The sequence below is a fragment of the Aythya fuligula genome, chromosome 4, assembly GCF_009819795.1.
Source record: "Aythya fuligula isolate bAytFul2 chromosome 4, bAytFul2.pri, whole genome shotgun sequence".
Lineage (NCBI taxonomy): Eukaryota > Metazoa > Chordata > Aves > Anseriformes > Anatidae > Aythya > Aythya fuligula.
Genome location: NC_045562.1, coordinates 19,744,671 through 20,232,138, shown reverse-complemented (window position 1 = coordinate 20,232,138; position 487,468 = coordinate 19,744,671). Strand labels below are relative to the sequence as shown.

Below are 487,468 nucleotides of genomic sequence, written 5' to 3'. Positions count from 1 at the left end.
CTTGAGGAAACTGAGGCATGAGGGGAAACGCACAGCCAACGAGATAACCAGCCACTCCTTCCTCCTCACCTGCAGTCTCCAGGGGAGAGTTAGCAGGGAACAGAAGGGGACCAGCTCACCCAATATGGTGACATGACTTGCAAATGGAGATGGCAGAATGTCAGAACCACCTGAGGGCTGAACAGCAGCCTGTATTAAGGGTAGAATGAGAGGTGCTTAAGATAGAGAAAAAGCCAGAAAGGGAAAAGAAACAGAGAGGAAAGATTTGGATAGGAGTGGAAAGGTGGCATGGATTTCAGAGAGGGAGCAGAGGCAGTCTTCAGGGGAGATCTCAAAGAGGCATAGGATCCTTGAGAGAAAGGTTGTGAGAGACATCATGATACGAGCTAACATCCCATAAAGGAGACAGAAGAGGGGAGCAGGTAAAGGTGAAGCATCTACCATCTGCTAGAAGACAGTTCGCAGGCAGGCAAATGAGAAAGAGTGGAAAAAGAGCACTTACACATTGGAAAGAGCATAGGCATATAAAAGGAGGGAATAATAAAGTGAGGCAATAATAAGAAGCAGAAAAGAGAACAAAGGAAAGGGAAAGATAAACTTCAGATCAATGCGATGAGCCAGAGGGGAAAAAAAAAAAAAACAACAAACAAACCAACACAACAACTAATCAACCAAGCAAACAAAAATACAAAATAAAGAAAAGATACCAGGATGTGATACTGAGTCTGTTTCTTTATGGTTTCCTGTCCTGTGGTACTTCACTGACAGAGCATCTCAGATCCCTACTCTTACTCTTCACCCAACAGGTCACTAATACAGTTACTTAACCAAAGAGCAGCAAGACTGCAAGATCTGATATTCACAAGGATGTGCACAGCTTTTTGCAGCATGTAGTAAATTGGCCATCAGACTGTGTGGTATACTTAAAGCCCATCCCTCAGGGTTAAATCTCCATCTCCTGACAATTACAGCCTAGATGAGCACAGGCTGTCTGGCTGCACTTCTCACACTGATGGAAAGCCTTGTGCAGCTTAGGGATGGACCTGGATGTGGCATGTGTGAGCTAACTGAGAGAGCTGCTGTTCAGACTGAGAGCAAAGCATACCAGCTTCATTCTCAAATGTCTCAGCTTTCAGGCTCTAATAGGAACTCTTCCTGGACTGTAACACAGTGTTGCTCTGACCCATTTCATTCACCCAGTCTTTCTGCCTACCTCTCTGTTCTCCACATCAGCAAGCATTTTCCTCTTTTTCTCCCTCTAGCTCTGTTTCCTTTGAGTATGAGAGCCTCCTTGCTGTCTGGCTTTCTGCCAGACTTTTTCTGCCCTATCAAAATTTTGCAGCATTTAAATCATATCTGAAAAGAAGTATTTCATTCTTTCTTCCTTTTTCAACTTAACACTTTGATTACGCTATTTATTTTTCCAAGCCTGTTGGCAGGCAATGAGGGGAAAAAAGGAGCCTAAAGCTAGAAAACCAAGAAAGAAAATGAAGCTGTATTGTAGCTGTCTGACCTACGGGCCCAGCCAAAAGTGCAGAAGGAAAAAGCAACCCACTGGTATGGCAATGTCGTGTTAAGGGGTGTAGCTGATTAACCGTTACGGGCCCGGTCGGATTCAGGGTATTGAACCAGTCGGACATTCACCAAAAACACATTAACCATCTGGGGGTCCGTTCAGACATTCACCAAAAACGCATTAACCGTCTGGGGGTCTGGTTGGATTCAGAACACTGAACTATCACAGATAACCACCCTCACCCTCGTTGCACTTAATGAGAGTTATCACAATGCAATCAAGTATGGTTTATTACAGCAACAGATAATCAGGTTCTTTTGGATTGCCGGTGATAGGGACTGTCTGCAAAAGCAAGCTAGTATGCATGAAATACACAGGTGTTATAGGTGTTACAGATGTTACAGGTGTTATAGGTGTTGTAGGTGTTACAGATGTTACAGGTGTTATAGATGTTATAGATGTTATAGATGTTACAGGTGTTACAGGTGTCACAGGTGCGCAGCCTAGAAATAAACACGTTAAAAGGATTAAAGACTCTATAGAGATTTATAAGCAAGTATTCAGATCTCACCCAAAGGCGTCCCAATGGGGGGGGAAGAGAGGCTCAGCCCGTCGACTGACCCCAGGAGTCAGGAGGTCCTAAGGATGTTGTATTTCCTCGGGATGGTATCTCCCCTGACGGTGGTATCTTCCCTAACATCCCCTCTCTCTTGGGCCAATTTATATTATTTTATATCTTTTAGGTGGAGCTTGAGTGGCTCTAGTCAAGCATATCTTAGTTATGATTGGTGTAAAGTTTTCCCGTCTCCGTTTAAAGTAATAGGCTCCGAGAAATTCAGGGCGTATGCTCAGTGAGGGGTGGTCGCACCTTGGAGGCGGGTAGCTTTTGGGATGGAGGTGTGTTTTGGTATTATAATGATATTATAATGAGCAAAAAGTACACTAGGGTACAGCATTTGTCAAAACATGACAGGTCTTTGGCTCAGGGTGGCAAAAAGTGCAGCTTTGTGCACAAGAACAATCGAGGCCCCACCTGATTACAGAGCCTAGCCGTGGTGTCTCCACTCCACTCTACGCTCCGTGCTGTTCCTTAGAGCTAGCACACCAAGTTTCCCCAGCACGATAGCATCTAAGGTTGGGAGCCTAGGAAACACTCAGGTAATGCAGTTATGCCCTACCCTGAAAGCCTCTTCAATGCTGTACCTTTTCCTTAAAAATGTGAATGTTAGTTTTATTTTCCTAGTTACTTCAGGCATTAATACCACAGGCAGCAGGGGGTTGTGCCTGACAGCGGGGCAGGAAAGAGAAATCTAGGTGTGATGATTGGCAGTCTGAAGACCAGTACACTCACCTCCTACATTTAATTTGGATTTGGGGAGACAATGGAGAAAAGAGGGTTATTTTTAGAGGGTAAGAGATTCAAGAACACATGAGGTTTTGGAAGGATGGGAGTGTTTTAACTTGTAGCTAACCTCTCGCTTAGCTTCTTCTCAGGTAGGACATTGAAGGCTGACATTCATCCTTCATCATTCCTGCCTGTTGTCACAGTTTCTGAAATCTAGCATAGGCTGTAGCTACCAATGGAACTTGCCAAATGATACAGCAAACTACCAGGGCTTAGCTAACATGCCTATGCTCTGGAGTACAGATTAGAATTCCCTTGTATGTTTGAACCATGCCTAAATCACTGGGGTCTATGGGTGATGCTATAACTTCTCAATCAGCATCAGCAAAACAACATCATACAACCTTTAAAAAGCTCATCTGCGAGGCAAAAAAATCCTATTCTGCAGAGCTATCTGGCTCCTGCTTTTCACCAGAGTGACTTGATGTCAGAGTGACTAATGAAGCAACCAGCTGGGTATAGCTCACATGGTATTTTAGCACTCTGATTTCCTCTTTTTATAGTATGTGAATAATAATAATAACAACACCAACAAAAAAGCTAAGGCAAATTACTTCAGATTTTCAAAAGAATTTCTTATTTAGCTGCTTGATTTGAAAAAATAACAGCTAGAAGGGGTTTAACCACAGTTTTTACTGTCATCAGCGTCAATGCTGAGCACTTCTCAAACCCTATCCTACATAATTGGTGTACGTAATTTATCACTGCACATACTATACGAGCAATGAACAAATCTTCCTTCAAATACTGAATCAGTTCCAGCTGTGCCACTCACAAGGCAACAGTAGCAAGAAAGCACCACTGTAAGAGGCAAGGAATCCAAAGTGTCATTTTTAAATGTAAATCAAGAAACCTGAACCACAGGCTATACCCCTATTAATATACTGTGCAGGGAAAGAAGTCAGAGGTAGGAACATTGCAACCAGTGCCTTGATTCTGCCATAATATCTTCCTTCCATCTTGTGCATGCAAGCAGCAAGCTATCACTGCAGTCAACAACTTGCAGATTGGGCAGTAGGAGCCAAGAATCACAGAATGGCCGAGGTTGGAAGGGACCTCTGGAGATCATCCAGTCCAACCCCCCTGCCAAGAAGCAGGTCACCTAGAGCATGTTGCAGAGGATCACATCCGGGGGGGGTTGAATATCTTCAGAGAAGGAGACTCCACAGCCTTTCTGGGCAACCTGTTCCTGTGCTCTGTCACCCTCATAGTAAGCTAGCTACTGATATATTTGCTTTCCAGGGTATCTTCCTCCTCTTGGAGTCTATGAGCAGTAAACACTGTTATAGCATAGCTAATAAAGTCTACAGTGTGCACGATTAGTATCAGATGCACATGTATTGCAGCATTAGGGTAACAGTGGCATGGTTTATGGATATCTTGGATTAGGTCAACCAGTGCAGTTGGAGAAAACAAAACCAACTTTGAGCACAAGTTAATTCTTTTCTAATGTTCCAATATATAAATTGCACATATATATTTGTCGTGGTTTAACCCGGCTGGCAGCTAAACACCACGCAGCCGTTCGCTCACCCTCCCCCCTCCCTCTCTGGGACGGGGGAGAGAAATGGAAAGTGAAGCCCGTGAGTTGAGATAAAGACAGTTTAATAAGACAAGAAAATAATAATAATAATAATAATAATAATACAATGATGATAATAGTACTACTAATAATAATATGTACAAACAAGTGATGCACAATGCAATTGCTCACCACCCGCTGACCGATGCCCAGCTTAACCCCGAGCAGTCCGGCCCCCTCCCCCCGGCTAGCCACCCCTATATATTGTTTAGCATGACGTCAGATGGTATGGAATACCCCTTTGGCTAGTTCGGGTCACCTGTCCTGGGTCTGTCCCCTCCCAGCTCTTACTGCACCCCCAGCCTGCCTGTTGGCAGGACAGAGCAAAAGTCTGAGGTGTCCTTGGCTTGGTATAAGCACTGCTCTGCAACAATTAAAACATCGGGGTGTTATCAGCACTCTTCTCATTCTAAGCCAAAACACAGCATTCCACCAGCTACTAGGAAGAAAATTAATTCTGTTCTAACTGAAACCAGGACAATATTAATGTATAAACTATTACCTTTCCTTATAAATTTTGTCTCACTTATTCACTTATATATGTATAGCAGATTCTTAATTACTTGTGTCTTTATTAATCCACTTACCATTCCTGTTGGTATAAAATGCCATTATAACAAAGGAAGATATATTTTACCATTCTTCACCAAACCTCCGTACAGTCCATCCACGATTAAGGACAAAGGCTTCCACATAATCCTTATTGATTATATTCCTTCAGACTCATAAACTATCTTTTGCTTACACTCAGTGCAAATTTTCTTCTCTCGTTAATATCTGTGAGATGGGATAGTTCAGTTGCTGAGTCTCCTGGGGCTCACTCTGTATCTTTATGGCTTGTACCAGACCTACCTGACTGGATAACGAGGGAGGGATGAAGGAAATGGATGGCTGTATGAAAGGGGAAGCCATCACCTGCCAATGCACAGCCATTCTTCAGCCAAACTTGGATCTTTTAGAATGTTCTTTTCCAAGCAAAGTGACACCTTATTCGAAGATAAATAATACATCTAAATTTTAGAAAACTGAATGCCCAACTAAAATGTTATTTCAGTAAATGAAATGTCTTCATTGCAATATTAATGATCTTAGATTTTCCTAAATGCTTCTTTTAACTTCCTGTTTCACAGAAGTTATTTAAAGATGAACAGGTATGACCTGGTGCTTAGGGACATGGTTTAGTGGGTGACATCGGCAGTAGGGCAATGCTTGAACCAGATGATCTTGGAGGTCTTTTCCAACCGCAGTGATTCTGTGATTCTATGAAAAGAATGAAGCAGCAAGCTTTTTCCTGCCCTAAGAGAAAACAAGCAAGAAAGTTCCAAAATGAGCAAGCAGCTGGTGGGAGTTTGGCTGCTGGCTGGGGCCAACCCATGATATACAGGAGAGAATCTGGGACAAAACTTGAAAGCAACATCTGGTTTTATAGGTGAAAAGACATTGTGGGGGGTGGGTGATGAAAGTGAAACCAGTCCCCCGTTCTCACCATGAAGGAAATACAGACCTATTACCTAAGTTATGCTGTGGGGCCTATGCACTCTCTCCCACTCAACTTGAGCAACAATATTGCCAATAAGCATATATAATTACTTGCTTGGATCATTTTCAAATACGGAATTGTGCCATGGAAGGTATAATGATTTCTGTATAAATAGTAATTATTTCTAAGCAACAAGTGTAGACATGATAATCATCTTTGAAATTGCTATATTTAGGGCATGCTGAAGGATGACTTGGAAAAGAGACTGATGAGTTCAAAAACTGTCTGCAGAGAAAGCACTTCATCACTGCACAGTCATGTTTTATTCTCTCTAGTTGTCTCCTCACACCAATCTTATTCTGGGTTTCTAATCTAACAGTTCTTTTACCTGCAACAAGACAGACCACTCCTCCTTATAATATTCATCCTCTTTTTCATATATATCATCTACCTTTCAGCCTGACAATGTTGGTATGTTGGGATCTTCTGGTAAAGAAGCTTCAATGTTGCTGGTGGCCACAAGTCTAATCTAATTCTATTTTTGGTAGCATCTGATTGTACAGGAGTTATACAAGACTTGATCCATACAAAACTCAACTTGTGAAGTCAACCATTCAGATCTGTGGAGGTTGTGGAAAGTGGAGATCTCTTTGTAAGAGATCTGGCAAGAGGTGGCAACAGATGGCAGCTCAACTTCTCAGGTCCCATCATTTTTTTGTGGGAAGATATGAGGCTGCGCATGTCTGTAGGTCCCTGGCTGACCTGTGGAAAAAGAGCCTTCATAATCCCATGAGCTTTTTTTTGCACTTTCCGTGGCAAATGTATGCTACCCATCCAGGGTTTCCACCCAGTGCACTCCTATTTATAACAAGTGTCTTTAACCTGCCGATTAGTGTAGATTCCTTCCTTCACTGTTTAATGTACCTGGGCCAAGTGTTTTAACTGACTTTTGAAACTCAACAGCAAAGCCCTGTATGTTGTTTTTGGTCCTGTGGTTCTCTGGTAGATGTCACACAGTGCGTGCTCCCAACTCACCCAGCATTGCAAAGCGCCTGAAGTTGGCAGAGCTAGGTTAGTAAAAATTAGGCTTCCCACATGTCTCTACAAATCATGGTGTTCTGTTTAGCCCCCTGGCCAAAAGAAGACGCAGACACGAGCCTGCATGCTAACTACCAGAGAAAATTCCTGAGGTCTTCCTGGCAGTTTGAAGAGTATTACATAGCATAGCTTCTTACTATTGAAATACGGGTTCAGTGATAGGTCTCCTAAAGGGGTATGTGTATCTGTGCGTATTCTTACAGATATACTTCAAGAAGAGTGACAGACAGTAAGTACATCCTGTGCTAAATGCAGCTCATTTGGGCGGAAAATATGTTGCTTTAACTGTAAGCAAACCCAAGAAAACAGCTATTAGAAACTGAAATAAATGTGGTCTCCAGGTACATCTTAACCTACAAATTGATGCATAAAGGTAAGACACTCCTGCAAAGATGCATCTTTTAGGGACATCAGCTTCTCTTCATTTCAGAATGTACTTTGACATGGGACCTGAAGTAATGTGTGTGTGAGAAAGACAAGAAGCATAGAGGAGAGTTACTGCGGCAGAATGCACAGTGAGAGGAAGAAGGAGGTGCAGTATTGTTCCTCTCTGTATCTTTTATTTCTGAAGCTTTTGGCTTCTCAAAGGTTGGTCAGGTTTGCTAGATCATCTTTATGTCCCCTATTTACATCCTTACCACAGAAGAACTGGGCATATTCCTGGAGCTGACACCACAGAAATTCAAGCACAACTAAATCCAAGATAGCTGCAACCCAATCAGAGGACTATAAAAGAAAGAACTGGGGAGGAGGCCTTGGCAGTAAAAGTATGCGAGAAACAGGAGCCCACCCAAAGACATTCAAAGGTCATTTGTGACACTCTTGGAGATTGCCTATGGGATACCATTCCAGAAGGGCATATTCACCTCATGAGTCCTGTGTCATATCTGACAGCCCTATGTTTAAACACGTGGACAACTGAATTTAACCCCAAAGCTTCCTGAAGCAAGAAGACAAGGATAGAGGAGGAGATTGAAAGTAGAAAAGCAATTAATGGGACAGGAAGATAGAAGCAGTTGTATTACCTTTGCAATGTTTAATTGGATTGTTACCTGAAGTGCAGGAACCCTTCAAGTGTGTATGCAAACTAGATATACCCTTGCCTGCTAAGCAACGTTCACAGTTCCTTCAAGCAACCTAAAATGTATGTGTCCATGCAAGTGTTGGAATTTATTTCCCCATAACTTATGGGTGGAATGGATTTCTCCGGTCCCAGATTCTACAAGAGACTTGCACTCACCTCAGCAACGTCACTGGCTTCTACTCTGCTATTGGCATGCCAGTCTGGGGAAAAGAGTCCTCATTTCCAGAAAGTAATAAACTACCTCTATCTAGCCCAATGTTCCTTTATTTTAATTAAACTCTAATGCGTATCTGGGCCTTGGAGGCTGAGTAGAGCTTCTATTAACCAATATTACCATTTCAAAAGTATTTCAGATTACATATAGGGTCTGTAAATGCTTTAAGTTATTAGAGCAGTATTAAGTAAATTTAATATTTTTTTATTATTTTTTTTAATAATTAGCTTTTATTTAGAAGTCTTTTATATTTCCCAGCCTACAGAAAGCCATGGAGGTATGCTACATACCCTTGAAGTCTTCTAAAACATGCAAAACATTTAAAAAGAAACTAAGTTATAAACAATATATACCCATAACATCAGCTAATTTTAAATGTAGTCAGCATACTGCATGCAAGAAATATGTCATAAAGGAGCATATTTAAGAAATGAGAATCAGTTTGGAAATGTAATGTGAGCTTCTTAGATTAAAAATAATTCTACTCCTAAATGAGGAATAAAATGCATATGCTGCATACCAGGAATCAAACCTGGCCATGAACCGGGGGTATGTGACATTTCCATCTTCATCAAGGGGGATTCTGTCAAGTAGCAGCTCAAACTCTTCATCAGTAATCTCCACACCAAACCTGAAACAAACAGCAGTTAGCAGCACTGGCTGGCGGAGTTCACATTTGGGTCAACAGTACCCACAATACCCCGAGCATATGGCTGCCATTAACTCTTTGTTACTGCTTCGGTCCTCCACATCAAGAGCACCACGTGAATATCAGAGGTTAATCAGGGTTTTGATCGCCTCAGCATTCTCAAAGAAAGAAATTCTACCCTAGAGTCCTGGCATTGGTGAGGCACAGAAATAGAAATACTAGCATATTGAACTGTGTGCAATTGTCCTCTATAAAAAGTTATTCATTACACTAAAACACTGGTATTGCTTAAACTAGTTAACTCTGAAAGGCTTTTCATTTGGACTGTTTAGCATGAAAGAAAATGTAGAGAAAAACTGTCTTTTCGGGGAAACAGCTTCTTAGTGCTTTTGGAAAGCATTTCATAAAGGCTTTAAAGACATTTTGCATACAAATATTTAAAAGTGGCGGTGTTTATTCATCAGCAAGAAAGTGTTTTCACCTCTCCAGAACAATCAAAACATAATCCTTGAGATACTGGCATAAACAGGAATGACTTAAGCAATAATAAAGAACAAGGCATTCATTCATCATTTTGCAAAGCTGATAAAACTCAGCTCACTTTTGGTGGGATATATTTTCTTCTCAGCAAGGCGGTGAAAGGGTTCACAAAAGGTAGTATTTATTTGTTGCTTTGGTTTCATCATCATGCATTCCCATTTCATGTAACTCAAGAAAAAGTTCTGTTAGAGTGCCATGCGTCTGTAACTGCATAGCAGCTCCCTCGAGATTTCTGACTCCCAGGTTTGGAGCTTGGCAAATGACTCATTTACCCTGCTTTATGTCTTAGGAAGTGTGCTGAGGAGGGCAGATACAGCTGCTTTTTCGTTTGCCCTCAGCTGACATTACTTATTTTACTGCCTTTCATCTTTGCTTATCTACATTCACTTCTCATTTAGACACGTGCATTTACAGAAGCTTAACGCATAAACAAAGTAAACATGCAGCATTTTTTCCCCACGAAGAATAGAAAACCTAACTTGGCTGGGGAGTTCCAGTAAGAACAAATTCTCAGGAATCTGTAACTGTTAAACAACAGTGGGGGTTAAACAACATTGCACAGATCATTTGAAGATTACCTATTTGCATATGTGATCAATGGACAAAATCTGTTCACTTACATGATCAATGAAATTAAATCTCATTTTTTTTTGTTTCTATTTCCAAATCCTTGTCTCCATCGTTAGCATCAGGGGACGCCATTCCAGAAAGGAATAAAGGCTGTATGTAAGGCACAAGCAGCTTGGTACTCTGCTGAGAACCAAAGCTGGGTAAACTGGCCAACTTGTAGATCTGCAACTAAAACAGATAGATTTATTACTGTTTATTATTATATCATATCTTTGTGCATAGTCACACATAGATTCTACGTAAAATAACACATGAGATCTGAGGAAGAAAAAGAACACCACTTAATACAACATGTATGTGTTTTCATAGCAAATACATGTATCTGGGGGAAAGAAAATGTTTGTTGTTTATTTTTATATTCTATATGACTATCTTCAGATAGGCAGGATAGCAGCAAAACAACTATCTGATCAAAAAGCAAAATTAAGCTCTTTGAACATTGTAACATTGTTCTGCCGTTAAAGAATTGCAGTGATCTAAAGAATAATAAAATAATCTAAGAAATTGATCTTATCCATTTGGTCCTCTCATAGAGTAAAACTACTGAAGGGAGGCCCCACTTCTAGTCATATCATTTGCTGTTTTTGTAAATCTCAGAGGCAGATAGAAATTCACACACAGATCACTCCAGTACCTTTAGCTGCAAATAAATAACCTTCTAGTCACTGATTAGGAAGACTTCTCTCTGGGCTCTGGCTTATATTATTTTTCTGTCTCCATAGCAAAAGATGGGTGCTCTGATTGTTCCATGTATGTGTTTGTATGGAAAAAAATATATATATGTTTTTGTTTGTTTGTTTGACCAAGAAGATGTAAAAGAAGGAATGACCAAGAAATGTAAAAGGAGGGAGAAAAATCTTCACTACTTCTGGTAACCAAATGAAAACAAAAATCGATAGGAAAATATGTAAGGATTTTCTTGGTACTGAACCCAACCTTATCACACCTTGTTACTGAGGATATTTCCCAACTCTATAGGTTCAGTATAGCTCTGAATAACTGCTTACTTCATTTAACATGGAGAGGCTGACAACTTGTTGTTGGCTGGCAGCCTGAGGCAGATAGGCAGTTCACTAACACGGAATGAACCATGCCACTGTGGCATTGGGCATTTCATGTCATTGCTTTCATAGGAATGTCTCAACCTGCTCTCCATATCAAGACACGTGTAGAGGCTGCTGGAAAAAAAAAAAAGAAAAAAAAAAAAAAGGTTTGGCTAAGTTCATTGCTCAAGAAAGCTATTCAACAGTCTACTGCCAAGAGGGACTTCATACACATGGAAGCACTGCATAAACATCAGCCATATACCCGACCGTCTACAAGTGTATTTTATGAGAAAAATACCAGTACCATTTAATGAGCTAAATAATGTCATTTCAATCAGGAGGGTGGGTCAGAATCACGCTTTCTTGAATGCTTCACTTTTCGTCTCTGGTAGTACTAAACGCCCTTCAGACTGTTTTGACAGTAGTGTTGTTGATTGCACACAACTCCTTCCTGAACCTGGCTGGGGAAAAGCAGCTGTCTGGAAAGAACCCAATGATCTCTGGGTGCCACAGTCCCTCCTAGGAGATGTCAAAGTCATTGCAATGTTGAAGCATCCCAAGCTCCCAAGGCATATCCAGGGAGCTGGGAGCTGATCCTGAAGGTCTGCTCTAAAGTATGCCTGTGTACATTTATTTTGTGGGGTGGTGAATCCTGTTGGAACAGAGGGAATCAATGCAGGGTTCTGAAGGGTGCCTCATCTCCACCTTAAGTCGTATCTGCAAAGTCAGAAAATACAGAGTGATCTAAGGGAGTAAAATGGGGGAAGGGAGGAACAACGCTGCACCAACTTTGCATACTGACATTTCTTCCATTATTAAAATTCCAAAGACCTATTTTACATTACTGATCTCAGGATTTCTGGAAACATGCTGTGACTACATTACATCCTTCGTGCTCACTGATGTGGAAACAGAAAAAGCATTGAATGAAGAGTGTGTATGGCCTATACCATTTGTTATCCCAAACGCTGATATTATACTTTTCATTCTGAACTTCCCCCTCAAGCTTTACAAACATATCCAAGATATACAAAGGCAGTAAACAGGAGGATCAAGTGCTCCAGCACGCAAATGCAGCCACCTGAAACTAAGCAATGATTTAATCAAACAGCAACAGCACACAACAGATGAATCACTGAGTTCTCCAGGGCACATTTTCAAAGGCAGGTGCAATGGGCAGGACTTGAGAAAAAGATATCTATTAACTGGAGGGCTAAGCCTATTTAGACAGAAGCTGATGCAAAACGCAAGGGACTGGTTAACAGTGAGGTTGAGAGAAAATGCTTTGGCAAGAAGCCCAGAACCCTGGCAAAGGGAGCACCTGCAAAAAGCCACATGTGGTTTGTTGTACCAGTACCTACATTTGCACATGCAGATTGGGAAATTGTTATTTCCATTTTATCATATGTTTAACATCTCCAAGATCCTCAGATAAAAGCATCTCCCATCTTAAATCAAAGGGACAGAGAGGAAGACTAGGCACATTGGGAAATCCAGCAACTTCTTCAGAGAGTTATTGAAGAGTCTTTTAATCACCTATAAAGACACCACTCCTGGCTGCCAAGGTAACAGCAAGTTTTTAAGAAGTCGTTAGCAGAAGAGAGAAAAGATGCAAACAGCACAATCTCTGCACAAAGGCAATTGGGAAGAAGCACAGAGAGCAAGCAGAGAGGAAGGGCATGCTGCAGAAGCAGAAATGGCAAGACAAATAAGATAGTAGACCAGGTCAGAGGGATAAGCAAGCCTAAAACTGTGCTGGGCACTTGAAGCAAGAGATGTATATACTGATCTGATTGTACAGAGAAGTAAGTGGGAGGAATTTTCAAACAGGGCACAATATAGCCAGAAGGATAAACTAAGGGGATTATTCCAGCAGTGTGACCTCAGATCTGTCCAGGGAACAAGGCCAGGCAGAGGTATATGCAATTGCTGAGAAATAGCAGGCAGCTGTGAGGTACACGGCTGCACAGCTCCTATGTGCAAAAATTTGTGTGAAAAATGTGGAGCTAATTCTGGAAATTGGTTTCCAGAATTAGTGCTCTGGCATGCAGAGCACTAATTCTCTACATGCTGCATTTGCTTATAAAACATGGTTCCTCCTCAGCAAATTTTGTGCATTTTACAAGCAATCACCAGGTATCTTACCTGTGATAGCAACATTACTGAATCAAAGAGCAAAGGAATCAGAAGGATTCTCTTTAGCATTTTTAAAGTAAGCAACAACAACAAAATCTGGGTGAGTACTTAAATAAATATGAAAAGGGAATTTAACAACAAACTTCAAGAAGAGTCTAAAATAGTTTTATTGGCATAAATCACAGTTTCCAGTCCTCTCCAGAAAACCTACCCTTTTTCCACCACTCATGGCACAAACACTACAGGTGCCTGTGTGACCACATCTGCAGTGTCGGTGCCTACTTGGCCCTTCAATCCCTTTGTCACTCCCAAGGGATTCAGCAGACGTACATCACCAGTCTACACCTGGCAGGCAGTTTTTTTGAAGAAGCAACCTAACAGGTAAAAACTAAGTTTAGAATGCTGAACAAGTAAAGTGTCAATGAGAAAGATGCACAGGCAGCAAGACAGGGCTTAACCCAATACCTGGACAACCCTACCAAGCTCTCCTGGCTCTTTCTGTCCCCTGCCATTCAGACCCTGCTGGTAGGCAACAAACTGCCATGGACACTGGCTCACACTAGAGGCTATTGAGAGCCTGGCCTCCACCCAATGGCTGGAAGGCAGCTAATCACCTTCTAAAATTTGGCCCCAAAGTCTCTTGTAAATTTTACTATTTAAACATAATCAAAGCAAGAAAAATTCACTCTGTAACAGCAGCACAAAAAGGAAAGGTAGTACCACGTGTGCCTGGCTCCTTTTTGTTTCCCTATAGAAAAGAGGTCTAACATTCAGCTAAGTACCCATCAGAATCTGGGGAGGGGGCTTGCACACACCACAGTGTTTTGGGGTAAATTGAAGACTACCAGATCTGTGTCATATATACTGAGTCTTTACTGTGTCAAAAATGTGTGTTATCAAAGAGCTAACAACACGTGTTTTTTGTCCACTACTTTTTGGAACTGTGTATCCTTCCTTTCTGTATCTTAGATGATGTTGATCCAGCCCTTAGATATGGAAATCAGAATGTTCAGTATGTCCAGATGGTTACATGACCTTTTGTTATCCCCTAGTACCTATGTCCTTCACAAACTCATGGGTTTTACAGTCATTGACTTCTGCCTGCTGCAGACAGAACAGATTGTCCAGTCACACAACACTAGGAAATGAAACCAGATCTCATAAACTCTCATGCCATGAGTCTTTAACTACCCCTTTAGCCCAATATCTTTCTGCCCTTGCTAAAGCGATCTCTCAGATCTCAAGTCTGTGCATCAGGCAAAGCTATTTCAATGCTAGCATATGTTTCCTGTAGTACTCTAACAGTCCCACTCAGAGGATGTCTAAACAAAGCAGTGGTTAAAATGCTGCAGGCTGTCACCACCTGTCTGTATTCCACAGCAGCAGTCTCCCTTGCTGCTGAACAGGTAGTGGAAAGGCCAGGAACTGGGAGCAAATGAAAATGGAAAAAAATAAAATATGTGTGACTATTAGATGTCCTTTCATGTTAAAACAGATATCTGCAATAACATTGTAAGGATCTGCTGCTGCAAGCATTTCTCAGCTCCTGGGCTTCCATAGCACCTGCCCCAATAAGTCAGTCAGTTGACCAAATGCCAATAGATGACTCACCCTGGAAATTGTACAGTTTTTATGGGAAACACAAGGCCTCAGCTCCATCTCCTCACTACTGCTCTGACAGCAGCCAGCCATCACCTCTATAAGACCTGTGAAGGAGGATAATGCAAAGCCCAGCCCTTTTCCTCAGGACTGTCAACATTACCTGCAATGGAGGGTGTGAACTGCTTTGACTGATCCTAGGAACACTGCCACACCTATAAACCATGGGCGAAAAATCCAGGCTGGGCAAGAAGCTACCAGAGACAATAAAAGATTATTCCTTGCTGAAAAGGACATATTTCAGAAGCAGTTTCCCAATGCAAGAACTGCAGTGTTTGGTACCTGGAGGGTATGGGAGCTACTGTTTCCCAACCCTGAACAACAGCTGGAGATGTTATGACACATTTCTGAAGTTAGAACCAAACACAGCAAAAGGAAGCCATTCTGATGGTACGTGTAGAAAAAGAGAACCTTTATTACAAAATAAATAAATAAATAAATAAAAGTAATGATGTAGAAAGAATAGCTTTCCATTCGCACAGGATGTTTTCCCTTGGGAAAATGATAAAAAAAATAATAATAAAAATAATAATAAAAAATGCCATAACTAACTTGGAAATAGTTTTGCTAGCACAAACCAGAAGTTTTACATTACATGGTCCAAAGCTGCAGCTCCTCAATTCATTTTCATTGGGCAGTTTTACCAAGCTCTCTCAGCAAGAAGCAGTGAACCAGCTGCAGTTTTGCCAGCCCTGCCCAGGGCTGCTTGCTCTCCTCACAGCTGGGATCTGTACGCTGCAGCTGCTCCCTCATGCCCACAAGGATGCTAAAAATACAGGACCTTCTGCTGAAGCACAAGATACCTCATGTCTGATACCCTGGAAAAATACATGTTAAAGCCCAGTTCAAATCTGACCACTCTACTCTAAAATCTGCCTTTACATGCAGGCGAGTAAGGCAGATAAGAGAACTAAGTATAAACCAAGAAGCATATGAGGCACGGAACGTGCAATGCAGGCAGCTATATCCTAGCATAACAGACTAGGCAAGCAGATGCCCTCTCCAGCTGAAAACAAACTTAAATCATTCCCAAACTTAGTGTTGGCAATGCTGGGCACAATTTTCTTGTATTTCATTATTAAAGTCTGATCTGTGTCATGATCCAACTGAATTAAGCAGTGTTATTTGCTACAAAGCTTAGCCAGTGGTAAATACTGCAAGTAAGTTGCTTCTCAAAATGTGATAACAAAATGCATAATGTGTCCCATCACACCCCATTCCAAAAAGTCTTTTATATAAGGTAATTTATTGAACAATGCCCCTCTTAGAAGCTCACAAAGTATTTGTTCCATCAAACTTACACCACTTCCAATAATTTCAACCACATTCCTTTTACAGACAAACAAATTTTGAAAAAAATTAATGGATTTTTACTCTTTTTTTTTTTTTTTTTTTTTTTTGTGCGTGTGTAATTAAGTATAAAAACTATTCCAGAAAAAATAAAAAAAATAAAATAAAAAAGAGCAAATAAGTTCAATCTTAACTCCTTATCATACACGCTGGAGGAAAGGGAAGCCATCCAGAGGGACCTGGAAAGGCTTGAGAGGTGGGCTTGTGCAAACCTCATTGGGTTCAACAAGGCCAAGTGCAAAGTCCTGCATTTGGGTCAGGGGAATCCCAAGCACAAACACAGGCTGGGTAGAGAACGGATTGAGAGCAGCCCTGAGGAGAGGGCCCTGGGGGTGTTGGCTGCCAGCTCAAGGAACAAGAGCCAGCAATGTGTGCTTGCAGCCCAGAAAGCCAACCGCATCCTGGGCTGCATCAAAAGAAGTGTGAGCTGCAGGGCAAGGGAGGGGATTTTCTCCCTCAGCTCTGCTCTCATGAGGCACCACCTGGAGCCCTGCATTCTGCTCTGGGCGCCCGACATAAGGTCATAGATCTGCTGGAGTGGGTCCAACGGAGGGGTACAAGGGTGCTCAGAGGGCTGGAGCACCTCTCCTGTGAGGACAGGCTGATGAGGGAGATGTTTTTGTTCAGCCTGGAGAAGAGAAGGCTCTGGGGACACCTTATAGTGGCCTTCCAGTATCTAAAGGGAGCCATCAGGAAAGCTGGAGAGGGACTCTTGGTCAGGGGGTGTAGCAATAGGACAAAGGGGAATGGCTTTAAATTGAAAGAGGGGAGATTTAAATTAGATATAAGGAAGAAATTCTGTACTAGAGAGTGGTGAGGCACTGGCACAGGCTGCCCAGAGAAGCTGTGGATGCCCCTGGAGGTTTTCAAGGCCAGGCTGGATGGGGCTTTGGGCAGCCTGGTGTGGTGGGAGGTGTCCCTGTCCATGGCAGGGGGTGGGACTGGGTGGGCTTTAAGTTCCCTTCCAACCCAAACCATTCTATGATTCTATGATTTTTAAATGATGCGTCCAGTTTGGTACATCTTTTACCTTAGACTCTCATTAGCTCACAGGCTCAGTGATACAGACCTGATCTTAGTGCAGTCATTTCCACTTGCCAATGTGTAATGTTCCATGTGAGAATAGAGGGGCATTACACCCATTTTGTCCAGATGGACCTATGTATTTTGGATCAGTAAACAGACATAACTTTGTCATCGCAGTACGCAGAAGACTATAACAACTGTAGCTGAACCAAGCATCCTGCTTCTCAGCATCATTACAAAAATTTCATTCAGTTGAAATTAGTAGGGTTACAATAAGACAAAACTGATGTGAAAGGGTGATAATCAGATGCTTAAACTCTTTTAGATGCTACCTGGATCTGCCACCTGCAGCAAACTGCCAGTCCAAACTATTTTATGCCAGATTCCAAGGACATCACTTGAGCCAGTATCCTCTGCAATTAACTTCAAGGACAGCCTGACTACTTCAGAACTTGGCACAGCAAGTGTGGCACGTGTACAAGAGGCAGAGATTTCATTAACAAATTCACCAACACTGACTTGCAGTTTAATTGCAGTTAAAGCACAGCTTGTCTTTATTATCTTATTATGGCAAGCTCTGTGGAATTCAATTAAGGTATATATTGTACTGGTGAAAATTTAAAACTGCACGCCACTGCTGTCAAAGGGTCATAACATAATTACAGTTCTATCCACTACTCCACCCTCTATTCACTCCAGCCAAACTTTCGATAATCTTAATGACAGATTTGCCAGACTGAGAGTAAATTAGTGCTGAATACAGCTTGTTTGATGTTCCTTTATCTAAAGTGCGCCCTGCCATCTAGTGGCAACGATATTCCAAAAATACCATTTCATTTTTTCGGAAGGCAAACCTCCAATGGGAACCTTTCCACTTCCTCATTTACACGCATCAGAAATAATTACAAAGAAGCTGCAAAATATTGTACACTACAAATCACATTCTCAAGACCTATATAGATAGGGAGTAAGGAAAAATGCAAAGTGAAAAACTAATCTCCCCAATCCATATTACATTGAAATACAGGATCAGCTTTTACATGCAGTTCTGTAGCATACATTAAATATGAAGTCCTTTTTCTAGTTAAGTGTCAATGAGAGATTCATGAATCATATCTTCAGAGAACCAAACCACTGCATACTTTTCTTCCATATACAGTTTTCTCAACTTAGTTGCTCTAAAGCTAAAGTAGGAGTTACAGACCACATGCTGATAGCAGTCATTCAGAAGGAAGTGAGTGGAGGTGGAAGAGATTAATGAGGGGTATATAAGAATGCTGAAGTACAAGCACAGTACAACTATGTCACACCCAGCTATGTCACAAACTGACACCTCTATTCCAGAAAGGTCACTTCTGTCATTTTCCTTGGCCCCAGCCAGACATTCTCATGCTCATGCCTACGTAACAGCTTCAACTCCCTGTTGAGGACGTGCTGAAAACTCGTGTTTTGCAGCGCTGCATGACTGCTAGTGCTGACTTGAGAGGAGGTGGGGAACATGTGACTGGAAGGAGAAGGAACTGAGAGCTGCCATTGAGACACCAAGATCTTTATGCCAACTATGAAACTGTACCCTCAGTTTCAGATCCACTACACATTAATGTCAAGCAGCTTTGTTGTACTGGGTCTGATTGAAACTGAGACAACCGTCTTCAGAGCAGCCCATATGCTACTGTGTTTTGGATCTGTGACTGAAACACTGATAAGACACCAACTTTTTGGTTATTGCTGAACAGTGCTTGTACAGCATCAAGGCTTTTTATTTTTCTTTACTCTATCATCTCCCCCCCTCCAGCAAATAGACTTGGAGGGGCAAGAATTTAGGAGGGAAGAAAGGCACAGCCAGGACAGCTGACCCAAACTGGCCAAAGGGATATTCCATACCATAAAATGTCACGCTCAGCAATAAAACCTGGGGGTGGGGTGCAGTGTTTCCCTAGGTAGTCACTGGAGCTGTTGCTTGGAGACTGGCTGAGCATCAGTCTGCTTGTGGGAGGTGGTGAGTGATTGCCTTTGCACCACTTTGTATTTTTTCTCTGTCCTTCACTTATAAAACTGTCTTTATCTCAACCCACAAATTTTCTTGCTTTTTCTCTTTGTATTATCTCCTGCCTCACCTAGGGGGGCGTGAGTGGCTGTGTGGGTGCTCAGCTGCTGGCTGGGATCAACCCTCAACTCCACCTGTCCAATTAGATTTTTATAGCAGATATTCACCAGAAGTTCAGAGCTGACAGTTCAGTCTTTTGCTCTGTTGATAATGAAACAAGGTGCTGAAATTGCACCTACAAGACAAGGTGAAGCTGTAGCTCAGAGTGTTGTTACCGTGTTGCTTTGTTTTACGCTGCTGTTCCTGACTGGGCAGTTAAGAGAATAGTTTTGCTGTGCCCACTGGGACTCAAACACATAGACTTAGCTTTCCACCAAATCTTTTCATTTCCGGAAAGGAGCATTGTGTTCAGTGTTGGTGGCTTCAAAGATGGTAGAAACTTCTTTTCTCCCTCAGAATATTTCTCTAGATCACAAAGATGAGATAAGAATTAGTGAGCACTCACCTGTCTTTAAACTGAATGAGCTGACGGCTGAGAAAGCAATCCAGAACCCAGAGGTGTTTTTGGGTGGTAACGCATCGAGTCATCTGCTTCTGCACGGAGATCATGTATCTTACAGCCATTTATACAAATACTTTGATCTGCTGTTATAAGAGAATGGGTCCCTTTAAGAATGCCCAAAAGAAAAGTGAGGTAGAAAGAAGCAGGGATCATAGAATCATAGAATCATTTAGGCTGGAGAAGACCTTTAAGATCATCAAGTCCAACCATCCCCCTAACACTACATAAATTATAGCTATTGGTGAGAACCAAGATGTTGCTTATTTAGTAGCAGAGTTGAACTGCTCTACTGCTCTTTGTCACTGCTCTGACTGAAATGGGAATAAATCCAAGCAGTTGTGCAATATTCCCCATAAAGATACAGGACACTTGGTCGCCTATACAATTTGAAGCTACAGATACCACATAAGTACCATCTCACCTAACTGTTCTGGGTGGAGGCTAAGAATCTCTAACATGACTGACCAGGATACACAAGAACAGGCACTCTAAGAATAATGAAAAACTTGTCAGGTTTGCAGTCTTCAGAACAATAAGTATGTTGGAGATACTGGGGATGGGGAGGTGGCAGAGCATTATCCAGCTGCAGTTTGTAAAGGAAAAATGAACTAGAAAATTCATTATTTCCCTGCCCCTTAAATCATCTTGTTACTTCACATAGTTTCCCTTATACAGAAACACAACATGTATGCCTTGAATGAATTCAGCTGCAGGCACTGTGAAAAAGGGTGCTTGAGGAAACATTGCTAGGAAGCTAAAATTCTATGTCCCCACTGGTAGATAGTTCTGAATAAAGAAAATCATTCTCACCTGCACGCTGTTGCTGCCTGAAGCTCTTGCTGACTAATCACCTCTCTTCAACTTGTCATTTTTTCTGAGAAAAATTAAAAGACAAAATAACACTAAAAAGTCACAATTTCATACACCTTGAAAGCAAATGAGCCCTAGGTTAGTAAAAGGATTGACCTATTTTAACCAGAGATACCATCACTTGGAGAAAGTGTCTAACTCCATTTCAAATATGTTGCCTACCCTACATGGTAAGTGGAAAATTATCTCCCTTCTCCCTCCCATTACACAGCTCCAGCCCACAGAATACTCCGCACTGAGCAAGAATGGCAGAAGACTTAATGGTGCTTACAAAAATACCACTTTAAATAAACAACATATCAGAGATCTCATACAACCCAGTACTGCAGTGAATCACTTAGGATGCTTCACTGACATGTTTCAAACTAAACATTTACTTCTGAACCAGTCCCCTGTGACTAGAACTCCTCCAGAATAAAGACTATTGCACTGAGAAAGCCCCCAGTCTCCAGATCAGAAGATCAGCAATAAATATATCATGTGATATCCACACAAATGTTTTCTAGCCGTGCTAAACCCCAACTGTAGGGCAGTGGCAGCATTCTGCAAACAGAGCAGGCAGCTTTCTGGGGCCCAATGGCTGGTGTTTCTTGTGACTTGGGCAGAATTCGGCAGAATACCCACCCATCTGCGTAGCCAGATGCCAAGGTTTCTAAGTTGTCAAGGATTCTCTTCCACAAGAAATATTTCCACCTGGCTCTTTAAGCCAGTTATCTGTCAGCTTCATGTTGCAGGAGGAATGTAAAGGTAATAGATAGGGACTGAGGATTTCTCTATCGACCACTCTGCCTGTGGTTTGTCTGTTCCTGTAAAGGATTGAAGATAGATGAGGGTCTGTAGAGCAACTCATAGTAAGAAAACAAAAACAAACAAAACAAAACAAAACAAAACAAAAAAAGGGGGAAAGGGGAAAGGGAAAAACAAAGGGAAGACCTGGCCTATGTGGCAATCATGACCATTGTTCTAGTCAACCTGGTCCTCCTGCCATCCTGGCTGAGGTGCAAATATAGTTTGTGCAGATCAGCATCCCAGCCAGCCAACAGTATAGTCTCTTTCCTCTCTCTTCTGCTTTGGGAACCTGGGAAATGAAGGTAATGAAATGAAAAGGAAAGTTAAATGGGAACTTTTACTGGTTCAGTATCTTTTCCCAGACTGGCCCAGACTTCTGGCCTGATTATTGTCTGTAACACAATAACAAAACGCCTCATCTGGAAAAGACATTTGAAGCTGCAGTTCTGAATGTTAAAAAGATTCACCAGAAGGCAGGGGGAGCCAGTGAAGAACCTCACAGCTACACTGTTAAAGACACTTCCTAAAGTGAAATCACACTTCAAGAAATCATTAATTAGCTCACACATACATGTATTTTGATAGAAAATTTGACTTATTTTAACATTCATGACCTGGTTGCATAAACAGGTTACCACAAACATCTGTACTCTATACAGCAAGTTCTTAAATTGCAGACAGGATTAATGATTAGAGTTACTTTTTTTTTTTTTTTTTTTTTTTTTTTTAAAGTAGGGTCACAGGGTTATTGATCTGTTCTGCCTTTATTTACAGTTATTACTACCAGGGGCTGAATGCAGAATACAACAATTTTATATTTTTTACAATTTTTAGGTACTGATCAGAAATTGAGAATTTTCTTTGAAAGGGAGCCACCAGTTGTGCTCCTTAAGCCATACTGAGAATCGAGCTTCTTTAGCTAAATCAGAAACCCCCAGAGTATGGACAGTGTGACTGAGGCAAACACTAAGATGAGAATCAAGGTTTAATATTATAACATATTTTGGGAAGTGAAGCAGTGATCTCCCTGAATCACATACCACAAGCCCATTTGTTTCAACAGGGTCCTGAAATCAGCCTAGATGCAGCTGTTATGTGCCAGAGCCTCAAGCACAGCTCTTAAAAGCTGCCAGGGATATCTGCAGTTGTGCAAGGGTTCAGGGCTACCCATGCTCCAAGTCTGGCAAGGTTGCATGGCATTAGGACTAGGAAATGCCCCTTGATGGCATTTCCCTCCAGTTCTGATGGAAATATCACATTACTTCCGTTTTGCTTCCACAACGATTCACAGATTAGCTATGGGAAAAAAGTCCCAGGCACCTCTGTGCACCCATTACTCAAACAAGAGTCATCCTGGAAGACTGTAGCTTTCTACACAACTTTATCTCAAGTGCTAGTAAGTAAGGGATTCAACAATTCTATGTAATAATAAGAAAAATATCAGTTACAAAAGTCTGATTTACTGATAGAAATTTCTTCCTCTGCATCTGTTGTGCACACTAAAATACAAACATCATGCCAGACAGTATGATTTCTGGGGCACAAGTTGCTTTGCAAAGCTGTGAAAACTCTGCCTGCTAAAAAAAGAATAAAATTATTAGCTGTATTCTGTTGCTACAAATTTAAGTGCTAGCGAAGAGATGTGGGTGAGTTCCAACTGGCTGAAGCACTCTGTGAAATGAGAAGATGAAATAATTCACGTATTCACATGCTGAGGCTTTCCTAATCACATTTTTGTGAATATTTTGTGGAATTTTAACGTCGCCTTTTTCAATTTTTCTGGAATTCCAACAGCAGAGGGCAGTACTATCACCTGGTTCGGGTTAAAAGACCCTTCCATAGGGCTGGCTTTGCTGTTTATCAGGAAGGTTATTCCAGGATACTCCTCTGACACTGGGCACAGGCCCAGCACTTAGAGGCCCTGTCTACTTAGTAGGTATCTCTGGCTTCCAGAGTCACCCCAGCTATGGAAGGCCATGGATCCTGGGTGCTGTCCCAGCCCGACCTATTCAAGGGAAAAATAATCCCACTTCAGAAGGCCAATGCTAAAATAAACCCACGCTTGCTGGAGAGCGGAGAGGCGGCAGGGAAGAGAAGCCTATGTAAATTCCTGCTTGTCACCCTCTGATGTAGGAGACCTCCTTCCACCCCCTTTACTACTGGTCAGAGCTGAGAACAACCTCCCCTGCTGAGCAGTGCCCAGTAGGAGAAAGTGCACAGCTTTAGGTTAGTTTTCCCCTAAGCTGTGTCAGTGAGATCCCTGCTACTCCCTGGAAATGAGGGTGTTTTAGACGTGGAGGAGAAAGGGAGGAAGTGAAGAGTGTTCTCCTTAAGACCCTTTTACAGCAATATATTCATTGATACTTCCTTATAATACAACTGTACCCGATAGATACATTAATTTCAAGCAATATGCCAACATTTATGAATGTATATTAATAGAGTACCCTCCTTTCTTTCTTATGACTTATAAAAAAAAGTACTAAAAGGTCTCTTTTCCCTTTGAATTTGGGACAGGTATTGCTTCTCCTGTGCTCCTACACTAGATGTATCCCTAAAAACAGTGCTGCCCTAAGAGTGACTGAAATACAGATTATGTTTTTGTCACACTGAGGTAAGATAGCACATAATCTAATTATTTCCTGACTTCTGCTTCCATCCCCATCATTTCTTCCCTCTCATATCTGGTACACCGGCTCAGCTGGGCAAATTCAAAGCCGAAGGAATTTCTGGAACTGCATCTTTTCCAGAGTGAGTTCTGAAGCAGTAAGATACCCCATAAACACCATTTGCTGTTTTAAATCAGTCTTGGGTATCTTCTTCAAAGGTATCTTTTGCCTAGTTTAAACAGTTTGTGAAGAAAACTGCCTGATATAGCCAAGGATTCCAGCCGGTGAAAAAAAAAAAAAAGTTCTCTATCAGTAGTCGTATGTTTCCAATCACTTCAACAGACAGTGCTCTAGGTAAATTCTAATTTATTTCCAGTCTTCTACTGAAATGACTTCTTGGAAGCTAACTATGCCTATAGACACTTCAAATGTTCTAGTTTTGATCAGTTAAATCAGAACACCGTATTTTCTGGAACAACATCCATACTCCTTTCTTTCTAACACAACCTGAAATTAGGTTGCAGACATACACATCTATTCTTAACAACTACTATCTCTTGCTTCAATGTGGGGGTATTCCATTCACAGGGACAGCACAAGTGTGGGAGCAAATACGGTAAACTGTTACATGATCAGGCTTATCTGATAAGGCTAAACTCTCTATTAACCAAGTCCCTTAACATAATTTTTACTAGCATAATCAAAGTACCTCCTCAAATGAAATAGCCTGTATCAGAAAAAGAACTCCTTTGTCAGTACAAATTGCATCTCCATACTATAGACAGAGAGATGCATGTGTAGCTCTGTAAATCAGGGGTGTGCTTTTTCCATATCCTTGCACATAGCTACATTTTTAACAACGTGTGGTGCAGAGCTGACCTTAATTTGTCGTATTCTTGCAAAGTACAGAGAGATTAATACTACATTTTATTATAAAAACGTGTCTGGCATATATAATTAATGCTATTTGTGTTATAATAATAATGTATTTGTGAACGATTATCCAGTACATAGAGTGAGAAGAAGTCACTGAGCAATATTATTTGTTCATTCATTGCTTAATTGAAAATAAACTCAAATTCCTATTAAAATTGCTGTGGTAATAGCTGTTGTAAATATGTGTAACAGTAACATCTACACTTAATGCTTGTAATTGGTCTTGTAATACAAAAATATGATTATCTTATTTTGCTATTGTAATGCAGGTTATCTGACAGCACAAAGCTGTGATTCAGTTAAAAATATATTGCTGTCAGAAACTGTTTCAGTGTGCCTTACCAATATCTGAAAATAAAATTAGTGTCAGCAAGAAAATTGTTAACTATGTACTTTATTATTTAACTCTGAACAACAATGAGGTAGTGTGTGTAACACTGCACAGTTTTAGTAATACTTGTGTAGGATGTTAGCAGGTAACTGAATTGTGCAAATTTATGCCAGCTAACCTCTTCTGTTTGACTGAGAGCATCGCAAACCTTTACACAGCAAACCAGACAGAAGGCAGAGTTTATAAAGCAAAAGTAAATAAATTGGAAACTACAGTTCAAAGTTACCCTTGTTACAGTGGTTATTTAAATACAAAACCAGATTTCAGGATGTGCATTACCCCATCTACCTACTTACACACATTTGAGCAGACTCCTACTTCATCCACTTCAGCTCTAAGCTGCATTACAGACTGTGACAGCAAGCTGATCCTGCTGCTGACAAAACTCCCTCTGCTTCAGGCTCAATTCCAACTTCAGCAGGTTATCCTGAGCCTTTACAATGAAATGAAATGAAATGAAATGAAATAAAATAAAATAAAATAAAATAAAATAAAATAAAATAAAATAAAATAAAATAAAATAAAATAAAATAAAATAAAATAAAGATGGTGGGGAAAAAAAAAAAAAAAAAAAAAAAGACAAAACAACACACAAACAGCATTTACAGGAGAGATCTGGCAACATGAGGAAACCTGCATTCATGCCTCACTCTGCCCCTTGCTGACAGAGTGACCTTGAGCAAGTCACTTTGGCTTTCCTAGCCTTTTTTTCCCAAACGTAGTCTGAGGATAGGAAGTAATTATTCATATGAAAATATATATTTACCAAACAAAAAGAGTTAATAAACAGTAAATCAACAAGTATGAAGTCTAACAGATTATTAACTTGCTTATATCCATATGACATAGAAACTGTCCACAATGCCTCTCATTAATGAGTTTACCATAATCCAGAATGTGTTCTGTTTTCTTTGTAACATGAATGCATTACAGATCAAACAAGGAATAGATTTTCTAAAGCATTGTAAATGTTCATGACAGCATCCATTAATTATTGACTGTAATGCATACCTTTAGCATGAAATACAATTTTTGTTTTCCAGGTATGTGGAGACCTCTAAGGAAGAATTACCTACATTCTAAATCTAAGCAATATGGTTATGCTCCTTGTCTAAAACATATCACATATTTTATTATACAGTCATACAGTGAAATTCATTTCAGAGTAAAGACTGACTTCTATCTCCCTTTTCTTCCTTCAGCTGCTCCTTCTTGTTTCTTAAATAACCTTCCTGAGGCCCAGACCTGAACCTTCCCTCTTACTCTGCCGTTTTACCCTTAGTGACATTTGCTGCATGTCCATCTCTCCATCCCCACTCTCTCCAGCCCTTAGCATTGCTCCACCCTCCTTGCCTTCTTGCTCTGTCCTGCCCATTGCACCTCCCTTCTTTCTCTTTCCTTGCTGCTGCTGGAAGATACACTTTAAGTATTTCTTATAGGCCCATTACATTTCATTGTCCACACATCCTGGATACCACCCCAGCTCTTCCTCTGCAGCTCCAGTCTCCTAGAAGGACTTCCATTTCCCAATCCATCCCTCACTCTCACGCTTGGGGTGCTCCCAGTCCAACTTCCTCACCATCCTCATCGCTCCTTTGTCTTTTGAGCAATATCTCCGCTCGTCTCTCGTCCGAAGAACTGTCAGCTTGCCACTCTGAGACTCTTTATAAGCTTTCCTCTGCAATTTCAGCTGACTCTCTTGCCTTCCTCACAACTTTTCACACATCCTCATGAAGCTTCAGGTTCCATGCTGATGTCCTTGCTGACACCATATAGCAGACATCCCCATTTTTCCTTGCCCTGGCCTGATCATTTACTCTGCACCCATCACTCGGTGTCCCGCTCCCTTGATGTGGTTAGTAGCAACCGTTGCTGTTTCAAATCTCTGTTGTCCCATCCTTCCCTGACCTCATTCCTTGCCTGCTATGTCTTTTCTCATGTCCTCTCATTTGTTTTTTTCTATGATTTTCATTTCATCAGCTTGATATGATGTCATATAATCTCAGTCCTCTTCCTTCTGCCCCATCTTTCTTCTCCAGCACAGATTTGACTGTGGATTCTCTCTGCTTTTTGCTCTTCATTCCTGTCTCTTGAAGTATGAATTCAGGTTATCACACATATACCTCAGTCTGCCTTCTGCTTCGTTTTCCTGGCCAACCTGTGATCAGGTTTGCTCCCTCCAAGAACGTTTAATTGCCTCCCCTTCCAGTTGTGCCATCCTCCTCTCTTTTTCTTCTACTTTTTCAGTGTAACTGGAAACCTGGCTGCTTTTCACCACTTTTAATGCTCTGTTGTTTTTCCTCAGCTCTCATTCCCATTTGGCCTCTTTGGGCTGTCTTAATCTCTTGTAAATTTTCTATTTTAAGACAACTTGCTGCATCTGCTGCTTTCACTGTCTCTGAGGACATCTGATATCATTTCATGCCTCTTCCCTGTACATTTTTAATTTTAATCTCCTTCAGGAGCATGAACTGAGCTATTATTCCTACTGTGATAACTCAGATTAAACTTTTCTGTTTCAATGCAATCTTCTCTAACCTCTGCCTAAAAACCTGAGGAGTCTATGAAGCACCTCGTCAGTGTGAATAAAAACAAGAGATTTCAATCTTTTCCCATCCTCCATCCTTCCTGCTGCCTTCATTTATTATCACCATGGATCACCCTCTAAGCCTATCATTGAGTATCCGTCTCTGACCAGGATATCTTCCTAGAGCTTCATGTATCAGACCGGACCAGTCAGACCACAAAATTAGTCTTCATTATGCATTTCCAAACCGTCACTCTTGTGCTATTTCCCATGCTTTTCCTCTTAATTAGGGTGAACTGACCACAAACATAAACCACTCTTTTACATGGAGAGTTTATGGGAACACCACAAATCCTTCCTGAAAACAAAACAAAACAAAACAAAACAAAACAGAGCCATCTTCTTGGCACCTTGCAATACACTGTCCACACACCGCTGTCTACGCTGGGGGTCAGCGTGGTTTTACAGCTTCCTTGTGCTCCCTCTTGTGTCTGCTGTCAGACCGCGGCTGCTGACTTCTGAGAAAACACTTCTAAATTTTGCATCTCTAGCCTCAGAGCTAAGGTTCCTAGAGTTTCAGCTAAAGAAGGACACACAATATTTGGTGAAAGTTGATCTCCTGTAGTGTTTCAAGCTGGCTGTTCACACATCAAAGCACAATGCAGTCACTAATCTCTTTTGAAAATGTATATCTAGGGATCTAGGTTATTATTTTTAGCCCAAAAGGGAAAAAAGTATCAGAGCACTAAACACCAAATAATTCCATGAAAAAATAAGCTCTTTTTTTTTTTTTTTTTTTTTTTTTTTTTTTTTTTTTGGCATTTGACATTTCCAGATACTAGAAATCCTTATCCTTGCTTGGTGGTGCTGCTGTTGTTAGTGAAAAGTCCTTTACAGAGCCCATTTGATTTCCTACCAGAGGTAGTATTAAAAAGATTGATTGTCATACATGGGGAAGATCCAAAATAAGAATTTTGGAACAAAAAAACGAAAGCAAGCACATGCCCTGGTCTAGCCCTGCTTTTAACACCGATAACACAGTTTAAGAGCTGAGTGTTCCTTGAAACTAGGCATCGGGGTTCTGGGAAGGGAGATCACAAGCAGAAAAAGTGACAATTCGCTTTCATTGCATTGCTGTGCAGCTGTGGGTAAAGAGTATCACTGCCACAGAAATATATATCAAACTGGAGAGCTTCTGTGGAACGGGGTGATGATGTATAACAATAACATCAAAAGCTAACCGGAATTATGGTAATGTTGAGGAGAAGCAGGTAAAACACCTTCCCTCCCATGCAGATCCTCCCTCCCTGTCCTCCCCAGTACCACGCTGCTGTCACCCACTGTCACCCTGCTGTCAGCAGGGCACTGGCACACACCGAGGAGACCTCAGCAAGTAGGGACAGCCAGGCAGCAGCTGTGAGCACTGCCATCCCGTGGGGCTGCATGAGACCAGCAGCAGGAGCCCTGAGGTGTTAAATTTACTGTCCTGTGAAAAGAGGAGACACTAGATTTGGTGAGTGAAGTACGAGGAAGAAAAAGGGAAGGTCAAAAGCAGCAGGTAGCTACGTATGTTTAACAATAAACTCCTCAACTCACAGCCTAATTTTAGGCTTTCTGCTTGTACCCGCTTTTAGTCCTTGCTTGAGAAAAAGGTCTCTTGAGGCGACCTCTTTCCATTTCTTAGAAGCAGGGAAAAGACTCCATCTGCTCTTGATAGCTAAGGTGCAAAGGGTACTTTGGGATGTTACAGCTGTTGTCGGTTTCCCAGAGCTGAGGTTCATGAGAAAAGACCTCTACCTCAATAGACCCAAGAGCAGCAGAGGGCAAGAGAGCCTGCGGATCAAATTTACAGCCTTATTGACTCGTGCTAACATACACGTCAGCGAGAAGAGATTTGCTGTCCTGAAGGGAATGTCTCTTCGTGGAATGGCCAATCTTTTAGCACCTACGTTAAGGTGAATCCTATTTCCATTATTGATACTATATTACCAGATTAAAGCTGACCTTATTGCCCTCAGCATTCCTCAGCAAAACATTGTCCTACAAGACATTTGAATGCCTTTTTAGGGTAAACTCATCGGTACAATTTGCATGTAAGTGTTTTGTGTATGTAAGGCTCTTATGTGAGTGTTTCATGTAATGAAGTCACCCAACAGGGAACTACAAGCTCTTAGGGGTGCCAGCTAGAAAGAACACAGGAGAAGCACGGAAAGCAAGGAGGAAGGCGTGTGATCTTCATTTGGGACTGGTGCACTTCACTGTGTGCTGGGTGCTGAGTGAAGGCAGGGTTTCACTGCAGCCTTCACTGATCTTTCCCAACTGGCACGAGCCAAGCAACTCGAGCATTGCCGGGCACGTGCCTCTCGGGGTCCCTTCCCTCCGTGCGCTGGAGGTGACCGGCTGCAGCTCCTGCGGAGGCTCTGACCTTGCCAGGCTGACAGGAGGGCACGATGCAGGAGGACACACTGTGCCCTCGGTGGGGAAGCCGGGCCATGGGGCACGCGGGGATACTGCGAGACCTCCATGCCGGCAGGGTTTGAGGTCATGCTGAAGGGTGTCGGACACAGAGGAGTTGTCCCCGTCCTCACTTTGGGGAGGACACTCCTGGTGTGTCTGAGCACCCACACAGCACCCTGCCGCCCCCTGAGGGGACCATGCAGCCCCTCAGTGTGAGGACACGACACGGTGGCGGTGCGAGCCCCCGCACGAAGCCATCGTCCCCAAACCCTCCTGCTTCTTCACATCGCCCTCATCCCCCCGGCTTCTGCCAAACGCTGAACTGCCGTGTCCCTGCCAGGCCCCCCGTCCCCCGCGGAGCCTCCCGGAGCTATTAATACGGCGGGCACATGCTCTGGCGCCGCGTCCCGGGCGGCCACCAGATAACTTTAATTTGCCCTTTAAACGTCCCGAGCCCGCCGGCCCTCACCGCCCCCAAGAGGGAGGGGGGGGGAGAAGATGGCGGCACTGCCTCGCGCCCCCCGCCGGGGGCGGGCCGCCGGGGGGTCGCGGCCAATGGGCGCGCCCCGGGGGGCCGCCTCCTCCTATCGCGAGAGGCCGCAGGCTATAAGGGGGGCGACGCGGGGCCGGGGGCCATTTGGCCGGGCGGGCGGGGAGGTGGGCGCCTCGCGGGGGGTGACGGAGCCGCTGCCGAGATGGGTGACCAAGCGCTCAGCTTCCTCAAGGACTTTCTGGCCGGGGGGATCGCTGCCGCCATCTCCAAGACGGCCGTCGCCCCCATCGAGCGGGTGAAGCTGCTGCTGCAGGTGAGCGGGCTCGGGGGGCGCCGGCTGCCCTTGGGGGTGCTGGAGGAAAGGGGGGGGGGGTCGCGGCGGGGCGGGCATGCGGGTGGTGCCGGCACAGCACAGCACAGCACGGCTCGGCACGGCTCGGCTCGGCTCGTCCCGGCTCGTCCCGGCTCTCCCCGGCTCGTCCCGGCGTGCCTAAATAAGGGCAGGTGCTGGGCCGGCTCCGGTTACGCTCCCGGGGCAGCGGGAGCGGGGCCAGGCGGCGGAGGCGCTGCCCTTGGGCCGGCCGTGGCGCGGGGTGACCGGCGCTGTGTCCTTCTCTCTGCCCTCCCTCCCCTCCTCCTCCTCCTCCTCCTCCTCCTCCTCTTCCTCCACCCAGGTCCAGCACGCCAGCAAACAGATCACGGCAGAGAAGCAGTACAAGGGCATCATCGACTGCATCGTCCGCATCCCCAAGGAGCAAGGCATCATCTCCTTCTGGAGGGGCAACCTGGCCAACGTCATCCGCTACTTCCCCACCCAGGCCCTCAACTTCGCCTTCAAGGACAAGTACAAGCAGATCTTCCTGGGGGGAGTGGACAGGCACAAGCAGTTCTGGCGCTACTTCGCCGGGAACCTGGCGTCCGGGGGCGCCGCGGGTGCCACCTCCCTCTGCTTCGTCTACCCGCTGGATTTCGCCCGGACCCGGCTGGCGGCTGATGTGGGCAAAGGAGCGAGCGAGAGGGAGTTCACGGGGCTGGGCGACTGCATTGTCAAGATCTTCAAGTCCGACGGCTTGAAGGGCCTGTACCAAGGATTCAGTGTGTCTGTGCAGGGCATCATCATCTACAGAGCAGCCTATTTCGGGGTTTATGACACGGCCAAGGGTAAGAAGTGGATGGAGCGGTGAACACGAGGGAAGATCCGACAGATAAAGGCCCACGAGGGCACGCTGCCCTGTGAGGACAAGCAGGGCTTGGCTTAGTACCAGTTCAGGGTGCTATTGCTGGAATAAGCACAGGTGTTTCTGAAATGCATTCCGGCTTTCCTCAGTTTGCTGCTCTGAGCAGAAGCCATGGGTTTGCAGTGTGTTTCCAGACACCTTATAGTTTCTCTTCTTATTTCTGTTTTCTTAAGGCTTGTACAGATGGCTTGTTGCTCCCTGTACTTCATGACATGAGGAGAGGTTCTCCAAGAGAGGTCAGGAGCACGAAGTAGGCTCTATATCACAAAATCCAACAATCCTATAAACTCATTTCAGTCATTGCACCTGTTCATGGTCAAATATGGACAGAGGGAAAAGTTGTAGGCATGTTCCTGTTGTTTAGGTTGAGCAGCTCCTGGGGTTGGTGGGTGCTGGTTCCTTCCAGTCATCTTTCCCACCACCCTTTCCCTCTGTACTGACTCTCGTCATTTGTTCTTGATGACAGGTATGTTGCCTGACCCAAAGAACGTGCATATCGTAGTGAGCTGGATGATTGCCCAGACTGTCACGGCAGTAGCAGGGCTGGTTTCATACCCTTTTGATACCGTGCGACGTAGGATGATGATGCAGTCTGGCCGAAAGGGAGGTAAGAATAAGTTTACTCTTGTGGTGTTCTAGCATTGGAAAGTGTCCCTTCGTTGGGAGGTCTGGGTTATTTTGTTATGGAAAACCAATGGCCCTTTTATAGAAATCCTAATTAAGAAAAGGAAGGGCATTGTGCGTTATTTCTGTGGTATTCATTTAAGAGGTTGAGAGTTGATTTGATTTTCCTATGGCAAATTAAAATGATGATTCCTAAACTAAGCACTTAATTTCAAATTCTTGGTTATGCTTTACTTATTGCTTTATTTTTAAAATACAGGGAATTTGAAATTGACTCTGCCTTCTGACATTTGTTTGTTTCCACAGCTGATATTATGTACAAGGGCACAATTGATTGTTGGAAGAAGATAGCTAAAGATGAAGGTTCGAAAGCGTTCTTCAAAGGTGCCTGGTCGAATGTGTTGAGAGGCATGGGCGGAGCTTTTGTATTAGTACTTTATGATGAAATCAAGAAGTATGTCTAAAACATAACATCATAATTAGTTCAATTGTTCTCAATCAACTTTTTTAAAACTTGTTGTGATGTAATGGACAACAAAATATTTCCTAGGGAAACTGAGAATGAAAGTTATGAATAGGATATCTGTTTGAGATGAGGAGGCGTTTATTTAAAATTTGTCCACTACAGCACAGTGCATTTTGTATGAAAATTTCTCTAGCATTTGTATTGGAACCTGTATATATATTTAATACCCCTCCAAATTCTGGGTAATGCATTTTGTCTATGCACAAGACCTAGGTGGTCTACACCTAGATTAAAATCTAATAATGTGAACTCTTAATGAGATCTTCAGAAATACCTAGTTTACTTAGCAATGTCTCTAGCTACCCAACAGCACTACGACATGGATTAAAATGACTTCTTCTAAAGATGTATTTTTGATCTGATATATATATTTAATATAAAGCATTTCTGGAAATACAAGCTATATTAAAACACTAGGCTGTGAGTTTATAACTGCAGCTTCTTCACTGACAAGTTATGGTGGTCAAGACCATAATGATGTTTTTAAAATATACTTTGTAGAAGGTGGAAATACTGTGTCAAAACTGCCCTATATCTTCACAAAGCAAAAAGTTGTTTGCTCTGATGTTCAATTGAACTAAAACTGAAATCATGAAATAAATTAATATATTCATGAACTTTTCCTGTTGTTTTCAGTACACTGAACACACTGCAACCATGATCTTTAAGGTGATGTGCTGATTAGCACACTACTAATGACTGCTTGGTACTGGCCAACTTTCTTGGAAGTTTTCCAGTGGAGCTTTAAATAGAAAGAATAGTTATTGGTACTTCTAATAGCAAACCCAAGCAAGTTGAGCTTGAGGATGCTGCAGCCAGTTGTCATGTAGACTGAACTACCAGCTGGCCTTAGCTGCTTTCATACTTTAAGACAGGGCAATGTAGATGAATTGTTCTTGGCTCACAGTGAAGTCTTTTTTTTTTTTTTTTTTACTTGAAAAAGTGTTCTATAATGGAGGGCTTCCAAATTCAGTAATAGTGTAGTTGGGAATATAGTTAACGACTTATTAATTACCAGGGAGATCGGAACATGCCCATACAGAGTTTTTAAACTTCAGATGCTGGATTGTTGTGAACCCAATGCAGAACAGGCTCTCTAATTGGGCAAAGGAAGGCAAGTGAGTTGTTGCTAGTTCAGTGATTCAGTTAACATGTTTATATGTAGTCTATGTATCCACCTGAGAAAAGCAGGAAGACTTAACACTTGCATAGTCTTCAGTTAAATAGTTTATTTCAGCTACACTTTTTATTTCATATGCAGAAGTGAGGTATCCTGAGGTGTTTTTTTGACAAGGTTCTGGAGCATCTCTCATAGTATCCTAGGGGAGGGAAAAAAAGGTGGAAACAATGTTGGAATCACACTAGAGGTAGTGGAAGGTAAAAGGCTATGCAGTTACTAGTAGAATTGGTGACTGAGCAGTACTTTTCTAGTGAAAGGGTTATCACAGCATGAAGCAGGAGGTTCCTCCAGGTACCATAACTGCTGTAAGCTGCCTTTCCTTCACATCTTATCTCCCAGCATTGCTTGCGTGTGTCAAAGCTGGAGCAATACACTATGCAAAAGCAACATGATGCAAAGAATGTTATCCCTTACTATGGTGGTTGTAGCTTCAGACCAGCACCTCCCCTCCACCTGAAAGCAGGAATGAGATACTAAATATTATATGGAGGTAACATCTATGCACCTGAAGAATATAAGCAATGTGTCCAACAATTATAGATTAGTTTTGATTTTTGAATTACCTGAATAGGTAGCAATCACTTTTGACTGCTCAGACGAAGGAAGTGTACATGTTAGATGAGGTCTGATGTATTTCAACTTCTTTGTTTAAATCACAGTTCTTGACAAAGGGAGACAGCTTCTACCTTGAACTTTTAGGCTTATTCTGTTCCTTTTTTTTCCTTTCTTCTCTTCCTATGAGGAGCAGTGCTTCTTTAGATCTGGTTTAGTCCTTTCTTCTCCCTTCCCTAACGGTCAATATCTAAACACGTTGTTAGATCCGTGGTGTGTTTTCTTCCTAGTAGCAAATGACCAGGTTGCAACCTATTGAACCACATGACTGTGAATAAAATCCAGGTGCTTACTGCAGTAGTCTCAGAAACCTTTACCTGCTTGCTTCTGCCCTTTTTCTTCATTTTCTCCTTCCTCCACACATTCCTACTGGTTCTTTATGAGAAATCCTTCAAACACACTGTAACCATTCATTTCTCATTTACCTCACTGACAAGGTTGCTTATGGCCTTTGGATGTTTTAGAGAAGATCCTAGTTGGCTACAACAATACCAAAGACAATGTCAAACTGTAATATAAAAAAGGTACCAAATTTGGGGGGCAATTTTATGTGTGAATGAATAATGAAAGAAGAGTAAGCAAAAAGAAATTTCAGATGGGTCTAAACAAAATAATTAAAAAATATTCTGGAATTCCAGGGTAGAAACATTCTGGAATATTTCAGAAAAAAATAAAATGACATAAAGGGAAAGTGAAAGCTATTGAAAAGTGAGGAACACTGAGACAGGAAAATTGCACTGGGGAAGAGACGGTAGGTAAAATAATACATTATGAAAACACAGGCAAGAAGCTCCTTATCTCTGCTTACATGCTTATACATATATACAGCCTGTGGCAAATTCCAGGCATTACTTTCCACTAGGATATTTGGTGTATAAGTTCAAAACTGTCAATTAAATAGCCATTCCCCCAAAAGCAGCACTGATATATGTGCATAACACTTGCTCAAAGTGTAAACTAAATCCAGCTCTGTACAGCTGGCAAATTGATGATTTTGCAGTCTTTTTGACAATGTCAAAAATTCAATCAAATGAGCTTGGGCCACAGACACTACCCCTGCCTTGATCCATGTGCACCTCACAGACAGGTACACCGTAAAGTCAATGTCAAAATCACTATTCCCTTGTATTTCACACTTGAACAGAGGGAAGCCTGTCCTGGATAGCCTGCTAATATATTCTAGTAACACCGGAAGACAAAGCCCATCTAGTATATATGGTACTCCTCGGTCCAGAAAGCATGCTACCTGGGGATGGAACTGAGACACACATCTTTTGGATGAGAACAAGGTAGGACCTTCAGGCTGGCTCTGAAGGATACACATCTCTAAAGAGCACTGAGAGCAGGACTGCAGAGAGTGAAGGGAAGAATTTATGACCACAGATAAACTCTTCCCTATGTTTTTGAAGGTGAAGACCTCTACTCTCTGCCCTATACTTGTTAGGGAAGGAGCAGCCCTCGGTTCTTAAAAACAAACAAAAAGAAGAGCTTAAGACATACCACGGGGCATAGAAGGAAAAAAAAACAAAAAAAAAAACACACATACAACTTGCAAAGTAATTCAAAAACCAGAAAATCACGTGCTGGGATGCCAGTTACTTTTACTATGATAATCCCAGAGAGCTCCATTAACCAACCTAGGGTACAAGGGAAAGAAACATCAAAGCACACTTTCCTGCTCATGCCCCAGGTGGCAAATCTCAGCCCTGTGTTCCCTTTCTGACCCTTTAAACAAGAAAACTCTCAATAACACATTCTAATTTTAAGAGACACTGTGGGGAGAACTGAGACTTCTTTTGTCTCAAGCTCTTACCACATAACACAGTGGAGAGAACAACAATTTTCCATATATCAGAGCTTTCAACAATAATAATGAAGAACAGCATTTTGGGTGAATAACACAAGTGATTCTGGAACCAGAAGTGACACAGCTGCAAGGATCACTGCTGGCAAATGCTGCCTCATTTTGGCCAGGTGGAAAGTTACCAGAAGATATTAGAGAAGCTTACCTGACCAAGGCATTAGAACCAGGTATCCAGAAGACAAACCAGAGCCGCATCACAAACATCAGCAATCCTTGTTGGTATGAAACATGAAGCTGACCTCAAACAGTCTCAGTCCTGGAAGACAGCTCTGGACTTCTTCACCAGGTGGAAGTGACATGCTACATCCCCAGTGTTTTGCTCAAGACTTTGAGCAGGCAGACACCACAGACTGAGCATCAGATGCAGCATACCAGATCCATAAATTAATCCATTTCCCAACATAAGAACGATAAGAAAATAAAGTATTTCCCTTTTTACCCCTCACCATCTGGCTTGCTGATATACCACAGTGGAAATATCAGTCATCACCTACATATGATGCAGCTGCTAGAAGGGCTGATAAGTGACCTCACTGCCTTGAGGCTGCCTTGATCTCTACCACACTGATGTGCAGACTAGGCTCCAGAGAAAAGCAGCAGCTCTCATCTGCCAGATGACTGAATGAGCTGCCCAGATTGTGCAGGCAGAATGCTATTTTTATCTACTAACCAGTGAGAACAAGGAGAAACAATCAGATGAAAGTGTTATCAGTGATCTGTTAGAAGAAGTCTCAAGGCTTTTTACAGGGGTTTATCCTGAAACTTGTTAGTTGACAATCAGGAAAACTCAGTCCAGTGCTAAGTCTGCATATGCCATAGAAGATGACATAAAAAGGTAGCTAGCCATTTGATTTGGGACAGTGAGACGAATGCTCATCTGAGTGAGGGGATAACAGCAGAGATGCCTCAGGTTCTTCAGCAAAGCCTGCAAAGTCTACTAGAAGACAGGCTGTGGCACAGAGGAAAGCCTGTAAACTCTGTATGAGGAATGGCCTTGTGTGATTCTACCAGTTTAGCTCAAATCTCTTGGATTCACTTGAATTAAAATAGAATTCTGAAGGGTTCACCAGTCTGCTTGGTAAAACACCCTTCCTATTTCAGCTATCCAAGCACAAACACATCATCGCTCCCCGTCCTTATAGTCATTGATCTCAGCTAGGACCTTCATTAAAACTTCCATTGCTGCAGAAGGGCTACAAAGCAGGACCCAATTCCTGGAAGAAAGGCAGCCCACAATGAAGCATGGATGCTTCCAGAACAGAAACATGAGAGGCATCACAGTCCATTTCTCACTGCAGTGAAATCAATGCTCCAGTGTTGTCACTCAAACTGGCAATCTTGTCACTTTAGCAAGGAAATTGGTTCCCATCTGAAACTATGTCAGCTCAGTGTGGTGACTTGCTTTAAGTAGGAAGAGCTTGCAGTTTTTGGTTGAAGAGATCTTCTGGAGGGGAAAGAGGCAGAAGAGAACATAAAAGTGACAGCCTACAGGAAAAAAACAAACACAGAAATACGTCTACCTGAAGTAGAATTTGTTATCATAAAAATCTTGATGAAGTTATCTAATTTAATGAAGACTGTCAATATGGCTTATTTAAAGAAAAAAAAGAACAAAACAAAACAACAACAACAACAAAAAAACACTGCACCAGTCACTACCAAGTAAAACATATCTAAGTGATTCTTTGCATTTTCCCTGACTACAGGTAGTATGAAGCATTTCTCCAATGACATCCTTTGCAATTTAGTATCACATGTCAAATTCTTTAGGAAGTCACTGCATTGACAAACACTTCATGTTAAATATTTTATTTCTTATAGTTTACAAAAATGACATACAAAATTGACAGTATTTCATACCAAAGTTAAATAAAATAAGAAGCAGCGATTAGAAGTAATCTGTTTTGTGAATTCTTTTACAGAAGAGAATTATTATATGAACATTCAGAAGTATTTAAACTGTTATTCACATTCAAGGACAAAAATCTTTAAATAGTGAATAATTTTAATTAGCACAAGAGTACAAATAAATACAGCAGCACTATGCAAAAAAATGCCTTACAGTCCCTGTCAATGAATAATAATTGTAATAAAATCTGTTTGCCACAATGCTGCTTAAAATTAAAGCTTCATATATTGTCAAACAGCTAAATTTGATCTGCAGATCACCAGGTGCAGAAGCTCTGCCAAACTGTCATACAGGACCAAGCGAAAAGCCTATTACAATGCAGAATACCTGAAAGCTGAAGCCCTCATGCAAGCATGAGCAAAGAATGATACATTTTCTTTTTTCTTTGTAAGGCCAAGACCTGGCATTATTGAATACAGCTTTTTTCCTTATACATAACACAAAGAGATTTCCTGCATCTCTCCTGGGAAGAAGCTGGGTAAGCAAGCAGGGTTCCAATAATACCCATGGACACTGGCATCATAATTTATGCTCTTTATAAGACTACAGTCCTACAAAATAAGCTCACTAAGTTTGCCTTCATGTATAGAAACAAAGCCTATTATGTACTATTTGCCAACAGCATTAAACTTTGTTCCCCTTATAAATGGATGTTTGATAAGGAAGCCTGACACTACTACAAATATTTGATATGAACATAACATTAAAAATAGGTTAAGAAGCATGAGATTTTATTTCTGTTTTCAACACTTTTTTTTTTTTCAAATAGCGATTAATAGTTGCTTTCAAAAGCAGATGTTGAAGCTTCCTGCAGCTCAAGCTTTTATCTCCCCACTGAGATGGGTCTGCAAAAGAAGGGCCATGAAATACTTCTTTTGCTTACTGTTCTCTAGCTTGAGAAGTATCTAAAACTTACTCTTAGATTCAATCTGAAACTGTTTTTCACTTCAAACATCAGTCTCTGTTACCCAGTGTTGTTCAAATACCATCATATGCTTCTTTCCTACGCAAAGGTCCCAATACAACTTCTAAAATTCTCTGGAAGAGACACGTTTTGGAGTACAAAACAAACGCTCATCACCTGGGGTGATCTGCAACCATGGCAAAATAACACCTTCTGCAGCCTCGGTATTCTAATTAACCATGCAGGAATATACAATCCACTTTTCATCCTGCAATGCTGCTGTAAAATGAAGATTCTTTCAGTCGTATGAACATGACCTAAAAGTTCAGAAGACTTACCTGAAACCAGGATGAAAAGCGACAATTTAGGAATTAAGTCCTATCGTGCAGCAATTTTGTCCTTCCACGTCATGGATACAAATTCCACTTATAATCGGACAATAAAATAATAATTAATGATTTCTATTCTGTTTAAATACCTCTTCCTCTTTCATAAATACTTCCTCTCACAGGAAACACTGACTGAAATGAAAGTGTTTGCATAAAAACAATTTTATATGCAATTATACCATATACAATGCATTTTTAATCACTAAACAATGCATAGAATATTTTTGCACATAGAATTTACAAAAGCACTAAAAATAGAAATCCGAGGAACATCTCAGAATGTGAGGCGTAGCACACTTATAACCAAGCAGCACGAACATTAGTGGGCTTAGGTCTCTGTAATGCCCCACCAGATGGATCAGAAGTGTTTTTTTCAGTCTTCTGGCTCATTGTACTTGGTAAAGTGGATGCTCTTGAAGTGCCTCCTGTTAACCCACAAGGGGAAAAAAAACAGTAAGAATGCTTACACTGGGTATATCAGAAAACTTCATCGTATATTACTGTAAATATCATTACCACAGTTTCCAGAAAAAACAAAACAATTTCTAAATTCAATCCAAAACCAACATTATGAGTTGTTTGCAAATAGTCAGAACAAAAAAATCAAGCACATGCCATAGTGCAGTGGTTCTTTAACCTGACATAGGGATGGATCCATGAGGATACATGACCTACTTCCAAATGCATGCAATTTCTAAGAGAAACAAAGCTATTATCAGTAGATTTACATTTTCTAAATAACAATATGAACCTTTTTTTTTTTTTGCTTTGTCCTTTCAATAAAAAGCACTAGCAACCTGAAATTTATTTATTATTGTTACTATTTTTTACAACAGTGATTTTTTCACCTTTTTGGCAAAGATTATTAGCAAAATGATTTATTAGAAATTTAGAATGCTAAGTTAACAACTCAGTCACCATATTTTTGGTATAATTAACAATAACAATTTAATCATCTCTGTATCAGAAAAACTTTTTTTGCTTTTCTTAATAATAAATGCCTTGTAATTCTGAATTACGAATGAGAGAAACACCTGTAAAGAAATGCTAGAATCTGCAACTTCAGAGTACTTACTGGAAGGGCTAAGCTGGCTGAAAGGAGACTTTCCTCTTTTTACAGATGGTGAAGAACTTAGATAGCTCATCTGGCGCTGATAGTCCATCAATTGTTCAGAACGTCTCATACCAGCTGTTGGTTTCACTGCTTCCAATCTCTTCAGAAAAGCCTTAATATCAAAGAACAGCATCATCAAGAAAAAGAACAAACAAGAAGCTACAAAAACATTCAGAGACTGCTATTTCTATTTTAACTGAAAAAAATAAACCCAACAGTTTTTAGCATTTCCCAACACAATTAACTCCACTGGTGACACACTATTCTGCTCACATTCAATACTTTTCTCATTGCAATAAAAGACAGAGTTGAGTACATCTTTGGTACCCCATAGTACACTGCACATCATGATAACTTGAAATGACATCTGTTTGGTGAAGGTGGCAGACGACAAGATGAGCTCTTCTATTCCTACTGTGTTTAACTCTAGAAGAAGAGATGGGTAAGTTTGGGGGAGGATGAGAGGTTTGTTTTATTTTGATTTTTTGCTTTGCAAACATATTTAGAACAGTTCCCCAGAGAGAACTACTGACCTCAGTTCTGTGAAAGTAATTGTAAGAAGAAAAGCACAATTACATATTTCTTTTGGATTTTATGTACATCTTTTATCCATAATGTACTTTTACAAGGTTATAGTTGAAATTGTCACAGACGTCATTTCCGCTTGTTGAGATTAACCATGGCACTCATGCAGCAAACATCATATCAAAACAGTTACTTACATAGTATTTATAAGATACAGTTTCTCATACCTCCTAACTACTTACTCTTGAAACAGGATGCATTCATTTAAGATTTTTCCATAATTTTTCTAAAGAAAACAACTTTGTGATGGCAAAAAATCAGAAGAACTTTGCTACATACAGCCTCCAATCAACCACCTGACATCTGTAATACATCTAGCCTTCAGTGCTTGTTTTTCACAGATCTATACACTCCCTCCGCTAGCTTAATTTGAAGTGATAGCCTACACACATTTGGCAGGGACACAACCATCATCAGGGTTACAACATGCATCTTATTAATGAGAGACAATGCAAACTGCAATTACACAAATCTCCAAAGTACTAAAAATACCTCTACTAATTAAGAACGTATTATTTAGATGCATACTTAAGTGGTAGACATCAAGAACCTGCCTAACCATTAAACTGCACTTTGCATGAAATGATTTTTTCCCCCTCTTCATCTGCCCACAGGTCCTGTTCAGGTTTCTTTTCTGATGATAGGTTCTTTTTTTGTCTGCTTTTGTTTGTTTGCTTTAGAAGAACAAAAAGAGACACAGAAAATCATTTGGTAAATGGAATAGCATTCACAAGATGTCAGTTGTCTTTGTCTAACTGTAATAGGAATCTGCAAGCTCTTGGTAGTTTATGCATGGGGACTGGAAACCTGCAGTGTGCGCAAGAGAAAGGACAAGCCATTTTGGCTCGGACGTAATATGTCACAAGTGCTTGCATCGAGTGCCAGCCAGTTCACAGTCAAGTGGAAATACCTAAGTAAGCAAAAGTCAAAGGAAGAACTTCAGCTAGAAATAGCTCTTCACTGAAGCCAGTTACAGAAGACAAAATGGTAGACTTGTTACATCCCACATTTTGCACACAAGTTATCACCATCTAACATACCAACATGTATATAGACTTGCAAAGATTACTTGTTTATTTTGTATTAAAAATTGAAGCTCTCAAAGTGTTCAGCTCATTCACAAATGGGTAAACTGAATTGTAGAAGCAACATCCTTTTTCCTGTGAAGGTCAAGCATGTTTCAAGTCCGTACTGCAACTGTAACAGCCTCACAGAATTTGCATACCTCGATATTGCAGTAATTTCAAGCTCAATTCTCAACACATATTTGCTTATGCCTGTTTAACCCCAGTTTAAATACAATTTCCTGCTTTTACTTTTATGCCTGTATTTCGACAAGCATTCAGTCCTGATTACTAAAGCAAGAAGCAGACCACTCTCAGCACTAATACAACATTACCTTCTGAACAGGTTGGAACTGGACTTCACACAATCCTTAGATATGAGAAGAGCAGATATAGATTACGTGGTGCTTCAGTGGTTCCCTCCCTGTTCTAAGAAAAAGTTTTGTAGAGAACTAGAGAACAGCTCCTGTGGTACCCCTACCCTCTGCTGAGTACTGTACCGAGGGCATGTTAATTTAAACACTATTTGTGGTTATAATTTTTGTAGCTTGGAGAAGGGCCTGCTGCATAGAGCAATGAACTCATCGACACACTGACATGGCAGCCCTGACCTACAAGATCCATAAACCAGAACTAATCCAATCCCTGTATTTTTTTTTACTAGCAAGCCTTGTGGTCTTTAACCAAGGAATTGCTTTGTACGAGTACCTTGAACAAATAAGATTCATTTTCAATTACCCATTTAAATCTGCTAATTCCTTCATTATGTTCTCGTTAAAACAGCATTTTGAGAAATGGATTGCAGAACACTGCCACTTGCCTCGTTCTGAAGCGCTAAATCTCTGTAGCCTTAATCCTGCACCACGAAAGTAATAGAAATTTTGTCACTGACCTTAATAAGCAAAGAATCAAATCACATGACATAATCCAGGTGTTTCAAAACAAAGACATGTTCCTGATCAGATTTAAGAAGAAAACTGATTAACAGGCACATACATTGCAGGGATGCCATTAGCTGATCTTAACGACATTGCAGCTGCTCAGAGCTCCTAATTCAAGCTCAACAAGATTAGGCTAGCATTCAGCAAGTCAATGATTTTCACTACTATACTCCCCATTCCCATGCAAAATGATATATCATTAATTTCTAGCTTGGCCAAAAGCCTCCCAAAGCTTCTATTTCCCTCCATCATCTTCTCTTACTATGATACTGAGTTTACAATAAAAGTAGAATAATGATTTAAAAAAGGTGCAATCCCATAAAGCATTCCTGCATGATTATCTTCCAGGAACAGGATAATTCTTTGTAAATCGAGGCATCTGGAGACAGACTAGTATCCGTAAAGACACTAAAATACATATTGTCAGTGACAGAAGGAAATGTCACATTGCCAACAATTGGGGAACAAAGGAACCTGACACTATGCTAAAAGATAGCTGCTATATGGTAGGCTAAGATAAATGCTCTTAGTTCAGCTCTGGGCAGCAGAACACTAGATCTAATTCCAATGCTGTCAGGAAAAGAAAAAAGAAAAAAGAAACTCAGCATATACTTTTCTACAGATATCTTGAAGAGATAAAATACTGAAAACACAGCACTCCCAAACTGAGTCCAGAGAAAAGGTTAAATATGCCACTTTTTCTTGTTTTACTTTGCTTTTTAAATGCGTGAAGGCTTCGGTTTCACCTCCTTTGAATTCTGACCAGCTGACCAGTGTGCCTTGACAGCTGTTCAAATTTATTTATATTATGCCTCCTCTAATGTCACTCATACTAGTGACCACACTGTCCCTTTGCAGAGTCCAGGTGGGGGAGGGTGAAGGAGATAACAGTGCATTCAGGGACAGCTTTTTGTTCTTAGCACAAGGATTTGCAATTTTCTTCAACTCTTCAGTTGCATTAATTAGCTCACTTCACAAACTCTAGACATCATCATCCATCGAGTACTTTTAAGAGAGAAACCTCTTAAAGTTCTTCAATCGAGAGAAAAGTCTTTAACTGAACAACTGGCACACTTGCCTGCAGTTGGCATCCACACAAAGATAGCCTTGAGTACAAAAAAGGAAAAACCACAAAATTGAGTAGCATGCTAAATAACCAAAAACCTTCCTTCAACCTGGCAATTAGTCAGTCTTTATTATAATTATCACAGCAGTGGTCAGGAATCAGCAGACCGTAACAGTTTTGCTCACAAAAAGCCTACAGCTTTAGTGCTAGGATTGCAGAATTGCACTACACATTCACCGTCTTTTCCACTAAACTTCAGGTGTAAGCTTCAAAGGTCACTTGTCCCCTAGGAACTTGGGCTGAATGCAGTAGCTTAGCTCACTTTGGTCATCTAACACATCTACATCCTAGTCGGATGATTAATAAAGCAAACAAAATCAAAAAAAGCCAACCCTTAGACCTTAATTACTTCTAAGTGTAGATGAATTGATGGAGAAATGGTGCAGTGGCTGCATATCTGTATTTAAAGGCCTCCAAACACCCACCTTTATATAGCAGTACAGATTTTGCATCACACAATAAACAATTAAAGTTCAAATTATGCATAGTTCCCAGCCCGTGAAGCTCTGCAGAAATCACGATTAACTGGCAGAAATCGTGATTAACGTGTGTCTAATATGGACACGTGTGTCGTGTGTAGTAGGTTCCTCCCCAGCGGAGAGGAGACGGGGCTGGGAGTACCTTCAGGCACGGCAGTAGGATGTTTTCTCAGTCAGCAGCGTCCTCTACTGGCAAGAGCCGCACTCTGGTCTTGCCAGCTCAAATAAGCGACCAAAACGGGCACAAGCAGCAAGTACAAAACCGTGATATTCATTTTAACAGATGTCTTTTGCTAACTGTGTTTTCCCATAAATAGCTAAATCGTTGACTTAGAATTCCTGTTTTTCAGAGCAACGCGTCTTTTTCTCCTTTGTAGCTCTTCCCAGCAGTCTGCGGGAGCAACTTACGTTCCCTGTATCTCCTTGACCCCTCTCACAAAGCTGGAGAGTAAAGTGCTTTGATTTCTCTGTGACTTTCTAATATTTGAATTGCTTTCCCTGCATCAGCCTCGATGCCAAATGCCTGCACCAGAGATCAAGCTGCCTTTCTGCTAACAGTAAATGAAGGCATCGCTCCACATGCATACTAGTGGAACAAGGGAGTTTTGCCTAGACAAGGTATTAATGTCAGGAAAAGAAGTTATAAAAGTTATTATCCAACAAAGGGGATAAAATAAACAGTATGTTACAACTGCGCTGCTCCAGGTACACATGTAATTTAATCTTTTTGTGTGTGTGTGTTTAAACAGAATTGCTCAAATGTGAAAGCAGTGTCAAGTGAAATGTTAAGATGCACTAGTGAATCATTCTTCAAAGAAAAAAATGCATCATCCTGAGGTTGGTGGAACGAATAGACCAAGTGTTTTTACTGCTTAAAAATAGCGTGACATTTTAACCTAAATTCTAAGGAATTATTTTGAAGTTAAACATTTGCACTCATGTCCCTGCAGTAAATGATTCACAACAAAAGCATAAATGATTAAGTAACCAAAGGATATTATTTTTTGGACTACAAGCAACCACCACTGATCTTGCTAGTTTGGTAGGTTATAGATGTGAAATGACTAGCAGTATTTACCTGTGCTGAATTTTTGATCCAGAACTTGTAAAAGCAAGACATTCTTGGATAAAATGTTGCAATATTTCAAAACAAAATAAGTGTGTGGCTTTGAGTAAAGAGAAGTGTATTATAAAATATTATGTACTTTAATATCAAAGCAACCATCAAATCAATATTGCATATTACTTCCAGGTGGTATGTGGCTGATGCAGCACTTCTCTACAACCTAAGAATCCACTCTGATGATCAGGGTGCATATGGAAGAGCAAGTCTTGCTTCCAGCACTTTCAACAAAAAACAACCATCTACAACGTATGAGGAAAGCCCTTCTACCACCTCAAAACCACTGAAGCTGAAAAACATATGATATTTCTCGTTGTGGGGAGGGGAGTATATATCTATAATACACATTTGTGCCAAATTCCTTCAGTGTGTGAAGTTCTTTTGGTCACTTGTAATCTATGGTTTCCCACTTTGAAAGTTTGAACTACTGAGATGTCTATGATGGAAAAACTAAAATGTAATGGATTTTTCTGAAGAGGACAATTAGGCTTCCTCCATGTTGAAATCTTTACCTATTCATATAAAAGGAAATTGCAACCTAGTAAAAGAGCAAGGACCACTTGCTCTTTTATAGTGCTTCCACTATAAATTTTCTTTAACTTTTTTTAGTGAAAATGAAAAGTTTTTTTTTTAAAATTGTTTTCTTTAGCTACATTTCATCTCCTTTTAGAAGACATTAATTAACAACTAGATGATATGAAAATGTCATTACCTGTAATACAATGCAATCACTTAAAATCTTATTAAAACTAGCATTATTTGTCAGCTCTGCTAATATCCTTATAAATTAGTTTGAATTTCTGGTTTTCAGTAAAATAAGTTATTGTGATTGCCACGTACATTCAAATAATGTGAAAAGCAGAGAGCTAAAAATATTAAAAATGGATAGCTATAAAGTTATTAGAAACCAAAATTGACATTCACATGGTATCCTCCCTGTTCCAAATATAATGGGTTTGATGCTATCATATTGATTGCTTTATTTTTTGCAAGCCTCTTCTTGACTAGTAATCATAACGCATGGAGTAGGATGAATAGAATTAGACTGCTATCCAAAATTATGAGTGCGTAAACAAAAATTCCCCTTAAATTGAATTACATTCAAGTAGAGCAAGCTCAAATAAAGAAAAACCTATTTTTCATCTGGAAAAAGAGCATCTGAACAATTACGCAAACAGCATGGTAATGAGAATACACTGCAGACTGACTGCAGCAAAGCTAGGAGTGCTGCCTGATCAGTTTTGTAAGTATTTAGCAATGATATATCTGACAATAAACAGTCCTCGATTTATCAATCCAAAGCAGTTCTTAGAACTCACCAGGTTTTCTCTTTCAATCCTTTGCTGCTCCTTTTGCCTGTTGAGGGCGCTGTGGTACAATTTAGGAGGTGGCAGAGCCGACTTTTTCAGGGTGGTACTTCTGCTCCTTGGTTTTGCAGACTGTCTGGACAGTTCTTTTAACAGCCTTTGGTTTTCCCGATCGATTTGTCTAACTTCTTCATTTGTGAAAGAATAGTTTTTCCTTGTTCCTCTAGGTGGCTGATCAAAGGTTATTTTTTGTTTTTCCTTCTTCTCCAACTGTAGAAAAGCTTTAAAATGGCAAAAAGTAGAATAGGTTTAAGAAGCAAAAACTTGTGTTCTATTATTAGGATTTATTTACAGGCCTGAAAAGCCCTGGTACATTTTCCCTCCTTCCATTTGAATTCCACATTTATGCATTTCAGGATTTTTCAGGGATGCTCTGTTGTCCTCAATACATTAATTTTACACAAGTTTCACCACAAAAAAAATCAAGTCTAATTTTGCCTTTAAAATTCAACTACTTTCTTTTGACTAGCAACCCCCTTCTCCCCATGTAGAGCAAGTAATTCAGAGGAATTGAATGGATACAAAGAGCAACTGAACTTGCTGCAAGAACACCAGAAGTATACACACATTCTGTATTTGTGATAAATATATTTGTTATTTAGGAATAAGAATGTAAATCAGCTTAAATGGGCATTGTCCTTTTTTCTATATGGTCAGTGCTCCTGATACCCTTTCACTGTGATCACCCCAACCTCTACCATCACCAGTATGCTTGCACCATTTCTGCATTGACACAATACACTCAAGCTTCCATCCTCAAATATTTATTGTAGTTACTATGGCACCAGCAATCAGAATAGGCAATTATATATACACACAGATATATATGCTAATGGTGCTACTGTTACACAGCACCACACTAACATTGCACATAATCATCCTGACAGTAGAATCAGCTGTGGTACCAACACAAACATAAGTTTTCCAGTCAATAGGAAACACAGCTTCAGAAAGCCAGGACTAGAAATAACTCACAGATCCAAGAATTATACTATAAATGAATATTTAGATGTTTGCACATGGAAAGCAATTTACGCTTTGTTCCAAAGATATTTTAAATATCTGTCTCAGATGAGGAGCAGAACAGAAACGGTAGTTAAGATAGAAAACTGACATTGGGGAAGCAAGACTCAGAGGCACAAAATGCATTTCCTGAAGTGATTTTGTTGATCCTTTGCTCCTGAAGTGATGCTACATCATGCTGGTGCGGGAATTGCAAAGAGAAAGATGAAAATTAAGTTTAATGGATGGAGAGAAATAAATGTAGCAGAAGAAGAAATAATTAGGATATGGCAATTTAAAAACAGGCATTAACCTAGTACATGGGGTTTCAAGACAAAAAGCAAAGAATGCATACCTAGAAATACGCAGCCAAACAGACTTGCGCATTCACAAGATGAGGTAACAACTGGCAAGATTCATTCTCAGCCAGAGGTAGTTATATTTAATCATGGTTTCACCAGAGCTCAGCTATTGACCTATTCCTAAACCTTCCTCAAACCACACCCCACACTACTCCAGTGCCTCCAGATTTCCCTCACTCTTACCCCTAAAAGCCCAGCACATGCAAAGCAGAAGCTCTGAGCAAAGCAGAAAGAAGAAATCAGACACATGACAATATTTCCTCAGGAAACACTTCCATGTCAGCAATTTTGGGGTGAGGGACTTGGAGGCAGCCATTAATAGCTTAAAGCCTCAGAAAATGATGAGCATGTTCTTACTTTGGAAGAAAACTGAAAAAAATGTTATTGCAGTATCTCAACTGATTTCATTGCAGACCTGATGCAGCAAATATTTGTTATTATTTATTGCATTTTATTTAAAAGAGTTAGAAGCAGTGTCTAGAAATCAAAATCCAAGTAGGTTTGTTTTAGAATCCCTCTGGACATTAGTAACTTTGCCCCGTCAGTATGCTAGCTGGTATGCAGAAACTACCCGCAGGGCACCGTAACTGTAAGGCCGTTTACATAAGCAAATACCTTCTTATTAGTCAAGAGAAGGTGCAAGTCACCTCAAATCCGAGACACAATGCAAAATACCACAGATCAAGCGTGCCACCCAACAGATTAAGGAAAAATAAGTGTCTTGATAAAAGTCTTTAAAATTTAGTAAGTTATTCAAAGGAAAATTAGTTCAGCTATCAAATCCGTTTGGGGAGACAAACCTGGGGTAAGACTCATATCCAGATAAACCTACAAGAGACAAGAAGAAATACACAGAAAATACTAGCACCACACAATTCACAGAGTAACATCAAGCAGTGGTACACTTCTCAGTGTAAAAAAAAATAAATATCCTTATGGGAACACGCAAAACTAGCACTGCAGTACACAGTTGGTAGAAAGTGACTTGTACAACCACCTGAAGAAGGCATTTATTACATATCACATGTAGCCAAGTTACATAATTGATAATTTTATTACAAAGCTATAAAAGACACGTCATCTTTTGCCTTACATCCATTGCATTTCATAGATTGAACAGTTGTTCAACTGTTGTCCTGACCCCGTTTTTTACCCCAATGTTATTGTTAATGCAGTCTCTTACACAAGACATTTAAGTTTCTAAATAGTTCTCTGTGCAAATTCCAAATTCTGTGAAAGGTGTGAACTAGTCAAACTCCATTTAAAGTAATGGCATTTTGAATTGGGACACTTAGAAATACTGGTTTCATGTGTTCACCAGCAAATGATTGCTTAAATTCTCCATAAGGCAACTAGCTATACTTTGGTGGAGAGTGTACACTCCTAATAAACAGGTATGAATTACACACATTATTAACTTCACTGCTGCCAACAGCTTTCTGACTAGACCTGAGGTTAAACGCTTGCTAACAATGACAGAATTAAATAAACCACAAATTGAAAAAAAAAACAAAAAACACAACACATTAAAGTATTAAGACCACAAGAACTCTGCTGCAAAGTTACTTAGCGAAGCCTGAGCAGAGGACTGCCCAAACCCAATCTCTGTAATACAACAACTTAGCAAGAGTTTAGATGACTCACAAATTTTGCACCGAATTTCAGACCGGATACAGTAAGTGCAGCAGCAAGTTTTCCTCAAGAGGCTAGGGAGAAAGGATTAATCTGAAAGTCTCTAGTTCCTCACTACTTGTTTCAGTTCCTCAACAGATCTTTTTATAGCTAACCTTCTGCATGGCCTAAGGAAGAACTGCCTTTGAAATTTCACAGGCAGCTCTCTGCAGCAAAGGTGCTGCAATTCACCAGGTCATTGGATCAGTCAACACACTAAGAGTTGTTGTTCTGTTGTTCTTTGAGCTGCAGAATTAACAAACCAGAATTGTGTTTTACTTAGTTAAGCTCTGTTAACAAAGAATTTAAGCCTCAAATACCACTTCAAAACAACCGCTAATTGATGGAAGCTCATCTGTATCCTTTCCTAAATCACAGCAACTGCAACACTGTTCTCCTCAGGAACCCTGTGACAGTAGAGTTTAAGTTTATTAAAAAAATAACAATAGTAAAAAAGAAGATTAGCAACAGAATGCTTACTGCATAACTTCCTGAAAGACAATCACAAATATATAGCAAGTGCTTCTGCCTAACAAAACAAGGAGAATGCAAAGGACATTCATAAAATCCCTGATTCTTAAACTATGGTCAAATCAGCCACAGGAGCAATCGAATAAAGCAGCAAGCTAAAGTTTCTGCAAGTTTTCCTGAAGCAGTGGTGACGTTATTTCTGTGGTCAGAGTCACAAACTATCACTTTTGGCAGAAGTGTTCAACTGTGCCTGCAGTGAGGTTTCTGACCCTGTAACTCATGATCATTACCAGCAGCAATAGTTTCCTCTCAAGCCACCTGGCTGAAAACCTGACCAACCCGCACTATTATAAGACACTACTTACACTGTCAAACGTTCCTATTCCCTGCTCACCTACTGTGACACAAAATTATATGATTTATATCAGGAATTGATGTCCAATATGCATTGAATGTGCTTCAATTTTCATGGCAATGAAAGCCATGCTTTCACAGGAACAGAAGCAGAAGCCTATGTGAAGCCAACAAAAGCCTACAAAAACAGGGAGAATTCACCATCAACAAACAACAACACGAGTCAAGATCCCACGTAAGAGGTAAATGCATTTATTTTAAATGCTATTAAGTATTTCAGGTACAGTTAGTGTTAACCCAAGCATCTGAGCTTCAAAAGTTATTCGAGCAATGTAGAATCATTGAACAGCTTGGGTTGGAAGGGGCCTCAAAAGATCACCAGGTGCAACCTTTTTGTTGATTTATTCAACAACATATCTATGCTGCTGTTTAATCACAACACAGAAGTGTTTGAATGGTTTACCTGACTGTTTCTGCAGTGGCCAGTGATAACGTGAGGCAAAACTAAAGCTTTGGGTTATGATTTAAGGTTCTGAAGCATTTGCAATTTGTCCTTCTCCTCAAGTCTCAAAACAATTAAATATGATTTATCTGTATCTTCATACTCTACCAATGAGTAATAAGTAATTTATCTAAATCCCTACTGACCACTTAATTGTTATCTGGACCGTAAACCAGTAACTTGGGAGAGAGGAGTAAACAAGTAGTAGCATTTGCGTAAAGACTTGCACAGCGCACAGTGCTACTTCTCATCTGCTGAAAAGCCGTAAAAGAAATTTCTCTGGTATTCATGGGATTTCTATGAAAGCTGGTTTCCATGGAGAGACACCTGACTTTCTTTGAAGCAATAAACAAGCTGTTTATTGCTTTCAATTTGTGAGCATTGAAACGACCTTGCAGATTAAAAAAGACCAAACCTTACACGAAATACAAATGATAATTAGCAAGTCAAATGCATTAGGACAGGTTGATACAGCTCTCCTAATGGCATTAAGGCTAAAATTAAAATCGTGCATCTTTCACTCTCTTGCAATCCCAGCAGGAAAATGCATTAAATTGCTTCAGTGCTTACACTTTTGAGTTTGCCTGGTGTTTTGTTTTATACTGCTCCACTACCGTATCTGTGACAAATCTGAAAGATATGAAAGGATTAAATCACAGTTCCTCAGAAACGTCTAATAGGTTCAGTCGGAATCTATTCCCCTGTAGTACTTCTGTGCAAATATTTCCTTGTCTATCCATTATTTCATGCTGCATATTTTAAAAAAAAAAAAAAAAAAAAAAAGATTTTGGAGAATTCCTGGTTTGATGTTTTCTGAAAAAAAAGAAAATATGATTTTTCAAGTAAAAACATTCTTATTTACAAATGTATGCTTAAATAGGGCTGCTATTTATTCTTGATGTCATAAGAAAAAGAACAAATATACAGGTACAGACAAATTCCACAAATTATAGCCAAGAAGTTAAAGCAATTGCTACATGTTCAGTTGAAGCTGCTATTTAATTTTCTACAATAGCTTTATTCGGAAACACGGGGCTTTTACTTTCACAGTAATGATATTTACATCACAGTGCTTTTCAGCGAGTGATCTATAATTTTTTTCACAATAGAAAATCTAAGGCACAGAAGAGGCAAAATGATTCATCAGAGAGCATACAGGTCAGTGAGAGCTTCAAGGATAGAATTCAGTCTTCAGTCTGTGGCCCAATGTCCTACTTACCCTGTCACACCACCTCCTCAGGTTAATAATAGCTAATACCATGGATTTACAAACTAATTCTTACAGACACTTCTGTAAAATAAGCAGGCATCAACCCCATTTTACAAAGAAGAAAACACAAAGTACTAAATCTTCAGTACTCTAAATACCTTCTGCAATCCCATTACTACTGTATTCATACCCAGTGTAAATTCAGATAAAGATACATACAGCATTTTTGCCCAACCACTCTGAATTCTAAACTCCAGAAACTAAAAGACTTGTCTAAAGCCTGAGAGTAAGTCTGCGGCATAATGAAATGAAAATGGAGGATTGCTTAATTCACAATCCATGCCTAACACATCTCTTCGTCTGCGTAACAGCCTTTTGATACTTAAAGGGGTCTTATAAAAAGGATGGAGAAGGACTCTTCACTGGGGCAGACGATGATGAAACAAGGGGGAATGGTCTTAAACTAAAAAAGATTTATACTAGACATGAGGAAAAAATTTTTCACTCTGAGGGTGGTAAGGCACTGGCACAGGCTGCCCAGAGAAGCTGTGGATGCCCCATCCCTGGAGGCGCTCAAGGCCAGGCTGGATGGGGCTTTGGGCAGCCTGGGCTGGTGGGAGGTGTCCCTGCCCATGGCAAGGGACCTGGAACTGGTCCCTTCCAACCCAAACCCAAACCATTTAACGACTCTATGAAAATCTGAATTCCTTAAAATAAGGCAGGATACTGGTTCAAGACATAGAATCAAGCAAAAGAGCACCAGAAAAATCTCAAGATTTCTATTCCCATCTTTCTAACAAGCAGCTTTAAGTAAATACTTCCAAAAACAAATTTTGGATACTATTTCTTCACATTGGCATATTTCATTCCCTCCTTGTGTTCAGACTGCACACAAGTACAAAAAAGAGGATGACAAATAACATTTCTTATTATGGGTGTTGAATAATGCCAAGTCAGTTCTTACTCTAATTTTCTAAAATATCTAACGTTTATTATAAACGTGGAAACAGTATTTACTCAAAAGAATGGTGCATATATAAAAAAAAGTCTATGTAAAACCAGGAAACAACCAAAGAACTACATTCCTACTTCAAAAATCAGAATCACACCTACATGTTTTCCACACAGATGGGGAGAAGAGTGAGAAGTCTGTAAAAGACAAACCTTATCAACGCTGAATAACTGAAATAGTGCGTGGCCACATTGATAAGATATTTTAATTCCAGCACAGTGTGGCCCCGCAGCTCCAATGCTACAGTCATTCAATCAACAAGCAATTAAACCCTTCAGGGATTCAGAGCTACCAAAGCAGTATCATGGATACACCTAACAATCTTTATGCACAATGCAGAGATAATTAATAAGCAATCAAACTCCAGTCACCTGAACAATATGGCCCAGTTAGGCCTAGGTTACACCAGGACTCAGGCTGCTTTGAAGACTCCCACCTCTGCAGTCACAGGGTTCAGTATGCGTGGGGCAGGGAGGGGGCTGTGGAGGGGCTCTCCCTCCCACCTCACCTCCAAGCTGCTCTGAGCTGAGTGGCACAAAGCTGCAGGACTGATTTGGGAACAAACCACAGCAATCGATGCAATACGCTCCAGGTTTGTCTGTCTGCTCTGCACAGCCTCTGTTTTCACCATGCATGCAGTTTCTACCAAGACTCCTCCTGCTGCAGACTGCGGGCTCCATACAACAGAAATGGCATGGGGAAAGTTGCTGTGCACACCATATCTTGGCATGGCAGCTTACAGATACCTGGGCTCTACGACTTCTTATCTCTTTCCTCATGTTGCATCTGCTCTCAAGAATACTCTGTTCCCATGCTCTGCCTTCATCAGCCTGCTGCAAAGCCACAGCAATGCAGCCACACAACCAGGAGGCTCCAAAAACTGCACGTTTCATCTCGCTGCTTCCTTTCCTGTGGAACAGAGCTTGATTCCAGCACAATAAACGTAGGGACTACGTTCATTGCTTTATTTGTCTCTGGCAATGTGCAGAACCTGCTCCTCTCCAGCTATCAAGCATAATCTTCAGTTCACTCTCAGCTACAGTTACCAAGTAAGTTTCTGCCATTTTGACTAAAACTAGTTCAGTTATTTTCCATGGGGTGAATCGAGGCCTCGCTGCAAGCTGCAGTACTACTGCTCACCTCAGTAACAGCACACACACAAAGACAACTTTTAAATGTAGCGACCAAGTATTGTCACTCACCGTTATCAGTTTCTCATTCACACTTCTTGTCACTAAAAGTATTTCTAAAATATCAGTGGTAGAGCCGCAGGTAGAGCTTTTTCCCACGTAAAAGCATTCAAATAGCAATATACGGCATGGAGAACATGTGATTTCAAACAAATTATATTATCTGTGAGATCTCAAATTATTCACAATAGCATAAGTTAAAATTTAACATCTATCAAGATAGAAACTTAGCTTTAGGTGACAGAAGGGCATGGGTTTTTTTTTTTAGTCTAAATGTGGATTTTTTTCAAACACTTATTACAAACTATTCCATTTTTATGAGCACAAATATGTATCAAGGGTGTATAAGAAAAGCTATAGTAGCTCATTTCTAATTCAGCTGCAAATTTTCATCTAAATACTTAATGAATGATATTTGAAGATACACGAACCACCTCTCTGCTTAATAACCAGACTGCTGCTCTAGATCAGAACTCATTGTATGAACATCATTAGCCTTGAATAGATTTCTACCCTTTCTTTGTTCTTATGTTTATTTTCTAATACAAGAGATTCAGGTCTTCCCATGTGTTCACACCACCAATGTACAGATTTGTATAAAAATTAATTGCTGCATCACTGCATATCTCCTAGAAACATCACAGTAACAGATGACACTGAAATCCTGCAAATTTCTGGGGACCTTGAGAAATCAGACACACAACTGCCATAAATCCTTAGACCCAGCTACACTTGACAAACAATTTTAAACTGTTCCATCAGTATCGATTACTGAAAAAAAAAAAATAATTATATTTTAAAGCCAAATCTGAGCCATCCTGATGATCATTTAAACACTGATTCATGCGCTCAGAACTGTGCTTCAAGTGAGAACAGTCTAAGTCATGTTCATCAGAACTGGATAGGCACAGACATTTCATGCAGGTTGTCAGGAGGAAGGAGTGGGGGAAAGTGATTCACACACACAAAAAAAGGACAGAAAAACCTGGAAGCACTAATTCAGAGCTCCTATTTTCCCAGATGAGTTACTTTCCACCATTAATAATCCTGCCCCATTTAAACTTCAAAATACCCAAAGTAATTAAGCTATGTTGTGCTTGCCAACTTGGAGAGGCACTTGGGAGTAATATGCATGTTAATCAGGAACATTAACTGCCAGACTGTATGAATTCTGCTTCTCATTACTCAATCTTTATTATTGTTATTTAGAACCGGTTTTCAGTCTGGGGAAAAAACCTCCCTCCTTCAAACAAGTTCATCTCTGAGAATATTTATTCTGAGCTATAAGACCCATTTGTTTTAGGGATGTGATGAATCCTTCCATAGTCGCCAGTCATTAAATAGCTTCTTGCTATCAAGAAACAAATAAAGATGCAGGACATCATCATTTCAATTGCCTAGCAACACCTCTTCTAACATCACATTTTGACAAGTGGTTGAAGCCTTTTCTAGCAGGAAGGAGTTGCTCCAGCACAAGGACTACCAGAGTCAAGAATCAGCTCTACCTTTCTTGATGGCCAGCTTTGTTCTTACAATCTGAATTTCCATGTAAGTGAAATCCTTATCTCTATTCATAGGAAAGTCAGATGATGCATGCAACATATTTTGAAACCTTCCTCACTACAGGCTCAGTCTAGCAAGGTATAAGGTAAAGAAAAATGACAAGCAGCTTTCATCATGCCAGATCTACCATAATATAGCAACTAGGGTTGAAATGCACCAGACTATAAAATTCTTACCTCATTTGATATCAGCAGATTTCTTGAGCTGAGTCTTTTACTCTACAGAGCTTACTACTGAGAACTTTGGGCAATGAAAATAAAAGCAAAACCATCGTGTAGATCTTAGAATACACATATGAAGTTACGCAACGCTTTTTCAACCCATACAACAAAGGTTTGGAATGAATGTAGCAAAAGAGATACAAAGCTCTCTCTCAGAGTCTATTTTTAATGTGAAGTAACTCTTTTAGCAAGAAGTAACCACTCAAATTTTTAGTAAAGATCTTATTTCTTTCAAGTATCTTTACCCAACTTTATCATTTTTCAAAAGGCTGTCAGTTTATAAGAAAATTCAAATAATTCTGTTTTGCTATCAAAAAGATACTAGAAGTTTAAATACTTGATTAAACGTGAATTCTCTTTATTATATAATGTGGTTTTGGACTACCTTTCAACTTTGAAGGTTGAGAATCCAGCATTTTATCAGGAAGGTGTTTTAATTTAGATAATAAGTTGTGGCATTGTCTAGTAAGCCATGATTTGTTAAAATGCACATACAGTTCTAGTATTCAATTTGTTAATAAATCAAATCTTACCTGGGAATTCACTGTACATCTTACTTCTATGTATACACATACCCACATGGGCTCTTACATATGCTTCTTCTTTCCACTGTACAAGCAATACTGTTTTCATACATGAGAATTCAAAGAGTTCAACATAGCTTAACTTTAAACATTTTTACAATACATCTGGCAAAACCCAACCCTTCCCTTCTATTAGAACTCAGTTCTGTATTACTCCCAACAACATACAAATGTCATACTTTATTTAAAAGAAAAAAAGTAAGAGTCACCTTTCAAAAGCTGATTCAGGTCCATGGCATCATGCAAGACTTTTCGACTATATCTGCGGTCAAACTCTGAATCTGAATGGGGAAAAAAAATAAATCATGTAAGATTGGACTTCCCAGCCTCAGAGTTTTTAGAAATTATATTGTACTTAAATTCTTCAAAATTACCATATAGTTCTTGGCTCACGTTTTCTTGTCTTTTTATTTTTAATTTCTTGTCGTTTGAAGCTGCAAGTTCAAAAGACTGGATAGGACTGATGTCTGGAGTTGACAGAGGTGTTACATCGGTCACCGTGTCTTCAGACTCTTCCAGGTAATCGCCAAGCTTTGGTTTTCCTTCTGTTACTTTTATTGATGACTTGAATTTTTGTTTTGGAGACAGAAGAGCCACACTACAAGCATTCCTCTTTGAGGAAGAATGTGATGAATCCGATAAACAGCTATCAGAATCTGTATCAGAGCAATCCGTATCTGAGCTCGAAGATGAAGATGAGGAGGAAGAGGAGGAAGAAGAGGAGGAGGAGGAACTGATATTAGTGTATTTTTTACTAGCCTTTTTTGCGTTGTTTGACTGCTTAGCAGACTTTGGTCTAACCTTCTGTTTTTTGCCATCGTCACTACTGTCTTCTTCATCTGTATAATAGTCTTCTTCACCTTCTTTAACTATTTTGGGGATTCCAGCCAGAACACTTTCTGGCGTTCCCTTACTTGCTGCAGATCCTGTTCCAGATGTACCTGCGTTCTCTGAAGCTGGAGAAAGTGAGGAAGATGAAGCATCCACTGGGTGGTCTGTGTTGCTTTCTAGGGACTGATCCCTCTGCAAATCTTCCTGCTTCTCTTTGCTTTCCTCCTCACAACAGTTTGCATCCTTTGTATTAGCAATCAAATCAGGGTCTGAAAGAATCACTTCCTTTGTACTTTCTTTCTCTATACATTCACCATTTTCTTCACTCTTCTTTTTCTCTTCCTCAAAATCACTGTCAAAGAAAGCATGATCCACTTCACCATCTGATACATCTTCAAAGCGATCCATACTGAAACACCAAGTGTCTCCTGCAACCACCAGAAAAGGTTTCCAAAGGTTAGCATAAGAAAAGATACAAGCACACTTTCAGTATAATAGTTTTGTTCTTTATTCTCTTAGCTCTTGTCATTTATAATTCTGCATTTAATTATGTTACATAGCTAGGGACAGCTCCATAGTTTAGTTTTATAACGAAATTTGGTTCTGCTTTATTGTACATGGCTTATGTACTTCTACTAGGCCAGTAAGCATTACTTCACACGAACAAAATCGTGATTTCAAGACTTTCATCCCCAAGGAATTTGTCAAACACTTTTGATGGTACAGTGCCTTAACTACAGCAAGCATGTAGTTGAAGCGTCTGGGTTTTGTCCCTTTAAGCTAGAACCTCTCTGTATCATTGCTTTGGGTTTTGTTTTAGAAACCCTGGGTCTGTGCAGTGGTCCTCACCTTGCCTGAGGCAGTGGTCCAAACTGTGGACTTTCCGAATGAAAAGGAGGTGCAATTTCAATTTACATCAAAGATCCATGGCTCCCGAGGTTAAACTGTAATAGATGCAGGGTGTGTCAGCCTTAATCTTTTAGTTTGGATCAGGAGCCTGCTTTTCTTGGCAGTCCGTCCTCTACAATGCGCTGTGTAGCACAATAAGCAAACCTGATTCGTTTCAGATGAAACTAACCTCTAACATGTGCTCCAGGCACTAACCTAGCACACCCACACCAGTAGTTACCAGTCACTCCACAGGACCGGATAACAGCTCATCCTAAAAAAAATTCATGCATCAGGTCCTCAGTGCTGGTATGCTCTACAGATCTGCTCCTGTCATGTCATACTTCTTATGGAAACACACGGCGTTAGATCCTATGAAAATTGTGTATGTCGTAGGGGGGATATGACAGTTTCCACTCCTTATTAGGATATATACAGAACTAAAAAGAAAAAAATACAATGAAAACAGAAATAGTAACACAGACCGCTGTTCCCAGCTAGCTAGAAGCACTTTTCTCCTACTGTCACAGGTTATATATATATTTGATGTATTTATTGATTGCATTTTAAATTCTTCAGACTCAAGGAAACCAAGAACAAAGACAGTAGAAGCAACTAGGCAAGGCAGGAGAACAAGAATATTTCAAGAGGTGCTCTCCCTTAAACCCATACAATTTGTTGCCATGGCAAACAAGGGTGAAAAAGGAATTCCTAAGCTTGCTTTGAAAGTGCAAGACTATTCCCAAGAAAGCCTCTACTTAAAATTATTTCAAAACACAAGATTTTTCAAAGGTCACCGTCATTCAGTTATCTTGCCACTTCTCAAATACTGCTCTGCTTCAGGGATTTGAAATACGCACCCTAAGTACAAAAAGGCCAGTACAAAAGTAGAAGGTACGGAATCTCCTGTGGTTTTAAAATCCATGAAGACAAAGAACTGAAGAGATTTAATAAGGTTAGATGTTGTATAAACCTGAAAACGCTAGGGAAAAAAACAAGCAAATGTCAGTTTTGGTGGCTTAAGAGAAACTCTTTAAGTACCTACAGCCTTGCAGAACATCAGAACAAAGGAATAAAACGCTTGGGAACCCTTAACTTGAAATGCTACAAGGAATTTGGAAACTTTTCCAATGCACGTCACTCACTGGGATCCCTGGCTTCAGGCAAGTTTGCACAGCCTGCAATGCCCAACTGCCATACCAATTCCTGCAAGGTTTCCTGGAGCAGCTTCCTAAAAGGATGATGCATTTGAATATATGAAAATGTACGTCACAGAAGAAGAATCAGAAGACAGTAACGTGACATTGCTTAGTTATGGCTGATAGGTAAGAGTGGGCACGTGGCATATTTCACTTGTCTCAAGCACATGGATGTGACCCACTGTTAGCACTGCTGTACGTACAGAAGCGTAAGGGGATAAGGCAACACCAGGTTTGCGGGTGGATGCAGACTCACTAGTACAGGTTGAAATATCAAACTCCGTTGTGTAACCCACTGTCAGGAAGTGTAAGTAAACTAGGATTATATTACAGGTGATGAGATACTCAGTGGTTGCACCGAGACTTCTCAGATGTTTCTTTGCAGAACACAACCTCTTGAGTGAAGAAGGGATTTAACTCCAGGTAGTGGCAAGAGGACAGAGAATAGATGACAAAATGTGACAGGAAGCAGCAAGGGGCCCATAAACTCCTGCCCACCTCCAGCACCAGCCAAGGAGCACATCTTCCCACTTCACGTGACTTACAAATCGCTGAACCATGAGTTCTCCACGAAGCCTGAGCCAGAACTGATTAATGGAGAAGGACTGCCATTACCAGAAGAAACGCAGTTATCAGCCTTGCTGTGCCTGAGGAGCAGCAGTCAGTTCAGCACCAAGCGCTCCTTCCACGTTCTGGCACAGCCCCGCAACTACTTCAGCCTTCTTCTTAATGGGAAACAGATGCGCTACATCGGTCCCTTTCTCTCACTGACACTCCTGATCATTCACAAGCTAAACTTTAATTAATTTTGTAGTTTCTGTTAAAAACAAATGGGAGGAAACAGATGAAGAGATGGTATTTTTTTGTTCCTATTCCCCTCACGCAGCCAGAAGGTCTTTAAGGGAGCTGGAATCTGCCAAGCAGCAGCAATACAGAATAAGCAATTTTGCTGATGAACCACGTCTAATTTAATAAACAAACTGTGCACACACAGCCCTTTCTATACAGGGCAGAATGTCATTTTATGTCTGTGAGAAGTACAGAGTTCTGCTAAGGGAACACTCATTAAAATACAGAACCAACAAGTGAAATCCTGAAAGCCCAGTAAACTGGAAACAGGACCAAACACTTCTCATTAACTGCTAATTCTAATAACCATTGCAATTATTTTCAGAAGATGTATGCTCTCTGTGGCTTCCTGTCATGAAACCTTCTATCAGAAGCAATAAGAAGACACCTTCTGGATGAAGGTTATCAACTTTCCTTCGTAAATATTATTGGTACTCGATCTGGACAGAACTAACAAAGCCAGAGAGCTACTCCCACCCTGCACAGTCGCTGCTTCCCCTTTCAGCTGGAAGTTTCCAGCTTTCCAGAGCAGAGACCCACCCTCCCAATCTCAGACAGCAGAACCAAGTGTTTGAGAGCTAAGGGGCTGGAAGGTTAAAGTGTCTTAATTAAAGTTTTATACTGCCAGTGGCAGATGTTGGTTAGGATGTTCCCAAATCCTCTGGCTCTAGTTGCTGCCCCGCTGGCAGGGATCCTAATCCCTCATTAATGCTGACTGCCGAATTCTATGGTGTACCTGGAGAGGGTGAAAACGCTAACCACGTCATCTAACTTCCACGTGCAGAATGATAATCAGTGAACAAGTTACCATGTAAAAGCAAGCTAATTCAAAGCTGGCCCTTCCCCTCTTTCTCCTGCCCCTCCCTCCTTTGTTTTTGGCTGACACAAACAAGAAGTGAGCAAATTTGAAAGCGTCTAGGAAGGTGCAACAAAATTTCTAAGAAGATTGGAAAAGTACAACTTATGAGGGCTTGTTTTGCTTATAAGAGAGAAAACAGAGAAAGTATGAATCTTAAAATATGTAAAACAGACTGAACTAAAACTTAGTTTGTTCTCAGATAAAATCACCATGTGTTCGAGATCAAGCAGTGCAGCTGCCCCCAGCCACATGCCTCGCTGTGCACACCCAGCCCTACTTACCTCCTCTTGAATGCGAGGTTTCGTTTTTGCTACCAAGAGCAACACAGCATGCAAAGGAGGAAGAATCTCTCACAGGAAACTATTTCCCATGAGGGAATTCCCCACTGAAAATTTTGCCATTGCTGCCCCTTTTCCTTCCCCCCCCCTCCTTGCCCTGGTTTTCTCCACTGCATACTCAAAGGGAAAAGCATTTTCTCTGCAGGCTGTAAAATACAGTCTATTAACTCTCAAACCTGTGTCAGGTCAGCCCTCACAAGAGCATTCTGTCTGTCTACAAACAGAGGCAGACCCACTGGAGATGCTCCACAGTACTCTGAATCCTTTAAAAGGATCCCAGCAGAAAGTCCTGGGTGTCCTGCCGATCCCAAGCAAGGATTCAGTTCAGCAAGTGGGCACTAGGAGCTCCTGGACCAGAGTCAATTGCCATCATCTGTTTGAGTAAACGAGAGCACATGACCACCACAGAGCCCTGGATGACCACAGGGCAAAGGCCTTGAAGTTAATGTACAAGAAGGAGAAGAAAAAAAATAGTTCTACTTGATCAAAAAAACAAAACAAAACAAACAAAAAAAAAAAGAAAAAACAACATTCCCCTACTATGAAAAGCCAAAATATACTGAGGGATGTGGACCTGTAGCTTCAGGACTTCACTCTCACACACGCTCCCTGCTGCTACATGTCCTTCATTCTGTAATTCTGTTCTCCAGCAAAGGTTGCTTGGTTATGTTCCCACCAAACAAAAGGAGTGCAGATGACTGAGGAGGCCACAGTTCCTGCTGGGAAGATCTCTCCTGAGCTCTCCTAGAGGCCAAAGAGGACTCAGGATTGCGAAGGAAAGACACCAGCTCCAGCCACAAGGACATGCTTGCTGAAGAAACAAGCAAAGAGATTTTTTTTTTCCTTAGTGCATCCTAGCAAATGTTGTGGGAAGTGGTTAGTTTAGTTTTGCTCCTTAATAAACCTCATTCTCGTGAGAGGAAAGCCTGGGTTGGAGGCTACTGAGCTTAAACGATGACTGCGATGATGCCTGTGCAACAAGGCCATTGCTACTGCTTACTGTTGAGAAACCCAGGAAAATCGTCAGCAAACCCTCCAAACCCAGAGGGAACAGAAGCAGCTTAGAATAAAAATAAACAACAAGGAATCATATGCTGTCTGATAAAAACACCAGCAGCTTCTGGCCCTGCTTGTGAACATGGAGAAGTGATGCCACCCACACCCGTGGGCTGACTGCCACACACTGCTCCCCCTACCTGCAAGGGTCCACTGCTTGCAAGGTAATAAAAAAACAACTCCTCCTTTAGTGCAAAACTTGAGCAAATCCACCTCAAAAAGGCTGGGGTTACACGAGATATCACCCTGGTGCACCAGCCTAGGGATTCTGTCTTTCTTCCTTTAGGTGCAAGTACACCACTCAAACACAAGAAAAAAAATCACCAATATTTGTGCAATAACTGCCCCATTATCCCCACCTTGTAACAAACCACCTGTGCCTGCTCTGTGCTCCTGGCTCATTCACTGCAAACAGTAGAGATGTGTGCCAAAAATGCTGAGAATATACAGGCGTTCACCTGCCACAGTCGGGAAGCGAGGGCTCAAAAATAAAGCCCAAATAGAGGTCAAGACATTTTCATCCACGTGCTGACCATCCACATCATACACATGCTGTCCTTCCACACGGATCAATTAAATGCAAGTTTTGTGCCCACAATGCACCAAACACCTGTTAAAAACACCTGTGACAGCTGTTATCACCACTGGGGAAATACACACACACTTAAAGAGATGCGGACCACATTCTCCACAGCTGCTGAAGATGAGATGTAATTCACGTATTCTCAGTGAGGATGTTTCTATCCAAGAGGAAGAGGCACTGACTGGTACAGGTGAGCAGAGGGAAGTACATTAGTACAGTCTCTAAATCAATAGACAAAGAACAGCTTAAACAACTACCGCTCAGTCCCAGTACATGCACTTTGCCTCAGAGTCTGTGCAGGGCAAATGAGGTAGAGGCCTCTCGAGATCCTCTTGCATTATATTTTTATGACTTCTTCATTTCTTCAGATGAGAAGCCTTACTATGGAAAAACAGGTAAAATACTGGAATGTAGGGCTGTCTTTTAAATGCATCATGATCTGGGTGGGCTTCCTGGGATTCTCTTTAGTATGTTATTAAAATAAAATGCTTCAAGATTGCCAAATGCCCACCACCAAATCACCACCACTGCAAAATACCCACCACCACCATCAGTTCAGACTGCTAGATGGGAAATACCTCTGTCAAGAAAGATAGGGCTTGTTTTAGACCTTTACTATCACCAGTCTTGGCTGAGCATGAGACCAGGAAAGCAAAGAACAAAAATGCTTTAAAGAGCAGCTCTGGTGGAAGCACTGAGGGTACACCTGTTATCATAACGGCCTGCCATTTCCCATAAATCTGAGGAGATATTACTGCAGCTTTTGAAAGCCTCCTTGAAGAAGTACTTCTATGTACTGCTGGGTCAAGTCTCTAGATTTATGTCCCCAAATTCCTTGTTGTCTCCTTTTCTGCGCTCTCCATTTCACACCATTCCAAGCAATATCTAGGCTGAGAAAACACAAAGGAACAACACAAGCACAACAAAACAACTAAGAAAAATCACTGAAAGAGCTCAAAGCATTCCAAAAAAATGAGTCCTACGATTTGAAGACTATTTTATGAATCCATTCTTCAACTAACATCCGGTGATTAATTTTCTAGTAACTATGACTTCATTATAGTCTTCAAACAGTTTCTCTGAAGAATTTCACTTTCTGTGCAACTTTTTTCTCCCTCCACTGTTGACTCCAGTGATCAGTCGCTACCAAGAAGCTTCGTATACTGGAGAAAGAGATTAACTTTTTCCACAGAAGCAATAATGCACAAAACACATTTGATGCTCTATATTGAGCACCTTGTAACAGAAAAACGCAGAGCTCCAACAGAAACTTAGCACTCCTATTTCTGTTATAACCATTCCAACCTGCAGCTTTCTTGCCTGCTACGTTTCCATGAACATTGCAAACTTTTAACCACAAGGTTTATAAATATATAAATGTCCAACTGCAAACACTAAATACTTCTTGTACGTTTTGTAGTATGAAGGGACAAATAAGAGCATTTGCATACTACAACAAAAACCAGCTTCTAAAAAATTGGATTCAAGAGAACAACACTGGAAACACTTCAGCAAGGCATTAAAGATAGTTTCAGTTGTAGTTTAGTATGTCTTAAGGCATAACATATTTTAAAGTGCTGACTTTCTTAATATGTTGTGGAAACCTGAGAACAAACGGGGCTTCACAAGCACGACACAGGTTGCTGTTTGTATCACCTCGCTGAGAGACTTGGGAAGGGATTCAGTTATTCTGCTCAACTGCAGGGGCCACACAAATGACAGGCAGGGAAGGCCCAGGATTTACAGTTACTTCTTCTGTGGCTTCCACACAAATCCGTACAGGTGCCTGGTTATTTGGTGGCTGGTTATTCTTCCAAACTACTTGGTTCCCATCCTGGGACCCAGCAGTGAAGAACACAGCCCTGGGCTACAATACCATCGCCCTGAGGAAATGACAAAGACGCAACTCGCGATGATTTTTACCACACTCTGAGACGAGCTGTTTACAGGAATCGCTTCGGCTGACTTCGTGCCTACCCCGGCGGCTCCAGGCCAGCAGGAGCCCCCCCATACAGCACGCACCCGAGGGACACCCACATACGCGTCGCTCAGGCGGCGACCCAAGTAGCGAGACAGCGAACTCCCTCATAAAATAACACACAAATAAGCAGCAGCAGTACAGAAACGCGCTCCCCACCTTGCTCGAGATGGCATTTGAGGGCAAAACTGGCCAGAGGCGGGGGAAGGGAAACGCCACACACCCGCTCTCCGGGCTCCTTCCTCGGCCCCCGGCAGGGACCGCGGCGGGCCGGCAGCCCCGGGCGAGCAACCGCCGCCTTCTCCCCCCCCCCCCCCCGGCTTCGTTGTGGTAACGGCGCGGGGGCCGGGGCGGTACTCACACGGCCGGGCCGAGAGAGAGCAGGGCAATGGGGGAACGGCGCCGCTCCGCCGCCGTCTCGCTGAGAGCCTCCTGCGCCGCCCGGGCCGGCCCCCTCGCGTCGCCGGGCGGGGAGAGGCGGTGCTTGAGGGGGAGGGAAGGGAGCCGAGGGCCGGGAGGGGGCTCTCGGGTTCCTCCCCTCCTTCCTCAGCCCTCCGGGGATGGGGGAGGCGGTTGGGGTGCTCGATGAGGGGATGGTGCCAGCGCTGAGGGGATGGCGCCAACGCTGAGGGGATGGTGCCAACGCTGAGGGGATGGCGCCAACGCTGAGGTGGTGGTGGCTCAGGTTGAGGTGGTGGTGCTCCTGGTTGAGGTGATGAGGTCTCACATGAAGGTGATGGAGACAAATTTGAGGAGCAGATGGAAGTACCCGTTTCTACCAGCAAACGTCCCTCCCTCAAGATTCACCCTCATCTCCACATCCTTGAATTTCACGGTAATTACTGAAGATAAACGGATGAAGCCTTCAGGCAGAGCTTCATTGCTTCTGGCGCTGATGAGCTGGGTGGCAACTACCACTAATGGTCTGCCACTGTAAGTGGTAGTGTCCTGTGTGAGGGTGGGAAAGATTCCAGCTCTTTTGAGGGGGCAGCTGAAATAGCAGACCTTGGTGTGCCTTTAACAGCAGCAATGTGACTTTTTAAGAAAGTAGGAAAGAACCGTGAAAAGAAAGATTCAAAACTAAAACAAACAAACAAAAATGGTCCTGTTATTCATTATGAAAGAGATTTAATGACATGATCATGTTTTTTTTTTGTTTTTTTTTTTTTTTTTTTATTAGCATATTGAATTTTGAGTTGAATCAGGCTGTGCAGCCAAGACAACTGTTGTGTATACGGCCCTATTTAATTTGGCACATGAATATAGACACACACAGAGTATGTGTATGTATGTGCGCATATATACAAACACACATTTTAAAATACATACAGTGAACATGGCAGAGTACTACAAGTACAGAAAGAAAATCTGATAACGTAACTGAATTCCCCTGTGTTAACCAGATTGTATTACTACTGCTACAGTGTTTAATGGAGGTTCTTCAACTCACTTCAATTAACTTTTCATATTTCATGATGTATTTCATTCTCATTTTTCAGGAACCTTGCACTGTTGAAATGTTGAATAATCACAACTGCAGTTGAAGTCAGTGGGAGCTGTATTTGGAAAACACCAAGTACTACAAAACACTGAGCATTCCAAAAATTCTCTCTGTTATCTCACATTACACATTAAGTAGGTACTTTTGCCTTTGTTTTTCCTGTGCATCAGGTTCCTATTTGCAAACAGGCAAAATACACCAATTGTAAAAACGTATAATGAGAATAAATCAGTTAATATTTGTAAAGTACTTGGCCTAACTTACAAATTCTGCAGAAATTCAGTCAACAAAATAAAAAGTGCTCTTCATATGAGAGCAATTCAACTAATTTTCAGTAAGCGAGGAACGGAGCTTATAAGAAAGATAGTATGTGATAGCAGTAAATTGCCAACCTCTACAGCAACATGCTCTGAGGAACCTGTTTTGGCAGGGGGTTGGACCCGATGATCTTTTGAGGTCCCTTCCAACCCCTACAGTTCTGTGATTCTGTGTGATTCTGTGATTTGAACCAGAAAGTCCCACAAAAGACTAAGCAAATGAAAGAAAGCCTTTGCTATAGCATTAAGCTTGTCTAAACATTTTGAAGGTGCAAATTTATAAAAGTTAAAAGTTTGCAGTACTGTGAAGTTAAAAGTTGCAAGACTGTCACTCTAAGGAGAGATACAAAATTGACTGTATCTCAGTTTTGGGGCTTGGTATAGGATATGTTATAAACAAGTTAATTATACTCTTTGCTCAAAGGAGAAAAGTGAAGATGCTGACTCTTCACCTAAATTAGACATAATTTCTGTTTTAAAATGAGATAAACTCTTCTCTTTGTAGGAAATATATTTGCTGTAATGCTTGAAAAAGGTAGAGTTTGAATAGCTTATCTCACAAACTAATTCCATGAAGGATTGAAATAGTTATAGAAAGATAATAACATAATCCCCAGTCCAAAAAAAACACTTCTGAAGTCCTTTTTATATTCTACAGAAACATATTTTATAAAGTACAAAACGGGGAATTCAAATAACACTGAATTGAACTTGAAAATTGCCACTGACTTGCATGGAGCTAGGACATCATCTAAAATATTAGGAACTGTATGTCAGGTTGGAAAGTCATAGAATCTTATTAAAAACTAAAAGAAAAACAATCAAAGCTCCCTCTAGCTCTATGGATATACACTTGAACTGATTTAGATATATCTAATTCAGGGTATGATGTGTAAATCCTGACTAAAATTGGTAGGATTACTCATTCAGACAAGAACTGTTTTTGTGCGTAAGCACTGCAGGACTAAACCTTCATTGTAGTTAGGTTTATTTTTTATCTTCCTCTCCACTTCTGAGAATTAATACTCTAATGAGAAAATAATCTCTGTTTACACAGAACTAACAGTATTACAAGCTCTGCTTCAGGTTAATTTAAAAATTTAATTCCCTTAAGTAGTTTTGACAGAGGCCCAGGCAGTTTCCTGAATGCATTTGCTGTAGAAGGCCTCTCCACACTCTGTCTTGTTTCTTGTGTGGCTCTTGAGATCCCAGAATAGATGTTGAATGCAGTCCAGAGCCTCATATTTTCTGAACTCTGAGGAATTAAGTGTGTGCTGGGAGTTGGATCTCTGCTTTTTGTTTTCTACCTGATGAGAGTAAAATAACATTACAGGAAACCTTCTGGCATGTTGGGCCTTCTCCAAAAGCTCTTGGCCTCTGCAAGAATCTCGCTGTTGGCCATAATGACCAGAGATATTGAAAGAACCTTGTACGTCAAGCCCTTTGGTGCAGCATCGGGATGCTTTGGCACTGTCATTGCAGTAGTGTTTTCACTTTCTGCATATGCTGATTTTCACCTTTAATCACATTAGACACATTACTCAAGTAATCACTTTTGGACACCCTGGATGGTTTGAGCTAGTGCTTAAATGAGCTTTGTGCAATTTAATATCCACTAAATAGAATAAACCATACAATAAAACTATATCTAAGCTACCATAAAAGATCAGCTTAAGGAGCAGAGTCTCTTTTGGTCAGTGACTGAAATGGGGGCTGAAATCGCCACAAAACTACTTCACTATTTTGAGAGGAAATAGATTTCAGTGCAAAACTTTAAAAGGAAAAGACACGTATGTATGGAGACAATCTGATACACAAGTCAGGCTGTTCTGTGGGTTAGGTTAGAACTAGCTTAAAAAATACTGTGCGTTGTCCTTGCTTCCATTACAGTTCTGCGCCACCAACTGAGCCCTAAACGATCTCTGGAGAGCAATGTTAGGGCTGTAGCTGAATATGCCAGCTCCTGGCCTTGACTTGTGCAATATCTCAGAAGCGCTGGAAAATTCAGAGCTTAGTTTTAAAGTGGTTGCTTGCGCTCTTGAGATTACAGAGAGATCCAAGCATTCACGAGATTAGGGCTTTGGCGTTCACCCTTTTTTTTTTTTTTTCATAGGAATTGTAGCATTAATCTTACAGCAGCGAATGCTGAATGGGAATAACTCGGGGTGTCTCCAACCTCAGCAGGGTAACCGTGTGGAACATGGCAAAGCTTTTGCCCCCCTCAGGACTTGTTAGGACCAGGTGCCGCGCTACGGATCACCGGCGGCAGGGCAGCGGTGGGCATCCCTTGGGGCCGGTTAGTGAGGTCGCTGTCGTCCCCTTTCCCCGCTCCACCACCTCTTTACCCCCAAAACCCCGCTGTTTAGGCTGAGGGGCCGAGCGCAGGCTGGCTGCGGAGGGGCTGCGGGTGCCGCCCGTCTCCTCCCGGCCTGCGCGGGGCCTCCCGGCCGGCCCCGGCCCCAGCCGCGGCCCCGCCTCCGCCTCCTCCCCGCGCCGGGGCTGCCTCCAGGAAGCGGCCGAGCCGCCCCGCGCCGAGCCCAGCCGAGCCGAGCCGCGCCGCGCCGCCGCCGGGCATGAGCTCCGGCTCCCCCGGCGGCCGCAGCGGTGCCAGTGGCGGCGGGCGGCGGAGACCGAAGGGGAGGCGGCGGCGGAGGAGGCGGAGGAGGAGGAGGAGAGGGGCCCCGGCAGCGGCCGCCTCGGCGGGGGGCTGCGGCGGCTAGCGGGAGATGCGCTGCGAGCCCGCGGCGCCCCGAGCAGCATGTTCCCCGCCGCCGACAGCGCTAGCGGCACGGCCGGCCAGCCCGAGGCAACGGGGGGCGCCGCCAGCGCCGCCGCCGCCGCTCCCCCTCCGTGCTCGCACGGCAGCCGCAGCGGCGACGACGAGGAGGAGGAGGAGGAGGCGGCCGAAGACGAAGAGGACGGGGAGCGCGGCGCGCCCCGCGTGGTGCTGGCGGCGGGGCTGGCGCTGCTGGCCGCCTCCGTCGCCTACCTGGGCCGGCAGGAGGAGGCGGGGGGCCGCGGGCCGCTCTGCCTGGCTCTGCCGCTGCTCCGCCTCGCCCTCTACGCGGGCTGCGCCGCCGCCGCCGCCGCGCTGGGCGCCCTGCTCGGCCTGCTCGGCCGCCGCCGCCGCCGCCTGCCCCCGGCCGCCCGCCCCGCTGCTCCCCGGCCGCGGCTGCCGGCGGTAAGTGGCGCCCCGGGACCCCCCCCCCCGCCTCGGGGCTGTGCGAGGGGACGCCCCGCAGCCTGTCAGGGTGCGGGTGGCACAAGGGTTGGGGAGTCCTGGTAGAGGAGCGAGCCGAAGTAACTTGGTTGCCATCCGCTCCGGTCGCTCCAGAGCTGTTCCTAAGCCAGGCTTGGAAAGCTGCTGCTGCTGGGAACGGGGATCTCCAGCTCTGCACACCGGTGGCAGGGATGTGGTGTTGGACACCGTGGATCGGTGCCCCTGTCTGCTCCCCGGTGAGCTCAGACCTCGGTGGGGTGTTAGCAGGTGAGGTGCTCGGCAGCAGAGAGCAGCACCCAAGCTCTGTGTCGCTTTGACAGCATCACACGGGGTATCTGAGAGCGCTTTGGGAGGACAAACAGGCATGGTTTGTGCCACCTCGCCGTACAGCCTAGCTGCGTCTCGTTACACCTGGTCCGTGCCTTGTTCTTGTCAGCAGCAGGTAAATAACTTGTGCTGTCGCTTGTCTTCGTCTGCAGCCGAAGTTGCAGAAAGCACGGGGTGCTGACAGGGCAGAGGACCTGTCAGGCATCATTCACCAATGTAGTGGGCTGTCTTGCCAATCAGCTCAGCTAACGAGCTGCAGCCCTGCTTTATTTTTCCCTCCTTTAACCCGTGGAGGGAAGGGGACTGTGCTTGTGAGTACGTTTTTCCAGGCCCGTGTTTAAGGGAAGCTGGCAGAACACTGTTGTCTGTAGACAGGTTGGTTTGGCTGGGGGTTGGTGGCTTCAGCAAGTAATACAACATGCAGAGGGGTGTCTACAATCCAGTTGTGGCAGTGGGCACATGTTATACTGGTTTTGGCCTCAGGGTAGGAGATTAGGAGGCAAATGAACGGGAGAAGAAGAAAAATTAGAAGATGTTATGCAGAAAGTCAGCAAATGATAGGCAGAAGGTACCTGTCCTGTATGTAGTGTTAAGCAAGCACAGCAAAGGATGGTTCTGCTGGTTTTTGTTGTAGCGATGCGTATGAAGTTCCTAAGGAGTCCTGGTTAGTAAGGGATGGTTTGGTTTTGCATTTTACCGTTCAGCTGCCTTATAAGGGAAAAATGCATCGCTAATAAATCTCTTCAGATCTGTAGATTTGCATACTTAAGCAGTAGTGCTATAGTTCCAGTGACACTTATGTGCTGGCATCCTTTTCTGAACATCTGTGTGTGTATTAAGTCACTTCTAAGAGAACAAATGCTATATGTACTGCAAAGAACCTTTCCATAAACTCAATAACTGAAATCTCCCCACTGCTGCAATGAGGAGCAACCTGGCAGATTTGTGAAAACAAACAGTGAAAAATCAGTTTAATTTGGGAAGCCCAGCATTGAAGGAAAAAAAATAAAAAATAAAAAATAATTGAATTTATAGCTCTTCTCTTTGTGAAAAACACAGTGGCTGAGCCCACTGAACAGGAGGGAAAGTAGAAATGTCCAGAGACAAATGCAGTCATTTCGATGAGTGTGCCCTCTGTGAATGTTGTTTTTGTGGTCTGTTTCTGCCTGTTTCTCATTGTTTTCCTCTGCCTGTGCCCATCCATTGGATTCGCCTGTATAGGTAGTGCACGCCTGCTCTTGTTTTGCATGGTCTAGTATGCGGTGTTTGGATCTGTTGGAGCTCTGTGGGGTGTGTTGGTTATTTCAGAAAAGAATTGCAATCTTGTGTTTGAAAGTCCCTGCCAAAGCAGCAGTACCAACTCCAGGCCTCCTTCTGGGATTGTTTATTTACTCTCCCTCTGATCCAGTTAAAAACTTTTCTTTCTTCCTTCCTTGCACTGTTATCAAAATTTAATCTGGTTGTATGAAAGGAAGGGATTGTCTAAAAAGGAGTGAGGTATTTTACCCTTTCTTTTCAAAAGCTATAGTTCCAGGCGTCTTGCTTGGGTTTCTCATGGCTTCAGTTTACAGTTTTGTTTTTATATATATTTATATGTACGTATTTTTTTTTTTTTTTTTTTTTGACACAAAATGGCTTAAAGTCTCCTAAGCTCCTTGAAGTACTTCTTCTGAACATCATTTTGTGTATGTTCAGCAATTTTCCTGATTGGTGCTTCAGCAACATGTAGGTCGAGAAAATAACAATGTCTGGATAAGCAGCATATAGAAATGTAGGCCATCCACTAAGGTTTTTATTTGCAAGTATCTGTTGTACATTTAATTAAAAAAAAAAAAGTAGGTTAATCTTTTTATTATACATCCCATTCTTCTTCTGCCTTCTTATTACCATTCAGTTGTTACTTTCCCATTGTCATGGGGCCTTATGATGCTGTATTGTCTCTTCTGGGAGCTGGTAGCAGGAAGACAGTGAAGCTAGAATTCCTTCAACCTTATCACATCTTTCGTCCTTCAAGAGTAGGAAAGAACCCTACGTTGGTGTAACACTTTTTGTGTGTGTGTTTTACAGATACAATCTTCTTTTGCATTTGTTATATGTATGTGAGCTCGAGGCAGATATGCTCATTTATCATTCTTTGAACGATTTTCATACTGGGGTTAACATATGAGGGGAAAAAAAGCATACGGCAATAAATATTTACTCTAGTGGGAGTCAGGCTCAGCTCTTGGAAAGTGAGTGGGAGTACTCAATCAACTTCAAAGGGACTCGGATCGAGCTCTTCACGCTGTGCTGAAAAATCAGAGTTTTTTTTTTTTGTTAAGTTCTCTATTCTACAGGTACTTACAGTGCGAGTTTAGCGCTGTTGAATTTCATGAATCTGTTCATGCCAGTGAATAATGCAGGTGAGGAAAGGCAACACTGCAAGTCTGGACTTAGCAATGTGAAGTGTATTCCTTTTTTCATCGTGTTTGAATTTGCTTCTAGTGAAACCCATCCTTCCAAATACGAAGCTTTGCCTTGTCCTAAATATTGTTTTTCCCCTTTGAGACTTGAAAGATTAAGACTTCTGTTAAAATTGGGTATCTCAGTAAGGGCATTTGAAACCTGCTGAGAACTGCAAAGAAAGGGATGCATTTATATCCTCACAATGAAGTGCGTTTTCAACGTAGTCTATCTCTGTGTGAGAGCTCTGATCTCAAGGTATAGCTGGGCAGTGCTCTAGGTTCCCCAAAAAGCTTGTTTTTCCCCTGTATTCTTTTAATATTTTTACATGAAAGAGAATGGAAGAGAGATGTACAGTCAAATTATAATTTTAGTTATTCATTCACATACCTACAGGAGTTAATAATATTGGCAAGTAGTTCCTATTCATACTTAAACAATAACAATCAAATGACACTGTGAAATTGTACATTACGTTATTGGATATTTTTCGGCACTGTTCAGGAGCCATTCTAGGACCAGATGATTTGTGGCAGAGGAGGACAGTGAGATGCAAGACAGCAAAAAGGCATGGCAAACCAATAGCACTTCAGTTAAAATGTGTAAGTCCCAAAGGAGATTTTCACCTCTCAAGTGCAAGCAGATGTGCTAACACCAAAGATTGCTCTGGAGGGGATTTGTTACATGCCACCTTTTTTAATTCAAGCTCATTCCCTGCACTGCTGTCAGTTTGTGTAGTTCTAGAGGGGAGATGGCTTTGACTTCCCTGAAGAGTCACGTTAACTGTGGCAGTGGGAAGGAGAACACGTTTTCCCACATTTCCAGTGTAAGTTGTGATTTCACCAAAAAAACTGGCAGGACAGAGTTTTCTTTGCAGCATTTTGACTCTGATTCAAAGCAAAGTCTCTAAGTAACGTGGTTGGTTTATCAACTGCATTTAAGTAATGCAAACAACAAGGAGTTCTTTATTAGATTCAGGTGCTGCATTATAAATGCAGATTAAATGAATGATACTCTCTATAGAGAATGAGCCACCTGGTTTGCCTCACAGCAATAACAGAAAATAAACAAATGCTGCTGGCTTTTGTTTTGTTTTCAGCAAAAAGCTCAGTGACTCTAATGTCCTGCTTTTAGTTCCTGTGAGTGCTGATGGTTCCGAGTGTTTCTCTAAAATTCAGCTCCTAACGTATTTGATTACTCTTCTTTGATGCTGTTTAGTAGCTCTGCATTTTTTGAAATGTTTTGCTCTTGAGTTTTGGCCACTTAGGGGGATTTCTGTAACAATGTTTTATGTTTCTAAAGGCTTGTTCCATCACTGAATGTGGATTTTTCTTGAATCTGGCATTAAAATGAAGATGCAGGTAAACCATTCCTCTTTAGGTCGGGTAATCACTGAAACCTCTGTGTTCTGGAAGATAGGACTGTTTTCATTTATACAGATAGGACTGTTTTCATTTATACCACAGAAGAATGAATAGTGAGATGATGGGACATGGTCTGTTTATGGTCTGCTCTTTTCTAGGAACATAAGGGAGGCAGAGTGTTGCATCATGACTGGAGTAGTATTCACTACCGTAAGGAAACATCTGTCAGGCTCACTTGAAGCTGAACTGATGGAGAATTAAGTAAAGTATTATCTGAAGCTGTAATTCTCTATCATAGAAGTCCAGTCTGATGTTGATGTATGTTATACAAAGAGAAGAAGGTTAATGGGGTAGTGGGCGATGGAGCAAGCAGTGATGAGTAATTGGAGAGTTCTTGTCTGCTGCAGTAGATGTAGTCCTTGCCTCGTAGAGCACAGATTAAACATGTGCAGCATGTTGTGTGGTCTGTCCTGAGTGCTGTTTTAGTTTTGTTGTAATTGATTTAATGTAATAGAAATAATTGCTAATTTTTCTCTGCTTCTGGCTTTAATTCCACAGCAGAGTAAGGAAGTGTGTGGCTTGCCTGTGCCGTGTGTCTGTCTGTCGTGGTTTAAGGATTGCGTTTCATGCCTGACTGTTGGAGGTTGATATAGTGCAAGGTGTTTCTGTCTTCCCTCTGAATAACCATTTATGTAGGGTACTTGTTGAAATACCTTCTTAATTATTATTTTTCCTTTTGAAGGCAGTGTTAAATTACTTAAATTGTTTTAAACCTATAAATGACATTATTTTTGCTTCTCTAGGAGGCGAAGCCCAAAAACTTGTCTTAAGTTCAATGCCAGTCTTGTTTTTCTTTTTTTTCTTTTTTTTTTTTTTTTTTTTTTTTTAAATTTTCCTGGGCCTTTCAAACTTTTGTCTGCATCTTAAATCATTCTCAAAAGTATCAAACAATGAGCATTATTCAGAAGTCTCCAGGAAATACACACATCCTATTTTTTTTTTTTTTTCTCTCCAGGCCATAAACAAAGGCAAGTTCAGGGAAAACTTAAACTGCACCAGGAAGCAGCCGTCCCTACTTGTTAGCAACTTCATTCTTTGTGTGTTCTTTCCAAATGTGTTCCCCCCAGCTTGTAAGTCATTTTGTCAAATCTGAAGTAAATTTCAGGCTGGTTTCTCTCATTCCTCTTTGTCAGTAACCTCAGTAACCAAAACTGGGCTCTACTCCTACAAGTCAGAAGCAGTGGGAACATACTGGGTTTTAAGGAACAGCTAAGCTAGAGTTTTGGACTAAGTTAAATCCATTTATGAACATGTTTGGTTCAGTAAGGGTTATGCCAACTGCTTCATGAAATGTAGCACTGTTTTCTTGTAGATGAGTGGCATGAAGAAAAATGTGAAAGCATCCAAGTCGAGGCTTTCTAGCTGAACCTGTTCTCTGCAAGATGAGACATCTGCATGCGTTCTCCCATCTGACTTGAGACGGGTGGGAAGAAAACCTTCCAGTGAAATCTGCTGGATTTTTCATTCTCTCAGTTGATAAAGCTGAGTTTGGAATGTGAATTTTCTGAAAGCCTTCTGTTATCATAGGTGCTGTAAACCCGTGTTAGCAAGCTGTCACTGTGGTTTTTAAGGTGGCTGTTGCCATATGTTGTCCAACTCAGGTGTGACTGTTTATTTAGCTGATTCATCTTTATTCTCACAGACACAGAATTTTTGAAAAACAGTGCTAAGCTATTAAGTTTTAATAGATTTTGCTAAATGCAAGTTGCTAAGACTGAAAGAAAAAACAGGTTTGATCGGCTGTTTTAGAGAAGGCAATTCAAGATCTGGTCCGTTCTCAGGTGTGAAATTAAGTTCACAGATCTGACGGATCATCCTGAATCACAGAATAATTCAGGTTGGAAGGAACCTCAGGAAGTCACCTAATCCAATCTCCTCGAAGTAGGTCCAACTAGGAGAGGTTGCTCAGTGCCTTGTCCTTTTCAGTCTTGAATATCTCCAGGGATGGGAGGTTCCACGGCCTTCCAGGCCTTCTGTTCTGGTATTTACCAGCCTTGTGATTGAAGTAATTTTACCTTATATTTGATTGGAATTTCCCATGTCACAGCCTCTGTCCTTTGCCCCTTGTCCTATACAGCTGTAAAAAAAGTGTGGCTCCTTCTCTTTAACCTCATCTAGTCGTTGGTGACAGCAGTAGGTCTCCCTTTAACTTGTTCTTCTTAAGCCTGAACAAACCCAACCAGCCTCACTTCAGTGCGTTTAAATGCTTGAGTTTATTGACACATTTGATTCTTACCTGTCTTGGAAAATTTACTTTTAAACAAAGTCGAAGATAGGTTTCTTTCTTGCTCGGTAATTTTCTCTGACTGTTCATGCGAGTGTTCTCAGTATCTGTAATGGTATGGGAAATTTCTCAGAAAAGCCAATATACCATGCATCTTTTTTTTTATTCAGTAGTTACATTTGCGTAACTGCAAAATCACCACTGCTAATGGTCATTTGCTTCTTACCTTTAAATTTCTTTTTAATAATTTGTCTTGAACTTTCTCGTTTTAAACAATGCTGTTAGCAGCTTCTCCTTTAAAATAAATAGTGCCTTTTAGAAATCAGATGTATCAGCTGTAAAGAGCACTGCCGATTAAATACTCTAGCAAATTGAAACTTGGGTTTGTATCTTAGTGAAGTTCTTCCTGCTAAATACTGAGGCAATGGTTGCCTTTTGTTCTCAATCTGAGTGTTCAAGACTGAAATGTTAAAAAATCAAGTGATGTAGGAAGCCTGCATTGGGGAATTGTGTATGTTGCTCCATGCTGTTGCGTTGTGGAATGAGCTAGTTACAATTGTGGATCCACTCTTAAAACATTTGAAAACCTTTGTTGTGTTTTCTTTCTCTGCTGTAGAGAAGTCCTGAATTGAGAGGTTGGTGAGGAGACAAAAGTAGAGCTCAGCATTTATAATTTTCTTATCTCAGCTGGTGTTCTGAAACTAGTTTTGAAGTGAGTAATCTGGCTAGTGCCTCACAAGTGTACTTACTGATGCTGCAGACTGGAAAAAACACTGCAAGCTGTGCACAAAGGGGGAGCGTTGATGTCTAAGTTGGGGGTTTGGGGGTGCTGACCTCTGTGCAGTTAGGGCTCAGGTTAGCAGAAAGGTTAATCCTGCAGCGTACCCAAGCTAGTGTAAGTATTAGAGAAGATTGAGTATGCTCAGCATTTAGCTTCAGTCTGGGTTGTGGCCTCATGCTTAGGAGCTAGATTTACGGAAAGACCTGAACACCTTTGCTTAGCAGAGCTCTCTGAATCCCTTTTTCTTTTTCCTTTTTCTTTCCTTTGCCCCCCAGAATGTATTAGGGATGTTTAAAGTATCTGCGAGTCTCTCCCTTCTCTTTTAAATTTGTGTGGTTATGAATCATCTTACATCCTGCTGCAAATAAAGGAGAGAAATCTTGAAGCGCTTGTATGACTAGCAGTAAATCAGCTTGGTGTGGAGGAAGAATGATAAAATAAGTCAGATGTGATGTGTTGGAGCCTTACAAACACTGCTCCTGGTTGTTCTTTCCAGACATCAAAATATCTGTGGGGACCATTTAGGTGGGTACAGCTTCAGCTCTTACTACCAGCATCGTGTTCAGGTAAAAGGGGGCCGTGGAGATCTGGTGGTTCATTAATTGGATAGTCCTCTCCATGTTAAACAGTTATTTGCATTGAAACAGTAGTTAAGGAGGCGTGAGAAGGGCTGCGTGTGGAGGCATGCTGAAGTCTTGCTGCTCTTGCCATTGGTACTCTTGTCAAGAGGGGAGAAAAATGGCTATGAGATGGCAGCAGTGACTGGAAGAAGCCTAGAGGGTGTTTTTTGGCTCACCCAGATGCTGGAAGAAATTAACTGTGGGTGGAAGGAGGACTCTGGCAGCCTGGAAAGTGTCTGTGGGAATGGTGTGTGTTAGGTGCGAGAGTCTCTGAACAGCTTCATTTTGTTGTTGTGCTGAGACCCCTTCACCTGTGGCTCTTTAGATGTGTTTTATACCAGACTGTGTGCATCCAGCTGCTGTAGAAGAACATTACACCAAAATACACTGAGTAGTAAACTGCAAACCAGCTGAAATAATGGCACCATGCCTTTAAAAACAAGTAAGGGTGTTTTTACTTAACCCCTCCATGAAGTTTTTACTGCTTTCCTATTCTCTGCTTGGTGGATGTTGGAGTCATTGGTCACTTTGGAAGTGCCATCTCCTCGCAGTGGAGCTGTGCTCTTCTTTTTTCTGTGTAAGAAATGAATTGGTATAGCCGGACAGCTGCCTCTTAACGCTCCTTCCCAAATTGTCTGCCACCACTAATTTTAGTTAGTTACATCTCTGAGTCTGACTTCCCATCAAGAGGAGTGAAATAAGCTGAGTGGCAGCAGGGACAGATTTCTATTTCTGATGTTAATTATACCCCTTTCTATACAGGGACAGCATGGATCACAGAATTCTGTCTACACCCTGAAAAATGTTTCCTCGTCCACCCACCTGTTTAGACACTAATGCTTCAAAATAGACAAATGTTTGTATTGTACATCAGCTTAAAATGCAGTGGCCAGACATGTTTTTGAAGGAAGAAGCCCAAAAGAATGCAATTTAAAATTACTGTAAGAGACCTAATGGCTTCAATTTTATTTTAAAAGTGGTTTCTGGGGCTAAATGAAAGCCCATCATGGCAGTAGGCTGTAAACATTTTTATCTGCTATTGACGTCTCTCTCTGACATCTTCCAAAGGTGTGAAAGTACCGAGTGTAGGATTTTCAGCTGTTCTATTAAATTCATGTCCTGTGCTCACTTGCATTGAGTTTCAAATGGATGCAGTTCCCTTCCACAAACAAAGCAACCTGAAGATAATCCGGCAAGTCGTAGAACGTGCAATACCCAACAGTGGGCATCCGTGTATGCTTAGTGTACAATGTATGGTGTATGTATAGAAAACTGACACTCGAGTGTTTTAATCATTTGGAGTGCCAATATCTATATTAAAAATACAAATAACACACTCTTACCACCTTGCATTCCAGTTCTATTTTTGTCATTCTTGATTTATTCCTTCTTCTTATGAATGTTCTCTTTGAATTTCAGAGTAATTGGCCTGGGAGCTGCCACGATTCTGTTCCGTCAAGGAGAGTAGTCATTTCTCACAACATGGATAAAGCACTGAAAGAAGGTGAGTCTTACATTGCACAAAGGAGCATAAGATCCTGTGTATCTCTTGTGTTCTTACCAAACTATGGCTGCAGAATATGCCAGGATTTTAGAATGTGACCCTGGATTCTTATTCGTTGATTAAAGCATAAATAAATAAAATCAAGGCTTGGTCTTGCCAAGAGATCTAATGCAGTAAGTAACACTATGTCAATTAAACTGCAAAAACATCTTGTTATTTTAGCTTCGGGTTTTCACAGAAATATGTGGGAATTATGTGAAAATTGAGTCCTTTGTACACAAAACAAGAAAACAACGTTTCAAAGATTCGACCAGGTGTCTCTGAACTGATAAAATTTAGACACTTGTAATCGGTCTTCCCATTTAGTCAAATTCTTGTCATGAAAACTGAATCTGAAATGATCATCTGTACTTTTGGCTGCTATGGTATATGAAATCTGTGGCTCACCAGTGCAATCATTGGCTTTAGCTTGTGAAATGTGAATTATGGATTGTATGAATTCAAAGTAGTTTGTTTATAATTTTTTTTAAGAAGGAACTGCAACTTCCACATGTGTTTCTCAACATGTTTATCAGCACAGAATCAGAGGTAGAGGGGCTATTTAGAGAGAGACCAGAGGCACTGTGGGTTGCTGGGGGGGAAGGCATTTTGTTACACTTTCCTCCTGCTGCTTGCATAGAAGAGAAACAGCTTCTGCATTTTTGACAACATGGCAGCTGCTGTCATCTGAGGTTATTTATTCATTAGGTTGTTCAATTGGGTTCATAAGTCCATCCTTACTCCGTAAAGCTGCAAGTAAATTAACAATATACTTGTGATTCAGTTTTCAGTGTTGAGGCGCTGCTGTTGTGACAACTCACTTAACTGCTATTTCTTTTCAGAACATCTCTTACCTTCCTCTCATGCTCTGAATTTTGGAGAGCAAACTTGTCAGATTGGTTGTACTTCTTCCAGGCCTCGTTAAATGACTAATAAAACCAGCTTGTTCTGTTATGCAGTTTAACAAGGATGAGACTTTTCAGTCTACCACAAGTAGATTAAAGCAAGCTCTTTTTCCCCCCAAAGTGTTCAAGTCAGCTTAAGTTTGAGATGCTAAATGAATTCAAAAAGGAAACATTCTACTTTTTTATTAGACTAAAACAGTCAGTCTCTCTGAAAATGGACAGTATACATTCCTTGCCCTGTGACAGTTCTGAAATACATAATTATTTTAATACTATTAACACCCTTATTTTACAAGTTTGTAGTTTTTTTAAAAAAAACAAAAAACCATGGCTAGTGATAGAAAAATAAAAAAATAAAAAAACATATCCTGCGTGTATTTCTGTTTCATTAGTGCCATATGCTAATGCCAATCACTCTTACAGTGAAGAGTATTAAAGTATTTGTGAACCCTAGGAATTTTTGCCAACTTCGTGCTCTCCAGGTCTAATGTTCAATTCAATAAAACGTTTTAAAAAGTCTGATCCATCGAGTAGACTTTTCAGTTCTGTATTTTCAATCTTGGAACAGTTCAGATTCCTACTGCCACATGAGGTTTTCAGATGTTGTCAGAGTGAAAGGGGTTTTGCAATGTATTTTTAAATCGGATTTTAGTTTTATTTGCATTACCTCAGAGATGCAAGGATAACGTTTTCAGAGGAGCCAGTATCACTTAATTTCAGACTTGCTGTTGCCATTTCCGAAGAGACAGCCTTTTGATTAATTCTGACTTCTTCAGCTATTTTAAACAGTCAGTTTGCTATTACTTGTTAACTGTCTTGCATCCCTCCAGAGTTACCTGTTGACTTCTGCTCTCCTGTCACATTTTTGCTGATGTTACAGCCAATCTGCATGCACTTTTCTCTCTGGTTAGAGTCACACCACATTATTGCACAGTTCTCCAAGGTTCTGTGATGCCTCTCTCTTGACAAGCTGTCTTGTGCTATATTGCATTTTTTGTTCTCATGGGCTGTTAAGTTAGTTGGAAGGAGAGACATCGTTGGTTATCCTTAGTTTTAATTGAAGGAGTTGTTATTGTTTCCATTTCAGTCACTGGTGTTATTTTAATAAACTTTATGTAGTGCTTGGATACTTTTCTGTTGATACTAACCAGCAGACAATAGTTGCCTTCATCTTGAATTGCTTCTCCTGCTGAAGCCAGCATAACAGTGTCTGGAATTGTCATTCAACGATGTCAGTCACTTACTCCACCAAAAAGGAACTTTTTGTTTACATCTGTTTACAGCTCGGTTCTCAACTTCTCTCTTATTTCCTATAGACAAGCAAGTAGTGTTAAAGGACAGTGCTTCAGAGTGCTTCTTTGCTCTTAATTGTAGCATCCTTGTGAAAGCTGCAGATAAAAGGTGAGGGAAAGCTGTCTACTATCCCTGTTACCGTGTGATGTTTCATTAAATCTAAGCACGCAAAATTGGAACAAGTGTAATGCTATACAGAGATTTTCTTTCTGCTGCATTCAACAAGGAAAACAAACATTCAGTTTTAAAATGGTGGGTCCTTTTTTTCAGAATGCTGTTGAGGCTGAGGGCCATAGCCATCAGCAAGTTTCTGTGCCATGAGTGTAGTCGGTCTTCCAGGAACTAAATTTTATCTTCCATTTTAATTGTTTGATATTCTGTGGTCTTGTAATGTTCTTCACAGCCAATATTCATCTTCATTATCTTAATAGTATCTGGAAAATTGGTCTTCATATTATTTACCTGCTTTTCTGGATCATTTATGAGTAAGTAAAACGGTATGGATCATAGAACAAATTCCAGCAGAACTCCACTTCTGAAATTCTTCTACTATGAAAACTACTTATTTATTTATTCCCTTTGTTTCATGTCCCTGAAAATATTTCTGTGCCAGGGAACCGTTTCTTACTCTATATCTGCTTAGCTTCCTTAACCCCTGTGTTGAGGCTGCCTTGTTAAAAATATTTTGGAAATTTCATAAATTTATATCCATGGATCAGAACTCGCCCATCTGTGTTCTTGTTGACCCTTTAGAAGAATATCAGAGTAAGGTTTCTGTTTATAAAAGGGAAAACATTCCAGTTTAAGACCCACACATTGACATTTAAGGAAAAAAAAAATGCAATACCTTCTGTGGTGCTAGTTGAAAAGCTGTGTTTTTTTCCACAGCTCTCAAAAATCAGTTGTTTGGGTCCAAAATCTGAGCAAGGCCTAATTTGAATTCATGTTCTCTCTGCTACTGGGATTCAAACACTTGGATCTAAGAACTCTCTTGGCAGAGAGTACACGGGCAAAATAATTTGAACAGAAATTAGTCTGATACTTTTTTTTAACATGTCTCCTGGATATTTATAACACGTTTTTTCTCTATTCTTTGTATATTTGGAAATTTCCTTTTTTTTTTCTACACATTTGTAGTAAGTATTAAGCAAATGTCAAGACAAAGTTGATAAAAATAACACCAACAATATGAAATGGGAAACTGTACAGTCATGGTCTTTTTTGCATAGGAGCAATAATAACATCTAGGCTATAAAAAAAAAACAACAAACAACATGTGAGTTTTATCGAGGCTGAATAATATCATAAAATGTGAGTGAACTCCCAGAAACACCAATATTTTTCCAAGCACAGACTGGACCAACAGAACTCAGATGTTAATGTTGTTATTGCCAGTGACTGGGGCAGGTTCACACAGTTTTTCACCAGCCTCTAGCGGCCAGGTCTAAATAAAGGCTTAGTGAGCATGGGAAACTTCAATGAATCAAGATAATGTTAAGTATGAAACTTCATCATCTTGATTTGTGTTGTATAGCTAAAACGTAATAAAGTCTAAAATACATCAGGTGAATAATGGCCTTTATGCCTTTGGATTTAAAAATCACTATCTTGGAAATGATGGAGTTACACATATTCAGATTATTTATTAGTGATTTTTCAGCAGAGTGGCTGTAATATTTTAGCTTGTCCTTTGAGGGTGAAGATGGAGCTTTTTTTTTTTTTTTTGGAGCTTTTTTTTTTTTTGACTGAACTGGATTTGGGCAGTGGATAAAAGTAGTGGCTGTAACAAGTTGTATAGAAAAGCTCTTTGCCAGGTAGTTATGAGTGCATATTGTCTGTCATCTTCTGCTAAACTTTTATTTAATGTATTTTTCTTCAGGTCTAGTTTCTGATAACCACATCGTGTGTCTTAAATCTGGCATGGTAGCAGCTGATGCAAGATCCGAGCAGAATTCGCCTTAATGTTGTCCTGCCATTTTACTCCCAGTGCTACTTGCCCTTGTAAGCAAGCGCTCAGGCAGGTGTTGCAGCTGTAGTGTACCTTCCTTTCTGGTGCTAACACAGTCACAGAAGAGTTTTGAAATTGACCATGATGTGATGTAACAATTCTATCCAGTGCTTTCAGGAAAGGATATTTACTGTTTCTTTGCAACTCAGAAGTCTCTGTTTTTGCATAGGAACAACGTTTCAGGTCTGCCTTTTGAGAAAACAGGTAGGTGTGTAGTCCTTATTATTCAAATTCCCACGTCTATCTGGGTGTGGCTTTTTTTTTTTTTTTTTTTTCCTCTCCCATAAAGCTGGGTAGTGAATCTCAGCCGTGTAAGAGCTGCCTGGTGTGAGCTCTGCATATTGCAGATTTGAAGCTAATCTGGCTCCCTGCTTCCTGTGGTGCCACTGGATGCTAAATGTATGCAGAAGAAGGGTTAGCAATTCACACCTCTGTGGGGTTAGAGGTGGAAGGAAGAGTCTGGAGGGGTGTCCTCACTAACCCTTCCACAAAGCTTCTGGCTGCATGTCCCAGCACTCCTGGCAGCCTTAAAAGCGTCATGGAGGAGGCCCATGTTCACACTGATGTAGGATTGTTTTTTAATCAATTATAACAACTGGGGACTCAGATCTAATAACTAATTTAGAAAACTCTGTAGAAATTTCTACAGTTTTGCACAAGACTCATTGCTGTCACTGCATCTGAAGAAATTTGTAGCAGCTGAGTTAGCTGGGGTAAGAGGCTGCCCTAAAGTGTGTTCTTCTCTTCTTGTCAGTCCTTTCTTGTCTTCTGACCAGTTGTTTTCAAGGCTTCAGTGCGTGATGTAGGAACAGTGACAACAGGCTGATGGGCAGGTTTTTCCTCTGAAGAAAGCAAGCTGTGCTCTTGGATTTGTTTTCTGTGTTTCTGCAGAGAGCTGAAAGAGACACCAGCTGCATCGCTAGGCAGGCGTCTGAGGCAGCCACAGCACATCATGGCCAGGCTGACACATGTGGATGAGGCAGGGTCTTATTCCAGGACAGGGTGCAGTTGGTGTCAGTGGCTGGTTGTTTTCATACTTTGCCTTGTTGGTATTTGGTTCTAAAATCAAGAAACAAAATCCTAAAGGTTGTCTCAGTGCTTGTTTGGACATATATTCTAGGTTTTAAAGTACCTCCAGGTTTTATAGAAAGCAAGACACTTCAATGGTAGTGATTCAGGAAGGGCAACAAAGCTCACAGATAGCAAGCAAACCATAGAAAAGGTGTAGAGGAAGAGAGTTATCAAAGGTAGGGTGCAGAAAATTGGTTTTAGAATGGGGAAATCCATTTAAAGTGTTCAAATTGTGGAACTGACAGAAACCCAAGTGAAGTATTTCATACTTGCATGGCTTATTCTTTGGTAATAATTGGTGATGTTTTGTTTTTAGCTTTATACCAGTACTAGATTTCATGGATCTTTAATGGTATGGCTCTTTAGGTGCATGAACATCACCTTGCTTTGCCTGAGCAGGAGTCTTCCCATTGTGATAGCTCTTGTTACGCTCCCTGTTGAAATACCTGAAGCAAATTTGCAAGAGTTGGGCTCTCGTAATTCCTTACTAATTAGCAGTGTTGCATATTTTGATCTGCTTTCCCAAAGCAGAGAGACTTAAAGTTGTATGTAATGGTGATTATGGAGAGAATGAGCAACGGAGCTCATTTTGGAGAGGAGCTGCCTGAAAGTACAGTTATAAACTAAGGCTCAGATGGAATAGGTGTGTGTTCTGAAAGAGAATATTGCCTGAGGGATAGAGATACAAGTTTTCTCTTGTTTTGTAGAGGTCTGCCCAATACAGGTAAGGAGCCACCACTCCTCTATACCATGACTTGTTGCCTTAGGCAAGGGGCACTGAAGAGGTGTGCTGCTTTAGAGTAAAGTGACTGCAAGGGTGTCTGCAAGAGAATCTGAAAAACGAAGTCACTGTCAGCCAGGGGCGGTAATCACAAGTACCGAAAGGCAGTGACTTTTGATTACCTTGAAGAAACACAGGTCTTTTTCAGGATAGGTGAGAAGAGAATCTGTGCTGTGACAGCTTTCCATCGCTCTTCAGATGCTGCAACAGAGGCAAAGCTGTCAGAAAAAAGTGGTTGCAGAAGGACAGGGGGACAGCTGTGGGAAAAATAGATGCTTAAAATGTGTGTTATCTCAAGTGTCCCATGACAAGGAATAATCCTCAGTTTTCAAAATACTGTTCCTAATTGCTCTTAGGTGTGTTGAGTGGTTATTCCTCAGTTTATCAGAAGCTTATCAGTTCAGCAAAAGACCACTGCCTTTTATAACTATTATTATCACTTCGTGGTATTTGTTGGTGGCAGGTTTCAATGAAATATAACTTCTGTTCTAGAAAAGTAAAGAAGTTGGGTCTGTTTTAAGGTTTGAAATTACCATCTTGCAATATGACTGTATTTTTTTCTCACATCTATGAAAAAGAAAACTTCAGAACTTCTATTTACTTATTTATGCATTTATTTAGTGAAATGTTTTTCTCTGAATAATTCATTCGAAAGCCTTGAAGTGACTTAGTAAATGACTTAACATATTCTGTCTCAGTGAAGTGAGTCAGTTTCTTAAACAACCTGCAGAATTGATTGATAAGGGTTTCTAGTCAAATGCTTCAGAAAATTTAATCTTTTCTTTAGAAATGTTTTTGATGAAGTGATGTAGGATGAAGCCTCCTAGTATTTCAGGGAGGCAGAAGTATTCAGTATAAGTTGCTATGCTATTACTATGTTACTAATTCATTGTCATAGTGCCAGGGAGCTTTTTATAGTTTACTAGGCTGCCAAAAAAATAATTTCCATCAAAGTGAAAGCTAAAAAATAGTGGAATCACATGGTTATTTTAAACCATAGGCTTACAGTGACAAACTAGGTGTACTTCTGACATTTAAAACAAACAAACAAACAACAACAACAAAAAAACACAACAACAACTCTGAAATCAGAATGCCTGGTCAAGAACCACCTGCTCAGATTATCAGACATGCAGCTTTTTTTATTCTTTATTTTTTTCTTCCTCCCTTCCTGTTCAGTTACCCCTCTGTTAATTCCAAGCTGATTTGCATCCCATTCACCGCCCCCTCCTCCCCAGCTTCATTCCCACCTTGCTGGCAATGCTAAATGTGGCTTGTGCGTGCTTCCTGAAGGCTTCCTGCTCCTTCCCAGCACTCCAGGAACATCTGCTAGTAATGCATCAGTAAAACTGGAGACACGCAAGTGTTGTCAAAAAGAAAAACTAGTAGAAGAAGGTGTTGTCATGGAACGCGCCATTACAGCGATCCTGTTGCTTGTAGCTACAGTTTGGAATATCACCTTTGAAATTCATGTTGTCTTTCTAATCTACTTCTCTTCCATCTCTAGCTCTACCAATCCTACAATGTACTTTCTGTAGCGTTAGGTATGTCTATTGAGATACAAAATCCTACCACCTCCTCGCTTAACAGCGATTTTAGAGTGGAGGCTGAGTTTGTGGCTGAAGAAGGTTGGTTTCGATCTGCAGCAACCTAGATGCAGCCAGATTATGTGATAGTTCCTATAACCAAATCCGCTACTGAGGCATGAAGACTAGTTTGGGGTTAGTGTGTTGCTTGTAACCTGGCTGACCGAGCAAATCCACTTACAGGCTTTGCTTTGCAAAGTGACCTCCAGTAACCTGGGAGGTGCTGATTTCTGCAGCTTTGCCAGCCTGGCACTGGGGAGAAATTAAAGCCTAAAGGGGAAGATATGAAACCTAAGACCCATTTTATTACTGAGGAGATGGGTGGAGGGCACGATTTCTATCCTGGTGTGCCTTCCCCTTTCGCAGTCCTTGCTATTGATTGTTTTGTTTCTCCTTTCAGTGTTTGACTACAGCTACAGAGATTACATCCTGTCCTGGTATGGGCCACTCAGCAGAGATGAAGGGCAGCTGTACCAGCTGCTATCTGAAGACTTCTGGGAGATTGCCAAGCAGCTGCGACAGAGGCTGAGTCACATTGATGTAGTTAAAGTCGTCTGCAATGATGTAGTGAAAGCTTTACTCACACACTTCCGTGACCTTAAAGGAGCCAATGCCAGGTAAAACCAGAGCTGGGTTTCATTGGAATTTTCTGCTCATCTCTTTGCTTTTAGGTGTGTGATATCAAAGCAATGAAGAATGTAATGTTTTTGTAGGCAACTGATAAAACAGTTCATGTTTATTAACAGTTTTAGAGAGCTAGCAGGCTTCAAGGCACCTATAAGACCTGTGGAAGGGAATGTTTGTCCTTCTTTTTTAATGGTTGAGATTCACTGCTATTTCCATTTCATCTTTGAATTCTTTGCTCGCAGTAGGAGGCGGGCTGTCTGAGCAGCTCCTGCAAGTAGTGCAAACCTGCAAGGGAAAGGAGAGGCACTGTCAGAGCAGTCAACAAATGAGAATGTAGTTATTTGCACCTTTCCCAAAATAGCACGAGGGTTAATTCCATTCAGTTTTCCGTTTCTGCTAGCCCCAGGAGGGAAAGCTTCATGATTTCTGTAAGCGGTCTGTCCTGCAGTAACTAGATTTTTTTTCCTAGTGAAAAATTGTTGGCTGGATTTTCTTTCTCTTTTTAGGTTACCTTGTTAATTCCGTGAATTTCCTCTTTGCCCATTTAAAAAGGTCAGCTGTCTCCTAAATACTGTCACACCCAAATTGTAATTGCATGTGGGAGCTCTCACACCTACGCAGTTCACTGATCCAAATGAGTGGCTCATGGAATTGTGCATGGAATTTGAGTTTATATCTGCACTTACCTGCAGTTATCCCAACAGAAATGTGCTCTGGTTGTTTGGTTTTATACTGTGCATTTTATACTATGACATTGTTTTGCATACAGTTAGATTCACATATTTTTAACACTCCGGAGAAAAAAGATCAACTGGTTTTGGTCAGCAACCAGTCTCTGCGGTGCCATTTACACGTCCTTCTGTTCTGGAGCAGAAGACAAGGTCAATGTATTTGTGGTAGCTGCCAGCTTTGTGTAGTCTAATCTGCAGGAAATAAAGCAATGGAAACTAAAGAATGGTTGCCTTCAAGAAAAGAAGTTAGTATGTAGGCACATTACAGTAACATTGTGTTATCACATTATTGTCCCAATAACAATGCATTACCTGAATTCCAGATACTATTTTGTTTTAGATCTAGTATATGGTAGAAATCTTGTGGTCCAGTAAAGCTCTTGATGGTGCTCTCTGATTTTAAGCATGGTGCTTGCACTTGACCTTTGTCATGGTAAAATACTTGCTTTGGGGAAAGGTATGATTAGAAAATATAAAGGATGAGGACGGTTGGTTTGTTTGTTGGTTTGAAGTGTGAATGCTCACCTGTTTGGAGCTGGGGACACAGAATGCACAATTGCAGAATTACTAGATACTGTTAATGCTTATTCTTGATGAGATTCTTTGTCTGCTGAGAATAATGACTACCTCCACTAGATCTAGCTGGATTGTTATTTCCACTACACAGAGCTAAAATAAAGAAAATCTCCTGGGTATTTTCCAATTAACTTTTTCTCTTTGGAAGGGTAAATGCACCTTAGTCATTGCTGGATAAGTCAGACTGCATTAACATGGTAATGAGAATTAAATAGTATGATAATGGGTCAAAAAAATGCCCCACAGCCATAACTTCAGATTTTGTCTAGGTTGAAATTGGACTCATTGTTTTTCTCGTTGTGCAAGGTTGAGAATTCACAAGGAGGAAAATCTGGTTTTAAGGTGCCTAACAGCAGACCAGCAGTCCTACCAGCTGCACGATGCAAAGTCTGAAATCCTAGCACATCCTCGTGCTGCTCATCCAAGCTTGTTCAAAAAGCTCAAGAAGCTTTATAGGAGTTGTCCAGCTGAAATGCTGCCCCATGGCCTGTGGTGAAGTCAGTGGAAATGTGGCCATGTGCTTGCACCCGGTACAGATTGAATTGGTACTTCCAGGTGATCTGAGCATGTGCTTCATAAACCTGAAAGCGTGCCTGGGACTCTGATACAGTTTTCTTTTTTGCCTTCAAGAGAATGTGGTACTCAGAATAACTTGAGTTTGGTACTAAATTAATCGTTTGCTGTGCTAGAACCTGCTGGCAGCCTAAATCATGGGCTGAGAACTACCAAGTGTGTCGCTTTTGGCTTGGAAACTGCAAGCTAGAGTCTCTTGGAAAACCTGTGGTTATATTATTATGACAGCTCAAACAGAAAATTCTCCTTTCTGAGGTAGGGAGCGTGAGAGATGTCATTAGCCTCGCTTATCTTCTCATTTCTGTCAACGTTTTAAAAACAGCAGCAGATGTAAATTGGAATTCCTGTTTCCCTCTCAGTGTCTGTAATAATGAATCTGGTTAGTTTGGGATGATGAATATAGTGGCACAGAGACCGTAATTAGAGCCGGCTATCTGTCCTGTTGTAGTGCCTGACAGAACACTGTCTTTTTTCCTCTGCCAGGTTTATAATGCAGCATGGCAGCAAAGGGCATTTTGCCTGTTCTCGGGTGGCTTGCAGAGTTTTAAATACCTGTTCCAGCCCTGGAGAGGGTGCTGCCTAAAGCACTTTGTTTTCCACCTATATGACAACAGACGACCACAAAGTAAGGGAAAGAAACACTGTCCCCAGGAGGACAGAGGTGTCGGTTTCTTCGTTGTGAAGCTTGCCTGTTTTGTCACTTGGTTCACTTCAGCCGTAGAAATCCCTTCTCTGCTTTTTCTGACTGACTGAGGCCTGTGATATCTGGCAGATCAGGATGTCTGCTGGGATGAAATAGGCTGCAACCCTTCAGAATAAGAGGCTACTGTCCTCACCTTGCTCCTGCTTTCCCTCTGGCTTATCTCAGCCATTGCAAGGCTCCATTTGATAACAAATAGCCCAAAGTAAATGGCAAGCAGAGGCTAACAGATAAGGAAAAACGTGTGCTTGAATGAGGGGAGGAGAGCATGAGGAGAAGAGGCTGCTCCATGCTGGCTGGTGGGAGGCAGGGGATCAGGAGGGAGAAGCCTGGCAGCGTTAGGTCTGTTTCCCTTTTCTTTTATTCTGTCCCTTCGCTTTGTTTAAAGGAAACTCTTTCCTGCTAGACACAAAGTGAAATAAGGGCAGAGATGCTCCTCTGGCTGTGGGCAAGACTGCCTGGGATGACACAGAACCATGAAAACAGAAGACAAGATAGCTTCAGCTTTTTCATCCTGTGTGCATCATTGAGGGTTATCATGAGGTCCAGTTGGAGCTGCAAAGGATCCCATCAATATTCAGTTACAAAATTTGTGGCAATTCAACATTTTCTAGATAGGAAACCATTTGATTCCTGACATAAGCTCAGTGTAGAAATGAAAATTGATAACTTTCCCATGTCCATTGTTAAGTAGTTTCTGACTTGAGATAGGAAAGGAAAAAATCAGCCTGGGTTTGCTGGGAGAAATGATAGTTCTTTGCTGTGCTGAATCAGGAGTGAGGTTATAACAGGATTAGCCTAGTCCATCCTGCAGGATATGGTCCTGTCGTTGCAGAGAGGGTTGTATTTGGTGATTCTTGCTTTATAGCAGCTTTTGGCCTTCTGTTCCTTAATGTCTTGTGCAAGTTTATTTCCTTGGCTACTTCATGTAAAGCATAAATTGAATATATGTGAGTATTTAGTGCTGGACTGTGAGCTGTGTAGGGTGGCGTATAATGCTGCAGGTTTCTGCACTGGTAGGTGGTGCAGCGTTGTCTGTGGTGCCAGTATCCTTTCTGTGGGGCTAGAATTACCTGATCCTGGCAACATATTCTTGCTCTGGTAACTTGAAATGTTTGTGGAGAGCAAGAGGCAGCAGGTCCTATTGGTGAGCCACTCATTCAGTAGCTTAGGGACCTAGCAAAGAAAACAACCAACAAATAGTGTCTGTGAATCTGTCCACGTGGAAGGAAGGGGAAGTTCCCTCACACCTGTTGTGGGCTAAGAATTACCCCCCTCAGATACTGCCACAGGGCTCTTAACGTTTGCTAAATAACACCCTGGGCTGGTGGTCTCTAAACTGCAGCGTAGCCAAATGAGATCTGCCTGCACTAGATTTGTAGGCAAATGAAATGCAGGAGCTGTTAACGCTGGCCTGTTGTTGAACCCGCTGACAAGCAGTGCTTTTTGAGCAGAGCTCAGTGGGAGGCGGTCACAGTGACACTGATTTTCCTACGTCACTTGGCTGGGCGTGTTGTTTGTTCGTCTTTAACCTACGGCTGGGGCACCTTGATCCCAAAGGCAGAGGATTTCTGCAGATCTGGGTGTGTAGTGTGGCAGGCTGCTCCTGGCAAGCTGGCTGTGCCGTGCCACCTGAGGGGTGCTCAGCAGTGTGTTTGTGCTCGTGCCTGGAGTCACAGCCGAAGTCGTGACTTGGCAAAGGGGATTCCTTGGGAGCTGCAGCCTACTTCTGCTGCACGTTCAGAACCATATTGGAGGGCTCTGAGCTCTTGGGAAGGGTGAGAGGGAAAATTGCTGTTTGAGTGGTCAGTATTGACAAGTAATTTTGAGGTTTTAAGTTCACGTTGTGCCCATCTTGCCAATATTCCTGTCATCTGCTCTGTCTCTTCTCCTCACCCTGTTGGTAATGTAACTTTATTGGGCCATGTAAACACCTTGGCATGTATAGGATATAAATTGTTGTATCCTTGTGCTTGTTGCATTGACTACATACAGTATGAGTTGGTATTTAGTAAGAGGGAAAAATGGTGCTGCCACAACAAAAATCAAGAGCAGGTGGGTGCAAAGGCAATTCAAGCACTGGAGGTATAACTTGGTTAATTCTGTACATGCATCTAAATTGTCATGGTGCATCCAAGCTACTAAACACCTCCCCCAGTCCTAGTTTCTCTTTTATAATTCCATTTTCCACCCACAAAGTAGGAATACCAAGAACTGCTTATCACAGCCTCCGAAAATGAGTGTCGAGAGGATGAGTATGAACGCATAGAGGCTGGTTGCAATGAGGGCAGCAATTTTTTGAGGTGCTGAGAACAAAACAGTCAGAAAAAGCCGGGCCCTGGGCACACTGTTCAGGTTATCTCCTGGGTAGCTCCAGGTCTAAAGCTCGCCATTGCCTTCAAGCTCCAGTGTGGGAAGTTCGGATTTCCTGTTTACAGCTGAGTATCACCAAGGCACCACAACAAGCATGATGACCTCCTGCTGCTGGTACGGTCAGACCACAGTTAGCAAGGCTTCTGTGTGATCTCTGGGCCCGTCACCAACATTACATGTCAAGTGCTCTCCTGTGGAGGAAGGTAGCTGTGACACATACAAGTGCTATGATTATGGAGTCAGTAAATGCTAGAAGAAGGGTTTTATACAACTTACTGATCCCAATAAAAATGGCTGTGGAAATTAGCAGTTTTGGCTTTGACGGATTTTTGCTGTGCTTTTTGGGTTTGGTGTGGTTTGGTTTTGGAGGATTTTTTTTTTTTTTTAGCTGGTATTTTTTTCAGGTGTGTTAATGGTGCTGGCTTGTGAAGGTTTGAATTGATTCCTTTTATTTCTGAGGAAGTTCAAGCAGATCAAGCAACTGGAATTGTGCTGTGGTGTCAAGGTTAGAGATCTGAGGGTGACAGAGGTGGAGAGGTGCAGGCTACGTGTACTTCTGGTAGTTCTCTGAATCCTTTTATGAACGTGAGTGGTGAGTGTTGATGTACTGATGAGAGTCAGAGCCAGTTGCACGTACACTTCAGCTCACAATTGCACTGATTGAGACTTAAATGTAACAGCAAGGCTCTCTCTTGAAAGCCCAATTAAAGCAATAGCAAGGCCAAAGGGAACATTTTGTGATTTTCTTAATATATATATATATATATATTTTTTTTTATGAGAAAGGACCCTTACATAATTTCCTGTAGATTTGTCGCTAATGTTTTAGGGACTTTTTGTCCTGGATGCTATTTATTTATTTGCTTGATTGCTTGCTTCCTGTTTCCAAAGCAGACAGATTTATCTTGCTTGTCATTAAGTTCTTGGTCATGCCCGTCTTTGAATCCAGTGGACTTCTTGAGGAGTTTCTTGTCCGTGGAGCAGTAGTACTGCCAACTTCAAATCTACTGAGTCCATGAGTTGCATGGGCATTGTAAATGCCATGCTGCCATCGGGGTTGGTTTTTAATTTTTTAATCTCTTTGACAAATCATTTTTAAGCTCTTCCATGCAGTCATATTGTGACTATGTAAAAATAAAGATGCTGCTTTGCATCATGAGCTTGTGACCCAACCACAAATCCCAGAGGTCTCTGAATGCTCCAACTGTGATCTGTTTTTATTGTTCAGTTACCAGATGGTTCTGACTAAAAACATGGGTATCTAGAGTAGACCCTAGAATTTTTTTCTAGGGAGAGAAATTTCCATGAGATCCCTGTGTTGATAAAATTGCAAGCATGGAAAGGAAATTAGGACAGATTTCTGTAACGTTGGTCATGTCGTAACTGCTCGTCTTCAGGAGTACCTGCTTTTCTGCTTCCTTTTTTGAAGTGCTGGATAAACTTAGAGGTTTGCAATAGCACGGGGCAAGGTCTTGGTGCTGAGGGCATTCAGACGGGAACACATTTGATAACTGCATGAAGCAATTGCAGAGCAGGGGAGAGTTGCTCCCTGTGTCAGTTTGGGACCAAAGGAGTGCTCTGCATGGAACAGACCCCATACAAAGGAGTTCATTTTGGCAGGGCCTGCCTATGGCCCAGTATTCACAAGTAGTTTCTTGATCTTCCACTGGTTTGGGGGCTGCCGAAGGAAATACATTTGCTTTCTGAAACTGTGAAATAGCCTTGGATAGTGTTTAAAAAAAAAAATAAAAATTAGGAGCATGCTTGAAAAGTTGGTAAAAATGAAAATCACTGGCAAGAAATTTATGAGGTTAACGTTGGCTTTGTAGCTCACAGGGGAGTGAAGAGGGGTGATCTGTAGGCATGCTGTGCAAAGGTGATCTGTAGGGGTGATCTGTAGGCATGCTGTGCAAAGCCTGAGTTCTGTCTGGTTTAAAATCACTGAAGTCCCCTGTATCTCAGTGCTCCGAAATAAATCCCCATGACTCCAGTCTCAATCGTTCAGGAGGACACGAGTGCAGTTGCCATGTGGCTTTCTTTTTCTATTGCCTAAAGCAGATGAAATAGGCCTGGTTTACAAACCTGGTATCACGCTGCTTCTGAAACTGTTTGCTCCAGTGCCTCATTTGTATTAGTTCACTGCCCGCAGTTGTGCTCGGAATTTGTGGATAATTGGCTGGGCTTTCAAAGCTCTCTCCGTAAATAGCTGTGCTCGTTTTTGGTTGCGGGTTTTCTGCGATTGCCAAGAATCTCCTTGTTTGGTAAGTCCAAGCACGCAGCCCTAATAATGCATGTTCAAAACTGGACAGGATGAGAAATAATACCTATATTTCTGCTTGAGTTATTTAATAGCGCTTGACAACTTCATTGGCGCTGGAGAGATGTAGGGCACTGCTTTGTGTTAGCTTCTGCTGTTCCTGTCGGTTACTGCAGAAACAAACACTACCTTCCTGTGCTTTTGGTAATGATAGAGCTGAAGATGCAGATTTTATGCCAAGCATTAAGAGCGTGTGGTCAGGGTGTCCTAGCTGCTGCTCTAGGACAGACGGCAGCAGTGCCACTACTATTTGCTTCCATGGTTGCTCACCGCCCTGGTACCTTGTAGGTAGGTGTGAGGGGGGGAGCCCAAGTGCTGAGGGATGCTGCTTGCTGGGCAGACACTGTTTTCCCTACAAGCACAGCTTGTTTTCCCTCCAAGCTGAACAAAGTATATATGGAAGCAAATAGAAGTATAATACTTTTTGTATAAATAAAAAGGATCATCTAAGCCTGACTGTCTGTTTTACCACTGGTGTTTTAGTTTATTTTGTAGCTGTTTTGTCATCCCCCCCAAACTTTCCCTCACGCTTTGTCTTCCAGTCCCCTTCATTTCTTTTGCCCCAACAGCAACATAAAGATTTATTGCTGCAACTGTTTGCCATGGATAATGCCAGGCTTGTTTAGAATTGAGTTCCGTGAAGACTGTTCCTCTATTCTTTTATCAAAAATCACAGCATGGTATGGGTTGGAAGGGACATCCCACCCCCCTGCCATGGGCAGGGACATCTCCCACCACACCAGGCTGCCCAAAGCCCCATCCAGCCTGGCGTTGAGCACCTACGGGGATGAGGCACCCACAGCTTCTCTGGGCAACCTGTGCCAGGGCCTCACTGCCCTCTGAGTGAAGAATTTCCTCCTGAAATCTAATCTAACTCTCCCTTCTTTCAGTTTAAAGCCATTCCCCCTTGTCTTGTCACTACAGCCCCTGACCAAGAGTCCCTCCCCATCGTTCCTGTATCCCTCTTTAGGCCACCATAAGGTGTCCCTGGAGCTTTCTCTTCTCCAGGCTGAACTCCCTCAGGTGAGGTGCTCCAGCCCCCAATCATCCTCGTGTCCCTCCTCTGGACCCACTCCAACAGGTCCGTGTCCTTGTGTTGGGTGCCCAGTCCCTCTGGCTGGCATCCTTTAAAAATCTGATGGGATTCTGTTCATCCCCTTTTGCTTTTTAGATGATATTTTAATTACAGTTTGGCTAGGAAAACAACTGAAAGAGCCCCTCTTCCAGAGATTTAAGTCCTGTTAGGTGACGGAGATAACTGCGGGAAAAAAAAGGGAACTATTACAGCTGCAGTGTGTGCAACTCCCCTTCCCCCCATATTCCCTTAGGCAGGAATGCATTAAACAAATTAGAAGGACAAGAACCAAATATTTGCTGTTCTGCTTGTTTATTCTGTTCAATTTTCTGTTTTTGTTCTGTTGGCTGTACCAGAAGAGTGCTGGCGTAGGTCCAGCTCAGACAAGCTGTATGTATTGCTTGTGGACTGGGAATAAATGTGTACAACAGGGAGGCAGAGTCTGAGGAAGCCCTTCTCCCGCATGCCTGACAGCACAGGTGCAGTCGGTGCCCCAGGGTGCCTGCAGCCCCAACCAGACCGTCATTCCTCAGGAGATCTGTGCTGTGTGTGGATGGGTTTAGAGAGATGCTGAAGTAAATCTTGATCTAATAACTGGGCACGGTGTCCCACAAATCAGGTAAAGCTGTCCAGAAAGGAAAGTCTGTGTGTGTTTCTAGGCCAAAAAAAAAAAAAAAGCAGTCACCATTTTCTTTCAGTTCTGACTCCATCATTGCTGTTACTAGCCAGGAATGGGTTGCTGAAAGTCAGTCTGCTGCCAGCCAGCTGATGCTCTGTGTACGAAACCTGTACAAAACCTGTTCTCTGGCATTCAGCTTGAGCTTCTGGCGGAGTTTCGAAGTGGCCGTCTCTGGGTGGACTGGCCAGTCCAGAAGGTGAAGCCTCCTCTTCCCAGTAAGAGGTGGCTGTACGTAAATGGCCCAGACTTTCTGTCTGCCTGTCTGCCTGAGACGTCTGATTTTGGATAATGAATGTCTTTAGGGAGAGCATGTGAGGTGGGGTGTTTGATGTGGTGGAGAGAAGGCTGGAGGATGTATCTGGAGGATGTGAGAGGAATGGAAATGCACTGAGGAAGATAGCCAGGTATTCAGCTGCTGGAGGGAAAAGATCCTACCAGAACAAGACAAACAGCTTCTGGAGCTAAATCAGCCCTACCACCTGTGCTGGGTAATGATGAAAACTACACATCATCTTCATACGCTGCTCCTCAGAAGAGCAAACAAAGTATGTACATCCAAACTGCTCCCAGGGCCTTGTTTTTGAAATTTGTCTTTCTTGTAGCAATTGAAGCTCTCTCCATTATCCACCTTTGAAAATAAAACATTTGATTTGGGATTCAATAAAAGGCTTCAGTGAAATCAAAACCAAATGTCATTTTAGCATTTGTGTTCTCCTGAAAATGAGTTTAAAAACTGATGTTGGTCATCTTGAAACAAATGGCTTGCATTATTGGAGCAGAATTACAACTGTTATAATAATACTGATATTCTGCCAACATACTTGCTCTCTCCTTTGCCAACTACCAAAAAACCACTGTGCAGTGCTGCCTCTCTCCACTGGCCATGTAGTGGTGTCTAACTGGAAATTTCTCCTTTGAGTCTATGCAATTTTTGGTCATTTTTCCACACACAGGGGCAATCAGCTCTGAGGAGCTCTGTGGGTAACAGTCAGGACAGCCACCTGTGGCAGTGGGAAGGAAGCAGACATCACAGATGATGGGAAGAGGTGCTGGGGTGAGACACGAAAGGCCTGAGCCTAATAATACCTCAGGGCCTTCTGCTGAAGACCAGTCCTGGCTGGCTTTGGGAACTGCCCTGGCCCCTCTCAGGTAACAGCGTGTCTGTCACCCTGTACCCCCTGGCATGGTCACCTTGCTGCTAAACCACAAGGCTGGGGTTGCACTATGTCAGGCATGTGGCCGTGAAGGAACTGCTAGGGCACCAGCTCTGCATTTAGAGCCCTTCTTGATTAAAAGAAAGGTACCGAGTGACCTCCAGTAAGGAGTTCCCGTGGCACATCCAGGCCGCCATGCTCTGAGAAGTCCAGAAAACCACTGGCAGCTGGGAGGAGATGGACTGGTCAGTACTGGCTCAAAATCAGGGAAGGTTTGCTCCCTGTTTCTTCCAGAGCTGCCATCAGAAGGGCTGTCTGTGGGGAGCCTGCCAGCAGCACGCTGTGCTCTCATGCTTCGTGCTGCAGCCGTGGCCTGGCCGCCCCCGGCTGTTAGCCCTGGAAGGCTTCGTGCCGTCTTCCCAAAACGCACCTACTGTGATGTGCTGCTGTGTGTGTGTTTATTTGCCCCTCCAGTGGCAGAAAGAGGAGTGTATCAGTATGATACGTTACAATACTGTAGCACACTATACTGACTCCAGGCCTGATGTACTTTCCATACGTTAGGAACCTGCTTCTCTCACCACGTACAACGTGAAAGCAACAAGGAATTTTGGTTTTCCTCCATCCATTTAGTATCCAGTATCCAGCTGGCTTGTTGGTGAGCGAGTGCATGCTCATGGATGCCTTCCCCAGCAGGCTCAGGGTTCTGGCTGAGAGTTATCTCCAGCCCCTTCTTCAAGCTGAGAAGGTCAGGATCTGCCTCCACTGAAGGCTGGCAAGATGGACCCTGACTCTGAGGCACTCAAGACAATGGAGGAAAACTGATTCTGGTCCCAGGCTTGTTCCCTGCTTATTATTATTATTATTAAATCCACGGTGGTTATTAGTATAAAAGCTGCATATTCCAGCCTCAAGCTGCTGATCAAAGGACTCAACTTAAGACAAGCTCTCCCATCCTTTCTCTGAACGGCTCTGTAATCTCTGCATGCCTCAGGTGCTCGGGTTCAAACAAATGGGAAATCTATGATTTGGTGGAGAGGTGACTGCTAAAATTGGGAGGTACAGGTTTAGTCCCATCTCAGTGAGCAGTGCCTAAAATCCCTGTAAGGGCCTATTACCCCTCTCAGGTGGGCGTGCTGCCCGCAAGGGTATTGCCCCAAAAGTGGGGCTGCACACACCCTGATCCCCTGCAGCTTCCTGCTTTCCATTTACACACTGTATACGCTCCACTGACACCGTTAATGATGTGCTCAGTTCCCATTTGCAGACCTACTGAGGTGACTTGTTTGGCTGTGTCTTTGCTCTTTGGGAGTCACTTCTTCCTTTGTTTGCCAACCTGATAGCACAGTCTCTCTGTGGTGTTTTTTTGTTTTGCTTTTTTTAGTTAATCCTCTTACTTAGTTTCTCACTTACACTGTGGATGGATGTTAATACCAAGTCTGTTACTATCAAGGCATCTTGCACAGAGCAATTTGATGCAGTCTGCAGGTAGCAGGTTGAAAATTGATGTTTTAGGAAATCCAAGTCAAACATGTAAAATAAATCAAATAAAAAGTATTTACTTTTTGCCAGTAACAAAGGAAAGATCGTACCTTCGTTATCTAGCAGCCAGACCTGTTTCTCAAACTGGAAGTGATCCCAAATACTCTGTTCGAGTCTATAATTAGTTTGCTGTACAAGAAAGTATTACTTTTTGAGTTCGTCCTGTCAATTTTTTTTGAGAAACTAAACAAGATTTCATTGTAAGATCAATGAGGGAACAAATTATTTTTATTTTTTAATTCAGAGAAACTCTTATTTCTCTCCAACTGTTGGGCTTTTTCTATTTGATACAGTTTTAAAATACTGTATTTCTATTTTGGTGGGTGAAAACACTGACAGGACAAATTAATTTGGAAATGTGTCTGAATATATTTTTTTTTAAAGCAGAATTTGAAAAAATGCACATGGATTAAAGTGTTTCTTTACTGATTTTTTTTTTTAACCTGATGATGGATTTTGCATGTTTTGGATGTTTTCAGAAATAGTGGCTAGTCATAACACAAGTACTATGTAAGCTCTCTCTCTCTCTCTCTCTCCCTCTCTCTCTTTTCTATTTTTTATTTTCCCTTTCTTAGGCAGGAAGATCCACCGAGACCTTTCTTGCTGCATCCGTGCTTGAGGAGCTCTGATGAAGAAGTAAGATTCCTGCAAAAATGTTCTCAAATTCTGGTGTATTGTCTCCTGCCCTCAAAGGATATCCAGTCTGTCAGCTTGCGCATAGTCCTTGCAGAAATCCTTGCAACAAAAGGTAGAGCAAAGATCAGAGATGATTAACCATTTGCACCTGTACAGTATTAGTAATTACAGACATCTTTCTGTATGTCTTGATACTATGTTTATAAATCCTGAAACTTAATTTACTGTGTTGACCAGTAAGACACTTTGTTTTTAAAAGTAAGCATATACTTACCTGATTGTACTGACTTGATGCCAGGCTGTTTAGCATCTTTCAGGATAAAACCCAACTTTATGCATTCCTTTCTTTTATTTTTGTCACAGGGGAACCCTTCTGCTATCTTTAGTGGCACAGTTTTTATTGATTATATGAATAATTCTGACCTGTTCTGCTTTATTCAGACACACAGAATCCATAGATTTAAGGATTTGATTATAATTGTATCATGATACCAGATTTTTTTTTAGTCATTGATTTATCCAGTATTTTTTTATTGAGGATTTTCTGTTTTGCTTTCTTATCAGATACCCTTTAATCAGATTATAAATACACAAACAATTTTTTATGTAATTGAAGTCAAATTCAGAAGTTATGAAGTCTCAAGTATATTATGCAGTTCAGTTCACTTTTAATTTTCATTTGTAAAGGCTGTAACGTCATAATATCTGAGACACGGAGCAGAAAGAATAAAAAGATTTGAAATTTCCCAAATAGAGCTCAGCTTTGTCAATGTACTTCAATTTGTGCAATAGTACAGTTTTATCAAGAAGAAAGGTATGCGCAGTCTCAAACGTACTATGTAGTCCAGAAGACTGGTTTGAGATTTTTTTAAAAATATTTTTTTGTATTCATTCTTGCCTTTTATCTGCGATATTCTCTCAAAGGACATCAGTTATTCTTCAACATAAGGATTTTGTTTTAAAATATTTTTCCTCTCCAGTACTTAAACCAGTGGTGGAACTGCTGAGTGATCCAGATTATATCAACCAAACGCTACTCAGCCAGCTGGAGTACAGAGAACAGATGAATGAACATCAGAAGAAAGACTACACATATGCTCCTTCTTATGAGGAGTTCATCAAGCTCATTAACAGCAGCTCCGATGTTGAGTTCCTGAAACAACTGAGGTATTTGATGCTGTAGCTTATTTAAAACTAAACATGCTTCTTCTGCCAGCCCATTACTGGGAATTAACTGTGTTTTTTATTTTTAAATTCAAATTTAGTTTTCTTTTTCTTTTGGTGAAGTGGAGACAGTAAAGATGATAAGCCACAGCATTAATTAAATCTGTAATATAGTTGACTTCTCAGTTTGGTGGTAGAACATTTTTTTTTTGAATTCCACTTAGCTGATGGTAGGTGGTATACTGGAGGTCACTGTATTGTTGAAAGGCATACCAGGCATTTTTTTACAGCTTGCCTCAGTGGAGTTAGATAAAATAGTATGTTGCATTTCCACTGCTGTGTGATATCTCCTTCATGAAGTATATCTGGGGACTGTAGAGGTCTGTTGTCTGAACCGTAGTGACACTGGTCATTCAGAGCAGTTTGCTGTGATTCTGTGATGTGGAAAGAAAAGTTTGAGCTCCAGCACACTTTACCACTGACTTAGAGGTTTTCCTGGACTGTGGCAGGGAGGTGTTTCCCAATTGCACCCTTTTTAAACATGTCAGTGAAGTTTGAAGAATTGCTTAAAGACCCAAAGAAAACCTACTCCTACTTAGCACAAATGTGTTTCATTTTACTGTTTCCTAGAACAAACAGTACCTGCTCACTTTCCTGCTAGCTTTCCCTCCCCCTCACAAAAGTCAACAGCTAATTTTCTTCCAACTTCCATCGTGACGTAGGATGCCCACGTGTTTCTTTAGCCCGCTTGCCCAAGTACAAGATGATGTTTATGCTTGCCTTATCTTTATGGGTGAGCTGCTTCTCCTGTGATTTCTGATGCAAGAGGATAAAGAACAAGTGAGTGGAAACAGGCAGCAGGGATGCTATTCTGGCAGAATTTCTGTGTTGACTTGGTTCTGTTGAGCACATCAAAGCTTCAGAGGACTGCTGAACACATTTTCAGAGTGTTGGTCCTAATCTGTTGCCACTAACCAGAACTGATATTTTTCTTCTTCCCTGACTCCCTTCAATTGCTGCCACAATGCTTCGTAAATGGCTGCAGCAGCATCTGAGAGACACAAGCACATCAATTCCATTTGGTGAGCTGAGGGCCATCTGTTGTGACCCAGACCTTTTATTAGACTCAGCTTGGTCAGGCCAAGTGATGGTGTACCAGGATGGACTATGTGGGCTGCATAAATAACTTCTTTCTCTTCTTTCCCTTGATTCTGAAACCACTTGCATTTCTGATACAGGAAAATGCACTTAGGTGATAGTGAAATGATTTTGTTGCTTGGCTACTTATTGCTTATCTGCTGTAAAATTTGCTCTTTACTCTGGGCCAGTGTGCCTTTACTGAGAGCAGAAATTAGTCTCTATTAGACTCTGTCTAAAACCTAATTGACATCATATTTATTAGCATAATCACACTAATGGATCTGCTTGTTTCAAAAGAAACCCAGCTCTTCTGTTGTTGTTGTTCAGGCACATTAATGTTCAATGTGCTCTCTTTTTAGCTGATAGGTCACCTTAAACTGTGCTCCCTAATATGAGGTAGCATATTTGCTTTATGAAAATAGCGTGGTTTTGGCTGCACTTAAGTTTTTGCTTTCTAGTCTGTGGAGTCCAACTGCTATTGTCTTAAGATGTGTTCTTCTACAACCAGTGTAATGTTGATCATTGGATTAATGTTGATTACGTGGAATATTTAAAAAAAGAAAAAAAAGAAATCTGTTCGTTTCAAAGGGAAAAACAGTTTTTGATTTTGGGGCTGTGCTCTTCCTCTGCTGTGTAGAGCCAGTCCCTATAAAATCAGTTAAGGGGAGTGTTCCTCTGCAGGGAGGAGGAGCTCCTGTTCTGTTTGCCCTCCAGCACTATGGGAGCACTTGGAGATGGGTCAACTGCAGGCATCTCTAAGTTAGGTTGTGTACTTCACAAAGCTTTTGTGATGTAACAGTGAAAGTTTGCAGATTGATGTCAAGGAAGCCAAACAGTGGTCTCTATATTGATGAACAAAATAAATTGTATTTTATATGAACAAATTAATATTTTGGCTTGTAATTCACAACAATGAAGCACAGGAAAAATCTATAAAGAAGGAATTAAAGAGAATCACTTAATAACTGAATATTGAAAGGGACCCACAAAGATCTCCAAGTCCAACTCCTGACTCTACACAGGGCAACTTAAGAATTAAATCATGCATTTCAGAGCAACTAAATAAGGTATACTGCATTTAGCATAGAGGAACATGGTTAGATTCTGCTGGAGTAATGGGAATGGGAAGGATGCTTCCAGTTCTCTTCCTTCAATAAATAAATTACTGGCACATTGTACTTAGTATCTAACTGAGAAACCTGTCTATTCTGGGTAATGGTATTCTATTGATCAAAAATTCTCTTTCCTGGTTTTACTTGAAAATCATTTTTCAGCACCTGTTCTAAGCTGGTACATGGCATTTATGAATGTTCAGCCTCTTTCTATTACTCCTAATGTTGCCACATAACATCTTGATAAAGAACAGATTTAAGTAGGAACAATTTTCTGTGTAGGCTTAGCCTTGAGGAAATTTATCCCAAGGCTCTACAGTTGCTGGGAAACTCAATATTTCTTTCAAACATCCCTGCCATGCTTTATCTTTAAAGATGGATTTAATTACTGCCTATTTAGTAAAATAAACATAAAATGTGTTGTTGAATCAAACAGTCTGTGAGCTCAAGCTCCTGGGTGCCCTCTAATATGTGCAGGTGACGTTACAGCACAGGAGTCCCAGCAGGCATCTTTTCAGGCTGATTTCATTAGCAGAGTTTTGCTAATCTCTTGTGATCAGAACCAGGTATTTGTTATTGGTATAGGGAAGAATTCTCAGAAACCTACTAGAATCACGATGAACCTATGAGTGAAGGGTTTTGTGGCCAGGAGATCAGAAAGGAGTGGGAGGCTGTGTGTGGTGGACGTCCTTGTAAACAGGTGTGCCAGCTTTCTGCCTTGCAAATGGCTTGCCCTAAACGGCTATCAACAGTACCAGGATTTTCTGAATCTTATTTTCTCTCCTTGGTTGGAAGCATTGCCTTGAAGAAATACTGCGTTGATTTTCTGCATTGCTTGCATGGATTTTATTTTTGGAACTTATTTAAGTGATACAATAACTATTTATCATTAATTTGGAGACCATTTTGAATTCACAGCTCTTTAATGTCTTTACTGGGCCTCTAAATTTTGGTAGTTTAAGCCCTTATCAGAATTTTTCTCTATCTGTGGTAACATCCCTTCTATTCTTATAAGGAACATTTGGAGAGCTGATGCCTGTTTTCATAAGAAGTCATTTGCTGAGTTTTTTGAGGAGCTGTTTTGTAATTTTTTTCATTCATACCTTTGCTTTTTGAAAATTTGTCTTTGGTTTTTGTATTTTCCAAATGAGTACAAGGGAATGCTGTATGGTTATCTACGAACTTCATTCAAATCCTCCCCTTCTAATGTTTAACTTAATTGTTGTCATGAAGTGAGGCAGAGTTTAATCCTTTTTTTTAATCAAGTTTCCACAAAACGTGTTGTCCCTATTTCTTTCAAGAGAGTTGTATGATGAAATTTCACCTTAATTTCCCCTCCGATTTAAGTTAGCATGGATAAATTGGAAGGCTGCTACAAATGAGGAAGAAAAGCTGAATTCTGCACAAGGGGTATGAAACAAATTCACTTGGCTATCAGAAGAAGACTGGAGATGAGACTTGATGAGTTAACATCACAGAGTAAATAGCAATAAGGAAATAACTAGTAGATAGTTTTCATTCTGCTTTAAATTTCAGCATTATATATTTTATCAGTTATTTATTAGTATAGCAGCCAAAGGTCGCTATATGATTCATGGCAAGAGACCATTATCTCTGGTGTAGCACATCATCTTTTACTCAAGATATGAGGGAAAGAAATGAACAAGACAAAGAACAGAGGGAGGAGATCAGAGTGGGAAGTTAGCAGTAATGTGCACGTGGGCCTGTGACTGGTCGAGTTTGTCATATACTGCTCACTTTTTGAAAGTAAAATTAACCCATGACATTTAAAAACTCCAAAGCTGTTTACTCACCCAGCATCGTGGGGTGAGTGGCAGCTAGATATTCAGAGCAAACCTGCAGGGAGAGAGGGTGGTGGTCTGGCGACCCAAAGTCACATTTGTGCCGTGTGTTCATTGCATGCGTTAGGTGGGACCTTAACAGACAGCTCGTTGGTCTTGAACTGAATCCCCATCCTAGTTTCCTACAGGACATTTAGATTTCCTTCTTGTGTTCAGGAGCATGCCTTCACGTTGTGTTCGCTGAATGGTATTAGCTGTACTGTGGCAGCAGTTAAGAGAAGGGGGCACTATTATTATTAGCTAGAAGTTTTCCATTCAAGACAAGCTTTTTCCCTGCTCTACTCTGTGTGCACTGCTTCTCGACTGCATATGTACTGCGAAATGGCTCAGTTTCCAGATGAGGTGTTTTGTATTTTATGGATTCTTAAGTATGCTGTACTTTGAAGAACACATTGTAAAAATAAATAAATTAATAAAATATTAACAGGATGTTTTTTTTTTTTTTTCTTCTCTCTTCCTCCTGTGCCCTTATCCCCTACTGTTTTTAAAACTAGGTATCAGATTGTAGTGGAAATAGTTCAGGCAACCACAATCAGCAATTTTCCCCAAGTGAAGAAGCAGAAAGGTAAGAATCCATTTTGGTACTGGTCACATCTGTTGTTTTCATTTTGGAAATCTATTTGAACTCCAGAAATACATATGCAATCAGTTTGTGGGGGATTTTGGGACAGATTTGAAGAATGCTATGCTTTTAGTATTTCAGTTCTGTTTCATTTGTCTGATTCTTCTCCACACTCCTGTGGTGTAAGTATTTTTCCCCCACCCCTCCCACCACTACCTTCAGCTAAGCTGATGGATTGAATCGAAAGGTCATATGTGATGCTTTTATTTTCAGAACATTCTGCATCTTGGATTTCTGGCACTGCAGATTCTTATGCTAAGAATCTTTCTTTTTAATACAATTCATTTTCTGAAGTCTGTCTATTCTCCTTTCAAAACACAGAATAAGGAATGATGCAGCATAATTGTCAGTCAGACTTTATTTTGACTCTTCCTTGTATTATGTTTTTGTGTTGTAACACAGAGTGCTCTTAAATCCTTCTGCACTATTTTGGCAACTGCTGCCTTTTGAAATACACAAGCACTTGCATTTTACATTTGTACTTACGTTTAGTTTATATACTCATTTTTGTGATATATTTCTCACAATGTATCGGAACTGTGGTATGTTTTCAACAGATTATATTGATGGCAAAAGTATCAAACCAAATTTTTGCTTGGACAGATAATTTAAGGTATACAAAACCATTATAAAAAGCAATGGTCAATATAAGTTGATTTGCTTGTAAACACATCTAAAAGGTCTTGCTTTTAGTTCTTTATGTCACACTTTTGGAAGTGATTCAGGTGTAATAAAAAATGCTGAAACAGAGAAAATAAGCACCCCTTATTGGTGGGGGGCACACTAATTTTCAGTCTGAAGAGTTTGGTACTTTATTTTGGTGCTTAAATTTCTGAAAGTACAGGGTTTGTCAATGCTGATACATGTTTCTTGTACATCCTAAAATAGAACTAGATATATGTTCCTTTAGGATATATTGCCTTGCCAAACTGAGGTAAAAGTAAACAGTTTTTGCTCAAGCGTACATTACAGAAAGAGAAATACTGATGTTTTTTAGAAGAAAGTTAATTTAATGGAAAGTTGGCTTCATAAAATAATAAAATGAAATGGAAGTTAACTGAGTAGAGTTAACAAAAGCAATCAATCTTGCTAAGCCTATATTTCCATTTGTGCTATCATTAGTCTTTGTTGTGACAAGAATTGATTTAGGGAATATTTTTATGCAGTTTAGGTTCCTACAATTAATTACTGATGCTCTTCTCTGTCTCACTGGAGTTTATCCACTCAACTATCCACTGTTCTAAACTGTGAACAGAAGAGGTTTTTCTGAAGCTACAAGTGCCTGACTCTCCAGGATGGATATGAAAAGGCTAGTGCTATTCATTCTGCCAGAGTAGACCTAGTTTCTTTTATTCTGTGGTGAAGATGGTTCTGCATTTTTATGGCCTCTTGAATTTTCTTTTGGATTTTTTCTTTTTTAAATACAGGTAAAATTTCAGTAGCTGATGCACTGAAGTGTTGTGTTTGGGCATTGACTTTCATTATAGTTTAGTCCTGTGGCAAACTTGTATGTGATTTAAGAGCTCAGCTGATGACAGATGACTGCTGCTGGCTGTTTTAGCTAGCGGGGCTATAGAGGTTAGTCATTTTATTTATTAAACACCTAATAATTATTCAACACTGGATATTAGACTGTGAGATATTAGGAAAAATTTCTCTACTGTGGGGGTGGTTAAACACTGGAACAAGCTTCCTAGTGAGGTGGTTGATGCTCCATGCCTTGTCACTGTTCAGAAGGCATGTGGATGATGCCCTTAATAATATTCTTTAACTTTTGGTTAGCCCTGAAGTGGTCAGGCAGTTGGACTCAATGGTCTTTGAAGGTCCCTTCCAAAAGAACCTTTCTATAAATAGTGTGCCTGAAGAAAGTGGTGATCTGTTTTGTTTGATATATGTTGAACATTATGTTCAGCACTGCCCTACAATACAGTCCTATTATAATTCACACGCATTTAAGGCAGATTTCTCATCTTTCAGTTTCTCCACTAGGGCTTTCATCTACCAAAATTTTTAGTCTCAGTTTCTGTATAGTAAACTGTAAGAGGAACCATCAATCTGTAGCAGGCTAAAATCTAATCCTGAAGGGTTTTTGTGTCTTGTTTTTTCTTGAAGGAGGTAGGAACATTTTTCCTGATGTGATAATGAATCTGAATTTTAGGAAGAAAAGTTTAAGGAAAAAAAAAGCTGTGCTGCCTTCCTTGAAAATAAAAATACACATACAGAGAGCTAACACACCTCTGTGCGGATTACAAAAGATGTTTGAACGCTTCTAGAATACACCACCACAAAAATAATGTCACCATTTTGTATTTGCCTTTCTTAATGCCACATCATACCACTATCCTGCAACAGCTAGGTTTCATGGTGAATAACTAAACAGAAGCTTTATGCAAAATGAAAGTGTTTGCACAGTCCCATTTTCCTTTTTAAAAATCTGTTCCCTCGATACCTGCTGAATATGTGTAAATTGTGTAAGTGTGGGTGGTCAGTGTATGAGCATCTCCCCTTTCCTACTAGTAAATCAGCCTTTCGTGTCATGGACATCTCTTGGCTTTCATTCCATCCTGGTGATAGATAGTCTTACAATCTATTCCCATTTGCTGATGGCAAAATTGTGTTGTGAGAGTGTAGCCTGGGTGTTGACCTCCACTCCACAACAGGCTCTGCCCAGCCTGCTATCCTGTGTCAGAGTGCAAGAGTAGAGCAAGTATAGCATAATATGTACAAAAACATTGCCTTGACTGCCATCAGTTTGAGGCATGGGACTTTCCTGGGGCAGTGCTTTTCATAGGAAAAGGTACAGCAACAACCATGTGAAGCAGGTAGTGTAGCATGAGCAGCCAGTACTCTGCAGCAGTGAGTGCTTAGCTACTATCCAAATAAAGCTGATGCTGTGCAAGTGCATGACTAGCAAGTGTGCCTGAGCAGTAGTGTGTACCCATGATGTTGAGTGAGGAGACATAGTTAAGTCTCTTGAAACCAACCAAAAAAATTTTAGTTTATAAAAAAGATCAGCTGTATATTATTTAAGGGTGAGTAGCCTGAGGGCTGGGTTACAGACTGGTAAAGCTGTTAAAGCCCTCTAATATGAGCAAAAAGTCCTTTAAATACTTCTGAACATCATTGTCTTCTAGTGAAAAATGGCATGTTATAGGGTCTTTTTTCTTTTCAGATTTCTATCTCTTGAATCTTCTGGCATGTGAGCCTAGAAGAGCAAAGGAAAACGTACAAAAGCATCTGATTCATTTTAAGCAGTAAGTTTTGCATTTGACTCCCTGAGAGAGTCAAATGTCTTAAAAGGTTGAGACAAAATAATGTGAGGGGTTATGACTATGATGCCTGTTGTGGATGGATGATATAACTTCTGTGTCCATGAGAATTGCTTTTGGTCATTGCTAAAGCCGAATGATAAGAAACCACGTGTAGCATTAATGTTTGCAGAGGTGTTGACAGTTTATTTTTGGAGTTGTGCAGGCCACTGTAAATAGAAGCTGTTATCTTGCATGCTGGCACTGCACTACCTCCCTCATTTACACTTGCCCAAAACTGCTGAATCTTTTAGCATACAGGCATCTGCTTTATTTCTTCTAACTGACTTTCTACATACCTTCTTCTAAAACTGTCAGGGTCATTCCAGCAGTGACTGGAGGAGGAGGCTTGCTTTTCACTCATCCTTGTTTCTTCCTAGTGATATTTTTGGACTGTGCTCTTTTGTACAATCCGACTGTGCTCTGGTTGGAAGAAAAATAGCTTCTGAAAAACAAAAACTCAACCCTCTCTTCACCTTGTCTTTTGATAAGGATTGATCTCTTGGAAGTACCAAATCAAATTTGAGCTAAATTTTAGGATTTTTTTTTTTTTTTTTAAAAAAAAGCTGCATCTTTAATGTTACGAAATACTACAAATGCTTATCTGAAAATTCTTTTACCGTATTCTAGTAAAGCTGGTTTTTTTTAAGAGGATCAATCTGTAGGCAATTGTGGCATGCGCAGGAGAGGGCTTGAGCTTCTGAAATGTAGACCAGCTCTTAATTTTTCAGAAGAAAAAGTTTCAATAACAATCATGAATTAACTACAAAAATAAGTTGCTGCAGTAGTTTGATGTTTGTTGTAATGTAATTACACTAGTTCTAATGTTCAGCAGACGGATCTTTGTTTCTTCTCTCACTGATGCTGTATTACAGGATCCTACAGGGACCCCTTTTCACTAGATGCTTTTTAAAACAGTAGCAATAACAACACAAAAACAGAAACCAGACAAAACCTCTTAAAGTCATGTACTTGTCTTAGGCCAAAACCGAGCAAACATCACACCAGACTGTTGCCAACACTGAGTGGAGTTATTTGACTTACCCTCTACTTTTCTTTGCCCTCCACTTTTTATGTGACAGCATGAGCAGCAACCATCCTTGGATGACGGGATAGAACTGTTTTTTAGGCACCGCACTGTAATTGACCACAGGACATTCCTGTTGAGAAAATTGTTCCTTTTCAAGCAGGGGTTGTGAGACAGATTGAATAAGCGGCCATTCCTGTAGGAAGAAGTCTGCTGTGTTATAGTAGATTTCTCCTGCTGAGCATTCCCACTATACATCTAGATATTTGCTTCTGTAAGTGGAGCTGAAGACCTGTACAGAAACAGAGCTGTCTGGGGGTAGACTTTTTGTGAACTGTAGCTCTGAAAGATCAGCTGTAGAAAGAGACTTTTCTTTTAGAAACAGATTCCAAACTAACTTTGTTGAGTGGGTTGTGATGTGTGGGTTTTGTCAAGGTGATGATTTAGAATGAAGTAAAATGGATACTTCCACATTCCAGTTCATTACAGGTGCCATCCAACTTAATTATGACAAACCTAGATGACTTCCCACCACCCCCATCCTCCACACAAGAATAAACATGCATACACAATTATTTTTGCATAGCGTGTTGGCAGTGTTGAAAGAGCTGCAGTTGTGCTTGCATGTACATGTGGAGCAAATCCTCTACTCAGCACTGGTGAGGCTGCACCTAGAGTACCTTTGTCCAGTTCTGGGCCCCCACGTACAGGAGAGACCTAAACTTACTGGAAGGAGTCTGAACCTTGGACCGTTTGTATTTTTAATATTTTCCAGTGTCAGCTGAATTATACAGGGAGGAAGAATGTGAACCTTGCTTCTTGTTCTTTGCAGGTTGTGCTTCTGAAAGGAAGGCCGTCAGTGAAATACTGAAAAATGGCCTATCCAAAAGCTGTAAAGTGTGGTTAAAAAAAATATGTGTTCAAAGGATGCATTTCCTATCTTTACACAGTGATGGAACAGTGTCTGTCTTAGTAGTATGTAGCTGTTCCTCTTTCCTTTGTTGGTGTTTACTGAAGGGTATGCAAGTAAATGCAAGCCTCTTCTGTAACATTCCGGTTTTATTTGGCTTATGCAATGGTACGTGAATGTAGAGAACAGCTTATATACTGATTCTCAGAAATGGCAAAAAGGGTCTTATTTGTACTTCAGTACTTTGGTGATGGGGTCAGGAAAGAATACATTAAAAATAAAGTTGGCTTTATAGCTTAAAATGCATTTTGGTAGGGCTTAATATGAAAAAAACAAAAACAAAACAAAACACAACAGTTTAGATATGAAAATCGGAGAATTTTCAAAAACCTTGAAATACCAAAAGATGAGCAATGATGTTCCTGGCCTTCCCCAGCTTACACGAAACTGTGCCTTCTGATTTCTGCTAGCTTATTTTCCTGCTGTGGAACAGGGAAGTCATGTTCAGTGTTTATTGTGCATCCAGCCCGTCTCTCTTGTTCTGCAGCATGTTAGCACAGTATTGGCAGGAATGCTACTCATGAGCCTCCTGGTTTTTATTTGCGAAGGGACTTCACTGCCAGGCTCTTGTGGTGACCAGGCAGTCCCCTTTGTTCCTGGCGCAGGAACAGGCTGGCAGAGCGATCTTCATCTCTCTGCCCCACGTGTTTCTGACGTGGAGTGGCTCTTTATGGGTGTAAAGATGTTTTTCAAGGATCTTTGCGAAGAAAGTAATTAATCACAGGAAGCAGTTGGGGCGTAGGGCCTGTTAATCTTTCCTGGACACCTTCTGCAATCACAGGATGATAAGACTTAAAGTGAAGTAGACACGATGACTTCTGCATGTTTTATTATTTATTTATTTGTTTATTTACAACTCCGAACCTTTGGAAAGTGTGGGTTTTCAAGCCCCAGCAATCAGTCAGCTCTGCGGAGTAATAGCTATGGCTGCAGAGGAATAAGGGAGCAAGATGTATTAGCCCAGCTCAGACAGAGGAGATGAGTGTGTGGGTGTATGTACCGTATCGGCATCATAGCTGCAAGGAGAGGTGAGACAGATCTGGGCAAAGTGTTTTGGTGTCAGATCTACACTTGTCTGTATGAATGTATTTTGAACCCAAAGTATTTAACCTATTCTGAGAAGTGTGAACTTACGGAAACCACCTTGGAGTCAGGTACAGGAGGGGAAGTGTTTGATCTTCATCTTCTACTCTAAACTGCTGTTCACGTATTTGTATTAATCTTCAATATTTTACATTGAGGGGGAGAGCTGTTTTGTACTTACAGTCTTTCCCTGCCTTTTGTTTCCCTGCCTTTCCTTTTCTCTCAGTAATACTGGTACCTCTGGTCAGGGAACTGAAACACTAAATTAAATGCTCTATTGACTTCCCTGTGGAGATAACATGCCAGGAAAACAGATGGCTTATTTTTTTTCACGGTAAACTCATTTTATCTTTTGCTTCAGTGAATATTATCTCTGTAGTTCACTATTACATGGCAGCTCAGATGCAAATGATACTTATCCAATAAAACACTAACAGTCCTTGAATCAGGAAGCTTCCATACCAACATACACGAATACATGCAGCGAATAAAGTAAGATTAAAAATACATTAAAAGGTTTTGGGAGGATATCTGTGTTCATATTACATTCAGGAAGCTCCATATACCTTGAGTTGTCCTTCAGTATATGAGTGAAAAAATTTGAGTCACATGCAGTATTTATATATGGCTTCAAGGGGAAAATAAAAGGTTGCAAAGAATCTTGAAAGATACCTCAGTGTATTAGAAATGTATTGCAAATACCTGTTTGAAGTCATACCAAAGAGATTTCCTTTTGCTATGTATGCATTCACAAACCTAGCTGCACAGTTGTTCTTTTCCAGCAAGTGTCCTGGAAATGGAATGCTGTTTTCATCCCCATTGTTTTACTGGTGCTTGGTGTTTTAAAACGTAGAATAGATCTCTATCATTTATCTCTGAGCAGTCAATTAATCCTGCACTGAGTACAAGCCAGGTACTTTGCTACAGAGCTCTAGTTGCAGTCTGCAAAAGTGGGATTTTTTTCATTGAACAAAAGTATAATAAAATTAGTGTAGAAACATGAATCAATTTCACCCTGCAGATACAAAACAGGCATGATTTCAACATACTAGGATTTTATCTGCTTTATCTACTCCTTTATTTTTTTTTAAGGCCCTATTGAATAACTAACGAAGCTGGAATGTAGAGTATACAATCATCATACCTTTTATTACCAAGTCTTATTCAGCTGTCTGTCTTTCTCATGTACTTTACTACTTCACATTATTGTTCAGTCTTGCTGTGGCGTGGTACGATTTTTCTTAGCCATCTCACTATTTTGATTGGGCTTCAGTAGATGTTACCTGAGGGAGAGTTTGGTTGTTGTACTGTTCGCATCAAGCTCAAGAAATTCAGATTTACAAATCAGGTGCATGGGAATATGAAATGCTGGGCTGGAGCAAACTGAGTCCAGTCTCTAATGACTCTAAGTAGTCAATGTTATGTTCATTCAGTGAGGTACGTAAACTATCAGCTCCACTATGGCTGCAGGTAACATCCTAATGCAGTTACAACCTGTAGTAACTTTTAGATCTGTGTCTTGTAACAAGCTATGGCAAGACAGCTGGAGGGGAATCAGCATTCAATGGACATTTGAATATGGATTTTTTCCTGAACTGTTTTATATAAGCGCTTGAGGTATCACAGGAGAATATTTCAAAATCATCATCGTTTCAAACACAGACTTTACAACATCTGTACTCACGTGCACAGTTGATTCCTGAATGACAAATGCAGTGATCAGGCAGGTCGCAGAGGCGTTGGTAAGAAGATGTTTTTGTTACAAAAGATGGTCTTTGGTTTGCTGTATTCTCAGATTCAAAAGGAAAAGAAACTGCAGCAATGAAAGCTGACCTGCTGAGAGCTCGCAACATGAAGAGGTATATTAATCAGCTGACAGTGGCAAAGAAGCAATGTGAGAAGAGAATAAGGCTCCTGGGAGGGCCTGCTTATGATCAACAGGAAGATGGCGTTTCTGATGAAGGTGGTGCCCCTCAGAGTCAGAAGGTATGAACTGAATAACATTTATGTTGTCTGAAGGTCATTGTAAACATGTTAGTTTGTATTAACCCCACTGTCATTAACCTCCTTTCCCCCTGGAGCCAAGTGTAAATTAATTGCTGCATATTTTATTTATCTTGGGAAATAAACACTGTAGTGCCTGGGAAGACTACTGATGGTTCAGGGTGGAATATTGCTAAATGTGGAACTTCACAAAGGATTGGGTGGCTTATAAGCGTGTGTAATTTTGCAGGCATATTGCACACAGGGAGTTGATAAGGTCAGGGTAGCAACTTTCTTTCTAAAAAGATTGCCAACATATGTGCAATGTTTCTTTGCCTCCTTGTATTTACTGTAGGAAATACCTGTAGGTTTTGTAATACTGAGTTACTCAAAAGCAAACACTTACTTCTGGAAGGCAACTGGCAAAATTAAGGGCAGTCACTGCAGAACAGCTCTGTTAGAGCTGTTGACTGAATGCTGATTCTCCACATCACTCTACTCTGGGATTGAAAAAAACATAACTGCTGTTGTATTAGTCAGCAGCTACAAAAATAAAATCATGGCTAATTGTCCGTGCTAAACTTTGTTTAGTTGCTTCCTTGTGTAATTTACTCTGTCCCCTTTGGGCAAAGCACAGCAATTTGTGTATTCCAATTAGAAGATTTTATCTTTTTTGTATAGGTAGAAAAAAAAAGTTATTTCTTTATGTAGGGATCTTTCAGTTTTGTTACATCCTTATAATAATTGTAACTTAGTGGCACACATCTCTGTACTTTTTCTTGTGTTTCTCAATATTTATGTTCTTTTTGTTGTGTGACCTGAAAGAGAGCTGTTTCCCTGCTCCCTCCCCCTTTCATTTGTCCTTAAAGCATGACCTCAGATGGCATGCCATACATTGTGCCAAGGCAGCCTGGATCTGTTTCCTCAAGTTGAATGTAGCCAGTAGTGCCAATGAGAAAAGGACAAAGAGAAGCATGTGGCAGAACTGCATGGGCTGCTTATGCTACCGTGTAGACACCTTTCAGTGCCTGCTGAGATGTTACGTACCTTCCAGGGTAGATATATGGTGACAAACGATTGTTCAGGGTTGGGTAATAAAGCTGCATTGAGTAGGGGCGTTCACTGGTGGAAATTATGGGATCTGGATCTAGTGCTGCTCTAAGGTTTGGATGTGTTTCTATAAAGAAACCCTAGAACCTCCCAAAGTAGTAAATAGGGAATTTGCTTCTTTATTCTTTTATTCCCAACTCTGTGGGATGAGGAAAGAGGCTCAAGGTGGCTGGTTGAGAGACAGAGGCCACAATGGTCTTCTCTGAGCACAGAGGAAAGCCCAGGGCTTGGCTGTGGAAGGGAGGCTTTCTCCACTGTCATTTCTTCCAATCCACTGCCTGTTTTCCAGCAGCTGCTGTCTGAGCTCTTCAAGGCTGCCAGTGATACTTTTGATGCTGACCCCTTCTACGTGGGCAGTATTGATCAAATACTTGGGCTTTTCACAGCAAAAAGGGTTTAGGAGATAAGCTAATGTGGATATGCTGCTGCTGGAGGACAATCACTGCTCTTTGGAGTCTGGGTGTGCCAGCTTGCTGTTAGGCCAGTGCTTAACCTGCAGAGTAGCCAGCTTGTGCAGCAGAAACTGCAAGTTTGCCTTTTTTTAACGTATATGAAATAGGTCAGAAACAGGCATTTACTGATAGTGGGTTTGGATTATTATTTTATCGAAGTGTTGTACAGAAGTTTGAATGCATTAGTAACTTTGGGGAATTTTTGGTACTAATTGAGCAAAGGACAAATGGACTAGTGGCCTAACCGTGTGTTTTGGTTGCATTTCTGCATCCTATGGAAAGCTTCCCCTTGTGGTTGCAGGGCAGTAATAGCATTGCTGGTAAGTCTTTAATGTGTGTTCTCATTGTGGTCTTAAATTTGGAGATGGATTATTTGGAGCTGTCAGCGTTCTCCAGTTACAGATTAAAGAAACAAAAAAGATGTGATTTGAAATATTTTTTTAATTCCTTTTACAGCAAAAGGTAATTGAAAAACAGTGTTGGTTTTCTCTTCGATAAGTATGTAAAAGTCTTGGGATTGCATAGATTTTGCGTGTTTCAATTAGCTCGTTATCCTTAATGTGTAAATTATAACCAAATGTTAACAAAATAAACAAACAAACAAACAAAAACCACAAACAAACCCAGCTACCATCTGAATCTGATTTCCATCATTAGCTCTGATACTGATTTATACTCTGCCCTGGGTGTCAGATTTGCTTCCAGAAAAAAATGCAGTTTTAATTAGTGTAAAATATAAATCATCTCTTCTAATCTGCTCCTGGTCAGTGCAGTTTTAGTTCTTTTTCTTGGAAATAGTACCTGCACAGTACTGCAGTAAGTTAATTGAGTTCTTCTTGTCTGTGTTCATTTAGCAAATGATTTGTTTGGTCTGTTGTGTTCTGTACAACATCCAAATCACAGCATCTGTGATGCTCAATGTGTGGAGCTGCAGTATCTCCTTAGTGTAGCCATTCTGTGAACCATCAGTGGTAAAAGGAGCTCTGAGCGATCTGATCCTTGACTAGCTGTGAAATAGCGAGGAAAATTCCACCCAGAAACCATCTGAAAGCTTTCTGAGGCAGAGGCAGTCTGTGTTCCTAACTCTGCCGTCAAGGACTAGGCTGAAACTCCTGCAGAAGAGCCTGCTGCCACCACAGTCCTTGGACAAATGCCGACTTAACTGGTGATTGATCAGATTTTCACTGCGATGTGAAGCAGAATTCCCCTGATCCGACTCTGTGGAGCAGTTATCAGCTGCTAGAGTTACTCATTATATGCAAATGTGGTTGTAGTGAATGGGAACGCGGTCTGTTGCACAGGAATATGGTACGCTGCATCTGTGCCATAACTGGTGCATAAATGAGCCCTTCCAAATTAAATAGTTGGTTTATGTTCATCTCCAGAGAGGTGTAGTGACTGTCCACCCAGTGAAAGACTTGAGGGAGCTGCCAAGACCAAGTCTCTGTACTTTAGAGGTCCAGGAACAAAATTGTTCTGTTTGCTTTGTTGGGGATGCTGGTCAAAACACCTGCTGGAAAATACATTTCTAACCCCTTCCAAGTACTTGGCAAAGCCTTTCACCAGCTGTGGCATGTTAGTTGCTTTGCTGCTGGAGCAGGGAATGGATGTGGCTGCTGTAAAGCTGCTGTTTTTCCACCAACGCAGAAACTGCTCTTGAGTTAAAAGGTCTCAAAGGGTTGCTGCTGAGGCTGGTAATTCTAAGATTGTATCTGCTAACTGGCTATTAGATTTGAGGGTGCACACATGCCCTAATGCACATGCGTGTGCCAACATAGCTTAATGCTTCGTACTCTAATCCAGGATGATACTGAGTCATAAATCAGTCACTGAGGATAGCAAAGTAGCACGGGATCTTGGTCTTTAAATCAGAGAAGGAAGACTATCCCGTAGAATCCTTCCTGGATTGTATGCATCTTAGGATGTCTTACAGCTTCAAACCTGAACAAGTCTTTTGTCTTTGCTGTCACTGACCTCTTAATAAGGTTTATAGTCCAACATTTGTAATCTATTTGGTAATTGCAGAGTAATTTAGCTTTAAAACAAGCAAAAGCCTAAGAAGAATTTGTGAGGTTTCATTTCTGCGGGAAAAAGATGTATAAATACTCTTCTCTGCATTTTTTACATTTTGTTAAAATAGTTTGCAAGGTAACTATGCAGAAGATTGAGTTAGAGCACTGTTAGGTGCCAGCACTTTCAGTACCATGGGGTGCCTGTGCAGTGAGCCCTGGGGTAGGGAAGGGATGGCTGCATTTACCTTGCTCCCTGCCCAGCACTTACTCACAGATGCTTTTAAGAAGCGTTGTTTGCTAACTGTCCTCCTTGCTGGCAGCCTCTGTGGGGATACCAAGGTCCTACCAAGGCAGGCAAAGAGACCACGGTGACCTCTCACTCAAAAAGCGATGGCGTGTGCCATCACTTTAAGCCTCCTTTAAGGTAATTGTAGAGTGAAGTATAGAGTACAATGATGTACAGCAAAAACAGCTAAACCACAGACTAGTCTGAATTGCCATCTCTACGTTCCTCTTTTTCACAGACTGACATTCTCTGTTATTACAGTAAGCCTGGTTTCAGCAAATCTGTCTCTGTGTTGTTCAGGGAGGATGTTCAAGGAGTGAACTCTGAAGGACAGATGTTTGTTTTATTCATGTACCTGAAGAGCTCTTAAGCTCAGAGCAAGCCAAGTCCAGATGGTATTGGTATGGTGAAGGATGCAGAGGAGGAATGGCACGTGACTACCACTGAAGAACTTTGAAGATGAAAATGAGCTTTTCAACTGAGACCAACAGAATTTATTTAAACGCTGCTCAAAATTTGGAGGAGCTGTTTCAGCCAAAAATAGCTGGCTACAGTTTTTAAAGAGCCTTCTTTTGCTTGGCTTATTAAAAAAAATGACTTGTATCAGTACTTGGGCACGTGAATGTGCAGCTTGACTTCAGCAAACAATTTTTCTTAAATTTGAATCAGTGGTTTGGGTCTCAGATGTTAAGCTTAGGAAAATGCATGGCTTTTCCAGAGAGTTATGTTGATACATGGCCTGAATTGCATTACTAGCTATTGGAAGACCCACGTTAGAGAAATTATTTATATCTTAATCTCTCTTGGAATTTATCTTGTTCAGGACCAAAATGTCTTAGCTGTGAAATGTAAAGTCACAAGAAGCTAAGATTCATTAGCCCCAGTGTTCAGGGACCTGCTTTTCTTTACAAAGAAAGAGATGGTTGGTGGTTATGAGACGTGAAAAATATTCATTTTGTTCAATATGGGAAGATCTGTTCACTTTGCTGGCGAGATGCGTTGTTTTCAGGAGTTTTCATCAAAGAAAGAAAAGGCCTGGACTCACAAGAAAAGTATAGGAGAAGAAAGTAAAGTAAGTTCACCCTCAGTAAGTTTGCAGATGACACCAAGTTAGGTGCGTGTGTCGATCTGCTCGAGGGTAGGAAAGCTCTGCAGGAGGATCTGGATAGGCTGCACCGATGGGCTGAGGTCAACTGCATGAAGTTCAACAAGGCCAAGTGCTGGGTCCTGCACCTGGGGTGCAATAACCCCAAGCAGAGCTACAGGCTGGGAGATGAGTGGTTGGAGAGCTGCCAGGCAGAGAAGGACCTGGGAGTGATGGTGGATAGTCGGCTGAATATGAGCCAGCAGTGTGCTCAGGTGGCCAAGAAGGCCAACAGCATCCTGGCTTGTATCAGGAACAGTGTGACCAGCAGGGCGAGGGAGGCGATCGTCCCCCTGTACTCAGCTCTGGTGAGGCCGCACCTCGAGTACTGTGTTCAGTTTTGGGCCCCTCACTACAAGAAGGACATCGAGGTGCTTGAGCGGGTCCAGAGAAGGGCGACGAAGCTGGTGAGGGGCCTGGAGAACAAGTCCTACGAGGAGCGGCTGAGGGAGCTGGGCTTGTTCAGCCTGGAGAAGAGGAGGCTCAGGGGCGACCTTATCGCTCTCTATAGGTACCTCAAGGGAGGCTGTAGCGAGGTGGGGGTTGGTCTGTTCTCCCACTGCCTGGTGACAGGACGAGGGGGAATGGGCTTAAGTTGAGCCAGGGGAGTTTTAGGTTAGATGTTAGGAAGAACTTCTTTACTGAAAGGGTTGTGAGGCATTGGAACAGGCTGCCCAGGGAAGTGGTGGAGTCACCATCCCTGGAGGTCTTTAAAAGACGTTTAGATGTAGAGCTTAGGGATATGGTTTAGTGGGGACTGTTAGCGTTAGGTCAGAGGTTGGACTCAATGATCTTGAGGTCTCTTTCAACCTAGAAATTCTGTGATTCTGTGAAAGGGATAATGGTTTCTTAATCTAAAGTTTTATTGGCTACAGCATTTGTTTGGGCATGGGAAATCTGGGTTTCATTTCCTTTTCTGCTCATCTTAAACCCTCTTTGTTTTCATCTTAGGAAGAGGAGTCCAATGCAGCGTATCAGAGCCTGTACTTTTTCCTGTCTGTATCTCTGATAGATGCTTCTCAATTTCTGTCATCACTCTGTTGAATGGAGCTGGCCACCTAACACCCTAGCTGCCAGGGTAACAAAATGTAATTGAGATACACCTCGAAGCTGTATGGCCTGTGGTGTGGAAACTGCTGGTGCTGCTGTTTGTTTGAATCAAGCAAAAAATAGATTGGCCCTCTTTCAGCTTGGCTCCTCTGCCTCATGGGAATGTTGGATGTTGCAGTTTTGGCAATTTAATTTCATGAATGACTTTAAATGTCACCTCAGACCTTTGCAATGTAGTCATACCTTTTGGAAAGAAAATGTTGAACCATATCTGGTAGCAGGGTAGATGTGTTTATCTTGTAAATTCTTCATACTCACTTTTTTTTTTCTTTAATATTGTTTTTAAGAAACAACACTTCTCTAAGTGTAGAAGGTCTGTGCAGTTGAATTTAGTCCATGTGTTTCTGGGATGCATAGTGCTCTGTGGGTACATCAGTTGAGGAGATTTTCCCTGTAAGAAATGGGAAGCTTGAGAGGTAAAGGCAAGGAGTTAGACCTTGCTTTATGTTTGGAGGCAGGGGGATTAAAATAATTCCTGACTGTAGTAGGCAAAGCAATTGCAAGGACTCCTTCATTGTCCTCTGAATGTATGTGTTATGTCAAGGAGCAATGCTGTGCCTTAACACAAGTTCTTTGCAGAAGTTGAGAAAAGACATTATCATCTCATTTATTAGACTGGATCAGATGCTGAGTCTCAGTGCACCAGGATGCTGTGCTGAAATAAAAAGCATAACTTCCAAGTTGACACTTTTTTTTTTTTTTAACCCTGGAAGCAAAATACTCTAAATCTACATTGTGGTTGATCTAAAGTGTTACCTTATGCAATGTGAACATTCAGGTAGATAAAAAATATTCTCCTGACAACATAGGAAAAAAATAATAATTAGACATAGGGGATGGACATTTGAGAAGTCTTTTTTATTTTAGAATAAAATGTAAAATAATTGCTGGTATAAAGTACAGATGGCATGTACATCGGGGATGGTAAGTACTGGTAAGAGTAATATGAAGGAATTACTCAGAGTAGTTTGAATCTGTTGGAAACATGAATTATTTATTTTATAAATATTAACTTGTATGAATTCTAATGAAAGATTGAACAAAGCCTTTGGGCTCGGAAAAAAGAACATAGTTTTATCTGAAAAAGGTTCGTGTTGCAGGGGATGTGTGATGCAGAAGCTGACCAGTTGAATGTGATGCCAAGAAATGAGATGAGCTGCTTGGGTTGTGCTGTGTTTGTTACATATTTTACGTTGTATATTTTAATGTGACTTCAAAATAATGTTGATGAACACAAATGTTTTAGGAATACAGTGAGAAACTGGGGTCTGTGGTAAATATATCTGCATGTTTGAAATGAGTGTTCAAAATTTAAAAGAACATCTTGGAAGAAATGTTTTTGAGAAGACATTAATTTGAGATTTAGTGTCTGTGAGTAATTGAAGTATTGTTCATATAATGATGTGAGGAAAAGGCATTTTGGGATTATTCTGGGCCTTCTGAAGACAGACTTGCCTAAGAATGTCACTTTGAAACCGAATTGTTGCATGTACAAACCTCCCATTGGGTTGATAGGTGTTGCTTTTAGGCATGAAAACTGGGGAGTTGACTTCACGTTTGGGAAGAAAGCTCATTGTTCTTCCTTAAAATTAAGGGGTGGTGGCTTACATTGGCCTTTCTCCAAATCCACAGAATTGGTATTTTGACTTGTAAGCAGCAAAGAAAGAATGTAAATCTTTCAGAGCAGATGAGCAAACCACTTCAGTTGTCTTTTTCTGGTTTGTTTTCTGTGTGTATACAGCTAAAACCTGTGGGCAGGTAGGGGGAAGACTTCAAGTTCTTGGGAAGTTCACCTCAGAAACTTAGTTTTGTTGCCTGAGTAGTGTGCATCAATGATGAAGAGCTGCTGTTGAGTGCCAGTCGGTTATTTTCCTAAGTTTTACACTTGTTTTTCTTTTCTTCAGATTCTTCAGTTTGAAGAAATTTTGGCCAATCCTTCATACCGAGAGCACTTTCGAGTCTATATGGAAAGGATGGACAAGATGGCTTTGATTGGTCTTTGGGAGTCTGTGGAGTGCCTGAAGAGTGCTAACAAGGTGGGAAAATTTGCAAGTCCACGTGTCCTGGACATTAGCTTCTTGTTTGTAAAATGGCAGTACCATGGGGTGGGTACTGAGCAATTTAGGTAGCTTTGATTTGTTAGTTTTTTTTAAGCTTCTTAATGTTTGGAGATAATATGGCAATTAAAAATTCTCCCAGCCCAATTTTGATACAAATAGCTAAGTTACTCCAGTAATGCCACTCTGCTGTTAAAGGGAAGAAAAAAATACTACCTTGTAATTTGTGCTCAAATAAAGAAGGAATGAGAACCCTGAAACAGGGATAGGAAATATCATTGCAAGAATTATCCAGGAGCAATGGTGCAGAGCAAGTATGTAGAGGACTTGCTATTTGTTAGCACTGGGAAGGTTTTTTTTTTTTTGAAAACTTCCAGGATTCACACTAAAGTGAAATGTGAATTTCACTATTAAGTATGTTTTTTTTTTTTTTTTTTTTAATTCACTGTCATTTCATTACACTCCTATTTAAAAACATTCTAGTCAGCTGGAAAACACAAATAACATCCTGTAACCAAAGCAGCAAATTGTAGAGCATGAGTAGTGAACCGTTAATAGGATCTGTGGAAATGACTAACAACCAACTCAGAAAGTGTTCATAAAATGGCTTTGTTAGGCACCGTGAAGAGAGTTGTATAAATTAGTTTTGATTTGCAAACTGCTTGTGATTAGAAAAGATGCTATAAAGCATTTTATGACCTTTCAGCTATGAATCCTCTGCTCATTTTCAGATGAATATTTATAGTGTCTTTATTCAAGATTTCCCATTGCTTTAGAAAGTCTCCAACATACCTTAATTACATTGCACTGTGGAACTTAAGGATTGTCCTCTGCTGCAGAAGCAGCTTTGATTTTAAAAATAAATAAATAAAAGGCGAGCAAGCATATTCTGCTATACTAAGGGAGTGGCTAAAACTTCTTTAATTTGGGTCAGTTTAGAGATGCTAATGTAGAGAGATGATCATAGGCTGTGCTGCATTACTTCCTCTCTTTCCTGCTTGTTAATGAGAAGTTCAACCTTGTGTGCTGTTCTGTGCTCAGTGGAAATACCTGGCCTCCTGTTCTGGTAAATGTCTCTCTGGTGTACTTTCCTCTCTTCCTTTTTTTTTTTTTTTCCTTCCCTCTCCAGAACTAATTGGTCACGTCTAAATTGGGAGAGTTGACTCTATCCAGCGGAAGACAGGAGAGCTGATGCAGCTGAACTCTACTGTCTGAACTTAAAACAGTGACCAGACTCTCACTTCAGCACTTTTTTTTTTATTTTTATTTTTTTAAATACATGCATATGGGACATAATTCTAAAATCAATGGGTGTGGAAGCTTTGATAATTTTAGACCACAGCTGTTTCTGCGCTTAACAAATATCAGTGTTGTGAAATTGACTGCTTTGCATAGGTGCACAGGCAGAGCGCTTGATCTCAGTGAGAGGTTCACAGATGTGTGCTCATACATGAAATTAACTTGGTCATCCTTCAAATTATGCACCTGCATCCTGAGCCATCCCAGTATTTTTTAACTTTATTTATTACTCTCTTCTCCCTCCTCTCTCTCCTTGCTTTGTAGGCTGAAATACCTCAACTGGTGAGTGAAATTTATCAGAACTTTTTTGTGGAAAGCAGAGAAATACCTGTGGAAAAATCACTTTATAAAGAAATACAGCAAAGTCTAGTGGGCAATAAAGGCATTGAAGTATTCTACAGAATTCAGGCAGATGTTTATGAAACTCTAAAGGACAGATACTACCCCTCATTCATTGTCAGTGATTTATATGAGAGATTGATCAAGAAGGAAGAAGAAAGAAGTTCTTTGCAACTGACTCCTGAGGACAAAGATGAGGCGGTGAGTCACATGGACAGTTTCTTTCACTGCTTCTTACAATCTGAAGATGACCCTGCATAAAGTGTGTAGAAGCACCTTCTGTCCTTGAGCTTTGGGATTCTTTTATTTTTTTCTAATGTATTTATAAATAACATCACTTTTGTAGTTTTGTCAGGTAAACCTGGTATGTTCCCAGTCCATTTGAAACAAAATGGTACAAAATGGCTGACTACTTAAACTTCAAATTAGTTAAAAATATAATTTCATGTTTCTAAGCCTTTTGTCTTCCTTATGTTTCATTTTGCTTCTAAGTATCAGAGAAAGCAACATACCTCATACAAACTCAATTACATTTCAATTGAAGGAAATCTCACTGGTTAGGTAGATTTGTCTTGGACACTCTCTGTTCCTGTCCCCTCTGCGTGTGCTAGGTACTAAATAGGTAATAAAAGTTGCAAAAAAAGGAGAAAAAGTAATGCAATAGATAGAATCTTTGTGCTTTTTATTAATTTATGAAATAAATTAATAGGCTATCTTGGAAGATTAAACTGATTAAAATGCCACTGGACCTGGAAATACTAAAAAAGAGCATTCAAAATGTCATAAGCAATAATCCAGTGGTCACTCCCTTGGGGCAAGTATTTTCAGAGGGTTCTCTAAATCAGTCAGGTTGGGGGAACTTGTTACTTTTATCCTAGAACACTTTGACAAGGGCATCTCTCAGACTAGCGAACATCTTTCATTCAGGCTGCCACTTCAGATCAGCGTTAATGTCTTCATTTTACACATGGACTTGCTCGGAACACGGTGAAGTATGAGTTTGTCTAAATCTGAATCTCAATGAAAAAAATGGGAGCAGAATCCAGAGGATTTCTGTCAACCTAAGCATTTACAAACTATTATTTCAAAACCGGAGGCTTTTCATACTTACTCTTTAAATACGACGTCTGTTTCTTTAGATGAGCTGCTATAGTCTCTGTAGTTCTCATGTCAGCAAATCTTCAAAGATGAGCTGTTGTAAATAAATCACTTCCCATACAGATTTTCAGAGTTTCCTCAGTTTTTCATTGTTCATTTCTCCCTCTGTTCCTTTCCTTGATAAACATGTCTTAAATCTTTTTCTTTTCTTATTGCTGACCCAGCAATGTTTTGGGGGTGGTAGGTACTTCAAAAATTTCCCTTCCTTTTGTTTCCAGTCACTGGGACTGCAGAAAAACACTGTTGCTCTTTTTGCCCAGAACGTTCTAACTACTGAGCTCTGTACTTTTATTCTTTTCTTGTATTTTGTTCAGCCTAACAGTAATAACCATTCTCCAAGAAAAACTGACACGATGCTTTAGGACTTCCTGACAGTCTTCTGTCAGATAATGTTTACTACAGCTGCTGAAAAATTAGATTTTTGACATCAGCATCATCTGTGCTTCCTCTTGGTGTTAGGTTAAATGTGTGTCAGTTTTGAAGGCTGCATTTGTGGTGAAACCTTGAAGACTAAAATGCTGCCATTCTGGCCTGTATGGTTAAGGTTTTTCTGCATTCTTTTACTCACAAATTAAGCATGAAGCTGCATATACTGTTAGAGCATCTCTCTCTACTAAGAGTAATCCTATCCTAATGGCTCTGCATCAGGCTTCGGGGTCTTGGAGGTGAAAATAAATTATATCAAAGCCTTCCTTCTGAAGCTTCCAGTGGGCTTTTAAATGTGGCTCAAAATGCACTGCTAGCTAGTAGCCTCTTTTTTTTTAACCAATGTATAGGAAACCATAGCTGAGAAATGTCGTGTGTCGGGAGGGAGCTGCATATGGTTAGTAGATACTGGTTGTTTTCATGTTGTTTTGGGTTTTGATAGTCTAAGTCCACTCTTCCTGGGTCGTTATGGCCATTGTGTGTTAAATTTCTATAAATCTCATTGTTATAGCAGTATAGGTAAAAAACAATTCAGTGCCCTCCTGAAGGAGCCCTGATTAAAAGTGGGAGAATGAAATCAGAAGGTAGGGATCCAGGCAAGGGCAGGCTCTGCTGGTTCGGCTGCAGGTGGAACGAGCTCGCTGCTCTTCCTTCTAATCTGTCATTGCTTTTTTGTGGTGTGGACAAAACCCCTTTAAAAGGTCACATCTAGACACACAAATACAGAGACAAGTAGTACTTTGCAACCACCAGGCTCGTTCCCTTCACTGGTGCTGTGTGCATCAGATGGCTAAAATAATAAATCCCAAGCCTGCATTCTGGAGCCCTGATGGAAACAGGAGCTGTTACTGCTGGGGCAGGCAGGTGAAATGATCTCAGCTTTGAGCATGGTGATCCTTTATTTGATACATTTGATAATTTTAATAGCAGTAACTTGCTGTCCTGTAGTCCTAGCATTTCATGGTAAACCTAGAGATTCAGCAGTGTTTTTGCTGAAACATTAATGACATAAATCATGCAGCTTGCCCCCAGGAGCAGAGCCTTACTGGTTTGTAATTAAATGCGGCCCTTCAGTTATTAGCAAAACTTGGTGTGACCAGGCTGTTAACTCTCCAGTGTCAAAACCAGCATCTCAGATTCTTTTTGACCCCAGTGCTTCCCAGCACTGGGGTCAAAAAGTGCGTTTATGTTATGCTTGTGTTCAGTGGAGTTATGAGTGACGTCCAGTGTTGCTAATACTTATTATTTGCATTATTGCAGTGCCAGGAGACAACAACAAGCTTTTGTGATCTGAGTGAAGCTGTACAAATGCTTGGAAAGCAGTCTCTGACCTAAGGAGTTTACAGTCCATGCAGAATGGACAGGAGAAGGGACAGGGCATGCAGCTAATACTTGCTCAGCCACACAGCAGGCGAACTCTGAGCTGGAAGAGGGCACGGGTTCCTTAGCACTGAACTCCTGATTTCTGCTTTATGTTACCCTCAGACTGAGGAGATACTCGGAGAATTTGCAGAATGACATTTCCTTCTGTTAGCTTTACGTTATCTAAAGGTAAAACTTACTTAGTGGAAATATCATTAAATCACGTAGAACTCTGTCCCTTGTTCATGGGATTAGATTCATCCCACTGATAATTTAAGATAGATTTGGTCGCAAGCAAACCTCAAAGATCATGGAAGATGGCATTGCTGACAGTGGTTACATCACAGTGCTCTTTGATGGATCTCGAGGTCTTTGTTCCTCTTTGAGGAACTGCAGTAAGTCAGGGGAGGTTAACACAAATGTCAAAAGGTGTTAAAGAGGAAGGCACAGAACTTCACACCTTTCTTCCTTTTTTTTTTTTGGACATGTCTGCAGTACACAAGATAGAAAAAGCTGTTGGTTGGTTTGAGTGAATATGAGAAAATGATTTATGAGCTTGGAGTAAAGCATATGTGCTTTTGACACATTTTTTTATTAGCATTTCTAAAAACAGCAGTAAAATCTGTTTATGAAGAGAAAGGATGTGGTTTAGATTGTTCTGCAGCCTGATAAATCTATTTTGTGAAGGTTTGTAGGAGGCAGGACTGTTTGTTAGAACTCTGGTTTTATTTTTTCCCCCGTCTTGTTATCTTTCGGCTCAGAGCTAAGTGTTTGCTTTTCTATCTGGCTCTGAATATTGATTATAATTACTGAGCTGTTGTTGCTTTTAAGATAAACTTTGATTCCAACTCTCATTTATATTAAAGCCTTAGCTTGAAGGTCGTTTTACACAGTTGGAAAGAATTATATGGAACTGCAGTATAAATGATGAGGCTTTTATTTTTGTTTTTTTGTTTTTAACAAATCATATTTCATATAGGATCTGAGGGCTGGAATATCTATTAGAATTTATTATAGTGATGTGCCATTACGCCTGCGTGTTTATCTATATCAAGAATAAATGTTCTTACACATGCATATGGAGCAAACAATAAATTTCTCCTTTTTCACATTAATGATGCAGTCGCTCCCATTCTCTATTCTTAGAGCCACGGTTGTGAAGAAACTACAGAAGAATGCAGCACAAGAATTAATGAACAGGCCAGTTATGCTGCAAATAAGCTTCGTCAGCTAAATGACAAGCTCGAATATAAGAAACAAGCTCTAAATTCCATATGTAATTCACCAAAACCCGACAAAAAGGTAAGTACTTCTGGTGTCTTCAGTCTTTTTTTTTTTTTAATATTATGTGTTTATTTATGTAATATGCAGTCATCTCAGGCTCTTTCTGGACAGGTCTGATGCCTGTTTCAATCAGCCTGTTACCAAAAGTGAAATCAAAGCTTGGAGTTAACTAATTTTTTTCCTTTTTTTTTTTTTTTTAAGTTACTGTAAATAAAACTACAAATATGATTTATATCATGTACCTCTCTCCCATAGCCTTGCTTCTCTGTCAGTAGCAAACAGAATTTCTTCCTTACATCTCTACCCACCTCTATCTGCATAATTCTTCATGGCAGCTGATTCCGTGTCCCTGCCGCATCTGCAGCACTGCAGTTTAGGGATGTGCTGGTTCTGCTCCCTCTGCTGGCTTTGAAGTAGCACAACACAGTATCACAATCTCCAAATGTGTGATTGGCTCCCTTAAATAAAGGGGAAAAAATAAGACGTGTTATAGTGACTGATTTCCTTTTAAGGAGCCAGAAGAAAGCTGCAGGGCATACTTTCTTTGGACTAAAAATTCTGAGGGATGTGAAACTCTGGTTCTTTGGGCTTGGAACATAAAATAAATAAATAGTTTTTTTTTTCTCCCTTTACAGAATGCAGCAGTTAAACAATTTAAGAACCCATTCAGGCAGAAGCAAGGGATTTACATTTGGCTTAGGCCAACTTGTTACCCCAAACGATATTACAGGACCATTGTTCAGATGTTTTTAAAGTGGTGTGAGAACTGGGCCAAGCTTTGCAGGTGTTGTGAGCTTGTGGTCATGGACAGTAGCGTGCAAGACCACCCTGGCCAGCTTCACTCCCTCTGTCCCTTAAATGTTTCCCTCTGCCAGAGGTTTCTGCAGTCAACTGGAAATGTGTCCTTAGCTCTTCTGGAGTATCCCGTTCACAGCTGCTCTGCTCTCTGTGTGGCCTCAGCTGTATTTTTCTTCCCAAGTGGCAAGGGCACAGATGTGTCCCTTTTTTTTATGCCTGTTTTACTACGGTAGCATTTACCTGTAGAGCTTTCAAATGAGTTGTTGAGTCAACAGTGTGAGAATATCTTGTCACAGGGACTTTATTTTTCAATTCTGGACATGGCAGGTAAAAATTTGTTTCTTGGTCATATGAAGGTTAAAATAGAATTTAAAAAAATCACAGTTGTAAGCCATATGAAGGGGAATGTCATGCCCATTTTGTATTACTTAAAAAAAATAATAAATAAATCTTAAGCTGTTATTGGTTGTTCATTTTCTCTTTTTGAAATGCCTTTGCTGTGAGGCCCATGCAAAACATGCAAGTCTGTAAGGGGCTTGTAGCACCACATTCAGCTCAGATGCCAGCCAGTCAGGGAAGAAAACTGCTTGTTTGAGTTGCATGTGGGATTCTGTTAGATTTAAAAGAAAATGCTCTGTAGGGAGGAGTCTTACTTTCATCTCCTTCTGTGGAATATAAAGAGCAAGGAAGATGACATGGAAGATGACAGGGAGTCTCGGGCAGCATCTCTTCTGTACAGGGGCTGCTGCCATACAAGATAACCTGATTTTTGGAGACGTGTGACTGAGGTGCTACTTCCTCTGTGTATGTGTGCGTGTATATCTCATGCCTGAAGCACAGGGCGTGTCCCCCTCTAGTCCATGAGTGCAGGCTCATCTCATCCACTGTAAATGTGCATGGGCTGTTTTCTTTTCTAGAGTTCAGTTTTATCCCCAGTAGCAAGGCAAAGGTTAACATTCCCACTCAGAGTGCTTCCCATTGCTTGCAAAACCTTGTTTACAAAATCAACTCTCTGACACAATTACTGAAATGAAACAGGACTGCTTCGAACTAAAATCCCTCCAACTTCCACATAATTCCTGATAGAGCTTGAGACAATTTTTTTTTTTTAAACTTGGCCAGATCTTTTCTATTTCTGATGTTGAAGAGAAGCTGGTATAGCCAGCTAGACTTCAAGTTAAAATTTGTAACACAGGCAAAAAGAATGACTAAACTGTAAAGAGTTACTAAGAATTACTAAGGCAACAAGAATTACTAAATAAGTGCTAAACAAAAGCGGATGTTACTGTGTATGCATGAGTTAGGTCATGCCATTAATTTCTGTATCATTACAGTTTTAAAATATTTTCTTCGATATAAGACATACTGTATAATTAAATCCTTATTTATTTTTTTACATTTGCATTACATGCTCCCTTTCTGTTCTTGAGAAATAACTATATTCTTTCAGTACCCTTGGGGAGAAGGGATTGTACTTCTTTTAAAGTAGTATTTTCCTGCTTTATTTTTTACTTCTAAAATATTTTTGTCTTTGAAAATATATGTATCGTTGAAACAGAATAATAAAATTGAGCCAGTAGTGCTATAAAATTTTAGTATTTGTTTTATAACGATAGCAGCTGTTGACCTTACAAGTTCTGTGTTTTTCAATTGTTCCTGGATGACGCTTATAGGAGATCTTTCAAGGTGACCACAAAGCAATCTGTATTCTGAGAGTTTACTGTATCCTGAAGGTTAGCTTACATGCTGGAAGGTTGTCATATAGCTGCTCTGTAGACAGTCTTTCATCTTACAGGAGACAAATTCTGAGGAAGTTACTATAGCTCTGTAAAATCTTCTGCCAGGATGTACCACTTGTGCTACAAGTTTTACAGCTAAGTCTCATAAAATTGGAGCGTGGTATATTGTATTTTTTTTTTTAAATTGTCAGCTTCTGCTGCTGCATCTCTAATGTCACATTTTATATGTATATTTCTACCTTTTCTTGTACTGTCTCCTGCTAGTAGGCATGGTTACTTATTTTTTGCTGATGTTTTAAGATGCATTATTTCTCCTTTATGAGATTATGCCTGTGAGCCATCTTGATTAGAACATCTCTTATTCAATGTGTGGTTTCCACAAGAATAAATTCTCCTCTACCCAAACCGAAAAAGAATTAAGAGGTAGCTTCTTGGGTGGTTGTTACCATAGCTAACTTACTGGCAATGAAATCTATTCTGAGGTTCTTTTATCGCATCATATATATCTGAAATGGGAAAAATGGTAAGGAGGATGTCTCTGGTAGTTGCTGTTGCAATAATTGCAATTTCAAGTGTATATAAAATGTGTAATATGTAGTTGTATCTGAAGTATCTCTTTGATCCTGATAGTGTGATAGAATCGTGTCTTTCTAACTTGTTTTTCATTTTAGTATTGGGGTTGACCTTTGAGATTAATCTATTTCCCATGTCTATAGAAGATATCATAGATTTTCTCAGTTATGATTTTCTTTTCCATGTGAATTTTTCTCTCTTCTGTCTGTTGTACAGTTTATTCTTTCTGAATAGTGTTCTCAAAGATACAACTAGACATGTTACACAAGCTTTTTCTTACCAATGGTAATTGATGAATTTTCCTCTGCAGATTGTTTCTAAGCTGAAGGATGAAATCACCCTGATGGAGAGAGAGCACAATGACCTTCAGCTGCACATTGCAAGAACAGACTGGTGGTGTGAGAATCTTGGCATGTGGAAAGCCTTCATAATCTCAGGCGAGGTATGTTGTTTGTTTGTTTGTTTTGTTTTGTTTTGTCTTCTGGGTCAGTTCAAACTTGCTAAAGAGAAGAATAAAAACCTGTATATATTTTCTAATACCTTTGTGTATACTTTGTATTCAGCTGGGGTGTGGGGGTGGGAAATAACCTCTTCTGAGCTCCTTTCTTTCCCAAGTGAGTACTATGATGCATATACAAATGATTCCAGTCCTCAGACTCTGCTGTAATGAAGTTGTAGAAATACCTGTATATACACGAGCATGTTTTGGCATTGGGTAATTTGCTATCTTAAGGGCATTATTTTTCATCAGAACTGCCTCATGTTATATTACCCTGCTGTCATGCTTGAGCACGTTGTCTCTTTGGTCTGCCTCAAAACTCAGTGACTGTAAATGAAGAAATTCAACAGGTTGAAAAGGCAATGTGCTATTTTAAGAAATAAACTCTCATTGTGTAACCTTCTGGGTTTGTTTTAATGCTGTTTAGAACAGTGAAGCTCTTAATTTAAGTGATCTATGCAACTTTTAAAGCTGTGTTTTAGAAAACAGCAGCATCACGTGCAGCGAAACTGTGGAACAGCAGCTTTCTGGTAAGGGTCCCCATCCAGAACTGCCCAGTATCTCCTGTATTGCTAAATGAATATGTGGTTCTGCTAAATGTGGGGGAAACTGGGAGAAAATTACAATGAGTTAGTGCCTTAACTGTATTTTACAAGAAGTACTAGATTAGATAATTAAATGTAGGCTTGTATTAATTGTGCTGTTTGCAGCTCTGTGCTTCAAAGGGTAGGCTGGAGAAGTTATTAATGTTGTGCTTTTCCATGTTAATTAATTGCTTGGGAATGTTCTGGCCACAGTCGATGATTTCAGGAACATGAGTAGGTGACATTGTCCTCCTATCTGCAAAATACACCCTTGCTAATCCCAGTGTTTTGGTCTGTGATTTGAGACAGAAATTTGGTGGCCCTGTGTTCGTTGCAGAGAGGCTTAGTAAAAGTACATGTTGCTGGAGAATTGGAGCTGAAAAGTATAATAGCCTGTCATCAACCTTTTAAAGTGATTTACTAATGTAGCTAATGGATAATGCACAAAAATCTAGTATTACTTATGGCTTGGAAAAATGTGTGTGTCCCCCCTTAGCCTGTGTTCTCTCTCAGGTGAACCTTTAAAGCTTTGAGTCATAAAAATGCACTATCTGAAAAAAATAAAAATGATATGAATTGTGTAACCCGTAAGAGTTGTGTGGTAACTGACATTTCTGATTAAAAAAAAACATACTTGGAGGTTCGGTGTTTTGGCTGTTTGATAGAGGTTGAAAAAAAGACTATAGGAACATGCAGAACGAAGGGGACCTGTGATAAGGTCCCCATGAAGGTCCTCTTCGTTCTGCATGTCCCCTGGAATTAGACTGTCTAATTCTGAGTCACATCTCCTGCACCAGCAGGTCTAAAACTCACAACTATGTAAACCAATGTGCTTTACTTCCCTTTAGTGGTTTTGGACTTTCATATTGTTTCATATTTTAGCAGATGTTCTGTCTCCCCTGTCTGAAGAAGACTGTTTCAGAGGATAACTTCTATATTTGGTTTTAAATCTGCTGAGTTCTTAAAGACTGGAGTTAGTAGATTTGAACAAGGTGAAAAAATAGCTTGTCTTACTCATGTATTTAAGTACACCAGAATTTAGGGTGTGTATGCTGAGTGGGAGTTGGGAAAGCTGGCTTCCTGTGAATTGAGGAAAACAACAGCGGTGTGCTGGATACATCTTCTTTGAGCCTGCTTAAAAGGGGCTGCAGGCATCAGTCTGGCAGCCTTTATTTTACTGCTGCACAGTCTGGGGGGGGGGGGCAGTTTTGGAGAGCCGCTCAGACTGAGCACATTAGCACTGAGTCATGGGCTTGTTGACTGGTGGAAGGAGAGCCCTGAGTTGTGCTCATGGTTAATTCCTCCTGGTGGATGGCTGGGCCAGCCTTAGTGCTTCTTACAGGAGATTCACCAGCTTTCTTTGGCAGCAGCTTGTTTCTCTGCTGGTTTTACACCTTTTGCTAATGTGAAGTTTAAATTTTCCGTGCTGCAGCTAATAGCTATAGCTTCTCCTGGAAAGATTTAATATTTGTTCTTTATTTTTGCAATATTTCTTTGAAAGCTCATTGCTGTGAGCACGCTCCTCATGGCCCTGGTGAGAGGAGCTGACCTCCTTGTGGAGGAGGCTGTGTGTTAACATCCTTGTTCCTGTCTGTCTCTGTCCACCTCAGGACCTCGTGTCTTTGGGGACGAGGCATCTATGGCGCTCTGGTAGATGGTAAATCCTGAAATAATGAATGTTTACGTTGTCTCGAGGCTCTGGAGTTGCTGTGACTGTGAAAAATAAGTAATAAAATAAAACCCAATAACCTGAGGCTGCATTGGGTACTTGAGTGCTGATTCTGTCCATAGATACCAGTGAGTAACTGGAGAGTTTTGCACAGAAGCTGAGGAAAGGGACTGAGGTGCTGTACGTGCAGGATGGGCTCTGGGGGTCAGTGAGAGCTCGGAGGCAGCCCCAGCTGCAGCAGCGCCGCTGGGCTTGCTGCGGGGGCGAGCTCAGCACGAGCACTGGGAACAAACAGAAGGAACAGGGGGCAGGGAAAGTGCACGGGAAGGGAGAGCTGAAGCACTGGGAAGCAATCAGAAACCTTGAAAGCTGAGATAATACCTACAGCTGCTGGGAGAAGACGTTGCAGTGATCTGATTGCTGATGGACAGCATTGCAGAGCTGTGTGTAGGGCTTTGCTTAAAATAATGGCTAGCAGAGGACTGATTCAGGACTAATGTAGCCTTCTGGCTAAAGTTTAGTCCACTAAGGGTACTGCTCGATGAAACAAGCATGGTATGGTGATGAGGGAATTTGCAAGCCAGTCCTCTGGCAGCACAAATGTTCCACTCTTTCCCTCCAGAGTAATATACCCTATCTGTATTCTTTTTTTTCTCCCCCCCAAGGTTTTAGAAGAGAATGGAGAACAAGTGCCCTGTTACTCTGTCATGGTGAGTTTACAAGAAGTTGGTGGAGCTGAAACTAAGAACTGGACCGTTCCCAGGAAGCTCAGTGAGTTTCAGAACCTGCACCGGAAGCTCAGTGAGGTATGGGTCTCAGCGGAGGGACAAGATGCAAATTGCTGAAATCTGTTGGTATGGTGTATAGGGGGGGAAGAAAGAACACTGAATACCACATTAAAAATATTACATTTTTTTAGTACAGTCTTTTGGCTTTTACCCTTTTCAAGTTCATTTTCTATTCACATATTCCTGGCCTCTGCCAAATGTTCATAAAACTTATTTACATTTTTTTCTTAAATAATGAATGTTTTACTGAACTGACCCAATGTCCAAATAATACATGTACTGCACTGTCATGCAAGAGCCTGCTTTAAAAAACAGACTTTGTCTCTGTCTTCCAGGGAGGTATTAAAAATGACAGCTTTTTGGGACAGAGAATATTTACTCTTTAATCTGCTGTAACATTTCTGTCTGATAAAAGGTAGATAATGGTGTCGTGAGTATGGGAAAAGGTTCAGCTGTAAGCCCATAGTGGGTAAGGGAAGGTGTTTTTCAGCATACTGAGCAGGGTATGGATGGCAGATGAGAATGCAAAGTCTGATTTCCATTTTGAACCAGAACCAGTTTTGTTTTTCTGCACATGTGCATTAAGTGAGCTTCCTTTTTTTCCTACAGTGCTTTCCATCATTAAAGAAAGTTCAGTTGCCTTCCCTCAGCAAGCTGCCCTTCAAGTCCATAGACCAGAAATTCATGGAGAAGTCCAAGAACCAGCTTAATAACTTTCTGCAGGTAAGAAGACAGACTGTGGAGTAATGAGGGTACCAGAAGTTAAGACATAGCTGTAGGTTCACCTCTTTTATGGCAAAAGGATTTGATGACCACAGTTATATTCCTCACACCTCACTTCTACAGCCACTGTTTGGAGAATCCTAGCGCTCTGTTGTGCTCTTATTTACCCTCTCTTCTGTGAATGATCGATCCCTCTCTTACTTTTCCTGCAAGTCAGTGTTTGAGTAGCTACTCTGCCCTTTCTCTCCCTGGTGGGTCTTGGTGGTCAGTTTTTTGTTGTTGTCGAATGTTTGTTTGTTTGTTTCTGTTTTTTAAACCCATCCTCACCTCTATTCTTTCTAATTAAGGCTTCAGGTGGTTCATTTGAGGGACAGCATCTCCCACTCCGTTCTCAGCTACAGCCTGCAGTGGCTCTGTGGAGGTCTTTGTGAAAGGTCAATGACAGCAGAGCATTTTCCTGCTTAGTCCCACGCGGTCTGGGTTCACTGCATGGTCAGTCAGCTTGAGAGGCTTTGAGCAGAGAAGTGGTTTTGTGCCTCCAGCAGGGTGAAAGGAGAAGTGGCTTGGCTTTCTGCTTGGCTTTGGTGTCTGTGAATCAGGCAAATACTGCTGAGACATGCTTTAATTTAATTGAATGCATTGGATGATTACTGTTTTTAGGTCACCTAGAGCCTCAGGTGGACAGCTTCATTATTTAGTTTAGAATCAAAAGATATTCTTAGGCCTGAGTGTGATTTTGCTTATTGGGAGCAATTTGTCTTTAGACTCGGGTAACACCTACAAATTGCACTTAGACTGTTTGCTTTTGATTTTAGGGTAACCTGTATTCTGTATGGCTGCTTTTTTAAATGGACTACTTGAATTCACAATGCACACGTAATTCATGTGTTCAATGGGGACATGGAGCCTGCAGGATAAAAAAGGATGCAATTAAGAAAAAAGTAGTTGGGCGATACCAATATGAAAAGTGTTGTTTTAGACTTCAGTTACCTTTCTATTTGCCAGGGACTACAGTATAACCAAACATTGCTGTAAAGAAGCCAGGAATGCTTCCTTTCAGGGTAATGTAATTGGCCACCTGGATTCTTTCTCAGTGAGAATGGGGCTAAACTGGAATTGAGCACCTGTGGTTTTCAGTATGAACTCTGGTTGTTCCTATACTGGTAGGATTTCCAACTTTGTAAAAAGAATTGTGTTAAAATAAAGCTAAGTAATTGTGAATCTAATGGCTTTTTCTTAAGTGCACTTGTGATCCTTTAGCAAATGCATAAAATGCAGCTGACAAGCTTTATGTCTTTCTCTCTTGTGTCTTCCTTCATGCTTTTGATGGTGCTGTTATATTCCTTGCTCCCTGATGGCTGTACAGTGGTTGCCCATGTTATCAGTAGAAATGCTGCGCAGGAACACTGTGAGCTGCTCCTCACTTGACCAGTTCTCCTTCTTCCCATTTCTTGCATGCAGGAGCCTGGTGGCTACCAGAAAGGGAACTGTTCTTATTTTCTGAGCCATGCGTTGTCACCAGAAACATTCTTAAAGAGTGGCTTCTCCTGTCCTGTGGGCAAATAGAGGTTGGCAGTAACCCCACTGAAATTACTGGTCTAGCGTGAGAGCTTGAGGCAGTCCGTGCGTGCAGTTCGTGTGTTCTTTGCAGGGACACGTAACCTTAAAAGAACTTTTGTGAGACGGCTGAGGAATGGAATTGGTGGCATAAGACATGGAGGGTGGAATTTCTCAAACCTTCTGTCCCTGTGTGCAGACAGATGGGTGCTCCTAGGGTGTGCCAGATGTCTGAACAGGAGAGTTGAATCGTGCCTCAGGAGTCAATGTTATCTCTCTATTGACTAAAAAGAGAGCACGGAGCAGATGGCTCAGATGTAAGGGTTGATGCTGTAAATGCCAAAGTTGTCTAACGTGCATGAAGTTGAGATGAGTTTGGCTGATAGTAACCAGTCCTTGAGTGCTAAGTTAATTTGATCTTTGACTAGCTAAGAAAGAGTAAATAATGAATCCTGTAGTTGTCACTTCAAAGTACAATACTTCACAACAAGTGTCTTACAAATTGAAACTTCGTGTTTTTAAAAAGGAAGTTGTAAGATTAAAAACCTGACGGACTCCTTAAATACAGTTATCACACTGAAGTATCTGTGAGGCATGATTTTTTTTTTTTCTCTCTACTTCTGAGCTACATCTTAATTGATTTTATTGGCTGGCCTGACACATTTTGTTCCTTAACAAGAAATATTTAACTGATGTGGTGTTTCTGTCATTGTATTTCCTTCATAGAAATTGCTGTCTGATGAAAGACTCTGTCAAAGTGAAGCACTTTATGCCTTCTTGAGCCCCTCTCCAGAACACCTCAAAGTTATCGATGTGCAAGGAAAGAAGTCATCTTTTTCGCTCTCATCATTTCTTGAACGCCTTCCTGGTGATCTGTTTTCTCATCAGGAGGTAAGTAGTAGAAAAGTAATCTTCCCAGATGTAATTACTTAGCCAAAGTAAGCAAGGAGAGGCATTATTATAATACATCTGAATGGCAGGTAATATTGGAAGGCATTTTGAAAGGTCATTTTCAATTTACTGTAAGTGAACAAAGAGTCAGAAGTGAGAGCTGTTTATGACTTCAGAAGGTATTTTTTAATGAAATGTTTCCTGCCCTTTGATAAATATATATAGGCAAGTGTGTAACCTATCACAAATTAATGAAATGCAGTCCATGTGGGATTGCTTATTTGTTATAACAGAATTTCCCACTTCTTATGCTCTGGACGTGCATATTGTAGAGAGTTTTAGACAGGTAAAAATGATCATCTCTTAGGAAGCTTCTCTTGGCAGGGAACAGCTGTGTGCCTTTAATAATTTCTGGATAACTTTTTTTGAATTTCTGAAGAAAAGCTGCTTTTAACAAAGAATGTCTGCAAATGGGGCAGGCTTACATATACAGGTGGTAGCCCATGGAGTTGGTGCATTTGATACGAAGTCATAGAAACAAACAAACAAAAGCCCCTTGTCTTTCAAGATTCAGGAAAGAATAGATTAGTGACTGAAATAGCTCATTGACTAAAAATCCATGTCGCTCTGTCATGTGTGGTTTGTGCTGCAGACACACAACCTTCAGGGAGCTGTTTCCATTACCAGCTATTTGTTATATGAAATAATTCTTTTGTTAAATGCTGTAGTTGTCTGTAGTGGCTGGGCTTTCTTGAGGATAAAGGGAGTTTGGGAAACTTGTGCAGGTCTAGCCTGTTAATAGACACAAAGTTGGCCTTGCATCTCTTGGGAATAAGAAAATCCTTCCTATATATTCTTATTTTTTTCAAAATTTTGCTATATTTCCACCTAGATAGTGAATGTATGTGTGCTATTTTGGAGTACTAAACATAGAGTGCGAGACACTCATTCTAGTTATTAACAGAAGTACTTCAGTTCTAAAGAGGGAAGAGTGCGTTCACTAAAATAACTGTTAGGTAGAAGTAGCATCAAGCAAAGAAGCACGAAGCTATTAGTGTTTCTCTGTTGCATGGAAAAACATCCACAAGCAAGAAGCCAGACCACAAGTGTATTGCATTACTTGAGTGCGTAGGAGGAGATAGGAAATATGGGAGACTTGTAATGAGGGAGGGAGGGAGCAAGGAGAAAGAAACGAAGAAGCAGAAATGAAACTGAAAAATGAAGGAAATGGAATAAAAAAGGCCCTGAGAATGTGGAAGCAGGAGTCAGAACATACCTTCTTAATTGGTTTTAATTTAATAGCGTTTCTTCTTACTTTAGGATTAGCAGCTTAATATTGCTAGCCTGTATTATGCCAGTACTACGCAAATGCAGATGAAGTCCATCCCATTTCACATCCATCCATCTTCCCTCTCCTCTTCCCTCCTTCCCAAACATAAACGTGAGAGAACAGAATACAGATAGAGGAGTACAGGGAACTGTTAGACCCTCTGAGTCTGTGCAGTACAAAGGCTTGTCCTAGTTTACACATAGTGATAAAATTAAATGGAGGCAGGGGAATTGTGAGCAAGTCTGGGGCGAGCTCCAATTTTTCTCAGACATGCTGGTCTTTCAGTTGGGGGTTTTTAGATCAGCTCAGTCTTGCTCAGTGATCACAATTTGTATTATTTACTACAGCATTTAAAGTAGGGTTAGAAATCATTTGGTCTGAAATCATTAACGCAGTTACTTGTTAAATTACAGAGTTGTTATGGTTGGGTTTTCTCTGTAACAAAGAATTCCTGTTTTATTCCATATTGGGCTCTATTGAAGAGCATGCTCTCTTACTGCTTTCTTTGTCTCTTACATCTTGTCTGACTTTCTGCAAATGTGTTAGAGCAACAGTATTACCTCTTGAGTGCTGTTTTCAGCATTATATATTGCAGCAATTTTAAATCTCATATAAACAATGCCTTGGATGGGGTTAACTTCAGAACATGTTTCTTAACTCTCGAGACCAAAAGCAAATTAGAAGAAAAATACAGCCGAAGCTATCTGGAAGAGGGTTTTCAGGTTTATGAAGCGTTAACGAATAGAAAATTCACTGTGGTGTAAGAATTCACACTTCTCATTGCATTTTCTAAATGAGAGGGGATTTACTGAAGGGCAGTAAAATAGAGCAGGAACCTCAGAGAGGTCATCGGATTCATCCTTCTGCTCCAAATAGGCTCAACTGTACCAGCACAATTCTTGGCACGTCTGTTATGTTTTTAAACCTCCGGTGACTGATGTTCTGTAGCTGAGCAAGGCAGTGTGTCTCAGTTCTCAGCTCTCTTCATGGTTATAAAATTGTTCTTTCTAATTAACCTAAATCTCCCTTAGTCTGCTAGCTCTTGTCCTGTCTGCAGCAAACACAGAACTGTCTATTCCCTTTCTTTACATTAAGCCTTTTTGTTTGGGTTAGGATCACCTCATTTATCAGGAGCCACTACTTTCCTTTGGTCTTCTGTTCTTTTGTTTCTTAGATTGAGCAGCCTGTTTCTACTAGTTACTGGTATGTGTTATGCAGTTCTTAAGGCTTTGCTCTGCACTTATCCAATAATACGTGTTTTTCTTGGAAATGTTTCAAAATTAGTCACCAGCTGTTGTTCCCACTAGGTTTTCCTATTCCCATGTATTAAACTCTTATATATATATATATATATATATATATATATATATACACATACAGATCTATCTGTATGGACAGTATTCCTGCTTACAGATCATGGTGGCATGCCTGCCTTTTTCACAGGCCCTCGGGTTTGTTTTTCTTTTCTGTACTATTATCAATTCCAATTATTTCATTTCCTGCATTATTGCTGCTTTGCATCTGTACTTACCAAATTGCACCCGGTGAGCTCACCTGCAAATTCAGTAAGCTTATTTTCTGTTCTGTTGCCCAAAGGGTTAATGAAAATATGGAATGATGTCTGTTACGGAAAATTAAATAAAATATAATTTCTTGAATATCTAAAATAATGAAGGGCCAAGAAGTCTGTTGGCCAGAGGAAGATGGTGAGCAGGACTGGAGTTTGTTCTAGTCTCTGTCCCTGGAGAAAACTGTTCATTGTCAGTAAATCTGTGTGCTCGTGTGGCAGGACGGGCAGTGATTTGTGGCTTCCTCACGTGGTGTTTCTTGTCAGTACGATGTGGTTTTTTGTTCGCTGCCCTAAATCACAGCTTAGCCCACAGAATGCTTTAAAAGCTGGATACTCACCAAGCTATTGAAGTAAGTAAAAGTGGAGTCTATGGTGAAGTTTATGGTACACTTCAGTGTGGTAGGGTTTTTTTATTTCATTTTTTCTGGTTTTGAGAAGAGAAATAGCATAGAATAGAGAATGACAAACGCGACGTGGGCAGTGAAGGGTTGAAATATACAACACCAGAGAGTTATTTTATCCATACAGTACAATGCACTACCATGCCTGGAGAAAATTCTGGGACTGGAAGTGTACCCAGAGTTAATGCTGGGCTTTAGTTGGGATTTGAAGGATGTGAGGAAGAAGAAAGACAAACTGATGTACACCTGAGACACTGTAGGCTAGTCTCTGTATAGCAGGGTTCAGATGACAGGCAAAGGGTGATTGAAAGACTTTCAATGTAAGGCAAATAAATTAAAAATAATGCAGGAGGAATAAATCCATGAAGGAGGTTTTTCTGGACTAGAAGAGGAGAGGGAAAAATAAGTAATGTTAGATGATGACATATCAAGGAAGAAAGAAGGGCAAAGGAAGGAGGACAAATAAAAAGCAGAGCTGAAGAAAGAACATTTGCCTGCATGACATTGCGACCATTCCTGAACCAAAGCCTGGGAAATTGCTGATCCAGCCGAGTTTATGAAATGTCTCCCTCTTGCTGGAGATGCACTTTCCTGGGGGCTGCGTCTGTGCAGCCAGACATGCACCTCAGGAGGACTTGTTGCTGAAAGCTGACCCTTCCCTGTGTGAACTAGTAGGAGCACCACCTGCACGCCCAGCTCCAAAATTTATTCAGTTGTCATCTGGTGCAAGTCGCTCTTGGCAATATCATCAGTTTACACATGGAGTGATAGATAATCTCCTGGGACAGGGCACAGCTCCCAGGCTGTCAGAGTCCAGAGACAGGTATCTTTGTGTTCCTCAAGCTCAGGTCCCAGGAGGGCTGGCTGTGCTTCTTCCCGGTGGCATGGCAGTACCTAAATCCGTGCTGGAAGAAGGGTTCATCCCATGCTGTGGTTCATCACATGTTGTCTCTCCATTCGTAGGAAGAAACGGAAGAGGACAGTGACCTGTCAGACTATGGAGAAGAGGTGGATGGAAAAAAGGACTCTCTTGCTGAGCCATGTTTCATGCTGATCGGGGAGATCTTTGAGCTGCGAGGAAGTAAGCTGCAAACCTGCTTGTTTGTTAGTGGAATCTGTTGGCCAAGAAATCTGGCTCACTTTGTAGTTCATGGTTTTTCTGCTATTTCAGAAGTGTAATCTATATAACAATTTAATTTGGAAAGGAGTTGTGTTGCAGTAGTTCCTAACTTTGGAGCTTTTATACTAAAGTTTAATTTCAATACGACATGGAACTGAAAATGCAGCTGGTAAGGAAGAGAATATGCATTCAATAATATTAAGTTTTTTATTTAAGAAAATTATTTTGGAAAAAAAAGTACAAGGAAGTACAAAAGCATGTTTTCCATAAATTGGTTGCGTATTAGAATGCATGAATTACAAGGAAGGAAAGATGGCTTTGTCACAGAACATGTCACTAACAAAGCAACAGTTTTAATGTCTGTTTCAATGTATTATGGATGCATTTTAATTCTACAGTTTGTATAATGGAAAAGGTGCTGTAACTGTGGCACCTTTTGGCACCAGATTTTTTTCCTTCTTTATGTAACTGAGTGATGGTAATACAAGGAAAAACAAACAAAGAAACAAACAAAACAAACCAACCAACATATTTTTCATTCTACTGAATATGTAGGCATACTTGATGCTGTATAAAATTATGTACAGGCTAACTATTACAAAATGCAGCCCCTTCCAAAAGTGACAGATGTATATTCTAAATTTAGGCTTTTCTTCGGATGCTGGTGAACAGCATGAAAGAAGGATTAACCACTAATTATAAGGAAGCACTCACATTTGTTTCTTTTATTGGTAATGGAAAGCTAATTGCTTGTACTATTTGAGTGAAAATGTTTTCAGAATTTCAATGCTGCCGCTGTGTATGCAACATTGTAACAGTAGGTACAAAAAGGGTGTGAATTTTCAGGGGTTTTCTTGAATAAAAAGGGTTTGGGTAGTTACATTGTTCAATAAACTTAAACTATTCTTTAACAGTACAGCTTACAGAGTAAACTGCAAATGCATAATGCAGATATGTTTATGTAATCTGCAAAAAAAAAACACAAAGCAAAACAAAAAAAATAAAAACCCTGTTGCAAATAATCCAGGAAAAACAGTCATGAAAAAGAAAGATCCATGTGCAATTATTTAAATCTTAGAAAGGATGATAACAGGTACATGAACTGTAGATATATATATTTTTTTGATGTAATTGTAGGTTCCATAACGTTACTAACTTCACAATCTTCATTTTCTGTCGTTTTTTCATTGTTCTAGTGTTTAAGTGGGTCAGAAAAACGTTAATTGCACTAGTACAAGTCACGTTTGGAAGAACTATCAACAAGTAAGTTGCTGTTACTTTAACCAAACCTGCAACATCATTCTGTGACTATAGGCTGAGCAGAATTGTTTAAAATAATAATAATCTGGACGCTCTGTATATGATAATCTGCATGTTTTCCACAGCTCAATTTATGAATAAGTTGATTAGAGAAGACATAGACATGCAGATTATCATTTTGCTTATTTAGCAATATTTTTTCCCCTGCAGAGGGCTTTGCTTTTGCAGAGACCTGCCTCTGAATAGCTTTTATTAGTTCATGCTTTATTTTACAGTCCCATGAAGTTTTTGTCAGAACTGAAACTAGGTTTCTGTATTAGTTAATTTATTTCCAGTCGAATGCAGATTTCTCTAAAGTGACTGAAATAATGTTTACATGATGAGAACCATTGATATGTAATGTGGAGCTTAACTCATCACTGTTAGGCATGTTTTCATAAATGTATTTTTATGTACTGCATGAAGATGTATCTGCCAAGTGAGGTCCGGATGAGGCTATGAAGTAAGTGTGTGTCTGTACAGACCTTTTACGTGGGAAACTCTCTCATTGGTCAGAAAAATTTTGGATATTACTTTCTTTGTCAGTTACAAAGGCCTACGGTAAAACTTGATTCAGTAGAGCTGGTGATTCATACAAACACACTTCCCACGATCCTTTGATCAGTACTGACATTTTGATGCGTCATGATGATGATTTGCTTATGAAAGTGTGTGAATCTGTGATTTCCATACTATGGAAGTCACAAACAGGCGAAGGACCACTGAGAATCTGATGAAATGCACTGTTTTGCTTTGGTGTAGCATTGGGACTGTTACTCAGGTAGGTGTCACAGCCCAGAAGATAACAGCAGAACAGGCTGTTCCTTTATCCAGTCAGTGGCTAATTTTTACATGCCAGCATTGCTTATAAAACCTTTTATGTATGCTATACAGTGGTAAATTGGAGAAGTGATGTAAAATCGTGCACTTGACTCTCAGTGGTGGTCTCTGACAGTACACATTTGCTGAGTTTTAAATTGATCAGTTCATTTGTTCACAAATTGCAAGTAACTATCATGAAAGACAACTGCGATAGGACAGAGTCCGCGTGCACTGTGTAGCTTTTACCTGTTGGTTAAATTCTTACCTTTTAGTAAGGCTTTCAGCTGTCATTGGCACAGCTAAACAGTACTGCCTGGAGCCCGCTCTGTACCTCAGGCTCCTTACACCAAGGACTGCACTTGGCTTCATTCAGCCACTGGAGGAGGCTGCTCCCTCCATTTATAATCCCACTTCTAATGTGCTTATGAACGTACAGCACTTCTATCAAAACTTTGTGTGTTTTATCCCGCCGGGAACTTCTGTGCACACGTCTAGTTTGGAGTTCATCAGTTAGGTTTTTGTTTTTCCCTAGTAGAGCCTTTGCACTACCCATCCTTGAAATGCTTGTGCATCCTTGTATGCTCATATATATTTGCAGACTACTTTAAAATGTAGCCTTCTTTGCATCTCAGTCGGTTATCTGGAGAGATCTAGATCCTAGAGCACCTGGAGCTAACTACAACTTGCCATGATGCTGGTGAAAGCAACTTCAGTAAATTGGGATAATGAAGATAAGCATTGCTTCCACTGCTTCTAGTAGGAAAAAAATAAATCATAAATCTGGATAAAATGTGAGACCAGTTCTGATGTGCTTCCTTCCACACTTTTTTGTAGGCAAATCCGAGACACTGTACACTGGATATTCAGTGAACCAATGCTTGTTTATTATATTGGTGTGTTTCGAGATGCATTTTGGCCGAATGGAAAGCTAGCACCACCACAAAGAGCCAAGAGCGATGAACAAAAGCAAGAAACAAAACAGAGAGCACAGCAAAAACTACTTGAAAACATTCCAGGTGAGAACACTTTCCTTCCACTTCATCACAGATTTAATGCCAGTAAGGAAACTGGTTAACCACATACTGTTCTGCTACATTTTGGATTTTTCCTGTAGCGTTGTAAATTACGGTTATTTGCACAAACATAATTTTGGCCTTACCCTTTACCTCTCCTGCCTCTGTCTTGTAAAAGGTGTGGGCTTGGGTAACACTGGTGGATTTAAGATCGTGTGTTACTGTCCTCTGTATGCAATACTCAAGGAACCCAAGTTAAGGCTCTCTGCTGCCTCTCCATCAGCAAGCAGTAGGTGGTTCTGCTGCCTGGAACTACTTGACCTACAGGGAGAGCAGCACCACCACAATTACCTCTTGCTCTAATGTTTTAAAGTGGAAGAGGGAGATCTACCCACGTTGTCACTGTTGTGCTGCTGCACATTTCTGAGGAGAGGTTTCAGGGCACCAAACATTAGAGGGACATGTGGCCTGGGCAGAAGCACCCCAGATTGAGTGGGGTTTCCAGTACTTGCCTGTGCCTGCCCTTTCCCCCACACAAAGTGAGGCAGCTTCCTCCTCAGCGTGCACATTTCTAGGGCACCATCCCTTGCCATTCACAGCACAGGGAGTCATTTGGATCATTCTGCTTCTTCAGAGAGCGTGTAAACCAAAAGGCACCTAACTGTGAAGAAAGGGTATTCTATTCCATTTAGCCCTTGGAAATGCACTTAAACATTGCTTGAATGCTTTTTATCTCCTCTCCACCTGAATAACATGGATTTTAATGAGCTATTTTATAGCTTCACCGAGGTAGCTCATATCCCCTTGCATTAGGGTGTTTGTTTAATCAACTTCAACAGTGAAAATTGCAGCAAGCATGCATGCAAAATATTGGTCATCTGGTGTGTAAACGATCCTCCATCTGCTCTGTTATGATATATGCCCACTTGCCTAGAATAGCCTTCCTTAGTTGTTTTTTGTTTGTTTTTATTAGAGATGTTTCAGGACATAGTTGAATGCTCCTGAAATTCATGATAAAGCACCAAATCACTATTTATTCCTTACTGTAATTTAATCAAAAACATAAGTAATTGTCTTGAAGTTCTCTTATCTGCCTGCTTGCAAGAAATATTCCTGTGAAGATTGAGAGACAAAGTGCTAAATCTGTTTTAACTGTTATTGTTTGTGGCTGAAGGTGTATTTAAGGGAATGGATTAACAGCATATGAGATTAGACTTGACTGTGTGAGGTGAACTGCCTAGAAGGCACACTACATAATCATGTTGAAACACTTCAAATGTTGTCACTGAGATGCATGAGCTGTTATTTAACTTGGGAATCTTGAGACTTCAAGGGTATCTTTTCAATCGGTGACCTAAGTTGGTGAATGGGGTTATGCATCTTCTAATCATCTTACGTGAGGTGCAGCATTTTTGTTTCCTATCTGTATGTATTTGTGGGCAGTAATGTTGGTTGGATGCAGTGCCTGGCACGAGCAAAACTAAGCTGAAGTAACATTGGTTGCAGATACTCTGCAGAGTCTTGTTGGACAACAAAACGCCCGTCACGGTGTAGTGAAAGTGTTCAATGCGCTGCAAGAAAGAAAGGCTAACAAGCATCTATTATACGTGAGTAACCAGAAAAATAGCCTGTTAAGTTTCTGATACTATTAATTGCTGAGCTCTGCCTACTCAGTATTAATGCCTGCAGTGTGTGTTCTTGAAGATATTTCTATCAGACTATTGTTTGGTGTGAAAGTAGCTTTGTTGTTGCTAAAGTAAGTCATAAAAAATATACTCGTTTCATCATTCGAGTAGTCTTGATTAACGAAAAGCTGTTTACAATACAGTATTACTTTTGGCTACAATAGATTGTCCACCACATCCAACTTTGCCTGACTTCATATCATAATGCATGCCAACTTCTTTGTATAGCTGAGAAAAATAAGACACTTGCTACATACCTTGGAGAATCCTAGGGAAGGAGAGCTCCTAGACTTGTCTACAGATATGATGGTTCTCTCAAAGTCCCACTCCTGTGCTGCTGGCTGGGGCTGGTCTGGATACGTGACTGGATCCAGGCACAAAGGCTCACTCCCAGTCGGTCTCTGTGACTCGTTTCCCTCAGCAGCCAGCCGGTTCCGTAGCACAGCCCCAGCACAGGAGCAGATGCAGCCCTGGCCTCCTGGTGCTGGCTCATGTGGTTTTGACAGAGCAGCAGCAGTTTATGCAGGGTGTGAAATCCCCATCTGAAAACTGCTGCCTGTGTCATTTGCTTTCTTTCAGCCTTAAGACATTTCCCCTTTCCTGTAGGGTGCGTGCTAATTTTAGGATGAATGAGAAGTAGCTGCATGAAAGATAAGCAGGATGACCCTACAAGCTTCTTTTATCTGTGAAGTTCTGAATATGTCAGGAAGGTTGAAAGAAATGATAATTTGGCATCTATTCATCTTAGGTCTTCTCTTTTTTTCAGGTTTTGATGGAACTGCTGCTAACAGAACTGTGTCCTGAGCTACGAGCTCATTTAGAGCAGCTTAATGCCACTTAGGTTTGGATCTGCACAAGTGGACCACTAGAGAAATGTCTATGTCCAATAATAGACATGAAACTTATTTTCCTCTTTTCCATAGAGGGCTGAGGACTATGATTATTTTTAGGGTTTTTCTTTTCCTCTTGATTTTTTTTGTGAAGTAAACAGACTTGAAAAGATCTGATGCTGTAGTAGGGTAGACAAAACAATGCTGTATAGTAGCCAATTTTTATTTAAATTGTTCTATTTGACTACTCTTCTGTTTCAAATATAGATTGGAAAATAAATGTTCATATAAGCTCAAAGAAACCAGAAAATATTTTAAACATTTATGAAAAGAAGTTTTGCTTATAGTGGTAAACTAATGAATGTTGTACAGTTCTAATCTCCTCGCTGAGGATTTGAGCATTCCTTTTTTCTTGTGTATTGAAAAAGCCTTGTTGTGCAATATTACATGTAAAGCTATTGTGAAAATTTTATCAATTTTGTTTTTACCAAAGATTTCCTGTAGTTTGAAGCATTTGTAAGCAATAAATAACAAAACTGGATTTCAGTACTTGATAATTAGGCTGTGCTAACAACTAATGAATGAGTTTGACAGCAGGTTTCATAAGGAATATTTATGTTACTTTGAAGTCTGTGTCCAAAGTATGTATTGTAAACTGGTATGTCCTACCAGAATGCCTGTGTTAAATGTGAGTTCAGAGATTAGTGCTTATGAACTGCTTCTATGAATAAGTAGACATTTAATTAAACTATTTGAATAGCTTCCCTGATATTACTCAGGGCTGTTTTATTCAAATACCCCAATTTCAAACAATCTTCAAATCTTTCTCTTATTTTATACAAAGGAGGGAAAAAGTAATGTCTTCAGTGTTTTTTTAATTTATGTAAAGATATGTAAATACGGTCTTAATGCACATCTAAATAATTAAACAACATCAAAAACCCATAGGTGACACTCATTACTTTCTTTCAAATTCAGCGCAGTTGTGCTTTTCAATAAACTACTTGCAGTTAGGACTGGCTGTAGCTCAAGGAACACAAAATCTATATGCTGTAGTGAAATCAGTGTTTTTAGTAATACCTAGCCTTCTCTTTTAACAGAGCAGTACAGATTTCAAGTGACAGCACAGTCCTGCGAAGAAGGATAGAGGAAGACAGTCCTAGTACAGAGGACATAGAGAGCTGCAGGAAGGAAGAAGAAAAAAAAGCATCAGTAAGAAAACGTGTCTCTGAGTAGAATTGGCTGGTATTAGAACTTGGCATGGTTTGAACAGTAATTTTTTTTGTCATACAGACTGGTTTCTAACTTCGAACCTCTGAATTCTAGGGGTAAAATGTGTTAAATGCATTTTTGCTTGTTTGTTTGAATGAGGACCTTGCACGGATTGGCTGCAGTGATGGCTCCTGGCAGGGAGATGAACAGAGACAACCCCTAAACCCCCCAGTAATGCGACACAGAACTGCTTGGTCAGAGCTGCAGCCCTGGCCCCTTGCACCAAGCAGGCAGGAGCTGTGTTTGTGCCGCTGTGGATGCTGACATGCTGAGGACAGAGCTGGGGGTGACAGCATCCAACCAACCCCTGGTGCTATAAAACCAGTCCCTGGGGAGCGCCACTAACAGGACTGGCTTGGCAGTTAGCACAGGCATGTCGCACAGGGCTGTTCAGGCAGGGCAAGGAGGAGTGCGAGGAGGATCCTCTCCTCCCTTTCCCATCTCTCTTTCTCTTCCCCTCCTCTCCTTGGGGAACTCTGCCTCGTTGCACCTAGAATTCACCATGTTGGGCACCCGTTGTAGCAGCCGGGCTGAGGTGGCAACCCAAACGGAGGAGATATGGCCTCTCTGGGTTCATGTGGGCACTCAGGTGGATCCCCTGAGGGGTGAAGTGGCAGTCCAGACTGGAGACTGCAGGGAGCTCTGGAATCTGGAGGCTCACCTCTGTCCCTGGGAAGGTGTTGGAGCAGCTTGTTCTGGATTACATCTCCAAGCAATTGGAAGAGAAGAAGGTTATGAGGAGTAGTCAGCATGGATTCTCCAAGGGGAAGTTGTGCTCGACCAACCTCATTGCCTTCTATGATGGCATCACCAGCTGGGTAGATGAGGGGAGAGCAGTGGATGTCATCTACGTTGACTTTAGCAAGGCTTTTGATACTGTCTCCCATGACATCCTGCTAGCAAAGCTGAGAAAGTGTGGGATAGATGAGTGGACGGCAAGGTGGGTTGAGAACTGGCTGACTGGCCGAGTTCAGAGGGTGGTGATCGGCGGAGCAGAGTCTGGCTGGAGGCCTGTGACTAGCGGTGTTCCCCAGGGGTCAGTGCTGGGTCTGATCTTCATTGATGACCATTGATCTTCATCAACGACCTTGATGAGGGAATAGTGTCTGCCCTCAGCAAGTACGCTGATGACACAAAGCTGGGAGGAGTGGCTGACACGCCAGAAGGCTGTGCTGCCATTCAGCAAGACCTGGACCGGCTGGAGAGATGGGCAGGAAGAAACCAAATGAGATTTAATAAGAGCAAGTTCCTGGGAAGGAACAACCACATGTGTCAGTACAGGCTGGGGGACGACCTGCTGGAGAGGAGTTCTGAGGAGAAGGACCTGGGGGTCCTGATGGACGACGGGTTGACCATGAGCCAGCAGTGTGCCCTCATGGCCAAGAGGGCTAATGGGATCCTGGCATGCATTAAAAGGAGCAGGGCCAAACGGTCAAGGGAGGTGATCCTCCCCCTCTACTCTGCCCTGGTCAGGCCTCACCTGGAGTACTGTGTCTAGTTCTGGACTCCCTGGTAAAAAAAAAGACAGGCATCTCCTGGAAAGAGTCTAGCAGAGGGCCACAAAGATGATGCGGGGCCTGGAGCTTCTTCCCTACAAAGAAAGGCTGAGAGACCTGGGTCTGTTCAGCCTGGAGAAAAGACTGAGAGGGGATCTCAACAATGTGTATAAATACCTGAGGTGTGGGAGACAGAGGGATTTGGCCACCAACCTCTTTTAGGTAGTTTGTGGGGACAGGACAAGGTGCAATGGCCACAAGGTGGAGCACAGGAAGTTCCACACCAACATGCTAAAGACCTTCTTCACGGTGAGGGTGATGGAGCATTGGAACAGGCTGCCCAGGGAGGTTGTGGAGTCTCCTCTGGAGATACTCAAAGCCCGTCTGGATGCCTACCTGGGCAGCCTGCTCTAAGGAACCTGCTTTGGCAGGAGGGTTGGACCCGATGATTTTTTGAGGTCCCTTCCAACCCCTACAATCCTGTGATACTGATAAGATGCTTCAGCAGATGTAGATGAGTTAGGAAAGCATGTGAACAAAAGAATATGCCCCTAACCAATGTGAGATTTAAAAATGGCATTTAGTATGAAATCACAATCTTTGAATGGGACATACGTGAAATCTAGATGAGTTTGGGTTCAAGCTCTTCAGAATATTAAAATTTAATGTTTAAATGCTAAAAATGGAGAAAAGTAAACAATCATTATTTGGTTCAGTTTGATTTGTGTGCTGTATAGCCGTACAACATTAAGAAAACAGGATATCTATCCCAGTAAAATGTCCTTAATCTATTTTAAGTCCTCAATACCCTTTTAAAAAGGTCTGCCTTTGCCACACCTCAGTTATGGGTGTGAGCTTTTTGCTTTTTTAAAATAAAAAAAAAATCTGTAAACTGCTTTAAACTTATAGAAAGTTGAAAATCAAACCATAAGTGATGAGCAGGCTGTAATTGCTGAATATTAAAGATGGTTTATTGTAGGAAGTACATATCAGCCATAACTAAAGGAAACACTAAATTCTCCCAAGATTAGCTTTCAGTTCAAGATCAGAAGCAACATCAGGATCCAGAAGGCATGCCTTTGAAAACAAAGAATAGGGAGTTCTGGTTTATAGGTAAAATAAAATTATACATTGCCAAATACAACACTGGTAAGGTCTTTTAAGTTTTGTAGACATCAGAGATAATCTACTTCTTAAGATACTAAAGATAATATATTCAGCATGAAGTCCCCGTTTCTAGTAACAGAAAAATTCAGTTCTTTAAAATTAGCATAATCTACTACAGTGTTAGGTTTGGTTTCAAAAATATATATTTTTTGTAATATTTGTTGCTGTGGCATGTGCTGGCACCACAGCCAAAAACTGTAAGCAGAAATCTACTTACAGATTGAGTTGTTTTCGTTCACTTCCATTATTTATGCCAGTACCCTCTTGCACACCCATAATCTCTTCCTTGAATCTTTCAAAACTGCAGCTGGTCAGTTATTTAAAAAAGCAACCAATTTTCATTTTAAATTAGTACAATTGTAAAATTAACAACATTATTCTCTGGGCACGAAAGAAACTGAACACACCCACTACTTGTCTTCTACTTGTTCTAACATTACCCCTTCAGATACTTTCCTTCTTTACTTGGTCTGTCCCTCCTCTAGAGTTGTAGCTGTAGTGATGCATGGCACCAGTCAACAGCAATAATTTCCCTTTCTACGAAGAAGTTACTGACATATCTATGTCAGTCTCAAATGTATTGCTACCGAATGATGAGTGAAAGTTGTGAATTTTGGTCAGTTCTGTTGGTAACACTAGCCTAGACAGAAAATGGGATTATACTCACATGAAGCCATGCAGGAATGGAATCCTGACATATTTCCTCCATGCTTTAAGTTTTACCTAGGACTACTGGCTACAGTGCTCATGCCACCCCACCTGATATTCTGTTCCTGATTTCCTCATCCTATCCTCTGCAACACTTTTTACAACAGAGAAACAACGTATTTAAAGTGCATGAATTCCTCCACAGGATCACCTGTTCTGCTAAGTATCTTCTGCTGTGGGCTTTCCTGAGTAAAGAGCCACAAAACTTGTCAGCTGATAGCTTACCATTTGCATAATTCTCCATTTAGTTGGACTGCACCACGCAGGGCCTTGAAGTATTTTAATTAAGGAAACAAATGATCTCTGCACAGAGATCATAGAGAATCTTAGCAAGACTGCATCCATGCTCCTACACTCCCTTCAGAGGGCATAATCATATTTCCCTGCCTGTACTTTTAGGCATCTCTAATGTAATTTAGTGTTTTGTTTGCTTGTTAGTTTCTTAAAGGCCATGATTAATCTTTTTCTTCAGGCAATAAATCTTACTTCAACTTCAGCACTTTAAAAAATGTGACCTATTTTTCTTCTACATACCAGTAATAGTAGATCCTCAGCTATCAGTAAAAATGTAAATGTGAAAATAAGCATGAAAAACAGTTAGACTGATTTAAATATCATTGATGAAGGTACTAATTGTTAGAGATTCTGAAGTAGAGAGGAAAAAATATATTTTTTTCAGTTTGAATGACAGCAAATCAATCAGAGATAAAATTATTAAAATAATTTAAGTAATGTATTTTGCAAGCTCTTCATTGTGGTGACTGACAGTGAATTTTTTAAATTTGGTAGAATGAATTGTTTTACTTAAGCAAGTGTTCAGGCAATGCCCTTCAAGACTATTTTTAGTAGTTTTCAATTTAAATTTATCGCTCTTCGTTTTCTTGCACGGATTGTTAACGTTATTTATGTTGGAGCCTTTAATATAACCAAACAGCAAGTTTAAAGGCTCAAATCCAAGGCATCACTCGATCTCAGGAGCTATAAATTAGTCCGTGAGACTTTGCCAGCTTACCATAGAATAATATTTTTTAGCAGCAGCTTGGTCTTGCTGTACACCTCGGCCAAGATGGAGGCATCTAGCCAAGTAGAAAGCAGCCATGGCGACCCCTTTGGCTATGTAGGTTGGAAGACAATCAGTCATCTTTGCTAGCGTATCTATGTCGTCATTTTCTGTAGTCCTGTGGTAGAATTTACAGCATTAGGTTAGATAACGCATTTAAGTCAACTGTATTCCTATAGGACTTGATAATAACTCTTTTCCATTTATGTGTAACTATCCAAGATGAGCTGAAATTTACTTGTAATCAGCTGGCCAAACCGCATTCTCCTTTTCACTGGTTTGAAGTTGGGATTACTTGAATATCGTGATACTAAATACAAGAAAGGTAAATTTTACAGTCACTTTCACTGAATCTATACTAGTTATAAAAGGCAGTATTTCACACTAATTGTACCTATTAAAATATAACAATATCCCAGATTCTTGATAGGATATTGGCAGACCGTGGTAATCAGAGGATTTTGGACATACGTTGAGAGCCTGATGTTATAAGACCTACTTATAAAAACGACTGATGACTGCTTCAGCTCAATTACTCTCTTTTCTGCATGCATCTGTCTGCTTGCTGTCACCTTGTTTTCAGCATGTTGTTTTTACTAAAAATGTTTATAGCAACCAGAAGGACCGTGTGAACATTGTCTTAATGATGAGGTTATAATTACAATTGTTACTACACTTTTAAGTACAGCATTTCAAAGTGGAAATTGATTTTTTTCCAACTGGTATCTTAAAATGGAATCCCCTAAACTCATGTTCTTTCCAGGTAACAAAGGTAAATATATGTTTCTTTGTACATCGTTTTATAGTTTTGTCATGGCAAATAGTCACAGACTCACAAGAAAAGAAAAGAAAAGAAAAGAAAAGAAAAGAAAAGAAAAGAAAAGAAAAGAAAAGAAAAGAAAAGAAAAGAAAAGAGTAAGTCATAGCTATGTCCTATAAAACAGTGTTTATGAAAGATTGTTCTGACTCTCTGCAAGTCAGTGCCTGCTAAATCACTTGAACAAGTTGGCTGCAATATGCTCCCACCTAATTCAATCCCATTAACAAATGCAGTAACAAAAAAGAACCACTTAACAAGAACATTTAAATATAATGACAGTAACCTACTACCTCTTTTATCTTTCCTGATGCAGTGTTTTTACCTTCCTTTCCAAGAGATATAAAACAGGACACTGAGGCAAATAATAATATCAATCAAGTCAGACAAGACTTCTAGTTTAGCACACCTGTCTTTAAGAACATGGTATAACAACGGTAAGTGAAACCATATGGGATTTTTTTTTTTTTTTTTTTTTCAGTGAAGAATATTGGTAGCTAATCAAAACTTCAAACGTTGGGCAGTGGTACACCATACATAATCATGTAATGTTGTGTTATGCACAAACATTATATACAAATGTACAGACAAACTGTAATAGGTGTGAACGTATAAGGACAAAGGACTTTTAACAGGAAAGGTACTGATGATTGATACAACTGGTTGAGCTGCTGTGAGAGTTTGCCTCAAGGCCAAATGCAATTCCAATTACTTGGACTGTTTCAAATATTTTGGTAGAATTTTTTGCTTAAAAATGGTCATTTATAACTGCAGTGTGGGATTTTATTGCTGTTCTCTGTGAGCACAGTCACAGCCAATGAAGTGCCCTGTTTATTTGTCTGAATAACCTGCCCTGCTGCATCGCCTGGAGGGGACATGTTCTAAGCAAGACTAGCTAGACTAAACTGAACAGTTTACTCACAGTGCAAGAGAAAGAAAAGCAGCATGTTCTGAGAGAAAACAACCCTTTTTAGCAATGAGCATAGCAAATAGCATTTATTGCTGACCTGCTGAATTACCAGAGCTGCTGCTATCCCTTGGCATGTACAGGGGCAGCTTCTCTCAGATTGTAACACATCTGATTGCCGGACAGCAGCGCCTTCATAAACATACCACAGAAAGCATGAAAGCTGTTGCATGCTGCTTGTGTAAGTAGTTCTTAGCCTCTTTGTATGGTATTTCTAGCAAAAGAATAATCTGACTACTTGACCAAACCTCTGACACGCTGACCAGCTGTGGAAGTTTGTCACAGAAATGTGCTGTTGATCAGCCACTGAATGGCACCACCATTGCTTTTCTCCTCCCATGCCTAGTTCAACGTAGAGAAGCCTGATGCAGACTGGCTGTTTTAATACTGCAGCCTGGCACAGAAGTTGCTATTTCTGCCATACACAAACCTCTCCAGAGTTATGTAGGTAGAGCAGCAAGTCCCCAAGTGGCTGCCTGTAAAAACGCCAGTCAGCGCTTACTTAACTGTGGCTCAGTCCAGCACCTCTGCGCAAGCAGATAATTACCAGAAACCACTTGCACGCAGGTGATGACTAGTTTGTGGTCCAGGCTCAAAAATGCGTACGTAATAGGCATCCCCGTAAGCAGCAACTGATGGAAAGCTAAAGGGTGGTGGCTTGGCACTGCTTGCAGCAGCTACTTCTAGGTCTGCACACTGCTCAGATAGCTTGCTGTGGGATCCCAATTAGTATCAAGGCCTGCATTTCCCATAAATGAGACAGGAACTAGACCAAAATGTTGAGCCACAGAGCAGGGAAATCATGGGGGAGAAGATGGTGGGTAGGAAACACTAAGATAGAGGCTGTGGAGAGCAGAAGAATATTTATAGGGGTTTAAAATGGAATAGGGAAGGCAGCTGAGTTTGTGGACGAGGAGACAGAAAGGCAGGGTTGAGTGTGGGCTCCTACTTGGGATTCTATTTCAAGTCTGTTTTGCTTCACAGGATCAGAAAGAAAAGTTCGTCTGCACCAAATAACTGAGAACTTTATAGTCTTAATTTTGTCTGTGGTTTGCAATTCCCTCTTAAAAAATGAGGTCTTGCAATTCATTAACTCGACTGTCTCCTGATCTGGAGAGCCAAAACCATAAACTTAATAATCACTTTAATCTAAGTTCCATCATCTTACATGAATACAATAATAACAAATTAACTTCACCTCATAGCTATTGTAGCAGCTGTTGAGTAGAACTTTCTATTGTAATAATATTCCACAAGATGGCCTTGAGCATAGATGTTTCCACGTTCTGCTGCTCCTTTCAGGCACTCCAAAGCAGCCTTAGTGTTCTGATGTATACCTTGTCCATAGAGATACATAACACCAAGCACACCCTGTGATTCCAGACTTCCATTGCCGCATGCTTCTGAATGCCAGAAAAAGGACTAAACAAGAAGCAGAGAGTTGTTTTCTGTGTATTTCCGTGGATGTTTTGCATTAACTAAATGACTTTTTAATGTGATGATATATTCACTTTAATTAGTTATCTTGCATACTGTTTGCTTAAAACCTTTTACATCAACCAGTCTGTAAGAAGTGCTTATAAGAAAACAGATTCTCTGTAAGGCTTTTAAACCTGCTTAATTTACTGTGAGAGCTGTCAATCAGTGACACCTGCTTGATTTTTTTATTTTTATTTTTTGAAGTGCACTGAGGCTGACAAAACTGTAATGCACTCTATCCTACTCCCTGATACTCCCACTAAATAAATAAATAAATCTCAGCTAGCAGTGTCAAACTAGTCAAAAGTGAGAGATTCAGACCATCTGTTCACATGGGCTTAAATGAACAATAATGTCTAGCAGTGCTTAAAATACAGTTTTCAGAATTAAATATATCACCATAATCTTTCTGTGAAATCCTAAGTTAACTGGAACTCATGAAATTCAGAAGGGTATAAGCGGGCTTTACCTTCCTCAGATCTTTTAGAGCTGACATGGAGTAAAGCATTCCTAAAGTACTCTGGGCCTTCACGCTTGCTTTTGGATTCCCATGGTCTGCAGCAATAAGCCATAACCTAAGAAAATGGGGACAAAGTTCGTTCAGTAACACAGCATCCCAGCATCTGAAACTCATCAGGAAAATTGTCTGCCATTACCTTTCAGCCTCTTCAGTTGAATGTTTAACACCACAACCTTCATAATAAGCTCTGCCAAGATTGTATGCAGCAGCAAACTTCAAGTGTCTTGCTTTTGAGGAATCAGAGTTGAGTATTTTCTTCATGTATTCCACTCCCTTTTCCTACAAAGGAGGTATTTCAATCATTACATACAGACTGGGAAAAGGATGAAGTAACGAACCTGAGAATCTGCCAACATTTGCAAGACAGGTAGTTTTTCAGTTCTAAAACCTCTCTCTATAATACGTGGGGATAGTGTGGATACCAGTTAGACTGGTATTTCATTTGCCTAAACACTTCTTATGTGTTTGTAATTTTTTAAAAAGTTTGATATTTTTGTTTAAGCAGACCTGTGTCTGATAACTGTTTCAACAAATTCTGTTTTGTAATGGCTATTATTCTATAAAATAGATGGCATAGATCTTTACTCAGTTTTCAGTACACCTGTAAAGATTACACTTTGACATCTTGGAACCTAATCTCATCTACTGCCGTTCTTCTTGCATTACTTTCAGAACACCAGAAATTTTCCTCCTCTTTTTAGAAGAAGTTGCTATTCACTTACAATTCAAAGAAACATGTTACTATTGATTTATGATATTATTAGCTAATTTTCCTTCTGTTCCTGCATGAAATCTAGCATACCACATTTTCAAGCATAATTTTGTTTAGCATCTATGTTCACAGGTTAGAAAGTATTTTTAAAAATACTTCTGTGTAACAGATGTTTTACACTTTGAAATGCAGTTATTTGATTTTCATTTTTATAGATTCTATTATCATTTATCTGCACGGCTTATTAAAAAGTAACAAACTAATAGCAATTTTTAAACAAGCTAAATAGCTTCCATGAAGTATAATCAAATCCTTATAAGCGAAACTGTAAAACACAAGTTCTCATAAGTGTTTGTCAGATAAACCTATTTTGTTATAGCTGGTTTTGAAAATTCTTCAGCCAAGAACCCTCCTTTTACAATGCTCTGTAAGCATCTGCACCTCATGAAACTATTTCTAAATCAGTGACCCATTTATTTTAAATTAAATGATCAAGTTTACAAAGAAGCTCTTAGTAATTATAGATTGATATTAGAAGAAGAGTAAGAAGTACAGCTAAGCTACTCACGGGGTCTTCATTAGTGCCTAGTCCATCGTAATGCATTACGCCAAGCTGATACATTGCTTGAAAATCCGTATCCTTGATTTTTTCAAATTGTATTAACGCTTCTTGGTACAACCCCTGGGAAAGATAGAATGAATAATGAAGTACACAGAATAAAGAGTACATACCTCAACTTAACTCTCCAGTAGATACCCTCTTATAGTTTTTCAAACTGGAGCATTTCCCTCATAGAAAAAAAAAAAAATGCAACCACACAAGTGGCAGAAAACAGAAGTAGAGTAAGTCAATAACTGCAAAAACATTGGATAGGGTGGAAGCAATGAGGACTTCCAAATAAGGCTTCATCATTTTAATATATAAATAAAGAAAGAAATGAAAGTAGTGCACAAATATAATCCCTGAAACCAAAAGGTGTCCTGACAAGCCTCTTTCACTCCCCCCTGAAGCCATCTTTTTAATTGAAGTAGATAAGAGCCTAATTGAGATGCACTGTCCTGCTGGACAGACCTTAATTTAGGTGGCCTTGAGGGCCTAAGAGCCACCATAACGTCTCAGCTAAGGGTTGGGTTCCCAAAGACTAAACCAGGATGTTTGAGGAGTTTATGGGTTCAGCTGTCTGCCTCCCTTTTCTTATGAGGGCACTACCTGCAACCACAGAGATACCAGAAGGGCAGGAGAAACAGGTCTTAGGAATAAACCTGCGCCAGATTCAAGAGATTTAAAGGCCTGCAAACTACAGCGAGTCTTCATCTCATTCTTCTGTAACGACCTCATGTATTCTGCCCCCACAATACATTTAAAATATCCTACGTTTAACTATTTTTTTTGAGTAAACTTGATAAAGAAATAAGGCTTCTGCAAATGCTTCCATCTGCTGTTCCTAGCCTTTTTCTTCTGCATATAAAGCTTTTAAATGCATTGGTTAACTTCAATTAAATATGAAAAGCAGATGAACCTCTCAAAAGATCATTCGTATCCTGTAATATGAAAATCCATGCATATACGTGAGGATCTAAATTTATGCCAGTCTCAAGAGGAAAGTAATTAAAGTGCTCTGCAGATTTTTTTTTTTTAGCTAGTTGGTGTGTGCTTTGCCTTAAGATCCCTCCTCACAGCATGTGCCCTGCCACGTGCAGGGATGCTGTTAGAGCAGACCCTGGGGAAGGCACACGTAGCACAGTAGGGAACAAGGAGTTAGGAGCACAGAAGTCCTTGATCTATGGGAAGGCAATTGCAGTGTTATGCCGATACGCATTTTTAGGTAATACGGACATCTATCCCTAAATATGGAAATCAAAGCCTGCTCAAAGAATAAATTTATGGTGCACAGCAATATCTACCTTGGATATCTAGGCCAGCACATCAAGACACAGACAGGCCTGCTGCTCCACAGGACCAGTTTTGCTCATGTTGAGATCAGCCAGTGCAGTAACAAAACCGTTACAGAAAGCTGAAGCCCTGAACAAGTTAATTCTGCTCCCGCTGCTAACCATGAGGCTGATGTACACTGTGCCACATATGGCACTACTAGCAGTACTGAACCATGCACATCCCATTTGAAAATATGAGTTGGAACATGTACAATATCCTTTTCCATCCTTCTGATCTGAGCTATTCCAAGGATTCGGGTCCTTAGACACACCTACTCTTAGAGTCATATTTGCATTTTTTTAAATCTGGCTTCACAAGAAGTAGAAGTTTTTCTTCATCTGCCAGCTAATCTGATGCTCTTCCCTGAGCATTTACTTCCAAATACCCAGGCCAATTTTAGCCTACGTGGGCAGGGACAGAAATCCTGCAGATAATGTTTCAGCAAGTTTGATGAAAACTGGTGGCTAGGTAGGGAAGGAAGATTGAGAGCTGTGTCCTAGGTCAGGAACCATTGACACCATAACAAAAGGCACTGTACTTGGCCAGTCAGCTGGCCAAAAAACAACTCAGTTTGGAAGCTGTAGCACAGACTGCCACTTACTTATCTGGGGTGCTTGGGAAAAGTGGAGGAAAAATACATTTAGTAAGAACACCTGCTGATTTTAATGGGAAAAACAGGAATAAACATCTCTTGTAGCTTTTTTTAAAAGGTATTTCTTTTCCCACTGAAATTGTATTGAAAGTTGTCAGCTTTATAATGTCTATTTAAAAAGGAAATCACAACCTCTTCATAGTACAGCTGTCCTTTTAGAAAACATGCCAGACGATCTCCATCTTTTATTCTTTTCTCCAACAGTTCCTCTGCTTTTGCAAATAAAGCAGCATGGCTGTAGTCCTCTGCTTAAAAATAAACATATATATATATTTTTCCAAAACAGAACAGATGGAACAGCATCAAAAAGCACACTAAAGCTCTGGAGCTAGTGGTGTCCCCTTTTCACTATGCTTTTAAATGACTAAGCTGAAACAAGGATTGGAGCATCTGTTTTATGAGGAAAGACTAAGCAAGCTGGGCCTGTTTAGCCTAGAGAAGAGGAGATTGAGAGGTGTTTATCTACCTCTATAAATACCTGAGGGGACAATGCAAAGTGGATGGGGCCAAACTCTTCTCAGTGGTGGCCAGTGACAGGACAGGGGGTAATGGGAATAAATTGAACCACAGGAGGTTTCATTGCCGTATGAGGAAGAACTTTACAGTTTGGGTGACAGAGTACTGGAACAGGCTGCCCAGGGAGGTTGTGGGGTCTCCTTCTCTGGAGATATTCAAAACCGGCCTGGACACCATCCTGTGTAACATGCTCTAGGTGACCCTGCTTGAGCAGGGGGGTTGGACTAGGCAATCTCTGGACGTCCCTTTCAACCTGAACCATTCTGTGATTCTGTGACATAGTGCTGCTTCGTAAAACGAAAAATAAAGATCAGTAAAGACACGGTGACTTCACTGAAAGCTAAGTTTGACATGGAAGAACAGAAGCGTTTCACACAGGATGTGTTTCCATCCTACATGGGTTACAAGACCACCATTTCTCTTAACTTACCTGGCCCCTCAAGGGCGGGCAGAGCGCTGCAAGCCTGGGGCAGAGGCTCCCCACGCAGCTTCATGGTGGCTGCCCGCCTCCCTCCCACCTGCCCCATGGTAGTGAGAAGCGGGCCCGGCCCCGCCATGGTGACCATTGTCTGCGGGGCCTGGGCCTGGGCTGGCGACTGGCACTAGCAGCAGGAGTGCCATGAGGGGAGGTGGCCCAGGGCTGTGGCCATGCTACCTGCCTCGAGCTGGCTGGGGCTCCGAGCCCAAAAAGCCGTTGGGAGGAGCGGGAGGAAGGGAAAGGACATTTCTGGCTGTTGGCCAGTTCCGAGCAGTGTGCGGAGTAACATGCCCGGCTAGCGCAGGCTGGGGCTTGGGCATTGCCCAGATCGTTCCTACTAGCTGCTGGTCCTGTTGTGAGCTGAACACAGCTAAAATACCTCATGGGAAGCAATTGCAGGCAAAATAACAGAAACACAAAGGATTGTTTCCACCACTGTTGATAGCTTCTGGCTGTCTCCCTTATAAAAAGATATACAATACCAGAAGGCCACAAGGGCACTTTTAAAAGTCTTTAGCTACATCCCCCCACCCCTTTTTTTTCTTTCTTTCCTTTTTTTTTTTTTTTCTTAGCAATTGTCGCTCTTCCATTTTTGGCAATGTAATCTGCTTCTATAGCAACAGAGGCAGAGGACGCGGTCAAAATAGAAAAGGAATGCTTGCAGAGTTACGCGGTTAAGCCTGCGGGCTGCACATCGTGTTTTCAGACAGACCCAATGACTCTAAGCGCCAAAAAAAGTCCTAAAACTCATCCTGATTCATTTTACTTATATGGCATAGTCTAAGAAGTGTGCAGGAAAAGAAACTTTTTTTGACAGCACAGACAAATTACTGAATTTAGGAAGCACTTTCTGTGGAAGCCAAGGTACCCTTCAGAAAAGGCAGCTCTGAGTGCCTTGCTGCTTTTCTTTCTGCAGGAGCGTGCAGGTGTGGGTGTGAGGTCCCACAGCTCAGCTTGGTGTATCCCACTGCTCACACGCATTTATTAGGACCAGTTTTTCCAATTTCACCAGCTCAATACCTATGCAAAGCGAGTGGCTTGAGACATAGCCAGCACAGGGGCAGGAGAGTTCTGCGGGCACAAATGAGATGGGCGCAATGCGACACAGGGCTTGGGAACTAATTAACAGCGAGTCTTAAGAGAGCTGCAGCTGGTGGGATGGAGGTGGTTAGGCTGGAAAGATGGGATTGCTCAGGTGGGGAATCACAAACCTGTGCACTACTGAGGTAATTAGTGCTGGGGAGGGAAGGCCCTCAAAGGGGAACATGCTGGGGTGATCCAAGGCTGCCTGGGCTTATGTGACTGCTGGAGGTTTGTGCTTGCAGTTGCTTAAAACTTGCTTAAAACAACTGTGGATTTCTGGCATGTGTGTGGAGGGAGGTATTCTGTCCCTAACAATTCTCAATTAGGAGTGTAGGGGTTTTATTTGTTTATTAACTAGTTTGCTTGTCTAGCTGTTCAGGGAAAAAAAAAAATAGTATGAAAGGAGAGGTGAAAACTGTTACATAGTGAAATGCTTCAATTGTGCTGACATATTGCATATTTACCTGGAATTCTGCACCTTTAAAAAAAAATACTATATGTGCGTTCATGTTCCACTACTTAAATAATTTATATTTATTTTCACAAAGGAGAAGCAACGGGCACAAACTGAAGCACAGGAAGCTCTGGCTGACTATGAGGGGGCACTTCTGTACCGTGAGGTGACAGAGTGCTGGGACAGGCTGACGGAGAGGTTGCACAGTCTCCTTCCCTGGAGATACCCAAACCCCGCCCGGATGCCATCCTGCGCAAGGTGCTGCAGGTGACCCTGCTCAGCAGGGGTTGGACTGGGTGACCTTCCGAGGCCCCTTCCAACCTCGGCCATTCGCACACAGCCCAGGGCCGACATATGCCGAGTCCCCTCCCTCAGCAGCCTCCGTGCGGGACGTGTGGCGGCGCCGCGGCGCCATGGCCGCCCGCCGCTGGCCGTGCGGGCGCGGCGCGGGGAGGCGGCTGTGCTGTGGGCCGGCCGCCCGCTGCCTCCCCTCCCATGGGCGCCCCGTGGCGGCCGTGCGGGGCCGGCTGCCGGCGCTGGGCGGGGGCTGTGGCCGCCAGGGTCCCCTCCCCGAGCTCCGGGAGCCGGCCGCGATGCGGGAGGTGAGGCTGGGGCTGGAGCAGCCAGCAAAGCCGTGCGGGCTCGCTGTTCGCTCTCGGAGGATGAGTGCGGTGGGAGGCGAGGGGGACTGGCGGTGGTGCTGCAGCTTCCCCCGTGCTCCCTTTCAGCCCGGCGGCGGTTTCAGCGCCCTGTTGGAGGCGGGGACCGGCGTGAACGCACCCGCGGATGCCTTCGGCCAGTCCCCGGCTCACCTGGCCGCGGGGGGCGGCGAGGCTTGCTTCCTGCTGTGGCAGCTGCAGACAGGCGCCGACCTGAACCAGCAGGTAAAAACGCACGGGTGTCGTTTCTCCCACTTCTAACCTCCCGTCAGGAAGCTCGCCTTTTATATTTATTTATTTTGCTTAACCTGGGAGAGGTTTTGTATATAGACAGCTGCACTGCATGAGGTGTCTGGGGTTGCTGATTTTACAGCAGCTTTATTCTATTGTGAACCAGCAACCCTATCTATACCGCCGTAGCTATTTCGTACTGCTGCATATGGTGCTTTCACACTGTGCAGCTGTCAAAAATTTCTTTTAATAGAAATGAGTATTCTTTCTGCCTTTCAAATTTTGCCCCCGCTTCCTCTGAATGTGCGGATTTTTCCTCTAGCTGCAGCTTTTAATTGGTCCATACCTCTGAGTTTGTAGCAGCAAGCTGTCAGTCAGTCCCTGAACAGTGCTGAAAGGTGCAGTTGATCAGCACCTTAATCAGCACCAAAACGTATTCTGTGTAAATAATCTTTATAAAGCTAAGGTTAAACCCTGAGTATAGCATGGGACAGCAGTCCTACTGCTCTGTTGGATTATCAGAATACATTAAACAAATGTTTACTGGCAATTACTGGGTATACTTCACTAGCCATATTCCTTTAATCTCTCTTCAATTCACAACCAACCGGTATACAGAACACCACTCAAAACAGTCATGTTGGAGAACAAAGTAGCTTCATCCTATTCCTTTTCTTTCAAACAACCTATATATATATATATATATATATATATATATAACAACTGTTTTATACGTTTAGGATTGCCTTGGAGAAGCCCCAATTCATAAAGCAGCAAAAGCTGGGAGTTTGGAATGTCTTGCTCTCCTGGTTGCTGGTGATGCCAAAATTGAGTAAGTTAAGCTACATCTAATCATTTCTGTATCAGCTCTCAAAAGATGCATGTTTTGTACACTTTCTTGTTGAGGGTGCTGCTAAAAGCTGCTGTCAGCTAAAGCTGACAGCATGGCTGTAGACATACAAGCAGTATCAAAAGCAGCAATACACATGAACACATTACATAGACCATATGCTGTTCAGTTCCGTGTTGAAGTAACTGCTAAGAGAATGTTCTTGCTCATAGGTTCTTGTTGATTTTCCATTCTAGTGTTGCACTCATCTTACTCACACCTTTCTGATGCACTAAGCCAGTCATAGTTTGGTGACAGATATGTTTTTAAATAATTACTCCTTTTTGCATTTAGTGGCAGCACCCACTATCACTAGAGCCCTATCCTTGGCAAACCTTCTTGGTGTTGATTCTTTGTACTTCTGATTAAACTTATCACTTAATGAATCTTGATTGTTGTTTGCTCATAATTCATATGAATTGTGACTATTAATTTTGTGTTTCAGCTTGTGCAACAACAGTGGGCAAACAGCAGCAGACCTTGCACTGGCTTGTGGCTTTCTGGAATGTGCCAAGTTCCTGAAAACAATTCAGCACACTCAAACTATGAAACTGAGAGGACAGTCTAGCTCCTCACTAAATGGCAACCACAGCATGCTGAGTGAGGATCTAGCAGCACAGGAACAAGAATGGGAAGCAAGCAGATCAACAAGCAGAAAGAGGAGAAGGTCAGATGGTGTGTAATACCAGTGGCTTACCATTTGTTGTATTTCTAATCTTTTTCTTTTTTGTACTTTTAGCAGTTAAGTAAATAAGTTTGGTGATAGATGCAGGTAAGCTGGATATAGATGCCTGCCAATAAGTCCTGCTTTGCATATGTAATTAAGGTTATGGTCTTGTAAAAAATGGATATTGTGTTTAGAATGGCACTGAAAAGTTTACCTATAATTTTTTTCTTTCTTGATGTTAAAGTATTCTGAACAATGTACGAATGGAGTAGCTGACAAAGATAGCAGTTTTACCCATACCACAACTGTGTCTTTTGATGACATTAGATACAGGCTTATTTACATGTATGTGTTCATGTGACAGATCTGTCTCTTAGCTGACAAAAGAAAGGGTTTGTCACCTCATTGTCAAATTTAGGGGAACCCAAAGTCTGAGAAAACATGACTGGACTATCAATTGAGTAACTTGTTGCATGCTGTTACATTGTCTCCTTCTGAGAAGGAGCAAAGCTCATTTATTTTTACTTCTTACAGAAGACTGTTTTTTCCCAGAATAGTTGTATTCATACAGCTATAAATAAATAAGCATATAATAACTTAGTCTCTCCCTTTTTTCTGTGTAAATGAGAACAAAGTCCATAAAATTCAGTACACATGCTTTTTTTTTTTTTTTCCCTCACCCTTATCTAAAATACTGTTACCAGCAGTAACAGCAGGAAATGATGGCTTTGAACAGATTCATACAGCAAAATCCAGCTGGCTATACAGAACCTGAAGTACGTTTTTTTTTGGCAAGAAAAAAATTCATAAAAGAAAAGGATCAGACATTTAATCTGTAAAGCTTTTTAGCATAAAATTGCTATACAAACAAAGTTATCTTAGCCAAAAGGAAAGAGTTTAAGTTACTTGATAAACATTTGTAGGAAATACAGTTCACAGCAGGTAATTCCCTTATTTTTCAGAGGTCTCATTAAAAAAATAATCTTGATTTAAATTATGTAAGTAATATTTCTATTTCAGCTGGGTTTTGATTACCTGAAAGCATTAGTCTAACTAACAAGACAAGTTATATCTAGATATCTGCTAGTATTCTGGCTTAGCATGTTCCAGCCCAAGAGTGGAATTTAAATAGTTTTTGGTCGTTGAGGTAGGCACAGGTTGTAGTAGGCATCCTTGTTCCAGAAGTCTGGGCCCTTCCATCCACACCAACCCTGGCCAAGAAAAAGCAAGATACAATTTAAATTACTTAATGTGAATTCTGTTTTCCTTATCAATTACAACTGTATTTATCTTACTCATTTTAATCTAAACAGTATGAGTTATTTTCAAGTACCTACGAGCAGTGACAATTTTCAGACAGTTCTGTGCACGCCTTGAAAACACATTAATGGAAAACACTTAACAAGAGTTTCTCCAATTCCCCTCACCCAGCTTTCCAGCTTGGTTTCTAAGTAGTAGCATCTTCTTTCCATACCCCACTGTCTTCTGCTGCTACGGTGTCACTCAGTTTCCACTTCTTTTGTCTTGAAGAATGCCTTCTTTAGAAATAGTTCAAATTTCAGGGCCAAACTGAGCTCTTAATTTAAAAAGGTGGGGGTGGGCTGTTTGTCATGATTTAGCAGCAAATCAGTCTAATAAAGCTCTTAAGCCCTACAAGACTAGGATGTAATTATATATCAGGTGTTTCCAATAAAAAAAAAGCTGCCAACTTACAGCCTGCCTCAATTCCTGTTCTCCCCTGCCACTTTTGATGAATAAAAGGATTTCTGCCTTTCTTTTTGTCCTCCTGGACAAAAGTATTCTTGAACACCTTATTCAAGATAATACCTTATCCAAGTTATAGCTGTTCAAGCTACAACTGTTAAAGACTGTTTCGGAAACCAGCAATGACTAACATGCAGGCAAGTTAACTGGGATCAACGCTTCCTCCATAAGGAATGGAGAAGCTGCAAAATGGCCAGTCCCTAGTTTGCTATACATCATTGGTTTAATGCCAAAATGTATCTATATGTGTGTGTATATACACGTGCGTTAATCTCACCTTTTCCAAAATAACATGCAGATCTTCTCCTCCAGTGTAATGTGGGTCTAGAATCAAGTATTTTATTTGCCCTGTAATCTCATTCCAAGCTACTCCTAATATCGTGTGAGCCAAAACACCTCCACCTAAAATAGAAGGGAAACAAACTGTTAGAAAAAAAAATCACTGAGATTGGCTATATATGCAAATTGCTAAAATTTAAATATACTTTTCAGCTTTAATATAAGTACTCTTCATTTTCTGAACCACTGCTTGCTTGGAAATACTTTCATTAATTTTAAGTTCTTATGAATGGCATTTCCAATGATATCAATATTTTAGATTATTTAAACATGCATACTGGTCTTAGGAAGAATTTAGATAAGGAATGATGCTTATCTCTTCAAAGCCAGAAAACCCCTCTTCTTCTGTGGTGGGAAGTTTTGGGGAACTGTATGAACCTCTCTCACCTAGAAAGCACAAGTCAGCTCTTGAGTTCTGATTTTAAAAGCAGCTTTTGAGAATACCATTCAGATTGATCTTTGTTACTAGATTTCAGCTTGAGGCTGGGTGAAATGCCAAATGCAAAAGATACCAGCCAGACTGAATTCATGGTTTCCTATGCTGCCTTGGAAAGAGTATCATTTTTAATTCATCTGGAGTTTTGATAAACTCCTGTACAGTAAACTGAAACAGGACTAACTGAAATGAAATGCAGCAGAGGAAGGCTACAAACATTCACTGGCAGTCTCTGATACTCAAGCACTTACCAATCATAATCGGAGTTCCTTCAGTCTTGAAATGGTTAGCAAGCTCCCTTCCCTGCACAGCTAGTTCAGAACCCTGGCTAGGGAAGAAATACAACAAGAGATTTGTCATCCTCACTATGCTTGGTTTTCCAATTATCCATTATACTCATTACTGCATAAGTAACTGACTAGAAAGTGGCTTAGAATTCTTCTGCTAAAACAACCGAACTCCTTGGGATAGTCTGAATAAAATTCTTTATGCAACTTTATGTAGGACTCATACCCAGCTTGCTTTTAAAAAATCAAATCAGAAATACCATTAGGCACCTGGTCAAAGCAACATTGAGCTTGGCTTGATTTATTTTCCCTGCTTTTCTGTTCAGCTTTGCCACAGATAAGAGTAGTCTACACGGAAGAGAAAGGCGTACGCACACAACACATGCACGTACTCCAGGATTCAGAGCTCACTTTCTTCTGAAGGAGCCTCACGGTCCCCTCAGAAGATGGATAGTACTTCCAAAAGTGGTGGCAGAAGCTAGGCAAGAAAACACATACAGATATGTTTAATATAAAGAAGCAAAGACAGGATACCATGGTTAATGTTTCAGACAAGTTGTGCGCCTGCTTTTCCAATTCCTGGAGAGATGGATTAAATGCAGAGTGCAAAACAGGAAAGCTGGGAAATGGTATGGTACATTTGCAGTAAAGGATTCAGTACTGAGGGTGCAGCTGTGAAGTCCTATTTCCATAAAGACTTAGAGGTGCTAGCTGAATATAAGCCCAAGACAAAAAATGCTCTCCACTGCTAGTGACCAGCTCAAAAAGGCTGCCTGACATCTCTTCTCAGCATGGGAGCAAGGCTGCCGTTTCATAATCCTGAAGAACACTGGTGCTCCCTTGTAGCAGCACTGTGAGCAATTCTACCCAGTTCACAACTGAATGTGTGCTGTATCCTTATGCACAGGAATAAAAACTGTCTCACTAACAGTCACAGCTGCTATAAATAATAGGTGGATCATCTGCAAATATAAGCTGTGGAACAAGGAGATTAAAATTGGCTGTATAAAGCCTGACAAAATACTGAAGAAATCAATTATTTTCCTACCATTAAGAATAACCATCACCATGGTTACGTGCCCTTTTACAATACTCCCAGTAGACTTTAGTCTAAATAAACATAACTTATGAGCAGTATTTTGACTAGCATTTTCATACGGGCTAGATTAGCATTCATTCTCTATTTCGTTATTGTATTTATCACAAAATGTTCAGGGATTTATTATTATGCTTACTGCTGTCCAAGTGACAGAAGTCCAGTAATTTTATTTCTGATAAATACTGAACATTATTCTTTTTCTCCCACATATATTTATAGGGTTCTTTATTGCATATAAAAGTGTCAGATTGTCAGAACGGAAACAAATACCTTGTTTTATGTCGCACAAATACAGGACAGAGAGCACTATTTCTAGGCTGCTCAGCAGTTTGCCTCAATCCTGAGCTAAAAGGTTAGCTCTGTGGATGAGGCAATAACTTACCGTCACCGTGTATGCCATTCATTATTACTGCCAGGCTGTGGGCCTGTTCCAAAAATTGTGTGATGGATAGGCAATAGGCTGACCCCCCCTCTTTCTTTTTTTCTTTCTTTCTTTTTTTTTTTTTTTAAATTTCACAACAGTTTGCACATAATTAAGCAAGTTATAGAAAATGCAAACTCGACCCCAAGATCACAAGAAATTCAGCAATACCCTAACTTTTAAGCGCCTCCCATTCACCTCAGAACAACCAAAGGCAGGAATACAGGGTTAATGAACAGTGAGCTCTTAAAATATAAATTATCTGTTATTATCCCTATTATCCCACATTTTATAAGGGTAATTTGTATCGTAAGGCATTCAGTATCTTTAATAATTACTGAACTACTAGAAAGATATTGATTCTTACCTGACAAAGAGTATTTTTGATGTTATTCCATAAAGTTGATTCAGAACAAGCTGTACCTCAATAGAGCCAATCCATTGCCGTGACCCAACAAATGCTGCAGGTTTGTCTCCGGCATCAACCAGTGCCTTTGCCATGTGAACATGAAGAAAAAAAGCAAACCTCAACAACACGTAGTAGACAGTTCCACCACTTTTTGTGAATAAAGTTGGTTTATGAAGACAGGAATGTGTTTTATATCTGGCCAGTCAAAAGCAAAGAAATGGTTATTGAATTCATTCATTGTGGTTCTGTTTTGGAGATGCTACTTAGACACTGATACAAGACAGTCCCAGTAAGCACATTATATGACCCCAGATCCAGAGGCAGACTTCAAGCTGAGCACCAAGCTACCTAACGCTGAAATGTACCATCTGTGCTGCAGAAACCACCTCACAGACTGGACTCGTACTCAAGACACCTCAGAAAAGGATGCATAAAATAGTGCCCCAAGGAAGAGGCCACCAAAATACACCAAGGGTTGGGGTTTATTTTAAACTATTTCAAATTCAGAGGTTTACATGTTACAAGCAGCTCTTGAGGTGCCTTTTCTGCTCAGGATAGACAGCCCACTAAGTCTCCCAAAGGCTGCTGTCCAGCACGCTACAGGAGTCTATGGAATTGAGATCGTTTTATGTTTAGGGGCAGACTGAGGAATCATCAGGAAATGCAATTTTTATTTTAATGCTCACATCCCTGTCAGATAGGATGCAAGTCATTTTTCAGAGTGAGCCATACTTGGTTAGAAATGTTGAGTAAATAAATATGATACAAAACGCCATTTTTAGAAGACTGAAGATAACTGCAATATTTCCTGCTAGGCATACAGTATTAGCTACCCAAACATACTCTTTTTCTTCAGTACCATTAATAGAAATGACCATATTCAGGTACACATTCAAATTCACAGAAGAAAATGAAGTGAAAGGAGGTTCAAAAAACAAAAAGCCTGCTACTATCAAAGGTAAAATTGCAAAAAAGAAAGCAGTACATCAATGCGTAATGTCTGGGGACTCAAATAGCTGTCACTGAAGACAAAAGACTGTTAGAATGTTAGTACAAGGAAATACTAGAAAACTATTCTGATGAATCTTATTTGTGCACATAAACATTTGGAGACGGGTCTCCTATTATAAAACTTGATAAACAGTAATTGATGAGCACTATAGTTCCATTTAAGAGAGAAAAATATCACACAAATTTTAAGTCTAAAATGTATCAGTCACATAAAAGTTATCTATAAATGTTTCTAAACAATTACATGCGTATAAAAGAATTACTCTGCCCACGTGTTATGTACCTGTTGAATTTCCTTGTGTGTTGGTATAGGTGCATTTATGTAACCTTGGTGCCTGAACCACGAGCAGACAGTCTGCAGAGACCGATAAGCACAGCCCCAACCACTGTCATCAATGCGATCCTGCATATAGTGGTGATAGCTGTATGTGCCATGTACTAAATAAACCTGCACAGAACAAGAAAATACAAATTAACCTGGTTGCACTTACATCAATTTTCAGAGAAGTCCTACTTACGTTACTTGTACTGTTACATATCTTTCAGTTAGGGGGTTACAAGTCTTTGGAAGAATTGATTGTGTTATTCACACATGACCACTCCTGTTTTGTCTCCTCAATATCTCCATTCACAGTTTTATTTTCTTGTACTGGTTCTAAGAAACTTTTAAAATACATGACAAAAACATGAGGTATCCTTTAAAATGTTGTACAGTATGTTACCAGAAAACGCACTTGAGGTGTGAGCAGGCACAGGACAACTACAGCTACAGCAATACCATTTTGTGCAGAGAAGCCATTTTGCTTAAAAGACCAGATCCGTTCCTGTGCCCTTTCTTTCTCAACCGATACTGATGATTATTAATTGATAAATTATTAATTATACTGATTATTAAATTAATTCTGTTAACAACAAATCTCAAGCAAAATAAAAAGTAATTTCTTTAAAGTGATTCAATTTAAACGTACCATACCAGACTCTGTCCCAGGTGAATTAAGATGTAAATGGGGGTTTCTGAGATAGCCATCTTTGTATGGTTCATCTGGAAAATGGTAAGCATTTGCTCTCTTTAAGTATGGTCTGTCATATGGTAGGTTGAACAACGTGTGTAATTCCTGCATGCAAGTTAGAAGAAAATAAAGAGCACAATTCAAATTTTGGATTAAAAGAAACACCACACTGTAGGTAATAATAGAAACAACCATTCTTAACAAATAGTTTAGCTAATGTAGCTAGGCACATTGTAATATATTATTATTCAGCATGTGTGTTTATTGCTAAACCTCACCTCTCTAAGGAAGCTCATGGGAGCCTACCTGCCATCTGATGAGCCTGCTATTTCACATAGTCCTGTTACAGAACGCCTGTCTCTGGAGCCCCATTCAAGATATCATGAGTGAACATGCCTTGTGAAAGTATGATAAAATTATCTTATTTCAGAGGGGTTAAGAGTAAGAGGAATGATGAGATCATCTAGGATGTCTACATCACAGGTAATAGATTTTACACAGATGATCCAACACTGAACCAACTATATTAGCTACAGAAACACTCAGCAATCAGTAGATAAAAGTGAACAGAAGAGAGAGAGCAGGAAAGATATAAGTGGAACTGGTGCCTGCAAACACAAGGAACAGATTATGTTTTATACACCCAGTAATGCTTCATCCAGAAGAGAATGAAAAATCCCCGCAGCTTCTACACATCTAAACAGGTAAAAGATTGTTTCCCCGCTCTCAGTATGTAAAACTGCATGACCTGAATGTTTTCTGCCAGATTGAGAGCTTTCAATGTGAAAGGACTGCAACATCAGAACATTTTCACACTTCATCCATATTCCTTTTTCTAGATGTGTCAACCCAAAGGCAAAAGCAAAATCTAAGGCTGGTCAACTGTAAGCAACAACAAAAGCACCCCAAAGCAAAACACAAAACAAAAAAACCCAACCCCATATCATTTCAGGCAACTTGTTAAAGCTTGGAAGCAATAATGTACTAAAAGAAATCTGATATTCTACAATTGAAGAGGAGAATTCAAAGAATCAAGCACCAGAAGTGTTATTTAGATAGGATTTGTTTTAGATCAGGCCCATGTAGTTCTAAAATTTCTGTTGCTCACTTACAGAAAATGCAATCTGATATATTTTATAAAATAGCTTCCAATCAATCAATCTTATACATTCAGTTTACTGCTTCAGCTACAATAATAATAATAAATAAATAAAACACAACTGGTTCTGCTAGTATTTGTTGTATGCTGGCTAAATGGAAAATGTTACCTTTCTGTAACTTTCCAGCTGATCATCTGAAATACCTGTAGGATACGAGATTGTTACAAGGTGAGTTTTTCCTGGTAACATGAAATGAAATTGTTCTGGTACAACAATTGACGTTCCCTTCATATATTTCATGATACATCTTTCCATATCTGTTAATTGCTTGTGAATTGCTTTCACCAGCAGATTTTGTACCCTGTGAAGTATAAGGGAGAATACTTTAGTAAAAGGACAGTGGTGGTGACTCATTTTCTTTCATAGCTCGAAGTCAAACAATACTCGTATGCACATTTGCACCCGCCCTGATGAACTTCTTACTTCCATGCCCCCTTCAGTCCACTCCCACGGAGGACAAAACCTCAGAATGCTTGCTCTAAGCACGTCTACACACAGAAATTACTCCCTAGTGATTCAGCTGTCTGAAGATTCAGCTGCACTTTCTCTTATCAGAAACACAACCGAGTGTTTGCTGAAATAGAAGTTACATATATGACTAAGTATTTATAAATATTTTGCATTTTACACAAAGTTCTTAGTTATCAAATCTATCAGACACTGACAAACCGTATTTTTTGTAGACGGCAAAATGACTGGGTTTCAAGATATTTAAAACTAACAGATATCTGAAGGAGCTATTATTACTTACACAGTCAAATTCTAGTACAAGAATACTATATGCTATTTTATTAAACCGATTAATGATAACAATAGCTTTCCTTTGTTACTTTCAAGGAAAAAAAAAAAAAAAAAAAAACAAACAAAAACAGAAACAAAAAGAAACTGAAGAATTCCAAGTTCAGGATAACACTTACTTTCCCCATGTTTCTTCTGGAGAAACAGACAAAACAACATCAACTGGTAAAGTCATATTAATGTAGTGGTGTTCTTTATTTTCCCTTTCAATGACTGGAGCCAAAGCATCTAGTGAAGATGTCATCTCTAACATGAGGTCTATATTGATTATCTGCTGCTGCAGAGAATAAAGACACCACTAGTACATCTCCAACAATGCATACAGCAAGAAGGCAAAAGGAAAACTGTATAAGTTTGAGATCAAGCTCAGTAATAAAATAATTGGGTTAAAGACTAAAACTTGTATGTATTGATCAACTGTAAATAGATCTCTGCATTTATGCAGAGTCTAAATAATTTTAAAGGGATTCTTCTGAGTCATTTAAATGCCTATTTTTACAGATAAGGCTGGAGAGAGCAGATTAACAACTCAAATGATAGGTTGTCTGATGTAATTTGTTAGTGTGGTGAGATACATACCGTATCTTGTAGCTTTTTATCCTTTTTTTTGCCAAGCTTTCGTCGGGTCTCGTCATCTTGATCAAGGCTGAAGTGTCAACAGAAAGAGCAATTTCTATAAAATGTAATTAATCTACTTAAAATCTATATACATAATTTTTAATCTACTCACTGTATAAATCGTTTTATCTCTTTACAAGCAGAATCATCAGTCAGCTCTGGAACAGTGTTGATACCACTGTTAGGCCACACGTAGACTGGACTATGGCAAATTCTTAACACAAGAACATCTGAGGACAGCTTGTTTGCAAGATCACTGAACACATATCTTAATGCCTTTTTTGCTGATGCCTCTGAAACACAAGGATACAATTAACTTAGAAAATTCTCTCACTTTTGTGATAGCTGCTGGACAAATGTAAAAAATCAATAAGTTTTGACATCAAATAAAAATATAAATACTGTGATGATCAGAAAAATAACAATGTAAACAAAACCTGAGATAAGATCTCATTCAGCAGGCCTGTCTTAAACATTCACACTCATCTACCTGAACAAAAGCATATTGTTTCTCTCAGCTTCTGAGCAACAAGAAGAGCTGAACGGAATGATTTTAAACTAAAAGAGGGGAAATTCATACTAGAGGTTAGGAAGAAATTCTTCAGCGGGTGGTGAGGCACTGTCACAGGCTGCCCAGAGAAACTGTGGATGCCCCATCCCTGGAGGTGCTCAAGGCCAGGCTGGATGGGGCTTTGGGAAACCTGGGCTGGTGGAGGGTGTCCCTGCCTATATAACTTTTTTTTTTTTTTTTTTTTTTTTTTCAATTTTAAGGTTTCTATGACAGTCTTATGGACACACCATCAGTAGTTGCTAGCTGAAATGCCAAATCCAAGCCTCCTCTTATTCGAAAGAGTATGTCCATGGCTTCCATATTTACCTAAGGAGAAAAAAGAAGGAATGAAAATAAGTTATTTCAGCATGCTGTGTCTCCAGTTAAAACCGACTGTCATCACGCCACACCGTGCAAGCACACCAGCAATTATTACGGGTGCTCAGGGTACGTAAGGCCAGCGATGCAGCACATTGGCATATGTCAATTGCATAAGTGGTGTTACAAAAACAGTTCTTAAAACACCTTTCCCACCTCAACATGAAAGCATTTATCCTATTCTTTTTTTTTAATATACCATTTATAAATATTTTTTAAAGACATTTGTCATTGGCTCTTATTGCTTCAATCCAAATGATGCGTTTCCCATCTTCCAGTGAAAGCAAACCAAGGATTGCTCTGAGTGTTAGAGTAAAACAGTAATTAAGCATATCTTTAGGTTCACATTCACCTTGGTTAGGAAGTCATAATTTTGGGAGGAAGAAGATGCAGTGGTGGGGCATAACCTCCAGAAGCCAGGCAGATGTTTCCCATTTGACAGCAGTGCTGCTTATGCCCACAGGCATCTCTCAGCCTCAATTTAAAAAATTTAAAAGCAGCTTTTTATTGAGAATTGACTTTTTTTTTTTAATTTGTCCGGATCAATTCCTGGTAAAGCTTAACCTACCGCGGCAAGCACAGCCGTGCCAGGACGGAGGAACAAAAACGCGACAGCCCCCAGGAGACTGAGCTGTGCTTAACCTAGCAGCCGCCAAAAGCAACACTACGTTAATTGCTCTGCGAATTAATAATAATTCGGTTAAGAATAATTACTCCGAGCCCTTCTGGAAAGACTTATCGCGGAACTCCTGGCTCACCCAGGCCTCCCCCCACAGCCCGCCCGTGCTGCTGAGGGGCCCCGGCCCGCGGCCATGCCGGGCTGGGGGCAGCGCCCCCCCCACTCCCCCATTCTCCCATTCCCCGTCCCCCGCCCGGCCTCACCAGGTCCCTCAGCGCCGCGCTGAGACCCTCCGAGCAACGGTCCGGCCGCCTGATTCCCCCCGGCTGCCCCCTTCAGTGGTGCGGTCCTGCGCAGCCGCATGCGCGTTGGGCCGTACCAATGTAGGGAGCGGGGGGGGAGGCGGGGTGGCCGCTCTGCCCTGGGCAACCGGTGCCAACAGAGGCGGGTGGAGGGGCGCTGAGTGGGGTGGCTGGACGGAGGCGCCCCTCGGTTCCCTCCTCACCCGGCTGCCTGCTTCGCCTCAGCTTGCTGCAGAGCTCACGGCTGGAGCCCCAGCTGGAGGTCTGTGAAACTGTGAAACGTACGAGATGAGCCCAGCCCTTCTGCAGGGCTTGTAAGAGCCCTGTGAAAATAGCCCACGTCGTCAAAGCTGTTCGCCGCGTGGCGCTGGTGCCTCTCCTCATCTGGTGCCCACACGCCAGATACGGCTCACGTGTGGTATTCATCTCTTGAGTTTTCTGCTGCCTTGGTTATTTCCATGCTTGCCTTTTCCTTCTTGCCCTTGTTGCCATGGTTAATGCCAATATCAGACTTGATCTACATTGTCTTTAATCCCTATTCCATCCTAATGGTTTAACTTCCTTCAGGCTGTACACCTGAGCTATTTGCTTAATATCATACCTATCACGGATTTTTCTCCATCAATTCTTACATTTCATGACTTCCCAGGAGCAGCTTTCCTAACTGGTTAACTAATTTCGTCTATCTTATCTTATTTCTGCTTTTGGTGAACCGAGCACATGTTGTTAGCTTCCACCTCGAGGCAGGCCTTGGTCGGCCTCGTCACGGTTGCCGTTTCTGCTAGCCAGACCCCTCATCATCCTCATGCCTGGCCTGGTCTCTGCTGAGGCCCCCGGCTCCGCAGACCTACGGGCTCGGCACCTCCCTTTCTGCTGCCAGGCTCAGATGAGGGTGGTGGTGAGGAAAAATGAACGTTTGCTATAAATCATTGCACAGAAATCAAGAAGAAAGTGCAGATATTCACCATGACCAGGCCTTGGGCTGCAGCTAGAGGGCTTCCAAAATTCCACCGATGTGTTTCATCTCAGACTTGTCCATATGATATCCTGCTGTACCATGAGTTAAAAGTGCCTGAAAACCATAGCTAGAGATGACCCACACAGTGAAGGAGGCTGCTTGGCATGTTTCGCTGCTAGCTATTAATACCACAAAACCTCTGATCTTAGCGCTTGGAAGATAACAGTTACAAACTGTATATTCAGTAAGAGTTGTATTAAAGTTGCATTTGGATTTCTCTTGTTGCTCCTGTTTCAAGTTTGTTTAACAAAGGAAATATAATGGTGTCTAAATCCCATGCAGTCTGTTTGTCCTTTAAGCACTAAAACTGTCAATCACGTTATAGATGACTTTGTTCAGATTACATTTATTGCTAATATTTTTAGCCAAAGCTTATTGCATTTTACTTATTTTTTTTACAGGTGTAGACTGCTCATAGACTTTTGCAGTAGGACAAATAAACACGGATACTTCTACCTTTTCTGTGCAGTAAACTGTCACACAGATCCAGCCATGCCTGCGGAAGGAAAAAGTGATCTGGAGAGGATTGGCCTCTTCAGTGAAATGGGTTATGTTACCATTGGAGATAAATATGTATCACAGTATATGCGTAAGTGTATTTAATTTTAATCAGCATAGAGCAATAGAGATCCCCTCCAGTGTCTAACTACTTTCAGAATTGCTGTTTTTTTTCTCTCTCTCTTTCTTTTTTTTTTTTTTTTTATTAGAAGCAACTGCTTTTTCATACATATTCTTTGCTTAGGTCAGAAAGGCTTGATATATTGGAATATGTAGCAAAGAAAGGAAAAATCGAGTAAAACTGAAAAATGTGTATGCATAATAATAAAAAAAAATAATAAAAATAATGTTTATTTAGCATTGTTTTATTTAACACTTCTTTTAAATATTATTTTCATGCAAGTTACAAGTATTTTCCTGGTCTTGCGTAAAACAACAGTGTTTTTTAAGTGCTCTTTCAGCAGGTCTTCTGTTATTCACAATTACATTGTCATTATTTTTAATTTAGTGTTGTAATTTAATGTTTGTTTGTTTAGTTATTTAGTTATTCTGTTCTGGTTTCACTCATGAGTGTGAGGCTCCCCATCCTGTCTTTTTTGGGAAGCATTCTCCTTTCATTTTTCAATGTGAACGCACATTGAAAAAGATAATTGTTGAACTCATTAAGGTGACAGAGGTTGATGCTTTTAAGTAATAACGCAAAATAATCCTCACTTCTCAGTTCAGGTGTTTCTGCTGTGATGTTCTGTCAGTGAGTGTGTCTGCCAGAACCCTGGCTGACTCAGCAGCTCATCACTTCTACCACACAGAGCTGCTGGGGATTCAAAACCCAACAGGAGGCTCTAAAGCTGGGACCTGGTCTGTAATTGGAGGGAGAGAGATGCACCCCTGATGTATTACTTGTAGTATATAAAATGCATCAGCTCTAGCTCTGAATTACAAGTCTGCAGTAACTGACCTCCCTCAGTTGCCTGTAAAGCACGAGTAGGTGCTGGAAAACTAAAAGTGGGTGCTGTGAATACCATTCAGACAAAATGTATTATATGGTATAAATCATACAATATGCATGTATGATATATGAATGAAATGCTCTGTAGTACGTTCTTTCTGCCACCCACCCACCCAGATCCAAGCCTTATTTTTTGATGTAGTCTAAGGGAAGCACTGACATAGAATGGTTATTTACAGTGCTTACTTTTTTAAAGGCCCTTTTAATGAAGCTGCGAGCAAGAACAGACAGATGTTACCTGGGGGTTCCAAAACATTGTCAGCTCTTCAAGAAGGTTATTTTGAGCCTCAGTTCGTAAGGATTTTTGATGGTGAAGCCTACTCAAACCCTGTTCAGCTAAGGAGACGCTATAGATTGGCAGAAGCAAAGAAAAATTTGGGCAAAGCTTTCCTGCCCAGTAATGGAGACAAATTGCCGTAAGTATTATGAAAATATATTAAATTGACCTTTTTTTCTGTTCTGTACACTGAAGATAGTTTTCATAGGTGATTTCTTATAAAACCTGTAATGGGAATACAATATTGTTGTTTTATACAACATGGTGTTAGTACTGAACTTACGAGCAGCAGCCCACAACTGGAGATGAATGAAGGCTAGACACAGGTAGGGATAAGGACTTGATGCTTGCTCTTAACCACTGTTTCATGTATCTGTCTAATGCTATGTACAATTTTCTTACTTTTTAGCTTCTCGTTTTCAATGAAAATGAAGATGAATGTGGGAAAAGGGTGTGGATAACTATCAAATTATTATTTAATTTTAATTTAGCAGGAAATCTGTTGGAACTTTTCAGATACAGTATCTTCTCCCATTTTTGAGCCTCCCAAAATATAGATAGCATATATATTGCAAAAACAGCAGGAAAAGGGGCTGTTAACAGTGTGAATTCATATGCATTATCTTTTTGCTAGAAGAAAATGCCAATTAGCCTATGGGATGATCAGAAGATGTTATAGAGTTGAGGAGTATATGCAGAATAACATTCAAATAAATACATCTTTTCTATTTGCACAACATTAATTGCATGACAAAATGATACCAATGCAATTGGTTTCCTGTAACTACTATGATTAACATGTAAAAAAACCAGAGTCTAGTGACTTGTTTATGACTGTATAATCTTGTGTTCTTGTTGCTGCAATGAGAGACAGGATTCAGCTCATGTACAGGGCCTAGTTCTTACAGTCTTGTGGTTATATTTAGTCATATCCTTCTGCAGCTTTCCCTTTGGAAAGTTTAGAGAGCAACCTCTTGTCTATTCTATATAACTATTTTGAGATGTAAGGATTAGCTATGTTCTGTCATATGTTACAGGAACAGTTTGGCTGTTAACAGGACCATAAGACCTGGTGTGTAGGCTTTCTGTCGGATACACACGTGCTATTTCTGGTGACAGAAAGTATACAAGCGCTATGTTCAAAACTTTCATCCTACTTCAACTTTACTTTTATAGCAAGCAAACAATTTATTGGAGTTTAACTGTTAGAAACACCTAGGCAGTAATTTCAAATCTGTGTCAGTCAAGAGTCCTGTTCACGTACTTTCTGGGTTCAGTCTTGCTCTTTTCCACTAAGTTGCTTACAACAAACACCTGCCAGCGTTCCCTCGTCCATCAAAGTGCACAAATGCACTTATTTGATGTGTGTTTAGTGGCTCATGTTCTTTTTTGGGTTGTAAGACTTTTGAGTTCTTCTAGAAATAACTTTAGGACAGGTTCTTTATCCTCTCCTGAATCTGTACTGGCACAGCAGTACAAAGCAGAGGCTGGGAAGGTAACCACCATCTTCTCTTTTAATGGGATCCTCAGGCAAGTAATGTAGAGATTGTACCTTTCTTGTTTCTGAAACTGACTCATATCTCACCTAAGGAGCTAGAACAGAGCTGTATCTGTTGCTGTTCTTGATGTTGTTATTCTTGGCTGCCTCAATAACAACAATTTTTGTAAATCTTTTCCTTACATGTTTATTGTTGGCTTCAAATGCAGAGGTTGCAGCGATGTCACATTCTGAAGATGTGACTGAAGCCTAGGCTTTCATTTTCTTCCTGTGTCCTTTCTTAATTATTTTGTTACTGGCATGTAAAAAGCCTGCTTGCAAAACAAAACAAAACAAAACAACAACAACAAAAAAAAAACATTTAAAGAACATGAAGCAAAGCACTTATAAGCTGGGAAATGCCAAGATAAAGGAGGTTGTCTGTGCATTGTCAGTTTGCCCATTTTCCCCTGTATTTGGGTTTATGAAGCCCAAAAGTAAAGGGAGGGTAATGAACAGGCAATGGCTAGTGTTCTGTGCAAAGATGGCAAATGTTACCTTGGCATCCCAATCCTGTCAGTATTCATTAATGGCTTGTTTAAATAGAAACTCTTTAAATAGGACACTTCACTTTTTCCCTGCAATAATTACAGACAGCCCAGCCAAAGCAGATTACCCGAGCTGTCTGGAGTAATTGACAAATCCCATCCAGTAGACACTGTTTATATTCTTCTGTTCAGTTTTGGATGACAGAGGCAGGGGGTTCTTTGTTTGGGGTTGTTCTGTGACCAGTGTAGCTGCAGCTTAGTGGACCAAATTGCCATTCAGCTATTTCATCAGTTTGTCATACATTTATCAGCAAATACTGATTTTTCAGGTTGGTCATGACAACCAGTCTGTGAATTCCTGCAGCTTTCTAGGCAGAAGTGTTTCTCCTAAATGAGTTGTGCCTCCTTTTCCTTCCTTTCTGTGACAAGGCAGAAAGATAACTAATATTTAGCATGTCCAAACTTCATCTCTGCTGACACCTTGTTTCTTTTCTGTCCGACCATACACAGAATTCCTGTAATTGTAGTTACTTGCACAGTGGATCTGGCCTGGTTTTATGTTTAACTCTGGAGATATTACTTGTTTGGGTTTTCTACACATTATCATTTTGGCACACTAGATATGGAAAGCCTGAAATATTTGCAAAGGTCTAATTAATGTATTAATTTGTTATTTTTAGATGTGGAAAGGGCACCTATTATGGAACCATAGGAGGTCCATTTGCATACTTCAGTGCACAACTGAAAGCCAGAGAAAGATACATTCCTCCTGGAAAGAATTTTTATACTAATCCAGGAAAAAAAGGAACCGGATATGGGTAACTTCAGTTCCTACTTTTTGCAGAGTAATTTATTAAATCTGTCATGAGTTTTGAACATCTGACTAATTCATTCTTTTTTTACAGTTATGCAAATCTTACCATAGGAGAACAATATCCACATGAACCAGATGGGTGTGAATTAGAAAAATTAATTGCAAAGGTAAAAGTCTTTATTATGTATTAGTCATTTTTATTTATTAGAATTTACATTAACTTTTGTTCTCTATGATGTTTCCTTAGCTTGGAGTCACAATGTTTATTTACAAGGTGGAGGAAGGAAAACAAATTAATCACCATACTGTAAAAACAAAGATTTAGTTTTAGTTGCTTCATTATTTTTTCATGACAACTGGGAATATCCCACACAAGTTCTACCATTCAAGATTTGACCTTAATTTTTTTTTTTATGTGTGAAGGCATTAAGCAGCAGTAATGACCAAACAATTCATATAGTAAGAACAGTCATAATTCTGTCATTGTCAGAAATGGGACCTTATTATTCTAGAAGATTTATAAAAACTAAACCAAACCAAACCCTGTTCCTTTTTATCATGTAAGTTCATAAATCTAAGACAGCTCCTAAATTTCCTTGCACAGATTTTAGTTTTCCTATGTATTTTCATTATATATAGTGAAAAATTTTAGCAGAAGTACGTTTTTTTGGCCTAGGGTAAGAACAAGATTAGAAGAAACAATTCAGTTACCCACAGTTGAGACAAATTCAGAGTCAAACCTGTATTATCTTAAAGTAGAATCTGGGAAGTCGACATCTCCCATTATACAAAATTGCTGATTCATAGAGAAGCTCAATGTAGTAAGGTGCGGATTCTGGGAAATGTAGTGACTGTTCACAACTGTGAGCTGCTATGCAGCTGGGACGCATGCAAGCAGAATTTTCAATATGTGTATATGCATGTATGCCCAAAATACAGGTATAACAATACTGTTAGACATGTCTTAAATGAATAGTGCTTTTCCTGACATTTTTCTACTCCACTTTTGTAGTGATTGGTGTGCTTTCTGGTCAGTGTCTCTGCATGCTCCATCATACATGGTGTGTATTTAAGTACCTTGATCAAATGAGAGAAGACAGAGTGAACATTCTCCTGAATTTAAATGCTTTCAATTTTTCAGTTTGGAGAATAAAATAGAGTAAGAAAGATCATTATTCTTTCTTTCAAAGTATTTGTTTTACAGAAAGCACGAGAGGAACACAAGCGTTTGGCTAAAGGAGGGCCTTTCAAGATCAATCTGTATCCCCAGGACTATTTTGATGTGAATCCTTATTTTAATGACAAACCTTTGCCACCTGTGAAGAAACCACCTCTAGAGAAGCCAATTGCACCGCCTTTTATACCAAGTTCTCCTGCTAAAAAGGTTAGTTTATCTTACAGTTACTGGAAACAAAGGATGAATATTCAGATATTTCTGGTTAAAAGCTTTGCATGTAGTACATAAGAGAGAAACCAATGTTTCTTTTTGCTATTACTTTCTTACTGTTAAAAATATGAAAGATACTATTCAGTTTATTTTTGCTTTCAATTTGCAAGGTATTGAAATCTTGTATGACCCAATGCTACCTGATAACCTGTTTCAAAAAGCCTACAAAGCCTTTTTTATTTTAGAAATCTGCATTGTGCTGTTAACGTACCTTTAAATGACTACATATGCCATGAAAAACATCCAAAGCAGAAGGTTATGTAATAAATAACAGTAAGAATGGGTTACTGTAGCAAAATGAAATGTTCTTCTATTTTGGACTCTGTCAGTCACTCATATAATTTTTGAACCTGATGATTACTACCAGCCTATATAATTATCTTTTATATAAATATCTTCTATATTTATATATCTTTATATATACACCTTTATAAGGTAATTACTGGAAGTGTCATGGGAATGGATAGCTAGAAGGTGCAGAAAATCTCAGGTTAGGGCTGCTGCACAGGGAAGGTCTGCAGGACTTAACTTAGGCTGAAGGAGATTACTCAGGAGTTAGCAGCAGCAGCAGATACAGATTTGGAAGCAGCTTTTTTTTAATTTTAATTTTATTTTTTTTAGAATTTTCTAATTCTACAGTAGTTAGGAGAAAAGGAGGAGATGGATGGGAATAAATGCATGTGGAAGGGGTCAGAGGACATAAGGAGTGAGGCTTGGGGTTAATGTTGAGGAACATAGTTCATTTGTTCCAGGTGCTTAGTGTTGTTATTTCTTAAAATCCAAATGGCTGTTTTTGCATTCCATAAAGCATTCCATCTTGGTAGATTTGTGAGATGAGATACTAAATTCATGTCATTCACTTCAGGCTAAATCTTAATTCCAGTTTGAAATGGGTTTAAGATATAGATGCATAAATCTGTTTCTCTTAGATGACTCCAGATACTTAATACAGTAACACCCCTTAATACAGTAACACCCCTTTATATTCTTCGTTTTGGAGTTCCATTGTCAGTCATTTAATACTATGTTCTGCTAAGTATCATTTCACAATTATTCCATCCTTCACCCTTGACTTATTTGACTGATACTGATTCATCTGAGAAAGGTGATGATAGCAGTGAAAATGTAACTATTTAGAAAGAGATAGCAAGAATACACACACATGGGAAATTATGTCGGGTGTTCAGCCTCACAGATGAAGCTGCTCAGATCCTTCAGTAGGGCAAAGCGTTCTGAGAAGTCAGCTGCTAGACAGTCAGCATTTCTTCTGGCTGACAATGCCAGGGATCCTGTTCCTGGCTCTCTGTGCTCCTCACTGTATATGTTGTCCCCAGATACTTAAATTATGTGCAGTGTCCCTCTTTGCTACGCAAATCCTTATAGAAAAAATTGCTTTAGTGTTTAGATTGTATCATTTAATGTTGCACTTTTATGGGATGCAGCCTCAACAGATGGTAAGTTTTAACTGTACTTGTGTATTGCAAAGAGTTAATAAGGCCCCTGCATGCTTTTTAACTAAAATTTCCCACTGTTGTAGTATTAATGGACATAATATTACAGGAAAAGCCAATGCTGTATTCAGTCCAATCAAGCATATGGATAATAATGCCGAAATCTTACCTGTGTGGAATGATCTCTACACCTGCACCAGACATTGAGGTGTGCTAATGAACCAAAAGTGGCATAAGAATTCTCTCCTTATTTTTATTTTTTGCACAACATAACTCATTTCATGAGTTATAATTTTACTTTTTCTATCACATTTTTATAATCCTGCCCTCAAAATCCCTCAAGGACATTTTAAACTGTGAAGTCATCTAAATAATTACTAATATTTTCCTTAAAGTTTCCAACGCAAGCTTAGGCAACATTTGGTTTCTGTTTTTTATATAATATGATGCAGTCTGCTATTCAGTATTCTTACTTGCTTTTGCATGAGAAACATTTTAATTAACATAATTGTTTTGTAGATTGGCACTTTGAAGGTTTTTTTTTCTTTTTTTTCTTTTTTCTTTTCAGTCAGGGGGCATGAAAGGAGGCACGTTTGATCCTTATCCAAGCCATTCTGCTGATCCTTATGTAATTAAAAAATCTATGGCTGTCCCAACCAGTAAAGAACGAAAGATTTTCTATCCTCCTCCTGGACCAAGAAGCAGACCTGTTACAAGCATAATAACTTTAAATGTCACAAGGTAAGCCACTTTAATTTGTGTTTCATATATGCCGTCTACCAAAATTCATTAGCACAACTGTTTATTACATTCTAAAGTAATTAAATAACTGAAGGAATTAATTACTGACAAAAGGATAAGAAATGTGTAAAGAACCTGGCTTTCAAAATTTATTCCTACACTTTTGTAAATTCAGGTTACTGTAAAAGACTATACATATCCTAGAGATCTTCAAAATCATGCTGTACAGTGATCACTTTAAAAAAGAAAAGTATTTTTTTCGTGACATAATAAATGCAAAAAGACAGGAATGCTCCTATTAAAAACAAAATCTGCTTTTGTTTTCCCTTGTTTATGGAATAAAATTGGCTCCCTCTGCTGGCAAAAGTAATGCTATTTAATTTAAGCCCGTGAAGCTCTGGAAACGATGGCACTCAGATTAGATTCCTGACTATAAACATGTCTCTGTGTAATGTTAGAAGAGACATTATAATACTATGGATAGGTATATAATCATATCCTTTTTTTTTACTTTTTATCATGCTAAGGTATAACCTTTAAATAAATTTATTTTCTGTGTTTGACTTTACTGTAATTCAAGCAGATAATCACGGCCGTGTTCTTTATTCAGAGAAACCACTTTCAAATGCAGATTTCTAAGGTTGCATGCACAGCAGCTAAACATAGACGCCGATGTGCTTTTTGTTTTTTGCATGCTTTGTGAGCAACATGAAATACTTTAGAAATGTTTGCTTAAAATTTTGAAAACTGTCTTAGAGGCATCTGTTTCACATTTGTGATTTTTTTTTTTTTACATATCATATGTGAAGTTTAAGAAATACTGCTCTTTTATCTACCCATTACTATTCTATTTAGTTTATTTCACCATGTATCTGAATTTGCATAAACACTTCTTAAGTTGCAGGAATATTTTGAAATTTATATTTATGCTGATAAGGCCAAACCAGAAGCTACATTATTACTACTCCACATTACTTATACTAATGGAAACTAAGAAATAATTGAAAGTAACTTTGTATACCTAAAAGCCTGTTAGCTACCAACTCTGATATAAGAAAGCACAGCCTTCCATATGCCTGCTGGTGTTTTTAAACTAGTGAAAGGGAAAAAGAATGGTATACTGGCCTGAGGAACCTTATCAGTGTATTGTTTAAATTGTTGTTTCATCAACAGAATAAAAATTCATGTTCCCAAATGAGATGTTTTTATTGGAAAAAATGAGCTGCATGTGAAGTAGGTTTTGAAATGGAAAGGGAGTGGCTGATTGTGAAGTATCACCATGAGCTCAGGGATATGAATATGATGGAATCATTAAAAGTGTTTGTAAAGAGACACAAAACACACAGTTCCAACAGAAATTCCACAGAGAGAAATTAAAACTACTATTTCAAATTCTCTGCTACTATTTCTCCCCTCACAATTTTAAAGACAGTATTTATTTTTGCTTCATTATTCCTAGGTTTAGTGGAACGAGAGTTGTAAACAGCATATATTATAAGTATGAAGCTTATAGCTCATACAGTTAAGAAATTTGGTAAGACATTTTTCAAATCATCTGCTTACCCACTGAAGTACAGTTTTTATATACTTTCCAGTGCAAAGCTAATTTTCTGATATTTTTACCATAATCCTGCAACTGGATTTGCTAACGTAGATTCTTGCTCTCACACAGAGCTCTGTTGATACCAGTTAGACTCCACAAGGATTAAAGTCGTTAAATCTAATTGTAGGGAAGGGTGTAACAGTTTTTAATATCTACAAAAAATCTCCTATTTTGTACAGTGATACTCTACCAAAAGCTAATATTTCACTCTTAATTTACATTCCAGATCAATAAATGCAAATAACTACAAGACTGCACACCTGACATCTGACTAGGTAAACATGATGAAACGAAGGATATACTTTTTAGATTGTCAGCTCTTAAGAGTATGCTTGCTAATAGGCATTCAAAGCAAATAAAAATGTGAAAAGTGGAATTTGAGTATATATGGCAATACAATCTTATTTTTTTTAATTATTGAGAATGCAATATTTGGTTATAATGCTATAATAATTTGAAATCATAGGTCTCTTCCAACCTAGAAATTCTGTGATTCTGTGATTCAGTAAGTCCAAGGGTAAATATTTTTTCATCTTATTGCTTAACTGGACTTTTTGATATGTAATTTACAAAACATACTTTCTAATGAGTGATTTAGGTTGCAAATTCATTATATATTATGGTGGAAGAAAGGATGCATATTTCACAGTGAGTATTAGTGTATGTATCAACCAAATAATTCATTTGTTGCCCACAGTGAAGCTAAGGTCATTGTTTACCTTTATTAGAATTACAACTTGTAGTTTATTTCAACTGTACGTTGTGAAAAACTGTTGTATAAAATCTTCAGTTAGGATGACCTTCTCAAAATGACCCATATCAGGTATTGTTCGAAACCTGTCCTCAATCAGCCTATTATAAAAGGAGTCCTCTCGATTGACCAGCATCTGTGAAACACTCTTCCTGTGTTCCCTGACAGACCTAAGTCAACCCTAAGCCCTAAGTGTTGATATATTCTCCAAGAGCAGCTCAATTTCACTTTTTATGTATGGAAGGATCCTAACAAATGTGATCCAACTTTCAAACTAGCTTCTTCTTGTATGGAACTGTGATCCTAAATGAACACCTTAGCTCTACCTTACTATTTTTTGACAGATTTTTATACGAGGTCCAAGAAATCTGTTCATGTAAAACAAAGCTATTTTATTGTAAAAAAAAAAAAAAAAAAAAAAAATCAAAATATCCAAATTATTTCATGAAGACAACATTTATTCTTTTTTTGTAAACATCCTTTTTGCTGTTCACAGGATGAGTATTTTTTTTTAAGAATTTCTAGACTGGATCTCTCATTTCCATCAAAGAAAATAAAAATAAAACCAATGGTTGTTGGCCAGGTCTACCAGCACTTACTAAGGTGTAAAACCCCTTCCTCTGAGAAAAGAGGACCCAGCCATATTTTAAAATACTAACCTTTACAAGAATGTTGATGTTTTCTTTATCCAAAGAACTATAATAGAATTCCTTCTTTCTTTTTTATACCTCATATTAGATAATTGTACTGGTGCCGGCCTCAGGTACTTCAGTGTCTCTTTGTACAAATTATCAGGACGATACGTCATGTTCTTCATTTATAAACTTTGTAGGTACAGCATTCCTAGGTAGAATGATCAGCACTGTACTTCTAACTTGTTCTGATGTAGTACAGCTGATGAAGACTGATCTGAAGTGTTTACTTTATGTCCTTCTGCCTTTTCAGTTTTTCTTCTGTTTTCAGTAATCTTGTCATTCCCTAGCGAAATGAGGAAACGAGGTTAAAATATATGGAGCTTTGTTTAAAAACAAAACAGCAACAGCAAAAAAAAAAACAACATCACAACCCAGTCTGAGAAAATTTTTAGTGCATGTGAGCTAACCTTATCTGGTAATCACAGGACCAATTACTTCTCCTGATAATTCCCTGTCAGAAAATGCGTGGTCCCAGTGATCTAATGACTGTTTCTAGTTAGGGCCACAATATGCTGTTTTAATACAAATAACAATTGTTTTGATACAATAAGCTTCTTGGCAGTGCACTTCATCATGATGGTGGAATTTAGAACTTTCTTAAATTTCATTGCCTAATTATCTGGGATAGGGAGGACGTCAGATATTAAGTCATTTTCATGATTACAGCTTCCCTTACGGTATAGATATAGCCAGTCACCCTTATAAATAATTCTTACAAAGATTTAACAGTTACAGTCTGAAGCAACTTCATGTTTCTGTAAGTATCAAATGCAATTAAATGCCTGACTGTCTACTCAGCCGCCCAAGTATTTATGTTTTAATGTCCTTATTGAATCTGTGTGTGTAGTGCAGAATAACTTAATAATTTTGCCTATCTCCATTAAAAAAAAAATAAAATTGTTTATATGTGTTTTGTATTTTAAAATCTGTTTACAGGAATAAGAATTAAAGAGGTAGACTTAAATCTTTGATGTAGTTTATAGCTGTCCTGATACATATATCAATGCTGATGCAAAAACATACTCTACATTTAGTGTGCTGTATTACAAACCAGACAAAAATTGTTGTTTGTTGTTGTTGCAATTGCTATTTATGAATTATTGAAGAAATGGATTACTTCTATGTAGTAACAGTTTCTGAAGATACTGAGCTTGTACAGTGTTGTATTAGTAGGAAAGTGAAGATGAATAATTACCTCTAAGTCTGTTCTGGAAACACCAGCAACTGTTTTACTGTTATGGATTTATTAAGGAGGTAAAAACAAACAAACAAACAAACAAACAAAAAAAAACAACAAAAAAAAACACCTTAAAAATGTAACAGAATAAAGAGAAATAGTGTTGTAGTGACATGACACACAGGTTACTTTAGCTTCATAGAATATTACATGCAATACTTTTGTGAAATTTCTTCCTCCCCCTGTTCCCATGGCTGAGAAAATCGGATTATTGGGCTATATCTAAGAGGCTAATTTTTGTGTCTTTAATAGCTATGACCATTCTCACTGCGTTTACAATTAAAATGTTAAAGTTCACGTTTTAACTAATAACCTTTCAGTATCTAGCATAAAAAGATAAAGGTATCTTGTGTTAATTGAACATAGACCAGAACTGGATATCATCTAAAACATGTGGAAACACAGGTGAAACTTAGGACTTCTTGCAGAATAAGCTCTGAAATGTGGCATGTACTAAGCTGTTCAGCTAAAAAGGTTCCCTCCTGATACTGAAATCTTAGGGACAGAATTCCATCTCCTGTAAACTGTCACAGTATTATTACATTTCTGTAGACTACTTATAATTGTTTAAGGACTTGCTCTTGTGAATCTGTGAAATTCAGCCAGTTATCAAAAGGAAGAGACGGTTTTGAGAACTTAACAAAAAATGGAAATGACTGAGCATTTAAAAAAAAAAAAAACCACAACACATTTTTATTACAATTTATTTGAAGCAATAGACTTGTATATTATGAGGAATTGCCTGGAAAAGAAAATCAATTTATTTCTTTAAAAGGTGGAAGAAAGTACTCCAGAGTGTCTCCAGAAAATAGTAGCAAAGACCCGTGAAGCTCCAAGATCTATCATTTAAACACCTGTCTAGAGTTCACTGCAGTCAAATGGAAAAATTCCCAAGCTTTGTGTGCGCTGGAGCAATTAATTCATTCAGGTTTTGTTGTATAAGAATATATACATTCTGCACAATCTCTTTTTCAGAAGCCCTTTTATCCTTAGCAATTTGCTAAGACTTAAAAACAGCAAAGCTAGAATTTTTCTAGTTAAAACCTAATGTAGCATACAGTTTCATTAATACGCTTACCAGAAAAATCAGATGAGAAGGACACATTGTGTACAATGATGTTAGAAAACAAAAATACTGAATTTAGAAAACAAAAAAAATGTTAAGTTACTGCAAAATAAAGCTCTTACCTTCTGAAAGGTATTCCAAAGCTGCATACTGAGAATCAGGAATTTCTTTACAGATTCCAGAGGAATATTCAGAACAGTCACCTTGCATAGTGCCAAAACTGGAATTGGGTGTCTTTTGTGCCCAGACTAGGGCTGTAGCTTGGCCTCGGAGATAAACGTAATCCTTGTGCAAATGGTGGAATTCAAACTGTAATACATCTCTCTCGTTTTCAATAGTCCACAGGTGATTTTCTAATATTAAGTGTTCTTCAATCAGTTTTCTAATGTCATTTTCATATTTGAAAGCATCTTGTCTATGTTCCTGTAGTTCTTTCTTAAGTACCTGATTTTCCTCTGTGATGCTTGTTATTACCGTTGATAACCTCTTGCATTCTCTATTTGCAGAGGTCAAGTTAGACTTCAAAAGATCAATATCTGCTTTTGCATTTCTGAGTTCAGTCATAAGTTTCTTTTCTATATAATCTTTATCTGACTGGACTTTCTTAAAGTCCTTCAGCAGCATCTGTTTAGCATTAGAACATTCCTGCAGGCTCATTTCAAGGTTAAGTTTCTTGTCTGCCAGCATTTGCATTAATTGAAGATGAGTCTCCCGTTCAGATTTTGTTGCAGTTTCTTTTTCCTTCATTTGTTGTATTTCATTCTGATTTCCTTCAAGCTCTTGCTCTAGGGAACTCTTTTCTTCTGTAAGCTGGGATATTTTTACCTCAAGTTTTTTATTTGTTTCTTGTACTGTGGAGCATTCCTTTTGCAAGCACTCTAGCATTGCAATGAGCTTCCCTTTATCACAGATAGCAGTAGTCATCTTTTCTTCTAATTGCTTGTTCCTAATTTGAAAATCATGTAGTGCCTGTATTGTTTGTTGGTTTCCATGATGGAGTTGACTCTTCTCTTCCTCAAGGATTATTTTCTGTTTCTGGAGTTCTTTACATTTTCTTAATAAGTTCTGTACTTCCTTAGTACATTCTTTGTTGTCTTCTTGTGATTTAACCAACTGCTTTAGCATACTTTTCTTTTCTTTAGCTAAATGCTTAATTTGCATATCACAGTTTGATGTTTTTTCTTTCAAAGACTGTATGGTAACAGCAAGACACTTGACTTTGTTCTTGAGAGCTAAATTTTCATTCTGAAGATTGTGTACTCTTTTTTGCAAATGCTCAGAGTTTTTCAGAGACTTTTGCAATGCTTCACTTTTCCCATCGTATTCAGAGGTTACTGTGATTCCACTCAATTTCTGATTTCCTAGCCTCGGAGGTGTCTGATTTACAACAGTCAGTTGTGCTTTTTCTTTTTCTAGTTGCTCTTTGTGATCAAGCATTAGTAGCTTATCTTTCACCATTTTGGAGAAAGAATTAACCTGGAATCTGTCACCTTCACTTTTAAATTCTTTATGTATATCTTGTTTTTCAGATTCTGCTTTTTCATTGCATACTGTTGTAGGAGAAGAACCCCAAACACTGGCACTTTCAGAGTTTCTATAAAATTCTTTAATAAAATGTAGTTGATTTTCTTTAAGTGGAGTTAAAGTAACATGTGATTCATTTAAAGAGGCAACAGTTTCTGCAACTTCTTTTAAGTTATTTAATTCTTCTCTGTATAAAAAGACAGATTTTTCTGTATTCTGTGCTAGCAAATCTGAGTCAGTACTGACTGACTTCCAAAATTCTTGTTTCAGCAACTTGGTAGTATAGTTAGTATCATCTGTATTATTAAATTCTTTCCCATATTTGGGAGAAGGTACAGGAACTTTAGATTTACGCCAGATTACCTTCTCCTGCGCAGCATTCAACCTTTCTGTCTCCAGATCAGTGCCAGATACCAAATGTCCCAATTTATATTCATTCTTCATTGCAAGTAACCTTTTGTTTCCAAGTAGATCTTCTGAATATTCAACCTTTTCAGTTGCTGTATTTTGCAGTGAAATCCTATGTGAATTTTTTATGTCACTGACCACATTTACGGGATTGGAATGTGCTTCCACATGCTCCTCAGAACAGTGTTGTTGGTCATGGTGAACTTTTCTCTTAGAAGATGGTGATTTGGGATTTTCCATAGGCTACCCCACAAAATTAAAAACAAATGTACAAAAAACTGTCATACTGTAAGAACTGTGAAACATTGCAGTACTGGAAGCATAAGACAAGTTGTTATCAAGGCACTTCTCAACTAAGACTTGTACAATTTTATCTCTGTGAATGCTATTTACCCTTTAAAAGAACGTAAACAATTTTCATGGGCCTTATTTAATTTAGTACTGGGCTTTGGAGCAGGTATAACATACTGAGTAAGTGTCTTAAATCGATTAAATATATTTCAAGCAAAGGAGGGATGACCTAAAGAGACTATAGCTTATTCCTGATTATTTTGTCATCTCAGTTGGTTTGAAAGAAGGGCAAATTGGATTTACCCCAAATAGAGGCAGAAACAGGTTTTGTGTCTAGGAGAGGAGCAGTATTTATTCGCTTTCTTAATTTCTCTCTTTTCATTCCTTGGCTCTGTCTGTTACACTATAGGCTTTGTATTTCATTCCGTATCCAGTGTAAATAGTCCAAATGAATATGGGGAAGATCAAGCTACCATTTTATCTCTGCAGAGAAGAAACTGAACTGTAATCATAATGGGTTGGACATAACAGTATATGTATCTGTGGCTTCTCAGGAAAAATATACCATTGTTATTTTTTGTACCCAGATTACCCTTTGGGTTATTTTCCAAAAACACATAACTCTCAAATCCAAAATCTGTCTAAAGAATAAGTTGTTTGTTGGTAAAAATTGTTAAACATACCAGAGATGCATCACTTGGTGTGCAAGTCATCAAAATCTTGTCTGATGTACATACTGTAGTTTTCATTTCAAATATATTTTTATTTAGTATCTCACTGATTTTATACTGTACCTGAAAGAGATTGGGATTGTTTATAGAAAAATGTAGAAGTATTTGACTTTCCAAAAATATGCTATTAGGAAGTTCTCTCCTGGGATGGACAGACTGGATGGAAGTGGGGTGTAGGAATATGGAATTGTGTATAACAAGCAAAGTGTAGAGCTAAATGTCCTTCTTGCGTCAAATCTTTAGCTTTTATATAATAAATCAGATGAAATGATGGCAGAAAAATTCTCCTGTGAGGGTGGCTTAGTGTTCGGTGAAACACGGCAGTTTACAACAATGGAGTAGGTTCTGCTGCCTACTGACAATGACAAGGTGAAATTAACTTCCTTGAAAACAACAGAGCTTCCTTGAGTTTATAGTAGTACAAATTAGAGGAAGATCCTTCCTTTTTTTCCCCCTTGAACTCAGTTTTGTTCTTCCTCTTTGTTTTTCTAAGATTTTCTAAGCCCCCAAATACTATTATAACAGAAAAAAAGAAAGAGTGAGAACCTTGAAGTGAAATTATTTTATCAGTGAACAGATGATTTAAACGTATACTTAGTGTACATAGGAATATAAAAGACCTAAGGCCATATCTAAAAATTCAGGAATTGGTGTTTATATTTTAAGAATGTTTCTGTTCTTTTACCATGTTAGCATGCTTCAGAGTCTGTTGCCAAAGTGTCTGAACTGATTCCAGCTGTTGTTGAAGAACCTAAAATGTAGAAAATAAACTGGTAGAAAAAAAACCAAACTACTACCTACCTACCAGTCAGAAATACTGACTACCTACCAGTCAGAAGACTGGTAGGTAGTTGCTTATTTTTTAAAATATTGAAATGGATTAGGTTATTTTCTCAGTTTAACTCATGTTCATTTTCTAGTTCTAAGATTGTTTTCATCCTGCCTGAGTCAACAAGAGTTCATCAAATGGTTCTTTTACCATTAAACAGCCATTTAGAAAATTATTTGCAATACTGGAAGGATTTCAGCATCATTCTTCCTGGACACTTGCTCACATCACAGAAAGCACTGTCACATCTGGCATTACTTTGCACCTTAGTCTTTGCTGTGAGACCAAATGTGTTCATACTATAGTTCCAAAGATCATCTTTTGGTTTAGACTGACATGTACTGGTTGGACAACATAAGCGAGCTAGACTGTCTCTTGGCCTAGTGAAGGGAGAAGCCCTAGTGTTCTGTATTAACAGAACTAATCTAAGCAAAGCTCTAATGACTTAAAAGTGCTTTAAAATAAATAGTACAAATGCTTCACAAAGATAAAAGAATGTTTTTCTGAATGAATCATTATGAGGTCGCAGGAATTCAGAGACTCGGTCAAAACCTTAGCTAAAGGAATGAACTTGTGCATAGAGCAAAATGTGTAGTTTTCTATGTATTCTGCTTTAGAAGAAAATTCTGCACAACATTAAAGAGGAGAAGAAGGGGTAGGTAGAGAATACTGTACATCCCATACCTGAGTTATGTGACTGTACTGCTATTAAAAACAAAACCAACCTACTTTGCTAGTCAGTATCCAAATGGAAATTGTAGTTTGAAAGTATGCTGTCAATTTCAAAATACGTCAGCAAATTACATCAGTTAAAAAAAATATCCTCAGAGAATGACAGCTCCAATGGTCTTCAGTCTGCATACAGTTTATAAGTACACTGAAGCAATCAATCAGTCTGTATTTATATTCATACTAACTAGTTCACACATAAAGAACAATACAAAAGAGACTAGCTTTGAATTAGATAACTGTGAACACAGATTTAACACTTCATCCTAGCAGCTCCTGTGAACTTGAAGTAAGGCATCTTTGATCAGTAGCTAGCCTGAGCTACTCCTGTTGCTCTGGTGAAGTCTGGTACAGCCCAGTTTGCCAGCAGAGGTTTGGCTATGCTGACAGGGAAATCTGTATACTCTGTATACTTAAATAAATGCACCATATGGGAATCCTGCTAGCTAAGACTGTCTTTACGTCCAGTCATCCTGTTCCTGTCTGCAGACAGAATCAAATCTGCTTACTTCGAGGGCTGTTTGCGGGTGAATTGGATCTTCTACTCCTGTTGTATGATTACCTGCTAATAAAAAAGACATTTCTACAGTTAGCACTGCTTGATGTTCACAGGAAGAGCTGTTTCAAATCTAGACATCAAGGGAAAAGGGAGAAAACTCAGCCCTGCAGAGGCCGAGGAAGGGTGTAAGAGCTTTTTTCTTCTGCTGTTGGTGTTCTCAGCCCTGCTGCAGTCCCTGGCACAGGACGGGAACACATGCAGGTGAATTAGTGTCTGGAGAACCTGAGGAAGAGGCCCAAGGCTTCAGCAGGGAGAATACCTCTTAGAAAGGGATGAAGCAACCATCACAAAACACGTACCTCGGGCGACTTGTGTCACCACCATGCTAGTCAGGTGTGAGGGGTGGCCCCAGGACGAGGTGGGATAGCCCTTCATTCCGGTGCAGAGACCCAGCTGTACAGTTTTTCCTCCCTCTGGAGGCTGCCTTGGCCTGCACCATCCCCCACCTCCTATGTGAGGAGGAGGAGGAGGAAGGCTGGTGCAGCCTGCTGGTCCCCCTCCAGTGTGGTGTGTCATGGTGGTGACATCACAGTTCTCAGGGACAGCGTGGTGACACAGCATGGTGCCACCCCTGGGTGCTCCATCCCACCGAGGTGCCGCTATGGCTTCCGCCTAGGCCTCCCCTCTGTGGGGACAGAGCAAGGCCGCCATTTCCTCCACCAACAACCACAGCCTCTGACAAGGGGCAGAGGCAGGCCTGTTTTCAGGCACTGTCCCTGCCCCGTTGCCCCTGTGATGGCGGCTGCCTGCTTGGCATGGCAGCCCTCATGTGTCTGAAGGCAGCAGGGCACCTGGGGGGCTCGGCTCTGGGGGACCCCAGGGGAATGCCACCGTGCGTCCAGTGCTTCCTTCCTTGTGTTTCGTTTCGGGGTTTCTTTTTAATTCTTGCTGCAGGCACCTCCCTGGGTTGTCACTGTAGGTGGGTGGCCTTGCTCTTCTATGGTCACACTTGTGATACGTGTTCTTGTCTTTCACCTTTTTGAAGTAATAGTCTCTTTTGCATTGTTTAAATCATGTGAGTGTAGCTTTATCCTTCCAGGAAAACATAAAAAGCTTCCTTATCAAAATAAGTGGAGCTCCTAACACATATATGAACAATATTCATTGTGTTTTCCATGCTTAAGGTAGTAGAGCAGACATTCATTATGAATAACCCATAATCATGTGAGTAGACTCATTCAAAGACTGTTTTGTAATTAAATGACTCAGGACGGTTAGACATAGATTGTTAAGCTGTGTTACTTCTCACAAAGCACCTGTAAGGCTAAGACGTGGGAAACCTTTGCTAACACAACTAAAACCATATATAATTGACGTTCTTTTGGGAAGCAGCAGTATGAGAGGTAAATTTTTTTCTAAATTGTAACTCTCATCTGTATCAGGGTTTTGAGTTAATGCTTGTATAACAGTTAATTGGCAAAGCATATTTGTTAAACTCTACATTGCATAAAAGCTGGTAGAATTTGTCTGTGAAAGATTAAGTTCAACCCAGATTGTTTTAATTTGTGCGCAAATTGTGTGTGGTTACTTCTTTCAAGATTTTTTTTTTTAATTGAGAAAGAATAAGTGGATGAAATATGTAGCATATATATTTCTTAACCAGCTTTATCAGTGGGAGATGTTGAAGAAAATTCTGAGTTTTTTAATATTCGCCCCGGGGCTTGTCAATTAGTCTTTATGCTAGAAGTCTGCATATATATGCTTATAGCTTTGGAAGAATATAGTTCAACAGTCTGACACAAATGTATTGGTAATGGTACATTTGAACATTGTTTTGGAAGGATAGTTTACGATTATAGATAGATGACAAAAGAGTCACATGGGGATTGTGGCTTTTAGTCCTTGAGAGTGGCATAGCTGTAATATTCAAAGTTTTCAGGCTCTCCAAATAGTTCTAACATGTTTTTGCAGAAGTACAAAGTTAGTGAATCCTTTTTACACCTGTTAAGGGACAGCTGAAGAGTTTAGTGGCTGGAATTAGCCCAGCAGTATTACACAATATCAAGAAACGTAAATCTTATATTTAGCTACTTACTCTCCAACCCAGAAATATTTTTTTTCTCATTTTTATGGCATCATAAGAGTAAAAATAAATCTAGGCTTATGTTAATAATCTGGAATATAAAATCTGTCCCTGTAATCTTTCCCCCAATTATTATTATTTTGATACTATTCTAACATTACTGACAATGTTGTCATTAAGTACTATTCTCTGAACTGGAATCAGTACCTTTTACTAGGAGCCACTGCTGGAGGACTTGGTCCTTAAAGTGTTGGGAATAGCTTTTTAACAGTTAATAATTTTAATTTTTGAATCAGGCATTTCAACTTGTCCTTCAGCTATGCTAGCAAATCAAGTAAGATGTTCACGTTGGGCTCACATTGGACGTTCACATGTTTCACATTGGGCTGCTCTGTCAAAAATAACTTACAAAATGCTTGTATGTTTTTTAAAAAAACAACTATTTGCCATAAAAAATCCAGATGATATCAGGAAGCTTTGCTGCCAAGTAGTGCAAGAGGGAGAAGAATGAAGGTGGTGCAAGAAAAAAGTATAATTTTCAAGCTGAGCTCTTTCATGATTCTGGTGTAAGCCATCCAAATAGTGGTGTTTTGTCAGAATATTGAACCTTTGTTAATGAAGATAGAATCATTAAGACCAGTGAGTTCTCCCACTGGTCCACGTAGGGATATATTCAACAAGTCAAGTTAGTATTACCAGGAGCCTGTGTGTGAGTCTCAGTCAGCAAGAGGGTAAGTCCAGTGGCATAGACCATTTAAAGACCAAGGAAAGATACTAAATAATGAAACCAAAACTACACCAGAAAAAGAACATTTCCTTGGAAGTTTCTTCATGGTATGCTGTTGCCTATTTGCACCATCACAGGGGGTGTTGTGCTCTAGAGACTATGCTTGGTATATCTGCATTGTGATCTTCCTGTAATTCTGAAAAGCCAATGAGAACAGTGAGGACAACCAGAAAAGCCTTCTGGAGCTGTCAGTTCCTGTTTGCAGTTTCATAAACAAGGTCAGCTGTTTGAGAGCTGAAAGGAAAAGCTTCTGAAATAGAAATGGTTGGTCCCAACTTTGAAACATGTGGAGAAGGTATGGAAGTCTTCACTTGGAAACAATATTATCATTATAAAATTCTGATGTACATGTTTATCTTAAACAAGACCAATACCTTGTTTTGTTTAGAAATAAACAACACTGTATACTTCATTTTATATAAACAAATGCCCAGACATTGACCCATGAGAATTGTTCTGTATTTATCCAGCAAGAAAAACAAAAATAACGGAATAAACACACTGTTCTTTTTGGATTTCTTAAACAATGTATAAGAAAACCTTCCAGTGCAGAAAGAAGTCCCAGGAAGTTAAACTGTACAGAATCAGAGAAAACAGCAGGGAGCCATTAGGTTTGGCTGCAAATGAGGTCTTGGGTTAGCTATTTAGAGTTTGTCAGTTCTGTGGTAGCAGTCAACGGAGATATTCCATCCTTCTGTCCATCCTGTCCTGAGCTCTTTTCTATGATATTTTAGTTACCTGTTTCTGAGATAAAGACTGACCTAGATTGTGAGCTCCAACACAACAGTCTCATTAAAAACAACAAAAAAATCTTGTATAAGAGATGTAGAGGGGAAAGAAACTGATGTGATGCAAACAGCGGTATTGTAGGGAAGAGCTAGGCATGCACTTAATGTAAGTAAATGAACAAATGCAGTGCCCCATCAGTACATGCTAGAGCAAAAACCATAAAAGAGCCAGCAAAAAGATACAGTGCAAACCTATAAGGAAATGAAGTGGTGTTCTTTGTGCTGTATCTCAAGGGTAACTTGAGTACCACTCAGCTGCCTGTGTTCTCCCATGACTTGGCTCAGAGACTCTTCAGAGACCTTGCTAGACCAGGACTTCTGTGGCCACCAAGGCAGGAAAAGGGCAGAAATCTCTCAGCTGCGCCCTCATTGTGTAGTCCCAATTTTTGTGTATGTTGGTGGAGCTCCCCTTTGTGCCCTAGGGTTTTGGCATTAGTTTCTGAATGGGACTTAATGGATGCTGCTATGCTTGTGCAGCCCACTTCCTTTATCCCCCACTGCTTGTGCCATGAGCTGAAGGCCGATGACCAGGACCTTTGAGTCTGGGAAGTGTTACAACAGGTGAATGCGATACATGATGTTATATTAAGGAGTTTGGTTAAAAAATGGGTTGTGTGATGAAAGTGCGTAATCAGTCACGTCATGTGAAAATAATTTCTGCTTTGTGATTAGGTGAATTGTATATTGAGTTAAAACCTAATATTGAAAAGAAGAAGTAAATTATAACTACTTTTTGACAAAGAGTACCAATTCCAGGCCTCAGGAAGGGAATCTGAGCTATAGAACAAATTCCAATAAATGAGGAGGATCAATTTTGAAAGGTCTTTATTGTATAAATGTGCATATAGAGTAATTGTTTCTGGTGAGGTTACTTCTTTGTTTATAAAGTCATTTACTAGACAAGAGGAGATGAAGAGAAAGGATGGAAGAATTCCTTAGGTCTCCGCTCAAACAAGCGGAAAGGAAGCATCTTTTGTGTACCAACTACTTGATTCTTCATTTACCTGTGAACATCTAAAACAGCAATAATTAGAAAAATCTGGGTTTGTATTGGGTTAAAACGTTCTTCTTCAGGGGAAGGGAAAGCATTGTATGTTGTGAGAGTGTTTCGCCTGGTCCTTATCGAAGATGTTGAGCTAAGCAGGGAAAAGAAACCTTTGGACAGACTGCTGTCCTCCTAATTTGCAATATCCACTGCCAACCTGTCTTAAGACTGTATGGCTCAGGTTTTTATAGATCCAGGAATCTTCTTAGGGAAATCTGGGTTAAACATGAACAGCTGATTAAATGTGTCTGTCCTCCTAAATATGACAGAAATGCTAAAATCAGCTACAAGGACAGCTGTTACCTCTTGATTATTGTGAGACGATGAGTGGACACGTTCCACGAACCTTTGAACAGATGCAACCTAGACAGGTTTATTAAAACACTACAGTAGTAACTATCCAAGTATGCAAGGCATTAGGATCTGGTGGGGTGATCATAGAGATAGACTTGATTAAATACTTGGAGATGTCACTTTGGTTCTCCAACTTGAGAGGCGATGTGTAAATCAGTTTCTATCATTTGTTTTAACTGGCATCTTTCAGGGAGGTCTGAGGTATCAGGGCAGATTCATTTAAGACATAAACTCAAAAGAAGATTATTTAATCACTGCTGTGCCAAACTTGGTGAATCTTATGGATGTAACTACTGTATTGCCCTAATTCATTGCTTACTGTGTATCCAGTACCCTCTGTTCTTGCTATGTAAATTTAGATGTAAGGTTAGACATTTTTTTTCCTGACCTTGGAATTAAAGTTAAAAAAAAGCTTGTCCTACTTTTGGATTAATATATTATGTTTTGTAATGTGGTGAGACGATGAGTTTGAGCCCTTCCAGCATTTAGGAGGAAAGGCTGCTTTTGGAAGATTTAATTGCCATGAAAATCCTTTTGGCAGACAGCAATGAGATCCAGTGCAACAGTGCTTTTTTCCTTTACCTGCCACAGGAGAATCAGCTCATCTGCCCAGGTGCTACCACTGTAATGCATATTTTACTCAATCCTTACTTTACCTAAAGCAGGGCAATGGCTGATACTATTTTATGGTTATCAGTCTTCAAAAGCCCCATCTCTGTTCAGTTGTGACCTTCCAAGGACTGCCTTTTTGTCACAGGGGTGTTAGGACTCTTCATATATACACTTCGTAACAGCACTTATCTCATTCGAGTGAGAATGGAAAAGGCTGGACGAATTATGAGAAGAAATAACATTTTTAGAATTTATCCGTCCTGTTGTGTTTTTTTCCCTTCTATACTGTAGCCCCCTTTTCCGCTTAGTCATGGGGTAGCAATTACTTGTTCTCTGTACAGTTGGGCCATATCTGAGTGTTCTTGCAATACATGCTTTTCTTATAAATAATAAGATAGGTAGTGGAAGAATCTCACTTTGAAAGAATTATACTTCTCACCTCATACATCCTATTTAGGTATAGTTTTGAATTGGCACACCCAAAGAGGTACAAGACCTAGAGCAGTAACAGGATCACTTTCTGTATAAGTGACTGTAGTTTTGAAAGTGGTGGCATTCCTGCACTGAAAATAAAAGGAAATTAAAGGAATTTGCACGAGTAAAACAGCAGAAAGAGACGTAATTCTTGAAATGAATTAAAAAAAAAAGTGTCTCGGTTAAGCTCCTCATTATTTTCATTTTTACACAATCACAGCTTTCTTAAATGCGCAAGCTGTAGATGTGTTACAAGTCAAGTCTTAGCAAAGTATAGAAATGGAAATAATCATGAAACTGCCAATTAGAGAAATTTCACTGAGAAATATGATTACTGAAAAGATAGCATTCATTTATAATGAGTATGTTGAATGAGTGCTACACACAAACTGAATAGTCGAGATACGGAAAGTATATTTTACCTTAAGTAGACTGAAAGATAAACTAATTGTCCTGTGTGAAATCATAGCTTCTCTTTGAGATTATTCTTCCTCAGTGAAAACTACCTATGCCTGTGGTTTGTTGTCTGCACAACCTACAGGCACCTCGTAACTCTACTGCTGCTCAGCTGCTGCTCTGAAACTTGGATTCATTTCTACGTGCAAAGGGGCTGAATGTGACTGTGCCTTGTGGCAACATGTAGGGAGTTGCTAGTGACACCCTACAGGTTTCACATAATGTCATAAACAACTCTGCTCTTTGTCATAATAGAGAAACTTTTTTTTTTTTTTTTTTTTTTTTTTGGTCTTGAATGGGCTGAAACAGTTTGGCTGCAAGTATTACTTATGGTTTTTGTTTGTTTTAGCCACTGAACATATTGTTCCAGCCGTTTCTCTGTAGTGTGCCTGGTCAAATTAATATTTAACTTTTTGTAGGCTGCTGGATGAGCAGAATAATTAAAAACCTCTTAAATCAGGAATATACTAAAAAGATATATTTTTTTTTTTCCAAAAAAAAATCGTTTTACACAGAATGTGGTGGATAAAAGTCTATTCCTGAGTGACATCTGGAAAAGGAAAAGCCAAGGCTGTCAAAAGCTTGCAAGGGATTTTTCCTCTTGCTCAGAATCCTCCTTATGTTTACTAAATATTTCATCTTCTGAGTAATAAGCAATAATCATTAATGTCTCCACAGTTTCTGAGTTCCTGAAGTTGGCACTCCAACACAGCTGTAACTTGGCCAGCAGAGCTTTCTTTAAAGCTTTTTTTTGGACAACTGTCCCTAGCCTGTACCATTGAGAATTTTTTTTCAGGGTAATGTAATATACAATCCTTCAAGACCGTCCTAAAACCTTTAGCAGTTTTTGGATCCTGCCCTGGTATGGGGAGAGCAAGGATTTGGCAGGCTGAGTGTAACTGAAAGCACTCCGGCAGTATGTTAAGACAAATGTGTTCTTTACCAGATCTGGAAACAAACCCCTTTGTGTGTTGTGTAGATGGTGTTACTTATCAAGCATGCACTGTGAAGATAAGATTTTACTTGGTGGTGCCACAGAGCAACTGAATGCATGCTGAAGAGTTGTAGTATGCATTTTACTTTAAAAATTCATATTTTAAGGAAAATGAATAATCTGCTTATGGAAAATTCTTGTTAACTTCTAAAAGAAATGATCTAGATAGCTTGCTTTAAGAGAAAATTAAATCAACAAACATGTTTTGTTTACCACTGTTTTATTCATGAAAGTATGAAACCACAAGGTATATGATAACTTTATCCTTGTGAAAAAGCCCCTCTAAAGTCAAATTTGATTCAGATGCCTGTCTATTACACGCAGGTCAGATCTGTACCCAACAGTGCAGTCATTTCCTTTCACATGATTTATAGAAATTTGAACCAAAATTCTTGAGCATATCATCTTGAGGAAAATTCGTGAGCAAACCAGCCCAAATTCTGCAGGCTGGATCTATCCCTAGTTTTAAACACTGTCAGTTTTATTTCTGTTAAGAAGCTTTTTATCTATGAAAGTTGCAAGGAATGCTTCAGGATGTGTCTGCATTAGCAGGCAGCATGGTGCAGTAGGGGCCAATGTTGGTACTGAGGACATGGCAGCTCCACAATACGTGGTTCAGGGAGGGCTTATTTAGGTCTAATATCATTGTGTGGCCTGCATTCCCATTAGTGGTTGGTGTGCATTCCCATTAGTGGCATTAGCAGAGATTCTCTTCTAGTTGAATTTCGTCAGAAAGGAAATCATCGTGCATGCACTTTGGTGGGCGATGTGAACCAAAATGCAGTGAGTGGGAATCCTGAGGGATTTACTTTCAATAGTACACTTCTGATCTGACCAGAAGCGTTAGTGCAATTTTTAGGTGGTGGAATGTGGTTGAAAACCTGAAAAGGCTATTGAGTTATGGAAAAAGCATAGATTCTTTAATTACTTTAATGAGCTTTTGAAGTTTCAGATTGTTGGTAACACTTCAGTGTTACGTAAGAGACTAAAAGCATTCATCTTGGAACAATTGATACAAAAGCACCCTATAAACTAATCTGTGTGTGTTCAGATGCAATTCTTATCTTGCTCATTTGGAGAATTACAATTTCATAGAAGTTTTTACTGTCTCACAGAATAGCCCCCCTGTTTCTGCAGTAGTAGCATAACTGAGGAAAGCTTTTCACACCTGTTGATCAACATTTGAAGAGTTCAGATAACAAGCATATGAAGTCACACTTATTATCTTTCTCTCCATCTAAAAATAAATGCCATAGCTTGCTCTGCTTGTAATATGTATCTAAAAAAGCCTGGACACAGCTGAGCAGCATAGTAGCATTACGCTATCATGATTTACTGGGTGTGCCATTCTTAAGCCAGCAGATAAAGTGGATCATTCTTTAGCTGGACACATTACATAGGAAGGATTTGTGCCAGTAACCCCTGACACCCTACTGAGGTAAAGAATGTGGCCTTGAGCACGCTGCAGAGAGAATTGCTGTATCTTTCTCTCACTTTTAAATCTCTGTATTCTCCCAGTCTGAAAAGAAGATAGGACGTGATTTCCTAATTTTCTTCTCTATTAGGATCAAAGATTCTTGTCCCTGTATGAATTGCAAATCTATGCTTCCTTTATATTACACTGGTGTAAACATTTTCACATAGGGTGGTACTTGCAATTAGATAGGCTTACCTTCTCGCTCTATGAAAGTCATCTCTGACCTCAAACCTCTCAGAATAGCACCATGCCATGATGCAATGCCACTGAACTTCCCCCAAAGATTTGGCATCAAGTCATGTTATGTGACTTTCTTTTAACCTAACATTTCTTGTAGCTACATTCCTGGGAGTTTCCCCATGTTTTCGATTGGTACGTTTGCTCTGTTAAAGAGAGGGCAGTTTGGGGTCTTCAGTTTTGAAAGCACATAATTTCATTCAGTGTCAGAAAACTAATTTTGCCCAGATTATATGTTCAAATGCCTCATTTAAAGATTGTTTCATTCTTGCCAGCTGTTTGATAAATCCAACGCATACTGCTCTGTGTGTCTGAAAATGCCAAACTTCTATTATTGTCAAGCCACTTGACACTCACGCTTTCTCATTTTTCATACCTGTTGAAAAGAAACACAGAATTTTCATCGTATGTAGTGATTTATTTTTACTTTCAGTTGCTCCACAAATAAATGAACATTAAGCAATTATTGTAAAACACTAGTGGCATTTCAGGTTTGTAAAAATACACATTATATGCACTCTCAAAATGATTTTCACGTTTACTTTATGAATTCTGCTCCTCCATGATACGTGAGAAGCAGAATTGTGTTTTGTGCCTGAAAAAAATTCAGGAACTAACCTTTAGAAGGGTGCATCTCTGTATGCTTTTGGTACGCAGGCTTAAATTTTAAATGCAGGGACACATACATTTTAAAAACATTTAAATTCAGAAATGATAGTTAAAGACACCTTGAAAAGTCTTCGAGTATACAAACATTTCATTTCAGGCTTTGTGACTCATCTCAATTTTAAATATAAATTTAAAGTACATACAGCTTCTAATTTTGATTCTCTATTCCGCTTACATTTTAAGCTTCTTATGTATTTTAGAATGGGAAAAGTATGTAAGATTTTTTGCCTGTGAGTTGTTCACTTCTGCTATGAATTGATGAATGGTGTTGATGTTTTTGGAAAGTGCTAAGGCTGAATTTGTCAGACAGGTGTATGTGTATGCAGCTGGCACCTAACTTAAAGCAATGCAAACCTTAAAAGCGTTTCAGAAGTTGATTTAAAAACTGTTTTCATCCAGCTCCGCCCCCACCTCCCCCTTGGAAGTTCATCAGGCTTTTCATAAAAGATCTTTCTCCTGCCTATTACCAGTCATTTTTAAAGATGTCCGAATTTTAATTACCAGAAATAAAGGTATTATAATGATAATTTCCATTGTAACTATTAAGGAAATTAAGTGATGGAGAGGCAAATAACAGTACCGTTTTCTGCAAAAAGGTTTTAAAGTTTACTTTCATTCTTGCTTTGCAGTGAGTTCCTATTAGATTTTTTTTTTTTCCAAAAAGCAATGTATGTGTGTGCATGCCTCAGAACAATTTTCTGCGAAGTGATGTGAAAGCCAATTTCATTGTAAATCACTGAAACAACATGGAACTGTTTTACTTCTTACTAAATGGTCTTTATTACACTAGGCATTTTCTTGTATGAATCGGTATTTATTCCTCATCACATTTGCTGCATCAGAAAATTAAGTAAATATAACCCCAAATTCAAAGCAAAGTAAGCGAAATCTATTTTTTGGCACACATTAATGATGCTTGAATAATAGATGGTTGAAGCAGACATGAACATCTGGTTGCTTTGTACTATCCACGTAAAATAGCTGCTTATCTAATGATCTGTCAATTTTCTTTATTTGGTAGCGCACAGCCTGTAACACAATGAGGCTTTCAGTGTTTTTTGCTGCTTGCACAGATTCTTAATTTATGTTAAAAATAATGTCTTGATTACAGGATATGTGGATATACTGTAGTGATCCTGTAATACCTCTGCTGTTTCACTTTTGTTATTCCAGTACAGCTGTTTTAGTTCATACTCCACCGAGTTATACTGGCAACTTCAAAGACAATCCTTTGACAGAATTTTACTGGTATAGTACGTTACTGCTGGTTAATAGGGACTCCCACCTTGCTCAGATTCCCATTAGAGACAGTTTAAAAGCTGCTACTTTGGATTCAGGTGGGAGTCCTGACACTTGTACTGCAGTTCTAAGCTGGTAATGGCCTCTCGTGTGCATGCATGTATGTGTGTGCTAAGGTAAGACTAGCATTTTGGGTAAACAGTAACTGCTTCATATCCCTCTGGTGGCCTCATGCGAGCTCGCGCATGAGCTTCACAGTAGAGCTGGCCCTCCACGAAGAAGTAGCCCTTTTGTTTCAGGTTAAGATTGCAGTCGGAGCACACGAAACATTCTGGGTGCCGGTATTTATCCCGTGCCTTCACCACTGTCCCTCTATATGGAAACAATTACAAGAAAAAAACAAAACAATTAATTCATAGGAATTTAAAGTGCAAAGAAACAGCAGTATGACACAAAGCAAGTTTTAGGTATCTCTCTTAAGGCCTTAAGACCTAATTCTGGTTTTGCCAGGCACTGCAGAATCTAAGACTGGAAATTGAGTTTGAGTAAGCGAGATATAAAAGGCATTAGAGGAGATGATGTAGACTGTTTGACAGTTTATTGGAGAAACAGGGTTTGAAGAATCACGTTATTTTGGCTACAACACAGGAAGTACAGTCCCACCTATCAAAATGGTGGTAAATGAACTTATAACACACATTTCCTTGGTGACTGCGGTCTGAGCTCATCATTATCTGTGTCCTTTGCTGAAGTTAGTGATGTCAATCAAACATAAACCTGAAGTTTCAAAATAGGCCTCAGTGTTCCAGATACTCAAACTCACCTGGGAGAGGGGTGCTCTACACCCCTGAACAACCTGGCGAGTTCACAGCCTAACACAACACAGCACGGGTGACTGCTGTTTTCATTAGCATGTGTTAATGATTGGCTTGCAAAAGGCCCTGAGACACCTTAATTAAAACTTCCGCAGTACATTGTCAAAACTGAAATTGTCTGTATTTAAAGTGGCTAACATGTAAAAATATATTGACCGAAATCTCAAATCAGTAGCTCTTATCTCTGTTTTCTAGAAGCATTTTTTTTTGTCTCTCAGGCAGGGACCATCACTTGATAAAGATTCCTGTCATTTGTGATGGTGTTTGAAGGCATGTGCTTATGCTAGAGATTTCTAAAACTAGAAAGAAACAACTTACAGAATTCCGCTCCCACATTTGTCACACTGTGGCACTTTCTGGGCACCAGGCAAGCCAGTGGGTATCTTTGTCACAGGTGCTTTCACACTTCTTGTACCCACAGGGCGTCCATCTGAGAACCAAAACATTTCTGTTAAGCACAGGCTGATATTAAGCAGCTGAAGCAGTTAAGCACTTTTCATGTAAATACACACTTCTGGATGTATTTACAGGAGTTCACTTATGCCAACTAATAATGAAGTTTCTCTGTACAAGTTTAGTGGGCCAGATCCCATGTCTTTGGACTTGGGAAGGATATTGTATGCTATAGCCAAAAAGCAGGTATTACAACTGATTAAAAAGCAGGTAATTATAACTGATTAAAAATATAGTGCTTTCTGTCTCATAGGCATCTGCTAATTGACTGGTTGCAGATCCTGGGTATAATAGGAGAAGGAGGAGGATTTGGCTTTAACATAGCACCTTAACATAGTCAAGACCTATTCTTTGAAAGCTTAGTTCTTATTTGTATAACTAACCATACAAGAAATCCAGAAAGATTTATAACATAATACAAATATGAAAATACAGCAAAGTACAAGAAGAAGATTACCCCCAGAATCCCACAATAACGTATGTACAGAAAATATAGATATATTTATTCCTTCTCTGGAAAATATTTAGGTATAAAAATTGAAATGATAAATATTTAAATATTTTTAGGTTATTTTTGGTTATATTTTACTACTTATGCTTACTGTAAATGTAAGAAACCTACAGCTTTTAGTTTAATGTTATTTTTTATTTTCAAAACCTCTTCATTTGAAGGAAATATGATTGTAAATGGTATTGTTGTCTTCAGTTTTTACTTAAAATGCAGAAGGGATGAGTAAAACTTACTTTGGGAGTTGGTTTATAGTTCTCTTTTCCTGGATGTGGAAGAGAGAGTTTTGTTTCTTGTTATCCCAAAAGTTCTCTTGCATAAAACCTCATTCAGCTGTAATCAACTTTGTACACTAACAGTCTTAAAATTCTGAGAAGAGATTCTGAAAAATTTAATTAACATTCCCATCTCACTCACATGGGACATTGCTAGCTATAAAAGGCAGGGGAAAAATGTTAGTAGGCACGTGTCAGATTCAAAAGGACTTGGTCTGTCAGAACTTCGTGTAGTTCTGATCTTTCTTATTTTATTCTCAGATTCCCCCCTTCCCACAAACGTTTAGAAATACTTTGAACAGGTAGAATATGTCATTATTAACCACCTTCCTCGGAGACTAAATTCTGGAGCACCTTAAAGGAGCCAGACTGACGAGGTTGGCTGGGCTCCTCCTGGTTGGCGTGCAGCATCCTGTACACGTCGGACTGAGGCACTGCAGTGGGAGCTGGGTCACTGCATCGCAGGGAGGAAGAGCAGATAAAACAGTTAATTAACATAACTTAGAAGCAATAGCTCTGACAGGCATAGAATATGTTTCAGGAAACAAACGTAAAGACGAGTGAATTTCTACAATGACTGAAGGGCTCTTTCCTCCAGGTAGCATTGCTTTATATAGTCTTCTCTTGATCTAATGCACTGGAAAAATATTCAGTGGAATTCATACAAAAATAAATCTATGAACTCATGACAGTATTTCCATAATTACTGCCCTGGCTCTTAACAGCATTTGGAAATAAGCCAGTACTTGCATTTAACTTCAAAGCAGTTGCATTCTTGTGATCAACTGCTGTATTAGCAAATGCTCTCTGGTACAGTATCCAGAAATTCCATTGTCACAGCAGCTGGCCTCAAGAATGCTGATAAAATCACAGCTCATGTCTTTACATGGGGCCAGCCAAAACCTAAACAAACACTTTGGAAGAGTGTCATGAAGACAAGATATTCTTAATTTTTGAAGTTGGCTCAGTCAGCCAAATTCATATTAATAATCAGGTGATTATTTATCTAAGCTAATTGTTACTTATTTAATATATGGAGGTGTCAAAAGAGAATGAAGTAGGAATTGTGTGGTAGAGAACATCGTAAGATAAACACTGTTGACTGGAAAATTTATTTTGTAAATTATATTAGAATGGCACATGACTTATTTTTTTGTAATGACAATTTTATGATAAAAATATAAGGTAAATTTTTCTCCAAATAACACTCAAATTCACTGACTTGTTTGGGTTGGAAGGGACCTCAAGGACCAGCCAGTCCCAACCCCCTGCCATGGGCACGGATGACTCCCACCAGACCAGGTTGCCCAAAGCCCCATCCAGCCTGGCCTTACACCTCCAGGGATGGGGCATCCACAGCTTCTCTGGGCAGCCTGTGCCAGTGCCTCGCCACCCTCTGAAAAATTTCCTCATAACATCTTATCTAAATCTCCCCTCTTTTAGTTTAAAGCCATTACTCCTTGTCCTATCTCTACACTCCCTGACAACAGTTGATGGTTGAATTTCCAATGACCTGTGAACTAAGGAATGTACCAAGAATATTTCATGGTATTTTAAACTGTACCGAGTATTTTAAATTGATCATGATAACTAACATCTTGAGTAGCTGAAAAGAAGAGCAGATGACTGCATGCACTGTCAGGAATAGGCCAAATGTGTGGCACCTGTAAATTTCAAACTGCTACTGGGACCAATTAGAAAGGTCAAAATTCACTTCAGTGCAGTCTGTTATCCCACTGATATTTGTGTAAATGTCCAGTTTAAATTTCCTGTTACAACTGGCTTCTAACTCTCTGTTGAACCTTAGGTTAAGTTGCTACTGGAAAAACAAACAACACAAAAACAAACAAAAAAACCCACTAATTTCACAAGGAATCAAACAGTTATTGACAATTTTGTTTCCCAGGATAACATCTAGACTGTCAAATGGCACAGTAAGAGCAGCAGCATTTGGGCAGCTAGCTAGAGGCTACTGTTGATTATATTAATTGCTTACATCTTCAAGAATCAACCAGCTTTCTCTGAGCCATTTTTAAACCAGTGAATAAAATACCATTTTCTTCTCTCCTCGTAAACTTTTAATCTAAAGAGTGAGCTCTCTTTTAAAAATATCTAATTAAACCCTTGATTCTCTCTTCTTTACTAAACTATTCCTAAAAGTCAAACAAGTGATAATACAATTACACACAAAAGCCAAAAATCAGGCACAAGGGTATGAGAAAACATTTCTAAATTCATACCCAGTGAAAATGAATCTCACTACAAAAGAGAGATTTCAAACCTGTGTAGACAGACAGTTCTCAAACTGGGAATGCTACAGGCATTCATGAAACCTGATTACTCTGGGCTTAATCCATATTTCAGAATAAGGAAAAAGTAAGTTGGCTTTTTTTTTTTTTTTTTTTTTTTTTGTGATTGAGGATAAGATTCATGCAGTAGAGTAACATCACTCAGTAGACTTCGTGAAGTACGGTTTTGTTTTCATCAGATTAGCATAAACTTCAATACTAGACAAATATGATTTTTACGGTTAGTAACAGCCCAGTTCTGCAAGGTGCTGAAAAAGACTCATCGGTGCCAGAGATTATTGTTTATTTAAAGTATTAGTAATTAGCTTTAGTTTACATCATACATATTATAAATTATTAACTTAAGTACTGTTGTGAAACAGAAAAATAAGTTACTATTATGCAAAAGTAGAGATAAAACAGCATGAATGATAAATTGTACCTTGAAAAACATGAGTAGAGCTTTAAAACATTTTATTATTCATCAGTACTGTCCAGATTCACAAGGTTACTACCTGCCTTTCAGTTCCTGTAGTAGGTAAAATTCATGAATCAGCTTTTGACCTTTACAGAGATCTCTCAGTAGGCCTAGAAAGTCAATTCCAGCTCTTTTTGGAGAAAAGCTAGGGGTACTGAATGAGTTGTCCTGGGTGGGCGCTAAAGAGCATGAATACCTACAAGATCTCCTAAGCTTCATAACTTGAATTTCAAAGGTTGAAAGAAATGTCAGTTAATAATAATAATGCATTAACGGTTAATAAGAATAAATTCTTAAATAGCAACAATTAAAACAGTAATAAATAGTTGTGAATTTTGGAGGGAATCAATCTTGAATTGGAGTGGTTAGTCAGCAAAGACAGTTGAATCAGCTTTTCCTTGGTAGCTACAACTACGAGATGATTTCCTATGAAAGAGTTATTTGTAAAATCTGAAAGACTTTTAACACTTTTTCATTCAAAGTCATAAATTACTAATAGATTAATGAAAATACGTAATGTTTTTAAGTAACTTAGTTTCTCTCTAACCCTTTCACTTGTTGTAGAAACCATGTAAATTGTTAAAGCCTGGGATTGTCGGTATATTCTAAATTTGTATATCCAACAATATTAAACGTACTGCTCTAATTACCTCATGATGGGTGTTTCCCCCAGAGCTGTAGAAACTTGGCCTTGCAGTGTTTCCATGATATTGTCATCTGAGTACAACTGCATGGGTGTGTTAAACTGAGCATGTACAATCTTGACACCGGGCAGCTCCATTTCCAGGGGAACGTTAGGGGCCATCTTAGACACCGCTTTCAGCTCGGTGGGGCAGATAGAGCTGACGGTGCTAATGGAAGAGGGGGTGCTGCGTCCACTGCCACAGTCAATCCCCGAAGGAGTACTGCATCCACTGTGTTAATTGCACGTTACAGCCAGATTGCAGAAAGGTGTGCAGTGCGTGTCGGATTATAGAGAAGAAAGACAAAAGTACAGGAATACGGTGATGTTAACAAGGCTGAAAAGCATGAATATAACAAAAAATACAGAAAAGCCAAAGTAGAGAAAGCAGAGAAAAGCAAAAGTATGTGCGTTCACTGAAAAGTAAAAGCGTCAATGCCAGTTATAAAGCATTCCTCAAAATTCTGGCATGCATTATCTTTAAAGACAAAAATATAAGAGATTGAATAATTCAGAACACAGTATTACTTTGCATTTTGAATGCTAGATATTCTTTGAGGATTAATTAAGCCTCACTAAAACTCATTGTTCTAAGCGAGTAATTTCTAAGATCTCCAAAAGGGTAGCTTACAAAAGTTATGTGAGTTGTACGTGTCAGTGACAGAATAAACACCTGCAATACTGGAATCCTAAATGCACCATTCCAGTCCTGTAACTCGTAATCCATCTGAGGCTGAAGAGACTACTATAAAGTCACATAATAAATCCAACGTTTCTTACATTTCCTTGGTATTTATTAATCTTTTAAAACGTATTTAACAACATATAAATATATATATATATATTTGTTAAATATTTGTTGCATATTCCAAAGAAAAAAAGATGTGAAAATAGCCAGGCATACTTTTGCTTTTCTAAACTACAGTGTTCCCAGTAGAATGTAAAGTGGTCCTTCACAAAAACAGTGGCTATGTATTCAAATAATTGTTTCAAGTAGATTTTACATGTGATTTATATAAAATAAAAAGGATGTGAAATTTTATATCAATGTTGGTCTACATTACTGCAGTAAAGTTGCTGCACAGCAACATGTAGTCTGTTAAGAACTAGTAAAACAATGCAAGCATTAGTCTTTTTCAATGTCACTGATCTCAATACTTCCGTCGTTTCTCCATAGCACCTCAGAGGCTTTCTTGGTTCAGGGATACTTCTTTCCTGTTGCTGTGTACCAGCACTTAACCCAGGCTTTCCACAGGCTACCATTTATATGATATTCAGAGTCAAGAGATGATAAATGCTTGATCTTTTTCCTCCAACCTGCACATCAGGGTTATGTTAGCTCTTTCCAAGATGAACGATTCTGTGTAAACCAGGGAGTGTATCACATTTCACAGTTTGTGCAGTGCAGTACTCTGCCCAGTAACTACTCGTGTATGGAGAAAACCCAAATTTTCCCTTTGATTCAATGGAGAATTTGTGTAGGACCACTTTCTCAAAATTGTGAAGGGAAATACATTGCCTGCAATTCAAGGCAAATCAAAAGAAAGGTAATTCCACGAATGGTAGGCAAGCCTGAAAGCCAAAGTATAAGCTCTGTATTATCACCTAGCGAGTCAGACAAAAATATTAATACATGGGGCAATTTAAAAATTTACAGCCCTTTTTTTGTGTGTGTATGTGTGTAAAATAGTAAGACCACCCTTAGATTATGCAGTAAAATAAGTTTTGTCGGTGCTAATAGTGTTAGTAAATGGAAAATAAGAGAAGGACAGAAAAAGCATAAATCTTGCTCTGAACAGCTGAAGTAATGTTAAAGCAGAATAAAGTGAAGTATAAATAAAATATAATCATATATAAAGAAGATAATTTCCAGTTAGTTTTGTCAAAGTCCAGTCCAAAATTATGGCTAATGTCAAATCTGTTAGTTCAATCCCATAGTCCAGAATCAGCTCTTCTTTTAGTCAGTGCTGTTTAGTCTCAGCTGTCTGTTCTAAAGGGATAATTACAGTCAGGATGGGGGTTTGGGTTTTTCTGCTGTATTTAACAAAGAGTATTTTTACAGCCAAACTGCTGAAAAAGTAGGAGACAAACAGTGTGACAGCCAGGGTTTTGTGGAAGTAAGATTCTCCATCAGAGATTCTGCAGTTTGTAAATATGGACTTCTTTGACACTAAAATACCACACAGACTTGCCCAGCTAAAGTTCTGAGACTTGGTGCATTTCTGACAGGTTGGTATTATCTGGCAAGCTGGAAAATAGCCAATTATTTAATCATTTTTACTGAAAATATTGTATAATTGAGATTTCTGAATTACGAGAATAGGCTCCCAACACACCCCGTTGAGCTTCTGTAAATCTGATTAGGTACATGCAGATGGTGCCAAGTGGTCCTAAAGACAGTCTAGGCTTTTGTCTATCTTTTTTTTTTTTTTTTTTTTTTACATATATATGCACATATATTTATATTTTAATCTTCTTTATTTTCTATCTTCTTTTGTTATCTATTTTGTCTAGTCTACATGTAAATCCTGCTGTCAGAGGCCATGTATGTTTCCAAAGCAACACATCCTACAAAATTGGTAATCCATATGAGATTGACATTTTTTTTTTTTTTTATAAAGTCTTGTTTATCTGACTCAAAATAGTATAACTAAAACACAGGCAGTTTGACCTTCAGTATGAAATACAGTACACTAAATCCACCAGTAAAACCTGTTACTGATAGAAAGGATAAAGGATAGCATCTTATTGCATCACTCAAGCTTTTTTGAACTGCCTTGCATTTTAACCACAGAATTTGTATTGTTTTTTTCCTCTGTGTATTTAATATTGTAAATCATAGTAAGCCAGGCATTTTGCCCCCAGTTATGATAGAGAAATATTACACCAAAACAAGGGATGTAAATATATGATGTTTTCTGCATTCTAGAGCTTTACAGGTCTTAGCATCAGATGGTTCTGTTTTAGCACTGCATTAGGTCATTAGGTTGTCTTCTGAATAGCTGTCTGCTGAAAAGTAAACTTAAAATCTCTGTATAGGATAGATGGTAATTAAAAAAAACTAGCTAGCTTTTATTTAGCAAGTTAAGAAGTTACATATATTTGCACTTGGGCAGAAGAATTCCACAGCTCTGTAAATTTGTGTGTACAGTACCTGGTGCTACACTGTAATCTGAATCATTCATGAATATAGTTCCTTCAGACTTGTATCTGTAAAACTGAGAGTAGAGTCTGGTCCTACTTTCTTTTGGAAATTTTGAATTTCAAGCCTGATATCTGCAAGTCCACCAACTCAGGTTTTTAAATTTCAGCATTAAGTTATATACCACTGTAAGTTAACTTCAAATGCCTCAGGATGCTCCATTAATATGGTTTGTGAGTATCCATTAAAAAAATAACACCATGCATGCAAATCCATCACAGCACTCCGAGTTTATAACCTGCTTCGGCCTGGGAGTATGAAAGGTTTGGGCCGAATATTATGCCTGTGTTCAAAGTAGTTGATATCCTGTAAAGACAAGAGGGTTAAAATAACTTCCTTTGGCCTATACATGCTTATTTCTAGTTAAAACGTAGGTAATAAATGTTTGAAGTTGTAACCATGAAGTAACCATGTTTATTTGTACATTCCTGGTACATAGAAGACCATCACTTTAGTGCTGAGAAACTTTGAGAATAACAGGCAGTTAGAGAAGGATGAGAGGTAGAGTTGCTGCCCAACACGGGGCAAATTGTAGCTACCTGCAGTGCTGCTACTACAGAGTTGAGTGTAGAGTTTTCTGTGCTGGAAAAAAACTGCTTCAATTATCACCATTTTTTTGGATAATCAACAAACCCCTGATTATCAGCCAAAACAGCAAGAGCTGGACTTTTTAATTGAAAACAGAACAGATAGTGATATAACACAAATGAGCGTGTATTATTATAAGGAGATACCAGTACTCACTTTTGCGATGAATTAGGAATGAGACTCCTCAGTTGTCCATGAAGCGCGTCTTGTATATTGCCAGATGAATACAGCCCAATTGGAGAATTATAGGAGGAGCTCACTACCTGTCTTTTGTCATCAATATTTGCTGCTGCAACAAAAGGCTGGGCCCTTCTGTTGTGAGCCGTACCAATAGGCTTGAATTCCTGTACGTGATAGGCAGACAAAATACACAAAGCTACAATGCACACCAAAGCTAGTAATGTGTAAAACTGACAACATCAGTATTGTTAATCTCTGCATTTTTTACTTTTGCAACTTTGTTATTTCTTAACTGGTGCAAGCACACTATATTTTTCCATGAATTTTCTATTCACTACTTAAGCCATATACATTCAGAGACTATTTTGTGCTTCAGGGCAAGAAGAAGGTATTCCACACTGGTAAGTAGCATACGACAAAATGGGAGGGATGAATATTATAGCAACCTGTTGTATCGTTCTCTATATTTTACAATGTTTAGGTTCATTGTTTAGAAACGTTTCACATATACTTAGTTAGCTTAATTACTTTGTTTTAGTGTTAATCTCTGACTTCTGCCTTTTTCCCCCCCCATATTGACTGGAAGTTGCAATGGTAAGATAGCACAGATCATTAGTATTTTAATGAGAAATATATATTAAATAAAATATATTTCAATGAGAATATATCTCTGCCAATTCTCTGGTTTGGCCTTGTTTTTGAGATGTGTATTTTGCATAGTGTTTAGACTTCCAAAGATTTAGGCCACCTAATAGCAAATCTTCAGAGGATGAAAGGTGAAGTGAGAACAGGACTTTCACACCTGCTGAGTCCTTTCTTATTCCTAACTTTTGAGTTCAAATCTCTGCTAGAAAATGTGATTGGGCTAATAGGAATACATCTACAATACTATATAGGTATGTATACTGCAATAGACCATTTCTGTATTTATGTTGATATCACGCTGTGTCTTATGACTATAGAGAGTTTAAGTTCTGATACTCCTGAATGAGATTTATTCCAAATTGTACCTTAGGTACTGGAGCTTTTGGCTTAATCACTGTGTACAGTTTATGCTGTGCGTTTACTATCACATACTTTGAAATGATGACACATCAAACATCTTCAGTTTTAACATTACTCAGGTGCAATTGTGGTCTTTTGGTCATATCTTGCAAGTGATACAAACCAGTCTCCTTGTTCTGATAAATAACATTTTAAACCAAGTTTGTATTTTTTTTTAAATGTAGAAATGCCCTTTTTAGATTACCTAACCTTTAGGAATGCTAGAAAAATTTCCAGTTGAAATAAAATACAACTTATTAGCAACAAGTGCAATATAATTTTAATACTGAAATCCGTGGAATAAATCAAGATAAAAAGAGCAGATTAGGTAAGCATGGACACATTTTTGACATCTGTAGGTTTTTATTTATTCCCCAAACATTATTGCCCTTTTATTTTATTTTTTTTCAGAAAACACCAAGTCCCTGTTCAAAGATTTGGTGAATAATTTGTAAAAGTTCTGAATGCCTGAATGTGAATTGGCCCTGTAATTTTCATTTGAAAAATCTGAACACTTTTAGAAATATATTTAGGAACAAACCTTAAGAAAAGTCATGGTTATATAGAGTGTGCAGCCAGAAGATGCAAACAGTAAAAAGCAGCTTTATTAAATGGAAATGTTTAGCAGCATTACACTGGAAGAGATTACTGAAAGCAGCAATCAGATAAATGAGCACAGAAATTTTACTTGCAGTTCTTCATTTCTGTCTAGTAGAATTGGGTTGCTGTTGACAAAATGTATTAGTAAATGGAAGTAAGCTTCTACTGTTTAGGATCATGTTTACTTTATGAAAGATATTAATATAAAATGTTTTAAATTGGTTTAAATCCATGTATGATACAAAACAAACAAAAACAACCATGAACATTGTCATTTCACTGCCTGTTTAATTCTTGTTGACGAACAGCACAGAAGACATGGCACCATAATAGCATGTTTACAATATAACAGCTCTGAAACAGGTATTTGCAGTTAGTTAAACTTAAATTATTTTTTTTTTTTTTTTAAAAAAAAAAAAAAAAAAAAAAAAAACAACAGCCTCATCTATTCATATAAAATGTCAGTGAAAGAACATACAGCAAATAGTCCAGCTCTTGTGTTTATTGGATCTTATTGAATCTGTGAGAAGTCCTCCTTTAGTTCCAAAGCTAAATGAGAACTGCAGGTTGTTGAAATTCCTAAGCAGGAATATTTGATAATTACAGTATTTCATTTCTTAAAAATCTTTCTACTTGACCAATGTCCTTTTTGTTAGACTAATGCATTTTGCATTGAGATAGTTATCAGCAACAGAATGAACATAGCCTCAAAAGTCTGCAGAAATGCGTCTAGCAATGCAACCAAGTGTTGGCGTTCCTTGAGGGTAATTGCCATGACAGTACACACGTGTTTACCTGTTGGAGGTAGTGGGGACTAAAATCATCATCTCCGAATGCTGTTACGTAAGATGGGCTAGATTCTCAAAACTACATTAGCATGACTATATGGTTTCAAAACTTGACTATAAGTGTTAATAGGCTGTAAGCTTACTTTGTAAAATAGGGTTTTGGTTTGTTTGCATTTTTTATACTTTTCTATGTGTATAATATATATTTATATCTCCAAGGATATGTCTTTCATGGACAAAGGTCTAGTCACCCTTAACGAAGTGTTCAATAGCAAAGATTAAAGCAATGAAAAAAAAGTTAAAAAGTCCAAATAAAAGCAATTAAAGAAATATGGTGATGGAAACAAAATAATTTTATATGAGGTGAAAAAGGTAAATGAGAAAAAAAAATACAGGTCATAGCATTGTTTTACATTGACAATACATCAGGAAGGTACACATGAGCTTTTTTTTTTTTTAATATAAATAATTTTAATAAGGTACACTGTCATTTACAATGATTTTTTAGTCCTAATTATATTATCTGAGAACCTTATATTACTTTTATACAGAATATGAAGGGATTGTATTAGTAATACTTCAAGTAGTCTATTATTTCCTGTTATTCATCATGCTATAGGTTGCTCCAGGTTAACAAAATTAGGTGGTTGGTTTTTATGTGGGAACATGTAGTTTGCAAGATTGGCTCCTAATAAGCAGCTGTTGCTGGAAGTTATTTGCTGGGATTATTGTCTCTGTTTGCTCTATCCAGAGTAAAAATTAGGGAGACTTTTCATGGTGTTTTGACAATTCCCTCTGCCAGTCTCCAAATGACTGTTTGGGGCTGCTCAGCCTAACGCAAAAGCTTTCCACTGTGTAAAGGTTCCTTGTTCCAGAGCTGCCCTGTGCACAGCATTAATTGTTTATCAGATTTCCTATAAACATCTGTAGAATACTTTCCATCTGTTGAAAGGAGACATTCTTTTGCCTTGTGTTGATATGGTGAACAACTTAAAGCATGTTTTACTGTCATTTATAACTGTTACTAGCTTGCAACTAATTATTATTATTTAACTTATTATAATTTATTATAGTAATTGAAACTAATCTATTATTATTTAGTTAGCTCCCAATGTATTTTAAATTAATGACTTTCCCCTCATGAAACTTTCTTAGCGAACTTGGCAAGAGTGAAAAATTCCATCTGCATTTATAACATTTGTGACCTTTTGGGTAATTCTAATTATTATATAAATGGAAGAAATGCTTTTTATAGAACTCGGTGATCTTCCATTTCTGCAGACCAACCAATATGTGCAATACTTTTGGATAAAAAAGATTTACATTTGAAGTAATACCTAATTGCTTTTGGATATTTATTTATTTATTTTGACTTGCCTGGGCTTCAAGGTTATTATTCATCATTGGACTGCAGCACACTCTAATGCGACTTACATGGCATATAATTATGCTGTAAATAGTCACCTGAGGTTAAAGAAACTTTCATGCTGAATTGTTTGCACTACTGGCACACACACTGATGGGTCTAGCTCTGAGACTAAATATGCAGTAAAATTAAGTGTAGAATTTCTGCAGTTATGGAAAAAAGGCATTTTTTTCCCCCACATATAGATCAGAGAGATAAATGTTCTTGGATGGAAGAATTTAATCGAAAATGTAAATCATCCCTACAGTGGTTTAGGATATTTGTTTATTAGCATTGCTACTTTTCTGAGGCTTATTATGTATTGAATATATTCAGTACTCCTGATTTCCCGATAAAGGAAAGAGGTAGACATACACAAAATGGAGAGGTTCACTATTTAAATCTAGGAAATATATATTTTTTAATTGCTCAATGGAGATTACTTTTCAGAAGGCTGCCAAATAGCACTTACTGAAGTCTTGTGATCTATTTGTAAGTAACTGCTCTTTTTAGGAATGCAGCTTTCATGCACAGGGATCACTGGATTACTGTCCTGTCATACATACCTACATGGCCTTTTGTACAGCTTTTGTAGTGACTTTGTTCCTCTGCTATTTCTTCTAAGTATATCCTAGCTATTCCACCAAAAAACAAACAAAAAAACACCTCTTAAAATAGCTGTTTTGCTTGTTTTGTTTCTTCGTTACACTCTTACTGCTGAAGAGGGTGGATTGTTTCAGATGAACTTTGCTGTATCACTTAACACAAAGGTTCTAGTTTGCAAAGAGAGAGAACTGTAACACTGGAATGCCATATTCATATTTGGGAGTGCAACTGTGAAAACAGAACTGGTGGAAGCATTTATTATGTAGAATTTGTTCAAATGGAATCTGCTTTTTTTTTTTTTCCTTTAATTTTTTAAATTTTATTTTTGTGGGACAGCACTAAATAAACAGTTGGCATACTTGCTTTGATCCTGGCCTGCAACCAGAATGCTCTTTTCTCTTTCCCTCTTGAGACAATAGCAAATGTTCATGTAAGTAAAAGGAGGAATGACAAAGGAATAAAACACTAGCTGTAGACAACAGGTAGCTAATTAACTATTGAAAACATCTGCTCACAGCTCCTCACAAGGGACTGGCCGTGAGTTTGAAGAGAGAGGAGGATTTAAATGGATTGGAATTGCTTTTGCTGTTCAGAAGTGATGAATGTTTTGCTTGTTGATCACTGAGTGGGTTTTGTACAATTTAGTAACTTTCAGTTCTGTGGTGTGGTACAAAAGTATATGGAGGTAAAGAGACCCAACGTTAATAAATCTTCCTGTTTATGTACCTGTTACATCAAAAAGATTTTCTCTGATGTGATGGTCAGATTGCTTTGGTGTTTGACATTTAGTCCTGAACTCATATGGTGAAGTCTCTAAAAGAGTTAAAGCATCTTAAACAGCATCAGAATAAAAGGAGCATTTTCTTATTTTTTCCCCCTGTAGTAGAACTATGGTGATGTGTGCAGTTTTAAAGAAAATGGGAATGTACTGTAAATTGGTAACATTTTGTTTCGGTTGCAGCTGAAAACCTAAAACATCCAGTCAGATAAAATTGTACATATACTATATATAGATGATACAGAAAGATATATGATGCCTGTCATGTTTCATATTATCTTAAATTGGCAGATAACAGATGAAGTGGTGTTCAAAGAATTTTAATAACCATGAGTGAGATCATTTAGAGTGTAAAAAGATAAATGAAAATGGTTAGGTAAATTTTAAGAATTCATACCTGTGGTTCAGCTTCCAAATTTATCTTGAAGGGATGTGCTTTGCCATCTTCTGAAACTTGCGGGGACCATAATTTAGTCTCTTTCCTAGAGAGAAAGAAAGGCAGAAATTAACTTGAATTCCTGTATATTTGTATATTTCTGTGTAAAAGATAATGCAGTGTGGAAATTTGTAGTTTGTTCTATGCTTTGTTAATATTTTGACATAAAAATACTTAAACAGTTTATAGTGTACTGTACATAAACTGTATAAAAATGATCTATTTTAAAATTTGAAAAGTGCTATGAACAATGGAAAATAATTTAATGGTTAATGAAATGCAAAGACAAATTAGTCCCTTTATGACCAGGACAGACCAAGCTTTGTACAGTTTTGTTTTTCTTAGTGGTTGATAGGTTAATATTTCTCACAAATAAATTTATATATTAGTAATTTTCCTAAACCTCAGCAATATCAGTTTGTTTCTTTTTTTTTCTTTTTTTTTTTTTTTTATGACTACAATATCCACATAAGGGCTAATTTTTCAATGCAGGAGGATTGCAGTCTTGGTTTGCGAAGTATACATACAATTGTAAATAAAAGCTTCATAGGTGGTTCTTTCAGTTGCTTAAGCAGGGACAGCAAACATGCAAATATCTGCTACAATTCTGCCTTCACTGACAACAGGAAATTTGGTAGCTGATTTTGAAATGTTGTAATATTATTCTTAAACATTGATCTTGTGAGTACTGTTTGTTATATAAATCTAAATATTCAGCATATTCTTAAATATGCACATATTTCATACAGGCAATTACACTTACCATATTTTTAAATACTTGCTAAGTGGTATATTGCAATCTGTAACAGATTGATATACTGGCATTAAGCATAGGAACTTTTTATTCAGGACCAGAGCTCTAGTAGCTAGACAATTCTCCTTCCAAGAAAAATACTCCTTTATTTGGAGAGGCATATTGTGGTCAGCTGTAACAAAATGCTGAGCCTACTGGACGGCATCAGGTTGGTCTGAGCAGGCTGATTCCTGGAGACAGCTGGGAAAGTACACCAGGTGATTCTGATTAAAGGCTGAGCAAAATCAGGAGATGTGAAGATGCAGGTTGTTGCTCTTGGTAGCTTTAGTGGAGAGAAATGGCTGTACAAAGTTTCTGGACTCCTGCGTTTTAGGTAAGAGAGTTTTTTTTTCTTCTTTTTCTTACATTGCTTGGAAAATCCTTGTTTTTTTTTTTTTTTTTTTTTTTTTTTTTTTTTTTTTAATTTATATATTGTATATTGTGACCATAAAGGAAGGCCTTAGGTCTCCCTTATTTGTTCCTCCTTGTGAAAGTGTGCTGTGACGTTGCTTTCCATAACTGGGAAGATATGTTAGCAGCTTTGCCTGTGCTTGAGGACAGGAGGCAATGATCAGCATCTGGAGCTGGGGCAGTGTCAGAGCAGAGCGGTAACTAAACAAGTGACAACTACCCAAGGACTCTGTTGTGGCACTTTCCAGCTCCTAATTTCCAAAGAATGTAAAGTGCTGTCTGTTTCTGACATCAAATGTAGGCTTTGTGACATCAGGGGAGGCAGTAAGTGGTCTGTTTGTAGCTCAGTGAAGGTGAAGCTGAGGGAAGCTGCTCCTGTGCTGGAGGGTGTGCTCTGGGGAATCTGGCTTGGTCTGTAGCTGGTGAGGTAGGTTGTAATTTTAAAGGTTTTGTGGAATTCTTAAAGCTCTTTTACCTAGTTAGGCTATATGATAGTTAGACTGTGTTAATCAGCTGGTTGGGCAGCATCAGGAGCAAGCAGATGTGCACACATACCTCTCTATTCTCAAGCATAGCTGATGTGCCGCTGCTTTAATTCTCTCCTGCGCGTCATTGTGTGTCATGTTCTCTGTGCTCAGGCCATCAATAGCCACAATAACATCACCAGGGCTCAGGTTGGCAGCCGAAGCCTTGCTTCCAGGTGTAATCTGAAAAACAAATTGTGACTGCTTACTTAAGTTGCATACATACCTTAAAAACTGAGAGAGAAAAACAAATGCCACCATGCTTCCCTGTTGTGTTGGGGGTGGGTGTGTAAACAACTGTATGATTGCTCATTTAAAAAAAAAAACAACAAAAAAAACCACAACAACACACAACAACTGTATTCTTAATTCTTCTGTTCCCTCTGTAGTTCCACTGTCAGCTCACCACTTAAATGCTGTACTCATCATAACTTCAAAGTAGATGAAAATTGTCTTCACGCTTCTGCGTTAAATAATTTCCACTCCAATTTATGTAATTGCTTTAACTTGTCCTTGAATCTTCTGTCTCAGCTGCCAGTTCAATTCTCTCTCCTGACTTCACGCAATAGCAGAATAGCACGCTGCTTAACAGTTGTGCCACTTAATGCTCAGGTGCGTGACCTGCCATTGATGGGCAACACGCAAAACCATTTGTGGTCTTACTGTGTTTAAGGACAATTTACAGTAGCTACTGTATTTCCTGCTAGCTTGGCCTCTCCTCATAAATATGCTCATAATACTGAAAACATATATTTATTAATGTCTAATCCAGATCCCAAACTCCTTAAAGTGCTGAACTTTAAGTTCTGCTGCACCTGAGTAGCAGTGGCCCCGATCTTTCAAGGTGATCTGTGTGGTGCAATTCATACCTCAGGGAAATGTGCCAACATCAGTGACATTCAGAGACATAGCCCTAAGGTTTTTTTTTGTTTGATTTCATGAAATGAAATCAAAGTATATATGGAATAAAGTGTTAAGGTGCCTTGAGCAGGAATCAAGAAAGTTACTCAGGTTCTAAGTCTGGGGTCTCCAAAACTGTCAGTTTTTAAAACTTCAACAGCTTTTAGCTTAAATAAGCCACATTGAGATGACATACGTAATGGTAGTAACAAATACATGGGTGAAGTGTGATCATGCTTCTCCCTGTAACCTGGAATGGCTTCTGACTTTGCCTAGCATGTTGTGGATATGCACGGGATGACAAACTGCAGGATGGTTCCATAACGTGTCAGAGCATTAGCAGCCAGACTGATATTCTAAATACATGTAGAAGAAGTGCTGCAGAGTTGCATTTGATAGGAAGGGACCAGGCTGTGCCTTGCAAGATCACGGTGTGATATTGATAATTTGGGTACCTCAGCAATGCAGGTGATGCCGTTTCTTAAGGAACTTATTCATGATGTATGAAATGCAGACTGTGACTTCTTAGAACCATATTACGACCACAGTGTGTGTTGTTTGCCACTCCCTGCTTCGTGAAGTAGATCCTCCTGGTGCTTTCTGAAAACTTTAGCCTTGCTCTTCAGGACGTGTCTGTATGGCACATCTGTATCCTAGTTAACTCCAATTTGGATAAATACAAGGATACGTGTTGATAATCCTGACGTTGTTGGAGATAAAATAACTATTTAACCCCATGCAGGGCAATGTCTGTTGTGATGCTTTGAAGAAAAACTCTCATCATCTGTTTAATAGACTTATGAAACTTGTCATGACACACCTTCATAAATATTTCAAGCTCTGTGTTTTCTGAAGAGGTATGAATGTCTGCAGACAGAGGCTAAATATAAAACTGAGTTAATATAAACACTTCCATTGTGATCTGTAAATGTTTATAGTAAGACAGAATTTAAATATAGAGTTGATATTTTACCATTCCTTCCAACCTCTACAAGCTTTAATTTTCTGTAACTCTATTCAATATTAAAGTCTAGGATGGCATTCCTCTAAATGCCTAGCCCCAAATCTTCTGTTCAGTACAGACTGAAATTAGTCAGTTTTATTAAGACTGGGGTTTTGATCAGTTTCCCTTACCTAATTTCTTTGCATCTATGTGAAGTCCCAAGGATTTTAATGAAAGTTTTCCTGATTTCTCGTTAGATTCTACTAGGGTCAAAAATCAAGCAGCTAACTGAATGCATCTATTTTTAGTCCCTTCCTGGTCTCCTTCCCTCCCAGTGATTGGGACCTGCTGTGGTTTTTGCATTTGCTTGGAACAGTCAAGACAATTGCCTTGCTTGGGAAATTGCAGATGAATTTTTGAGATGACATCTGTTCTTTAGACAGGTGTAAGATGATCTCTTGTGTTGTCTGTCTCTCAGACAAGTCCTGGTAAAAGCTCCTTATTGTTGAGCAGCGGCTATAGCCAACCAAACTTACAGCTGTCCTATTATTTTTTTTTTCAAAATATTTTAAAATGGTTTCTGTTTATTGTTTTAATGGCTAATAATACTTCTTGTCAGAACAGTTAAGGCAAATGTGAATGGAGGGCTGGTGATACCTTATATGAAAGGAAAATCTAGGCTGTAAAGAGCAAGGTGTTTGAATCCTGCAAAATATTCACCAGCTCTTAAGAGCTACAGCATTAATACTTATTTAAGGATTCTTCTAAATGTATACTGTGATAGCAAATATATTAATATGAAACAAATCTACCATTAAATTTTTTGGTAGATAGACTAAATGTCTAACAGACTAAACAGACTTAAATGTCCTCTCTCATATATATATATATATATGTATGTATATAATTTAATAGATCTACTTATAATGTGATTTTTGAGCATTGAGATAATTTGCTAGAAGCCAGTAGCTTATGTCTTGTGAGGCATTTGGTGGGTATGAGTCAATTGTAAAATCATTTATTCTTTAGAAAGCTACATTTATAGTAACGTCCTTTGTTACTACAGTTTTAAACTTCATTGTACTTAATCTAAACACAGGGAAAATACAAACCAGACACTGCTAAAATATTTTTCATTAGAGATAATGGAAACTATTTTTCTTTTAGAGGCCCATAAAAGGCAATGAAGGCCCCAAAATATCCAGAGATTTTCTTTCTTTTTTTTTTTTTTCTTATTCAGTTTCTTTTTTTTTTGGTTTGTCTAAAGGTTGTGCTACGTCTGATGAATATTTGTTCTGAAGTTATATAAAGTCAAGTAATACCATTCTTTTTTGCTTACTTTTAAAATAAGTAATGTTTTATGCTTGTATGCATCTGGACTAAGTGTTTAAATGAAACTAACTTTTACTGGTATAATATGTGAGGGGTTTGTGCTTAAACTTTCTGAAGACTCCTGTTTGGAAGCATATTTACTGCAAGGCATCACCAGCGGTATCCATCCTTCAAGGCTCTTGACGTTTATTTAATACCAGACATAGTGTATATATTGAGTCATAGTGCAGGGCTTGGGGGGGGGGAGGAGGCATGGGTGATTTGGAGGCTCATGCAACATGCACTTGGTGTGTTAGGTACTGAAAAGCAGCAAGAATACAGGGAAGATAATAATTCTCATCTTTGTGCTGAATACCGACTTTCAAAATATGAAAAATATCAATTTTTAAAAATATCAAATTATTTTTAAGGCCATTAGGTGGACCTATATCTGTAGATGTATACGGGTATCTGTAGATACCCGTAGACTTTTACATGCTACATGCATCAAGTAATTAGTTTCTTAAATAAATTCCAATTAATAGTTCAAAATCCATGGGAAAAATGAAGGCTCAGGCTCTTGCGGCCCTTTAGTGGTGTGTGTGTAATAGAAATTGTCTGTTACTAAATATGGCAGAAAGCACTGAAGAATTCTCTCCTGCATATTCAGGATTAGATAACTTTAGATAATTCCCTGATTCAACATTCATGGAAGTGAAAACTTTTGCAGATAAAAACAGGTGCCGTTGCCTTCCTTGTCAACATGCAGATTTTACTGTAATTAAATAAGGGTCAGATCAATCTTGTGAAGTTGGCACAAAGCACACGATGTACAAGACACGAGGAGCTCCTGCCCAGCACCTTCTCCCCCGGTAAGTGCACAGGACAGCTGTGGAAATGGTAGAGCTAGGCTCTGGCCTCCAGGAGGCTCAGGACTTATTTTCTCATCTTACTGCCCGGGGAAACGATGCCAGAGTTTGCCTGCTGCCAAGGCACTCGATTTTAATTTTTGAGGCATGAGTAGAAAATGCACTTAATCTCCTTTAGACCAATAAAGCAATCCTAGAAAGACAGATAAAGCTTGTAAAAACACTTCATTTTCAGCTAGCTCTCCTCAGAACTAGCAACTCCTTGCTCATCTGCTCGCAGTTTTTTCGCTGCATCTTTGAGATGGAGGAAAACTAAAGGGCTAACATTTGCAACAGCTAGAAAATGCAATAAACAGCAGGGAAATGGAAAGGTACGTACCCTGGTTATGATCAAGGGTTGGTTAAAGTCTATTCCTCCCGAGAGCCTGAATCCCCAGGGTGCTGGTCCTTGGAGAACAACGTTCTGGGGCATCGTGGGTGTGTGTCCCGGGGCTCTCCCGCTCCTTTTTCCTGTAGGTTGTGGGGAGGTGGGTGCTGCTGGCAGGGCACCTGCTGGACGGGTCACCCCACAGCTGCGGGCGCCGGGCTTTATCCCTGCTCCTCGGGTGACGTCAGCCAGCCCCTCGGCTTCTCCACCCACAGAGGGGAGTATCAGGCTCGGACAAATAAAGCCCGAGCGCTGGAAAGTTTACAAGTTCATCAGCTTCATCTGCTGCTTCAGCGTCCCCCTCGGCCCAAAAGTCAGCCAGCTTCAGGATGTGAGCTTCTGGCTTCTTAAGGCAGCCCCCTTCCCACTTGTATAGGGCTGGTGCTCTCCTGAGCTGTGCAGCACGCTGCTCTGACTGTGTGTGTGATTCTGCTTTGTGTAAACAAACACGAGGAGATTTCCCTCTCGAGCTGTTGTTTCACAACTTGTCTTACTTGTAACGCAATAGTTCACTGCAGCAAAACGTCCCCCCAGCCCTTCAGCTGAGTGTTTCAGCTGCAGTTACTTGAGAGCACAGCACGCACTAACTCGAATGGCTTGAAAAACTCTGGACCGATGTCATGCATGTTTCTCATTCTGAGGGAGAGAAATGCCGTATTAGTTGATGATGCCTCTGCTTTTCATAGAAATCTCGGTGTTTTGTAAGACAGCTCCAGACACCTTCTGCTGGTTGTGTTAGTGAATAAACGCTCTGTGCTCTTTTTAGTTTTCTTGCATCAGCTCATTCAGCTTTATTCTGACTTCTGTACCCCTTTCATATTGCTCCAAAAGAGAAGGGGAGTTCTGACGTGATGGTGTCTGTGTTCACTCACTTTCTTATCATGCTGTTAGAGTTTTCCACTTCTATGTGCTGTTACCAAAGTTAATTGTGCGTGTATAATGTTCTCAAGCATCTCTTGAAGTTTGGCCTTTAAGGTCACTATCTACAGCTCTAATCAGGCAGAGCTCAGAGCTGCTTTTTTTTTTTTTTTCCCCCTTTCCCATGAATGAGTCAATAGTAAGTCAGTGAGAGAGCTTGGAAAGAACAAAAACTGAGGAGAATATGTGTTTTGGTGTAACATGTCATGCTTTCTACACTTCAGGAAAGTTTTTTTTTTTTTTTTTTTTTTTTTTTTTATGGCTGTTGTTTCATATGGCAGATGTCAAACAAAGGAGGTAAAACTCTGTGCATTTGCCTTTCCTACTGCCTGTAGCCTGCATAGAGGGGAGTCTGGACAAGAGAGTAGTGAGATAGGCATGAATCTGTATTTTATTCTTTCATATAATTTATGTTATGGGCCACGTGTTTATCCGTATATGTCAATATAAAATTGGCTTCCACCCCTTACTCCTCTGACTTGCTGAATGTCCTTATCTGTGTCTACTGATAACGTCTATATAGTGAAAGTCCTTCTCACTAAGATGTCTTCATATCTTGAGTGTGTGGTGTTTTTTCGTTTGTTTTGTTTTGTTCCCTGAGGACTATGAAAGTTAGCCTTGGAATTTTCTTCTGTGGTATTTGCCCTTTATTCATGGCTTGCTAGTAGATAGGAGCATATGTTGTGAGGGTTTGCACTGTGTTCTTGTCCAGAATATGCTCTAACAATATGAAAGGCCTTTGAAATATTTTGAACCGTGAGTGGAACAAGAGAAATGGCAGTACCTGTCTCAAAAACAAACAAACAAAAAAACAACCTGAGAGAACAGACCCATATCAGAAAGCTTGTGGCTTAACAGCTGCCATGAGCTTGGGGGAGAGGTTAGCTTATGCTAAGGAACATAGGCACATTCAAAGAAAAAGAGTAAGGCAGGTATTTAGTTCAGGGACATATCAATCTCTGTGGCTAAAATATTTTGTATGTTTTAAAGTTTTGAAAAAACCTCTCATTGCTTGTGACCAGTGTATATACCCTGATATGTTCTGACACGGTTCAGTATGTGCCTTCAATATACTGATGCTCTGCTTCCACGGTTCATCCTGCCACGTTTCATTATGTGTTTAATGTCAGAATTTATCGCTGTTTAGTACTTCAGTTTCTTTTTCCTTCCTCTCCGATACTGGTGTTGAGTGAAAACACTCCAATGTTTGGTACCTCCCCCTTCACCCCTTCTTTTCCTAGTGAATCCTGTAATGTCTCTTTGTTGCTGGGAATGTATAGCATGTTAGATGGACTCATTTTAAGAGTTCCTTCTTGTGCAATTTGCCTTTTAATTTTTCTTGAGTACTGGCAACCTCAAATAATGAGTCATGCAGTCCTCTTTGATAGAAAAGGAACAAGAAATGTAAGAATTTCTGTATCAGATTAAACCCATGTTCAGACTCTCAGTTTCCAGTGCCAAAAACTAGATACTTGTATAATAACTGGTTCATTTGAGATGTGTCTTCCAAATTCCTGATAGTAAGTTATTGGGTTAGATCTTAATATTTAAGCTTACTTTATTTTTGTTATTTCATAAATCCCATTTAAATCCTGCTATGTGTTCTGACTGCTGGTGAAGTAACTACGGGGTGGTTATCTGATCATCTGGGGACAGCTGTTAGTTGGTGAAAACAGCTTCAGATGGCTTAAGTGCCCATCAGGTTTGTTCTTGCCTCTTCACTATACTGCGATCTGCTTTTGCACCCCTTCCCAACTTAATATATATGTGTAGGTGGAGGGCAGGTATAACCTTTTACTAGGCAGGTAATTGCTCTTAACTGCAGTGGAAGTTATATGCCCAGGTGAGACTGAGCTATGGCTTAAAGATTTTCATTTTTTTTTTCCTACCTTGTTTAATGGAAGAGTGACTTGCTCTCCAAGGTGCTGCTGTTCAGATAGCAACTGTTAGATCCTGTTTTATTGATGCATCACCGGTTCAGCTTTAAGCCTGGGCACTCTCTTTTTCCTATAATTCTCTCTCTCTCTCAAAAGGCAATATTATATTGATTGATACATGTGACATAAGGCTGTTTCCTAGTTTCCTTTCAGTGGCTGCTTTTAAGAAAGCCTTTCACCTATTTACAGAACGTGTATACATTTTTATCTCTCTGAAGGTCTTCTGTTGTTTTTCACACTGGACCAAGATGATCAGCTGAGCTGGGTTGAAGCAAAAGCCTTTTTTTCCACATATTAAAGGTATATCCTAGAAGTGAAATAAAGGCTGTTTTCTTCCCCTCTGTTGGGTTTAAAGGAAGAATATTGTCATGGCACAGGCTTTGCTAAAAATACTGAGCAGCTTTTAAATAAGCAGATCTTGAAATTAAAAGTTCATTGTAATGAAATCATGTGAAACAGAGGAAGATGAATCTCCCAAGTTAATGACAGTACACATTTCAAACAACATACCCAGGTGTAAATCTGCTCGTTATTTTGGCTTTCATAATAGTTCTAGCTATGGAAATGGATTTTTGTAAATACATAGTAGTGACATTTTTAGTTCTATTTTATTGCACTGTTGAAGCGTCCGTTTAAGAAAACAATTTATTTTAATACTTCTTGTTTCATTATAGTATAAGATCATAGCTGTTGAAGCTTTTCTAACCTGCAAATACACGTCTTCTGAATTTCATGCCTGTGCCGTGAATTTATGCACAGAGTAGCCTTCACTGATTGCTTCGTAGTGTGACTAACCATAACGTTTGAAGCAGACTTTTGCTGTCTGTAGATTAGCATTTCATTTGATATTTGTGCCAAATGTTATATTTCTACTCAATGCAATCTAAAAATGCACAACTCCACATCTAATTATTTTTACTGAACCAGAAACAAGAATCCCAGCTGTGTTGATGTTACTCCTATCACTCAATTCTTCGAGATCCTTGGAGTGGGGTCAAAAATTAGGCATCAGAATAGCAGCAAGATGTGCAAACTCATTGTTGCATGCTATGCCACCTCACTAGTTTTGGACAATCAAATCCATGTCAGAATATTGGGTGTCAGCTTCCCTTTTCTTTACCAGTGCATCCCTGCCTAGATTGGAAGGAAGTCTTTTTCTGGCTAATTACCACAGTTTGTGTTGACAAACAAGTTATTAATAGCATTTCATTTCTCTTTAGTAATAAAAAATACCAATATTTGACGGTGATTCATCCTCCTGTAAAATCACAGAATGCTCTGTTGCAGAGCCAGAATAAACCCTGGCAGAAGCAGAAATGAACAAACTCCTCTGGCTCTGCATTTTAAGCCAGAAGTCTGCTAAACCTCCTGTCCTATCTTGGAGCTTAGTCTCTGTAACGTGTACTGAACTGAACCTCTTTTTGTGAAGGTTAGACAGGAACAGCCTAGGAAACTAAGCAGAGCTTAAAAACTCCCTTGCCCAGGTGGAACAGTCTGCAATCAGACTGGCTCTCCAGGGGTGGAAGGCCAGAAAATTCCCTACTGCACGGCCTGACTTCTATTTTGAAACACATGTGTACATAGGAAATCTACTTATAATAAATGCTAGTTATTTTTAAATGATTTCCCAAGCTGTTCATGTACAGTTTAGAGTTATTTCTAAGTGCCTCATAAGGAGCAGGGATAGTTAATAGCTTGAATCCCAATGAAATTTCTGTTATCAGCTTTTGGTTGGTGGATGTCTAGTACACTAGCAGTACCCTTCATTTTCCATGGCGAAGGAGAAATACTCTGTCATTTTCCTAGCTGGTATGAAAAGGATCTCTGTTATTTTCCTCACACCCCTGGCAAAGAGAGGAGGAGTGGGACTCTGGTACTGTACCCCTGTTCCAGGCGTTAGCTGGGAAAGCCATGTGAGGTGGAGAAGGGCATTTCTACCTGTCCTCCCTTACCCCCAGCTTTGTGGTTACTGTGAAATGTAGATTTAGCTCAACTGTCCTCTCATTTCAAGATTTTGTTCATCATTCTCTCATGGCTCTGATACATCTCTCTGCTGATCAGGTGCTGAGTAGCAAGCTGCCACTGATGAGCACCTTCTCAAGTTTTCTGTCTGTAGGCTCATTAAGCCAGGAACACATGGTCTGGTATTTCCGTTCTCATTAATTTATTTAAAAAGGTAATAAATTTGTTCTGAAAGTAATGGAAAAAAATGAAAACAAAGGCTTAAGCCTACTTTCTCCAAGAAGCTTCCTAGTTAGTGAGTGGGGAGTAAAGATCTCATCTAAATTAACAAGCAAATAAGTGGAAAGTAAATTTTTATTAAATATTAATAATCTTAAATATTAATCTTAAATATTTTGGAACTCTACTTCATAAACTCCTAAGCAAGTTGAAAGAAGAAATTGAAAACTTCTATTCTTAAAGCCTTTTTTCTTTCTTTCTTTTTTTTTTTTTTCATCTTATCTGAAACTTATGCACTGATTTTCTTGTTTGCATTTCATTTTTTTCATTTTTAAAAAAAGGTGCAACGGAGGATTTGGAGGCATAACTTGACTGGTGTTTAAAAAAAACACACAAACAAACTAAAAACTAAAGACACTTTGAATAGAATGAGATGCTTGTATCACATTAAGGCATTGAAGTACCCCTCAGCTTCATTTTGGAAACTGTTTTGCAAAATAACATATACACATTGAATTTCCATCTGTGTTCTTATGATTCCAACTACCACATTACCTGAGATGTTTCTATCACCATATTTCTACCGTGTCTCTGTCTGTCTCACAAGGGTTAGACATTGTTATGACTTGAGAAGAAATTTCTTGTCCTTTATTGTTTTCTTTGTGAGCCTGATGTAATGTCAGCTCGTATCGTAACTATGATTCCTGGCCAAAAAGTAAGTTGCAAAACACTTCTCAATTTTCATGCCTAATTACTGCACTTCTCCGATTTCATGCTTCATTACTTTTATGAGAGCTGAATGTTTTCTGTGAGGATGTTGTGTATGGAACAGGGTTTGTCCTTCTGTGCTGACAGCCAGCAGAAGTTTTGGGGGAGAATCCTAAGGACTGGGACTGCAGGGCGACTGTGAGAAGGGAGTTGTTTTTTTCCTTTCAGCTCATTCAGTCATCAGTGGTTCTGCTCCCTTTAATAGCTAGCATCAAACGTCACCTTCAAATTTGGCAAGCTGATCCCTTACTTGGGTTAAAGTTAAAGCCTATTTTGGCACTGGGAACTGAAAGAGCTCATTCCAGAAGAGTAAAGTTGGAAAGAAGTTAGCAGGGCTGCCTGCCAGTGCAGCAGATCAGTCCAGTATGCTTCATGCTGACTCTTAGATATATAACTTTTCTTAAACACCATAAAGTAGCTGTTAAACAACTATCTGATGTGCTTGCCATTAAGCATAATCTGAACAAATAGCACATAAAAATTGTTAGATTTATGAAATCCCGTTCGTGGTACTTATTATAGGACTGCGTTCGGGCAAAGAGTTGAAATACTTCATTAGGTGTGTAATGACATGTATCAATGAGAACCATAACATAATTTTTAAGAAACCCAGTACTACCTTTAAGATTCACTTTTTATTTCTAAAATAGTCCCATTTCTTGATTTCTATGTATGTTTGAGTTTAGATGTCATTTTTGTTCTTTCCTCCCCCCCTACATGGTAACTCTGACCTCCTTAATTTTTCCAGAGGGAAGCTTATCATCCTCATTAAAGGGATGGCAAAGAGGTATCCCTCCTGTTCTTTCTAAACAATATGGGTAAAACGCGAGTTACTACTAGACTGTTCCTAATGGCTGGTGGCGATCCCTTCAGTTGGGCTCCTCTCTGGCAGTGGCCACAGGGAGGCATGCACATGGCAGCGTGCACATTGACTCCTGTACCCTGCCAACAGCCTGGTGTTGGGGCCTTGCCTGTGGCCCTGGTAGAAGTGGATGGGAATGCTTTTTGGGGGCCTTATTACTGTTTGTCTGGGACCTTTTGCAGTAGTCGGGGTAATTTCTTCACCCCAAACATCTTGAGAGGGCAAAGACTGCAGTGTTGGCTATGGTTATGTCTTTTTTTTTTTTTTTTTTGGGGGGGGTGCATGGGCTGACAGCTGGAGGGGTGCCTGCATGTAGGCCAAAATCAACTTAACAGGATGCCAGTGGTAGCTAACTGTATGTCTCGTGCTGCCTTACGTGACACAAGCCAAGTGTTGGCAACGCAAACAAGGCTGGGTGGCTGTCTTTCTGAGGGAAGTACGGTGATGAAAGGCAGGGGAACAGTCAACAGAAGTGAAAGAAGGAATGTTAGCTTTTTGGGAGCAGGGTACGTTAATCTGTAGTTTGTTAGTTTGTGAAATGGCATTAGTTGTAGATCCTCAGTGGCTGTTGTCTGCCAGTGTTTCAGATGTACCCAGTCGGCTCCTGCTGGGTACATCTTACTAAGGTGTTGCATCTTCTCAACTTCCTTTTCTTTGGGGACATGCATTTTGTCATTGTTATCCTAGTGTCAGTCATGGTATGCGACCTACTGTGTGCAGAGTCTAAATCGGGCACAGGATGCTGTGCTGTGCTAGGCTAACTCATAGGAATATATATTGTAATTTTAAAAGTGTGGTCTTTAAAGAAGAGCAACTACAGGTCCAACAGAATTAGCCCTCATCTACTTCTTAACTAAACAAGATTAAAAGGCAAATTATAGGAAGAGGAATATTTGTGTGGACGTTGCCTGTGCTGCTACTTGAGAAGGAGCTGACTGATCTGCAGCCCTTCATGGGACAAAAATTCTAGACAACTTTGCAAGGTTCAAGACTAGGAACAGATCTACAGTATAATTTGTGTTGACTAGAGAAATCCCTCAGGCATGAGATGGTAACAGTGTTTCTCTAAGAAAAAACACTTTTTGAGGGGATTAATAAAATATTTCTTTTAGTTCTTACTGGACGATAAGAGAAACCTTGGAGTGGTGAGGTTTCTGCCAACTTCCATGAAAATCAAGTGCATGTGTCTAAGTGTGTTTGTGCATTTTCTCTCTGTGGAAACAAGCCTGTGTATGCTTTCCCCTTTCTGATTTATTTTTGTTGGTAAAAGTTTATATCTGGAAAAAGAATGAGAACTGAAGTGTCAAGGAAAGAACAGTGATTTCTTGGTAAACAAGAAAATGCCTATGTCTGTATGACTGCGATTTATACTTCATTCATTAGTTACAGCCTTCATCTAGATGATCTTTAAATCAGATTTCCTTTTTTTCAGTTGTTCCCTATATTTTTTTTTAAAAGTATTATTCTACCTCAGACATTAAGAATGGCCTCCATGGTAAATAACGGGTTGAAAAATTCTGCTGCTAGCTACAGAGTGCCTTTATGGAAGAGAAAAGCAAGGCAGGGAGCAAAACTGCCCATCCTGTATGGGGCTCCTGATTTTCTTCTTAAATTTCTCCCAGTTTTGATATGTCTGTGGTCTCCCAAGAGATGAGATTTTGTACACAAACAACTGATGAGCTCACAAGTAAGGACAACAATACAGCTCTTTGGGGTCCAAGTGCCAAAGCCTCCAAGTATTTTCTCTAAGAGACCAGCATTAAAAAAAAAAAAAAAAAAAAATCAATTGTCATCTTATGTTCCATAAACTACCGTATTTTATATCTGTTTTTCTTTTGTCCTGTGGCTTGGGTTTAGCATTATAGCGGCAGTTGCTATGGCAGAGTTGGCCGTGTTTACCGGGTCATGACAAACAGCAACAGCTGAAAGACAAATACGGCACTCAGTTTTAAGTATGAGGTGGGACGGGAGCCAGAGATCAGCAGCCTCAGATTGTAGCTAGCCACAAAGCTGGATCCTACAGTCCTGACGTGTGCTGCTCTTACTCGGGCTTAATTCTAAAAGTAAGCTTATACGTGAACTCTTTTCCTAGGTTTAATCTTGGTTTATTTCTGCACATTGAAAGGACACCATTAACTTGTGCACAGACATAAGTTTCTTAACAGCAAGAGAAAATGCCAAATGAGTGTAATTAATTATGCTTCTCACACCTTCCCTGATTGTACCTTTTTCCTTGCCTTTATTCAGTAAATTTAGGAGCAAGTATACAGCTTTCAGAAAATGGTTGGAAAAAATGGCTTTATTGTGAGAGAGGATTTAACTGTATCGGGGGCAAACCTAACAGAAACATAGCTATGACAAACGTCTCAGTTTTACTGAAGAGTATTTACTGCATCTGAAATAGCTACTGTGGAAACTGTCGGGTGTATATATGCAAACACAGAGTCTTAAAACTAGCATTTATACATCTCCTATTGCTGTACTCTGGCATGTGTGGAGTTAAGATTCATACTGTAGTTGAGAACTTTAGCTCTTGAAGTTTTCTAGTAGTGTAGAAATCCAGGACAAAAATTGAGGGTAATCTTTCCGTAGGGATTACCCTCGAAGGGAAATCCTCTCTGCAATGTGAAGACAGGTAAATCAGCATGTAGAACAAGTGCCTTTAAACGCAAGTAAATCCCTTCTTCCTCACAATCCTTCCCCCTCCCGATAAAAAATATCAAAGTTCAGGAAACTCAAAAACACAAAGTGTCCCTGGAGGTTGGATTTTCTTCTTGCCTGCCGGTCACATCTCAGCAATTTCTGTTTTGCATTTTCCAGACCTTAAAAATGACTTGCCAAAGTCTTCCCATGTGAGAGAATGTTTTACCTCAGCACCTCCTAACCAACTTTAATCATGTGCTGCATAAGGTGTTAGTTAGCACATATTTTATGGCCTGCTGCAGGAGGCATCTTCCATCTGTGGAAGTTTTGGGTTTTAGGTAATGATGACCAAGCTGCTTGGTCAGGTTAATGGTTTGACGATGATCCTGAAGGTCTCTTCCAATGTAGATGACTCTGTGATAGCATGCTGCAGGTAGTGCCCTTAGATGTCTGGATTAGGTGATGCAAGAGGTAGAGTGTAACCTTGAATGGGTTAAAACAGATTTCTCGTGTCTTCCAGTTGTAAAATGTCTCTTCCTTCCATGCCTTGCTGTCTTGCCTTCAGCAATCCTCTCGGGGTCAATAGGAAGAGGAGGAGTGGGAGAACAGAAGGGAGTAGTGGCTGATGCCCTTCTGAGCGGGCAGTAGGAGGCCTGCCGAGCCTGGAGGATCTCAGTCAGGTTGCCTTCTGTTGAAGTTGCTACAGCAGTTTGTCTTCCCCTGTTGGTCTCACTGTCTTAGCTGTCTAGCCTGATCTGGCTTCAACAGTTGCCTTTCTAAGACTTTCCTGGGCAAGATCATTAGTGGAGGCGCTGGGTACATGTGATGAAGGAAGTGGCTGAGACGCACTACGTTAACTAGGCCATGTATCTTATCTGCAGGGCTTCCAGCAGCTCTCCCTGCTCTTGTCTGCCTCTGCTTCCCAAATGGACTGCTCTTTCTCCATGGGTAATCACCCTGCCATCCCCCTTTTGGGTGTTTTTTCTTCCCCCCCACCCCCAGGCATACTTAGAGGCACAGATGTTTGAGCAATGCAGGTTACCTGAGGTACAGCATGTGCCTGTGAAAATATCTGTGAGTGGCAGAGCTTAATCTAGTGACTTTCATCTGTATTAAAGTGATGGTTCAGACCTTAAAGGACCAAGGTTCAGACCTTAAAGGACAGGTCAGCTGCAGGGGGCTGAATCCTGGCTCAAACTGCTCGGTTTGTGGCCATGCAATGAGATAGGGGAGCAAAGAAAGAGCATGTTGCAAAAAATGAAGAGAGCTTGGATAGGAAGCAGTGCTTTAAGGTGCTGCCATGTATCAGTGATTTTTGCTACTAGAAAGTCAGGCTTTTTTAACAGCTTAAAACCCATTGGTTTTAAAATTAAAACTGTAATGATCAGAAATTATTATTGGATGCTGACATAGATTCAGGCTAATACTTTTTTTCTGATGATTGCTTTTTAGAGCTCCCTTTTGACTTAAATTATAGGTGCAAAAATCTTGTACCCCTCTTCAGGAGTCTGCTTGCTTCAGAACATAGGTGTGGATTGGTTGGTGGCTAGCAAGATGTATGGCTTTTTTTTTGAGTCCTAGATGTTTTCCTATGGTCTTGGTGGGATATGACTTCAGTACTTCAGACTGTGTGTAGTGTTGCTTTGAGCCTTATACCTCAGAGCTGGCTCTGCCGGTAGCAGGTGAAGAGCATCTATAAATAGTGCACAGAGCTCTTCAATGGCATGTACGTGTTGCCCTCTACTACCTTAGGCATTTTGAACGCATTAATTTGTTCTCTTCTGTGGTTTAAGGGGGGGAAGGGCTGATGCTCACCTGTTCAAGTATTTCGCGTTACATGTAGAAAAACACCTATCTATAACAGATGAATCAGTGGTGCTGTAAGAAAAGCCTTTAGCAGGTCCTGAGCCAAGGCAGTATTTGTACATGTTTCACGTTACAGTTGCGAGCGATAACCCCAGACCGGGAGCTGGGAAGCATGAGCTGGGGCACTGCATGCTCTGGGTGTATCTGGCAAATTGCTGCTGCTGTGTGTCCCACCCCCCCTAGAACGACGTGTTCAGGCCCCCAGTGCTTCATGCCCGCAGAGCTGGTTTCAGCTGCACGCTCAGCTCAGTCCTGGTGGGGGTAAAGTATCAAGAGTCACTGCGTGCAACTGTGGTAATTCTTCACTGGTGGAAACAGAAATAATGACATTATTCCTGGGTTATTTTTTAAAGTGGATCACTTTTTTTTTTTTTTTTTTCTTCTGATGGATGGAAAATGTAGGAGGATTGCTGTGCTATGCATGCATGTAGGTGATGAAATCATGGCTTCAAAGTTTATTCGTGTTGGCAACAAGAAACAAGTTGCTGAGCATCTCTTCTGAGGATAAACCTAGCAACGCATTTCTGGTTGTCAGTCAACACTTTTTTTTTTCTTTTTTTTTCCTTCTTCTTCCCCCTGTGGTGTCACTTGTGATGTAATGGCACTGCTGCAGTGGAACCCTCCATGCACTAGCTCTGCAATTAGATATGATGTCCCTGTGCAAGGGCTGCTTGGCATTAGAGCTATTTTAGCACGCATGCTTTCTACTTTCTGGTAATATTAAATAGTGCGTTACAGAGCTTTGCTCCTTCCCGATGACTCTTAAAGAAGCAGAATTTAAATATAATACTAGAAGGCACAATTCTGTAGTGCTTTATTTTATATATGGCATTCATATTGATGCAAATGAAACAAGAGTTGGGAATTATGGGTGCAGAGCTGCTAAAGAATTAAAGTGCCCAATATTAACCAACAAGATTAAACCAAAAATCACACCTGCAGTATTTTTCAGGCTCTTCCATGGTTTCATCACTGCACATTAACCTGGAAACTTCTGTTTTTCTGTTTTGGAGTGACAAAAATACATGAGTAAGAGACCATATGTCACCAGCATTGCTTTCTTTGGCCTAAGTAGCTTCTGAATCAAAGACGTGCAAGCAGGATTTCATTCAGTTTTCTGTTTCCCTTTCAGTGAATGTTATCGTATTCTGGGTAGATAAATAGAAAAAATACCAGTAATTTTCAAAGGAATGTGATTTCACTGTAATGACGAGAATGATAAATACTACTGGTCAATTTTGGCTAGGACTTAAAGACTTAGTGATCACACTAATTGGGACTGATAAAACTAAAAAGCGTTTCTTTTTGCATCCAGTCAAATAAATAGCATGGTGTTTGATACCTGTAGATCTGAAAACCTTCTTAGATATCTCCCCTGTTTACTGTATGTGGATGAGGCACCAATTGCTACCTGTCAGTCTGGCAACTACTGGTTCTGTAAAATGTGTGGATTCAAGTTTGGATCTGATTGATACTTACTGGATGTAGCAAGGGATTATGCTGTATAAACATATTGAAAGGGCCAATAATTCAATTATTAAACGTGCTGTTGCAGCTTTGGAGTCACATAAAATTTGACTCCAGGTTAACTTGCCAATTAGATACTAGAGAAGGGTTCCTACTGTCTGCTGTGCCCTGTAGTGGGGGCAGTTACAGAAGGGGTTTCTGATCTCTGCCAGTACTCACAGTTTGTGATATAACAAAACCAACACAAAGCAGACATTCAGTTGCTTCAGTGCTCCTTTCTTGTGCAATTTTCTTTCCAAACTAACATAGAAATTGTATTACCAATACAGTCTTGAGGAAAATTCAGGATCTATTGACTTCAGTGGAGTTTGCTGTTAACTGGAGCAAAGCCAGGGTCTCCCTTACAGCATTTATAGTTACATGGTGAATATACTTAGCAATGACCTGAGGTCTTTCTAGAGCTGCTTACTTCATAATTCTAGCTTCATGTTAGCTCGTGCATTGCTTTCTCGAACCTACAGGAAGCACCTTGTGTTCCTGCCACGGTTCTGTTCATCAGCAGTTAAAAGTCAGCTAGTAAATGCCAGGCGTTGCAGAACGACGACGTGCTCCGCTTGGCACAGGCAACAGAATGTTAAAACTGTGGGGGTGACCCTTCGCTCGGGCTGGGGTATATCACTACCTTGAAATGCTCGTGCATTGCTCTCCCTGGTTTGTTGGTGTCTTGTGGCGGCGGTTGGTTTTGTTTTGAAGTGGCCTTTGCCTCCCATTGAGGTGATGAACAGCAGACGGACTGCTTGCTAAAGGGTAGGCAAAGCAATCTGTTGCTTCTTGGGAAGCTCTGGTTACGTGACCTATGTATTCCTAAGGCAGCACAGCTGTGTAGAAATCCATGTGTTGTCCTTTAATTTTTTTGTCAGTTTACACTTTCTGACTAAAACATCAACACTACTGTTTTTCCCTGGTGTCAATGACTTGGTATTCTTATTACGATGATTTATCTATTCCCTTTTTCTTCCTTTCTTATTAAGTTTCATCAGCAAAGAGGATGCTACTTCAATCGTTAACCACTCAGACCCTTAACCATTCAGAAATTCTCTGTGTATTTACACTGTTTAATACATCCTTAGCATTGTTTTTTTGGGGGGAGTGGGGGTGATAGGGCATCTGTAAGAATTACTGTGACTATACCAACCAGTTCTTGTGCTTCCTGCCTTTATTAATATTAGGCTACCTTTTCCAGGAAAACAAACAAAACCCAACAAAACCACTTTGTTAAAGCACAGTATTTGCTACTCCTTAGTTTGTACAGGTCTATGGTGCAAGGCGGTGCTTCAGTGACAGCCTACAGTGATTCACACAGTGAGAAAAGGACAAACTACATGACATTTGCTTGTATAATCAATCCACTATTAGTTTATAGAGCTGTAAGAAGACACACATGCAGTGGGTTTAAGCTAACCTAGCACTGCAAGGATATGTTTACCTCAGAGGTAATAGTTCTAGCTAAATAAGGCCTTGGCCAGGTTGAAATCACTCCCAGCAGAGGCAGTGTTTGTGCTGATGGAGGAGTTCCTGTGCTGGTGCTTTAACAGCCTAGCTAGTGGAAAGACAAAACCATGTATGTCAGGCCTGAAGAAATAGGTCATTTGTGTCAGGATGCAGCTTGCTGTTCTGCTGTGTTCTTCAGAGGTAGAAGCCCAACACAGCTGGGAGGAAACCAGCTAGCAGTGGAGGCCAGTGTGAGCTGGAGAAGCAGGAACAAGGCGCTACCTGAGGCACTGCTAATAGCTGCGTGACTGCTCAGGGAAAGAAAGGCTGCTGCCTGCGTGCTCTACTTCTTTGTGTGTTTTGTCTTTGGCAAAGAAAACCTTGCTGTTTGAACAGAGGTATTAATTTGGGAAAGTTCAGTGTTGCAGGCAGAGCCCCGAGCGTAAGATGTTCCCCCAAACCTGTATGTTCTTAAATCTTAATGCTGTGCTGTCACTACAGAGGAGTTCATGGGATCATTGAATATCTGAGTTGGAAGGGATCTACAAGGGTCATTGAGTCCAACCCCTGGCTCCACATAAAACCACTCAAAAATCAGACCATGTGTTTGAGATCCTTGCCCAAACACTTCTTGAACTCTGTCAGGCTTGGTGCTGTGACCACTGCCCAGTGCCCAACCACCCTCTGGGTGCAGAACCTTTCCCTAACCCCCCAGCCTGACCCTCCCCTGTCCCCACTTCATGCTGTTCCTTCGGGTCCTGTCGCTGTCCCCAGAGAGCAGAGCTCAGCACCTGCCCCTCTGCTCTCCTCGTGAGGGAGCTGCAGGCCGCCATCAGGCCTCCCCTCAGCCTGCTCTGCTCGGGCTGGACAAACCAAGGGACCTCAGCCCCTCCTCATAATGTCTTGCCCTCTAGACCCTTCACCATCTTCATAGCCCTCCTTTGGACACTAACAGTTTGTTCTTCTAATTGTGGGGCCCAAAACTGCACAGTACTTGAGGTGAGGCTGCACCAGCACAGAGTTCTTGTTTTGCTCTTAAGGAAAGGCTTAGGGTGTGGGAACTTCTGCTGGATACACAGGGCGTCTGTTGTGTATTTCACTGTTGTGCTTCAGGAGTGAAAGCTAACTCTGGCAACAGAAGAATTACCTCTGACTAGCATTGTCAAAAAACAAAAAGCCCAGAGTGTTGCTTTTGGGTTCGAGAGTTTTAGGGATGATGCTAAAGTGGACTGACAGGGAACAGTGTGGACAACACTAGTTGCCCATATATATAACCTGCATGCACTTGGTGGTGGGGAAAAAAATCTCAGTACAAGGACAAATTGACTATTTGTATACAAGCTTGAATAGTTTTGTAACACTTCAGTAGTATGTCATACACACTATATACACTGTGAGAAATGATGGGGGGAAACAGTCTTTTACTCCAAGCAAAATTTATTAGAAGTCTATTCAAGAAAAAAAACAAACAAACACAGAGACCTTTTGCTTGTAGGAATTCAAAGTCAGTTACCTGAAAGCCAGGTATGAAAAACCTGTATTTTTCTAAAATCAGATACAGAGTAGAAACAGTACTTTTTAAATATCACAGGCAACAGATGTTTAAGTCTTCAATCATAAATGGCATCAAAGATAGGTATTAATCTCACAGCAAAGCTGCATGCAGGTCTAGTTTAAAATTGAAAGCCTCTGAAATATAAAGCTTTTGCCATGAAATCTGCAATAATAAAGGTATGCTGCACAAAGATGTTTCTTTACCTTTGTCTTAATGACATTTCTCAGTAATAAAGACATATGTACATTTAGATTTGGCTGGTAAACCATATTTTAATTAGTAAAGTTTTGCATAAAATGCTATCTTACAGAATTGCACTATCCAGATGTGCTTATGGTAAATAGAGCAAGAAAAGAAAAATGCATTGAAATCTTCTGTATGTGAAGAGGGCAAAGATCAAATAAGGAACTTATTTTTTTTCTTTTAAATCAACAACCAAATGGCTCTGTACAAAAAGGCAAACATATGTACAAAATGCTACAGAGACTACATACATGTTGATAATTTCAATCCTATACCCATGAGAAACGCAGTAGAAGCTTTTGCCATCTATTAAGGTGCTGAAGAAACCAAATCTGATTTTATTATTATTATTTTTTATAAAGCCATAGTTGTCATCATCCTGTGACTTAATTTCATATGCTATTTATGCTTACCTTTGCTTATGGAAAATTGTGTGTTTTCAAATACTTATTTCATTCAGGAAAAAAAACAAAAAACAAGAACAAAACTCTAAAATGTATCAGTTTTAATAGTTGTGATTTTTTTCTGTACTAAATCCCTAAAAAAGAATGTGTAACTCAGGTTTTGTTAACATAGATATTTATATATTTATATATATATATATATAGTGAAATAAATCAGTACATGATACTTGTGAATATTTTTAGGTGGCTATGTTAGAGGAAAAAAAATCCTTTGCACTAACACTGTTTACTTTCTGCTTCTTAAAATTCCTGTGATACATAAAAACACTAACCTCTCAAATTTCATGTTGCTGACTATTACGACACTTTGATTACAACCATTTAATGTCAGACATCATTAGCAGGTTATTATTGTCTATGCTTAGATCATTGTCTCTTCATGAAATCCTGTTTCCCGAGGTTTTACATATCTTGCACTTCTTACCTTATAACAGAAAACACTATAGCTTTAATAGGGTAAAAAAAGGGTTTATCCAATACCATTGCACCTTCAGAACACTTGCAGTTCTTCCGTTTTTTACTACACTTGCTTGAGATTTTACAGTCACTGTGCATATATTACAACATACAAGTGCAGGCAAAAAATCTATATTATAATTTGTCATTGTAAACCAGTACAATAGGCAAACCTGTGATACGGCAAAGTGAAAGCAACAAATGCTGCCAAGCTAACAAGAACGTGGAAACTCAAAACTTTTTTTTTTTTTTTTTTAAGTTGTAAACAGCAACTTCCCCTCTGTCATACATGCATGCTGAAATTTTGTATTTTCCATGGTATTTCATACCACAAATGTCTCAAATGAATTTCTCCCTCTCCCTGCACACCTCCCATGGCCATTCGTCTGTGTACCCATCACCAGGCTTTTCCTATTGCGTTTCAAACGAAAAGACTTTTTAAAGCAGGGAGTACTTAAATGTTGAACCGATTCCTCTTGCTTCAGAAAAGCTTAATTATTCAGACTGCAGTCGTTGCTGTAATACTGCTGGAACGGTTTGGTGGATGGGATGGGATGAGGATGAACTGGGTGGCCTCTATTTGAGACTGCAAGCAAGAAAACAGAAGGCCAGTGTAGCATGTTTTCTAGCAGCTTTATGCAGATGTGTTGCAGAGATGCAGCATAAATAAGCAGGAAAAAAAATTCACAGCCTCTTGACATAGTTTCCAGGGAAAGTACCAAAGAATTTGGTTCTTCTTGAGGTTCCTGAAATTAGAAGCAATAGATAAAAGATGGGAATAAGAACAGGAAATCACTGTGTAAGCATGGCCTTTAAATTTTTGGTTAACATTTCACAAACATGTCTACTGTTCTTTACAGTCCAATTACATTGTTTTGAATTTCACTTGTGAGTTGTGAATTTTAACAAATTATAACTGCAGGGAGGAAAAAGCAAAGAAAGGGGCATATTTGATTGAATAGCCTGATTGGATTTAGCACAGATTTTAATGTGCTGAAATTTTGGCTTGATACATAGAAATCATTTAATTTAAACAACATCAATTGTTTGCAATTAAATAATTTGGATTTTTGAAATGCTGAGGACTAATAAGATGATAAAAAAGTTAGCCACTGTGTGCATGAGGGTTTATGCAATGATTAAGCCACCTTGTCTAGACCTAGGTATGAAATCTGTTTGTTCAGTAATAGTTGGTTCTCACAAACAGCCAATTCTGTAGTGGTATTCATGCAAGTTGTAAATTATCATTTTTATTTTTTTTATGAAGAGAGAAGTAATACACGCCCCACTTTGTGTCATGTGGGAGTGACAACAGCGCTGTACAACAAACTGGAGGCACATGTCCATTTATGTCACCAAATCCAAAGTACACAAGTGAAAAATCACCCATTAATATCAGAGGATTTTGGTGGGGATTTCTCCCGATAAAGCCAGGTTCAGGTTTGTTACATTGCATACCAAAATTAATCAGTTTATGAGACACCAAACAAACAGGGCAGCAGAGTTCAGGAATAAAAAGTAAATGAAAAAGGAAACAAATTAAAACATACCCACAAACCATCCATCATCACATTTTTCCATCACATCAATGACATCTCCCTCTCTGAGCTCCAATTCATCTTCGTTCCTAGGAGTATAGTTATATAGAGCCTGAAACCTTAAATAGGACAAATGATGCATTTTAAAAAGAAGAAAGAGCTCTTCGCACCTTTGTTAAAGAAGCTGGTTTAAACATTAACTCATAAGTAACACGCCCTTCAGGTACAGGGGTTTCTTTTGCCTGGTGGAGGACATCAGGGCTAGGTACTTATTACAGCAAACACCCTACTTTATCTGAGGCAATTGCGTGCATCTCGAGTACTGAGAGCAGCTTCTGCATTTGGGCCTCCCTTCAGGCAGGCTTTCCTAAAGCTGCCCTCTCGCTGGTGGGACAGCCTTTGCTAGCCTGTGTTTTTTCCTCTGTCATGCTAAAGTAGGAACAGGTCAAAATGTTACCTGTTTACCCGCAGGGCTGAAGGGGATGGTCTTCCAAAAGGCTTCTGTACTAAAGGAAGAGGAGGTATGGTAGTGAAAGTGAGAAAAAAAATTCTGGGAAGGGCACCTGAATGATACGCAGAGGTAGTGAATAGAAAAGGAGGGAAGCTGGGCAGGTGAAATGAGAAGAAACAGGTTCTACACTGACAGGTACATCCGAGGTACCTGGTCAGTTGCAAGTTTAGTGTATGCCCATATACCTCATGGGTATAGAGGTCTCTGGGCCTGCCTTGAAAATGCCCAACTGTCACAGCAGCCTCAAAGCTGGACAAGTAATGAAAAAAAAAAAAAAAAAGATTACAATGGGAGAAGTGGTAGAGGAAAAAATACGTGTGAGCAGTGCCTCCCTTCAGAAGGGAGCTAAAAAGAAGAAGAATGGGTAGGGGCAGTCATGTGTGAAAGAAGGTGAAGCATCCAAGACTCCGACCAAAAACAGGTTGAGGGCAAGGCTATATAGAGGAACTTCTTGAGTTCTTAAAAACAAACAAAAATTTCAGAGAGTGAGGGAGTGTCTTGAGTCCAACTGGGAGACGCAAGGATGGAAATTAAAGCACTGTTCAGACCCTCCCCTCTGCCAGGGGCTGCAGTTCAAAGGATGTGAGGTGGATAATTGGAAAGAGCTACGAGACTGGGACGTTTCTTATTTTTCATTTCTCGTCAGCTTTTAATTGAGTTTCTTGGAACTGAAAGAACAGCAATAAACTCCTAGCGGGGGGAGCTGCGGGTGCTTAGCCAGACAGCCCGTGGGAAGATTGCAGCAGAAGCCCATGAGCCCCGCAGAGCTGGAATCTGCCTGCTTCCTAACCATCTGCGCACAGCGACGGCTCTGCATGTAAAGGAGCAGGGTACGACTGCAGGAATTATAGAAGGGAAAGAGTTCTGATTTCCCACTGCTGAAACAAAGCATCATCCTCGTGATGCCCATTTTTTTTTCTTAGCAACAGTTCACTGGCTGAAACTGAACATCGCTGCTTTTCCTCTCCCCACTAAAAACACAGTAACTCCCCCTTTGATGTGTTCCTACAGAAAATGCCTGAATGATAACAGAGCTAATGGAAAAGTGCTTTTTTCTTTTTTTCTTTTTTTTTTTTTTTTTTTTCCCCTCCATGGCTTAAATGAGACTTAATTCAGTAAAAAAATTCCCGTTCCTGAAAATCCCATTTGAAAATCATATATACAGTAAGGTGCTAGGCTTGGTGTAATGATGGTCTTCTTGAATAAAGCATACTTATTTTTCACAGTGCTGATTTGGAGAAACAAAAGGCAATGTTCCAAGAAAGTTATTTTTAACTTAGTTTCCCATGACTGGCAGTTCCCTCTCCATATCTGAAAAGTCTGAACTTGTACTTTAATCATACTAACCAAATGAAACAGGACGGTCATTTAACCAATTACCTTTGATAATTTGCCTAGAGCAAATAAGAACAATCTGTGCAAAAATTAAATGGTAATACTGTTTTCTGTCATGGTTATCACTATTCCAGGAAAGCAGAGCTATGATGATATTCCAAAAATGATTAAATACAGCTCCCAAAGATACAGGAATTGCAGATGTACTGTGTCATGAATAGGATTCAAGCCAATTATTTAATCAAATACAGTAACAAAAACCTCCTAATTAGCACTCTTCATACTTCAGAAATCTAGTTTTAGTAATTTTTAGCTAATCCATTTCAATAACTCCTTTTGTAGTCATTTCATTCACTTTTTGCTAATCTAGGATTTTTTTTAAATACAAAAACTACTATTTAAATACTGACAGAATACATATTCAAGACAACAGTTACTTCACAATTTAAATTTATTTCTGTTTGTTATTTTAGGATTGAGTGACTTTAGTCATGAACTACTAAAATTATACTGAACAAAATTAATTAGATAATTATTGTTTGCAAAACAGAGAGAGGTGCTTCAGTACACTCAAGAATTCTAACAAAAGCTTGAGAAAAATGGGTTCAGTGAGACTGAAAGCAGAATACCCAGTTTTCATTATACATTACATGTGGTCTTGGTATTTGGTAACTGTTTCCTCCTCTTTTCTTGTCGTTTCTTCAGTTTAACCATTAAATATTCTTAGCTGCTAAGCCTTAATTACACTTAGGAGAACTCATCTAATAGGGCTTCTTCCAAAGCTCTCTGATGCTAGAGGAAGAAGGGCTACTACTTTCAATGATCAGTGGAGCAGGATTAAAAAAAAAAGTAATTCAAAAGGATCTTGCATTGAACTTGGATTCTATAGTCAGCACTGAAACAGTCTTACATGCTTTATCTTGAGTTCTTACATTGTTTGTGAAAATACAACCTGAGCTCTAGGTTCTCCAATTTCTAACTTTTAAGTTGCATATGTAAATACTACCAAAAAGCCTGATCCTGCATTCCCGTGAATAACATTATCAAGTTATTTTTTCTCTCCGTTAACATTCAGAACTGTTTCTGAAGAATCTGTGTTGTCAGTAGAGCAGATGAGTTGGATTAATGCTAAGTCTTTAACTGGGATTCTGCTGAGATGTAACAAGGGAGAGAACAACAACAGAATAAGTCAAACTTCGGTTCTACAAAATTCTTACCCCTTTTAAGTATAATCGATAGAGAGCAGCAAGATGACATGTCTGCCTTACTTTGATGTAAATTATACAACTTGGGCTTTGCCCTCTGGGACCATCTTGGCTACCTTCCTACATCATGTGGTTATCTGGACATTTCTGAAATCCCCTCATAATTGTACTTGGCAGGTTAACAAATTATTTGAAGATGTGCTGGCTATTGCTTAAAAGTTAGGTTTTGGTTTAGTAGACAAGAAGTATACTTACGGTTCCCCCCCAGTGTGTATGTTTTCATGAGCAAGCACAGGGCGCTGTGGCTGAAATGAAATGATTTGAAATGTAATAAAGATTTATAAGCTAAGGTCCAAATAGTTGGATAGGTGCATGATGCTTAGTTGCTTGAGAACTCATATTCTACCTTATGTAAAACAACCCCCCCACATACCCAACCTCGCCTTAAATTCTTAAGAGATGTTGCAAGCAACAGAATCATGGCAGGTTTAAAGATTGTTTTTTTGGAGGACAAGATAAAAACTAAAACAAAACTGAACTTTTTCAACAATCTATTTATAGTATAGTGAAAAGCTGGAATAGAACCTTGCTGCCTCGTCACTGTGAAACAGAAAGAGAATTAGATAAATCAAATGCAACTGATGAACGTTATACATTCCTTGGGTGAAGTATATTTTTAGATAAGCAAAAATAAAATCTTGTATACTTAACGGCAGAATTTAGACTATCCATAGACAAACAACATTCCAATTTACATTACACACACAGTGTACTAACTTGGCAGGCATAACATGCTACGCTTTAATTCTGTTCTAGCTCAAGGGGCAGCACAAAGCCATGCAGGCTGTTGGGAGGCAAAGAACAGAGAGAATTTTTGAATGAACGCAAATGTAATTGTGTGAAAATAACAACTAACACTTTTACTTAAGTAGTAGTAGTAATACGTATTTCCAGTGCAAAGCTTTATGAAAGGATTATCTTTCCCCCTTTAGAGGTGGGTGATGCACCATTTATATCTAGTAAATTTAAAATGGAAATGAAAAATATTAGCCCCCTATGGAAACCACATCCTGCTTAGGGAGACATTGAATTACACACATTACAGCCTGGCTCAGGCTAGAAATACCAGGAGCAGCTGCTTGGAAGAGCACTTGATGTGAGCAGTGTTGACTGAGGATGCCCTATAGTCATGCTGTGGAGACTGACAGTTTGTACAGGTCTAGGAACTGTGTCTGTTCTGGAAGCGTGGATATCAAACACAGCTTGTGACACTTTCTTTCATGAACTGAGTAAACTGCAACCTGATCTTGAAGCCATGGGGTTTGTGTTAGTGTTCCATGCTTTCTCTTGCCCACGTTTGACTGTTCCAGTCCATCTTGCTTCAGTTCGCTCAAAAAAGGTGATGCAGTCTTCCATGGGAGAAGGGCGTGGTATCTAACCCACAGCCTGATGATACAAATTGAATGTTAAAATGCATTAATTTTTTTTTCTTCTTCCCAATACCTCCAGATGAAATTGAAGTAGTTAATTTCTTTTCATCATGTTTGTATGTTTACATGTAGAAAATATTGTGAATGTTTTCCACTTTATCTTCATAGTGTATGTAGTGTAATTATAACAAAGTGCCTAGGGATGCAGGAAGGCAGGTAACAGAACTTTTATTCATATCCATGAGAGGGAAACAGGTTCTAAAGGGGCAAGAAAGTCTATTCTAAGCTCTGACTCTCTCTTTTCCCTCATTTACCTCTCGTCACATATAAGAAAGATGGATGATTTTTGCTTAGAAATACAACAAAGATTTCAAATTAGATATTTCAGTTCCTGTTAAAACCCCTTCAACAGCTGAATTATCAAACAAGAAGAGAATATCCCACTGGGCAGATAGCCTGGTGTTTGGATCGGAATCTGAGTTTATTCTCTGCTCATCTTTCGTCAGGTTTCAAACTAAGCTGAATGAGAAAGATAGAGATGCAAGAAAATTGAGGTTACAATATCTCTTGCAAACAATGAAAGTCAATGTCATGCTACCACAAATGACTTAATGCTTTGAACATATACTGTGCCAAGAAGAAATTTGATAGGTCAATATTATCTTCTTTTTCTGCATATGCTTCAGCACTGTAAAATGATTTTCTGATATTTAACTACTCTTGAAACAGATGATAGAAGATCTATGTGAGTAAGGATTTTCAAGTCTATGTTTTTGCTACAGAGGAAAGTTTGGCTGAGTTAGGGTCTGGGAAAATGAAGGTGGAATCATCTGTGCTATGTCTGAACAGGGGACCCTGGATCTCTCTATCTGAATGTATTCTTTTATAGTAACCCAGCTTATTTTAGGGAGCTTTTCCCCCATTTTCATTCCCCCATATACAGTGGTATTGGCTAGAATGGGACTGTTGCAAATTCTGGCTAATTGTGTTCAAGAGATACAATGAAATGTACCCCGCTATGGTAGCTCTTCATGTTTAGAATTTCTGTCTTTCAGCTATGCCTAGGTTCACTACACTATCCTGTTTCCTTGGTAAAAATAGTAGGGCCTAATCTCAAAAATGTTAAGAAGTGTGTAGTCAAGTCAATGGCCCCAGTGGTGCACTTGACCTTCGTGCATGATTGATGTATCCTTGCCTATAATAGTTCTGTATAGTCCTGAACATGTAACTTAGGTGTGCAATTTATGCTTTTGTAGTTTTGGAATTAAATTCATAAATGCGCTAAGTATTGACTGATACAGTTCTCTTAACGTACCATCTGCACGCGATTCATGCAAAATTAAAATAGGGCTTAATCCCTTTTTCATGGTGCTTATTCCTTTCATGGTTATTACTCCCGGTTGGACTTTCTCTGAGATGGTGCCGGTCCAGTTATAAGAATGCTGATCTTCTTATGATTGAATTGTTTCTGTTCAGTGATGAAGAAAGCACTGTCTTCTCGTACCTTGTTGCAAATAAGGCCTTCCCTAGACTTTTTGAAGAATTAAACAAAGCTGCTTATCTTAGGTTGAAACTTTGTAAAGGGAACCACCAGAAAAAAGATAATCTAAGATCATGAGTGATCTACTTGGAAAACAGTTCAAGAGCCGAACATTAAGAAGCTGATGCAGAGAATAATTTAGTCCTAAAGAGAAAGTAAAACATAACCCACAAATTCAATTTTGGTTCTTTTCATAATTCAAATCAAATTTTTGTGCCAAACACAGGCAAACTCTAAACAATTGGACCCCCTCCTCAAAAAAAAAAAAAAAAAAAAAAAAAGTAGAGTTGTTACATGTTATTGTTATATTACAGTTAGGAAGAGAAAGGTGAAGGGAAGGTTTCAAGTGAACTCAACACAGTAGTGACAAAATATCTTGAAAAGCACACGGACTAAAAGAACGAGAACTTAGCATCACAAAAGCCTGTATCACATGCAGTGATGTATAATTTTAACTCCTGCAAACTATAATTTTAATAAACTAGCAATACTTGGAAATCAGAAAAGAACAAGCTGTATATAAAGAATCTCAATCTTTTGTATGTTGTAGCACTGGAAATACTATGTAGTACTGCTGAGATACAATACACTAACAGACTTATAAGTTTTGGCACACAAAAACCTGTTGGCTTTACTCAGACATAGCACAGAAGCACAACAGGAGGAAAACACAACATACTGATAGCGTTCAGACACTTGGGTGAACGTGAAGTACTGGAAGACCAGACACTGAGATCCTGGTATATGGAAATGCTGTTACTGCATACTGGGCAGCCAGTACCGTACCCTGTGTGAATAGCTGGGACCTCTGACAGGTGAGCTGCAGGATCTCTTAGTCATCACAGGGCTACGAGGAGGTTTACCCATAACAAATAGCTCTCTCTTTAAATTAGCCTAGAAAAACCACAAAAACTGTGTCAATTGAGAGTTTAAGAATGAAGCACCATGGGATGTTTGCTGCTTCATTCACACATGCAAACTGGACATGCTTTCCTCAGTAACAAAGACACGTATGCTGCAGGTGCAAAGGAAGGTACTATTAGTAGATGGCATTTTCATTGTTGCATCTTTTTTCCAAGGGCTTGCTGCTCTGACATGTGCACTCAGGCATTACAGATAAAAGATTATTCAGGCACTAGGTATGCATTTGAAGTAAGACAAGCTACTGGAAGTGTACCTACTGAAGTGACTCAGTCAAGGCAGGAAAAATGCAGCAGCAATGTTATCTTGGAAATGCCAATGACAAATGTTATTGGTTGCCGTTAGACAACAGACCTTACATTTGCATTTAGAAACCAGCTATGCACTTGATGGAAAGTACTGCAAGGACAAGTCTGGAGTTTGTTACCATCACAGGAAATCAGCTAAATATTTGACAGAAATGTGTACATCCTACCATAGTTAATAAACAGCAGCACGCTGTCTTGGAGATTCTCGGGAGTAGGTTTTATATACTCCCAAGAGAGATTCCCTCCATTTATTTTCAGCTGGGTTAATGTGCCTTGCTCAAACAAGGACAAGGAATATCAGGGCCACCTAAAAAAGAATCTCAGTGCCTTTCTGCTTCCTTTATTCAAAGTGGGAGAAACAAAATGTGGTACTGTGTTTTACCCCTTCCTAGAGGTGACATGACAAATGTTGCCATTTGTCATGTCCAAGGCCCATGACAAATTCATCTGCTGGCAAGAATTCCTGTGTCTCTTCCCTGCTTCAGAAAATACAGCATAGCTTGTGAACCTTAAGACTTCTTGAAGTCTGATATATCTGAGTCTTCCGTTGTCATTGCAGTCTATGATGTAGTAGGTTTTTCGACAAGGATGTATTTTTTGCCATGGATTTCACGGTCACTTTTCCTAGGACAGTTTCTGAAACATTTTACATGTATGTGCCCTTTTTCTCCTTGTCATAGGGACAGTCTCTGGAAGTCAACACTGGAAACTGACTGTGGGGCTAAGCTGCACTGGGAATTGACCTTATTATCTGTCTAGCCATAGACTCTTTCCAGAACTCATTTTTCTGCCCCAGAGCGTAGCCTTGAAGAGGGAATAATCTTTGTTCAGGTCTTGGCTAATAGAGCTGGTGTTTGGAATGTTACCCTACGCAGTAGTGCTTTACTGTGAAACTTGGGACTGTTCTCCTAGGTTTTAAATTGAAATTGAAAACACTTTAAAGTATTACTTAGTTTCTGTGTACTTTGATATGATCCTGGTTCTTTCAATTAATTAAGAGTTACTGAAGTTCTGGTATGGAATTGAAATTGAGTTGACTGGTATCTCTTTGCACTATTTCATTGTATTATAATGGTTATAGTTTTATCTTGCTTTTCATCTGAAAAATGCCTATCTTACTCTGCCATGTGCTATGTTATTAATATTAGTAAGGGAGAAAATGCATTGGAAAAGATCATACCCAGTGTTAGCCTTGCGGTTATATGTGAAGATTTGCAACAATCCATACTCGAGAGGTGCAATTACCTTTAACGTTGTAGCGTCTTTCTCCTGCCGATGTAAGAGTTTAGAGAGGAGAGGAGGTGAGAGGGAAGCAGTAGATGGGGATGTTGAGTGAGAAGCTGGTGCCTTGGCAGAGTGAAATGGTGGATTAGAAGGGAGGTGGGAAGGAGGATCAGACTCTCCTGATGTTCCCATAGAAAGCAGAGCTGGCTTAAACATTCAAGAAAAATAAGATGTAATTGTGCTGTACAACCAGCTGGTAAGGACGTAAAATGCCCACTGAGCCATGTAACTACCGTGAACAGTCAGAAATGGGATGCTAACTTTATTATTAGTCAGTCTACTACTCTGGGAGAAAACTCTTCCCTCAGAAATTAAAACAGGTTGCTATTTGGGGCAGTGGATTTCACCTCTATTCTTGCGTTTTGCTTCTGTGTTGTTCAGGTCAAGTAAGGGCAAAGAATGTCTGCATATCCTTCTAATTAACTAGCTTTACATTTGTCTGAAAACTTGTTTTACCATTTTGTATGAGCTAGCCAAAACAACTACCTGAATGGACTCACTGTTGAAGTAAGTGCTGGACTGAGAAAAATCTTTTCTAAATTTTTGCCTGGAAACCACACAAACTGCAGCAAAATCATGGCATTAAATGGCTAGCACACATTCAGGATAGTTCAGTGTTGTACTGTCCCAGAGAGGAACCAGGGCAGGCATTAGGGAGAAGGATTTGCTTAACTGCCAAACATAATCTGATCTGTTATTAGTCACATTCTCGTAACAGGGTCTACTATAAATATATCAGCTTGTGAAGTGACACATGCGAGGTCCAAACCTCTGAGTCTCTGCAGGAGACGTGTCCTTCCCTCAATACTGCTGCCAGCATTCCTGGGGTCCTGTACTCAGAAGGGGCAGCACATAATGGGATGGTGAGGAGGATGGCTCACTGGGTTTTTGTGTCGGAAACTTGATGGGAGCTAACAAGGACAGAAGGGGAAGGATCAGCAGAACTGAGACGCCACAGAACTGACGATGGTGTCTACACCTGCTTCTGGGAAGGAACTGTGCCCTGACAGTTTGTATTCAGCACAACAGAATAAAACTGTGCCTGTACACGGTACATTAAAAGCATAAATACAAGAGAAGGCAAAGAATACTTGTACTAAGATATCTGAACACAGAAGCCGTGTTTTTTCTGAAATTAAGATACCTTGTTGATATTCGGTGAGGTGCATCCTTCACAACTTACTATGGAATCTCTTGTACTTGCTACTGGGAATGCTAAGGTGTCCTGCCTCAGATCCTCCTCTATATAGAGCTTTGTCAGTTCTGTTGTGTCTTGTGCTTCTCTGGAGAAATCCGGTTCTTGAGGCTTTGACTGAAACCCTAGGTCAACTGACAAATCTGCTGCACAGATCTCATCTTCGTTTTCACCAGTTGCAACTAGCGCTGTGGAGACAGAGCCACCTTTACGTGGCAAAGGGACGTTACAGAGACCACCACCACCATGTTCACCTTCTCTGGTAGTATCTGACCAGTCTCTAGCTGCTTTGGTGACCGAAGAGCCAAGTATACCTTGCAAGTCTTTATCTTTTCTTGGTTTGGTAGTGTTGCTTGTATGCTTGTGTGTTATGTCATGAGAGGAACCAGCTGAAGATGAGGTAGAGGTAGATTGGAGAAAGGGCTGAGGAAGGGCTGTAGGAGAGCTGAGAGAGACCTCTGTGTATGGAATAAAATGATCATCCTTAACTCGGTGAATTCTGTTACATGGGGAGATTGCTATGGATTGAGCTGTTGTTAATGCCAAAGAACTGAGTTCTTCTAAGTCACAAAGAAAACTGTCTGGAAATGGTGGAGGAGGTGAGATGCACAAGCTTGTAGGTGAAAAACCAACAGGTCTTGCAAATGAGTAGCTAGTGGCAGCCTGGAGAGTCTTTTGATCGTTGTGTGACCAAGAGGAGGAATAGTATCTAGGAGGTGGGGACAGTGCTTGGGAAGGCAACTTCAAAAATAAGAAAAACATGGGAATTTAAATAAATAAATAAGCACGACAGAGAGTTAGGATATGAGTAGACTGGAAAAGAAAAATGTCTGTGCTATCATCTGGATTATAGGGTATGGTTTCAGTGAGCACGGGTGTCTGAAATCATTAGTACATGAATCAGAACAGCAAAAAAGACATTTGAAAAATGAAACTGTATCAGGTTCTGGCCTGGGACTTAAATGTCAAACATCAAGACAGATCTGGATCATTACATTCAGGAAGGCAACCTGCATTTGATCTGCTAAAGTTATGTTATGTATGGCTTTCTGTTAGTGAGCCTGTCACAGCTTATTAAATCATACAATTAAAATTAATGCGATTTTCCCCAATGAGCACAGTATTGTCAGAAGTACACTTCAGGTGTCTCAAAGTATTTCTTTAAAGCTCTAACAACAGTGGTCATTTCTAATTATCCTAATATTAATATTTGTACTTCTCAGTGCATGCTTAAGAAACATCTTAAATACATTGCATACTTTTATTAAGGCATAAGCAGCTACAGAATGCAGTTTTCCTTAAAAGTAACCCTACTGGTTTAAAATAACATCAACATTTGTGAAAGGTACATTCAATCCTAACTGAATGTAGGCAGTCAACAAAGCTTTTAAAATAGTGACAGCACAGTATACAGCAGTATATTTTGAGTAGCATTACATAATATTGATTGAAGTATCCTTCTGGTAAAAGAAATGTCCTTTTGTAAGAATGAGAGACTGGTGAGTCATACGTACACAGCATCAGTAGATATCCATTGCTTCAGTAAATACTGAAAATGCATTTTTGTAACTATTAATCCTCAAAGTTAAAATTGAATTGAAAATATTTTGATCTCATTGTTTTAATTATGCAGAAAGATTAGATTATTTGGACTAATTTAGATTTTAAATATTACACTAGAAAATAATTTCAACTGGCCAAATTAACATCACAGAGAAGAAAGGTTAATTTACTTACCTTCTGCTGGAATTTTCTTGAGGCAAATGGCTTTATTTTAAAGTTAGGCAAACCTTTGCAATAGAATCTTCTGTACCAAAGTATACAGTCTACAGACGGGTACAATGCAGTCTGCTAAAACATAGCTGGGCTGTTATGAACAGCATTCCAGCTCTGTCCTTCATCTTTACTCTTGAAAAAGAGCTTCCAGCCCATGGTTTAGGGATCATACTATGGTCCAGGAGACATTGCCATTTTTTGCATCCTGTGGCTACAGGCTGCTCTAGAGCTAAAGTTATAGACTCTCTAGGCCAAGTTAAGGAGAGCAGAGCTTGCTCTTGATATATATTATTTATTTTTATTGCCATTAGGCCAGAGACATTTAGAGCAATTGCTCTAGCAACAGGAGTGATAAAGTGAGTTACATGCTAAAAAAAACAAAAAACAAAACAACAAACAACAAAGGAATAGGAAGAGTGGTCTCAGCACTTGTGGTAAACTCCAGAACTCCTTCAGGCCTGCTAAAGCCCTTCTAGGTAGTCAGGAACAAGACGGCTTTCTCATATGGCATTGCCACATCTGAGTCCAGTTGTAAAAAAATGTTTGTTTAAGAATGTCAATAGAGGCTTTTTTTTTTTCCTGGACTGATGCTAGAATCAGATGATTGCAAAAATGTCCTGTGCTATTAAGGTGGCTATTTCCCCTCTCCTGTCCTACAGAACTCATCTGTTACTTAACAGCAGTGGCAGGACAGTTTTGTAATCTGATGTGACTATCACCACTGTAAAAATACACAATGGGGAAAAAGTAGCTGAGTAACTCCTGCTGCAATGCTGGTAACAGTAGTATGAAAGATTTGAGTGTATCTCTACCTGTCTGTAAAGACTAGGTCAAATCTGGTCATTGTAAACTCCCTGTATCAAATACTTGTGGAAGACAGGACAAGCATGTAGCACACTTGATGCCCTGCACCTGCACACTCGAGATGCTTGATCACAGCAGCCTTAAAAAAAGGAGCAGCCATCAATAGCTCTGGAGTTGTCACAGGCTGTACAAACTAAGGTGTTGCACTTCAGGTATGTCTACTAAGTTACTTTAATTATTTGTTTTCTATTCTCAATGGAGATAAATAATGTTATCCAATTAAAAATTCTAGACAATATTCAATATAAATCATCGGGAGCCTTCACGTTCCTCTTGATTTTACTCTTTCCCGTTCAAGGTTTGGGCATTTTATCAACTTACAGGAAAATATAAATAACTTATGAAGTTAAGAAATTACAGGGTAGTTTTAACATGCATGTACTTTTTACCTGAATGCAAATACTCTGAAGCATCACCTGTGCTCAAGGGCATCACTGACAAGGTTATAGGGGTTACACAAAAAACAGCTTTAGCTGCAGGAAGCCTTAGAGACAAGCCTATTCCATAGAAGATGAGAGGAGAGAGGCATCTCCAAATACAGAGAGACAGCTCTGTAGTATGTAGCACTTAAGTTGCCTCATACTCTTGAATCACCTTCAGATTCCTGTAATGAGAAGGGGCCGTAGCTTATGAAGATCAGTCTGAGGATATAGTTGCTACTTCAATTCAACAATATTGTTGGAATGGAAGAGAGAGGAGCTAGTTCTCCTTTGCGATACATTCTCAGGAAAAAAACCTTAAGAGAACTGTTCTAGCAACTACTATAAAGCAACTAATATTGCTTAGCCATAAGCAGTATTTTCAGAGGACACAGTTGTCTATAAATGACATCTTTTGGTATCTGTCCCCAAAGCTGTAAATAAATGTGTAACTTATCTCAAAGCTGAGGCATCTAAATAAGCAGCAGTATGCAAGTAAATGAAAGCAGAAAATGGGGCAAAACCAACTGAAACAAATAGAGGTTAATAGCAGGATACGAGAAAGGTTTATAAATTTCACACACAACCGATCTCCCACACTAAAGAGATGAACAAAACAGTAAAGAGGAAGATTTGGAAAGGAGTCCATCCTTAGTACTCAGAATCATCATAGATAATACATTAATGCTAATCACCATTTGCATACAGAAACTTGCTCAGTTTCTATCACTGCAAAGAGGTTTTGTTCCTGGCACAGGAGTCTGTGAAATATCAAAAGTGAATGATAAACTGGAATACAGGGATCTTCTTTGTAATGTGATTTATGGTGGTTATAAACTAGGAAGGAAAAGAACTCGGAAACTATGACAGGCATTCGGTGTGAAAAATTACAACTATAAAGGTCTGAATCCAAGCTCATTGACAATGTGATGACATGTGCATCACTCCTGGATGACGCAAGGCTGTCACTGTTGTTACACCCATCCAGAGAACTGCCATTGTACCAACAGCCTCCTTGTAGAGCCTCCATGGCAAGAGGAGGAAGGTTATGGTTCACAATCATTAGCTGTTCTCCTTTGCTTTGAAGGGCATAGAACTGAAGGCTCTTGGCAAGATGTGTCCCCCATGCAAACTACCCTCATTTGCCCTTTGCGTGCTTATAGGATTACAGACTTTTAGGATGATGGGTGTATCTTCACTTTGCATTGTGAAGAGTCTGCTAGACATTTCCGTGATGCTCAAATTTTGTCTGAATAGTTTGTTGTTTTTTTTTTTTGACAGCTTGTTTTTTCTGCCCAGATTTTGACTAGCCCTACTCTCAATAATTTAATAGCTAAAGAAGAAGGCAAAATTCCTGGCAGAAATAAGACTGACATTCTGCCATAAAAATACTTCAATGACAAGCTAGTTATGCAATTCTACATATGTGGGAAAGAAAACAGATTGTACTGAATGCATAAATTATATATTATCTTACCATGTTAACAAAAAATTTACAAGTCCTTCTAAACCCACTCTAGGGGTGATATCTAAGAAAAAAAATCCTTACCTTAGATGAACTTAAGTGGTGTATTCTGTCACTAGAATAGCTGTGGGGTATAGGAGGGTCAGGGTAGTCATCAACACTTTTTGAGGCATTCTTTTTGATGACTTCTACATAGGAAACAGGGAAGATGCCTTGTCTGTTGGTTCCTGGTATTTTACCTTCATACCAATTTTGATCAACTCGCTTAAGAAGAATTACTTTGTCTCCCTGGAACACATTAGAAAAATGAGTTATCAGCAGATGAGTAGTAAATTGAATTTTTAATAGATGATATTATTTTAACAGGTAGTATTATTTTCCCTGCAGTGATGTTTCCCATCAGTCTTTAAAACCTTCTCCATTCTCACATTTCTTTTGCCATTTGTAATAGTCATATATGCCACTACCACTCCAGCAAAAGGAGGCTGGTCATGGACTGCGAATACTCCAAAGGGAATCTCACGTAGTCTCCTACTCTTGGTTGAGAGATTAACATTTAAATTTTTCTTCTTCAGAGCATAACCTGTTTAAATGGTTGGCCAAAACTGCTAGCTAATATCCTAACAGTAACTAATGCAGTAATGACTAAATTAATTTAAACACCCATTTTTCTCTAAAAGTAAAAATGTTAAATAATGAAATCCATGCAAGTGCTTTGTTATCAAGTAAAATTGTAATACATGAAAGTAAAAAGTTCAAAATGATTTTGTGGGAAAGATGAGAGAAGTGCTTTTCCCAGAAAATGTGCTTGACTAGCAGGTATCTGTGCAAAAAGACAGATGGGCAGTGGCTCACCTACTGGTTTTGGAGAGCCTGGGAATTTGAATAGAAAGCTGGTATTTCTCATTTCAACTCTTCTCTGCAGAGAAACTTCATGAACTCCCTCTTTCATTTTATGTGATATACTTTTTACCACATGCATTTTTGTAACAAATCCTTCCACGTTAGTTTTTTGTTTCAGGGTTTCTGTAATTTTGCTTCTGTAGTTATTTGCGGAGTTATTTGTGGATTTTATACCGCCAATAATAAAGTTCACTTCTGCAGTAATCATCTCAGTGTCTGACAAACCCCAGAAATTAAACACTTGTTTTGCTAATGTACAATAAAAGAGAGCCACCAGGATGTGCATAGGTGAAGTATGCAGAGGCAAAATATGTATAGGCAAAAAACAGACTATTATTAATATGAAATATTTTCAAGAACTGGTACACGCACAAAAATTTGAGCCTTTTTTCCCTAAATTTTGGTGTTTTCTGTATTTTAGATTTCTTCTGCATGAAAAACCTTACCATTGTAGTTATGACAGTGACAAATAAATATTTAAAACAGTGAATGGATAATTGAAATAAAAACTAGAAAATGGGGTGAACAGTTAGATGTTGGCATATACTAATCTACCACATTATATTTTACAGACACAAAATATTTAAACTATTTGCAGGTAGCTGTGAAAGAATGCAAGCCAATGAGCATATGTCAGTAGCTTTGTACTATTATATCACTTTGTGCATAGAAAAATTTATCATGAAAACACTGTAATTACATATACATTAATTCTGTGTAGCAGTAGATACCATAATGATATTTCGATAAAGATAGATCTCAACTGTACCTTTCTAAGTGATAACTCCACATTTGTGTCTGCACTGAAATTATATTTGGCAATAGCTTCTCCAATCTCTCCAATTTGTGCTGGGGGAGGTGGCCTGGCAGGCTGTGCTTTTTCTGGGGGAGAAAGTTTCTAGGAAAAAAAAAAAAAAGAACCAAACATTTTAATCATTTGCATGTAGTTTGTGGACCTATTATCCAAAATAATTCAAGGAATTAAAACAAAGAACAAACCTCAACATAAGAAATTGGGAATATTCCAACTCTTCCATGGTGTTCACCCTCATACCAGTTTTGATCAATTTTCCTGAGGATATAGACAGTATCTCCTTTCTTAAAAGACAGCTCTCTGTAACAGATTCATTTAAAGATGTTTACAGCTTTACATTTGAACTCTGCTACCTGCATAGCTTCTGCAGTCTTTACAGTTCAGTACTGAAACAGAATGTAGCAGATAAACATTTGGAGAAAAAAAAAGTCATAGTTGTGGTACACTTACCCGTTGATTATACCCTATAAAATGAAATGATTCACATTTATGAATCATCACCAGGTACTATCTGTAAGTTATATGGGCCTAACTTATACTGTGAATACAAGGAAGTATTATTAGTTATTAGCAGAGTAGTTAGGATACAGTCTGCAGGCAAATGTGATGTCGCTTGTATCCCCCGTTTAGATGCTGCTTCTATGACAGGTATCTGAGACATTCTTGTTTTTTATGAATCAGTAGGGTAAGCTACTGAATATATCCTGTCTCCATTGTCTATTACTGCCTTTTTGCAGCAGCATAGCTTGGAGTGCTGCTGTTCCACAGAGATTTCTTTTATGAGCAAACTCTTCAGTAGCATGAACATAGGATTATGTTCTTGCCATTTCAGGTACTCGGGGTGTGTGATTTGCTTAATGTTGGATACTGAAAAAGGAAAGCATTCAAATCATTATGAACATTTTCAGATCCTGAACTGGGTATTATTTGTTGTACTTTTTTTTTTTCTTCTTTTCTCCAAAGAGTTTACCTGCTGTTCTGATAATTCAAATTGTAGTTTTACAGCTATTGCAATTCTAGTGATAATGTTGTACCATATCAAAAGGTTTTTTATACAGCCTGAATCATCAAAGCAACAGCACTAATGGCATACATTCACTCTCCTCTGACTCTCTCATACCCTAGAACAGCATTCCCTGATTTTGTTTTTCTTACAGATCACTGTAGTTTGTTTTGGTAGGGGACATTTCACATCCTGCAGCAAGACTGGGTATGTTAAGACAGACATATTGGAAGATGCTGAGCACTATACAGAATTTTGATAAGAGTACTCTATCTACAACAGCACTTTTAGTCTGGTATCCTGGTGTTGCCTAAGTATGATTCACAGCAAAGAGCATTCAGTGGGCGACCCTCAGGACTCAGGCTATAGAAAGTATTTGTACAAAGTACAAGTACATTGTAGATTGTACAAATACATTGTATTTGTATTCAAGCAAATACAATGGAAAAAATATAATAATTAAAAGACATTTTAATTTCAAAATAACTTCTCACCCAGCTTGCTAATGCAGAGGCTACTGTGACAGAAAGCAGGGTCTTCTGCTTCCATGGTGTTTTGCTGTTGAAACTGGCTATGAGAGCAGTTAGCTGCATCAAGTGCTAGAGGGACTTTTCTTGACTTATGAATACTTAAACGAACAAAAGTCTAGTACTTACTTAGAAGTCTGAGCTTTAAAGTCATATACAGCTCTAGCTGGCAGTTTCTGAAAAGCAGGCAAAATGATTAATACATTCAGGTAGTACTCCTGTAAGGTAAACTTTTTAACCTTTAAAAAGGTGGCCAAGATCCACCAACCAACCAACCAAAAAGCATAGGCAATTAAATATACAGCTTCCTTTTCTGAGACAATTAGGTGTTTGGGACAGTGTTTTAAAAAGAGAACTAGCACCTACACAGAGCACTGTCTTTACTTTAATAATAATAATAAAAAAAAAAGTTATTAAAGGGATCCTGTCAAATCCCATTTTTTGATACTAATACAGTTCTCCATTACAAATCTGCTTCAAATATGATAGCCTAAGTTTAAAGCACTTTATTGTTCTCTGCTGTTAAAAACAGTCTTTCAGATGAGAGGTGATATCCTTTTCATCAAGTGTAGCTAAGCCCTATCCTGTTTTACTCTTTCATAATTGCGCTTTTTTTTCTCACTTTTGCTGCTGGTGCTATAACTACTAAGCAAAGAATGAAGAGAACAATATTAAAAGAACAGTGGAGCTGATTAAATACAAAATGTACAAATTCAACTGAAAAATAGAGGTCAGTCTTTCATCTTTTTAAATCACAGCAATCTTAAGGAAAGCTTGTAGTGCAAGTACTTTACATATTTGCATATTAAAACCTAGAATTCTTTAAAAGGAACACATAAAACACTCCCCAAACTTTTAACCATTATTATGTAACAAGAAGTCATCTTTGAAATCAGACTCTGAATTGCAGAAATATTGCAGTTAAGATTCAGCACTCTCAAGTTGCCGTTATTTTGCGCAATATTTATTTGTATAAAAATCAATGGAAAATGTTAACAATCTGTACTTCCTTTGTGATTGAATAAAATCCCTGAAGCCTGCTTGGAGAATGTTTCAAGTTCTAGAATTTGAAATACTCTTAAGAAACTGAATAATATACTTCATTTAAGCGTATGCTTTTAAGTAATACCTTGTCTTACTTTCTTTAGATGTATACCAGCTTCAATTTCATTTTCCAAAGCATTAATATAAGCAATCAGTATACAATCACCAAAACTGTTATAGAAATTAGGGATCACTCTTATAATAAGTGGTTTTGCATAATATACCAACAGCAGTGTTTTTTTTTTGTTTGTTTGTTTGTTTTTTAAACAAAAATAAGGGTGAAATACAGATGTTCTATGTGCCAGTCTTGAAATTATTGAGATACTTTCTTGTGTAACCAATTTTCTAAAGAACCTTTCCCGATCATACCAATGACTTTGACAGAGCTTACCAATGACTAGTAAACTGATGTCCACATTCATTTAAACATAAGTAGAAGATGCAGTTTATCTTAAAGTTTGGTATTCTTTTACTCTAAGTACCCATCTCCTTAATGAAAAGTTGGATGCTGTCCTATCTGTAATATGATGTTGAGAAACTGTTCCTTTGGTCTGTATCATTACAATATCATAACCAACGCAAATTTTGTCTCAGAAATGTTACTGATTTTCTGTATTGACATTTCTACATTATTTATTAATGTTTTGCTACCTCTTTGTCTGTAGTTCCTCTTCTTTCCCTTGGAGTACATCGTCCCACATCAGTGAAAGCAGAAGAATAGTTTCCAGGAGATTCCTGGTCTACTGAAAACAGAACATCATTATGTGACACTACGGTAAAATAAACAAAACCACAGTGCTGCTTGGTTTAATTTAAGGCGATGAAGACATACCCAATCTATTATTTCACCCTTAATAGAAGGAATGTGATGGTTTAAGTGGACCTTTAAAGAAACAAAAATACTGACTCCGAAGCAAAGGCTTTCCTCTGATCCACAGCAGAAGAATGTATTACAGATGATTGGAAGAACAAAATTAAGCCTTACTGTATGAAAGGATACACTCCTACTGGACCAAATGGAAGACATGACAGCAGTTGTGAAAAGCTTTCTCTGAATGCCAACAATATAAACACGTAATTACATGCACAAAATGTGACTAAAGCATGCTTCAATGAGATAAGAGATGAAAACAAATTTTCCTCACTAAGTGATCTAAGATGCATTTCTACTTTACCAGGGGCACTGTTTAGGCCTTGTCAAGCCAACTTGTTAGTTATTTTGTAAAAACAACTCTATTTTAAGTGATCATTACTTACCAATCTATGTGGCAGATTTTCTGCAAAGCACAGTTTGCCAATGCTTATTACAGGATGGCATGTTATAAAATGGTAAATACATCTTTTCAAATTTTAATAAAAAGTAAAATAAAAATCTTGTACTCTTTATAGCTCTGCAAGTTGCTAATGTGAATGAAAATAAAATGGAATTATTTCAGACCAGAGGATGAACTGAACTGCTTCTTGGCCTCTTAGATTTACTAGCTATTATAGTCTCCTAATGCCTGCTGGAGGAGGTGTCTGACTGATACTTGCCTGCCTTTGACTTAATTCACATGATCTATTTTTACCAAGGCTACACATTTCTAAGTCAGTACAAGTGTAAAACAAGAATTGAGAGTATCTAATAAATTATGCTGCAGTCCTCTGGAATAGAGATCTAAATGGTCTCCCATGATCTGTTGGCTAAGCCACAAAGGCTTTAGGCTATGGCTAAATACAGTGGGGGCAAAAATTAGGTAACCGTATTACTAATATTTTGGTTGCAAGCATGTCATCACCAGCAATTGCATCTATAAATGTTTAAAAACATTTTAAGCTCAAGGAATTTTTTAAGAAGAGAAGCAGAGCAATGAACAACTTAAAGTAGCTTAAAAGCAGGTCAGTGAAAGACAGACTTTTAAAAAAAGTTATACTCAGTCTGAAGTTTCATTTGAGATTTGATTATTGAGAATTTCCCTTCTAAGATGATAAGGTACTTCTCAAAACTTCCCAGATACATTAACGTTCTATGAGAAGAACTAGTTTTGCTGCCACAGAAATTGGAAATAGTATTGTTTGAACAGTGGAAATGGAAACTTCCTAAAATAACCTTTGGGTCTATTCACAAAAAGTAGTACGAAGCATAGGAATGAGTGCATTTTCAAGAAAAAGCAGAATCAACATTCTATGGTACTTGTGGAATTAACAGCATTTTTACCACTTACACATAAAAGAATTATACTGTACAACATGTTTTTGATGCAGATTTTTTTTTTTTTAAATAATAAAGGCATATTGTTTTTCTGTTTCACAAACATCTTATGATGCATCTACTCACTTTCTTTTTTTTCACTTTTTCTGTGGAAAAACAAACAAACAAAAAACCCAATCTTGCTTAAGTTAGTAACACCAAGTGGTGTTTTATAGCAGTAATAATCTAGTACTTGAAATACAATGCTAATCCAGTTGTCCAAATTACTGCATTTTGTGAATAGACAAATTTCTATCTTCATCACATAGGTACGGATGACAACCTTCCTTAATTAAGAATTTTGTAGGATGAACGCTTATAGAATACACGAATAAAAACAGAATGAGAAAAGGTAGGAAATACAGGGAGTAAATCATAAGGATAGAGGAAGAAAGTTAATCCACCTTGGAAACACAGTGCACTATCATTGTCTTGGAGGTTGTTGTTAGCTGTGTCCATGTCTTGAAAAGAGGCACTAAGAGGTAATCTTCCACAATCGTTCTGGTACAGTGGGCAATGAGCAGCACCATCTTGAGGCAGTGGATGAAAAGGCTGGTGCATGGGACGCTTTTTCAGAGCTGTCAGAGATGAATTCCTTTCTGGAATGTCTGGAAGCAGCTCAGTAATAAGTCTGTGTAATATACTATTGTCAGGCAAGCTTCCCCTCCTTTTTTCAGCTTTAATTTGGTCACAGATGTCTTTAAGTGCAGAATCTAGTGCTTCAAATACAGATGATTTGCATTTTTTCTTTTCAGTTTGTTTTTTAGGGGCTGCACTTTTTTTCCTCCGGAAAGGCACTGGACTGACTAGGAATGCTATCTTGGAGAGACCAGATTCTGCTTCCTGTCTCCTTGGATCCTCTGTGGTTTCTTGTTTAGCCCTTTCATGTTTCAGCATAGTGGTAAAGCGGGTGTAGGATGCTGGGCATCTGCCTTTGCAGGAGCTGATGAGATGCCGGTGGTGGTGGTGGTGGTGGTGGTGGTGATGGCCTGATCCATAAAAGCTTTCAGACGATGTGAATGAGAAGTGATCAAAGTCACTTTCACTACAAAAGGAGGAACCTTCTATCTGGATAAAGTCACTGAGGTCAGAAACCACTCCATCTTGATCGCTGTCTGAAAAGTCCATATGTGACCGTTGTGGCTCATCGCTGGTCACTTCAATATGAATTGGCACCAGGGTTTTAGACTTGTAGCTCCGTTGTACCTGAGAGGGATGTCTGCCTTGATTTTCTTCCTCCAGAAGAGACTCAATAGAAAATCGCCGCTTTGTACATAAACCATTTTTAGGAGGCTGTAGCGTAATGCTTGACAACATTTCATCACCTAGATTTGGCATAGATTTTGACTTCTGAATTAGTTTTTCAAACTCTGATATTCTGGTTGGCACCATGTCTCTGGGCACCTCTTCAGTAGAAGACTCTCTCCAGCCTTGAAGAATACCTTTATGCTGTTCTTTTTCGTACTGCAATATTCTGGACTTCACAGAACAAATCACCTCAGAATTCATTAAGTCCTTGCGATTGATGCGGTGCATCTTTTTGTACATTTTTAGGAAACCTGGAGCATCGTGTGCAGATCTGTGACGAACTCTTGCCCTACCACCACCACGGCCCTCGGGAACATATGGGGAGGCCCAGTTCATTGAGCAAACATCTTTGGAGTCCTCCTCACATAAAAGAGAGCCCATGCTTTCGGACTTGGCCTGCGCATCAGGAAAGCTATCGCGATCATCTGTTAAAAGATCATCGCAGCTACGAGATTTTCTCTTTGGAGAAGTATTTTCTTCTGTGCTGCTCCACACTTCTGCATTTTGACGAGTCATTTGCCAGCCATTCTTATAGCTGATTGCCCTTCTCGAATCATTTGGAACAGCTAAATGTTGTCTGTAAGTGCTACAGTAATCTAATTCATTTGAGGTGTTGTGGTTGTGCACTGAATAACTGAGGAGGGATGGATAAACTTTGCTAATATCCCCACCTTTGTAATCCATAGAGCAGCATGGTAAAAGAGAGACATTGCCAGAAATTAAAAGATTCAGAAAGTTGAAATTAGTATCAGTTTTAGACAGACTAGAAAAGAGACAGCAATTAACACATCTATGCTATTAGCTTAGGTCAGTACATAGGTTACTACAAATTAGGTCAGCAGAGCTAATAATTAAGCCCACCCCCAAACAATAACAAAACAAAACAAGGTAAGAAACCAAGCATCAACACTGATTTTGAAGCAGGTCAAAAAACAATCAACTAATAAAAGCTGAAAAGGATTTAAAGATGAAGCCAATCAACAAATCTAGACCTTATCACCTTAACTGAGATAAACTGAATTTGGAGGGAGACTGAAGTTTTGCATCTCTGGAGCAAAGACCATTATTTATTGTATTTGAACAGAATTCTATTCCATGGAATTTAACTAAGACATACGGGTATATACTAACTGCAGGAAATGTCAGAAATGGACAAAATTAAATTAATACAACTTTCCTTGATAAGAAGTTTACATCAAATAGAATGATGAGCATTAGGGAGTTATTCCCTTATATGTTCTCAAATATATTTCAAATACTTTGACATCTGTGTGTTCTGAAAGCTGCTCAGAATTAGGAGTCACTATGAGTAAAACTTGGAACCCTGGTCCAAGGTATATTTGAGCTGAATTTTCTCAGTGGTGTCAAGTGGCAGTATTCACCTTCAGGACATGCTTCAAGCAATTCAGTCTGCTTTCTGTAAGAACAGTATGAATCTGTAAGTTCAAAATCCATGCTGATCAAACCCCTTATAATGTGCTGCTTCTTTAACAAAATGGTTAATTCCAAGAAAAATCAACATTCTGCTCAGTTTCATAATGTTGTGAGAGAATGGAGTGACATGTTTTGGTCACCTTCCAAAAACTAAGTAGCTGTGGTAGATGTTCTTAGGGGAAGTATTTCTCATACACTGGAAGTGTTTAAGTCATGGTGAGTGCTCCTTATTAGTGGTGTAGTAAAAGGTAAATGCAGGTAAGTGGGGTTTGCCACCTTTACACTGCCTGGCCTGGTACACCAAATGGATGAGTTTACCCACTTTTAAAATTTCTACCATAACACTGGGTTTAAAATACAGTTGCTTTTCTATCACTTCACTCATTATTCCTCACTGTTCGTATAAATTTGTCTGTTGCAGCCTAAATGCTATGTTCTTTTCAGTAGTAATTATCTTTTACGAAGGTTTATGCATTCCCTAATACAGCTACGGCTGACTGGAAAATATAGCTAAGAAAGTACAGCAAATAAATGACTAATAATAACTGGAAGAGAAGGACAGGTCTTGTAATAGATATTATTCTATATATTAGTTTCAGCATATATTTTACTGGAAAGCTTTTGTCTTGCTGCAGGAAACACCTAAAACCTCAAACCAAACAAACAAAACCCCAATCAAATCAAACCCTATAATTCAAGTATCTTTTCTGGAGAGACATGGAGAACAGCAATGGAATTACAAGTTATTTAAAAAAAAAAAAGAAACTAATTAGATTGTATATTCTGTACTAAATACTTCAAGAATTTATGAAATTAAAAATCAGATTATGGATACTTGCTTGATTAAATTAGGTCCTGATAACTGACAACGTCCAATACATCTGCTATAGATTTGGAAGTTCTAGTATTATGGCAGCACATCTTTATTCTTAAATACTATTTGTCTTGATTTACTTTCTCTCTATACTGAAATAGTTTTAAAATTTCATTAATCTAATAAGAGAATAGTGTAGTTCATAAAATTTTATGGATTTACATATTATGGCACAAATCATATTCTGTTTTTAATCAATTTTCCTAGAATGGGCACAGTTGAAACTAGAAAACCCTTGTTACAAATCCATCTTTTGATCAGCTTAGAATGACACGTATAAGAATAAACAAGTTAGACTTTGATGAAAGGCGCAAAGCCATTGCTTCCTACAGTAAATCTTCCAGCAAAGTGCACCCAGCAACAGTGGACAGGTACATTTAATACTAAGGTATTGCACAACACATCATCAGTAGTTTTCTCTTAATGAATACGTTCTCCTCTTACCTTTTGCTCTCGACGGAGAAGAAGGAGAGGAGCTAGTTAAAGGCTTTCTAAGGGTGGTATATGGGCCTTGCATATCTGTACGGCCCACATTAGGCCTGTTTGCGTTCTGGTCACTGTGCGCCCTCTGATGACTTACAGCAGGTTCTGACTTCCTTCTTTTCCTGTAGTCACTTGCAGTACTTGCAGAACTACAGAAATAAGCAGTATTAGTAGCAGTCTAATCTCTGAGATCACAATTCAGAAGTTAAAAGGCAAGCTTGTAATTACATTATTTGTTTTTATATTAAACAATATCAGCAGAAATACATCAGAAACATATATAGGGGAGAAGCACTGGTCTCAGATCTCTTGCAGCATGCTTCACAGAGAAAAGCTGAATTTCTTCTTCACCTGATTGTTTTAAAGTTTTGTAGAAAATTGTTGTATTGTTTTCATAGTGAAGGCTTTGAAATAAACATACCAAGATTTTTAGAGGTGTTTTTTTTTTTGAAAGACTGTAAAAATATCAGCAATAAATGAAATGTTTTTTAAAGTGTTTCCATATTTGTCTTAATAAGGTGGCAATAACATTTTATTTAAAAATTAAATGAAATTATGTTTTTACATTAAAGGCCATTTATTGATTGAAAAGCTTTTTTTTTTTATTTTTATTTTATTTTTTTTATTATTTTTTTTATTTGCCTTTTCCTAGTTTACCATGGGCTGGCACTCTCCCATCCTCCTGATACTTTAACCTGCTAGGAGAAGCCCATCACTCAGCACTGGATTTACCTAGGCAGTGTGGAGAATCTTGTCTTTTGCTGGCAACATAGCTGGTGTGAGGTATGATGTAGGCAGGAAAGGGTAGTCACAATGTAAATTAAGATCACAGTCACTAAAGGAAACTCTTGTGACAGGTTAGAAGAAGATCTGGCTATTGAGATACCTGTACCAAACTGGGATTTACACCAAACTGGGATTTAAACAGTCTAGTTGTCCGGGATGCTCAATAAGTTACTATAGGAGTTGCTTTTATGAGTAGGTAATAGCAGTGTAAGAGGGCATGGTAAAAAGTAAAATGCAGCTATAGATCAGAATTTGAACGGTGAGCTGCCTGCTGTACTAGAGTAGCAATTCAGCGTAAAGATGATACGAAGAGACCGAGAACAGCTGAGGTAGTGTGCTTAGGGGAACAGCACTGGAAGTGCTGCAGGCAGTAAGGTTAAATGATAGGTTGTTGAAGTTCAGTAGAAGCTTGACTGAAGAGAGCTCAGGGATGTCACTGGAAAGACCCCAAATATACGATGGTTTATACTGAATGCAAAGAGTAAGTTCTTGAAAACCAAAAGTAATATTTGCATTTCAGTATCAAAATACGAACATCCTCTCCATGTTAGGAGCCCACAAGCTGAATGCTAAAATCTGACTCTTCAATATCTGGCTTCAGGTCACAAAGAAAACCCCAGGCTGTATAGTCTGTGACAACTGAAATCACATAAAAAGAAATATCTTACCTAGAGGGCCTGTCCAGGCCTCTGTCTGTTGAAGAGTGATGATACAAGGAAGTCTGTGAAAACAAATATAGGAATCTGTTATATGTCTGTATTTGAAAAAAGGGTGACAATTCCTGCTTATGATGTTTATTATGTTTGTTGCTCTGTGACATCTTATAAAAACATAGCATGATGATTAACATCCTGTGGGCTCCAGCAAACAATTTTCAATATTTCAACTTTCAATATTTTCAACTTCAATATTTCATGAAGAGAGTTAGGCAGCTTGTAAAAGCATCACTATGTTTTGTTTCATAATCTGTTACAGTAATATTTTTCTTTTAAAGCACAACTAGTGATCTAAATTCATTTTTCTCTGTACCATTTTTGAAATACATATACAACAGCTTAAATGAAATTTTGCTGTGAAAACATGAAAATCTGAAAATTATTTCTGCATGTGGAAATGAGGTCTGCAGAGTTTGCCCTCTCCCCACAATTACTCACCAAAATCCCACAATTGATTATAGCCACAACATTTTTTCTAAAACCAGCTGAAAGCCCCATGTTTTTTATGGCTGATTGTTGACCACCTTGTACTCCTGGTCAGAACGCTTCTTATCACAGACCACTCATTAATCATTACCTATGGAGCTAGAGAAGTAGCAACTGCACAAATCCTGTACAAAGGAATGGAGTACTGTTCCATAATTTTATTTTTAATATAAAGACAGCTATTAATGCCCACTAATTTTAAATCCATCATTCATACATTTTAAGACTGTGGTCAGAACTCAGTAATACCACAATTAAGTAGGTAACTAGGTAGGAATCTAGACTAAACTGTATAGTCCCTGTGGCATTTATTCCTGGGAACAAAGCAGTGTCCAAAAGTTAAACTTGATTTCAATTCTTTGGATGTCATTTCAGAGGTAACCCGATGGGATGGAAATGAATAACTATACATCTTTTTAACCTGTGGGGACTATTTTTCTCCCTGTAGAAGCCTTCTAGACTTTTTCTCTGTGTAGGAAAATCTTTACAGACTTTTCTTTGTAAAGAAGCACTGTGTAAACAACAGCACTTATGGCCTGTAGTTTATATATACATATGTGTACATATATATACATATATATATATAAATTGCAAGTTCATGAATAGGACTTCTCCCAGATTTGTTAACTGACACTTATGTATAGTTTTAGAAATCACCTGAGAGTATTTGGGAACAGATTTCATGTGACACTGAATACTTTAAATGATGTATGAGAGGAACTGTTGAAACTGCTTATACAGGGAGAGGGCTAAAACGACAATGTCCATAAATATGGGTGTTCAGTTAGAGGTATTTGTCAGTAGACCGTTATTTAAGACCTGTGTCATGTACCAAATGATCCCATCAGGACAGTAACTGAAGTTTTGATTTCCAGATTACACTGAAATTTATTAAACTTTGAGGCAGGGAGAACCACACAAACAGACGCAATATGGATCAAGTATTACCTTAAAACTTGAGCTATGATCATTTCCCACTTCCCCACTAATTTAAACTGTACTTTCATTTAAATCACTTTAAAACAAATGAACAAACAAACAAAAAAAAAAAACCAACAAACAGGTAAAAAACTTTCAGACTCAGTAAGAATGGCAACTGAGATACAAACAGTTAAAAATGTCAACAAATCAAAGATTTTAATGCTATTTTCCAGAGAAACTAAGTTCTCTAGAACTTACTCATGTTGATCTCTGCATAAGGTTTCAAAGTGTTAATTTTTTCTAAAACAGAAATTTCTTTGCTTTGTGGATTAGTGTTTCTTCTGTCTTACTATTTGTTAGTACCATTATTCTCTCTGTTAAATACTTATATTACTCTTCAGTTCACAGACTCCAGCTAGGACCTGAATTCACTTTCTGTATAAACACAAAGGTAAAATCCCTCCTCAAATGATATTACAAACCTCCGATAAGTCATCTAAAAAGAATACGCTCACTGCAAAAAAAAAAAAAAAATTGTAGCAAAACCTGATCACTGGAAATGGAAACACTAGGCTCCTATACTTCCAGCTGTCTCCTGAGCAGTTATACTTGAACGAACTTATAGGGCACTGTAGCAGAACTAGTTGTAACACAGATTTCCAGCAGAGCTGGAAATAAAAGCTTCCAGAATTATTTTAGTGCTAGCCTAAAAGAAAAGGGCTACTTGTCACGCAGTCACGTTCGGCACATCCAATACAATCTTAAGGCACAGTATATTATGGGAGATGTGATTTCCTCTACTCATCCATGTCTCATTTACAGTAGAGGATGACACACATGCAAACCAGAGTGTGTACACTACGGCAGGAAGGAGAAAGTTGCGATAGTAAGTGCTGGTAGCAATATATAGCAATCTATCTGCTACAAATTCCTATTGTGTTTATTCTTTAACATTTCAACAATTTAACGTGACATCAAGCAATGTCCAGCTGCAATTTGCAGCCCATGTAAGAGAGATCTTCCCCACCACCTGGGAATTAAGCTGCTGCTAAGAAAAGCAAGCTGAGGCAGTGGAATGTAACCCGTGTTCTCAAGGATACTTCGCAAGGGAAAGTATGCATCAGCCATCTCAGGAGAGTGGCTGTCTCAGCAGGGCAGGTCTTTTGTAGCAATGGCCTGTTGGGAGAAGACTGACAACCTTACTGACAAGGACAGAGCTTTTCCCAGTGTTAAGTGCTTCCAGCAGTGAAGGTCTGCCTCACTCATACAACGATGTACCCGTTTCTCAGGTGGCTTTCTCTCTAGTGCTCTGTTCCATGATGGGAGAGTACACAACACTGTGGAATACAACCAACTTTTATCACAGCATACTATTTTTCTTAATTTGCTAAAACCAACCTCTTTTTCTGCAAATAAATGAAGTTATTTCGTATAAGTTTCATTTTTGTAGTAAAATATGAATTTCAAGATTTGCATACTTTTTAAATCATCTGCCATTGTATTCCTCTTGGGTAATAAACAGCCTAGGTATGACACCTTAAAATAAAAACTAATTAGTGGATTGGATTAAAAACATGAAGAACAGAAATGGGTTCCAAAGTACTTTATGTACTATAACTGAGCTCATAAAGTCTATGGACCTATATATTAGAGAGAAGGGGTACTGCGAGACAAACCCACACCAACTGCTCTAGGAAATGAGTGAAGAATTAAAACACCTTTCCACAGGCAGCATAACTAGAAGCCTATGCATTGGAGCTTCTTCTGTTATGGAGGTGTGCTGAGAGAATATATCATCAGATATTCTCAAATAGACAGTAAATCTGCTCCTAGCACTTAGGAAATTTCCATGTTTTATATTTGGAATATGTATGGGGCTAATGATGAGTGCATTACTGTTAACTTATTCTGTCTGAACAAAATATCATGATATTTGTTTTTAAAATAAATTCTGAAAGTGGTCATTACTCCTAAGACTTCACCATTCAGTTCATATTTTCAACATTTTCTTGAAATCTTGAAATTTTCAAGATTTCTCTTGAGGTCCTCTGAAACCTGAAAACTGCTTTATGACAATTCTCCAACTATCCAACCTCAATGATTTTAAGAAAAATAGCTAATGTTATGAGGCCTGTCTGCAATAAAACCATAAAAGTCAGCAGTAACAGAGCTGCTCACACCGATATGTCGTGTAACCCCAGTTCTCCTCATGCTGCTACACAACAGGGTGATGCAATGGCATCAGTTCTGTGTGCTTCCCATGCAGAAAGCTTACCCACAAAATCCCTTTTAAGCATGCCCTGGAAAATGACAGAGTCTTATTTTAAACCTGGCCACCACTATCAACCTCATCTTTGCTGACCAGTCACTGCTGCACTCCGGTATCAACAGAGGGACCTCAGGCTCACTCACTGCTGGTCTCTGCTGGAACCTTTGCCTGAGGCAGTACGAACACTGCAGTTAGTTGTCATTGCAGGCCTTCTTATGCTGCTGCCACGCCTGCCATTAGAGACCAGACTGATATCCTCTGTCACAGACACTGGCCAAACAGCTGTGCAGTGACAGCTTGCACCATGTGCAGTGGCTCCAGGGCTACACAGACTGTGACGTAAATCCCAGGGGCAGTAGAGCTCCCACTGCTTCCTTTGGAAGGCATTATGTAACCCACAACTGAAACCAAACCATTGAGAACTTCTTTATCCACAGCATTCCCCAGGCCATAAATAGTGTGTCAGTGATCAGCCTAAGACAGCAAGAAGTGTGTGCCATGCCAAAATAGACTGCTGGGCTACTGCACAGCTTTTCCTTTCCGTCCTTTACGATACTCTTATCACCATGAACATAATATGCCTTTTCACCCCTTCTTTGATGCCATCTTTGAAGTTTTTTCTCTATGGAAGACACATATGGAGGCACTTTTGTTGTATAATACTGATTTTTACCATAGACGTACACTGTTATCCATTGGCTGTGTGGAGTTTATAACTTCTACCCACAGGTAGAGAGAGCCACACTGATACAGTTTAGAGGGGAAAGTTGAAAGCAAACAGTGGATATGGTTGCTTTTTATTTCCAAGAGCAGGTATCACTGCTAACAGCTGCCCTGTCAGCTCTTGGACATGTATTGACCCATGAACCCTCCCAAATCTCTAAAGCTAGATAGGCACCTTCCAGGACATCCAAGACTGCCCTGTGTGGATAAAGGCTTCCTGACAAAAACAATCAAATTTTAGAAACATCCCAAACTACTACTACTACTTTGATTCACTTCTACTAAAAAAAAAAAAAAAAAAAAAAAAAAAAAATCATATATATTTATAGTTAAGCCAATGTTTTAGCTGTTTTCATGCATCAAGGCCTTAATGGTAACAAAAAATGAAGTTAGAAATGGTAGGCAAAGTTTTAAACAATAAAGTTTTGTTTGCATGATGGTTCTAACATTTTAATGAGTTGTTTTTCAATATTTCAATTATTTTGCAGTATTTTCAATATTCTTCAATACATTGAAGAATATTTATTTTGCTATTAATTTGCTATATACAGCATATAAATACCGTAATTTGCAAAGAAGAGTTATTGTATTTAAAGACTTTAAAAGCTTCAAAACAAAATATAAGTGTCCTTGTAAATTCAACAAAGAGAAAACCAATATTACTTAACAGCTATTTTACACAGACTTACTGAACATGACTATATTTCAAATAATCATATACTAGGACATTTACTGGTTCTTATCTGATATATAGAGTATTCCCAAGTATCAGTGAAGGCCTATAAGCTTATTATCTCAGAGAACTGCGCCCAAATTTCACAACCATAAGTTTCTCCAAAATTATAGAGCTTAAAACCAAACCAGAGCAAGCTGCAACACAATTAACAATTTAAGGTTACAATTTTCATTTCATTTTTGGAGATTCCAAAGGAAGATGAGAGTGAATCACGAATATGAATGAAGCAAAGCCACCATATGAAGTAAAGTCATCATTACAGGATTCACTGACTTTTACCCTACCACTCTAAAAACAGCGGGGAGGGTAGGAGGAATGAAAGCCTGCATCTCTCCCACTCAGAGTAGGGCAATGACAGCCCACTACCTGATCTTGATGTATTTTATTCATAGCAATAACATTGACTGCCAATTCTTCAGTTACAAATTTACAACAGGATTATCAATTGTGTGTTTCCAGATTTGCAACATTAACCAAAAAATAGTTAAATGGAGAAGTGATAGCTCAGCCACAAAGGCTTTGACTTGACATATACAATTTGCAGTCAGATATATTAATACAAAATACTATTGTGCTGATATATTATTTATGTCTAAAAGTATTGCACTTGCCCAACTCTGAAGAAGTGGGAATTTGTCAAGAGTTAGAGACATATGGGCTGTTGTGTAATTCTGAGTGTTAATCTCTGAGAAGTTTTGGGGACAAGGACTCACAGTTCCTAGGATAATAAGATCAACATCCAAATGTACTAGTGATCTGGAAAGATATGAAGACAAAGATACAATGATTGTGAATTAGAAACATCTCATAACTATAACGAGGAAACCACTAAATTTTAACAAACAGACACAAACGGCAAGGACGCCAACCCTTCTTCCCAAGAGAATCATCTGAACAAGAATCATTCATTTACCTCATTGGAAACACCAGAAGAACTGTCTTGAACATACTCCAAAAGCTTTTTAGGTGGCTGCAGAAGTGCAGAGATGAAATGGAGGAGAATCAATGGCAGCAAGGAATGAAACGTGGAGAAGGTGACACAGTTAGAAACTAAGTGTTGACAACATCAGATACAAGAGTGACACATATGGGTAGAATGGAAGGAAGACCGTGTTACAATATTTTGTAAGTTATTAAGCATCTTAATAAATGTTAGTAACTTTAGGCGGTAAAATTTACAGCTTGAATGATTGAATCAATACTAGCAGTTTTTAATACTTGTGAGACAAAAGAATGTAAGGCATCACAGTGACATTCTGCTAGGAACTCTCGATGTTCTATTCTTGCAGGAGACACTATATTCTCAGTTACCAGCACTAGCAAAACATTGTTCACATTTTGTTCTTCAGAAGAACATATCTGGACAGTTTCTGCCTACCTATATGGAAGAATGACAAACCAGCTTCAATGGCTAGATAAAAGGAGATGAGAGGTAATCAGGGATAAATGTGATACACTGCAGAGCACTGGACAACAAATTTTAAAAGGAAGTGTGAAGTTCACTTTCTCTTCTGCTTTCACTTTTCACAGCTGTGCATTCTGATTTTGACTTATGAACAGATGCTGGTTCCCAGAATGCCCTCCAGGACCCTGCGCCAAGTGCCCAAGCTCCTCATGTAGCATGGCATGTCAGTATTGTTTTATGCTTTTAAAGATTGTTCAAACCTAATCCAGGCAAATGCAAAAGATTTAGGAAGATTAGTAAACAATTCTGTTTAACATGGAATTTATATTGTTCTTAAATATTTACACACTACTATTTGTCTAATATGTTGTCTGTTTTTAAGCTATTAAAGTCACAACCCTGATAGGTTTAGGCTTCACTTAAAAAAAAAAAAAAAAGTTATATGCATTTGATGATTTTATTGACCTTCCTTAAAAAAGTCATATTAATTTTACTGGGATATGAATTTGGTAATTTGTAAATCCTTATTAAAATATTACCCCTAACATTTAAATATTAATATTCTGCCCTCACTTACCGGCCGTCCAAACTCCAGTTCTGAAAAGAATTTATACCAGGGTTCGTTTTCTAAATCTATGTCATCTGGGTTTACGTGATCGGGCTGGAGCAGTTGTGAAGGAAAAGGGAAGGAAAAGGCACACACTGAGCAAAGTGCTAGAAATGCCATGTCACTTCAAGGACACACACACAAACGCAAAACAAATACAGGGAAAACAATGGAATAAAACCAAAGAATGAAGATGGTATTTAAGACAGAAAATATTCTTGTTCAAGAATTGTCATTGACCAGCAACTTTAATACTTTTCTTTTTGTTGTGATTCTTCCAATGACTGGAAGATGTTAAGCATTTTAAAATTACTCTTAAAAGAGGCCTCTTTGACCACTTCTATAAACACAACTGCATTAAGTGCATTTAAGGCTACTAAAGATGCCTTGTTAAGAAAATGTTTTAAATGACTGTCATCTTCAGCTAGACAACATGATAACATGACATAATTCTGGCACTATTGCTTTCACTCATTCCTTTTTCTTCTCACAAAGCATGTTCATTCTGGGTCTTGCAGTCCTGAAGCAAGCACTGAACAGAGATAGTCAGGCATGACTATATTAAAAACCTACTTCAGAGGATCAAATGGAACTAGGATATTTTAAACCCTATGGTCAAAAATAGGGAACAAAAAATACGCATTCCATAATTTTAGCCTTAGCAGCATTTTGTAATGCTTTATCTCTCATGGACTTGTTGACATAAAGCATTTTTTTTTCCACACTGAAATATTTTTTTTTCACCTGAAAATTCTCACAGCAAAGGGATTAAGTAGGAACTGAAGACAACATAAAGAAAGCTTTTCAATGAGCAGAAGAATAATTGACAGATTTATTCAAGTAGCATGAAAACATGACAGTGCAAAACAGTAGAGCTCCCAATGGGATGTTTAATCCACTGCAAACTTGGCTGCCTTAATTATTTTCTAAACAGCTTCAGTTCCTTTGTAAGATCTGATGTAAGCTGCCATGCAGCGCAGAATTACAGTGAACTCTTGTCTTCAGGATCTCTGAATAAAAAAAGCCTCTTGCTGAAGATAATTCTGAATTTAAAATTTAGGCCCCCACAAGTGTAATTATCAGAATTTAGACACTAATTATGGTGTGACCTAGAAAGCAATCCTCAAAGTAGGAGGCAAGGTCCTATATAAAGCATGACACTGGTAATTAAGTATATAACACTTTTTCCTCCCGAGTCAAGCTGCCACCAATATACTAGAACAATCACACACTTATTTCTGTTTTCTGCAAGAGATAACACTGCGTGCTTGACCATTTCAGGTAATTAAAAATCTTATAGCACTTTTCTTGATGCCTTTGACGTTACTAGAATGGGCTGCCAACTTTGCTCTATTGAAAGCTCAACAGCAATTTTGAACTACCTTGGTGCTCAAATATCTATGAGCTGCTCACACAATATCTGGAGATACTAGAGACTATCTAGAGACGTATTAGAGGTTATATATGATTTCAGGAATACACCCAATCTCTCCTATAGAGAGATGAAGATATGAATGCAGATACAACAGATTCAAAAATACAGAAGATACTTCATCTGAGGGATAAAGGAACTGGGGCTGTTTAGTCTAAAGGAAAGGAGGCTGAGGGGAGACCTCATAGGAAAGGAGGCTGCAGCAAGGAGGATGTTGGTCTTTTTTTTCAGGTGACAAGTGAGAGAATGTGAGGAAACAGCCTCAAGTTGCAGCAGGGGAGGTTTAGATCAGATATTGGGAAGAATTTATTCACAGAAAGGGTGGTTAAGCATTGGAACAGGATGCCCATGGAGGTGATGGAATGGATGTGGCAAGTAGAGTGGTGGGTTTGTAGTGTTAGGTGATTGCTGGACTTGGTGATCTTAAGGGTCTTTTCCAACCTAAATGATTCTATGATTCGTATTATATTTACTCAGTATCCCATTACAGGTAATGCTTGGCATAATCAGATTTTTTTTTTTGCTTACCTTAAATATATATATATATAAATCCACAATTTAGATCTGGATAATCTGTGAAGACAGTATTAAGCAGCTACTTTTCATGATTTCTCCTAAGTTACAGTATGTTGAAACATTTATAGCATGTTTTAATCTTTATATTATAACAATGAATTAATTTCCTGGGACAGAAATGTTAAAATCAACAATTGGGTGCATCTACTTTGGGATTTTACTTCATATATCAGTAATGCCCTTTTGATGGGAATCTCTCTTACTTGTCTGTCTTATTGCACCATGCTTCTCATTGCAGAGGAGCCCTGGAATACACAAATTCAATTTATTTCACATAAACTGAGCCAGAAGATGCACTATGGGAGCCCAATTAATGGGCTGCAGCCACTAATGGGTGTTCACTTAATGGACTAGTTTCAAATTACTCAGATATAAATCCCTTGAAATGCAAAGGATATCATGGAGCTGTTGGCACTACAAATCCAGGCCTACTGACTGGCTGCCCATTTCCTTGGGCAGCCAGCCTCAGTTTTATTAGCCTCAAGCTTGCCCGGACAGCAGCAGCCCCATGCCTACACACTGGTGGCCTGGTGTCCCTCCCTCCTTGTAGGGAGTGAGAACACACCACCAGATGCACTGGGCTTCCACCCCAGTAGCCAAGCAGATTAAAATGGAAATGGTAACTGGCTCCCTTTTTATCTTTAAATACTCTTGCTAGTAGTTGAATGCTAAATTAAAAAAAAATAAAAATAAAAATCTGCCTGTAAGGAAAAAAATGCAAACAGTGTATGTTAATGCACTGTATGCACTTGAATCTCAGTATTCAAGTTCTCCTCCTGTGGTAGTGTGCCAATGCAATGAGAGCATAAGGGAGTGTGTGAAGTTAGCTCTATTCACACAAGCCCTACTTTTATTTACAGTTTGAACCGCAGAGGGCAGCAAACAAAAAGAAAGAGTGCTGAAGTTCATAACTTCACTGCTGCCTAGCAGTCCCTGGGAGGACGCTGCATTCCTTGGGCTACCACAGGCAATTGATTTCACTTGGCTTCCAGATTCAGTTTTGCTGGAGGACTGTTTTTGATTCTCTCTCCTACTAAGAGACTCATTTTAACTCTCTTATTTTGGCTTTAAAATTATGACAAGTTTTTTTGACTTTAAAAAACGATTTTGGCTTGGTCTTACAAAGTATCTCCCAAACTGCTTGAACAGAGGATAAAAGCATTAGGAAGGTAAATTCCCTTTTATGACAAACAGAGTAACTTTCCCATACTTTGTCCTTACGCTAGCTTTTAGTAGCATTTTCATTGTTTGCTTTAAATTTACCATTTAAAGACCAATAAGTATCTTCATTTCACCACATGCATCAAATGATCAACACAGCACTGTATCAGCATACTCGAGTACAGAATACTGAGGTTAATTAAAAATTATATCTACAGGCTGGCATACAGCTTTGCCTGTGCTTCATTTTATATACATATGTAGGCATTCATAGGTAATAATCAAATGTGTGAGTTTAAAATGGTGGGTTAAGTAGCTCTTATGATAGAGTCTGCATAGTCAAATTTATATTTAGCATTAGCAAATTCAAACACCACACCAAAGTCTCTTTGGAACAATGGACTGAGACATTTGTCACTAATTTGGCTTTGACTATTTATTGATTCCATAGAGCTTCTTCTTTTTCTTCTATTTTCAAAAAGCTGTTGTGGCTCCAAGTCCACTATCAGATTGAATTAATCTCTCCACATCTTTATCAGAAGACATATTTTGTAATATTATAACATACCTAAATGGGGAATTTGTAATTCATTTTAAAAACACAATTAAAAAAAACTACTTTAGTTCACAGAAAGCGTTACTGGAGATCAGATACTGAGTAGCATATTCTGATAACCAAACCAGGCTGTAATGTCAAATGTGACCAAACTTGTCACCTAAAGAAAAATTCAAATTAACCACTAAAGTTGAAAAATTAGAGGTGCATCAATGTGCAAGCACAGCCTATTTTTGCAATTTGACAAGAGGAATATTTTAAAATTTACTTTGGTTATGAAATCCTCTTGTATATAAGTTCAGTACAAAATTTGTATACTGAACATACATATAAAAAATCTGGAATAGAAATGAACCCCAAAGTTTTATCTGACTAGCACAAACATATTTGCATGCTTTGATTAGAACACAATGAAAACAAATTCATCTATTGATTGTCCCAATTTTTCGGTCTTTCTTTACAGCAACACCAAAATTTTTCCTTACTTGCTTCATTGAAGGAAGAGAGAAATGTACAAATTGTAGAATATGAAGTTGTTACTTCATATATATGAGGTTGAAACTGGTGAAGAATAAATATTTAACTTTATATTCATATGAGTAAGATTGAATTATTACACTACAATTTACTTATTTACTGGAAGTAAACATGCATTTTAGGAAACAAATCAATGGCCCTGATGATATTAGAGAAAAAACAGAACATTTTATTGAATCACAGACAATGGAGATTAAATGACACATCAGAACAACTTTTGTACCACCTTACCAGTACTATGTTATTAGAATAAATTGTAATGGTTTATGAGCTCATTGAAATGGGAGGAAAAGGAACTGCCTTTGCTTGGAAGACTATTCAACAGGCTAAGGTCACTTTTTTTATTTTTGCAGACCACTTTGTTATGTAATTGAGTATAAATTTTAATTTTCTAAATTTCACTCCATTACTTCTAGTTACAATCTCAAAATGCCAACCATAACCCCCTCCTTTTTGTAGATGGTTAATACTCTTACAAGGTCAACTTACAGAAGAAAAAACTGCTTCATGACGGAAGGCTGCAACATGATGTTACAACCTGAAATTTCACTCATCTTTTTATGTCTGTAACAAAGATAACCAACTCTTCCTAACTGATCTATTCATTTAAAATGTATTACTACCTCATTTATTTTAGGTTTATTATTTCATATGTTCTTTTGTTCTAATGAATGAGTATCTGGTGAATTAAATTTCCCACTAAATGTTAATCTTACACTGAATCTCATTTTATTATATACTTCCTATTTTCTAACCTCCACATTAGTCACAACTCTTTCCAATGTAGTATCTACGTTAATAATGGGAAATCTGATCTTTCAACATCATCTGCCCTGCTTAGTGTCATATAAGATAGTTGTAAATATTGTTCCCCCCTCCCCCTGTTTTTTTTTTTTTTTTTTTTTTTCCAGATTGTTTACATCAAAAATGCAAAGTAGACATGGAAATGATTTAATTTCAGAAAAAAAAAAAAAAAAAAAAAAAAAAAAAGAGTAAGTTTTGGGGCATTGGAGAACCTCTCTCACTTTTTCTTCCCTCTCCACTCCCCTCCCTCCCCCCTTTTTTTTTTTGTAAAACTGATACAGTAATAGTTTTAAATTTGGATGTTATAAATGTCCAACATTTACAACACTAATGAACTATGTTCATTTTTATCATCCATATTTTGTACAACATCTTAATATAATCAGAACAAATTTCTTAGATATCAAAAATCAAAATGTTTTGAAATGATCAAAATGAAAGAAACTCATGCATTCACAACAAAGCTGTGAATTCGGAATTTGCCTCTAAATTTGGAACTGATACAATGTTTTTGGGTATCAGCTTTTCCTAGACACACAGGAAAATCTTTTGGCACCTATTCTGCAGATCATCCTTTGTTAAGTTGAGAGTCGTACGTTCCATATCTGATTCAATGGACACAAGGAAAACAAATATATCAGTGAAACCACATCTTTTTCTTTTTGTAACATGGTCAAAAGGAAGTACATGAATACATCATCTTTATCAACAGCAGAAATTCCAGAACTGTGATAACTTACTCTATTTCAAATATTTTTGTATTAATTAATAGTTACAGTAACGTCTGCATAACTTCTACCATGACTCTTGTTTTTCAGTCTTTTACTCGGAACCACACATAAACAAAGAATCTCTCAATTCTGTCTGAATATTATTTCCTCAGCTTTTTAGATTTATTCTATAGAGAGACGTTTCCTTATGTTCCTCAATTTTCTTATATCAGCTACTAATCTAAGCTTCTTGATTAGTATTAGAATTCTTGCTTGACAGAATTCTGAGTTTGACTGAAGCAACTCAGCAAGTATAATGTGACTGAGGCTTTTCTGCATTAAAATATTATAAGGAACAAGCAAAGCTCAAAATCCAACCTCTTGATTGAGAGCATCAAAATTAAAATGCATTAACACATTTAAAAAAAAAGGCTCCAGGAAAAATCAGCAAAGCTCACTTTTCTGTCATCTCATTAGTTCACTAAAATTGAAAATCTGTATCTATGACCACATTAATCAATAACACAATTCGTATATGATTTTTCATGCTAAGTTAGTAGAAAACATAATTTATTAGAAAAGTGAGGCTATCCTTGAAACATTACTGTACTTTTTTCTTTCTTTCTTTCTTTTTTTTTTTTTTTTTTTTAATTAAAAAGACCTTGAATCTGCTGTTATTCTTTGGCACCGGAAAAGCCTGGTAAATGACCTCAGTGTATAATGCAACTGTTGCAATCAAAAAAAGTGCTCAGAACAAATGCCACTGCTTTTTAAATATAATTATTTCTTAAGAGCAGCTTGACAACAAATACTAAATCCCATGTAATTAGTTTGATTAATTAGCAGTCCACAGAGAAATGCCAACTCCCTCTTTGAAAAATGAATCAGTTCTGCAAGAACTTAATTTCACAGAAACACACTACAGAAGTCATATTTCTGCAAAGACCACTAAAACACGTGGAAAAGCTTCTTAGTATAGGTGTTTCATTCTGTTGACATATTACATATTCTGGAATTGAATTATTTGAATAATTTATTTTAAATTAGAAAAAAAACAAAACTGTGAACAAGCATGTAATGGAGCAATACATATGCAACTAATAAACCAATATCAATTACATAAAAACCTTATTTAAAACTAGACTCCCTCAACTGTAACAGCCTCAAAGTAAAATCCCAAGAAAAGAAAATACTGCCACTGATATGTGACAATTTTCCTAAAATACTAAAGTATCGAGAGAGCACAAAGGTAAATTAGGTTGGGTGAATGTGTTTTTCAGCAAATGAAAACTTCTGTTAATGGTCATTTTGCATGCATTAAGCTTAGCTTTGTAAAACAGGCATGTAAAACAATTCCACAACTGCAATCACTGTTCAGAAAGCAGTAATAAAAACTTTGAATTACATGTTCATGTACGCTCAGTACTCATGGAGTAACTAGCACCGGAAAGAATCTCCAGAGGTCACCTAGTCCAACCTCCTACTGAAAGCAGGTCACTCAGGGCTGGGTCTAGGTGAGTCTCAAACACTTTCCGAAATTGAGATTTCACAGACTCTCTGGGATACCTTTACTGATATTAGATCAAAATCTGCTTAAGGGTACAATTAGTCACATCCTGAAAATGCAAATTGTTTATTCTTGCGCATTAATTAACCAGAAATCATATGTGCTGTTGCTACTACTGCAAATGAATGCTAGAGATGCATGCCAATTAGAAAAAGCAGCTTCCATTAATTCACAGTTCTACTCATCATCCATTACATTTGCACAGTGGTTCCTTGACTTAGAAAAAACAGATCTAAGTTCAGCAAATAAGCCAAACTCATATTTTCAATACAACCATCATGAAAGAGTAATGAAAAATTGCTGCAAAATCATATTTGAGAAAGGACTTTCAATATTCATCTGAGTAGTTATAATCAGTAATAAAAAGATGAAACCTCTCACCAAGGTTTCATCAAACCAAACCTCTCACTGTATATTACTATTTCATGTACGTCTCTTACCGGTCTTTCATGTTCAAGGATTGATGACTTTCCTGGCTCATACTCAAAAATGCTTCTTGGTTCAGAACGGAATTTGCGGGTATCTACCTTTCTGTCAGGGGGATCCCAGTCATTTCTAAATAATAAATATGAACAACTGAGTTAATTGGCTGTCAAGCCATCACCTTTACAGCTTTGTAAATGAGACATACACACAAATCCAAATGAATTTAGGCATAGTTTCTCTTTCCATATTTCAGTTGTGAAGTGTCTGGCCTAGCATCCCATCTTTACTATAGCATTGAAGTTATTATAGCAGTTATTACAGGAGGTATATTCAGTACTGCAAGAAAAATACTAGGTATGTCCAGCCTATGTGATTATTTATTCTTTTAATTGGTGAACCAGTTAAAAACTTTCCTGACATATTGTGTTAAAATACCATGGTATGCCTTCTCAAATTGCCAATTTACTACACCTTAACACAAAATTTATTTTTACTATACTAACATAGATAAAAGAATGGTAGATGTTTTTGTCATCACACAATATGACAGTAAGTCCACATTGAAGAAGTTACACAATTTTCTGAAACAAAAAATGAGGAACTATTTTACAAGAGAGCGTGAAACTTTAATAGGCGTTCTTTGTCCTAATCTGTAGTAGAATTACTCTTGAATATCCTGTAAATAAGATATTCTGTTACCTTGGAACTTTGAATAGATAAGCAAGAACAAGAATTCAGAGTCAACTTTGGGACAGAACTTTATCCAGTATCTCTACAATTATAATTTTGTTTTCAAGTTAATAGTTTGATGCAAAGAATACTTTTTTTTTTCCAGTCACATACTATGTTGTTTTAATAGCTACCTGCACATTTTGGGTGGGTAGTTTGGTAGTTACTATCACAGTGAGAGCCATCTTCTCATGGCATTTTTGTAGTCACTACCCATATTGTATTTGGAATAACTGTAGCTCTGGGGCAAATGATCCACTAGTAATTCACAGAATGGGTGAAGGAAAAAGGAAGTCTCATCAGTTATATCCTGCACTTACAATAAGAAATAACATGCTCTGGTTAAATTCTATCAAGCTTTCTGATATGACTCAATTTGATGTGACCTGACCTAATAAGGCATGTCACGTGCCTTAAAAATCTATGGGTTAGCTTTTATTTACTGTGCAATTTCTGGAAAACAGATGCATCTATTTATAAAATGCCCTACCTTTCAAGAGAAGAACTTACACATGGCTTTTTATTGTGCATTTTCACTGAGGCAAAACTACACTTTCAGAGGAGAAAACAATTTATTTATTTTTTTAAGAACAAACTGGAAAATGGTTCTGATCAAGTTCCATTATACTGCATATCACTTTGAAGAAAAAAGGATGCTACTGAAATTCTGGTTCACACTGAATTCACTTTCATTTACAATGTTTAGCCTATAATCCCTTATGGACTATATTTTTGAGCCCAACTGTTAATGCAAACCGTATCTTGGCCCCCAGCTAGAAAACCGCTATACATGAGGACCTAAGCCTCTTATATGAGATTTTAAATACTCATACTTCATAGGCAATTAAAAAAAGAATCTCCCAACGGCAGGAAAAGATTGATGAGCTATAGCTGTCAGCAGCAGGCAAAGCATAACTAACATGTTTGGCATCCCTTGGCCTGGAGAACCTAGATTTTCACTGCCTGTCCTATCAAGTATGAGATTAAAAAGGAGAGGCTGAACATCCAAATTATGTGCTGCAGCAGTTATTTTCAAGCTTGACAAAAGGAATTGTAACAGTTCTCAGTTTCTGTGACCTAGGCATTTGGCCTAGCACTGGATGATGACTCACGTAACTTCAGAGATCAAAGCTAAGCAGATCTATATTTTAGCCTTTTGCTAAGATCTATGCTTCTGTCTGACTTGCTAACAAATTCAAACCTCTTGGCCTTTGGGAAGTAGTCCAACTCTAACCCTCAACATTTCCACTTGAAAAATGTTTCAGCAACAGGAAGAGCCAAAATCAATAATCATTGAGCAATCTCATTTTCATCTGCAGTATATATACCTGCTGGATTATTTTTTGAATTGCCACTACCTACAGATTTTAGAAAAAGCCATAATCATAAGTCTTAATTTAGTACTTAGTATCCTTTTTTTTTCTTACTGTATTTTACGTAAACTGCAAATTAATTTTGAATGAAAATTGAAACTATTTAACATCATTCAAATTCTACATATAAAAATATTTACAATGTCCAAACTGACAAAATGGGCTACCTCTGTTTTGTTGCTCGAGTTGTTGAGAAATAGAGGTTGACTGCTATACCTGTAAGTTTTACTCCTTCTTGAATTTCAATTAAAAACAACATTTAGACTCTTTTGCTTTGCTACTGGATATCCTAAGCAGTCTCTCCTACTCAGGACTAACTATTAAAGGCAGCTGCTAGAGCATGGATTCTTCTGAAACACAACAAGCAGGACAATCCCACCAATGAGAATGACAAATACTTTTAAACAGTATCACTTGTAAAACTACGCACTTCTTCAGCAGGTTGAAGAAATGGCAGCACTATACATGATGCCTGCGCTGCTGATGAAGATTACCCCTCATCACCTGACTGTCCTTTAAGTGAAGCCCTTACATTTATATCATTCTATAGCTGCTATTTTTTCCTTCATGGTATCTTGTAATTGGAGTACTATACATACCGAGAACACTTTTTGAAAATCTATTAACTTACTTCTCTGGTGTAATCCTTTCCCGCAGACGATGTGGTGGTACTGGAGGTGGCACATGTGGAGGTGGTAAAGGAGATGAGACCTTAAAGGCATCGGAGCTACTGTCAGAAGCGCTTTTAGACAATGGTCTATATGTCTGTGTCTTTGCAGCTGGGTGTGCCTGAGCAGAGAAGGATGGACTGTAGCTACCTAACATAAAACAAAAGCAGAAGTAGTCACAGCATGAGAATGAATTTTAATAAAACACAGAATGCTACAAGAATCCACAGTTAATTAAGTTGCAAGGTTATAAAAATGTGTAAATGCATTTTTAAAAGCATATTATATATATTATACATACATGCTATGTAATTCATTATAATACTTTTCATACATTTATGTATACAGCTACAGGACACACAGGAAAATGCAGTGAAGTTCAAAGAAATTAATGATTAATTGGGGGAGGGGGCAGGAGGGAGAGAAGAGTTATTAGCTGTATGTAGCTATCAGAGCTGTTAATGACAACCAGTTATTAACCCTAAGGCTCATCCTGTCTCTTGGTTTTTCTATGTCCAGCTGGAGGAAGAGAGGCAGGAAATGCACAGTTCTTACATTGTTTTAATAATTACTGCTAGTTTGGGATGGGTAGGCAATTGAATAGGATCTTGAATAACTCTCACACACAAATGCTCTCAATATTACACTAAAAGGTAGTATGAGAGCATGCTGAATGCAACATGAACACTGAAATGGAAGAATTATGAATGGCATTTTTACACAAGGCATGATTTTTTTTTTGCACATATGGTATATTCACATGTCCATTTTTGGTTCTAGTAAATAATTTTGCCACATGGTTATAATATTCTGCAAGATACAATTATTTATCTATATGATTAATATGTTTTTCTTGTGGCTAAATGACATCATCACCAGTGCCTATAACAAATATGAACAAGTTCGTAAAACAGAAGTATCTTTATAAGGCACTATTACTGCATTTTTAAGACTTTTTGTATTCCCATATATGTAATTAGTATTTGTACTTTCGCACAGTAGATCTCTTTTCCTTTTTATTATGAAAGGCTGTGTTGCTTATACTCATTAGTGAAAATATCTGTAATGTAATCAGAAACTAGAGTATTACAATGTACCCCATCTGCAGTAAGAGGCCCACAGTTGTAATACTTTTCTGTGGCAAGAATGAAACCAAAATTAAACTTAGTTTCATTTGGGAAAAAAGGCATGAAAAACACCAACTGAGATCAAACAAGATGATAAAAAGTGTTTATGCAAGCATTAAAAAAGCAAGCATGAATAGTTAACTACCCATGTTACTTTCTGACATTAACAAAAGACTCATTTTGAAGTGAGGGAATAATTCCTACCAGGACTGTATGCATAGGCAGTATTATACATGTCTGTGTCGTCATCTACAAAAAGAAATATACATGTTACAGTAATGTAATATGTGCCACTTTATCATAGCAACACAGCTTTTTTCTTGCAAATTCAAACAAGATTAGTACCACATCAAGTGCTGTATTTCTTTTTTTCATCTCATGTAGGCGTTTTCTGAATTCACTCTTTTCCCATTACACTTGGCATAAGCTATTTTGCCATCTTGCTAGTGAAATGGTACCTTCTTGCAATGTCACCCAATATTACTACTGTTTAGCCCCATATAAATTATAGCTGCTTATCTGCTCTACTCCCTTCCCCAAGCCTAATCTCTTACCTTTTGTCTGCTCTTCTCTCACTAGAGGAAGTTAACTCTAAATTTACTAATGTCACCAAGCTCCATTTCAGCAAAAAGCAAAGCAAAGCAAACCGAAAAAAAAAAATGTGGAAAAAAATGCAATTCAAACAGAAAACATATCCTCAAATCAGCCTGCACTGTTCTAACACATGAGCTCTCCAAAAGAAAGATGGTGTGGTGGGAGACTTACAGTGGCCAATCGCTCATCCCTATAGATGAGGATTGCTTCACTGAATTCCGTGGTGACATGGAATCACACTGGTTGCATGCCTGGTTTAATCACTTTAATTTTTAGTTTTAGTAATATATTAAATATATTAAATCAATTGTAAATATACAGTCTCTAGAAGAAGAAAATTGCTCTGTCTGCAGAAAAATCTGTAATCAAATTCAACCATTTGATTTGATTCAGTCTCACACTTGGTGAACATTTACATTTTCATATGGCAGCTAATCAAAAAAAAAAAAAAAGAAGAAAAGTGCATTTTTTTTTTTTTTAATACCACTGAGAACTACACAGCCAAGAAAACAGCATACTTACCAGGCTTATGAACCATATGGATTTGCTTGAACATTGTCTTGTACCAATCCTTTGGCCTGTCAACTGTCTAAATAAAATATAGTTTTTAACAATTAACAATTAAATTCAAATAATGAAGAAATAAGAATATCTATGTGGACAGATCTGATCAGATATTTAATGTTATTCTGGACACAGGTTTAGTTTTATCATGCTTTGTCCCCTATTCATTATAATCACTTTAATTCCATCTATTTCAGATGGTGTATTTGTTCCTCTCATCCCATCCCTGCAACAAGTTCTGGAAGGCACTTAAGACTAAGTAAGTTCTGTACTTTGATTTTGGAGAATACAGTGCTTAAGAACTCAGGAATTTGTGCCAGATCAAGAGTTTATCTCCTTAGTGCCCTATATTTGACAATGATGAATGCTAGAATGCTATACAGGAAAATACAAACACCTCAGCAATTATAAGCCTACAAGAAGAGTTTCTTTTTAACTCCTGGCAATTTCCAGCTTATATTATCTTCAAAATGCAATTGTTAAATGATGCACATATACTGTGGAATACTACTGAGAAAAGAATTAAGGCAATACTATATTTAAGAATTAATGTTTGGATTGTAAACAAGCAGTATTTAATCAGTAGTATTTAATCAAACAGTATTTAATTTCCCTTTCCGGGCAACTTAATTTTCATTTATTCTATTTTGAGAAAAGAGAAACAATATACCTTTTAACATCACTCACTAAATTTTAGTTGTCTTTACTATTTTGAACTAAGCAGTCTAAAAGTTTCCAGACTCTCCTGACACCAACTTTTGACCATGTTTCTAATTGTTTTATCTCTTACTCCTTTGCATTTTCTATTTTTGTTTGAGATTGGATGACAGTGCTTCTGAAAAGGAGGTAACATGAAGGCAAACATATATGCAGTATTATTCTGCTCAGATTCTGTATTTTTAGTTTCTCCACTGTTGTCAGAAAAGCAAAAATTTTAATGCAGATGTATAAAATTATTTTAGAATGTAATGGTGCAAAGGAATAGTTAAAAGGATCCCTCTTATGGAGGGATCTTGCATTAGTTGATGCCAAATCTGCAGTCACACTGCCTACTTCTCTTTACTATGAAAAGTGAAAATCCACGTATTATTATTCTCTACAAAATAGCCTACAGATCTGAGTATGTTCACCTGGCTCAATGCCATCTTTACTGAATCACACTTTTGCCTTAAATATTTGTTAAAGTTACTGCGTATAAATAATCTGTTTTGTTAACTTTTGTGAACTAGGAAGAAAATTGCCATTTTGAGGAATTAACATCAGTTCTCATGAAACTGATACTAAATGACTTAAAAAAAAAAACACAAACGTTTAAAGGAAGAGCTACCAGTTGGCAGAGGAACTCAGAGGTCTGTTGGGGAAGAAAGAAATTTAAGTGGCACTTTATGATTTTTACCCAGACCTGACTGCAAGACAGGGATGAAGGAGATACGGTTTTGTACCAAGGCCTTCTGTACCTACCAACATTCCTGACTTCTGTCAATGAGAAGATTCTCAGAAGCAGATTAGGACCATTTTAACATTGTTTCCCTTAAACATCTACAGTAGCAGAACTCTGCTCCTACAAGATCATAAATGCTCAAAAGTTCACAAGCAAATCCAGCAGCTTTGAAGGAATTTATGCTGATATGGTTAACCTCCATGATGGTCCTCATTTCACACATCAGTATAAACCTATAACCATCCCATTCCTCTCTGACTGAATTGGGCCAAGAAGGGTCTTCAAAAGAGCTTGAACCAGTGGTAGGTGAATAGATAGGAAACAGTGCAAAAATACAACAGGTCTGACACTGCTGTTTGTGAAGGCACAAAGATACATCGATATATCTTTGCCATGCCCTCCTAATCTGTCAGGTCCTCTACTAATCCACAGGAGGCTTCCACACAGACAGCAGCTATAGAGAAGCTGCCATGTAACTAGAGCAGAAAATCTCCCAACACCTTTCTGATCATTTGAACTGTTATCTCATCACCTCCGCCCCATCCCTCACCACTGGGTTTAAAGCCTCAGCCAATTATTTGACTTTACATTATAAACCAGACAGGATTAGTTCAGGAATAGAATAAATTAATTTTAAAATATGTGTCCTCAATCTATATTCACTAATCCCACATGCCAACGTTTGTTTGAGGAACTAGCTGTATTCACAATGCACCAAGCCATTCAGATGACATCCTGCTTTGCATACATTATGGTTGTTGCAATTAAAGGCTGGAACACGTTATCACCATATGTGAATGAACAATCAGCCAAATATCATGAGGAGGACATAAGGAGTATCTGCAGTTGGTACCTAGGAGACTCCATAATCATTGCAGTATTCTAATAATCCATTAGAAAGTATGCAATTAAAGCAGAAATTCGTGGGTATTTATGATTTTCAGTGGACTTCTTGTGCATGTGTATGTTTTGTTTTTCCTAGATGAAATGTTACATCACTAACTACAGAAAAGAAATCTGATGGGACTTGATTTTTATATTTTTTTTTTTATTAAATAGAGGCCTTTTTAGTGCACAGATTAATTTTGATAGTTAGACATGAATCAATCATTTTGGATAGTCTCAAGCAGTGCAGTCATACTGCTTTTTGTGATTCTGTTTTTTCCTTTCATAGGACACTGTCAGTGGTGAAGTCTAGTGTTGCCATTTGACTGCTTTTCTGAGTGAACAGCTTTTTACTCTCTTTTTCAAAGACTTCATTTTTAAAGCCTTGGAATTTCATCATCTTTGGGGCAGGGCTTGGCACGGTGGCAGAACTTAATGATCTGAATTTTCAGGCTTTGGGTTTGCACTTCCCAGAGCTGGCAGGAGCTAAAGCAGTACAGAGGTAACATGCTGACATGGGATGGAGGTTCTGAGAGAAGGGACAGCTTTATAGCAGCCCTTCCCCTCTCAGCACCTTTGGGCAAAGGGTTTGCAGGAATGGAAAGCGAAGGTAACATCACTGCTTTCCTTGGATGAACAGCTGTCACTAACCAGGCTCTGAGGGAAAAGACAGAATTGCAGGAGATCACCACAACTTGAAAAATCTCTACTTCTGAAAAGCTCTCCAAGTCTGGAATACAGATACTCTCAAATTCTTATTTAAAAGCTTCCCTTTGAGTAGTATACCATTTGAGAACACATTGTATATGTTACCTATCACCTCTGAATCTGCATTTAATGCTTTTTAATAGAATATTGCCATTTTCATTGAGATGGAAAAATAAGAAATTTATGAACTTTGCATGCAACCATAAGCTCAACTAATTTGAAACCTTTCTCCCTTTAGATGGTGTAAATCTGAACTTTCTGGGAGAAGATTCCTATTTGGATTTTCCCCTGACCTTGGACAGAGAGTGAGTGATATATCCTACCTTCTTGTGTTCATGGGAAGTGCAGTTATAGCACTTTTGCATGCTTCTGCATAGTACTGCACTTCTGAGAGATGTCAAGGTGCAGCATATTTGAGTCTTTTGCTGACAACTATATCACCTTTGTTCTCACATAACTGGGGTACTACGGGCTCAAATACACTTGCATATATTTAAAATGTAATCTCAAATCAATATCTTGAAAATGACCTCAAGTCCAGCTAAATCTTAAAAAAAAAACCAGCAGTGTAAGGACACAAAATAGCATATGAGACAGACAGACACAGACATGCTAGCATAATCCTATGCCTCATCATCAGAATCAGTTCTGTAACACTAAGTTTACAAGCTGCAAGACATTTTGAAATTGAAATATAACCAAAGATGAAAAGCTAATCCAGATGAAAAATGTCCTAATTCAAATTACATTACATTTTCAGAAGAAAATCTTAGAGTATCAGACCATACAATCTGAAAGTTAAATATAGGTTGGCAAGTTGCCAACTCTGTTAAGTGCACTTGAGGGGGATTTCTGTTATATTCTTATGTAACTAATATGCACCCTATTAGAGCAATCTGCTATTTAAAAAAAAAAAAAAGAAAAAAGAACAGAAACAATGACTTTATCCTGTATAAAGCAAAGGGACATATTTACTTAAAGAAGGGGTAGGAAGCTAGAGCATTATTGCAAAGAATTGTATTCATTTTTAAATGATTATGATTGTCTTATTTTTACATAAAAAATATAGCAAGAAATGCCAGTTTCCCCCCGTTCTTACCAAAATTGTCCCCAGCTTACCACTTATTCTGAATTTTTCCTATTGCTTTTCTCCACCAGTTCCTGCTTTTCCCCCTAATTTTTCAATCCATTGAACTGGTTCTTGGCAATTATACCACAGCCCCGTAAGTCAGTACTGGCAGAGAAGATATATCCAACAGTTGCTACATCCTTGGCACCTCACAAAGACTTCACCTGCAAGGGCTCTGCTGCTTTCATCCTGGCTCCCACTCTTCTTACTCTTTCTCCGTCTAGCACAGCACTTCTCCAGCTGGGAAGGCCAGTAAGCACTTCCTTACAGACCTAGTGCAGCTGCCACTGTGCTCTCTGGACCAGCCAGAAGAGGCTGCCCTGACAGCAGAATGGAAAGAATGCTTCAGCACAATGAAAACAAAACTCTTCAGTCCGACATCTCGGGACCACTCAAGCAGTGACTAGTGGCAGATGATCAAAACTGGGCTAGTCACGATGAAAAGGTTTCCACACTGTTCATTTATATGTCAGCCACGGGCACTATGATCATATATTGTACTTCTGCAAAAATACCAATCACTTAGATTATTATCTGCACGAAACTATTTGTTTCTATACTACACTGATCAAATGACAACCACTGCTCCCCAAAATGCAGAAGTGTGAGATTTATATATATATGTATACACATATACATGTGTACTTGCACTCACACAGAAATATAGTCCGTATGAACTTGTCTTTAGAAATGACAACAACACAAATACAGTTATTGCACATCTCCAAAAGGGAAGGAATACAACTGAAGAAAGAAACACAAAATTTTGATTACTTCTAATTAAACTAGAAACATGAAGTTTCCCAATTATGCTCCCATCAGCATTCTCCTTTTCCGTCAGCACACAATATTATATTCACGAGCTGCCTGATTACGCATGCTGTATTCCTCATTATATAAGACTGGAAGAATGTGAAAAACCCATTACCAACAATCAATTCATTGTATGAGTTCATACACAGATTCCCCAGAATTTCCTACCGTTCTAATTGCTGTAGGGATTCCAGATTCATCTACCGGGCCAATCCCTGCATAATGTGGAGCTTTAATGACTGTAATTTTTTTTTCTTCTTCTGAAGATCTACAGATTGGTATTGTACTGGTGGTGCTGCTGCTGCCAACACTCTGAACATGCTGTGAGTATGTCTCTGTGGACTCTGGAAAGATAACACGACAGAATATTGTATAACAATATAATAATCATACTTGGCAGTTTTAACACACTTCCTAATTTCTGTATACTTTACAAAGAAGGACAACAATATTAAAAAACACATACATATAGAACACTTCATAAAACCATCATCTTAGCTGGGGATGAATTATAAAATTATTTATGCATTAGGCTGTTAGACAAGATGTACTTTGCTGCATCTTGCTCAGGAAAAAAGCAAAAAAAACCACAAACCCAATGCCATCTATTGAGAAATAGTGGGAGCTGAACTTTTTTCCTATAAACTCTTGCACCTTTCCTAGTCATCCTTTATACTAATGACAGAATTTCTGAACTTCTCCTCCTCCAAATATAGCAAATATAGAAAATTATTGTTCTGTAAGTACAGCAATACATTGCAACAAGATCTCCACAAAGACTTAGATGAAATGTATTTAGAGACATAAAGTTTGATGCATTTGAATTACAAAAAACAAAACAAAACACACACACACAAAAACATCCTATGTACAATTTTTGCCTGCTAAAGTTATATTGTTTTTTTAAGTAGCTCCTTAGATAATCCAAATAAATGGACCTCAGAAACTTGGCACCTATAGAGCAGCATTAGGATCCACCTACAGAACTTGTGAACTGTGCAGACTGCTGCTGGTTCACAGTGGTTTGCAATATTTCTACTCCTCTCCCTAAATCCTCCTTAAAAAAAATAAAAATAAAAATAAAGGCCAATACTATCATCTCCCTCTAAAACTTAGAGGGAGCCATTTATTTAACAAAAAAGCCCACCACACTGCTGGGATGCATCATGTGACAATTTAGATGATGGACTTTCCTTCTGCAGGAAGAAAAGCCCTACTCCATCAAGCAGTATGTTTCAGTAAATTAGTGGGTTGCTATGACAAACGATGTTGTTTTGTGTTTTTTTTCAAGAGCAGGTACAGTGCCCACAAGATATTTTAACCACAGGATACATTAATGCAAAGAGTAAAAAAATAAATACATTTATTCTAACATTACTGGTGAAGATTAAGATGGCCTTTCATGTGACATTATTTTCAAGAAAATATTTGAATTTTAATATAAATCAGTGAAAGGAGCTCTGGTGACTGAATGCTCTGATTTTAATTTTAATATTTCTGCTCACTGCAGAGAGCTGGATTTGGCATGACTATTTCAGCTGTTTACTCAAGTTTGAAGTCCTGCAAATAATCCAGTGCTACACATATATGGTGAGGGGCAACTCTGTGTGGCACATCTGAATACTTGGGCCTTCTTCCCAAAATGCATGAAGTTAAATTTAGAAAACATTTGCAACCTGATCCTTCATTCTCTGTAGTCCTCAAACTGAGGCCATCAGTCAGATTTTTACATAAGCAAGGAGAATAAATCAGACTGTTATTGTGGACCACAGAACTTCAACATCATACAAGAGTATGAATCATAGGAAAACACTTTCCTTGTTGCAGGTGTTTCTAAACCTTGATATACCTTTAGCTCAGCAACCTGGAAGCAGTCAAAGAATCTAGTATTTGAGGATGTGGAAAAACCCGTATGTACAGTTACGGCATTTAGTAATAAGATACAGACAGCAACATCTATCTAAGCCCTAAGTCTCAGAGTCAGAACTGTTATTTAATTTCCCTTCATGTAGAACAAAAAAAGTAAACTTCTGGACCACATCCAGGATCCTGGACCATGTATGTTCTTATCTGAATATGCAAACACTGGTAGAAAAAGCAGCAAGCAAATGATTGTACTTGCAGAACGAGATTGTACTGGCAAAGCTCTGTTACAAGGCTAATGTAAGTATTTAAACAAACAAACAAAAACAGATACAACCCCCTCCGCCCCCCCCCAAACACAACAATGACCTACAAAATACATAAACAAATTTTAAATTGACATGGCTTTAGGTGTCTAAAAGCCCAGAGCCCCCCCCTTTGTTGGCAGTATTTCGACTGAAGATAATGGGATTTGTGGCGAGAAGTAATGTACAAAGTCGGTCCTTCATTTCTTAAAGAGGGCAAACCCTGAAATGGGCTGTACAGGTTGAGTTGTTTTAATATATGCTCTCTTTCCTCAGGAAAGCTAGTGGAAAAGTGGCAAGAGGTCACTCTCACAAACATAAGGATAAGCAATAAAACTTAATAGTAACTCCAGTTCAGGAGCAAAATTATATCTACCAATAAATGCTATTATTTTTTGCATTTAATTCCCAAAGTAAATGAATAGACAATACCTTCATTATGGATGTGAAGCACTTTGCAATTGTTTGCAATCTTGGCCACATGAATTGGAATACGTTGCGTAATGTATAAAGCAAACATTCTGTGCAAGGCTTACCCATCATCCTGCCATGCTGCATGATAACAATGTTGGAATTGAGAGAAGCTGGTGGAGGGTAAGCTGAAGAAGGGGAAAAAGGCCTTTGAAAGTGACTCACTGGGCTGGCAGCAGTGCCAGAGTTCCCATTCACTGTGATCTGAGCCTGAGAGAAACAAAACAATATCCCATTAAACCACACACAAAGCCCTCTGAATACCATCCCAAACAAAGAGTGATGTAAGACTGTCATCCACACAACAATTTCCACTTGTCAGGTATCTAGCCGCTATTGCATCTGCATTCACTGTAATACAAAACTCATCATGTGGGGAACAGAAAGTGTTCCTTGTATATATATATATATGCATGTATAGATATATATATATATACAGATGTGTGTATATATATATAAAATATATATATAATATATATATATATATATACACACAAGCCATATATATGTATATATATATATTATATATATATATATATATATATTTATATATGGCTTGTACCTGCCCCCTTCCCTCCTTGTATGTGCTGCCTCTGAAAGCATGCTGAAGATGGGAAGGTGACAGAAGGAGCAAGCAGGGTTGAGGCAGTAAAGATGAGCTGCACAAACAATGTCTGCACAGATCTGACATCAATATAAAATGCAGACGGGAATAAAAGTTCCTCTCCTCATGTGACAAAGGCTGCCTGCCACAGATCACTCACTCCAGCAGACGCTTTCCCTTGATCCGCATGCTCCACCCCCATTGATATTAATGGGGACTTCTGAGCAGACTGAAGGGAGAAGTCTCATTAGGAGCAGCAAAAGTGAGAGAGCCAAAGCTTTAGAAAATGGAAGCCAGCTGGAGTGACTACAGGATGGTGATGTGTAATCTATCACAGCAAAAATAAATGTCACTGATACACACACACACACAAATCTACAAACAAAACCATGCCATGACAGAAAATAACAAATAAATAAAATGGGAGAGCTAAGCAAACTGTCAGTAAAACAACATCAAAAGCCAGTTGGCTGTTAGTCACAAAAGGTATTTTTGACAACGATCTTCCCTCGCCCCAGGTTTTGAACCCCCACACCTGGGCTGTAGCGCATTTATGGGGAGCGGTGCAAGGATCAAAACAGAGACAGTGAGAAAGCACATTGAACGAAATGAGAGAAAAGTGAAAGGGAGGGAAGCTTTCTAAAACATCTCTTCATGCAGAACTCTTTTAAAGTCTGAACATCTGGAGTGTTCCAAACTGCCCAGTTTAATATAGCAAAAGTCTAATTAAAATCCATAGCATATTGTTATTACATTTGAAAATGAAATAGTTCATGACCTCTTATATATATTTGTGTTTGGTAGGCTGCTCATTTGATTTGTAATTTTTTAACATCTTGGCCTCCAGTAGGTAGGAGAGAGAAATTAATTGTCTCCTATACAAGCATCATGTGAACTCCTAGATGCATCCAGGGATTTGACATGTTAAGGATGCCTGTTAGAAGTGAGTTCAAAAGTTGTGTTGTGATGTTTCCATCAAAACTTTTGTGTTTAAATAAAACATTAATAAATGTTTATAGATTTATAAATTTATAATTAATAAAATCAAAAACCAAAATGGAAAGTTGGCTTTTCTCACACCATTCTCCAAAAGAACTTGGTGCTCTATCAACTCAAGGCCAGCATTTCAAGAGCTACGAAGTAATGTTTTCAGCTGAGGTTCTTCAGTGAGGCCAACCATCTCTACACTAGTTCAGAGGTTCACCTGTTGTCCTCTTCTGAACCTTGTCTTTTTGGGAAAGCTTGTTTCAAGGGAAGACAGGGTGCAGCTATGTCTGCAACCTTATAACTTCTTATTCATTTACTATGGCATTTGGTTCTCTGAAGAAGAGAGAACTAGTGTGAGTTCTTTGTAGAACAGGAAGCTACTCCTATAAACTTCTATAATAAAAAAATGAAGACATTTGTGTGATGTGCTTTACCAAATGGCCAACTCAGACAGTAAGGCTCTTACACTAAGTGGTACACAGTATTATGAAAACAAGATGTACACAATTTGCTGATGGACATCAACCGTTAAGTATAGGCATGGAATGACCACATATAACATTTCTGGGTTTGGTCCTAAAGGTTTTAGAGAGGATAGCAACTCAAATAGTATAATATTTTAGTTTTTAATTACCTTCCCCCCAAAATATATTTTGTTGTCACTGTTAAATTTATGTATCCAATACTTATTGGACTGGTGGGAGGGTTAACTATAAAAAGATAGTTTTGAGAAGTTTCAAGATGCTTTTGGGACTGATGCTGTTTCTTCTCAGAGAATCAGCTGTAAAATCTTTTTTCTCCTAAGCTTTCTTGACTAAGGATGTCAATAATAAACAAAAATCCTTAAATTGGTCTTTGAAACTGTGGCTCCATCTTATGTAGGCACAGTGTTGGATTGCACAATACTATATTGCTTTTATTGCTCTCTCAGTGGTTTTCATCTACACAATGAACCAGAGTCTCCTTTAAGAATGAAGATCATTACAGAGATAATACAGGGATAGAGCCACTAACAACAGACATACACGTATATGTGTGCCACCAGCTTCCCCCTCGTTTTCTTATTTCATAGATGCATTTACAATCATTTGGCCCTTGTGTACAGAGGTATGGAGACAAAGACTCTTGCACAAAGCAGAGGTGGGTCTGGCCATCATTTTAATCTCTCTGTGGGGCTCTGATGACTGTTTAGGACTTTTTGTTCTTTGGTGGGAGACTCATCCATTCTCTTGTCCATAAGTGGTGAACCATGTTACTTTCAACACTGCCTGGCCATGTCTAAGAGAGAAAATGGCGGCCAAACCTGACCATAATAGATCCCTTTACAGGGAGACTACCCAAAAAAGGAAAGAAAGGAAGGACTGTTCTCTTTAGCTTACAAAGAAAACAAATACAGTTAGCTGATTATTTTAGAAGGAGGTTAGAAGAAAATATAGATGTTCCATGCTTCGCATAGCTAGTAGATGTTTCTGCAGTGATTGTGCCTTATTTACACATAACACTCTATATTGATCATAGCATCTTTGATTACAACTACTGGACAGTATGCAGATTAACAGTATTGACACTTTACAAAATTTTAGGCTTCACAGCTGTGTTACAAGAGTTAGGAACATCAGCTTTTACGTGCCTGTTAATAAAAACATCAATCACAGAACTGACTACAAATCATTGACTCTCCTATGTGCAAGTTTGGGCTAAAACTACATTTTAGAAAATGTATCTGAAATGAAAAAAAATACATACACTGTTCGTTCTTTTTAGCCTACCAAGTGCTCTGTTTAGGCTGGAAAATGATAGCATGCTGAAGTACTTGTACAATATTGAAATGTTGTTGTTACCCAGTAAAAGGTCTCAGAACATTTCACAGTTTTGTAATTCAGCAATAAATTGCTCAATACTAATGAAGACTCTGTTCTGACTCATTTTGGTCATGCAGATAATTTCAAAAGAAAAGTGATCTGGATTTGACCCAAATTCTATGCCTTCTCTCTACCCATATGTGAGTGTACTAAGGTACAGAACAATGAACATACATATAGAACAGGTAATTGCATGCTGCTGTTTTCCTTGAGTTAACTGAGAGGAAAGTAACAGGACACTTGGATACTAGAAGATTATTTATGAAGTTCACTCCTGTAAGAAACAGTGCTTAAGGGAAAGGTCAGTTAGAGGACAGAAAATCAGTTTCATGCAGTCAGTGGCTATGGCTGGGGGAAAAAACCTGTGTTAAATATTGCCAACATTTACTACGAATTTACAAGTTATATTATTGAAATCTCTACCTCAGTATAAACCAAAAAATGGTGGTAGCCAAGAGGCCCCAACTCCACAAACCTGTAAATCATTAACAGTATTTTAAACATACCTCTACAAAAGCTACAGACCATTTGCTTTTAATGCATTGGGAATGAATATTTTTTGAATTTACTCTCATTTATTCTATGCAAAATGTTCAGTACACCTTGGCTGACCACATACATGTGCAACAACTTGGTACCATTTCCCTGTCTATTACCAAATCAGCTATGCAGACTATTTGTTTAAACATCTGTTACAAAACATATTTTCAGACTATGAACCCAGAAAACTAACAGAATTACATAGACGAATGTCTAGTTGAATGTCATAGATGAATGTCTATGTAATGGGATAACAGACAAGTCTGAATTGTTTTCCCCTCTGACAACCTGTTTGAACAAAAAGGAGGAGGAAAAAAGGAAGGATAATTACATGTGAAGTGGCAGCAGTGTTGGTTAAGGTGGTGCCATCTGACACAGCAGACATCTGGCTCAAGGTTGGGGAAGGTGTTTCAGAGCAGTCAGTAGTATCATAGCTACAAGTCTGCAGCTCATCTAGAATGGCTGTGGAGGACTCACTCACTGTGCGGGAGGAGCACTCACTCATGGCAGAATCTGTGCTTACAGAGGCTGTTTCGTTCCTGTGGATAATACTTTCAGAAGCTAGGAATGGGTATTTATATGAAAATTGTGAAAGGGCTGGGGTTTTATAAAAGCGTGAAGGCAAAAAGTCATCAAGCGCTGGCAAAGAATATGGTACTAGATGGGTGCCACTGTCTGGTGAGAAAGAGGCTCTGTTAACTGGTACCACAGGAGGAGGAAGAGGCAGTGGAGAAGCTTCTGTTGCTGTTTGTCTGTGTGTCTGTGAAGCATTTACCTCCATCACAGGGGCAGTTACTTTCTGGTTTCCAAGCTGAGATTTGAGGGAAAAAAAAATAAGAAAGAAACAGATTACCAAATGAATAAAAACGTTTCCCTTTGCCTCTTGCTGTGTGTAGGAGAATTACAAAAGTGTAAGTTTTTCAGCAAGCCTAGGAAGTTCACATTCACATGGATTAGGAAATAAATCAACCATACTCTATATTAAAGCAGAAAAACATGAAAGAAATTAATGCATCAAATACTAGTGGAAGCAATGCCAGAAACCACAGTGTTTTGGGGATGAATATTCCATATATTGGAATATATGGAACGAATATTCCACAACATATTCCATATATTAATAGGGTCACACTATTTTATACTTATACATAAATATGAGGCTAGAGAATATTTTATTTTTATTTTTATTTTTATTTTTTTGTAGAAGGAAAAAGGCATCTGTGAGCCTGATCTCCATAAATGTTGCTCCTTTTTTAAATCAAAAGATGGGTATCATTTTGAAACTGTAACATACAGATGGGCAGGACTGCAAGCTAAATGGAAATGCTTGTCTTGAATGTGCACATGACCCACAATCCACATGACTGTGGATTTTTTTGCTCTTGTGACTGAATACTTCTTCTCCACTGCCTCACTGATAGTAACGTTTGGATGATCTTGGAATTTCCAAGCACTCTGGAAGCACCCTGTCAGCCTACTGGATAAGGTGTAAGTATATCAACCATTTCAACATCAGAGGACACAAGGATTGCTAAACTATCTGGTATAAATCTGAGGAAGAACAATGATTGGGAATACAAGAACAGGACAGGGATGATTTAGCACTGAAACAAAACACACTACTTGGCTGGCTTCATCACCATTCCTTAAAAGCATAAAGGAATATCCTCAAAAAAAAAGTGCTTCTGAAATTTCACACATTATGAGCTTTATGTTTTGATAGTTCAAATCGGTCACAAGACACTGGTTTTAAACTAGTCCTGAAACTGACTTTTAGTATCCACAAATTGTTTTAGAATTAAAGATACATGAAAAACATCTTGGTGTCCAGCCTTTGTTAATCAGACGCACAAATTTTTCTATATTGCCCATCAGCTGCAAGCTTTCCATCAATTTCTGAAATACGTCAAAGTACTTCAGCACTGGTGGTTTCACTTTCGACAGAGCTAACAAGCTCTGGAATAGCTGCAGGGCAAGAACATTTGGGATTAAAATTTATTTAAAGGAGAGGACAGTAGGATACCACATGCAGCAATTACTACTTAAAAACAAAAAAAAAACAAAAAAAACATTTACTCACAAATATCACACTGTTACTGAAGATAATGTTTTTTTTTTTTCCTGTGTTTGAAATATGCAGACATCTTTAACTCTAATCATTCAAAAATGTTTTAAACCATCAGATTAAAATGCCATTTTGGCATTTTAATCCACAATCTGAAAATATCTTGTAAAGCCCTAATAGAAGACTTGGAACACAACCCAGCCTTTGCCACTTGTGAGAGATCACTGGGGGTCCAGTTCCATAATCCTTGCTGAGATCAACTAAAAATTACACAAATAGTCTTGCTGAGGTCAACAGGACCATCCCTATGAATAAGCACTTCAGAAAAGGATTTTCAGCATATGAAGAGATACCCAACACTTGTTCCACATGCTTTGAAAGAACTGTTTGGCATTACAGGACCTATCGAGTACACAAAATGAGCCAAAACCTACTGTTAAAATTTGCAGTTAAAACAGTAAAAACAAACAAAACAAAAGCACACATCATCAAACAGCTTAAAATTCAAATCTTATTTATCAGATATAATCTGATTTCAATAAGCAATGTTTGAAATCTAATACTTAAAAAAAAAATCTTTCCATATAGTAACTTTAAACAAATTACTGATTTAGAAAAATCAATAATCAAATGGATGACTGTAAAAAGAAACAACATTTTTAGAGATAACTAATTTGCCAATGGAAACTTCAAATATCAAATTAAATAAATACTTAAACTTCAAATATTCAAATTAAAATATAATGAAAAGCAATCATAAAATGTTGTGAAACAGCTGGTCATACAGCATAACATATCAGGAGCTTAAGATCTATGCATTTAAGTACACATGTAACAGTAATTTCACTTTACTGTTAGACACATAAAGGTAAAACAGAACTATCCTTCATGGTGTATTTCAACATCCAAGTCAGAATTCAATATCTCTAGTGAATGACACAAACCAGGAGATAATGCAATTATGTATATTAAAATCTGAAGTTCCTGAGTCCAGATATCCTCTCAGTATCCCCAGAAGAAAAGCTGCATGACTGTGCTACAATAACTAAATTGATCTCTGAATTGTTAAAATAAAAGGTAACTTTGGAGACTCAGGAAACCTGGTAAGCTTGCTGGCTTCAAACTGAGATGATTTCCTGCATGCTTGAGAAAAGTAAGGATGGACAACACAAGGAAAGATATTCAGGGTGCATCCAGAGAGCAAGTGAAATGGAATTCTTAAATAATTAAATACATTTTGCTTGGCAAATGATAGCTGATTTCATCAAGCCAAATTCTTAAATAAAATATAACTTTATGATTCTTACAACATTGGTAGAAGGCACACAGCCATTCTAGGTACTGATTCTCAATATGAAGTTTCTCAGCTTTGTAGAGAAAAACTTGAGTATTCTGGCTGGTTCCAGAATTCTGTCACAGATGTAATCATCACTCTGGCAAAGAGTGGCTGAAAAAGTGGCTGAAAACAATATATATATATTTTTTTTAAAGTGAACTGATTAAACCATTTAAAAAACTGGTCTTTTTCAACATGGAGTGCTGGCAAGCACTAAATAGCAGGTACATTTGGCTACTGCTAAGCCATATTCTTCACCACCATGAAAAATGAAAAAAACAAGGTTGAATACATTCAAAAAACCTCAAGTTTTAATACCAGTTCCATCCACTGTGCTTCTAATTAGGTTTGCTATTTTCATAGCCCAAGAAATACTATAAGAAGTCATGTGGATTAACTGTCAAACAAGTATTTCATCTGTTAGAATGATGAAACATTAGACTACATAATTATCTTGGGCTGTGGAGCAACACTTGAGAAATAAATATCAACACAGTCTTGGAACAAATTGAAAGTCTTAAGCACAGCTTTCAGCTGGTCTTCAGAAATGTTCACTTTTCACCAAATATTAAAACGTCACACCTGAAGCATAAAATTTCCACCCAATTCTCATGAAGTAGACAGACTAGAACAGGTTTTGTCCTCTATCATATTAACACAAGATTTGTGGAGTGCTGCAAAGTTACTCATGACACCAAAGTACTGGCCTTGCTTCAACAGTCAAGACACAGATACAGAGACTCAAAGATGAGTGAATAAATTCATTTTGTTAATAAATAGCAGAGTTTAGTAGTTAACATTCAAATTAAACCCATACATTTGTACAAATGGGTAAAAATACCTCTATTTTTATTGATAAAAGCTGATGTCAAAATGTCCAAACTGATGCTGCAAGTTACATTCCTATGTCCATTTTTACTAAGTAACTCTATTGTTCTAAAACTCAACATACGAAGGCTATTCAGCTCTTGTGCAAAAATGCACTAGTGATATAGAAAATTATGTGTTGGATTTTCTTTGCTTGCTGTCTGTCCCCAAAACATTAAAACTGGTCTCCTCTCCCTTCTACATTGTCAATACCTACCATACAATAATGCCTGTATTAGATAAAGCTGTTCAGAAATTTTTTTGAATAACAGGTCATTTTCTTAGATTCACTTATCTACAGCTATAAGGCTGGCCAAGGAAATTTCTAAGACAGTAGCCTTTATTCATCCATGACACCAATACTAAACCAAGTGTTCACCATCTGTGGAGTTCAAGCAACCAGGGCAAATGTTTTGCACCCTCAGTTTTAGAGAGCAGTATCTAGAACAAGATAGCTCTCATAAAAGCAGGAACTAAATGAAGATAAAAATATGAAGTGTTTATTTCAGAAGTTGCAGCTCAGAGTTCTTCCATCACTTTAGAACTTCTACTTATAAGAAGCTTGGACAATAAAACTTACTTCCATCAGTCTCATATTAACAAATATTATTTTTTTTGTTGAAAAAGATTAAGATATGCAGCATGGTACAGAGTAGCAGGATCTCTCAAGACTGTAAGTAAACCAAAAAAAAATAAACACAAAAAACCTAAAAACACAATACTGAGTAACTTGAATGCTTCTCTTTTCATGTATGCTTTTCAAGGGTTTAACCCTTCTCTGAGTAGGAGTGTTTACAAAATGTCACTTGGTGAGTCATACCACGCTTCTGCTTGCTCCTCAAGTTCCAGCAGATGAGCTCTGAAGTGAAGTGCAAATAGGAGCACAGACATAATGAGAAAAATTGAAGAATATTACAAAATTGTCATGCATGAACTTGTTGGGCCATACAGGCTCTCTCTTTTTTATAGTTGGCTGTGTCCTTGCACGCTTTGTGACATCATATAGATGTACGTGTGCCATATGCATGTAGGTACCCACACATACACAATATTTCTCATTTACCACCTCTTAAGAAGTGATGATCAGCCAATCTTCCTCACTCTTCTCCATATATATAAACCCAGTTGCAGAGGGAGGGAGAGTTGTTTGTTTTTATAACAAACAACTTTCTGAATGTATATACTTTTGTGAGTTCCTAAGGCAGCTTTCAACAGTAATGGTAGGTTTTATCTACTGTCTAAAAGCATCCCTAAAAAAAGAAAATTTTGAATTGACAGACTATGATCTGCTTATATAAGAGTAATTTAACTGCTGTGTAGTCATGTAGAGCTTGCAAATCTAAAACTATTTCAAAAATGAAAATACTATAATATATAGTATACTTAATTTGTCTCTGTGAGAGAAATTGTAAACTCTACCAATACCGTGAGATACAGAAATAGATCACAGTTTTTGGCATCCAATAGAACAGATCCAAGATTTCAATCAGAGTTCTCAGTCAGAAATCTTTTCAGACAGAGTGGCAGCCTTTGTTTCTTGGCTTTGGGACCTAATCTGATGCAGAATTTTGCAACATCTTACATGACGACTTGTACTCTAGTTTCAGTGTATGTATTTTAACACAGACCTAGCAAAAACCACTGGCTCCACGACTTGACCATGATGCTAGATACACCTGTTCATACTAATGTTTAGAATTTATTTTGATTTTGAGCATCACGGATGATGTCAGCTGAATTTTGCAGGCAAAAGAACAATAAATGGATGCATCCTGAAAGGCGTGTATTCCTTAATGATCCCTGTGATCAGCTCAAATTTTCTTGTTTTATTCAAAGAACGCCAATTGACAGATTTCTTATTGTTCTTCCCACACACTGAAAGCAAGGAGAATACAGAAAAATAAATGTAGAATTGTCAAACAATTTACAGCTAGTTTTGAATTTTGTCAGCTCATCATGAAACTAAAACAGATTCTAAAATAAAAAGAAACTGCGAAGTGTGTTTTGACTTTAAAAATTCTAAATAAAAAAAGAAGTAGCTAGAAGATGAGTTATTTATGATCATTCTGGCAATTACGAGTTTTAGTCTGGATGTTAAAAAAAGGTATTTCCCTTAATATCTGTCAGCTGTTGTAAGACCACATTTGTTTGAGAGACACTGATTTATCTTAGCATATATAATGCACCATATTGTTAACAGGCTGAACAACCATTTTTAAGTGAAAATAAAACATACAAATGCTTAAGTATTATTGACTACACCTATGCCTGTACTATGTCTGACGGTATCAATTGATGCCCACATTTAAAAGGCTTGCAAGCCTGCCTCCTGTAATTTTTGGACCTATCCTATCTATCATGAAAAGCTCTTACTTAGCCTTTGTTACTGTTTCTGACATGACTTCTTCACTGTACCTCTTGCTTGAACTGACTTACTTTACTTGATAAAAACAGTAGGTAGTGAACTAGTTCTTCTCAAGGGTAAAGCAACTGGTTTTTCTCTAAATACTCTAAATTAATTTGTGTAATCCAATAGAATGGTTTTGACACTAGTTCTCTCTCTAATCTTATGGACAAATTTCATTGCAAGCCTTACGTGCCTCCATTGGTTAATGGAGTGAATTCAAAAGCAGCATTGCAAACTGTAGCCATATAGTTTCACAGAGCTTTGTTCAGTTCAGAATTCTCACCCAGAGTTGAAGAAGAGGTGAATATAGCTAATGCAGACACTTTTGGCTTCTGAAGTGTGGTTGAGTGTGATTCTTTGAAAGAACCAGACGTTTTACTACGATTGACAGCTCCAGGGCTGTCAGTGGACTTCAGGTTTCCAAGACTCTGCCCTGTTTACTTCAATTAAAACCAGTGATTTCAGTAGGACTAGATAAACAAAGATATGCTTCTGACTGAGACAAAGGTGTGAGGCAGATATGCTTAGACGTATAGCAACTCCTAGATCTAACTGAAGGCACTTCAAACTCAGATAAACTAGTACCGCAGTAGATAGAATAATTAACTTTTAAAATAGAACAATCTTAACTAGGTAATACAGAGCATAAATAACAATTTAGTCAGAACTCTCTTTCTGGCAGGTATGTATTTGTTGTTGTCTTATTGCTCATAGACTGATTTGATCTGATTCAGTACCTTTCAGAACAGCAATAAACCCGGCTCAGACACCTCTAGTCCCTAAGAAGCTTTTCTGATCCCTTCTAAGACCTAGCTATCTGCTCCCTGGCAGTCTTTCAGTATAGGCTATAGTTCCCCAGTAGCCTGATATGACTCTTATCTACCAAACCAACAATCTTGAACATGTTAAAAACAGCTGCTCCTCAAAAATGTTAACAACCCTTCACTCCCTAGTATTCCATCTGGTCTATCTACTCTAAGAGGAATATTACCAGGAACCCAGAAATAAAGTAAAATTCTGTTCATCAGTTTTTGTATAGAAGCTTATCTCTGCTTCAGATTTCATGAATGCTTTTTAATGTTTGTTTGTTTGTTTGTTTGTTCTCCTTTTTTTTTTTTTTTTTTTTCTCAGCACATACTCTGGGATTACTGGAGGTTTCAGAAATGCTTCAAAAACTTGTATCTTTAAAATAACAAACAATAATAGATAAAAACCATACACAATCTTTGCCATAATTAGTATCTCTGGTACACAGCAAAATATGATTCAGAGAAATCTGGGCTCACTCCCACAGGTGACTTTTAAAAAAGACCAAGATTATTTGACATGCACACAGAAGTGATGTTCCTATTCTTATTTACTATGATACTTGATAGCATCTTTTTAAACACAAGATAGAATCACTTCTGTGAGACCTTTGGCTTCTTCCCTAGACTATGTACTTGGTATTCCCATTTCTCTCTGATGAAATCTGTACAACTAACAAAGAATTTTCATCTCAGTACACGTTGGGTTTGCAAGAATCAGAGGGATTAAGAAGCACATTGCCTTGTGATGTTTGATGTATGTGTAGTTGACTTAAAAATATTTTATCAATCCTTTTTTTTTAAAAAAAAAAGGATTGATAAAATTAAAAAAAAATATATAAAAATTTTAAAATCAAAAATTTTAAAATTAAATTAAAAAAAAAATAAAGAAAAGGGCTATTGCGCAGGTCACAGGAGTCACAGGAGACAGCAATGACTAGCCTTGCTGAAAGAACTGAGAAAATTATTTTTTGTGGGCCTAGGAAACCGCCAGAGCTGCATTTGCAGAACAAAACAACACTCTGTCCAGATGTGATCCTTCCACAGTACCTATGGCAACACAATGCTTTAATGCTTTTCTCTCTAGGAAGGATCATTTAAACCCACAGTTCACTAATCTCCTATTGTGCATCTGCACTCCATAAAGTACTCACAGAGGAACAAGGAAGTCTACTTTCCAGCTCAGCTGGGTTCAAATTTTTTTTTTTTTTTGCAATACCCTTCCAAAAACTTTTTTTTTTTTTTTCAGTTCTGTTTTGATCCACATGACAGGTAGTTTTACCCAGAAAACAAAAGGTCTAACTTTGATAATATAACTAAACAAAGTTATTAAGTGATTCATGAATGATCTAAAATAAAAAATGGAAAAATTAAATATACCACATGGCATTCTGCAGCCTGTGAAGAAGGAAGAACTGTAGACTTTTGTCCCAAATCCTTTGAAGACATCTTTGAAGTGTCTGGAGAAATACTAGGTGGATGTTCTTGGATTTCAGGCTCTGCTTTATTGTCAGGGATGGGAGCTATCTGAATGGAAAGAGACGCTGTGTGTATCTCAGGCATGGGGTTACAGGCAGGTGAGACAGGCCTTTGTGAAAATATTGGCACTTCATCAGGCTTGAGCTGTTGCTGTGTATTACAATGAATGCTACTCGCTGAGTCTTGTGTCCGGGTTAATTTAAGGGTAGATACCCTCCGCTTTTGAGTCTGTTGTCTTTGGCCTTGGTGGAGAGTAGCACTAATACCAGCTACTGTGCTTGTGCCTGCACTGGAGATTGAGGTCAGTGGTTTAGTGATTTTTTGTGCATAGGACACACTTGTGTTAGATATTTGAGAAGACATTATGTTCTGGACAGACTTCTCATTAGTGTAATAGCCAGTATCTGTGGGAAGGTGTTTATCTGGCTCAGTTGTTACTGCCTGGAGATTAATTCCGTTCTTGTGATTAGTTACTCTCGCTCTTTGAAAACTTTCTTTTCTAGGGGGTGGCAGAGGTGCCTTATTTGCCAAAAGCATCCACACACAGCAAAATAACATTGAAGAAGAAACAGAAAGAAAGTAAATGTTAGCAGGAGATATAACTCAGTTTTACTTTTATCTTTAAATAAAAAAAAAAACTAAGAACTACGGGTTCCATCCAACATTGTTCAATTCAATAGAAAACTGAATTGTTCAGGTTCCCACCACCTCTAGCTGTACAGCTTGTATTTAGAAAACCAGATGTTCCATTTGCTCACTGAGTAGACTGGGTTCAGAAGGAAGCCAAAATAGGCTTTATTTTATTAAATAAAAAAAAAAGAAATTATTACACAATTAAAATTATTAATGTGAAACTGTTCAGATATGTAAATCATTTCCAAAATGTATTACATGATTTTAGATGACAAGCTATTATTCACAGGTAACACACACATTTACAACAGACAGGCCTCTTAAACCGCTGAATTAAAACAGTAACAGAAACAGTATTGACAACATTATGTTGACCTTTTTTGGGCAGATTAATATTCTTCAAAGTTGTGTTTTTTTTAGTGCTAATTGGATTGTTCTGCAAAACAGGCAGAAACATCTTATAATTAATAAACTTTTATCCTCCAATATCTTGATAACTGTCTTTTTTTTCTGGAGTGTAAAACATTAATAAGTATTCTTTGAAGTCTGGGAACACTCCTGGAAAGCTTTTATTTGTGTTTGACTTTTTATTTTTTTTTTTTATAGCTGGCTATCTTGTTCAAAGAAAGCAATTTCTGGTAATTAACCTACAGACACGCATCTTGTGCAGAGTATACTTTATCTACACAACAAAACAGTTTGTAATCACCCATACATATTCACACTATCTAGAAGATACCAGGATGGTGTCCCCACAAAAAACAATTCACACACAAATGCTAAAGAATGAAACATGGTGTGTTCAATTTTACCTGAGTTGGTGATTTTTTATCTTGTAGGTTGGGCCGCACACTTCTAAAACCTTTCGCTGTGAGAGATGAACTGCTAATGTCTCCATTCAGTGTCTCTCTACTTCCACTATTGTAAGATCTCCAGGCTTTTGTGAGGAAAAAAAAAAGAATCAAATTATTATTATATATATTTTTTCTTTTGGTTACTAGATCTATATTTTGCTATCATCATATCAACCCAACTATTAAGCAAACTGTGGAAATTTATCTACTACACAACTGACATTGCTGCTGATAACACCGTGAAAGTGATAAGAATAAGGCTAAAGCTGCCACTTGCAAACTTTTTATATCTTTAAAATTTTGAAAACTCACGACTGACAATACTGTTGGTAGCAATTTGGTAGCTCCCCACAACATTCATTAATACTGATTTTAGCCCTGGGAGACCTTTTGAGATTCTGATGTTTCAGACCCTGTTTAAGGCTGACTGAAATACTTCTACAGATTAGGTTCTTCATCTTCACAGCTGTGTCAGATTTTTGAAAAACATCCCAGCCCACGTAAAATTATTCTATCATGGCCATTTCACCTCGATACCTGATTATCTGTTCCAATCTTATTTTCAAATCTGAACAACACCTCAATTTTCCAACCCAACAACCATGTTTTGTCTATCATCAGAGCTGAACATCCCTCAAGACACTGTTCAAATATAGGGGAAGATATTATCCTATCTCAACAAGTTACAGATCTGAAGACAAAATATTGAAGAAAGAGGCTGGGAAAAGTAACACATTATGTGAGCAGGCTGCTAAGTGGGGTGGGCAGAACTTGTAATCCTGAGTAAGAGACTAAAAATGAAATAGCAAGTGCCACTGAAGTGAAAGGTGGCAAATTAGCAGTCTGTATCCTCCCACACAACTCATTTTCTGACAACACACACGGTGTTATAGGAAATACTGCTTCCCAAATAAGACCTTAATTTGAGGTCTTAACCACCTGTAGTTATTATTACAAATCGACTGGTGCTTTCCTTAAAGAATGCAGATGTATGGAGTGATGAAATCAAATAAATGGAAGATTGTTATATTTCATCTACTTACGCAGTATTACACTGATGCATAAATAGCAGTATTTTATTTACCTGAATCTGGAGACTGAGAATCAGACCCTAAAAAAAAACAAGCAATATCAGTGTGTTAGAAATAAAATAATCAATTGTAAGAATTACAACATTTCCAGTTACAAAACTGCATCTAGTTCCATGTTCCTTGCTCGTAAATAATCAGGGTGTCTTAACATGCAGCTAGGCTCACAGGGTTAATTTCAAAAGGTAGGTTTGCGAAAAGATGACAGTGACTCAGTAGTCAGTGGTGCCAGGATGGATATGTTTGCTTCCATTTATTGTTCTGTTGCCATGACTATGCAGATAAGACTACTGAATTAGATTTCATCAGTGATCTAGTGAACATGTTAAGATCACACCAAAAAATTAAAAAACAGCAGCACATTGTTTCATCAAATTTATTTATTCATTTAGATATTTAAGTCACTGATTAACTAATCGTTTTGAATTCTGGGCTAATTAAAAAGCAAGGCTTTATCTTAGGGAACTTACTGAGAATTACATACCTACATATTTATCTTTACTGTCTTCAATAGATACAATTCCCTTCTTTTACTTAAGTATGTCTCAATATTACTATATCATAGATACTAATGTTTACTGCGCAAGGTCTACAGAAGGCTACAGTGTGCTGTTACTGTTAATTAATCACTACTATTTCAGACAGCCTATTAGAAATAAATATTTGCTTTTTTTTTTTTTTTTTTTTTTTTTTTTTTTTTTTTTTACCCCAGTAAATACTGTGATCGGCTACCATCTAAAATCTAGGTATCTAAATAAATAACATTATTTTAAGATCAGCTGGAAAGGTTTAATTCAAAACCAAGAAAGATGTCTACAGATTGTCAGGATTTTCCTCCCCCTTCACACCAGAATGTGTGAAGCTTTCTTCATCACTTCAAAGCAAACACTGAAACTGACACATACATACTGCCAGCACACAATAGATATGAAATTCTGGTGTTTTCTTGGATTACTTGTAGATGTATCAGTGCTTTTTTTCTTCCCCTGAACAAACTAGAATTATTACCACTCTAAACAAATTAAAAATAACTTATAATGTGCAATAACTTAACCCACTAGGATTATAGTATTATTATTATAGCAACCATCACTAGTTTTAAGTGCAGTGACACAAGACATTAAGAGGCTTAAACAATAAAAAGCTATTAGGATTGCTAAGATATAAGGATGCAATGTTTTCTTGAATCCTTACACAGTAATCCCAATGACCCTCCTACCATCCTTACCCACAGGAAGTTGCAACCAAGTTTTTGATTTGTTTCATAAATTCCATCAGAATTCTTATTCCTGGGGAGTACCCTTATATTATAAAAGACATACAAAACAAAGACTTTATATTGCAACTACTTTCTAGCTCATTCTTTATTCAACTTCCTATATGATACTTGGTGTGAACACTTATGTTCATATTGGTGTAAATTAGTCCACACCACTCAAGATGCTTTAATGATTTGTACTTATGAATAATTGATTCTTAATAAGTAGTGAACTTGGGCAGCTGATACCCATTTCATGTTGCAAAACCAGACAGGTGTACTGCTAAGAAACAGCCCTGTCTCTCTGCTGAACATTCAGCATACTTTTATTGTTTTACACATTTTTAGGAAAAATAGTATCAGAAATATTTTTAAGTTTATCTGACTTCTGATGATCATTTTGCAACAACAACATATTATTTTGAAAGCTGCTTTTAAAGCAAGTTGTAATAAACAAAGTCTATTTTTCATGCTGTATTATTTTATAAAAAGCAAATAAAATGGGAGACATGAGGCCCAAAATATGTATCAAAGTTAATTTTATACATAACTTATTCTTCCTAAGTCTTCCTGTCTATTTATTTTTTTCATTAATGGCTATTGAGCTTTGATAATGATAAATGAAAACTATTTTTTAAAGAGCACTGAGTATTGCAGAGCTTAGTAACAGACCTGTGAGTGGAATAGAAAATACGGTTACCCTTCTTCTCCTTGCAGAGTAATATTGCAGAGACACGTAATGCTATAGAAAGCCATTAAGAAGTAGAATCCCTCTGGTTAGTTGTTATACCTGAGGCCAATAGGTTTGGAGAACTCTGAACCCTCTTCACAGCTGTTAATGTGACAGACATTGCAGCACGTTTGCGAGCACACCCACCGCTATCTGGAAGCACAAAACAATACAGACACAAGCCCCAGACAAAGGAAGCAAGCACATGCAACATATCACAGTGTGAGATAGGCCAAACATACATGAAAATAAACATGCAGTTAGGGAACTGCTTCAGGTATGTGTAAATTTGTGAGTTTCACAGATTAGCAGAATATATAGAATTTCACAAGGTTTAAACAACAATAAACCTCATATAGTATAAACAAAGAATGTAAATATTTAATACTTAATCCACTGTGAAAATACATATGTTCTGTTGCCTGAAAGACTGCTTAATTGTGTCTAATTACTGAAAAAACAAACAAGCAATCAAGTTGAAGGATTAAGCATTCCAGAGTAATAATCAATAATCTGCACTGTAAAATAATTTCATTGTTTGCATTATAAAGACACCATTCATAAAACGTAAGCCTATATTCATTAGCTGACAAAGTACTTGTGTACAGCCCTTCAGATCCTTTAAACTCAAGAAACAAAATTATTAAGGATGGTATGCATTCTTTTTTCTTTGGTTCAATGTCCTTGGTCTCCCTACCCTCCCTCCCTCCTTCTCTCTCTTTAATTTAATGGAAGATAAACACATGTATGTCTGGAACCTAACAATATCCCGAGGGAACGACTTGAAATCTAAATCTGAAATCCCTTTGAACAGCTAGAAGTGTAAAAAATCTTCATTTTGGATCTTGCTTGACTTCTTTCTTTCTTTAGTCTTTGCTCCTCTCTCCCCTGGGGCTGTCATTCTGTTTTTAGTTGCACTTTGTTGTTTTTAGCAGGTGGCTTTCCTACAACTTAGCTTTTCCAACTCCATCATAGTTATAAAAGGTAATAGATATCCTTCCTGATTGTACTTAACTAGAATGCTCTTCAATATTGTCTTTATTTTAATTTTCATATTTGGTATTACTGAAGTTTCATGTAGGCCACGAACTACAACTATGATAGAGGCCCTAATGCTTTTTAGATCTGTGTCCTGAGACACCGAGTTTTATCAAATTATGCTCAAGGAAGGCCTGCAACCTATTAGTGGAAAGTATTTCCTATGACAGCAGTAATTCGAGCCACAGAGACATCTTTAACCCATGTCTCCAAGAGAAGTGAGCTGCTGGTGTTTCTTTCCTCTTTCCAGCATTCCCCCCAAGTAGCAGGGATATGCATGAAGCAGTTGGTAATGCTGACAAGCATCTGAGGCACTGCCCCAAGTGTAAGCGGTTCTACAGAATCACTGCCAGTTCCAAGTCTCAAGGCAAAGGGCCAGCTGATTTCGGGCAGCAACAGTCTAAAGCTATACATTACCTGGAATTAATTATTGGTATTGGACATGGGAAACAAAAACAATGGTTATCAAATCTGCACATTTGTTTTAATTTGCTTACATAAACATAGCATGGCAATGGTAATTAAAATCACATTTTCTATTCTTGTATTATTTTCTCCAAGACATGAAACGGAAGCAATTCCAGGGAGACTTGATGTTGGCATTTGTTCTTACCTGAATCATGGCAGATTTTAACAACATACTTTATTTGATTAATACAAGCTAGCAGGCGAATAATTGTTTTATACTATCACATCTTTTATCCCAAGTGATGCTTTATTTGTGTTTTTCAAGAGCTACCTTCACGAGCAGTCACACACTCAGTTGCACACTCACTCCAGTGGCTGCTGCAGGGACACACTGGTCCTCTGACCCGCGGTCCTGCCCCAGTGGCTGGCAGGCACACCTCCACACACACATGCACGCAGCTCCCCCCCACTGGAACCACTTTGGAAGGAATTTAATAAGACAGGACAGACTGCAATGATCAGGCTCAGGCCACGGCCAGACAAGCATACTGACCAGCAAACTGTTTATGCTTGAGCAGCCCTTTCCAAGCCCTAGCACCTTTATTTTTCCCCAGAGTAGTCCCTCCCCAAATCACCCAAATTCCTCCCTTCCACTGCCTTTAGTTCCTTCCTTAAGCATCTCATAGCAAGTCTTGTGCAATCCTCAGCTGCTTTTTCCCCTGCACTTCCATAATGACTCCTACAACTCCAAGCAGCAAATCCCCTCTTAGTTCAAAGCTCATCTGGAGAGCTGCTCCTGATACCTTATCTTGATGGGCTACAAGCCTGGACCCTAAGGCTGATGCTCTCCTGGAACAGGCTTGAGAAGGGCCCAGACAAGGTGCTTGTTCCTCAGGAGTCCTTAATTTAGGTTCCTGCCTGCCCTTGTGCTCTTCTAGGCTTATGGAGCTAGGCCTTCGATAGTGCTGGGATGCTGCTGTGAGCAGCCTAGTAAGGTATTATTTGGGCTTCCCCTCCTGCTGTTGTCTGAGATCCTTTGTGGGTGTGCAGATGAGCTATTACCACAGAAACCTAACTGATTACCCAGGGGAACCTCCTATTATTTGGTTCTTTGACACTGCTAAATTACAACAAATAATGATTTAAAGAAGTAAAGTTGTAGGAGAACATTTGAACAATCAAGCTGTATAATGTACTTTGGTGATCCAAAAATGGCTTTACAACCTATTCAGGAACTCTGCAGGGACCCAAGAATTTCTATTCTTGTCTCTCAGATGATGTAAGAGATTAGTCTATGTAATGACTTACATTAATAATTTTAACAATTGTAAAATATTTGTGAGCTTCCAGAACTGCAGACTTTTTCACTCTTGGCTGCTCTTTATGTGCCTTGCTTATTGTAAACAGATAACTTAAAATTAGATGCATTTACCAAGAATTATCTTTGTGAAATGCAGCCAGAATATTTATGGATAGACACTAAGAATCTGTTTTAGCCTATTAGCTTGTATCCATTCATAACTCCTCAATGCAATTACTTCTCCCCAACATCAGCTTTGCATGCGTATATGTAGTATGAGCAATAAACACATTTATCCTGTACTGTTACCTGAAGTCAAGTTCATCGATAACTCGGGTTTTCTGTCCTAGTTACTCAAAATGTCCCACCAAGGTAATGACGCTCACCAAATCTGTGAAGTACTTGGAGACTTGTTGATGAAAAGCCCTATATATAGTTTAAATTATTACTCTGTTGATGATTGCTTAGTCTGGGTTTAAAAAGGCACACATTCTATTAGACTACTATTTTTAAATTATGACAGAACTCGAACACCAAGAGCAACTATTAGCCCTTGGTACTTCTCAAAACCTCCGCTGTATCTAATGTCTATTTTCCTGCTTTGGCAAATATGTTTTGTTGCCTTTAGCTGTTGAGTATTCCTTCCTAACATGTGGTACAGAATTAACATCAAATGCTAAAAAATCCCTCCCATATATGGTAGAGTAATAGAAACCAAAGCTCTTCAAAACATTTTCTCTGTAGACAAAAATATCTTCTGCAGGGTTCACTGAGATAGACTGCCAAGTCTGCAGCCACAGGGAACACTGGATTAGAGGAGCTTGCTCTAAGCAGCAGATTGACTTTTTCTTTTTAAAGCTGCATATACACCAGTCTTTGCCACTTGAACAGCTACTGGCATCAAACTAAAGTGAGCATTTATCTGTAGAAGGAATTAATCACAATCCTATTTTAAAACAAGACAGTGGCAAATTAATAGTATCTGATAATTTCTAATTTTGTTGTGCTCAAATCCCTGTTATAAAGCAGTGAAACAGCAAAAAATAAAAAATAAAAGAACCTCTGCATTCACTTATGTTCCAAGAAAACAGAGTCAAAAAAGAGAAATAACTAGACCAGACCTCTGCACAGAATGGCTTCCATCTCAGCCTTAGTAAAGTTACACTTCACCAACAGACACGTATAAAATGTTCACTTTTACGCCCTACTCACTGGATTATTTTTCTTTTTTTACAGTCAGTAAGCAATATACACCAATAGAACTGATATGCACTTTAAAAAAAAAAAAACAGTACCTCCTTCTAGTACAGCATGTAACACGCACATTCATACACAATGTGAAAAAATGTTTTTACTGTTTAAGTGCACAGTAGCTTAAAGATCAGTTTACAGTCATGGTATCTTTAGGAAACTGTACAAGATTTCTGTTGTGTTTGGGTCTTCAGGTCATCTATGTGATCAGAAGACACAATCCACAATAAAAACCATTCAGACATATAGGCTACTTAAATCTCATGTCTATTTCTCTTGAGAATTTGAAGCTTATGATAAATTTTTATATGACAGAACAAAGTCCTACTTCAGGGCTGCAGTAACACAAACTGGTAATTTACATCTCTGACACAAGCCATGTTTTTCAAAGTAGAAGCTATAAAATGACATCTATCATTTTAACCCATATGATTACAATGCAATCATAGTCAAACATCCGATGCTTAGCTGAGCTATTTCTGAAATTACAGGTCTAAGAAGCAAGCAGTATATCAGTGCTACCTTCATTATACAGACTGACACGTTTAGAAAAGAAGTCTTCTCCAAAAATGCAAGAGGGTAGGACACATTTCATAGTATTTCCATAAGTTAAAAGTCTTACAAAAACTTTGTGCCATTCCTGTCCCACTGCCCCAGTTAGGGTCTGGAAGACAACTCAGAACAGCCAAAAGAAATCCCACCCCAACTGAGAAACATTGTTTCTCATGCTTAAAACAGTCCCAAATGTAGTAGGTTTCACCACAGCCAACGTGTTTTAACTTTGTACTAAAAAACATCCTTGTGAGAACCCTGTCCTAGAGAGTTCCACTGATTGAGACAATAGGAAACCAGGGAGCATGGGAGCCAGCAACAGGTTTGGAGAGTAGGGGTTTTTCTACCCTTGTGTTGCAGTTATTCTGCAAAACAGACAGTTCACCTGCAGAGTAAGGGTGACTGCAACTGTAAACTTACACCTGAGGTGAGAGAGCCCAGAATTTCACCAGTCTGCTTTTTAGAGGCCTGTCGCCACTTCCAGAAAAAAAAAAAAAAAAAAAAGCAGCCTTATCTATCGACTTCAATGATTCAGAAACAAAATATTAGTATATTACAGACCATTAGGATAACCTCCTATAGTGTGGAGTATTACATTTCGTCAGTATGTCTACCAAAGAAACTTGAGAGAAAATACAAATCCCTGTAAGTACAATCCTCCTCTGATTGCACAAATGCAGCTAATAATACAGGATAGTTTTTTATACGCCCTTTGATTTAGTGACAGTAGAGAATGGAAACAAAACATTTTTAAACAATGTGCTGTTAGGAAAATGTGATGTTTTAGCATCACTTTTCCAGAACCATTATGCCTTGAAACTACATTTTTTTTTTTTTTTTTTGCATAAAACATACACATACTAAACTGAAACATGTAACTTAAGCACAGAAAGCTAAACATGCATGTATATTTTATGTATCCATATATATATCCATACATACAGAAAGATGTATGAAACTTCATATATGGAACAGAAATGCATATAAGCAGACATACTACTAAAATACCTTGTTTAATTTAAATCCAGCACCGATTAAGATATAATTTATTCATCAAAATTTAAATAAATCTGGTACCTTGTCTGCTTTCTAAACAACACATAAAAGTAAAGAAAAATCTCACAGAAGCAGCATACCTGTGTTCATTTTGACACTGGCGGATTTGCTATAAAAGTCTTCAGATCTCCTGCAGAAAATAAAATGATCTATTAATTTGCACAAAACAAGAATTTGTGGTACAAAATGGCAGCAGGACTTCTCAGAGGAGTGGAGAATCAGTGTGATACAAACGACAGTCCTATTTTAATGTAGCTTTAATTAAATTGGCACTGCTCGTCCTTCCAAAGTTAAAGATGAGCTGTTGCTTCCATTATAAGCTACTCTATTTCCAAGTGTTTAGTATCTCTCTTGCAAACATTTTCTCTGGGATAAAACAAAGAAACAAACAAACAAACAAAAAAGTGATTGATTTTTGGTCTTGAAACTTTAAACTAAAAGTGATTCCTGTACACGAATGTGGAAGTGTTTTTAAAGGCTACTTATAAGCCTTATTTGCCTTCTGTGCAAACGTGGATATAAAGCATAAGCGTTGCTGAATATTTTTTAAGCAGCCAAATTTATCAGGTGTTTTCCATAGGTTTCAAAGCATGAGACATGGCTGTTTTCATCTAGTAACTTAACATGTCTCTACGGACAACACTGATGTTCTTAATGTTGCTCTCTGCATTGCTCTGCACAGAATCAGACAAGTTTTTGCATCCCCAGGAGTCCATTTCAAAAGTCCCAATGGAATCAACAGACAGGGAATCAAGTCATTATATATTTGGTTTCCAAGCACAACATGCTTTTTAATGGTAGTTACTTGCATCAAAATAATGCATCCAAAAACTGAATCACTTATTTATGTATCCCAACTCTATTCAGTTCTTACAAACAAACACGAAAACAACTACAACCGTAGAAGAAGCAGGACATCCTGCATTAACAGGCTACTTGGACCTACTGTTAAAGTTTAGCCACACTATGCAGACTCACAGCAGCAACTCAAACAGTACTTCCATCTACTGCCAGGATATGTTCCTTGGGATCAGAAACTCCTCTGTTCAGCCTCTTTAAGATACTGCAGTAGCATAAAAGGATGAACAATACAGAGGGATGCAGACCGGGTTTCCAAATAAAGGTAAGACCGACAGTATTCTGTGCACTAGCCAATCCCTGCTGTATGGCACATGCGTGCTGCCCACTCTAATGTATTTGAGTGTGTGGGCAGAAATGTCAAAGGCCAAAAAACTGAGGGCTAAAATAATTGTTCTCCCTAGGTGCTGTTCCCATGTCAGGATAAAGCAAATGAAAAATCATGTATTCTTTTAATTTAATAGAGCTTTACAAAATAAAAATAGTCCAATAGAGCTGGGTACTTTAGAAGTAGGAGGGTATGCATGAGTGACCCTTTTGTAATGGAAATCTCAATATACAAATATTTAATACAAGTAAACACAGAATACCAAAATAGAATTTGAGGTCAGCTCAACAGGTGCCCTGAATTACCTGTACCTCTGAACTGACACATAAATTGCCATATTCCCTCGCATTCGTAATGAAGCCAGATTTCCTGCTGCTTGGAAAATTTACTGTTGAGGGATACTTCATCTTACAGTATTTGAAGAAACTACCTGGACTCTGCTGCTATTATTCAAGGTCGGTTTTGTGACAAAAAGGACGCATGATGAAAAACCCTACTTAAATGCTATGGAAATAGCTATCTGGCAATGAATAAAGTTTTAATTACATTCTTTTTATGCTGCAGTTATCAGTAAATTACCAGAGAATTTCTAAAAGACCTTTTAGAAATTAAGGCAAATTACCTCTATTTTGCTCTATTTTTTTTCCCTTTTGATTAATCATATCAGACTGACATTGACTTACATAACAGCTACAGAATTTTCTTAAAGCCTCAAATTCCTACAATGCTTTCAGACTGCTAGAGGAGACACCACTTTCAAGGCTCCTTTATCTTGGAACGTAACTGCTGATGGTACTGCAAGCAAGCCATGAAATGCAACATGATATTTATTTTCAGACCCAACAAGTACAGATCTCTTGGAACACGGTGGTGCCAAAATGATTTCTAGCAGGTGGCTTTGATATATTTACATAAAGCGTGCTCAACTCTTACTCAAGTTTTAACACACAACACTCAGTTTTAGCACTTTGACTTTGCCCTCCTGAGAGTTCTCCTATCAGAGAATGCAGCTTACGCTGCATTGCTGACGCTCAGCAAAGGACTGTACACAAATCACTAACATTTCCACATTAATCTCATTTTGCTAAAGAACAAATGAGCCCTGTATACCTGAAACGCATGCATGTACATAAGGCAATAGAAATTTAGCTCATGCAAATGGAGGGCCTTGCATTTTAACTAGCTGCCAGAGCTCACCTAAAGTTACCTGCAATCCTCTGCTGGCAAAGAGCTAAAATAGCATTCAAATACTTGATACTGGCAGTATGATCCAAATGAATGCAACGAACTTAACAGCCATACCTCTGCAAGCAACTTACTTAACATTGTTTCAGACAATTTTTAATTTTTAAGATTCTTACTTCAAGAAATGAGGGGATGGGAACAAAGGGCTTTGTTTTGTGCTTCTGTTCCTACTTTTCTTCCTGAAACTTGCTCTGTGTGAATGGGTTTTTAGATAGCTCTAATACGTAGCCCTGAGAGAGGCGAGATAAATATTCCTCTGGAAGTATGAGATACTCTTCACGGCCAAAAGGATGCCTAATGATCAGCTAAGTTATTCAGCTCTTAGCAGCTGCAATGGAAGGAATGCCTATAACTATCGTGCAGACACAAAGTGCTACTGGAATGCATCAATTTGCAAAACCAGAGACTGCTGGTTCAGTCACTTAACTCAGGTAGGTTTTTCCACCAAATTCATAGACTCCTTATTTCTTGATAACACCACGAGGGTTATTTCAGCTCAGCAATATTTTGCACTGTGAGCAGTTACTGAAAACACTTGTGGGAATCTCACTACCACCAGCTCTGCTTTCTCTAGAGACCTTGTAGCTAGCTGTGATTGCTTCTTCTGTCCCTGATAAGTTCTGAAGTGCGGGGTACTGCAGGGAGCCGTTCTGTCACCCCTTCTGTTCTACATTTATGTGGAGCTATAAAAAGGGTTAGTGAGAAGAAAAGTCTCTCCACCCTCAGTTTATCCACAGAAGATGCACCTCTTCAGTGCTAGAGGTTTAATTATTGATCAGATGTTAGAGCGCCTATGGCTGTAAGGCAGGAGCTCGACCATCCAACCAAGCATCAACTAAACAAATGTGAGCACATGCTCTGGGAATGAAAGCTTAAATGAGCAGTAACATGTTATTATCCGCTTGCACCTTACTTTCAGGGTCCTGCTCTGGGCCCAGGAACGTAGACAATTTTGAAATGCCAGGCTTGCTAGCTGTGTAGCTAACCAGTGTGCAAACTCCAGAATGCTGGTTGACTTCTTTCTTAAATGGTTTTTATAAATCAGTTGAAGAGCAAGGTGGTAATTTACCTTGTTTGGTATGTTTTGAATTGGAGCATTCAGACTATTGCTGTTTCACTTTCAAATAAGCTAGCAGTTTCTGAATGGATTGTGTCTGAAAATATTCTTGACCTATTCTACTTAATATAGTCAGAGCACGAAGGCACGAAGGAGGCTCAAACAGAAAACATGTATTATGTGCACAATCCCTCTTTCCCAACAAAAGCAGACCCTGCTGTTACATTACAGTATCCTTGGTGCTGAGTACTATGGTAAATTGTGAGTTTGATTGACTGGAACCAACTAAACATGTTCCCCTAGTTATTAAAGGTAACTTTATGAGATGACAGAGACCAACCAGAAAGTGTTAATGGACCAATGGCTTTAAACAGGTTTTAAGTTGCCTATTATTTATCCCTTAAGATACTATAAAAAGCAGGATTAAAATATGCTCTTTTGATCTGGTATTTATATTCATTTTCAAGCAAATTCCAGTATGCACATTTTACAGTTATCATCCTTTGTAATGAATTTCACCCCAAGGACTTTCAGTGAGAGGAGCAATTGGCATACATTACAGAGTGCAGATGGATCATCAGCAGGATAGATTTGTGTGAGATCTGGCTGGAAAATGATCGATTTTCGTTGTCTTAGGTAGCCAGCAGTGCCCATATATTTGGAGGGGACAGAAGATTTTCAGGCTTGCATGAGGAGGAGTGTCAGATGTGCGTTAATGTTCTTTCACAACTTGAGCTACAGGCAGCAATCTACTTGGAAAAATATGTGCACAAGTAAGGAGCCAAATCAATCAGTGATTTTATTCCAAGGACTGTTTATTCATAGTTTAAACATGGTAGGTGATCTACAAACCTTTCATGCATGTATTTATTACCAAGCAAGATTATATATCCTACCGTGCACATAGTTTTAACCCAAATAATTAAGACTGTACAGCATTACTGCTTTTTTCCCTGTAATAGGTCAATGTATTTTATATGCCAATTCATTCACTTAGGCTGAGTCGTAATAAATGTGAGACTGGACAGTGATGTAGAATTTAACCACTGGTAGTGGCACTGAAAGATATAACAGTGCTAAACAATACTTTTCTGATATATGTTTGTATCTAAAACAATCATAACTGTAAGCTCTAGAACATAATGAAGCTGATTATATTATTTCTCTCTATTTTAAAATAAATAGTTTCAAACTTTTAGCCATAGTTGGAGAACTACAACAGTAGGTTCCACTGGAACGTGACAGGCAGGTTGCATGATAGTCAGGAGTAGTCAGTGCAGGATCAGGGAAACCTGGAACTAGAAAAGCTCAGTTTATTTAATCATCTGGGGAGACAAAATACTAGGAGACATGTCTGGGTTGCAAAGATCAATAGCTGGTCTAACTGACTGGAAGAACAAAAGATCTGTGTTGGCACAGATTCTTTCTGAGGTAGGAAAGGGATAGCTAGTTAAACAAAATTTCTCAAGCACTTCAGCAAGGCATGAGTTACATTACAGTTGAAAACAGGTGATTTCTGAGCAGCGTGGAGAGACAGCAGAATGAAGATGGAAGTTGGATTTATGATTTTTTCATAGTTTGCTGGGTTGTAATTGGGGATAAAAACTTGAAGGTATTCCAACTGTTCACAGTATCACTAAAACTGAATTAGGTAGGTATCTAATGTGCAACATAAATCTATTTCTCCTAGCAAATAAAATGCAATCATAATTATTCAAGGCACTGGTGAGATTTCATATTGAAATCCACAAGTGGTTCTAGTTCCCGTGACCAAGAGTTCAAAGAGCAACAGGTACAGGGGAATCTATCACAGGAGCCTATGGCTGATCACACTCTATAAACACATTGAGGGAGTTGACATAACTTGAGGAAGTAGAGGAACAATGTTGGCACAAGAACTGCTATTAACTATTTGTCTTAAACCTAAGTTGGAAATCAGAAGGTAGTTTCTATTCATGGCAGCCATTAAGGTCTGGAGCATTTATCAGGAGTGCTATGGTTAAAATTAAGAACCTGAATTAGGCAAAAATATGTGAAAAATGTGTCTGTCTGATGGAAGGGAAATAAATCTGATGACACTGAACTTCTTTCCAGGCCTTTGACTGTTTTCCTAACAGATTTGTTCTCTGAGAATGCTATAAATGCAAGATGAGGAGAAAATATTATTGTGTTCTTCTTTTCCTCTGACTCTCCATAAAGCAAAGAAAATAAACTAAATACTTGATGGGAGAGGAAAAGCCATGAGAAGATAAAGAAAGATTGCATGTTTTGAAACTGAAGGTTCTTGACAGCAATTTTTGTGGTCATATACAGCATGGGAAGAAAAAAAATAGCAGTTATATTTAAATTGCCATCAGGTTAAAAGTAATTACAATATAAACTTGGACATTTTCTATTATGTTTCTTGAGCACGTAAGTGAAAAACATCCAACCAATGACATTTTGGTTTCCGCTGAGAGATGCAATAAGCTAAGACAACCCCACATTTTTAATACAAGTGACAAACCCGTGGAAAATACCTTTGACACTGAAGAACCCTTACAAATACTCCGTTATGACAGTGGTTTTGAATTGATCTGAATTTCTACTTTCCCTAGGGTTTTAGTTTGCTCATGGAAGTTACAGGGAGCTGATGTACACAAAATGTTCTTCATGTGTAAAGCAGCAGAGAACAGAAGAACAATCGCCTGTATTTTTGTAAGATTGGGATCTGTAGAGAAAGAAGTTGAGACATTTTCTCCTTTTGTAGCATGATTTTTACTAGATGTGTATTTTGACTAGCTGTGTACTAAAAACAAACTAAAACTTTTGCACTTAGCTCTAAATTGATACTTTCTGTCATCTCAAAATACATCTCAGGCACTTCAACATCAAAATATTTTTCTAAAATTTAACTGCAAGTATAAGAAATACAAGATCTCAAACTGCAACAGGAAAAAGGGTGACAAACTTCTGCTTTTATGTTCTGGATCTGCTTAAAGCTCTGCTATTAGAGAATATTTTATTAATAATTCCAGTCTTGTGTTTGCGGTGGTGTGATTTTTTCCCATTATTTTCATGGTTTAAATATATAGAAAAAAAGAAAATTCCTTCTACTTACTGACTTCCATTTTTCTTCAGGCACCTACTGCTGTTTTTAAAATTGTGAATTCCTAGCCTTCAATGGTGGTTATTTTCGTTTCCTGCTTTTGGCTACCTCCTTTGCTGTTGTTTTACAGGAACTTAGTGTTTGTTCAAATTAATTCATTCTGTAGGCTGGAAATGATTTGAGATTACCGTAGGATACCATGCCATTGAAGTAGTTGCGCAGCACATCTGCAAGTGAATATTTTGGGAGGGAGGAAGTTGACTCATTGACTAGAAGAAATCAGGATTTTTTTTTTTTAGGTGATTACGGAGTACCAAAGATCATTCAAAGGATGCAATTTCTTTATGCATGTTTTCATTAAACATATTGTACCTTAACCTACCTGAGGTAAATTTGTGCAGCCTTGTGGAATTCAGTGGAGCTCTGCTAGTTACCTGAATTGTTAATCTAACTGCCAGAATTATTTGATTTTAGTAATACCAAACAGCAGTGATAAATACTACATGTAGAACTGGTATCAAAACAGGACTGCCGGACTACGTATTAAAAATGCCAGAACTTTAAACTTCATTAGATTTCATCAGTGCAGATACATTCTCTTAGTGCAGTAAATTCCTAATGTTTAGCACACTAATTCAAATTTTTACTTTTTTTTTTTTTTTTTTTTTTTTTTTTGCTATTGTGTATGAAAGTATTTGAAGGGAGTCACATTTTCCAAGCTGTAAATCTAGCTGATGACTTCCTTCTGAACAACTTTACTTGACGACTATTTGAGTACAGTCAAGTACTTAAGTATGCCTAAGTTGATGCAAAGTAACTTCAGCATAAGGGTTCACAGACATCATCACAAAACAGACCTTCAGTACAGAGTGCCAGAAACTCAATACCCATCCTCATTTCCTCAGTTAGTCTGGCAGTTCCCTTGTGAGGTAAATCTCAATGTTGCAGATGTACAAACAAGCCTGTCAGATGAGCCAGAGCCCATACAAGTGACAGATTCCTGCTGCAACCTGAAATTTGCATGGTACTTTGAGACTGGTGGTAGAAAGCAGTTCTGTTCACACACAGGTACCCAGAGGAAAGATTTCAGCAGCTGGATTACCAGAACATAGTGGAGTCCACTGTGCCCCCTAGCTCAATACCCTGTTATATGCAACCTGCCCAATCTTCTACCTAGTGGAAGAGGGTACTAGGTAGTGCTAGCAATACACAAACTTTCTAGATCACACTTTGGAGTGATATGGAAAATACTGATAGAAAAGAGGTCTTATTAGGACATGCCAATTATTTCACCATGATCAAATACCCTAGTTTTACTAAATGCAGTACTTAACATATGTACCCAGAATTCATGTCACTGTCAATCTTTTTAGATATTCTTTAGAATTTCACCTCAAATTTTTTATTTCCCAGAAGATCCAAATCAAACAGGCATTATCCAACTAATTCTCCATCTTTCTCAAAACACACAAACTCCAGATAATATTACAACTATGTTTCTGCTTAAAATACATAATGTGAAGGTTAAATGTGGATTCATTAGCCTTCCATAACTAGCAGACATGTCAAGCATTAGCAAATTTTACTTTCATTGTTCATTTTCTGGACTTTGCTAATTACTGGTCACTCGAATGCTTCAAATATTATTAATTTCTATGTTTATACAGTATGACACACAATGTGTTCCTGCTCCTTTCTGCTAGATGCATAACATGTAAGAATGACTAAACATGCCTAAATCTCCACCTAAGTATAATTCTTTCCAATATGTATTTTTTCCATGAGTCAACACCACTCCCACTAGAATCGGTGGAAACAGTGTTCATTCATGAAACAAAAATTCTTTCCTGTTTTCTTCCATTGTTTTTGCCTTTTAAAGTTAAAAATATGCTTCTCTGAACTGCTGTAAGGTAATGTTACATCTATTTAACAGAACTAGACCAATGTGTGGAGTGCTATAAGATTCCATAAGATATACTTAAGTATGCTGAAGCAACAAGATTTAGTTCTGATCTTTTTGTAATATGCTCATAAAGACAAATATATATATATATATATATATATATATATATATATATATATATATATGTAATGGGAAAGATTAAGATGATATATCTTAAAAAATAAGCAGGATGAAAATATTCCAGTGAATAAGTTCAATAGATCACACTGCAAAACCAGTGCTTCTATTAAGTATTTGAAACTTACGGCCAATTTTGGCAAAGTTTGAGAGAGCCAGAAGTCTCAAACAAATCACGGGCTTACATGTTCTAAGAGCAATTCCCATGAAGAATATCGATATTATCAAAGCCAAATGAGTGGTATACCCTAGCATTATTAGATACAAATGAATTATTAGATACAAATGAATCATATTGGAAGGCAGAATTTTGAGTTGTGTGTGGATAGTTGCACATACCTTATGACCTCAGACACAAAACATGGGGGAAAAAAAAAAAGAGACTTGTTAGATACCAGGTAATCTTCAGAAATTACCAAGGAATAGATTTCTGTTGTCTGAAAAGGTGAAGACGTGAACCAAAGACATGAAGACATTCATGTCAACGTTCCACCTGGATTCTCTGATGAGCACAGAGCAGCTTCGGTGTGATTCATTGCCAAAAAGGTTGTCTACATTATCAAGCAGCTGTCAAGATCTACGGCAAAAAAGCAGGTTAAGTGTTGGAGGGTGACATCCACAGAGGGACTTGACTTCAGATCAGCTATAGTCTGGCCCTGGGGACTGGGTGCCTTTCAGTGTTGGAAGCATGCCAGGCCCTCTCCCTGAGCCCATCTTCCAGTGTAGCTTTGTTGGTGTGTATCCTGGTCTACTTTGTGAACCAAATAGCTGTAAAATGTGAAATGATCACAATGTTTTAGCTTGGGGTGAGGAGCACAGCTGTGAAGCAAAAGGTAGAGTAGATTTATTCACTGTTGATCTGAAAACACATAAGGTTTCTTAGGTTTTGCTGCTCAAGGAACTAGTCGCGTGATAGCCTTTCAATCTGCACAGTGACATCTATCAGACTAATGGCAGAAAGATCAAGTAACAGTTAAGTAGCACTGAGCTTAAAGACAAGACTCATCAAGAGTCACAGCTGGCTTTTGGAACAATGATTTCTTTCAGCTTCTGTTAATGTTCAGACTAAATGACTCAGCATTTAGATGCTTCAAAGTACCTCAGAAGCTATAAACTTGTATCTTCCCTCCACGCTGTAGCAACTGCCTTATACCCTGCTGTTTGTATCATTAACTCTTACTATGTTTGGCTGCTTCTGAAGAGTCTCAGCTCTCCTTAGCATAACTGTGGTCCCATTAGAGACTTAACTGTTTACACAAAAAAAATATTCAACAGCAGTAATACTGTGTGCTCCCAAAACACAGAAAAACTCATGCACAACACATGAAAAACAGATCAGCTTTTCAACCTGTTTGTATGTTTTGCTGATACTAATATTTTCCACTTTCCCAGGGTGCACTATCATCATTTTTCATTTAAAATATTTTTGCCTCCTTTCCCCACAGAATACACACCAAATAACGTACCTTCTACTGTTTATGCACTGCATTGCTAGCTGATCAAGGGAAGTGACTGTCCTCTACTCTGTGCTGGCCTCACCTTGAGTACTGTTTGGTTTTGGGTGCCAAAATATAAGGACATAAAACTGTTAGAGAGTGTCCAAAGGAGGGCTACAAACATGGTGAAGGGTCTAGAGGGCAAGACATGTGAGGAGTGGCTGAGGTCCCTTGGTTTGTTCAGCCCCAAGCAGAGCCAGCTGAGGGGAGGCCTCATGGCGGCCTGCAGCTCCCTCACGAGGGGAGCGGAGGGGCAGGCGCTGAGCTCTGCTCTCTGGGGACAGCAACAGGACCCGAGGGAACGGCATGGAGCTGGGACAGGGGAGGGTCAGGATGGGTGTTAGGGAGAGGTTTTGCAACCAGAGGGTGGTCGGGCACTGGGACAGGCTCCCCAGGGCAGTGGGCAAGGCACTGAGTCTGATGGAGTTCAAGAAGTGTTTGGACAATGCTCTCAGACACAGGGTCTGATTTTTGGGTAGTCCTGTGTGGAGCCAGGAGTTGATGCTCCTCATTGGTCCCTTCCAACTTGGGATATTCTAAGATTTTATTGTTTACAACACTAGTACAGCACTGTACTAGTGTATTGTACTACACTGTAGTGTAGTGGTACTAGCACTGTACCACTGACTGCTTTCATACCTAATGAAGTCCAACTTGCTTGGATAAAACAACAACAACAAAAAAGCTACAACCCTTCCTAGTATAAATAGACAAAGAAAGCAAAGAAAGAACTACCAACAAGTGCAACTGTAACTATTTAAACTCACATTCTTAAGAATTGTTAATACCAATTAACAATTGGTAATTAACCAATTAGCTGCTAACTGAATTTCCAAACTTCTAGAAGTTTGATTAATTTTTAAAGATTGGATGCTCATCTTTCTCTGTCTGAATTCCTTGTTGCCCACCAGCACACTTAAGATGTCTGCTATTTAACTCATCCTTTACTGATCCTAGAGCAAGTCAGAAACAGCATAACATTAAAATTCACAGCTCAAACAAAACTATGAGAAAAGGCATACAAAATGCTCAGTCTTCACTAGGAAAGAAAATAATTTTTGAATTGGGAAAGAAACTACAGTATTTGACAGAAACATCTGGAAATAGAACAAGCAAGCACAGGAGAAAACTGACTAAGATACTGCCTGGTATCTGAGGGGCTAACAAAAGACTGAAATGCAAATATGAATCTACAAATAACTACGAATACACTTAAGAATATGGAGGAAAAACATAATATTTCTTCTCCACATGCCTTTCATGTAATTGCACCATGAAATTATACTAAATTGTCAATGCATTTTATTAGGAGACATTCCCACTACTGGCAATTTTAATTCCAAAGTTAGACTGCTCTGTCATTCTAGAGAAATTCAGGGATCACAGCAGGTTCTCATCATGAAGCAGGAGTTACTGAGGTGTCCTGGAAAACCTGAGCACCTTGGAAAAAAAAAAAAAAAAGGCTTTGAAAGGGAAATGGAATCTATCTATAGAGCAAGAGAGAGACTGGCAGTCCCTTGACTGATAGTTATCAAAACCTGTTGCTGAAAACAACTCATGGGAAAAGGTCTTGTCTTCTCAGAACTGTCCAGTGACCCACTAAGCAAAAGACCAAAAAAACAAAGGATGTTTATGTTCCCATTTGCTGTAAGTTGAGATCTGTTTATGGAGGAGGTTTCATGAAATGGTTGCACTATTAAACTTACAGCCACTCTTAAGTAGATACAATTTCACATGCCAATGAAATCTACTTGTATACCTAAAAAAATAAAATAAAATAAAATAAAAAATCAATACTGGACCAGTTTATTTTTATGAATTCCAGTCATTCTTCTGTCATTTTAACTTTTTAGGGACATTTCAAGGACAGAACTGGGATATTTTGTCAAGCAGTCTTACATGGTCCAAGGCTCCTTTTGGCCAGGTACCATATGGTATAGCAGATTATCCCCTATAACAAAGCACTATCATGCATTTCACATTTGTGAGCTTCGCTTGCTCTTGCCCCTGTGTTTGTCACTTTAGGAGAGGGAATGTCTCCACTCAGCTGTTTCCACAGACATACTAAGATGGGATCCCAGTCTCTGCTAAGATGCAGGCATTCCCAAGTGGGTAGAGGCTGCCTTCCACTAACATGAATCACCATTGATTCCCTCCATTTTTGTTTTTACCTTCATCTATTTCTTTTTCATTTTGGAGTATAAATTCTTGGGAAAGGATGATAACTTATGTTTGTCTCTACGTCTTATAGGCAATGGGGTTTCCTATAGGAAACAACATTGTTACGAGATTTCAAAAGATCAGCTAAAGAGATTACTTAGCCAGAAAACATGAATTCCAGATAGTTGCAGTGATGGTCAATAAAATAATAAAGAAGAAAACCAGCAAAATACAGACTTTTTTTTTCCCCTAAATGTTCATCAAATACAAAGGAAATATCTGAAGTTTCATTACGCATACCTACCCATTGCTTTGATCACTGGACAAATAGTAGCTGCTAAAACCAATCAGCTGCTAAGAGAAGGCATTAAATAATTGATAATAAACTCACTGCAAAATTCTACAACCACAAAACTCTACCTACACTGTTGAAATAAAATTTAAGTATAAACAAAATTTTGAAACTAGTAGTTCCCAAGATTATTACTATTACAGTTCCAAGTAATAGCTATACAATATAAGGTTTCTATCATATAAATGGTTATCCACAAAACCAAATATTTGTTATCTATTATACTTTATGAAGTTCATATTTTCTGCCTGCAAGTAACATCCATTTCTGTAAGTGCCAAATTTATATTTATCAAATTTGGCTTCATTAATCAAATGATTCATTTTTCCCCTCTCAGTTCTCTGAATAACAGGACAATATATATATATATATACACACACACACACTAACGGGTTAAATACTAAATTATTTAAATATTTTATCATTAATAATGCTACTTTATTATGCCTTGCCCAGTTCATGCTTTTATATGTACCTTATCTAAATGTATTACTCTAGTATCTGATTTTCCAGTTTGAGAATAAAACATTATCATGTGACACTCACTCTTGCTATTCTTACTGTTCTTAAATGAGAAAGAAACCACTCAGTGCATTGGTTCAGCATTCCAGACAGTGAAGGTCAGAGACAAGATCATCCCTTATCAACACAAGATTGCCTCTTCTCAGTTCTGACTCTAAAATAACAATAGGTTGAATAACAAATCATTCTATCAGTCATGACGAAGACATAATAACCTCCAGAATATTTAAATGGAATTTTCATTCAGCTCAAAGAGGACTTAATTGCACTGACCACACACATTCTGCAGAACAAAAAGACTTGTCTCTAAGGAATACTTGTAAGTCTTTTTTTTTTTTTTTTTTTTGGAACCAAGAATAACCCTCAGTATTTTCTAGTGAGAAAAAACATATGTAGAACATGCTTGCACATATAAACATATGCCCGTATCTTTCAATCTACACATACACGTAACAATTAAAAAGCTGTAATTTAGAAATTGTAACAGTATAACATAAAACTTCTGATTGCTTTAAAAAAAATAATTTGCCTGTGTATAAAAAGAATGATGTTCTTCTTGTAAGAAGCTATGCAATGGTTGACTTAATAATGGTAGATCAGCACGGAGCCCTGAACCTCATTTATAAGTTAATTTTTCTTGAGGCTTGCCTTGAGCATTGATCATTGGAACAGCTATGTGTTTCACCACAGCAATTTTGGCTCAGAAAACTATAGTATCCCCACTGAAGCAAAAGACAGACTGAAGATGAAAACAATTTCAGTAACTTTGGGTAAATGAATTGAAGATACTTCGGGTCCAGTTTATCAGAAAACTATTGCATCCCATAAGGAGATCCAGCTTGGGCTGTGGACAAGGCCACAGCTTTGCAGAAACAATAGTATATAAAAATATTGCAGTAACTGCATCCACAGAGAGGGGATAAACTGAAGCAGCTTTAATTCTGGCATTTCAAACCCTAAGACTTCATAACAGTAATGCAAGCCTTTCTTGGGATCACTGCAACACCTTCTAGGTGTCTTTTTTCCTCCTGAAATAAGGAAGAGGAAACATGGGAGTTGCATTATCTGATCCCCACAGATACCTGAATCACTTCTCTATAAACATGAGACAAACCTCCATCTTTTTGCTTGCTAACAAAGTTAGGCAACTACAATAAACTTTCAGCTCAAATTCTCAGCCATTCCTTCCTAGCCAATCTTATCTTTGTGTGTCGAACTTGCTTAAATGCCAATTTTCCCATCACCACCCTTCAAACCCAGCTCCCCCTTCCTCTGCCAGCAGCAATTTGTCTCAGTCTAGTGCTCTCATTCCCTCGGTCTTCAAGCCTGGCAGCTTTTCCCCTTCAAGTCTGGTCTATAGGGGGGTCTTAAGGATCAGCAAACACTGTCACCTTAGTTTCAGCTAGCTCTAGCATTCACTGCAGTTGCAGTTACATGAATAATTCCACTCATTCCCTATACTACCCTTGGCACTCAGAAGCATTCAATACTCAGTTCTGTTCATGTGCAATGAGAATGAATCTCCAGATATTCTGACTTCACTAAATCTCTACTGAGCATCTGCAAGCACATCTTTCAGAGGCACACAGTTTTTGGAAAGGGAGGTAAAAGTCACATTCCTAACAAAGCCATCTTGAAGTTTACATCTGTATTCCAGCCAATGAGATCCTAAACTTGCTAAATTATAGGTCACCAGAATTTTTAATGTGAGCAAAATAACTACATTGTAGTATGCCCCACCTTCTTGCCAAACACCTCTGACCAGGATATGCTGAATTACTTCATTAATAATTGGTACTACCAGTCTACTCCAACCAGTTCACAGGGTTTAATAATGCAGTTTCAAACAAGCCGTTTGCATATTTTTGAGTCTTAAGAACAAGTTTCTTTCAATTGTATCATGGTACTGTTGCTTGTTTTGCCTTCTAAACAAGCTAGTGAAACTTTGCCAATGCTACATCCCCGGGAGCCCTGAAGCTAACAGGAATCCTCTATTGACTCTTTGGTGGGTTTAGCACTGGTCTTCAATGTAACGTGACTTCAAGGTTATCAGATGTACCTGCAGCAGTAGCAGTTGCTCTAACCCTGCCACAAGTGCTATTCAGAGCTACATTGTTCTGCATTGTAAGCATCACTCAACTAATTCATGGAGTGCTAGCACACGAGATGGTATCTGTTTCAGGAAAACGTGTAGATCAGTTACATGCCTTGCTATTATACCAGCTATTTAACCTCGCTGAGTGCAGTGTGAATAACAAGGAGGATAGATAATGTAAGGGAGCAACACAGAATGTTTTCCTTCACAAACTACACCTCGGTTTACTTAACAATTATTAAAATTATGTCCTCAAATTAATATGCTGCATATGATGTTCTAACACTACTTTTACAGCATTTTTTTAAAATTGGCAACAGGAGCAGCATTCCCTTAGCAGATGTTCTCAGTTCCCACACACTTAATTATAGTTTATAACTACAATCGCCTACCATACAGTGCACTGCAATGTGTCATTTTAAAAGCCCCTGTTACTTGCTCATTAAATTTCACTACTACTTAGAGCACCAGTGATTTCAGCTGCATGCCAACCCACACCCACATGACAAGGAAATAGGCCTCAACTTTAACACATATTTCACACAAGTCTGTACAAGCTACCATAGTGTCCAACTGGTCATTACAGTAAATCACATTCCATGATTTTAATTAACACATTGGTTGTTAAGTGGCATCATGAGTTAGAGTATTTTTTCCTTTATAGAGCTATTTCAAATAGCTTGAAAAATAGAAACTTAACTGTAAACAAATTAAACAACTATCAACAAATTAGACTCAGAAAGATGAATAATTTTTTTGTACTTTTTCCAGGTTACAAGTAGTGAATGATTTTTATTATTTTTTTTTTTTAAATCAGTTTACTTGCCTAAAACAAACCATAAATTCTTATCTGCAAAAAAAAATCAGCATTAGAGTTGCATATCACAAACAAAACAGTCAATAGACGACACACAGAGAACAGTGAACTGCACAACACATCTGTAGGCTGGGACCATGACCCCTTCTGTTGTTTTCATCCCTCAGCTGGATGTAAATAGGGAATTTTGAACACGATTCTGTAGCCTGCCTCTATAATGACAGTTTGACACCTTCTTTCAGGCTAGCCATGTGAAAAAAAAAATAAAAAAAAACAAACAAGTATTTCAACAGGAAGGCATGCTGTGTCATGCAACAGCTTTCTGAAGTGCTCCCCAGCACTGACATTACAGAGGCACTCAAGCAGCAGCCCAGTGATCACAGTGCAACACAGTGCAGCAACTTTAGTTCTGAATTTTCTGCAGACAGAAGAGAAATGCAAAGACCTGTAGAGACGAATGATCACATTTACTCCCAGGAGTGTTAAGAGTAAAAATTTACTGAATCCAATAGGATATTAAATTCAAGTGAAAGTGAGATGACTGGAAGGAGGATGACTTGAGGAAAAAGGCAAGTGCAAGGAAAGCTTTTGGGTAAAATTTCCAATATATTGCAAATTGTGGTCTTATAGAGATTAGTAAATCATTAAGCATCTTTTAAAAATCTATGGGCTACATATATGAAAATATGGTAACTTCAGTATGTTCCGTATCTTCTTTTTATGACTTTGCATTTAGTAGCAACATTATTTAGAATTCTGCTATTTCTCAATCATTCAATTCTATAAATGCATTTTTGAAATTTACTTGCATTTATAAATAAACATTCACACGAAGAAAGATCTGTATGGAAGATGGATAGAGAAGTAAGTTTCTCCCTCATTTGTATTTTAAACTTCTCTGGACCCTAGGTGAAATACAACTGCAGGACAGATTCTGTTGGTAGACTGAAGAATTGATTCATATACTGTCAGCAAAAGACAGTAATAAAAAAATACTGTCATGCGTAGAGAATACACATGTTGCCCTTGAAAAGATACAGCAGAGAATCTGGAGAACTTGGGGTTCTCTGCCTTGTATTATGTAAATGAAGGCAACATCAGCCAAGACTACCTAGAACCTACAAGAATGAAAAGCAGGCATTCTCAAGAATGACAGCTTCATGAAATGCTCTAGTGATCGGGTCAGTGAATTTATTGTACATGCTGAACTTGCAGAAAGTGAACCAGTCACCATTAATCCATAAATTTATTAAGGGCACCAAGTAAAGTTCAATAAATTGTTTTCATGAAACACAGTCCTTATGCAAGCAAATCCTTCCTCTTGCTTATGATAGCATTTATTTAGCACCAGTTGAAGATGTTTGGGTTTCTTACTCATTCTCGCAATAAGAAATTCTGCAATTCTCAAAAGTCACATTAAAGAACACTCCATCACCGGACACAGTATTAGATACTGATAAACCCTCTGTGGATGTCTAAGGCAAGCTATAAGCTTGATCTATACTCTACTGCAAGATTGCTCCGTACTGATTTCAGCTGAGGGACATCAGCATAAACAAGGAGTAGAAGATAAGGCCTTACAAATTTATCAGCAATGAATTATTGACTGGGGCCACACCATCCAAAACACATTGAATTTCTCAAAAAAAAAAAAAAAAAAAAAAAAAAAAAAAAAAAAAAAAGCAAATGCTTCTGAATCTTGAGTGAACTGGAGCTGCAGCTCTACCAAGAATGGGTATCTGCTCCTGCCTTTGGCACTCCAATTATATATTGAGCATCCGACTGCCTCTCACGGCCTCACTGCTGGCTGGAAAATACTGATTACTCTTAATCATCAAGAAAGGCAAAAATATGTACCTCAGTTATATCCTCCATCACAATTCACACAGAATCACAGAATCATCTAGGTTGGAAAAGACCTCCAAGATCACCTAGTCCAGCCTCTGACCTAACACTAACAAATCCTCCACTAAACCATATCACTAAGTTCTACATCTAAAGGTCTTTTAAAGACCTCCAGGGATGGTGACTCAACCACTTCCCTGGACAACCTATTCCAATGACTAACAACCTGTAACTATGGAATAAAGCCAGCTATCACACACTCTGTTTCTAGTGATTATCAGGCAAACCTAAAGTTTTGCATTTGGACAAAACTGGCCAGTCATGTATAACAACTCTTTGTTTCCATGAGCATACAGAACTATAGGTTGCATACTAAATTCCTCCAAGGTGAAAACTTGCACTTGGTGTAAGCATGCAGCACCATGGCCTCCATTTTCAGGTAAAATAGGAAGGAAAAAGTGCTTAAACTTGATGGCCTCAAAAGTTTTGCAAAAGAGCAGTGTTACAATCTCATTTATATGACAACCAATCACTGCTTAAATGAGTTGAGTAAAAAGTAAGTACTTAGTATCAACGAAAGCCTATTAGTATTAATAAAAGCCTATTAGGATAATATTAGTAATAAGAAAGTCTTACAAATAAACCATTTTCATTAAGGTTCACAGATTTTTGTCTGTCCATCCCCTAGCCACACCTCTTTTTTCTAACTTCCAGTCTCAGAAACAGTGAAGAATGCAAATACTTCCTGCTATTTCCTCCCTTGTTATAAGCCAGTGAAGTTCAATTGAGGTCAACAGTGCCCCTTTACCCTAGTTTAGGATGCAGGCTGTTTGCTGGCTCTAAAATAATTTTTGAGTTTTGGTGTTTCAGATACTTTATGATTTTGGTCTGTGATAAATACATTCATAATAGACTGGCATTTGTCTTAAAGTCTCATACCCAGACCATCCTCAATGATTTAATACAACTTCAATATTCATTTTCATGCAAAAATATCCAAAATGTCACTTCATTATAAAATTCAAGAGACCTGTGTCAAAGATACTGTTTTGTCATCTTTTTTTTTTTTCTTTTTTTCTCTCCATGTTCAAATTCAGTTTGTTGTATAGCTTATGAGGTTGAAATACATTGTACTTATTAATGATTATCAAATCCATTTACATTTCTTAGACTGGTATTGCTGGTTTAATCTTTTCCCATTCCAGAAGTACTCTTTCCATATTGGCAAGTGTGTGTAACAGCTTCCTGACTTCACTATGCAAAGACCGTATGCTTCAAAAGAAAAGCATTTTTGTTTGTTTTATCTCAAAACAATGCAACCTACCCCTCCTCCTTTTTCCCTCAAAACATATAATTCTACAATTAAGGAATTACATTCTAAAAGAGCAAATGATGGCATTTTGAACTGATTGCAGTGAGTGCTGTTGTAAAAGTAGGTACTTGAAACAGACAGGCAAGACTCCTGCATTCCTCTTCTCAGTAAAGTTCTGTGCTCTGTAAACCTCAGTTTAGCCACTTATTTTAAGAACTTCACCTCTAACTTCTAATATACAAACACTCTCTTTTTAAGAGCTAGCTATTATCAGCATAACTATAAATCTGACCCAGTCTTGAGGACTTCACTAGTAAAAACATTTTGCTGACATAATCAAGATTGAACTTGGAGCCCCTAATATAAACATCACACGTACGTAAGTAAACAGCACTGTTTTTTTTCAAGCTTTGTCCCAAGGCATGGGAGGATTAAGAACCCCCTGTATCACTGATCTCAATCTCTTACCTGTGAAAGTTTTCATACTATACATGATACTAAACATGTACAAATGTTTTTTCAAAAAGTCTCCCATCACCTACAAAACTAGAGGACTCTAAGAAGCATGAAATACAAAGTCACATAAAAGCAGTCCTACCTTTGCCAAAATTATACCTTTTCTTATAAAAACTTAAGCACCACGGGACTGAGTTTGCAATGCATCCCCACAGTGGCTAGAAGGTTATCAAACCATTTGCTTTGTTTGCCAAGAACACTACAGTAGGTGACGATAAAGCTAAATTATAGTGAACAGCCACCCTCAAACACCTCTCGGCTGAGACTGTTTAGCAACTATTACGTTTCTCACAGTCTTGCTTGCATGACTCATACAGAAAGAGGACAGGCATTAACACTGATAAGTCAAGCTGTTTTCAGACGCTACTGCTTGGCTGCTGTAGAACATTTTGCAAGCCACTGTCACACACACGCAGCAGATTTCCTTGAAGTATGACAGCAGGAAACAAATCTGGGTGTAGCTGGGCAGACACGCATTGTTTTGAGCTTCCACTGGATGCAGTTACCAAGTCGTTCAGAGGTCAGTGCAGCCACGGAGTCCCTCTGGCTGAGTAGTGCTACCCTACTGCATATTTCATTCACCCTTACAGCTCCCAGAGCTGTTTCCAGGCAGACAGACATGGGAAATATTTAATATCAGGGGCAGACTGACAGTGGTTTTATGAGAGTCATTTTCTCTGTGTTGCTTTTGAAGAGATTTTTTAAAAGGTGTACAAGAGGAGCCAGGAAAATTCTTCCCAGGGGAAAAAAAAGTGGTAATTTGGAAACATGAACTAACTCTCAGTGGCCACAAGAGACAGCGTGGAGCATATACTAATGAACTCTTCGCTGTATTAATTTAGACTGCTAAGGCTGTCTTTAAGCAAGTCATATATAAAGGATATCAGAGTAAATTAACCATATTGTTTTAGGTACTGGACTGCACCTCAGGGTACCTGAACTTATTTCCCAGTCAGAACAAAGAATCATTGTGACCTTTATTGCTTTGTAAAATTTATGAAACAAAATATTCTCCAAGAAAGCAGGAGAAAATGCTTGCCAGAAATTGTATTGAACTTTCTAAATTCTGGCCAAAAAAGCCATGTTACTGTTCTTATGAGTTTGGTTTCTTATTCAAAAATAAATATTCATTGTAAGTAAGGGCAGCTATCTTTTATTGGTCATCAAACACCTTGGCAATTGTAATAAATGCAACTTCAAGTTCATTGAAGCCAGCAGACTGGGGGAAGCTGTTACAGTAAAGGGACCCCCAAACACTGGAGGAATTGGCCTCATGAAGTTCAGCAAACACCAAGTCCTGCACCAGGAACAGCTCCATGTAGCATGTTCAGTCTGGGAAGCAGCACTGAAAAACAGGATCCGGGAGTCATGGTGGACATGAAGCTGCATGCCTTGAGAGCAGTGAAGGCTAACTGCATAGGGGCTATACTAAACTAACAAGAGCATTGCTACCAGGTCAAGGGCAGTGATCACTCTTCCCTCATTTCATGTCCTGGTGAAGCCATACCTGCACTACTCCATCCAGTTTTGACCACCCCAGACAGATACTGGAAAAATGAAGTGAGCCCATCAGAGGTTGAGCTAACAGGCTCAGGTTGTGGAGCCCAGCACACATGCAGAAAGGCTGAGGGAGCTGTGGATGTTCAGCCTGGGAAAGAATGCCCAAGGCATTCTGTCTTCAACCACTTACGGAGCTGCAGAGAATACAACAGCCAAATTTCTTCTTGGAAATGTCTGTGAAATGACAAGGTGTAACAGATGGATTGCAACAGAGGGGGTTATGAATCCTGTGCCTGGAAAAGTGAGCTTCACAAGATTAGTCAAGCGTTGGAGTGTGCCCAGCTGTAGAGCCTCCATCCTTAGGGTTGGTCAAAGCTCAGCCACACCAAGTCCTGTGCAACCTGGTTTCATTTCAGGATTATCCATCCTCTATGCAGGTGACTGGACTATGGGATCTCCAGAGGCACCACATGATCTAATTTATTCTCATTGACGTGATTCTCTTTGTGGTTCTAGTCAAATATGCTACTACTGTTATTTCACTTTTAGGATATGAAGTCCAAAAAGAATTTAAGATTATTAAATTTTCAGAACTAAACCAGTTGAAGTACAAAAGTGAAATACCTTTACCACTTATCCAAATTTTAGATGCACAACATGACTATCAGTAAGCACTTCTGCTTTAAGTGTATAATTGCAGTTATACTTCAAAAAGGTCTTTCATCTTAAGAATAATATCAAACAGGTACAGAATTCATTTTTGGCTATGAAGAAGTTATCCAGTTATATGCCGTGTTCCTCATACTGTGTAAGAATAGGCACAGCACCAACTAGACAGTAAGCTCTCCACTTCATTTGTGTCGTGGCATGGCACATTTATCTTAACAACTTCATCAGAATTTTAAGGTAATTGATAAAAGGTGGAACAGAAGTGGCAATACACTTTATTTAGATACCCTGATGGAGCAAGACACCTGACTTATCTGATGACTATGAAGAGGTACATTGACTTTTACAGGAATATTAATGTGTACAATGCTAAAAAAAGTCTAATGAGCAGGTTAATTAGCAAGCAGGGAAATGCAAGAGAAGAAATCCATTGGCCAAGAAAAAAAAAAAAAAAGAAAACAAAATGAATGTTATGTCAGAGGAATACAGAAATAGCAGTGGAGAAATGGAATTAAAGGACAAATGAAGTTCTAGACAAGAACAGTTTGCTTGTAGTGATATTATTTTATCTTTTTCACCTACCACATTACTTCTAAAGGAAGTCAGATAAAATGGCCATATAATCCCTAACTATCTCATCTGTTGAACCTCCTCTCTGGTATTTCTTTGCTTCTCTCACCCCCATTTAATTGATTTGCACATTTACAATTTTCAGAGATCATAGACCAAACAAACACTCATACATGTACTTAGTTGTTGTCGTTGTTTTCTTTTTTTTTTTATATATATATACTCAGTCCTTTTTTTTTATTATTATTATTTTCATAAATACGCTTTCTTCACATAGAGAGAAATACTTTTTGAAACACTTTCTTTTCATCAGCCTTTGAGTGAACTTAAATGACATTCTGAGTAGTCTTTTAAAATCATTATGTTTAGGGAGATTAGCAATTAAATATGCTAATAAAGATCAGCCGTGTTTAGGAAATACAGGGTGATGGTCCCATCTGAACATAGCAAGTTCCAGAGCTTTGGGGTTTATTAGCAATAGCTCACATAGCCAGGGAAAACACTGCAGTGTTAAAATCGTTTTGTTGTTGTTGTCTTAATAGAAAGCAAGGACTGCATAAGAAGAGTAAGGAGCATAAATTGGACCTTTATAACCTTTACAATCTCACTAAGAAAATAGCATTCTGAAATAAACAAGCTTGGGAAGATGAATAGGTTTAGACATTCCCTTGAGTGCATCCAGAACTACTGCACTGCATATAATTAGTACAGTGAAAGTGAACATTGCAGAGAGAAGGGAGAACTGCCTTTTTTTTTGTAGCTTAGCTTTAGAATACAACTTCCAAGCTCCATTTACAAGAATCTGTACTGGAATCTGTTTATAGCACATTGACACAAAATCTTAATAGGAGCAAACTCATTTTTGGCACAATCCCAAGTCTACTTACTGTAAGATGGTGATTTTTTAGAACTGTTTTTGAACCAGCTAACAGAAATCCCTACAGGCATAGGGATGAAAATCATGAAGCAAAAAGAAGCAAAATCTGTAATTACAGACTGTCTTTTCCAGTAAACAATTACTCGCTTCTACCACCATGTACAAACCTATGTGACCAATGTGAGCATCACAGGAGTTTCAGGATTCCAGCCTTCTGACAGAAAGGCCATACAGACATACCAAACCATAGTAACCTCAGGCAGATTTCTATTCTCCTCATAAAGGTACATGAACGCATTAGGCATGCTCCCACATTGACAAATAGCTTTTGAGACTCACGTTCAACAGCTATAGCTAATTTATTAGCTGTCAAAGCTAACACATCATGTAAACAGCTCACAGTGCAAATAACACACAAAGGCAGATAGCCAGGGATATAAAACTGTCAAAGCTAGCTTTTCACTGTACACTTTCACTGGGCATTTGTAATTAAAGGGGCTTCCTTGATTCTTGACAGACTATTTCTTCAATTTATAAGTATAAAAAAACAAACAAACAAAAACAAGCAAGCAAACAAACAAAAAACACCACCACACACTCTCTATACCCCACCACTGCCAAAAGAAAACACCCCAGAAAACTGGTACAGATGCAAGGCCTGAGACAAGGCAAAATATGACTAAACCACAGGCCTGAAGTTCTTCTCTCTTCATTTCAGCAAACACATCTAAATCCCTCACTAATTAGGAAACTAATTTTGTCTAGCTTTTAAAAAGACCATTAAGCTTGCTTTTAATGGGAAAAATCACATTTTTTCCAATATGCTAAAGCACTTAATATTAAAAGAATAAGTGCATTACAGGTCATCACATACACTTGAAAAGAGTGAAGACAGAAATAGGTAGTTTAACTCTTATTTTCCTTTTTCTCAGCAGAAGTGCCAAATGTGTTAACCCACACTTCCTCTACCCACCAGCTGTGATCACTTTGCTCAATGCCTGACTACATTTTTGTTTGTTTGTTTGTTTTATAGGACCTACTGCTGCCATATGTTCTGCCTTTACATTTACATTCTTTTGTTGTGACTGAAATTCTCTTTTGTAAGAGAAAAGAAATTTCTCAAATTTTCCTGACATCTCAATTTTTACATCTGTGCCTGGCTATCTAAGAAATTGGTGAAATAGTCAACTACTGCAAGGAACTATATTCCGAGAAGTATGATACATACCTATATTAATCTGTCTCTTATGACTCACTAGTTATTCAAATACCATCTAGGATTTTCAAAAGCTCATAAACACTGATATGAATGGCAGCTAGAAGCATAGGCATCTTTTAAAATCCAGTTATATGGCTATCTGCATCTTTTGCTAATTAAGCATCTTGAAATAGTAGCCCCTGTGCATTTATAGCATTTCAGAAAAAATAAATACATTGTGCAACCTCAAACATATCTAAGGAGACTATTAGCAATCCTCCAAAGTTTTACTCATTTCTTTTGCTGTCTTCTGAATTGGTCTCCTGGACAAGCACAAACATACTTGCACACGTACACTGATGTATGTGCAAGGCTGTGCATGTGGCAAGGAAGTTAGTCCAGTCCAGAGACTATCTTGCTGATGCCCCAGCTTTAAAGGCAGTGTTTATGGGGAACAGCAAACTGTGGGGAACAGACTGTACCTTGCCTCTCTCATGGGGGCCTCTTATTTCTTCATTGAGAAGCAAGTCCAGCCTCCTTCCTACAGTTCTGCTGAATGTACTTTGAGATCCTTTGCTGCTCCTCAGGCTGGAGGTGTTTTCCCCATTTAATTATAGAAGCCACTATTTCAGTAAGTATGCTACCCACTCAGCAGAAAGGATCCAAAAGAGTTTTCATGTAACTTTATATACCAAAAATAAAAAAATGACTGTTTATATTTTAAAAGTATAAACTTTTGAATGAGAACATTTCCACCTGTGCACCCTATCTCTCTTGTACCCTCCATAATTAAAGCTTTGCATATTTTTCTTCACAATGTTGACAGAATAACAGAACATTTCAACAGTCAAGTTTCTCATAAGCAGCCTGTATCCTCTATACTGAATCTGTCCCTCTGACTTTCCTGAAATTCTCTATACTTCTTGTATGTCCTATATAATGTTCCTGGTAAAAGCACCCCAGCAACGACCCATTTGGTTGCTCTTCAATCATGCCTGAAGGGCAAACTTCACTTTATTCAATTTTAGTAACTCTTGCTCATGTTACCAGTCACACTGATGTTCCCAACGATGACAACTTTTTAGTCCACTTAGCAACTTCTTTCACAATCACTGATGATTTGTCTCTCTCTCTCTCTTTTTTTTTTTTTTTTTTTTTAAAGTTACTTTCATAAACAGATCCCATTTGCTCCACTTAATACACAAACCAGACATGTTTTCTGGTTAAGGGGAATGCCATAGAGGATCGTGCTCACATTTTATTGCATTTTCACACAGCTGAGCCCAATAGGGTGCTGGCAGAGAAGTAAGATTCCCAGAAACCTCATCTTAAGGAAAAAAAGATTTGAAACCTCCTGGCACTGATAGCACACTACTAGGTATTGTAATGATTAAATAGCCAGATGTAGTGCTGTCAGATGGTAATACAAAGTGTAAAATAAACAACTAGCATATACCACACATTGAATTCTACCAGGATCATCAGAACACAAAAGAAGTCATGAAACTATAAGCAAAACAGCCCTGTTGTGAATTTTTCAGAATTCCTTGGTCACTGACAGCACGCTTAGTACATCTACCTAGGAAAGAAACATTTTTTCTTTCCTATTTTCAGTCTTTATAGATCTGGATCTCAACACCTAATTAAAAAAAATATATAAGAAAAAAATTGACATGCTCTTAGAAAGCCTTGTGCTACGCAATTATCTTTTTAATGGAAAATTTTCAGCAGGGATCCCTTGTCCTTGGACTGGTCCTGTGAGTACTACAAATGCCTACTAACACCATGCGTGTCTAATTAAATGACTGTGGGTCCTATTCAAAAACATTGCCAGCCTGCATATGTGCAAATTATTTTTGGTATGTAAACAATTGTTTCATGAGATTCATTAAACCCTTTCATTAAAATCTTTTCATGCTGCATGTATTAAGGGGAAGTGTTCAGGTCATACTTGAGAAAGGTATATTAGAAAGTTCTAGTCCCACACAATTTCAGGAATAAAGTTTTAAAATGCAGAGGGGAGGACATTTTGTATTTTTACTTTCTCGTAAGAGAAAGAAGAAACTAAGTCAATGCTGAGCATGGCTACAAGGCACCAGGAGCAAGGTCAGTAACCATGCTGAGATGTTCATCCTTATTTTATAATTTGCTCTCCTTCACAGATTAAATACTGAATTACAGAATGCATATTAAATACATATTAATATGTATTAATATTAAATACATTAATATTAAATACATATTGAATAATTATGTATTAAAATCTAATACATATTAAATCCCAAGTACCTACTCTACAGTGTCACCTGATTTTGTCTCAAAAAAAAACAAAACAGACAACAACACAGAATAATTTACAACTATTTTAACAATTTCCAGATTTCTTGTTTCATGACATGCAATCAACTTCCTCACACATTTTCCATAAACAAGCATCAGCCAAGCAGTGCAGTGCTTTCTGACACACTGGCTAAAGAGAGGTGAAAGCTGAGGGGAAATGCAGCAAAACTCTGCTCTTGCCTCATCCACTATGCATGTGGCTCAGGCAGCACAGTACCTGGGCAGATTCTTTCCCTTCAAAGGAGCCCCAGTTGATCTTGGTGCTCTGACTGCTGTTGTGTTCACAGGAAATCCACCTTCCCCTAACAGTACAGGTAAACAAAAAACGTACTTGAAAGTTGGATTATAGAAAAGCCTGAAAAGTTTCCTTCTCTTCATCATGTGATGCTGCTGTACAATGCATAAGCTTTATCTGAAGGATGCAAAGGTCCCAAAATAAGCTTTGATTTCCAAAAGTTCTCAATTGCAGACACTGTACCTTCAAGGCTTTGTACTAATGTGACCCCCTGCTGCTGCGTTAAGTTACGATGCTACAACACCACAGTAATATCGCAGCGCAGAGGTTGCATCCGAAGCAACAGCAACAGAGTACTGTCTCGGGCTTCAGCCATCAGGCACCTCGCTGTCCTGTGGGGCTGCCAATTGTTTGCGCACAATACACAGCATGGGCACACAGAAGGAGGCAGCCAAGGGTGAACTTTGCTCCCAAAGTGGTAAAGAACTGGCAGCCAAAGAACTATTTATCAGTTTTAGCCAGATTAAAAAGGCTTAACGTGAAATAAGAACAACTGTTCCACATGGCACAAGTGTTCTAACATGAGACAATCTGCAAGGAATTTCAGAAATTAAGAAAAGCAAAGTGAAGATAAACTACTGCCTTCTGATATATTTTTTCTTCTAACAGCCGAGTTGATACATTTCCTGTCACAGTCCTTGATATGGTGTGTCAGGTAGACAGAGATGCTGCGCACACTGTGAAGCAATTGAGTTTTCTGATGCAGCTACATGTACCTGAAGTGATAACACTGGTGTTACCACAGTGCAGAACTGCAGCAGACTGCCTCTCGCCTTTCTGATTTAAAAATGTCAGGGCTCTAATTTGAAGTCCTTAATATATGCTTACAAATTTTGTGGTCTTCTGTGGGATATAAACACGTGCTTTTCTGTATAAGGATGGAATTATTCCCAAACTAAAAAGAAAAGACAAGCATACGCTGTAGAAAGCTGCTAGATCTCAAAAAACTCCTGTGTAACAGATTTCCAGCACTGATTTTACATATTAGACAGCAGACATTTTCTTCTTCCAGTTAACTGAGCACAGTTCGTTTACCTTAAAAGAACTCTAAACAATTTTTTGGCTAGTGTAGGAACTGGAAAAGCAGCTTTAACTCTGCAGTTTTGCAACAGAGCGGGTTCACGGTTATTTTTATACTTTCTGCTTTGTCAAGCATTTTATACACGCTATTTCTTTTCTTTAATTCATTCCAAAAATGTCTATTCCAAGTATTTTTTCCATATCTAGCCACAAGATGTTGTTTCTTTTCTAAGAATAAACAGTATTTCAGTTTACAAAAATGTCAAACTCCTTGACGTGAACATATCTTTATATAGTAAAAGCATCCAAAGCCTTCTTGTCTGGTATGTGCCTGCAAAGGGGCAGCCCTATTAGGTGGGAACCTATAAAGACAGATTTCCCTACATACCTGATTGGTCATACTTGCAGAAAATCCCAGTGGGAATGACAAGATTATTTTTCCTTTTCTTTTTCCCCTCTATTTGCACTAAATGCAAGTCAATTCATATCTTTGACCCCCAATACACTTATGCTAAAGAACCCTGGTGATGCTGTCTTAACATTTTCAGCAGGAGTCAGAGAATTCAGCCATCAGAATATTGAACGTTGTAGCATTACAGGAGGTGAGGGAAGAAGCTTGTAAATTAGCTGTCAAGTTCAATAAAAAGACCAACAGTCCAGGAAGCTGGCAGTCACCATTTGATACTGCATTACTGATTGTGCCTCATGGTAAAAATTAAATTACGTTCATATTAAAAACTTGTTTGCATTCATTGCAAAATAGAAGCCATTAGAAATAAATCAAAAAGGTTAATGCACCTCTGAATCCAGAAAGGCATGACAGTTTTCCTCCCAGATCAATAAATGTATTATGTCTTAAAAAGTTAATCACTTCTTTTAATGCCCTTAAATATTTGGCACAAGGCACAGCCTAACAAATGGCTTATAAAAGCAGACATCACACATATTGTGGGCTATTTATGTGTTTATAGGCCTCCTCTGCCGATAAACTACTACCAGCTTGAGAAATGAAGCATTTAACCTATGCAAAGAAATAAAGAAAAATCATACCAAATATTATTTAGACTCTTATTAGTACATTTTTGCCTAAAGGCTCTTGTACACAACCCCCTTTGCTACTGGCTTACTGGCCTCACTCTGTCTTTATAAAGTGCATTAAAGGTTGTATTTATGGTAATAGGAAAAGACAACAGCAGATGTAGCTGAAGATGCCTGGGTCTTTAGAAGAGCTGACAAAAAAAATTTCCTCAGACCCTCCCCTTTATTTCACACAAAGTACCTGCAATACCAAGAAGCTCACAGCACCAGTGAAAAGATGATGAGCTCGGATCGCTTGCTAAGATTTAATGTTCTCTGCCTTTGATAAATTCCAAATGCCAGACTCTGTTGATACACTCAGTTTTATCCAGACTCTTATTTTTTCTTTCCTGCCTTAGGTATAGGAACTGCTCATTATACATTTAGATGCCACACTGTAAACACTTAACTCTATTTCAAATTAAAATAATGTTAGCAGTATCCCTTTCCTGAGATGAGGAAGCATTACTGATGGCTGTAAGAACAGAACCCTGCCCCCTGCACACATTTAGCAATGAGTTAAGTAACAAGCCATAAAATATAGATGATGGAAAACTCAAAGCCCTTGGGAGAACAAGATGGCATCATATGCAGCATGTAAGTATTTGTGGGAACAACGTACAAACACAGCTCATTTTGCATATTTAGTACTTCTGTTTCACATACAAGTATTTCACTAGCTGTTCCAGTAAGAGAAAAACCAAGAGGATTGTTCATTTTTAAGAAGGAAAACAAATACCTGTCTGTACACTTAAGAATAGGACAATTCCTTGTGTGCCAGCTTTTAAAACTATGTGGGGGGTAGTGGCCCCAGCTTTTTTATAACTTTTTTTGCTGCTGCTTTCTATAACTGATGAATACTGTGAATATCGGATATTATACTTGTGAGAGAAACCAAAGAACAAATACACAGACCGCTGAAAGGTTTTTGCTAAAAAACAAACAAAAAATTCAAAACAGAGTAGCCAACATGAACAGACAAATATTTGTCAAAACTTTCATTAATATTAACAGAGGTACAGTACCGTCCACTAGGAGATGGCATGCATTTTCTTTTCTAGAACTAGCACACCTTTCTGCTTGTTCAGATATCTGAATCCTCCATTGCACACATACCAACATACCACATACTTTTTTTTTTTTTTTTTTTTTTTTTTTTTAACACAGAGGCCCTTAAAGAATTTCAGAAGTTTCAAGCTCACTGTCCCATCTGAATTCCCTGTAGAATATAGGAGAGGCTGGATTTCTACGCTGAAGTCAGCAAGCATGTAAATGCATCATGACTAAATTGTAGAGCTCCTTTCCTCTTTATTTACATTTTTTTGTTAAGCTTAAAAACGCAGATGTTTAATATCTAGTCAAATTCTACCAGATTCTACCAGATGATTCCATGGATTTGTAACAGCAAGATTTCATTTCATTTTTCCTTAAAAAGTATAAATGAAACCAGTATGTGTTTAACAACTCAACGCAATAATGAAGTGTAGGTAACTATATGGTAAGAGCTATGTGCATGCACCCTGCAACTGTAAGCATATAAAAATATATATAAACATTTTCAGAGGGAAACATGCATATAAGCAGCATAATAAATCTATAGACAGCATACCAGCACTAGAATCATCTGAAAGACTGGGATTCAGGACCATGAATAGTCAATTAGAATGTACTTGATATTTTAATTCAGAAGACAGACGTAGCATAATATTGGAGAAAAGATACAGACTCTCCAAATGCTTAGGGAAATCTCTGGATATGATTACAAATTCTAACTGAGGCTATAAATAACACTTTTACAGCACAGAACAAGTGAATGTGACATCTTCCACATCATCACTAACATTTGATGGTTCCCACCTAGGTGACAGCAGTCAAATGCCATGGGATGATTAAACTCATGATAACCTCTTGAGCCAACATCTACTAAGAAAAAACCCAGACCTAAAGCACAGCATGGTTCTGCACAGCATGCAATGATGAGCAACACCTAAAACAACATCAAAAAAACCCAAACCTACAGATACTACCTATTTATGTCACAAACTCCAAAATGTCATCTAACAGCCCAGCTAAGTTCAAAATACACACTAAAATTCTGAAGATGAAGACAAGAAACAAATGAAGAAAGATTTAATCTCAGGATTTTATTTTTGAGTCATCTAGTAGTTAGAAAGGGAGATTACAAATCAATAGCAATAACACAAATTGAATGGGGGCATGTACATAGAGGGAAAATTTTTAAAAGCCCTTTGTCGTTACTTTCTTGACCTACGTACCGTAACTTTTGAGTGCTATAAATTTAAAATTAATTCACCTATAAAACATGCTGTAGTGTAAAGAACTTCACTTATTGCATATTTCCATTACAATATATGACTCTATCATTTTAAGAGGCATACTAAAAAACTCAACATATACTATTTCAAAACTATTTGCGGTATTTGTGTCTCAAAACCGAGTCTATAAAAAAAGGCTGTTTCAAGCTATTTTAATTTTTTTCAATGTCAACCATTTCACATGAAAAACAGAAATGAAATGTTAATGCAATACTCCAGAGTTGTCATTGTTTATCATAAGTAATGCATGGAACTGCAACAGGTACGGGGCCTGATTCTTAATACAGAAGTTACTCTTTTTACAGATGTGAACCACCAAAAAGGTAATATCACAAAGGTAAAGGACCTGTCAGCCTCATTACACCTTTCCAGAATCAAGTCTTATTAAAATATCTAGCGTATCATGGCATGTACTCCATTGACCACATGAGAAGACTGGCTGATAATCTCAATTTATGCACAACTTCCCAACAAATAGTATTTTATTCAGTAGGAAATGAAAATGTGCGGTTTACTTGAACATCCTAATAGTGAAAAATCATTTTACTCTTCAGCTTTTATTTCGCTGTGTTTGAGAACATAATGTCCCTGTGATTATACAGGAGTACACTGTGTAGTGATTTCCTATTGACTAGTTAACTATGCAGCTCAGAACATGTCAAGGTCATATTTTTATGCCAAGCCACAGCTACAGCCCTGAATGCAGCATGCAGTGCTTCATCAGCTACATGGAGTAGTACAAAGCATCACTGATACCTAGTTAATGAAGAATCTGCTTTAGATCAATGCACTCCTCTGATATACTCTATCAGGAATACACAAGAACTAAGGAAAAAATAATGAAAACTTAATGGTTCTTCAACCCTAAATATTTTGTCCAATAACTTATTTCATAACCAAAACATATCCTTCCCAGGTTTTAATAGTTATGTATAATTTTGGGACAGCAGTGACTCAGCCCATAGATGAGTAAGCCCTTGTACATACATGTCCTTATTGTTTTTCAGATGATTGTGTGTGAAAATTAGTGATAAATTTTGCATATATGCAAAGACAAATCACATATAAATGCTGCTGTAAACTGGCCAGCATGCCAGAAATGATGTAAGCAATTAGTGTCGTATATATGAAATGGTGCATATAATTGTAGGCCATGTTTGAAAACACATCCCATGTCTTGACAAAAGTTTGTATGCTTCTGTGCTAGCTATCTATTCATCATGACCTCAAGTGTAGGTCTTTGCAAACATTATGCATGAGTGTCTTTACATTCACTAATTCAGCTATCATGAATTTTGCCTTCCAGCTATCATTCTCAGATGCTCATCAGACATGCTTATTCCTATTTAGTTATAGAGCTCTAGTGGTTCAGCTGCTGTCCTCTGTGTGTAGTTTTTAAACAGCAGCTGTTGAGCACTGATGATATTAAGCCCATATTTCTAAAGGGAAAGACATTATTGCTGAAAAAATTGTTAAGTCTGCTTTCAGCTTTACAGAAGCCTTAGGTCTCATTTTCCTCATCCTAAGGCTACAGTGTCAGAAACTTTACTTTTCTCTCTTCTGTGTTGGAAGAGTCCATAGTATCTTCTCCATTAAATACCTGTCTAGTCTTGGAGGAGGTGGCAAACTTCTTAGTAGCTGTTATTTTGTATTATTCTACTACTGTCACCAGATACAAAAGTTTCCTTGTACAAATCTCAACAACTGGGACTAGCAGTCATGCAGCTTCTGCATTTTCTTAATTTGCCTCCTAGAAAAAATCCCAAGTGATGATGCTCAAAACAGAACTACGAAGTTACAAAGCACTTCTCAGGTAGAATTTGTCAAGTAGAATAATATTTGTAGAAAACTTAAAAACATTCCTATTCTGTAACAGAACACTTTTTGGAAACACCTTCCTTTCAAGAGACAAAAACTTCCCCACACCTTTTTTTTTTTTTTTTTTTTTTTTTTTTTTTTTTTTTTTTTTTTTCTTTCCTCCAACAGTTACCTTATCTGACCTGGTTTAGTTCTGAGCAGGTCTTAATGCCCCTAGCTTAGTGCACTAGGAGCGAGTTAATATAATTAATTGGAAAGAACTCAGGAATTGTGTTCAACAGGAAGAAAAGCACCACACCAAAACCTGCACTGGAGTCTCTCGAGTATCTATGACCACCTCATTGCCATAAAGAACCCTCAGTGCCAACACTGTCAAGCATTTTTAGTCTGGGCTTGCTTACAAACACCTCATGCTAATATTACGCCTGCCCTTGTGCTAAATTAGTTACCAGATTGTGTGCATTTGAGAGATATGGATGCAGACAGTGAGGCTGCTGCCACAAACAGACCACACAAAGCATTTAACTAGTGAGAAGATATCTAAGGGCGTGTATGCATTTGTTCCATCTAAAGATAGGGCTTGCATTACAGTGCTTTTATTAAACCTGAAAAACTGCAGTCTCTTCTCACTTGCTACATGCTGAATGGGCCTGCTGTTGCCACCACAAGCACTGATCAATGTGGGCTGCTGACAAAGACAAACACAGATGTTACTCAGAGAAGAATTTAACAGCTAGCATTTCAGTATCTCATGCACGGATGCTCTAATTTTTGAACTCATCGTTTTAGAAGCAGGGATGAAATCACTCTGTTACCTTTTTAATGACGACTAAGAGATTAAAACTGAAAGGCCATCAACACGCTGCACACATGGCCATTGGGCCACTCTCAAACACTATTCTTCTTTTACTGCTCCTCAATTTTAGAGGGCTAAGTAAACGCCTTCTACAACTTCAGTAGTATACTAAGCACCATTACAATATAACTAGCAAATAGCTGACCCAATTCCAAACCTTCCATTTTCAATTAGAGCTTTGAAGGGGTGCCACAGGCTGCAATGCTTAATTTTGTCTTCATTAGTCTGCAAAGATAATTTCTTTGGGATAAATTCTTTCACAGACACCAAGTTACTTTGAGCAGTGCTTCTTGTTTTTTTGACAAAGGTTGGCCCGCATTTTGAAACTTGTCTAAAAGAAGTCATGTTGTCCTATGATCACTGTTCACTGCTATGAATCGAGAGGCACATTTCTAGAATTAAGATTCTACACATGCAAAAAAAGACTGCAGTTCCTCCCTCTGAAATCTTGCAACAAAGATAAAACCTCAGAATATATCTAGAGAACATTACAGCTGACAAGTCAGTCCAGACCACTGCTGGCTGTGACGTTTTCTCCATTTACCTTATTTCTACCATCTTGTGTCTTCACACTTGATTTTTTTTTTCCTATTTGTCTCTACTAAAGAGGCAATACAGCATCATAGCTTGAAAATAAGACTATTCTGAACTTGAGTGATAACTGTAGTCCTCAGTAAGAAGAGAACAGTGTTGTAAACATTCAAGGTAATATTTTCAAGTCATAGAAGAAGGTTTTATTTCCAGTAGTGACTAATTTCTAGTAGAATCAGAATAATTTAGGCTAGAAAAGACCTCCAAGATCACCGAGTACAACCATCAATCTGACTTACTGAGTCCCATCACTAAATTATATTCCCCAGTGCCATGTCCATGCATCTCTTAAATACCTCCAGGGACGGGGAATTCATCGCTTCCCTGGACAGCCCATTTCAATGCTTGACCACCCGTTTCACAAATAAATTCTTCCTGAAATTCGATCTAAACCTCCCTCGTGCAACTTGAGGCCATTTCCTCGTGTCCTATTGCTTGTCACTTGAGAAGAGACCAACACCCTCCTTGCTGCAAACTGCTTTCAGTAAAGCAAGAAGAAACATGTCTTAACGATAAAGGACAGAAATTAGCCAATATACTCTAATTAATAAAACCTACACTATTTGTAGGTTTAAATGTATATTTAGCTCTCTTGCTTGAATTCTTGGATGCTTCTTGTTTTGTTCATTACCATGGACTACTACATCTGACACTAAAGATGCAGTACATGAGATCTCCATGTGCAAAACATCATCTCACTTAGCAATTTTCCCATACTCCTATTTATTAAAGGTGACAAATGATACTTAATTTATGAAGAGATATAATATCCTTAGGCAATTTGAGCTCTCATTTTACTAGGATAACCCTGAAAATAAATTTTTATTCAGGTATATAAGGACAAAAACATGACATACTAATTAAACAAAATCTCTACTTCGATGAAAAACATTCCACAAGAAAACAAAATCTCTGTGCAGGTTTATTCAACCATGCGAGCCTCATATGTTACTACTACAGCACATTACCCACAAACAATTTCTTCATCACTGAATACACTTGATTCATCTACCAGTGCTTAATAAATATTTGATCCTAATTGAACCTAATGATTTTTTTCAGCCTTTGAGATAGTACTGCAGACTAACAAGAAGGTTTTTTAACCCTCGCTGACTTTTCTTAGTGCATTGCTCAATTTAAAAGCAAAATTCTGAGAACTTGAGAGTTCTGTTTAAAGATATGTGAACATGGAAAAAACGTGTATTTGCTATCAAGAGATTCTAAAAGGGGCAAGTTAGTTATACAGATGATGATGTACTTATGAAGACTGTGTTAGATACATCCCTGCTACCAAAATAGTCTAACTGATGATCAAAAGCCCCTCAGCATCCTTGGGACGCTTGAAATGAAATCCAAGTATTCGTACATAAAATCATCCCTCAGCACATTCTATGCACTTAAACATTTACAATTGAAGAGACAGCTTGTTATTGTTAGTTGTTTTGCCAGATTATTATTTTTAATGAAGAAATTTTGGAGTTTGTATGCTTATATTTCAGCATTCACTTGTAATTTTCCATGTTCTGTTTAATCAGAAAATGAGGAAGGTTTTTTATTTTAAAGATTTCTTCAATCGCACAAGTAAGTTGGTTGCATTTACCTTAAAAGCAAAACATTTTAAAAATGATATTCTTTGCTCCAGTTTTGCAGAGATTCTATTTGTTTGTTTGTTTGTTTTCCCTTTATCAGCAGGAAAGTTACCATTAACATTGGAAAATTTGTCCAACTAAGCTGGGTAGACAGAATTTAGGGAAGCCAACACTGCTTGCCAGAGATGGAAATGGGGAAAGAAATTCCAAGGTATTAAGTTCTTTTCTATCAAAATAAGTGTTAATATATTGCTTTGCACGCTTCCTGAGGACGGCTCTGATACCTTAAAGTCAGATATACTGCAACAAGTGAAATACTCTGTCATGCATCAGGTTTATCTCATGGTTATTGCTTTATGGTTATTTTACACCTCACACAGGTTCACCATCTTCGATTTTAAACCATTACCAATATTTCTCTGCTTTAAAAAAATATTCACAGTTTTTCAAATACTGGAAATTATTTGTCTGACTACAGCTTATTTCCTAGCTTTCAAAAAAAGGAACAGGCATCTTAATTGGCACTAATTGGTGGGCCCAGAACAGAAGGGATTTTCACGCTTGCCTAGATACAGTTTCTCCTGACACCCACTCCATAGTGGTGTCGTGCCAAGAGAGAAGCATCATATGCACTCTGACTTCTGGTTCTGCTTTGGTGTTACCAGAGAGATCTTCTACCTTGTGGACTCAATCCTATACCTTTCAAATTGTGCACATTTGACACCTTTTCGTCCAACCGATCATACCTTTGTAGTATAACCTTTTGTTCCTCTCCTGGTACCACCTGAAAAATTCAGCTGCGTTTAGATTTGAAATATCTAGGAAAAGCTTGAAAATACATTCCAGTTGTCCCCTTATCTGAAGTTAGGTTAGCTCCATATACAGAAGGTTTAAATATTTCATTTTTTTTTTTCTTTTTAAAGGTTTTTTTATTTTGAAGTTTTTTAACTGCCTTTTGCTAAATAACTGATACTGGCAATCCTGCTGAAACGTGCTGTTTCTAGAATTGCTAGATGCATGCATTAGAATAAAATTACTGCAGATGCCTGGTGAAACAACCTAGAATGGTTAGATTAAACTTGTTTTAAGTACCTATTTTTGCTTGTGTTGCTTTACATAAATGGTTTAGATTCTTATGTTCTTCTATCAACTCAGCTTAAGGGAGGAATCTTTTGTCTCTGACTTTCTTCCTTGATAGGTATGTATTTTCTTCTGTCATTGCTCACCTTGTCTTTTACCTACTGCATAACATGCTAGATTCTCTGCTTATTTTAGGTTGGATCTTAGGAAATAAATTTTCACTGAAAGGGTTGTGAGGCATTGGAACAGGCTGCCCAGGGAAATAGTTGAGTCACCATCGCTGAAGGTATTCAAAAGATGTGTAGATGTAGTGCTTAGGGACACAGTTTAGACTTGGCAGTGCTAGGTTAATGGTTGGACTTGATGATCTTGGAGGTCTTTTCCAACATAAATTAATCTGTGATTCTGTTGCACCACACATTTTAAAACTCACCAGGATTGAAGTCTGTAGTAGAAAACTCTGCTGTGATCAATATGAATAAGAAAATTTGGTATGCATAGTACAAATCTTGTATGTACAAATCATAGTACAAAGTTGGAGCATAGCAATTTTTGATGTAACTGATTTGTATAAAGAATTCCAAGAAATCCATAAAAACTTTGGATATCATATTCTAGGAAGACTGTAGGCTTTTTAAAACTCCAGTGTAAAATTATCAGAACAGTAACTTGGATCTGTTTATTTTCCAGTTTTTGCTACAGAGTAAAATTTAATTCAGGTTTCAAATATACTGCTATCACTTTTTTTTTTTTTCCTGGCAATTGCACATCTGTATTTTGAATTTCATATTTCACCCATTTTTTCGCCTCAAGATGGTACAAGACACAGTGGTGATTCATTTTAGAAAAACAATTAAACCTGCTATTGCATTACTCAGGTATTTATCAAGAAACTACACACCAAAGATTGCTTTTGCATAGCCCTGTTTTACGATTTGATACAAAAGCCAGCTAAAACGATGTTGTTACAGAAGCAGCATGAGAACCAGTGCATTTACAACTAAATAGCAGCCTTGTAACTAACCTACTATGTGGGGTAGTAATACAATTGCCTTGACAGAAGAGTAAATGGATACTTACCTCTGCTCAGGGGGTTGGGAAAGCTGACAATCATCCCAGTTACCTACTGTGCTGAATATCCCATGGCTTACCATATGCCTACTAATTTCTCCTGTGCAGGGATGTAAAATGACTATTGTCTAGACCAGGTTTTCTTCCTTCCTCTTCACATGAGATCACTCAGTTCACCTGACCAGCTTAAAGAAGGCACTTCATATTAAACACTAGTTATCTCTTTGATCACTCAAATTACAGTTGCTGCAGAAATAACAGGGCACTTTAACAATGTGGGAATATGTGGTTTATATCAGGGGAATTCTCTAGTTACTTCAGTATGCTTTTATTGACTCTGTAATCCTGTACCGCGTGACTACTTTTATCTGTGTACTGCTCTTGTGCTGCTTGTGCTGAAGCAGAGAAAGGAGTAGTGCTGGTGATTTTGTTTGTGTAGGTCAAGCAGTAGAGGTCATCAGCACCCGAACAGATCCCACTTGAAGAGAGCAAAGGAATAAAAGCACCCTACGTGAAACAAACTATTCCTGTATTTCCTTAAACACAGTCCTTCAGAGGAAAAAATAAAAATCTGCCACTAAAAGAAAAAAAAAAAAGGTAGTTAAATAAGACTCATTTTGGCAGAGGTGCTGAAGAAGCACCTGTCTGCCCTCCCAGACACTCATTCCAATCCTAGTGCCTATATTCATCAGCTTAATTGGCGCAGTATAACTTCTAATGAAATCAGGTTATAAACTTGTTCCTGAAACAAGCTACATTCAAAATACTGCGTGAAATTATATGAAAACCCAACTTTCACTGATAAAGCACAGTATTGATGTTAAGAATGCTTACTTTTCAAATTGAAGAGTGAAAATTTTGAAGGAAACAAGGCAAGGGCAGAGAAATTCAGATACTGCTCTGGCAGGGAAGAACTAAATGAAATCCTCTGACAGGCTCTTTTGTTTGTTTGTTTGTTTTTCTTTTTTTAAACCACTCTGAGACTATCTGAAGGTCATTAAGGACTTCTATGAAGTTCCTCAGCTTCTCTCACTTGCTCAAGAAAAGTCAAGAGCCTGGCCTCCAAATTACTGTCTGCACCTACATATTGAAGTTTGGGGCATATCCCCCATGACATGCTCTGGTCCCCAGGTCATCCAAACATGGGAATGGAAGGACAAGGCAGGTCGCGCTGTTAAGCTGCAGATCCACAAACCAGCCACGAGGCACCTCATGCAGTACCCTGCCCCCAGCATCTCAGATTGAAGATGTCTTAAGTGATGTGAAGAAACAGACAGTAAATCACACCAGTAGATTATTTTGTATAGGTGCAAAGAAGTTTCATATTGCATACATTAACCTCACATGGTTGCTTGGGCTCAGGCCAACATGATAATTTCTGCACAACAGCCATGGTAGCATACACCACATAACAGTGATTCCTTTGAATACTTAAATCATCTGCTCATTCTGAGGGAAAAGGAGAAGAAGGTTTGTATGGGCCATGCAGTGGCACAAAGGGAAGTAACTCAAGGCTCGCCTGTGGTGAGAAGAGCTAGTATTCCCAGCTTTGTTCCCTCTCTGGAAATAAAACAACAAAGCTGTCTTCAGAGGACAACCACAGGCAAACATCAGAACCCAGCTGGCCCTTTGACAACGCTGCTCATTCACATGTTAAATTAGCTACCTAGGGGGACAACCCAAGCAGACTAGAGTTAGCATTTGGAAATAACACCCTGAACTTCTGCTATAAAAGTTAATGATACAGAGTGTTTACAAAACAAACAAACAAAAAAAAACCCACAAACTAGAATCTAGAATCTAATTTTTATTCCTGATGATGCAGACTCCGTTAAATTGTACATCTCTGAGGATTTTTACAGTGAAGTCTCCATGTAGTATAAATATGGTTAAGACTACTGATTTGAAACTACTACGGTAGTATTAATGGTGAAAGTAGCGAACAAAAAAGTCATTTTTATCACAGGAAAAGCCTATGATAAAGGCTTTCTCTGTCACTTCTGCTTCGCTTGTGTCAGGTCTACTGATGTGGGGTGAGTTCAACTACTGGTCCAGATGAAAGTCAACCCTGCAAGCAAGACCAAAAACTAACACCTGTTTTTGTACATTTTCACTTCGTTAAGTGTTATACTGACTTAAAATTGATTACAAAAACGTAGGGATAGTTGGCCTGCATTTCACATGGACTTCATATTCAAGGTGAACATTTGCAGAGAGCATTCACTATATCCCTAGCCTGATGTGCTGACATAACTGAAGCCAGCAACTACTCAGACAGCAAGCAGTGTTCGTCTGAGATGTTGGTGTCAGCCATCAGTGTCAGTCTTTCTGACTAGGTCAGGAGGACTTCTTCATTCCAAAGAGCAGCCAAGTTAAGGAAGCCTTGGAAGGAAAACCAGCTAGCTACACAAGATGCTTCACACTGATATAGAACTGAACAGTTCTCAAAGACAGCGTTCCTTAATATTCCAAATGATACCAGGTCCAGCCCAAATAGTCTGAAAAATTTATAAGATATTCTAATGTAACATTGTAGCTTACAACTTTAAGCAAATAATAAAAAAGGTGACCAACTCCTATCATCACCTGGTGTTTACACAGTATCAAAGTAATATGATGGTTCTAGAGCTGAAGATCCTCTGAAGCAGAGCTGAGTCATCTGGATAGATAATTTTCTGCTCACCTGCTGTAATGAAGCAGTGGAAAAATACCCCATAAAAACATTACGATTCATACTGTTCCAGCAGTATGGTTGAAGTATCTTTTTCAAGTTATACCTTTTTTCAAGTTATATTTTTCAAGTTATTTTCAAATTAAGGATTCCAGAAAGCTAAAGCCTACCTTCAGGTCACTGCTAGATCTAAGTGCCTACTTTGGTTTAAAAACGTAGCAATGAGACCGAAAAGATCAGCCTGATGTATTATCTATCACTCTTTCCTTAGATTTACACATTCCCCAGTAAATCAGTGGTATTCTTTTGAAATAAAAATATTTGCAATATGAAAATGGCAAAACTGGACAGTGTTTTGTTTCACAAGTTATATTGTGAATATATAGTGTATGTATAGGTAAGATGTAAAGCAGATCAAGTTCATTAACATGCATGGATGATAACTCTCTACTGCTGTTAGGAAACTCAGATTTTCCAATTGTTTCTACAGCTTTGTTACTTTTAACCACAATCACAGATGTATAATGAACAAGCACTTTGGAAAAGGAACAAAAACATAGCTGGGAAGACATCTGTCCTGTTCACTATAAGCGTTCCTGAATATAATAATGATTCATGGGAAAGAAATGTCACAAAACTGCAATTATTGTAGGCAATTTATGCACATAGTTAAATTGATAACATTTCCATCATAAAGTCAAGATGCTGGCCTCAATCTAAATTTTTTTCCTTGCTTGGATTATGTTGAATTCTGCTAAGATCAAGAAACTGCATAAACTAACATGCAGAAATGGGAGGAATAGTTTGTTAACAGTATCTTTAGCTATTACCACAATGTTCAACACATATCTGGTCTAATTTTGCTCTTAGCTATACAACCTTTATGCTGATCTTGCTGACTTCAATAATATTCCTTGTACTATATAAAAGCAAAAGGAGGAGATTGGGAAATGGGCACAAAGGTATAATGAAGGTATTTAAATAAATCCTGGCATTAAGAATGGGGACAAGCTATATTACTCAGCTATACATAAGAGAAAAATCTTCCTAATACTTCCAAAGAAGAATGGTCTAAGCATTTATTACAAACACTATACTCCATATGAAAAGGGCAATATGAAGTCCCAAATGGTACCAGTTTTAAAGTCCATTTCCCTCATTGTGTCATTTCATTTGACGTGTCATTGGTGCAAAGCTACTCCCAATCTCTACAGTTTTATATACAAGAAACACTAGCAAGTTAGCAAATAAGGTCCAATGTAAAAGTTAATTTAAAGTTGTAGCGTTAGCAGTTAGCAAGAAGTTTGGGTGTGCTGCCTAGTCAAAACACAACAAATTCCCAAAGACTACTCTAATTCCTAGTATTAAGTATGTGTGGATATGAAAGAGGATACTGTTGATGAAGTAATGAGCTTTTTCAAACTGTCAAGGGTACCTGTGGCATAATACACAGATATGACAGAAAACTGGAATAGTGCAGCTATGAGAATGATGCATTTGAAAGCTCTGAAAGTTTAGTTTGTAGTCGACTCTCTTCAGCCAAGTATCTCTGAAGCACCTGACAAATTCCTTCAGAGATGAGATACCATGTCCACCATATATAGCAAAAATTTTCAGAAAAATAAACTCAATCAATGCAGAAGTTCAGGCCCTGACTTGACCCTGGACTGAAAAATGCTAGAGACCTAGTTTGACCTCCCATGGCCCTCATCATAAGCACGGGGAAAAACCAAAGTAACTATTCTGGAATAGGCACCATCACTATTGATGAGCAAATACAGTCTGCATTTAAATAATGATATTTTACTATTGGAAATTTTCCTGAAGTTCATTAACAGTTGGAAAAATATCACAGTTTATGGAATATTATTTTTAGTTTAACATTTCACCTCCATGACTGATTTTTTATTTCCTCTGTTTCTCTAGCTATCATAGCCATGGAATGATAAACACAGTCCAAGCAGCTGAGCCTTCACCACATGCCCTCACATAGTTTTGTCTTGTTATGGCTCCAGCTAGTCAAAAGTTATTTTCAGCAAAGGTTATCAAGTTCTGGAGTCCATTAAAAAGTATGAAAAACAGCAAAAAAACCTTTGTATTTGACTGTCAGTTTTATATCTATTGCAGAAATCAAGGCAACATTCTAAAAACGTATTTGATGAGCAGCCTGAAGTGTCCAGATAAACTCATTTTTTTAATGGGGAAATTGATTTTTTGTTGCTGTTTTAGCTTGTTGACTTTTTCCTCTTCCCTTAAATCCATACCCGTATCTAAATCTAGGCCCTAATTCAGAAATCAGATGCAATTCTCATGCAACTCATTATGGTCATAAAACCCAAAAAAACTATGTACAAAAATCCAAAAGACACATAGTTTAAAAGATCGTTAAATCTTGCAGATCTCGAGATATGAGACATCCATCAGCTTAATTCTCTGTATTCTGACTGTAGCTACACCTCTCATAATCATGCAAATACAGTGTGAAGCCTTACTCAGTCACACCAGTGTCTTGTAAATGAACGCTCAGATTTTGAAATGCAATTCAGCTTCATACGTTGCCTAGAAAAAATAAAGTACTGAATTTATGCAACATAATGGAATGAATAGTGAAAACAAAAACATCCCAGCTTCACTTGATAAATATACCTTGTGCTTAGCCTGCAGGGACCAAGAAACACAGTAGTTCAAATTCCTTGCTTGTTCCAGACACAGAAGAGGCCATGGCCAGACTTGAATACCATGAGGTCTCAACTCAGGAGACACTGTTGTGCCAGCACAGAAGTGCTTGTGTCAGGTTGACTAAAGCCTTTAACTGACTTCATATAGACCAAACTGCTATGCTATGGTAACAATTTATGATCATGACTTGCCTGAATTAGACTGGAACTAGCAAACTAGGCATGTGTATGCTATTTTGACCTGATTGCTTCCCCACAGATTATTTACAGTCAAAATTAAATATGTGTATTTTTAAAAAAATTAAAAAGATGCAATGTATGGCTAGTAATTCCCTTAGTTTCTAGTTCAAAATAACATGTTTTTGTCTTTCCTTGCTTCTATGTTGAATTAAGCTATTCTACTGTAACTGAAGTATAAACAATTTATACAGAAAATAATCATGGTGATTCTTATCTGGATCAGTGTGAAAGGCAATGACATGTAGCCAATAACAGCAGTAAAATGTAACAAGCTATCATAGAACTGACTGAAAAAAAACTAAGGTTTGGCATATCACAATTTGTATTAATAGCAAAATTTGTGTTAATAGCACAGCTATATATGAAGGGCCAAGCCAGCTACCAGGGTCTAATTGAATTGTCTTACACTGAACTTTGAGCTCGTTTTTTTCTCCACTTGCCCAAAGCAGGACACTGATCTGTGTGGTTACGCTAGGAATCTATGTATTGACTTGGAGCTCTCTCAGTGCCAGGGTTACCACCACCACTTCATTATGCTTGGCACTGTCCAACAGTGCCAAACCAGTTTTCTTTGTTCATCACTTTTATAGCAGCAACAGACAATTACATATTCCAAACTTCCAAGAATAATTTCTATCATTGTCATACTGATATGGGTATATGGAAGTTTCTGTTTCACTCGGATACGTATGCAAGTATGCCAGAATCAATGCATTTCCACTGATTTAGTGCATGTAGGAGATACAATCATAGTTGCTCATTACAGAATTTAATGAAACGTTAATCCATGCAATCATTTTTTTCCCCTCACTTAAGGCAGCTACTGCTGTGAGTTTTCAGAAAGGAATTAGAAAGGAATTCACCAGTGTTAACAATTAGTGTGTAACACTCCATGGAACATGAAAAGTATTCTCAATCGTGAAATTATGTAGTGAGAGCAACAAACAGAACTATATATTAAACATGTCTGCTTGAGATACTGTAGTTACAAAAGGAAAAGAAAAAGAGAAGATTTACACACAGAAAGGCTGTCAAAAAGCAATGTATAGATAAGGTGCGTGCACTTAATGTAGGGTGCTGTGTTTTCATTCTGTTGAGATTTCCTCTTCTGTTCATTGTAGAACACAGTCTATTGTTACCGTGCATAACTCACTTGGATATAGAGGCTTTATTCAATTTGAATGGAAGTATAAGAGCAAGTATGAAACTGAAAAGGGGAGGAAATTAAAAACAGTTTAAGAGCTCAACAAGCACAAGGAAAACTTTCAACATCTTTCAGTGTCTACTGTGCCAGAATCAGAAGTATTACTTAAGGAAGATCCAGGCTTCTAAGTTTACTAAATGGTTCATTCCAATATTACCATGGTCATATAAAGATGGAAAAGATGATCTCTGCAGAAAGAAATAATCATTTTAAAGCTTGCCTCATTTCTGCTTGTCAAGAAGCATTTGATCAAGGAAGACATATTTGACCACAAAAACAAACAAACAAAAAATAAATCCAGAAACCTCAAAAGAAAAGCAAAATGTAGAACCCTCTGATCAGTTTTTAAACTCCCTCACTCTACATGCGGCAATTTATGCAAAAACTTATAGATAGTATTTTGAGTTTATACAAAACAGGTGAGTAAGATTTAAAATAACTGACCAGACAGGTAGAAATTTATTACATTATCTACTCAAGAGTATTCTACAGATGCATAGTAGCAGCTGTTTGTGACAGTTCAATAGCATTACAGATGAGAACAACCTTTGTCCAGGGCCATTCTGGTTTTCCAGATAATTGCCAGACAAGTTATTATTCAATGAATAAACATTTTGTAAGAAGCAGTTCAACCAGCTGACTCAAACACCTTTCAAACTTACTGTTGTATTTGCTGGCCTGTAAAAGATTTACTCAAGGGAGCCTAGATTTCCACTAGAAACAGTCATCCAACTCTAATAAACTTTTTGGTCAAGCATATATTATTGCTAAGTATAAACTTCAAAAATTAGTTCAAAAATGTATTTTGGCACTTCTGCCAAGTTGACCAGTTTTGTTCAAAGCCTGATGAGAAGTCAGTTCCTGTTTCATTTCAGCTATTCTAGCCATTTGTTATTGCTGATATATAAGCAATATATATTAAGCAAAATATATATATATAAGCAAAATATTGTGTATATATATAAATATATAATCACATATCTGCATAGATAAGTGTTTCTTGATTAATCATTTGGTTTTACAAGCAATTATTTGGCACACCTTGCTACAGAAGTCTAGGCATTGTAAGTAATTTGGACAAATCTTCCAAGATCACAGGATGACAGATCAACATCATGCTGACCTGCCGCCTGTCACTTAACTGTTTTGCTAGAAAACCACCATGCAGTCAGCTGCTACAGACCGATAAGCCACACAATTATTTCCAAGTCAGTAGATTTATGTTTATCCTATTTACATAAAGGAGGGAAGTCCAGTCTGGTGGGGAGAGCTGTGTATAGCAACCTTTGCCACTAGCATTCACAAACTTCACAGGGCATCCAGTTCTAGAGTTTGAAGTAATTCAGTACTTCCCATGTGCAGCACGTTTATACATTCCCTAGGAATTACATGTTTACCTAGTTACATTTTTGAGCTTTAGATTTTTATATTTTTTTCAGAAGAATCAAAGCATCATCCTTGAGAGGATAAAACTGAATTCCAGTTCAAACAGTAGATTACATGGTACACTTGCTCAATTTTACTAAGGCATCTTTCATTTCATGCAAAGATTGCTGTAAAATGCTCTGTATGAATGTTTTACTGTTAGCTACTCCAAGAGATATCAGTATGAAGTGATCTAGCTTTAAATATTCAGGTCTTACACTGCAGTTAGGCTTCCACGAATCTGCCTGCAGAAAATTAAAAAAAAAAAAAAAAAAAAAAAAAAAAAAAGCTTCTTAAAAACATTCAACGCTAGCTGAATGCTGCTTCCAGAAGTCTAAGGCCAGGTCTAACCACTGTTTCTGACAGAGGCAGTAGTCTTTGAGTACACAAGAATGTTCCAGAATGTTCCAGACTCTCAGACATAATATCTCTAAGTTTTGTTTGTCGTTGTTTTAAAACATACTCATTTCATTTCCTCATTTTAAAACAAAAGTCCTTAAAAAGTTTTACTCTCACATTTCAGCTGTTAAAGAGTTAAAAGGTCAGAGCTGTAATATTCCAAAAAATCAGCCATCAGCCTCCTCTTCAATACTGGAAAGCTTTGTTCAGTGCATGGCCTGAATGGGAAGTAGGAACCAAAATGGGACTGTATGCCATTTGGAGAGCCAATGGAGTTCTGACAGTGAGTTAGTACTACCTATATTCCACAACCACTATGGAAAGATCAGCTAGATAATTCTATATAACGAAGGCTATAAAAACCATTGAAAAAAGTCCTCCTACTGATAGAAACTCACCTTGACTGCACTGAAAGACTTTTACCTACAGAGAGGAACTGGCTCTCCAAATTAGCTATTCTTCAGGTAAATCCCCTCACAAGAGCAACATGGCTTATCTTCTTTTTCTTGCCTCCTCTGCTTCCTTTTCTCCCAGGGAGCAAATAAGATAAGAAGCCTATTTTCTCTGCTGTTCTATCTTCTACGTCCTTTGATTTTTAACTCTCCAACTTGCAGAGAAGAGATCTGCTGCTTTCCAGAAGATCCAGTGACAGAGTTTTAGGGTCACGCATAACTGAGAGAAGAGGTGCTGCAAGATGCAGCAGAACTGTTATTTTAGGCCTATTGAGAAGAATCATACAAGCACAGGAATCCTATACATGTGTTCCTCATGGAGCACTTCCAAAGAGGAGGCTTCTTGTATGTTAACTTGCAGATTTCACTTTCAGCTTCACAGGGACGGAACCACTGCTACCTTTGTCACTTTTTTTTTTTTTTTTGATTATTATAATTTGCACAGATTAGGTAAGACACGCATGTTAAGAGTCTTCTTTACTGGTGGTTAGATATTTTTTTCCAGTATGATTTTTTTTTTTTTTTTTTTTTAATTTTTTCTTAAGCAGCAGCATTTCTACTAAATGATTTTAATGGGGAAGAAAAAACCTTTCTGTGGAACAAGTGATTAGCAATCTCAAATGTCGAAGCAGCCTAAGTGCTCAAGTTGCCTCCAGTAATAAAGACGATGTAGCCTTCTAAACAGCATTAAACATTTAGGGACGTAAGCCACTAATGAAACGTACTAATTCTTAAGCCACTAATATACAGAGACAAATGCAGCCTTACACACAAACATAAGCAGGTAATGTCTTATGTGAGCCACTCTGAAAACAGATTAAAGCATACTTACTAGACGTATGGTTAAGTGCTTACTTAGGAACAGACAGTGTATAAGCATGGTTTTCTCTTTGTAGTACAAGTGCACAGGTGGCCAAACAGTGATATTCTCTCCTATGTACCATGCAACTCCACTATTACCAAATCAACTTTTCAAACTCAAACACAAATTAGTCAAATAAAACTGAACGCTTGAGGCAGAACTGAAAATTAACCTACTCCTGTGTGGTTTATATGCAAAAATATCTGTTTTTCACTGACAACTACTTTTCTTTTTAAGATGGAAAATGGATACTTGAGGTTGCAGAATCTAAAAAATGTTCATCTCAAAAGGCCATTTTTTAGAAAGGTTAAGCTTGTTAAAGTTAAAATTAGTAAAGTTAAAATTAGTAACCCTGATACAAGATGCTTATTGCTACATTTAATTAAGAAGTTGCTACATTTAAGAAGAGATTAATTTTACCATCTTCCCCAACCCACAGGTCAATAATGATAAGGCAAAGGCTATCACTACTGTGATAATCCAGAATCCTGCTGCTTCCTAGTTCACTTAGGTCTATAAAAAGGTCAGTGCACAGCCTAAGTAAACAAAGAGGAATGCCACATTATTATTAGTTCCCCCCTCAACTCCCCCTTCCCCCCCCCCCAGATAGGAAACAACCAATGTGCCAGGATGCCACCAAAATCACACCCTTTTATAACAATGAATTAGACACAGAATCACATCATGATGAACCTTTACGAGAGTTATATATTGCCATCTCAGAATAGTACAAGACTGCGTAAGCCCAGTGGAGAAACAACTCCTGGTTTTCACACCAGCATATGCATGCTCTCAAGTGCATCCATAGCAATGTATCTCCAATCAGAGACAACACAAGGATGAGGCATTTGCATGATGGCCCTTTCATTCAGATTGGTTTCCTCTATCATCAAATCTTGCTCTCCAATTTTCAAAGCACCTTCTTCTTCTCCAGCATATTAAATCCATGCAGTTTGAACATATATCACTTTGAAATTCTGCTCGTGGATCAGAATTTGTGCAAATCAGACACCCTAAAACCCTACCGTCATTAATAAATGAACTGAATGTAGACCACTCAGTGGAACTGACATTTACACATTATGAATGAACAGTATATTAATTTAAGATCTTTATCAACAAGACAGACAAGCTATCGAGATCTACTGTTTCTTAAAGTAACAGCTCAGTAAAATTGTGCATTGTTAGGAAAACTTCTATACTGGCAAGAAGGAAACATTTTCTGAGACATTCTTTGATCAAATAAGTACACCATAAAAAGCTTATATATACATTTACCTCCCATCCCTCTATTTAAGCTTACAAAAACAATAAGGAGAGAGCACATTTATTTATGTAATCTAAATTGTTCCAAGCGAGCTTTTATTCTTCATACACAAAGAACTACAAATAACAGTGCTAGGCCATTACAGATTTAAAGGTTTCCTTGGGAACATATCATTAAATAAACTTTTGTATTTGCATTTTTTTTTTTTTTAATGTATTTGACACCACCTTTGGAAAGTGAACAAAGACACACTGTCCAAAGCAGAAACTTGCACAAAATGTTACTGTTCGCTCCCCATGAATGCAGAGGTATACTTGCACAAAGAAAGAAATTCCACCACTCTCCTGAGACTTCCTCTCTTTAGCTGGAATTTAGTGCCAAGTTCCTCAACTAAAATTTGGGTTGTGTCAGCATGTCTGCTACAAGCTCTTGTAAGTCAATTTTGTTACTCAGTCAAAAGTTAAATGCCAAACAAAAACGTGGTTTTATACAGTAACTTTAAAGTTACATGAATTTAAAAATTACCATTCATAGACAACCCTGGGCCCTTAATTAATATAATTTAAGCACTGTTTTTAATTGAAAATATTTCTTAAATATTTTGTCTATTACGCAGACTAATTTCTAGTAAGTTCTCCTCCAACTATGTCTTTTGGACTTGTTAAGGTATCTCAAATTTCTGCATTGCTCCCCAAAACAAATATGCACTTAGTTGGTAACTACAGCATGGCCTCTGAAGTGTTCTAAGTTCCTTTGGAAGATTCAGCTTATTCTTAAGAAGTCTCAGTTAATTAATTATTTTTATAGAAAAAACATCCATGTAAGACTAGTTCACTACAGTGTGGTGGAAAGAACTTAGGAAACACAAGGACAGGGTGACTGATCTGCAGGATCAGGAAGCAGCTTCATGTGTGAGAGCAAGACAGGACCAGAGAAGATCTTAGAACAGAAGAAATATAGGTTAATTAAATATGAGAGGGAAAAGGAGAGAAACTGTCTCATTTGAAGCAGAAGTGTGCTTGGTACCAAAAGCCCTATGGTTTCAGGTGAACACCTACATAACACTATCGATATCTGCTGTAAGGAACAGCAAGCAGACTTAGATCCCTGATTCTCATATCAGAATAAAACATTCCTGTAATGAACTAAACCAGACTTTAACAATTTTTCAGGAATAGTAAAAGCAAGTTCCTGATTTTTACACAAAATTCTATATTTTTAACAAAATTATATGCTACATGAAATGTGCATGTAGACTTCAGAGCTTCCTTTTTCGTCCAAAACTAAGCTGGAAAGTCCCCTACTAAATTGTAAATCAATTGGACAACGTTGCCTCCCAACAATTTTTATGTAAAAGCATTGACACGTATATATCCCCCCCACACACTCCTCATGTAAATATAATGCAGAACTACTGCTTGGCAATAAATGTAGAACTGCTTTTATATAAGACTTGGCTTTCAGTATGTTTTTGAAATGAACTAACTTTAGGGCTATAGCAAAGCCTGACCAATGAACTATGCAGAACTAGGACATGCAGTAAGTACACAATAATTGTGGTAAACCAAAGGGCTACTATGCACGATTAGATTGACTAGATATATACAGGCTGCCCTTTAATGCTAGCCAACTGCTTAAATCCACAGCACTGAGCAAAAATTTTTTGCTCTTCAAAGATTTTCTTCACTTGAATCACAGTAAAGAATAAAAATAGAAGGTAGACTACAAAACCAACATTCTTTTGTTTGGGTTGTACTCTGATAAAATTCTATAACCAAGGAAAAAAAAATATTTCAAGCAGTAGAGGCAAAAACTCAAGAAACTAAGCCTGCAATATCGTGAATTGAACTGTTACAGAATTATATTATAAAATGAATGACTGACAACCATGCTTACCATCCTACGACATAGGTGAATATTACCAAAAAAATATGCTGTTGCAACAACAATGTAGCAATAACATGAAGCTATTATATCTACACAAGATGAAACCTGCAAGCTATAAGACATGAATGAATCACTGGCAACATTTATTTCTGAACTCTGGCTTGATGCTGAATGTACATTGTAATAAAGAGTCTGAAGCTAATTCACAAAATACAGAACATCCCAGCAGGTAAGTAATTTCAAGAAAGAACAATTACCATTTTTGCTTTAAGACATTTAATGATTTCATTATAGTGAACTGAGAACAAACTACCAGCTAAAGAATTACAAATCCACTTAACCCAAAGCATTCTACAGAAACATAAGGTAGTGTTTTGAAGTTTGCAAAAGCAGCACAGTTTGTAGACTTCATCATAATTCTATACGTATATTCTACACATATAGTATGCAGCAGAACTACTAGCAAACAGAAGTTGTTTTCTCTGAACACTAATTAAAGCTCAAGAATGCAAGTCATAAGGGCAGGAAGAAAGACAAACCTTTAAGAAAAATATGACTTACCAGACAGACAAGTTTAGCTGTGTCTCTAGCGCAGAGGAAATAAGGACTTTCTGTATATGTAGATCTTGTTTATTTAGCCCTTTATGAAGATTTCTCTCAAGAAATTAAACTCACATGCAAGAGTCTGCAAAAGAAAGAGAAAGAAACTGAGCTGCTAGCAGATGTTTCTGTTCAAAGCACATTTGAGCTATTTTCAGCAGCAGTGGGCTTGCCTACAATCAAAATGAAAATGCAATACAGAAGAAGTGAAGAACCAGTCTACCAACCCAAGCAAAATAAATAAATACATAAACAGAATCAGGAAATCCATAGGGAAAAAAACAAACAAAACAAACAAACAAAAAAACACATCACCAACCCTTTGTTCATTATCCAAGTTTTTATTTAAAGAAACAAAGAGTAGGGAACAAGTTTGTGGATGAAAAAGGAAAATTCTGTTAAAAGTAGAGATGAGGCCTTGAAGACTATTACCTGTAGCTCAGGAAATGAATGACCATACCTTTTTTTTTTTTTTTTTTTTTTTTTTTAAATGTGAAAAATACATCTTGAAATTAGTTGTCTCTAAAGATGCTTTGCCTTCTTTAATGAGAGGCTCATCCGAGATGGATGGACTTCTATTTGCATTTAAGTGCATCATATCTGGCTGCAGATGAATCAGTTGACTAAGCTTGAAGCCACTGGTTTGTTTCTAGTTTGTGTCCCAAGTTTCCAGTTTCAGCATCAGTGCTATTTTGGAAACTTAGTGACATGAAGCTGCTGGCACTCCATTTTTTTCCTACCATGGGCCATTCAGTGACATGTCAAAGAACTCCCCGTCCCCTTATGCTGCATTCCCAACAAACCAGCTTAACTTTTCATCACACAAAAATACCAGGAAAACAAAGCATCAAAACAAATTAATGAGGATGGGAAAAGACCGCAAAAGATCTTTTTAAAGCACTATCACCAAAAAAACTTAGTACTTTCATGCAAGGAAAACTTAGAAGATTTGAAGTTATTCTCTACTCAAAACCTAAAGCAAGCTGGTGTGGTAAAAATATTTTATATTTCAATATATATTGGATTTTCAGTCATGTTGTACTTAGCTAAATAGACTCATTTGAAAACGCTTTTGAAGTCATGGGTCACCTTAATGTCTAGTGTATTTCTAAGTAGTAACTGTTTGAAAGTTATACAGACACCTGAAACAGGATGCCAAACACAGGCTACTTAGTAAGCTATTCAAGTGGTAAAGCAACTCTCATTGCTAAAAATAAGCAAAACTAAGTATATTTGTACCTCAAGACTCATATAAAAAAAAAAATCAGTAGCTATAATGCACTTATAAGAACAATGAAAAAGCTACCAAGTTTGAAAATAAAGCATAAATTCCTTTTGGATTAGCACAAGAAAATCCCTTCCATTTGATCTCAACCGTTTTTAGTGTTGTTGTAGTTAAAGCAGCTACAATGAAAAAATACAACCCACAAATACTGAATACCAACCTGTCAAATTAATCATTGTTGCTGTTTTTTTTTTTTTTTTTTTTTTTTTTTCTTCAAATGGCTAGTTTGGTGCTATTATTTTACCACAAAACTAATTCACAGAAGTTAAAAAGCTCAGTTTATATTTAACTTGAGCTCCATGAACAAAGAGATTTAAGGAATCCAACAGCTTCGATTTTAGACAACACGTGATGGTGTGAATTATAGCTGGCTAGAGAGCTGTAATGAACAGGTTGAACATGCAGTGCAGTTTAAATAAATAGAAGACCTGTACATACCAAAACACTAGTGTCAGATGCTACATAACCTTACTATTCATATTGCTTTTGTCTGATGGTTACAGGCCAAGCCACCAAACTTTTTAATGTTAAATGCTAATGCCATGCAAATATGAAAATAGAAGAATGTTAAAATCATTGTTACCAATACCAATTCAATACCCACGTAATGCATGCAATACATGTCTTGGAGTGCAGTATTTCTTTTCTGAAGCATCTTCTCAGGAGGATGATTTACTATTAATATGTAACCCATTCTGGCACCTTGTTTTTTCACACACCCTCTGCAACTGGTTTTGTGTGAATGATTTACCTGTTAGCATTTATTTAACATGACAAAAAGACTGTTTCAGTATATACTGATATTTGCTTTAAATATGAGAATAATCTACAAGAAACACTAGATGCCAAAAAATACAATAAATATCATCTGGCTCTCAAAGAAATCTAATTATCTGTTCGTTATTAGTCAGGCTTGTCACTATTATCCAGATTATTACCTCATGCTTTTCAAAGGATGATAATAATCATATTTCCCATTTCATGGATATCAGCAACACTGATTTCAAGCACAACTTTTCTTTAGTGTCACCCTGTAGTACAATTTAATTGATGGTGAACAGTCAACCATAAGCAAGAAGTGTACAGCACACACTGCTGATGTAGGCATTTGGTTCAAGTCCCCACAGGCTCCATGTCCATGCACTACTGGTCAGAATTCTGACAAACCAGAAGAATCATGATAGATGAGAGAAGGAAAATTGTTCAACATGCTGATAGACAGAAAAGATGCCTAACTTCTCCACTGCAGAGAAATGCAGGAAATCTTGACTTTCACTGGGTTCCTAGATCTAACCTAAACACAACTGAGTCACTGAAACTTCACGTGCAATGGCTGAAGAATTCTTCTTCTGTGAGGTCAAATGGTGTACATTCCAAACTATGCAGGTGAATTTATACACTGTACAACCAGGTGTAATTACCTTGTTATATTATTTTATACATGTCTTTATTACTTTATCATATTATTCTATATATGCTCTTAGTCAGATTTTGTAATAGTAGTGGAATACCTTCTAGTAACGTGATAATGTGCCTAAGTGAATTCCATGCTACCTGCCTCAAGAAGAAACACAAAGAGTATGGATATGTTCTCTACACATTGAAAAAGGCAGGACACCTATTGAAAAATAAACTGATGCAAGCTTTTGGGACATAGGATTCTGTATTTCAAGAAAGAATGTAGGCATCCAAGTTACTGTCATAGCTACACCTGGAACTTTTTCCTAACCACGAGGAAACTAAAAGTTGCCTCAATCAACTATCCAATATTAAAATACTACATTTTTTCCCAGCATGGCTACAAACAACAGAAACCAAGAAGAGATGCATGTCCCTTCCATAAACCATTTTGAGTCTGGTGATTAAGCAACTGTCATATCACTATTTTTCCGTGAAGAGACATTTTGTAAAGAATAGTAAGACTAATGTTTATTAAGAACTTGACAATTTGAGCAATGTGTATTTCAAAGAATTCAAGTTACTGGTTTACTGAAGCAGTCTAGCTCTTATCTACTTATCTGTGGCAGTGCACATGATAATAGTATCTTTATTCAAGACACTTAGAGAAGTGGGAAATTACCTACATCCCTCATGGAAGATGAATTGCAACCTACAGAAGTGACACAAACACCATGTATCAATACCTCATGGCTTCATAACTCCAGTAATAAAGATCTGGTTAGAGAAGTCTCATCTTTCACAAAACTTTAAGAACATTAAAGTTTGTTGAAGTCCAAGTTGTGTTTTTTTTTTTTTTTTTTTTTTTTTTTTTTTTTTTCTATTACTTCATTAGCACATTAGTTTTCCTGTATACACATTTCTATTCTCCAGTGTCTCAGTGTATCCCAAACTAGCTCTCCACATTCAGAAAGAAGAACGGGGTTCCACCCCACCCAAAGTCTTTGCTATCAGTTCCTTTAAAAAATTAATAGTACATGGCCCACCTTGCTAGTATCATTAGGTAATAACAAAGTTACTACCACTTTATCTCCAGGTTTAGTATAGGAGTGTTTCATTCACATATAGCTTATTAGAAAAACTTTGAAATTGGGAAGGAAGAACAAAAAGAGAAAACTTGGCGTTTTATTTTTATTTTATATATATACACATATATATATATATATTTTTTTTGGCTCATGCTCCTTGGAAAGCACTCAGGACACTGTCAAGAGTTATCAGCCAATTTCTGAACCAGCAAAAGAAGAGAACTTCCAAATATATACATATTTTTATTTTATTTTTTTTTTACAGAAGTGTTTAACTGATAACTCATACATTTGAGAGACATGGATCAAGAGATTAAGTATGAAGAATCATGCTCTCACTTAACTAATATCAACTGAAGTTCATGCAAAATGGCATTTTATGAAGAGCTGCCTCTGCTGTTTTCTCTAGAACAAAAGATCTGTGCTCTCTTTAAAAGGTGCCATCTCTTTTCAGCTATATTCTGTTCTCATTTTCATCTCTGGAATTTAAGTCTGTTGTCCTCCTTGCCCCCCATGATTACAACAAAAATATTGACTGATGATTGAAAAGATTATCTAAAAACAAAGCCCCTAGGCAGATTTTTTGTGAAAGTTCTCTTGTAAATAAGAAATTCTGTTATCACAGTAAGCTGAATTTGCTTTGCATCTTAAAATTTGCTTTTCAGGAATCTTGGTATTTCTGAGAAATTGCACAATGCTACCTACTATCTTCATGGTTAGATACTTCTGAAGATGCAAAAGGCTTTTACATAGGATCAGCAGCTATGGATTTGAAATTCTTCACAGTTCTTTGAGATCTAATATATCGATTTATTAAAATGAAAAGCACCCTCAGATACTTATTGAGACAATACATCTCTGGACAATTAACCTGTTCTCTGAACAGAAGCAGGAAACAGGATTAGTACCAGATCTTCTGCCAGTTACCTTTGGCAAAACTTGACTAAATTTCACTGATGTCACAGATTTATTTTTTAATATCTAAGGACTCAACTTTGTTTATCACTGAAAAGGTTGCAATTTTTGATTAATATAGCACCATATAATATAGAATCCTTTAAGAATTAATATGTCTTTAACTGCACACCAAATAAATACATTACAATATAATGAGAGACTTCAAGTGAAGTAAAATCTCAAGCGCATTTCAAAACAAAAACAAATCAAAAAAAAACCAAACTACTAAAACTATATTATCTAAAGATTTGGAGCCTCTTCTTGGTCGCCTGTTGTAACCAATTTCAATACTTATGCCAGTTCCACATAACTTGCAGCAAACTATATTACTGTTCTCCTAATTAAGTGGAAAACACTCCAGTCACTGCAGCTATCACAAACTAGACCAGCAGAATGATATGCCTGCTAAGAGCATTATTTCACTAGCAAAACTAACTTCCTCTGTTCCAAGGGTAAACAGTCAAAAATGTATGGGGAAATAAAGACGAGAAGGCCTTTTCCAGGAAATAGAGAACAGAAGCCTATTGTTTATCTCACTATCAATATACACCACTAGTACATTGTTTCAAGAAATTCATACAAGGTCATTCGTCTTTCAGACTCATTTGCCTTTGGAATGAGTTCAGCTACTGTATGTTTGTGTTTGCTGAGGGGAAGGTAGCAGTTCAACTATAAAGCCCAAACCCCAGACTTATGAACAAGCAAGAACCTTAAACCTGAAAAGCTCATTGTGACTTATAAACACAAATGACTGGGTTTATTGAACTTGGTACTCAGAAGGATTTTTGAGCCCAAATCCAGTGTTACAAACTTTAAAAACCTCATTTAGCTATACACAATTGCCAAAGCATCAATATATCTTTTAACAGTAGAATTCCTATGCCCCTAAAGCTCTCCTGCTAGACCAACAAACCAGTATCTCACTTTGATGAAACCACAACTGTCATGTACAAACTTGGATTTTATCAACATTGCATCTGAAGGACAGACATCTGCAAAATGTTCAAGGTATTTTCTATTTTCATAAAAACAGTGGAAGACTGTTACCCCACCACTTCTTTCATTCCTTCAAAAAATTGTTGATGGTCATTAAAACATCCATCACAGATCCTGAAAATCTGCATAAAATTTCTAGGAGGATTTCAGTCACATCTCCCACTTTGCTTACACAGAATACTAAGCATCAAGCTACAGTCCAGTCTTTTGAGGACACTGGCCCATCACCAGGTTTCTCTTTTGTGGCTCTAAGGCACAGTTTCATTAAGGGATGTAGTCTATTGACTCCATAGGTCAGGTTGTGGTTGGACTTGATGAACTTGAAGGTCTTTTCCAACTTACATGATTCAGTGATTCTGTCTTTCATATAGCAATTAGAGACCTTGTGTGGCTCACATAACAAGATCCAGAGTCTCTTTAGCTTAAAGACAATTTATCTGGGAGAAAGGAAAGTTCAAATGCCAGCCTCTCCTCCAGTCATGCTGAAATATTAAAACCAGAACAATAAAAGCCTTAGTTGGCCGTGAACAACAACACAGCCCCTTCTCAATGGAGCATTGCTATCACTAGGCTATGAGGTGACACATGCTCCTGTGCATGGCTGCCCCTCACAGTCTCACGCCAGCTGGTCCACACAAAGCAAAAGAAATTCACAGAAGACACACAAGTCCCAGTTCCCCCCTTTTACTTCAAAGCGTTATGCCACAGAGCTCCACATGGCCCAATGTCATTCTGTTCTTTCTTAAACAGCCAGGTAATGGCCAGGCTGGCTTTACACCTCCACACTCTGTTCTGAGTTTCTGTTCCAATTACCATGACTAAATCCACCAAGGAATTAGGCTTCTCAATAATTACCACAATGGTGTTCAGATAATTTGCTAAGCTGCCAATTTTGTAAAGAAAAAAATAAGGGACCTACATTACAAATGGTCTTTAATTTTACCAATAAAGCAATTTTAACATTTTCTGCTATTCATAGCACAGAGCGCAGGCAAAAGCAGACCTACCACAACTGAACCTTTCAGGCTCTGAATCCCAGGGAGAAGGGAAAGATGCTTGTCAAATCAACACAGCACAAAATCTCTTATTAAAAGTCAATCAAACAACAGTGGTGGGAACCATCTTTCCATAAATGTCCCTTTAGTCAGCTTATCCACTGTGCTACTACAACCCACTGAAATGAAAACACACAGGCATGTGTGCAAAACATAAAGACATAAGCAACTGCGTAAAACTTTAAAGGCTTCCAGCTACAACTAGACTACACTTCGGTGTTTTAGAACACAAGTACTGGTAGAGTTTGATATCTTTCTGAATTGGTATTTTCCAGAAACACTGCTCAATGCAATATTTGATTTTCAGCAAGACCCAACATTTGCATTTGGGTTCCCTACTTCCAGTTGCAACACATTAACATAAAAAAGAAAAAAAAAAGGCTAAAGTCAGACAAAGTTCACTGACATACAATTGCTTCAGATTCAACTCTCAATCTGTTGCTCAGTTTTCACACAATCGTGACAGTTGTCCATTCCTAAGGCTGCAAAGCAAGTAGTTATTTAAAGAGCTCAGCCATCACTGGACTCATGCCATTTACAGCTACACTGCCTTCACTTTTGCTTCAGGTTGCTTACAGGTGAGAAAAGGTGCTGCTGAAACACCCAAGCCCACCGAGCCATCTCCTGCTCCTGAGAACAAGCAGTCCTCAGGAGCAGTAAGAATAGCAGAAGCAGAAGAGTGGTAGTACAAGCAGTACGAATAGTAGAAGAATTACTGCTTTCACCAGTACAAGGTGCTGAAACAAATCTATCCCAATATTGGTGTCTTTATCAAGGCCACAGACATCATGAACTCCTTTGGCAATGACATTACCGAACGGACCACTGGAAAAACAAGTCATCTGGTGCACTACAAGGAACATTTCCCCATCTTTTTTGGGGAGGAGAAGTCAACTGCACACGAGCAGCTGACCAGGGAGCTGGCTCAGCACACCATACCTCAGGGCACCAAGGCCATCCGGCCAATGCAGCAGCTCCAAGAACTAACGTGGGTTTTTTGCTCAGTTTACATACCACTTTCTGGCAGAATTTGAAGTAAACTTGAACTCTCCTTATGATAATATGTTTTTGACTCAGACTACACATTTGTATGTCTTTACTTGAGCTGCATCTGTAGATTGATTCTGAAATGATTTTCTGATGGAATTGCAGTGACAGACTGGTTGTTCCTGAAGGGTGTGAAAACAGATCTGGTTTACAATCTAAGCCATGTCGACTTGTGAGAAGTCATAAACCATTCTGACTTGGAGCTATAGCTGAAGCAACAGGCTGAATTTGAATCAATTCTCCAATTACCCCTCACGCCAAAGGCTTAAGAAAGGCTTTAGGTCATCTTGTTCATTTGCTTCATAATAGCAAATTAACAGGCGTATCATTCCTGACAGACATTTGATCAGCCTATTTCAGAAGGCAACCAGCAAGAAAGATATCCCAACTTCATAGACACTCCACTGCTTACTTTTTCCTAGCTCTAATTGAAGTGTCCTTTACTGTAATTTAACCCTGAAACGTTATTGTAATTTAAGCCCCCAATTACCTGTTGTTCAGGTGATGTACTTATACAGAACCAAGCTCAAATTCCAAACATGCACAAGAAGAAAAAGCAGGACCAGCACTACCCAGCTGCCAGCCCTCACGTAGGTGCCTGCATCTCCACGCTGCATAACACACAGACTGCATGACAAGTTTGAGGGCCTGACAGGTAGCCATACTTAGCACTGAGGCTTAACCAGCTGAAAACAATAAAGGACTTGAACAAACAATATAGGACTTGAAAATGCTGTTAGATGTGTCAGATTGTAAGAGATTTTGAGCAGAGTCCCAGAGTTAGGAATCTTAGTCAAGAGCAGAATCACTGCTCTCCTTAAAGGTGGCATGTACCCCTCCACCCCCCTTTATGGTCACAAAGTTGTTCCTGCAATCGCACTGAAGTGTTTGCTTCCATTGCTCTCTGGTTACAATAAAGCTGCTTCTCTCCCTTCAACATCTAGAACTGGCCTGTCATGCTTACAGCTTCATGCTGTTGGTGAGCACACAATCTATGAAGTTGGGCCTACACAATAAAGACAATAAACAAATTATATACAGGAACACAAACTGCGATTCCTGCAGAGAAGTTCACAAGCTCTAGGACTGCAAGAACTTGAGTGCAAAACCAAGGGCACAAGTGTCATCTCTACCGATGTACACCTTAGCTAAAAATACCAGGCTTTCAAGGCCTTATGAGGTTAAGTGTGACCCCCAAAATAGGCTGTAGCATATAGCGAATTGTTGGTGCCAGAGAGATGCAGACAGTAGCTTCTCTGTGTTTTCTTTCCCACCCACACACCACTAGGTAATTGTAAGGACTCAAAATATAAGTTCAATTGCAACTAGTCACACCAATGTCATCAGGGGGCATATACAGTTGGATGTTCCTACATAGCAGCATGCTCACACTGTCTTGGAAGACAAAAGCTACAGTGGCCTTTTTTTAATTAATTAATTGCATACCAATGTAGAATTATACAAGAAAAAAAAATCTCATGTCCTGGAGAACTTGCAACTGATTTTTTGATCAACAATCTTGACACTCTGTTTACATTATTCAAACTGATGCTTTCCAGACAGCCCAAATAAGTAGAGACAGTTGTAACTTTGTGAGAGAAGTTATTTAAGTATGATAGAGAATAGGAATGACAGAGCAGGTGGAAGCTTCTAAATGATGCTTTTTTATTTTTGGTGGTAAGTACCCTGGTTAATCTCTTCTGTAAGATATATCATGATTAACAGGAACTCCTACGCAGAAAAGTGCTCCATTCCTGTTCAAATCTCTATTTCTGAAGGTCATAATTTCCCCAGAGATGCAACAGTCTCCCATGCTAGTAGTTTGGATTGAAAGGAGGACTCGGCTTCCAATGCTTCCAAAGCTGAAGTTCTAGCAAAACGCCTACATCCACCAGTGGATATGGATACTCTATAACCAAATTGGCCCTAGCCCACTATGGGGATGACTTGAAATCAGTGCTGAGGTTTTGTTTGTTTTACCTTCTTGTTAACAGAAGCACGTTAAGTACATTGTCATTTATCATGCAATGCTTCAACTCTTGCTAAGTGAAAATGAGAGCTCTTTTAAGTTTTTTGTTTGCTATTTGGTTTCCCTATAGTGCCATTAATTGTCAGACATACTATTCATTTGAAACATTTGTTTGAGCTATATTTTATGCTTCTCCTAGCTGGGGAAAGAAAAGCTGATGTTTGCTGTGTATAAGGTGACACAGGATGTTACAGCTGCATTGCCAGCTGTTCCATGCTGGCTTCTTTGCAGGACATTACTAATTTTTCACTAACAGTGCTAGACTCTTTTTTTATGTGGCACCTACAGCAATGACAAGACAGAAGTCCTTGCGGGTGACATTTAAAGGGTTTTAAAAGCAATTTCATAATTTTTCTCCCTCAGTACACTTTCACTGCTGATTAGTAATAAACATCAGTAATTAATATAAAAATCCAGAACTGCAACCATGTTTTTCACCATAGGCTTCCTTGCTGCATAGAAAAATTCTTCAAGATCGTCTATAGAAACAAATTTAAGGCAACACTTTCTTGCCATCTCGGATTTTGGTAGCCAGTATTCATACACATTGATGGGCTACATGCACTTTTCAAGAGCTGCTGTGCACACACCTTACAGCCTTAAAAGATCCCAAGTGACAGAACAAAGGCCAGCAGCAATGAGGAAGGCAGAGAGAAATGCTCTTGAGAACATTTTCAAGCAGCAAGAAACTCACATGATATGACTACATGTATTTTGCACGTTGTGTCAAGGAAGCAGCACCTCTGCACATATCATAAACCTAAATCCCCAGCAGCTGAAGTTATAAGGAAGAAGGCTTGAAGAACAGAAATGAAAACATCACATTCGGGCAGATCCTAAGGCATGTGAGAACCGGAAAACAAAGCTAGTATAATTTAAAGTAGTTATTCCATTTTGTATCCCTAAAGTTGTACATTTATTAGGTAATTTCCTCTTTGAACAGCAAACATATGGAAATGCGGATTTCCCTTCCTAGAAATTGTTTACTTCCTGAGAACTTCAACATCCTCTGCTTTTCAAAGTCACCCACCTATTATTTATAAAAACTGAAAGACCTGTTTTTGCCTCAAGGTTTTTTAATTTTCGGTTAGTTTGGTCCTGATCAAAACAAACTCTCAATTCTAATCCTTAGACAAAGATCAGTAAAAAGTAAAAATAGACTAGCAAAAATATGTACTTGAAGGATGAAGACAGTGACTTTTGCTATCCTCTGCTTCTAGAATGGCTTGAAAAAATAACATATATGGAAGAAGAAATTTGAGAGGTTTAAAAGTAATTTTTTTCTATTAAATTTACAAAAGATAGTTATTTTTTCCAGATTTCTATATTACCTCTTGAAAGAGAATGTAGAGATAAGGACATTGTTAAATTAGCATTGTATATACAAACATCAAAAGCAGGCATTTTTTTAACATCTCAGCAGAAGTATGGTTATAACAAATTTAGTGTTCAAAACATGTTATGCTCCATGCATTGCTTTGCTTTCTGCTATGGACCACTGGACATGCAATTTAAACTCATGCACATTTGATTTCTATAGCAATTAAACAAATTGCTCATAAGGAAAATATTAGAAACACATTTTATTTATTTATTAGCCTTTGCATTCGGATCAGCAGGGTGAAAAGAGATGATACAGGACTGACGGTTACCTAAAGACTATATTTTGAAACCAGCATACAATGGGTGTAGGAAATCACTAATAGTAGTTTTACATAGTACCTGTAACAGCTTTGGGTTATTTATAACAAAATCAGCTAATGATAGACTGGTGGGATGAACTAGAAAGATGGGAATCTTGATCAAAATCTGAACTGTCCCACAGTCAAGTGCTTCAAACCATTTTTGTAGTACTTTTAAAAACAGAAACAGCACTGAAGTAAAAAAAAACCCTCTATGCTATAAACTTACATGATTGATACTTAAAAAAGTCAGCATACAAAATCTTATGATAACATATCAAAACATTACAGCCTTGATAATGGCAACTTGATAGCTCAATTTCCTGATCCAGCCTCTACATAAAAATAAGGTGACCCCTTAGCTTCATTTAGATGGTGACATTTTGAACTTTCACATATTTCCAATACAGACAGCACAAAGTAAAGCATGATAAAACACCAAAACCACGCAGACTTCAATTTTCAAGTCTGATTGGCATTTGTGGGCTCCAAAGAGCACAGCATAATTTCAGAGTAGCTTCTGATGTTTATTAAGTTTTAGAATGCAGAATTATGCATCTACCATGAAAGCAAAAAATGATTTTAAAAAAGTGTGCATATAAATGTAAAACCATTTCCAGTAATAAATACTGTAAACGAGGTGGACAGATTCATTCAGATGGTGCTGATCTTTTCAGCATGGATTTAACTAATGAGAAGACTTAAATGCCTACCTGCATTTAGAAAAAAAAAATCATTGTTTCAAGTGATGGAAATAGACGTAAGTACTACATTTTTGTTCAGCTTATTTGAATCTTTCCAGTATTTTACTAGGAATTTTAGGCTAGGGGGTTAAAAAAGGTTAGATGCTAAGGCCTTTTCAGTGGGGAAATTTCAGCAATTACAGCAGGAGATACTCATTTAGGGGTAATAAATTAGATTGCAATGTTTTGAAAAAAAAAAAAAAAAAAGCCCAAGTGTACAGATTTTACACTCATACTGTATCATTAGATTTTACATATGAAAGATGCAACTTTGTCACGGCATTATCAACTACTAGTTCTGAAAAATGCTTGTAACGAACATAAAGAGAAGCTGTTCCTAAACCTAGCGGAAAATAAAGCCTATAGAAGTCTGATTAAGATTTAGAAAACACTGAAGGTGAGAGTAGAGTTATATAGATTTTTGAGAAGGCTACACATAAAAGAAAATTACACTGCAAACTTTCTTAAATCATGTATGAACTCAGGTCATCTTCAAGCTTCTGGTCAGCTGATAATTTAAAAAATCAAGTATGTGTACTGAAACAAACAACTCACATTTTGCATGCTCAATACACGGGAATATAAAGCAAAACACACAGAAGACATCCCACTAACACTCTAAAACATTTTGCCCCAACTAAAACAATTCCCATAAGAAAACACTTAAACTACTAGCAGGTATTGGAAAGATTTTTTGTAGTAAGAAAACAGACACATATACAGAAAGTATAAAAATAATGGACAGGAATCAGAAAATAGAATTGTAAGCAAAAATACAGATAAAGCAGAAGGATTGGGTAGCTCAAAACGTAAATAACTTTTTCATATATGTTTTGGGAAACCAACTTCAGAATTAGAGAATCAAGTATTATTGTTTTATAGTGGCCAGATGGACAGAGCACTGCAGCAACTTCTCTCATGAAGTAGTACTCGTGCATCTTACCTGCTGCCTGACCCCTATCCACAGAATCACATTATTCCATTGCTGGTGGAAGACAGCTAACGACAGTCTCGTTGTGATAGGGAGGTTCAAGTAAGTATCTATTTGAAGCTTCTAATGCTTCATTCTAAAGTGTTTGTGAGCAGCCAAAGCTTAGTCATTTGGGTATAAAACTAAATTGCACATAAAGGACTCAACTGCAGAAGGGGATCACAACTTGCTTTCAAATCTGCAAAAGAATTAAAATTCGAAGAAAGTGTACATATAGACACTAAGTACATGAACATCTGTGGTATGTGCTGGCATGCTGTGCATAAGTCAGAAATTTGACTAGAATGCAAATAATGACTTTTTTTAAACACACAAGTAACTCAAGTATATGAATTTCTCAAGGAGCTAGCTCATTTTTCCTCACACCTGCTTCCCTTCAGTCTCTGGAGCAGTATGGTATAGTTTATCCTGACGGTACTGACTTTTCTTTTTAAATTTAATTGTATTTATTTATTTTTGCCCTCTATCAGGAATGCTGTTGTTTAGGCCTCTGTCATCACACAATCTGACTACAGTATCTGGAACCCTGCTTTTCAGTAATGTTGTCTGATCACCATAAAATGTGCTTCATAAGCCCACTCTAGCTTTTTGCTTTGAGGCCACTGCACTTATTTGCCCTGGAATAGTGGGCACACATTGTCCACTAGTGGGCATACAACTGCCTCCTCCTCCCACCACTGCAATTGTATCTCCCCTCTCTTCCCTTTCTAGAGCTGTCATAGTTCTCTCTGCTTCTCTACTCTTGCAACTCCCAAGGCTCTCATCACAGCTTTGTACAACTTCTGCTTGGATTCTCCCACATACGCTTCCATTCATTTGTAACAGACAGTATCCTTCTAGCATAAGAACACTTCCCAAGTTTGTCTACCAAGATACTGTTTGCTTGTTCCTCAAATCCCTTCTAAATTTCAATTTCTGCTAGGCTGCCTACAGGAAAAGAGGAAAGTACTGGTATTATGGTTGAGTGGTCAGAGACATTTGTGAATAAATCTGTTTTGCTGTTTACCTTTGGAATCGCATGTGATCCCTCTCGTTTGCCTAACACCTAGTGCAAAGAGAACTCAACTCCAGTCCCGTCTTTGCCTGGTGATGTTCTAATATTGACAGAAACAATTACTTAAATGTAGTTTTCTTTCAGACAGCAGCTGAGATGACAGTCTTTTTATCCGTTCATTAGGAAATAATTTGTCTGCCCTTTCTCTTCTGACAGCTAATGATACCGAGAGAGCATGCCTGAACTGGAAGTGGAACACGTCTACATAGAAACAGAACACTTGCTGTTGTACAGTTCATAGTTACTTAGTCATACTATTTATCTTCACTCGTGGTTTTATCTAAACACTAACTGATCTATCTACACTTTAAAGAACTGTATTTAAGATAATTACACCACTAAATATTATGGGAAGTAAACAAATTCACACCTGAATTAATTTAACACAACATCTCCACAATTATTTTTGTTTTGCTTTTAAGAAAACTATTGCCTTAAACTTGAAGGCATCCTCCTAATGCTTCACTATAGTATGTATTAACTAGAACAGGTGCAGATTTCCAAGCTATTTTCTAGGGTTTGCAGTTCTGATAATAAAATGTGTCCTGAATCTGGCCTTTGCCCAAGAGCATAAATCTGTGAATAAAATATCACTGTCAAAAGCACAGGAAAGTGTAAATCTACAGCTATGCGAGTAATGAACTAAAAACCTCCCCTATATTTGTTTAAAAGTAGAATGATAATCTACCAGGCTCAGATTACATGATCTATATCTGCAGACTGACCCTTAAAGATGTTTGTTAGAGAACTGAATTTGCCTCAATATCTCTGTTTTGCATGTATGTCAAAACAGAGCCTTTGGTTTGGTCTTTATTCTACTGTCAGACCTGTCAACACCTCGCTTAGCTCTCACACAGTAGCACTTCATTTGATTAGCCTCTTTTATATTTTGTTTATTCAAAGCAAAGCATTTGATTGCATTGCTCACACTGAAATTATTTTCTTGAGATTCCTAAGAAGTACAGATTTGTCCAGAAGAAAAACACTGCAATTAACATGAATCTGATTATCTGGTAGAATGTCACTGCTCAGAGATCCCTGTTAATTAGAAATTCACTAGAAATAAAATTAAATAAAAATAGTGTTGGCAATTGCTGGCTTCTGTCTTAAGTTGCTCATTAAAACGTGTAAAATGCATAACTGGCTAGAAGGAACAGTGTGATATACACAATCAATATGACTTAAGTGATGCATACCGAATATTTTCTATTGCCATCATCCCTTTGTGATACTACTGCTTGCTCATCTCCAAAATCCTTACTGTATGTTAAATAGAAAAGAAAATAGAGGGTTGATATGTGAAACAGACAATAGCTGCTTAACACCTGAAAAAAAAAAATTAAAGCACAAAATGCATAGAAGTCAGTAGTGTGAGCTCCATGTTAAAAGGGAAGCATTCATTAGATACTTTACCTACGCCAGTCACTACAGTTGAGGATTGCCTCAAAAGCTACAGTCTTTTTGAAATTCAAAACCTTCGCAGAAGTCTCATGGTATTTAAAAGCAGTATATCAAGCCTAAACTGGGGACATTTAATCCATTAGCCCACCTGCTTCACTGCAGAGAGCAAAACATTCTGTGCTAGAGATTTACTGAATGGCCTTCCTAAAACACCATTTCTTTGTAGTTCTCACCAATCACCTCATACCAACAATTCCATCTTTATTTGCCACAGCCAAACTACAAAAGTTCTCATTATCTGCATAACAGAGTAGAGAAATTAAGGTTCTCAAATGAACATGAGATTAAGGGAGAAACAGGCATTTAGTACCTTACAAATCTCATTTTGCACCTGCTTGTATATTTGGTGCCAACATCTTGGATTTCAGATTACGTTTATGCTTACAAAAAGGAAATAGTTCTGTTTTTATACTTATTGTGTATCATTTTTTAATATTAAGATAGAATAAACAAAGACAACATTTAAACATCCAATCTAATTATGTCTACCCTACACTTAGCTCACTTAGTTCTGTGGCTGTGCATTGCTAAGTTTCCCCTGTGGACACTTGTAATAGTGAAAATACTGTTTATACTTATCAACAGACCTCTGTAGTAATGTGTGCAATTCCCAGTTCATGCATTTTTCACACATCAGACATGATCCAGACACCTGCATCATGGACAGCCTCCCCCTTCTTATTTCCTAAAATGAAATTTGGCAAAACAATGGCCTTTCAGAAGTCAGCCCTACAGTGTATCCTTGCTGTAGTCAAGTTCAAAGCAGTCTGTGAGAGTAGCTGCCAACAGCGATTAAGTGTTTTATTTATATTTAATTTTATTTTATTCTGATCAGTAGGCCAGAAGTAGTCTTAATACTAACTGCTTTAAATTTGTACTCTTACAGGTTGTGTGGTAGTCTACCATACTTCTACACTTCATGTCATTAATTAAAGTAAAAATATAAGTCTGACCACCCTGTTTCCATAACTCCACCTTTTCTGTACGTGATAAACTGAAGTACTAATCTCTCTTCCACAAATTACATTCCAGAAATCCCTATTTCTATTCTTTTACTGGTGTTACTTACAGATATATCTAGAGACAGGTCACTGTATTTCATGACAAACACTGACCAGATCTCTGTCAATAGGAGCCTATTCACCTTTTAAATTCATACATCAGGTACAAATATTTATACTATGTTGACAAAGGAAAATCTGCTGTGTCTTCTGCACCTTCATCACTTACCATGGACACAATGTTTAAGTAGTTATCTGCACCTCTTTGCAAAGTGGCACGGTTTGCAAACTTGTACCTATTCATGCTTTTCCCACAGAAAAGTATATGGCTTTATTAAACATAACACTTGAGGTTCTCTGTGGTGACAACGCTTTACGTTCAGGCTAGAGTGCAAGTCTGTGGATTGCAAAAGAAGACATTTGCTACATCCTGCTCTTGATGCAGTTGCTGCACCTTCTCATCATGGGGTACGCCATGCAACCCTAAGCCTCTTAAAGAGCATTACAGCTACTGTTCAGTATTACTGTGGCTGAACTAGGAACTCACCTCTTGTCACTCCTAAAAGAAAAATGTCAGTAAGGAACTTGACCCATTGTTTTTAAGTTGTTTGAAAAAAACAAAACAAAACAAAACACAAGGACCTTTCCAGCTAATTTGACCTTCAGTCATAACTACTGATTTCCTATTAGTAGAACTGTTGATCCTAAAAACAAACACAGCCTTAGACAACAATGCATTTAACCACTTTTATAATCCTGTAAAAGGTTGATTTCTCAGCTATGAAAATTGCAGTTATTGATTCCCTTGGGCTTCCTACATGCATCTTTGCCCATCTGTTTGGGTCCTGAAGGAGCAAAAGAGAAAAAACTGCTATGCTTGTGGACAAACCTAGCTAGTCAGCAACCATTGCTGAACTAGGGATAACTTAACTTACCCATCAGACAATTCAGCTGTACACTGCTTTAATACTTCTACATAAAATGCAAGACAAATGCCCTACAAAAAGTAAAACTTTCAACACTATGTATCTGCTGAAAAGGCTCATGAAAAAGTTTATTGTGTAATTTAATCACAGTAAAGACTGGGAGGAATAAGGATTGCTTTTCCTGCTTTCTTATTTCCCCCACCAATCCTTTGAGGCTTGGGATTCTCAGCATCAGCTGTTTATATAAATACACATATTAATACATATATATTATGTTACTTAAGTTATTTAAGAACACAGAACTACATCTGTCCTATTCAACCCCTTGATGGTGGCTGGTGATGTTTTTAAGGGTGGATGGATCAGAACACCGTCCTTATTCAGTACAGAAAGATTAAAATTAAGTCTGTTTAGGAAAGAGGCTAGCAATAATAGGAGAAAAGGCTCAGCCTTTGGAATTTCCTGCTTTACAACAGCATTAGCTATGCTGTATCACTGTTATGGAACAATAGGTTTGAACAGAAAAATACAGTTAATGCTTCAAAAAAACTGAAAGCAAGAGTAAATCTAGAACATTGTCATTCGGCATGCTTTTACTCAAAAATACATGGTGCCCTTTAAGTATTTACTTCTGTCCAGTATCCCACCATAATCCCTCCCATACATGAGGTTTTCCACAGAATTGGTGCCTTTGAAATTTTTTTTTTTTTTAAATCTTTTTAGACTGGGCTCAAGACCGTTAAGAAACTTCATAATTACAGAAGTGTCGGCATCTCCTCGAGACTTTTTTTTTATTATTATTATTATTGTTCCAGTAGAATACTTGTGTTAAAATGCTTGCATGAAAAGAATCCACGCTATGGACTGAATGTTATGGTAGTCATCTCTAATAGGAAGCTATGCACTACATCCAACAGAATATGAAGAAAATGCAAACTGTCAATGAGTAACTCACTTTAATGCCATACTGAAGTAATGACAACAAAAAGATCAGTGTAGTAGAACGCTATCAAGGCACACATTTATAAAATTCAAGATTACAAACAATCCAGAATTGTCAACTTGTATGTCTATGTTACGCAGACAGTCTAGCTGGAGCCGAAGTACTGTTTCAGGGTAACATCTGATGCAATTTACCAGCTTCAGAAGCACCCTCTTCATTGGTGTACTATACTCAGTACCTGATCCTTCCAACACAGAGATGGCATTTGGCCACTCCACATCATTAATGTTATACAGTGTACCTTAATCTGGTATGCTAGCATGTTTTCTGGGCACATGCTATCTGTATTTTTACGCACAGGTTGATCTTATATGTAGGCATACTGCATTTTGGAGACTAGTCCATAGGCTGGGGGTAGGTAACGTTCCCACACCAGCTCTGTCACAGGGTTACTGTGCTCCACAGACCACATGGTTGGTTGATGCTTATCACTGTTTGCTCAAAGCTAGTGATTTTAAACAAACATACCAAACAACAGTTACAGCACTTGATTAAACCTTCTTTAGTCATCCTGTTTGTTCTTGCTATTTGCACCTGCTACTATGATACCACATTTTAAGATTGATCTGCCTGCTTTTGCTTTGTTGGTAACCAGTTTATGATCACAATACATGGTTCCAGGGTCACCTTCTAAAGTCATCTCTCTCAAAAAGTGACTAATGTTAAACCACGACAGCTGGTGATACGTACATCATTGCAGACCAAGAGTCTGACTTTGCATAACATACAGACTTTCAAAACATGTATAATCATTTCTTGGATTGAAATCATCATGGCTCTAGTGAATCCTGAAAAACTTCTACACTTCAGCCAGAACTTGATCATATCCTTTCCATTTCTGAATAGTCCATTTTTTCTTCTGTCATATTATTCTCAAGGACTTCTTAGTAACCTTCTGCTTATTAACACTTTTCAGCTGATTATGAGCTGAAATCACCCACCTTCTATGCCCGTTTGCTTTTGACACCAGTGACAGGATTCTACCCCTCCATGCCTTACATCATGTACAATTAGCCCACAGTGGACACACTCTTTACTTAGCTGCTGTTTCTTACCTCCATCTCATTAAAATTCTTCCTCCAAACTATATTCTATTGCAGCACCTCCATGGCCATTACTGAGAGTCACCAATTTGATTTACAAATAGCTCAGAGGGATCAGATGTTGCCAAAGAGACCGTAAGGGAACAGGGAAGCTGGGAATTGATATGAGAAAAAAGACAAAGGGAGAACAGCAGAATGGAAAGAATGCATAACGCTTTTCTCAACAATAATAGAGACTAATAAGATGCATCTATCAGCACCTAACTGGGTGTACACTGTTTACTGATTTGTCTGAGTAAATCCTGCCTCACATGCTTTCTAACACCATAAATTCTTCACAGCGAGATATGTCCACCTCGAACTGTAAAATCCTCGACATTCTGCTTACTGCTGTATCTGTAGCTCTCACTGTTATAACAAAAGCTCTCTTTGTTAGAGGGTTATAAACACCTTAAAGGAAATGCTAGCTTGGCTTGTTTATCATTTTCATCATAATTACAGACTCAATCATGAATATTCATGTAGTACCACACTGTAAATACGCATTCCACTTTATAGAACGCAGATGAAAGCAGCTCTCTCAACAACTTACTGTGTGACCCCTACACATGGGTATAAGAAAGGACTTGGGGTGTGCATTCACCCATTAACAAAATCCTGCAATGATTCAAGGAAGATGGAGCTTTTCTAATGGAGAAAATGCATGGTAGCAATCCATTTATAAACTGCTATTTCCAAATGCGCGTCTCATTTGGGGGGTGGTTGCTGACCATGCTTGTCCAAATACCTTTGCAGGACATATACACAGAAATAACACAGTGGAATTTGGCTCCTAATTACAGAACACTGGTTACTAATTTAACTATAAAGATACCAGACCTCAAATTCCTCACCCCATGTCTTCTCAACTGTCCAAACAAATGGCTCATCTCAGTATAACTAAAATCCACATAATTATTAAGATTTAAACCAATTATCATTTCATTTTCTGAAGCCGCAAAGTGAATCGGTGTGTTTGGTTCAGTTGTCAGAATATTTTAATGCATTTCAGTATCAGGTAATTCAGAATACATTTAGAAGTTCACAAAATGCTACATTTAATATAAAAATTTGTATTGAGGGATTGTAGTTTTATTGACCTGCTTCTAACTATAGCTTTCATCACTAAAACAGATGTGTTGCAATTAATACCTATTCAAAGCAATTCATTCTGCATTGAAAACCTACAGCATTAGCCTACAGTCCTCATCAGACGGCTTATCCTGTTTCCATCACTGCCTTGCATTCATCTTGATGTTTTTATTTGTTGCAGCTTTTGGTAGAAAGCCTGCTGCCGAGGTCGCCCAATAAAAGTTTAAGCGCCTTGTGCTATTAACGTGCTCGTGCTCCATGTGGAGTGCTGGTTTCCTTCCTTTTATTGAACGCCAAACGGAGGGACACAATGGGCGTGTTGTGCTCCGTGCAGCACGGTATGCATGATATCTTCGGAAGGGAGGTGTGAGCTGGCTGCGATACCGCTGCTCTTAGCAGCACAAGTACCACCAACTAATCAACCACAGCGCTGGGGCACGCAGCCCACTGAAGGCTGGTGAAGAAAAAGCTGCTTTTTATTATGACCTACATACCTCACGGCAGCAGCCGGACAATTTGAGGCTAGTTACGCTGAGGCTGAGCACAATGCACGAATTCTAGTAATGAAGAACTCATTCAGTTCGGGCTTTACGAATACGTTCGCGAGTTTGACAATGCATTTGAGGCAGGATGCAGAAACAGCATCCTGACAGCACAAAGCACGGTGGGAAACAAACAAAAAAAACCAACCCACGTTTTAATAGAAAACGCGAGCATATGGCTTTATCCCCTATCGGAGGCATCCTTTTGCATCGCCAACCGCACGGCGCATCGCGCTGACACCGACCACCGCGGATAAAGCGATCGCACCGACTCCCCCACGGCCCCACAACCCCCCCCCGGGTCCGAAGCCGCCCTTTAGGGGCCGCGATAGATACCTGCAGCAGCCGGGTCCCCGCGGGAAGCCTGGCTCGGAGGGCGGCTGCACAGAGCGGGGAGGCTTCTCGCCGGCACCACGCACCTGCCGGCTGTGCGGCGGGGAAAGGCGCCCGCTGCTTCTTCCCCCGGAGCTCCGGCTTCTCCCCCGGGAGCGCCTAGCGAGCGGCTGCGGGAGCGCTGCGGGGCAGCCGTGCCTCTACGGGGCGGAGCGCGGCTGGGCAGCCTGACAGCAGGTCCGCAGCGGTGCCGCGCCGCATCCCGCCTCCTCCGAGCGGCCGGCGGCACTCCCCGGCTTGTCAAAATGGCAGCCGCGACGCCCCTTCCTCCCCTCCTCTCCTCTCCTCCTCCTCCCTCGATGAGGTCGGCGCTAATTGCGCGGCGCCCCGCTCCCCGCACGCAAAATGGCTGGGCCCTGCGGCGAGGCGGCACGCAGCCCGCTGCGCGGCCCCGGCTTTACACTGCCATGGCAACGGCCCCGGCACGCCCCCGCCGCCCTGAGGGACCCCAGCGGGGCGAGGGGACAAGGTCTGAGCCGTGGAGAGCTGCTGGTGGGCATCGGCTGCCCTCGCCTCCCGTCTCGAGCGCCGGAGGAGGCAGCAGGCACGCAGCGCGCTTCCACCTGAAGTTTTGAGAAATAATGGGGAGCAGTGTGCAAGCGTGTTGTACCCCACACGCAAAAAACGAGTGTTAAATGGAGGAAGATTGCTTTCAGCCCCTACCTAATCGCTGGCAGGGCTGGGCTTTCTTTGCACGATAAACCACAGCCTTCCTTGCGAGGTGTGGTACTTACAGGTTATATATATAGGTTATAGGGCCACATGAGGTTTACCAGCCCTGCTGCTCCACTCCTCCACATCAAAGCTCTGCCACCAGGGCCCAAGACACCCACTGGTGTCCCAGTGCAGTCCCGAGCTGAGAACTGAGGGCTGCTGTGGCAGGTTTACACACTTCTGTCCCCAGCATCTTTACACTGGTTTCTCTGAAAGTATTACAAGAGGAGAATGGGGACTGCAGGGGACTACCATTTGTTTCACCGGGGAAAAAGGAGGTAAATTATTCAGATTTCTGACAAGACAGGGCTGAAACATTCCAACACATTCAAAATTAGTGCTTCAATATTAATTTATTCTTATTTCTTTCTCTTAGCCTTCTTAAAAATAAAATAAAGTTAGCCGTGTCTCAAACTGCAGTTGGTGCTAAGAACCCTGTGCTGGCGTGAGACAAAAGGACCTTCAGCTGCCATGACTCAAGCACATACTTTCTGTGCCATGATTACTGTCCAGCAGTACTTTCTGATCAGAAAAGGAAGTCTGCTGGTTTGGCAGCCCGATTCTGAAGCTTTTGGCTAGAAAACATTAAACTACTGAAGTAATTATTTACACACAAAGTAAGTATTAAAACAGAACCAATCTGCATTACAAAAATACCATTTCAACATGATTAGCTCACTAACTTTTTTTTTTTTTGTTAATAAACAACGTGAAACAGACCACATACCCAGTCCCTTTCTTCTTAATGCACTGATACAGTCACTGACTTTATAAATAATGTTCTTCAGAAAGTGAAAACACAAGTGAGGTTTCCGTCACTTTAATGCACTAACATACTGTGGTTGCAGTCATAGTATTCTTGACAGGCAGGCTGAAGTCTTAGCTTATGAAAAAGTAGAGGTAGTGAGTTTTTAAACAATAGGCTAGAGCTTGAAAAGATTTGAAGATGCTTGTCCATGTCTGTATATCTACATACAGTTTTCTTAACGCGCAGTGGAAGCACATTACTTTCCTAAGTGTTCTTGAAGTTACTTTAGAGAAACTGCCTCAAGAATGCAAGTTATAATTCAATCTTCAGGGCTCTAGATCCATGTTTCTAACATAGCCATACTTCACGTTAAGAGTGATGGAGCTTTTGTCTGTGGTACACCTATAGGATTTGATATGCATGTACATGCAAACTTTCCTTGTCTTCACTGACATAAGCAATCAAGTAGAAGTTGGAAGAGGCTTAATCCAAGAGCAGATTATGGTTTTGATTCAGCAAGCCATTAAAACACAAAGTGTGAGGACGTAACCTATTTGATATTACTTAGAAGCTCCACAGAAGTCCTAGGAACGGATTCTGAAATATGCTTCGCACAAGCAGTCAGTTTTTTTTTCCTGGTACAACCCACTGAAATCACGGCATTACAGATGGGAACTGGAACCACAGTCCAGAATCATGCAGCCAAAGTGGTGGCTGCTAGACTAATCCCATAACATTCAAGTGCAATGTATAGAATCATACTGACCCTACAGTGAGGTATTCAAGTAGTTAAAGATAGCTACTTGTCTGCTGTGCGTTAGAACACACCTGAAAATAGTTGGTACATTACTTGGCTCAAATCCTATTCAAATGTCAATTTAAATGAGCTTCCTGATCTCCCTGTAGTACCTGAAGGACAGATGCTTACATCAAAAAACATAGCTGAAAGAACTCACAGGTCCTTCACCAAAACGTCACCAACAGCCTTCAGTTTTAAGACAAAAATAACAAGCATTATTCTCAGCCTTATCTATAGAAATCACATCAGTGTATCATTCACCATTGTAATTTAGCCCTTCCTGTTATTTTTCTTCACAGAATAGTTTCTGGCTCTCTGGTTTCATAAAATACATAACTGTATACCTCCATTAAAGCAACATCTTATGGCCTTCAATCAATTCTACTCAGATATTTTTCATAAAATAAATAAATAAATAAATAAAAGTAACAAAGTAAGTTTAGCTTCAACAACTTTGGTGCATTCTACAATTGTTTTGAAAGCATGAGCTGTAACAAATAGAGGATTTTGTCATCCATGGACAGGAAATATCAAAAGCACATCCTAGTTAAGAACTAATTACTTTATTAAAACCAGCACTTTATTTCCTGCATTGCTGTAATTGTTCCTAGATATATTTGACTATCCAAATGGGAAAATATCTATGGTAACTCCTCCTACCAGCTGAACATGAAGCTGTTGGCTTTGTGTTTTCAGGTTCTCACAAATAACAATTATGATCAATTTTTGTACTGTGGGTTTGATCATATATTTAGCAAAGATACCGACAGAGAGTTATGTGTAGACTGTACAGAGTAATGAGTCGATTTAAGAATTTAAGATATTGAATGTATTCAAATGAAACAATCACAAAAGCATTTCAGAAATATTTTTTATGGTGTTTAGGGGAAGGTTTTATCACAAGTATATCCCTTTTACACAGTTGTCATTTGAGCCATGGTGCTCATAGCAAGTAGTACAGGCATAGAATGGGATAGAAAAGAAGAAAAAAAGTAACTCTGATTTTCTTAAAAGCAAATATTTAAAAGTTCTAAAGGAAACCCTCAAGCCCTTTTGTAATTAAAGATGAAAGTGCTTTAGCCTAATAAGACTAGATCCCTGCAGTATTATTACATGTTTTACTGCAGTGTTAAAGCTATTGAAATACTGGAGCAATTTCCACACTATTTTCTCTCCCATTATCAATATTTTATTTTCTGCTATAATTTTATATGAAAGGAATAGTTAAAGTACCACTGTTTATTCTCAAATATAGAATCTGACAAAAAAAATCATCTACTTTTTAGCTGTTTGTAGACATAGTTATAGATTACTTAAAAAAAAACAAACAAACAAAAAAAACAGCTAAAATTAAAGATGAAAGATTGAAATAGATGTTCATTATTTTCCTTCTCTATTTGCTTGGTTACCAACTGGATTCATTAACGTATTATTTATAACAACACCTTTCTGATCACTTTAAGTCACTTATCCCAACAAAACATGTCAAATTTTATGGTATCTTGAGAAGACATCAGTTCATGGGAACTATAATATAAATGAGCGTTCTGCTTCCAGCTCTTTAGGATACCATTTCAGAGAAGAAGGTAAGCTTGAGCTCACAAAGATATAGAACAGGCTTTCCCAAAAATGAGTACTTAAACATCCAGTTTTAACAGAAAGTAGCAAACATTTGAAACAAAGTACCATACAGATGAGTAAACATCTTAAAGGTTATCCTTTCATTTCTCAAAATACCACAAAGACATCAACTGTAATCTAAAAAGAATCAAAAAATAAGAACTAAGCACTGAAATACACCAGACTTTTAGAGTAAGCCAAGACAGTCAATAGTTTATCTGGTCAATTTGTACTTGAAAGGTTTCCAGTCCTAATAGCATCATGTACAGACAGTTGTATTAAATAGCTATGTTAATTTATAGACCTAAGCTGGAATTCATATTAAGTCAATTTAAATTCTGAAGAACGTTTCAGGCCACCTAGTTCTGAGCACCACCCACAATTGATTTTGGTCTCTATCCTGAACTGCAGATTACTACATGCCTCAGTGAGTTCCCTCTGGAAGCCAAATGTCAGTCTGAGCAATAATACAAATTGAGCAGCAAAATGCATATTGGCCTCACCTCTCACTTAGAAGGCCAAAATTTTGAGAGCTTAGAACAAGAAATTTGGAATTTTAATTTTCTTCCCAATTCATTAGAAAACCACACTTGGCAGTGTACTTGTGTATAAAAGCACAAATGTGAGACAACTAGACAATAAAAGGAAAATATTCTATAGGAGTAAGGTTATTAGAATTCTAAAGCGGAAATTTTATTAACTTCTCAGTAAGTTCCTTATATATTGCAATTCATAGAGTTAAAAAATAGACAAATATGCTGGGTAAAATGTCCAGCTGTGTTGTCATGGTCATCCCCTTTGCAGCTTGAAATACATACGGGTAGTTGAATTGTTGCTAAAATTTCACATACATACACACAAAGATCTATTATCCCATCTATATCATTTTTACCATGGAGCCTCAACCTCTTTCAGGTACCTTTTTTATTTTTAAATTATTATCATTTATGTTTTTCTATCCCATGTGCTATTGCCCAAACTATCAATGTTTCTTTATAAGCTTCCAGCCAACCTAATTTTGTCAAATCTGACAGAAAAATCAGGGAAGAAATTAAGAATATCAGCCCCAACTGATCTCTTTCCAATCCCCTTCCCCCTGCCCCATACTTTCAACATTGCATGATGCTGAGAGCCAGATGATAACCAGCTGACTAAAAATAGAAAACACTTCCCTAGTCACACAATCATACTTGTGGTCTTGCCTGATTAGATTGGTTTATTAAGAGATAGAAAACTTGTTGGGCTAGCCCTATCTGCCTCTGACACTCCTCAGTGCTAACTTGAGAACATTTAAAAGTTTGTCCTTAAATGATTAAATATCATACACCTTGCATGTAGGATTTTGCTCTCCCACATAGTGATTCTGGAAAAATAGTTATTCAAAACCTAAGCTCAAGAGCATGTGAAAGAAATAACATCAGATATGATGCTTCAGATCAGTTATTTGTTCAAAACAGCAAGACTTATAAAGCTCAGAAGATTATCGATGGCAAATAGGTATAAAGCTAGTAAATAATCGTATTTTCTGAAGTTCCTTAAAGGCAGGAAGTTTTAAATAAACTAATTTTTAAGTGGGCTTACATTTTATCAGTTCTGAGAAGTTAGCAGCCCCTCTGTATGCCAGATGAGGTCACAAATCATTCTTGAAACACCTCTGACAAAGTATAAATGCCATTGCAGGGTATGTCTAAGTCACACTAACATGTCTGGCTGGCATAGCTACAATAGCGAAGTTGATAAGGTACCAGTCAGCTTATCTGCAGCATTCTTTTCATGAAGAGGTCATTTCTTCTTTTGTTCTATGAAGGGAAACAATGTCAAAGCATTCCAGAAGTGCTTAAACAAACAATAGCAGCATCTACCTACACTAAGAGGTTAACCGTTTGTAATTTTCTTGCTAGCTTAATTATTTTCTTTAGAATGTACCGTAACACATAAGGAACTTGAGCAAATCATGTGCCAAATAAGGCTTTCATCCTAGGAAGTGAATCAACTTCTTGTGATAAGACTTACAGATTCCAATTGCCTTCTAGCTGTAGCCAGGATTGGGCTTCTTAAAATTTACTTAACATTAATTTCCTGTTTGTCCTTCAATAATGTTCAGTGCTATCTTAATTTTTGGTCTTTAACGGTGCTACAAAGCAGTAGGTATCAAATTATAACAAGATTATTTATAGCCTGCTGCCGGTTTTGCAAATACCTTACATTTGAGGAAGTCATTTATCATAGAAACTTAGAATTAGACTTGGCACCTGAAATATTCTGAGTAACAACTTGATTGCCACATTATTCTTTGCCAGTGTTAGCCAGTAACGTGCCCTTGTAGCGAAGAGGGTTAACAGTAAGAGGAGTGCTGGCAGCAGGTCAAGGCGGGTGATCCTTCCACTCAGCCCTGGTGAGGCTACAGCTGGAGTGCTGGGTCCAGCTGTGGGCTCCCCAGCGCAAGAGGGACATAGACATACTAGAAAGCGTGCAAAGTGCCACGAAGATGATGGAGGGACTGGAGCATCCCTTCTGTGAGGAAAGGCTGAGAGAACTGGGACTGCTTAGTCTAGGGAAGGCACAAGAGTGGATCTCATGGATGCATACAGATACCTGACAGAAAGGTGCAAAGACAACAGAGCCAGGCTACTTCTGATAGTACCCAGTGACAGGACAAGAGATAAAAGACAAACTGAAACACAGGGTTCCATCTTGACATCAGGAAACACTTTTATACTGTTAGTGTGACTGAGCACTGGCACAGACTGTCCAGAGGGGTTGTGGAGTCTTCCTCCTTTGAGATCTTCAAGAGCTGCCTGGACGTGGTCCTGGGCAACTGGATCTTGGTGGTTCTGGTTTAAGCAGTGAGTTTGGACAAGGTCACTTCCAATCTCAGCAATTCTGTGGTAAAAATAAACAATTGCTGAAGTTTTTTGCTTTTAAATGGATATTATTTGTTCCTCTGACACAAAATCACTGATGTTTGATCTTTCCAAATAGAATCAAACTCAGATCAGCAGAAACTGAGAGTCTCCGATATGAAAATAAGCTAGCATTTAACTTTGAGGCAGCATTGTTGAGTTTGCTCAGCACCACTTTCTGAAACAAGCTGCAGATGAAGCGTAGAGTGGGAGGAAAAGAACTACTGTATTCACACACAAGAGGAAAGAAAAGACAACTCAAATGTATTCGAGATTTAGAAGCTCCTATCACTGATGTTGTTTCCATAGCAACTAAAGTACTTCAAAGCAGGGTGAGGATTTTAAAGGACAGCACCACATACATTAAATATTAAAAGCAGATACTGTCTACCAACTGATGATCTGAGGTTTGCACTGATGAACTTGCACAGTTCATTAGAAGTGTCCCTTGTTAAGGAGATAAGATCCAATGAGGCTACCCTATTAAAAATAAGAGAGTAAAGGATTTACAAAAGATTTACCCAATACTCCCCCCCCCCCCCCCCCATAGGGGGCATTCTGTTTCCCAATTCTTTAGCTAAATCCAAGATGCACACTCTACTAGCAAACTCACTACTCACTGTCAAAGGTGGTGTCCAACACAATATTCTGACCAAGGAAGGAGTTATTTTTTATGTGAACCCAAGTAAAGACAGGTTGCAGTAGCCAAGAAGCAGCGTCCATTGCATTAAGCTTAGTAAGGTAATTCAACTGATTTACAGTATTTATCTTTTTATCACTTCCTTGTCCTATCTCTAGCTAAGAGATTTGATATAACTGGCCTTTTCTTACAAAAGGCAGGCAGCCAAAGGAGAGAATTTATACTTATTAAGCTTAGGGAAGACAAAGGAAGAAAATACCCATACTAGAAAGAATATTTAACATTGAAAAAATGCTTGCATGGAGAAAATGGGAATTAGTTCTGCTGGACCAGAGCCATAATTAGTCTCTTCAACAGCAAATTGCTGCTGTTGACTGGCAAATGACACCAACTATTTGAATATCCAGTTGAACCGCTCCTCCCTGAAAATTTAACCCCCCTGTGGATAATTCACTCATTTATCACCATTTCTGAGAAATGAAACATCAAGCTTATAGTTTGACTGCTGCCCAACTCAATAAATGGCTTCTATAATAAAGGCAGAAAGCCATTATGAACTGTGTATTTCCATACTACACCATGCTACATCTAATGCACAGTACAACTTCAGAATCTTCAACAGTATAAAAGTTACTTTAGAGTCAAAAACCCATTGTCAAGTTACTTAGCCACTTAGTAAGGCTGTGTCCTTACAGTTGCACCCTCACACATGGTAAGGGATGTGGCCAAAGGAACATAGAATGATAAATGCCAGATTTCTACTTTTAGCCTCAAGACCTTGAGAACTGGATTGCAAAGATTTTCATGCATACCATGAAAAGAAATTTTCATTGAAGATCAATCTGAAGCTAAGCTTCAGAAGGTTGTTAACAACACTCTTGGGATGTTCAGAGCTGCCCAGTTAGTATCTAAGAAGTGCAATAAATTCAGTATACTATTTTCAAATACCTGGTTTGGCGTGATGATCATTTTAAATGTTGTGCTGATAATCTACATGGAAATTCAATATTTCAATATATCTATCCAAGACCACTTCAGTTGTGTCTTTATTCATCTAAAATCATTTTCAAGTACCTTTTCCTTTTAGAGCTTAGTACCCTAGCATTCATGCAAATGGGAGAATACCTATAAGAAAAACCCACTGTAGATATTCCAGCACGCTGGAATTATGCAGAAAATTCCTGCACTGTATTGCTAGATTTATTCATGTCACCAGAAGAAAGCAAGGAAATGAAATTGGTTATTTTTATTTTCCGATCCCCCCCCCCAACACACACACACACACACAGTGGGGAAAAGGATGTAGGTGGGGAGTGTAATTGACAATAATTATTTGTAGGAAAGGTCAGGGTTACCTATTTACCAACTGCATGAGGCAGCTGATTATCTGTCACATCTCTGGAGTGCAGTCATGACACTGTCAGTGACTAAAGGACAAACAGGCCTTGGCTAGCAATCAAACTTGGCAACACTCAATAACACAACACAGCAATGTCTTTTTAAAATAGGTAAATTGTAAGACTAGATAGCATAAAGTTAGATATCCATAATGCCAAAAATCTTCAGTGAACACTGCTATTTAGGTATTTGATGTGTGACTTGGTAGTATGATCTTCTCTACACATGAGGAGCTAAAAAAAAGAACATCTAAATCACAAAATTCCAATTCTGTTTTGAATTCAACCAGAAAGCTTTCATTTTTAAATTACATGCATTTTATTTATTTATTTAGATATAATAAACCTTGGTTTGCACACAAACTACATACAGAAGGTAAAGAACTGAAAGGCTCTGTCAAAATACATGGAAAACAAAGAACAGAATGCGTAGTATTAAAAATTACAGCACATGAAAAAACAGGAATTTGCTTGCCAAAGCCTCAGGAAATTCTCCTTTAAATGATGAAAACCATCATATCACACTATTACTATTGCTGAAAAACAGAAACAGAAAACAGATTTGATGCATCAAGTCTGATAACCGATTTGTTACCGGGATACTCAGTGCTTAAAGAAAAACATTATTTTACATATTTCCATTGTAAAGTGTGCTGTATATTAAGAGAAAGGGAAATTTCACCCTGAAATACACTTACGTAATGTGGAATCAACAGGGATGAGGCAAATCTATCATTTGTACAAGTACTGTTTTTTATTTATTTATTTTGCATTGGCCAAGGTCAAAAACAAAATGTTGAAGCTTCTAAATGAAACAAAGGCTTGGAGTTCTGACAATATAATAGGAGAGAGAATTATAGTATTTTCAGTATACTAGTCCACAGTGAAATGGAATTCAGTTTCCCCACAGTTAGGAACACACAACCAGTTTGGATTTATACAGTTATCTGCAGGCTGCAGTCCCAAATCCCATTCCAACGTGCAAATCCTTAACTACAAGAGTCTGAGTGAATTCAAGAATATTAAAGGAGAACATAGGACCTCTCTTTGCACCTCTAAACGTGGGGAAATTCAAATAGTATGAAAAAATTATTGTCTGTGGAATCATTCACGGACTTTGAATAAAGACAAATGCCAGCCACCTGTTTACTATTGTTCACTCATAGCTAGTTATTATCAGAGTTTATTTTTAACGAGTATTTCAGGTATACTCTAAAGTTCGTTATCTGACTCAACATGTCCCCAAAGTACTCAGAGAAACTGTCAGTGAATCAAAATTTTTCTCTTTTTATTGAAAGCCACTGAAAGGGAAATGGTATGAAGAACATCATTCTCAGCATAAGAAGAATCTGAACAGTGATAGTGTGGTGATGACTTTTTTCCCCCTTTGAGAAAAGAGGTTTTCAGGAGCCCACGGGAGATAGATGATCACTATATTAAGTTGAAGATTTCCCTATTTCATATTTGGAATTTATTCAGAAGTTAGAAATTTGAGGAAAAAAATCATTTGAAAGTTGTGCGCTGCTATCAAATCATTAATTTAAGTCCTCCTACTGAAATAAAAAATTTTAAACTGCAGGTATTTAAACATACCTTGATAAACAGGTTTTTTTGTTGTTGGTGTTTTTTTTTTTTGTTAGTTTGTTTGTTTTTGCTTTCCAATATTTTTTACTAAAGCACTTAAGTTCTAGTTATTTAATCTCCTGAATAATAAGAAAATTAATTCTCAAAGTGCCAAGAAACCTTGGGAATGTCTTGAGTAATTGAGTAATCCCATGGCTGCATTTTAAACAGCCAATCCTTGTATTACCTCATTTTCATGATGAATAAAAGCCCATGATTTTCAGGATTCCTCTTTTTTCCTCCTTTTCATTTTGCCTTACATTTTATATTCTTTCACTGAATGAAGCAGGTGAAAGTGATAGTGGCAGAAGTTACACCAATAACATCTGATGTAGGCAGTAAAAGAAAGGTCAAGACCTTATGCATTATAGGTCTTTTCATATGCCATCATTACTTGTTCTCTAAGAGTATTGTAAGTGTGGCCCCTCCTCAGCTAGAAAAGCTATGAGAACTTCCATTGCTCGCGATAAGTGTTTTAAGGGTAATTAGCAACTACCATCAAATTACTGATACATTTGTGAACAGAGCAGTTACTCAGTGATTGATTCTTGATAGTTACTTCTTTCAAGGGATGCTTGTTTCCAGGCTCCAAGTAAGACTTGGCCTAGTGTTCCAAGCTGATGTGAGATTCTTTTCAGACTGCTAAGAATTTACACTTATCTCTTCTTGTGCTGTAATTGAAAACATAAGTTTACAAGGGAGTTGACTATCTTTGAGGCAATTGCAAGCATTTTGCCAGAGGATTATCTACACAATTGCACTACTGTTATCAGGCCTCTTTCACTTCTACCCTGAAGCATGTAAATTGTTAAGGATAAAGCCACATCAAAATGGTTTGTTGTCTACAGATTGGCCATATCCTATCATATTAAACAGGTGAATGGCAGGAAAAGATCATGAACCAAGCAACCAGATTAAGTAGCAGATAATTTCTGTTTGAAAAAGCTAAAGCCTGTGCTCTCAGAGACACTCATAAGAAGGTGAAGGAAATCACTATACTTCCTAATATGAGCTCTTTGCCCCTTATTTCCTGAACAGAAACAGCTACCATCGGACCCTTCATGAGATACGTGGAGCGTGAATAGAGCCATTCCATCTCTACTCCTTCATGTTCCTCCAATAATACGCTAAGCTCTAGCAGCAGGACCCCAGTGAAAAAGCCAGCCTTTTAGTGTCTGTGTTAAGAACCTGAAGATTTACATGGTAGTAATGTACACGCTTAAAAGCATCGCTGTGTTGGAAACTAGCAGAAACATGACAGCTGCAGCTAGCCTCCTAGTTGCCCTTCTAACACTTCCAGTAATAGCTGGAAAACATTCAGAGATATTTATTGGCTTAAGGACTCCACCAGGTATAAGAAAAATCTGATGTCAAGAGTAGGCATACCACACACTTTCTGAAACAAGCAAAAACTCATTAGCATTATCAGTGCCTCATACCCCCAAGTAGACAAGTTCTCATTTACCAGGTTCTTATCCCAGTTAATAGGATTTAGAATTCTTGAATATCTTACTTGAATTAGTCACGCACTATTTCTTTCACCTTATTCCAGAACAAAAACCTCAATTGATCAGACCATACAGGTAAGTTCTTCACATACATCCTTCATTTGCTATAAATAGTTCCCATAAAGGTTCAATTGGTCTTGTTTCTTTTGGTCAGCATGGCCTGCCACTGCTTAAAACAACTCAGTTCTTTAAAGTAGTAAGTATTGGTATTAACCACTTGATTTTCCTCGAGGAAGGCTTAAAAGGCAGAAGGAAAAAAGATCTTTGAGCAAAGATTACCATAAATTACATACATGCAGTGGCTGCTTACTCTTAGATACTTGGGAGTATTTTAGTTTTACTGTGTATTTTGGCCCATCAAATTTCAGGCAAAGATTTTTCAACTGTAGGAGGACAAAAGCTATGTTATCCTGCTGGTGCACTTACTAATACTCTCTTCTCAGTAGCACTAATTCAAGAGAGCTGAAACCAATGAAAGCAACTTAAAAAAAAAAATAAAAAAAAATAGTACTGACATTTCAATCTACAAGACTCTGAAGGTTTTCATTGGCTTTTGGTCTTGCTGTGCTACAGCCACTGACCATCATAACACAGTAAAGATGAATAATATCACACCTGGAAATTATCAAAGGTGCCATACACTTAATGAGATGTGATTTTCTGCAGCAAGAGAATATAATTTGACTGATGTTGTGTGCCCTCCACATAAGGGGCTCTGAAGCTGTTACAGCAGTCTTTGAACAAATGGAACATATTTAGAAGCTTAAGTGACAGTAGCATGATACTCAGTGATAAACATGGAAATTTTTGAGGAAACTGAACACTGGCAAACAAAATTTCAAGCTTTTGAAGTGCTGGCATTACAGAATTTTTAATTTTCTAATCACCTGCCATAGTTTGCTCTAAACTGATATTCGCTAGCTGTTTAAGAAAAGCATCTATTCATTATTAGTCACAGACTGAAGAACATATGCCCATTATATCAGCTAAGATAAAAGATGACTTGTCACTCTCTAGTGCTCAATCTCTAATGAATATCTACTTTAAGGACACTTTAAGGACAGGGTTTTCCTAACTTTCTCTTGAATGTCTCCTGCCATCAGAATTAAGAATCAAAAATTTATTTCTGGGTCTGGCAGACTAAGCGCTATATTCACGAACACTGGAGCTTTATGTTCATACCAGTATGCCATAAACATTAAACCAAATGTGTTGCCCCACCTTTGATACTTGGAACACTAAAAATAGAAGCCATAGTCAGAATTGTAGTTTTTGCTGGTTATCAGTGATGTCACCAGCAAGTTATATAATCACATACTGTACATTCCAAATGAATGAGCAGACTCCCAGGTTTTCAGATGAAAAGTTACAGTTTCACACTTTGTCAATGATTTAAAATTCATTGAAGGTGTATAGACAAAGTGATATGTACGTTTATGAAACTCATCAGTTTAATTTATATATAGTCTCTTGAAAGACTCTGGCTTGCTAAGAGCATACTTTGGAAGTGAACAGAAAAACAATTCAGCTTCTTCTAGTGCTAGGGCTCCCACCTACAGGAGATGCCAGAATTAGCACTAACATTTGGTTAAGTGATAGGTTGGAGTCCTAACTGGGTAGCTAACTAGATCAGTGTATAGAAAACAGTACAAAGAGAAGTCAGAGTTTGACTTAATAACTTAGAAGGATCTATTCTGAATTTCTGTAAAAGCACTGCACTAGTTTTAGTACCTTCAGGTTTCACACTTGCTTCAGAATTCTGTTATGTTCACGAATAGCATCTTCCAAAATTCCTCTCAGCACCATGTCAGCAAGAGATATCAGTGCCTCTTTTTGCATTCACCTTTAACACTTCCACTTTGTTTAAGAGGGTACCATCATATCTGACTTCCACAATTTCACTGTGATTTGCGTATCACTGCAAGGATGCTCAGACTACAGTTTAATAGCTGATGATGCAGTCAAGATCTTCTCTCCCAGCTATTAGAAGCTGTTGAAGAGTTACTGACAATTTCTGTTCTCCTTAAAGGGTTGTTCCTGTAGTGAATTGACGGTCAAAAATAAATTCAAGTATAGAAAAACTATTTAAAAAGAAGCTTAGCTATAATAAAATCTTCCTATAGTGCCTCTGTTTTAACAACAATTTGGTTCCATCCTAGTAAACTGTCTATAAAGTTATACTCCTACACTCACATTAAGTATCTCAAAGCTTGCAGCAAATACAGAGTTATAGCCAGATGTCTTACCAGTTTGACAAAGTCTTGCTTTATTTTTGCTTTTTTAATTTTATTGAAGGAGTGGGGATAGGGAGGCAGACAGAGGGGGATGTGTTCAGAGAGACTAGCAGTCAACTTGAAGAACTGGTAAGAGCATGCTAACTTTTCCTCATCTATGTCAGCTCAAACTTAACTAATGGTAGTTTCAGCCAAAACTGTACTGCTCAGATCCCTAAAGCCACTTATCAGCTTTGAAAGAGTTTTCATTGTCTCAGTGTATATATGCCCAAATTTTCCTTTACCAATGAAATTGTCCAGTATTCTCCCTCTTAAGGGAGTTTGGCTATACCTGAAGGAAGTAGTGCTTTTCTTGCTCACAATGGATGTGTTCTGTGGAAAGCACTCAGAGTAATGGTGATATTTTTGGTCATCTTGTCTGTATTGATCTGTCACACTTTTTAATTTTTTTGTAATGAAAGATAAAAAGTGCAGATTTGTTCTAGAAAACTTGCATACAGCCTTATTATCACACTCTTCAATGACTTTTTTTTTTTTTTAAAGCCAGATTATCGTCCTGTTCTATTTTTTGGTATGTAAGATAAGACAAAGAACAGGGTGGCAAAATTCTTGCACTGCTGTTAATTTTAACCGCTGTATCAATTATGAACTGCCATTCAAGTTAATCAAGGGTTTCCATTATTATTATCATCATGTTAAGAGAATGAGATCATTAGCACTAGTCAAGCTATAAAAAGCTGTGGCATAACTGAAAGCTGATGCAATCCTAGAACATACTTGGAAATGTTTGCCTTTTTCCAAACAGATACTCAAATTCTCTTAAATATCCTTACATATGTACTTTAAACAGTTATAGTTACATAACAAATTTTGGATTATTAGTACATTGAAAAGCATTCATTAGATATTCCACATTCATAATATGAATGTTCTATAGGTGGGAATTAAGAAATACTTGTAAAGGTAATATTGTGAGGTTCTGGAACACTTTCAATACTTTTTACCAGTACATTTATTTTCTAAACTGCTATGGCTTATGAAGTAACAACATTCAAAACTAGAGTGTAGTCAAACACGTGCATGATCAAAGAAAATATCCTACAAGACAAATATGATCCCCAGCTCTTATCTGTATAAAATCATTGTCCTTAGCCAGTGCAGGCATTTACTTTTTTTTTTTCCCCCCAGTGGTATGTAATGAGAAATACAATTTAAAGTAGTGGCATTGGCCTAGGTATAACTGAGGTTAAATATAGGAATGATTGACTTAAGAGGCAGAAAAAAAAATTGTTCTCAACAGTTGTAGCTCAACAGCAACTGCAAGCATAATAATCTGTATAACAGTTGGATCTGAGTCTTAGATGTGAAAGAGGATGCCACTGTGCTTTGCACTATATGAATAAATTAGTTCATCTGAAAGAACTCAATCTGAATGTATTACTAAGGCAAAGATGACAGACTGAAACATCACAAAACAATTAAATTTGTCTCTATATCAGTGAGTGAATTTGGATTTACATTTTTCCTCACTAACCAGCTGTGTAAGGAGTCACCATCTTATTTTTGGGAGAGCTACTACACTCAAAGATTTATAAGTGAATATTAAAATTCTGCTCTGAATGTAAACTTTCCCTCAGAAACATCTTCATTTCTTGTTCTTATGCACTGCCCCCTCTTAAGGATCTTGACAGAAGACAAATTTAGCTATCAGATATTACAGAATATTAATAATTACATAACTTCCCCCCCCCATTGTACAGCAGCTCTTAAGAGTGAGAAACAGTCTGAAAACTGAGACACCACAAAGCTTTTACTGTTATTCACAATGTCTAGCACACCAAATACTTTTGCCAAGCATCACCAATAAATAATATTTCCCTTATATGTACTGCACCTTTCTGTGTTTTAAGGAACACGATGCATTTGGGAAAGCCTAGCAAAAGATCTTCAAAGAACTTTCAACATGAAATACCCCTTCACTGATTATTTCAACCCATCTGGTCTTGAATCTATGTTAAAATAGCTTAATCTGGAAGTGAAAACAAATAAACACACAAGACATAACTAGGAAAACTTTGTAGTCCATAGCTAAAACTTATTCTTGCTTGTCAGGAACTCTGTATTGCCAATATAAAATAAAACAACATCATGGCCCTCCCATGAGAAGGTCCATCTTCCACAGACCTGAGGTAAAATGATTCCCAGTATTACTGATACAGACACATTGGTACAATCTGTCACAAAGGCATCTACCTATGATTTTTCATTCATAAATTTTATCAGCAGATACCATAAAAACTAGAAGAGCCTTTATTCAGCTGGACATTGCCCTGACCATGGAATTTTATCTCCACTCATGTAATTAGATTACCGAGACCACAGTTTTTAGAAGCAGCTCTAATGAGTGACCATCATAAATCATGGCCAAGACTCCTTTTTACAGGGGTTAGCATGGCAAACCAGAACACTGACATAGAAGGCATTCAGTAATTTCGTTAGTCACGGTGGATCATTGTGGCTCCCCTCCAATCACGCTAACATTACAAGAACTTTATTAATTATGAAGTATTTTCTAGTCAATCATTGCTGCTATTTCTGAGCTCATCTCATCTCTGAAGGACATTTACAAACAAGCCTCAGCAAGTTTCCAGTGCTGAAACGTGCATATAGAAGTGAAGCAATCATGAAAGCTTTCAATAATCACCACATGGAGACAACATACCATTCAAATCATATTTCAAAGAACCAATATACACATTTCACAACAAAAATATTAAGGGCACTAAAATCCATATTTGTTTAGGCTCAAGTGGTGACTCATGAACAGAGCTAGTGTCTATTTTGCCTTATGTAGAATCAGGCTATCTGAATGTTCTACGTAAGTCAAGAATATACTTAAACCAAGATGATGAGTTGAGGGAATTCAGCATGTATAGATAAATATTCAGCAACTTTGTAGAAGACAAATTAAACTATGTAGATCCAAGAAGTCAACAATCATGACAGACCTTTTGACACATCCATTTCTCTTCACTTGGCATTAATTTTACATTGACTATACAAAATGAGATTTTGCATTTTCATGTGATAAATAGTGAGTAACTATTTAAATAGTGAGTAACTATATGTGATAAAAGTGAGTAACTGACATCAAGTTGTATGACTGATATTAGATGGCTTATTAAAAATTCTTATCTGTTTTAACCCATATCCCTTAAACCCAAAGGCAGCTATTCCAGGGAGTGTATCACTGTGCTGGGCAAATCAGCATTCCTGGCTGAGCAGTACATTCCTGCCATTCTCAGAAGCACAGCTTTCACACAGCAGCAGTTCCAAGAACGAAAGCAAACGCATGCCAGGTTTCACAGCAGGTAGTCACTGGCACAGCAACAACTCCAGCTCTCTACTCCTGATCCCGAGACCACCACACACATTTGAATACTTGGGTGTATTTTTGTATGATCACTTCAGTGAATGTGAGAAACAGTACTGTACTGTTAGTCCAAATGACAAAAAAAAAAATGGTCAGCACTTTTCAGAAGGCATTGCACCGTTTCCACTTTCACACATACTAAATCTGAATTGTCTCTACTTAGTCATTGGGTACATAGAACTCTCACTTGCACAAAACCAGAGAAGTTTAGATTTCAGGCACTAAGTACATCAATATAGCAGCACAATTATTTTACTATCCACTAGGTCCACCACAGGTTTCCTGTGGTGATATAAGTTTTGTTTGCTTTTTGGTTTTGGCTGTCTTCCCCCCCACCCCCAATGAATACTCTGGGAAAAAAAAAAAAAAAAAAACACAAAGTTTACAGTCTATCTTGAAAGTTGGCAGAAAATAATGCACTGTAACTGTCTACCAAATATATAGTTGCAGATAATATAATTAGTCAAAGCACAGAAGCTGAAAGACATCTTGCTCAGTCTCCCTTCTCCTTGCCTTCTTAGTGGTATCTAGTGAAGGAGTAATAAATAATAGGCACAAATTGAAACACATGAAATTCACTGAAATGTAAGAAAGCTTTTTACTGTGATTGAGCACTGGAGGAGACTGTCCAGAGAGGCTGTGGAAACTCCAACCTTGGATATGTTTAAAATCCAACTGGACAAAGTTCTGGTCAACCTGCTTTAGCTAATCCTCTGTTGAATTGAAGGTTATTGGATTAGATGGCCTGCAGAGATCCTTTCTAACATTATTTTGCAATTCTGTGATTCTTCCGGTTGGGTTACTGGAACACTGACAGAAGACAGACAGAAGTTACTTTGGCATTTGCTGTACTAACTGAATGAGCTGTAGGGGATCTCAGATACCCTGGAAAGCCCTGAAGTGCTGGTATCCCAAGAGTAATTGTAGAGCACAGCCTTCATGGACAGCCATTCTACAAAGGCAAGCAGGAGGGCAGAACCTGTCTGACAAAAAGATGAGTGGCTAGATGTTGACGGTAAAACAATTCAATGTTTCCTTTTAGAAGCAATCAACCAAGCAAGTCCAGCTCATCAAAAATAAAGCTGATGTCCTCAGTTCATTGCAGGAAAAAAAATAAAGAGGACCTACTAAACACTCAAGAAACAATCCTGAATTTCCAAAACAAATACCACTGTCCTGTTATTAGTGCCCAAGTATCATAACAACTGTTTTGATATGTGGGGGAAGAAGAAATGCCCCCATATTTAAAGAGGCAGACAGCAGTTTAACCAAACTGATAATAAACAAAGATAAAAACTAAACTTCCTCCATCTATGGGAAAATGCTTGCACTTCTAGTAGTGATTGTTGTTATGAACTACATATTTAGTCCAAAGAGCTTAAAAGTTTCTGTTATCAGGTTTCATGATTAAAATCACTGTTACCCATAAAAGCTTACTAATTATTGTAATTACTTATTTTTATTAAGAAATTTTATTGTGGGTAATATTGATGAGATTAATGCATTTTTAGAAAAAGTATTGCTTACCACAGAAGCTTTAGGGCTTTTGAGGTTACATCTGAAAACACAAAGTTTATGTAACTGATTAATGAACTGAAGTTTCAAAGGAATACTTTTTTTTTTTTTGGGGTAATAAAAATAATCTGATTAGAACCTATACTAGCCTATACAATCCTAGCCACAATGATCCTAGCCGCATCATTTGATAAAAAAAACTGTTTCAACTGTATTCAAACAGAAACAACATTTGTCAATGGCTTTATAAGACAGGTACACACCGACTAAAGCACTTAGGACTTATGAATTTGAAACAGCTTTCCTGGCAGGAACATACATTGTACTAATGAATTCTTCAGACTACCTTTCTTCAGGTGATCACTGCAAAAGATCCCCACTTTATTTTTTATTTCATTTTTTTGAAGATCTGATCTTATTTCATTATGAGCAGGAATATAACTCACGTGGTACACTTCTATTTCCTTACAAAGTCTTGTGAGATTTATCAAAATTAAACCAGATTTAGTTTTTATACTTAAAAAAAAAAAATATATATATATTTATTTATAGTTCTGTCACAGGTAAGCAATATAATCAGATCTCATCCATTAGGATATACCAACCTAAGAGAGGTAAGTGATGACAAACTGCAAGGTGTGAGGGCCCTTATTGCCCTCCCTATTTCCATGCACCATCATTTCCCCCCTATCTGTTAAAAATGCCTCACAATGCACACAGGATCAGCAGTCAGGAACTGCTGTTTGTGTGTAGGCAGTTACACTTCATCTTCTGGGAACTGAGAAATGCTTATTCTTTTAAGCACAGCCTGAGAGAAATTTTGCATAATTACTCAGTGGTAAGAATGGGAAATCTAGACTTTCTTAGAAAATGAGTGGGAAGTCAAGTCCCTAGGGGCTCAACTTCAGCAGAGAAGGAACTTAATTGGGTAAAGACACACTGTAATCAATAACCAAGAAATAATTAGTAGTTTAAGTCAAACTGCAGACTGGTCACATCAGCATGCAATACATCTCCAGAATCTTACCTATAGAATTAGATCATGAAGAAATGAATGGCAGCACTTTCTAAGCTAAAAACACACAAAACCATTTAGTTTCCTGAATGACAGTGTAAATACTGATTACAACTTACTCTAAAAGCACAGTGGTAGAGAACTACTGGGTAGACACATACTGACACAATGCATCAAATACATTATCAAAAAAATCATTGTATTCTCACACTTTAAATTTTGGTGCATAAAGAAATAAATTACATGATTACCTTTAGAAACTTCTTGGAGGCAACACAAAGTAACTGCTTGAAATTTGTATGTAACAAAATAGCTAGAAAAAGCAAGGTAATGTTATAAGAAGAAATAGAAAACTAGGTCTGTTTAATTCCATTCCCTGTACAAGAGCTTTTACTATTGAATATTCCATCCTTCTATCCAGTAAACCCACAGCTTGTTTAAGCTGGAAAAAAAAAAATATCCTGGAGCATGCTTTCTTATTACAATTCAAAAATTGCATTATATCCCGTAAGGTTTTAAGGATCATCTTTGATATTTATGTTGTAAAGTTCCAACAGAATATGCAAAGTCAGGGCAGAAATTTCCCTGCAATGCTTAAGGGTATTTTAGGTAGTGATGTTCTCTGGTTACAAATTTTAAAGCTGTTATTCTTGATGTTTAATAATGTTGCCTGGTCAGAGAAAAAAAAAAAAAAAATCAGTATCTGGAAGGTTACATGCTATATGTGTGTCACACGTTATTACATAATTCACCAAACTAAGGTACTGCAGTATTTCCCTTATTCCCACATCAGCTATACTCATTTTCTTTAATATTCTAACACTGAAAAGGTGTTGAACAAAAGGAACTACAGGAGACTCCTCTCCAGCTTGAAGCTTCTCACATAGGTTAGGTTCACATTCCTCTGATGCATTATATTATTTTCTGGTTTTGTTCCCCTCCTTTTTCTTCAATCCTGAAGATCTTTGTCATGTATTCACAGAATCACACCATCACTGAGATTGGAAGGAACCTCTGGAGCTCATCTAATCCAACACCCTGCCTCTAGCAGGGTCAGCTAGAGCAGGACACCCAGGACTGTGTCTAGTTGGGACTACTATTTACAGAGATGGAGATTCTACAACTCCTCTGGGATACCTTTTCCCATATTTGATCATCCTCACATTGAAAAAAAAAAAGAGAATCCCTTGTGTTCAGATGGAATTTCATACATATCAGCTTGTATCTACTGCCTCTTGACCTGTGAGTGGGCATTATCAAGAAGAATGTCTTCTACTTCCTCCAATTGTTATTTATATAGTGATGAGGTTTCCCCACTATCAGTAACGGTCTCTTCCCCAGGATAAGTAGTCCAAACTCTCTCAGCCTCTCCACATAAAAGAGATGCTTCAGATCCTTAATCTTCATCAACTACTTCAGTAGATCCTTAATCTTCATCAACTACTCCAGTAGGTCCATGTCTTTCTTATAGTGTAGAGCCCACAACTGGATACAGTACTCCAGTACTGGCCCCACCACTGAGCAGGGCATCACCTCTCTCTTGTGGGCAGGATTACATTTAAACTTTCTTACAGAAAGAGAAAGAACAGAAATGTATACGTATAAATATCATGTCAATACTAAGGTTTCTTGATGCTTTAGACAGACATTGGGAAAGTCTCACATCATCTAGAACAGACAGGCAACATGTAAATCAGAGAGATATAGAATAAGAGGTTGATACATAAACAAAAGTGGGAAAGCAGAAGGACAAAGCAAGAAGAGAGCACTGAAGTGCGCATCCATTAAAGGATCTCAGATTTTCTACTAAAATGTAATGTGTAATTAAAAAAAAAAAAAATCAGAAAGCTGATCATGGGAAAAAGTGAAGTTTATTAGTGAGGTTCTCATTGCTGGTACCCATGCCACTGATTTTCAAATTCACTGACTGTTTTAACTTAAAGCATCTTTTGTGATGCTTTTTTTTTTTTTTTTTTTACCCTGACAATGCCGTTTGTCAGCCAATTTCTTATGTTTCCTCCTACCATAGTAATGAACAAATATATATTTAAACAAAAGCTTTTTTTAACACCACTTTCTACCAACTCTTGAATACCAACAGAATACAGCACAACATATACCACTACAAATGGCACTGAAAGATTTAAAGGAAAAAGACAAGTTTTTTGCTGTTCAAAAAAGTGAAGTCCCTTTATAAGCAAGTAATCCCTTTGCAGGATTAGTATGTCTGTGATAAACCTGAGCCAGTTAGAAAGAACTTATATTTCAAAGTATAAAGTAAATGTAACTGGATAGTTTCATTACTGGATTAAAGCCAACCTAAAGAAGTTTCCAGCTTACAGAACAGAAAAATTAATTTTGACTACTGAACAGTAGCACATAATTTCTTCATGAGATTAACATTATTTCTTCTAAGTTACAAATGTGCCCAACAGAAACAGAACTCCAGCTATCCTTAACAGGAATTTAAGTTTTGTTCATCTTTTCATACAAAAGGTAAATTCCACCCTATATGCCCATAAAAATCCAGCAAACATCTAGGATGAACAATAGCATCACCTTTTTTTTTTTTCTTTCTAGCATGTCACAAAGCTCTTTTATAAGAGTTTGCCTTCACTTGATTCAGTGTTGAAATGCAGGAAGGACAAATGCACCAGTCACTCTCTTTAACCAGCCATTCTTCAACATGAAAGTCCTTGCCTACCTTGTTTTTTTTTGTTATTATTATTAATTTATTTTTTTTTTAAATTAGCTTTAGTGATCCTTCCATCCTTCCTTTTCCCCAAACTCTAAAGGGCTCTTCATACAATTCACTGTGTAAACAGTCCTAGAGTGGGGTAACTGCTTCCTCAAGTTCTGGTTTAGGAGTTACTTTCATTAACCAAATCACTGCCCTTAAGTGAGCAGAACTGCCTTTTTCATTCATTAAGCAAAACAATTCTTCAAGTATACTGAAAACAAAAAACATTTACCATATGCTTCACAACAGGCTAACTGCTCAGAATTAAAATCCAGCCAATTAGCAATGTTAGTCATAGGAGACATCTATGCCCTTTAGCAGCAGTTTCTTTTTGCAAGGCCTATTCCTTCTACCCACACTAATAGCTGTGATCCACCCTGTAAAGAAGCATGCATTTGTAGTTTAGTCATCTTGCTTTAAGGGAACCTTTTCTATTATCTGTTTGCTAAAGGTTTGTTTTCTTCCTTCAATTTTGCACAGAAGCTGTAACAATCTACAGCTGGGTCAACATATTCAAGAACATACTTTGACCCACTGATTATAAAACCAGCTGCTTAGTTCAGTGCACATGCATATCAGAATTAACTGAAGCTGGCAAATTTTCCCTTTCAGCTACATACTTCAGGTTAAAGTAATTGTAACATAAAATTTCAGGTGCTGAAAGTTCCTGTATCAGGAACTTTCTACACCAGGTTACAATTTTGCAGTAACAGAACTACAAAAATCATTAATGCTAAAGTTTTTCCTAACTGAAAATTTAAGTTTTTCAATAAAATAAATCCCCCCAAAATCATTATACATAAAAAACATTTTAACCTGAGGTACTACAGCTAGCCCAGAATTTTTCCAAAGAAAGAGTTTTAGTGGAGTGTCTTAGAAATTTACTTATAACTACACATACTGTGGACACAAGAAAAAAAATAAAATAAAAAGATCAAGTAAGCTGCCTGCACTAGCACTTGCAAGATTTTAGATTGCCAGACTTGCTTTTCCATGCTATAAACTCTGCATATATTACACTTTCATTTACAGATATTTGATTACATGAACTCATGTGATAATGCAAGCAATAACATCTATTGCAGTAGACTTCATTTTGCACTGAGCCATCAATGATTAATATAATTAATTTCTTAGCACAACACAGGGAAAAAATGTTTTTCTGAAAAAGCAGCGAAGGTTAAATTTCAGATACACCCTGCTGTGCTGAAATTAGTCTAATTTTAATACGTAATCAAAACAGTAGTAAGTCAGAACCTGAAAGAATTTTGGACTTGAAATTTTTGAAAGAAGTAAGCTGAATTACAATAAGAAGTTGACACATGGTTATGAACATGAAACTAAGCTCTGGACAATTTCTAAATACTTAACAGCTATGACAGATGCTGTACAATACACAACAAAATAATGCTTGTTTAGCATCTACTGCAATGTTAAAGATGACTTAATTCACGAAGAAGAGCAACTACCAATTGCCTAAAAGTAATCTGATCCAGAGTTAAGATAGGTTTTCACAATGAGAATTACCACAAAGGAATATGCAAATTCAGAGGAATACAAATATCAGTAAGTGTCACCCAAGTATTTCCTCGATTATCTGTTTATACAGGTTGTATGAAACTAGAGGGTTTTCCAAGATAAATTTGTTTCTTACTCAAAAAAAGTTGATTCTTAAGTATTTGACAGTAATAGTTTGGTTAATAGTTTGTTTTTGGTGAACTCCCCCAAATCAGACTGGGAAGCCTGTAGAAACTTGCCCAGTTTCTACTAGAAACTGGGAAACAAATCTCCGGCCACTCCATCCAGCAGGAAAGCTTGCTTCAATCCCATCTGCTGGTTGAGGAACTTTACATTAGTTTAGGTTCCTAACCACATGTAGCTGAGAATCTGTCAACCTGGGAGCCAGCTTTTAGGGCTCCGAGGTTAACTTTTCTGGTTATGCCATCTTGAGAGTCCCAATACAACTATAAAATACAGCAACACTGCACTATCCGTGAGGAGAGAGAGAAAGAGCTAGGATTCTCCTTGCTCTTCTGGCTTTGTCTTCATATAAAATATTAATAGAATTTCCTTTGAGAGTAACACAAATTTCGTCCTTTGGCTAAATGGAAATATTAAAAGTACTTCTAAGTAGAAGGATGTAAAATGCTTTAGTCAAATCTCTCTGATTCACATCCTAGGCAACATATTAAATTGACGTTAAGTCTGGAATGCTTCTGGAGCAGATGAGCATACCTTCCATCTTCTACCATTTTGCCGTATTCTTTTTGAAGAAAAATGCCAAAGTCAAGCAGACTGACACACTTGGGACACTGCCAAGTTCTTTCTAGACTCATTAGCAAAGAAGCCTAACATAGTTGGGCAGGTTATCTGCAGATCTCTGGCAGTTCTCACATTTTAAGTGTATCACGCAGACGGGATTTTATCTCAAGCGGAGAGATTTAAGTTCCAGGAAGGCAGCTAAGTCCAGCAGGCCAGAATAGTGGCAAGACAAGCATGTGCTGGAACTCCTTCATAGAATCACATTCACGTATGAAGTACTTTCTCATCCACTACCTCCAGTTCACACTACTCCATTTAAGAACTGTGGCGTCACTAGTTGCTGTCAGTCCATGCATTACAGAGTAGGTTTAGCTTCTCAGGTGACATCTGCTGTGTGAACAGCCACTCTTATCTTTAGATTGAATATTACATGTCAGCTGATAGACAGCTTAGAGAAAAGATCAGTTACAGTTCAGAAAAAAGGTAGAAGCATTTATCTAACAGAACAGATTTTCGGACAGAAAAGTTGCCATTTCTGTAACTCTAACAGATCAACAGAGACACAAATTTGTTCTTAGAGCTGCAAGGAAAGACAGCATCTGCAAACATCATTGTGAAACAGAATCCAGAGATGGAGATTTCTGGCGGGCATTTCTTTGCATAAGCTATATTTCAGCATACTGTCCAGCCTGAAAAAAAAAATCTTCAAATCCTTCCTGCCGTTCAGACAGACCTCCATCTAAAGCAGATCATTTGGGTCCTTGATACCAGGTACAGAATTTCACATTAAATAGGTTGATAAAAAAAAAAAAAAATAATGTGCACACATTTATCTTCTACATGTTGGGAATAAAATATACAAACTGAAGTGATATTCAAATTACCATTTCTGAAGTGCATCTGATTTCATTTAATGATTGAGTGGCATACAGAACTCCTGACTCATCTGTCAGAATGCTTGTACTATGTGAGTTATTGTATATAACCAAACCTGTGTACAACTCTTCAACAGGACAGAACTAGACACTAGGTACTTAAACATCTTTACAAACCACAGAGCTGTTACATACCATCTAATATTATAGTCTGAAGCCTGGAAGGCAGTTATTTCCATGGGCTAAAAACACCTTGCTCATCCAGCTCCATGAATAGCCTAGTAGTTAGATTTATCTTATTGTTTGAATAAGCTTCACATATGAATTAGCTTCATGTAAGACTTGCACATGCAACCAATACAGTGTTCTCCACAGAGACTATGCTTAAAGGAATATTACTGCACTATAACTTAGTAACAGCATAAATGCTGTTGAAATACTTCTTTTCCAGGGTCAGCTTGAATGAAGCTAGGTCAGTTCTCCAATTGTATCAAAACGCCAACATAAGGCTAGAATATGCTTATTGCATATCAGTCTCAGAAACATATATTTTCAGTCACCTCAATTCAACAAGTTTTTATTCATATTTTCATATCTTCCGTGTAAGTTGTTATGCTTCATGTAAAAGTTTCTCTCAATCCATCTCTTTTCACGAAATATGAATAGGCCAGAACAAAACCCTGAAAGCAAGCCTATTCCCACCATTTCTAAAGTTAGCTCAGGTCTTTCCAAGGGAATAGTTTAACAGAAGCTTTAGAATATCAGTTTACTTCAGCACACAGTATCTTCTGTCCCAGAATCTGTATTCATTAGCACTACACCTTTGCAACATTACATAGCTACTTCAAGTAATCTGAATCCAGCAATTCACAATACATTGTAAGCAGCAAATTCTGTTCAGCCTCAGCTTTGCAGCCTGTGCTTTCTCATTTAACAGAGGACTAAAAATTATTATTTCTGTCCACTCTTTCAAAGTGAAATAACCACTTTTTTTTTTTTTTTTAACACAATTGAGCTAATGAGAACTGCTTAAAGCATTAACTGTCACAATCCAGTTTGTACCACATTAATGAACACTGTGCTGATAGCCACTGATACACTAAAGGTTCAGCTATTTGTATAGTTCTACATTTGTGGTCAAAAAACTAATCAGTATTACATTACTTGTTTAACATATTGGCAGGATGCTGCAAAATTATTTTTAGATGGAAACTATTTCTATTAGTCCTTCACAAAGGTTTTCTCCCCTCACGCCCTCCAGTATTATGACTGGAAATCAGCATGTTTGAGGTGTGCCTTAGTTCATGAGTCAAGTTACCCTAATATCATCTTACGAAATGCACCAGGAGACAGCTTAATGTGTTGTCTAGTTTTAGATCTACTATTAAAACCCCGAACTCTTCCTTGTGCACTGTGAAGGCAGACTAAGCACAGAGCGCTGAATGTAATGATTTTATAGGAAAAATTAGGATATTTAGTTTTATGTAATGAAGTCCTTCATGGGAAATGAGCTCTATGTTCTTCTACAGCATTATTCCAATTGAAACTATTATCTAACTTGCTCTTACAGGATTCTAATATAGTTTAGGGTAGCTGATTAACATCCATTTCTTTACAGAATGAACTGAGAATTGTAAACCAGTACAGGAGTGCAATAATCTAAGCAGTTTTTATAAACAAGAACTACCAAATTCTAGCCAAATATAAAAGTCTGCATAAATTTCAGGTGAAAAAACATAAATCAGTATACACGTACATAACATACATGTATTGCATTGCATTTATGTTCTGGTTTAGCTTGGCCAAATTCTTCACTTAATACATAAAAGTTTTATTCCAAAATATATTAAACATTATCTACAGTGCAAAAAAAGGCTGTATTAAAATGCACAGTGACATAAGGAAAAAGCAAAAGCTTAGAACTTCAGTGCCCGTGCACTGCCAGCACATGGCCAATGCATACTACATAAAACGTGTGGATTTACATTATGCATGTACACACACAAGGACAAACATCATGCTGAATCATCTTGTCGTTGGTGTATCTAACCACATGGCTAAGACCAGACATTACTACTTAGTTGGTCTGCCTATACTTCACAGCAACTGGTAGAAGGCCCTTGCCAGAGCTGATTTGGGTATTTTTGCACACAGCATAAGGAAAAATCTCTTCTTGGGAAACGCATAAGTTAAATGTCTGGATATTAAGAAACTGTAGAAAAACATTTACCATTAATTTTACACGATGTGATTATATTCACAGTCAGCGTAGAGCAAATGAACTACAAAATGTACTATAATTACATGGTATGGATTCCATCAATTTTAGCTTTTCTTAGCAATACTATAAGGACTTAGCAATACTGTCAGAACTATCAGTAAAATACTCATTACTTGGTTAGTTCAGACTCCTAAAATAACTGTAGAATAATTCAAGTGATATCTCCCCATTTCAGTGGGGATCGGTTAGACCTTTCTTGTTGCAGTGAATTGAGGTGTATATTGGAAAAAAACAGGAAAAAAAAATAAACGCTTCTTCCCTGCACATTGCACTTTCTTCCCTGTTCTAGTGCTTGAAATCTAGTATAAACTGCAGCAATTTTTCCCCCCACCAGATAACAATGTCTTATGTCTGCACATTATTTATGGCTCAGGATAGACTCATCAACTTTCACATGGGAAAACTGAAAGAACTGCTACACCATTCAAGAACACCATTCATTCACTACTCCTCTCAAATACACTTTTACCTAACCAGTCCAACTGAAGAAAGTGATCCAACAATTTAGAAATATTTTGAGAATCCCTAGACACAGATAATTTTCTGACCAATACTGGCAAGCTTCCTCACAGTTTTGTGTCAAGTGGGACAAAATGCTTGCAGGGACTACTAAAGCACATTTGTTCTTCTAAATCCTAGACTATTATGTCTAAGTCAGCACAATACACCAGGTTTTCATATGTATGAAATGATACATACGAAAGTGATACAAACATTTGCGCAGTATTCCTACTGTTATTCTATAAGCTAATATTGTGGATTAACTCCTTGATATCTAAATGCTGCTTTGTCAGTTATACCAGTGCGGAGTTACTAGTGCCAAATGCAAACAGGATTTTATGAAACGGCTCCCTGAAGCACAAGAACTTGAGGTCTATATAAATACTATTCACATACTTTTGTGAACGGCTTGGTATGTTTCGGATTTATTTTTTATTTTTCCAAAAGCTAATAGCTATAAACCTCTGCTTCCTTATGTATGTTTCTGCGAAACACAGGGCCTAGTTTTCAAGTATTTATAGCACAGTTGTAAGCACTACCTTCATACAAAAAAAACAGCTTGGCACACTATGCCACAACAGTTGAACTTGCAAGCAGTCATGTCTACAGGATGGGCTCTCAATATCCAAATAAATTTATATGAAATATGTATAAAAATCGTGTTTTGATTGTAAGTCTAATATGCACAAGACATTACAATTAATCTTACAACAATTTGGCTTCATCTTAACTGAGATAATGTATTTATGTGATAGCCTTAAAAGGCATACAATTGGCCAAAAACATATGGATACATTTGCCTCGTTCCATTGAAAAGCGGTTTTAAAAGTAAAAGGTTATTTGCAAGTAAATTAGTAGCCTTCATATGAACCAGAAGAAGGAAGTAAAGACAGAATCAAAACTGCAAGAATTGGATATTCTTATTTGTAGGTACTTAAGCAATTTATTTATTTTTAAAACTGTAAAATGCAATTTCTTTTAATGCGAAAACCCAAAAGAAAGTAATTTTCAGTTGAAATAAACTCCAGGATCAGGACTTCAGATAAGTCTAAAACTCAAGTCTAAGCATTAATTTGAGCACATTTAATAAAGACCTATATTATTTACAAGTTTGGTGATGGAAGCTAAACTCCTGAATCAGTCTTATTTTCGAAGTGCTGAGTTGAATGACCACCTGAAATATCAACTATTTTCTGAAGGACATCTGCACCCAAAACAAAGATACACTAAGCCAACAGCTTTTTCAATATCCAGGTTTAAGCATACCAAGCAAGTGAGCATTTGAAATGCATTACAGCTTAACCCATACTTCTGTGGACAGAAGAAATCAGATGATTAGAACGTAACACCTCAACACAGAATTTGCACACCCAGTCTCTGGGTGTTCAGCTTCAGTAGTGAAGTCTGGAAACTCATCTAAGGCATTTATAATCCTATAAAGCACACAAGCCTTTCAAAAAGCAATCCAAAGCAACTAGCATGCTGAGAAGGAAGCTGCCCAGAAACAGCCAACTGTCAGAGGAGTTGTATCTTATGCCTAGGAAAGGATTAATTTTACCCATCTTTGAGCCAAGCAGAATTTTAGAAAATTGACTTCTCCACCTCTGAATTGAATGTGTGTCTCAGAAAAAAGGATTTCTGCAGCAGAATCTTTTATGGCATAGATGCATAGTCAGCTTTTATATACACCTAAAGGAGAATACCAAGGCATTGCATTTAGAGGAAAGCAGGTATTTTAAATCCAGAGAAAGATAAAGCTTTGCTATGCCACACATCTTCAAACAAACAAACAAAAAACCACCCACACACAATAGAGTAAAATTAAGATTTGATGAGCTGCTTGTGTCTGCATTGGAAATTGGCATTTCAGAAGACAGCTATTTTAAAATGCTATAGTCACTTACAACATCTGCCATGAGAAACAAATGAAGACTAAATATAAGAAGCTATCCCAATGAAGTGATCCTTGTGAAGTGGCACAGGAACACAAAAGTAAAAATACATGCCATTAGTTCCTTACAGGTCTGAAAACAAGTGCCTGAAGGAACATAGGCAAGAAAGACAGATTAATAAAGCTCACTTAAGAATTGAAAAAAGATTGTAGATTGATGAAGAGGCTGCATTCTCACTCTGAGGTGCAGGTTTAAAGAAAGACTCAGGAAAGTAATCAAGACTCAGGAAAATAATTTGTGAAACCATACCGGAACAGCATAATCTGAAGAAGCTGGATCTAGAAACACACATTCCTAGGAGGGCTATGAAGCAGTCACTAATTTTATGGTATCTCCTGCGTTGGTAAGGGAAGAAGTGCTTCAAGATCCTTGCTTAAACTCACCTACAGTCCATCAGCCTTCTGAAGTTTCCTGAAAGTGAACAACAGCATTCAACATGCTAATACCAGCTTGGCCATTATAACTTTTAGCAACAATACCAGGACAATCCTCATGCCCATATTCAATGCTACTACTAGGCATATTTGAAGCGGTTCATTTCCACAGAACTTTCATCTGCTATAATCCACTGCAGAATGACACAGCCATTACTCTGCAGTTCCTGTCACCGTTGCTTAAATATATTCATGTAGATGAACAATTAAATATGCCACTTAGCACCAGAAATTTCTTATTGAAGCATATAAGCAGAAATAAGTGCCATGTCTCAGCAATACACAAAACCAAGTTACAGAAGCTACAGAAACAGATCCCCATGATTAGCCAGCAATTTCAACCTCTTTTCAAGTGCCTTAAGAGATAAGGTAGTAAACAGTGAACAGTTGTCAGTACTTGCAAATTGCCCCTTTAATAAATGGTATTTTGCACAACAGAAGCATTTCTTTGATATATGTTGTTTAACCTAATCCATCAGTACAATGGCAATCCCTGTAATTCTTCTACTTTGAGTGAAGTGTTCATTTGTAGTGAAAATAATCAATCCCTTGAAATGAGAACACTCTAGCACATAGATGTTGCAGAGTGATGGTTGGATACTGATAGGGGTATAATGCTGCACATGCTTGTATCCCACCAGTGCTGCCTCTTCCAAACTAACATGCAAGGAAGCCTCATCAGGCATTTACAACATGCTTGTTGCATTCATGCACAACAGAGCAGTCAGATCTGTTAGTCGTTGGGAAGCATCAGATCTCTAGCTCCTTGCAAGTCTGATTTGGCAGCTGCTGAGCTCACTGCTCCCGCCCTACCCTTCATTGGGGCTCACTTACTTCCCAGGGGACACGTTCAGAACATGGACACTTATAAAGAACAGCGACAGGTTAGCAAGAGCTGGTTTGGGGGAGGGGAAAAGAAAGAAAAGCTTCTCAAAAAAGGCTAACAGCTTTCCAAGCTTACATGTAGACTCAGCAAGGACAAGCCCAATAAAACAAACTAGCTTCACAATAGCAAGCTTTGTGTTTATATTCTGAAAACACTATAAGCTGCATCCGTTTAAAACAATATTGAATGGTCAGGTGGTTTCCAGTTTTAAGGCATGTTAGCATAATCAGCCTTAAATCAAAGCAGATGGGAATGACAGATATGTTAAGGTTATTAAAGACCTCTGGAGGATAGAGTTAAATAAGGTTACCTAATCCATCTTAGAAGGGTATTATGAATTGCATCACTTAAACAAGAATAGCATTCTTGCATCTATTTTAGATTTTACAGGACTGGAATAAATAAAATTACCAACACAATGTAATTAAAGGTATGCATGTAAGGTGTCTCTTCCGGTCTGTTTTTGACAGAGAAACCACCAGGATGCTTCCTGATATTAATATTCATATGGATCTTTTAACAGTAAGGATGATCATTCTCCTTCTGATTTTGCAGTACATTCCCCAACATGGTTTATAAACAATATGCTGGTTGTTTTTTTTTTTTTGTTTTGTTTTTATATATAAACCAGCATATTGCATCTATTTAGAATGAGGAACTTGCCTCTAAAACCTTACACATTCAGGTATAGAGTTCTCAGAGGTTCCTCTAAACCAAATCCAAAAAAAAACAACAACAAAGAGCTTCAAAGTATTCAACACATCATTATTTGGCACCTGTGTATAGTATAATCCAAAACTAAGTTAATAATCTTGTTTTCATACACACAACAGTTACTAACAAACCTTTAAAACTTAATTGTTGCCACAGTGGCTATGTGTTTTGCTGATAAACATTAATTGAGATACGCAACAACTAGAGTAGGAACCTGGACTCAGGTTCCTCTTGTGTACTAATGCTCTGCTTCTGGCCTGTGAAATATTTTCCAGCTCAGCCAAGAGTTCCCAGGAAGCAGCCAAAACGGCTTATAGCCTGATAGAGTATGAAATCCCAACAGAAGTGGGAAACACAGTTAAGATCCTCCTCAGATTAGAGTAATACATCAAACCACAAGCAGTATATAAATTCTTAGCCCATAGCAGTCTTGCAGAGGCATCTTTATGCAACTTTCCACACCTTTCTATACCAAAGACAACAAAATGTTTGAAAAACTCAAACACATAGTGGTAGTATTAGGTAGTGTTAAACATGCTTAAAGCAGGGTGGCAGAATCATGTTCCAGGCAGAGAAACAATTCATAAATCCTTTTTTTTTTTTTTTTTGTGCAGGTTGGTGATAACGTGCTGAGCTTTTCCAAAACTACAATCCTTTCTCAGTATGTGCAAAAGCAGAATGATAACCTTTTTTAACCCTTCCTCCCTCTATAATCCCCAAACTAACAAGTCCCAGTTCCCAAGGTTAATTGAAGATCAAGTGACAGCTGAGCTCTGGCTCCCAGAATCACTTTTCTGAATTTAGATGCCTATACTCAAATAAATCCTGTTTTGCAACCAGCCTGGAAATGACTTTCAAGGATTCCCAAAGTCAAGGTGAAAGATACAGAGACAAGTTAAGTCAGTGGGAGCACCTGATATCTAAAGACCCCAGCTTGTACACATCAGTTTTGAAAGTGCGGCTGAGGGTCTTTGACATTTCCAAACACCTCTATTTATGAAAGTAAGTGACCCAACACCTACTTTTAATGTACAATTTACAAAGAAGTTTGACATCTTTACCAAATTTGCTGTACTGGAAAACAGTCACCAGGGATGGATTTGTTTATTCACTCACCTTTTTAAAATTAAACAAAGCACTTTTGCTCAACTACTAGTTATATTCAACTATTTAAAGTAATCTACATAACTGAAGTTTTCCTTGTGAATTTATGTATAAGGAAGCTGTGTTATGTCAACCATCACTAATCTAAAACTTTGACTACATTGTCCCAACTGCAGGGCATTGACAACAGCTAGGCATATTCTAACCATCCAGCAGGATTAAAAGTAACTGAACTGAAGTTTAACAGCAGTACAATTCACTAATCAGACTAAATTAACTCAGCACTCAGATGGAAGGGGGATTAGAATTAGCATGCTAAATCTGTTTTGGTAGATTATATGTACTTTCTTTTCTATTCAGCAGAGAAAGTTGCAGTGCAGAATATGAAGTGGAATCTTTACCCAGTGATAAAACACGAAGACAAAGCAAGCCTTTAAGTGAAATTAAAATGCATACTTCATGCAACACCAGCATCTATCTATAGAATGGGAAGGGAACACCAGACTCAGTTTCATTAGATATTTCAAAAGGTATTTCAAACATCAAAACAAAAGTAGGCCTTTATCTATAAAAGCCCTAAGCTCCACTATTAAGTTAACTTGTGTTATTAAATCAAAATCTCAACATTAAGGGAAAAGATCAGCTACTTTGCGCTGTCAAACAGGTCAACTTAACAGTTGAACAGTTGGGAGGCAATAAAACTGAAATTTTGTGCACCGTTTTTACAGTGCTCTTTGGTTTATTCTTTCAGTGTATCTGTACAACCAGAAACTTCTTGTTAAGACAGAAACCAAGACTGTCAAAAAGCATGAGTATCTAACAGCTTTGGCTCTTAAAGAAAAAATGCTTCCAATTAAAGCAAGATTCATTACAAGTTAACAAGTTGCTGGGCTGAAACAAGTATTGATCAAATAAATATTGCAACTATTTAACAGTAAAAGTGAGGTCACTTCCCCATCCCACTACTTTTTTTTTCCTCTACTCTTTTTCTTTAAAAACATACACTACTTAAAGAAGACTTGAGAAATTCCAGTTAGTTTGTTAACAAGTAAGAACTTCGTGGCAGTAACTGGCTACCTCCATTCAGAGCCTCAGTCCTTTGTCAGGCTCAGTTCTGAATAGGAACTAAACCTGTTTGCAGACCTGAAGCACTACCAGAACTAGGTGGGAAAGAGACAGCTGGGCTTCAGTGCAGCTGGGCTGCACTGACTGATTTATCCACACCACATTTGTAGTAGAGAGTTAGCTGTCTCCTTTCTCTGCTGTATTCTTCTCTTGCAAACTCAGTTCTTCCATACCCTCAGGCAACTAAATACTGAGTTGAAGTTCTTAAATGGCATGCTCATATAAAAGAACTCACACTTAATTTTTTTATGGTAGGTGCTATGAAAATAAATAGCTATTGGAATAGCACCCTACTACTAAAATCAGCATTTCTGTAAGTCATCTAGAGCACACAGCCTCAAAGTAAACCAACCACAAAGCAGCCAGATTTCAACAGGGCTGGAATGCAAAGCCCTGAGTGGAGGTCTGTTTAAGTATCCTGCATGCCGAAGTGAAAAACCTCAGAAAAAAAACGGTAGCTAATTCAATGAATGAAGAAAAAGCACAAGTCTGAGACTGGAGAAACTGACAGTCCCCTGAGGATGTGAACATCTCAGGGGCTTTACTTTGATCTGAGAGATTTTCATTAACACACTCAAGTACAACATGGGGATCCATAAAAGGGTCCACTGTGGAAAGCAAAGTTGATAAAGATTTTAATCTCCATTAGAAAAGGCTTACAATCACAACATCCATTTATTTAATCTAATATGCCAGGTTTCTTATAAAAAGCACAATAAAGAGGGCTTTCAGAGTCTACCAGCCAATTTGGAAGGTTGCTAGGGAATTATGATAGCATTAAATACATTTGAGTTTATATTGGCAATAACACATTAGTTTGAATAACCCTATTGTGCAAACTTCAAGTTGTTCATGATATCCCACCACTTAGTATTAGTCACAGCTGAGGACTGTAAGGCACAAAGCAAGTAATTGTCTAGGGCAGAAAAGCCCCAATGTCTTCACTACATACTTCTAATGCGACAGAACCTTGGAAGGACTTGCAGACTGCTATCATCTCTGAAGGGAAATGACAGAAGCCTAGGAGAGTTTATATGCACTCAGATCAGTCTGCACCCTGCCCCAGAAGCATCTTCACCTCCCAATCCACCTGGCAGAAACACCAGACCCGACACCCTCTTCCTAGCTTTGCCTCTGCTACATCAGTTTTACCTTCTCTAAGAAGATTTGGGGTCCCTCAATATAGACTATTCTATGATATATTCCTGGTTAACCCCTAGAAATTAACTGCATAGTCAGTAACTACAGAAACAGCATACATATTACTCGCAGCACTTCGGTAGCAAGTCAGCTGGACCTCACAGCCAGTTGTGTTGAGACTATTTTATACTACAAAAGATACCTGACATCTACAGTACTGCATTTCCTACCTTTGGAGTAAGAATGCTGTTTTATCTCCTCTCTCCCCCACAACGTGGGAAGTCTCCCCCACAAGTGGGAAGTTCCTAAGATGCAGGTGAAGTTCAGGAGAAAACATTAATGAAGTAATGAAGTCAATTGAAAGAAATCCTTATAATATGTATTTATACTATCAAAATGAATCATCAGAGGCTATCTGGACTGCAAAATCTGCCATTGTATCTATTGCTACCTCTCAGCACTTACTACAGCAGATCCAAATACTTAACAGTAACTACTTCTTATCCTATGACAATTAACTTGGAATTATATATCTTATATTTAATCCTCTACCTCCAAACCTAACTCTGGATTGTAACAAGGCAATTTTAACTCAAAGGTTGTACCTCCAAGAAGTGCAAATGAGGCAATTAATTTTGTCACAGCAGTATGACTGAATCAGTACTCCTCATGAGGAGTCACAGAATCTTCAGTTAAGCCACGTGCACCCAGAAATAGCTAAAAATGTATACTTTAAGTGTTACTACAAAGGCTTTTCACTTATCAAATGTTTTTAAAAGGTCACTTTTATATTTCATGCAGCATATGTAGTTGTAATTATAGTTTAGCTTGGCATCTAGTTGGTATTTGATTTTTTTTTTTTAATTTGTTTTGGTTTTTGGTTCATATACCACACCTCAAAATCTGCACTGGAACAGTTCACTTGTTTCATCAAAGAAGGAAAACATTAAAAATGTAAGACTTACTCCAGAAACCCAAGAACAGCTCTTTACCTTTGCCAAAGTTAATACAGTCTCCATGAAAAGCAAATTCCCCTCCAGCCTTGTGCCAGTGAGACTGTGCAAATGACACCATCTCATTCTCTACTCCACTAGGATTTAGCCACTTCACAGTAAATGGGCTGGGCCTTGCCTCATGTGCCTTGCCTAGCAGCACCAGGCAGAGGAATTATGCTAACATATATCAGGATGGCCAACTTCAACTTTAATTTATGAGCCAAGCATAGTTCACATGTTAACTAACTTGCCAGAGTGAAAGAGTTAGCACTTTGCACATTTCCCCTCACTTTTGTTATAAGCACGAATATGTAAAGCATTCACTCAAAAGTCACATGCATTAAGAACACATTACTAGAAGCAATCAACAAATTTTAAGAAACATTTGCTACAGAACATAGAGCTAGTTCATAAAATGGCAAAGCTAAATGCAGTCTGCAGATACTTTACCTAGCATCGAGCCAACCATAGTTCTTACTACAACTTTTACTATTTTTTCCTCACTAAGTACAATGATTTTTATCAGTACTAAGTTCTCAATAGCATGAAGCTTAATAATTTTGCTCTGTACAATGTTTTCTCTTCAATACTTGGATTACTGTATTTTGGCAAGGATCCAAATAGTGGTGTTTTAGTTGACTCTGCTGTCTTTAACTCAGTATCATGAAAGCAATAAACCGTTTGGAAAAAGACTAGAAGAGACACCGAAACACTTCTTGTCTTCAGTAGTATGCACACAAGCCACCCTTGTTTTCAAAAAAGAAGTCCCAACTATGTTCTGATACCAGCTTAAAGCTTCTATCACTAATTCAATTAGACTTTGAAATGAAAATTCAGGCAGAAACAATTTCTCAGTGATTAATCTCAATAAAGCATTTGATAAGTAGGCCACAGATTACCAGGGTAGGTAAAGTGATAACTCAATATTGTGTACTTTCAACTTCTCACTTCTAAAGGCCTTTCTCCTGCTAAGGAAAAGCAAGACTATTCCAGCTCATCAGCAATCTAATTAGGAAAGTGCATGAAATACAAAATATAGTCCAAAAAAAAGTCATAAGCATAACATCAGGAATATATACATCAGAAACAGGGCAGAAATAGGTTTGCCTAATGCACTCTACACAATTCACTTTTAGCAACAGCAAAAGTTACATTTTTAGTCATACCTACCATTCCATCACGAGGTCCTGAGTTTTTATTGTTTCAGAAGAAGCTGTAATAGTTATTAGTGTCCCAGAACTTCAGCACTGGTTGGCAGATGTTACAGTGAATGGTTGAACTAGTTTCCATAAGGAAGATGCATTGCCAAACTATACACTCTGCCTTATGGTAGGCTAGAACAGGTACTCTATTTTCTCTATGAGAAATTTTTCTAGGGGCTGAGATGTTTCACCTTTCCTTAAAGAAAACAGAAATTCACATCCCTCAATTTAGAGAAATTGCTTTGGCCCTTCAAGTCAAATGATAGCTGTACTTACGACATTATCTTTCTCCACATTTAAGTTTCATATAGTTTTAGCCCCTTACATCACTACTGATCTCTTAGATCAGAGGTGATAAATCTAATGCTTTCTAACAGAAACCTTTAGCCTTGAAATATGACTGCTAAATAAACAATCAAAAAGTTGACAAGAGAAAATCCGCAATAAAATAAAGCACTATTTGAACCTTTCTATAAAATAAGATACAACACCCTCCAAAGCAAGCATTTAGTTTCTACCCTGTTTGCTTCATTACTGTGCTGTGTAATATAACAACAGCTTAGCAACAGTCATCGAGGAGCTACTCATTCTACTTCAAAGTTCTCAGGCCTGAATTACATTTTAAGGGGGAAGGTGTGACATTAAAAATTAGTCATTAGGACCTCAAAAAGAACTGAGAATAGAAAATATTTTCATCACATCTTGTGCAGCTTGCTGCTAGAGTCATTTTGCAATTGAAAAACAAGAAAAAAATACATATATACAAATATACATACTTCACATTCAAGCAGCTCCTCAGCATCTGCATCAATTTGGCCTTTAAGGTCAGAAACATTTGAAAAGCATGAAAAATAGCTGTTCACTTGAATCATTTTTCTTTGTTTTTATTGCGATTGTTGTAATTTGAATGAGAACCACAAACATGATTAGTTAAGACTAAGGAAGCTATAAGAAGCATCTCTTCAATAATCATAAATATTTATTACAAGAAACAGTGGCCTCCCTTTTGATATGTACAAAAAGCAGATGAGAACAACAACAACATAAAAAGCTATTATTGAGTAAAAACACCACAGCCTCCTATACCTTTTACTGCCACACTTATATTAAATAGGAAATAATCCCCACATTTAAGACCTTGCTATTTACAACTGTAATCTCCCAGAGACTTAGGTAGCCATGGGGAGCACTACCCTTTGCCATAATAGCAATAGAACCAACAAAGACCAGCAGCAGGATAAGGCAGCAACAGCCAGCATGTACCCCTGACAGGCATTTATAAGTCTTGTCTTACCTCACAAGAAGAGCACCACAGGGACCAGGGCAGGAGGATGTTTGATGGCAAGCAGCAGGATACTGTCCCTTTTCCTATGATGATGATGGTGGGGTGAGCAGGTGTGATGGGCCTGCACACTGTGACCAGTGTTCCTAGGCTGGTGACCCCACCTTTCCCCTCAAAAAAAAAAAAAAAAAAAAAAAAAAAAAAAAAAAAAAACATGGAAAGAGCCAAGCGTTACACAAAGGTGCATGTTCAGGGAAGAAGTTCAAAGTAGATGGCAAGTCTGCTGTCTATATGGTGCATACTATGCCCTTGCAAAGGGCTTTGTTTAGGCCTGGAGTCTGGCGTACATGTGCCTGCTTGGGGAGGCTTACTAAGTGGCACAACATGGAGGTAAAAACATCTGATGGCATTTGCAACTTGAATACCTCATATGGAACAGCTGTCTGGGTGGCTCAGGGCTTCCTGGAAAGGGCCTTGAGTTGTGAGGAGATTTTCACAGGTGTGATAGATGATTTTAATGGTGTTGCTGGCAGCAGGGGTGGTCTGCGTTAGCAAAGGTCCTTGTGCTGGGAGGTGTTGGTATAGGCCTGTGGTTCTGAGTGTCCATCAGTGGCAGAGGTGGGTGAGCACCTGTACCTGCTTCTGTCTGCTGGGGAAGTGGAAGGTCTTGCCCGGCTACAAGAGACTCCTTCAGAAAGACTTTTGTAGCAAGACAAAAAGGAGCCTGTTGTGGCAGGGAGCTATGTCCAAGCCTGGTGGTGCCTTGGAACATTCTGGGGTGGAGGCCTGTGGGTGGTCCAGTCCTGCCTGTCAGGGGAGTGTGATGGTGTTCGTAAGTGAAGGAAACTGTGGGGCTATAGTAATGTGAGAAGGGAATGAAGGGACAGAGCCTTGTCCAGGAGTGGTAGATGTGTAAGTGATATGGGAGGCAGGAGTGTGCAGTGGTAGCAGCAGCCTGTGAAGTGCTGGGGTTGTAGAAGGGAAGGTGTGGGGTGGGGGAAGTCCCCACAGGTGAAGACAGCCTCCCTGTGCTGTGGAGGCTGCAGGATTGTGCAATAATATCATAAAACAAGAGCTTCAAGTCTGCTGGGACATGTAGTTTCATGAGAAGGAACTTATGGGGGACCAAGATCTTCCAGAGGAAAAGCAAGTGTTTAATATGCATTTTGTTTGCTGTGGAGGTGGCAGGAGTATCTAAATACTTCAAAAGAGATCATAGTATTTTGGAAGAAAAGGAGGTGGGTTGGTGCCTGTCTGCAGCTTCTGTACGCCGTGAAGACAACATGAGCAGGAGGAGTGTGTGGCAGCAATGACTTGAACTTAACTGCCTTCTCTTTGAGGGGGACTAGGGAAAAGTAATGTGTGATGTGGGAGAAACCTTCTCAAGGATTGACAGATACTTGTGTGGGCATCTGAGGCAGAAAGTATGTGGTGGTATTTGTAAGAGAAGGCACTATTTTTTGGGCAGGTTTTTGTGGGAGTGGACTGCTAGCAGGGGAGTATAGTGTTGCCCAAGCATGGTATATGCCTGTGAGCAGTTTCCAGCTGCTGTGGGGCCATCAGGAAGGTGGCTGCAACAGTGCCCGGAGCATGAGTGATGTGTGAGCAGACTTGTGGGTTTGTGGGGATGGTACCTCCTGGAGGATGGCTAGGAAGCTTTGCACAGGAGGAGCAGCCTGCATGCTACTTGCATTTGTGGAGGTAGCAGGATGTGTGTGGTTGTACTGATGCTCACAAACTGTGTGAACAGTGTTCATATGGGCTTGTCTTGTGAAAATGACCCCTGTAGAAAGGTTTAGCCTCTCCAAGGAGGGGCAGATGCTTGTGTGAGTTTACATGGTCTATGAGGGCAGCAGAGCAGGTAGGAATGTGCATTGGTGATGACATTTACTAACAAAGTACCTTGCATACAAGAGTAATTTAGGTGGGCTTTCAGTCTCTGGAAAAGGGATCTGTAGCAAGGGGGTGGAGATCTTCCCTGAAAGAGGAGATGCATTTTAGAGAGGCATGGCGAAGTGTGTTGCAGCAGCATGTGTTCATGAACAGAGGTATTCAGGCAGGCTTGCTTGCTGTCTTGTGAGAAACACGTGGGGAGAGCAGCCTTCCCTGGGACTGACACATGCATGTGTGCAGCTTCCATATGTTGTGAGGGCGGCGGGGGTGGCAGGAGAGTGCAGTGATATTCATGAGCTGAGTGCCTCATGCTTCAGTGGGCTTGTCTTTCAAGAGGACCTGTTGTGGGGGTGGTGAGGAGTCTTGCCCTTGAGCAGCAGATGTCAATGCTTCCATTTGCTCTGGGGATGTCAGGGGTTTGGCAGCAACATAGGATAAGGGCCTTTGAGGCTTGGTGAGAAGATATCCTTTGGAGTGTGGTGGGGAAGCTTGGCGTAGAAGAGGCAAACACCAGGGCATGCCTTCTGTTCCAAGTTTGGGGCAATAGAGCGTATGATGGGGTTTCCAAGCTAAGTTCCTCATGTTTGGGAGGCAGTTGGGTAAGCTTGCAGCCTTGCAGGAAAGAAATTGCTCAAAAGGGTGGAGGGAGCCCTGTTGAGGGGTGGCAGGTATCTCAGAGAGAGGAGGAAATATGGATATGGCCATGCTGCTAAGTGTTCCATGCCCAATTGTGTTTGAATGTTGTTTGTGAGAAGGGGGGGAACCTTGTCCAGGTATGAATGCCAGTGCACAGCTTCCATTTGGAAGGGCTGGGCACTTCTCAGGAGTAGCTTTTTCTAGGAGTGGCAGAAGCTTTTGAGGGGAGATAAGGGAGGCAAGAGCTTGCTGTGGTGACAACATCATGATCAAAGTGAAGCTCGTCTGGGCAGGCTTGTAGTCATACAAAAACACATATTCTTTGGGGTGAGGAAAGCCTTATCCTGGAGTGACTACTGCCTTTGGTCAGCTTCTGTTTGTTGCTTTCTGTGTTTGTAGGCACTGACATGTGGGGGCAGAGGAGTTTATGAACTCAGTGACTTACACTTGGGGGGTTCATCTTAAAAAGGCAATTCCAGCAATGGAGAATGGATGGTGGTAGATAGACAATTGCCCATGAGTGGCAGATGCCTGTGATGATGGCATAAGCTGCAGAAGAGGTGCCTTGAGTTTCTGTGCTTGAGCTTTTTGCTGAGGGGTGGTTAACTCCCCACCTGCATTTCCCACATCTTAAGTGTATTTACAGGAATAAGAAAAGTGAGTAACAGCCTTAGAAACAGTTAACCTCTCATGTTACTTTCTATGGGCTCTTGCAGTGTCACGTTCTGTAGCTTTAAGCAGCTTTTCCTAGCTGTCTCTTAGTCTGGGGAAGCTTTCTCTGGAGCCTTCTACCCACCTGAGCCCCTTTTCCAAACAGATTTGCAGCAACTTCCCCTCAGCCTTTAACTTCTACTCTCCTAAACTCCCCTAACTCCCTGCTTCACAACACTTGTTTTCAGAACTATCACACTTCGGTCTTTCTCTTCTTTCCTATTCTCTACTTTATGCCTGGCAGAAGTGCAAGCTCCACATGGCCCAGCTGCATCACATGCCCTCTTAGTGCCCATGTTTCCAATTTCTTTAACTCATCAGGGATTTCTGTTTGCTGGTGCCTTTATGCCACTTCCAGATGGAACCAGGAAGATGATTTTGAGAAGTTAGGCTTTTGCAAGCTGATTTTATGAAGCTGCAAGTCCTCATACACCAGTAATGTCTTCTAGGCAGTACAACATCTAGCTGTAGTTCCAAGTTTAGAAATCCCAACCTTGATGCTGTCTAATGCTGTCTTTTTAGAATTTGGACTGTGGTTAGTCTGGGTTATAGTTTAACTTGATTGGTATGATACTACTTTCATTCCAAATACTGCCCACTGTGCCAAGCATGCTGTTATACCAGGGGTATCCACAGGCAGGGCAAAGGTCACTGATTAATGTTTGTTTGCTGTAGAGGAAAGAAGTGCTGGGCAAAAGCTGAAATAGAAGGGGAAAATCTGACATAAGCATTCTTATTAGCTGAGATATGGGTTTCATCCTTCAGAAAGCCTACTAATATAATAGGGCAGGAAAAACTGCTTGTTACAAAGAATCTTTATGCTAAAGCTGTTATTCTTTAAAAAAAAAAAAAAGTCAGGATTTATTGGTTTTGAAAACATCCTACATATGCTAAGTTACCTTACAATGTAATATTTTAGTTTATTTAGTGCTTGTCTCTTAAGGAATCTCGTGGAAGTAATGAAAGCTTTTGTTACAGAAGTATGCTGCAGAAACAGGTACAGCTGTGACACATCTGCTGTTACAGTCACTGTTGTAAGAAATGTTTCAGTGTTCTTGTAGTCTTGCAGTACTATTTTGAAGACTTCTCTCAGCCTAACAGATCACTCTTCAGCTATGTTGGCCTTGTAGATCTAGATACGAAATCGCAGATATTGGCTCAGGTTGTTGATGTGTAAAACTGTCCAGTAAGGTGCTAAACTTGATTCTGCCTGGTGTTGTGCACTCTCTGGACTGCTGCAATGTTGGCATGCACTGCTAATTTTCTGTCACGCCAAAATCAGATCTATCCTCAGATGCCTTAAGGTTCATTATTAACGACCTAAAATACAGGGCAAATACCTGAATTTTATATTTCTGTGAGCTGTAATTTGCTGCAGTAGTTTTGCTCATATAGTAAGCCTAAGAGTACACCTACACTCCAATCTTCTCTGGCAAGTTCAGTTGCAGCAGAAATAGTTAATGATACAGCAACCACTAGGAAGATATGCAGAGGTCTTAAGTGAAAAAAAAAATAAAAATGGATGAGGAAAGCAATCTGCTCCCATAAGAATGTTTTACATCTGATAAGTGGAGTGAACAAAGTAATCTGTCCCCTTTGTTGTACTCTTCATAAGGGTTTCAATGAGTCAGGTACAAAGCTGTGAGCCTTTAAGTCTGGCTGTTGAGGGTCTGCCCTTGCCTGTTAGGGAAGTAGTAGTCTATGTGAATGACCCAGTTGGAACCACAGCAAAGAGGAGCTTAGAAAAGGAGGTATTGCTGACATCAGCAGTCCTTTCTCAGTGAAAAATTCAGATGTGATGTAAATGGGTAGTGCTGGAGATGCTCATGTGCCTTACCTGTTTCTAATTAGAGAGATCAGTGACTTGTGACAAATACTCCTTTCCCCTGCCACAGCCACAAGACTGTAGGATCTTTTTTACTGAGGCTGTGATGAAGTACAACGTGTAGAAGAACCTTTATAAACTTTTTTGAGACTGATAACCCAATGTGGTTAAGGTATCCATGCCAATTTCCTTCTCAAAGAGGCAGTTTCTAATTTTTCTTGTGCAGATGCTTTCTTTGTATGAAAGTATTCTGTTTTGTCTTTCTCTGAGGTTGTTTTGGTTTTGTTGATACTAAATAAGATTAAAATAATCCTTTCTGACTTGGGTAATGTAGACTTTGAGATTCTTCATATATACAGTAATAGAGCATCTGAGAAAAAATTGCATTTGGATGTCTTCTATTTTAATTGAAAAGTCTCCTGTGTTTGGTTCTCTTTAATCTACTAGCAGCATTTGGATGAAAAGGATGATTGCCCTCAAATGTGTCACGACAGCTTGATCTCCTCATGCTGCAGTTAGTGACCCATCTAGAGAGCAACCAGACTGTATTGCACTGAGACAAAACTTTTCCTGGCCTAACCTTTTGAAGGGTATAGTGCCTCATATGCAGAGGATTTTAGTGGAGTCAATACAATCAACATGGAATCAAGACTGAATTTGTTCATACTGAAGTGTTTGTACTTGATTAAAGATGCTTTGCATTGCTATTATTATTATTATTTTTGTATGAGTTTCATAACAGAAAGGAAGCATGCAGGTATGTGTTATAACGGCAGATACAATTTATGGACTGCGTTCAGTTACAGGTTTTGAAAGAAATAAACTCCCAGACTAGAATTCCAGAATACTTTTCTTGCCTTTGCTAGTAGCTGCCACCTGTTGTGTACCTTTGGCATCTCTCCTATTACTACTCACTAGAGGGAAAGAAGAGATTAGAAGCATACTGATATAGCCTTTGTTGCAGGCTCTTTTTATCAGTGTTCCCTTAGTTTGTCCATTTCCTTTGAAGGACAGGATGAACAATAAAACAGGCATAATGCTTGCTCAACAGTTGGAGTGTTGTGTTTTGCTGAGATGTATCTAAAAATATTATTCAGCAATGAGATTTAAGGGTGTTTAGACTACTGACGTCAGTGGCTGATGATGATTGAAAACAATTAATTTTCTTACCATGAAAGATAAAGGTGATTTTGCTATGATCGGTACCTCTGTCTCAATAAAACCTTTCTGTTGATGGTGGATTAATATTGAATGGTGGCTCACAAATGTCCTATTAAGGAATAACAGGACAATTTTAGTTCTGCTGTGATAAGATGCTTTGTAATTTTACTCTCGACTCAATTTAGCAGCCTTGTTTGCTTTCTTCAGAAAACCTAGTGGGGCTTCTACAATTCTGACTTCTTCAGTCCTATAAAGCATGGCACAATATAATTTGAGGACAATATCTGAAATTAATATTTTGTTTCTAACACAGCTGGAAATATTATTCTCCAAGTGTTTTCTAGAACAATTTTTGGTGCAAAATAAACCAGATTGAATACAGGTTTGAAGCAACACACTGTAAACGTCGACTTTTTCCAACATTTTATCTTATTTGTAAAGTCATATTCTCTCCCTAGAGAGAACTGAGATTCATCTCACAAAATGAAACACTTTTTTTAGATTTGCTTCTGGATGTGTTTAAACACCTGGTTGACACATAAAGTATGTCTGTAATGATGTGGTAGGATAAGATACCCAATGTGCATATCTTTGTGCATGAGCAATCTGTTTTCATGAAACTCTGCTTGAGCAAGATTTGATCTGACATCAAGCACTGAAATTTAATCACCTTCAAAAAATAGAAATAGCAGGTGAGATGGGACAACTCAATCTGGCAATTTTGTGTCTATGTTTTAGATAGGGAAGTTATTTTTATTTGGGCATCTTGAGAGGCTGGGAGCCAGACAGCAGGGAGCAGTAAGCCTCAGGGATGGCATGGTGACGTCACTCACATGTTGGAGTGACTGGATAACTGGTGCATTTTAAAACAAATTTTATCTTGTACCTTGTAATAACATTCTTTGTCATGGTATGGAAGCCTGTATTTAAAATATGGAGCATATCGGATTTTCTGGTGAGAATTTTTAGCAGAAAATACTGATTATTATTATTATTTATTATTTTTTTAAGAATTGTTCCTTTAAGAATTGTTCCAAATTTTGTTCCTTTGGAAGTGTTTCATAGAGAAGTCTGACAGCCAAGATAGAGTTGCAGTCAGATTTAAAAAAAAAAAAAAAAAAAAAAAGGCTGATGAGGTTATTCATCTACTTTCAAAGTGTGTTCAGGGTCAAGGCCTTCCTTGCCAGGGAAGTCCAGAAGATAACACAGAGAGAAAACCAAACTAAGACAGCCAAGTGTGGTGCATGTGACTGTCCTCTTCTGCGTATTGCACTGGCTGCTGTCCTAGGTGATGCACAAATTGAAGGAAGATTTTTCTCTTCACTTTTCTGGTTTAAACAACTTTTTCCCAAAGAAAGACTGGGAGTCTGATTTCTACTTAATAAGAAGTTTTGGATTATAAAATAAATAAACATGAACACGAGAGTTGATGTTTGTGACAGTATCCCAAATTACTCAAAGGATTAGCCTGAAAATTTACTTCTATTGAAAACCTCTGCAGTATAATTTGTTAAGTTAAAGTTTGTCAGTTTTCCAAATGTACTTTTCATATCCACCTGGCTTGTAATAGGGAACTTGACAGCACGTCCTGAAATGTTTGTCAGAATTATTGGGATCTTCATAGTGAATTTAGTTTTAAACCTTGTACAACTGATTTTTTTGTAAACCTTCCTGCATATAGAAAATAAATGATGCAATACATGCACCATAATGCTACAATACTATAGTTAGGCTACTGATTTTTTTTTCTTTGTGCTTCAAGTGTGTGCATTTCTTCAACGTGTTGTAACTCATCATTATTCTATATTGGTGCAAATTCCTGAAAGTCAAGCAAGCATGTTTTTTAAACAGAATCCTTGGCAACAAGAAGAAAAGAAAAAAATCCAAAGGGTTTATTTTTCTAAAGATCAACAGAGGCTACAAGTTGAGAGGTGAATCAAGTAAATTGGATAATTTCCAGAAAGTGAGATTAAGAAGAAAGGAAAGAATCTTACTCAGGAAGCAAATGATTCAGTAGTTTTCTAGGACTCAATAGCATGACACCAGTGAGCCTTTTAGTCCTCAGTCTGCAACTGTGTTTGTTATTTCCTTTCTGAGTTAAGTTCAGTTTGCTTTACTTTTCATGCTGTCCCCTAGCAAAAGAATGAGTCACCTCCTGCAAGCAGATCTATGTTCCAGAACAATACGAGTTTTTATACATGAACTGAACAGTTTTCAAAGTCAGAAGAATGCAAAACAAACAGGTTCCTTAGAAAATACTTGAACAATTGTTGATCATTAAATAGTTGCAGGCAGCTCCTTCACTGATGCAAATAGGCCTAGCCTCCATTGACTTCGATAGAGCTGAGTTGGACCATTACAATACAGGAAGAGATTGGATAGGGAGCTGTTACCACCTTAATTTCAGGTTTTATTGGAAGGGATACTGCAATATTTTCTCTTGAGCAACTCTCATCATCCCTTGCCGCAGTTCTTAGATGCTAACTAAATGAAATCATTTTAGTTCTCCTTTGCTCAGTAAGTACTATTAACCTCATCGATACTACTAGGCATTTGAAACTGGGTTCAGCATTTGCTGGAGCAGCCGTGAAGTTCTAGAGTACCTGAGCAGTGAGAAAAGCTCTATTTCCTTTTTCTTCCTGGATCCAGCATACAGAGTCAGTAGTTAATTTCAGCTAGGAAAAGATGGAGCAGGAGATGTCCCGGCTCTAGTACTGAAGAGAAAAAAAGTCAGATTTCTCATGCTGATGTTGGCTGCTTAGTCTTGTGTGGCAGACTCTTCAAGAGTTTAAAAATTTTTGATAATGATTATGGTTGCCTGTTAATTTACTTTATTATTTTCTTCAAAAGCAGTGAAAACATTTGGAAGTGAAGTTTATGGGAAAGACAGTTACTTCTATTAAAATCAGCTATATAAAGTCCCTTATTTTGGAATGGGGCTTTGTCAATATATAAAACTTCATTCAGTTGCATAGTTGTATCCTACTTTTCTCTTGTTTGCATCATTCAGGATATATAAGGAGAATGTCAAAATCAAAAGTATCACTTGTAATCTACTTTAGAATGCTTTTGCCACCTGAGTTTTTTTTTAATTTTATTTTCAGATAAGTAAGAAAATTCCAAGAGTCTTCTAATTCTGTAATGTAATGTTGACTTACATATATGAATTTTATGGTTATATTATATATGTCAAATTCCTTGTGTTTTCTATGAATGCTAAAATGATGAGGAAAATATCAGTGCAGGAAATCTTCTTGCCCCCACACCTTTTCCTAGTATGAAAGCAGTTAAAATAAGAAAATTACAGCAGTTATTTTCCTTCAGTGATGTTAACTCGTATTCTTAAGTATTTAAATGCTTTGAATTTATTTATCAGTGAATTTCAAGACCTCTATGCAGTGGAGAGTGTAAGGCAAAGAATGTTAATGCATATGGGCATTGTAAAAAAAAAAAAAAAAAAAAAGGCATTTTTTCACTGAACCAAAGCTGATTTTAGAGGTCTTTTCCAGCCTAAATGATTCTATGATTGTATGTTCTAGGTAAAGTGTTCTTGCCACAGAGGGAATGGACAGCAGAAACTGTTGTTTCAACACCTCGATATCTTTGGCTAATGAATCTCTAGCACCATCCAACTTACTCTCTCTTTTGGTGCATTTACAGATATGAGAAAGGGAGTGCCATATTGTAGGTCATACTTCTAATTCTTTCCTGCTTGCAGGCTCTGGGAAGATTTTTTGCCACCAGAACAGTGCAATGTAAATGCAGCAAACTACAGCAAAATGCCAGGCTCCTTTGGAGCAGATATTCAGCCTTAATTTCAAAGGAACAACTATATTATTCTCTCATTTTTGCTGGAATATGACCAATTGAATTTAAAGTCTGAGCTTGAATATGCAAAGAAAACATGTTTCTCCAGGCACCATTTCCATTTGGTCTGCTGCAGTCTTGCATAGCCCACACTAAATCTGCTTAGAAGTGTAGTTATTGATATAGGGTGTTTCAGCTTCCTGCTGGCACTGTGTAAAGCTCTCCATTTAAGGCTCATGGCTATAACAAAATATTATCACTGTAAATGTTTTCCAGTATCACATGTAAGGCTGTATAATATGAAGGGAAGCTTGATGCTGGTTTTTGTTTTAAGTGATATTTTTAGTGCTTTTCTTTAGTCAGCTTGAGATGTGACCAAGTGAAAACCCACTGAGAGGAAATAGGCTGGCCTGAACTTCCTGAAATAGATTACATGAAGTCTCATTTCTTTGTTACAAAACCATATAATAGCTGACGCTGGAAGAAGGAACCTTTGGAGAGTTAGTCCAACTCCACTGCACAAAGCAAAGTTACCTAGAGCTGGCTGCTCAGGGCCATCTGTGTCCAGTTTTGAATGTGTCCACAGACAGATCTTGTGCATCTGAGCAGCCTGTTCCAGTGTTTCATCACCCTTGGAGTAGAGGTATTTTTGTTTAAACTATTTCAGTTTCCTATTGCATCATCCTTTCACTGAATAGCACTGAGAAGTCTGGCTCAGTCTCTTTACATCCTCCGATCAGATACTTATCCACACTGAGATCTGCCCTGATTGTTCAGAGAATCAGAAAAATGGATCATAGACTTGCCATCTCTAAAAACTGCAGCCTTAAATTGAAGATCATAAGTAGAGATGTAAGATGAGTTTGTGTACCTATAAGCAGTCACTTGGTCCTCCAAGTGAGGACTTGCATTCAAGGACTTGCAAGGACTCGCCTTGCATTCACCTGTCAATTCCCAGAAGATATGTTCGTGTGAAGGCTGATAGTTTTTGAAACAAACATCTCTTACAGATTTTATCTTCTGATGCCTTACTTTTACAGTGCTGTAAGTGGATGGCATTGTTGGTATGTACTTTTGGATTCTTGCCTTGACCCTGATTAAATCCATTCAAGCAATGGGATTAAGGAAATGATCTTTGACTATATCTTTCCAGCCCATATGATAGACTTTTGGCTTCTGCAAAGGTTATGTTAATCTAAACACCAGCATTAAAATGACCCAAGAAAACAAGTCCTTTTTAGGAATTCTAAAATCAGTTTGTTTCAGGGTGTTTGCTTCCAAATAGGTTTGATGAACTAGAAATGCGGAGGTTGAGTATGCACTAAGAACGCTTCTGTTATGATTGACTACAGAGGCTAGTTTTGTGTGTTATGAAGTTACGTAATTTATATGCCTTGTGTAAAAAGTTTCCTCAAACTTTTGTATAATCATGTTTTTTTCCTAAGCTGCTGGTGGAACGTTGTACTTGGACTTCTTTCCTTAGCTGCCTGTTGTTCATGCAGCTGTTGGTAATGTAGTTAGGCTCTTGCCTCTACTTGGAATTATTTGGAGTGTCACTCTTCTCCCATCTTCACTTTACATATTTGTTCTTAGGCCTGATGAAAATTGTTCTTCTGTATGTGCATCTGCATAGTTTAGTTTCATCTCTTCTTTGTACAAGGCAATGTTTCATTTGCCCATTGTCAAAAAATCAGAGGTTGTTTTATAGTTGTAAGTGAAAGCATTATTTGATTTATGTCACTGCAATGATATCTATTGTATCCAAATAAGTTGAGTCTAAAAACTAACTAGGTAAGCAGGTCAAATTTGATGAAACATATTTGCAATGATATTACAAAGCAGTTTTGAGTAGATGGAGAAGACTCAATGTTTGCATTGCTATTAAGATATGAGATGGCTGTTCTTATCTCATAGCCTAAACTCTTTTCAGTGGTAACCTGTTTTTTTTTTTTTGTTTTTTTTTTTTGTTTGTTTGTTTTTTAAAAAAAAAAAAAAGGAAAACTTGGTGAAGTAATAATTTATGTGAAAAATGTGCTGACCAATAAAAAATAAAAATAATAAAAAAGTGCAGCCTCATGTACTGCAATCCAAAACACCAAAACACTGTACGAGCTGCATCAAAGTGGATTCTATTATATGGCTCTCATCAGCAGGCAAACATGGTCATAACCTTGGTAAAAACATCTTTTCTAGACAATTCTAAAGTAAAAAATACTGATTAGCAAGAAAACTGAAGCATTTAAGATGTGTGTTTTTTTTTTTTTTTTTTTATGCAGAGGAAAAAGTGTTTCACACTTTTAACAAGCTAATCTGTTAAATGAGCTTATAACTAAAGTAAATTACAGCATAAGTCTTACTATGATAATTTTTCAAAGAGGACTAATTTAAGGTTGCTATGCCTTGAAGTTAAGGATGTGTAGTTTCGTCCTTCTTGGCAATCTAGATCTGTAGTTGTTTGTTAAAACACAGAGTGTTGGTTGTGGGCAGAGGTGATAGCTGGGGTCTCCAGCAGGTATCAGGAGCTTGCTGAAGATGACTGTGTGTGTTCTAGAGGAGATGAATGCTCATCGTCATTGGCAGGCCAGTGCAGTGAGGCAGCACAGGATGCCTGCTGGGCCTCTTTAATACAACTGTACAGCCTGCAGTGTCCTGAACTTTTTCCCTTAAGTGTGCTCAGTTGCCCCTTAGAGAAGCACCATTCTTCTTCAAAGGATTCTGCTTTGGTCTGCATAAGGGATGTAAACATAATTGCTCACACAGTTATGAAACAAGAAATGAACTCTGCCAAAACAAAAACAAACAAACAACAAGCCATAAAATGTCAAACTCTGAAGTAAGTTACATCTGGATTGCAGTAAAAATTGGTGGCATATCTAACAAGGTCTTCTCTAGTGCTTGTTTGCTCATCTTTTTTACTTAATCTAAATAGCCACCGTTTTGCATTATCTTTCTCATTCAATACCTTTGGACTTGATCCAGATGAACACTTCTGCCATAATTTATGTTCATTCCTTAAACTAGCATTTAAAAGTAATTTCATATGGATGAGGAATGTAAGTTGATAGCTTAATGACTTCCCATGCTTAAAATAATGAATTCAGCATGCTAAGGAGCAATATAATGTGAATAGTGCCACAGATTGTTTCTTGTTGTTTTGTTTGGTTTTTGCTCAGTTCGAGTTAGAAGAACAGGGTGTGTACTTGCACACTAAATAAATGTGTGCAGGGGAAATGCCCAGGTCTGCGCTCCATTCTGTACACTGTCATAACCATTGTTTCTTATTTCAAAGATAGAAAGCTTGCCTTTTATCTTGGCAAATAAACATTTTTGTGGCTAGATTTCATTATTTATGTTTATCAGACCCCTTATGCTTTTGCATAAATCATTAGGATTAATTTTTAATGTAACCTAGATAAAACAGAATCTCGTATATTGTAATAAATTTCATGTTAACTACCAGTTGCATGAATACCTGTATTCATGTGCTATGTGAATATAATGCTGCTTGTCTCACTCTCATCTTTCGTGTTTTCAAAGACAAGTTTGGAAAGGTATGCATGAGAAACCTATTGCTGAGACCTGGGGTAGCAAGTTTCCCATAGCATTCCTAGAATACCAAAGGAAGAAATATGCAAATCACTTCAAACCCAGACACTTTGGGCACAGCTTACAAATTAGTCTTTTCGGCATAAATCCTAGTTCAATAGCTTAATTATTCAACTGTAGTTTTGCACTCCTGCTACAAAAGCAAGGAATTTCAAGCACATTGTTTGTGAGCTGCTTACAAGCCCTCCCCTATGAACCTTGGACCTTTTTCTTAACTGCTGCAAAGCGGGCTGAGAACATACCACAGAGCAGTGCACTGGAAGAGTTTTTAAATGTTAATGAATAATATGATCACTTTATTAGGGAACTTTTCCATGATGTGTTTCCAGGCACTCTAGAGGAATGTATTTGTGCACACAATGTTTTATTTGCTTAAGAGAACAAATAACTTTTTTGATATCCTTTGACCTTCTTTTTTCCCCCTTTTTAAATTTCAAAGCTGTTGATGTAAAACTTCTGTGAAAAGGACAGGATAACTTGCAGAGAACAGTGTTGTAATGTCTACTGTAAGTGTTTTTAAAGAGCCATGATACGTTCTGTATCCAAATGATTAAGGAGATCTTTTCTGTGCAGCAGCGCTAATCATTCCTTCAATTATTTCCCTGAATAGCTTTGAGAGCTCTCATACCTCATATTCCTTCATCTCATGTTCCATGACAGGAATGAAAATTGTCTGTAATTACGTAAAGTGGACACTACTTCCTATGTGAGTTCATGAGATGTGTAAAAGCATAATCCTATTTGTATCTGGTATCAAAGCTAGGTAATATTCTCACATATGGGGAAGATACAATGGAGCTGTGATTGGAATTTTTCAGGTGATTTCTCCCTAGAACAAGTTGGCAACTTGGAAAACTATGCTGTAAATTAAAACTGCCCATCCAAGCAGCTGTAAATTGCGTGACCAGCACTTACTCAGCAAATAACTTCCTGTGGACCTCACTGACCTTGTCAGTATTGCGAGGAGCATGGCTTCAGATGGAGAGAAATTGCTTTTGAATAGTTGCTCTGAAAATGTACAAGCAGGCATCTCTGTAACAGGAGGCATGAGAAAAGACTAAAAACATGAGAAATTATAAAACATAGGAAAAATCTTTTTTTTTTTTTTTTTTTTTTTTTTTTTGTGTGTGTGTGTGTGTTTGTGGTATTCCTGATTCATAGCTTTCTTGCTTGTTCCTACTTTGTGTTTAAGGTTACAGCTCCAAGAATCTTTTTTTTCTTTTTCCTGGAACAATCTCAGCTTGCTTGAAGGGCGAGTCCTTGGATGCCATATTTATGTCAGAGCCATCTGGCTGACATGTTCATTGAATTAACATGCAAAAGTAGTAACATGTTCTTATCCCAAAGTTTTACTTCTGATATAAGGTCAATTTAAAGCCAAGTTCAGGTTTTCTAGGAATCCAAAACATGTTTATGTAATGGTCACAGTTGGCAATACTATTGAAATGTGCTGTTCTATGGATGCAGCAGCCTTTCTTGTATTTGTTTAACTTACAAGTAAAAATTATGTATCAAAAAGGCCTTACTTTGAAGCATTTTAGTGTTAAACCCCAGATTCTATGAATTTTTTTTTTTTTTTTTTTTTTTTCTGTTAATTATTCATTCTGCAAAAATCATCCAGGTCACGAGAGACAGAAATGGTTTGAGTCCCCCCTTTTTTAAAAGCTTGTATAAACAGCTTGCTTCCCTAATTTTTGAGTTTTGTAATTCATCTTTTACTTGATCTACAAGGTGGACAAGTTATAGAACTGTACTGTGGATCATCTTGCTTTTTGATAACAGTAATTTTATTTGCAAATTATAGGGAAGATAAAGAATATATTCTTTTCACAAAATCATTTAGTTTGGAAGAGATGTCAAGATCACCGAGTCCAACCTCTGACCTAACACTAACAAGTCCTCCACTAAACCATATCACTAAGTTCAACATCTAAACATCTTTAAAGACCTCCAGGGATGGTGACTCCACCACTTCCCGGGGCAGCCCATTCCAATGCCTCACAACCCTCTCAGTAAAGAAGTTCTTCCTAATATCCAACCTAAAACACCCCTGGTGCAATTTTAGCCCGTTCCCCCTCGTCCTGTCACCAGGCATGTGGGAGAATAGACCAACCCCTACCTCACTACAGCCTCCTTTAAGGTACCTATAGAGAGCGATAAGGTTGCCCCTGAGCCTCCTCTTCTCCAGGCTGAACAAGCCCAGCTCCCTCAGCCGCTCCTCGTAGGACTTGTTCTCCAGACCCCTCACCAGCTTCGTTGCCCTTCTCTGGACTTGCTTGAGCACCTCCATGTCCTTCTTGTAGCGAGGGGCCCAAAACTGAACACATTACTTGAGGTGCGGCCTCACCAGAGCCGAGTACAGGGGGATAATCACTTCCCTAGCCCTGCCTGCCACACTGCTTCTTATGTAAGCCAGGATGCTGTTGGTCTTCTTGGCCACCTGAGCACACTGCTGGCTCATATTCAGCCAACTATCCACCAATACTACCAGGTCCTTCTCCACCAGGCAGCTTTCCAACCACTCATCTCCCAGCCTGTAGCTCTGCTTGGGGTTATTGCGCCCCAGGTGCAGGACCCGGCACTTGGCCTTGTTGAACTTCATGCAGTTGACCTCAGCCCATCGGTGCAGCCTATCCAGATCCTCCTGCAGAGCTTTCCTACCCTCAAGCAGATCGACACACACACCTAACTTGGTGTCATCTGTGAACTTACTGAGGGTGCACTCGATCCCCTCATCCAGATCATCGATAAAGATATTGAAGTGGACCAGCCCCAGCACTGAGCCCTGGGGAGTGCCACTAGTGACAGGCCTCCAACTGGATTTGACTCCATTTACCACGACTCTTTGAGCCCGGCTATCCAGCCAGTTTTTAACCCAATGAAGTGTACGCCAGTCCAAGCCACGAGTCGACAGTTTCTTGAGGAGAATGTTGTGGGAAACGGTGTCAAAAACCTTGCTGAAGTCAAGGTAGACCACATCCACAGCCTTTCCCTCGTCCACCAAGCGCATCACTGTCATAGAAGGAGATCAGGTTCGTCAAGCAGGACCTGCCTTTAATAAACCCATGCTGACTGGGCCTGATCACTTGGTTGCCCTGTAAGTGCCGCATGATGACACTCAAGATAATCTGCTCCATCAGTTTCCCTGGCACTGAGGTCAAACTGACAGGCCTATAGTTTCCTGGGTCCGCCCTCTGGCCCTTCTTGTAGATGGGCGTCACGTTTGTTAGCCTCCAGTCGACTGGGATCTCCTCCGATAGCCAGGACTGTTGATAAATGATGGTAAGCGGCTTGGCCAGCTCCTCTGCCAGTTCTCTCAGTATCCTCAGGTGGATCCCATCTGGCCCCATCAACCTGTGTACATCCAAGTGCTGTAGCAGGTCGCCAACCATTTCTTCACGGATAGTGAGGGCCACATTCTGCTCCCCATCCCCTTCCACCAGTTCAGGGTACTGGGTATCCAGAGACCAACTGGTTTTGCTGCTAAAGACTGAGGCAAAGAAGGCATTAAACACCTCTGCCTTTTCCTCATCTTTTGTAACTAAGTTCCCCCCCGCATCCAGTAAAGGCTGGAGATTCTCCTTAGTCCTCCGTTTTGCTTTAATGTATTTGTAAAACCATTTTTTGTTGTCTTTGATGGCAGTTGCCAGATTGAGCTCCAGATGGCTCGTCTAGATTGGGCTCATCTTTGGGCACGTGGGGACAGACCGCTCCTGTGCCATTAAGATTTCCTTCTTGAAGAGCGCCCAGCCTTCCTGGACTTCTCTGCCCTTCAGAACCACCTCCCAAGGGACTCTACCAACCATTGTCCTGAACAGTTCGAAGTTGGCCATCTGGAAGTCCAATACAGCGGTTTTACTGGTCCCCTTCCTGGCTTCTCCAAGAATGGAGAACTCTACCATTTCATGGTCACTCTGCCCAAGACAGCTTCCAACCACCACATCTCCCACCAGTCCTTCTCTGTTTGTGAAAAGAAGGTCTAGCAGGGCACCTCCCCTGGTAGGCTCACTAACCAGCTGTGTCAGGAAGCTATCTTCCATGCTCTCCAGAAACCTCCTAGACTGCTTTCTCTGGGCTGTGTTGTGCTTCCAGGATATATCTGGGAAGTTGAAGTCCCCCACGAGAACAAGCGCTGACGATTTTGCAACTTCTGTCAGCTGCCTGTAGAACTCCTCATCAGTCTCCTCATCCTGGTTCGGCAGTCTATAACAGACCCCCACCAGGATGCTTGCCTTGTTGGCCTTCCCACTGATCCTAACCCATAGGGACTCAACCTTATCATTCCCAGCCTCAAGTTCTGCAACATCAAAACTCTCTCTGATATAGAGAGCCATACCACCACCCCTTCCATGCTGCCTGTCCCTTCTGAAGAGCCTATAGCCAGACATTGCAGCACTCCAGTCATGAGACTGGTCCCACCACGTTTCCATGATGGCAACCAAGTCATAGCCTGCCTGCTGCATGATGGCTTCCAGCTCCTCCTGTTTGTTACCCATGCTGCGTGCATTAGCGTAGATGCACTTCAGTTGGGTCATTGCCTTCTCTCCCAGCCTTGCCATTGTTCCCCCTGGCACAGCTCTAACAAGCCTTGTTTCAGCCCTGTCCCCCTTCTCACCTAGTTTAAAGCCCTCTCAATGAGCCCTGCCAGCTCCTGGCCCAGGATCCGTTTTCCCCTTAGAGATAGGGACCCATCTGTGGCCATCAGGCCAGGTGCCGAGTAAAACACCCCATGGTCAAAAAAAAAAACAAAATTTCTGCGTTGGCACCAGCCTCTGAGCCACGTGTTTATTGGGTGGGCTTTCCGTGTCCTCTCTGTACCCCTCCCTGCCACCATAGGGATGGACGAAAACACCACCTGTACTCCTGCTCCATCCACTAACTCTCCCAGTCCCCTAAAGTCCCGTTTGATGGTCTTCAGGCTTCTCTCTTCAATGTCATCACTGTCAGCCTGGACTATTAAAAGAGGATAATAGTCAGAGGGGCGAACCAGGTTGGGAAGCTTTCCGGCAATGTCCCTGACCCTGGCCCCAGGGAGGCAGCAGACTTCCCTACGGTTAGGGTCAGGCCAACAAATAGGTCCCTCTGTTCCCCTGAGAAGGGAGTCGCCCACAACAATCACCCTTCTTTCTGTCCTGGTGGAGGCAGTCCTGAGATGCAGAGTTGACTTCCTCACCCTAGGCATCCTCCTGGGTAGATTTACTACCTCTTCCTCAGCTACCGGTCTCCCAAGCTCCAGGGCCTCAAACCTGTTGCGTAGGGGCACCTGGGAAGGTGGTGCCAGTAGGGTGGGGCACCGCCTGTGATGTCCAGCAGGGACCTGTCTCCATTCCTCCTCAACTCCTAGGTCCCCTGACTCTGCCCAACAGCAACAGGGCAGGGGGTCCACCCCCATTTCGGGTGTCTCACCCCGGTGCCTCAGGTGCTTCAGGCCGCGCAGGGAGTCGCTCCACAAGTCTATCTCCCACTCACACTCCCTGATATCCCTCAACCTCTCAACCTCCTCCTTGAGTTCTGCCATGAGGCGGACTAGGTCGTCCACCTGCTCGCACCTCACGCACACAGTCTCTTTGCCCCCCGCAGGTGGTAGCAACAGGCTCAGGCACTCCCTGCACCTGGAGACCTGAACTGCTGCAGTTCTGAGCGGGCAGTCGGTCTGGGTGTGTACAGACTTCCTGGAGAGCGCACTGTGCCTGGTGCACACCATTGCAGCTGAGCTAGTGGTACACCGCCGTTAGAGGAGGTGTTCGTATGGGTGGGGGGGAGCGCTCTGCCCTTCCTGCTCGCCCTGCCTGAGCCAACTGCCGCGCCTCTCCCTTCTGACGCGCCACGCCCTGTTTGCCCGTCCTGGTCACCGCGCTCCCTAGGGGCCGGGGAGGGGGCGCTGCTGGCTCCGCTACGCCTCGTTCTCGTCTCGTTCCCCTCCCTCGCGAAGGCTGCCAGGACCCGGCAGCTCCCTCGAGTGGGCTCGGTGCTGGAAAAATTAGCCCTGCCTGCCCGATCTCCCGCTCCGCTGCAGAACGCGTCTGCCCCGGAGCCGATCGCCTCGGCAAGTGGCCTTTTTTGGGAAGAAAAAAAATATTTTTGTCCTCTGTACTGGCCTTAGAAGCAGAAATTATTAGGAGGTTAAACAGTGCAGCCCAAAGAAACACTATTTGCTTTCAGACTTTTATGTGTGTTTAGGTATGTCCAACCATTCTGAGGTTAACCAGGGCATTGCTCTTGTGTACTTATTCTTGGATTGAGGAAGAGTGGAGCTTGCCTTCTTGTTCTCTTGCAGATTTTTTTTTTTTTTTTTTTTTGAATGTCAAATTTTAATCTTTCAGCGAACACTAACACTCTGGTAATATCCAGGGTTTAAGGTTGTCAGGTGCTATGAAAATTCACAGATACTAAAATTAATTCACACAATACCCTCCTGCCTATAACAGCTATCTGATGGGAGCAAAAGAATGGAGTAAATAGCAATACAGTAGTGTGTTTAGGGAAATTGATAAAGCTACACACTTCATGATCAGTTTGTTTTCAATACAGGTGACAAAAATCTCATAGGAAGAACTGCAAAAATAGATTTTTGAGCTGTTGATTCCTAATAGCTATATTTGTGCATCCAAATAATAATGTGGTATTGCAGATGACTGCAGATGCCCTAGTCCTCTATAAAATGGAAAACAAGTTTCACCAACACCTATAGAATACAAAAAATGAGAAAAGAGTTGTAAAATGGCCTGCACAGGTTTACACTGTATAGGAACCTCAAATGATAAAATACCTTCTGACTTGCATGTTGGCTATTTGCCACACATGTTGCTCTTATCTTCAGTGGTAATCAAACATGAATCTCCTAGTAAGTTTTTTTGGGGGACAGAAATATTAACCACATTATTCACCACTGCTCCATCAATTCTTGTCCTTAAATACAGAAATCTGTCTTGAGATCTAACTCTGTGTTCTAAATGTTCCGCTAACTATACTTCAAATTCAAAACAAATGATCATTACTATGTGTGAATCAATTTCATAACTAGAGTGTCCTGAAGGTGCAAATGTGGGCATTTTAGGAAGGCATTTGTCCTCATGGCAGTAAGCAAAGTATGCACATAGAGACTTAACTGAATCAGAAGGTGAGAAAATCTCAGATACTTTGTCAGTTAAAAAAAAAAAAAAAAGACAAAAAAAAAAGGCCTTAAGTGCTTGCAGCTCTGTTTTTGCATATTTCTTATGATTTGTTTCCCAGAAAACTGTTATGATAGTTTGTGGTCAGTCTTGTGGGAGGTTATGGCTTGTATCTTAGGAGTAGTAAGTGATTGTCAGGCATCTTGCCACTGTCATAATGAAGCAAAGTTACAACAGCAGTTCCTGCAAAATTCAAAGCTGTTAAATACAGTCAGGTCCATATGTTACTCCTTATGTTATTTAGATAAAATCTGGTAAACTCAGCAGCAGCAGGCCTATGAGACTGTTGATGACAGTACACATCCCAGAGTCTTTAAGGCTGTGGACTTGGCTTTTTGTTCCTAGCTGCAGCTGAATAAGATGATTCATTTTGTGTACATGATGTGTTCAGTTATTAGGAGTATGAATGTAGAATTTCTTTAATTCTACCAAATTTAGTTCAACAAATCAAGCTGTGATATACTTGCCAGGGCAAATAACTCTGATGCCCAGCCAGTTGCAAGATCAGTCTTTATGTTAGAAACATTTCCTTTATGGAACTTTGGACTTCAGGAGCTACTTTATGGGTTTACATCTATCAGAAAATAGAAATCAAATGGCTCGTATCTTTTTTTTGGAGAAAGTTAATGCTGACATCTAGTGGTGTTTTTTTTTTTTTTTTTTTTTTTTTTTGTTTTGTTTTGTTTTTGCATGTACAAAAAACAGAGATTTAGTGGATCAATAAATGTGACAAGTAACCTGATTCTTTGATGCTGTCTTTTCAAAATAATCGACTAAAATATGAGATTGTTATAAAAAGCCTTACTGTGGAAAAAACATCAGTACTAATGTTAATGCTATGCTTTTCAAAGGGTGTTACTGTCTTGCATAGAAAGGATAAAATAAATTAGTGTTTTCCCTGTCTTTCTTGGAGTTAAAGTACCTGAAATATATTTCCCATATTATCTGTTACTAGTTTTTTTTTGTTATAACACAAGTGCAGAAATATTTTTTAAATATTCTGGATAAATTATTTTTGCATTAAACTACATTTGATATATTACTCATAATAAAGCAGTGACTAATAGTCACAGGTCTCAAAAGGTAAAGGGATTTCAGTGAATGTGTTCAGTATTTTGCTTCTGTACTTGATCATGTAGAACCATATATCATGAAATCTGCTGTATTTGCTGCCTCTGGTTTCTCCAAGTAAAAGCATTTATTTTTTTTTTAATGCTTTCAACTGATATTTTTATGTGTGTTAACACAGGGAACACAGATCAGACGAGATACATAGTACCTACTGTTTACAATGTGTGTAAGGAAGATCATTTGCAAAAAAGGTACTTTAGCTGTATAGTTTAGGTGTACAAATATCTAGTTTGAAACACCTTTTCTGATTCTGTATACACATTCATATATCTTCATTTTATCTACAGATATTAGGCAGATTAAAGGTGCTGAATTTGAAAAGGGATGCATTTGACTTAATTGTCTTGTTTATGAGCATGGCCATGATCCTCATTTTGCAGAGGGTTTCACAATGTGGTCAGGAACAGCCTGGCACAAAACATTCAACTTATGGGTTATATTTAAGAGGAAAGTTAAATGTAGGCGATTTCTTAGGCAGCCCAACACGTGCTTTTCTTCCCCCAGTATGCATTATACTGTAGACTTGACATAAGCCATCCATGCTGAACGTAAGTAGTTTATTCAGATACAGTGACGTTTCATTTCTCACCCAAATTCCTGGATGTCCAAATACTGGCTTCTAGTAAAGAGAGTAGAAAAATGGTGACTGTCCTTTGGCATACAGCCTAAACTCTCAGTCCTAAAATTTTTAAAGGTTTCTAATGTAGACATAACGTGGTTGTATATGTTAGCTTTTATATGAAGTTGGAGAATTTGAAATATTTTAAAAACTTAATCACAAAATAAGTTAACCTCTGATCCAGACTACACTCATTATAGCTCTGCTTGAGGTTTGTGTGATATTAAGAAACCGTAATACAAGTGTTAACTCAGAGTATAATGAAATCTGTAATGAGTTGATGGAAATTGTCCTTTGAGGTCAGGATTTTTGCTCACTGAATTTTAATTAAAACTCAACTGTTTCAGGATTTCTTACATAGCAAAGTAACTCTATAGAAGGCTGACATGAAAAGGACAATGTTCAAATCAGTTTGCTGCCTCGCTATACACAGATATTATACCATCAACACAAAGTTAACAGCTACTCTGAATACATGCACAGATATATTTGGCTAGGTATGTTAATATCTCAAAATCTGTAATTCTCGTGTTATAAACAGCTTTAGTTTTAGCTCAGAATTTATTTAAAAGCAGCACCTTAATCTCCATTCTGCTAAGCAACTCAGCAATACAGATTTCATCCAGTTTTGAGATCTGATGGGTGTAAGCATGCAATATAACATCCAGACACTAGGAAGGCTGTGTTACTCAGAAGTCAGTATCTTGTTCCATGGTTAAGTAAGTATGTATGTATTTTTATGTACTGAGGAATACTGTTCTCTTGATGGATGGTGACTTTCTTTCTGACGTTTTTCATGTAATTTGTGTTAATTTTCAAGATATGTCTGTGGAATCAATATTACAGCTGAGTAGAAACTTTTTACTAACAGAATGGTTTTCAAGCAGAACTTCAAGCCCTGGCAAATGGACTGGTTTTGCAGTGAATCAGGGTGATTGGATTCTTAGCGTATTGCGTGTAGTGGGGACTGCTAGCGTTAGGTCAGAGGTTGGACTCGATGATCTTGAGGTCTCTTCCAACCTAGAAATTCTGTGATTCTGTGATTCTGTGATTTGCACACAACCAAAAATATTTAGTATGCAAGACTGAAGCTGCTACGAGCTAGAATCACACAACATGCTGCAACAGAGACTAGTTTCCAGCACTTGCGTTCACTGACTTGAAACTTATATTTAAAAACAATAGCCCCAAAGCCCCAAACTTCTTTGCTTATGAACGTTTCTACCAGTAAGCTTTAATATTCACTCCAAGTCGATTGAAAAAAAACATTGCTCAGGAATCACTAATTGCTAAGGAATGTGAGGCTTCCTTTCTTCATTTTTGGAGCCATAACATCTGTATACTGAACTGACTTCAGGCCGTAGGATCTTGGTTCCCTTTGAGAGGAGTCTTTCAGTCATAACTGAACGCTACGGCCTCTTTCCATGAATGCTGCACATTAGCGATTCCAGGTGTTGGGACAGGATGCACTGCTTGGGTTATGATCAGCTCTCAGGCTGGGATGTACCATTCATGTGCTCATCAAAGCTAAGCCATGGGCACCAATGCCCATCTGAGTTTGCAAACAAGTCTTTCTAAATGCATTTTTCTATGCTCAATGCATTAAGTGGTAGGCAAAATAAAATAAAAATTAGCCTCAGGTAATGCGTCTTGTGCAATATAGAAAAAAAATCAGTCTAATTTTAAGTCATTGAATCAGGTCCGGTACTTTATATTTTGTTTATAAAATGTTTTCCTGACTTCTAACCTTTTGTAGACATAATTACTGCCTGTAATGGTCATATTTCCAATACATATATAAAACCAGCCTTGCAAATTAAATGAATTTGGAAATGTGTATTAATCATTAAACCTGTATGTTTTTTTTTTTTTTTAGCTAGTTCTAATAAGACACTTCTCTATTTTTGTGACTTTGTTCTGGCTAGAGGGAATTGAAAGATATTGTTCCACACTTTTATTTATAGCTAAAAGATTTCACAATCTTAATCTTTGAATAGCAACAGGTTTTAAACTCTGCAGATGAATTTAGCAAAAATCTAACACACTGATATTGAAATTCAGTTCTCAGATTTTAACTTAACAAAATTATAATTAAAGGCTGATGGTTCTGATAATGGTTATGATTGACCTTGCTTGGTTTTCTTCCCTGTAAATGTTTTCCTAACTCAGCCTTAGCCACTTCTAAAGAGTAGGGGCTACATAATGGCACTGCTAGCGAAGAGGCTGGAAGGGCTCTGTACTGGGCTCAAATGGTCATTGTGTGCATTCCAGATCAGAATAGAAAAAAAAAAAAAAAAGAAAAAGAAAAAAAAAAAAGATATTTTAAGCACTGGTAGAGCAGAAGTTTCATTTCAGCAAAGCTGAATCGTATTACTTCATCCTACATGTATGCTTGTATTGAACTTCATCTCTTTTGCTACATTTGTTATATTTAACATATATAGATCATGTTTACCATTACTGAAATTAAGTACTAGCATGTCAAAATGGCAATTTCTGCCTCTAAGAACTCTCCACTGATACGATTTGGTAGTTTTTTACTCAAAAGCTTTGTCCAAGGAGCTGTTTCCCTAAAGCACCTGTTTTTTTAAAAATAACAGTAGCAATTTATTTGGTTATTCTGCTAAGCAACCAAAAGATTGTAGCTACTGAGAGCAACATAAAGAATCTTCACTGCATTAAGAAGCATGTTCAGGATCTGTCTCGCACCTTGTAAATGAAGTTAAATGCAGCATCTTGGGTGGAATAAAGGTAAGGAAGCCTGAAGAATTACTTGTTTTATTCCTGAAGCGAAAATGAGAGAAACAACAGTGAATAGGTGTGGTCAACAGATGTAGCTGGGGCCATTTTAAAGAAGTCCTTTTGCATCTGAAGTCAGTTACCAACAAAGCAAAACATTTGAGGGTGGGGAGGAAAAGGGTGAACCAAGCATGTGTGTTTGTTTATTCATTCACTTATTATTCACTTATTATTCCTGGCTTGCGCATCTTACTGCTTTGAGCTTTTAGTGAATCTGGGCTTCTAGGGCTTTCAGAACACAGTAATATTGAGGGAAAGGTACAATTCAAAAAGGTTCTGGATATAACTGAATACAGATTTTATTAAATGGAAAGGTCAAATACAGCTGTGATTCTTTTAAATGCAGTTTAAGTTTAGAAGCTAGAGGTCACATAGCCTTTAAAGGTATAACCTTTAGTGGGGAAATATTTCTGAGAGGTTACATTGTGAAGTTACACTGTGAACACAAACATGAAAATCTGCCAGAAAAAAGGGGGAACATTGAAAAAAGGAAGAGATTCTGAAACCAAATTATTAAATGCTGTGAGAAAATCCCGAGAAATAGAAATTATTGCAAATTAGAAATATTTGATGTGCATGCTTAATTGGTAGAGCTGGATAAGAACAAGATTTTAGGAAGGTTGCCATCTTCACTGGGGAATTCTTAGAGCCAGAAATTGCTATATTTTTTTCTACAACATGGGAATGCACGCAAATTCCAAATACAAATCTCTTTAATATTTTAGTATCTAAAAAGTTAAAACATTTCATTGTAAAATATATATATTAAAAAAAAAATCCAGTGGTGCAAACATGAAATATTGACAACTCTTTAAAAACAAAACAAACAAACAAACAAAAAATCCAAACAAAACAAAACAAACAAACAAACAAAAAGTGAAACATTTCTACCTTTGCTAATCCAGACTAAAATGTTAACCTGGAAGCAATTCCAGGTTTGTCTGGGATTAGGATTCTCTGGTTGAAAAGTAAATTGCAGCTTGTCCTGCAGTAAATGTGATTTATTGTGGAGGTGCAGATGATCTCTAGTCATTGCAGCACATCAGGAAAGTGTTGTGACTGCTCTCAGAGTTGATGAGCAACTGCTGCAGAATTTATCTGTGTCCAGTGGTGTTTTTCAGGTAACTTCCAAGTGATGAATAGTTCAGCCTGTTTATTGTTGCCCACTGGGTAGCTTAAAATCCAAACTATGGCCTGAGTTTTAAGCCACCCGCCCAGGCAACATCTTCAGCTAGGGAAAAAAGAAATTTGTGGAAACATTCTCCTGTCTTTGGCAGTACCCAGAAGTTTGGGAGAACACTAAAATAAGCATATGGTCTGCTTTAACATTGATCTGCACGTCAGCCCTCAGGTATGCTTTTCCACTTCTGCACCCACAAAAAGCTAATGGAAAAAATCAATTTTTACCACCAGTCACTGCTAAATTAACAGTGATGAGTGAGCAGCCTGAAAGGAACCATTGCACTCAAAAGGCACCTGACCTATTAGATTCTTCAGCAGCACAACTGAATTTGTCTAAGAACAGTGGCAGAAAAACATCTATTCTTCTTTCCTTAGAGGTAGATAGAAGCTTGCTTTATCTGCCCCACTGTCCTCTCATCAGTTTTACTCAAAGCTGAAGGATGTCCCTTGTCAAGCCTTGCCTCAGATCTTAACTGTTCAGCTCTCTGCTCTTTTCTGCTTGCTTACTCCTGGTAGCTTGGCTCGCTTCCAGACCTCTTTCACTTCTTTCTATACCCAACCACAATATATGGAGCTTTTACCATGAGCCATGGGTATTGTCTGTGTGTTATTTTGGGTCTTCCCCTGATGCTTGCAGTCTGACTTCAGTTTATGAAAACACTGAAGTCCCACTAGCCACATGCTACCGTGTTAACACCTGTATGTATTTAAAGACCAGATTAAGATTAGTAATTTTCCTTTTTGCTTTTTCTCTAGGCTAAGTTTTGGTGGCATGTTTGTTCTGGGAGTGTTCCATCAGATACTGCACCTATGTCCCCACCTTCTGTGCCTGGAGTCCAAATAAACTTAAAGTGGGTCTGTGCAGCAGCTGGCTGCTCTCTGTGGTCAGCTGGAAGTGAAATGGCTACATATCCAGGATTGTGCCCCACTGCCTATTGTCGCCATTCAGAACCAACTGATGTGAGTTGCTTTCATCACCCACCATATGGGGTCATTGCTTAATTTTGCTTTGCTTTTTCCCTAAATTATTCTTTGGACAGGTGGACTGCTTGAATTTTTCCTTCACTGTGAGTTCACCATGTCCTTTACAGGTCTTGAAAACACAACTGCCATTTAATTTACAGTGAAGTTATGGAAACTTGAGAACCTGATGTGATTTCACATCACTGAAATAGGCACAGATGTGTCAACTTTTGTCCTCTGCCTCAGAAATCCTGTACTTGGTGAACCAGCACTGTCTGTGTATGCCCTAGAGTCTGCCTTGCACAGTGTAAGTTGCTGGTTCTTCCAAATCATGCTGCAAAATGGTAGAGGTGTTGAGCAGGAATCAGCTGAGAGGTGAGATCAAAGAGCAGCTTTCACCTTGCAAAGAGTATGGTGTAGAGGGAAATGGGATGCAAAATACCTGGCAGTATTGCTGTGCTACAATAATGCTCTGCAAAGGTTGTTTGTTATTCTGTTTCTTTGCCATCAATGCAATCCCTTCTGTTCCAGAGCAGCAGAGTTGTAAAACATAGAGGGAAAATCCTCCTCAGAGTAATTTAGTGTGACTGCATTTGCAATCAAATTATCTCTGCAGAAGCACACGGGGTAGCAAGGAACAAATTTATTCTTCCCACAGCAAGCTAAAATGGAAGACAAAAATTTAACTATGAAATGGGAATGAAACAGGCCTTGGAACCTCTCAGCTGCAAAGGAGCATGGTTCTGGTGTCCATTTTGGTGTCCTAACTCCAAGGATAAGTACTAGTTTATACCAGGCAGTTGCTCTGCCTCCCGGTGCTCTCCAGCACTGCCAAGCTGCCAGTGGTCCCAGATTTAACAGGACACAGGGTGGCAGCCAGCACAGTTTCCCTCCCCTCCCAGAGCTGCTGGCAGGTGGAGGGTTAACATTTTCCTTTGGGCTGTGATTTCAAGCACTTTGAAGGAAGGATTATGGCCCACTTTTACTCTTTTCTAGGCAAGTGCTGCGGCTACTCACTCTACTCCAGTGACTTTACTTCAGGGACTACCTGAAAATGTGAGCTGAGCGTATGGCTGGATGAGCCCTGCAGAGGCTTCTTGAATGAGAGGTTTGTGAGCCTCCTGATTTGCGACACACAGGTGCACCGATGCCAATGTAGCCCAAGCAGCAGGACCTTTTGTCACAGCCAGATGCATGTATTGGACAAGTCCTCTCTTTCCAGAAAAGTGATAGGCAGGTCCCTGGAAAATGCAAATTCACAAATTGTGTTAAAAGGAAAAACATCTAAAAGCTGTACCTGAAACTTTTATTTGGACTTTAGGAATCATTTCCCTATTTTATTGCAATAGAAAATATTTGATTACTGTATCTTACAATTAATATATTATGCTGTCACTTACGTTCCCTTTTTAAAGAGGCATACTTTATTTGGCTCTGTAGGACCCTTATGGGGCATTGTTTCCACATAAGAGTAATATCCCTATGCCAGTAACCTATCAGTAACATATCTGCTTTTGGGATATGTCCTCAGTTTTTTTTCAGAGACACGGAAAATAGCCAGGATTGTTGCTGGGTTGTGTGATGCTGCTCATCTGTGAAACCCCTGTGCACTTCCAGCAGCAGCTGCCCTGCTGGCACAGAGGCTTGCCCATCTTCACTTTCGCTTTCACTTCTCCTTCCGGCTCCGGGCAGCTTCTTTCCTGATGGTTTTCATGCACTGAAGAACATGTGCGGTGCCTGGATGCCCCCATACTGAAGGAGGTAAAGCCCACAGCGGTAAGTTGATGCTGTTCTTCAGGTATTTGTAATAAATATGGGTATCAGAGAGGCGAAGCTAAGGCACTGCTCAGGCGTTTGGCAGTTTCCCTGGTCATAGATTTCTCTGAACTTGCACAAAGTCGGTGCCCTTGCTGTTTGCTTAATGAGAGTGTGCTTGGGTGCTTGTGTCTTGCTGTGAGGACCCCAGCTGGCAGGAGGTATTTATGTTAAACAGCAATCACTGGTGGAGTGGGAATATCACTTACTACGAGATGCTGGAGGATCCCTTGCTACAGTTCTCCAATTTTAAGATTCTTCCTAATAATATCGATGGTTCTGGTTCTGTCTGCTGTCCCTTAAATATTATTCTGTAACCTTGTCTTTTAAAGCTGATAGCGGGGGTGTCTTTACTTCACTGGATTCCCAACCAAAGCATGAAACAGTTAAAGCTGTTTCCAGACTTCCTGCAATGAAAACGGCCAAGCACAAGGAGGCAGCCCTGTTAGCCTCACTGGAAGTAATCCAAAGAGCCGGGGTTTATATTTGTATAGTGCATTTCTTGCTCCTTTCAAACTTTAAAGATGAACTGGCAATAATTACCGAGGAGCCTGGCAGCTACCTTATCTCTGTAAAACAACCCTCAAAAGTATGCAGGCTAGAGGCATCAAACAAGCTCCCCCTTTGGTTTCCTGCACTCTTCCAGCTCCTGGGTTGCAGAGGAATGAGGAAGGAGAACAAGTGCTTCATATTCCTCAGCTGGAGGGATAGGGGGCTGTGTTCAGCCGCAGGTGTAGCAGGTCAAGCTGCCTGTAGGACTACCAGGTTTAGTTATGTGCTGTCCCCTCACCTCCCCTGTTCCCTTGCCAGAGGCAGGTGAGCGGAGAGCCAGGCTGAGTGAGCCACAAAGGACAAGACAGGTCCACATGCAGTGCCCAGCAAGGAACTGAATCTTTATTAGGACATTTTAAATTGAAATGCCTTGAATCTGTGGACAGCATTTTCTCTACAGCTTGGCTCTTCTCACTTTTTTTTTTTTTTTTTTTTTAATTTCTATTTTTTATTAGGTCAGTATAGGTTTAGTTTGTTCTTTCTCATTTGCCTTTCTATAGCCTGGTATTCCTTCTTTTATTAAAGCTCTAACTAAAGTTAGACAAGCAACAAAACAAAAATAGATGGTTAGAATTTTGTGTGAGTGGCTCGTAAAACAAAAACTGGCAAGAATTGTAAAATAAAGAAGCAGCATTTATACTAGGCATTCTTACTGCATATAGCTATAAATAATTAAAGTGTAGTAAAGCTCAGAGCATAGATAATTAACACTGAAGAGCCTGTGCATAATTTGTCATATTTATTGTACTTTATGCTTGTTAAATCAATCCAAAATTAATCAGAAAAAGGAAAATGATTGAAAATTTGCACTGATTATAGATAAACCGGTGGTAGATTTTTAAACATAATTATTTCCAGCAAAGAGTGATTATTAAACATACCTTTTCCATAGGTAAAAATAATCAGTGTTTGCTCCGTATAAAACTACATGATTTCTTGTTCCTGGCTTGCTTAGCCTTCAGGTTAAGTTATAATGTATGAATTGTGTCAAAATGACTGTAATTTGTAATGCAAATTCATTTTGCCTTTGCAGATAAAGCCATGGGAAGTGATATTCTTTGTTGGAAGAGCTTATCTTTGAGACTGGTGTCTGTCTGCTTGCTGTGTGCATCAGTTGGAAAACAATGTCAAATCAGAAATACAATGGCAGACTGCAGTCACCTAAAACTGACTCAAATTCCTTCTGATCTCCCAAACAATATAACTGGTTTGGACATTTCTCATAATCAGCTAAAAAAACTATGTCATGCAAACCTGACCAAGTATAGCAAGCTGGTTTACTTAAATGCAGGATACAACATCATCTCTAAACTGCAACCAGAACTGTGCAAAAATTTGCCCCTGTTGCAAATTTTGGTGCTAGAACATAATCAATTGCATGAGCTCCCTGATGGAGCATTTACTTCCTGCTCCAACCTAACTGAGCTCAATCTAGGATACAACATAATAGATGTAAAAAACAATCCTTTCAAGACCCTGGAGGTAAGCTAAAAATGCACCTTTTCCTGTAAATAAAGTATATATGGGGAATTTATAGTATGTGTGTACAAAAGAGCTGCCTATTTCCATTTGAAAATACCCAGCATATAACCTTTCTTCATCCTTTTTCTAAAGAAAAGGCCTAGTGGCTTCTTGTGTTAGAACACACTGAAGTCCCAGCCATCCCTGAGAGTCAACGCTCTCCTTCCCCTTTCCTCTGCTGCATGCCATCAAGGCATCTCTCCATACAGAATCCGTGCTGAAAGAATAGCAGCAGCAGATGAAGCATAAGGTGGAATGGCTGGTCAGGAGTCTGAGTTGCATGAGGTCTAAAAACAGTAGCTAGCCTAAATTCTCAAGGTCAAGGCATAAACACTCAGACTGTGAAGACTGATGCCTAGGCTAAATGTAGTGTCTCCTAGCGCTTCGGGGACCGAAAGAATAAGAAGGCTTTTAGCTGCCTTTGTTTTTCCTGCTAGTTCCTATGTGGTTAAATATTCTCTGTGGCATTTATGAGGTTGGGGGTCAAGGAAGGGCCTAAGGACAAAAGAACATAGAGGCAATGTGTGGGAACTAATTGTCCTACAGTGTTCTAATGAGCACAGCTATGGTTTTGGGCAAGGCTGTACATTTCTGTCATGCTCAGTATTCCAGTTCAGTTATGTAAAATGCACTGGCTTGCATCACAGGACTGCAGACTCTCGACTAAGTGTGAAGGACTATAGCCAGCTTTGGTAGTACTATTTGTAGTATTGCAACCAATTTCTCATGAATTAGACAACTGCAATATTTCAATTTTTTTATTACATAAAAATATTTTTTATGATTCTGTTTGCATCTTCTCTGCAGAACTTGAATATTTTGGATCTAACTCATAATCACTTGAAGTCAGCAAATTTAGGATTGCAACAGCAGCTGAAGAACCTCCGTGAGCTTGTGTTGTGTGGCAATCAAATCACTGAGTTAAAAAAGGAGGACCTCAGTTTTCTTAGCAACACTTCATTGAATAGTCTTGATTTGTCATCAAATCCCCTGAAAGAGGTAGGAAGTATTTCAAAAGAAATTCAACTGGTGTAAGTACAAAATTGAACTATCCTGACTTATCCCATATGATTGTATGGCTTATGTTTTATACATATAATTTGAATCCACCAGGATCAAAGTTAAAACCATTCTATTATACACAGCATTGCTCCTGACCCTCAACAGTAATACACAATTATTTTCCTGACGCTGTTATCAGAAAGAGGTGTTCTCATGTAGATCAGAAGTCTCAAGCAAGAGCTAGATTGAGTAGCTAGCAGGGGTTGGAACATTTGAGGGGTTGGAACCAGATGGTTTTAAGGTCCCTTCCAACTTGAGCCATTCTATGATTCTACCTCTGTGAGCCCTCATCATGTACATTCTATGCAGGTTTGTTTTTTTTTTTTGTATGAACTGAAGGTGAACAGCTGAAAAAATCTTTCTAAGTCAGGGAGAAAATATGATATTACGAAAGACTAATTAAACAATCTAGGTCTCCCTTTCTAGTTATCAGAGAGAAATTTCATTTGTGCATGTGGGCTACTCCAGAGAAATAATCATTACAGAGAAGTATATTTACTCTTCACTTAAAAAAAAAAAAAAAAAAAAAAAAAAAAAAAAGGCATTTTTTGCTCTGCCACCTACCTCACTGCTTTCTACCTTGTTCTTTCTGACCCTCTCAGTGTTAAAACACAATTCATTAAAGAGTAATGTTAAGTGTTGCAGTTCCAAATTGGTTCACCTCTAGGCTTCATGCCTCCCTGTTGCTGGTGCAAACTGTAATGAGGCCGTAGACTAGCTCAGTTGAGGAAACTCTACAGATTTCTTGGCTTGGTTATCTTGTAGCCAGGCTAGTTCCCTATATGACCACATGAATATCCATACTGGCAACAAGTGTACAGCCGGTGGATAAGTGGATGGGACTTTGACAGAGCTACTTTATGCTAGTTTAGCTTGCTCTGAATTTACAGTACTGCTATCTGAAAAGCAGCCTTATACATTTGAATTGAACTGATAAATGGAGTATTTAATTATTCAGCTGACATGTGAAATCAAATGAGAGGTCAGCACTATAACAGAGGCTTGCAATTTATGTCATGGAAGGAAGTGTGTAATATCATGGTTCATGAATATAGATTTTGTTCAGATGGTTTTCTTCTTGTTTTAACTGAATGCCTAAATCATTGTTTTTACATCTGTTTTTGCTCTAGTATATTGGTATCCTTAGCAGAAACCAATAAATGGAAGATTAAAAGAGATTATCTCTATTTCTATGGTACTTGCAGCAAAAAGATTTTCACTAGTTGGATACACAATTATAATCAACTTTCATCTGACTAAGAAACCTCTTATTTATTCTAAAATAGTACCACTCAAAATTATGATAATCATATTAGAATTTTAGAACCACTAGCATGTGAAACAGTATTCCAAGAAGTTTGTCTAAAGTCAGGTGTGGAAAAAGTTGGGAGTTTTATTCTGTTTGATGATCTCACTTGAATACGCTTCCCAGATTTAGGCTTTGCGGGTCAAATATCTTCTGTAATCCCCTTGCTTAGGCCATTTTTTTTTTTCCTTTTCTTTTAGTTTCACACAGGATGTTTACGTGCAATTGGAAATCTGTTTGGCCTTGTACTGAACAATGTTGATCTTGGTGAAAATCGCACAGAGAAACTTTGTACAGAATTATCAAACACAGCAATTCAGAACCTCTCACTGAGCCATGTGAAGCTTTCATACATCAACAAGACAACTTTCCAGGGACTGCAAGGAACAAATCTTACAGTTTTAAACCTTTCCAAAAATTCTCTCTTTGTGATAGAAGATGACTCATTTCAGTGGCTTTCAAATTTAGAGTACTTAAACCTGAAGGATAATATTATTCATGTATCTTCACGTTCATTTTATGGATTGTCCAACGTCAAACATCTGAATCTGATAAATTCGCTCACTGGGAAAATTGAAGATTTTTCCTTCCATTGGTTATACCACCTGGAGTACCTTTTAATGGATAATAACAATTTTCCACGAATCACTACTAATATGTTCACAGGTCTGAACAACCTGAAATACCTGAGTCTTTCTAACTGCAACATAAACTTACAAAGAATAACTAATACAACATTTTTATCACTTGCTAATTCCAGCTTGCAGGTTCTCAACCTCACAAAAACAAGAATCTATACAATAGAAAGTGGAGCATTTTCCTGCTTGGGACACCTGAAAATTCTCGATCTTGGTCTTAATGAAATTAGTCAAGAGCTCACAGGTCATGAGTTTAAAGGTCTCAATAACATACAATATATTTATCTTTCCTATAACAAAAACTTGACTTTGCGAAGTGAGTCATTCTCTTTCGTTCCAAGCCTTAGAATGCTGATGCTAAGGAAGGTAGGTTGCAGTAATCTGGCAATTTCTCCTTCACCTTTTCATCCTCTACAAAATTTGACTGTCCTGGACATCAGCAATAACAACATAGCAAACATAAAGGAAGATTTGTTTGATGGACTTCACAAACTTGATATTCTGAATTTGCAGCACAATAATTTAGCTCGACTTTGGAAACATGCAAATCCAGGAGGCCCTGTTCTTTTTTTAAAAGACCTTCCCAACTTGCATGTTCTAAATTTAAAATCAAATGGGTTTGATGAGATTCCAGTTCAGGTTTTCAAGGGTCTGTTTCAGTTAAAATATTTGGATTTAGGATCAAATAATTTGAATCTGCTTCCAGCAACTTTATTTGATGACCAAACCTCTCTGAATTCATTGAACCTTCAGAAAAATCTAATAACCTCAGTTGAAGAAGAAGTGTTTGGCTCAGCTTTCAAGAACTTGAGAAAACTAGAGATGGATTCCAATCCATTTGATTGCACCTGTGAAAGTATTGCTTGGTTTGCTAGTTGGCTTAATGCGACTCAAGCTTATATACCTGGATTGCAGTCTCAGTACATTTGCAACACTCCGCCTAAGTATCATGGTACTTTGGTATTGCATTTTGATAGCTCAGCCTGCAAAGACAGTGCTCCATTTAAACTTCTGTTTATGATCACTACTACAGCTGTGATGCTACTCATTTTTATTGTTCTTCTCATCCATTTTGAAGGGTGGAGGATAGCTTTCTACTGGAACATTTCAGTAAATCGAATACTTGGTTTTAAAGAACTTGATAGACTACAGGAAGAGTATGATTATGATGCTTACATTATTCATGCAAGACACGACAGGAATTGGGTGTTAAAGAATTTCATATCTCTGGAAAAAAATAAGCAATTTGAAGTTAGGTTTTGTTTAGAAGAACGGGACTTTGAAGCAGGCATATCAGAATTTGAAGCCATAATTAACAGTATAAGAAGGAGCAGGAAGATTATTTTTGTTGTGACTGAGCATCTCTTAAAGGATCCCTGGTGCAAGAAGTGAGTAGAACATAAAACACTGTATGTAAGGGGACAAAATTCTTAACAGATTTTTAACAAGGTAATCCTTATTTTTGCTATGTAGATTAATTACAAATTCAATGCAAATTCTACTTTAGTATATCATAATTTTTGAACAGTTACAAAATTAATAAACTTAAGTGCTCTACATGTACACTAATGGATATTTGAACCTCTGTCAATATCACCTCTGTAGATTGCTTTCCCCAAAATTACACATTTGAAACACAGTAACAAGTTTTGTTGGTGAGATCACTAGCATACAAAGATGATTTTTATTTATCTTTAAACAACTATTTTCATTACTTCTTTGTAGTAATCTTGAAAGGGAAGGAAAAGACTGTACGATTTAGATTATATTTTTAGATCATAATTTTTTTCTGTAGTTAAAAAGTAATTTAACATAAGTTGTAACACTTTCTTATCACCGAATGTACATTAAAATCCGTTTATAAAATCAGGGTATAATGTGCTAATATGTGAGCTGTCAAAAGAATTATTTGTCCTTTCTTTCCCCAGCATGAAATAAAATACATTTTTTGTCTTATTTTTGCTTCAGGTTTAAGGTGTATCATGCTGTTCAGCAAGCTATTGAACAAAGTCGGGACTCCATCATATTGGTCTTTCTTCATGACATCCAAGATTACAAGTTGAATCATGCACTTTGCTTGAGAAGAGGAATGTTCAGATCTCGCTGCATCTTGAAGTGGCCAGCCCAGAAAGAAAGAGTCAACGCATTTCATCAGCAATTAGTGATGGCACTTAAATCTAATAGTAAAGCACGGTGAATGTTGATAGTCAAACTATCAGCTTTCTGTCATTAGAAAACTAGCAAGCTGTCAGTAAAAAATGAAAAAAGTTTGTCATACCGGAAAAATACAATAGTCACTAATTTAAATGTAGTTGTCTACAGTGCAATTCACCTGCACCAAGGTGGCATTATTTAAAGTGGACTACAATTGATAGTCATTTCAGAGTGTGTATCAAAAAGCAGTTCTGAAATGACTGAATTCTGAAAATTCTGAATGACCGAAGTCCTAGGGAAAAGTCCATCTGACATAATGTGGAAAAACCATGGGCTCTCTCCTTTAAAGGGGTATGTAAAAGAGAATGCAACAGAAAGTAGAATGGACACTACTATTTGTTTTCAAAACAGAAGGGGTGGTTCAGAGAGATTAAACTGGAAAAACTTTCTATATGAAACACAGTAGGTAACATGGAAATTATTTCTGTAGTCAAAGCCACTAAAAAGGAACAAACCAGACAGAATTCTGTATTGTAATTTTTTATACATTAATTTGGCTGTTTCTTCCTTCCTCCTTCTGTACTTTTCAGAAGCATGGGGTAGTAGGCAATTGCATAGTATTAAGATACAGATTTACAGGCTAGTACCTTGATCTGAAGAGAGCTGAGAACAAGGGAAATGTGCTCTGAAATGATGTTTATCATGTTTGAGACTGTTTGCAATTTTATGGAGTGTTTGAGCACAACTTATTGACTCTACACAGTTATTTGTACATTTCTGTTAATGTTTAATTGTTCCTTCAGAGGAACTTTCAAACTTTGTCTTAAATTTTCAGTACTTGTTTGGTCCTTCATTAGCTGAGGAATATTTTTACTGTTTTTCCCCTATCATTTCTCTCGTCAGCTTCAATACCACCATTATTCCAAGAATGTTGTTTTACTGCTTTAGACAATAGATTTCAGATGGTTCAATAGTTAACATTTTAAGCAGCTTTTCTTATGGTTTGTTAAATTCATAGATTAAAAACATCGTGTTTTAATAGTTTTTTTTTTTTTTTTTTTTTTTTTTTTTTTTTTTTTTTTGTCCCATGATGACAGAAAATAAATAAGAAATATATAACGAAACAGGTTTTGCATGCACAGGAAGAGTGAAAGGAGTGTTGATTGCCTTCACTTGCTCAGGAAGTCCTGGAGTGAAAACAAAAGGTTTTGTTTACAGATGAAGTGATAGATGATGATTCCCTAATTACAGTAATAGGATTATCCCATTGTGATGCTTTCATCTCATCTTTCTGTCCTTTTCAGGCTAAGTGACAAATTCTCTCTTTGTGCATGGGCCATGAAAGTTGAGGAGGCAAGGCAGTGAGGATGGGGTGCCAGATATGCGCCATGTCAATTGTCCTTTCTTTTATTTAATGATTAACGTGAAAGGGCACCTATGTTTACTACATCTGTAATGACAAAAAAAAAAAAAAAAAAAAAAAAAAGCAGAATTTCTCATTTCACCTCAATATAAATGGTTTATATTCACATGTATATTAAAAATACTGTAACACTGCAGAGAATGCACAAATAAATGCTGAGGTGAAATGTGATACAAGAGGCCAGATTAAGTGATGAAATGGTATTTTCTGGCCATTAAAGTGTTAAAAGACATAACGTCTAATTTCTCGAAAGACACCCTTGTTACTCCAAATGCCCCCAGAATTGGTCTTGGAAAACTGAGTAAATGTGTTATGGATACTGTTGTAATATAGCTAAGAATATAAACTAAATGTAACTGCTGACGAATGAAAAGCATTTTAAATGATAAAAGTATGACAGCATGTTCTAAAAAGTTATTTTAGTATTTACATTCAGTTTGAAATAATTTACAACAGAAGAAGACATTATAAAGGGTCACAGAGAGAATTAAATTAATGTTAAAAAAAAAAAACAAACCAAACCAAAACAAAACACAAAAGCGTTTAAGCACAGTTCCAATGGTAAAATATCGATATACTTGACATATATACACATACATACATATATATATATACATATATATTTTTTTTTTGTACAAAACTTCCTTGTTTGTCTGGAAGTTTTCTACTTCTGCTCTTCTACTATACATACGTTTCTCAGTATTACTGAGAGTAAATAAATGGGTTTACTTCTGGTGAAGAGTTTTAAGTCCTGTCAGGGTTAACAGTATGTATCTGAGCTGTCTGGTTTCTCGACAGTGGATAGCATCAGACCATACTATGCTGATTTGCTGAGGAGATGAAAATCAAATAAATGAAAAATAGTATCAAACTTGTAGCATCGAAGATATTACCTTGGACTACAGAGGTACTGAAAAGAATATCGAAAGGATTGAAGTGAGGTAGAATGCTCAAGTCTGTAGATTTGGGGTGGAACCTGCCTGTTTCTGTGGTTCTTGCATGACAGGGAGAAATTAACAAGTTATTGACATTCAGAATAGGTTCTGTGCCAAGTTAATGCAGGATATGGTAGGTTTGCAAACTCCCAAACGGGACACGCAGCTAGGACAAACACACTAAGTGCTCAGTGCGGTTGATTTTACTATGGCATGGGGAAAGACATTTTGGCAGGGTGAGGAATAAAGCTCTGCTTCCTTTAGGGACCTTTCCCCTAGCATTTACACCACCGCCGCCCTACACCCCCACGCGGCCATGGGACGCGTAGGCTCGACGGCGACCTCCATGCCTCGCTGCTGGGCGGTGCGAGCCCTGCTGCGCTTTGTTTGGCGTAGCAACGACCCGGGGCCTGGCCAGGACCGGGTCAAAGCCGGCCAGGGCCCCCTCCTCCCTTCCCGGGCTCGCCTCTGCGAACCTGGCCCTCGCCAAGCCCCGCCGTCCCCCAGCCGGGCCCGGCCCCGCTGGCCCGGGAGACATGGAGCCCGGGGGCCGTGCGGGCGGCCGGGCGCTGCTCATCACCCTGCCCGACATCGGCGAGGAGGCGGCGGCGGAGGAGGGCGACACCGAGGAGGGACCCCGCAGCCCGCGGAGCCCCCCGTGAGTGCGAGCCCCGGAGGAACCCGGGGAGGGGGCGGCAGCGGGAGAGCCCCCGGGCCCGGGGGATGCCCCGGTCCTTCGGGGCGTGCTGGGCGGTGTGGGAGGAAAACGCCCCGTGCCCGGCGTGTGGAGCTCCTGAGTGATGTAGGGTGTGTGTCGGGGGGGCTCACTTAGTGGCTGTTTGCTGAACCAACGTAGAAAGGTTTCCTGGAAAATGTAAAGCAGAATAGCTGCCTAAAGTCTATAATAGTTAAGCTATTGCATTGGAATTGTATTTTGTACTTCCCCCGAAGAAAAAATACTAATGTATGGCTTCCACGTAGCAGAATTTGTATTACAGTCCTCAGGCTTTCCCCTGGCAGAGAAGCTGTGCTCGTCCCCGTGCTCACGGTTGATACAGTAGGTGTGTTAGAAGGTGGGCACCTGTTCAATGCTTTTGGAAGCAGTTTATGGGCCTGATGTCTGTGAATGCATCTGATTTTGAACATGCCAATAAGTTTTAGGAACAACAATATCTTGAAAGGTACTGTCTGTTCTGTTTCAAGGAGGGGAAAAAAGTGTTTGTTTTTATTTTTTCTGCTCATGTCTGTTTAAATTGATTCCTCACTGATTTCAAGGAATGCCTCCAGTGCAACACAAGCAGGGTATAATAGTAATTTGATCATCTTCTGATTTATCTGCCTCTTCTGTGTTTTTGTAAAGTTCGAGCATGTCACCTCTTAGTCTTCTCTCCGACTGAATAGTCCCAGCCTATCCAGCCTTCCTTTCCTCTATTCCCTTAATCACATTTGTAGCCTTTTTCTTATTGCTGCTTGTCCTTGAGGTGCAGGGACCATTTCAGTATCCTTCCTGGTGTGGACCAACATTTTGCTGATGGCTTTGGCTGTCACCGTGTATTGAGTCTGTGATGACTCTAGGATTGCTTTCTGAACTGTAGCTGCTAGTCCCAAAGTCAACATCATGTAAAGGTGATGTAGTCTGTTTTTCTCCAAATAACCATTGCCAATGGCTATTTGTAAATAAATACTTTTATAAAGTTATTTTTACATTTATTTTAGCAAATAATAAATGAATTGAGATACTGTAATTGCCTGATAGCTAAGCTATGTAACTTGTGAGAATAATACAAGAAGGGTAACATCCTCCCTGCTGTGCTGCTTTTATTTCCTCCAACCTCCACCTAAAGTTGTGGGTTTTATTTCAGAATGAATTGTAAGCTCCTTCAGGCTTAGCGTTTTTCTGCGTTTGTGTAGAATAGTGGCCTTTCTGGAGTAGTGGGATTAATATGGTTTGAGGTGTATTGACAGAATTCTGTTTAAAATGTATTTGATGCTTTTTTTTTTTTTTTTTTTACATAATATTAGAACCAAGACAGTGTTTGTCTGTAATTTCTCACTATTTTATTATTATTTTTTAAATACCAGAAATAAAGCTGGGTATAATGCTGTCTGAGCTGGCATTCCTGTTAAAGGGCTGATTTTTTTATTGTTAAAAAAAAAAAAAAAAAAAAAAAAAAAAAAAGATGACACTCTAACTATTTGCTTGTATTGGGATGAAGAATAAACCTTATTACATTAAGACTGGTTGTGTGCAGCAAAATGCTTATTCCAGGTTACTACTGAAACAATTCTAACTGATATTCCCTCATTATTCCGTAATCATTATACTTTTGTATGCATGGCAGCATTTCAAATATTTTATTCATAGCAGTCAAGCTTATTCTGATAAGGTATTGTCTGTCTTGAAAAAACAAAAACAAAAACACAACAAAAACAAACAAACCAAAAGAAAAAAAAAAACACAACACAAAAACCAACCAACCAAAACCACACACACACATGCACACAAAATGCAAACCAAACCAGAAGGACGTAGAAGGAATAAGATACAACACTTTGACAAGGAAAGTCTATACCTCCACATTAGCATTTTTTAATTAGATGGTTCCACTTAAGCTTGTAGAAGAAGCATCTTGATTAAATATTGAAAACTTTAGTATTCCTTGCCTATAGTTCAGATTTGAATGTGTGAGTTGCAGAATGCAGTGTTATGTCCTTGATAGTTACATGGAGGAATTTTATGCTTATCTGAACAAAATTCCTATGTGACAAGTTGTATTGGTTTTTAAAATATTTGAGAAGACATTGTCAATGACTACTGTGCTTTCATTAGTAGCAATTTAACTAGGAGTGATTGGCTAATAAAAAAAAATGTAATTTATATTGTATTTTACATTTTTTTTTTCTTTAGTTGCTGAAAGTCAGTAACAATCGAAATGACTGGAACAATCGAAAAGAGCAAAATAGAGAAAATCTGGCACTGATTTCTTCCTGTCTTTCCTGGGTACTTTAAATATTTCAGTCCCTCAATTTTCTCAGCTCTGCAATGACCAAAATTAGTCCTAGTACAGTGTAGGGCTAAACCATAGCAGTAGTTTATAGGATTTTATATTTACTGTTTATTTACATATTGATTTCATATCCTTCTAATCCAATTGAAGGAGCAGTAATAGATTTTTATTTTATTTTATTTTATTTTATTTTATTTTATTTTATTTTATTTTATTTTATTTTATTTTATTTTATTTTATTTTAAGGAGAAAAGTCCACCTGCATTACTGTTGTTTGGTGAAAAACAAACAAACAAGCTATATAAGGTCACATTATCCTTAGGAGGATGATGTGATGCCTTACGCTACACTTACCACAGCATGTTGGTGAAACCGAGATACATTGATACCTTTTTTAAGAAATGTGATTATTGGTAACCTAAAACATTGTGGTAACTATGGGAGATAACAGCTATTAGATGATTTAAAGATAAATCAGACAAGGTTTCAGTTATGTTATTTAGGAATGGGTAATATTTTGTAGAAATTTCTTGAACTGCTCTACATGTTTCAGGACAGTTCTAATGCCTGGAAAACCTGTCAGTGAATGCGGTACAAGAAAGGTAGATTTATCTGTGATGTAAAAATGTCTCTGTCTACTGCCAGATTTTTTGTTTCTCAGTAGCTCGAGATTTGGCCTTCAAAATGACGACCTTTGAAAGTACAGGTATAGGCAAGTTGATGAGCTGCAGAAGAGAATGGAAACTCTGCTTCCATGTCTCCTATTTTAACCATTAATAGGAATAGATCCCTTTCATGCTATAATGCATATTAATCTATACAGGGCAATGTAGCATTACTTTGCTTCTCATTGCAGCTGTTGTACTGACCTCAAAGTGCAAATGCAATGATGTGGTGTTTTCCTTGGTCAATTTTTTCATTGCAAATAAGTGTAAAAGAGCTTAGAGGTATTATTAATTTTACATGATACTACTGGTCAGGATTTCAGTATTCTTCTAGATGGATGGAACTAAAAGTAATATTTAGCCTTTCCTAATATTTTATGTAATTATAGTTTCTTGGTAAAGTCTCCTGCAGTTTCCAGCAAGTAGTTAGTCAGAGAATGCTAAAAATGCTAAAAACAAAGAATGCCAGTTTTCCTCAAAGTGCTTTTATTGCTTTCAGATGACCAGAACCTACCTATTGCCTTTAATAATAGGCTCTGTTGTTTAGGAGAGACGAGAGTGTTATGCTTAAAACTGCTGTGTACTGTAGAGCTGTTTCCATGATCTTCTTTCATCTGCATAACAGAGTCTGTTATAAGAAAAAACATCAGCTGAGTTTTCAAATGTACATGAGTAATAAGAAGACATGGGGAAAGTCTTGTGGACCACTTCCAAGTGTTTTGTTAGGCTGCTACTCTCCCCTGTCTCTGTTCACAGACACTTGATCCTTCAGCAGTAAATGCCTCCTATCAGATCTAAAGAAATAAAACACCTTCTCTAAGATGCTAATTAGCATTCTTTATTATTGTAGTTAATTAAGATGATAGTATTTTTCTTAATGTTTATTCATAATTTATATTAAAAAGTCAGATTTACTTCCATAAATAAGAGCAGTACTTAATATGCATGTTTTGCTCTCAGAAATTGTTTATTTTCTGGAAGCAAGTATTATACTTATGTTTTCATTTTCACAGTGAACCAATATTAGAAATATAAAATATATGTATTTATAAAATAATCACCAAGCTCATGCCATGTTAAAGGCTTTATAGTTTTGAAATGCATTCAAAATTAGTAGAAGAATAAAATGAGTGTAGTGTATGCAGATAGTTTTAAGAACTAAGCCTAGCTTTAAAATCAGAAGAGCACGCTGTTTCTCTATCTTATGAAGACAGGAGCAGGGTGCAACAAAGATCATGGTTGCAAAAGCCTTAAATCCATTTCAGGTTTCAGTATGAAAATGCCTAATACTAAGCATTCCACTTAGGTGGATGTAGTACTACGGTCTAAGTAGTACTTAGTTTAAAAAATTAAAAATTATGTCCAGTTTTACTTTATTCCACCTCTTTAGAAATAGCCCTGAAGGATACTATATGTTTGCTACTGTTTGTGTTGTCTGTGGTTTTAAAGAAGTTACATTCTCTTCTCTTCACTCCAGATACCATGTCAAATGAAGACTGTATCCCTAGGACAAGTAGGTCTTGGGTAAAACAGGTGCAACTGCTGAATGCTGTGTGTATGAGGCTGCTGTGGAGGGTGAACAGCCTACAGATGGTCATGCTGGGAAGCCCCGAGGAACCTCTGTGCTTTGGGATTCAGGTTCTGAGAGAACCTTCTGCCACCTGCAAGCAGAGAGGAATGGTGATTTGGAGCCACAGGGCTCTTGACACGCTGCTGGCCAAGACTTTTTTTTTTTTTTTTTTTTTTTTTTATTTTTCCCTGTGGACTCCCTCATAGCTGTTATGCAGTTCCCCAAAGCTGAGACATAAAATCTAATCATTGCCTTTTTGGAAGCCATTTGCCTACTTAGACCATCATCATTGCAAGCCATTGCAGAATCACATCCTGGTTAGGATGTATATTGATTAGCTGTGTCACACTGATGAGTGATGATATTCCTTTGGCAAAATCTTTCAAGATAACTCATCTTTGGAGATGAAGGCAGTATATTCCAAAGCTATCTTCCTTTTGAATCAAGTGTGAATTTCATGATTATTTAGGAAAAGATTTTTAGCTTCATATGAAGGTAATTTGCATTGGGGCAAATTATATTAATTTGGTCTGTTTGAAAAGATTGTCACCTGAAAAATCACTAAAAGTTCAATTGTTGGAACACTCTTGGAAATGTCTAATAATCAAAGCATTAGTAATTCATATATAGGTTCAAAGATACTAAATGTCATTTCGGCAAAACTGGCTGTTATGATAAAAGGCTATCAGGAAAGAAAAATTCTGATAAAGGTCCTTATTTTCAAACTTCAAATAAAGTCAGTACTTCCTTGAACAAAGAGGAAAGCACAGAAATGCTCATTAATAGATAACAGAGCAAAATAAACATCATCTCTGGGTCTGAAGTGATGCTTATCAACCTAGACATGCTGTGACTTTTCATGCTGCATTTTGCTAGCTGTCAAGTCTTCGTAGCCTCCAGCATTTTCAGTAATAATAATAATAAAGATACGGTGTTGCTGGAAGCTTAGAAAGTAAATATTTGCTATATCGCATTCCACGGCAGATTTTTTCCCCATTATTAAGCCATGTCATCTCTAAGCAAAAAGGCAAGACAGATGTTATAGCTATCTTAAAACAATTTTCTGTGGTTGGTTAGATGAAAGATCTATTAAATTTCTTATGATTCTGTCTCTTTCTCTGTGCATCCTTTGAAGTTACCTGAGCCGAACTATTTCAGGAATGACTTTTCAAGAATTGTTGCAATTGTCTTAACTTTGATTAAGCTGAAGAGTAGGGAGTATAAGCAGAACAGGCACAGTTGTCACGTACCTTCATTTCCTTTGCAGTACTCCAGTAAGTAACTAAAACTGAACCAAACTGAGTGCTTCAGCTATTCTCAGGGTCACAGGGTCTGTCTCATAAAAATGTCCAGACTGCTGGAGGAAGAATTTGGCACTGTCATAAATTGTCCTGAGCCCTGACTGCTGTTGCTACAGAGCAGTCTTCAGACACACTTCCTCTAGGATCTGCTAATGATGTTCAATATTGTCTGTTGCACTCGGCAGTTTGTGGTCACTGAACTTGTGACAAGAGGGTAAAAATGCTCTTCTGAAAGGTCCTTTGAGTCTACTTAAAAATAAACAGCAACAAAACCCCCAGTTAAACCTGTCTTGTTAAGCAGCACAGGAAAAGTGTGCCATGGTCAAGTGCAACCAAGTTAGATGGATGGCTGCCTCACCTAGAGGGAGAAGGATGCTTTTATTTCCAATGAACTTTGTACTTCCCGTGGTGTAAATGTTCAACTCAGCTGCTGCATTGCATGCCTGGAATATCGTTCTTCATTCAGAAGGAAGCCAGGTCACATTTGTTTCTTCCCTGCTCCACAGGTGGAGCAGCGTTAGCTGGGGGAGATGCAGGAGGGCCTGTTTGTGCAGTGACAATAAAGCAGCGTGCTGTTTGTAATGAATTTTGTGCATTCTACCCAGTGAACAAGACAGTGATCATGAGTGGTCTATTCATTTCCAGGAAGCTGCTCCTTGAAGAGACTCTGTGTTGGCAGTAACCCTTTAGAGAGGAATATTTAAGCAGGCTGGGTTTGTGGAGTCACAAGTACAACTTCTATTTATTATTTCACTTCATAGAAGGAAGAGAAATAGGCTCCGGTGGTGATTGACCCAAATCAGTGTAAGAAAGGATGGAGTGATACCAAAATCACTTCATTCCAGTAGATATATTTATGTTACAGGGAGCTTGTATTTTGACTTTTATAATCTCATATCAATGTTTTCTATAAATCTGTCATACACCTAATAGTTATCTCTTGGTTATACAAACTGTGTGTGGGATGGAGCAACCAGTGAAAAGTGAAAATATGAATGAAATGAATTGTATCAGGTAATACAAGGAAGCATGTGATGTTGTGAGAATATGATGGATTTAGTATATATACGTTTGTTACAAATCACACTTGCAAAATAGAAAGGATCATGTAAGGGAGATGGGGGATCTGAGAAAATGAATTCTTTAAGATAATGAGGTGGCATGTTTATTAGAGATATTGTATGCTGTCCAGAATGTGATCGTATATAGTAAATACTTCCATGAGAGGTTGAGGCTACAAAATAGGATTTTACCCGTCTGATAGCAAGATCTGATGAGCATGCATGATAGTAAAATCAGTAATTTTTTTCTTCATTCCTTGATTTCTCTAAACTCTGTTTGACCACTTTTTGGCATCTTCTTTTGTAACACTCTCTGCTTCCAAATTAAGGTAATAATAATAACGTACACCTCAATTTTCTCACCTATACATTTATCATTGTCTTGGTGGGGAGG

General features: G+C 38.7%; 10 protein-coding genes across 28 annotated transcripts; 5 read left to right on the top strand and 5 right to left on the bottom strand.

Moving 5' to 3' along the window:
* The first annotated feature begins 31,259 nt into the window (after positions 1-31,259).
* Positions 31,260-34,090, top strand: SLC25A4 (solute carrier family 25 member 4). The gene is made up of 4 exons (XM_032186386.1): positions 31,260-31,409; positions 31,771-32,257; positions 32,801-32,941; positions 33,265-34,090. The coding sequence occupies exons 1-4, from the start codon at positions 31,299-31,301 to the stop codon at positions 33,420-33,422; spliced, it is 897 nt and encodes a 298-aa protein (XP_032042277.1). The 5' UTR covers positions 31,260-31,298; the 3' UTR covers positions 33,423-34,090.
* A 5,707-nt stretch (positions 34,091-39,797) lies between these two features.
* On the bottom strand, positions 39,798-67,314 carry CFAP97 (cilia and flagella associated protein 97). Of its 2 annotated transcripts, none has more exons than XM_032186384.1 (6): positions 67,226-67,314; positions 58,658-59,542; positions 58,493-58,564; positions 48,094-48,362; positions 41,418-41,568; positions 39,798-40,767 (listed from the first exon to the last, which is right to left on the bottom strand). In XM_032186384.1, the coding sequence occupies exons 2-6, from the start codon at positions 59,520-59,522 to the stop codon at positions 40,640-40,642; spliced, it is 1,485 nt and encodes a 494-aa protein (XP_032042275.1). In that variant the 5' UTR covers positions 59,523-59,542; positions 67,226-67,314; the 3' UTR covers positions 39,798-40,639. The 2 variants fall into 2 exon arrangements, with proteins under 2 accessions (XP_032042275.1, XP_032042276.1); XM_032186385.1 differs by lacking the exon at positions 67,226-67,314 and adding an exon at positions 67,024-67,085.
* A 367-nt stretch (positions 67,315-67,681) lies between these two features.
* Positions 67,682-151,055, top strand: SNX25 (sorting nexin 25). Of its 2 annotated transcripts, none has more exons than XM_032187012.1 (19): positions 67,682-67,699; positions 81,140-81,224; positions 89,308-89,524; positions 101,830-102,002; positions 102,871-103,057; positions 107,663-107,733; positions 115,974-116,164; positions 124,180-124,311; positions 125,896-125,913; positions 130,063-130,218; positions 133,621-133,752; positions 136,728-136,868; positions 137,460-137,573; positions 139,857-140,021; positions 144,286-144,403; positions 145,639-145,705; positions 147,398-147,579; positions 149,083-149,183; positions 150,028-151,055. In XM_032187012.1, the coding sequence occupies exons 2-19, from the start codon at positions 81,203-81,205 to the stop codon at positions 150,100-150,102; spliced, it is 2,262 nt and encodes a 753-aa protein (XP_032042903.1). In that variant the 5' UTR covers positions 67,682-67,699; positions 81,140-81,202; the 3' UTR covers positions 150,103-151,055. The 2 variants fall into 2 exon arrangements, with proteins under 2 accessions (XP_032042903.1, XP_032042902.1); XM_032187011.1 differs by lacking the exon at positions 67,682-67,699 and adding an exon at positions 71,845-71,863 and having other exon boundaries at positions 125,896-126,171; positions 150,028-151,054.
* A 2,759-nt stretch (positions 151,056-153,814) lies between these two features.
* Positions 153,815-163,950, bottom strand: LRP2BP (LRP2 binding protein). Its single transcript, XM_032186227.1, has 8 exons — positions 163,824-163,950; positions 163,010-163,125; positions 160,858-160,971; positions 159,714-159,856; positions 159,527-159,632; positions 158,777-159,000; positions 155,747-155,912; positions 153,815-153,936 (listed from the first exon to the last, which is right to left on the bottom strand). The coding sequence occupies exons 1-8, from the start codon at positions 163,948-163,950 to the stop codon at positions 153,871-153,873; spliced, it is 1,062 nt and encodes a 353-aa protein (XP_032042118.1). The 3' UTR covers positions 153,815-153,870.
* A 2,089-nt stretch (positions 163,951-166,039) lies between these two features.
* Positions 166,040-168,280, top strand: ANKRD37 (ankyrin repeat domain 37). The gene is made up of 3 exons (XM_032186796.1): positions 166,040-166,292; positions 167,039-167,130; positions 167,633-168,280. The coding sequence occupies exons 1-3, from the start codon at positions 166,071-166,073 to the stop codon at positions 167,868-167,870; spliced, it is 552 nt and encodes a 183-aa protein (XP_032042687.1). The 5' UTR covers positions 166,040-166,070; the 3' UTR covers positions 167,871-168,280.
* A 53-nt stretch (positions 168,281-168,333) lies between these two features.
* Positions 168,334-179,091, bottom strand: UFSP2 (UFM1 specific peptidase 2). 2 transcript variants are annotated; one of them, XM_032186794.1, is made up of 12 exons: positions 179,017-179,091; positions 178,005-178,083; positions 177,319-177,499; positions 177,168-177,234; positions 176,708-176,865; positions 175,899-176,091; positions 174,589-174,735; positions 173,904-174,068; positions 172,568-172,692; positions 170,645-170,721; positions 169,896-170,020; positions 168,334-169,065 (listed from the first exon to the last, which is right to left on the bottom strand). In XM_032186794.1, the coding sequence occupies exons 2-12, from the start codon at positions 178,075-178,077 to the stop codon at positions 168,979-168,981; spliced, it is 1,398 nt and encodes a 465-aa protein (XP_032042685.1). In that variant the 5' UTR covers positions 178,078-178,083; positions 179,017-179,091; the 3' UTR covers positions 168,334-168,978. The 2 variants fall into 2 exon arrangements, with proteins under 2 accessions (XP_032042685.1, XP_032042686.1); XM_032186795.1 differs by having other exon boundaries at positions 176,708-176,862.
* Positions 179,092-179,206: 115 nt separating this feature from the next.
* C4H4orf47 (chromosome 4 C4orf47 homolog) lies at positions 179,207-190,224 on the top strand. Of its 2 annotated transcripts, none has more exons than XM_032187162.1 (8): positions 179,207-179,317; positions 180,475-180,662; positions 181,777-181,996; positions 184,563-184,700; positions 184,788-184,863; positions 185,901-186,080; positions 188,163-188,335; positions 190,165-190,224. In XM_032187162.1, exons 2-8 carry the CDS (start codon positions 180,566-180,568, stop codon positions 190,211-190,213), a joined length of 933 nt encoding a protein of 310 aa, XP_032043053.1. In that variant the 5' UTR covers positions 179,207-179,317; positions 180,475-180,565; the 3' UTR covers positions 190,214-190,224. The 2 variants fall into 2 exon arrangements, with proteins under 2 accessions (XP_032043053.1, XP_032043054.1); XM_032187163.1 differs by lacking the exon at positions 179,207-179,317 and adding an exon at positions 179,440-179,473.
* A 19,532-nt stretch (positions 190,225-209,756) lies between these two features.
* Positions 209,757-231,322, bottom strand: PDLIM3 (PDZ and LIM domain 3). Of its 4 annotated transcripts, XM_032187073.1 has the most exons (8): positions 231,230-231,322; positions 226,859-227,010; positions 225,061-225,145; positions 218,913-218,980; positions 215,441-215,704; positions 212,348-212,478; positions 211,107-211,218; positions 209,757-210,285 (listed from the first exon to the last, which is right to left on the bottom strand). In XM_032187073.1, exons 1-8 carry the CDS (start codon positions 231,320-231,322, stop codon positions 210,096-210,098), a joined length of 1,095 nt encoding a protein of 364 aa, XP_032042964.1. In that variant the 3' UTR covers positions 209,757-210,095. The 4 variants fall into 4 exon arrangements, with proteins under 4 accessions (XP_032042964.1, XP_032042965.1, XP_032042966.1 ...); XM_032187074.1 differs by lacking the exons at positions 215,441-215,704; positions 218,913-218,980 and adding an exon at positions 219,419-219,606; XM_032187075.1 differs by lacking the exon at positions 215,441-215,704.
* A 15,513-nt stretch (positions 231,323-246,835) lies between these two features.
* Positions 246,836-379,144, bottom strand: SORBS2 (sorbin and SH3 domain containing 2). 12 transcript variants are annotated; one of them, XM_032186140.1, is made up of 26 exons: positions 379,053-379,144; positions 326,829-326,878; positions 321,204-321,296; positions 319,152-319,178; positions 318,026-318,150; positions 316,482-317,099; positions 307,952-308,431; positions 303,693-303,837; positions 301,157-301,332; positions 295,971-296,037; positions 295,059-295,103; positions 293,691-293,877; positions 290,972-291,086; positions 283,159-283,242; positions 282,090-282,146; positions 275,994-276,046; positions 274,501-274,688; positions 270,845-272,419; positions 268,862-268,950; positions 267,296-267,342; positions 265,822-265,936; positions 265,592-265,720; positions 264,004-264,207; positions 252,973-253,022; positions 249,679-249,785; positions 246,836-248,874 (listed from the first exon to the last, which is right to left on the bottom strand). In XM_032186140.1, exons 2-26 carry the CDS (start codon positions 326,836-326,838, stop codon positions 248,813-248,815), a joined length of 4,848 nt encoding a protein of 1,615 aa, XP_032042031.1. In that variant the 5' UTR covers positions 326,839-326,878; positions 379,053-379,144; the 3' UTR covers positions 246,836-248,812. The 12 variants fall into 12 exon arrangements, with proteins under 12 accessions (XP_032042031.1, XP_032042034.1, XP_032042029.1 ...); XM_032186143.1 differs by lacking the exons at positions 270,845-272,419; positions 379,053-379,144 and having other exon boundaries at positions 326,829-326,870; XM_032186138.1 differs by lacking the exons at positions 283,159-283,242; positions 379,053-379,144 and having other exon boundaries at positions 326,829-326,870.
* A 90,628-nt stretch (positions 379,145-469,772) lies between these two features.
* TLR3 (toll like receptor 3) lies at positions 469,773-478,097 on the top strand. The gene is made up of 5 exons (XM_032187527.1): positions 469,773-469,839; positions 471,464-471,912; positions 472,759-472,950; positions 474,520-476,345; positions 476,926-478,097. The coding sequence occupies exons 2-5, from the start codon at positions 471,472-471,474 to the stop codon at positions 477,152-477,154; spliced, it is 2,688 nt and encodes an 895-aa protein (XP_032043418.1). The 5' UTR covers positions 469,773-469,839; positions 471,464-471,471; the 3' UTR covers positions 477,155-478,097.
* Positions 478,098-487,468: the final 9,371 nt, after the last annotated feature.

Bases quoted from the DNA above. Each gene is read 5' to 3' on its own strand.
- SLC25A4 (XM_032186386.1), top strand. From the start codon at position 31,299: ATGGGTGACCAAGCGCTCAGCTTCCTCAAGGACTTTCTGGCCGGGGGG. The intron at 31,410-31,770 runs GTGAGCGGGCTC...TCCTCCACCCAG, and splicing joins GGGTGAAGCTGCTGCTGCAG to GTCCAGCACGCCAGCAAACA. The intron at 32,258-32,800 runs GTAAGAAGTGGA...TCTTGATGACAG, and splicing joins GGTTTATGACACGGCCAAGG to GTATGTTGCCTGACCCAAAG.
- CFAP97 (XM_032186384.1), bottom strand. From the start codon at position 59,522: ATGGATCGCTTTGAAGATGTATCAGATGGTGAAGTGGATCATGCTTTC. The intron at 48,363-58,492 runs GTGACTCTTACT...GCCATTTTAAAG, and splicing joins CCTGAATCAGCTTTTGAAAG to CTTTTCTACAGTTGGAGAAG. The intron at 40,768-41,417 runs GTAAGTACTCTG...GTGGGTTAACAG, and splicing joins CAGCCAGCTTAGCCCTTCCA to GAGGCACTTCAAGAGCATCC.
- SNX25 (XM_032187011.1), top strand. From the start codon at position 81,203: ATGGATAAAGCACTGAAAGAAG. The intron at 130,219-133,620 runs GTAAGTACTTCT...TTTCCTCTGCAG, and splicing joins CACCAAAACCCGACAAAAAG to ATTGTTTCTAAGCTGAAGGA. The intron at 137,574-139,856 runs GTAAGAAGACAG...TTTCCTTCATAG, and splicing joins AGCTTAATAACTTTCTGCAG to AAATTGCTGTCTGATGAAAG.
- LRP2BP (XM_032186227.1), bottom strand. From the start codon at position 163,950: ATGGCGGGGCCGGGCCCGCTTCTCACTACCATGGGGCAGGTGGGAGGG. The intron at 160,972-163,009 runs GTTGTGATTTCC...TATCTTTCCCAG, and splicing joins GACAGCTGTACTATGAAGAG to GGGTTGTACCAAGAAGCGTT. The intron at 159,633-159,713 runs GTAATGGCAGAC...CCATTTTCTTAG, and splicing joins TCAACTGAAGAGGCTGAAAG to GTTATGGCTTATTGCTGCAG.
- ANKRD37 (XM_032186796.1), top strand. From the start codon at position 166,071: ATGAGTGCGGTGGGAGGCGAGGGGGACTGGCGGTGGTGCTGCAGCTTC. The intron at 166,293-167,038 runs GTAAAAACGCAC...TTATACGTTTAG, and splicing joins GCGCCGACCTGAACCAGCAG to GATTGCCTTGGAGAAGCCCC. The intron at 167,131-167,632 runs GTAAGTTAAGCT...TTTGTGTTTCAG, and splicing joins GCTGGTGATGCCAAAATTGA to CTTGTGCAACAACAGTGGGC.
- UFSP2 (XM_032186794.1), bottom strand. From the start codon at position 178,077: ATGGAAGCCATGGACATACTCTTTCGAATAAGAGGAGGCTTGGATTTG. The intron at 177,500-178,004 runs GTGTGTCCATAA...CTTGTGTTTCAG, and splicing joins TCAGCTAGCAACTACTGATG to AGGCATCAGCAAAAAAGGCA. The intron at 170,722-172,567 runs GTAAGAATCAAT...TTTCTTCCCTAG, and splicing joins TCAAAAATACTCTTTGTCAG to CCAGGGTTCTGAACTAGCTG.
- C4H4orf47 (XM_032187162.1), top strand. From the start codon at position 180,566: ATGCCTGCGGAAGGAAAAAGTGATCTGGAGAGGATTGGCCTCTTCAGT. The intron at 181,997-184,562 runs GTAAGTATTATG...TGTTATTTTTAG, and splicing joins AGTAATGGAGACAAATTGCC to ATGTGGAAAGGGCACCTATT. The intron at 184,864-185,900 runs GTAAAAGTCTTT...TTTGTTTTACAG, and splicing joins TAGAAAAATTAATTGCAAAG to AAAGCACGAGAGGAACACAA.
- PDLIM3 (XM_032187073.1), bottom strand. From the start codon at position 231,322: ATGCCCCAGAACGTTGTTCTCCAAGGACCAGCACCCTGGGGATTCAGG. The intron at 225,146-226,858 runs GTATGTGTGCAC...CTTTCTCTCTAG, and splicing joins CTATGCTTGAGAATAGAGAG to GAAAGAGACTAAATTATGGT. The intron at 212,479-215,440 runs GTAATTAGAGCA...CCTGCGATGCAG, and splicing joins GGGGAAACACCCATCATGAG to TGACCCAGCTCCCACTGCAG.
- SORBS2 (XM_032186140.1), bottom strand. The intron at 295,104-295,970 runs GTAAGTATGCTG...TTCTTTTTGTAG, and splicing joins CCATATGGTTCATAAGCCTG to ATGACGACACAGACATGTAT. The intron at 264,208-265,591 runs GTACAGTTGAGA...AATGTGTTCCAG, and splicing joins TGGAGTTATCACTTAGAAAG to GGAGACAAAGTAATTCTTCT.
- TLR3 (XM_032187527.1), top strand. From the start codon at position 471,472: ATGGGAAGTGATATTCTTTGTTGGAAGAGCTTATCTTTGAGACTGGTG. The intron at 471,913-472,758 runs GTAAGCTAAAAA...TCTTCTCTGCAG, and splicing joins ATCCTTTCAAGACCCTGGAG to AACTTGAATATTTTGGATCT. The intron at 472,951-474,519 runs GTAGGAAGTATT...CTTTTCTTTTAG, and splicing joins CATCAAATCCCCTGAAAGAG to TTTCACACAGGATGTTTACG.